Source organism: Phyllostomus hastatus, unplaced genomic scaffold, assembly GCF_019186645.2.
Source record: "Phyllostomus hastatus isolate PE091 unplaced genomic scaffold, TTU_PhHast_1.1 phas_scaffold_345, whole genome shotgun sequence".
Classification (NCBI taxonomy): Eukaryota; Metazoa; Chordata; class Mammalia; order Chiroptera; family Phyllostomidae; genus Phyllostomus; species Phyllostomus hastatus.
This window is the reverse complement of record NW_025334024.1, coordinates 12,042,484-12,495,363: the sequence shown is the minus strand read 5'-3', so window position 1 is coordinate 12,495,363 and position 452,880 is coordinate 12,042,484. Positions and strand designations below refer to the sequence as shown.

The 452,880-nt window shown below is 43.8% G+C and overlaps 6 protein-coding genes, 2 long non-coding RNA genes and 3 pseudogenes across 14 annotated transcripts; 2 read left to right on the top strand and 9 right to left on the bottom strand.

The window, feature by feature from the left end:
* The first annotated feature begins 1,485 nt into the window (after positions 1–1,485).
* PDPR (pyruvate dehydrogenase phosphatase regulatory subunit) lies at positions 1,486–38,588 on the top strand. Of its 2 annotated transcripts, XM_045818444.1 has the most exons (18): positions 1,486–1,687; positions 9,144–9,428; positions 10,538–10,671; positions 13,734–13,815; positions 13,913–14,076; positions 14,750–14,871; positions 15,667–15,784; positions 16,515–16,664; positions 17,617–17,809; positions 18,955–19,079; positions 20,964–21,119; positions 21,546–21,679; positions 22,074–22,222; positions 22,689–22,801; positions 24,338–24,432; positions 25,754–25,843; positions 32,556–32,738; positions 33,817–38,588. In XM_045818444.1, exons 2-18 carry the CDS (start codon positions 9,205–9,207, stop codon positions 34,219–34,221), a joined length of 2,637 nt encoding a protein of 878 aa, XP_045674400.1. In that variant the 5' UTR covers positions 1,486–1,687; positions 9,144–9,204; the 3' UTR covers positions 34,222–38,588. The 2 variants fall into 2 exon arrangements, with proteins under 2 accessions (XP_045674400.1, XP_045674401.1); XM_045818445.1 differs by lacking the exons at positions 1,486–1,687; positions 9,144–9,428; positions 10,538–10,671; ... (1 more) ...; positions 15,667–15,784; positions 16,515–16,664 and having other exon boundaries at positions 13,939–14,076.
* Positions 38,589–38,837: 249 nt separating this feature from the next.
* On the bottom strand, positions 38,838–49,749 carry LOC123806031. The gene is made up of 3 exons (XR_006783413.1): positions 49,585–49,749; positions 40,726–40,848; positions 38,838–39,584 (listed from the first exon to the last, which is right to left on the bottom strand). It is a non-coding gene; the product is annotated as an uncharacterized LOC123806031 (long non-coding RNA).
* LOC123806032 lies at positions 39,621–41,081 on the top strand. Its single transcript, XR_006783414.1, has 3 exons — positions 39,621–39,794; positions 40,489–40,683; positions 40,788–41,081. It is a non-coding gene; the product is annotated as an uncharacterized LOC123806032 (long non-coding RNA).
* A 17,214-nt stretch (positions 49,750–66,963) lies between the features above and the next one.
* Positions 66,964–175,183, bottom strand: GLG1 (golgi glycoprotein 1). The gene is made up of 26 exons (XM_045818410.1): positions 174,720–175,183; positions 121,638–121,670; positions 119,933–120,019; positions 115,623–115,838; positions 107,914–108,117; positions 106,816–106,887; positions 105,732–105,915; positions 101,855–102,069; positions 98,058–98,179; positions 96,510–96,611; positions 93,912–94,065; positions 91,814–91,951; positions 88,997–89,083; positions 87,308–87,370; positions 86,460–86,573; positions 85,331–85,419; positions 84,289–84,406; positions 83,029–83,121; positions 81,410–81,547; positions 79,758–79,881; positions 77,986–78,128; positions 77,667–77,768; positions 76,602–76,709; positions 75,139–75,259; positions 74,435–74,541; positions 66,964–71,924 (listed from the first exon to the last, which is right to left on the bottom strand). Exons 1-26 carry the CDS (start codon positions 175,173–175,175, stop codon positions 71,757–71,759), a joined length of 3,558 nt encoding a protein of 1,185 aa, XP_045674366.1. The 5' UTR covers positions 175,176–175,183; the 3' UTR covers positions 66,964–71,756.
* On the bottom strand, positions 129,626–131,844 carry LOC123806094 (annotated as a pseudogene).
* Positions 136,953–171,595, bottom strand: LOC123806093 (annotated as a pseudogene).
* Positions 175,184–183,329: 8,146 nt separating the features above from the next.
* RFWD3 (ring finger and WD repeat domain 3) lies at positions 183,330–216,701 on the bottom strand. Of its 2 annotated transcripts, none has more exons than XM_045819077.1 (13): positions 216,570–216,701; positions 210,140–210,665; positions 204,176–204,378; positions 202,554–202,624; positions 200,899–201,096; positions 200,711–200,802; positions 195,559–195,673; positions 194,601–194,817; positions 191,860–192,010; positions 190,771–190,947; positions 188,514–188,728; positions 187,103–187,314; positions 183,330–185,560 (listed from the first exon to the last, which is right to left on the bottom strand). In XM_045819077.1, exons 2-13 carry the CDS (start codon positions 210,661–210,663, stop codon positions 185,417–185,419), a joined length of 2,319 nt encoding a protein of 772 aa, XP_045675033.1. In that variant the 5' UTR covers positions 210,664–210,665; positions 216,570–216,701; the 3' UTR covers positions 183,330–185,416. The 2 variants fall into 2 exon arrangements, with proteins under 2 accessions (XP_045675033.1, XP_045675034.1); XM_045819078.1 differs by having other exon boundaries at positions 200,899–201,093.
* Positions 199,695–199,875, bottom strand: LOC123806242 (annotated as a pseudogene).
* A 5,273-nt stretch (positions 216,702–221,974) lies between the features above and the next one.
* MLKL (mixed lineage kinase domain like pseudokinase) lies at positions 221,975–241,874 on the bottom strand. 2 transcript variants are annotated; one of them, XM_045818774.1, is made up of 11 exons: positions 241,683–241,874; positions 237,190–237,652; positions 232,668–232,766; positions 231,614–231,797; positions 228,899–228,996; positions 227,493–227,628; positions 225,973–226,054; positions 223,693–223,844; positions 223,436–223,485; positions 223,037–223,177; positions 221,975–222,340 (listed from the first exon to the last, which is right to left on the bottom strand). In XM_045818774.1, exons 2-11 carry the CDS (start codon positions 237,638–237,640, stop codon positions 222,297–222,299), a joined length of 1,437 nt encoding a protein of 478 aa, XP_045674730.1. In that variant the 5' UTR covers positions 237,641–237,652; positions 241,683–241,874; the 3' UTR covers positions 221,975–222,296. The 2 variants fall into 2 exon arrangements, with proteins under 2 accessions (XP_045674730.1, XP_045674728.1); XM_045818772.1 differs by having other exon boundaries at positions 237,190–237,642; positions 241,683–241,811.
* A 9,461-nt stretch (positions 241,875–251,335) lies between these two features.
* On the bottom strand, positions 251,336–299,954 carry FA2H (fatty acid 2-hydroxylase). The gene is made up of 7 exons (XM_045818784.1): positions 299,605–299,954; positions 274,238–274,330; positions 263,932–264,074; positions 263,229–263,335; positions 255,583–255,755; positions 253,926–254,178; positions 251,336–252,737 (listed from the first exon to the last, which is right to left on the bottom strand). Exons 1-7 carry the CDS (start codon positions 299,872–299,874, stop codon positions 252,658–252,660), a joined length of 1,119 nt encoding a protein of 372 aa, XP_045674740.1. The 5' UTR covers positions 299,875–299,954; the 3' UTR covers positions 251,336–252,657.
* Positions 299,955–364,035: 64,081 nt separating this feature from the next.
* Positions 364,036–442,125, bottom strand: WDR59 (WD repeat domain 59). Of its 4 annotated transcripts, none has more exons than XM_045819108.1 (27): positions 441,888–442,125; positions 428,753–428,802; positions 423,120–423,255; positions 419,717–419,802; positions 418,335–418,415; positions 415,123–415,160; positions 411,600–411,688; positions 408,092–408,208; positions 404,630–404,707; positions 401,912–402,068; positions 398,582–398,661; positions 397,448–397,580; positions 397,191–397,315; positions 395,371–395,535; positions 392,773–392,868; positions 392,462–392,618; positions 391,688–391,757; positions 386,695–386,848; positions 377,696–377,707; positions 377,435–377,568; positions 376,196–376,277; positions 372,920–373,032; positions 371,407–371,557; positions 371,239–371,311; positions 368,629–368,752; positions 368,114–368,256; positions 364,036–364,866 (listed from the first exon to the last, which is right to left on the bottom strand). In XM_045819108.1, exons 1-27 carry the CDS (start codon positions 441,939–441,941, stop codon positions 364,631–364,633), a joined length of 2,934 nt encoding a protein of 977 aa, XP_045675064.1. In that variant the 5' UTR covers positions 441,942–442,125; the 3' UTR covers positions 364,036–364,630. The 4 variants fall into 4 exon arrangements, with proteins under 4 accessions (XP_045675064.1, XP_045675063.1, XP_045675065.1 ...); XM_045819107.1 differs by having other exon boundaries at positions 368,629–368,755; positions 441,888–442,124; XM_045819109.1 differs by lacking the exon at positions 377,696–377,707 and having other exon boundaries at positions 368,629–368,755; positions 441,888–442,124.
* Between the last annotated feature and the right edge of the window lie 10,755 nt (positions 442,126–452,880).

Here is a 452,880-nt window from a genome sequence, read left to right as displayed (position 1 = left end):
GAGCGTCACTAGCTCGATTCCCAATTGTAGGGCCAGGTCCTGAGTGGAGGGGCGTGTGAGAGGCAACCACACATTGGTGTTAAAAAAAACTTAACAGCATGTAAACAGTTGAAATCAACACATTAAATGTCACTTCATTTCATCCACCATTTCCTACAGACAGCTAGGTTTTTCCCAAATTCCTATGCACTGAAATGGCATGGGCCAGCTACCTGACTCACCAAGAAAACTTACGAAGTTTTTCTCCACAAAGAGTCACATTTGGGCATCAGGGAAGGCTTCCCTAAGAATATACCTCAGGTTCATTGGTCTATCCCTTCTTTTGGGGGACAAATAGGTGACCTCAAGCTTTAAGCCTTTAGCTAAAATATTAAAGTGTTTATCTAGGAGAGAAGCCCAGAATGCCCTGAAGTTTTCGTGACACAGTTAGCAAGAGGCAGAGTTGCTGCTCTCAGGAAGACAGACCTCATGTGGGCTGTCTTGAGTGAGTTAATTGGCTACTGTGTGGTGTATAAAGTATGCACATTATGGGCTGGCATGGTGACACAGGGTCCCTGGAACTTTACTGACACTTCATAAAAGCAGAAGCCCATTGTTTCTTGTGCACTGCTGAATCCCATCACCCAACAGAGTGCCTGGCCACAAGAGGCGGCGAATAAAACAAGACTGGTTTATGTGGTGAGATGTGCTTGAATCCAAAGAATGGGGACAGAAGAGTGTGGCCCAACACTCAGGGGTGGCTGTACCATTAGATTGCTGTCATTCAAAAGAAGTTTTACTGGACAACGTGCCATACTGTTCTAAGTGCTGTGAATACAGCCATGCAGTAGATCAAGGTTCTGTCGGGAGAGGGCAGGGTTTGTAACTAGTCGGAAAATCAGTCAGCAAACATATATTTTACATAGTGATGAGTCTTTTAAAGGAAAGAAAACAGGGCGGTGTGATAGTAAGGGAGGGGTGAATGGGGAGTACTTCTAAAAATGATGGCCTGAAGGGATTCCTCTTTCCCTGGCTAGAAAGGTGCAGAGTAAGATCCTGCCTCCAAGGTAGAGCAGGGCAACAGGCTGGATTTCCAATTTGCTCTGCTAGAGTGTCGCCCCGGAAGACTCGAACTACTTCAAGAAACAAACGACTGTCGGTCCAAATAGCCTTTTAACGCCCTGGACTAGAGTGATTTTGGGCTGAGAGCCCACGAGGGCGTGGGGCCAGGCCGGGAAAAGCGCCTCCACGGTAAAGAGAACCTCTGCACACCCCACACTCCAGCAGGGCTGCTACTCCCCTCGGACATCCTTGTTGCCTTTGCAGGAATTAACAGGTTACGAGGCTCAAGTTCTAAAGACGCCTTGGGAGGTAATGCCTCCAAATAGCTTTCACCTTGGCAGAGACAAAGGACAGACTTAACGAGACCCCAACAAGCCCCACGTGCAGGGGCGGGGCTGCAGCGGTGACTCCACAGCGCGCCTGCGCAAGTGAGATCACGCGCCGACGTACCCTTGCTCCCGGGGACCGTAAAGCGCGGAAGGTCGCGGCCCCCCGCTTCCCCGGAACTCTTTATTTCCTCCAACCCGTCCCTTCCCAGTCCCTGATCCCTCCCCTTTTCCGGACCCTGGACCCCTGGTGACTGTAGTTGCTGCTGCCGGTCTTTCGCCGGCCGTGGCGGAGCACGGAGCCCGTGGGCGCCGATGAGGTAAGGAGACCGCCGCGGGGCCGCTCTGACGCCCCCGTCCGCGCGGGCCGGCTGTAGCGCCCCGGGACCCCCAGTGTCCCGTCTTTCCCCTTGGGTCAGGCTCAGGGGTGGTCCCTGCCGTCCCTCGTTTCCTGTGGGTTCTTCCTGGTTGTCTCGAGAAGGCGCGTCCTGGCCCCGGGACTCCGCCGACCCGGGCCGAGAGTGGGTCCGCCTGACCTCCCTCGGCCTCGCGGCGGCCGTGCCCCGCCGGGCGGAGGTTGTCCCGAGCTCGGGGACCCGTGCCCGGCCGCCGCGCACCGGCTCTTCAGGCGTTCGGGGTGACCTGGCTTCTGGCTCCCCGCCTGGGGCTCGCTCACCCCCGCAGCGCGATGAGGCTTGTCCAGCCCCCGTCTCCCTCCTCTGCAGGTGGAATCGGTTTCCCGCGTTGAAACGTGCGGTGCACCTAGTGGGGCTGATGCGGAGTCCGGCGGTGAATTGCCTGGGAAAACCTAGGCTAGGGCGGTGTCTTAGTGTTTGTCCCCTTGGGTCCGATGTGAATGACACTCAGATTTGATTCAGGAATCTCGAAGTGCATTTTGCCCAAGCGTGTAAGCTTGACACACTGGAGGAGGACGCGGGGTGGGGCTGGGAGGTGGGGTGAGGCGGGCCCAGAGGCACCCTTTTCCGGTGCTAGGGACTTATTGACAAACAGAGATGCGGGCGGGGTGGGGAGGGCGCCACGGAAGACGGGCGTGGTGGTGGTGGCCGAGGTTGATGGAGGGGACACGCTGGGCCCAAGGGTACAGTTTTCCGGTGCTAGGGATGTATAATAATTTCTTAAACTTGTCTGGTCACCTGGTCCACTTGTTGACAAATACAGCACCATGGACCAGCAGGATCAGAATCTACAAAGAAGGGAGCCTGAGAGTGTTTTTTTCAAGAGGTGTCCCAGGTGATGCTTATGCTGAGGCAGGTGTGGGAAATGTTCCCTTAATCCGTCCGTAGTCTCCCAGTCTTCCCTGGGGCTGGCGGTGCAGGTGTACACAGCGTTGTGTTATTAGAGGAACAGCTCAGAGGGGGTTAGAGCTGTCTGTCCTCTTGCTCTTGTTGGTGTGAGCGGATCTGAGCACAATCAGCCCCAGTATTGAGGTTGTTTAGCAGAAATTCTTCACAGAGAATATTACACAGCCATTTTATTCATTTAAAATACAATTTATTTTGAACCAGGTTATGTGTTTTCTTTCTTTGTCTTTGACATCTTCAGTTTCTTCTCTTTTGGCTTTGCCACATTTGCTATCAAACTTTTCTTTGCTTTTGCTATTGGGCTGGCCAAAAAGTTTGTTTAGTGTTTTTTTTTCCCTACAATGGCTCGAGTAGTGCTAAGTTATCTTCAACTTCATTCACAACAATTTTGTTAGATTGTATTGTGACAGTTGTCATATCAGCGTGCATTTAAAAATTCTAAGTTGGTGAATTTTTGTGCAGTCATTTCAATATTGAAGATGGAAGAAAATATGTAACATTTTTGGTGTATTATGCTTTATTATTTCTTTTTCTATTTTTTAAAAGATTTTATTTTTAGAGAGGAGAAAGGAAGAGAGGGAGAGGAACATCAGTGTATGGTTGCCTCTCGCATGCCCCCTACTGGGAACCTGGCCCACAACCCAGGCACGTGTCCTGACTGGGAATCCAACCAACAGCCCTTTGGTTTGCAGGCCAGTGCTCAATCCATTGATCCACACCAGCCAGGGCAATGCTTTATTATTTCAAGAAAGGTAAAAACACAACTGAAATGCAAAAATAAATAAATTAATTAATTAATTAACTTATGCAGTGTGTGGAGAAGGTGCTGTGGCTGGTCTAATGTGTCAAAAGTTGTTTGTTAGGTTTCTTTGTACTGTTGACATTTTGGCCAAATAATTCTTTGCTGTGGAGCCATCTTATGCATTGGAAGATGTTTAGCAGCACGCCTGGACTCTACCCACCAGAAACCAGTAGCAGGAGATAGCTGACATACTCAAAATATCCAGATAAATAAAGTTACTGGTGAAAATGATAATGTGTCTTTTATATTGCAGAAAAAATCATATGGACTTTTTGGCTAACCCAATTCCAAGGCTACTAGAATAGACTGGTTTCTTCCTTTCCTTCATTTTTTGCCTGTTGTTTGAATCAATCACATTCTCCCACTCCACTCCACTCCACTCCACTCCCCCATCCTTTCTAGCTCCTCCCTTTCCCTCCCCTCCTCTCCCTCACACTTCACTGACTCTGTTGAAGGTCATGATGAACACAAGTCACAAAGCCTTTTATTGATTTGTAACACTTTGATCATTTAGCATTGTTTAGTTCATCTTGAAACTTACCTGTTACGTCTCTTCTGCCACTTTTGCAATTCTCTTTTCTCTGCTAGGGCATGTGCCTTGTGGTTCTGTGCCTTGTTTCTTAGATTCCACATATAAGTGAAATCACTGGTGTTTGTCTCTGACTGACTTCACGTAGCATAATGCGCTCTAGGTCCATCCATGTTGTCACAAATGGCGAGATGTCATTCTTCTTTTGTGGCTGAGTCACATCCTGTTGTGTGTGTGTGTTGCAGCTTTTTATCCACTCGTCTATCAGTGGGCACTTGGGTGGCTTCCATATGCTGGCTTCTGTAAATAATGCTGCAGTGAACATAGGGGCTCATGTTATCTTTTCGGACTAGTGTTTTGGATTTCTTTGTATAAATACTCTAAAGTGGAACTCCTGGGTCAATATGGCAGTTCTGTTTTTAATTTTTTGAGGAACCGCCATACTGTTTTCCATAGCAGCTGCACCAGTTTACAATCCCACCAGCAGTGCACAAGGGTTCCATTTTCTCCATTTCTTTGCCATCACTTGTTTATTCATTTATTGATGATGGCCATTCTGACAGGTGTGAAGTGATACCTCATTGTGGTTTTAATGTGCATTTTGCTGATGATTGGTGATGCGGAGCATCTTTTCATGTGTCTGTTGGCCATCTGTGTATCCTCTTTGGAGAAATGTGTATTGAGGTCCTCTGCCCATTTTTTAATCAGATTGTTTGTTTTTTCTTTTTGGTGTTAAGTTGTTTAAGTTCCTTAAATATTTTGGATATTAACCCCTTATCAGATACATCATTGGTGAGTATCTTTTCCCAGTCAGTAGGGTGTCTTTTAATTTCATCGATGGTTTCTTTCACTGTGCAAAAACATTTTAGTTTTAAGTAATCCCATTAGTTTATGTCCTGTTTTTCTTCTCGGAGTTCTATGGTTTTGGACCTTATGTTGAAGTGTTTACTCTGTTTGGAGTTGATTTTTATAGAAGCTGTAAGAAGGTGATCCAGTTTCATTCTTTTTCACGAATCTGTCCAGTTTTCTGAACATGATTTATTGAAGGGACTATTTATTCCATTGTATGTTTTTGACTCCTTCGTTGTAGATTAATTGATCATATAGGTGTGGAGTTATTTCTGTGTTCTCTATTCTGTTCCATCGATCTATATGTATGCCTATTTTATGCTATTACTAGATTATTTTATGGCTATAGCCTTATAGTATAGTTTGATATCATGTAGCGTGATACCTCCAACTTTGTTCTTCTTTTGCAACATTGCTTTGGCTATTCACTTTCTTCTGTAGTTCCATATACATTTTAGGATTTTGTACTCTGCAGAATGCTATTGTCATTTGGATAGGAACTGTATTGAATCTGTTGATTGCTTTGGGTAATATGGACATTTTAACTCTTCCTATCCACAAGCATGGTATGTCCTTCTATTTGTTTGTATCTTCTTCAGTTACTTTCTTCATTGTCTTATAGTTTTCTAAGTACAAGTCTTTTACCTCCTTGGTTAAAATATTCCTAGGTATTTTAGTCTTCTTGATGCAATTGTAAATGGGGTTGTTTTCTTAATGTCCTTTTCTTATAGTTCATTACTGGTGTATAAAAATGCAAATGATTTCTGAATATTAATTTTGTATCTTGCTGCTTTACTGAATTTACTAGTTCTAATAGTTTTTTGGTGGATTCTTTATGTTTCTCTATATAATATCATGCTATCTGCAAATAATGACAGTTTTCTTTCCAATTCAAATGCCTTCTGTTTCTTTTTCTTGTCTGATTGCTGTGGCTAGAACTTCCAATACCATGTTGAATAAAAATGGTCAAAGTGGCTCTGACTGGTGTGGCTTGGTTGGGCATTGTTCTGCAAAGTGAAAGGTCACCAGTTCAGTTCCTGGGCAGGGCACATGTCTGGGTTGTGGGCCAGTCCCCAGTCAGGGTGTGTACTAAAGGCAACTGATTGATGTTTCTCTCCCACATCAATGTTTCTCTCCCTACCTTCCCCTTTCTCTAAAACTAAACAAATAAATTAAATCTTTTTAAAAAATGGTCAAAGTGGACAACTTGGTTTTATTCCTGATCTTAAAGAAAAAGCTTTCAGCTTTTCACTCTTGAATATGGTGTTGGTTTGTCATATTTGGCCTTTATTATGTTGAAGTATGTTCCCTCTATTCCCACTTTGCTGAGAGGGCTTTTTTAAAAAAATCATAAATAGATGTTGGATTGTGTCAAATGCTTTTTCTGCATCTATTGACGTGATCGTATAGTTTTTATTCCTCATTTTGATCATGTGGTGTGTTACGTTAATTGATTTGCAGATATTGAACCTACGTTGCATTCTGGGAATGAATCCCACTCGATCTTGGTGGATGGTCTTTGTAACATGTTGCTGAATTCAGTTTGCCGATATTTTCCTGAGGAATTTTGTCTCAAGGTAGCTTTGGATTTCTTCTTTGATCTTGTCGCTGACCCATTCACTGTCTGGCAGCATGTCAGTTAGCCTCCTTGTGTTCATGTGTTTTTCAGTTTTCTTCTTGTTGTCAGTTTCTGGTTTCATGCCCTGGTGGTGGGAGAAGGTGCTTGACATGATTTCAGTCATCTTAAATTTAGCGAGACTTGTTTTGTGGGCTAACATGTGGTCTGTCCTGGAAAGTGTTTCACGTGCACTCAAAAAGAATGTTCATTCTGTTGCTTTTGGGTGAAATGTCCTAAAAATATCAATTATGTCCATTTGGTCTAAAATTTCATTTTAAGGCCACTGTTTTCTTGTTAATTTTCTTCCTGGATGATGTTGACGTATCCATTAATGTCAGTGGGGTGTTGAAATCCCCAATTATAACTGTATTATTGTTGCTCTTTCTGTTTGTCTGTCAGTATTTGCTTTATATATTTAGGTGCTCTTATAGTGAGTGTGTGGATGTTTATGAGTTATAATCTCTTATTAGAGTGATCGCTTTACCATTATGAAATGCCCTTTGTTGTTACATCCCTTGCTTGAAAGTCTATGTTGTCCAAAATAAGTATTGTCAACTCAGCTTTTTTTTTTTCCATTTTCCATTTGCATGAAATACCATTTTCCTTCCCTTTCAGTCTGTGTGTTTCGATCTGAAGTGAGTCTCTTCTAGGCAGCATATGTACAAGTCTTGCTTTTTTAAGATTATTTTTTGTCTTTAACCTTCGGCATTTTAATTATGATGTGTCTCGGTGTGGGCCTCTTTGGGTTCATCTTTTTTGGAACTCTTTGCACTTCCTGGACTTGTATGTCTTTCCTTCACCAAGCTAGGGATGTTTTCTATCATTATTTTTCAAACAGGCTTTCAGTTCCTTGCTCTCTTTCCTCCTTCCAGTATTCTTGTGATGTGTGGGGGTACGTCCCCCTCATGACCTCTGGAAACACGAGGCCATCCTTCACTTAGGCCTGTAACCCTGTGTCTCTGTCCTTCCCTGGGACACCCGTCTTTGTGGATCGCCTCCTCTTGCCCGTCTCTTTGCCTTTACTGGGTCATCCCATGGCAGTGAAATACTCTCATCAGCTCCCGTCTTGGGAAACAACCAGCTCACTTTGCTCTGCCCCGCACTCTTCCCTCGCTTCCGTCCCCCTTCTCTGCTCCCCATCAGCAGACTGTGATGGAGCTGTCCGCACCCCTGTGTCTCACTTATCTTCAGTTTGCTCTCGCCCATATCTCATCCCTCCCTCTCCCCGGAAAACGTTCTTGAGGACACCAGGACCTCTGTGCTGTCAAATCCTGGTGGACATGTGGGCACCCGGCTCTGCCCCTCAGCCCCCCCTGCAGGTAGCCGCCTCTTGGAACCCTCTCCTCTCTTGGCTTCTGTGATACCCCTGCCTGGTTTTCTTTCTGTTGTGCCGACTGCTCCTCCTCCTTCTCTTCGGCCACTTGTCTTTATCTGTACGCTCTGCCTGAGCTGCAGCATTCAGTCCTGTCTCCAGTCTTCCCTTTGCGCTCCCAATCTGTAATGCCAGGAGAGCCTCAGAGTTCTTGTTCCTCAGAATGCCAGGGCTTTAAATACTGGGCATGTGCCGATGACTCCCGCAGCTCCTTCCCAATCACAGGCGCGCACATCCAGCTGCTGCGCAGTGTTTCCACGTGCATGCTGAGTGGGTGTATTGTACTTAATACCTACAAGTTGGACATTCAGAGAACCTATAGCATGACCCATGGACATGAACAATGGTGGGGGGATTGCCTGAAAGAGTGGGGGTGCTGAGTGGAGGGGGGCAGAAGAGGGAAATCAGGACAACTGTAATAGCATGTTCAATAAAATATAAGTTGGACATTCAAATGCATACACACTCACACACACTGCACTTTAGCCTCCCAGCCTCATTCCCTATTCCTTCCTTCTCCTTCACACTACAGTGAGTGGCCCCAGTTGCTTAAGCCAGAAACAGAACCATCATCCTTATTTCTGCCTTGTATTTCCAAGACCATCCAGTCACACCTCTGCACCGTCCTTGTCTAAGCTACCCCAAACTACTGCTGTGGCTTCCTAACCTAGCTCTGCCTTCCCTCTCCTTCCACAACCCGGTCTGCACCTGGGGCAGACTGCTCTTGGAGAATAGATCAGATCGTTTCATTCCTCCTCAGTATTTTCCTTGGCACTTAGAACAAAGTCCCCACTTTCAAGGACAGTGTGTAACAGCTCTCTGCCTGTGCCTCCAGCTTTATCTTAGATTGTTTCCCCCACTCATGCCGGGGACACTCTGGCCTTGTTGCTGTGCTTGAGTTCACCAAGGTCTGTCTCACTGCCGGGCCTTTGACATGCTCATTCCTCTGTCGGAAGCACTCAGCCAGTTCCATTTTCTCTGTCAAATGTCATATTTCCTGACCAGGGTATTAATCATGCCCCTAGTTACTCCTTGTGACTCGTTTATATGTGTATTGCTGACCCCCCTGCCCGCACATACACAGCTCTCCTTTCTGTCAAAGCTACTAAAGGCAGGGGCCTCTTCATTATTGCTTGCAGTTGTAGCGAACCTAGCACAGTGTCTGAGACTCAGTTAATCCTCACGTGTTTGCTGAATGATGATTGCTTTTTGTTGCAACTTTTCCTCATGAATCCTGTGTGCTCAGTGCAGTGGAACAAAATACGTTTGCTTTTTTCTGTCTAGTTCGAATGCTTGGAATCTCCCGAGCTGAGCGAGAGCACGTCTCCTGGTGCTGACTGACGTGATGTTTTACCGGTGGCTCTCAGTGGTCCGCAGACACAGAGCCAGCCGAGGATGGCGGAACTGGTCCTCAGCCAGAAGCAGTGCGTCGGCGGCCACGGAACATTCTGTTGCCCTGCCTGCCCAGGCACAGGTGGTCATCTGTGGTGGGGGAATCATGGGCACGTCTGTGGCCTATCACCTGTCCAAGATGGGGTGGAAGGACATTGTCCTTTTGGAGCAGGGCAGGTAAGGATTCAGCCAGACATGGGTTCCCTCTTCCCTCCCCTTCCTGTGACCTTGTCCCACCAGAAGCTAATCAGCGTTGCTAAGTAGCGTGAGAAGAATCACAGGGGGGAACGCTATACTTTGTTTTATTTTGGCAATGTCTAAAAGCCGTGTTTTCTGGTTTCAGAGAGCTGGCAGATTCTGACGAAACAAGTCTCTGAAACACGTATTTATTTCAGGTTCACAAGACACCTTGTTCCCCTTTCTGTAGTCGGGCAGCAGCGTAAACCCTATGGGCAGAGGCCTTCCTCGAGGAGTCACATTGCCTACATTCTGCTCCATTTCTGTTTTTTTTTTTTTTTCATTTAAGTAATTTATTTTGAAACAGTTTGAGATTTACAGAACAATTCAGAAGGTAGGAGGGAGTTCCCATAAGACTCGCCCCCAGTTTCACTTGTTATTAACATCTTATATTAGCGTTGCTGTCTCACAACATTGTCACATTATTACCAACTACAGTTCATAGTTTATTTGAATTTCTTCATTTTTCCCTAATGTTCTTTATTTAAGACTTTTGTGTTCTATTGCCTACAGCTAACTGGACTTTTTTTTTTAATTTAAAATTTATTTCTTAAAAGGCAGTACATTCACATGAGCCAGCATAGAAAATTGTCGAAGAGTGTATAGGGAATGTCTCTCTCCTGCCCCTGACCTCTGGCCTCAAGTTCTCCTTGCTGGAGGCCAGGCAAGTTCCTGCTGTGTCAAACCCGATGCTCTCCATTTATAAGCACGTTTATATTCATCAGTATGTATTGGTGTATATGGGTGTTCATTTATTTTTCCTTGTTTTATACAAGTGGTAGCATTCCCTAAACACTGTTCCTCACTTTGCTTTTCTCAATAGGATTGTTACACATTGTTGCATAAAAGTGGTCTCATTCCTTTTTTATGGCTGTATACTATCCCATTGTGTGGGTGAATTCTAATTTTGAAATCAGTGTCGTGTTGACGAACATGTAGGTCATTTCCATCCTTCGATAGGATTAAACAATGCTGCAGTGTGGAAGTTGAATGTGCTGCATTCACAGACATGTGAGCCCAACTAATAGCTTTTTGGATCCATGCTGCAGGCTGGCTGCCGGCTCCACGAGGTTCTGTGCTGGCATCGTGAGCACCGCCAGGCACTTGAGCATCGAGCAGAAGATGGCAGACTATTCAAACAAACTGTACCATCAGTTAGAGCAAGAAACAGGGATCCAAACAGGTAAGCAGGTAGTCAGCCATGTACTGGCCTCTGCGCCCCGGACCCTCACTCGGTGCTGTGGCTGGTCCCCCGTGAACTGGCCTGGGGACCGGTGACTCAGACCTGACTCCTAGCCCTGGCGCTGCTGCTGGGCAGAGGATTACCTTGGGCAAGTCTCTTCACTTCTGTGCTGTCTTCGGTTCCTTGTTTTTAAAATGAGAACATTCAGTCAGTATTCCACATCCCTTTCAGGCAGTGCAATTCTTCTTATGGTAAGAAAGTTTTCTGAGCCATTTCTGGTGTAGTTCACTCACTGAAGTGTGGTAAGTGGCAGCACTGGCTCTGACAGCAGGAGGAGGGGGAACGTAAGTTGAGGTGCTGATGGGCACAGTTCGGCCCATTGGACTTCAGAAAATTGCTGGTGAGGATGTTCCTGACTGAGAGCGTTCATAGATGTCTCCTTCCCTGTGGGATGGGGCGGACGGGCCCAGGGGGTTATAAGCTAACCAGCACTGGGGCGAGCAGGAGTTGTCCCGAGGAGAGGAAGACTGATCCACGCTGGGGCCCCATGCGGTCGAAGGGGGACAGGTGGTCAGTTTGGTGTGCAGTGGCGGATCAGCCAGAAGCCCGGAGCTGAGCTTGCTCCCCTGGCCGACGGAGCCGTGTGGGGAGCGCACTAGTCGTCCTGAGTGGGTAGCCACACCTTGTGATGAGGTTCCAGATACTTGTGTATGTCAGGGTTTCTCTTCTGAAGACATTGTGTAAGTCACATCACGGGTAATTCAAGACTAATCCCGACAAAGGATTGTACCTTTGCTTTTTTTGCCAACTGAAGTGGCTCTGCCGTGTGATCAGAGTGTAAGCTCAGTGTGTGGTGTGCCTTGCCGGCCCGTTTAGAAATTATATGACATGTGACAGTGTTTTCATCAGGGAAAGAGAGATCTGAATTATTTGAAATTTTGGGTTTATAACATTTCTACTTGATATAGTTCATACTTTCATGAAGTGTACCCTTATTTGTAAACTGTAGAGCAAGCCCGTCTGCCCAGTAACTGGGGTTTCCTAGCCATGGAGTTGGAGAGAGGAGATGCTAGGAGAGGAACAGGAGGCCTGGAAGGAAGAGGTGGTATATTCTCAGGCACGTCACAGGGCCGGGACTGGGGTGAGGAGAGCACGCACCCGAGGGTGACCCTGCACGCCACAGCGCTGAGATCGAGTGCCTCCTTACCCGGCGTGCCCTGGGCGCCTCGGCTCCCCGTGCTGTCATTGGACCTGACCAGGCCTCCTGTGGAAAGGCAGGGCTTGCAAGTGGACACAGTAAAAGTATCTCCTGCTGCCTCGCTGTCTCTGGCATTTTATTAGGGAAGATGCCTGCTACAGGCAGGACAGGCAGGAAACAGTCCCTTTGGTTGGATTTAATGATGACAACAAGGAACTCAAATCGGGTATTACCCAGGGTTTAGTCAGAAGAGGGTCCACATACCGGGCCCAGAGGTGGATCCACTGGGTCAGATACTGGTGGTTGCTGAGCCTTACATCACTCACCTGGTTGGATTCCGGAGGGATGAGGGTCATGGGCTTCTTTTCTGTAAGGTAAGTTAGCTTAGCATTCTTTGTAGGTCACCGTCTGAAGCCCTCATTGGCCCTGACTGCTCCCTGATGCCTGTGGGGCAGTGAGGAAGTCTGGTGAGTGGGAGTAGGGGGATCACCCTCAGGCTCTCGCCCCCCTAGTGGTTCACCTGCGGCGGCACGGTGACAGGTGTCCAGAGGCCTCCCATCTTGCATTTGTGCGGGCGTGCCCTGCTATGGTCGCTTCCTTCAGCGGACTGCCATTGAGCCATCGATACAGGTGAAGTGACCATGTGCAACCCGCTTAGATGACCCTGATAGTCCACTTACTTGGGGTGTGCGTTAGCTACCTGTCAGTCAGAGCGCTGTGTGACTCTGAGGCCTCGTCTCAACCGTGAGTGTTGGTGTCTGCAGGGCTGCAGCATGAGTGTGGCCATGTGAAAGTTTATAATCTTTGAGAGTATTTCATGTATTACTGCACCTTATGATGAGGATCATTCTTTTGCAGCTGAAGAAACCTAGATTTAGGGAGATTGAGCCAATTTTTTAACTCAGTGATAATGCAATTTAAAAAATAGTGGGTTAAAAGGAACATATACAGTAGTACTTTCCTATATCTAATCTATAGTAGTGAGTATAAAGTAACTCTGAACCCTTTCTCTCAATGTGAAATCCAGAGTGTGATCAGCCGGCAAATCATTGGAGTAGTCTGGTAAATTGACTGTTTTTAAACACCCTTCTCTGAAATTTCATTCTTCTAAACTGAGACATTCTTGTCATGTCAGTGAAGGGTATATTTATATGAGGATTTCAACAAAAATTAAGAAAATACACTGTTCTCACTGTACTTCCTTTGAAAAGAAACTGATTGATTCAACTCTTTCTTCATGAAAAGTGAGTCGTTACAGTTTAGGAGGATTGCCGTTGACCCACGTATAATAGTGGTGGTGTCAGGAATGTTGATTACAAACCAGCTAGAGGCAGCGTAGAGGCCAGGGTCCCACAGGCAGCACCTCAGGTGGAACAGAGCCTTCTGGCCTGGGTGCTCTGCACTTGAAATTCAAGTGACCTCCCACCATTCACCTGCTTGGCAAGGCTGAGTATCCCAGGGATCTGATTGGCTGAGCTTAGGTCACATGCCTACTGGCTGTCCTGGGGAAGGAGGTGGGGTTCCTACACCCTGGGGGGCTGATATCAGGGGCTGTCTTCACCAAGGGCTACACTCCCACCAAAACTAGGGGGAGAAAATCTAAAAAGAGTGAAGAATATAATGGAACCTGGGTTCCCTTCCTCCCCAAGAGTTTTTGAGTAATGGAATCTTTTATTTTTATTTTAAGAATGACTTTATGTGCATTAAAGTCTCATTTGATCCTCACACAGCTCTGAGCTGAGAATGTCTGGAGGGTGGCCTCCCAGGACTCATCACAGGCCTTCTCCCTCACAGTCTCACGGGCTCGCCCGCACCACCCTGCGTCTGTCCTGGTCTGTCTGAGTCTGGGCTGGTTTTCCTACAGGTTACATAAGGACCGGCTCCATCTTTCTGGCCCAGACTCAGGACCGCCTGATCTCCCTGAAGCGCATCAACTCAAGGCTGAAGTACGTATGAGGCTAGAAGCCAGTCCTGGCTTTACTGTCACACTGACCTCTGCCAGGGGGCCAGTGAATGTCATTGTCCCCTTGTGTTCTGTGGCAGTGTCATAGGCATCCCTTCCGAGATCATCTCCCTCAAGAAAGTGGCTGAACTTCACCCTCTCCTCAATGTGCACGACCTGGTGGGGGCCATGCACGTCCCCGAGGATGCAGTGGTGTCCTCTGCCGATGTGGCTCTTGCCCTGGCGAGTGCTGCCTCCCAGAATGGTAAGCAGGTTTGGGATCAGGACACAGAGGTTGTGCCAGGGCGCGTCTCTCAGTAGGCAGCAATGCCCACGCAGCTACCAGTTTGTGCGCTGGCTCCTTTTGTTTTAATATACTATCCGTTAGTATTTTTCCTTGGGGCCACATTTTTCTTATTAAAGTTCTAAGGAACTGCTCTTACTACTGATTTAGTGCACTTCAGACTTAGGGAACTCCTTTCAGCCACTGAACTTGAGAAGCCCCAAGGTTAGAACACACCTTGGGGATTTAACCCACAGCTTGGACCGTGTCCCGGGTTTGGAGTGAATGAGGGGAAGACACGCCAGTGTCCGTGGTGTTGTGCGCTCTGAATGGACTGATTCATGATATGGGCGTTTTGGGGTTTCAGGTGCTCTGTTTGAACTCCCCTCCCACCCCCCCCGCCCCTCTTACCATTCCTGGAATGTAATTGTGCACTCAGGTCGGTTACTGAATTTGCCTGCTGTTTTTAACCTTGGGAAAGTCTCATTTACAGTCTCAGGATGTGGCTCCTGGAGTTGTTTGTTTTCTGAAATTAAAGCACTGACCCGGCCTTTGCAGTGTTCCCTGAGAGTTGAGAATCGGCTGCAGATGCCTTGATTCTGGAACATGAGAGGTTCGATTTCGATGCCCCCACTCTTTCTTTGCCTTGGAACAGGGGTTCAGATCTACGACCGGACGAGTGTTCTTCACGTGATGGTCAAAAAAGGTGAAGTTACTGGCGTGGAGACAGATAAAGGGCAGATCGAATGCCAGTATTTTGTCAACTGTGCTGGTCAGGTGGGTTAGCAACAAGAGGGGGTCTCTGGTTTTCTTTCTTACCTTTTATCTCCGGGACTTTTTTGGCGTAGAGACTTAAGACTGTCTGGTGACAAACCAGACAGATGTCGGGGCCCACACCGTTTCCTGTGTGGGCTGGAAGACTCGGGGTTCTCGTCCTCCCCGTCAGAAGCCCGTACCGTCCCTCCAGCAGAGAGTGTGACCTTCTGCTTCCTCCCTGGGGGCACGGCGCTCTCCTGCCAGGAGGGCCGGGAAGCACTTGGGTATCAACATAAATTTTTGGCGTTGGATTTTTCCATGGTGTTTTATTTCAGTCTTTAATATAACAAATAAAGTGTTAGGCTGTTTTATTGTGTCAGGAGCATGGGTTCAATTTCCAGAACACTAAGCTGCTTCTGCTTTTAAGACACATTAGTCCTTTCCGTTTACTCTACAGTTCAAGGTGATGTAGGAATACTTCCTGCCTTGGGAAGTTCCTCGTGATTGGTACTTGGGGATTGTAGTTGAGGCCAGGCATTTTGTTAAAAGGCCTCATTTGCTCTCCACGAGCTCCTGTTACTAGCTGGTAAGTCTGTCTACCTTTGATCTAAAAGTAAGTTTTATGGTTGGAAAAGTCTAGTATTGGTCCCCATCCAAATAATTAAACTACCTCAGGCTGAATCTTGGTTTCCTACACCAGACGTTGTAGCAAGAGCACACACAAGCCACTTGAAATTAAACTCTTTTCAAGAGGCTGAACTTGCTCATTTGTCTTGTTGTTCCTCTCCCACCCACAATCAATCTGTCCATTTGTAGTGGGCATACGAGCTGGGTCTGGCCAACGAGGAGCCGATTAGTATCCCGTTACATGCCTGCGAACACTTCTACCTCCTGACTCGCCCCTGGGAGACCCCTCTGCACAGCAGCATGCCAAGTGAGGACCCGCGCTTTGTTTTCAGTCTTGTTCCCTTGCCCTGCTCTGTCCTCTGGAGAGGAAGACTTTCTGCTGAGGACGGACCATGCCCGAAAGAGTCTTGGCTTTTCTAGAGCATGTCACGGGGTGGCCCAGTTCTGACTTTTCTTTAAGAACTCTTTATGAAAGGATGGCCGAAATGGGCATTCCACTTAAGCAATTTTTCTCCCCTTTAAGCTAATTGTAGTCCCAGACAGAAGTCTATTAAATTGATAATATTTGGAATTAACCTGGAGTGTTAGACTTGAATGCTGGACATTGTAGGAATGTCACGGGTGAGCTGTAAACTCAGGATATTCGGTGACCCTGCGTGTGGAGGAGAGGGTCTGATTCATTTCGAAGGTCTGAGCCCCTGGAGTGGGCTCGGCAGTCCCCGTCTCAGGCTTTATGTGGTGCAGGGGCTGTTACTAGTCTGGTGGTGGGGACTAGGCAAAGCTTCTAAACACCTGACCTGTGAGGGGTAATCAGAGAGGCAGTCTCCGCTGTCAGTCTGAGGGGGAGAACCTCCCAGATGACCTGGAAGGATGTTTTAAAGCTGCGGTGTCCACTGTGCTCATGGGATGCTGCTCGGCTGATACAGCCAATAGCGGGTGTTTCTGCTTTGCTGTTTTCTGTCCATTTAGAAAGATGGCTTACCTCTAACCCCGGTTTTTTCTCTTCTCCCCACTCCCTTGTCATTTCTCTTTCTCAGCTGTCATGGATGCTGATGGCAGGATTTATATTCGGAACTGGCAGGGTGGCATCTTGTCTGGAGGCTTTGAGAAAACCCCGAAACCAATTTTCACCGAGGGCAAGAACCAGCTGGAGATTCAGAATCTGCAGGAGGACTGGGATCACTTCGGTGTGTGAATTAAATAGTAAAAATGCCCTGTGCTCATCTAAGATGGTACATTTTTCAAAGCATTTTTAAGAATAGCACGCTCTTTGATCCTTATAACAGCCCAATGTGGAGGTTACCGAGGGCAGGCTGCAGAGTTTGCCTGGGCTCAGGGCGGTTACTGGGCAGTAGAGTCAGAAGACTAAGTCTTGGTTAGTGACTTGTGGCTTATTACTTATTCATCTAAAATTGCTGAAAATTTTAGGCTAGGAGGAAACATTTTCATAGGGTTTCTTATAAAATTAAAGATATTTTTAGAAAAATTATCAATGTGGTTGTTTACTCAGTTTTATTTTAATTTTATTTATTGAATAGTTAATATAGTCACATGGTTCCAAATTTAAAAGATACGAAAGGGTCTATAATGAAGAGTTTCCTTCCCACCCTTAATAGATTTTTTTCAAAATCTTTTTATTGTGGAAACTTCAAACTTTTACAAGTGGACAGCATAGCATAAGGAAACCCCACCCACCAGCCAGCTTCCGTCTGGTGTCACCTGTGTCACTGTCTCCCCGCCCCGCCCCCGGCTGCTCCCAGGTGACGGAGTGCGGGACGGGCTGAGCGTCTGACTTTGCAGCTGTTCCCGCTTCGGGAACCCGCCCTGCCATGGCATCTCTCTCGGTGCCACGTGGGAGCCTCAGCACTGAGCCCCTCGAGATCCTTATCTGTGCCCACGGGTGTCATCTGCTCTTCCACAGCACCTTACCTCTCCAGAGAGTATCTTCCTTCTCAGTCTTCAAGCCAAGCACCTCATAGGTGTGTTCCATGGTCCCAGTGAGGTTTCTGCTTTCTGGGAAATGGCCCAGCTGGCTCTTCTAGAAGCCCTCTTCCAAGAGATTCTGTGGCAGGAGAGGGAGTTGGAAGTTTTGAATCCCCTGAAGCTGAGGACTCCTTTGGCTTTGTTTTTATTGCTCAGAGCCCCTGCTGAGTTCTCTCCTGCGTAGGATGCCAGAGTTGGAGACCCTGGAGATCGTGAAGTTGGTGAACTGCCCCGAGACCTTCACACCGGACATGAGGTGCATCATGGGCGAGTCCCCTTTGGTGCAGGGCTACTTCGTCCTGGCGGGAATGAACTCCGCTGGCCTTTCGTTCGGCGGCGGAGCTGGCAAGTAAGTCTGTCTCACTCACACTGAGCTGAGTGGGCTTCTTCCTTTCTGGAATCACTTGTTAGAATGGCATGTAATGAATGCATTTCACCTGGTATGCTAGTAAGAAGATACATGTAATTTTAGTGCCTTTCAGGATAATTACCAGGGAAGGGCTGTCCTGATACTCCTGAAATGTCTTTGTTCAAAATGTCTTTGGGACTCCTCTTTTGGAGGTGGCCACGGAGACCTCAGGAGGGGTGTTTCTGTGCACCCTCTCGGCTGTAACAGATGTGGGTCCTTTGAGTGTGTATTTGAATTTGGAAATATCCAGGTGAGGTGAGACAGAGGATCATGCTGAGTATTAGAAGTTTTTATTTAAAAAGCAGGTACTAATAAAAATTAAATAAGTGGCTCATGAAAGGACACATGCTGTGTCACTTGCATGAGAGACTTACACTCGTCTAGTTCAGAGAGACGGACAGTAGACAGGTGGATGCTGGGAGCTGGGCAGGGAGGGAGTGGGGAGTGACTGCTTCATGGACGCAGAGGCTCAGTCTGGGAAGGTGAGAAGAAATTGGGAGATGGACGGTGGTGAAGGTCGGACAGTAATGTGAATATACTTAATGCCATTGAACTTTACACCTGAAAGTGGTTAAGGTAGTCATTTTTGTTATGTATATTTCCACAATTAAAAATTGTTTTTTTTTTTAAACTACTGTGATCTTTTTTCTAGAGTGAATTGTAGAATGGCTCTGAAAACAGTTACGGAAGTGGAGTTCCCAAAGCCTTTGGTGCAGAGGAGGTGTGGTCAGATAGCGTACACCTTCCTGAGCAGAGTGTTTCACAGAAAAAAACGCATTGGATGTGTGAAGGAGAATGCATTTGGTTTTATTTTAGTCTTATGTCTTCCTAGATGGGCCTGTGTCTTAAACATTTTCTAGGGAACCTTATCATTAGGGCTGAAACCCTTGTAGTGGTCTTGTGAGAGCGGTCATAGCGGGGTCCAGGTTTGTCTCTTCCGGAGCAGGTGGGCGAGTTACCCAGAATCTCTGAACCGGCTCCTGACAAGATAGGACGTTTGATCCTGTTGCTTCTTGATTCCTGGTCCAGTGTTGAGGAGAGTCACACGTGCGGCCCAACAACTGTCATCCCGCCCCCCCAAACAGGTACCTCGCCGAATGGATGGTGCATGGCTATCCCTCAGAAAGCGTCTGGGAGTTGGACCTGAAGCGTTTCGGAGCCCTGCAGAGCAGCCGCACCTTTCTGCGCCACCGGGTCATGGAAGTCATGCGTAAGTGAAGCTTTATCCCAGTCGCACCTGCCTGCAGGTGCATTATTTGGTTCTGTTCTCACTCAAAGAAACAGGTTTTTCCTCAGTTCTTAATAATTGCTTCAAGCTGAGCTTCCAGTGTTTGACTGTTTCGGGCCCGTGTTGGGACGTTGTGCTCCACGTGATATTTACAGACCATTTTCTCTTGCGTGCAGTGTAGCTGTTCACATCCGGGGGCAGGGCAGGGGAATAGGACTTACAGGTGGGGATTCCTGTCGGGTTCTGGCAGCAGCAGCTTTCACGTTCCCAGCCTTGCCTGCTCCCCACTGTGCCTGGGAAGATTCCCTTTGCCACTGTGAGTGCCCGCGGTCCCCACCGGGTCTTTGGGACCATGGTTTGCCCTCCAAGGCAGAGAACTTGCTAAGTTATTCTCAAAGCTTCAAGCTTCTCTGAGTGACTTTTGTCATGAATCCATGATATGCTGGTAAGATAGGAAACCGCTTCAGATGTATGTACAAAGCATACATTCCTGCCGTCTTTCTCCGTGTTCTTACTTCCCTCCATCTTGGAAGGATCGGTCTCTTTATTTCAAGGCTACTCTGCCTTGTTTCTCATTTACTTTCTACCTTTTGTATCAGGAGTTGAACCAAATCAGATTGTCATTTCATTTTTCTTATACTGAGGAACTATTTTCAGACTTCGCCAAAATATGTCTAAATATTTTGGGCATATTTATGCTCAGAACCAAGTCTCTGTATTGGCTGTGACCACTGTTCTTTATTAAGAACGAGCTGCTGGTTTAGTAGCTGGAGGTTCCCTTCACGATGGGCACTTGGCTGACCTTTAACACCGGCGTGGCCTGAGTCGGAACGCTGGGCTGTGGGGGACAGAGGCCTTGGCAGCAGTGCGTGTGACTGCTGAGCTTCTTTAATTATTAGCAAGTACTCTGGTTAAAACGTTGAACTGTCGTAAGTCTAGATGTCCCCACCCACAGCTACTATAGAACCTGTGCAAATCATAACTGAGCTTGAATTTCTCCTTGATAATATGTGTTTGGTGGCATTTTCTGATTCTCATAAAACAGAAATTGCAGGCATGACAGAAAGTGGGGAGGGGGGAAGCAGAACCTAAAAATACCAGAGATTGACAGATCGTCACAGTGTCAGAAAACCTGCGTGGTGTCCTGATTCTTATTCTCCCAGCCTCCCCCACAGCCCCGATGCTCTTCCTGTGTGGAATGGGTGAGGTCAGGTCTTCTCTTTGGAAGGGACTAGATATCATACTCTTTCTGGCTATTTTTACTCATTGCTGTTACAGATTGGACATTAGGAGAAATGAATTCTGACTCTAGCTTTGTTATGTGAATAATGTCACTGGGGCAATACTATGCAACCTGTCAGATTTCAGAGCCACCAATTCAAGGTATGCTCTGTGCCCGATCACTTCAGAAATGGGTTAAACATTGGAGAGGAGATGTCTGTATGGGTCTGAGATCCCGACAACAGAAGCACTGTAGAGAAGCAAGTGCCATTTTTCATACTTTGTAAACACCTGTGACCCCTCAGTATCACCTTCATCTCTTCTATGGAGCTTAGCAAAGTTTAAAACTGTGACCTTTCTCCCATTGTTTCTCCCTACTAATTTGGAACCGTAATTGTGCACAGAGATGTGGAGTCATCGTGTGACTTTATAGCTGTGTAACTGTAAGAGTCGGGTGACACCGACTCTTACAGCATTATCCTTGTCTTCTGGAGCACGCCTGTGATACTGGGTCCTGTTCGGCAAATTTTGCTGCATTAGCCTGGAAAGAATGCTCTGTTGAAAAGGAGCAACTTCCGAGTCTAGTGGATAGTGGGTGCTCAGCTCTGTGGTTGGGCTTCCATAGACTATTCTGATCTGTTCTAGCTCTGCTATATGATTTGAAGGTTCCCCGTTGGGACTTTCAGACGGGGAGGCAGTTACGCACATCTCCTCTCTATGACCGACTGGATGCACAAGGAGCCAGATGGATGGAAAAACATGGATTTGAGAGGCCAAAGTACTTTGTGCCACCAGACAAGGGTAAACATCACATTTTTATTTTTGCTCACTTTTTTTTTGCCTTGAGAATTAATAAAACTTATTTTTTAAGATAGATTTTATTTTTATTTTTAGACAGAGGGGAAGGGAGGGAGAAAGAGAGGGAGAGAAACATCAATGTGTGGTGGCCTCTTCTATGTCCTCTACTGAGGACCTGGCCTGCAACCCAGGCACGTGCCCTGACTGGGAATCAAACTGGCAACCCTTTGGCTTGCAGGCTGGCAATCAATCCACTGAGCCACACCAGCCAGGGCTAATAAAACTTATTTTTAAATATATATAGCTAGAATGTATTCCTGGAAGAAAAATAATAAAAACCTGTTATATTAAACTAGATAGGGAGATCCCCCTCACCCCCAGTATAAATTCCCTCCTTTTCTCTCTTCCTTTTGTTTTTCTGTTCTGTAGACCTCCTGGCATTGGAGCAGAGCAAGACTTTCTATAAGCCAGACTGGTTTGACATTGTGGAGTCTGAAGTCAAGTGCTGTAAGGAAGCCGTGTGTGTCATTGACATGTCCTCTTTCACAAAGTTTGAAATAACAGTAAGTATTTGGAGACCAATATAACAGACTAGGAAACAGTACATATTTATTGAATGCCTCCTTTTTTCATCTGTCTCCTCAAAACTGATTCTTTAAGAACTTGTATATTTTAATGTCTTATCTTTTTATTTTTTAAAAGATTTTATTTTTAGAGAGAGGGGAAAGGAGAGAGAGGGAGAGAAGCATTAGGGTGGTTGCCTCTCGTGTGCCCGCAACCCAGGCATGTGCCCTGACTGGGAATTGAAGTGGCAACCCTTTGCAGGTTGGCACTCAGTCCACGGAGGCACACCAGCCGGGGCTAACTGAATTTTCTTAGTAAGTCACATTGCCCATCAGACCGTGTTACCAGCCAAATGATCTTGTGCTCTCTCTGCTTTGTTTCTTAACCCTACAGTCCAGTGGAGATCAGGCATTGGAAACCCTACAGTACCTCTTCTCCAATGACCTTGATGTGCCCGTGGGCCACATCGTGCACACTGGCATGCTCAACGAGGGTGGCGGCTACGAGAATGACTGCAGCATAGCACGCCTGAACAAGCGCAGGTGAGGTCAGCTGCCGCTGCCAGCGCCCTCCAGCACTGGCTCCCTGAGGGTGCTGTGGCAGAGCAAAGTGCCCAGCTCACTTTTCCAGGAAACCAGAATTATACCAAAGACTAACATATTTCATTATCTCATCACCAGTTCATTAGCAGCCCAATACAAAAAGAAATCACTAGGGAAGAAAAAGAAAAAAACGCAACAGATATGTAAAACCCGATGTGAAAACTTAGTTGCCCTACTGGGAGATGTCATGTCTTACATCAGTAGGGCTGTATGGTAACAGAAACCAGCCTCCTATTTCTCCTTATGTGGGGTGTATCCTAGGATTCTGTGCTGCTGGCGCTCTCTGAAAGCTAAGAGCTCATTTGCCAGTGTTCTACTTACTGATTTGAAACTGCTGAGAACTTGATTGCTTCCTGATCCTTTTTTCTGCTGCCTGGTTTTGATGACTTGTGGGTCTCACTTTCAGCTTCTTCATGATTTCTCCAACTGACCAGCAGGTCCACTGTTGGGCCTGGCTTAAGAAACACATGCCGCAGGACAGCGATCTGCTTCTGGAGGACGTCACCTGGAAATATACTGGTATTTCCCTCTGGGGGTCCTCTGGGGTCACTGCGTGAGGACAGGCCAGGTGATCCAGCTTTGTCAGAACTAGAAGCATGGAGGAGGCTCTCTGGTGATGGAAGTTGAGCTCTCATACTGCCCCGTGTCTTTCCAGTGAAGCATGGGATGAGTTCTTGAATCACTGTTTTGTTCACCGTTGTGTCCCCTACAGATAGCGTGTAGGAGTGCAAATATTGGTTGAATGAATGTGTAAATAATTTTTACTTTTTCTTTTTTATTTCATTGTTTTGTTTTCTACAGTTTAAAGCATTTTTATATTATCTATTTTTTTTTTTTCAAAATTTCCCCTTAGCTTTCATTAAAAAATTCTCTCCCAAGGACATGCTTATTGACTTTATAGAGAGAGAGAGAGAGGGAGAAAAACATCGACGTGAGAAACATCAATCAGCTGCCCCATACGCACCTCAATCAGGGACCAAATTTATAACCTAAGCATGTACCCTGACTGGGAATCAAACCTGTGATCTTTAGGTTTACAGGACAGTGCACCAACCAACTGGGCCACATTAGCTAGGGCATCTTTGCTTTTGATTTTATTTATTTTAGAAGGGAAGGGAGGAAGAGAGGGAGAGAAACATCATTCTGTGGTTGCTTCCTGTGCACCCCCCTACCAGGGATCTGACCTGGCCTGCAACCCAGGCGTGTGCCCTGACCGGGAATTGATCCGGCGACCCTTTGATTCACAGGCCGGCGCTCAATCTACTGAGCCACACCAGCCAGAGCTTTTTAGTGAATAATTTTTAAGGATGACCTTAATTTCCTATTTCAGTGGTTCTGTTAGGGGAGCAGCCCTCCTCTAATGCCACCCCATTCCATGTCTAGCCCCTCCATCTACTCTCCTTAATCTATTCCTGCCGCTCACCCCACCAGGCCCTCATTCTCAACCCATCATATCAGCAAATATGATAAACTCTTGCTACCAGATTGGCAAACTATAGAATCATCTTGAACCAAAGCTGTGTTCAGGCCCATAGGAAGGTAGCTGGTGTGCAGGTGGCACAAGCTGCTGTCACAAACGTGAGAGTCCAGAGAGACTGGGCAGCTCCTCTCAGGGCTCTCCTCCTGGTCCCGATTTGGGATTGGGGCTTTTTCCATCATGTAGCCACACAGGGAAGATGAGGGGAAGGGAACCGTGCAGCGCGGTTATGGCTGGCCCTGTAAGTGGGGTCCTGTCTCATTGGTCAGGGCTTGGTCTCATGATCCCATCTGACTGCAAAGGAAGTTATGGAATGAATGTGGCCTTCCTGTGTCCCCAGGAAGAGGAAACTCTAGTCGGGCAGACCCTCTCCTGCTCGTAGTCAGCATTTAGCAGGCCTGTCGAGAGAGGCGTGTCTGCCAAAATCAGGTACCCCTTGGCTTGCCTAAGCAAAGAGACATATTTGTGGTCTTGCCACCTGGGCCTGGTCATAGGTGAGCAAGTGTACAACAGACCTTTCTCATTAGCTCGGCTGTTCACCTGGAACAGCCAGACATCTCTTGTTCTTTTCTGTTTAGCCCTCAATCTGATTGGCCCTCGAGCTGTGGATGTGCTGTCCGAGCTGTCCTATGCACCAATGACTCCAGACCACTTCCCAAGTCTCTTTTGCAAGGTAGGTGCTAGTGAAGTTCTGGCTTCTAAGTGGGTGGGGAGTGTCTTTTATAGATGGCAATCACATGTTCTTACTGTGTCGGTAACACCCCCAAAGTGTGTTGACGTTTATTAAGTAAATAAAATGACAGAATAAATTCCTTTATTTTTCACCCTTCCAGGTCTCCTTATTAGTAAGTGTTAGGATATATTTGAAGTGGATTTAACTTCTGAGAATATCAGTTCTATATATTTATTGCTTTCTATAGCAGTAGATTAAAATTCTAAGCTGCAGGATTACGCCAGAGACGTCCGGGTCAGGTCCTTCTCCCCATGCAGGGCCTCCTCCTTTTTGTACCCAGCGGTGGAGGAGCGTCTGTGTTTGTGGCATCTTCAGGTACTAATGGTATGGGTAAATCCCTGAACAATCTACATAATTTTCTTTCTTTTACTCAACAACTATAAGTGAACAAATTGTAACTGAATGAAAGAAATAACTGAATACTCTAGGCAGTGGCTGATTGGAAGTCCTAACAGACAGGTGTTTTTGTCAACCTGTCACAAGCAGCTTGGCACAGTTACTGAGAAGGGGCTCTTTGCAATTCAGACAGAAGCTGGGATCCACCTACTAATTGATTTTATAGTTTTCCTTTTTCTCCATGGCAGAGCGAAAGCAACAGAAAACTCCCCCGTAGCCATTAGTGACTCCTTCACAGCACACGCTTGGCGTCTGGGGGGAGCGATGCGCATGTGTGTTCTGCAGAGTGCCATTTGACACTGGGCGTCCCGTGGCAGCTGTTTGCTTTAGTGCCATGTGGGACTTGGCTCCCTCCTCTGTGGGAACAGTAACTGAGACAGGTAACCGAGCTGCTGTGAACAGGTTTTGAACATCATAAGCACGGTCTCAGACCCCAGGGCAGCAGGTGAACCACGTTCTGTGCGTATCAGGCATCACCTTTTGTGGGCAGGTGCCCAGGACGGACTGCTGAGATCCCCTGAGGCGACATTTGCCCCCTGACACACCTGACTAAAACAGATCTCGAACAGGACTTTGCAAAAAGTACTATTTCATGCTTGTCAAAGACTTGGCCTCCACTGCCCCGCAGCAGCTTGGCTAGCACTCCTGAAACGGAGGGTAGTCACGAGGAGAGACCTTGTAGAGGCCGTGCTCCTCTCCTAATAAATTGGTCCCCAGAAACAGACCACTCTTGAGGATGAAATTCTTTCACTCACACATCTCTCCTTTAGGGTTGAAGGGTGCAGAGCTGAGAGAAGGGTTTACCTCAGGCATCCATCCCACTTCCATCAGAATTTTGACACTGACTCTCCCTTTATTTCCACAGGAGATGAGCGTGGGCTATGCCAATGGGATCCGGGTGATGAGCATGACCCACACGGGAGAGCCGGGCTTCATGCTTTACATCCCCATAGAGGTGAGCAGCACCGAAGCAAGGGGCGCCGGCTGCCCCACACCTTGCTGAGCACTGGCTGGGCTACAGAGCCGTGTCTCATTGCACCTTGGTAATCGAACAGGCTGTGCTAGAAATTTTAACGTTGTAAAATTATTTACTTTTTGTTTTATATATTTATTTATTTTCAGACAGGGAAAAAGAGGAGGAGAAAAACACCAATGTGTGGCTGCCTCTTGTGCACCCCTACTGGGGACCTGGCCCACAACCCAGGCATGTGCTCTGACTGGGAATTGAACTGGCAACCCTTTGGTTTGCAGGCTGGCACTCAATCTACAGATACACACCAGCCAGGGCTAAGTTACTTACTTTTTTTTGAATAGGTAATACATTCACATGGTTTAAAAATAAAAATCCAAAATACTCCGTTGTACTTGACCAGTTCCCACCAACTACCACCAGCGATCTTAGTTTTTATGTCATGTTAGAGATTTCTGAGCATATAGAAGCAAGTTTAAGACATTTTAACCCCGTTTTTAGAATCACAAACAGAAACATACTGTTATTTCTTTTATTTCCTTAACAATTTATCTTAGAGATCTTTTCCTAGGAGTACCTAAAAAGAGCTTCCTCTTTTTTCTTTCCTTTATTTTTTAATAGTGGCATAGTATTCTATTACATAGTTGAATCAATTTATTTCACCAGTCTGGTACTATAGACATTTATGATGTTTCTAGTCCCTTGCTATTATAAAATTGTTCAGTGTACAAGAGTGTCTTTTTGCCCTGGCCAGTGTGGCTCACTTGGTTGGCGTGTTGTCCCGTGAACCAAAGGGTCGCAGGTTTGATTCCCAGTCGGGGCATATGCCTAGGTTATGGTTTCAGTCCCTGGTTGGGGTGAGTACGAGAGGCAACCAATTGATGCTTCTCTCTTACTTCAATGCTTCTTTCCCTCTCTTCCCCCTTTCCTTCCCTTCTCTCTAAAATCAATAAGCATGTCTTCAGGGGAGGAAAAAAACCATGTCTTGTTCCTCATTACATGTACTAACACGTGAAGATGCCAAACTTTAGACTGATAGGTACAAAATAGTTCATCAGTGCAGTTTTTTAAAAAAATGTTTACTTCTAGAGAGGGAGAGAGAAACATTGATGTGTGAGAGATCCATCAGTCGGTTGCCTCTCACACATCTCCAAATGGGGACCTTCCCTGCAACCAAGGCATGTGCCCTGACTGGGAACAGAACCAGCAAACTAGAACCAGCAGTCCACAGGCTAGGGCTTAATCCACTGAGCCACACCAGCCAGGGTGTCAGTGCAGTTTTTTTTTTATTATTTTTTTATTTTATGTATTTATTGGTAGAGGGGAAAGGAGGGAGAAAGAGGGAAAGAACATCAATGTTCAGTTGTCTCTCATGTGCCCCCAGTTGAGGACTTGGCCCAAACCCAGGCATGTGCCCTGACTGGGAATCGAACCCACGACCCTTTGGTTCGCAGGCTGGCATCATCTACAGAGCCTACACAAGTTCTGTCCACCATTCTCTGCTTGTTCTCTCCTGATCGTATCTGACCTGTCTTCTCTGCCTTTCACTTCCTGCTAGTCTTTGAACATGCTAGACTCCTTCCCTTTCCACTTGCTGTTCCCCTTCCCCTGGTGCATCCTTTTCTCCCTCAGACGGATACTCCCAAGCTCACAGCTGTACTGCTTCTGGAGGTATTCACGTTACCTTCTTGATGACGCTATTTAAACTTGCAACCCGACACCCAGTTCTCCCTATTCACCTTCCATGTTTTATTTTTCTCCATGGTGCTTACCATTGTCTAATAAGATATATTTTCTTTTGTTCTTCAGATTACACATTTAAATGTAAGTTCCCTGAGGGCAGAGATATTTATCTGTTTTAACTTTTATATCCCCAGGACATTAGAGAAGTAAGTACTGGGCATAGAGAAATGCTTAACACATGTATGAATGAATGTTCTGGCCCTATCCGTTGTCTGTTTCTGTATAGAATTATCGATCTTTTTATGAGTTTTTAGGCATTCTCTCAGTCCTTGCCATTGAGTTGTGCATTTTAAAAAAATGTTTTATTGATTATGCTATTACAGTTGTCCCATTTCTTTTCTCTCCTTTATTCCCCTCTGCCCTGCACCCCCTCCCACCAGCACTCCCCCACCCTTAGTTCATGTCTGTGGGGCGTACACAGAAGTTCTTCGGCTTCTCCGTTTCCCATACTATTCTTAACCTCCTCCTCTGACTTGTTTTGTACCTACCATTTATACTTCTTATTCCCTTTACCTTTTCCCCCATCCTCCCCTCTCCCTCTCCACACTGGTACCCTCCATGTGATCTCCATTTCTGTGACTCTGTTCCTGTTTAGTTGTTTGCTTAGTTTGTTTTTGTTAGGTTCAATTGTTGATAGTTGTGAGTTTTTAATTCCTATTTTTGATCATCTTTTCCTTAGATAAGTCCCTTTAACATTTCATATAATAAGGGCTTGGTGATGGTGAACTCCTTTAACTTGCCTTTATCTGGGAAGCACTTTCTCTGCTCTTCCATTCTAAATGATAGCTCTGCTGGATAGTGCAATCTTGGATGTGTAGGTCCTTGCCTTTTATGATTTCGGATACTTCTTTCCAGCCCCTTCTTGCCTGCAAGGTTTCTTTTGAGAAACAAGCTGATAGTCTTATGGGAACTCCTTTGTAGGTAACTTTTTTCTTCTCTTGCTGCTTTTAAGACTCCTTATCTTTATCGTTGGGTAATGTAATTGTGGTGTACCTTGGTGTGTGCTTCCTTGGGTCCAACTTCTTTGGGACTCTCTGAGCTTCCTGGACCGCCTGGAAGTCTATTTCCTTTGCCAGATTGGGGAAGTTCTTCATTATTTTTTCAAATAAGTTTTCCATTTCTTGCTCCTCTTTTTCTGCTTCTGGCACCCTTATGATTCGGATGGTGGAACATTTAAAGATGTCCTGGAGGTTCCTAAGCCTCTCGTTTTTTTTTGAATTCTTGTTTCTTCATTCTGTTCTGGTTGAATGTTTATTTTTTCCTTCTGGTCTAAACCATTGATTCAAGTCCCGGTTTCCTTCCCATCACTGTTGGTTCCCTGTACATTTTCCTTTATTTCACTTTTCAAAGCCTTCACTTCTTCCTCTATTTTGTGTTCATACTCAACTATTTCTGAGAGTATCCTGATTAACAGTGTTTTGACCTCTGTATCAGGTAGACTGGCTCTCTCTTCATCGCTTAGTTGTCTTTTTTGTGGAGCTTTGATCTGCTCTTTCATTTGGCCCATGTGTGTCTGTTAAGTAGTAAGGGGCGGGGCCTTAGGTATTTACCAGGGCTGGGTAACCCACATTGCTGTGTTGTGGTAAGGGGTCCAAGAGGGAACAGTGCTGTTTACATGGCTCTCGGCCCCCTTTCAATCACTCCCCCTGCTGCCCACAGGCAAATTTGGCCCTCCTGGTGCTGATTCCCTGGTGGGTGGGTCTCTCCAGTGAGTCTGGGAATTTCTCCTGCCACCCCAACCCCCACAGATTTTTACTGTCAGAGGTTCTGAGGCTTTATTTCCTGGCACTAGAACCCTGGGTTGTGCAGTCTGTCTCACTCCCCACTTGCTCCTCCCAGTTTACCCACATCCAAATGTGGGACCGTCCTGGTCTTCCAGCCTCCACCTTGCTGCACGTCCTCTCTCCATCTCTGCCCCTTCTACCAGTCTGGATGAATCTTCTTTTACTCCTTGGTTTTCGGACTTCTATACAGTTCGATTTTCTGGCATTTCTGTTTTTTTGTTTTTTGTTTTTAATTTATTGTCCTGTTTTGCGAGGAGGCAAAGTATATTTACCTATGCCTCCATCTTGGCCAGAAGTCTGAGTTGTAAATTTGTTTTGCCAATTTTCCATTTGTCTTTTGATTTGCTGTATTTGCCATTATATATATTTTAATATTTGTAAGTGCTTATCCTCCATCATAGCTTAGAACACTCTGGAAAAGAAAAACGATTCCTGTTTCCTTCTTTTCCTCTGTGAACTTTATAATCATTTAGTTAACACCCTGTGTTTTGGGTTGTGTTACATTTATAAATTACAGAGAATTGACATTTTTTTTTCTTTTTAAAGACTGTATTTTTAGAGAAAGGGGAAGGGAAGGAGAAAGAGAAACATCAATGTGTGGTTGCCTCTCGCATACCCCCTACTGGCGACCTGGTCTGCAAGCCAGGCATGTGTCCAGACTGGGAAAGGGTCGAACCCACGACCCTTTGCTTCACAGGCCCACTCAATCCACTGAGCTATACCAGCCAGGGTGAGAATTGACATTCTTATGTGTTGAATCTCACAATCAAAGTATGTTTTATTTTTTATTCACTTTTTTGGGGGGTAACCTTTGGAGGTATTTTGAAGTTTTCTTCATGTAGATGTTTTACGTTTCTTGTTTATTTGAATAATATTTGTTGTTGCTATTGCGAATGGGAAAGATGTCTTTGTTACATTACCTTCTAAGTAATTATGATATATGAAAGCTGTTTTTCCCCGTATATTGATTGTTTAACCTAAGTCTTCACTAAGTTGTTTATAGTTGTTTTTTAGTTGATTCTCTGGAATTTCCAGGGTTCAGTCTTACCATATAAAGATAGTTTTTCTTTAACAGCTTCTTTTCCTACACTTTCCCTCCCGGTCCCGTTGTGACAGGTAGCAGTGCTTGTGGGCGCCCTTGGCCTGTTCGTAACATCAGTCCTGTTACTCGCAGTGCTGGTTTTTTTTTAACAGTTCAGTTTTTACTGTATTTTCCCCCATTACCGTTATCCCCTCTGCAACCTCTTCCACCTCCTTCTACTCCCCGTTCCTGCTACCCTAGTGTTAGGTTTTAATCATTGAATGAAGCACAGACTTATCTGCCCATGAAATCGCATCTGCTTTTCTACACTCAGAAATATTATAAAAATATTAAGAGGGGATTATTCATGATTTAATTAGAGTTGATCCAGATGTAGCTGGTACGTTTTGCCTGTATGGACAGGGATTGATTCCGAAGGGCCATACTGCCTGGGTTCCCAAAGTCACTGATTGGCCAAACCCCATCTGGAGGAGTGGCTCTGTGGAAGGCCCCGGTTTCTGCCTTATGATTTTCCTGGACTGGTCCCACTCTTGTGGTTTTCCCAGCATTTAGTGAGGAAACGAGTCAACGATGGGGACCCACTTTTCCCTCTGCTCCACTTGTCTAGCAAGAACTAATCACCTGCTTAAATCTTTCTTCCTTTGCTGTCCTCTTAACTCAAGTATTCAGCTTGAGATGGTAAAGCACCAAGCCCAGCAGAGATAATGGCTCTTTATTCGCCTTTTCCTGCCAGTCTCCACTGGTCTCCTCCCCAGCTTTGCTAATTCAGATGGTGCCCCCTTTCCCACATTTAAAGTTGTCTTGACCACAGTGGTTTGTTCAGCTTGTTCAGCTGCAGTAGTGAAGTTTATAGAGCAGAGTACATTGCCAAGATAAAGTATAACAATACCAAAGCAGCTGATATTTTTGTCTTGCTCCCCTGTCCCGTTTCATTGAGATATAGTTGGCATACATCACTATAGAGGTTGACAAAGGTGTACAGTGTAACGGATTGACTTAGTAGATTGTGAAATGATTACTGCTGTTTAGTTAGAACCCATCATCTAATGTAGACACAATAAAGAAAAAGCAAAAAAGAAAACCCAATTATTTTTACTTGTGATGAGAACTCGTAGGACTTTTAACTCTCCTGTGTACCATACAGCAGTGGTGTTAACTACAGTCATGAGGGTGTACACTGCATTCCTACTACTTCTTCGCTTACAACCGGAAGCTTGCATCTTTTGACCACCGTCTTCCAATTCCCCCTCCCTCCACTCCCTGCCACTGGTAATCACAAGTCTGATCGCTTCTTCTATGGGTTTTTTTTTATTCCACATATAAGTGAGATCATATAGTGTTTGTCTTTCTCTGACTTAATTCTGTGTCTTGTTTTGTCTTCTATTTTACAGTTTTTAAAGTAAACAGCATAGTCTGTTATTGGGCTTTAGACGTAACAGAGTATATTTAGATAGGGATTGAAAATTTTGCTTTCAATTTGGAAAACTTACTTTCATTTAAGTTATGATACTTAATACGTTTCTGGAACCAAGAAAAGAGCAATGTGAGAGGCAGGATGTTGTGGGACGCGGGCGGGAGAGCTCTGCTCTCCTGGCTCCTTCCCCGGTGCCTCATCTGGGGTCTCTGTGAGCCGCTGTAATCTGTGAAAAACCAGATATCAGGTGCACACATCCAGAGTGATGCGTAACATGTTTCATAGCGTGACCAGTGCAAAAGGGGACTGGGGCAAGAAAACAAAGCCAGTGGCGGGTGAGCGGGCTATTTGTGAAGCAGTTGTGAGACTGATCATTTACTGGGCAGTGAGAATGCATCTATGAATGCATCTAAGCAATTATTACTTAATGATTTCTATATATAAATACATATATTTAATATCTGCTATGAGTTACTTCCCTAGACGTGAAGAGACATGGTTGCTGCTTTCATGGAGCTTAAGTCCGGGTCAAGGGTGACCCTGGCTCATACTTCTGGGTTGTAGCACTCTGGTTTGTGGATGAGACATCGTGAGAATTTTACAGAACCCGCCCCCTTGTCCAGGTTAACAGTGTCGGCCACCAGGCTCAGCAGACACGCGCCTTCCTGAAATCTGAAGGTCTGCTGCTCACTAACCTTTCTTCTCTCCCTGTAGTACGCCCTGCACGTCTACAATGAAGTGATGAGTGTTGGACAGAAGTATGGAATCCGGAATGCTGGGTATTATGCTCTCCGTAGTCTCCGAATCGAGAAGTTTTTTGCCTTCTGGGGTCAGGATTTGAATACCCTCACCACCCCTCTGGAATGTGGACGAGAGTCTCGGGTGAAATTAGACAAGGTACGGGGTCTGCGCTGTCCCTCACCTCCCCGGGCAGGACACCTGCGTTAGAGCAGGAAGAGGAGCTGATATGGAAGGAAAAGTGTTGAGGCATCGAGACCTCGGTGGCAGCGTCAGGTGAACGGGGACGACTAGGGTGTCCTTAGACTGAAAAGCGTATCTGTGGGGTGAACAGACACCACTCGTTTTCAGGACTTTGCTCTTTTAGACTGCCTGCCTTCTGGGGAAGTTTTTCTGAGTGGGTTATGGTGATACAGTAACATGCCATGATTATTTGTGTAAGTTAGTCCACCTTCCATTCCACTGCCTAATTTTTTATCGAAGTAATATATATGAACATGATTTTTAAAAAAATCATAATCCAAGAGGATGTGCAGTGAGTCTCTTTTCCACCTGAGCCCCACTCATCTCACTGCCCTCTTTCCCAGAAGCAGCAGTTTCTCATCCCTCCTTTCAGAGCTTCCGTGTGGCACCAACACAGGAGCACAGTTTCCCCTCCCCGCTCCGTGACCTGCGCCGTGGGTGCTGCGCGGTCGCTGTGTCTAGCACTGCATGCCCTGTCGGTGTTCTTTCCGAGAAATGATATGCCACTTTTTTTCTGTTATAAAAGTAATGAATGCTCATTTTGGAAAATGGGAAAATATAAAATTATATCATTCATAATATTCATATTTTATTGAGAGAATCACTACTGAGTTTATTTTATCCTGCTCTTGTTTTTGTACATATGCACATATAAACATACGCATGGAACTTTTTGTTTAGATTATACAGAAGTGCTGTGCAAATGTTTTTGAGTACTGATGTTTTTAAGTATTTTTGTTCTGTGTGGTCTTGTGATGGAAATCTGTGTGTATAAAATAGGAAAAAGAAACATGGGTACCTGTGATGTTACAAAAATGCTCTGAAGGCAATTTGTAAATGCAGTTTTTCATCTGGTGGGAAACACATTTCCCCAAAGCCCACCCAGGGGTGTGGGAAGAGTGTCGCACCCCACCGTAGCAACACGGGACGGCTCCCAGTGTGCTGTTGACGGGCAGAGTGTAGATGATGATTCCGGGTTGCCTTTCTTTCCTAGGGGATGGACTTCATTGGTCGAGACGCCCTGCTGCAGCAGAGGCAGAATGGGGTGTATAAACGCCTCACTATGTTCATCCTGGACGACCACGACACAGACCTGGACCTCTGGCCTTGGTGGGGGGAGCCCATTTACCGAAACGGGCAGTATGTTGGCAAGACCACCAGCAGTGCCTACAGCTACACACTGGAGCGCCACGTCTGCCTGGGCTTTGTGCACAACTTCTCTGAGGACACTGGGGAAGAGCAGGTGGTGACAGCAGATTTCATCAACCGGGGCGAGTATGAGATTGACATCGCGGGACACCGGTTCCAGGCCAAGGCCAAGCTCTACCCAGTCACCTCCCTCTTTACGCATAAGCGCCGCAAGGAGGATGTGGAGCTAAGTGACTTGCAGGGGAAGTAACATCAGGCAGTTTCACCACCTCCCCCTCTTCTCTTAGAACCTGTCCTGATCCTGTTCCTCTTCTTGATTTAACCTTTGCTGCCCATCTCTTACCTCCTTGATGTAATTTTAAATTTTTTGCTTTGCACCCTCTCTTGTCCTTTCATCTCCTCCTCCCCATCTCCTAACACTCACTCTGGGCTGTTTGTCCGTCCCCCCACCCCTCAGATTGCCATGGTGACAGGAAGCATGTCTGACAGGCAGCACAGGAGCAGACCCCATCTGTGGGAGGGAGTTGCGGTGACAGATTTCTAATGCTGGGAAGCTGCTGCGTGTGTGGCCTCGGAGCAAGAATCCAACACTGTGGGGCCAAGTGTTGAGGGAGTAAGTAGCCTGTTAGCTGGGGGTTTGGGGGTTTGTGACAGCCCAGATCCTCTGTGCTGTGGGTCGGCACCTTGATACCTCTAGCAAGATGACCATCTACCTCACTGATGAGAGGCATCGTGTGGGTGTTACTGGGCTGCAGCAGAGACAGCCTGGCACTGTCCCCAGCCCCCTACCCCCTAACCAAACTAGTTATCAGACTACAAGGCCAGGGCCACCTGCCTGCCAATTTTATCATCTCTATCATGAGGGGCTCTGTTTGTTTAGCTGAGTAAACAAGCCACAGTATTTGAAAGGGAAAAACAATGTTGCCTTTGCTTTTATTTAAGAAAGTCTTAACCTCAGAAAGCACCAACACCAAACCATGCTGTTTTCTGCTGTTAAAACAGTGCTGCTGCTCTCTTAGCTACTCCAGGTTCAGGCACCCCACCTTGACTGTCCTCATGGGTGTCCTGGACCATCCCTTCTGCAGTAGACCCACTAGCTCAGCAACTGTTTCTCTCCCCTAAAGGGAGGGCATGGTGGGGCATGTCATCCTGGTCAAGCACCGCATTTTTTGGACCATAAGACTCACCTAGCTTTTAGAGGAAAATAGGAAAAAAAATTTTGAAGCAAAAAATGTAAAATATTTAATAACACAAATAACATATTTACCAATGTAAATGTAAACACAACTCAGCAGCAGCATTAACAACCATTATTCCTCCCAAATTTGGGCAGGGGGTAGAGAAAGAGGAAATATCTTAGTTTGAACGGTAACAACCTTGCTGGCTCTTCTGCTTCCTCCAGCACAGAAGAGACAGGTCCAGAGAGTTCTGTGTGTGGAGGGTGCATGCCATGTGAGCCTAGCAGAATGCTTTCCATCTTTTCTTTCCCTGTCCAGCCATTTCTCTGTACCTTCCGACTAGAAAATGACCTGGAGCGACCCCCAGAGGGCCATGCACAGTTAAGTAGTGTGTCTTTTCCCAGTGGTGCGACTTTAGTGACATCGGACTGCGTTCTCTCTCCCAACACTTAATTTTCCCTTGCTCCTAAGCTGCCCTAATCTGATTTTTAGTATAAACTGCTGTTAGAGATGTAACTAATTAAACTGTAGCCTTTGTTTTCTTGGCATCCTAGAAGCATTAGCTCTGATAGGTCTCTAAGTTTTGTAGAGAAGCTTTCAGGTGCTGGCCAGCTCTGGGTTTTCTTTCACCCACCTGACCAGGCTGCCTTCTTCCAGACATTTCTTGCCATTTTCCCAGCCAGACAACATCTACTTGATTAGTGTCCAGCTTTTTAGGAGGTCTCAGATGATTCATTAAGGGAGCATGGGATAGAATCACTTGGATGGCCTTGCTATTTTGGTGCAAATGTGCACATAACTAGGTGAGAGATGCTGCTCCTACGCAAAGAAGAGGGAAGACGCTGCCCAGCTGGAGAGCAGGGACGGGGAGCTGAGCCAGAGCAGATGTGAGCAGCAGGCAGCAGCTGGCCCAAGACGGAAACAGGTGATACAGAGCTGAAGGTATCACATGCTCCGCGCCGTTCCAAAGTGATCTTTTCTAGAGTTATGCATGAACTTCATCTTGTCACAGACTGACAAGATGATGCTCTTCTAGGGCGTCACTTGTTTACTGAGTACCCCAAAGCACACATTTTTTGGCACTTTAAAATTCTTCCTTGAAGTCTTTGTTCAAACATAGGCATGTGAATCTGGTAGTTTTCTCTATTTGGTCCTAAATCTGAAGGGATGACTTTCCCACCTCTAGCACAATTGACAATCAAGACATCTAATTCACGTGTCATTTCCATCTCTGGGGCAGTGGTGCCATGTGTGTTTGTCTTGTGTGACAACTCACCTCTTTCTAGGGGTGTGAGCGGTTCCGGACTCTTCTGAGGGGCTGGGCTTTAGTTTTAGGTGGTTGGTACTTTTTTCTCAGAAATGATCCATTACCTCTTGTGCTCTCTTGGGGAGGGCTCTGCACACTTCTAGCTTGTCCGCACGCTCAATTGAAGAACATTTTTGAACCTAGAAACGCAAAGTGTGTTAGCCACAAACTGATGAAGCCCCAGGATTTCCAGTCTCCTGCGCACCTGTTTCCTCCCTTGACATAGCTTCTAAGCCCCTTGTCACGCCTGCCACACATACGTCCTGTTTCTTGGCACTGCCACGGTTCATTTGACATAAATTGAGGCTTGCATCAGGAAGATTTCCCATCTGTGATGTCACTGAAGTCAGAAAACCTCTGAGCAAAAAGGGACAGAAACTACCTGCTTGGGTGGCCCATCTGGTGTCCTTTAACTCGCGTAGTCAGGTACCTGCACTGCACGGGCAGGACACGCTCCAGGGGAGACCGGGGGCAACTTGTACTACAGTGCTAGTGCTTTTCTGGGGAGACCCTGCACCCCCAAATGTGAGCAATGCCATTCAGGCTAGGGACCCAAAGACCATTTAGCTCAGTGATTACCCCCTTCCAGCAGTAGAGCCCAATCACCAAGGGGTGACTCCCCGCACGGACTTCTGGCTCTGGACTTCTGGCTCTGGCATCGGACACCTGCTGGCGTCTGCCTGAGCCTTCACTGCCCTTTCAGAACCCAAGGCCAATAAAAGGGCGTCTTCTGTGACCTGTGGTCTCGGTTCTGAGCTAGAAGGCTGTTCCTGGTAGAACAGTTGCACTGGCTTGCTTTCAGGGGTAGCTACAAGGTTCATTTTCCTCTTTGTTTTTTCTTGGGTAATGGAGGTCCCAAGGATCCTCATTAGTATCTAAGGTAGAGGTTTGGTCGCAGTGCTTAATACTGAAGAATAACCTGTTTTCATTTTCTCCCCCGTACCACACCCCCCGTCCTTCCAGTCCCTCACAAACTTTGACCTAAGAGACATATCAACATGACACGGGAAATTTCTTGCGAGGGAAGGATTTTCGTTTCAAGCAGCATTTCTAGGCACATGGGTTCAGAAGCACAGTTGAGCTGAGAAATGGTAGGTGAAACAGTGAGACGTTGACGCATTGACGACGACGTCCAGTAGTAACTGGTGAGAAGCTGTGCGACTGCCGCTCAGCACCTCCCCACGCCTCCACTTTAAGGTGCTGAGTTGTAAGGCTCCTTCATTTTCAGTGTGGGGCTCCCATTTGCAGTCCCCCATCACTGACAAATGCACTATTTTTCAAGAGGACTGAGTATTTTTGTATGTTTGCCTTCTTTGTCCATTCAATACTGTTGTTCCTTGTATAATATGATTGACTTCTTTCAGCAGAGTGTCTGTTCCTTGGAAAACTGCACATTTCTCATGGCCATTATTCTCATGTTAGATGCAGTTACTTTTATCTTTTGCAAACATTCCACCTTCTTGTTTTCCTGTCTGTCAAGGACAGTAATTACAAGAGGTGGGAAGAATATTTTTAACATCTGTTTCAAAAATTCTAAGCCAGGAATTCCATTGCACACCAAGAACTGGGGCTTGGAGCACATCTTTTCTCCACGCCAGGTTCTCGTGCCTTACACTCGAGAATGTCAATGGTGGGCGGAGAGAGGAAGGCCCATAAAGGAACTCCATTTCAGTCTGAGGGTTCCCATCGTCCTGCTCAGCCTCTCCTTCCCCAGAACAGGTGGGTGTGGGGGTGTGAAAGCTGCCACAGCCCGTCTCAGTGAAGGGTGTTCTAAGCAGCACAGTTCACACTTTACTCTCTGGTCAACTCTTGGGATGTATCAGAGTGCCACTGTAGTTACTGTAAAGTGCTGTAATGCGTTCTTTGCATGTGTAAATGTGCACTTCTGTCCAGCCCTCTCTGTCCCTGTGCGGCGTTAGCTGGTGGTCCTGAAGACGTGCGAGGCACTTAGGTAAATGGGATCTTTTCTCAAGAGCCCTGGAGGCTGACGCATTAGGCACACGGGGTGACCGAGCACTCTTGCCTCCGTGAACACGGCATTGTGCGCTGTATTTGTCAGCAGATTTCAGCTAAGGTTTTCTTTTCATATCACTAGGTTTGTAAATGAATAAAGAGACATTTTACGTACTCTTACCTTGTCTGTGAAATACTCTTTTATCTGTTTGCCATTACAAAAGATAAACAATGCACATAAAACTGTTGATTGCTGTGTTACCAAGTAAACAGAATGTGGAAACCGAGGCGAAGCAGACACGGGCATCACACTACCCCCCGTGCAGTCAGTGGCGGCCTGGCTGGCGAGAGCGAGCCCCCATGCCTCCTCCTGAAGTCTCCGTCACCACCTTTAACATCCTGCCTTACGACTGACTTTATATCATGAACCTGGTTCTTGACTTGCTCCCGACGTACCTGTGAGCCAGTGTCTGTGGTGTGGGAAACAAGAGTGCGTGCGTTCTTGGCCACACCTATGGGGCGAGAGGCAGCCAGCGGTCGCCTATACTGAGCTACCACCCACAAACTAGCGCACCGGAGTTGTTACTCCATTGATCCAACCATTTTTTGAGGAACTACATCTGGGAATCCATGGGTGGATTAATATGTCTGTAAGAATTTCACCTTGTATTCTAAATCTACATCTTTAATTTCCAGTTTCACTACTGACCCACATCTGTTACAGTCGAGAGGGTGCACAGAAACACCCCTCCTGAGGTCTCCGTGGCCACCTCCAAAGGAGGAGTTCCAACCCTGACATTTTGAACAAGACATTTCAGGAGTATCAGGACAGCCCTTCCCTGGTAATTATCCTGAAAGGCGCTAAAATTACATGTATCTTCTTACTAGCATACCAGGTGAAATGCATTCATTACATGCCATTCTAACAAGTGATTCCAGAAAGGAAGAAGCCCACTCAGCTAGCGTGAGTGAGAAAGACTTACTTGCCAGCTCCGCCGCCGAACGAAAGGCCAGCGGAGTTCATTCCCGCCAGGACGAAGTAGCCCTGCACCAAAGGGGACTCGCCCATGATGCACCTCATGTCCGGTGTGAAGGTCTCGGGGCAGTTCACCAACTTCACGATCTCCAGGGTCTCCAACTCTGGCATCCTACGCAGGAGAGAACTCAGCAGGGGCTCTGAGCAATAAAAACAAAGCCAAAGGAGTCCTCAGCTTCAGGGGATTCAAAACTTCCAACTCCCTCTCCTGCCACAGAATCTCTTGGAAGAGGGCTTCTAGAAGAGCCAGCTGGGCCATTTCCCAGAAAGCAGAAACCTCACTGGGACCATGGAACACACCTACGAGGTGCTTGGCTTGAAGACTGAGAAGGAAGATACTCTCTGGAGAGGTAAGGTGCTGTGGAAGAGCAGATGACACCCGTGGGCACAGATAAGGATCTCGAGGGGCTCAGTGCTGAGGCTCCCACGTGGCACCGAGAGAGATGCCATGGCAGGGCGGGTTCCCGAAGCGGGAACAGCTGCAAAGTCAGACGCTCAGCCCGTCCGCACTCCGTCACCTGGGAGCAGCCGGGGGGGTGGGGGGGTGGGGACAGTGACACAGGTGACACCAGACCGAAGCTGGCTGGTGGGTGGGGTTTCCTTATGCTATGCTGTCCACTTGTAAAAGTTTGAAGTTTCCCATAGTAAAGTAGGTTTACAGTTGTCAGTGTGCAAAACAGAAGAGTTTATCCTTGCTGTGGCTGGTGTAGCTCAGTGGATTGAGTGCAGGCCTATAAACCAATGGGTTGCCAGTTTGATTCCCAGTCAGGGCACATGCCTAGGTTGCGGGCCAGGTCCCCAGTTGAGGGCACAGGAGAGGCAACCACACATTGATGTTTCCCTCCCTCTCTTTCTCCTTCCCTTCCCCTCTAAAAAGAATTTATCCTTGTATTATTTATTAATTATGGTATTTGTATTATAACTATAAACCTACTTTTGCCCACATATATATTCTTTACAATTCAAATGGGAGGCAAACTCATTTTAGACTCTTAAACTTTCTGAATTTGTGAATGCTCAAGTGCTTCCCGGCCCTCCTGGCAGGAGAGCGCCGTGCCCCCAGGGAGGAAGCAGAAGGTCACACTCTCTGCTGGAGGGACGGTACGGGCTTCTGACGGGGAGGACGAGAACCCCGAGTCTTCCAGCCCACACAGGAAACGGTGTGGGCCCCGACATCTGTCTGGTTTTGTCACCAGACAGTCTTAAGTCTCTACGCCAAAAAAGTCCCGGAGATAAAAGGTAAGAAAGAAAACCAGAGACCCCCTCTTGTTGCTAACCCACCTGACCAGCACAGTTGACAAAATACTGGCATTCGATCTGCCCTTTATCTGTCTCCACGCCAGTAACTTCACCTTTTTTTGACCATCACGTGAAGAACACTCGTCCGGTCGTAGATCTGAACCCCTGTTCCAAGGCAAAGAAAGAGTGGGGGCATCGAAATCGAACCTCTCATGTTCCAGAATCAAGGCATCTGCAGCCGATTCTCAACTCTCAGGGAACACTGCAAAGGCCGGGTCAGTGCTTTAATTTCAGAAAACAAACAACTCCAGGAGCCACATCCTGAGACTGTAAATGAGACTTTCCCAAGGTTAAAAACAGCAGGCAAATTCAGTAACCGACCTGAGTGCACAATTACATTCCAGGAATGGTATGAGGGGCGGGGGGGCGGGGGGGGTGTTCAAACAGGCATCTTAAACCCCAAAACACCCGCATTCTGAATCCATGGCACTGCTCTTCTCCTGACCTTTGACCCCATCTCCTTGCTTCCTTTTTTCTGAGCCGATAGCTGTCTCACTTCATTCCTCCACTCCCCACCTACAAAACCACCGGGCGTCTACAACCACCTCTTCCTTCTTTCCTAGGGTTGATACTGTCTTGAGCCCAGCACCGTCGCCTGTCCTCTTGCATGTACCTTCAGTGTTTCCTTCTCAGCATGTAATATGCTCAGGTCCTTCTCAACTGATTAAGAAATGAACAAAGCTCCACAACTGCCTTCAATTAGTGATTTTTAATTTTAAAAAATCTAAACTATAAAACTAGTCTTTGCAAAAACTCAAATACAGGAGAAAATTAAGTTTTCACGCCACACAAAAATGATGGTATTGGATACTAGTGTTAATGATATTTTCCCAGAGACATAAGAGTAGACACTAAATTTGTTTCAGGGCCCAGGCTGGAGAGGCAGAGGTCAGAAGTGCCAGCAGGTACCATTTGTTCCTTTTTTGTGCTCTCCTCCCACCCAGCCGGCTGGGCTCATGGCTCAGTGCAGGCAGGGGTCAAATCTGAGCTCTCCATTAACATTGCTAACACCACTCCCAGCCCTGGTGGGTCCCTGAGACTCACTCAACTTGAACACCCCGCATGGGCTGCTTCCAGCAGCTTTTCCACAAAAGTGGACAGCTTTGGCTCACACTGTGGACTTCTCTAAAAATCTCTCCAAGATCCACAAACCCCAAACGAGCAGCAGTTGGCAGCTGGCCTCAGTGTGCCATGTACTTCTTGCTGAGCAGCCCCAAGCCAGGCACAAGTGGGGACCGGTCACAACTTGCATCAGGTGGCCCCAAACATGGCATAAGCTGCGGCCAGTGCTGGCCTGGTCCTAGCTTCAACAAAGCAGCACAAACCTGGCACAAGTGATGGCTGGCCTCAGCTCACATTGCAGTGGCCACCAAAGGGTCTCATGCTCAGCACTCCTGGCGGCTGGCCTTGGTTCACATCATAGCCTCTCCCAGGCACCTCTAAGCCCAGCACAAGCAGTGACCAACCACAGATCACTTTGTAGCTCCCACCAGGTGGCCCCATGCTAGGCACAAACAGTGGGTGACCTTGACCTGCACCAGAGCTCCTCCCAAGGGGCTCAAGAACCAACATACCCAGTGGTCAACTTCACAGCAGAGCACCACCTAACCAGCTCCACAAATGAGACACTCCCACAGCAGACTCGGTTGGTACCAGAGACCTGCTGAAGTGATTCGCACAGTGCCCACACAACAGCTTGTCCACTGTAGTCACAACCATCCCTCACAGCCAGTCGGCCTGAGGCTCAATCTCCCCAGTGACGTGCCAACAGCAATCAGCACAACTACAACAGGAGTACACGGCCCACATGAGGGACACCACTAGAGCACCTGGCTAAGGTGACAGGGGAGACTGCAGTACTGGGCCTCACAGGACACTTACTATTCTTCCAAGACCTGGAGCCATAACAGACACCTACTATACAGAAATGAAGAGAGCCAGAATGAGGAGTCAAAGAAACACACACCCCAAATGAAAGAACAGGACAAAACTAGGAAAAAGAACTAAATGAAATGCACATAAGCAATCTACTAGGTACAGAGCTTAAAACACTGGTTACAAGGATGCTCAATGAATTTAGGGGAAAAAAAGATGAACTCAGAACTTGAACAGAGATAGAAAACAAAAATAACCAGTCAGCTCTGGCTGGTGTGGCTCAGTGGACAGAGTGCCAGCATGCAAACCAAAGGGTCACTGGTTCGATTCCCAGTCAGGGAACATGCCTGGGTTGCAGGCCAGGTCCCAGGTAGGGGCAGCCACACATTGATGTTTCTCTCCCTCTCTTTCCCTCTCCCCCTCCGTCTAAAAATAAAAAAAAAATAAAATCTCAAAAAAAAAAAGTGAGCAAAACCCAAAAACATTTTTAAAAATAACCAGTCAGATATGAGGAATATAATAAATGAAATCAAATATACATTTGAGGGAATCAATAGCAGATTAGATAACACAGAGGAACAAAGTTAGCTGTCTGGAAGACAGGCAGAAAGCACACAAAACAGCAAAAAGAAAACAATTTAAATGAGCATAGTTTAAATGAGACAACATTCAGTGGGACCAACATTCATATCACAGGGGTACCAGAAAAGAGAGAGCAAGGAATTGAAAACCTATTTCCAGAAATAACTGAATTAACCTAACCTGGTAAAGGAAACAGACACACAAGTCCAGGAAGCACAGACAGTCCCAAACAAAGAGGCCCACACCAAGACACATCATAATTAAAACACCAAAGATTAAAGACAAAGAGAGCACTTTAAAGGTAGCAAGAGAAAAACAGTTAGTTATATACCAGGGAGCTCTCATAAGACAGTCACCTGATTTCTCAACAGAAACTTTGCAGGCTGGGAAGGGCTGGCACAAAATATTCAAAGTGATGAAAAGCAAAGACCTAAACTTAGATTACTCGACCCAGCAAGGCTATATTAGAGTAGAAGGAGAAAAAGATTCTTAGACAAGATAAAGCTAAAGGAGCCCATCATTACTTTACCAGTAATACAAAAAATGTTAAAGGCACTTCTTTAAGTAGAAAAGATAAAAATGAGTAAGAAAATACAGGAATGAAAAAACTCCTCACTGACAAAGGCCGCCATGTAATAAAAGCAGTCCATCAACCATGAAAGTAATATCAAGGTTAAAAGGCAAAAAGCAGAAGGCTCATGTGTAATTACAACAATAAATCAAGTGACTTAGACAAGCACACAAGTAGTAAAAAGTAACGACAAAAACGATGAGTAAAAATTGTAGTGATTTTAGAATCTTTGGACTTAAGTAACCATCAACTTAAAATAGACTGCTATAAACACAGCTTGCCATATAGGAAGTACAAGGTAACCACAAAGCAAAAACCCCACAAGATGTATATAATAAAGAGAAACGAATACAAACACAACACTATAGAAAGTCATCTTGTAAGAATAAGAAATAGAAAATTACAAAACAATAAGAAAACAGTTAAAAATATGGCAATAACTACATCGTTACCCATAATTACTTTTGGCCCTGGCCCAGCAATTTAGTTGGTTAGAGCATTGTCCCAGCACACCTAGGCTGTGGGTTTGATCTTCAATCAGGGCACATGCAAGAAATAACCAACATGCCCTGACTGGTGTGGCTCAGTAGACTGGGCATCATCCTGCAAACAAAAAGGTCGCAGGTTCAATGACTGGTCAGGGCACATGTCTGGGCTGCGGGCCATGTCCCCAGTTGGGGGCATACAAGAGGCCACTGATCAATGTTTTGCACTCCTTCCCTTCTCCTCTAAGTAAATATTTTTTTTTAAAAAAGAAACCAACAAATGCATAAATAAGTGGAACAAATTGATGTTTCTATCTCTCCCCAAAAATCAATATTACAAATTACATATCAATGGAGAAGACTTCCAGTCAAAATGGAGCCATAGGTAAACATGGCTCACCTCCTCACACAACCACATTAAAATTGCAACTAAACTATAAAGCAGTCATCACTGAGACCCATCAGCAATCAAGCTCAATAGAAGTCTGACAAGTACAGAATTAAAGAAACCCACCCATCCAGACTGGCAGGAGAGGCAGAGACGTGGAATGGGATGGTCCCATATCCAGATGTGATGGATAAAAATTTGGGAGGGATACCTTATGAACAAGGAGTCCCAGCCCCACACCAGGCCCCCCAGCCCAGGGTTCCAGTACCAGGAAGATAAGTCTGCACAACTTATGGCTGCAAAAGAACAGTGGGGATTGAGTCAGCAGAAGAAACTTCTAGAGTCCCAAGCAGTTCCTCTTGAGGAACCCACACACGAACTTACTCAGACTCACTCAGACTCACTCAGACTCACTCCCTCTGAGCTCCAGCACTGGGGTAGCAGCTTGAAAAGCACCAGAGGCGTACAGGGAGGAGCTGAAGTGTCTGGCAAGAGCTGGGGGACAGCTTTCTCCCAGAGAGAAAGATGGGAGAGGCCACTGTCCCTTTTCTGAACCGTCCCCACACAGAGACACAGAGCTGGCAGGTTGGTACCATATGGGAGACTCCATCGACCTGGCTAACACTGTTTGCCCCACCCTGGAGACCCCTACAGGCTCTGCCCCACCCAACTTATAGGCCCATCCAAGCTGTTAACAGTGGCTTTTCCATATGAATGGCTGGTCTTGGCTCATGCTTCACAACTCCCTAAAGCCTATCAAATAAGTAACAGCCAGCCTCAGTGACCCACCAGCCCTAGTACCTCCTGCTAAGTGGCCTCAGGCCAGACACTAGCAGCAGCTAGCTTTGGATATCAGTTTGGCTTTGCCTGGGAATCTCCAAGCCCAGCACAAGTAGCAGCCATCTGCAGATTGCTTTCTAGTTCATGCAGGGTAGTCCTGGACAGAACACAGGTGGAGGCTGACCTTGGCCCGCACCACCTGGGAAACCCCAGTGGCTGTGAACCCAGTGGACAGCAACAACCATGCTGGAGCACCACCACCCTGCCCCTGCACAGATGATCCTCCACGGAGGGCAGAGGGTAGTGGTCAGTGGTCATAGCCAGTCCTTGCAGCTGACTGGCAATGGGGGTAAACTCCTCCCATTTGACATGCTAATAGCAATCAAGGCTCAACTATAAGAGGAGGTGTACTCAGCCCACATGAAGGGCATACCTCAAGTGCACAGCTTGGGTGATAGGGGAGGTTGTGCCACTGGACCCTACAGGACACCTACTACATTGGCTATACTACCAAGACAGGGAGTCATAGCAGCTCTACTTAATACATAGAAACAAACACAGGGAGGCTGCCAAAATAAGGAGACAAAGAAACATGACCCAAATGAAAGGACAGATCAAAATTCCAGAAAAAAAGCTAAATGAAATGGAGATAAGCAATCTATCAGAAGCAGAGTTCAAAACACTAGTTATAAGGATGCTCAAGGAACTTAGTGAGGACCTCAACAGCATAAAAAGATCCAGTCAGAAACAAAGAATACTCTAACTGAAATAAAGACAATTTTCAGGGAAACTACAGTAGAGTGATGAAGCCAGAATCAAATCAATGATCTGAAATATAAGGAAGCAAAAACCAAGCAATCAACAATAACAAAAAGGAATTTAAAAAAGAGTAAGAATAGAGTAAGCAGCCTTTGGGACAACAAGTGTTCCAACACTGGTATCATAGGGGTACCAGAAAGATAAGAGAAAAAACAAGAAATTGGAAATCTATTTGAAAAAATAACGAAAGAAAACCTCCCTAATTTGGTGAAGGAAATAGACATGCAAGTCAGGAAGCACAGAGAGTCCCAAACAAGATGGATGCAAACAGGCCCACTCCCAGGCACATCATAATTAAAATGCCAAAATTTAAAAATAAAGAATCTTAAAAGCAGCAAGTGAAAGAAAACCTGTTAGTTACCTGCAGGGTAGTTTCCGTAACACTGTCAGCTGATTTCTCCAAAGAAACTTTGCAGTCTAGAGGGATTTGCAAGAAATATTCAAAGTCATGAAAACCAGGGACCTATAGCTAAGATTGCTCAACCCAGGAAAGATATCATTTAGAATCGAAGGGCAGATAAAGAGCTTCCCAGACAAAGAGAAACTACAGGAGTTCATCATCACCAAACCATTATCATATGAAATGTTAAAAGGGACTTATTTAAGAAAAGGATCAAAACTCTGAACAATATAATTGCAATAAATACACATCTATCAACAATTGAATGTAAAAAACAAACTGAGCAAACAAGAACGGAGACAGAAGCATGGATACGGAGAGCATTTTGATGGTTGCCAGATGGGAGGGGGACATGGGGGGATGACTGATGAGGAGAGGGCATTAAGAAGTGCAAATAGGTAGTTACAGAACAGCCTTGGGGATGTACAGTACAGCATAGGAAATGGAGTAGCTAAAGAACTTACACACATGACCCATGGACATGAATAAGAGTGGGGGATTGCCTGAAGGAGTGGGGGGTGCTGGGTGGAGAGGGGCAAAGGCGAAAAAATCAGGACAATTCTAATAGCATAATCAATAAAATATCATTTTAAAAAATGACAACAGCCAATACACAGACAAAAAATGTCTTTGGACTACATGCTCCACTCAAAAGACACAGGGTGCCAGAACAGATTAAAAACCATAAACCAAAAACATGACCCATACATACTAGAGACCCACTTACATCTCCAATATTAAAATGGCTGCACAAAATTCACCAATTTTGATAAGTTTTTCTTTAAATGCATGCTGATATGACAGCTGTCACAATACAATCTAACAGAATTGTTTCCAATGAAGTTAAAGACAACTAAGCGCTACTAGAGCCATCTTACGGGGAAAAAACACACTTTTTGGCCAATCCAATACTGTATGATTCAGCAATTCCACTTCTGGGTATTTACACAAAGAAATCCAAAATACTTACATGAAAAGATACATGCACTCCCATATTCACTGCAGCAATCTTTATAAGAGCCAAGAGACAGACAAATTAAAAAGCTGTGGTACATGCATACAGCGGAACGAAATCCATAAAAAGGAACAAAATCTTTTCATTGTGACATGTACAGACCTAGAGGTGTTATGCTAGTAAGTAAAATAAGTCAGACAGAAAAACAAATACCATATGATTGTATTTATATGTGGAGTCTAAAAAAACACACACAAAATAAACTCGTAGGTACAGAGAAAAAAACTGATGGGAAAGGGACTAAGAAGCACAAATTGCCAGTGACAAGAACAGTCACGGCATGTCAAGTACAACACAGGGAACACAGTCGGTAACACTGTAATAATCATGTGTGATATCACAGAGGTACTAGACTTCTGGGGTGATCACTCCCTAAGTTATAGATCTGATCACTATGTTGTACACCTGAAATACACTGTATATAAAAAAATGCTTTAATTTTATTTTCAAAAAGTACCAGACAGAAAGCAAAGGAGGGTGATATTATATTTGCTGGTGGGGAAAAAAATGTCGGTAAGTGGTGAAGCTTTTTAAAAAAAAATTAAAGTGGATGCAAACTGTGAAAGGAAGGAAGGGGCTACAGTCTATTTTTGTAGGTTTGGCAGCAAAACCAAGGCAGAACTTGATAGCAGAAAAGGTAAAGCCTTTAGAGAAGAAACTTAAGGAAAAAAATATAATCTTGTTTAAAATAAATTATATATTTTTTTAATTTGTATTGTTAACACTATTACAGAAGTCCCCATTTTCCCCACTTAGCCCCCCTCCTCCCAGCACTCACTCCGTCTTCCCTGTGGCAAAATAAATTATATTTTTTAAAAATAAAGTGACCATAATATTCTTTCCTAAGAAGAATTTCTGCTAAACCTCAATACTGGGGCTGGCTGTGCTCAGATCGGCTCACACCAACAAGAGCAAGAGGACAGACAGCTCTAACCCCCTCTGAGCTGTTCCTCTAATAACACAACGCTGTGTACACCTGCGCCGCCAGCCCCAGGGAAGACTGGGAGACTACGGGCGGATTAAGGGAACATTTCCCACACCTGCCTCAGCATAAGCACCACCTGGGACACCTCTTGAAAAAACAACTCTCTCAGGCTCCCTTCTTTGTAGATTCTGATCCTGCTGGTCCATGGTGCTTATTTGTCAACAAGTGGGCCAGGTGACCAGACAAGTTTAAGAAATTATTATACATCCCTAGCACCTGGATGTCCCCTCCATCAACCTCGGCCACCATCACCCCGCCCACCCCGCCCGCATCTCTGTTTGTCAATAAGTCCCTAGCACCGGAAAAGGGTGCCTCTGGGCCCGCCTCACCCCACCTCCCAGCCCCACCCCGCGTCCTCCTCCAGTGTGTCAAGCTTACACGCTTGGGCAAAATGCACTTCGAGATTCCTGAATCAAATCTGAGTGTCATTCACATCGGACCCAAGGGGACAAACACTAAGACACCGCCCTAGCCTAGGTTTTCCCAGGCAATTCACCGCCGGACTCCGCATCAGCCCCACCAGGTGCACCGCACGTTTCAACGCGGGAAACCGATTCCACCTGCAGAGGAGGGAGACGGGGCTGGACAAGCCTCATCGCGCTGCGGGGGTGAGCGAGCCCCAGGCGGGGAGCCAGAAGCCAGGTCACCCCGAACGCCTGAAGAGCCGGTGCGCGGCGGCCGGGCACGGGTCCCCGAGCTCGGGACAACCCTCCCGCCCGGCGGGGGCACGGCCGCCGCGAGGCCGAGGGAGGTCAGGCGGACCCACTCTCGGCCCGGGCCGGCGGAGTCCCGGGGCCAGGACGCGCCTTCTCGAGACAACCAGGCAGAACCCACAGGAAACGAGGGACGGCTGGGACCACCCCTGAGCCTGACCCAAGGGGAAAGATGGGACACTGGGGGTCCCGGGGCGCTACGGCCGGCCCGCGCGGCGGTCTCCTTACCTCATGGGCGCCCACGGGCTCCGCGCTCCGCCACGGCCAGAGAAAGACTGGCAGCAGCAACTACAGTCACCAGGGGTCCGGAAAGGGGGAGGGGACAGGGACTGGGAAGGGACGGGTTGGAGGTAACAGAGTTCCGGAGAAGCGAGGGCGCGACCATCCGCGCTTAGTGGCTCCCGCAGGTCTGCGCGTAATCTCACTCGCGCATGCGTGCTTTGGCGTCACTGCTGCAGCCCCGCCCCTGCACGTGGGGCTTGTTGGGGTCTACTCAGCGAAAATGAAGGTTGTTTGGAGACATCAACCCTAGAGGCCTCTTTGGAACTTGAGCCTCGTAACCTGTTAATTTCTGAAAGTGCAACAAAGATGTTTGAGGTGCGCAGCAGCCCCGCTGGAGTGTGGGGTGCGCGGGCGTTCTCTTTATTGCCTTCTCTCGAGGGCTGGATCTGAGTTCCGGGCGGTATAAAGAACCAATCAGATGATCTTTTAAGAAGTCACCCGCTCACTATCAAATCATCCTGTTTCCTTCCTTTATAGAACTCATCACTATGTAAAGTATTTAAGTGTTTATTTTCTGCTTTTCCCAGTGGATGCAAACGCTGCCCTTCTCACGACAGAACCTTAATCTAATGCACGGCAGTATTCTCAACACTTGGAACAGTGTTTGCCGCATTGCCCCATAAATACTTATTTGAATGAATAGCATCACACATAGCTGCCCCTGAGAACACTCAAGTTCTCATTGTTTTGGATTCAAGTACATCTCACCACAAAAGCCAATCTTGTATCCACAGCCTCTTGTGGCCACTCTGTTGGGTGATGGCATTTAGCAGCGCACAAGAAACACGGCTTCTGCCTTTACGAAGTGGCAATGAAGTTCTTGCGACCCCTGTACACCATGCCAGCCCACAACATGCATACTTTACACACCACACAAAAGCCAATTAACTCCCACAAGACAGTCCACATGAGGTCTGGTTGCTTGAGAACAGAAACTCTGCCTCTTGACGTTCTGCTTCATGAAAAGTTTAAAGCGTTCTGGGCTTCTGTTTTAAATACTTTAATATTTTAGCTAAAGACTTAAAGTTTGGGGTCACCTACCTGCTCCCCCAAAAGAGGCAATAAACTTACAAATCTGAGGTATATTCTTGGGAAAGCCTTTCCCGATGCCCAAAAGTGTCTGTGGTGAAAAATTTCACAAGTTTTCTTGATGAGGCAGGTAGCTGGCCCACGCCATTTCAGCACATGGAAATTTGGAAGAAACCGAGTTGTCTGTAGGAAATGGTGGATGAAATGAAGTGACATTTAATGTGTTGATTTCATCTGTTTACCTGCAGTAAGTTTTGAACAAGCTGCATAGATTTCTGTCTGTTTCCTCACCATTTCTGGTCTCTGCTTTAAAACGCTAAGTCCTAGAGCTTCTTTCATGGTCAGTGATGACCTATACCTTGTAGGCTCTCGTAACCACCCATGCACTATTTTTCCAGAGGATTGAGTGTTTTTGACTTCTCTTTTCCTATAAAATGTTAGAGTTATACCTTGTGTGATTCTTGACTTCTTAGAGCAGAATTGCACATTTCTATGGGCCATTTTTCTCACGATATTTCAATGCAGCTGTTTCTATCCTTCACAAACCTTCTTTCTGCCTTCTCTTTTTTCTGTTTTTCAAGGACAGTAATTACAAGAGGTGGGAAGAATATTTTTAACATCTGTTTCAAAAGATCTAAGCCAAGAATTCCATTGCACACCAGGAACTGGGGCTTGAAGCACATCTTTTTTCTATGCCTTATACTCATGCCTTATACTTGAGATTGTCACATGGTGGGCGGAGAGAGGAAGTCCCAAAAAGGAACTCCATTTCAGTCTGAGGGTTCCCATCGTCCTGCTCAGCCTCTCCTTCCCCAGAACAGGTGGGTGTGGGGGTGTGAAAGCTGCCACAGCCCGTCTCAGTGAAGGGTGTTCTAAGCAGCACAGTTCACACTTTACTCTCTGGTCAACTCTTGGGATGTATCAGAGTGCCACTGTAGTTACTGTAAAGTGCTGTAATGCGTTCTTTGCATGTGTAAATGTGCACTTCTGTCCAGCCCTCTCTGTCCCTGTGCGGCGTTAGCTGGTGGTCCTGAAGACGTGCGAGGCACTTAGGTAAATGGGATCTTTTCTCAAGAGCCCTGGAGGCTGACATGTTAGGCACACGGGGTGACTGAGCACTCCTGCCCTCCATGAACACGGCATTGACATTGTGCACTGTATTTCTGTCAGGGCAGATTTCAGTTAAGGTTTTCTTTTCATGTCACTAGGTTTGTGAATGAATAAACAGACACTTTAATTACTGTTGCCATGTCTGCTTGTGAAATATTCTTTATCTGTAGTAACTCAGTGTAATAATTTGCCTGCACAAAAGATAAACATGATACATAAAATTGTACCTTTGCTACCAAGTGTAAAACAGAATTTGGAAACTGAGGTAAAGTAGACACAGGCATCATGCAGTGGTGGCTTGGCTGGAGAGAGAAAGCCACTGTCCCTCCTTCTTAATTTGCTGTTGCTGCCACTGGAGTTGACATCCTGCCATGCCAGGGGAACAGCCTCGCCATCTCACGTCTCAGACCCTGGGACTGTTAAAACAGGGTGAAATAACACATGGACTGGGCCTAAGGCAACCTTGTTTTCCAAAGAATTGTTTGCAAACATAAAGCAGTTATGATGACTACTGGACTGTAAATTTAAAACATTATTTAGAATTAACATCACTATGTTATCTGCACCAACAGCAGCACCTTCCTTCTACAGATTACCCTCCTAAAGGGTAATTGTTTCCCTTTGACTCCTAAATGGAAAACTGTTAAAAGTTTCTGCTTGATTCAGTGTATCCTGAGTTATACTTTTTGATGTTAAATGTTTGATGCATCTCATTTTGAAAGGCCCTTTTTAATTTTTAGGTTATTAAATGGATTGGAAAGGGTAGAAAGCAAAAGCTCTGTTTGCCTTTCTGTGAACTGGAGCTAACGCTCTAGTGGCCTCAAGTGATCAGGTTCATTTATGGACTTTGGCATTATTAACTGACCAGTAGGTGGCGCTGTGTCATGTGAATTGCGGTTTCCTGGACTACGGGGCCCCTCCTACACAGTGCACAATGGCGGGATTAGTTAGAAACCTCCATCAGACTAATAAAATCCTCTCCCTGGAGAGGTGATAACCCAGTGTGGCCCCTGTGACACCGGAAGGACTGAGAAGCAGCTCCTTCGGTGCAGCCTTGAAAACAGGGATGAGACCTTTCCCTCCCACTGCCTTTCCCATGAGAGGCTCTGGAGGTGGGGACCCTCAGACACTTGGATCTGGGGCGTCACTGGACGCAAGCCCCTCAGTCCAAGATGAAGGGGATTGTCGCAGCTGCTCAAGAGCGTGACTTTGCATCCGGCCTGGTCTGATCGGAATGGCAGCCTTGCCTCTTACTTGGCATATGACCCTGGCAGGTTGTCTTTCCTGACCTTTCTGCATTAGTTGCCAGGTGAGACTACTTACGAGTGAACCAATAGGATGTGTGTGTGTGTGTGCATGTGTGTGCGTGTGTGTGCACAGAGAGAGGTTATTTTAAAGAATTTTTGAACTTTCGGTCAAGATGGCGGAGTAGAAAATAATGGGAATACTGAAATTGTAAAAATAAAAGTTAAACCTCCTTTAAAAAATGAGTTAATACAGAAAAAAGTTTACTCACGGGATTGTGGGGGCTGGCACGTCTGAAATGTGCAGGGCGCTCGGGCAGGCTGGAAGCCCAGGGAAAGGGCTGGTGTTGTGGTCTCGCATGTCAAAGCAGCCTGCAGGCTGAGGTCCTTCTTCCTCTGGAGGAGTTCAGTCTTTTCTCTTAAGGCCTTCAACTAAATGTCTGAGGTCCCCTGACGTTAGGGGAGATAATCTGCTTTATTCAGTCTGCTGATTTAAATGTTAATCACATCTAGAAAATACCCTTACAGCAGTATCTAGACTGGCGCTTGACCAAACATCTGAGCATCGTAGCTTAGCCAAGTTGACACATAAAATTAGTAATCACAGCTCCTATTTACTTGCCTGTCAATGGGCAATGATACCTTTTTGTGTGCAAGATTTAAGTAGTGTGTATTAAATACTTGGCCCATTGCAAAATTTTTCAGTGCACAACAGGGGCTTTTTTTTCTCTCATGAGAACTGTGAGGCCTGGGACCGGAGGTTTCCAGACTGGGGGAGGTGGTGGGAGAGGAGCAAAATTGACTGATCAAGGAAGCTGAGGGACATGTGGCTTGAGGAGCAAAGGAGTTGTGCCCAGACCTGTCGGCCAGATGCCTGTGACAGGAGGTGGGCTGGAGTCCCTAAGTACCACTGGGGCTGTGGTCTTTTAACTGAGCTCATTATGACTTGTTTGCTAGCTGCCTGAGCTTGGTCTAAACTTACTCTGGGGAGTTCAGTGCAATTGCCTGAGCTCACTGAACTGTTTCCATGCGCGGGACGAGCACCTGAGTGGGTGATCTGTGAGCAGCGCTTACCCAGGCCTCTGGTGACCTTGGCTGACTTGGCCTCTGGGCTTTCCTGCTCTTCAGGGCTCTGCATGGAGCTGGACGTTTGCACTTCATGGCCTCTTCGGGCCCCCAACCTCTGCCCCCACAGGCTGTGAGTGGGCACGTAACAGCAGCCTCCCAGGGAGACTGGGTCCCATCTCCCCAGAGGAGAGAGTGCACGTGGGAGAGCCTGGCCAGCATGTCATCCAGTGACCTGCTCCCCTTCTCCTGGTGGCTTTTTCAAACAGAAGCATGGCAGAGTCATGGGAGGGAGAACGCCAGTGGCAACAAGCATAGAGGACTTGAGCGTGAAAAAGCGTTTCTTTCTCCTCTCCCACCTGCTCAGTGTGGGTCTCCAGGCCAGCCAACACGCTTGTTCTTGGCGCCACTTTTTCTTCTCAAAATGCTGTAGAAGTGTCTGGTGTCACACTTAGTAAGGGCTATGTGCACACCGTCTCCATATTAGCTGGTGCTACACTTCATCCTAGATGTAAAATTCTCTTTACTGCCCTGGCTGGTGTGGGCCAGGGGATTGAATGCTGGCCTGAGAATCAACAGGTCACAGGTTCAACTCCCAGTCAGGGCTCTTGCCTGGAGTGCAGGTCAGGTCCCCAGTTGGGTGTGCGTGAGAGGCAACCACACATTATGTTTCTCTCCCTTTCTCCCTCCCTTCCCTTCTCTCTAAAAATAAAAAAAAAATAAAATCTAAAAAAATGCCCATTTAAAAAATAAAAGCTCTTGCTTTTCTTCCCCTCCTCCCCCGTGGGGTTAGGGTTCAGGCTCTCTAATCGTTGCCTGCCATCAGGGTGTTGACATCACACCACACGGCTGCTTCTGCTGACAGACCCGCTGGAACAGCCCGGCTGGGCTCTGGTTTCCTGCGTCACACCCAGGTGTGGTCACTTCTCAGAATCTTCTTCTTCCTTCCAAGTGCAGCTGAATCCACTGTGCTGCTGCTCCTGCGAACACTCTGGGGCACTGGCAGTGACGCTGACGGTGTGCCATCGGCAAAGTCTGCTGTGTCTTCACTCTGAAGACGCCTGCCCCCCCCAGACACCAGGATGCCCCACATTGAGTGGTGGGGTTTTTTTTTGGTTTAAACAGCAGGAATGTGTTTTTTCACAGTTGTGGAAGCTAGGTGTCCAAGACAGGGTGTTGTCACACCGGTCTGTGGCGAGGCCTCTCGCTGCAGCTTGTACACGTCCACCTTCCTCAGTGTCTCACACGGCCTTTCCTTCGTGCTCACGGAGAGCCCCCTCGAGCTCCTCTGTCAGAGGCAGAGGGGCACTCTCTCTCTGTTCCCTGCATCCCTTACCTGCTCGGCTAAGTGGCTGCACCTCACCTTTCTGGGAAGACTCAGATGCCCTGCGGTGCTCTCCCTTCCTTCACCCCCGTGGCTGAGGCACAGCACATCCTCGGGTTGGCTCCTGATCTTCACTGGCCCCAGGGAAGGCCTGCCGGCTGTCCGCCAATTTCTGCTTAGTGACCTGTTCTCCAATCAGGGGACTTGATAGACCTTTTCTTTCCTGTAGGTTGCAACAGGAGCTGAGTGATGAATTGTAACTGAATGAAAGACAGGATAACTGAGTGCCCTCTAGAATGCAACTGCCCTTTCTTTGAGCAACTAGGAGACGGTTATGCATGGAGGCTCCCTGAAGTTCAACCCAACATTGGAATCCACCATAAACCGTTTTTACACTTTTCCTTTTTCTCCACAGCAGAGGGAGAGCAACAGAAAATTCTCCACTGTCAGCCGTCAGCGGCCCCGTCACAGCTCGCATGGCTGCGCTGAAGCAGCAGCGATCCACCCCTCCTCCTCCCTAGGAGTCGGGTACCTAGAGAGCACCCCGCTGTGCCAGGCTTCCTCTGGCCATGATTTGCTTTAGTCACAGCTGGAATATCCAGTAGAGGTTAATGAGGGGCATAGAGAAGTGATTTCGGGACTTGCCTTGAAGCTGTTTCATTCTTTCTAGGGAAGAGTTGATAGAGATTATGGGGGGGGGGGCGGTCCAGAGCCCTCCCAAGTGCCATCACTTGGGTTCTGGGAGTGGGACTGCTGCCCAGGTGAGACTGGGGGTTCGTGGGCCTGGGAGAGCAGGGTTGCAGGCAACTGCCTGCACCTCTGAAGGGGCCTGCTCAGTCTTAGACCCAGCTGCTGCCTGAGGGGAGGGGACCCCATGGGACAAATGTGGGAGGGCCAGGGGGCCTGGCCACCTCCCTAGACGACTTTCGGAGGAGACATCCAATCTTCAGAAGTCTGAGGAGGACTGGGCCTGGGCCAGCTCCTCACTGGAAGCCAATTTCAGGATGCTACTCCTATCCATCAAGCTGTTTGACCACCAAAGTGCCGCTTACCCAGAAACTGGACAGTGAACCCTGGGAAAGGCTACGGGAGCTGGAAACAGACAGACCCGGGTTCTAATTCTGGCTCCGGTTCTGGCTGGCTGCTTGATTCCCGGGCAAGTTATTCCACTCTTCGAGACTCAGTTTCTTCATCTACAAGATGGGGTAAAAATAGTTATCTGGCATACAGTGTAGTATACTGTATTTAACTTTTTTATGTACTAATAATTTGAATTTTTGATTTTATTAAAATTTGGATTTTAGTTTCAAAACAATTTACATCATATAAAAATATACATTAAAAATCATTCTGCCACTCCTGTTCTCCTTCCTGAGTGACCTGTTACTTTTTGCATCATGAGGTACAGGTATTAGTGTTAACAGCTAACATTTACCAGGGGCTCACTTTGTGTTCGGATGGTGCCTTATACAACATCACTGCATTCACTCCTGTTTGGTGCACAGTGTCACCCCTGTTCCGGGGGGCAGGAAGTAGGCTCACAGGGCTGGAACATTTTGCCTGGCAATACACAAGCAGTCAGGAGAGAAGCCAGGATTTAAAAGCCCAAGTGAGCCCTGACTGGTGTGGCCCAGTTGACTGGGTGTCTTTCCACGAAGTAAAAGTTTGCTGGTTCGATTCTAGGTCAGGGCACAAGCCTGAGTTTCGGGTTTGGTCCCGTCAGGGTGCACACCGGAGGCAGCCAATCAATGTTTCTCTCTTGCATTGGTATTTCTCTCCCCCTCTTCCCTTCTCTACAAATAAAAAAATAAAATCTTTAAAAAAAATCCAAGTGATTCCATGCTTGCAAATCTCCCAGAAGAATCAATATTAACTCCTCCCACCCATACACCTGATGCGCTCCTATCAGGAGCTGGGCAGCCGAGCTCCCACGAGAGAGGGCAGGAGGGTGTTTTTACCTCCGCACAGATACCAGACATACCAGACAGCACCACAGTAGAAACAACAGGAAGCAGGTGTCGGGCTAAGTCTGCTAAGTTCTCTATCTAGAGGGACCCTCTCATTTAAGCCCCACAGTCACCTTCTTAGGTGGGCACTACACTCCCATTTTATAGAAGATAAAATTGAGGCTCAGAGAGGTTCAAGATTTGGTTAACTTCTCACAGCTTAGAAAAGGAGTAGCAGAGACAAGATTCCAGCCCGGGCAGTACAACGGGAGAGCTCTTCAACGCTCTGTTCATTTCCCCGGGGAGGTGGGGAGGAGAGGGTGAAGGGCTGGAGGCGCAAGCTCGCGCTGGGCCTGGGGGCCTGAGGAGGTGGTGGGGCTGGACCTGAAAGGGTGAGATCTGACTCCAGTCAGGGGCTAGGTTCTGGGGCTGGGACTCTGGAAATGAAGGAGATGATGTCTGCCCTCTAGGAGCTGAGGGTCGACTGAGAGAACAGCTATAAACCGCACGTGGATGAACAGAACTAGGTCCGCAGTGATGACATCACCACCAGTGTGAGACTCCCTGCGCCAGTCATCTGCTGCTGCCCAGCGCCACCCGCGGACACAGTGGTTTAAAACACCAATCATCTACTTCGCCTCGGACTCTGCGGTTTGGGCAGGGCCTGGGGGTTGGGGGTCCGCTGGAATCTGCTCCACGTGGCATCGGCAGAGGGGGCTTGAAGGCTGGGGGTCGGAACGACCTGAGGGTCTGTTCACTTACAGGTCCAGCCGTGGAAGCTGGCGGTCGGTGGAACACCCACGCGCCATCCTCTCTGCGCCGCTGCTTGGCCTCATCCCAGCACGGTGACTGGGTGACATCGTCAGTCGTTAGTGAATGCAAATTAAAACCACAATGATACGCAGCTACAGACTTAGTGAGCAGAATGTCTAAAATAAGAAAGACTGGCTGTACCCAGCGTTGTCGAAGATGCTCACACAACCACTGTGGACAACGGCTCGGCGATTTCTCAGGCGGTTAAACGCACACCACAGGACCCAGCCAGGCAGCTCCTGCGTGTTGGCCCAGGAGGAATGAGAGCACACGCCCGTTACGGAGACGTACGCAGGGATGTTCGCAGCAGCTTTATTGAACCAGCCCAAAATGAGAGACAACTCAAATGTCCACCAACAGGTGGCTGGATAAGCCAATCGGGGCAAAGCTATACAATGAAATACAGTTCAGCGACAAGAACGAATTAGCTATTATACATGCAACAACATGGATGGCTCTGAAAATTGTTATGCTGAATGAAGTCGGACAGAAGTGAATGTGCAGTACTGTTCACTTTACACAAAAGTCTGGAAAACGCAAACGAACCCGCCGTGGCAGGAAGCCCAAGGGCTGCCTGGAGTGCTAAGGGTGGGGTGGGGGGCGGGACGCCAAAGGGGCATAGGGACACTGTTGGAGGTGATGGACATGCTCGATCTTTTGATAGTGGCGATGGTTCAACAGTGGTATGCACATCAAAATGTACCAAAGTAGACACTTCCAGTGTGTGCAGTTCACTGTGTGTCAAATACGTCTTTTCCAAGTAACAGACACGGGGATGGAAAAGAAAGGTGGTCACGTGGGATGGGAAGTGCCGTGGCGGCCACCTTGGAAAACACAACCTCCCTCGTTCCCCGCGTGTTCCCAACACGCCAGGCGCTGGGTGCGCCGAGTGCCTTACAGGACTCCCCCACCTGAGGGGCAGAGGAGCAGGTGGCCAGTTCTCTGTCATCATCCCGACTGTCATCGAAGAGCCATGAGGTCTCGGTCTGCGGGCAGGAAGGGAGTCACGGGCTCCCGTGACCGGGACCTCAGGGCTTTTCTACCTGAGTGGCCAAGGAAACTGCTGCCAACTGCTTGGGACCACAGTGAAACAGGGCCACCCTGTACGGGGTGGCACGGGGAGGCAGTGAGGAGGGGGCTGTGGGCAGAGGTCACCTCTCTTCAGCAGGGGCGAGCCCCCCTATTCTGCTCTATGAGTCCCTCTGGACGGCAGGTACCTGCCCAGCATCTTTCGGTAACTGAATCCACCTTCCCTCTGGGAACCGTCACGCTGAGACTTGAAATCCTCAAGGATGAGCCGACACTGCCTTCCCTCTAGCAGCCCCCACCCGCTTAGCTTCCAGAGGGGCACAAGGGACCCCGGCCTGGCCGGCCTCCTGCCCACAGTGGCTGGTTTGGGCAGTCACATTCTGCAGGCTCTGGTCAGCCAGCCTCGGCCCTGGACCAGTGCTCTAAGTAACAGGGAGACTCTCCCTTTCCCCTGGGGTGGCTAATCTGGCAGACTCGAGTCTTGCGTGCCTGGCGGACACCTCCCCATCACACGTGGACAGCCTGCCTGAGAACCAAACCGAAACAGGGGGGAAGAAGAGAGAGAAGGGAAGCGATGCGTTTCTGACAACACAGCTGACGCCCAAGGATCCAGCCATGCCTGAAGCTGGGACCTCCCCAGGACTTCTGTTTCATGGGCTAATGAACTGCCTCCTCTGCTTAAATCAACTGCAGTTGCGTTTTCTGTTCCTTGCAAATGAAGTGGTCCCCTGCCCTTCACCCCAGGACTGACATGTCCCACCCCCTCACCTCCACAGCCCAGACTAGGGGCTTTCTGAGACCTGGACATTGGGGTTGGCCCACAATTGCACTGCATCCGTGTTTGCCCCAACCCCCCACACCTAGGCAGGGAGCAGACACCAAGCCTTTGGTTCTGGGGCCATAAGGAGGCCCGTGGGAGAAGAGCTACACTCCCTGTGCCAGAGTCGATGAGATGTTAGCCCAACCAAGGCTTCAGAGAGGAACCAGATGTCCCCGCCTGGCTGGGCCCTGCCACTCTAGCTGCTGCTCCCTGCCCGGGGTGAGCCCCCCCTTTTCTCTCCCGCAGGTTCAGAGCCTCTCTTTCTCCTTTTTAAAAGGGGTGGGGGGCTGCCTGAGATGCATTCTGGTTTAGGAGTGCATGAAGGAGAGGCCTCTTAGGCTGGGGGAACACTGGAGGCCACGGGCCAGAGCAGCTGGTGCACAGTCCTGTGGACTCCTCACCTCCATCTGGTGACCACGGGCCCGAGGGATGGGAGAGCACTGAGACAGGCAGGGGTCGCTGGAGAAAGCACCATCTGCCAGGCGTTTGGGCTGCACCTGCAAGACAGGTGGGGCTTGGGAAGGGCAGCTGAGGGATACGGAGGAAGGGCACCAGGCATAACACCGTCCAACTAAGCTTAACAGAAATAGAAATAGGTGACACTGATTAAACGCTGTGTGCTGGACTTTTACCTCACTGAATCCTTACAACAATTCTGTGAGGCAGGTGCTACGGTCCCCGCTTTACCCGCGTTATGGGTGAAACTGGGCCTTAAATAACTTGTCCCCAGTCACACAGCCAGGGCCGGCAGGACTGGCCTGGGGTGGGGAGGGTGGATGGGAGGACTCCTGCGCCCCAGGAAAGTGCAGGACCAGGAGGTGGAGGCTGGTCTGCCGGCTGATGGAGAAGGGGTCGGCGGCCTGACCCCCACTCTAACTGTGGAAAGGAGACCAGAGACACTGAGGAGTCCCCAGCAAGTGGCTTCCCTAGGAGCGCTTGCACTGGGGACAGGAGCGAGGCGGTGAGGGAGGGAGATGCTAAAGACTAGGACAGCAGGCACTGGAGGGAGGAAGAGGAGAAGCCCAGGCGGGGAGGGCCAAGGAGGAGGAGGCGGCGGCTTCGGGACAGAGGTGGGCAGGACTAAGTCTGCAGAGGTCAGAAGAGACAGAGGGGAGGAGACGCCGTCAGGCACTGGGTCTTGGCGTGGTGGGGGAGAGGCGCTTGTTCTCAAAACGTAACACGTGTCATTTCTGTCTGACTTTGATAGTAAAACATGGAAAATACAACTAAACAGGAGTAAAAATATTAAAAGGTATAAGACCTCCCATAATCGTAAACCCACACACGCTACCATTAGTGGCTTCAAATATTACCTTCAGATTTTGAAATATGAGCCAAAAAAGAGAAAATCTATATGTATGAGGATTCCAATTGATGCAAATCTTTGACAAGTATGACCTGGTTGTTTTTTTTTGGTTTGTTTTCATTTTTTTCTTCTCATTTTAGCTATTCAGGTGTGCGTGCAGTTTCCCCGACGACGGAAGAGACTGAGCTGTTTCATATGCTCACTGATTTTTTTCATATATCCTGTTTAGTGATCCTGTTCAGGTCTTTTGCCCATTTTCTACTGGTTGGTTTGACCTTTTCTTACTGATTTGTAGGTCTTTATATAATCTAAATAGGGATGCTCTGTTGGTTATGTGTGTTGTGAAATATCCTGTTCTTATAGAGATTTTAAGCCAATATATATTTTAAAGACATTTTTCTTCCTTTGTACGGACATTATTTATTTATATTTAACGAATACCCTTTCTAGTACTCTTCATGTATTCCTTCGTATGTTTCAGTATTTTCAGCCAGTGTCATTTTTGCTTTGTCCAGATTTTCCTTTAGGGTTTCTTTTGTACAAGTCTGATGGTGACAAATTCTCTCAGTTTTAATTAACTGAGAACATCTTCAACAGCCATCTGCACTAGGTAAAAAAAATTCTATGGGGGCCGTTTTTCTTCACACCAGAACTTTAAATGTATCTTTTCATTGTCTTCTGGCTTCTATCATTTCTGATGAGAAATCAACCATCGGCCTTATTTTTTATAACTCAGTACAACAACATCAGCAAATGAACAATAAAATATTATTTAATCTATTAATCTTCAAAGTTCACCCACTCTCTCACCAGTATTTAGAGCAAAATTTAAAAAATTCCTGGCCTGGGATCCACACACTGCATTCGGTTTTCGTGTCTCTCCGGCGCCCTCTGACCCGGAGCAGCCCCACCGCCCGCGGCTTTCACGGAGCCGTGCCGCCAGCCGCGGCACAGAAAGTCCCTCCTTTGGGGTTCGTCTGGTGTCTCCTCCGGTTAGATTCAGGCTACGCACTTCTGACGGGATCACCACGGAAGGGTGCTGTGCCTTTCCCCATGCATTCTGGCAAGGGCACATGGGATCCATCAGGCCCGTTCCCCGTGGTTATTCCGTGTCTGCCGGGTTTCTCCATGGCAAATGACTATTTTTTTCCTCTCTGTAGTTAACAAGTAATTCGGGGGGAGGTACCTGTAGTTAACAAGTAATCTGAGCACTCTGTTCTCAACACACACACACACACACACACACAAACCAGAATAAGACCCCCAAACGTTCACCCATGAGTTTGTTTTATCACCTGCCGATGCTTCGAGCCCAGGGAAGTCATTACTGCGGTGGCTGTCAAACAGCTCCTCGGGCGTGGCCTTGCAGGGCTTTCAACGCAAAGCCTGGGGTCCTCACTAGGGTGTGTCCTTCCGAGAGAGCTTGAACTCTGATCTTTATCTTCTTGGCACTGTGATTCTGCCAAGTTCTGGCCTGCTTTACACATGCTTGGGCTTAGCTTTTTAGGTTCCCATGTTGTAAAATTTCCAGCTTCAGTAAATGGCATGAAACCTGAACCTATTTTTAAGGCCCCCAAAGTCTTCAATTTTGTCACTCTAGGCTGTGAGACTATAAAAAACCTGCTAATTTCTCTTGTCCTACTTGACGCCTTCTGCTTGGGGGGAAACCTGGATCCCCAGCCTCTTGCCAAAACCGGCCAATGTGGGCGGCTGCAGATGGCCCACCTGCCCCTTCGTGGTTCTCCTCTCTCCACAATCTTCACTTCCTGGTTACTGCTGCTGCTGCAGCTCCCTTACACCACAGAAATCACCTGCTTCACTAGCTTTTCTCAGTGTTCTTACTGGGAGCAGTATTCAGGGGCGAACTACTCCTTACTATCCAGAAGTAGAAGCCCTACACTTTCCTTTTGGGGGGCTGCATAGTATTGCATGATATGGTGGTTCACTTTAAAATGTAACCTCTGCTCTAATTGTAGTTGTTTAGTTTCTCATTACTATAAAGAGTATAATAATATCTTTGTGGGCAAACCAACATGCATGGGTTCAATTATTTTTATAGGATACATTTATGCAAACAGAATTGCTAGATCAGGAGGTATGATGAATTACAGTTCTCACTGGTATTGCCAAATGGCTCTCTAGAACAGACCCCACACTAGCCGAGCTGAGAGTAAATGCCTAAGGAATGGCCACGGAGCGATTTCCAGTCCTCTCTGCCTCCTCAGGGTGCAAGGCTGCTTCCAGCCTCAGCCTGCTGTGCCGAGCGGGCAAGGGAAGCCACAGATCTGGTGTGTGGTGCAGGCAGCCCTGCCAGGGCCCATGTCTTGCCTGGGGACCAGCAGCTGAACTGATGAGTCAGCTTCCTGTTGAGTCACTGAGAAGGGGCCACGGTTTGGGCATGAGTCCTGCTCCTTGGCAGACACAGGCCAGGCCCAGAACGCCACACCCTACTGTAGGCAATGCCAGCCCTGCTGACGAGGGCAGCTACCACTGTGTCATGTGGTTTCCAGGCCAGAATATCATTGGGGAAGGTACTCATCTGCTCTGTCAGGGTGAGTCTAAGGGTGTATAGGAGTGTACACCCTACACTACACTCTGGAGTGTAGGATTGCAATGGAGCGGGTGGCAGTGGCCTTGGGACGAAAGGTGTAGCTGGAGGAGCCCCCTTGGAGGAAGCTTGGGTCCATAGTGATGGGGGAAGAGAAGGCAGTCCCAGAGGAGTGGACTGCTGGCAGGGCAGGAGTTCACGCCTCTTGATGGAGGAACTGACCGGGAGCACCTGAGGATGGACCCAGATACCTTAACCCAGACATTCACACCCAGGAAAGGTCTAATAAAAACTATGAAATCGGCCCTAGCTGGTGTGGCTCAGTGGACTGAGCACCAGCCTATGAATCAAGAGGTCACCGGCTCGATCCCCAGTCAGGGCATGTGGCTGGGTTGTGGGATAGGCAGAGCCTCAGAGGTTGTGCTGTCCCTGCCCCAGGGCCAAGGCAAGCACAGAGGACCTGGGGGTTTTGCTCTTCCTCCTGGTGCAACCACCTGGAACCTAGACATCCAGATCACCCCCTGGCTACTTGGAAGGTCAAGACAGGCACTGCTGTGTGTGGCAAAGCGCCCCGGCTCCAGAGACTGCAATGACACTGGAGGACCCGTGAGGTCCTAACACTCACTCTGTCACTCCTGGCTTCTGCATTCTCTGGTGGCGAGTGCCTGTTGGAAGCTAGTTGAAGGGCATCTGCTCTGTCCAGGGTTCAGGAGAAGGGTGGAACCGGAGAGCTGGAATGAGACCCATGAGAACAGTTGCCTTGGAGGGAGCGCCAGACACTGACCTCGGATCCCCGAGGTGGTGAGACGTGATTTTCCCCTGTCAGAGTGACCCATTCAATAAATATTTATGGAGCACTGAGTATGTGCCAGGACAGAGATGCCTGGAACACAGTGTGAACACGAGCCAGACTAGAAGGCCAGGCCGGACACTGCACCAAGGATCAGAATGAAAGGAGAACTGTGCTGAGACCCATGGGGTAGCAACGCAGAATACATTCAGCTCAGAGGGGAGAGGCCCTTCCCCTGGAGGGTCTGGGGAGCTCCTGTGGATGCTGCGGAGTCTGGGGAAGTGTGCAGGGCACCTGGCTCCCAGCCTTGTGTCCCCTGGGTGAGTCCTTTAACTTCTCTTGGCCTCAGACCCACCCCCCACCCAGTCATCACGCCCCGTCTAAACCATCTCTGCCTGTACAGAACTCAAGTCTAACTGTTCCCTCTGTGAAAGGGGAATAACACAACCTCTAGGAGAACAAGGGGAGCCGGAGCAAGCTTTTTGGAAGGAGGCAGCGAGTGGCAGGGAGAAGAGCATGAAAATGCAGCGTCAGAGGAGTGGGTGGGTCACCCTCCCCACCCCCCATGCCTCTCTCCCCCCCCAGTGGGCTGGAACAGACCCTCGCTGCCATCATCTGCTGCTGCCTGGGGCTGCTGGGCACAGCTCAGCTCCGCAGCCCGGTCCTGGCTGCTCTCTGCAGGAGTCGCTGCTGTTGGGCCCACCCTTACCCAGGAGGGCCGAGGAGCAGCCCCGATTCCGGATGCAGGCAGGTGGAAGGCGCAGCCTGCCAGGGCCCTGGAGGGCCCCCGGCAGCTCCAACATCCTGCTGGGAACTGCCCAAGCCCTGGGTGCTCCCTCTTGGCTCCAGCCAGCTTTTTCCTAATTAGTGCCTGCTCCCCCTCAGATCCCTCTTCTTTCTTCCGGACTGTATGAGTGCCCCCCCCCCCCCGCCCCCACAGGGACTCTGGGAAGACACTGCTGTGCTATGGGTTATTTGGGGCAAGGTGAGGACCCAGGGCGGAGGCCCACGGCTCCCAGGGGAGGCCAGTCCAGGGCCTGCAGGCCGGAGCACGATGGGGCTGGGGTTTCAGTTCGGCCACACCGGTCCCAAAGCCGATCTGGGCGGTCAGGGGGAAAAGCACACGGCAGCAGCAGCCCTTCCCGTTTTGCCGCCAATTAGCTGCCTGTGAAAGCACGGTCCCTTCTCTTGTCTGCACCTCACTCCTCATCCAAGTTGAGAGTTAGATGGTCTAAGGTTCTCCCCTTTTGGCTAAAACCCTGTCATTCGTAGCCCTTTTTGAGAATTAGTGCTCAATATCTCTCAGGACTGCAGCTGGACAAGGATCTTTCACCAGAAAAGCCAGACACACGAAGTCTGGGGTGCGGCGACTCACTCTGCGGCAGCTGAGGCTTCGGCTGGGCAGCATGCCCCCCATCAGAGGGGCGAGTGCAGCTGGGCTACGCGTCCACCTCTCCCTTGTGGGGCACGGGGACAGACAGCTCGAACCCTGCACCTCCTCTCCCACACTTACAGCAACGCAGGCAGCTTCGCTGGGACACTCAGGAGCACCTGGTGCTGGATGCTCCACTCGGGACGCACGCACTCAGAGGGCCCTCAAACCCTCTCCTCCTTCCTCTTGCTCCTCACCTCCTCCTGGCCTCCACTCTACACCCCGGCCCACCCCCTCTTACGGGACAGCTGCCGAGACAGACGTGACGGGTTCCGAGAAGAAACCCTGGTCCCGGGGTTCCCGTTCCTTTCTCACGGAACATCCGTTACGCGAGTCCTAGTATGGATGTTGTGACTTCAAAAATCTTTGCTACTGTGATAACTCATTAAGCTATTACTTTTTAAACACCCAGACGCAAATTAGCTTTGCTAAGTGCCGGAGGCAGAAGGCTCATCAAGAGTGTTGCAGCAGCCACGGGCCCCAGAGCTGGGCAGGGCACAGAAAATAAATGCGGCCTAGCCCTGGGCCTCACTGGAAGGTGGCTGCGAGACCAGGCACCACCCACGTGTCGTACCTGTAAGGAGAGGCTCCAGGCAGGTGCTCCTCCCAGGAAGGAGCCTCAGGACACGCTTGAACACACAAGTAGAATGAACAATTCTGGACACATCAGCCCGAGGGCCAGAAAAACCCAGATCTGACTCCCATCTCTCCTCTGGAAGTCCTACGGCCCTCCTCTGCACGTCGTAACCGAGAACACTACAAACTCAACAGCAAGTTTTGTGAGCACCAGTGACAAGTTCACAGCTCTATGGACTTCCACCAGGAGAGCAGGTGGTTGTAGCGAGTCCTCCTAGTCACCATAGAGAAGATTTAACAAGTAAAAACCTGCAAACTCTTTATTAAATTCTCCCATTTCATCTGTACAGAAAAAAATGCACATTATGTTCAGAATCTCGGAAACATCTCAAAATTACACAGCATGAACATGTAAAAACAAGGAACTGCGGGGAGTTTATACATAGAAAGGAAAACCATTTACAAAAGAGGCTTGTTAATTTTACTTTTCTTTCTTCCTTAAAAAAAAAAAAAAAGTCAAAGGCCTAAGACCTCACACAGCATCGGCTGCACGTCTGCTTTCCTGTCCCGACTGACCTGGGGACACCGCGCCGGGAGAGGCCGCTCCACCCAGTGCGCCGCGATCTGACGGGGGGACCTGCTCAAACCACCCTAGCATGTCTGGCAGAGGTGCTGCTGGGCTCGGGGTCTGGGTGTCACCTCTATGTTTGGGGGAGGAGAGGCAAAAACAGAACACAGAGGCACTATGATGTTCTCCTTGCCCAGGGAGATTGCTCCACTGCACGCATCCCAGTATCCCCGCCTGTGCTTCACGGTGGATCGTGGGAAGGGGGAAGGAGAGGAAGCCACCGCCAGGATCCTGTCACCGCCAGCCCTAGCAGACCACCCCACCTTTGTGCCCCGGATGCAAACAGTCCCTGCCTTCACAGTGATCTCACTCGACGGGCTGGGGAGACCTGCATGCACCCTGAAGGTCGGTCTGAGTTTGCTAACAACTTCCACGCAGTCTGAGGTCGAGGCAGGGCCAAGAGCAGCGCAGTCAGAGCGGTAGCCAAGCAAGACAACTGAGAGTGAGAGGCAGACCGAACGCCCGCTCTGGGCCCAGGCCCTTGCGAATCAAAGACCACGGGGGAGGTGAGGAGCGTCCCTGAAGGCCCGGGAGAACCTCAGGGCACCTGAGCACAGCTCTGTAAAACTACTCTGATGCTGTCCAGATGATGAGAAATAAAAGGGATCTCTGAGGTTTTTCAAATTTGTAAGAATCTGAAATACAAGCAAACATATCAAAATGCACATAATTCAAAGGCCATACTCTTTTTGTTCTATGCCAAAATTTAGGTTGAATGTGTCAGGTTGGGCTGGCTAGCTTCCAAGGGTCCCTACTCTAGCTTCCTTCTCCATATATGCTTACTTAGCATGAGTTCTAGGAGAAGAATGATTATGCATTTATTTTTTGGTGAGGGAAGGGAAGAAACGGGAAGTGAAGGCCTTTTCTCAGAGAAACCTGAGGTCAGCTCAGAAAAGAGGTCCCACGTAGCAATCTACCCTTCCCTGATGGAACACTTTGGAAGGGATCTTTGAGCCAGTAGTACCACCGCCTGGGGGTGGGGAGGATGGGTGCCCTTTCCAGAAGTCACACTCACGTCTGAGAGTGACTCTTCTCTTGGGAAGGCAGAGGAAGTCAGCATACAACTTCTTTTCCGCTTTGTCTGTTAAAGTGTAAATGGACACCACAGACCTCTTAACCATTGGATTCGTCTATTATGTGACCTCAGGAAATGGGAAGAGATGAAATCTAATAGCAATTTTCTGTGACATCTTCTGGGAAAGCATAATTTCCCACTCTCCCCACCAGCAGAACTGTTCTCTGCTCCCCCAGAAGAGTAAGCACAGGATGTTGAGATTGCTGAAAGCCTGCAATGAATTCAAGTCAACACCTGCTCACTAAATACTAGAATTCCCCTAGCTTCTAAGGATGCACGGGCTCAGAACGAGCCGACTGGACCCACACGACTGGGACTGGGAGTGCTGGCAGAGGGCCTCCGGGAACGCAGAGAACCTGGGCCTTTGCTAGGGCTTCTGTCTCGGTGCTCCTTGTGAACAGGCTTCTCCAGGGACCTCAGCGATAGCAGAGGAGGGCCAGGGATGCACCAGGGTAAAGTCTCGCTCCCAGAGCCACCCTCTGTGGGCGACACTCCAGTACAGGGAGCAGCTGTACTGTCTTGTTCTTGCCGTTTGCCCAGACTTCTGACTTCCTGTGCACAGTGCCTCCAGCTCAGGAGCCTGACCTCCTGGTGCCTCTGGAATGTCATGGAGCACGTTAAGTGTGAGTCCCTGAGACACTGGAGTGAGCTAATAAGGCCAGGAGAGTTACCTGGCTATGTAATTTTCAGCAAACCCCGCCCCACTTGTTACTTCTGCTATTATTCATGGGCTAGGCAGCAGAAGATAAATGCCACGGGCTATCATTAGTTCCTCCAGCAGGGCCATGGTTTCTTCCTGACTCCTTGATTCACCCACAACTGAATCCCGAGGCTGACGATAACCAGAGTGCCCAGAACCTGTGTGTTATACCCAGTGCAGAGCAGAACAGAACAGACACAGTGCAGGTTCGGATGGTACTGGGCGCAGAAAACTGCTCAGGACACTGCCTGGAGTCTTAAGTACCAGTCATATAAAAACTATTCCAAGTAGGATGGGGAAATGCTTTCTCGCAACAAAAAACTGAAGGTACAGGCAGAGTTATCCCTTCTACTCTGACCGTTTCTAAAGAGGACAAATGTTTCAAGAATCAAACTCCTTCTCAAACTTCCAGATCTGCCGCAGACAGTGAACGAAGAAGGTCTCAGTTCGGAAAGAACGGTGTACCGAGAAACACTGACTTATGGAGATGCTCTGTGCGTACTGGGAGGGAGACTGTGGAGATGATGACGGCCCCGCCCCTCCAAGAGGTGAACATTAATCCTATCTGTAAACCTCGGCAGACACTCTGAGGGGGTTCAGCGTTTAGAGGGTAGCCCCGCTTCTCAACTCCCAGCCTCAGCAGCCCCCACCCCGAGGTGGGAACCCCTGGGAGTAAGCTGTTGGGACCAGCTCAGCTCTGGCCGGCAGTGGTGGTAGCCGGGAGTGCTGCTCAGACTTTGAGAGTTTCAAGTTTTGTGAGACTGAAGAACCCACGACAGCCACTGAGAATCAGGAAGACTCTGCGAGCGGGACTGCGGGGACCAAGCAGCACAGCAGCTCCCCTCAGTGACCTGCAGTGCCCTAGGCGGGGGGAACACGCGGCTGGCTTCGGGAACCCACTGCCTCCAGGAAGGGTAGCGAGGAGAAATGAGAGGAAAAGAAGAAAACCACAGTATCAGATACACATCAGTCAGGTCAGACAAGGAGTAAGTTGGATCGAGTGACCCACAGACTGTCCCACCGTGTACTGAACGCAATCCAGGGAAGACAGGTGCCGCGTGGGTCCGTGGCACATGTGGACGGTGGCGAAGGAGGGGCCGGAGAGGAAGGGCGCCATGGTCTATGCAGACAGTTTTAGGCACATGATTTATAATACTTTGTGGACGTCTAACAGATTAATAAAATATATATTATATAAATATATCTCCCACTGTACACGCCGCCCTCTTGCGCAGCTACTGTGACTCCATGCCCCAGACTCAGGCCCGGGTGTGCGGGAGAACCGCGAGGCCGGCGCTCCTCCCTCTGCGCCCTCCGAAGCTGTCACTCCCCGCTGCAGGGGAGGGAGGGGGCCAGGAATGCTGCTTCCATTAAGCTCAAACTCTGAAAAGACTGATGAATCACCAGAGTTACAACATTCAGCCAATGCCTACCACAGTGGGTATATGCAGCAAATGGACAGAAAGAAAAAAATGGAGAAAGCCTCCATCTTTTCATGTAAAAGCATTCCACGTCCTCACCATGCAGAGGCATAAGGGAGCTTGTCTAGGAAGGTGGCCTTGAGCCTGCAGAAAGGTCAGGTTGGACTGCCAGTCACCCTGAGACCACGCTGAGAATCTTTATAAGCCATTGTCTCTGACCTGCATTGTTGCCTACAAAATAAAGCAAAGTGAGTCAATTCCTGGCTGCCCTTTCCTGCCCCGAGTCCCTCCCCCGACACACACTGCTTCCTGGCGGGACTTCTGGGGCAACGGCTACCACAGCAGGGTCAATCCAATGTAACCGAGTCCTGCACTAGCCTGGGGAGGGAGATCACTGGGATTCTGCTACCTGGGGTCTCAGGGTCCAGCCTCTCAGGGCGGATCAGCATCACAGAGTTTTGATCCTCTCCCCAATCCATTCGCCCTTGGCCTATGGAGAATCATGCTTTGCTTCACTGAGGTGAGGAGATCACAGAAATACCCACGGCCTGGGGGCAGGGGCGGGGGGTCTTGACCAGCAGTGGCTGTATTAGGGTGGAAGCTGGAAGGCATAACTGTTTCAGCAGAAGAAAACAGGACCCTAAGCAGGCTGGTAAGTGGTCTCCCACGACTCGGTGAAGTCCACGGCCCTGACATGGCCCTAAGGTGCTTTTGAGAAATAAGCAAGACATCCCAGGCACAGCACATCGGGTGGCGTGTTTCCCTCTAACATCCTGTCTTCATCTGACACAGTCCCACAGAAGAAATAACCCCGCTGCCCAAATCAAGCCTGGAGGAGATGTGTTACTATATACATTTTTTTCTTTCTTTAAAAATGTTTCTTTCTTTTTTTTTTTTTTTTGGTGTTTTTTTTCTTAAAAAAAAGAAAAATCATTTGAGTTGCAGGTCAGGTGAGTTGGTTCTTGAAGTACCGGTAGTTCCATTGGTATGAGAGAGACTCGTCTACGAGCAGGTAAACCCAAGTTTGCCGACGAAGGTGGTAGCGAGCGGCCAGCTGCTGATGCTGCACGAACGGTGGAGAGGAGAGGGGCACCAGGAGACGGGCGGAGTCTGAGACGGGACAGCGCAGCGGATACCTGCTGCTGCTCTAACACGGGTGTTGGAGGCACCTCTGAGAAGAACGAGGCGAGCGGGTATGCTATACAGGAGGGCTGTACAAACTGGGCACCGGACAGGTAGTTCCTTCGGTGGTCAAGGTGGCTCTACCTGTCCTTGAGCTCCCGTGTCACTCGTTTGGTGATACGTCCACACATCAGGCCAATCAGGAACAGTATACAGATGCTCCCACTGATCACAGAGAGAATGTAGTTCTTTGACGGGGATGTCATCACTTGCATGGCGAGGTCAGAGAAGCCATCCGCTGGGGCCACCTGGAAGAACATGTAATAGCATCACCCTTTGAGAGAGAACCGGGCTGGGAGCTCTAACTTGCCCTACCTCCGTTCCTAGTTGAATTGACATCAGTTCTTTTGAGGACAGAGGGCAAGGGACAAGAGCTATGACTCCTTTTTCTGATCATAATATTGCATATATCTACTGTGCATGATTAGATGGACCTGGGGAGTATTATGCTAAGTGAAATGAGCTATTCAGAAAAAGATGACTAACCACACAATCTCACTTATAACTTTACAAACAAAATACAGAAGCACAGAAACAAAAAGAGACTGACAGCTGTCGGGGAGGAGGGCTGGGGAGCTAGGTAAAAAAAGGTGAAGGGACTAAGGAAAAAAACAATACATAAAACACACAGACACGGACAATGGTATGGTGGCAGCCAGAGGGAAAGGGAAGACGGAGAGGCAGAAGAGGGCAACGGGGAGGTCATCGAGGCTGGAAAGAGACTTGACTTTGGGTGATGGGCCCACGACACAGTGTGTTTTACTGAGCTGTACACTTGAAGATCGTATGATTTTGTTAACCAACCTCACCCCAATAAATTCAATTAGAAAAAGGGACTGCTGATTCCCAGCCAGGGTACAAGCTTGGGTTGCAGGCCATAACCCCCAGCAACCGCACATTGATGTTTGTTTCTCTCTCTCTCCTTCCCTCCCTCCCCTCTCTAAAAGTGAATAAAAATTAAAAAAAAAAAAAAAAGGGACTTCTAAGAAAATTACAAAGAAAAGAGATTAGAAAATGCAGACAAATCGAAAGAGGGGAGCCTCGTCACAGAAGTCACTACCGACGACAAAACAGCAGCCCGCACACCGAGGACGGGCGATGTGCCGGGCCCTGGCCCGGGCTCCCCGCGTTTTCAGTCCTTCAGTCCTCACACCAGTCCTCGCGAGCGGGTTTCGTGACTCCCATACGCCAGGTGAGGCCCCAGAGGCCCAGGGAATGGGAGATGGTTTCGAGACTAGCAGAAAGTCACAGGTTCTTACGTATTCTCATTTATTTTCTTCGCCATGTTTGTAAAAAATAATTTAAATTGTGTTGTATGCTAATTCTGTATCTTGACTTGTTTTCGCTCATTGCTGTATCATAAACAATAAAAAATAACGTGCAGACATGACATATGGGGACTGACTATACTTCACCACTCCCCCATCGCAGACACGTGTTAACAACACCAGTCTTCGTCCTCAGTCTTCCTCGCTGCTGTCTCAATGCACCTCTACGGGAGCCTGCTACTGCGGAGTCAGAGCCCAAAGGCTCCCCAGTTGCACACAAACCTGTTCTTTTGAGCCTCCCCTTAGCCCGGGTGAAAAGGGCTGGCCCAGAGATGTCCGGGCTGCTTCTGTGCTCATCCCACACACACAAAATAGAGCAGGAGGCTTCCGACGAATGTGATTGGAACACCGACGCTTGTCAACGCGAGACAAGCAGCGGCGTTACCCTGAAGCAATGCTTATTAGCAGCTCCAAAGTGGAAATCGATGAGGAAAGAAAAGACCAATTTCGTGCCTCTGCTGTTTCAACTAAGGACTTCAAAGCTGACTTTGTTCCCTTGGGACAAGGGGTGAAGGGTGCACTTGCAACATGGACAGCTCTGCTCCCTTATGTCTAAGTATGAAGACTTTCTGCAGTCTTCCCGCTTGCCTGTTACCCTTGACCTTTAAGCACATGGGTGACAGGAAGAACTTGTAGAGAAGGAGTCCTTATGTTCACTCTCTTGATCCAAGGAATGTGTCTCTCCCAGTGCAGGGAGATACAAAGAGCTTAAATCTGACATCTGACTTTTTTACCTTGGGCAAGTCATAATTTCTGAGGTCAGCCCCCCCATAATGTATGAAAATAACCATTCCACTTACCTGATAGGGTTTCAAGGTTTAAATGAGGTAACATACACATCGAAGTGATTTGTAAACTACAAAGCAATGTATACTTGAGAAGAACTGTTACCAGTCTTCTCAAAGAGGCTGAATTTTTGTAGGAAAAATCTCCCCCAACCCAAGCCCGCCTGGGTACCACACCCTTTCACTAGCGTCCTGATGTCTCTCTTGACCCTATTACTCTCCCTGTTCCAGGCTAGCGGGGGGCCGGTCTCACACACACATTCTTCTCCGCAGACTGCGGAATTAGAAAAACAAGCTACACAACAGGAGTGGCTGGATTTCTTTTTTCCCCATGGGTGCGACGTCTAGTTTTGCTTTGCAGAGTTGGCTCAAGTCATATCCTTCCTTTGGGTGACTCACTCTTTAGCAGCGAACTACGAGCAAATGAAGGCAGAGAGTAACGGCCCTGGCGAAGCCTGGCAGACCCCGCCTGATGCAGAGCAAGGTGTGGTTCCAGGCTCACGACAGCCAAGGAGGCTTAAAGGAACACTGGCAGATTCTCAACTACATTTCCCGCCAGCCGCAAGAGAACACCAGGGAAGTATCTTGAAGAGACTGGGAACTGACAGGAGAGACGGCCACTTCGGGAGGGGCTCCTGGCCTTACCTTCGCCGCATAGCTCCACATTTCAATCCGGTCATTGAGGCGCTTTTTGCACTCAGGTTGCAACCTCACCCGCTTATCCTCCAGGGCCTCCATGAGGCAGGACATTTCTGTGGAAGGAAAGGAGTAAGAAAAGTCCGAAACCACACAGAACAGAGAAATTTCGGTAAGGCTGGGGGAAGGGTACCTAACCACCAGAGACTTCAGAGCTGTTGGATGGACAAAGTTAAATCCATTCTATGAAACTCGACCCAAGACCTGAAATGGAGCACAATGAGACTTCGTTTTCAAGGTGGGCTGTCCAGAGTCTCTTTTACTTTTCACTGGGCATGCACGGCACAGAAACAACTTTACCCCTGCCCAGGTTCGACCTCCCGTGGAACCTGTGGACTGAGGCCACTGCTGCGGCCCCCGGGGAAGCTGAGGAAGCTATTCCAAACTGGATAAGATGAGAAAGAGGTTCACGATGATGGCTTAATTTCTGCTCCCCTGATAACTCAATTTTCACAGTCAGGTCAGTTCGAATTGCAGGATTATTTCACAGTTCATTTTGCCACAAAGAGCCATTGCGGCATCGACCAGGCTCCCAGATGTTACAGTCTGCAGCTGAGCTGCAGCTACAGAACAGTGGTCCCGCAGGGGAGGGGGTCGGTCTTTGCTCCTCCCAAGACAGTTCAGACAGGATCAGAGCAAACACAATGACTTACGACGTCCTCGGCCGGGGGTGATGGCTGCACAGTGGTGTTTAATGTCCAGGGCACAAGCTGTATGAAGAACTGGATCCACGAAGATATCTGCTTTGCTTTCCTTCAGCATGTTTAACACCTCCTATAAGGGAAGAGCATTGCAGAGAGAGCTCTTATAGAGAAAATGCATCAGATCTGTTGTCCACAAATACTTTAGGTACAAACAAAAAGTCAAGGAAGGAAAGTTGAGGGTTAACAACAGAGCCTACTTTGAGATAGGTGGCAACTGGTGATGATGCAAAGAACGTACATTTTTAGCATCCAATTTAATTAAATAAATAATACACTTGGGGACCTAGTGAATGCAGAGCTGTTTGCTAAGCAAAGCAGGAGACTGTAAGATCAGATTTGGGTTTTTGATGTTCTGGCATGCCTTATTATTAAACATTAAATGTTAGTATTCATATCAGTGCAATACAGTTACTGGGATACTTTAAGCAGTCAGAAAATGTGAATCTGAAAATCAGAGTAATAAGTTATACAAAAATTCCCAAAGGTAAATGTCTGCAAAATGTTTCACTTTACCTCCATTATCCTCAAAAGGAAAATAAAGAAACCGACAGAGCATAATGCTACTGAAAGAGTAATTCTTATTTGAGTCTGAAGAAGTTCTGAACAAGAGACATATAAACACAACAGAACTGAAATCAGTCTGCAGACTCTCCGATTCTCCTTGATGAAATTACAGGAGGTGAAGGCAGGCTGGAAAGTATTTCTTAAATAAAAACTAGCTTGCAGTCAACAGAAAGGCTGGAGTCCCCGTAAAACAACAATAACAAGCCCCCACCCCCAACGAAACTCTCTTATTGTTCAAAAGTCCTCCTAAAAGCTATATGGGACCATTTGATGACAGAAGAAAATATCTAGATTTAGCTTTTAGTGAACTCAGACCAGGAGAAATTGGAAACATTTCTAGCACATGAAAATATTTGCACACAATGTTCACATCAACTCAACAAGGACATCACTGAGACACTGTTCAAAAAAAGATAAAGCTTTTTCTAAAAAGGTCAAATACATTATCTCACTTTCAAATTTGCAAGATAATGTATGCGTCACAGTCACATTTTGATAGATTTGTTTTTATGTGATGTTTCTGAAATAAATTTTTAGATTTATTGATTTTCATGAATACAATACACTTACTGATGTATTGCAATTGACATTCTGCTCTGGGACCTCACTCAGGAGTGCCCTTTAGACAATGGTCTAGTCACGGGAATGAGACACGTTCACAAACAACCAGCGCACATGAAAGAGTAAGTTATAGGCCATTAATGGTTAAGACCAAATTAAAACTCGGTAAGAGGGAACAGCATAGCATCCTAGGAAGGAAGTTTTAGATTTTATTACTAAAAAGCACAGACTATAGCATTAAAAGGAAGAGAAAGGGAAGAGGAAAGAAAGTGGGGAAAAGTGGTTACCTTTTTGCACAATTCTGTTTTGATTTTGAGCAGGTTAACTTTGAGGCACTCTTCTACTTGGCCTGTCTGCTCCTGGGCTGCTGCTTCCTCGGCACACAGATTGGAGATCTGTTCAGGACACACAAAGACATGGCCGCCTTATTCTCACCGGAAACCTTGGTCTCTGAAATGGGTTGATTTGTGTTCCTCCCACATACACACACGCCCAGGGCTCTTCTCAGACTCCTGGGGGGTGTCACTCCCCTCCCTCCAGAATGTGCCACCATGCTCCGTCTTCCTTCACAAGGACTGGCACCGAGTCAGACACCAGCCAGTGCACTTTAGCCGTCAACCCTGAGATGTGATGCAGATTGCCCGGGACTGGTCAAGGACTCCCCGATTCCACTGAGGGAAGGTTATGGAGGCAAGTAAAATACTAAAAGCAAATGCTTGACATTTATAGAGGTTCAGGGTCAACCCAGGCTCACAACGTGAAAACACACACACACACACACATACACACACACTCTCTCATACACACACTCATACATGCGGAACCTGAAACACAACCTGCAGCACAGACTAAAAACTTAATTTTCTTTGGAAAGCTTTTAGTAAGCTTTTTTGAAGTACTTTTATATATTATCCTCTAAAATGCACGTATGTTGAACAAGGTTTTCCACATGGCCTTTTCTAGCTAGGAAGTCAAATAATTTCCAAGGACAGCAACTTCTTGGTGCTCCCATAGGAGCACTTGTATTTTTCTGACAAACCATGGGGCATTCTGGGCTGACCATCAGAGTAAGGAGACAGGGAAAGCAAACTATACGTCAACAGATATAACAACAGAATGCTCTTGTTTAATGGAGAAATACAGAGCCAACACTGTACACTGTACAGTGACAGGACAGGGCCACGTCTGCCTCGGCGTTACGGAGAACCAGGAACTCAGGCGAAGCGGAGCCTAGAAGACAGGCCTTCAACCAACCCCGGAGTCAGGGCTCAGGGAAAGAGTAAAGAACTTTTTGCCAATAGAAGCGTCTCTGATTAGCTCTGTGCACCACCGGTTCCACACCCAAGTCCTACCTCATCCGAGCAGTGCAGCTGGAGCTGAGGATCGAGGCGGTAATCCAGAGCGGACTCCTGGATAATAATTCGGATCTGGTCCTCACAGTCTGAAGAGAGGCGCTACATGTCACAAAGGTAGAGTGTGTCAGCCTATTAGACTACTTCAGCTTTTTATTTGTCCCCTGACTTGGGGAAGGTATGAAAAAGGTCTTGGGAAAGTAGGGCCAAACTAAGGCCTTCCAAAGAGAGCCACTGTCAGGAACAGAGGTGGTTCCACCAACACACCTCTGTAGAGCGCCCACCAACACACCTCTGTGGAGCGCCCTGGCCGATTTACCTGGTCTGCGTATCTCAGCTTGAGGCAAGAGATGACTTGACCTTCTAGCTCTGAATCCTCCTTGGCTTTCGTCAGGATACCGTGACAGAATTTAGGAATGTCAGCTTTACAGGCTTTCCTTAACACAGGGTTTAGGCGGTAATCTAGAGCAGAGAATGGGAGGAACATGATAAAATATTCCAACTGGATTCACAAACTTTTAGAGATCTACCTTCTAAAGCATATGACATCAATGACCACAAAGAAACCACTGATTTGTTTATTCAATAAATCTTTACTGAGCTCTCACTATATTGTTTTTCATCAGAAATATAAATCAGGAATCCTTCTACTCTGCAGCAGCTCTGCAGGGTCCTTATAAAAATCAGACAGACATCAACAACCTTCCCCATACCAGTTATTTTTGAAAATACTGAGAACAGAATTTCAAAGTCACCTTGGCCATTATGTTACAAGATCTTGCAACTCAGAGATCAAATTTCTCTGTTCTAAAACAATTGCCCATGCCCTGGCTGGTGTGGCTCAGTGGACTGAGTGCCAGCCTGAGAACCAAAGGGTCGCCTGTTCAATTCCCATTCAGGGCACATGTCTGGGTTGTGGACCAAGTCCCCAGTACCCCTACTGGGACTGCACTCAAGAGGCAATCACACATCGATGTCTCTCCCTTTCTGCCTCCCTTCCGCTCTCTAAGGAACAATAAATAAAATCTTAAAAAAACAAACAAATGAACAAAGAACAATTAATTACCCATATACAAGGTCTGTCTGGAAAATGTCCAACCATTGTTAATATAATGAGAATGATTTACATGAAATGGAACCTGGCAGCCAAGGAGAGTGGGCTGGATGGTGTATGAGGGAACAATGACAACTTCACTAGTCAGTGGACGTGGTAGACATTGTTTAGTGAGCACATGTACTGTGTGGCTATCGCATTCAAAATGAGTAAGCAGAACAATGAATCTGCATCAAATTGTGCATTAAGCTTGAACATTCCTCTGTAGAAGCTATTTGAATGATTCAGAAGGCCACAGCTACGGCAACTGGTGATTGGCAGCTTCATCATAACAATGTGCCCACTTATGCATTAAGTCTTGTGCAGTTTTTTGGCAAAACATCAAATCACCCAAGTGACTCAGCTCCTCGTAGCCCAGATTTGGTGCCCTGTGACTTCTGGCTTTTCCCAAAACTAAAATCACCTTTGAAAGGGAACAGATTTCAGACTATGGATGAGATTCAGGAAAATACGACAGATACGACAGGGCACCTAATGGAGATTCCAACAAAGGATTTTGCAGAGTGATTTGAACCGTGGAAGACACTCCAGGAGAACTGCGTGAGGTCCCAAGGTACCTACTTTGAAAGGGACTGAGGCGTCACTGTCCTATGTACAATGTTTCTTGAATCTTCTTTAATAAATGCCTCTATTTTTCATATGACATAGCTGGATACTTTCTGGACAGACCTTGTATTTGCCTGCCATATGCATGAAGTTTTATTAAATCTCTAGACTTCTTAAGAAATCTAGCCTTGCTTTCTTTTGTATGCCCATCAAAGGCAGTTTTCTGTTTTTTTTTTTTTTTTCAGCTTCCTCTGTCCCATGGTTTTCATTCTGTACTGCTGGATACTATTCAAGGATGTAAGTCATTGTGCTTACGCCCCACTCTCCCTTAACATTCACAAGCAACAAAGCACCTACAGTTTGATTAGGCATGGATACACCCTCTCAGTTCCATTTAGTGTGGGACCAGGAAAGCCCAACCAAGATGTTACCTGTGTTCTGGGTGATCTGGCGCTTGGTGATCATCTGTTTGCATTTGGGATCCATCAGTTCGCTGTTTTTATTTTGCTTCAAGCACTGCAACATGGTTTTGGAATCTGCTTCTGGACAGAATCTCTGCAAGGAATCAAAGTTTTATAAAAACTTTGGCTATCCAAACATGGCAATTAACACCATCTCTATCCCTTGCACATCTACTGAGAAGCTTATACCAGAAGCAGCCTGAAGGTATCGCCTGGTACAGCAGAGAGAGGTCTAAGCCTGAACAAGCACTCAGCCTCAAGTTCCCTGTTCTTCACCTACTTTCCACTGCAGTTCTCACATTTCTTTCTCTCACCTCAGTGCTTCCTACTTTGCATAGGATTGGTTCTCCACCTTCATGGATGTTACATTACATGGAATCTCACGAGCTTAAACATTATTGTGCATGAATATAACATTGCACCAGGTGCCCAAATGTCTATCTAATTCCAATGGGAAACGTAGGAATTACCCACTAACCAATGTGAACGGAGATGTGTGGAAAGGACTTGTCTGGTTTACCTCTTAACCGCAGGGCTACAGTCAGAGCTCCATTTTGGATCAGCAAAAAATTCCATCTCTACTTGCTAATTATAGTCCATTGACATCTGAATTTGGGTATATTGGCTGCTGACTAATTTTTATAAAGGTCATCAAAATCTCAGGAAGTTCTGCCCTGGCCAGGTGGCTCAGTCAGCTGGAGCATTGTCCTGCACTCCAAAAGGGTTGCGGGTTTGATACCCGGTCAGGATGTGTGTGGAAGGCAACCAATAGATGTCTGTCTCTGTCTGTCTGTCTGTCTGTCCCTCTCTCTCTCTGAAATCAGTAATAAAATATCCTCAGGTGAGGATTTATGAAAATTGAAATCTTATAAAATTCCCACAAATCAGAGCCTGATATTTCTACTTTTATGAAGGACTCAATTCTACCAGGCCCAGCTGAACTCTACCAGCTTTCACAATTCTCTTTGGAATTTATTTGATCGGGTGAAAAGTAACATTTTATTTTAAAGGGAAGCTGAGATAATGCGTTAGAACCGTAAGTTTAACCTCTGTGTACATAGGGATAGATCTAGGAACTGACGTCTGTGTTCTCAGGTCAGCCCTGCTGTAGGGAATGCTCACTGGAGAAGTAAACGAAGCAAAAAAACCCTGCGTACAGTGGAAAAGACTTTTGCTTGTGGTGGATGAATGATCAGGACATTGATGGTGGTTTTCTTACTCTACTACCATGAATTGCCCCCAAAACCAGTAATATATTCATTGGACCTCTATTTACTTGTGGCTCAGGTCAAAGTGATGTCACTTATCTTAGCTCAGGGGTTCTCAACCTTGAGCATGCATGAGAATCGCCTGGAGAGCTTGTCAAACCAGACCGCTCCACCCCAGAGTGTCCGATTCAGCAGATCTGGGGTGAGGCCCAGGGGTCTGTAGATGCCCAGGTGGCGCTGATGCTGCTGGTCTAGGGACCAGACTTTGAAACCACGTCTCAGCTACATAAACTGGTAGAAGACTGCTTAGCTACAGAAACAGGAAGATCATATGAATATGCTCTAACGTTTAAAGAGGTTTATGTTATTATTTCTACTCACCCTGTGCTTAGTGCTTGGTTTTGGACCCCTTACCTTTATCATCTGCTTGCAGACTCTCATGAGTGTATAGTCTAGTTCTGGGTCCATCATCTCTGTCTCCTGGAGCTTAAAAACTTTTTGGTGGCAACGGGTACTTAGCTGCTTCTTGTTTTCTTTTAGACATTCAATAATCTATGGCGTAAGAGTTATGGTCAAGTTAAGGAGTGTATCTGGGATTGATAATCCATTTAGTGTGAGCATTCTAATCTTAGGGCATCCCCCATTTTTCCATACAAGAACCTTCCATTTCTAATTCCTCAGTAATAGGAATCAGCAGAGTCACAACGTCAGAGCTAATAGTAAACCAGACTGGATAAAAATAATGGGTGAATAGCAGGCTGCACTGAACTCTAAAAAGAAAGAAACCCATTCAGGATTGCTGGTTTTTTTTGCCTTCTAGAGCTGTCCCTTGACAAGACTCCTGTTGGAGCACACATGAGGCCCTTGGACTTTCCCCGAACAGTAACCCTGACGAGACAGTCGGCATAAGCCAGGAAGTTCAGTTCAACTCACCACTTACCACATGAGAACAGAGCATTAGATGCCAGGTATTAACTAGACCCAATCTTTCCCCCTCACAGGGCAAATGTACACAAACAAACAACTGCAGTAAGAAAGATGAGTGGACTAACATAAAAGCATAAAGTATCACAGGATGTATTTTATGATAGTGAATTATTTGTACCCTGAAATCTCCCCTTCCCTCTATCACCTGGAAACGGTAAAGAAGGGAAGCAGATGGGAAGCTTGGGTGGCTAAAGCTTTACATTTTCATGACATCCTCAAGGTACACCCAAGAATCATCAAATAACTAAGGAAAAAGGTAACAGAGCAATTAAAACTTATATCCTCAGAACAATACAGCAAAATGGTAAATAAGAATCAAGAATAGGTTATGAAAAGAATCAATTACAGATCTTGGCAATAAAAACTGGAGAATGACATGAATTCTGAGACTGAAACAGACAACTAGAATACAGAAATATTTAAAAAATACCTAATATGTCATAGTGGAATTACAGATTATTAAAGATAAAGAGAACTCGTACAGACAGATTAACTACATAGAAATGAGAATGAGATTGACCTAAGACTTTGCATTAGCAATGCAGATACAAGAACACAATGAAGCCATTATCTCAAAGGAGGGCTCCATGGCAATGCCCTGAACTAGAAGAGGTAGCTGAGTCACTGGGAAAACATAAAAAAAAAAAAAAATCATTTGCTTGCACTTCATTCCTGACAATTCGGGGTAGGACTCTGTTCCATGTATTTTCAAAAAAAGCTTGCTAGGTGCTACTTGTGTGACCTTTAGTTGGTAACTGCAATGGAACAGAGGGAGGGAATGATTCACCATGGAGGTGCAGAGTGTTGGCAAAGCCATAGAGAGGAGGAGGCATTTGAAGGGTCGTAAAGATGTTATTAGGTGCACAAGGTAACCTGAAAGAGGAAAGAGAATAGACAGGAGACAAAGAGAAACTCTGGGAAAAGTCTAGTGCAGCCTGTGAGGGGATGACTGGGCTGGAGAGGACGTGATGAGGCCTACCCCACCAGAGAAGAATTAAAATGTCACCTTCACATTACTTTTGTTTTAGAAAATAACAAAGAGTTACCTGAGCATTGCCATATTGCACAGTGGAACAGTAGTTCTTGATGTCACTCCTGCAGGCCTCATACAGGTCTGGCTCCAGACGGATGTCCTCTGTCTGCACGAGAGGGAGCCAGCATGGTAAAGGGCGGCCATTCTGAGCTGGGGATGTCGAATGCTCTACATACGTATTTGCTGACTGGATCTTGTCTAGTAACCACAACTCTACACAGCAAAGTGGCAGCGGGGATGAGAATTTACTTTCTGTTCTGCCACTAACTAGCTACCTGGCCTTGGCCTTCTTCTGTGCAATAAAATGCTACCATCTACCCCAACCCCTCACAGAACTGCTGTGAGATGCGATGATATGATGTGGAAACCACTTTAGAAAGTTAAAACCATTATATACATGTAGGATCCTACTTTCACTATTATTATTATACTGAAAGAAGTAGGTTCAAAATGAGGGGCCCAAGGCCTCAATTAAATAGGACATTTGGCCAACTCCACTTACACACGGTTATCGCGGAATCACTGCCATTGCATGTGAAAATCTGACAGTGTGACTTTTGAGATATTAACAAAGTTTGGTGTTCATTACTAGCTTTGCTTAGACTGAGGTGAAGTAAGTATGATTCACAATATAAACACATTACATATTTTTAGCTGTTTCCTTAACATGGTTTGAGCTTAACTTCGAAACCAAAGCAAGAATTTCCCTCTTGTACTGCGCACTGTGGGTGACTTCTGCTGCACCTGGGCGGCCAGTCAGCTCCTCCATGCATGGCGCTCTGGGCACTGCAGCTGGTCAGGGGGTGGGCACAGGCCTCAAACTGACATAATCAAATTGACTCTCTTGTTCATGCTGGGGAAGGTTTCTCCTGTTTGTACTGTCCTGCAGGAGATGAACTTTGGAGCAGGTGGCCCAGGTGCTGCAGGTAGCCATGGTGAGGGAAAGCGGCCTCATGATGAGGCCGGTTCAAGGACAGCAGAGTGAAAAGGTAGAGACTCTGACCCTCAAGGACAGCATCAGTGCAATGATTGTATCGCGTGCTTACAGTGTGTCTTACTCTGGACTTCCGGTTTCACACAGTCAAAATATTTCATCATTAAAAAAAAAAGTAAGACAAGGAGCTGTCATATGGTACAATTTTAGCACATGGCTCCAAGTCTTAACCATCACAATTTTGGCTAAAATCTTTCAATCAGCCATGGTCCCTCGCCTAACTTTCTATCCTCTCCTCCTGTGGCTCCTGGGACTGGAGGGTGCAGAGCGAGGCATTACCATCTCCAGCTCCTCCACCCGCAGCTGCCGTCGGCACTTCAGGGACACCCTGTGTTCTTTGGCTTCCTGGAGAGTGTCGTTGCGCACGGTGGTGCTCAAGCAGATCACCACGTCCACCCTGCCAAAGAAAGGGAGGAGGTCTCAGACTGGCTGGAGCCGCGATGGCAGGCCACCGAGAGCTGGGCAACAATGCCTCCCTGAACTCATGATCCCTTTACCGTGTTTTTGAATGCATTTCCTATTAAGTCCACTGTGTTTTTAGGGCTCTAAAAGTAGAGTTTGACTATATATGTCATAAAACTCAGGCCACAGCCTAAATGCTGAGTATGCCCCTGACTGGCAAGCAGGCCAGAGAGGGAATGTGTGTGCGACGACAGTTCAACACCTGTTTTGTTCAAAATGTGACCAGAGAGGAATGCAGCTCTTCACTCTGGACTGTGACCCTGATGTACTGTGAACTCATTCTTGAACAGTACAGAAACCTGACCAAAATGGGGATTTGGTTTACATGAGGGGAAATATGTTCTAGAAACGTGCCTTTGCAAAGAATGACATGAAAAGATTTGGGTATAAGCTCATCACTCTCTTCAGGGTTAAGACGTAATTCTTAAGAGAATAAAACTGTTGTTTCTTCACTAGATCTCTAACTCAGTGAAAGCCTCTGCTCCTTCCCTGAAGGGGTGACAGAACAGAATTATGTCAGGAGGAAGCCAGCCAGCCTCTGGCAGCCACACCGCAACCTGCTCTTCTAAGTACACGATCTGTACCTGCTCCCTCAGTTACACAGCCTGAACTGGAAAAACTAAAAATGCTCCTTCAGCCTACAGGCTTTCTGTATCGGAACTACCACTAGCAGTTGTGATTCTCAACAGCTATGAAGACGATGTCCAGACAATGCAGTGTTTGGCCACACTTCCAAAGGAGTGTGCAGGAGGCTTCCTGGGCTGGCAGGCAGCAGGAGGCAGCCTGACATTTTGGATATTCATTCAGTAGCTAACAGGGATTTTAGAGAAAGAGAACAAGTCAATTAAGAGCCACATACTTCTTCTTTATGTTGGGGCAAAGTTTCAGCACGTCTTCTTTGCAGGCCATTTTAAACTTGTAAGAGAACCGAAAATCCTTCATCTGCACCTAAAAACAATGATGAAAAAGAAAATCAGAAGCTCTGCGGTAAGTTCTAGGCAGCAGCGCTGGGTGACACCGTGTTCATACAGTTTGCAGAAGGAGCTCTGCAGGCTCTGCACGACTTGCCCTCGTCTCCCACAGACTTCATGAGCTGCTCACCTCCCCGTCCCCCCTCCGCCACTCCATTCCAGCCACACACATGCTGTTCCCTCGGCCAACAGGACCCTTCTCTAAGATCTCCCCATGGTTTTCTCCATCACTTCTTTGGCATTTCTATTCAGGTGCCTCCTGTTTAAGTCCCTTGTCTCCTTCACCCTCCAGTCCTTACACTGCTTCATTTTTCTTCATAGGTGTACCTGAGACAATGTATTTACTTATAGACGTGTTTTGTTTCTCTTCTTACTAGAACATAGTTGACAAGAGCACGTTAGGTCGTTCCCCACTGACTCCTGGTGCCCGCACCCCAGAGGCCCTTAATCCATCTGTTAAAGCTACTTGGCCCCGAAGAGGGAAGTTTTGCACAAATACCCAGATTTCACCCTCCTGGGAAGAAATTGCTTGCTTTACCAGAAACACTTCCCTTAGACACGTGGTAACAAAGAGTATGATTTAACCTTTTTATTCAAATGCTAGACCTGGATAGTATGATTTTTAAAAAAGGCTCAGAGTCCAGTGTATTGATACATATTTGGGCTGCTGCAGTGAATGGAGACCCGAAACAGCAGATCTCACAGACAGTGTTAAAGGACAGGGTGATATACTTTATGAAAGCAAGTGATGTGACTGAAGCCAGAGGCTCCTGTTTACCTGCCTCAGTCCCCAATGGACTACACGTGTCCTAAGGGCACAAACTACATACTTACCACTGAATTTTCAGGGGCCTATCGAAGTTTCTGGCCATTGCAGATTAAAACCACATTTATTGAGGACAAATCAAAATGGGACATGTATTTGGGGGAAAAAAGGTTTTCACAGGAGGTGTTCTGATGTTCTAAAAGAGGAAGGGGTTCAGTGACCAACCAAGCAGCCAACTGGGTGTCACTGACCAGTTGGAAGTGGGTGACTCCAATGGCGCACTTCTCATTCATGTCCTTCTGGTGTTTGTTCTGTATCAGACACTCCATCAGGTCCCCAGAGTCTATCTGGTTATCTGCCACATCCTGGAAAAGGAAGGTCACATTTACATTCATGTATAACAATTAGTAAACACATCTTGTACCCCATCCCATGAAAAATGTAAATAAGACTGATCCTAGAGCCTGCGCAAAGAGGTTCGTATTCAATTATGTCAAAACATGCCTGAGAAATGAGGAGGGATGGACACCTGGGGAATGCAACGCACACAGCAGGCTGCCCTGCACGGAGCGCCAGCAGGAACGTGCTGTATGTGGTGCTTTCACTCCTCTCCTAAAGCGGCACCAGAAGCTGGCGCTGCTTCCTGGTTGTCAGATGCTCATGGTTCCTGGGGTGTTTTGCTCCCATAATTTAGGTGATTCAGTAAGTGGATGAAGTAAAAAGGTAAGAGAATTCACTCAATATCCAGGTGCAAGAAGGCAGTTGGAAGGGGAAGCCACTGTCACTACTGAAAAATCCTGTGCTGATATACTGGAAGCAACTCAGCCATGCACTGGGGCTTCCCCGCTCCCTCCTCTCTTACACAGGGCATCCCAACAGCTGCTGCTGAGCATGTATCTGGGCACCCACAAAGGACATCGAACAGAGTTTCCCAGGATGGTGGCATCCCCTCTTGATTTGTTTACATCTTCAACTTCTCAAAGTTGGCCACCCAGAAGCAATGCATACTGACGACAGAGATGACCCAACACATCTGGATCTAGTATGGTCCTAGTACTCGATTCTAGGTTCTAACCCTCATTTCCCAGACATCACTTACGTGGCAAAAGTTCTGAATTATGGGCTCACAGGCTCTCATCAGCAAGGCTTCTATTTGAATGTCCTGGAAAAGATTAAACGTAGTAATTGTGCCTTAGTAAGCACCAGGGATGGGAAGAGGAGCAGCTTCCTTCTCTGAACCAATAGCACCTGATGGGCACGAACCTAACACGCACACTTGGAGACGACTCTAGTCTTTGAGTCAGGCAGCCCCACCAGCATAGCTAGAACTGCACTTGCATTATACTCTGAAAGGCAGGTTTTCTTAAACTCAGATGCAGGATTAGGAAGAGTGAGGAGAAAAAAACATTTAATAATACTAGAGTATATAAAGCCTTTCAAGTTTTTCTAAAAAGCTGAACAATTCAAAATGAAGACAGGGGTAACCGACATCTATCTTTAGTTCATGAGCTCCTAAACCAGATCACTGTCCTCAAACGAAATAATAAGTCACTGCTCTGGGGAACACACACCAACTGCCTTTAGACAGAGAGTAAGCCCTGTATAGCGCTAGCTGCTGAAATAACATGTTCCTTTAAAGAGCTACACACTCCAGAATGTCCTTGTCAGCCCATAAGGACAATGTGAATCAGACAGGAGATGACAGAAGATGAAAGAAGGTAATAAACTTTTGAAAAAGATTAAAAAAAAAAAGACTGGTTGAGAAATGTAATTTTATGTACTGTCAATTTTGACAATTCAAATAATTCTAAAAGGCTTATGATAAACAAGGAGAAAAGCAATTCCCTATTTCCCTGATTTCTGCCCAGGCAATTTAAACATTTTTAGCTGCTCCCTCATAATAGTCTCTGTATTTTAAATAATATGCCTATGCTTATGAGGTTTTCAATTTCACCTTTTTATATTTTAGTGGGTTTTAGGATGGAATATGGATAAACACATGTCTTCAATCTTCCATGTTTAACTGTAAGTCCCAGGCTTTTATTTCATTAAACACACAGACATTACCAAATGACCTAACTGAAAGGGCTACAGATAATGGGAATGTTTAGACGCTTCATGAATGTGATTAAGAGATTTCAAGTACAGCTCCTATCTTTTCTTGAAGGGAAAAAATAAGCCCCGGCTGGTATGGCTCAGTAGACTGAGCGCTGGCCCGTGAACCAAAAGGTGACCGGTTCGATTCCCAGTCAGGGTACATGTCTGGATTGCTGACCAGGTCCCCACTGGGGGCATGTGAAAGGCAACCAACCACATATTGGTGTTTCCCTCTGTTTCTCCTTCCCTTCCCCTTCTCTAAAAAAAAATAAATAAATAAAATCGGAAAACCAGCAGACTGCCGAACAAATTCAACCCACAAACATATGTTGTTGGGCCTGAACAATGATTTCAAATGTTTTGAATGAGTTACCACTGAAAATGAGGATTTTTACTTAAAATAAATAAATGCAATCTTTAAAGGGGGAAAAAAAAGATTGGTCTAATCACTGTGATAAATCTAATTTATGAAGTAAACCAGAGGGTTAAACATATAGAGTTTTCTGGAGAAATGAGGAAAGGGGTTCAGAAAGCAACACAATATTCTCCTTCATAAAGCTAACAGAATCGGATGGGTTTTCTTTTGTCTTCCACTGAATCTGTACACTCACGAGGCTGGAAACAGTTGGACCAAGAAGAAAGGAAAGGCTGCTGACGAGGCACTCTCCTCTACGAGCTCCCCACAGCTTACCTCCGACTCCAGCTCGGTGAGGTTGCCGACTATGTCTCTGCACTCCACAGCCAGGTCGTCGAGATGGTCCTGCAGGCACTCAAGCTCCTGCAACACAAAGGCAATCCCTCGGGTCGGTCAATTACAGAAGTGATCAAGGGGAGCTGAGATTTCCGCCTCTACTTCCTTTTCAGTGGTCCTCTTTTCTTTTTTCTTTTTAAAACTACTTCACTGAACAGAACACTAAACTTTTATTTCCCAAATTGGGATGGTTCGAAAGACATTTACTTGATGTAACAGGGTGGTTCAGAGGGTTAAGGGGGTACAACAGCCATGGGAATCCTCCAGAAGGCCAAATTGAGAAGTCCAACAAGAATTAATGTTCAGGTGCTCCCAAAGTTTAAAAATCTTATCAGGCCTTTAGTGTTCCATTCCATCAACACCCAGCCGTCCATTTAAAAAAATGTATTGATAATAATCATTGGACAACAAATTTATGGTGAAAGACATGGAATATGTGTTTTTTAAGATTTTATTTATTTATTTTTAGAGAGTGGGGAAGGGAAGGAGAAAGAGAGGGAGAGAAACACCAATGTGTGGTTGCCTCTCACATGCCCCCTACTGGGGACCTGGCCCACAACCCAGGCATGTGCCCTGACTGGGAATTGAACCGGCAACCCTTTGGTTCACGGGCCAGCGCTCAATCTACTGAGCTACACCAGCCAGGGCAAAGACATGGAATATTTTAAGACTCTTTATGGGCAAAGTACGTAGGGATCCAGCCCCCCCCCCTTTTAAATTGTTGTTTAATTACAGTTGTCCCCATTATCCCCTGATTACTCTCCTCCACCATACCCACCCCCCTCCCACATTCAATCCTACCCCCCTCCCTGCTGGGATGTCTTAGTCCATGGGTCCTTCATACAAGTTCCCTGACAACCCTTCCTCTTTTCCCTGTTATCCCCAGGATCTTAAACACAGCACAGAGCTGAAAGTTCCTGGAAGTCTACTCTGGGATTCTAACCCTAGCCCGCACAAAAGGACCCTCTGAGGGAAACTGCAAAAGAAGTGAGCACACTAGGGTTTGGGTATCTAAGGGCTATCTTGTTTGGGCCTCGGAAACTGAGCTGCAGCTACCCTGAAGCATCAGTCAACTACTATTTCTCTTAGAAATTCAGGTCTTTAAGTACAACATCAGCTCATTTTCCCACAGCACACCCACATCTATTTCTCGGCAAAGGGTTCTGTGAAAAGACCAAGTTTAACTTACTATTTTGCAACAATCTCTCTGTTTTGAAATTAAAATAGGAAGGGAGAAAAAGAGCTGTACGAATTACCCAACCCTAAAGGAAAATGCATAATACTCTTTGGGAATAAAACAAATAATGAAGGTAAAAAATCCCACTCATGGAATCCTATTTAGCCTCACAGTGATGGCCTGCAGCATAGTGCGGCTTTCTCAACGTTACTTTCCAGCAGGTATGAAAGGAAACTGTTTCCTGGATTCTGTATGACCTTATTCCTCGTGTCATTGGACAGAGGCAACAGAATGTAAAGATAATACGCATTTTCTAGCAGTAAATTTGACAGAACTGTAGTAGGCCCAGAAAGCAGGCTGCTAAAAATGATATTCCCAAGCTCAACAGATCTGTATAAGAAGCCACTGTTTCTTTAAAATGTCCAATTACTGCCCTGGCCAAGTGGCTTGGTTGGTTGGAGCACTGTCCTGTAGGGCTGTGGGTTGGATCCCTAGTTGGGGCATGTGTGGGACACAACTCATCAATGTTTCTCTCTCCCTCTCTTTCCCCCTCCCTCCTTTCCTCTCTCTCTAAAATCAATAAACATATTTTCAGGTGAGGATTTAAAAAACTGTCCAATTACTATATGTGCGACTTTTTAATAGTTAATCCCAGAGGGTCTGGAGTGGTACGAATGGAACCTGGGAACCTGGGTTCACGCCTTGTTCTAGTATCAATGGGGCTTTAAACAAGTTCCTCACTACTTGGTTTCCCAGCTTTAAGATAGAAAAACAAGCTACCTTCCCACTTAATTTGACAGGACGCAGTCATGTACCATTGTTTTTAAACTAGACATAAAACCCTAAGGAACCATTCATAGCATGCACGTAATTCTCGGGGGCTGCTCCTTCTTTATGCTTGCCTGTATGGGAGGTGGCTGTAGCATAATGGAACAAATGCCTGGCTAGGATTAGACCTGAGCTTCAGGTAAGGGACTCAACATACTTTACTTCTCAGAGCCTCAATTTCATCAATGACTAGATGGAACAATTCCACTCTTACAAATCCGGCAGCACTGTTGTGGGACACGCACACTACTCACGCACACCAGTATTCACACACATACATATGCATGTATACCCTGTCTCCCCCCAAAACGTGGCTTATGAAAATGAGAAAAGAGGAAAAAAGGCAAGATAAAATGAATAAAAAAGAGGAAAGAAAAGGAAATTGTGTCAAAGAAAGTGGGATGGAGCAAGCAGTAAGTCAGCCTACCACAAAATCTTACATGCTTGCTAGAGGCAGGCCATACTTTTCTTGGGCTCTAGGCTTTTTAAGAAGCAGCACAAAGAGGGAAAACAATCAATTACAAAACACAGTAGCCATAATATAAAAACATACTGACTGCTTAGGAAAAGTACAATTATTCCTAATTAGAGAATCCTAAAGATTTTTATAGAGAGAACATCAAATAATATAACAAATCATGTCCATGAGGTAAGCAGAAATGGATTTTATGGGGGTTTGTACTCTACATAAAATGTTAATCAGGAACATTATTATGATGATTATAAAATAAATAGGTGGCACCATCACCTACCTGTCCAGTCTCTGTTTTTTCACTGCACCATTTCCCCAGATCAATCAGGCACTTATCCTGCAGCGCAGGATCCAGCTTGACATCCATGGCACGCTGGTGCAGAATCCTCTGGACCTCAGCTCGGCACTCCCGTGAGAGCTACGCAAGAACAAGCAAAGTACTCTAAAGGTCCAAAACCCAAATCAGAACCAAAGGACACTTGATAATGTCATGAAACTAACAAATAGCTTTATGTCTTCAATCTCTTCCAGAGTAAGAATTAAATGTTTTAGGAGGCTTCTAAAAACCCACCTCTCTTGGAATGAGATTATACATTCAGCCTATCCTAATATATTATGTAGAGTAGAATGCTGGGTTCAAATACACATGGGTTAGGAGAACTGAGTTCAAATTTACCTCAACTCAGAACAAGCAGGCAATGGTAGAAGCAACAGTTAGCACAGGTCAGGACCAGACTCTTCAAGATGAGTCAGAATTAGCGGAGGGTCAAACAGATGAAAACTATTATTTTTGGAAGGTTTGTGAGAAAGCTGTCATTTACAGGTACCGACAGTCTTTCTTCCTAAAAGGGCCCATGTACCTGGGGTGCGGGGAGAGAGATGGAGAATAATTGCTTAGTGGATACAGGGTTTCTTTCTGGAGACATGGAAATGTTTTGGAAATACAAACACCTAATAGGAAATAGACAGATGTGGCGGTTACACAACTTTGTCAATGTACTGAATACCACTAATTTTCCTCTTTAAAATGGTTAATTTTATATGAATTGCTCCTCAATTTTTAAAAGAAGTACATATATTTTTAAAAAGCCTTGGCTGGTGTGGCTCAGTGGATGGAGTGCAAGCCTGTGAACTGAAAGATCGCTGATTCGATTCCCAGTCAGGGCACATGCCTGGGTTGCGGGATAGGTCCCCAGCTGCAGGTGTGCCAGAGGCAACCGATCGCTGTATCTCTGGCATGTCATTGTTTCTGTCCCTCTCTTTCTCCCTTCTCCTCTCTCTAAAAATAAATAAATAAAATCTTAAAAAAAAAAAAAGACAGCATTCCAGATTCCAACCCTTCCTTCACTTATAAGACAAGGAACCTCCCACTATAGTGACTACCAAGGTACTGTAATTCCCTTGGTTCCTGTGATTAATGACAGGCTCACAACATGAAGAAAAAAGTAACAACAAATTCCCATATTTTCTTAAATAGCAGTATAAAAACTGGGTTACAACTGCAGTAACTGAAGCATAACATTTCTTTCTATCTTGGTCTCTTCATTCTGAATACTAAACTTAGGCTTTTGCATTAAGCTCAGAAGGGATATTTGTTAACATGCATGTGAAATAATACCGTCTCTATTTTCTGTAACAAATGCAGGCCTGAAATGCAATAGAGAACCTCAGAAGGCTTAAAAAGGCCATCCAGGAGAGCAAGCAGCATGCTGGTGTGGCACCAGAAGGCAGTAAATATTGCCTGAGAGTTAAACTTACAGAAATATCCCCAAAGAGGTGGCAACCAGGGCAGATAAATACTAAGAGGCTGGGGGGTATGGAGATTTCTGCTCCAACTAATGTGCTGTGAGAGAGGCCTATTAATATAGTGTTCTGATGCCAAGAGCAGAAGCCTAAAAACCATTTGTATCTTGGCTAAGAGCTTCTAATGGATCTTTATTTAAAGCTAAATAAAGTTAGGGCAGCAGAACTTAATTGTCTATTTGTGATTTGGATTTTGGCAACTCAAAGAAAAAGTTGGAAATGTCCTGACTCACTTTTTAAAGAATCTTTTGATTGTGGCTGAAGGAATTAATGAAGACAAAAGGGCGTGATTTTGTTAAGGCAGTAAACTCTGTTATTTCAGTTTAGATGGCTGAGTAGGCATGGGGAAATCCCCACCCAGCTTTCTGTAGTCTTTTCCAGAGCAAATGTGAGGAAACAAACACATACAATCAGAAAGAAGCTCGTAGAACTCACTGAATGACGAAGTTTTTAGTAGTGCACAAACCCCTCCTCACCAGACACCCTAACAAAGCTTTCCTAGGAGGACAGAAATCAGAACGGTATATAGCAAACAAGTGACGGTAAGAAGAAACGAAGTCAATGGTGATGCATACCCTTCTGCCCTGTTCCTCAGTGCGGTAGGCGTGTCTATACAAGCAAGAGAACACAGCTCCAGGAGGGATAAGTTCACTGGTTTCATTCCAACCGTGGGTGTGGCAAAGACGAGATGCATCTCCCTGGCATTTTCGGTATAAGACAGGGTCCAGCCTATAAGGTTAAGAGTTAAAAGATAACCACTCTTACTATACCTTTCCTTCCAACACATGCTAAAGGTTTTTACAATGCGCTCATGTACTCATTAGTGGCCACCTCCAGGGTAGTGGAGACAGCAGAGAAGCACAAGTATATTCCTAAATTGGTTCTTCATGAACACAGAGTGGTCAATCTGAAGAAATTTGTTCTGCACAGAAGATTGAAATTCTACCTCAAAGATGTTATCTTGGCTAAGTAAGACACACATTTCAATAACAGGCTCAGCAGTAACATGCCACGGCTGAAATGAGAAAATAAGCATTGTAGGATGGTGGGAACCACCCTGCCTGGTTTCAGAAACTGTAACCCCTCATGGCTAAGGCTGAGTAAAAAGACCTTGGGACCACATGACATTAAGGAGACGAAGTTTATCTCCTGGTAGGGGTGCCACCTCTGCCCCCTTTACTTCACCCTGCCTGACCCCCAGTGCATGACCGGTTAGCCAATGATGGGTAAGATTCCTTAAAGGAGGGATGACCTAAGACAGGCACGGCCACGGAGGGGCCCTCAGGGAAGGACTTGGGGGCATAGAAAAAGGAGGTGATGGACCCTTACCCCTCGGCTTTGACATAGCCTGAGTCCTCAATCTGTCTGCAAGAAGTCTCCTAATCTCTTAGCTGCCTTACTTCCCCTGCCTGATTTAAGCCTGAAACAATGTCAAGGGTGGGTACGGCCCAATGCTGGAAAGGGCAGGTTCCCTGGGGCAATTAGACCTAAGAAAAAAATGCATAAAATCCTGTGAAACCTACTTTGCTAATACCCTCAATTTAAATGATAAGAGTCCAAGCACGAAATGAGTTTGTTTCCCCAAAGTTTTATGGCCTTTTAGCTATCTGACCCTGACTCAGAATAAGCCCTCATAGTTCTCTGAATGTTACCTATTGTTTGACTATTACTGCCTGGCAATGACTGATGAGCTTTACATAAACACTCCGTATTCCTGTGCAAATAAACCCAATAAAAGCCCACTGAAGAAAAGGCTCCTGGTCCTTCTCCTTTGAGAGATCGGCTACCTTTCCTCCCCAAGCAGATCTGTCTTGGTGGACTTACTCTCATCTGTGGAGGCGAGGGGGGCCTGGCCTGCGGGCAGAGCCTCCCCACAGTAACTATCAGCAGGCAATTCACAACTTTTATTCAACACTTTTTTCTAAGTTTAAGTGAAGTTCAATCCTACCTGATATACTAGATTCAGTAAGATCAGGAAATGGCAAGATAAACAGAATCTCTCATTCAACTTCCTTTCCAGTGAAACTGTTCCTCTTCTTTTTCCCATGCAAGGTAAGGCCATTATACTTTTAGTTCGCCTGAATGTTTATCAGTTTCAAAAGCTTGACATTTAACTTTGACTCTGGAGACTGTGGATTAAGAAATAAGCCTGCTGCTTCTGCAAATTAAACCAATGGATGCTTAATTCTGTCCACATTATAAAGTCAATTTTGGGGGAGGGCTACCAAATGGGGGGAGAAAGGCTAATAATATTTAATGAGTAGCTTTTAAGACTCTGAAGCATCTTTTGGTTGTGGTCGAAGGAAATTACAGAAGAGGAAAAGACATAATTTTGTTAAGGTAGTAAACTGTTATTTCAGTTTAGATGGCTGAGTAAGCAGGGGGAAAGTCCCACCCAGCTTTCTGTAGTTTTTTCCAGAGCAAATTTGAGGAAACAGAAACACATCGAATCTTCAAGCAATCTTCCTAGTAAAGTATGTGGGTAAAATATACATTAGTCACCAGAAAAAGTTAATGACCAAAGGACAAGGGCTCAAACAACTGAATCGGGAAGGAGCTGAACCTGGGAAGCAGGAGGAGCAGCCGATCCTACTGGCTGCTCTGGAGGTGCGAAGAGAAAATAAGCCCTGGGAAGGGGAGCCAATAATACAGTGATTCTGACGGTAATAGATCTGTCTCCTATCTCATAGCCTCCCCCTGTTTTTTGCCTAACAGGATGAGAAGAGAATAAAGTTGTCATTGATAAGAGCCTCCTAAGATAGAATAAATTCAATAACTGTAAATAGTTAAAAAGAAATAAAAGCAAATTCCCATACCCAGTACAAATCAATAAAAATAAAAATGCACCATTATCTTCTTAGAGACATATCTGAAGTTGCTTCTGCTGACTGGAAGGTGCCCAAGTTCTTTCTAGACAGATGTTTGTGGTATTAGATCCATGTGGTCCTGACTTTCAAAGGAGCAGTGAATGGGGACACTTGGACAGATAGGCAGGGGCTGCCTATACTTTTAGACACTGTTCTGAGAGTAAGAAAGAAGTTTTCCAGGAGATTAAAGTTGTCAGCTATCCCATAAATTAACAAAAACAAATTCCTACTGATTTTTAGAAAATACAAGGGGTACTGACTACACAGAACAGGCTGAGACCGACACGCTGGCTTCCAAATACTCACTTCCAGTCTCGGGAGATGAAATACTGCAACTCTAGCAGACGGTGTTCACAGTCCTCTACCATTTTCTCTGTGTACAAATGTTCCATCAGGCACGAGAGGATCCTGGGCACAAAACAGGGATGAAGTTGTAATGAGATGGAAAGGTTATGACAGTATGTACAGAACTCTCACATCAGTATTTCCTCGGTCTCTGGAAAAAGCCACTTAGCTATTTTCCTAGGGCAGACAGGCACTTACCCTGGTAGTGATTAAGCCTTCTATCAACCTCAGAGCCACTTAGCGCTTAGGACTCAGCCTGCACAAGATCTGTGTGCAGCTGCTTTATTTCTAACTGTTTATTATGAATATTTCCCAACACACACAGAGGTGGGGAATCACGTAACATTCACCTTTCCTTCCCGTAGCTGTATCTACCTATGGCCCCAGTTGTTTTAACTCTGCCCCCCGCCCACTGATACTTTGAAGCAAATCCCAGATACCATATCCTTTTGTCATAAATACTTTAGCATGTGTCTCTATCATATGACAATTAAATGTCTACTAAAAGAAATTATTTTTTAAAAATCTATAATATCATGTCCTGTCAGTTTTTCAAAATTTTCCAATTATTTCATACCTTTTTATATGTTTGTTCAAATCAGGACTCAGAAAAGGTCCACAGGTTGCATTTAACAGATAGTATCTTAAATCTATCTTAATCTATAGTAGTTCCCTCCTTTCTCCCTCTCCCCTTCCCTCTTCGTAGTTGATATAGTTATTTTTATTTTGGTAAGTATGCTTAATTAGTCTTAAGTGTTTGTCTATCTCCCCCAGTCACTCGAAAGCTTTAAGGAAGAGCATCTTTTTAAAATCCCCTATCGCAGCATGGACTGTGTATGCAGAGCAGAATGATGATAAACATCTACTACATGCATTTTATTGTTGGGTACCGCCAGCTGCAGGCTATGAAGATTTCTGCAGAATGGGAAACCTGTTCTTACTTGCAACCTGGTTTTAAGAGCTGATTGCATATCATATGGAATAAAATTAACGCGTAGGATTCAAATACTTCATTATAGAATTTTACAGATTTCCTAGATCCTGGATTCCACTTCAGAGTTCATTTTGTCCATGATTCCCTCTTTCAACCACCATATTTTGTTTGACATTTCAATGATAATTAATTATTTTCTAATGACTACCAAGTAGCCAATATATGAGTTAATTATACAACCAGGATGAAAAGTATAGAGTCAAAGCATGTGTCACTCTATCCTGAGAGTTTCTCCCATTTTTATTTGACCATTACTTGAATTGTTCAGTGACCGAACAGATAGGCCCATCTGTGCTCGGTCACAGTCAACAAACATCGTCACTATGCCGGGTCTGGGTGTCTCCACGGCACCGATGAGGCAGAGCCGAAGTCTCAATTCCCACACTAACTGTAACAAAAGTCAGTGTGTGCTGATATTTAACAAAATTCCAGTTGTGATGTTGAGGGAATGTTCCCTGTGCTACATTGCTGAATAAAATACAACACGAATAAATACTACAGACAAGATAACCTACATTGGGTCTCCCGATCGTATGTGTTTGCAGGCGGTCTGTATTACAGATTCACAAGCTTCGTTCAAAGCTCTATCGATGCGATAATCTGCACCAGGGTCAGTCTCCTGAATCAGTGTTTGAAGCTGGATTAAAACAAAAACAAAAACAAACAAACAACAAAAAAGAAGAAGATGAAGGAAGAAAGTCACACATCAGGGAAGAGCAATGTCACCTCTTCACACAGTCACTAAATCTGGTAAATCACAATGACTCTTAACAAGGTACTACAAGTGTCATCAGCCAAGCTCAGGAGCTCTTGCCAAATACTTTCCAACTGGTTTCTCTACCATGATTAAGAGTTTTCTGTTTAAACCACTGTGGGGACTGCCTGCCTAACAATCTGCATCATCCCTGGACAGTTACAAAACAGAAGGTCTTTACAATATAAAGGATGCCTTTCCTCTCACATCTGCCTCAATATTAATCAGATTACTAAATCTGACACTCAGGGCCAAGCATGAATTGAGTGGAGAAGAATAAATAGAAAACACTCCTGGTTAGAGACCTAATTTGGTTATAAAAATCTAGAATTTAAATTTTGCTGCAAAGACAGTGGCATTAAAATAAGCACAGTCTGCTTTATCAGATGCAGATGTGAGATTTAATTTAGCTTGAAAGAAATACCAATTACAAAAAGTAGAACATAACACTTGTAATTTCCTATTATCCCTTGAGGTAAACCAGAGCTCACTCATTGTAAGTACACAGAGAACTATTTATCATCATGCAGCTGAAAGTGAGAATATCTTCTTTAACATTTACTTTTGGTTGGTCCATGCTTTATCATGAAATAAAGCGAAAGTGTGGGATGTGCCTTCAATTCTTCCTCTCTGTGAGGAGAAAGCAGTTGGAGCGCAGAGTAAATAGCCCTAAATTAAGGACCAGAAGGCCTGAGTTCTATTAATAGTTCTGATTCTGCCAGATACTAGCTTTGAGAACATGGGCAAATTGATTAACCTCTAAGTTCCAGTTTCTTCTACTGCAGAGGACTGTAAGAATATATAGAAAATTGTACAAACTGCAAGCATTTGACAGATGTAAAGGATCATCTGGGGCAGGAACCTTAAATAACAGAAAGCAGATGTGAGAACTACAACCCCGGTCTGAGCTGCTTGTTCTCCAAGTCGAAGGCCTGGAGCCCTTTTTGTGCCACAGACCCAGCCTCGCTCTGTGAGAGCCTTCTCTGATCCTCAGATGTGCGACCCATGACCCCACAGGGGCTCATGTCAAAGTGCTGACCGCATCACATATTGATCAGGACACAGGTCAAAAGGAAATGAAGGAAGAAAACCCCATTGTGTCTATTCTAAAATAAGTCAATAACCAAGATGGGAGAAATACGAAAGATTTCCAGTATTCTGGGATGAAAGTTATTTATACCAATTCCTGGTGGCAATTTGGAGAAGCAACAAAATGCTGTGGTTAGTTGGTAGGAAGATTATTGTCAAAGGATTGTTGATTTCACTAATGACATTTGTTGACACAGAGCAAAATATCTACATCTTTTTCTGAGGGAAATCATAAGCATGGGAGTCTGAAAGTCTCTGCAAAGAACTGTATCAGCTAAATGTCCATGACTGGTGGTGCACAGGCAAACTTGGAGAGTTCACAATGCATGCTCTAGACTGTGGCTACAGAAAGGAGGCAATGGGTACCCTACAGACTCTGGTAGGCTAACCTCTCAAGAGGTCATTGCCACCCTGGGATCCAGGGACAACTGTATGGGAAATGAACACTAAGGATGTAAATTACTATGTGATTCTATATCTACTCCAGCACCTGACTGCCTAGGAGAAACCTGGGGAAACATTTCTGGAAAATGAGTAGTCTAGAGAATAGACTGGGCAGTTATCTTTGGCCTGAGAGAGACTGGGCCCAGACTCAACTGGCCACAACAGAAGAGAATTTAGCAAGTTCATAATATGGTACATTTGGAAAAGTATGTACTCATTAGGATAACGTTTATTTTTATGCTTCACAGTTTACCATTTGTTAAGATATCACTAAATCAAAGCACAGCCAAGCAGAGAATAGGGAAAGTTAATGGCCAACCACACAGGCATGAAAGTTCACTGCATCAGGGAATAAAACTTTGAAAAAGAAAGAAACCCACTCAGAACAAATTACTTCAAAACATTCCTCCATCTGACTAAGGGTGGAAAATGTAGTAGAAGACTTAAGAAAAATTTTTTCCTTTCTTTCAATTCCTAAAAACTAGGGGTCCATAAAAAACAATATAAAGTGTTTGTTTCCCATGTGGCTACACCTAATGTGGGCAAAACCACATATTTCAATATTTGAAGCTTAAGCTCTAGGTTTGGAAAGCACTTTTATTGTGGGCACTAAGGATGAGGTAGGCAGTACCCACTTATCTTTCAAGTAAGTTGTTGAGTCACTAGCTCTTTTAACAAGCTCAATTTCAAAAACCCTGGAGGTTAGCTAGATGCTGTGAAATGAAGTCAAAGTAATTTATTTTATTTTTTCTGTATATCTTAGTACAAGTGTAGCCTGGGTGAAAAAAAAAAAAAAAAGGTTTATTCCTAACCACCCCCTCCCCTTTCCATGCTGCATTAGGGATGAAATGCAAATACAGAATGTCTTGATTAATTCCTGGTCTGGGGCCCAGACACACACATTGTCATAGAGGTTTCCTAGGACAACCATCAGCAATGACTGCTCCTGAGGAACCATATCCCCAAGTTTGCTGTCTAGCTAGGCTTTGTATTTTGGAAAAGAGGCTACATTTATCTCTTTTTCCCATCATGGGATATACAGATTCTGCATCAGGATAATAGAAGTTAAGGTGAAATTTTACTCCACATCAAAATTCTATGGACATTTCGGGTTTCAGACTGTAAAATCGGAATTAGCAGGGCAGTGATTAGCAGGAAAATGAAACTCAAGTAATATTCAATTTTTAATAAAATGTCAACAACAAAATATAAGACTAATGAACTGTGGTTTTCTAGTTTCCCTGAGGAGAGAGCCTCAACTTTCTAATTCGATGAAACAGAGGCGTTGTGGCTATAATATTTTTTTAACTTTATATTATGTACCTGAACTATTTATTCAGCTGTTCCTGGACCCTGGACAAGAATAACTTTATCTTCTCAAGCCAAGTATGCTAATTTTTCCTGACCATTTTAATAGAACTGATTGCAGAGTTTGGAGGTAGAAAAGAAAAACCTCCACATACAGCTGCCCTAGTCTAACAAGAAAAGATGGTGATTTTGAAAACGACCTGCTTTCTTGATCCTTCAGACCTGGAATTCATTCCTTTTTGCACATCAGCCATAAAAAGAAAGTCGGAAAATTTCAATTCATTTCAGGTCTCTTTTAGCCTCAAGTCAATCAAGCCTACTAAAGACAGGCAAGTTCTCTTTTGGTGAAGGAACCTGGCTGATGTAACTGGAATTTGGTTTGCCTGATACTGAGATTAGTAAAGCCAATCTAGTAAATTACCTTAAAACAAACAAATAAACAAACAAACAAAACTCTAGCGAGCAATGCATTTTATCTATTTTTTTATGTATATAGTTCTTTTTATTGATTATGAGCTCAAATTTCTGCTCTGCAGCAAGAGCCACATCTTACTATAACATGCCTGGAGAAACAATCTTCTGTGTCTGCTTCTTTGTACCTAATATTCACTGTGATAGCACAAATAATCCAAATAAAGTTGTAGGGACAGTGTAGGAGGGAGCTCTCCAGCTAATAAAATGTGATATTCAAAACCACAGTAGAAAAATTTTCCTTACCGCCTGCTGGCAGTTCATTCCCAGGTTGCCTTTCTCCCCTCGAACTACTTTCATCAGACAATGCAGGGTTCGCCCTTTTCGATGTAACCCAGAGCAGTGGTGTTCAATCTCCCCCCGACAGCTCAGGATGATCTCGGGGCTCAAAGAAAAGTCTTCCATCAACATGCGTCGGTAATCCAACATCTCCCCCTGGCACTCACTGCTCACCTGTCGCCCTGAGTGAGGATTTGAGCCATAACATTATGGTGAGTATTAGGGTTGAATGTCGACAACATATGAAGAGTATACATTTTCTCCTCAAATATAATATACCAGTCATGCTATTATTCAGACTGAAAAGCTTAGAATTTAGCAAAAGCTTTATCAGCATAAAATGAGTTTAAAGCACCAGAGACTACTGTTTATCTTGTCAGTGTTCTGCATTATATAGGATTTATGCTACTAAACTAATAATGCAAATGTTTTACCAATGAAAGCCTTTTTTGAACAAATATTTTATTTATTTATTTTAGAGAGAGGGGAAGGGAGGGAGAAAGAAAGAGAGAGAAACACCAGTCAGTTGCCTCTTGCACGTCCCCAACCAGGGACCTGGCCTGCAGCCCAGGCATATGTCCTGACCAGGAATCGAACCAGCGACCCTTTGGTTTGAGGGATGATGCTCAACCCACTGAGCCACACCAGTGAGGGTACCAATGAAAGTCTTATCAATAAGATAACTATTTGGGTAAAGTGAAAGCCAAGAACAATCTCTACTGGTCTACACAGTTAAAGCTTATAGAACAGACTACCCTTCAGATATTCACTATAGCTTACCATCTCCTTTCAGCTGTAAATGCCAACTGGGAAAACTTAAGAAATGTTTTTAAAACATAGCTTTATTGAGGTATAACTGACATATAATAAACTATACTTTTAAAGCCTACAATTGGGTAAGTTTGACATATACAGTCTCCAAAGGTATCCAGAAAGTATCCAACCATGTACTATGAAAAACAGAGGCATTTATTGAGGAAGACATAAGACACAAAAAAACAGCCCTGACCAGTGTGGCTCAGTTGGCTGGGTATTGTCTCACAGAGCAAAAAGGTCACCAGCTCAACCCAATCAGTGCACATGCCTGGATTGCGGGCTCAGTCCCCCGCTGGGGGCATGTGAGAGGCAACCTATCGATGTTTCTCTTGCACATCGATGTTTCTCCTCATCTCTTTCTTCCTTCCTTCCCCTCTAAAAATAAATAAATAAATCTTTTTTAAAAAGTTAAAAAAACACACACCTCAGTCTCTTTCAAAGTAAGCACCTTGGGATCTCACAAATTTTCCCAATTGCCATCAGCTACCTTGTTGTATTTTCCTGAATCTCATCGATGATCTGAAATCTCTTCCCTTACAAAACTGATTATTGTTTTGGGAACAGCCCAAAGTCTCAGGGCACCAGACTCTGGGCTGAGTCACCTGGGTAATTTGATATTTTGCCAAAAAGCTCTGCACAAGACGTGACGCATGAGTGGGCATGTTGTTGTGATGAAGCTGCCCACAGCTGCGGCCTTTGAATCACCCAGATACTTTCCGTGGAAGAATGTCAAGCTTAATGCAAAATTTTATGCAGATCTGTTGCTCTACTTGGTCAGTCATTTTGAATGCAATGGCCACACGGTACCCATGCTCACTCAAAGGTGTATACCGCCCCCACTCACTAGTACTGTGAAATCACTGGTTCATGCACGCACATTCTAGTCTACTCTCCTTGGCTGCCAGGTCACATCGATGTCACGCAAACCATTCTCACTAGGGTAACAACAGTTGGACTTTTACCAGAAAGACCTTGTGTATACACACACACATAGGTGAAACCATTACCACAGTCAAGATGCTGAATATTCTCATCAACTCCAAAAGTTTCCTTATGCTCCTTTAGAATCCCTCTTCTCTTTTCCTCTCCACTCCATCCACCTCATCACTAGTCAACCACTGATTTGCTTTCTCTGACTACAGATACATGGCTGGTCATATGGGACATGTAGGTTTAACTTTTTAAGACATTGGCAAACTATTTTCCAAAGCGATTGTACCACTTTAAGTTCCCATCAGCAATGTATGATAGTTCTAGTTTTATCACATCCTTGTCAACACTTAATATGATCAGTCTTTTTTTTTTTTTAAGCAATCTATATACAACATCTCTGAATTATCTGTTCATATCTTTTGGCCATTTATTTACTGAGTCTTCGTTGTGTTTCTTGTCAACTTGCAATTTAAGGACATTAACTCTCTATTTTTCTAATACCGAAATTAGATTACATTCTGCATACTGTTTTATAATATACTTTTACTAGTCAATAACGTCTACCTTTCCATTTTAGAAAAAATTTCACCTAATACACAGAACATATCAATATTCTCTAACTGTCTCTAAAATGTGCTTTGTTTAGTATTCAGTTTAAGACCATGCATTTTCTCTAGTTGCTATTCAGTGCTTTCAAACACCAAGATAAAAAAAAAATTCACCAAAAAGTTTTCTTAATAATTGAGTTTTCCCACATAACTCTTTAATCACTAACAAACTGTTGAAGCACAATTTATTTAATAAGAGGTAGACACTTCATTTTTGCAGCCTATAGCCATATTAAGAAAGACAATCCTGGCCTTCTATACACCCTCCTTGTTTCTTCTGGTAGGGGCTGACTTCTGAACTAACAGACAATGAGTCTGATTCTATGGGGGTAATCCTTTCATCTTTTACTGTTTAATTTCCTTTTATAAAAATTTTTTTTCCCTTTTTTAGTCCTTTCTCGAGGACATGTTTATTGATCTGAGGGGGAGGTGAGACACACAGAGAAAGAAACATCTATGTGAGAGAGAAACATTGACTGGTTGCCTCCCATATACTCCCTGACCAAGGATCAAACCCATAACCCAAGTACATACCCTGACAGGGATGAACCCGCAGCATTCTGGTGTGCGGGATGACACTCCAACAAACTGAGCCACCTGACCAGGGCTACTGTTTAATTTTTTTACATCATCATTGTTGTAATAATAGCATTACCTATCACTTACTGTATGCTAAGTGCTATGTCAAATAATGTCATTCAGTCCTCATATGAACACTTCAACATAGGTAATATTTTTTATGAATAAGAAAAATGAGGTTTAGAGAGATTAAAAATGTAAACAATGGACACCCAGTTAGTTTGATGATAGAGTGGTAACTTGAAGCCATGTCTCTCTGACCCAAAGCTCATATGCTAAATCATCCTACTACCCTGACTCTCCTAAAAATGCTATACAATACAGGGTGGGGCAAAAGTAGGTTTACAGTTATGACTATGTAAAATAGCTTATTCTTGTATTAGTACTTATTAATTATTCTATTACTTTCCATATGAACTGTAAACCTACTTTTGCCCCACTCTGTCTGTATTTTTTAAAATTAAAATATTTGGATTTGGAAATATACTTTACTTTGTGAAAAAAGCAAGCTGGGCCCTGACTGGTATGGCTCAGTTTGTTGGGTGTCCCCCTGCAAAGTGAAAGGTCATTGGTTTGGTTTCCAGTCAGGGCACATGCACAATGCTTCTCTTCCTCTCTTTCTCCTTCCCTTCCCCCCTCTCTAAAAATAATATATATATATATACTTAAAAAGCAAGCTGGGATATAAAGAAAGACAAAATTGAGGGTTGCTGAGGTAAGAGTAAGGGCCTTTAACAAAGTGTAGGGATTCCAACCCTTCGGTACCTAGCGTATGCTCACAAAGACAGACTGCTAAGTAACAAGGTAGAGCTGTACTCAAAAGTGCACATACAGGCAAAAAGTACAGTACATGAAGCTTTGGAATCTGATTCCAAGAAGGCATAGGAAAGATAAAAAGAAACTCTCACCTCTATGCACAGCTGACTCCAGACACATCAGAAGGTAGGACAGCCTGGCTTCTCGGGACCGGGGAAGGTTTTCTACATTGCACCGGTATTTTTTTAAGTCACTCTTACAGGATTTGGCCAAAGAGTAGCTGACCTTATAATCTTGGGCAATCAGCTTTTGGCGGGTAGTTAGTGCTTCTCGACACTGAGTAAAGAGTGCAGTTGAGAACGTTATAAGGCTGCTTAGGTGGTTCAGCTGCTTGCATGTACCTCTCATGGCCACGTACATGTCAACAACTGCAGTTGTTACCAAAATCCCTAAGTTTGGTAAACATTGAACACAAGCATGCTAAACTAGTATGGCAAGAGGCAGAAGTACATGGGTGGGGAGCCCTGGAATTCTACAGTGAATCCCGGATTGCAGCTGGAATAGCAGCTGTCCCTACCACATACATGTTTGGGAGATTCTAATACATGAACTTGACAAAGTATTCTTTTTCTCTTCAACAATATTCTTAAAGTATTTTATCAGAATCAAAGTGGCAACTAACATGATATACTAGAAGTTCGCTTCTATACTTTTTAAATATAATTACTCAACAGTAAAGGAACCGAAATGAAAAACATTTCCTTAGCTGCTTAGAAAGTAAATGACAAGATAAAAAAACAAAAATAATTACTTTAAAGAGTTATGAAAAAAGATTCTTGCATTCATACAGGTACAGAGGACTAACAGTAATGAATATGATTAATGAGACATCTGCTGAAAAATTAAATAGCTAACTACCCATGAAGCACATTGGTTTGGTTAGCCTAAACTTCCTGAGAATGTGGGACTGGCTTCAGTGTCATTCTGATATAAAATTCTCCAATTTTACTCTCCAAACTGAGTCCCAACTGGCTTCCCAATGTCCAAATATCACAATTAAAGCTTCATTTTCTTGGCTTAAGAAAAGTATGCTTTGGTTTCTTACTAATAGCCAAGTAAAAGGTTTATCAATCATTTATTTTGGCATCAGTTTAGAAGAAGAATATTAGAAGAGATGATTTAAGAAAACTTTTAGGAAATGAATGAAATACTGGTTTATTTTAAAGTAATACTTACCTTTTCACTCATGGATTCTTCAAATTTATGGTTGAAGAGGCATTTATATACTCTGCCTTCACCAGCTTGTGTCTGTAAAATGAAACATACCCATTATGCTGGACATTATCCATAATCCTGTATATATAACCTTCTGTTACAGTAATATAATGTGAGTACCTTTGAACAAATGGCTCAGCAGTTTATAAAACTTAGTAGCCTTTGAAAGAATACTGTACACCTCTAGTAAAGATGAAAGATTTTATTTATTTCTTTTTAGAAAGGGAAGGGAGGGAGAAAGAGAGAGAGAGAGAAACATCAATGTGTGGTTGCTGGGGGTTGGTCTGCAACTCAGGCATGTGCCCTGACTGGGAATCGAACCTGCGATGCTTTGGTTTGCAGCCTGTGCTCAAACCACTGAGCTACGCCAGCCAGGGAAAGATGAAAAATTTTATCATAATGTCTGACTATTGTTATTTATTCCCAGATACACTGTTAATCAGGGAATGAAGGGAAATGTCAGTCTCCCTTTTTACAAAATAAAACTCTTGTAATTAGTGGCTGTGATGGTTAAAGCTGTTAAAGCAAAACAGCAGGCAGAGTGGGAGTACACACGACTCACGCTCAGTTCTTTGTTGTAAAGATGGAAGGTTCTACTTAAAGTGTCAGAAGGTTGTTCCACAGGGTTTGTGGGTAGTAATCAGGGATTTGGTTTTAAATACTAGCCACCTGTTTTGTTTTGTTTAACTTTAGCCCAAAATATATAAATGTAAGTATGTAATATGGCAAAGTTTTAATCATGGGGTAGATGTGCACTAGATTCCCTGGTAAAACAGGATTCCTATTGATAAAATAGACTCCCAAGAACTGAAATTGAGACATTAGATAAAGTAGAAAAAAGTAATGTATGTAGATTGTCAGAGCCAAATGTCAACCAGATGTTCCATCAAATCTGAGCAGCCAACATCCTTTTCTGTTATCCTGAGACCAACTCCACCTTCCATTTTCAGTAGCTTTTCTACATGTGAGGTGTGTGTTGGCTTCTGTTTTTCTGTAACAGAGTATCTAAAAATATTTAAAAAGAAAAGGAAAAGAAGAACAGTTTCCGAACTGACTCACGTTTTCACAAAAACGCTCCCGATCATCTCGGCAAGCAAAATATAAATGCCGGTCTAAATGAAAGTCATCCGAGGACAGCTCGGCCACCCGCAGAATGGCTTTCTTGCAGAGTTCAGAGACCTGAATCTTGGGGTCTCGTTCTTCTGCTTCCTTCACCAGGCCTTTCTCCAAGCATGACACCACCTCGCCTTGTGAGTGTGCATCCTAGAGCAGTGAGAATAATGTTTTAAAGCTCTCACCACAATGCCTTTCAACTAAATGTCATCTGGTTAAAAAAACAATACATAGTTAGCTTACTGATGTACTATTAAGAAATCAGATGGGAACTAACCACATTATAGGTTACAGAAAAATGTCTTCAATAATCTTTAGTTAGAATGTAATACTTACATGGTACAAATGGAAATAGAGATACTGGGAAATTAAGTATAGTTTAGCTAATAATAGAAATAGGAGCCTGAGTTCCTAAAGTTTAAAATGTCAGAAACATTAAAAGAATTACATCAGCCTAATGTTCTAAGCATAGTTCACGTTCATACTGAAGTAACACTGCAGAAATTTCTATTCCTTAATCTTTGAAGGGCTATTTCCCAAGTAATAGTATTTTTAGTCAAGTAAAAAAAAAACCCCACAAAATCCACTGAGAAAGAGTACTACAGAGACACTGTTTCTCCTTTTTTCTATTCTATATTGCCCACAAAGACTCAAATGTGTACAATCTGTAGTATAATATTCACTTGGTGTTTTGGATTTATCTTATTGTGATTTTAATGAGATCACTACTATTTATACAACTGGGTTTATTTTATGTTTTAAAATTGATTATGCTATTACAGTTATCCCAATTTTTCCTTTACACCCAGACACACAGCAACCCCACTCCCTCGGGCAATCCCCACACCACTGTTCACCTCCATGGGTCACACATATAAGTTCTTTGGCTACTCCATTTCCTATACTGAACTTTACATCCCCATGGCTATTCTGTAACTACCTGGTTGAACTTCTCAATCCTCTCACCTCTTCATCCATCCCCACGTACATCCCTCCTATCTGGCAACCATCCAAAAGTTCTCCAAATCCAGAATTCTGTCTCTGTTCTTCTTGTTTGCTTAGATTGTTTTTTAGATTCAACTGTTGATAGATATGTATTTATTGCCATTTATTTGTTCAGAGATCATATCTACTTTATCTTAAATAAGGCCCTTTAATATTTCATATAATAATGATTTGGTGATAACGAACTCCTTTAGTTTTTTCTTGTCAGGGAAGCTCTTTATCTGTCCTTCAATTCTAAATGACAGCTTTGCTGGGTACAGTAAGTAACCTTGGCTGTAGGTCCCTGCTTTTCATCACTTTGAATATTTTTTGCTAATCTCTTCTAGCCTGCAAAGTTTCTTCTAAGAAATCTGCTGACAGTATAATGGGAACTCCCCTGTAGCAAACTGTTTTTGCTTGCTGCTTTTAAGATTCTCTTTATCTTTAAACTTTGGCATTTTAATGATGATGTGTCTTGGAGTGAGCCTCTCTGCATCCAAGTTGTGTGGGACTCTGTGCTTTCTGCACTTGCATGACTATTTCCTTCACCAAATTAGGGAAGTTTTCTTTGATTATTTTTTCAAACAGTTTTCCAATTTCTTGCTCTTTTTCTTCTCCTTCTGGCACCCCTGTGATGAGAAAATGTTGGAATGCTTGAAGTTGTCCCAGAGGCTGCTTACACTATTCTTGTTTTTTTTGGATGCTTTTTCCTTCTTGTTCTGATTGCTTGTTTTTTTGCTTCCTTATGTTCCAAATCATTAATTTGATTCTTGGCTTCATGAACTCTACTGTTATTTCCTTGTAAACTGTTCCTTATTTCAGGCAGTGTATCCTTCATTTCTGACTGGATCTTTTTTATGCTGTTGAGGTCCTAAGTTCCTTGAGCACCCTTAAAACCAGTGTTTTGAACTCTGCATCTGGTAGATTGCTCATCTCCATTTTGTTGTTTAGCCCTTGTTCTAGAGTTTTCACCTATTCTTTCATTGGGGCTATGTTTGTCTCCTCATTTTGGCAGCCTCCCTGTGTTTGTTTCAATGTATTAGGTAGAGGTGCTATGACTCCCTGTCTTGGTAGCATGGCCTTATGTAGTAGGTGCCTTGCAGGGTCCACTGGTACAGCCTCCCCTATGATCCAAGCTGGGTACTCAAGGTGTGCCCTCCATGTGGGGTGAGTACATGTATCTCTTGTAGTTGAGCCTTGATTGCTGTTGGCAGGTTAATGGGAGGGATTTACCCAGGTCAGTCAGCTACAAGAACTGGCTGTGACCACTCACTACCAACCTCCACCCTCTGTGGAGGATCAGCCATGCAGGGAAGGGCGGTGATGCTCAGACATGGTCTGTAGCTGTCCACTGGGTGTACAGGCTCTAGTGTTTCCCAGGTAGTATAGGCCAAGGTCAGCCCCCACATGTGTTCTGCCCAGAACCACCCTGCATGAACTATAAAACAATCTGAGATTGCTGCTACTTGTGTTGGGCTTGGAGATTCCCAGGTGAAGCCAAGCTGTGAATCTAGGCTGGCTGTAGCAAGTGTTATGCTTGGGATCACTTAGCAAGAGGTACAGAGGCTAGGGGCTTACTGAGGCTGGCTGCTGCTTGTTTAGTAGGACTTAGGAAGTTGTAAAGCATGAGCCTTGGCCATTTATATGGAAAAGTCATGGTTAACAGTTTGGGTGGACCCATAATTTGGGTTGGATGAAGTCTCAGGAAATGTCCAGGGCAAGGCAAACAGTGTTAGCCAGGTTGATGGGGACCCAGATATAATACCCATTGCCAGCTCTATGGGGGAAGGGCTCAGTAAAGAGACAATGGCCTCTGCCCACCTTTCTGTCTGGGATAAAGCTGTCCCCCAGCTCCCTCCTTGATGCCAGGCACTTCAATTCCTCTCTGTACGCCAATGGTGCCTTCTGAGCTGCTACCCCAGTGCTAGAGCTTAGAGGGAGTGAGTTTGAGTAAGTCCATGTATAGGTCCTTTAAGGGGAACTGCCTAGGAAGCAGAAGTTTCTTCCACCAACTCAATCCCCACTGGTTTTTGCAGCCAGAAGTTGTGTAGACTTATCTTCCTGGCACTGGAACCCTAGGCTGAGGGGCCTAGTGTGGGGCTGGGACTCCTCCCTACCAAGATATCCCTCCAGAATTTTTATCCTTCCGTATGTGGATTTGGGACCATCCCATTCTGTGACTCTGCCACTCCTACCAGTCTGGACAGATGCGGTTTCTTTAACTCCGTAATTGTCAGACTTCAGTTCAACTTGAATTCTGATGGTTCTGAGTGATGGCTGTTCTATAGTTCAGTTGTAATTTTGATGTGGTGTTAGAGGCAAGCCATGTTTACCTATGCCGCCATCTTGACCGGAAGTACTATTGCTTTTGAGAGCTTTCTAAAACCATGCAATTACCTTTAATTGTGCATTGCATCATCCTCATAGCAACCACAAGCATTTATTCATTCAAAATATGAGAAACTTCCCCTGAATATTTTCTACTCAAGAGTCCTAATCTTCATACTCAAAAGATATGCTTCAATAACTTCAGAGGTATAACCTTTAATAGAGCAAGACAAAGCAGCAGAAAATAGAGTGCTATCATTTATTTACAGATACACACACATAAAATCTTGTTATAGTATGATACCCTGTACATGGAATCATCTGTACATAATAAAAAGGCCCCTCAAACCAGAAAGGCAAACATCTACTTTAACCAAAATTTCGTTTCAATGAAAGTATAGTTTTTTCTATTTTGTTGTAACGGAGTTTGTCCTGCAGCACACCACTTTCCAAGTAGTACCATGAAAATGTTCATGTTCTCTTCTAATATATCTGCTAAGTGGGGATAAGAGTGGTGGCACTTACTGTGCAGATAAGCAAACAGAGGCTTAGAGGAGTTTATCAATTCATCTGAGTTACAGAATGTAATGTGACTTGTTAGGACCCTGGGGCTCTAGGAACCTCCTAAGATTTGTAGGTGGGTTTTGTATATTTTTTCCAAGGAAATTTCATAGTTTTCATTAAATTTCAAAAGGTTTGATGACCCCCAAAAGATCAGGAAGCACAGTATACCAGCAGATTCTCACTTCTTAACCTTTCTCACTAGCTGAATAGTTAGTTCTGTTTAATGCTTGGAAACCTAAGATGACCAAAAATTTTTTTGGAGAGTAATTCTAAACAGATAAAACTCTCAGGGACTAGTGACAAAAAGATGATGACACAGAGAAAAGTGGACACAATGCTCCAGAAATCCAGAGTAAGCTTTATTTTTTCCTTCCTAAGTTATGAGTAATATTCAAATCTGTCCATGACCCACTTAGGGAAGGCCTGCTTATTTCCACTTTCCACAGGAAAAACGAATGTATGATAACAGATTTGAACAGAAATATACCAGTCATGTATTATTCACAGTATATAAGAGATTATCATAAACAGGGTTTTAAATTATAAAAATATGTTCTATATGAAATCTTAGTAGCCCATAATAACTTACTTACATGGTTGCTAGCAATTAAGTCTTAATCATATAAAAGAGGTTGAAAATGATAGCATGATAATCAAACCTGATTTAGATTCAGTATTTGGTCCTGGCATCATAGGGTAAAGGAATGATTTCCATGTAATGAATTGAAATATTTCCCTATATACCATTAGTAAGTACCAACTAGGCCTATTATATCTTACATTTGCTTCTTATTGGATCTAAGAAGGTATCATCATGGTTTGCGACCACCCAAGGTTCTGAGATTTAATTTTAATTATACCAATTGTAGCATCACATATTGGCATTGGGCCATAACAGGGCCTCCATTAGATGTTTTCATTCATCATAACTTTAGATAGATGCTCTTTCAAATAAAGGTATTTCAGGAATTCTTCTCAGTTCCCCAGAGTCTCTGAGCTTTTTATTTCAGCCCATTTGAGTTATATAGTGCATGCAAATATCTGACAAAGAAAACTGCATGGCTAATTACTGAATATATATGAAAGCAAGGAAGTGAACTATACACCAGCGCATTATCTACAAGAAAATAAAATGACTTAGCTTAAAAAACATTAAGTTGTTAATACAGAGGCTTGACATATAAATAACAAATGATCCTGTAAGTGGACTTACCATGAATTTTTAAAATTCCACTACAGTGAGACAGATATCTGTCTTAAAATTATTCCTAGTGTCCTGATCAATTTTTAGCAGTTTGATAAGTAATGTACTTTTCTCTCCCATATACTATGTCCCTGCACCACCCCCCTTTTAAGAATAGAAAGGGATAACACTAAACCAATCTCAAAAAGGCAGGCAAGAACTCAGTTTTCATCTCTGCTATAAATTCTCTATTTCAATGTTTTTGGTATCTTCTGTGATCTGTATCACTACACAAAAAGAAAAAGAATATCTGAAGTATTCAAAGTAGTTGGTTAAAAGCAGGCAATGATAAAGTGATGTAATTACTGAGTGAAAAGTATAAAAGTAGTAATAATATGGCTCATGTCCATAGTAAGTTCCTATACTGGATGCCACATTCTATTTTCTCTTCTGATGATGTATATCATTTACACTATTACTTTTGGAGATCTTCACTTTCATTTTAGCAATATTTATTTAGAAAATTCTAAAGATCTTATTAATATATAGTCTTTGGTTCTATGTTTTATATATAGTAACATTTTGGAAAAAATCATCATGGTTTTGAAATCATGACATTTATATGCTCATACAGAGGAGAGTACAAACAGGTTTTAACCATGACCCTTTCTCCTCTGATCTTTGAACTGAGTCCATTCAAAGCCAAAGAGGAGTTTGCAAGCTTCAGTGGCAACAAATTTGAAATTGATGAACCTGTTCTCTTCTGTGGTCAGGAGCTAACTCATTATTTTCCAGGATAATTTTCATATCTAAATGACTAGCTACAGAGAAGTAAACTACAGTTAGAAAAGGCAAAGAAGGGCTGAGGACATGCTTCCTCATTTTTAAAACTGGCTGTAGCAACAGAGTGGATTATATAGGAAGGAACATGCTTTCAGAAGTGCAGGCATGAGTCAGTCATGTTACTGTGCCCAAAATACAAGAAAGCCTTTGATGCCAAAGTTGGAGTGCCTGGTATAAACAGAAATTCACCTAACTGCAGGTATAGTAAAAGATAAAAATGAGCAAAATATGCATGTTGATGATCCACGGAAACATCTTTTGTTATTTTAACAAAGGTGAAAACCCTCATTGTCATGTCTTTGGGCTCTGGCTCTACTATTTTCTGCAACCATTTCAGTCACTGCAGACTAAACTCTTACATGCTACTGAAAGCAGGTTTTACACTGACAATTCAGATTGCAGGTGAGAAGCTAACTAGAGATTATTTTGGCAGTCATTAGGCAAGAACTACTACACAGACAGGTGAATCTACAGCATGGACCACTTATTTACAACTATGAAAAAGTGTCATCACTGATTTTTGGAAAGTATGTCTGGAACACTCATGTGAAGATTTTAAAAAGAGTGAGGATTGGAATTGAATATAATCTCCAATACCCTAAATAAACTAGAGGAGCTTCCTGAATTATCAGGGTGACTTAAGTGTTTTTGTGCCATTTCTAGAATCTGCTGGGAAGGGGGAAAAAAACCTGCCTTCTTTATTAAAATGGGTCTTTATTTAGCTGCCTGAAAGCTGTATGCCAAGTTCATAATGCTCTCAAGATAGACTCAGAGGTGCCCTATGAAAGAGCCAGAGCCCTGTGCTGGTGCGAAGGAAAGGGTACTTGGTGACAGCCAGACAATAACCAGAACTAAAACCTTCAATGGAACCGGTGTGTCAAGTCTGCAGTTCTGGCACATAGTATCATGCTCTCTTTCCTCCGGGAGAGAAAACTGCAAAGCATGGTGCAAAGAATAAATAGGAACAAGGAGACAAGCGGATTTTATTCTTCTTCACATTTCCTAAACAGCAGACTGATGAACAGTGGCAACTAAGAGCTAATGCCATATGCATGCCCTAGACTATTTCTCCTACTGGCACCTATTACTTCTCAGGAGTTTCTTTCATTTTTTCTGAGCAAACAAATTCAGAATAAACCTGGTTAAACCTCCATTATGACCTTCTAGATAACAGACGTTAAGTAAAAAAATAAGATGAAATATAATAAAGGAAGAAGAAACTAGTAGGTAGGTAGTTATTTTCTTCCCTGTCTTTATTAAAACTAATTCTTCTGAGATGAAGGTAATAGATCACATTTCTTCTGACAAACTAGAAAGAAGTCCTTTCACATAACTTAAAATTTTCTAATATTTCAATATCTTCTTTTGTACTGGTGTGCTGAGTGATTTTTTTTTTTTTTATGGCAACAGTGAGGTACATGCAGACAAAGTTTTGAGAACTCAAGTCTCTCCTAACCCAACTACTATTCCCATAAGACAACACATTTTGCCAGAGAATGTTATAGGTAACCAGCAAGTGGTTTAGTATTTTGAAGATACTACTCATAGCAGGTATTAATTCCTCTACTTCTCCATACCTTTGGAATATTTTGTCACAAACAGATGAAATTCAACTAGCCTTAGATCTTGGGGCTGCCTGGGACTTCAACTTTAAGGCTACCTGCAGCCCTAAATTTTTTCCATGCCAGTTATACAATGCTTTTCATTTATCAAGTTCGTAAGACCCCTTTGGTAAAGCCAGTGTAGTACCTACCTTTTCTCCAAGCCGAATGCTGCCACATTTCAGAAGGTTGATATCATTTTTGCAGTCATCCATGAAGCCACAGATGAGACGGTAATCACTGAAAATGATGGCTGTCATCTTGGTGATGTACTGGTGACACTGGTACTCAGTGATGTTGCCTCGGTGATCCACCAAGCAGGAAACCAAATAACCTTTTCCTACTGGTTCATCAGCACATTCTTTAATCTGCTCAAAACAAAGTGACTGTCTTACAAAAGTATTCTATTCTCACATCAAACAACTTTTTAAAAAATTTTTATTTTTATTTATTTTTAGAGAGAGGGTAAGAGGGGAAGGAAGACACAGGAAGAAACATTGACGTGAGAGAGAAACATCCATTTATCAGTTGCCTCTGGTACATCCCCAACTGGGGACCAAACCTACAATCCAGGCATGTGCCCTGACTGGGAATTGAACCAGTGACCTTTCTCTTTGCAGGATGATGCTCAACTGAGCCACACCAGTCAAGGCTCACATCAAACAGTTTTTACAAAAGAACATCTGATATATTCATGTTCATAGTGTGTCTAGCCTACTCAGCTTGTTATGCTCTCTAGGAAATACCCGATTAATGTGTTTTGCAAGAAGATACATACAAACATACACACACGCACACACATGCACGCTAGATAGAACTCATGTCCAAATGAAGTAAAAAAAGGTGGTAAAACTTTCAGCTTTATTGAAATATAACTAAAGAGAGCTTTTAACATTCAAAATGGTTCTACTGAGAAATTCCTTTATGTATGCAAAGAATGCAATGGACAGCAAGGAGATTAATCTAGAGAACAGGTCTGGAAAACAGGTGCAGAACTGAAGTCAGGTTGCAAGCCCAGCTACACAACAAACTATTGTTAAGTAAACCTAAGGGCCAAGGGGAGGGAGGAGGGAGAAAAGGCATAATATTACTTCTTGACATGACATTAATGTGTTCTGAATTAACTATAAATATGGACATGTGTTTTTGAGTTTAGTAAAATCTCAGCTTCACCACTGTCGTCTGGAACAGAATTGTGTTTAAAGTAATGTTCAGTGTAGTCTGGCAAGAAGTTTGTGAAGGGGAAGGCCACTGCAAATCTAATTTGTGTGGTTTCAACATAAGATCTAGTGGATCAAGCACACAGTGATTTCACATGGTTATTGGTCCTGCGAAGTGTGTATCAAACTACAAGTGCTAATGAAGCAAATTAACCCAAAATGCTGAAATTCAAATCTACTTACAGGGTTACAAGCTTGGATTACACAAAGCAAAGAAGGTTGTTTGGAAAAAACCTATTATTGCATTTGGAGAAATTAAAAACAAAAATAGCAATTTTGAGAAGAGAAAGGAACCAAGTATAAATGTTCATTCTGAATATAAATGAAAAGGGAATTTTTTGGTTTTACTGTTTCTTCTTCTTTTTTTAAACCAATGGAGACCGTTCTCCACTATCACATCACTTAACATAAATGTGTACATAGGGCAAAACAAATACAACCTCTTTCCCAAGAGATGCTGCGTGAAGGACGCACCACACATTACACTCTAGGCCGCTGGGTCTCTTCATGTCTAACTCCAGACCAAGTCAAAGACTCCATTCAAGACAGAAAACTGTGTTTACTTTTAAAGAAGCAAACTTTGGAATTTAAGTAAATAGTCTCACACTGGCTTCAAGAGGCATGGATCTTCAACCGTCAAGATGAATGCAATTATTTCAGCCTAACCTCGATCTCTTTTTTTGTGATGGCTAAAAAGTCGGCCATAAATATTGTTCCCAAGAGAAGGATTTTTTTTTTTGAGCAAACCAGAATTCAGTTCAAAAAGTGAAAGGAGAAATAACTCCTTGAAAATTTCAGCACTCGGCAGACACCTGGGTTTGAAAATTTAATGAAGTAGAAATTTTCATATAGAGTCTAATACTAGAGAATTGGCAGTTTAAAAATCTGAAGAAAACACAAGACTACAAGTTAAACTGGAGCCTCAATAAGAAATGGAATGTATATTTACTTCTAATCACTTTGAGATTTTACTGAAACACAGAAATGTAGTATCTATTTGCATTTTAGTTCACCACCCATTATAATAGGCTGTGTAGTGTTTGAATTAGAAATTTATGCTTTTCTTCAACCATTCTATTGGACAGAAGTTTACTATAAAAAAAAATCCAAGATTAATAGCAAAAAACAGCATTAAATCATCAACATATTGATGAATAGGAGTAAACTCTGAAGTGGCAGGGGGCAGATCCACTCTATTTCTGACATGAGGACAGGAGAGAAGCTGGCAGTATTTGGTTCAATCATGGAGAGCACATAAAAAGTTTGGCTTGTAGTTTGCAAGTATTCGTGTGTTGCTATTTTTCTCCTTGGAAGTAGGATTCCAAAATCAGGAAAGAAGATAGGAAGGAGATGTAGAATAAAATATTTAGTTTACAACTATATTTTTCCTGATATTTAATTTTCCTGACTCCTGTATAATATCCTTCCAGGAAGGGAGAAGTGCCCTTATTACTTGAATCTTTTACAGAATCACAACACTCCAAAATGTTACGAGGCGGCCATCGTTACATATGCATTATAAGGAAGTCAGTGTGTGTTTATGTATGTCATTCCCAATGTATCTATCTTCATTCCTTTAAAACCTTTGATACCCTATACATGGTGTCTGAAATATAATTTAAATGTGTATATAAAATATATATAAATAAAATAAGCAAAGAGTGAAATCATTCAGATAAATCTGCATATATTCTGAGCTAAATTCCCACACGGCAATGAAACTGGTATGTGTAGCTAGTCATATGGCTAGCCAAGGGAGTTTGAGGAGAAAATACTGAAACTAGAAGCTAAAGAGCACTGTTTCAAAGATATGCTATTCTATTCTGAAGCCCAAGGGTAACAGGAAGAAGAGTCATTGTTATAAAAGAATAAAACAGCCCTGGCTGGGTGGCTCAGTTGGTTGGAGCATCATTCGTGCACCAAAAGGTTGTGGCTTCTATTCCGAGTCAGGGCACATACCTAGGTTGAGGGTTCAATCCTGGTCGGGGTGCGTACAAGAGGGAATGGGTCCATGTTTTTCTCTCTCCCTTCCTCCCTCTCCCTCTATAATAATCAATAAACATGTCCTCTGGTAAGGATTAAAAAAGAAAAGAATAAAACGTAACTGATCCAAGATCAGAAGGCTTGAGGAAGAAACAAGTTCTACAGGATCCCATAACAACTTCCAAGAGGATCACAAGCTGAGGGCTTATCTGGTTGGAGCAGGACCTTCCTTAAGGGCTCAGGAGAAAATGAGAAAATGATCCCAACTTAAGTCATCAAATAGGGTAGCTTGAGGACAGATCTACATGTTGCAGGATCTACGATTATTAACTTTGAGGTGGAAAAATAGCAACTGTGTGCTTTGTGATTCTTATACTTCAATATACAGAAATCTGTCTTTCTAGAATTTCTATCACTGATTGCAAAAAATAAAATAAAATACAATAAAAATTTCAATACCACAATTTTCACTAACATTAGTCACCATATTTTTCAGACCATAAGATGCACCTAGGTTTTAGAGAAAAATAGGGGAAAAAATTTTTGAAGCAAAAAATGTGGTAAAGTATTTAATAACATAAATAACATAATATTTTACCAATGCAAATGTAAACAGAACTCAACAGCAGCATTAGCAACCATTATTCCTCCCAAATGGGGGAGGGGGGTCTTACATTCTGAAAAATACAGTATTCTACACTAAGCCAAGAGAAATGATTGAAAAATTTCCCCAATTAGTATCCATACAATGCCACACATTTTCATTACTTATTTCTGTCTTTATATTCAACATCCACTTATAACAATCTATACAATCTTTTTATACTCCTTTTTAATACTAACTCCTATCTGAAGCATATTCCCCTGTGGTTCAACTGATCCAACTGTCCGGTCAAAATATTCAGAAACAGTTACAAGCCTCCTGGGGAAACCATTTCTGTATGCCTCAGACATAAGCAGACTGTGACATGTGCGAGGGGAGGCTGACGAAAGGAGCAGGTGTATTCTCTGGGTTCCCACAGAGCCTGGTTACCAGCTTGTCTGAGTCAACAGCATCCTACTGCAAGTGCAGGTGAACGTGAACAAAGAGAAGTCTAATTACACTGCGCTGGGCCTGTCTCTCAACCAACACAGATGTGAATTCCAAGAAAAGTAAAGTAAATGAATGAGTCATTCCTCCCTTAATAACTGGTCAGGTAAACAGACGTAATGTTCTCTTCAATTTCATTAAATACCCACAAAATTCTTTTACAACTTACCTCTGATAAGGTAGATTTGCAAACTTCTCTGGCCACAGATTCAAATTTCGGATCTTTAGTTAGGTTCAGCTTATAATTCCACAACAACTAGGTATAAGAAAGAAACAAACAAACAAACTTCAGTTCGAATTGTATGACACCATCAACTATGATAAATGTAAGTGATTTATAATAAATTATGACACCAATAAATGATGATAGTTCATCATATAGTCAGACAAAGCATACTCACATTTCAGTTAATGAACAGAAAAGGAAAACAAAATATCATTGAATTTATAGGCAAAAGGAAAAAAGGTACAGACAAAACAAACACTACCATTCAGATATCCTTTTTTCTTTTTTTTACGTAAGGGTAATTTTTTAATGCCAAGAAAAAAATCAAACACCAAATCCCTGATGAAGTTTTCAGAGAAAATATTAATAGGTAGTAGAAGCTAAATTCTGCTTAAACCAAAAAGCCTAACCCAAAAGTTCTAATTATGCATGTCAGAAATTCACCATAATTAAAGCTCAGAAAAGCAAGTACTGAATTTAATCAAATGCCTTTTAATGTGTCTATTGAGATAACACGATTTTTCTTCTTCAATGAGATTAATTTTTCAAATATTAAATTTAACCTCAATTCTGAAGTAAAACCAATGCTGTCTTGATGTATTTCCCTTCTTATATTTTACAGGATTCAATTTGATACTAATTTGCTTAGCATTTTTTCATCTATGGTTCATGAGTGACACTGGCCAGTGTTTCCTTTCTTGTTACATCCTTGCTAGGAGACAGTGAGGTTACATCAGCCCCGTAATGAACAGGAGAATGTTTCCCCATTTTTATTTTCTGAAAGACTGTTGTTATTCTTCTGTAAAATTTTGGATTTCAATAAATCCATCTGGCCTTGGAGGTTTCTTCTCTTTTCTATGACACCAACTGTCCCCTTTTCTGTATACTATTGTCCCTATTTTCCTTTCATATCCTTCCTATTCTCTAGTCCTTGGGGTTGTAAGGCACAGATAAGCTTCTTTTTGAGCTTCCCCTCTGCCAAATTGATTCAACTGATGAATTTTGAAGTTTTTCCCTAATTTTTTTTTGCTTTATAAATAATGCCATAGCAAATATCCTTTTATAGACACATTTTAATCCATTCTTTTAAGTAAAATTACACATAAATTCTAAGTAAGAAATGCTGGACCAAAGCACATATGCATTTTAAGATAGTGCTTTATAAATAAATTTTTCTTATTTATATTCCTGTTTTTAGCCAGAGCAGAATTCAGCAAACTTTTTCTGCAAAGGGCCAGAAAGTAAATATTTTAGGTTTTGAGGAATCTATTAGTCAGTCACTTCTGCAACTACTAAATGACTTTAAGATGACTAAATAAAACCACCTTACAATAGAGAAATCTAAATTGTAAACTTGATAAGCACAGAAACAATTATTTCATGTGGTAGCTAAAGGAAAATTTAATCTTAAGTACAGCAATATTATTATTATTATTGCAAATATTATTTGACAAAACCTGCTGGTTTCTACAGTGGAGGGATATTTGTAAATTTACCATGGCCCTTAAACAGGATTTATCATTCTCTTTTTAAGATTAAGAGAATTTCACAAAATATAACATTTCCCAGAACAACAGGAAAAGCATCCCAAAACTTGTCGTCATATATCGAAAGCACATATGGTGAATTATGAAAAAGTCATACTTACATGATTACAATCTGAAGAAATTTCATTTTCAGGCTAAAAGGAAAGAAAAAAAATGAGAGGGTGCTTAAAAAATCTTAAATCTCAAGTTTTCAAACACCACCAAAATAAACTCAAAACAAGAAATCTGAATATTCAACTAAATATGTTTCTTCAATACAAGGAGTAAAGTGGGGCTCATATATCTTTTAGATTGCTGGGGAGAAATACGACAGGAAAGCAGATGAGATGCAATCCTTTCCCAATCAACAGTACAATCTGGAGAAGGGGAAAATGCAGAAGCACTCGGTTATACTGGAGCTAATGCAAAAGTGACAAGAGGATCTTTACACGACACTTCATAATTCTGACAGATAAAGAGCATCAGGTAAAATAAGGGTGTCCTTTCTTTAAAGAAAGTTAGAAATCTAAAGAAAAAATGGGATTATTAAAAAGGGCAAAAAGGTCCATCAATAATTTAAAAATTAGTCTCCTGTCACCATTTTGGGAAGGTAGGTAATGTGTACACAGAACTTCTATGTACTATGTTTGTAACTTCTATGAGTCTATAATCTTGCAAGTCTATAATTAAAAATATAAAATTTAGAAAACCAGAAATATATATATATTCATATTTTCCCTTGAATACATTTGTTTAATAAAACAAGGTACCTGCACCAGAGATAAAATACACTTTGAATTCCAGTGACAAAAAAGGTAGACTAGGTTATGCCTAATATTGCATAGCTTTGCAATACACATTTCCTTTAGTTCCCTTGTTCATAAAATTAAAGGAGATACAATTGTAATAATACACATCACAATAAAGTACCATTTCCTTTGAGTTTCCATAGCATCCCAACCTGTTCAAAGGCAATTCTGTGTGCCTTCCATGAAATATTACCAGTGTAGGTTGTGAAAAGTATCATTTTCAAAATAAAAAGATTCTTTCTATTTAAGGATAAGTAAAAGACAATAAAGAAAATAGTGCCCCGGCTGGTGTAGCTCAGTGGATTGAGCATGGGCCTGCAAACTGAAGCACCACCAGTTCAATTCCCAGTCAGCGCACATGCCTGGGTTGCGGGCCAGGTCCTCCGTAGAGGGGTGTGAGAGACAACCACACTTTGATGTTTCATTCCCTCTTTTTCTCCTTCCCTTCCCCTCTCTCGAAAAATAAAGAAATAAAATCTCTAAAAGAGAGAAGGAAATAAAAGAAGGAGCTCCTACCCTTCGCGACAGCATGGATGTAACTAGAAAGCATTATGCTAAGCAAAATAAGCCAGGCAGTGAAAGACAAATACCATATGATCTCACCTTTAACAGGAATCTAAACAACAAAACAAACAAACAAGCAAAATATAACCAAAGACACTGAAATAGAGAATAGACTGACAGTGTGCAGAGGGGAGGGACTTTCAGGGGAAAAGGGGAAGGGTTTACAGGAACAATTATAAAGGACACAGGAACAAGTATAAAGGACACATGGACAAAAACTAGGGGGGGTGGAAATGGGAGGGAGGTGAGGAGGGCTGGGTGATTGGGCTGAGATGGGAATAAAAGACAGAAAACTGTACTTGAACAACAATTAAAATAAAATTTAGAAAAAAGAAAAGAAAATAGTAAGCCCTGGCCAGATAGCTCAGTTGGTTAAAGTGTTATCCTGATACACCAAGGTTGCGAGTTTGATCCCTGGTTGGGGCACATAACAAGAATCAACCAATGAATACATAACTAAGTGGAACAACAAAACTGATGTCACTCTCAAATAATTTTTTAAAAAAAATTTTTTAAAGAAATTGGTAAATATTAACAAACTGAGCAGCCACACCTAATATCACTTCAAGAAGAAAAAGTTTCCAGGAAACTTGATTTCACTGCAGGACTTAGTAGCCATCAATACTAATATAAAAACTCATTTTTAATACTTATTAATCAAATATTTTATTAAAACTGACTTTAACAGATTGCTAGGTAATTGTAAGATCATAACATAGCACTTCTGAACTTTCTCCCTACTTGTCTAAGTAACAAAAGATATTTTAATGCATTTTCTGAGGTGCCTTTCTGCATCTGAGAAATCAACCTCCTACTATGAGTTAATCTAGTAACTCTGTTCCCTACACTTCACTTCCAAATGCATAATTTATCTCTCTTAAAAGTCTAGTATCAAAAATGCTTTTTGTTCAGGCAGTTTTCTAACTTATACCCCTTTAATCCCTCCCTTAATTTTTTCAATCAATCAGCAATTCTAGTTCTTACTCAAACAAAGCGTGGAAGGTAATTAACATCATTATTATTTCTACTCATACTCATTTCTGCTAAACAATAACTTTAGATTAAAGGGCTACTCTTTAAAGAAATTCAGAGCACTGGAGAATTTTCAAAATAACATAGTTAATAAGATGTAAGTTACCCATGGGGAAAAAGTGTTGTCATGTTTAGAGTTGAAAGGGACCTATTATAGCAAATTTATGACTGTTTTAATGCTTGCTTCCCAAGAGTGGTAGATTGAATGATTTCCCTCAGTTTTCCACTCTTTAATAGAATTTGAGAGCCAGACCTTTTGCCCTGTAACTCTGCACGGCCCACTGCCTGGACCGAGGACACATCCATCCTGCTCCACTGATGTTCCCCTGATGTTAGGCAAGGCCATGGACTTGCACTAGCTAGTGGGACTTTAGCAGACATAACAAGAGCATAGACTTTAAATGTGCTTGGGTGGTTTGACTTGTATCCTCATACTCCTGAGAATGTGTCCAAGTATTATTGCATGTTTTAAAAAAATTTTTAAAGAATTTGGTATTGGAGCATTTAAGATTTTTTTAAAAAGATTTTATTTATTTTTAGAGAGAGAGAAAGGGAAGGAGAAAAACATGGAGAGAAACATCTGTCAGTTGCCTCTCCCATGACCCCAACCGAGAACCTAGTCTACAACCCAGGCATGTGCTCTGATCGGGAATGGAACCAGCACCTTTTGGTTTGCAGGGCAACACCCAACTCACTGAGCCACACTGGTCAGGGCTATTTTTAAAATTCTTGTGGCACACTGGTTTGCCGCAGCACAATGGCTAAAATCACTCGTTCTGAAAAACAGAACAGAGACCTGCAAAATACAAAACATGAAGTAGTATACCCTAACAGTAGGAACATCAATAATACCAGCGCAAATTAACTGTAGAGAAAATGTTACAGTTTACCATTCAGCCATTAAGACACTAAAAGACAGAAATCTTGAGAAACAAAACCAGATGTGGGTGCCGACACAGGTGTGGTTCTCAGACTACGCCAGTCCTATGATGTCCCAATCAAACCACTTCATTACACGCAGCATATCTATTTCCATAAAATTGTAAGTGGAGGCAGACTTGATTATCTTTACTCTTACAATAATATTAGGAATAAAACCCAATTGCTAAGGTAGAATAGGGTTAGGAATGTTTTTTTCCCTTTTGTTCACAATCAGTGAAATAATACTCGGAAATAATTCCAAGAAATGAACCAGCAAGTACATGCAGTATTGAAAAATTATAATGTAGACAAAAGTGCGCTCAGCATCGCTGTGGGACACAGAAGAAAGATAAGACAGATTTAACCTTGGGCAGTTTATAATCCAGTTCTAGAGATAAAATTGAGCAATCAAGCCATTAAGCAGGAGTATGTACTTGAGCCGGATCTAAAGAATTAGACAGAAGAATGATTTCCAAAGAGGATATAGGTTAGATGATCCCCCAGGGCTCAGAAAGAAAATTTCAAACAAAAACAAAAACTCACCTTTAAGTTATAGTTTAATTTTTATCATGTTTATGTTAGAATAGTTAATATATTATGAATAACTATATATCTACTAGGGATAGCTTAACAATTTTTTCAAATGATAAGAACATAATCAACATAGAGGATTAAGAGCTGAAACTTTTCTTCTAACCAGTTTAGAACTTCTACTTCCACCCCTTCAAACCAAAGGCAAAGTGAGGGCTCCTGGCCTGTGGAAGCATCAAATTAGCTCAGCTTTGTCACATTTTAACTGCTCTCTATCACTCTGGAGATGAAGTCTGACTTTGAAAAGAAGCATCCTTTACATCAAGTGTTTCCTCACTGGAAATAAAATGGTTGTCATTTTAACAATGAAAAATTTGGAGGATAAAAGTTTATAAAAAGCTTAATAAATAATTTTCTGTTAATTTAATGATCAAATTTTGTAGAAGAGACTGCTAAAGTTGCATATGTTAGTATCAATAAACTATGACAAATCAAGGAAAAAGAAAGAGAACATGACATATAACCCCCCAACCCAACACAGCAGTGACTGTATAGAGAAGAAACTTAGCTGATGCTGAAGAAATGACACAACAGTAACACTGCCAAGGAGATAAGCACCGAGCATCTGGAGGCACCTGCCTAACTCCAATAAAGAATGGAATGAGTGTAGCAGGAGACAGTGAAAGCAGTCTCTTAACTGAGCTAGGTGCTGTATTTTATTTCTTACAACATGATGAGCTGTAATGTGTTCAATTTTACAGATGGAGACATTGAAATACAGAGAAATTGAGTAATGTGATGAAAGGTACAGTCCTAAGAGACAACAAAATTAGATTTAAATAATGATAGTAAGTGGCATCACAGGTTTATTGTGATGCTGTCAGCTCACTACCTCTTCCAAAACGCTCGGTAGGTCAGGTTCAGCACAGTGATGATGGTGGGGGCCTTTGGGGGGCACAAGAAAAAGAAAGGTAGATGGAATAAACAAACAGAGCTCCTGATCTAGAGCAACCATTTCCAACTGGTGTGCCACAGGCATTTGTAAATGTGCAATACCTGACTGTTTAGTCAGGGGCACTGATGTCTTTTCTCTCTGACTGTCTGATAAAAAAATGACAACAGGCAATAAATACAATAGCAGCCTGGTGTGAATGAATAAAAATTACTCCTATTTTTTTTTCAGATCGACAAAACATATATTTTTTGGAGTGCCACAGAATTTTAGCAATTAGTTTATGTGTGCCATGAGATGGAAACGGTTGAAAATCACTCCTCTAGAATTATTTGTTTGACAGATATATGATGAATTTAGATGCAGGCAGCCCAGGTAAGAAACTGACGGAAAAATTAGATCAACTAGGGATCTTGGATTAGCCCTTGAATAATCACAGCAAGTTATAAAAAACTTTGCTTGATTTGGCTTTTCTAAATCAATGATTTAAATGTTTTGGGTATTACTGTACTTTAATCTCCTAGTTGGATAGCCAAAGCTGAAAGAGTTGATATTAAGGCTTAAAACTCCTAGTGCTTCCTTTAAGAATTGGCTTTAAGGAAAGAAACAGAATGGTGGAAGAACAGAAGTAGTTAGCCAGAGAAGCAGTGTGATTTTGGATGGGTCAGTTCTCCAGACCCCTGAGGATGAGTTTTAGACTAGAAAAGGGATTTCTTTCACCTAAGATCCATGAACATACTTAAGGAGTGAGAGTGTCTTAAATCTAAATATAAACTTTTGTATGTTGAGAACATTTTTCTGACAAGAGAATCCACAGCTGTCATAATTTCGGAAAGATCCATAAGACAAGAAAAGATTTGCCCTCGCTGGTGTGGCTCAGTGGATTGAGTCCTGGTCTGCGAACCAAAGGGTCGCTGGTTCGATTCCCAGTCAGGGCACACGCCTGATCTTTGGGCCAGGTCCCCAGTAGGGGGTATGTGAGAGGCAACCACACATTGATATTTCTCTCCCTCTCTTTCTCCCTCTTTCTAAAAATAAATAAAAATTTTTTAAAAAGAAAAAAGATCGCCCTGGCTGGCGTAGCTCAGTGGATTGAGTGCGGGCTAGGAACCAAAGTGTCCCAGGTTCGATTCCCAGCTAGGGTACATTCCTGGGTTGCAGGCCATAACCCCCAGCAACCGCACATTGATGTTTCTCTCCCTCTCCCTCCCTCCCTCTCTCTCTCTCTCCCTCTCCCTCTCTCTCTCTCTCCCCCCCCTCCCTCAAAAAAAAATAAATAAATAAAATCTTTAAAAAAAAGAAAAAAGATCAAGAACATTTATCTAAAATGGATGAGATTTTTTCTAGCTTTCTGAGTCTATAAAATAGAAAAATTTATTGAATTCCACATCTTTTTAATGCTGGTAATTTGCATATTATGATTTTGGTTCCTTTCTTCAACCTAATCATTCTCTGCTGGTCAAATCCACTGCAAACAGGTTTCAGAATAAAGAACTGAAAAGCTTGAGTCTGAATGTTCAACCATCACACTCATTTAAGAGGATGGTTTTTACAGAAAGTACAAGTCTGGAACTATGATTTCCCCAAGGTGTACAGGCTGAGTTAATGAGTTTGGAAGGAGATATTAAAGGATTCACAAAACTAACTTGGAAGTTGTGCCAGTTTCTGAAACAAAAATGCTTGAGAATTGGACTGTGTCTAAAATATGGAATATTCTACACAGTTACATCGACTAAAGTTGAACTATCCACCAGATCACACCTGGTACTAAATTAAGTGACAACAGACTCTGTTTATTAATCACCTGGGAGAAAACAAACAAAAAAAGTCAATAGTGTCAGTGCTTTAATGGACTTGCAGAAATCCGAAGGCTGGGCAACAACCGGATGCCTCCTTCTGATTAGAGGCATTCTGCTGCAGTAGTCAGTAAGTTCTGGGAGTTTATTCATTAAGAATCCAGTAAACTATATAAGCAATCCTTTTATTATTAACTTGGCCCAAACCACCCACCTCCTGCACACCTGAAAAACAAACTCAATGTAACATAGTAATGTTAGCTAAACTCAGTCTTTTAGTCTTGATAAACTTTCCCTGAGCAAGTATAAATTGAATCTTAACTCTTAAATTCATAATTAAGTTCCTTTTAGTGCCTTGTTCTGGGCTCAGAATTAATTTTTCTTATTTGTACCCAGGGGTAGCTGCTAAGTATTGCTTTCCCAAAAGGACAGTGATCAACATAGGCTTTGTGCCCTCCAACAATGTTCTGGTTCACTGTGGAGCTGTTCTTTTGTATGATTCTTCAACATCATCCATCTCTTCAAAAAGGATTTACTGTACAAGCCCAGCAGGAGATTTTAAAAAGGTATGTGATAGAGATTACAGATACTAGCTCTCAAGTAAATTAGTGCGCTAAGGAGATAAAACACAAGTCTGACCTAACCTTCAGACAAAGCTAGATGTGAAGTTTGTGGGGACAGGGGGAGGGCCTGATATTTTAAAGGATGAAAAAGTAACACCAACGCCACCAACAGAATGACAGAAAGGAAACCAGAAAGCCTAATGGAGGAGGGTATATTTGAGTTGAGCCTTAAAAGGGAGTTGTAATTTGACGCTGTCACGCTGTGTGTCTGCTGAGGAAGACAAGAGGGGGCCCTGAGTTGGAAAGGCACATTTGGGCAGAGGGCAGGGCTTGAGTGAGATGGTGAGACACCCTATGGTGACTATTCTTAGGTTTATGAGCACATATTTGGCATCTCCTAATATGTGGTGGAATAACTACAAAGTTTAAAAAAATCTTAAAACTGGTCCAATAATGGTTTCCCACCACCCAAATTAATGTTATAACTAAACACAGTGTGGAGAGTGGTAATTTAATTTACTGTTATTTACCTATGGGCTTCCCGGTGGGTGGAAGGGTAACAGCCGAGAAACACTGTATAGTTATGTCTTCTTTATACTAGTAACTTTGAAGGAGGAATAAGGACAGCTACTTCAGAAACCAGAGACACTGTAGTACTGATCTGCTCATAGAGTTTCTAAAGGGTGAAGAAGTTTACACTAAATGGACAAAAGATAATATAGAAGACCTAACAACAGAACAGTTTCTAAAAATCCATCTCTGGAAAGCAGGTCAGATGGACTCAAACACCTCACTGAATACAGAAGAGCCAACAGGAAGCAATGTGGTGAAGCCTTCTGCTGGGGCATAAAGAGAGAAGCCAGTCCATGTAGTCAAGAAAAAGTTCTTTTTCCTCTTAATCTAAATGTTTGCCTCTGGTCTGGGTTCAAAAAAAGGTCCTGATCATCTGAATGGGCTGTCAGTCAAGCTCCCCTTCATCTCCACTTTCTTGGTTTCCAGTTCAGCCAGCTCTTGCAGACTCATTTTGTTCAAGCCCTTGAGCTCCAGCTGTTATTCAATCACTCTGACATTCTGTTTTGACAAGTCAGCAATTCCTCAGTGTCCTCTTCTCTTCATCAATAGTAGACACGGTGACAGAGCGGAACTTGTCCATGTCTTTGGTCTTTTTAGTCATAATTACCTTCTTAGGAGGCTCGTGTTTCCTTTTTAAAAATTTTATTTATTGATTTCAGAGAGAAAGAGAGAGAGAGAAAGAAAGAGAGAAAGAAAAGAAACATCTATTTGATGTTCCGCTTATTTATGTATTCATTGGTTGATTCTTATATGTGCCCTGACCAGAGATCGAACCCACAACCTTGGTGTATCTAGGTGATGCTCTAACCAAGTGAGCTATCCAGCCAGGGCCAGGAGGCTCTTGTTTCTGAGTATATATTATATACTCATTTTCTCAAAACCCTGACCAAACTTGACTGCTGCTCCATTCACAATGAAGGGCACAAGAGCATTCTTCTGCTGGGACTGGTAGAAGAGAGGCACTCCACACTTTGCACACGTCTTCCTCTACTGCCGTTCAGTGCCTTCAGGGCTCCAAAGACAGTCTCCTCCTCCTCTGTGTTACAAAACTTGAGGGTGTGTTTGGCAGCATCAACTGCACAGAACCAATGCCGGAGCCTCAAAAGCAATTTCTCTGAGAGTCCAGCACCAGGATGACCTGGCTGCACAAATAGTAGTAGATGCAGAGGGGCTTCCTGTCATTGTCATATTCCTCCTGGGATACCACTTTAGGCAAAGCTCAGAGGAGCAGCCCAAAAACTTAATGCCAAGAATAATTAACTGTTACTTCTATAGGAATGTGCTATGTTTTAAAGGGGTAAGATGATAGGCAAGACCTCCACAAATTAGGACCCATTTATTCCTGGTTCTTAGATAGTCTCACATAAATGCAGGGCAGGGATGGAGCTATGGTGAGGTCAAGGCTTGCCTGTCTTGTACCATTAAGGCGAAAATAACCTCTGCCCTGGCCAGGTAGCTCAGTTGGTTAGAGCATCATCCCAAATATACCAAAGTTGCAGGTTTAATCCCCAATCAGGGTACACACAAGAATCAAGTAATGAGTGCATAAGTGGAATAATGAATCAATGTTTCTGTTTCTCTCTTCCTCTCTCTAAAACTAAATAAAATTTAAACATAAAATGAAAATACCCTCAATATACTTTAATTCTCAAAAACGAAAAGGATGTGTGTATGGGGGTGGGGCGTGCAAGAGTGGGAATTAGCAAATAGTTCTGCTCTTGTTTAGACAGCATTCTTACTCAAACGTATGAGTACTGCTAAGACTTTCAGCTCTGTCAAGTACTAATTCATTCTTCTTCAGGGAGGTTATATCCCTGTTCTGAAAATATGAGAACACATAGCAATTTGGCTAATTACTGGACTCAGTGACTGGGGGGAAAAAGAGAAAAAAAGGGAAGGGGAAAGAAAGAGAGAGAGAGAGAGAGAGAGAGAGAGAGAGAGAGAGAGAGAGAGAGAGAGAGAGAGAGAAAGAAAGAAAGAAAGAAAGAAAGAAAGAAAGAAAGAAAGAAAGAAAGAAAACAGACTGAGAAACTCCTGCTTCATGAAAGATGATCCATATCCATGAAGATGTTATACCCCAAAATTTACTCTGAGAAATCAAACTACATCTTATTTTTAAGGAAACTCTAAAACCTAGTTAAATTGTCCAAATGGAAATACTGAAAATTAATATAATTTATCATTTTCTGTGCTCAAAGGAGGAAATACCAAAAAAAAAACATAGTGCAGCAGTCCATCCTTATCCATGGGGGGTATGTTCCAAGACCCCAGTGGATACCTGAAACCATGAATAGTACAAAACCCTATACACACTGCTTTTTCCCTACACACACACACACACACACACACACACACACACACACACACTAAGGTTTTATAAATTGGGCACAGTTAAGAAATTAGCAGTAATACCTTAACATAAAACAATGATAACAATATACTATAATTAAAGTTATGTGAATGTGGTCTCTCTCTCTCAAAATGTCTTACTGTATTACACTTAATGTTTTACTTTAAGGAAGCACTTTGTGGCTCCTCTGTGGCATACCTGAAGTGCCAGCATCATTGCTCTTACACTTCAGGGCCATTATTAAGGGTTACTAACATACAACCACCACGGCAACACCACGACGGCTGATCCGACGGCCGAGAAGACTACAGGGAAGAAGCACACGCAGTGTGGCTATGCTGAACGAAGGGGTGATTTTACATCTGGGAGGACAATGTGGGATGGCACAAGACCTCCTCACACTACTCAGAGTGGCATGCGTCTTAAAGCTTGCAAGTTGTTTACTTCTGGAATTTTCTATTTAATATCTTCAGGCCACAGCTATTCACAGATAACTGAAACCGTGGAAAGCAAAGCCATGGATAATGAGGGACCACTGTAATCTAACTACCGAATAAAAACTTCACCATTACATATGGCTAACGGACACACATTGGATGATGGTTTTACAAATCTTACAAAAACATACAATTTTCTCTACTATAAGAAATACTGTGGGTTCTTTCCCCATTTTCCTCCCTATTTTACTATTATAAATTAGAAACAGAGGTGCCTATAAACTGTAGAAGGCAGGCCATCATCAAAAGAAATGTTTAGGGATTATTTCTTTTCACATACAGAGATCAGTTAACCTTTCCATCATTTTCCCATCTGGGACTGACCAACATTCAAGAAATGTAGAACTGTTTGGTAATGCCAAGTGTTCTGAAATCCACTTAAGGCTTTGCAAAGCCTCTGCCTCCTTTCCCCAATGTGAACAAGTGACCTTCTCTGGGATGACATTACCCTCATGAAAGCCTACTATCAGCAGGGAGCCAAAAGTTACCTCCTAGCATTCATTTTTTTCTCTCTAGAAGTCAGCATAAAAATCTATCCAGTTTGATGCTGGTGAGAAGAATTTTTACCTAATTTATGGGGGAAAGAAACAGGTGGAGCATTCTATCAAATGCTTGGCCAGATTCCCCTTTAGCCTCAAGGGAAACAATCCTGGCCAGGTCTACGAATTTGGCTCCCAGCCATGGCAGGCCCACAGCTGTACAGGGATAAAAGGCCTGTTTTCCATTACCCAGTCACCTGGGTAAAGTAGGTTCTCGTGTCAGTGCCGCGAGAGTGGCATTGTTACTCAGTCTTAAGTGGCTAACATTTATAAAATGTTTTGTAGGAAATTTCATCAAAAAGACCATACCACAGGTCCTTAAATAACATTGTTTCATTCAGTGTCATTTTGTTATAAGGTTGACAAGGTGCTATAGGAACTTAACTCTCGTTTATGTCAATTATGTTCCTTATATTCACCCCGGCATGCAAGAAGAAAAGTTTCAAGCCTTTATGAGAGATAATCTCTATAATATATACTACATAAAATCCACAAAATGCAACACTCGGAGACATTTAATCTACACATTTAGGTTGTAAAAGGTACTGTGCACATGTATATGTCTACCGTGAGTCATCGTCTGGTGAGAACTCTTACAGCACTATGAATATGGGTGGCAGCTATGCCATTAACATAAAGAAATTCAGAAGCACATACACAAGTCAATTTATGTGATTCATAACAGATTTTCAAAATAAAAATCTAGGATATAACTCACACTGAGATATTTTAAGATATTTTATCTAATTAACTTACTAAAAAACTTTAGCTAGAATTTTAATTCTTTAAAAATTATTTTATTGTTGTTCAAGTACAGTTGTCTGCATTTACCCCCCACCATGAGAATTTTAATTTTTAAACTTTATTGAAAAACTACCAAATACACATTTTAAAACATAAAATAATGTGGGGTAAATGTGCCAATCATTATTCCCATCCTTTGCCATTAGTATGCTTTGAATTTGAACTATGGTGAAAAGAGAAAAACACATTTTTTCAAACCTTTCTCAATTAGTAAAGTTTGAAAAGAAAGAGAAGGAAATGCATTAACACTTCTTTCTAAAAGGCTTGACATGGAACAAATGATTTCAATATCCATGTCTTAACGAAGTAATTTATTCAACCAGTCTCTAAAATTGTCCCTGCCCTCAAAACAAAGAATCAGTGTATAAGAAAGTTGACTTCCCTGGTTTAAAGTGTCTTTTATTAGTTCATTTTGGGGCCATTAAAAATGCCTAAGTTTTTATAGTACTTTTTGTTGTTGTTTCCCTGCACCCTTGGAGGAGGTAGCACCCCAATTAAAAACAAAACAATTCCTATAAATGTAAGTTACCTCCTCAACCTGTTCTCTGTTTCACCAGTAGTTTATTTAACATAATTATAATCCCTTCTAAAAGTACCAGAAAAACAAAACCAGAAAAAAACAAACGGCAGATTCTTTTTTCCAAAGATGACTAATCACCATCGCCTTAGAACTGAAGATTAAGTATATAGGGCTCACATAACTGCCACCAAAATAGATCAGAACCAACAAAAGTGTCTTGCATCTGTGCATTGCTTAAGGCTACTGTTTCCATTTACGACAAAATTCCAATTTTTTCACAGTTATCTATTTTTTTTGGCATAATGAGGAAAGCAACTTACTGGGTAAGACTATACAATTATTAGTTAATTCCAATTCATATTCTACCAATTAACGCATACAAAGACTGGGGAGAAGCCAATCATTATTCCCATCCTTTGCCATTAGTATGCTTTGAATTTGAACTATGGTGAAAAGAGAAAAACACATTTTTTCAAACCTTTCCCAAAAAAATTAGAACCAAACCTTTGTGAAGCCCTTTGACAATTCTAATAACATAATTACCAACTTACCACAGTTTACATCTGTGAAAAATGTACACTTCCAAATAGAGGGATCATTTACGTTGTCTCTGATACCAAAAGTTGTATTCTTGTGATATATATAATTTATTTAATCTGTGGATGACACCTTAAGCCTGGGTTTTCAGAACAGAAAAATAATTAACTCAGAATGAAAAACCCAGTCTAAAAGTCGGTATTCCATATCAGCTTCTGAATGAGAATCTGACTCACAGCAAGTCTTTTAGCAGCTCTACCGTTCTAAAAATATCTGCCAAGGGACACCTTATTCAATCTGAAAGTGAGGAAGAATTTCAAATCTATGTTCTTAATTAATTCTTATTTGGTGCAACCATGAAGTCACAGAGCTGGTAATGGCACAAATAATTCTGTTGAAATAAATTTGGCTCCAAGTTATATCTACCTTGAAATTCTTCCTGAAAATATTAGTGTCCTAACGAAATAAATTCTTGGTTGATGACAAGAACCCCAGTCTCTGGGCAAAATTTTTCTTCCTCTTAAGTTACATGTAAGAAAGTTCCCGGGGGGCAGCAATCACAGGTTGGGCTACCACAACACTGGGCACACGCACCGGCATTCTATGTACATTTGTTATTTGGCTGACGGAAATTCTACCTGATTTCTAGGTTCCCAAAGGCAGAGTGTCAGTCACTGGGGTCACAACGAAATAAATAGTTTCTCCTCAATTTCTCCTTTCTGGTCTATTTCTCAGATAATAAAAATTTAACGTTAATTACCTAACATAGTCCCAAACTAAGACTAAAACTATTCAATGACTTCAGCTGACAGGACAAGAAATTACCAAAAAAGGATGTCAAAAAAGCATTAGCCTCGGAAAATTAAGTCCACTATATTCTGGTTTCCAGATGAAAAAGAACTAGGACAGGGAAGAAAAGGATGATGAAGAATAACATATCTGGCCTTGACTAGTGTGGCTCAGTGGGTTGGACATTATCTGGCAAAACAAATCAAAAGGTCACCAGTTGATTCCTGGTCACAGCACATGCCTGGGTTGCAGGCCAGGTCCTGGCTGGGGAAATGCGAGAGGTGGCTGATCGTGTTTCTCTCCCACATCGATATTTCTCTCCCTCTTTTTCTCCCTGTCTTCCTCTCTTCTAAAAACAAATAAATAAAATCTTTAAAGGAAAAAAAAATCACACTCCTGGAGTTCCTCTGCACAATTCTAAAGAATTCATTACCATTATTTATTTAAATCCAATTTCCCCAGGAGAAATTGCTCATCACAAATAAACATCAACAAGTTAGATCTGAAGGAAAAATGAGAGAGAACTTCTGAATGAAGTTCAAGCCTAGTTATCTTACAAGGACAACTACTGTATTTTTTGGACCATAAGATGCACCTAGGTTTTATAGGAAAATAGGAAAAAAAATTTGAAGAAAAAATGTGGTAAAATATTTAATAACATAAATAACAATATTTCACCAATGTAAATGTAAACAGAACTCAACAGCAGCATTAACAACCATTACTCCTCCCAAATTGGGGGGTGGGGTGCGTTTTATAATCTGAAAAATATGGTACATCTCTTTTTCTTAACAAAGATTTTTTTTCTTCATTGAGAAATTTAAGACTTGGATACATCAATAAAACCTATTTCGGGGGGGGGAGGGGGAGTTCAAACCCACAATAGAAAAAGAAAGAGACACTGGGTCATAACAGAACCCAGAGAATATAGTCTGTTAATTGAAAAATTCCAGGTGCTTCATAATTGACCTTTTGATACAAAATGACCTATTAAATTTGCAATTTGTGGTTCTTAGTGTTGAGGTCCATATGTCAAGCTAGGAAGCCTTCAAACCTTGAGCTGAATTCCATGAGGGATTATTTGGCTTTTGCATCCATTTTTCATTGTTTAAGAAGTAGCAGAGCCCCACCTTCTGGGCAGCTTCTTTCTTGGCATGATGTGCCTGTAAAACCGCCATAGCTTTATCCACCTTGGAGCGAAGAGACTGGGGACTCTAGCATGTGCAACAGTGTTGTCAATCTCCAACAGCATTCCCGTAATCTTTCTGACCAAGTTCAAGTGCACAGTTTGGATGAGCAGGAACAAAAGTTCTCCCAGCATTTGCCCCTGCACATGGGTTGAAGGCTGGAGTGCCTGCAGAGGCTGTATGACAGGCAAGGAGAGCATTACCAGTTGGATCCAGATGGCAAAGAGTTGGACAAGGCTCAGGCTGGCATATAGCGCTTGGTATTCATTGGAAACTCTGAGGTCTCCAAGCTTACTGCCAGCTTGGATTAGGTCTCATCTGTGCTAACTTGTTAGGTATGTAATATGGAGGTCTTCCCTGAGCCCATGGAACTGCTGGCACAGAGCAGCCACCAGCTGCAGGTTAGAACTAATTTAAGATGGCACCAGCAGGGAGTGCTCTCATTCCAGCCACTCCTTGCATATACTGGTTGGTCAGGTATGCAGAACCTTTCCCTCTTCCTTCCAAGGGGCCAGGGTGATACACAGTGGCTTGGAGCCCACAGTGCATCCATTCATCTCAGTGACTGCTTTGGTTGCCTCTTTAGGAGAGGAGAAGCAAACAAAGCCAACTCTTTGTAATCTCCCATCCTCCAACATTACCTTAGCCCTGGTGATGGATCCAAAAGAGAAAACTCTTCCCTTAAATTCTCATTATGAATGGTGTCATCCAAGTTCTTAATGTAGAGATTTACTCCCTGAAATCAATGAACTCTCCTGTTTCAGCTGCTCAAATCTCCGTTTTAACTCAGCCTGCCGCCCTACTTTATTCTGTGCACTACCTACAAAAATGACTTTCCCACTGATTTCTTTTCCAGTCATCTTTTCCATAGCCTTGTTAGAATTCTCACATTTTTAGTAACTCACAAAGCCGAAGCCTTTGGATTTCCCACTGGGATCTGTCATGACCTTGGCACTCAGGGTCTTACCAGGCTGGATGAACAGTTCTTTCAGACTCTCATCATCCACCTCTTTCCCAAAGTTTTTGATACACACCCTGTGAACTCCTTGGCTTTGGCTCCAAGCTTGACTTCCTGTTCTTTTAAGACTTGAATATGAAAGATAAGGAGAAAATCTTAAAAGGAACAAGAGAAAAGGAGACAGTTACCTACAAAGGAGCTCCCATAAGACTATCAGCTGACTTCTCAAAAGAAACCTTACAGGCAAGAAGGGGCTGGAAAGAACTATTCAAAGTCAAGAAAGGCAAGGACCTACATCCAAGACTGCTCTATCCATCAAAGCTATCATTTAGAATGGAAGGGCAGATGAAGTGCTTCTCAGATAAGGTCAAATTAAAGGAGTTCATCATCACCAAGCCCATATTATAGGAAATGTTAAAGGCACTTATCTAAGAAAAAGAAGATCAAAACTATGAAGAGTAAAATGACAACAAACTCACAACTATCAACAACTGAACCTAAAAAAAAAAAAGAAAATTAAAACAAACTAAGCAAATAACTAGAACTGGACCAGAATCAGAAATGGAGATCACATGGAGGATTATTGGCAGGGAGAGGGAGTAGGGAGAATGGGCAAAAAGACATGGGGAATAAGCAGCATAAATGGTAGGTACAAAACAGACAGGGGGAGGTTAAGAATAGTATAGGAAATGGAGAAGCCAAAGAACTTATATGTATGACCCATGTACAAGGCTAAGGGGAGAAATGTGGGTGGGAGGGAGGTTGCAGAGCAGAGGAGAATAAAGGGGGGGAAATGGGACAAACTATAATAGCATAACCAATACAATATATTAAAAAATAAAATATAGGATGATGTTTAGGAAAAAAATAAGAATTTTTCTCCATGGTTACAAAAAAACAAAAACAAAAACTGCAAGACCATAGACAAAAGGCTCTCAAAAGCAATATGGCCCTCCCTGGGGTTTGCAATTTTCAGCTAGCCTGGTCCAAACCTCCAAATTAAAAAAAAAAAATTAAAATGGGGACGCCCTCCAAATTAAAAAAATTCTTCAAGAAGCAACCAAACGGTGTCCACATGGCCCCCAGAACACATATCTCTATGAACATAGGCTTTGGGCTCCTGGCAGGTTAAGATTACAGCAGCCAGGGGAAGAACAAGATAAAATATGTGTCAGTGCCAACTGGGTGAGCCCCAGAGACAGGTGTGTGAGGCAGGGGTGGGACTGCCACGTGGAGCGCTGCGCTGCCACAGCAGAGGTGCGTGGAGGTCACCGCGGCTCACCACTGGACTGATGCATGGAGACCGACAGACGCCCAAATGCTTTAGTTTGGCGGCAGGCGCAGGGAGGCCGCAAGCGTGCAAAAGTGACTTCCCCTGGGTCCTCTGAAGAGGATTCAATTTTTCTTTCTTTCTTCCTTTTTTCCGAGGTTTTAAAGCATTTTCAGTTAAAAAAAAACCCCAAAACACTTTTTCTTTAGGTTACTGGTCCGAAAAGCGGAAGATGCGATGCTGGGCAAAGAGAGGCGGCAAGGTGAGCCGCTGCTCCGTTTAAGCTTGTCTCATGTCTATTTGAGTATTAGACCAGGTGAAAGAATCCAAAATGGTAGAGGAAAAGTTTCATCCTCCCCCACAAAAGCTAATGTATCTCATAAACAAAACCCACCTGTGTGCCTTTATTTTCAGGAGAATTAGCTAATTTTATATTGGAAAGTCTTCACAGTAATTTTATAAGGTTGAGAAACATTTGGATGAAGGTCACAATGAACTAAACGAAAACAGGCAGAGTCGGTTATTCGGAGAACGAGTGTATTATTTGGAAAACATAATACATCTATTCTACAAAGGACAAAACACACAGAAGTGAGAGAAAAACAGCAGCGATTAGTTCCTTTTAGTTGTCACATTCTAAACTCTTTCCATCACAAATTTCAGCCTACCTTCCAATACTTATACTAACACTTAGGATCAATATTTGCAAACTATCGTCCTTCAGGATAGTTGGTTAAGGGAGTGGGGTGAGTAGGAGAGGACGAGATTATTACCAATCAGAGAGGGCAGTCCTGGCTGGGTAGCTCAGTTGGAGCATTGTACTGATACACGAGGTTGCACGTTCAATCCCTGGTCAGGGCGCATATAGGAATTAACCAATGAATGCATAAATAAGAGGGACAACAAAAACCGATGTTTCTCTCTCTCTAAAAAAATAAATGAAAAAAAAAAGGGCACAGTGGTAGAGGGGCGTCAGCAGTTAAGGGACACTAAAATACTTATTGATTGCATTATCAAAGGTACATACTTTGTTTTCTTGCAATAATCATTCAAAAGCTTCTTAATGAAGCTGGGTAAGAGCTTTCATGAAGCTCTGAGTATGTGTTTTCACAATGTGGCTAACTGTTAAAGCTGGTAGGAAAAAGCTGTAAGATTCAATTGATAGGATACCGCGATGTCCTAAAATCTTAATGTATCTTGGTCAATATTTTGACTTAAAAGGTTAAGCATATGGGAAGCAGTGGCTCTGTTTTGTGCCACGCAGTCTCCAAAGGGTGTGGGTTTCCTAGTATAACAACAGTCAGACCATATGGTGCTGCTTTCACTGGCAGAAGCAGGACAGAAGGTGCCAAAAATCAAATGTGCAATTTTGGGCCATGAAATGCGATCAATCCCAAATTTAAAACATACAAATTTTCTAAATTAAGAAAGGTCTTTATTTTTTAATTTTAAGGTTTCAGAAAGATTTTACTTTTATAATTCAAGGCTCGATTGTGTAACAGTTCTCAGTTTTTGAGATAAGACAAAGAAACAAAAGATCGGGAATAAGCCTGGCAGCAATTCTCTGAAAAACTTTTTAAAGGATTTAAATAAAACCTCTTTATAGTTATACTATAAAGGTACAATGTATAAAAACAGCTTTTGGAATACTATGTCTTGATAAAATCAAACAAGGGCAGTAGATGTGAGAATATGAATGACAGCTCATCACTGTGATCAACCCTGTATTTCTCTCTAGCCACGTCTCCAAGTTTCTGCATAGTAATGCACCTCCAACTACTCTAACCAGCTGATATAATGTCTGAAGTTACAGCAACATTGGAAACATTCACATGGAACCTAATAGACAAACTCTTTAGCCCTTACAACTCAGTCCTAGCTTTGAATAACTAGGACCAGAATTCTAAAATCAATCATTTCAAATGCTGTACTGAAGCTGTTTCAAAAAAGCAATTTTTGAGCTTCTATTCTTGTCTGAATGCTAGCCTTTCCTCCCAGTCTGCTCCTTTTTCCTGAATCAGGTTAATGACTATAGGTAATAAAAATAGCTTTTAGTCCTGATAAGTGTGGCTCAGTTGGTTGGGTACTGTTCCACAAAGCAAAAGGTTGCTGGTTCGATTTCCAGTCAGGGCACATGCCTGGGTTGTGGGTTCAACATACTGATGTTTCTCTCTCACGTCAATGTTTTTCTCCCTCTCATTCTCCCACCCTTCCTCTCTTACTAAAAATAAATAAGATCTTTAAAAAACAGCTTTTAGTTTGCCCCAAGTTGGCAAAATGCATTTTATGAACTGCTTCATTATAAAGCAAGAAAATTTTAAGGATTAGGCTGAATCTAAAATCACAAGTGAAAACTCCATTTACCTACCCACCCAGTACCTTGCATAACAATAAACACAAATTATCTAGTTAGGTGAATTGTAAACTCAAAAGGGCTCTGAGCTGGCCAACACAAATATGCAAAAACATTCACACAAGCTCCTGTGGTTCTCAAAGTGCATTAATATCAGCATCTGCAAATTCTTGGATCCCCACACTTCACGTACTGAAATCTGTGTTCTAACAAGGCTTCCTGGTGATTTGATGGATGCTCAAGTTTAAGAGCCATGGAGGTAAGGATACTTGGGCCTCTGATATAAGAAAAAAATATGCTAAATATAGGTCATTATTGTAAGACAAGAGAGATATGTTCCTGCCTTGGTGAAGTTACTACTTGTGGGCAGTGGTGCTAGCCATGTAAAGGTTCCTGCAGTAATGACCTTCAAAGCAGCTCACCTTGACTGCTGCTAACACTGATACTGTCACTTACTAGCTATGTGCCCCAGAAGGCAAGAAAACTAAGGCAGCAGCCAAAACAGCTTTTCGCTGGAAGGCCTGATTCTGCCAAGAACCAATCTGTGGGAAGGTACACCTCAATTAAATTTGAACCTTATTTCTTTCATCTCCCCTTTGCCTGCAACAATGTTATCATTAATCTACCATTTGGAGTATGTTATTTATTTATTGGCTTATTAAAAGACATTATCCTATATGCTACTGGCTTGTGAATTATCATAAATTATAATTCCCATAGTGAACTTGTGTTAAATTAATTATTGGCAAAGGCGATTTCAGTTTCTGAGCATAATTTACCTCTAACACAACACTCTTCGTGACAACAACCCTCAGATTCACTTACACTAACTCAGTGTTAAATGTTTAATTTGTGGATAAAAAAGGGAGTTTTAATAAATCATATGTTCCTAACTGAGCAGGTCATGTTGCACAGTCATGCCACAGACCTGTAACTTCTTTAGAGAAAGGTTTTAAGCACTCCCTGTCCATTGTTCTCCTGCATCTAGGTTAACACACCTTTGAAATGCCAAAAATAATACCACTTGAAGGGGCAACCACACTCAAGAGAGCACATAATCTTGTTAACACTTCAGCAACCCAATACACACCATGTTTTTTCCCACCTTCATGTAATCTTCATTAAACTCCCTCCTTAATTCCAATTGCATAGAAGAAATGGCAAACTACTATTCATGGAGCATTTGAGATCTTGCTTCCCAGCCATTGTTGTCCGTTTGGGCTCAATACATTCTTAGAGAAATTTTCTACAATTTTGGATGTTTCCTAAGTTGACATTTGCTTAGTACAGCATGGGAGGATTCTCAAGAAGCCCTCCCAGGACCACCCTGAGGACCGGGACCCGGGGCCAGGGACCAGCAAGAGCCCATCGTGCCCTGCTGACTCCCCACTTTGCACCAGGGGAACGTGGGTGAGTTTTCTCTGGGAGTCCAGGCCTCCTTGCTCTAAGTATCAGGTCCATGACTTTACCTGAATTGTTCCTAGAAAATCCTTGAGGTGGATAAGGGTTGAGATTACCCAGGGAAAGGGAAAAGAAATGGGCCGCTGCTTTTAATTGTACCTTTTTACTGGATTGCTTACTGAGAATATGAATAAACACTTCGCTGGTTAAATGAGAGGCTGAACTCTGTTTGGCCCTGAAAGAAAGGACACTTGCTTCCCCAACTTCAACAGCTGGAGAGCTGGTGGCAGCCTTGGGATTTTGTGAAAGGCAGCGCACCCTGGAATGGGTTCACCCTGCCTTGCTCTCCCCCACCTTCATGTAATCCTCCTTACATCCTCCTTAATCTCAAATGCACAAAAGAAACTGCAAAACTGTTACTGTCTGGAGCACCTGAGATCTTGCTCCCTGGCATATGTCGTCAGTTTGGCTCAAATAAACTCATAAAAATTCCCTACCAGTTTGGACGTTTCTTACATTGACATAGCTTAACATTACTAGTTATGTAAATGGCAATTTTCTGGAACATTCTTTAAAATAGATATAGACTTCACAGCATTTTCAACTCCAGTGCATTCTGCCATTAGCTGGTCTTCTTGTGGTTGCTAACGGCTGAGGTTCCACTATGGACTCAAAGTTCATAATTTGGTAAAAATTTAGCACTTTTTAAAGTAGCCATCTCTTATGTCTCACATATACAAAGATAAAAATTACTAATACAGGTTATCACATCTGCCCTACAAATTCCCAGCATTGACTAATTAAGGGATTGTTAAATATCCTCAACCAAAGCACATGCATCCAACATTCTCAACCACAGCAACACGGTTCACGACGCTGGTAAATCTGACGGAAGTCTCTAAGACCAGGCGCAGCACAAAGGAGTCACCTACAGGAGGCACTTGGGGAACACTGCTGCATACGTCAGTCCTGGGGGAAATAAAACAATCTGCACAATTTTTCAGTATTACTTACACCCTACTTTGTTCCGAAATGATTTAAGACAGAATTTCTTCAATAAATGAGTTGAGACTCCTACACTTTTCTCAACATATTAATTAAATCATGGGGAAAATGAATAGTCAAGAAACGAACAAAGTTATGGACAGGAACTTCGGTAAAGTGTATGAATGAAAGTATCTTTTAATGATGTATCTTATTAACATTCATTTCCTCAATTTGCAAATTCAGTGACGTCATTGTGACTTTAGCTCTCTGCTCAACAGTGGACTTATTGTTAGATATCTAAATAAAAATGAGATGCTAGTATAAAAAGTTGTAACCTCCTTCAGTTTATTTCATAAAATTTTTGTGGTGAAATGGAAAAAACCACCAATAAGAACTTTAAAAAGTCATTTACAGCTAGCTTAGAAGTACAACTAGATGGATTACTCTCAGAAACTGATCATAATGACCACTGTGGCGGTTTTAAAAATGTTCACAAATTACAGTTTTTCCTTCTTTAAAAATAGATCAGGTCACCAAACTCCCCAAATCATAATCTTGTTTTTGTTTAGTGGCTTTGTTCCAGACTGACAAAACATAAAATAGATCAATCATTTGTGATAGGAAAGGATCCACAACAGAGGAAAAAAACAAGAAAGTTTAAACTTAGTACACATATCCTTTAAATTGACAACTCTACCAGTACATTTAAAATGTGATTCCATTCTCTCTTTTAAATATTCTATTTATTTAAAATCGATGCACAAGAGACACATCAATCAGTTGCCCCTCACATGCCCCCAGCCAGGGACATGACCTGCAACCCAAGCATCTGCCCTGACTGGGAACCAGACCTGCAACCGAACCTTTCAGGTTGCAGGCCAGCGTGTAATCCACTGAACCACACCAGCCAAAGCTGTGATTCCATTCTTTAAAGAATGATTTGCAACTATTTTTGTGTTTCTGTGTCAAATAACAAGGCATAACACCAAGACAACTGTTAATAAATGTGTGTTAATCAGTTTCTGTAATATAGTGCAGCACTAGCAAAATTTTCAGACTGCAAAGGATGGCGAAAGAGGTCTCCTGCTAGCTCCTCCTTCAATGGCAGAAACCAGGATGACTCCCAGGATTTCTCTTACTTATTTCTGCTAACTAATGACCTTGGTTTGGAATATGTAAACCCATATCTGTATTTTGCTTTGGAATATCAGACTTTCCAAAACATGGATTGGTAACAGATTAATGTTATGTTTCCCTTAAGCTAATTATTAAAATGTGCTCCCATTTCTGAATACAGGTTGGCCAATGGCTCAGCAACAATTAGGCCAAGATTTCTGTGGGAAAAAATAGTCACCGATTCATACAGGGACAGTTATAAGCTGGTGATAATTCACCTACTTTATATTATACTACAGTAAGGGTTAATTCTGAATTTCTAAATCACACACACACAAAAATCCCTTTTGCTTTTACTACAAGAAAGCAGAAACAATCCAGTAGGAGAAAAGCAAGATGGTAGAAATAAGCAAAAATAAAAATCTATTGATTATTTCATCGTTTTATAAAACCTGACTTTGGATACTAGAAGTTCTTTACTAGAAAGTTTAAAATTTTTTACTAGGAGAATTTTGAACTTCCTATAGGAAAAAATCTTGACTTAAACTTCATATGCTCTAACATGGAAATCCAAGCCCAGCTCTTGATGTCTGGGCGGGAGATACTGTGGTGCAGCTATTTAACACAGGAAACAAAGAATGGTAGGGCAGTGGCAAAAGTGGGGGGTGGTGAACAGATCTTATTTTGTTGAGGAAATAAAATGCAAGTTTCCCAAGCGTCATTTACTTTTTTTTGCTTTTATAGAATGCTAATAACATTCCTGACTAGATAAAATTTAAAATTATTATTTTTAATGTAGGGAGATATGATTGCAGAGGTCAAAAGCTGTTTAAATTAGCAAAATGAAACTTAATTATTATAAATTTCTAAGGTTACTGATGAGGACCAACAGCTGGGATCTATAGTTCAGGTTCTGAAACACAGGCACTGACCTCTTGGATGAGAGAGACAGAGAAAAAGAGGGCCGTGAGAGGGAGAAAGAGAAAGGGACGGAGGGATGGAGAAGAGGAGGGAAGGAGGAAGTGGGGGACAGGAGATGGAGACAGAGGCAGAGACAGAGACAGATCTTTTTGTCTGTTTTTTTTTTTTGGTGGGAGGAACACAGTAAGTTCAATTACTTGTGTTGGGAACATCTCCCTTGGCTGTAGCCTGGTTCACAGTTGTTTCAGTGAAGTCTGCGAAGCCAGCTCTTTAGAATGTGAAATGAACAAATTGAGAGGTATGTCTGTATTCTAATAAAAGAAGTAAATTAAAAAAACCTTACAGTTTCTGCCCTGGCTGGTGTGGCCCAGTGGATTGAGTGTCGACTTACAAACCAAAGGGTCTCTGGTTCAATTCCCAGCCAGGGCACATGCCTGGGCTTCGGGCCAGGTCCCCAGTAGGGGGGTGCACAAGAGGCAACCACACATTTATGTTTCTCTACCTTTCTTTCTTGTTCCCTTCCCTCTCTCTAAAAACAAATTAAATCTTAAAAAAAAAGAAATAGTAAAGCATAATGTGCTGAAAATGTTGCTTATTTTCTTCCACCTTTAATATTAAAATGGCTGCACAAAAATTCACCAGTTTTGAAAAATCTTTTTTAATGCATGCTGATATGACAGTTGCCACAATACAATCTAATAAAATTTTTTCAAATGAAGGTAAAGACAACTAAGCGCTACGAGAGTCATCTTATGGAAAAATAAACAAACTTTTTGGCCAACTCAATACATACTCAGCTGCTTATCAACTATCAACTATAAACATGGAACACACATACCCTCCTTATAAATAGATTCCAGATTTCAAACACATCTCTAACAGATTCTAGTTATTACTTCTAGTTCTTCTTGCATTTGCATCATTAAAATGTAAGTTTTAAATGTTTTTGATGGTTCAATTTTGTTAAAAACAGAATTATCTCTTCTTTCTCCAAAATTGCAAAACATTTTCAAATATTAACAAAAGCCAAGGAATAAATCCAAAGAATATTTTCAATTCTATATCATTATTTCCTTCTATTCACCTCTGCATATACACTTGACTTCAGTATTTGTCCACTTGTTTAGGAAATTTTAGTACAAAACATAAAAGATGTACAAACACTGTCACATAGTCTCCTAGCAGAAGGAGACGTTCTAGGTGCTTGCCACAAAATACTGCGTAATGAAGGCCTTCTTACTGAATGACTAATTAGATGAGAATAATATATTTCATTTTCATCCTTAGAAAATATTTGTTCACCATAAGTAACTTGTTCAGAAAGCTGATCTACGATGCTGCCATCTGAAGACCCAGGCTAACATGCTGCTTCCGTACCGTCGGAGTACAGACCAGTGCTGCCCAACAGAAGGGCAGTATGAGCAACACATGTAATTTTTTACATTTTCCAGTAGCTACACTAAGAAAAGGTGGGGGGGGGGATGTGAAATTAATGTTAATATATTTTATTTAACCTAAAATATCCACAATGTTATTTCAACAATGTAGTCAACATCAAAAATTGAAATAATTTACATTTCTTTTCTCTCTCCAAGTCTTCGAAACCCATGCACGGTTTATAATTAAAGCACAATGCAAGTGTGCTTTGTAAGTGCTCAATAACCACACATGGCTGACAGCTACCGTACAGGAAAGCATAAGTCTAAGGTGCTGCTATTTGTCTTTTCCCATTTATTTTCTAATACATATAATAGTGAAATATTTTCTTCTGTCAATGTTCTTCACTTTGCCATTATGGGCAGGAAATGAAAAATTCTGAATTTGCTACTGTGTTCAATCAAAGCTTCAAGCAAACTACAAAGATGGTGTCTCAGAATTCCAAAAGGGTTCAATGCATCCGTACAGTCACTGCAAAGACAGAAAGTGAGTTTCTGTTTTTTGAAAAACTTCTAAAAACAAATAAAGGTCATCTTCACAAATATTTTTCAAGAAAAAAAAAACAAAGGCAGCAAAATCTCGGACATTACTCATAGGAATATTTTATCAGATATATCTCCCGAAGCAAGGGAAACAAAAGAAAAAAACAAATGGGCCTATATTAAACTGAAATTTTTTTGTACAACAAAGGAAATCATCAACAAAATAAAAACACAACCCACAGAATGGAAGAACATCTGATAAGGGGTTAACATCCAGAATTTATAAAGAACTTACAAAACAACACCAAAAAACCAAACACGTCATGTAAAAAGTGGGCAAAGGATCTGAATAGACACTTCTCCAAAGAGGACATACAGATGGCCAATAGACATTTGAAAAGATGCTTAACGTCACTAATCATCAGAGAAATGCAAATTAAAAGCACAATAAGACACCACCTCACACCTGCCAGAATGGCTGTCATCTCACACCTGTCAGAACAGCTATCAGTCAATAAATCAACAAACAACAACAAGTGCTGGTGAGAATGTGGAGAAAGGGGACCCCTTTTGCACTGTTGGTAGGGAGGGGTGCAGACTGGTAAAACCATTGTAGAAAGCAATATGGAGATACCTCAACATATTAAAAATGGATCTGCTTAGCTATCCCACTTTTGGGAATATATCTGAAGGAACCCAAAATACCAATTTGAAAGAACGTGAGCACCCTTATGTTCATATCAGCACTACTCACAATTGCCAAGATAGGGAAGCAGCCCAAGTGCCCATCACTAGATGAGTGGATAAAACTATGGGACATTTACACAATGGAATACTGCTCAGTCAAAAAAAAAAAAAAAAAGGATAAAATTTTACCCTTTGTGACAGTATGGATGGACCCAGAGAACATTATACTAAGTGAAATAAGCCAGTCAGAGAAAGACAAATACCATATGATTTCACTCGTATGCGGTATCTACCAAACAAACTGAACAAGGAAGCTGGGGAAAGACTCATAGATGTACAGCAGGATGACAGCTGGGTGGGTGGGGGGTTAGGGGTGGAGGGACTGAGCAAAAAGAGAAAAGGACTCATAGACATTGACCACAGTGTGGTTGATTGCTGGGGGAAGAGAGTATAATGGGATTACATGGTAATGGAAAAAAATACAATTGATTAAATTAAAGAAAAAAAAACCAAAAACAAAAAACTAAGACCAGATCCAGTGGATCTTTATAGTATAAAACTTAAAGAAATAAGACAAACCTGAAAAACATCTTCAGGAAATAGGAAAATATAAAAAGTGATCTAGCAGATTAGAACTAGAAGACTGTTAAAAAATAAAGTTGGAAGGCTCATACCTACTTCAAGACTTACTATAAAAGCAACAGTACTTAAAAGTGTGATATCGATAAAAGCATAGACATAGAGGTAAAAGGAATGAATCCATGCATGTGTTAAAATTCACAGATTGCACACCAAGCCCCCCCAAAAAGCACAAATTTTACTGAACATAAATTGTACCTTAGTTAAAAAAAATTGTGAATTATGTTTAATTTGGTTAAAAAAAGTACAAAAGTTAAACAGCTGGGCATAACTAAAGAAAAAATTAGTAAACTGGAAGGTAAATCAAAAGAAATTATCCAGAATGCAGTATTTAGAAGATGTTAAAAGATATGGAGGCTTTCAGTGCAGCAGCCATTGAGGAGCAGCAGCCATGGCTCTGCACTACCCCACGACCGTGGGTCTCAACAAGGGCCACAGGAACATGGACAAGCTTAGCCAACCACTGTGAATGCCCTCACTAAACTCACCAAGTTTATGTGGGGCATAATCTGAGAGGTATGCAGGTTTGCCTCATACAAGCACAGTACTTTGGAGCTGCTTAAGGTCTCCCAGGACAAGCTGGCCAAATTCATCAAGAAATGAATGAGGACACACATTCATGCCAAGAGGAAGCAAGAAGAGCTGTGTAATGTCCTGGCTGCCAAGAGAAAAGCAGTTGCCAAGAACTGAGCCCCCATCCTTCCCACTCTGTGCATAATAAAACCTTTACAGAATTAAAAAAAAACATAGACATGGAAAAAGAGCAAGAAATCTAACTTAACTGAAGTTCTAGAAGAAGAAGTAGAGAAAGAGTAGGGGCAGGGGCTGACAGTGGCTAAGAATTTTTCAGAAAAGATGAAAGATAACAAATCAAAAGAAATTCAATAAAGCCCAAGCCAGGTAAATAAAAGTAAGTTCATACCTAATCAAATCAAAGTGAATGAGAGAACACAAAGAAAGAAAATCAGAAAAGAAACAATAGGAATTAACTGACTACTCAAGAGCAACAGTGCAAACCAAAAAATAGTGGAAGGAAGAAAATGTGCTAAAGCAAAAAAAAGTATTACAACCTAAAATTCTATACTGTGATAAGATATTTTTGTATATACTGTGATAGATTTTTAAGGCCATAAATCCCTCTCACTTTATATGCATACCCCTTTGAATGTGACATTGTCACTTCTCCCATCAACAGATGGAGCTTAATTCCTCCACCCCTTTGGAATCTGGGGTTGGTTGGCCACCTTAAGTGCTTTGGTCAGTCAAACATTAGCAAATATAATAGCAGAGGCTTGAACTTGCTTGGCATTTCTACCTTGCTTTTTGAACCCAGCCACCGTGTGAAGAAGCTTAAGCTAGTCAGCTTAATGCTGACAGATATGCTGTCTAGTTTCATGTCTCACCCTCACAAACTACCAGTAATAGAAGTGAGGCCATGTGAGACTATCCAGATGCCACCTGACCTGACAAGTGGCTACAGATACATGAATGGGCCCAGCTGATACCATGTAGACCAGAGACAAGCCATTCCCCTGGGCCTTGCCCAAATTGCTGACCTGTCCAAACTTATGGACAAATACTTGTTTTTGTGACATTAAGTTTGAGATGATTTGTTATCCAGAAATAGATAACTGATACCTAGATCTATCAAAAAATATCTTTTGAGAATAGGATAGAATAAAGACATTTCCAAACAAACAAAACCTGACAGCTAGCCACCTGCAGATACCTGCTAAAAGAAATTCTAAAGACTGTATTATAGGCAGAAGGAAAGAGATTCCACATGGAAGATCAAAGATGCAAGGTATGAGAATAAAAAAAGAGCTAAATGTGTAGGTAAATCTATGAAAACACTGCTTTTATAATACAATAATAAAAGTACCTTAAAGGATTAAAAAATCACCCTGGCCAGGTAGCTCAGTTGGTTAGAGCATTATCCCAATACACCAAGGTTATGGGTTCCATCCCTAGTCAGGGCACAGACAAGAATCCATCAGTTGAATGCATAAATAAGTGGAACAACAAATCCATGTCTCTCCCTCTCTCAAATCAATCAATAATTTTTTTTAATTAAAAATAAAACCAATGCTAGCAACCACTTCCAGACATTCTGATTTAATTTACCTGGGACATCTGGGTATTGATATTTTTTAAAAAATCACCTTACCTTGGTTAGGTTTAAACCGCTAGGTTTAAAAATGAAAAAACAAACAAACTGATGCCTGTTAGATATATAGTTGGTACTAACACCCACCTTTCTCCTTTTACTTGGCTTGCCTTTTTTGAAGTTACTGACATATGGTTCTCCATTGAAATAAGCTTAAAAAAAAAAAACCTTATTGTCTCTATAATACAAAATGGCTCACTAAAGGCTAAAAAACAATTACTTGGGAGACAATATATATTTTTTTAAATTACATTTTATTGATTATGCTATTATAGTCCCAATTTTCCCCTTTTGCCCCCCTCTACCCAGTACTTACTCCCTACTCCCTCAGGCAATCCTGACACCTTTGTTTATCTCCATGGGGTCAGGTGAGTACATTATTTGGCTACTCCATTTCCTGTACTGGACTTTATATCCCCATGGTTATTCTGCAACTACCTATTTGTACTTCTTAATCCCCTCACCTCTTCATCCATTCCCCCACACCCCTCCCACCTGGCAACCATCAAAACTCTCTCTGTATCTGTGACTCTGTCTCTGTTCTGGTTGTTTGCTTAGTTTATTAGATTCAACTGTTGACTGGTATGTATTTATTGCCATTTTACTGTCAATAGTTTTGATTTCCTTTTTTTAAGCATTTAATTTTTCATATTGCTTTTAAAGATTTTATTTATTTATTTTTAGACAAGCATGGGGGTGGAGAAAGAGAGAGAAGCATCAGTGTGTGTTTGCCTCTCACATATCCCCTACTGGAGACCTGGCCCACAACCCAGGCACATGCCCTGACTGGGAATTGAACCTGTGACCCTTTGGTTTGCAGACTGGCACTCAATCCTCTGAGCCACACCAGCCAGGGCTTCTTCTTTTTCCTAAGTAAGTCCCTTTGACATTTCATATAATGGTTTGGTGATGATGAACTTTCATTTTTTTCTCGTCTGGGAAGCTCTTTATCTGCCCTTTGATTCTAAATGATAGCTCTGCTGAGTAGAGCAATCTTGGTTGTCCATCCCTACTTTTCATGACTTTGAATATTTCTTGCCAATCTTGTCTAGCCTGCAAAGTTTCTTTTAAGAAATCAGCTGACAGTCTAAAGGGAACTCTCTGCTTTTCAGATTCTTTATCTTTAACCTTTGGCACTTTAATTATGATGTGTTTTAGAGTGGGCTGTTTGTATACAACTTATAGTAACAATTTAGGATTTGCTCCTTGTTCTCTGTTAAAACTAAAAGAATAAATAAGATGCAATTTGGGGAGGTTTGGGGTGTTTGTTTATTTGCTTTAAAAAAACTAATCAGACCTAATAGCAATAAATCTGACCTCTTTTTAAATAAACTATTTACTGTATCAGTATGATGATGATCCTGATTGATGAATGAGACTGAGATAAGAAGGAAATGGACCAAAATCAATGTCATTAAAGTAGTTAAAAGCTTTCTGTAGAACTCAGTCAATTAATGCCATATTCTAAAGCTACTGACTTGTGTGAATACTGTTTGTGGTGCCGCGTAGTCTATTTTATCCTATTTAGCTTTGTAGGATTTCTCCTATGAATTTCAATTTCAGAGGTGAATACAGTTAAGTGTGTTTCATGAGGACTAAATTGTTTGTAAGAAATCAATACATGTCTAATTTTTTTTAAAAACAAGAGGATGGCGTATTTTATTTAAAAATTAGGTAAATACAAGAATAAAGAGTTAAATAAGTTGAAAGCTGAGAGATCTAAAAGAAGAGGTTCAAGTTTTCCATTATAAACCTTGCAGCACCCTAAATTTTAAAGCTATGTATTAATACTATATACACATTGCTTGAATAAAAATAGAAAGGGAAGACACTAAATGCATATGCCTGTCAGGACATATGGTGTCTACGTGAGCAGGTTCTGAAGATACATTCCTGTTCTACTCTGCTGTGACACACACACACACACACACACCTGATCTAAAAATACTGTTTCTTCTTGTTGTTGTTTTGGTTTGGTTTTCATTCCCCCAAAATACCACTTGCATAGAGTCATCCTGTTAAAATAAAGTTTAAGAAAAGACCTATGAAACAATGTTCTTTTCTAAGATGACATGGTCTTATAAGGCATTTCAGTAACCTTTAGTTGAAAGTAGGTAAATGGGTTCTGAAAGTTCTGCATTTATTAAGAGCCAGCTCTTAATAATTCACATAAATGGGTTGGAATCCTGAACCAGAGAGTTCAAGGCTGCCCCAGGAATGTTGAGTAGCAATCACACACCAGGATTTGAGAAACGAAATGTACAAACTTCTAAAAACTCAAGAGATCTTCATTTAACGATATTAGCATAACTCTTCCAGAATAGTTGAATCCCATGCTGCACCATTTTTGAAAACACAGGTCTAAATCCTACAGCCTATTTGCTATTAAAGAGCTAAACCAAAGAACTAAATTGAAAATGTGCTCCTAATGAGGATTTGAACAAATCCCAGAGAGGCTTTTTTGGGTCTCTCAGGAAAATGGGAGATAACTGAGTAGAAGAAGAGCAACAGTTCATCACAGAAAGTCCTTGAAAACCAAAGCCATACCAACAATTAATGCAATGAGGTTTTTGTTTCATAATCTGTTGCCAATTAAAAAATTTTAAGTACTGTTAAATGTCTAGATTTTTCCCCTTAAGAGAATCAGACTTGCATGTCACAGAATGAGCAGTCTACTGACTAAGGAAATGCCTTCTGTATTACTTCAGCATGTTCGCTTTTAGAGCAATTCCGTTAGGGGGGGATTTTTCTGCCAGGTTACATCGCTCAGCAGTGGTACCCGAGGAGCCATCTATCAACAGGTGTTTGAAAAACCAACTAATGTTGGTGAACAATGAATTCTCCAAAACTTCAAGAATTTTTTCTTTCCTTTTTAGCTTATGTGCTGCTGGTACAATAACAAAAGCCAACAAATGGGAAGAAATTCCACTTCTAATAATAGTACCTCCAACAATATGAAACTACCGAAGCACAAGATTATTCACTAGAGTATTGTTCATAACTGCAAAATATGGGAAATAGCTTAAATATTCATGCAGAGTGCTTGAATAAACTAAGGAAGATCTCTATGAATTGATATAAAGTGATTTCCAAGACATAATGTTTAATGAAAAAAAGCAAAGTGCAAAAGAGTATCAAGTATGCTACCTTTTGAATAAGAAAAAAAAGGAGAAAGCCCTGGTTGGGTGGCTCAGTTGGTTGAAGCATCATCCTATTCACCAAAAGATTGGGGGATCAATCCCCAGTCAGGACACATACCTAGACTACAGGTTTGGTCCCCAGTTGGGGAGCATATGGGAGGCAGCCAACTGATGTCTTCTCTCTCCCTCTCTCTCAAAACAGTAAAAATATTCTCAGATAAGGATCTAAAAAAGGGGGGGGGGACAAGAAAATATACATGTATCTGCTCACTTGTACACAAAGAAACAGAAAGTATAAACTAAGAGTTGAGGCTAACTACTCTAAAAAGGGGAAGAAAACCTGGATGGAAGGATGGGAATGGGGTAAAAGGTGTAGCAAGGAGGAAACTGTAGAACCTTGTTAGTTTTACTGACTTAAATAGTTTAAAATATCACAACAAGAAAAAATGCTAAAGAAACTCCGAAACAACTCTTCTTAGATCCACTGGAGAACGAAAGTCACAGGCAAACCTCTGCCCCCAAATTGGAGAGACTGGCAAGTTCAGAGAATCACAGCTCACTGGAAGCTGAGGCCCAGGAGCAAAAGCCCACTGCTGGAGCAGTGCCCACAGGACCACTTACCTGTAACTGACAACTGCTCCAGACTCAGTGTGGACAACCTGAGAGTTAAAACCCCAGGGGAATGAATAATCCAAAAAGGAAATTAAGTGAACAATTTCATTCATACTAGCATCAAAATGAAACAAATACCTAGGAATAAACTTAACTCTGGAGGAGAAAGATTTGTACATTGAGAACAAAATGCTATTAAAAGAAATTAAAGAAGATACAAATAAATAAAACAACATTCCATATTCAAGAACTGGAAGACTTAACACTGTCAATACAATCCCCTAAGAGATCTACAGACTGAATGCAATTTCTATCAAAATCCTAACGTCATTTTTTGCAGAAATAGAAAAACCCACCCTAAAATTTCAGAAAGGATCTCCAGGGACTCTGAATAGACAAAACAATCTTTAAGTCTGAGGTCTCACTCACATTTATTGATTTCAAAATTGATTACAAAGCTATAAAATCAAAACAGTGTGGCACTGATGTAAAGACAAACATACAGGCAAATGAAACACAATATAGAACCCAGAAACAAACTTTGGCATATACAGGATGGGGCAAAAGTAGGTTTACAGTTGTGAATCTGCAAAACACAGAAGTTATTATTCTTGTATTATTTATTAATTACTGTATTATTTTCCATATGAAAACCTGTAAACCTACTTTTGTCCCACCCTGTATATGGTCAAATGATTTTTTACAAGGGTGCCAAGATCATTAAATGAGGAAAGGATAGTCTTTTCAACAAATACTGGAAAAAATGAATATTCAAATGCAAAAAAATGAAGTTGTACACTTATCCTATAGTGTATACAAAATTAACTCAACATGAGTCAAAGACCTAAATATAAGGGCTAAAACTCTTAGAAAAAAAGCATACGGGAAAAAAACTTCAGGAAACTGAATTTGGCAATGATTTCTTGGATGTGACACCAAAAATACAAACAAAAGAAAAAATACATAAAATGGACAACACCAAAATTAAAAAGCAACCCATGGAATGGGAGAAAATATTTGCAACTCATTCATCTGATAAAAAGTTAATATTCAGGATATATTAACTCCTATAATTCAATAACAACAACAACAAAAAAATCTCACCTGATTTAAAATTGGCAAAGGACTTAAATAGACATTTCTCCGAAGAAGGTATACAAATCAGTAATAAACACATGAAAATTGATGCTCAACACCACTAATCATTGGGGAAATGTAAATCAAAATCACACAAGATGCCACTTTATATCCATTAAAATAGTTACTTTTTAAAAAAAGAAACAAAAAGCAGAAAACAACAGTGCTAGAGAGGATATGGAGAAACTGAGACTGTGTGCTGTTGGTGGGAATGTAAGACTGTGCAGCCACTGTGGAAAACAGCATAGTGGTTCCTCACAAAATTAAGGACAGAATTACTGTATGGTCCAGCAATTCCACTTCTGAATTTACCCAAAAGAATTAAAAGCAAGGTCTCAGATATTTGTAGATCTATGTTCATAGCACAACATTATTCACAATAGTCCAAAGGTAAAAACAACCCAAATTTCCACCAGCAAATGAATAAACAAGATGTGGGTATGTACTATATATAATGGTATGTGTATATATACACTGTTCAGCCTTTAAACGGAATGAAATTCTGATACATGCTACAGCATGGTGAACCCTGAAGACATTACGCTAAGTGAAATATGCCAGACACAAAAGGACAAATATTGTATGATTCCACTTATATGAGGTACTTGAGTAGTCAAATTCAGAGGCATAAATTAGAACCGTGGTTCCCAGGCACTGTGGAGAGGGAGAATGGGGAGTTACTGTCCAATGAGCATGGGATTTCAGTTTGGGATGATGGACAGTTCTGGAGATGGATGATGGTGGTGGTTTCAAAACAATGTGAATGTACTTAATTCATTCTGAAATACATACCTAAAATGATTCAAACAGCAAATTCCATGTTATATATATATTACCACAATAAAAATTGTTTAAAAAATGGATGGCATACGTTTTGTGTTGTTTTTGAACTTGTATGATACTGGTAAAATAATAAAACAAAACAAAGAGTGAGGTAGATGCCAAGTTTGAAAACAAGTTATACAAAACCAGATACTGTTTGTTTCCACTGGTGGCAGAGAAACTTAAAGTAATTAAGTTGTTAATTACTCACAGTCAGTAGAAAGTTACTTTCTTTTTTTCCAGCAAGGATTTTTGAACACACAAGAGGCACTGGGTTAGGAACTGGGGAGACAATGTGTTGCTCTAGGCCTGCTTACACTCAGAGCCCAAGAGACAAGGTGTTTCTAAACAAACTCACTATTAGACGACACACTGATCAAGTTTAGGCATATAAGATTTATTGGAAAACTTCTAGCTGGATCCAGAATGTTCACTCTTTGTAATCAACGTTCTGCATTCTTAAGGCTACAATTCTTCTTTATGATAACTACTTATGGTGCTTCTCTTAACTGTTTTGGATCTATTCCAGAATGACATTTAAACCATCTTTGGTCTACTTTCCTTGAGCCTTCCCAGGCTAACTAAACATTATTTTGAGGGCACAAAGTCCTAAGGGTTTGGCTCCAACCCAAAACTACCTTGTGATATTAATCAAATGGTGACAATTTAGAAAGTGGCTACACAATTATTGTGGACAATAGGGCTAAACATCTCTATTCACTTTTGCTGAAATGTAACTGCAGAGTGAAAAGGTTCTGAGGAAGGAAAAAAAAGAAAAGCAGAACATCTTTACTCTGTGAATCATAAGTGAAACCTGAAATAGCAACTCTCTTGGGAATTAATAGGTTTATGAAATCCAAAATGACTACACCCTTTAAGTACGTCAAAAACAATTTTAAATCATATTTTAGGGTACCAAACTTATTAAATTTCCTCCCCCTGTCTTTATGAGCATTTATAATTCACCCTCTTTCTTTCTAGCATCTCCAATCTTTCCCCCTCTATTGGCTGCTTTCTCTTTGCCTTTAAACTAAAACTGAACTTAAACTTAATCTTGACAAATCTTTATTTAAATTGGATATTCTCCCTTCCAAATAGTCTCACCTCTTGTTACTATCAAACTTCTGAAATAGATTAAAATAGTCTAAATCTGGGTTCTGTAGAAACTGTTCTATCACTAATTTACCAAAAACCAAACTCTGTACTCAGTCATTCACCTTAACTGTGTCATTCAATTTCCCCTAGTGATTACTACCATTTCCTTTCAAATTTCCCTTTCCTGGGCTCACACAACTAAAATTCCCCCTTTAGCTTCCACAACTAAACTCTAAATCTTCTTTTAACTCTCAGCCACTCTTGTTCCCTGTAATTTCCTCAACGAGCCTCCTTGCAACCCTTAATTTTGAGCATTCCCCAGGGTTCAATCCTTGGAATCGTACTCTTCTATTTACACATTCTTTAAGAGGGCTCAAACATTTTCATACCTCCAACTATAGCCTTTTAAGCTGGATCACTCTAAAATTTAGATTCAGTTCAAGTTTTACTTCCAAATTTAAATCTTCTTACTGGAAATTGCTTGAAGTGCCTGGCTGTCATTTCAAATTCCACACAAGCTGAGATATATATTTCTGGAGATAGCCAAACAGTTCAACTCTGACTTCTCCTCACCTGATTAAATTCTACCACTCCTTCAACTCAGTCATCACTTTCTTGGGAAAATACTTTCTGAGAATCTAATTAGCCTAATGCCCATGTACCTCTCTTTTATAGCACTGATCAGAGCTATAATTTTCCATTTATTTTGTGATTTTTTAATGGCTACCTCTTCTAGTAGATGGTAAGCTTCACGAGAGCAGGGACATGTCTTTTAGGAGTGGGAGGTGAAGGGTTTGATAATGACTGTATTCCCAGCATCTACCATTAAGTTTTAGGCATGTACTAAATAATATTTATCCAAAGTTTGTCAAATGAATGAATAAAAGCACTCTAAATTTTACCTAGGTAATGAGTCTCCCGTCAACCACATTTCTATCTCACTGTTACTAGTTCACTGTAGTTCAAGTCTTTACCATACAATTTAATTACAAAAGCAATTTATTTAATGAGCTCCTTCAGATTTCCCTTACTACAGTCCACGTTGCACAAGAATAATTTCCTTAATTATTTTATTTTTTAAATTTTTAAAAAAGATTTTATTTATTTTTAGAGAGAAGGAAAGAGAAAGAGAGGGAGAGAGACATCAATGGGTGGTTGCTCTACGTGCCCCCAACTGGGGACCTAACCCACAACCCAGGTATGTGCCGTGACTGGGAACTGAACCTGTGATCCTTTGGTTTGCATGCCCGGGCTCAATCCACTAAGCTATACCAGCCAGGGCCAATTTCCTTAATTATTTTACCATGCAATTCTCCTACCCAACAGCCTTCAGTGACTTTCTATTTCTGTCAAATACAAATCTAAGCTAACACAGACATTTCACTTAAAAGTTCAATTTGCCCAGAACATTAATGTCAGGTGCTTAGGGCAGCCTTTCCCACCAGCTATGGCTTTGAAAGACACTGACATGAGCCTTCTCTTTGACTCTCCTTTATTCTCCTTGAAGACCACCACTAGTGATATTACCTCGGCAATGTGACTATTGCATCACAAATGCCTAAGATTAACCAAGTTTTGTTGACAGCACATTTTATAACCATCTCTTAGGAAGTGTTTCCTATAAAGTATGATTATATTATTATTTATAACATTCTTCTCAATTACAGTATCAAATAGTCTCATTTTATAAATTTGTCCCTAAATTCTAATCACAAATTCAAAAATTTTAAGTAAAATTATGGCAAATTAAATTTAGCTTTTTAAAATTTAAAAATGAACACTAGTTCAACATTAGAAAAATCTATTAATGCAGCATACCCATTATGAAACTGCAAGTTTCTTTCTCAAGGGATTGTTTCTGTACAAAATAAAATTTATAAAACATACCTAAAAACTTCAATAATGTGTGACTATGCTATGATACTTAAATCTTTGTGAAATAGTATGTATTACAACTGAATGGTTTGGTTTCTCTTTAATATTTAAGTCCAATAATTTAAACTGGGTTTTCTGAGGGTAAGTATGCTTCTTTCCCAGATGGATGGATGATTCATGTTACTTATAGTAAGATGAATGGTGAGGCAAGGAGACTTGACTTTGGGTGGTAAACACACAACATGACGTACAGATGATGTATTATGGAGTTGTACGCTTGAAATTTGTAGTTTTATTAACTGACGTCACCCCAATAAATTTGATTTCAATAAAAGACAATTTGGCCATGGCCAGGTAGCTCAGTTGGTTAGAATGTTGTCCTGCTACACCAAGGTTGTGGGTTCGATCCCCAGCAAGGGCACATACAAGAATCAGCCAATGAATGCATCAGTAAGTAGAACAACAAATCAGTGTTTTGCTCTCCTTTCCTCACTAACTTTAAATGAACAAGTAAAAATTTTTAAAAAGAATGGATGTAATGATAATAATAAAAGACAGTTTGAAATAAACTCCAAAAAATGTTAAATAGGCAACATACACATATATGGCTCATATATTTTCTTTAAAAAATGAAAAATATAAAGAACACAGCAGAAAGCTTCCCACCTACTTTAACCCTCCATTACCTTAGTTCCTTCTGCACCCCTCCAGTGTATTCTAATGCAAATGCAAGCAAAGAACAGCAAATATTTTTATTCTTCCTCCTTGATTACAAAAAAGATAGTATACTCTCGAGTGGTAACTTGACTTTTTTCATTTAACAACAGATCTTGAAGACCTTTCCATATCTGACATAAAGAGCTTCTTTTCCACAGCAATATAACAGTTCATTGTATAGATGCACAATAATGTATTTAACTATACAATAGTGCATTGTACTGCAGCACAATAATTTATTTATTCCCTTACTGAGAAGTGTTGGGTTGCTTCCAATTGTTTTCTATTACCAAAAAATCCTCCAATAAAACCCCTCCCACTGTTCATTCATCAGAGTTACATACACATTTTCGGAAGTAGGACTGTTGAGTTGAAGAATATATACATATATTTGCAATTTTAATAATTCTCCATTTCTTTTTAAAATTATTTATTTATTTTTAGAGAGAGGGGAAGGGATGGAGAAAGAGAGGGAGAGAAACATCAATGTGTGGTTGCCTGTCATGCACCCCCAACCAGGGACCTGGTCCCCAACCCAGGCATGTAGCCTAACTGGGAATCAAACCAGCAACCCTTTGGTTCACAGGCCAGCACTCAGTCCACTGAGCCACACCAGCCAGGGCTAATTTCCTTTTCTAACAATCTCTCTCCATTAATTTCCATTTGATATGACAGAAGTTAAAATTCAAGGGATGATGACTTTTACTTCCACTCAATGAAGGATTATTTACTACAGGAATTGCCCTATAGTAATTAACTAGACAGAATACAAGAAATAATTTTTAGTCACTGGACAACAGGCAGCCTAGAACTGTAAATCCTGAAAGAAAGAAAATAAACACGGTGAACCTGATGATTACCCAAGCTTACTGCCTGGAGATGGTTTCTAGGCTGCAGTACAGGGAGGGAGAACCCAACAGAAACCAGCCTTCTTACAGAACAAAGGAGAGAAATCCAAGTTCAGGGAATCCATGGTGGCTAAAATTTGCAAGACAGAATCCTGGAAAAGGCAGTTGCACAAAAACCCCAGGAGAGCTGCAGAAGGATTCCTCTGAGTCAAGTCCTGTCCTATGTATGTGTGGTGGGAAATAAAATACAAGAGCAAACAGACCAAATTAATTCCTGAAGATCACACAAGGAAGGGAGTAGTTCATTTCCACCAGCTAAAAAGGAAGGACCTCATGTAACTCGGGACATTGGGTTGAGTCCCAGAAGAGCCACATCTTAGCAGAACAATTCAATTAGGCACAGACTTGAAGGCTTGCCCTTGAAAAGCCTCAAAACAAGTCTCTGAAGGACCAAACTAACCTCAATACCAGGCAAAATACAACACTCTTGAAAAGAATTCAACAAAATTCTGCACTCGAAGATGTAAAAGTCACAATGGCTAATATCCAATAAGAAATTAGCACACATGCAAAGGAGCAGGAATGTGATCACCAGGAGAAAAATCAATCATTAGGAAAAGACCAAGAAATGACTGATGATGGAATTAGCTAATGAAGACCTTAAAACAGCTATTGTAAGTATACTGAAGGATATAAAGGAAAACATGAGCATAGTTAAGAGAGAAATGGAATATATACATACACACACATATGTATATAAAAATATGACCCAAATCAGACTTCTACAGATGAAAAATAGAGTATCTTAAATAAAAAAATTCACTAGATGGCATTAATAGCAGACTAAAAACTATAGAAGAAAAGATTGGTGGACACAGAGATACAGCAGTGGTGATTACATAAATCGAAATTGGGAGTGGGGCTACTGTTGGGAGGAGGGGAGGGTGAGGAACAGAGCCTTTCAATTTGTGAGTCAGTAGCAAGCACTTAATCTTTGTAAGATTAGAGCTCAGGAGAGAAGGAACAAAAAAACTATTTGAAGAAATAATGGGCACGTGGTATGTGTTCAAATATTGACAGATTTAAATAAAAGTAGGAAAAGGATATAAAATATGAAAAACAATAATATGAAAATACATTACATATATGTGTGTGAAAGTTATCAGAAAAGCAATGCGGTAACATAGAATTGAAGCTTTGAATTTAAAAGGACTTGAGTTGGCATCTAAACTGTTTCTTAATACTTATGCAAATCACAGCCCATCTGATTCATTTTTTTAAGTCTGTAAACAAGGCTGACATTTATCCTATCTACTACATACCATTATCCAGAACTGTAAATGAGATACAAAGGGTTCCATAAATTGAATGTTGGATAGCAACTTGACTCAGAATGATGAAACATTTAGGGACAAAGTGGTTAGGTCCACAATCCGTTTTTAAAAAGCAAGAATATTAGGGAGTTCCTCTCTAGTAGTTATACCTGGCTCTACACTTTCCCTATTGTAAAGGAGTTAAGAAAAGTTTCAAAACACATATAAATGAAACAACTCTCAAGTCACCTTTTTGATGCCAAATAATAATCTTGCTTATTAATTAACCCATAAAGTAAATGCTCAGTAAATATTTATAAATGAATGAGTAAAAAGTATACAGTAGAAATATAAAAGTAACTGCTTTTCTTCTTTTGGTTACAAAGATAGATAAACCAAATGAGAAACTGGAAAAAAAATTTGAGGAAGACCTCTAAAATGACTAATTTCTCCTATCTCCTAGTGTGTAACTGTACATTTCAAGATGATACAAAAGGCAGCCATGAGCCCTGACTGATGTGGCTCCAGGGGTTGGATGTCGTCCTGCAAACTGCGGTCACTGGTTTGATTCCTAGTCAGGGCACACTCCTGGGTTGCAGGCCAGGTCCCCAGTTGGGGGTGGTGCAACAGGCAAACCTATTGATGTTTCACTTTCTTCTCTAAAAATAAATAAAATCTTTTTTTTTTTAAAAAAGCAGCAATAAAATTGCTGGAAAGGAGATACTATATATTCAAAATCAAAACAATTAGGTTGAACCACATAAAACTGCTGCTTTTATAAGTCAAACATCATCGAATATTGGTAATTTCCTATGGTTCAATCTAATGCAAGCAATGAAGTCTGAAAACAATGCTTAAAGGACAGTGGGGAGAAGTGCAGTGGGCTGTGCAAAAGGGAAAGCTACAGAGCAATATTGTGGTGCAGAAAACCCTCAAACCACTCAATTTAAAACCTTTACCAACAACTAATATTTACATGTACCCTGTAAACTCAAATGCTGTACCCTGCTACTCTCTGGAAGCCCACAGCACCCCACCGTGTATTTGTGGGTGTTGAGAAAGCAGGATGTTGTGTAAAGAGCCAGAGGGAAGGACTGCAGAGTGGGAGAGGCAGACTGAGACCATGAGGCTCAAGACAGTGAATTTGTTTCCATAAGATGACGGCAACCACACCAGTGTCTTCTGACTTCTGCTTTCACTACCCTGATTTCCTTTACTCTGGTACACTATAGAGTTGAAAAATCAATATATAATAGTATAAATCCTCGAAACTTCTTGTGATGATAAAGAACAACAACCAGATACACTAAAGGTTTTTATCTATACATATAACAAATAGCCAGGTCCTAATAAATCTATCAAATTTGAGTTTTAATATGAGATTATAGAATTTGAACTTTCAAAACTATTCAAAACTAACTCTGCTATCTAATTACTTCAGAAACAAGGTTACATACTGAAAATATTTTTCATTGTCCTTAATGAATGATTCATTTACAATATGTACTTAAACTCCAATATTCTATTTAACAGCAATATAAAAGTCCTTACACATTACTTTCCCTCCAAAAAGCTGCCAACTTTGGGGGAAATTTCAGTGATTTTGTGGATGAAAAAGGGCCACATACTAAACCTGACAAGTTCAGGGGGGGTCTTACAAACTCAGAGACTGAAAGTAACCACACAGGACAGTATGAACATAACTGAAAGTAGGTCAGGGTGGGTAGTCACATCCTAGGCCTGTAGCTTCCTTGACAAAAGTCTATCTTTACCTTAAGAAAAGCTGTCTATTGTCTTTCTGCATCTAAGGTAACATACCCTTGGAATGCCAGAGTAACCCCCCTTTTCTGGACCCTGCAAGGTACAACCTCCCACCAGAGCACAAGACCACAGAAGCCCTTAAATGGTAACCATCCTGTACCCACCCATGCAAAAGCATGTGTCTCTCCATCCAACTTTTTTTCCAGTCTCAGAGATTTCCCCTTTTCGCTTTCTCCTGCCTCCCAAATCTACCACCAATGAATTTCATGTAACTCTCCTTATGTCCCCTCCTTTGATTTTAATGCATAAACTGCCAAACTGTCATTCTCTGGAGCATTTTCTTAATCCGTTGCAATCTTGCTTCCCAGCAAGTGTTGTCAGTTTGGCTCAAATAAACCTAAAAAAAAATCTCTACAGGTCCGGATATTTCTTACATTGACGATTTTTATATTTATCTCATTTTACAAAGGGCAAGAGATACGATCAATGCCTGCGGTTTCTCAGCTGATAAAATAGCTATGTCTTTAGTCACTGCACTCGATGGAGGATGTTTTAAGTAGACAGTCTCCAGAATAGAAGAACTATATTCTTCCCTCTTACATGAGAAAACAGAGTTTTCCTTTGTGTGATAGACAGTATATTCTAAGTTTAGTCATTATTTAAGCTGAAAGAACCAAAAAACACTTGGTAGAACCAAATTCTTTTGCCCAGAGAATGCACCCCTTTGCACTCCATAATCTCACAGCATACACATTTTAAATACCTGGTAGGACTATATCAATGTTTTTGAACTTTTCTCTTAAGACATTTAAAATATAATATAAAGCCTTATCTTCAATGATTTCATCTGCAACAACAAAGGGGAAGGAACCACCATTTATGAACAAATTTAGTTTGATGGATGGTCTATATATTTAAAATTTTTTTTATCCTCACCATAACCCTGTTGGGGGTAGGTTTCATACCTCAATTTTATAAATAAGAAAATTGCAGGTTCAAGAGATTAATCTGTCCAAGGTCACAGTAAGTGGTAAGTGATCTAGGTTTTTATCTCCGCACATAGATTTTTATCTATACATTTTGTAGTTCAAAGCCCATTCTGTTTTTCCACTCACAATACTGCTTCTCCTCCCAAGGACTCCACATGACTACAGGACCTCTCTCTTCTGGTGTTTATCTCACAGTAATAGGTGTGCTCAGCTGATGGCACTAATCAACAGGTGGCAGACTCTGTTCATGACTGAAGCTCTCCACTTCACGCCCCCTGGTGCAATTTTGTCCACTGCGCGTCGTCTCTCACCCGGCAGACCTCCTGCGGCCAATGCAGGAACTCTGGGAGTTCAGTTAAGAGACCTGCAGGCTGTCTCTCTAATTTAAACTTAAATTACAAATGAAACCTTCCTAGATAACAGAACACTTCTTTAAACATGATTTCCTTTTCTTTGGTTCTTTTTTCTTTTTTGTAATTTTGGATTTGAATTGATTTTTTACTTATATTCACATTCTCCTGGCTAATTTCATTTCACCTCACTGTTTATCTTGCTTATTATTTTAATTAACATCACATTTGGTATTTTTAAAAGAAACCCAAAACCATTTTAAGAGTGTGTTCTGTTTTACAAGTGTACAAATACAAGAATTTAAGTCAGCACCCATTTTTCACTATGACTTCTCCCATAAAGAGTTACAGATGTTATTCAAGCCTTCAATAGGTATTATAAATACCATGCATTCAACCTAACAAAATTTTCTAATTTCAGTAAAGTTATTAAGGGTGAAGGAAAATGGACGCTTGGTTCTCTTAGTCCATTGTTTTTAGATTCCAGTCCACACTGCTTGTTCCTCCACACTCTATTTTAATGCAGATACAAGGGTTAGTACTAGCACAGTTGTGGGGGCCATCCTTGAGATTCTTTCTTAAGCCTCAAATTTATTTAGCTCAACCAAAAACAGATGAGTCACTTATGACTTACAGTTTCATAAGAATATTGTTCTTCTCAAGTTGGAGGAGCTACAGCACCCATTACAACCAATAAATTAGGCATGCTGAAGAAGAGATCCATTCATTAACCAGGTTGGGAGGCATTTTAAGATAGCTACATTAAGGAATACCATATGAACTAACAATTTAAGAAGAACAAAAACACTAAAAAGATTTTTTTTCTGATCCCCCACCCATTTCTTCTACTGTATGCCCATAGCATCTAATTCATCTTTCTCTTATGGTCCTTACTACTTTATAAAGTATTATGGTTTTTAGAATGAAGATATCTTTTTCTTCTAGGTCTGTGCTGTCCAATAGAAATAGAATGGGAGCCACATATATTATCTTTTCTAATAGTCACATTAACAAATAAAGAGTAAAATTGATTTCAAAACCCAACATACCCAAATATCATTTAAAAATGTAATCAATATAAAAATTAATGAGATACTTTACATTTGCGGGGGGGGGGATACTAACTCTTCAAAATCAAGTGTGTTACAGCATATCTCAATTCAGATAACTTATTTTTTAACTGCTGAATAGCTACATTTAGCTGGTGACTACCACACTGGACTGCTACTGGAATAGGAAGAAAAGGAATGTCCAGTTATTTTACACTGGACAGACTTACTTTCAAATCTTAATTCTACAATTTACTGGCCCTAAAGAAGATTCCTCATTAAAATAAATAAACCTTAAGCCTGGCCAGTGTGGCGCAGTTGGTTGAACATCGGCCTGTGAACCAAAAGGTCACCAGTTCTATCTCCAGGTCAGGGCACAGGCCTGGGTTCCAGATTCAGTCCCCCATAGGTGCACTAGCGAGAGGCAACCAATCAATGTTTCTCTCTCACATACATGTATCTCTCTTTCTCTTTCTCCCTCCCGTAACCTCTCTCTCTAAAAAAATAAATATTTAAAAACATTTTTAAATAATAATACACTTCTCACAGGATTAAATGCAATATAATGCCTAGAAAATATCTTGTCCCTTACAAGGCACACAGAAAGTCATTATCAAATATTTGTATCCTCTACACTAAACACAGTGTTCTATAAATACTAAATATTCAGTAAATGTTTGCTGAAGGAAGAAAAATTAATGTGCATGACATCCTATAAGCCATTCAATTGCTTCTTTTAAAACTACTATATAAGTATCTCAAAAATATTTTTGGATTGTTACAGATTAAATTTGTTTTGAACACGTTAGGAGAAATGTACAAAAGAAAATGTACCATTTTATCTTTTGGACTGATCAAGCATTTTGTTTTCTTCCAAAGAACAATGAATTATTAAGCAACTATGCGCTGTAAAGCACTTTTATCAAGCAGCCGCTTAAAAGTGTTTGCCATAAATGACAGTGCTATTTTATAGGTAACTCTCAATTATCTACAGAAATATTTTTATCTCGGGTTGGGATAAAAACACATTCCATTTCTGGGCTTTACTTGGAGAACCAGCCAGTGGTGCATATAAGATCCTTTACAAACAGGCTCTGAAAAAATTCTCAAACTCTTCTTCAGTCACGATAGCCCCCTGAAATGATCAAAGAATCTCTCCTCTTCTCCTGTGCTTATAACTCCATTGCAATCTTTCGTATTTCTACAGATCACAAAATCACAAAGTACCGGCCAGAAACATCTTAAGAAATAATCCAGTCTTAGTATTTTCCAAAGCATGTACCATAGGTGGTAAGCAACATGATTTTAGGTGGTATGCATTAGAATTGTGTACTTCGATCACTATATATTTTGTTTAGTATACATTAGAGAAATATAATTAGTACATCAAGCTCAAGAATTCATGGATATCTTCAGTTACAATAGGACTAAAGTAGACAGTTCCTACTTAAGGAGGGGAAAGCGATACAATTTTTAGGCTAAGAGTGGCAGAGCTGAGTTCCATCCACGTCTAAATCTTAATTTTGCGCACTTTTCATTGCTCTAAAAAACGTATTCTATGACACCAAGTGATCAACACTCGTACATAACAGTTTCTCGATCAGTCTCATTTATCAAACCAACTGTAAGAGATGGTGGTGTTGTAAAGTGCTAGTGTTCTTCCACAATGAGAGGTCCAGAACAGGAGATCAATAATGCCTTGATTATGTGGTTAGATTGCTTCCAACCACTGAGAGTTACCATAGGAGGAAATTCCTATGGCTCAAACAAAACAATCACAATACATCCTAAAGCCAAACAATGTTTGGATTAATTGCTGTTTGTGTTATTCAGACCACTACTTCTCTCATGAATGAATAAGGAATCAGAAGATGATACACATATAAATCTTAGAAACTGCAGGTATATCTCATTTTACCATACTTCACAAATGTTGCATTTTTAACAAATTGAGGGCAAGATCCTCCGCTAGCAGAAAGATTACAAGTTCAGCAGTCTGCAACTGAATCTGCAATACCTGAGGTATAACTGTATAGAATACATAATACAGGGAATATATATACACAAGGGGGAACCCCCCCAAACTGGAATTTATTTATAAAAAATTGTGTATTCTTATACAAAATATTATATTCGTACATGTTTAAACTTCAGTCACCTTCAAAGTACTCTCCATTTGATGCAATACACCTATTAAGACATTTTTTTCCACTGCTCAAAACAGTTTTTGAACTCATTGATTTTGATGCCTTTGAGTGTGTCTGCAGTTTTTTATTTCACCTCTTCCACATTGGCAAAACGTTTCCCTTTGAGGACTTTTTTCATCCAGGGAAACAAAAAAAAGTTGCTCAGGGTAAAATCAGGTGAATCAGAAGCATTGGACACAGGGGTCACGCTGTTTTTGGTCAAAAACTGCCGAACACTCAGCACAGTGTGGACAATTGTGCTTGTAAATCACCCACCATGAAATGAGCAAGTGGGCTGAAAGAGGCTTCAAAAAAAATTCACTAAAGCCAAGCGCAGCCTCTCATAACAACACCAGCTAGTACATGGATACAGGTGGGTTCCTAGAACATTCACCTAGTAGGGGAAACCTGTACTACAAGGGGTCCACCCTCCATAATATAATCCTGGTGCTTTCTTTTTGGTCCCGCCTCATACAAGGAACAACTCACAGGTTAAATAACAGGGATCTTAAAATTGTACTATTACTCAAGCCTCTAGTTTAACACATGGGAAACTGAGACTCGGAGTGGTAAAATGACTTGCCCACAGTCATTCAATTAGTTAATGACAGTGCCAGCTGCAGTTCTCATTCACAATCTGTGCCACTCCATGGACTCTATACAAAGAGTAGAGGGATATATCTAATTTTTTTACGTTATAGTAGCACAAATCTTGCTTAAGAGGAATTTAAAAATTCTTTTCATTAAGCTGTGACTGGTGTGATTCAGTGGGCTGAGCATCATCCTGCAAACTGAAAGGTTACTGGTTCGATTCCCAGTCAGAGCACGTGCCTGGGCTGCAGGCCAGGTCCTCATTTAGGGTGTGTAAGAGGCAACCAATTGGTGTTTCTCTTGCACATCAATGTTTCTCTCCCTTTCTTTCACCCTTCCTTCTGCTCTCTCTAAAAAGACAAATAAGTAAAATCTAAAAAAAAATTCTTTTCATTAAGAAGGAAATCTGCTAATCATGAACTCAGACTAGTAATTAAATTAGCTTTGTCTAATAATGCTGGCCTATCTGCCTGAGAAATCCATTAATACTTCAATGCATACTAGCTGTTGCTACCCAACTGTTTTTGTTGGTGAAGTGAAGAAGGTTCTATATGAATGCCAGGCATTCCAACAGTCACACAGTAATGTCCCCAGCTGCAGCCATCCGTGGTAGACTGGAAAAATGATGGTCTTTGAAGTCCAAGAGAATTTCCTGAATACCAGCTCAACCACTTAGGCTATAATGCTGGACAAATTACTTCATCTTTCTGAGCCTGTTTCTCAACTAAGATAATAAGATAACACTATCTACCTCACATAGCTAACAAAAGTATTAAATGACATACTACAGATAATGTGGTATTATATCTTAGAACACAGTTAAGTGAAGGTTAAGAATATAGTAAGAAAAATGTTCACCTATAAGTTTGAAAGTGGGTTTATAGCTTGTAATGTTGAAATGTTAACTCCTGTTCAATACAAAAAAAGGTCATCTTAAATAAATATTTGCAAAGCATTCACTCTGTGCATGGCTTAGAGATAATAGTTTACAAATTTATAGTCTGAAATTAATATACCAAGAAGACACCAAGAAATTCAGAAGAAATATTTCATGATGATTTTTAATATTAAAAATTATACTTAGGTTCTAGTTTTATTTTTTAAGTCCTTATCAGAGACATACATGAAAGTATGAAAGAAAAAATGAGGTAGCAACTGGGACTTGCTAAAACATGCCTCTTTCCCAAACCCTGTGCCCCCCACCCCAAAAAAGCTAGTTAAAGTCGGGTGCTGCATACATGGGGAGTCATACTATTCTGTGTATGTTTGAAATTTCCAAATTAGAAAGGTTTTTTTAATCTAACAAACAAAAAACTAAGAAAAACTATGTACAGCACTAATAAACTCCTCAGAAACAAACGTCTCCATCTAAAACTTCTAAACACAAGATACTACTAGTCATTTCAGCCAAAAATACAGAAAGTATTTTAAAATTACTCTTAACCAAAGTATGTCTTATCTCTTTATCAAATACTAACTAAAGAGCCGTATCTTCTCTTGTATTAGTATTAACTACTCTTCCACCTTTTACTTCACGGTGTATTTATTCTCTCTCTCTCTCTCTTTCTCTCTTTCTTAAGTGTCAATCTTTATTGGTCCTTAGCCTTGTCACCCTCCTGATGTCCCAGGAACAAGGCTGGCTGAGACTCTGGGCCCAAGACCTGGGCCTCCAATGCCCTTCCTGGCACATGTTGGAGCTCAGCCAAGGTCCTACATAAGCCCTTGACCTCCTGTATGTGGAATAGATAGACTGCACCCGCCCCCAGCATCAATCCTACACTGGGGGTCCGGAGCAGTATGGCAACTTCCCTGACCCCTCCTCCAGCCACCAGGACACAGAGTGATGCCAAGAGAAGCAGCCTTATACCAATCACGCAGCCAGCGAAGGTGGCCTACCAACAAGCTAGAGCCATAGCCAGATCCAGCTCATCCAGGCCTCCCTTAGCACACTGATCAATGGTGACCTCTCTGCTGGTCCATTGGTAGAGCTGGGGTTGTGGTAGAGTAGGCTGTGTCTCACACACAGAGTAGCCATCAGGGCCTCATGGGCCGGGGCGGGCAGGCACTGTGAGGGTCATGAGAATTTTGAGAACCTTACAGGAGAGGTAGAACTCAGAAACAGCCTTATAAAGTATATAGTCGATGTGGATGTCACAGGAAAATGGCTCCAGGTCCTGCTGGTTGACATAGCAGTTCTGAGGTTCATTTTTCATTTTCCCTATACTTTCTAGTTATTTTTTTCATTAACTAGAACTACTAATCAGTAGACACACACGCTAGAACTCTACTATCCTATCATCACTACTATTACACCTACTTTTTAACAGTGGGCCCACTGGATACTTAACCTTTTAAAAAACATGACTCATCACACAGTATTTAAAAAAGGAAGAATCCCTGGATTAATACACACCTTCAATATAATGGCCAAACTGACTGAGAAAAAGCTGTAAACAGATCTAGAGTCTGTATGCAATTTTAGTATAGTTTCTACATATATTTTTAATTTGTTGGCACACTCAAATGATGCATTAGTCAAACTATGACTAATATCAGTTGAAATTATTTAAAGGTAACCATAATGCCTTTAAGTATATTTTGTAAGTGAACTACTATATAACTTTGAACACTACGCTATGGAGAACGTTAACATATTTGAATTTAAGGCTTAAACTGGCCCTGGTGGGTAGCTCAGTTGGTTAGGGCGTCGTGCTGATATGCCAAGGTTGCGGGTTCCATCCCTGGTCAGGGTACACACAGGAAGCAACCAATGAATGCATAAATGGGTAGAGCAACAAATCAATGTCCCTCTCTCTATCTCTCTCATCAAAAAATAAAAAGCATGTTTTCTAAAGACTTAACCTGATAATCTGTGTGAATGTCCATGTGCTGTGCTGCACACCAGAAACTAATACAAAGAAGTACTGAATATAAACTGTAACAGAAAACTAAAATTAAAAAAGGGATTTAACCTAACACTACATAGCCCATGTTGTTTCAAAATTAAAATGTGGTTTACTATGCAGCCATTTAAATACCCATATGTTTTGCCTTTTCAGAATTCTAACAGCAAGTACACAAAGAAAAATCCTTGAATTTGTATCCCAAAGGATAAAGAGGTACATATGTCTCCTTTCCCATCAATAGTCCCATTTACTGAACAGAAAATATAAAACATATTCCATAATTTCACTTCAAATGTACCTAGCTAGTTTACTTTAAGTTGTGCTGTTTCAAACACATAAATCAGATTTAACTAATTCTCAAACTAAGAGAATAAAACTTCCTCTGCCACCTATAAAGAAAAAAAGTTTAAAAATAGCTCCACTTTCTGAACAATATACACAGTTGTTCACGGCACTCTACTTTTACGTATATAAAATTGGAGGAAAATTAATTAAATTGGAAATTCAGAATTCCCTTATTCCCCTGATTACCCCCAACTTGGAATTATTGAGACCTTTTCTTCTTCTGGAGCATAAAACTGACTCCATTAGTTTGCTCATCCTCAACCAGCCAACAATATTAACTGACTCAGCGCTGAACTAGGTGCTCTGTAAAGTTACAAAGGAAATATGGACCCAGTGACTACCCTGGAAGAGTTTATATATCATCCCATCAAAGAAGAAAATGTACTTACTGAAACAATATATTTGCTGAGAATCTTACACGCAAAGGTGGAGCAAGGACTACATTTCCAGGCCAAGTTCTTTACAGTAAATAATGCCAGATAGATAGTACCTACTAAATGAAAAACTCCCCAAAAGTGGTCAGATCTATTTATGGATTACATATGCTGCTACCTACTTCTACATGCCTGACAAAGGAAAACTGCTCCTGTAAGTGGTGTCCCAGATGCACACAAAGAGACGCGCACTCCTTGAATAGGCCACTTTTTGCCATTTGTCCTGATAATGTCCTGTTTTGCCACAAACCACTAACAACGTGTTCAGTCACCAATACCAGGATCCTAGTTTGAGGTAGCAACTTCTATTATATATGTGCAACTGCCAACAGAAAAATTCCAAAAAGCTTGACAGAGTTAAGATTCTTAGTTGTATCTACTACAGGACTAGCTGAAGCACAGAGAATACAAGAGATTATCATCTTCCCAGTGTTCAAGTTGTAGCTGATAAGTCACTGAAGGCCCCACATTTCTGGCTGCTCTAGAAACTTCCTTTCTCCCTGTCTCCTGATTATGCATGTCTTTTCCTCTCGAGAATTACTTTGTATAGAATATAGACCAAATATCACCATGGGATTGGGGGTGGGGATGGACTGCCAAGAGTAGCACTACTCTACAAACCAGTGGTCTTCCCATGACCATGAACGCTTCAGGCAACTCTGATGATACAATCTGTCAAACACAACTGTATCAAACAGCAACTTCATTCTACTTGTCAACCTTTGGGCCTAATTCTATATACCTATTTTTTTTTAAGTATCCCTACCAGATTTGCTCCTCAAACTTTGACTGGAAATTCTCCTATTTGCACGTATGTCTGCAGCATTAAATCTAGAGAAGAAATGCCCTATCACTTAACTGAATCACATCAAATAACATCGAATCTAGATTTCATTAAGAGGCATTGTTAAAATCACATTCAGACATCAGAAAGACAAGACTTCACAACCCAATCACAAATACTGTATATGCATTACAGCTTCAAATGTTGCCCCAACTTTTCAAGCTCTGGGACTGTAAGTCACTTGCAGTAATTGCTTAAACTTAAAATGAAAAAAGAAAAAAGAAGTGAATAGGGTGGAAAGCATACATCAGTTTCAGTACCCAGTAAATAACAGGCGAATTACAAAAGAATGAGGTCAAGACAGTGAATTCGGCTGTTGACTACAATACACATCAGACAGAACCCGAGATCTCTAAACAAACATTATCTTTGGCAATAAACAGCAGTTCATTCTTTAACAGCGTTTAAGTACGCCAACCATTTTCACGTTAAAAGAGGGTTGCTGCAAATTGTTAAGTCGAAACGGATGGCAAAATCCTGAACAGGTCTTCGGCGAGGAGCCACTGTGCTTAGAGCATCACACAATAGATCAGAACAAACACAAACACACTCCGGGCCTTGGCGGGTTGCGGCCAGGAGTCCGGGTCTGCGTCCCATACCCCAGCACCAGGGAGGGATAGTGGCGGGGAGCCGGGGCGGGGGAGTTCTTCTCGGAATGCGCCGAGGAGAAAGGGACAGAGAAGGAAGAAGCAAGTACAGCACAGAGGAAGCGAGGTAAGCGGCAGATCGGCGTCAGCGGCTTCCAAGGCTGGCGACACCCACCGGCCCGCAACAGGACTAGCCCTCCTGGCCCGTTCCGCCTCCTCACCTCTCTAACGTCCTGCAGGCACTCGAGCACCGCCAGGTTGTTACTCCAGGTGTGCTTGGGACACACACGGGTGACGTCCTCCCTGCAGTACTCTTCCTCAGCCAGCTTCCAGCCCCCACCAGCCCCGCCGGGCCCCGCTCCGCCCCGCCGGGCTGGAGGCCCACCAGCCTGGAAAAGCGGCTGTGGCGGCTGAGGCGGTTGTTGCTGCTGCTGCTGCTGCTGCTGCTGCTGTTGCTGCTGGAGCTGAGATGACGGAGGCAGCTGGATTAGCGGCTGACCCGCCGGCCCGCCGCCTCCAGCTTGCCTTTCGAAAGACACTAAGTTGGCCCCGACGCCCAGGCCCTGGCTGTGGCCGCCCTGGCCCGGTAGTTTCTGCGCCCCAGCAGCCGCCAGCAGCAGCAGCTGCAACGCCGCCGACAAGCGGAACATCCTCCGTACACGTCCACACGCCGCCATCTTGGGTCCGCGGCAAGCTCGACGCAGCCGCGGGCGCCGCGTATTTAAATGAGGGGGCGGGGCAGGCAGGGCCCTCCCGAGCCCCTCCCCGGCCGCGCGGACCGGCGAGTTGGGAACGGGACGCTGCAGATCCGGCTCGGAAGGTCCACGCCAGAGACTTCCGCCGCCTAGAAAGCCGCGCTCTTTGCCGGGAGAGTTGCTGGTGTTTCTTAAAAAAATTTAAGTTGAACGGCTTTGCCTTATTCTCTTGGTTGTCGTCACAGGAAAATCTAAAGGAATTGGGGTTGCCACAACCAAGATGGCCGATAGAGTACGTTGCCCATTCAATACAGAGGTGAATTTTACACGGTCAGGTGTACTCCACAATCTAAGGGTCTCTTTCATCTCTCCCTGCCTCCTTCACCCCGCCTCAAAAGTCTCTCTTACCCAGAGAAGGCAGTATTGAATCAGGGTTGGGAGCACAGATTCTGGGATAAGAAAAGACCCCTTATAATTCTTGCTCTTCCGCAGACTAGGCAAGTTCTTTAACTTCTCCGAACCTCATTCTTTGCGTCTCGAAAGAAAGAGGAGCTCTGATGTAAAATATAATTGTGAAGATTAGAGATAATAAAAAGGAAAGTGCCTGGCCCACAACATGGAATTTAAAGTTATAGCCAGCATTGTAAATAAACTGTGAAGCCCTTTGCACGTGAATCTGTACGCCAGAACTTAAACTCATGTTTAAAAAAGATGAAGATGGGGGGGCGGGGCAGGAGTGGAAGGGGGAAAAAGGAGACAACTGTACTTGAAAAACAATAAAAAATAAATAAATTTTAAAGAACAAGGAAAAGAAAAAACATCTTTGAGGCCTATTAAGTCTGTGCCTGGGTAACTGTTCTTGCTGACTTGAATGCAGCACTTTAGGCAGGGATAGGTTGTTTCAACTCAACCAGTGTCCCCTCCCTTCCCTCAGGAGAGGTATCTTCCCAAAGCTTTTTGACTTTCACTGTGTCATTTAAGTCATGCATCAGGACAGGGTTGGGTTCTAATTGTCACGATCGTTTGACATTTACAATATCCACTGCTGAAATTTGGTTCAGCATTTACAGGAAAACAGGAATATTTATGTTTTGTGTTAATTCAAAACACATGAGCATATTTCAATATTATTTGTATTAGGTAAAAAAATCAAACATCCAACAACAGAGGACGTGTTTAAATAAATAAATGACTTGAAAACAATAGAATAATATGCAACCATCAAACATCGTATCTACAACAGGGTTTGTCCACAATGACACTTTACTGGCATTGGGAATAGGTACTTGCTCATTGTGGGGAAGGGCCCTGTGCATTTCAGGACGTTTAGGAGCAAACCCCCCTCTGACTAAGACAACTAAAATGTCTTCACACATTTTCAAATGTCCCCCGAGGACAAAATTGCCACTTCCCCACAATGAGAGGTATTGGTCCACAGTAAATTTTCCACAACCTTAGAAACTACATAGGCTATAACAGTCCAGAAAACCAGGAAAGTGAAAATCAGACTGTGTGATTTTATCTATACAGAGGAATCATAGGAGGAAAAGAAGGAAAGGGGAAAAAAAGCAAGAGAAAAGGATGAAAGGAAATGAAGAAAATAAAAAGGACTGAAAAGAAATACTGTATTTTTTCATGTATAAGTCCCCGTGTATAATGCGCACCCATGTTTTTGTGCACATTATACATGGGATTATTTTACCCATGGTATGTAGTCATTATACCCATATATAATGTGCATCCTTATTTTTCCCTCAAAAATTTGGGCAAAAAAGTAAGCATTATACATGACAAAATATGGTAAACTGAGGAATGGCACAGAGATGGTAACAGTTCTGCAGAGCAGGATTAAATGATCTGCCCAGGATGAACTCTGCCAGCCTAGGACCAGAGTCCCTGGGGCTTCCCACTGTCCTGGTGCACCCTTATCCTACTCTACCAATCCAGCATGTTGGGGAATGACGGCAGCTTGAATCACGTGATACCAGCTGGTCAGACATGTTAAAAAATGTGGCTTTGGCTGTTTTGGCCGTGCTGACCCACAAATGGGCAGTCAAAAACAAATCAGACATAACTAGAGCCTGGGATGTGGGGTGGGGCTCTATAAAGAGCCCCTGAGACTGAATATCCTGGGAGGTACAAACTGCCCACTGTGGCTGACTCCAGGTCTCTAGCTCTAAGAATAAGGGCATGTTTGCCTCTCCACCAACATTCACATCTGCTACTGCCATAAAATGGCTCTCAGACTTTTGCTAACCTTGAGCATTGACTAAGGCAGCCCAGGGTAGACCAGATAAGTGTACATATTCATTAACAGGTACATGGCATAGGTAAGTCTCAATCAGGCACACAAGAGACATCACCAGTAGTTCTTACTAAGGACTATTAATTTTCAATGACAGATATGCATGTGCTCAGACAAGTGGGAGATTATTTCAAGCCAGTTTAAGGCTAGAAATTAACAGTCTGCTTAGAGGAGCCGGCAATTGCCTATGTCTCATCCTGCAATGAGGAAACCCTATGCCCAGCCACAGATTGCCTCTGGAGATAGGGAAGAGTATATGAGCCTATCTTGAAATCACAGTGACCAAGAAGCAAGATACCATGAGAAATCTGGGAGCCTGGCCAGCTCAGGCGGTGGCAGCAAGCCTAGAACTTCCAAAAGTCACAAACCCCCACGTCACTGGAAAGAGGGCTGACCTAATGTGGGGTCTCCTGGCTTCATTGACTTTTCAAGATAAAATATACTACCTCTGTCATAAACTAGGAATTCATTTTACCCATTATTGTACCCTGTTTTTTTATTCTCACTTTCCTAATTCGTTCAACAGATATCTGTTGCGCAGTTGCACTGGCTTATATGATAAACAATAAGACAGTAAAGAGAGAGCAAGATAATTTCAGACAGTGTTAAGTGCTATAAAGAAAATAAAAAAATACTTTATTTTCTTCTATTGGCTGGGTGGGTAGGAACTTCTACATGAAGGCAGCTAGGAAAAAACTGAGTAATAAATGAGCCAATTGGCATAAAGATGACAACTATGTAAAGAAATGGACCTAGGTTGTTTTAGTCTGTTCAGGCTGCTATAACAAAAATAACATACTGGTTGGCTTATAAACAATGCTTATTTATTTCTCACAGTTCTGGAGGCCAAAAGTCTGAGATCAGGGTGTAGCTCTGCGGGGTTGTGGCAAAGGCCCTCTTCCAGATTGCAGAATGCCAACTTCTCAGTGTCCTGATATAGTGGAGGGGGCCGGGGAGCTCTGTGAGGTCTCAGATAAGAATATTAACCCCACTCATGAGAGTTCCACTCTCATGACCTAAGCACCTCCAAAAGGCCCCATTTCCTACTAATACTATCACATTGGGCATTAGGATTTCAACATATGAATTTAGGGGGACAAAAAATTTAGATCACAGCAAAAGTGCTCCACAAGCAGAGGTTAACCTCAGAGGTTAACAAATTTAAGCCCGTGATGTGGGAATAAGCATTTAACATGAAGGTCTGTGTGGCTGAATTAAAATGAGAAAAGTGGGGGACTAAAAGGAGTCAAGAACTGGTCAAGGGTCAGATCATACAGGGCCCTGTAGGCCCTACATATACATGTTATTAGGGAGGATTCTGATTCCAACCATGACTAAGTTTCCACTTTCACTAAAATAAAACCATAAAATCTAGATAAGATACATAAAATATCTCTGGAAGAAATTAGAAAAAAACTAATGCAGTCAGGAAATAAGGGGCCACATACAATCTTTAAGAAAAGGAAAGTATATGGGGAACCTCCACTGCCCTTTTTTTTTCCCCAAGTGTACTATCCAAATTGTGGCTCAAAAGAATTGAACCTGTGCAGTAAGCAGCAGTCTTACTGGGCTAAAAACACACAGGTAGGAGGAGTTCAGAGCCCCCCAAATGGCAGGGACTTAAGGGTCAAAACACTGGAGAAGGAAACCACAGAGAAAGAGCCAAAAATCTATGAACAAATTTCTCTTGTCACTGGCTGATTCCTAAGCTGTGCAGGCACAGGATGAGACATCAACAGATCCAGAAGAAAATAATAGCTAACGGAACAATAAATTGGAAGAGATTTCACTGGCCATGTAAGTACTGAGAAAATAGAAGTTAGAGTTAAACACTGCTGAGGTACAGAGGCCTTAGCAAGTACCTGGGCTTTTAACTGAGACCTCAGAAGGTTTATACCCTAGGAATAAAGCCTAAGATTCTACAGCCTAAAGCCTAAGATGCTACAATCAAGGAAAATGTATTTCAAAACTGAAGGTCACTCTGGCCTGTGTGGCTTGGTTGGTTGGAGCGTTGTCCCGTGCCCCGTGCACTGATGGGGGGGTGAGTTTGATTCCTAGTCAGGGTACACACTGCAGCTGCGGGTTTAGTTGTAGGTTTGATCCCTGGTCAGGGCATATGAGGTAAGCAACCAATTGATGTTTCTCTCACATAGATGTTCCCCTCTCTCAAATCAATAAACATATTCCTGGGTGGTGATTTAAAAAAAGGAAAAAAACTTAGTACATACACAAAAAGCTGTACATGGATGTTTATAGTAGCTTTGTTCATTATTGCTAAAACTCAGAAGCAAGTAAGATATCCTTCAATAGGTGAATGGATAAACAAACTGGTACATACAGATAACAAAATATTATTCAGCAATGAAGAGAGAAACATCACTAGGCTGCCTCCTACCCACACCCCAATGGGGGAATCAAACCCACAGCTAAGGTATGTGTCCTGACCGGGAACTGAAGGCCCAACCCTTTTGTGTATGTACGGGACAATGCTCCAACCAACTGAGCCACGCTGACCAGGTACCCTTCTTTCAATTTCACTATGAATCTAAAACTGCTTAAAAAATAAGACTTAATTCTTAAAAATATTTTATTTTTAGAGCAAGGGGAAGGGAAGGAGAAAGGGAGAGAAACACCAATGTGTGGCTGCCTGTCACACGCCCTCCACTAGAGCTGGCCCACAACCCAGGCATGTGCCCTGACTGGAAATCGAGGCAGCGACCCTTTGGTTCGCAGGTAAGTGCTCCATCACTGAGCCACACTAGCCAGGGCTAAAGTCCTACTTAAAAAAAAAAAAAAAAGAAAGAAAGTCATTTTCAGACAAACTAAAGCTGAGATAGGTAATTCATTGCTAGCAGAACTGTATTACCTTAGACTGAAGGAAAGTGATAAGTGACCCCCCAGCACAGGACTGAGGAGGAAATAGAGAGCACCAAAAGGGTAAATATGTGGACAATAATGAGGGATTATAACATAGGCAATAGAGAGATGGCTCCCACAGCACAAATCAAGGATGCAGATTGTAATCTCCAGACCCTAGAGTCTAGGGTAAACACAAAAGGAATACTACAAGAATGTGTATGTGAAAAGCTAATAGAAGAAAAAAAATACTGTAATGAAAGCACTTGATTAGTCCCCCCAAAAAGAACACATGGGATAAATAGAAAACAATTGCATTAGGTTTAAGTATACTTAAAAGTACGTGCAATGGGAAACCACTGAAGGCTTATTCAGCAGGTGTGTGATTTAATCACCAAGCAAAAGCTAGTAAAGGTAGCCATTAACTACCTCACAACTACCTTCACAGCACTCAGTAGGGTATTGGCCATCAGTGAAGACACTACTGCTTGCACTGCTGAGCGGCGGAAATGTTCCTACTTCCCCCAAACACACTAGTTGCTCTCTGTCACCCACTATTTAGGCAAGGTGAAAAGAGACGTTTGGGCAGAGCACTCCCCGCCCCCTCACTTCTCAGCCATTTTTCCCATTTGAGGACTACTGCAGCTTCTGAAGTACAAGCATTCTTTCCCAAACTTTACTGTGCAGCTCAAACACTTGGAGCCATTTTCAAAAATTTCTGACTGTGGTTGTCAAGAATATGTTCTTCCCCAAAACCAAGCCAGTACTGGGCCATCAGTCTTTACAGCAACTATTGCTGTAGTACAGGACTGCCTTGGTGGTCTCCCTTTCCTCAGGCAATATCCCGATCTTTGCCATGTCCAAGATTTTAAGATCAAACAGAACATGGACCCATGAGGTTCTAACCCTTTCATCCTAAAATTATTTATCTTTGAATGCTTATCTCAAGTCTCAACATCTTAAAGCCTCCCTGGGAAAATTTACCCCTTGTCAACATGTCATGTTTATATTCATTTATTCAGTAATTATATTCTGAGCACCTATGTTATTTTCTGCCTTGGGGATAGCACTGCAGTTAGAACTAGCCTAGACTGGGTTTCATTATGTACTTCACTACTTGCCGGCTGGTGGATTACTTTGGGTTCTATAAGCCTTCTCCAGATAGGATTAGCTATGGACAACTTATTAGGATGTAAGCCTCCCAGCAATGGGCCTGTTTTAACATCTCTGCCATTCTCAGTCATTGACTGGGAGCAATCCTTGGAGTGTGGCCTCAGAGGGAACATGATGAAATTCCAGGGGACAGCAGCTGGGACGTTGGTCAATTACAGTTCCCACAGTTGGAGATCTGAGACACATTTTCATGACCACTATATGCCACACCTTGCCCCCAGCCCTGATTTATTTCTCCACAAAAATTGGGTAAGCAAGCTCTTTCACAGTGTCCATGTATTTCTGAGAACAAGCCCGAGCAGCTCCATCACCTTCTTTCTTCCCCTCCTCACTTGACCTCTGGGACGAGCACAGAACAGGTGGCTCTAGTCCCCATGTCATGGACTCATCCACTGAACAGTGTTCCCAGCCTCAGCACCGAGAAACCCAATAAGGAGGGCGTTTGGATGAATGTAAAGAATTGCAATAATGTGCATGACTATGATGTTTTCATTTTAAATGTAGAAGTGGGCAATTGGCCCAGGTATTCTGGAAACAGAGATATCAGAGTGAAAGTGAGCTTTTGCCCAGGTTTCCCAACTCCTACATAGCTGTCAGTAATGAAAAGTATAAAATGCAAAGACTAGGTAGGATATGTAAAACTAATTAAATACCACCTAAATGTCATTTTCCTTTGATACGATTTTAAACCTGTTTCTTCCTCTGTAAACTAGAAAAACAATACTTATTCTACAACACTGCTTAAAAAGTAACGTATTGGGAGGGGCTTTGTGAACTATAAAGGGATAAACAGCAGAGATCATTACCAACAAACAAAAGTTACAAAGGACAGGACACACCAACATCTCTTTTTAGAATTTCAAAGGACAGGACACAAAAACACCTATTTTCACAACTCCACTTACAGTTAATCACTGAGATGGGGGGAAAAAGCACAGTGGAAGAGAATATTGGGTTTCTTGATAACTTGGGATTTACTTCCACCCCAGAACTGTCGTTTTCTGTTGGAACACCAGGCTCCATGACAACAGTAAACTTCATCTATGGACTCCATCCTCCCTGGAATCTAGTATCCTCCATTTGCTATTCAGCTGAAAGACATTCTCAGCCTTTCCAGTCTAATCCCTGAACACCACCATTTCTGACAACAGAAATTCCTGAACTAAACAGAGCAAAGAAACTGAGGCAAGTAGCCAGAACTGTGAGAACTGTGAGCAGGAACCCAGGAGTCCACACTTGCCCAGTGCTGTTGATACCATTAGAAGAGCTGACAAAGATGAAAAGAAACAAAAGGTAGTCTTTTCCTCTTCTTGCATCCTCCAACTTGTCTCCTGGGTTGAAAGAAGCTAATGGGGTTTCTCAAAAGGAGTTTGAGAAATGTAGTTTTCAGAATTTAGACCCTTAGGTCTCTGAATAAACAAATGACCAGGCCCTGACTGGTGTGGCTCAGTGGATTGAGCACTGGCCTGCAAAGCAAAGGGTCGCAGGTTCTATTCCCAGTCAGGGCACATGCCTGGGTTGTGGGCCAGGTCCCCAGTAAGGGGCACACAAGAGGCAACCACACATTGATGTTTCTATGTTTCTCTCCCTCTCTTCCTGTCTTAAAAAAAACACACATTGCTAGCTAAAGCCTCAATCACCTCATCAATTTAAGTAAGATGTCAGATCCAGGGTAACTGTATAACTCAAAATAGTACGGCATGAAATGAAGAATCTATCAGGCTGGGATTATAGCCCTCTCCCAAGAAGCAAACATGTCCCCACCTCTGCTGGCAGTCAAAGAGACAAAAGACACCAGGAGCTGTTTAACATGGTAGGTTCTTTATTTTCACATTAAGATTAAAATATAAAACACACAAACATTAAAACACACTAACAGAGATCCTACTGCCCTGTTTTCAAAGCAGGTAAAAGGATATATACAACAAGATATTTTCAACCTTAGAGCAATGAAGAAACATGCTAGGGAGAGCTGGGTGCTGTACAGGACTAGGTCTAGCAGGACTGTAGAGTCTGGGTCTACAATCTCCTGACAGCTGTGGTGTTGGGGGGTGGCTAAAGGTGAGGGGTTTTTTTCCTTTGGAGAAATCAGTCCCATGAATTTGTTTCTAAAACATACAAATTTACTGGAGGAATACAAGGACTGGCAAGAGGTGAGATTCACCCAACTTCTCTGGTAATAAGTCCCTTGGCTGCTATGCTTAGGCAACTCAATCAGCATCCCTTGAGTGTACTCCAAGGCTAGTCAAATCCTACTGATGCCCAAGACAAAAGGCAGCCAGGGTTTGAACATCTGCATCCCTCTCTGTAACAATCTACTGAAGCCAGATGTGTTCTGCTTTTGAATTCAAATCCCATTCTGCCACTGAAGCTCTAGGCCTGGGCAATTGACCATTAACTTATCAAAAAGAATATCTCCTCTGAGAAAAGGGGGCTCTTTCCCAGGCCCTGAAAACTGGCTTTTCAAAAAATCCCCAAAACAGAAGGCCGCTCTTTAAAAGGCACAACTAGAAATTGGAACTCTGGGGAAATTTACTGCAATAACCCCTTGCTGGTGAGAAATGCTAGAAATGGCTCAAAAGTTTACAGGTTGTAACTATTTAAAAATAAAAACAGTAACATTTCTACAACAATTATTTAAGAAAATCACACTCCTGAGCCCTCCATTGAAGAAAAGTACAGTGCCCAAATTTGGACAATCCAGAGTTTAAAAAAAAGTTAATGGGCATCTCCTGCAACCCACAGGTCTCCAACTACTATTACCTTCCTGAGAATAACCACTTTACTAACACTTTTAGAAAAGATCGGGATGGGAGGCAAATCAAAAGAACTTGGAATTGAACATTATTTTCACAAAGGGAAGGCTTTACATGCTCAAGAACAGCCCCTTACTCAGAAGGGGTGGCTTTATTCATGTGGGAACTCTTTCGGAAAGAAAGAGACAAGGCCTTCTCCTATTTGCAGCACAGCAGCAGTCTGAGCAACTTCTCTTTTTAAGTCTCTTTTAGTTAGTCCATCACTCCTGATACGATCCTAGGAGATTCAAGAGCTTTAACATATCACTCACTCATCTTTTCCTAATGAAAGGGAAAAGGAATAGTCCACTCCTGAGATCCTAGGCTGGCAGGGGTGGGTGAAGCTTCCCCACTGCTCAAATAACTGGTCTCTTTACTTGGCTTTCACAATCCAATGAATTTAATGCACTCGGCATTAGGAAAGTTGTCTGTAGCTCATCAGTTGCCTCCATCATGGAGCATGCCAATATCCTAGCACTGCACAACTGGAACATAACTGTGGCTGCCAAAGTAAACCAGATGTGCTCTATTACACACTTCTGTGGGGATAAAACCAAGTTACTAAAAGGTTGTCAGCCCAGAGGGTCAGAAAGAGATCAAATCCTACACAAGGTATAGCACCCTCTTGTGTTCAAGTGAAGACTTCTGCATCCAAGTAGCATCAAATGTTTAGTCCCTTCAGGGACATAGGCATTCCCAAACCAAATAGCCCATGTGACAAGACCACTCAAGCAGGGGCTATGAAATGGCCGGTGCACAATCATATCCTAAAAGACTGCTGGGAGGATACACTCTGTGATCCAGCAGACAGTCTGAAAGTACAGATTCTCAACAAAGGTTCATGAAGGCTTTTAACCAAAGAAAAGGAATAATGTAGGCACAGTACCAGTCACTTACTCTTTTGATGAACACAGCAAATAGACAATCTGTAGTGTTTCAGTGATCTGGAGTCTTAGAATACTAAAGAAACATTGTTTCCAAAAGTTCTAGGCCACAGACTTAAATAAGTAGGGATCTTGCTCAAGACTGTTAGGTGCTAGCAAACAACATTTAACATTAACCAGGAGCATGCCTTGTAAGTTTTAAGACCAGGATCATTCCCACTTATAGATCTGGACCATCTTCTCTGTTAAGGTAGCCAAGTAGCTGCTATGGTTTGCCTCAAAAGGGCAGATGTCCAAGACAGGCTGATCAGTCGGCAGATTCTGCAGCAAGGAGCCACTGCCAGCATCCCAAAGCTACAAAAGACAAAGATAAAAGGTAAAGTCATTCAATTCAGTTGGGAAACTTGCTTTCTTTCCCATCAACTTTGAAAGAGATGCAGAGAAAGCACTGTCTGGGGAACAAAGCCCTAACCCTCCAAGGTTGTATAAAATCAACACACCTGACATGATCCAGGTATGGCCTCACCTACTGTAATCAGCGATTAGTTCACCTCTCAGTGAATCTTAATACCAAGCCTACCTAGCAGTCATCCCTTCAATATGTGCTAGCTAAGTCTTTTACAGACAGAAGGGCCAATAGGACAAAGTCCTTGTCCTTGGCCTCATGGAACCTATTTTCTTTTAAAAATTAATTAGTTAAAAAAAATATTTTATTATTATTGTTTTTTTAAAGATTTTATTTACTTATTTTTAGAGAGGGAAGGGGGGGAGAGAGAGAGAGAGAGAGAGCAAGAGAGACAGACAGACAGACATCAATGTGCAGTTGCTGAGGGCCATGGCCTGCAACCTAGGCATATGCCCTAACTGGGAATCGAACCTGCGATGCCTGGTTCGCACGCCGCACTCAATCCACTGAGCTACACCAGCCAGGGCAAAAAAAATATTTTATTATTTATGCTATTTAGAACTTCTAACTAGTGCTTACTTTTTATTTTAAAAACTTTTTATTATGAAAAAATTTTAAAGTATTAAAAAGTAGAACAGTATACTGAGCAACTCATTACCCAGAGGATTAAGCTTTTACTACACCTACTTTATCAATTCTATTTTTTCTTTGCCAATTTCATGTAATTTTACTCTTATATACTTATTTTTTTTAAAGATTTTATTTATTTTTTAGAGAGAAGGGAGGAAGAAAAGGGAGAGAAAATCAATGTGTGGTAGCCTCTTGCACACCCCCTGCTGGGGACCTGGCCTGCAACCCAGGCATGTGCCCTAGACTGGGAATCCAAACAGCAACCCTTTGGTTTGCAGGCTTACACTCAATCCACTGAGCCACACCAGCTAGGGCTACCCTTACATACTTAAGTAAGGACTAGATTAAGGTTCAACGACATCTCATAAAAAGTGCCCTGTACTTCATATTGCCTTGCATCAAGAGGCAAATTATTCCTGAAAAGCCCAGTTAGCCCACTTACAGTGATGCTAAGGTTGATCTACATGTTTAGGTGTTAATAGGCTGACCCCTGCATCTTGAAATTTCCCACCAACCCTTCATCTACTGGTCTCACCCAGGACTGAGAGAGCAGATGCCCAAGAAATTATTTTATAGAGCGTTTCAGTGGTCTTTTTTTTTTTTAAGGTTGAAAATATGGCCCATGGAACACTTTAGATTATATAAAAAGAATGAGGTGAATCCACAGATATTGAAATGGAAAAGTAACCAAGACAGGAAGTTAAACAGGAAAAGAGCAAGCCACATAGCAATATGTAAAGTGTGAGCTGTGTAAAAACTAAACTAAGCAAACATGCACACACACAAATTTGCAGAAGTGTAATCATGGAGAACTTTAGCTTTTTGCTTTATACATTTTATATAAAAAATAATAGGCTCACCAGGGCAGAATTTGATGCTTCATCACCAGTACACACCAGGATGCTGCCACTCTTCCCTGGGTGTTGGAAAACAGCACTTTTGGTCAATAGTTTGCAAGTGGGTCCCCCCAGGAATGTCTGCACAGGATGGCAGGAGCAGACTGGCTCTCCAGCTTCATCCAGCTTATAGGACATCTCCATCAGCACACTTCGTAAGGTGTTATGATTTTTATCTGTGAGACAAGAGAAAAGTGTTGCTCCATGGAAATGGTCCAAATAACAAATACCTCAGACACTTATAACCTAGCTAAGTGCAAAAGTCACAATTAAACCATCAAGATAGCTACAAACATAATAATAATAACAACAAACTAATACAGCACAAATGACATCCAGAGCCCTAGCCTAGGATTAAGTTATCTACAATAGGTTCTGCCCATGGGAGACTATCGTTTTTAGGAAAATCACTGTATCCTGCCAGACTTCTGCTTGGGTTTTACGTCTGACTACCATTATTTTTCCTTTCCCCAGTGGGGACCCCATTAGCCCTGCAACTGTACACTTTTACAAAGTGAAACTGTATTGTAAAAGGGGAAACACACATCTGTGGTTCTGCTGGAAGGTAAACAAAAGCTCAAAACCAAAATGGAACGCTCAAGTTTTCTATACATCACACACAGTGCATCAGTCTTGGAGACCAAGGACCTATAAGAACTGAAAGGGTCAGAAGACTCTGCTGAGGCAACTTCTCAAAAAATTTTTTAAATGATTACACCTACCCACAACTAGTAGAAGTAGGGCATTTTGATGATTATCTCTGATGAAACATCTACCTAACCATCAGTATAGCTCATCAACATAGATTCATACCTTTCAGGCTAAAAAGAATCTATGAATTTAAGCACAGACGATTGTCATACACCCTAGTTCTGGAGGCAGTGAGAGGTTCAGCTAGCTAAGCCCACACAACCATGGTTGTCCATCTACTCTCCACTAAACTATGCTGGCCCCAAATAAGAAGGAACATCTAATGCCCTAGTCTGGGCCCTATAGGGCTGCCTTCATCTGGGCCTTTCTCTTAGGTGAGGAGCAGGGAGAAGACATGAAAGTGATCTGACAGTGGCTCAGTGGCCTCAAAAGCAGGCCTCCTTATTCCATTACTGTTCTAAGTCTCAGGAGCTCCTAAAGTGGCTGATTTACTTCCAGGGCCTAAGTACCTGGCAGAATCTGTCCTAGTTCACACAAGTGAGCAGGAAGGCAGGCTGTACGCAGAAACATGGGGTCATCATCCTCACTGTAGTAGTTAAGAGCTATTAGTCTGAGGGGCTTACCAGTACTACTGAAGGATAGGGAAAGCTCTCCTTTCCTCTCTTCCACAAATATGATCCCAAACAAATCACAGGTGGTCCCATGAGGGCATCCCAACACTCACCAGGCCTGTAGGTCACTAGACAGTGTCGGGTGCTGCTCTCTGTCTGAAAGTCTATGCAGCCCCCTGGCTCTATGGGCAGTACGTGAGGCCGAAGAGAAGAGCCCGTTTTTAGCTCCCAGAAGGAAGCATTCTCCAAGGTTCCAGCCAACAATCCACCATATGGAAACACAGCCGAGGCAGCTCTGGGTATGTATGACAGGGACACCAGCGGGCACCTGAAGGGAAAGAAAGGAACCCATGCCTCACATTCTAATACTTGGACTATTCCAGACCCCACTACCAGGAACTGCCTTGAGCACATTTCTACCTCCATAAAAGAGGTTAAAAACCTATGAGTCATTATTCTCTGACATCTGACAAAAACTACCAATCCACTCTGTAGAAATAAAAAGACATACATATAATATTCTACATCCAATTTTGGAAGAGACACAATATGGTCTAAAAGTAATGAAAAAAAAATGGACTAAGATATTTAGTACAAGGTACCAATTACCAGAAAATTTGACTAGTATGTGGCTTCTGGAAATGGAGTTAGCCACATACATAGAGAAGTAAAAAAAGGAACACAGCTTATACATCTAAATAAATCTTCCAAGCTGCAATTGACAGACCCCTCATTTAAAATATATCCCCAAGCAACTACATTTTAATTTATAAACAGGATTGTGTTAGATATTTTCTATGTCTCTTTCTGTAAGCATATTATTAAGACTATGCCTAGAATTGCCTCAGAAATATTAGCTTACAGACTACATTCCTATGAACTTTTTTCTGCTAAAGTTGCCAAAGCTCTCTGCCTTCTTTCTTTATAAATGATTTTTATTTATTTGAGAGGAGAAAGGAAGGAGAAAGAGAGGAAGAGAAACATTTATGTGCCAGAGAAACACTGATTGGCTGCCTCTTGCATGCCCCCAACTGGGGACCTGGCCTGTAACCCAGGCATGTGTACTGACCAGGGGATCTAAACAGCCAGCTTTTGGTTTGTGGGACAATGTCCAAACCACTGAGCAACACCAGCCAGGGCTTTAAAACAATTTTTTATTTATTAATATTTTAGAGAGAGGAAGGGAGAGAAATGTCAATTCTGTTGTTCCACTTATTTATGCAGTCATTGGTTGATTATTCTCTGTGCCCTGACAGGGATCAAACCTGCAACCCTGGTGGTATTGGGACAATGCTTTAATCAACTGAGCTACCTGGCCAGCACTGCCATCTTATTTCATTTCCCAGTTAGCTAACCAAAAGCAAACTAAAATAAAGACAATACACACAAATATTATTTCCTTGCTATTTGCGTTTATTGTCTACTCTGTGTGGGTCCCTCTACATTAATGACAGTTACTTTGCCTGGATTTCACATCTGTGTAAGTTTACATCAATCACCTTTGGGCCCACAGACCACAAACACTGCTGAAACATGATTTCACCCCATCCAAATGAAAAGAAAACCACAAATTGTTGAGGCTAGGTTTCAGTCAGTAATTATTACTGTAGTGATTGATATCTTTGTATTTAGATCCTGCTGCTCCTCTTTTAATATATATTCGTATTACAAAGGGAAATTCTCTCTTAAGACACTTCTCACTTTGGTCCAGGCCACAAACCCCACTCTCCTTTTGAGACCTTTATGCTTCCAGGACAGCATTATGCCCAAGAGGTATTCAACACATTCTGAACAGCCACAGTCGTGGCTGGTGGCCATCCACCCTCAGAACTTGAACTGACTTCACAAACTCCCAACTCTGTCACTGGATTATAAAATAGGTCATAGTAATATGGAATCCTTAGACCAAATTGGTTTAGCTGTGGATTAGGCAAGTTTTAAGTCACTTTTTACTGGGCTGCCCTTTACTGTTTTCTTCCTGTGTGTTAGACATGTGGCTATAAAAGCAACTGTGTGCTGACCGTATTTTATAGATGAAGATCACAACAGGACAAAATTCCATAGCTCATACCAAGTGGAGCTGGGTACTGAATGCAGACCTGACTTAATTTTGCCACGTTGGGTGATGAGTTATTCTATGAAGGTGGTTATACCTGGTATCAGATCTTTCTACCATGTAAAATAACATGAACATAAACTCTAAGGATCTTTCTGATTCTTAAGTAAGAATAGATTAGTGGATTCAGAGAGAACTGGCTTCTGTGAGGAATTCTGACCAACCATGAAACACTCTGGGAAAGAGAGGATTAATACAGTAACTGTCTAAGAGAAAGAGGCTACCTACAGGAAATAAGTAAGTTGATTCCCTACCTGGCTTTCTGAGGTATTAATTCCTGGACATAATTACTCGTGTTTCGAAGGTCATATACCAGAACTGAACCATTGACAAGTCCAGCATAGATGTAAGTGTTCTCATCAAGACACCAGCAGCAGCTCCAGACAGCCCGTCCAGCATTGTAAGTCTGGACCACTGTATTTGTGTCCAGGCTGTGGAATTACAAGAGACTTTTACAACTATGCGTTAAGAAAATCAAATTTATAAATATTATTATTTTCATGCTGATCACTTAAGAATACACCCCCACACCCAAACTATTCCTCTAAGGACTGCCCAAATAACTCCTTATAATTCCATAATATTTTGGGGGTGGGGAGCACATAGGTTCTCTCCTTGAGCTGTAAGGAAGTAAGAATAAATTAAAGTAACATAGACACAGTACATCCCCACTGTATTTCCATTACATTCTCCAGTTATTTACTACATTGGTTATGCTATTCCATTTTGAAAATATAAGAAAAATAAAAATAAATTACAATCCAACCAACTAGAGATAGTAATTAATAATCTTTGGTACTCTCCCCCCTTTTTAACTAGATAAAAAATTAACAGTGCGCGCGCACACACACACACACTAACAGTATATTAAACTGAAGCATTCTTGCAAAGTCAAATTGCTCATGAGTGTGCTATCATATCCCTTGGATTTAACTGCAGAAATTAAACAGGAAGCCAACTATCAGACATCTAATCAGAACTACTTCCAATGAGAGAAGTCATCAGGGCACCCAAGGACAGTGAGCTCCCAGTAAGCATTTCTGTTAGGCAGAATGATCCAAGTAATAGACCAGGAATAAGCAGTCCTAAACTGGTATGGTGACTCCATATTGTCACTTTATCATTTCAAGGATGTTACTCTTATCTGCATGACTTAAGATGTATTTTGTGAACTTTTTAAAGTAAATGAGGGGAAAACAAACACCCCCCCAACCAAACAAATAAAACAAAAATAAACACAAATCAAAAAACCCTAAGCTAAGGCCATCATAACACAAATATTAATTTCCATGCTATTTAACATTAAACAGCCCAAGTTTCACCTTCCTCCCCAAAGTACTCACCTGGTCAGTTTAATAGTGTTGTCTAGGGAAGCAGAGAGAAGTAAGCCATTGGACTGACCGCTGAAAGCCAGTCCACGGATCTGTTTGCTATGCATGGGAATGTACTGACTGCTTTTCATGTCGGCAGTACTGAACATCTTAACACCAAAACCTGCCAAAGATAAGGGCGAGATACGTCACTGGTGGCCAACTTAGGGCAAGCTATCTTTCCAAGTAGCTCCTTTGTACACCTTTCTTAACAAGTACAGTAAGATCCTAGGAAAAAGTAAAAAAAAAATAAAAATAAAATTTCCTAGGGTTATAACTTATTATAAAAAGTATATTCCACTTCAAGTATCAACAGGTATATGATAAACCACTGTATATATATACAATGGAATATTACCCAGTAATTAACAAGGAATAAACTAAAATAATACAAATGAATCTCAAAAAACTTAACACTGAATGGTGCCAGACCACCCCTCCACCAAAATAATACTATTTATATGAAATTCTAGAACATGTAATCTAATCTATAGTGACAGAAAGTCCATCAATTGTTGCCTGGGGATGAGAAAAGAAAGGGACAGGTCGGAAGATGATTTTCAGGGGTGTATATACCGTATATTAAGACTCATCAAACGACACACTTAAGTATGTACAGCTTGTTTTATATCAATTATACTTTAATGAAGCTGCTGAGAGGGAGAAAGGGCAAGACAGTGAGTGTGCTGGAGACCCTATTCTACTTGAAACACAAACATTCAAGATGCATTAAACAATAAAGAATGAATGTAAAAAAAATGGATGTAAGTGCTTGAGCAAGGGAAAACAAAAATATACACAATTGGACTACATCAACCTAAAAGTTTTGCACAGCAAAGGAAGCCATCAACAAAAGAAAAGACAACCTGCTGCATGGGAGAACATATTCGCCAATGATGCATTTCATAAGGGGTTAGGATCCCAAATTTGTGAAGAACCCATACAACACCACCAAAAAACCAAACAATTCAATTAAAAAATGGGCACAGGAGCCCTGGCTAGTGTGGTTTGGTTGGAACGTCAGCCCACACACTGGAAGGATGCCGGTTTGATTCCTGGTTGGGGCACATACAGGAGGCAACCAATTGATGTTTCTCTTTCTCCCCCTCCCCGCTTCCTCTCTCTCTAAAAGAAGTGTCTTCAGGTGAGGATTAAAAAAAAGGGCAGAAAACCTGAACAGATACTTCTCCAAAGAGAATATACAGATGACTAACAGACATATGAAAAGATGCTCAATGTCACTAATCGTGAGAGAAATGCAAATTAAAATCACAAGATATTACTTCACACCTGTCAGAATGGCAATCGATAAGCCAACAAACAGTGCTGGCAAGTATGTGGAGAAAAGGGAACCCTACTGCACTGGTGAGAATACAGACTGGTGTAGCCACTGTGGAAAGCAGGATGAAGTTACCTCAAAAAATTAAAAATGAAACAGCCTTATGACCCAGCCTTATATTCTTTGGGTATATATCCAAAGAAACCCAAAACACTATTTTGAAAGAATATATGCACCCCCATATTCAGTGCAGCATTGTTTACAATAGCTGAGATATGGAAGCAACCCAACTGCCCAAAAGACAAGTGGATAAAAAAGTTGTGGTACATAGTTTTGAAGCATTTGATGGAACTTCTGGCGGGGAGACAGATGATAACAGGCTAAGACAAAGGGACCCGAGAGTTGGCAAAAATCACATGCTGAAGACAGCAGAAAGAAACATCAACATTGGGGAATGATTTGTGCACATGAGGAGATTTGGTTTTCAACATTAGGACGATGTAAAATTAACCTTAAAAGCATAAAATCTAAGAATATTAGTGTACTGTTGTTAAAATAATGCATATATTCCCAAATTCTTTTCATTTGGAATCTGTCAATTTGAACATGCCTGAATATAAGTATTAAATCTTCTTTTTTAAATCCTCATGTAAAAAAATGTTTATTGATTTTACAGAGCGGGGAGGGAGGATGAGAGGCATGAAGGGGGCAGGGGAGAGGGAGAGGGGAAGAGGTGTGGAGAAAGAGTGGAACATTAACTGTTTGCCTCCCATCTGCACCCCAACCAGGGATCAAACCTGCAACCTTTTGGTGCACAGGACAATGCTTCAACTAAGCCACCCGGCCAGGGCTTAAATCTTGTTTTAATTTGAATCAACCCTCCAGGTAATGTTTTTTCAAATATTTCCAGTCTAAAACAAATCTGTAACTTCAGTGGGACATATAGGAACACATAGTCCTTCTTGGACTATACCATTAACACACACTTCCAAGTACCTCATATTCTTACTTTGTCATGGATTTTCAGTATTTCTGACCTTGTGATGAATAAATTTACAGACTAAAGTCAACAGACAGTAAAGACACCTCTGCAGTATCCTGAAATATTTGCATGAACAGGAAACCACGAAAAAAGCTAATCTGGCCCTGACTAGTGTGGCTCAGTTGGTTGGGTGTTGTCTCACAAAGTGGAAGTTGGCTATTTCAATTCCTAGTGGGGGTTCGTATGAGAGGCAACCAACCGATGTTTCTCTCTTCCTCCCTCCCACTCTCTTTAAAAATAAATAAATAAAATCTTAAAAAAAAAAAAAAAGGTGGTTTGGTGGCTGTGGACAGTGTTCACCCACTAGTGAGTCCTGAGTTCTCCAAAACAGGGCGAAGAGAAATAAATGGAGCCCAATAATAAACATGAAAGCTGAGGCTCTAGACAGCTCACCTGGAAGGAAGGTGGCCTGAGGAGAAGGCTGTGAAACCACCAGGCAGCTCAGAGATTCACAGAATGACATAATTCGGCAGTTTCCACTCTGAGACACTGTGAAGGTCTTCTGGAAACAGTACTTGCGCGGGCGCGAGCTGCTTTGGGATGGTGCTTGGGAGCCCCTGGGATGCCGTAATAGCTGATCCCGATGTTGCAGAATAAGTTTTTGCAAGTCCTAAAACGAAAAGATTTTGTAAATGTAAGCTTTTTCATTTGTTATTCCCCTCCTGCAAAATTTCTTGATCGAATACAAGGAGGTTTCTTATCCATTATATGAAAATGTTAACATGCATCCTAGAGAATTGTTGTGGTTTTTGCAGTATTGGCAACAAGCAAATGAAATAAAGAGAGCACAGAATCATACATAGTAGAGTTGAAAGTCATTTTTGGTTAAAACCATCATCTTACTGGTAAATTCAGAAAGGTGAAATGACTTGTTTTTGGATTATCTGGTTTAATTTTTTAAAAAATCAGATTGCAGTAGAATTCATCAAAAAGCATATATGCTTTGAACAAATGCCCTAATCAGAAATAAAGAGCTGGTCATATTTACTTGCTGAAAAACTTGATAAATCCTATTTGTATTTGAGATGAGCCTGAGTAATATTCAGTTTCCTTCTCAATTCCTATCCCAAAAGTTCTTTGGATTAGAAAAGGCAAACTTAGCCCTGGCTGGCGTAGCTCAGTGGATTGAGCGCGGGCTGGGAACCAAAGTGTCCCAGGTTCGATTCCCAGCCAGGGTACATTCCTGGGTTGCAGGCCATAACCCCCAGCAACCGCACATTGATGTTTCTCTCTCTCTCTCTCTCCCTCTCCCTCCCTTTCTCTAAAAATAAATAAATAAAATCTTAAAAATAAATAGATAAATAAAAATAGCAAATTTCTTTATAAAAAAAAAAAGAAAAGACAAACTTACCTGGACACGATTATGAAGCTTAGTGCATTCCTCAGTGAGGACTTGAAGTTGGAGTCGGCACTGTGCTGTTTCTAACTCGGCCTGCTTCCTTAGCATCTGCTCCTGTAGTAAGACACTGGAGGGGGAGAACCAGCAATAGGTAGACATTAGGAAAACTACAGAACACTTCCCATCAGGGGGACATAGTAAGTTCATGCTATGATATACACACTTTGCTGTAAATAAATTATGACAGTAAATAAAATAGAACAAGAGAAAAATCTCTCAAGTCCAGAAACAATACAGAAATATAGCATGCAGGGCTGAACTTATGAGCCTACTAGGCTCTAGTGTTAAAGTAGACACTGAGTTTGATTCCTTAAGCAATAAGGATTAAAAATGCAAAACAAGAGATCAGAGCCAAGCTCACTGTCAGAGGTAAGGCCAAATTATAAAAGAGTACAATGACATGTTAAAAGAGTAAAGTTATCTCTTGGATTAAAAGAAAATAAGCTACCAGGCATTCATCAGACACTCAAATAATGCTACAAAAGAGGATGAAGTTAAAAAAAGAAGAAGCCTGTACCAGGAAAATGCTAACAAAAGAAGGACTAATTAGAATTAAAAAGCATGAACAAGCATAAAGAGAACAATGCATAATGAAAGGGCACATTCACCAGGAATAAAAATCACAAATGTGCATGTACCTAAAGACAATCTGAATATATGAAATGCAAAAAGAAAAAAAAAGATTTCCATTTCAACGAGACAGGACAGAAAAAGAGATGAAATCTGGAAAGAAAGGAATAAAGTCGCCCTATTTATCCCATGAAAAATTCAGGAGAACCTACCAACTATTAAGAGTTCGGCAGGTGCTAGAATCAAGATTAAGAAAATTAGATCACATTCCCCAGGTACCATATAACTGATTAGCAAATCAAAGCACTTTTGTAAAAGACATAAGAAAACCGTAATTGGAAAGATATTATATAATGTTCATGTTTGGAAAGACTCAAAATCATGAAGATGTCATTTCTCAAGTTATTCTAAAAACTTAATGCAATTTCAATCCAAATCTCAAAGGGTTTTCATGGAACTTATCAAACTAATTTGCAAATTAGTATGGAGGAGCAATGTGCTAAAAACTGCAAAGTCAATTTTAAGGAACAAGGTAAGAGAACGTATTTAAAGCTACAATAAATTATAACTTGTAATGGAGTAAAAATAAACAACCAGACCATGGAACAAAAGAATAGTCCATTCATACATAGAAACTTAATTTAGATGGAGGTAGCAAGGAAAATTTATACAGAAAGAGCATACTATTTAATAATCATGCTGTCACAAGTGGTTATCCAAAACCCAGATTTTAGATAGACTAAAAACCTCTATTAAAAAGTAAAATTTGTAAAGACCTTGAGAAGAAGATAGTATGTTTTTATGACCTTGAAGCAGTGGAGACCAAAAAGCACACAAAAAAAGAAACTGATAAAGACTTATGTTAAAATAAAAAAAACCCTCATGTTCAATAAAAGATTCCATAAACAAGTTAGAGACAAGTCACACATTAGGGGAGGATTATTTGCAATGTACACAACTAACAAAAAATTAGTATAAAGAAAACATGAAAAACTATAAATCATGTTTTGCTCAACAGAGATGAGCAAACTATATGAACACAACTCACAAAAGAGTATGTCCAACCTCATTAGCAACTGAGGAACTGCAGATTAGATAAACACTACCTCATCCCATGACAATGGCAAACCTAAGTCTGATAAATTAATGTAGGCAAGGGTACAAAAAATGAAAAAATATTGCTGGTGGACATACAGACTGGAAACAGCCTCTCAAAAAAGCAATATGACACTGTCTAGGAAAGTTAAAATTACGTGTAACCTACAATAAAGCAATTCCACTTCTAGATCTAAAGAAACTCACCAATCTCTCTGAAGCATTGCTTTTATTAACAAAGACTGCAAACCACCTTAACCACCACCACCACAAAATACGTAAGTAAATTCTAATCAGAGAACTAAAATACTATACAAAAACTGAAATAAATAGTTAGATGTATCAACGAGGATACGTATCCCAACATAATACTAAGCCCCCAGCACCCTCCAAAAAATCAAGCTACAGAAGGAAAATTATAATCCAGTAACATCTACATAAAATATAAAACCTCTTAAATCATACTACATATAGATCCTCTGGGTAAAGAGATGGAATTAAGGAGAACTTAGTTCATAAGTAAGCTTCTATTGTATCTATAATACAACTGCCATTTTAAAATGCTACAATAAGTGTTTGTTGGAGCAAGTAAGAAAAAACAAAGAAAATAAAAACTGTCTGTAATTCCACTCCTCAGTGACTAGCATTATTTTCCTAATCCACAAAAATACAATCACACTAATGTGCTTTGACATGACAACATATTATGTGCACTTCAAAAGCAGTTTTAATGAAATGTACAGTATTCCATCACAGTTCACTCAACCAATTAATTCTCTTGACTTAGATTAACAATGCTAAATAAAAAGATCAAGCAAATCTTTCCACATATCCTTAACTGTTTCTTTAGAATAAATGCCCAAAGTAGAATTACTTTAAAAATCTTTTCATTCATTTTTCTTAAATGCCTGTATAGCTCGCATTTCTCTATTTTCACTATTACAGATGTGTCCAATTCCCCCCCTTAACTCCCTCCTCCCAGCCCCCACTCCCCCTTCCCTCTGACCATTCACCATGAGTTGTCTGTGTCCATAGGTTACGCATATATATTCTTTGGCTAATCCCTTTACCTTCTTTCATCCAGTCTCCTGGGTTCTATGCATCTATGCCTATGTTTCTATATTGTTTCTGTTTAGTTTGTTCATTAGATTCCACATATAATCATACGGTACTTGTCTTTCTCTGGCTTACTTCACTCAGCATAATAACCTCCAGGTCCACCAATGCTGACGCAAAAGGTAAGACTTCCCTTTTTTTTTTTAAAGTCATGTAGTATTCCATTGTGTAAATGCACCACAGGTCTGCCCCAGCAGGTGGCTCAGGTGGTTGGAGCAGTCATCCCACAGACCATAAGGCTATGGGTTCGATTCCTGGTCAGGATGCATACAAGAAGGCAACTGATCAATGTTTCTCTCCCCTTCCTCTCTAAAAAGCAATGAAAAAATGTCCCCGGGTGAGAATAAAAATAAATAGATAGATAGATAGATAGATAAATAAATAAATAAATGTGCTACAGCTTTGAAGAATTATGTTTTTAAAGATTTTATTTATTTTTAGAGAGGAAAAGGGAGAGAAACATCGATCAGTTGCTTCTCGAACAAACCCAACAGGGGACAGGCCCACAACCCAGGCCTGTCCCCACTGGAAATCAAACCAGTGACCTTTCACTCTGCAGGATGACACTCAACCAATAGAGCCAGGATGGTCAGGGAATTACTTTGAAAGGCTGCTGAAGCATATTGCCAAGAGCTTCTCAAAAGGTTGTGCTTGCATACTTTCATTTATGAGTCTTCTGTATGGAGTGCTGTTATAGGAGGGTTTAGGAACACCATAAGCAAAAATGGCAACATTTAAGTAATACACTAGATCCTCTTAAAAATATACATTATTAAGCCTGTTCTAGCAAAGAGGAGACTAAGACTTGGAGAATGCTTCAGATGGCCATGAATTGGCTACAAAGATCATACACCAGGAATTTCTAATTCAGTGTTCATAGTATTTAGCAGAAGAGACAGGCAGTAAATGTAATCCCTAAGTTAGAATCTGGGCAGGTTACAAAAAACCCAGGATATCTTTCTGTTGCAATGCCAGGTATAAGATATTACAGCAGGGCTATAGGTTTCTCTATGGCTTTTGATTTCAGGAGGCCTTAAGACACCATGGTCTTGATCTCCCTAGGTCATACTTACCAAAGGCCTAAGTCCTTTAAAAAAATTTTATTTTAGGGAGAGAAAGAGAGAAACATTAATTTGTTGTTCCAACTATTTATGCATTCATTGGTCGATTCTGGCCAGGGAATGAACCCGCAATCTTGGCTTATCAGGACAAAGCTATCCAGCCAGGGCCCTGCTGAGTGTTTTGAGAGGGCACCTGTGACAAACGGTAAGAAACTGCTACCCTTCATAGGACTGATTTTGATCCCAAGGGGATGCACCATTCCCAGAAGTACTGCAATACCTGGTCAATACAGAGTGGACAGAGCAAGCTCCTATTCCATCCTCATTCTCCAAAAATGCATTTAATATCCTCAGATAGAAGACATATCAGATATTAAACTAATAAAAAGATACAACACTTGATCTTAGCAAAAGGTCAAGAGGCAATAAAAGCTTGAGTCTTATTATTTTTAATCCTCACCCAAGGATATGTTTATTGATTTGAGAGAGAGAAGAAGGGAAGAGAGAGGGAGAAAAGGAGAGAGGGGGAGGGAAGAGAAGGGGGGGGAGAGGGAGGGAGACAGGAAGAGAGAGGGTGGGGGAACACTGATGTAAGAAAGAAACATCGACTGGTTGCCCCCCTGGACGCACCCCCCTGGACGCACCAGGGATCAACCCCACAATCTTTTGGTGTGTGGGACAACACTACAACAACTGAACCACCCAGCCAGGGCAAAGGCTTAAGTCTTAAGGTTGATTCCAACTTCATGGGAATGTCTAAGTGCTCCTGCAGAAGAAACAGCTGCTCCATTCCATCAGAACCTACTTGTTCCAATCAGCACATGACACTCAGGCTCTGAAAGCAGAAGCTTACAAGAGGTGCTAGGCACATAGAAGTAACAAGAGTCTTCCTCTTGCTGCCCTACTTTCATGTCTCTCTGCAACACTGGTTAGTACTCTGTATATTATAATAGAAACTTTAAAATGGCAAACTTAAATTGAAAACCAAGGTACTGACTTGTGTAATTGAGAAACTCATGGAGTTTAACTTCAGGCATAGCTGAAATCACAATTACTTGCTACCTCAGATCCTCATTGTTAATGCTGTATGGAGAGCAAACAATGCAGATCTCTCTCAGAAGATGAACACCTATGTATTACAAATCACAACATGAGACAAGACTGCCAATGATCCCCAGCTACAGCCCAAGTAAACCTTCAGAACCCTAAGAGTGATTCAAGGAACCAAAAAGGAACAACCCAGCTAGGCAGACTCTACCTACCTTTTTACACGCTCATGTTCACTAGTGTCCAAGGCTCTCAGGGTTCGGGCATAAAGGACAACAATGTCACTGTGCTTGGCTTTCTTGTTGCACTAAAGGGCCCAACAGGATACAATTAGTAGGGTTCCAGGAATCCTCCTGACTTAAGATGACTGTGCACATGCACAGATCCTGCCCGTAGTCCTTACCTGGGGACATTTTCGTGTCTGTCCTTTGAGCCACTTAGAAATGCACCTAAATCCAAAGAGATGCCCACAGCGTAACGCGGAAAGCCGGTGATCCCCAGCATTGGTCCATTGTTCTAAACATATCGTGCAAGTGTCCCCTTCTTCTTCCTCATCTGTACAAGCTGAAGGCAGAAGAGAGCTGGACTTCTGGGGAGACTGCTGGATGGAAACCAGGACACATTCAAATGACAGAAAATGCAAAATCAGTCTTGAAGAGGACACACAACTATCAAATTAACAAAACCACGCTAAAATAATATAAACCCAAGAGAGAGCACTGTAGGAAAACTGCAACACCTATGAATCACCTGTTGTTCTTTCTAGAATGCAATCTAGTCAAATTAATACAAGCCACAAAAATATTACTACCCCTTGATCTTACGAATTTGATTTTTTTCATTCAAATAAAGAAAAAGGCACCTTTATAAAAAATACACACACACACACACACACACACTAGCAGTTATCCAGAAAACCAACAACAGGGAACAGTAGGTTTGTTATTCATCCAAAATTAAGTTCAAAATCAACTAAAGAAGCTATAAAATACTTGGCTCATATGAATCAAAGAAAAATACCAGAAAAACAAGGAATATAACTAGCTTACAAGAAAATACAAATGGTCAATAATTGTTCACTTACAATTAAAGGATTATAGGATAAAGACACCATTTTTTCATCTATTAGAGGGTATAAATCGATGTCTGATGACAGCAAGCACTGTTGAGGGTGAGGGAGAAGTGGGCATGCTTACATACTGTGCTGTAAGTAGAGAGTGGCACGAATTTTCCAGAGGGCAATATGGCATTATCTATCAAAATTAAAATACACATCTTTCCTTTGACACAACAATCTCTCTGCTAGGATTGCTTCCTTCTATATATCATAAACAGAGGCACAAAATTTGCCAATACATTTGTACAAGGATGCTCAATGCAGCATGGTTTGTATTAGGAAAAAATAAAAGGGAACAACCATAGTGTACACAAGGGAAAAGTTAACTAAAATTTTATTATATGATGATACACTATTATTAAGCAATTAATAAAAACGAGATTCAATTTTATATACTGATAATAGCAAGCTCTCTAAAATGTAGTAAGTTGGGAGGAAAAGGAACAAAAACAAGGTATATTATCTCATTTGTGGAAATTTTAAAATAGAACATTTGCACATACATAAAATTTTTCTAGAGGGAAGAAATAAAAACAGGAGACCATAGAAAAACATGCAAAAAGTAGATCAATGATATTTTGGGATTGGCACAGTCCACAGTTAATGTAAATAACTCTCACATGAAGGCTAATAATGTATGTTTTTTAAAAATAAATATTGTTTATCACATAGTAATCACATTCTGCCAGACAATTCACAAACTACATTCATATCTCCTATTTTAATTGCTACTTAGGTGGGACAAGTTACCCTCACATTTCCACCATGTACTTCCCAATCTTTTTTAACCTAAGAGAAAGAAGTCATGCAAATGACTAACTTGGATAGGATCCACTCCTAGACCTCCTGTTTTCAAAGCCTGTAGTTTTCTCATTGTAGCTTATAGCCTCCTTTTTAAAATGAAAATTCAAACCTTTTATTCAAAAGGATGTTGATATTACCTCATTGGGGAGGGTCTCTCTTCCACCAATACATACAACTTCTTGCTCTGCTGAAATATCACCTGCTGGTTCTGCCAAGTTGTTTCCAGAAATGACAGGAAAGGTAATAATAAGAGAAGACATAAGTCATAAGGTATCAAAGGCTAGCAGGAGAGCCCGACTCACTCACCATTTCTAATCGTAATGTTACTGTAAAAGAGATGACAGTTTCCCAAGTAGCATCAGCGAATTTATCTTTTCCACTGATTTTAGGTATTTTCAAACATATATAAAAGTACAACAGCATAACTTACCCATAGGCACCCATCATCCCGTTTCAAAAATAGTATCTTGCCAGTCTTATCACATTCTAAGCCCCATTCCCATTATTGTTCTTTTTTTTCTAAAGACTTTATTTATTTTTGGAGAGAGGGGAAGGGAGGGAGAAAGAAAGGGAGAAAGACATTATTGTGTGGTTGCCTCTTGCGTACCCCTCACCTGGTCCACAACCCAGGCATGTGCCCTGACTGGGAATCGAACCAGCCACCCTTCGGTTCACAGGCCAGCACTCAATCCACTCAGCCACACCAGCCAGGGCTAAATGCTTAATTCTTTATTTACAAGCTTTCAGAGTAATGACTCAGAGCTCTAATAATTTATGATTGATGAACGAGGTTTTAAAAGTATTAAAATACTTATGAAAAGTATTTTCATAAATTTGATGTATTTTAATTCATAATTCAAGTGCACATTACTCTTTTTGTTGCTGAAATTGTCCCATCTGAAGTCACTAAGAGATTTTTCTATGTTGCTCCTGTGTGACATAATTCTGAAGACTCATATGGTTTCCTTGCTTTTTAGCCTAATAAAATGCTCTAAGCCCATCATTTAGCTTTCTTATCCAAGACCTAGAAAGCCATTTCTCAAAAAAGCCCTGGTTCCATTTAGTAGGAAAAGTCCACAATCTGGAGTATGAGAGGGTTTAGCAAGACATGTGCTTTAGGGGGTCTCTGCCCACCTACTGCTAAATAAAAGTTCCACTTGCACAGTATGTAACATTATACTAGGACCTAAAAAATAGAAGACTAGATGGGGTGATGAATTCAGAACTTTTTGTAAAACAAAAAACCCCACAACCAGCCCTGGCTGGTGTAGCTCAGTGGATTGAGCGCGGGCTGGGAACCAAAGTGTCCCAGGTTCGATTCCCAGCCAGGGTACATTCCTGGGTTGCAGGCCATAACCCCCAGCAACCACACATTGATGTTTCTCTCCGCCCCCCTCCTAAAAATAAATAAATATCTTAAAAAACAAAAACAAAACAAAACAAAAAAAACAAAAACAAAAACCCACAACCGACTTTTTTCTCAGATGTCCAAAGATAGTGAAGGGGAATGTAAAATGTCATTACAAAAAAATGATTCACTGGGACACAGATCACATTAACTTGAAAGTCAGATCAGGTTCTCTCTATATAATCATGGCCAGTGAAAGCTGCACTGTAAAGCAGAAATCTGTAACATCTGTGTGTGTGTGTGTGTGTGTGTGTGTGGGGATTGAAACACGTATTTAGAGTTTCCAGCCTTTTAGAGTCTAAGTTTTCTAGATGTTAGCCTTGTGAACCTGAAGCTGGATAAAACACTCACCTTCTAAAATGACAGCACCAGGTTCCTCTGCAGGGACAACAGCCTCTTCATACTCTATGGAACTGTCACTGTCGGAATCAGCACTACTGGATATCTGCAAGTCTTCAGAGACAGGATTGCTAGCCCCTGAATCACTAGAGGTGGTTGGCAAAGGAGGCTGGCTCCTGCTCACTTGAAAGTAAGCATCCAGTGGTGCTCTGGACCTATTTATGGAGAAAGACAGCAGAATTATAGTACAATGGACCACCATCACAAAAATAACCCACAGTACTTTGAAGGTAGATCCTAGTCATTTCAACCCATCTCTAGGCCATTAAATGCTACCTTTGAACACTGAAGCAGAAATAGCAGATTTAGTGAGATGCTGGATGGTCTACACACTCTCCTTTCTACTCAATTACATTAACCCACACTAGAATCTGACCCTTATGCTAGAAGCTATTTCTACTTTAGGGGCCTTTGGCTATGTGCCAATTTCTTTGAAAGGACACAACTCAGCAATTTGTCTGTTAGTATTAGAGGATGGGAAAGTGGGAGTGGGCAAGAAGAAAAAGGGAGCCCTGGCTGGCATAGCTCAGTGGATTGAGCACAGGCTGCGAACCAAAGCATCGCAGGTTCAATTCCCAGCCAGGGTACATACCTGGGTTGCGGGCCACGGCCCCCAGCAACTGCACACTGATGTTTCTCTCTCTCTTTTGCCCACCCTTCCCTCTCTAAAAATAAATAAAATCTTAAAAAGAAGAAGAAGAGAAAGGGCCCTGTAGGTCAAATATGGTCTCATAGGATTCTGCCACTGCAGCTAGACAGATCAAGGTCTTTTGGAATGCAGTATAAAGCCTGGCTTCAATCATCACTGTTTCACCTCTTATTTCACTTAAAAAAAAAAAAAAAAAAAATCCTTACCCAAGGATATGTTTATTGATTTGAGAGAGAGAGGAAGGGAAGAGAAAGAGAAACACTGATACAAGAGAAAAACATTGATTAACTGCCTCCCGCATATGCCCAACCTGCAACCCTTTGGTGTATGGGACAACACTCCAACTAACTGAGCCACCTGGCCAGAGCCACCTCTTCATTTAACACTTTAATTCCTTCTGGCTGGCTGAGTTTTAATCATGACCACCACAATACCTCAGTTTCTCTCACATGCAAGGTAACAAACCATATTCCACATATAGCCTGGAATTAATGACATTCTATATTAAAAACCAAAATGGTATTCTGAACTTTAGAACATACTATGAGCTAATAATCACAAAGTATTACTACTGAAAGGTGACATACTTTAAGTTTTAGTAACTTTTTAAATTAAGATATATCATTACCCAGAAACACTGTTGGTGATTGTTCACATAAAAAACTTTTTGATTTCTGTGGGTGGGTTGAGATGGGAGTAAAAGACAGAAAACTGTACTTGAACAACGATTAAAATAAAATTTTTAAAAAGTTTTTTTTTATTTCTCCTACCAAAAATTTATGGCAAACTAGGGCTTTCTATTAAAAATGAATGATTAAATGGAATAAAATAAACATTATTTGGTATCCAATTTAATAGAAGATTTGGCCTTGTTAAAAAAAAAAAAAATGTGCCCCTGGCTGGTGTGGATTGGTTGGTTGGAGTGTTGTCCCGTGAACTGAAAGGTTATGGGTTCAATCCCCTCTCAGCATACATGCCTGGGGTGAAGGTCTGAACCCCAGTCAGGGTGTGCAAGAGGCAACTGATCATGTTTCTCTCACATCAATGTTTCTCTTTTGCCCCCACCCCTTTCTCTCTCTAAAAGCAACAGGAAAAAAAAAGTCCCTGAGTGAGGGGGGAAAAAAAGTACATAAAAATTATTATAGCAATTTGAGTCCTTTCTGATTCACAATTTAAACGTACAATTCAGTGATTTTTAGCATAACCACAAAGTTAGGCAACCATCACCACTATCTTACTCCAAAACATTTTTTATTATTATTTTTTATCCTCACCAGAGGACATTGCTCACTGATTTTTTCAAGAGAGGGAAAACCATGATGAGAAACTTCAATGCAAGAGAAACATAGATCAGTTACCTTTCATATGTACCCGACCAGGACAGAATCTGCAAACTTGCAGTTTACAAGATGACACTCCAACCAACTGAGCCATATGGGCCAACACCCAAAACATTTTCACCACACTTAAAATGAACTCTGTACCCATAAGCAGCCACTCCCTCTTTCTCCGCTTCCCTTCAGCCTCTGGTACCACTAATTTACTTCATCTCTGTGAATTTGCCTGTTCTGGACATTCCATGAATGGGATCATATAATATGTAGCCTCTTGGCTCTGGCTTTTGTCACAACTTGATGATAAATACAAGGATTATGTTATGTACAAATAGCTCCAGTTTTATTTCTTCCTTTCTAATCCAAATGCCTCTCTCTTTGCCTAATTGGCCTGGCTGGAATCTTCAGTACAATGGGGAATAGAAGTGAAAAAGCAGACACCCTTGTCTTGTTTTGAAATTAAGGGTAACGATTTCAGTCTTTATCCATTTAGTAGATTTGCTGTGAGATTTTCATTGTTGCCCTTTATCAGGGTGAGCAAGTTCTCTTCCGTTCCTAGTTTGTTGAGGGTTTTGTTTTTTATGACAGGGTTTTGTCAAGTGGCTTTTCTGTCATTTCCCCCCTTCACTGTGTTAATATGGTGCATCTTACTGATTTTCTTTTAAAGAGAAGATTTTATTTATTTTTAGAGAGAGGGGAAGTAGAAAGACAGGGAGAGAAACATCAATGTGCCACATAAACATGGATCGGCTGCCTCTCGTAAGCCCCCACCTGGGGACCTGGTAGGCATGTGCCCTGACCAGGAATCAAACCAGGAATCAAACCCAGACCTCTCAGTGTACAGGACAACACTCAACCCACTAAGCCACACCAGTGAGGGCATGCTGATTGCTTTTTACTTCTCAAATCAATTTTACTTTCCTGGAACAAATTGTATTTGGTTATGGTATATAATCCTTTTTATATGTTGCTGGATTGGATTTGCTGGCATTTTGTTGAGTGTTCTTGTATTTGTATTCACAAAGGGTAGGGGTCTATAGTTTTCTTGTGATGTCTTTGTATGGTTTTGGTATCAGAGTAATACTGGCTTCAGATAGCCAGATGGCAAGTGTTCTTGCTTCTTGCACTTTTTAGAACAGTTTATGAAGTATTGCTGCTATTTTTCCCTTTAAATGTTTGGTATAGTTAACCAGAGAAGTTCTGGGCTCTTCTTTGTGGAATTTTCTTATTTTAATTACTAGTTCATTTGTTATTGGTTTACTCAATTTTCCTTTTCTTGAGAGTACTGATAGCTCATGTCTTTTTAGAAACCTGTCAATTTCACCTAGGTTATCTAATTTCTTGGTATAAAAATGTTCACAATAGTTCCTTATAATATTGTTTTCTTCTGTGAGGCTGATAGCTATATTCCCTCTTTCACTACTGATTTTAATATTTTTGAGTTTTCTATTTCTTGGTCTAGCTAGAAATAAAAAATTAAGTGACTTTTTAAAAAGTTACCCAATATTGCTTTTACATAGCAAAATAGGCATTTCCAAGGGCAGGTCAGGACACAGGAAAGGGCAGCTACGAAGAGCAATAGGAGGCAGTGCTAGAGGTTTCTCTTTGGGCATGCAAACTGAAACCCAAGAAATCCACCTCATTCCGTGCATTATATTTTGATAATAATGTCCCTTATTATTTCTGAATTAAATAATACCATGTTAAGCTCTTGCCCCTGCTTAACCTCTGTAGTCCTAAATTCCACAAGCTCCACGAGAACAGGTACCCTGATCTGTCCTGTTCACCAATGTATCTACAAGATAAAGTGCAGTCCCTCATATGGTGGGATGTTATAAAAATACAGAGGTAAGAGGTGTTCATCTTGACCTAGGCTCTCAACATCTGGCTCAGAGAGTCTGTCAGGAGAATAAACGCCTAATACCATGAGAAATTCATGTCAAGAAATTCAGAAGGTATAAGCAATCAGTCCTGTAATAGAGCATATTTTTAATGTAAATTTACTGTGGAATTTACTTACAGTATTTAGGAAAAAAAAGTTTTAGGACACATTTATATGGCTCCAGAATCCATGTTCTGTACACAATCCCTGTCCGTTTAGGTTTATTGCACTTTGTGGAAACAAACATATGAGTCAGTCAAACTGTTTGACTAACATTTTTCAACATCTAAATTCTGTCCAGAGCACAGATTCTACATACATGAAGCAATTTTCTGATTACTGTTTATCTTTTGTGGGAAAATGTCTCCTGGGAGAATCATGCCACCCATGCCAAAAATATAATTTGGTTTCTGTAGCATTTCTGTTTCTCTGTGTAAACTGACATCAGGTTTGTAAGTGTCACTCTCCTGTGAGTTAGTTAACACTATTAAGTGTCCTCCACTAAAAGCAATCAAATCCCCAAGTGTATGAACAACCAAGGCTGAGGAATACAGTGAGAGGCCTCTTGGTGCCACAGCTAGTTCCTAGGGACACCAAATCCTCAGTCCACTTAATCACTTCAACAAAGCCCCTAAATTGCACTACAAGATAGTCACCTATCACACAAATGTGTAAAATCTTATTTTGCTTTCATAATCTGAGGGAATGACACCTTAAAATAACAGAGTAACACATACTTGCAACTCCTGTCAACACAGAACTAGACACCCATTATCCCTGATGGGTCACATCCAGAATTGTAGAGTACACTAGAGTAGAGCTGTGGTAATAGCAAGCCCCATTACTGTAATCATCAGGATTCATAGAGAAGGGCCCTGGCTGGTGTGGCTCAGTGGACTGAGTGCCTTCAAACCCATAGGTCACTGGTTCAAATCCCAGTCAGGGCACACACCTGGGTTGCAGGCCAGGGCCCTGCTCCCTACCCCCCACCAGTTGGAGGCATGTGAGAGGCAACCAATCAATGTATCTCTCACACATTGATGTTTCTCTCCCTCTTTCCCCTCTCTCTAAAAATAAAGTCTTAAAAAAAAAGGGATACTGAATTCTGCAACTGAAGGCACAATCCCAATTCCAGAGTTACCCCCATCAAATCACAAATTATCCAAAAGGCTTCCTCATTTGTAAAACAGGTAAATAGATGGCCTAGCTACTTGTCTTTTTAGTATCATCGCACTGTTCTCACAGTGTTAAGAAAACAAATGGATCTGCTCAAATCTCCTTCTATCTGTCCATGTAGAAAATCAGTGAATCCAGGTCCCAATGCCAGCTCTATTTCCTTGATGTGGTAGCTATGAGACTCTGAACAAAACACTTGGGGTCCGTTAAAATTCAACCTCTTTAAATACGAAAACATTTAAAAGGCCAAATGTGAAATACAGTATTTCAAATAATGCAAAGGAAATTAAAAACATAAGACAGACAACTGTTATTCTTTATAAAAACCCCTGTCAAGACTTGATAGCTAAGCCCTTTAAGACATAAGTTCAAATCAAAAATTTTGAAAAAAAAATTTTCAACTCTGCAACACTTTTTCAGGTGAGAACTAGAATACTTCCCCACTTACAAGCTCCAAATTAAATCACATCCTACTTTTTGCAAGGGTTCTCTAAATCTAGTCTGCACTCTATGTGGAGTGCCATGAACAACTGGGTGAGTGGAGTGAACTTGCAAGTTTAGAAATACTTTTTTTGATATACAAGATGCAAATTATCTAAAAAACCAGCCTTTACAAGAGCCACTGCCAACAAACTACCACCCAGTTTTCAAAATATCTAAGTATATCTATCTCCTCCATTACTTTGTTATGTAAATAAGGCAAGCATTTTTATTTTCGTCTGACCTGTGGGAAAATGGGGGTTCAGAAAAGTTATCTGACTCATCAGAAGTCACATGTCTATCTTATCAGCAGCAGCACTGGGGGGTATGACCAGAGCCTAAGGTTCATAATTTCCAATCTGGTACTAATCCCACGATCCAGACATGATATTTACCTGGCACTGTCTGTCCTCTGAGACCCCCCGGCTCTCACTCTGCGTGAAGCTGTCCCTCTCCTCCTCCTGGTTCTCACTGGCCCCACATTGTGGTCCGAAGGTGGTCTCAGGAATTCCAGCATGCCATGAAGTCGCTGTAGCCCATTAAGGAAGCTGCTCATTGACTCCAATGAAGCTACTCGAATAGTGTGGTTAGCGCCAGACTCCTGCCTATGCTCCTCTGAAGCTCCTGGATTGATGTTCTGCACATTCTCTTCTCCCAAGAGCTCCACTTCCTCTGTCAGGTCAATGGACACTTGTGGAGTAGGCTGCAACAGGTAAGGGTCCCCTTGGGTGTTGACCACTTCAGCAGGAGCAGGCTGGAGCAGGGGTGGTCCCCCTTGGCTGCTGACAACTTCAGCCAAGTCAGGCTGAAGCAGGGGTGGTCCCTCTTGGCTGCTGACCCCTTCAGCTGGAACAGGCTGTTCGGCAGCATTATGATCTAACTGCACCTGAAGATCATATTCCATCGCTTCGTGAGCCATCACTGAGGAGGCAATATTTGTAAAAAGTATTTAGTAAAAAATAAAACATAGCCAATGTAATCATATCTAGCTTTTTAGAATTTCTGTTTAAAATCATTCTTGGCAAAACCCCGAGATTTTAATTACTCAATTTAAAGCAGAGCTATTTTGGTAATCACCCACTTTTTTATTCCTAACAACCGCTTATGACCAGTTGTCCAGTTCGCCCTTTCAAAACATGAAGTCGTCTGACCATAGTACTATCTTCTAAAGTATAAATAAGGGGATTGAATTACTGGGATCTGAAAGTAATCTCCCAGACCTCTTTTGGTTCTTTGTCATGACCTGAATTTACCAAAACAAGTGTACATAATGCTACATTCAATTTTAGTAAACAATACAGCACCAAGTTACAAAGGATAAACAAAAGAATACTTGCAAAATTATCTCAATTAGTAAAGTTGAAATTTACCAAATTTCTCCAAAAAGGCCGAACAACCTTTATTTACCCCATCCTTTGCATTATTTGTTTCCTTCTCTAATTCCATTTAACAAATATTTTTTGTTATGTGGTCAGACACCCCACAGATGAGACGGGATAAGCTCCTGCATAAGAGTTTACACTCTAGTGAGTGGGAAACAAATGAGAAAATTAGACATTATGGTATTTGGTTTTGAAAGTGGAAGGCAAGAAACACCACTTTACACAAAATAGTGAGAGAATGCCTCTCAGAAAGAATAAAACTGAGCCGAGATTAGAAGAAGCTGGTCATATAAGAGCCAATAGAGTTTCAGGAGTAAATCAGTACACAGATCCCTGGTGAGCATGGATCGGGTGCAGCTGAGAAACCTGGCATACCAGTGTATGGTAACTATGGTAAGGAAGAGTGCACAGTATAGAATGAGGTTGACAAGGCAGGACACTATCAATGAAGGCTCCTGTAAAGAGTTTCTTCTGTGTTAGGAATGGACGATAGGGGTGCAAGAGTGCAATCAAGGTGCCCAGTTTAGAGGCTACCGTGGAAGCGTGCATTAGTGGACAATGGTGGTAGTAGTGGAGATGGAAAGCAGTGGACAGCTTTGAGAATCCTCATCATAGCTAAGCTTCTTAAAATCACAGGAGAGATTAAATAAGGAATAAACACAGAAAACAAGCAGGCCAAGGACTAAAACTGGAGACACTAACATTAAAAGGGTAAGAGGTACAGAAAGAGAACTCAGAAACAAGACTATAAAGTAGGAGGAAACCTGGGAGAATGGGGTGTCTTGAAAGAATGTTTCTAAGAGAGAATGGTAATGTGTGTCATTTGCCAATGAGGGAAAGAATGGCTTTGAGATTTAGATTCGTGGAAACAACAGATAACCTAGAAAAGAGCAGTTTCCCCAAAATGATGGTGTTAGAGACCAGACTGGACAGAGGAAATGGAGGGAAATGGAGGGAACAGGGTGAATGAAGCATATGTATTTTCTCTAAGTCATTCCTAAAATCCCATGAACATGACCTCCCTCCCCTCAAAAAAAAGAAAAAAGGAAAAAAAAAGTCATTAAAAAATCATAAAGACAAAGCAAGAGAAAACAGGATGTAAGATATGTAAATCAGTGTTTTGGACTGATAACTGGTAATTACATGATAGACCTGAAAAGATGAAACTCAAGTGCCTGGAAAGAGGGGAAATTGAGTGGTCCTGAGAAGCAAGCTGATTACCACTGAGGGGATTATAGAAACCAAGTACCACAGAAGGCAGTGTTCAAAGATGGAGTTGAAAACGATTGGTTAAAAGCCGGTAACAGTTAACCTGTCTCCTAGTCAAACAAAAAAGCCAGCCACCAAGGAACAAAAACCTCCTCACCCTATTCTGTAGGAAAACTGGAGGCTTAAACCAGACAGGCTTAAGAGCAGCATGAGGGGCAGATTAGTGTAACCACTATAGAAAACAGTATGAAGGGTCCTCAAAAAATTAAAAATGGGAACTGTCTTATGACCCAGGGATCCCACTATGTGTATATATATCTGAAGAAACCCAAAACACTGATTCAAAAGAACATGTGCATCTCTATGTTCATTGCAGCATTATTTACAATAGCTAAGATATAAAAGCAACCCAACTACCCATCAATAGACAAGCAGACAGAAAAACTGTGGTACATATATACAACAAAATATTACTCAGTCATGAAAAGAATAAAATCTTGCCACTTGTAGCAGCATGGATGGACCCAGAGGGTATCGTGCTAAGTGAAACAGGTCAGTCAGAGAAAGACAAATACCATATGCTTTCACTTATATGTGGAATATAAAGAACAAAATAAATGAACAAACAAAACTGAAACAGAATCAACACATGCAAAGAACAAACTGATGGTTGCCAGAGGAGAGGGGGTTTGGGGGAGTAAAAAAGCTGAAGTGATTAAGAAGTACAAACTGGGCCCTGGCTGATGTAGCTAGTGGACTGAATGGAGGCCTGCGAACCAAAGGGTCGCCAGTCTGATACCCAGTCAGGGCATGTGCCTGGATCGCGGGCCAGGTCCCCCAGTAGGGGTACGCCAGAGGCAGCCACACACTGATGTTTCCCTCTCTCTCCCTTCCCTTCTAAAAATAAATAAATTCTTAAAAAAAAAACCAAAAAAAAACAAAAACAAAAAACAAAGTATAAATTGGTTGTTATATAATAGTCACGGAGATGTAGAGGGAATATAGTCAATAATACTGTAGTAACTATGCATGGCGCCAGGTGTTTACTGGAAATATCAGGGGGAACACATATGTAAGGGACAAAACTGTCTAACCACTATGCTGTACAACCCAAACTAATTCAAAAGTAATACTGAATGTAAACTGTAATTGAAAAACGTTAAAAAATCAGCATGAGAGGTAGCACAGCAGTGAAAACAAGGAGTTAAGTAAAGTCTACAAACTGAAGAGTGTGACAAACTTCCAACTGTAATTGAAAAACGACGTTAAAAAATCAGCATGAGGGGTAGCACAGCAGTGAAAACAAGGAGTTAACTCAACTCTACAAACTGAAAAGTGTGACCAACTTCCAATCTTTCTACTCAGCTTCTCCACCTGCACAAATCCTGGACACAATACTCTGGTTCACATACATTCTCTATGCCCCAAGGCAGGAGATTAGAGCATTATTCTCTGGAGAAAAACAACTCAAAAAAAAGATCTATTACTACTCATAGTTGTGAATCCCCCAAGAAAATGGATAGGTCTCTGTCCATACATCTAACCATAAAAGCCCAGTGGATGGTAAGGTTCAGCCACTCCTACACAGCTTCCAATCAGGTTTCTGGAGGTCTCCCTTTAAAAAAGGTAAGTAAATAAACAAATAGCCAAGGACCAAATGATGTCTGATGAAAGCCTCCAAGATGAGGGAGACCAAAGCAGATGAGCAGAAGAAATTTGGAGGGAAGAAAGTAAGATAATGCAAGAAGGATAAAAATATTTTCAAACTTACAAGAATGCTAGGAGAAAAAAGACAAATCAAAAGAGTCCTTTGAAATGAAAAATGGTAAGCAAAATTAAAAAAAGTAATAGGAGTAGAAGATAAAGTGGAGTAACTCTTCCAGAAAACAGAACGAAAGGACAGCCAATTAAGACAATAATAAAATTAAAAGATCAAGCCAGGATATCTGAATGACTGAAGTACCAGAAAGAATGCAGAAAAGTGAAGAACAAAGTAAAGCAAAACCTCAGGTCAAGATATAATCATAAGCTCTCTTCCAAATAAGAACCTCAACACATTGAAATTTCCTCAAAAATTACAACCCTTAGAAAAAAAAAGGCAGGTTGCAAACAAATCCACTACAATTCCATTTTTAGGTGAAAAACAGGTGAAATCATGTTATCTAGACTTGGAATACCCAATTCAGGAGGGGGAGGGTGCCAGGGCACATGAAGCTTCAGCTGTGTGTGCGTAATTTTTATTTCTTAAAAAAACAAAACCAAAAACGAAGCGCCTTGGACAGTGTGGCTCAGTTGGTTCAAGCATCATAAACTTAAAAGTAGCAGGTTCAATTCCTGGTCAGGCACATACCTGGGTTGTGGGTTCCATCACTGACTGGGACCTGCACTGATCCGCAACCAATCCTTGATGTTTCCCTCCCTCCCTCCCTCCCCCTCTCTAAAATCAATGAGCATGTCCAGGGGTGAGGATTAAAAAAAGAAGTAATTATATCAAAAGGTAAAGTCCAAGATTTGTTAGATCTGGATGGTGAATGCACAGGTCTTTTAAAAATTATTCTCTGTATTTTTCAGGATAGCTAAATATTAAAAAATTATTCTCTCCTATCATATGCCAGTTCTGATTAGAAGCAACCCATTCTGATCAGAACAGGAAAACCCAAAGCTGAATCCATCAGCTTCATCATTTTTATCTTCCACAACTCAAGTACATAGCAGATGCTAAATGCCTATTGAATTATTCACCATACACCTTAAAAAAAAATTCCCCCCTCAAAAAACCAAAATCCAACAACTGAGAACATAGCCCTAATATACAGAGCTACAGACATAGCAGAGATCTAGAACCTTTTCATCTTGGCATAAAGTTCTATGTAACCAGTGCAGTTCTGGAACAAATCTTCAACAATTCCCCAACAATGTGAGGACTACTGGTCCCTCCAGCCCTTGGAGTAACCATGGGGTGCCTAGAGCAGCAATTTTCAACCTTTTAAATCTCATGGTGCACATAAAATAATTACTGAAATTCTGCAGCACACCAAAAAAAATATGTATTTGCCAACCTGACCAAAAAGCAGGCATAATTTTGATTTATTCATACTGGACAGATCTTGTGTTGGCTGTTGTCATTTTTTATTTATCAATCTAAGCAAAAAGAGGTCAGTGCCGCAGACTAATCAGGTATTGCATTATTCTGTTTGTTTTTAATCCTCACCCGGGCCATTTTTTCACTCCTTGTTTTAGAAAGAGAGGAAGGGGAGAAACATCAATGGGTTGCCTTCCACAGGAGAGGGATCAGGAATGGAACCAGCAACCTGGATATGTGGCCTGACCAGGAATCGAACCTTGCAACCTTGCGTTCCTGGATAACGCTCCAAGCAGCTGAGCCACACCTGCCAGAACACAGGAATTCCATGTTTAAAAATTCCTGCCGCACGCCGATTGAAAAACCGCTGGCCGAGAATAAAAGACCGTGAGCAAGTCACCCCAAGCCTTGAGCAATCCTGTCCTTGATTTTTCTGTGCTATGAGCTGGCGCTTCAAAGGTTAACCGCCCGCTAGTCATCTTACCAAGTTTGTCACTCAGATTTCAACGTCCACAACCAGCAAGGACGCGATGGCACCCAATTAACAAAATAAGAAACGGTACCAAGGAGCCTGGCCACCTCGGCTCGGATGCTTGCTCCGTCAATCCTACCTACCTATGGAACCTTAGGTGGGTTTCCTACAACGTTCAACATAGTTCACCTTAAAATGGGGGTAAAAGTTTGTCCGTCACAGTGCTGCTGTGAGGTAAAGCTGGATTAGAACTAAAAGTTAACTCCTAAGTGATGCAACTAACGGGTGGTCAAAAAGATAGCAGTTACTTGCAAAGGAAAAGTTTGAGGCTCGGCTCCCGGGAAAGTGGCTGGGTAACCTCATGACTCCAGCCAGACAAGAAATCGCCTCCCGCCTGCGGCGAAATGGCCTCCCAACGGGCAACTTCCGGGATCACTCGAACTTCCTGTCTCCCCCGCCCCGCCAACCCGACCTCCAGCCTCAGAAACCCCGAAAAAGCCCGAGTTCGGGCGCCACAGCCAGGGAGGTTAAGGCCGCCCAGAATGGCCGGACCTCCTCAGGGCGCGGGGTACCACTGGGGTGTCCCTATGACCCCGTTCAGGGACCAAGCCCGGGAAGTTATCCCACAGCCAGAAGCGCAAAACCTGGGGGGAGGTAAGCGCCCTCTTCACCCTCTTCACCTGCGGCCGGAGAAACGCGGTCGGGCTCGCGAGCCAGCCGCACGAAGCACCCGTTTCTTCAGCAGACTCAGGTTCCAGGACCGGTTCCAACCGCTCGTCCCCAGCAGCTCAAGCGGCCCGCCTTAGCCGCGGCCATGGCTTGCTCCTATTGGGCAGCAGTCCCAGCCGTCGACCAATACTGTCTCTTCTTATTTCTTTGGTTGCCGTTGGCTGAAAGAGCGGTGCTCTCATTGGTTGGTCCTTCGCAAACAGACTAGGCGGGATCGCGCGCGAGTAGAGACCGTACCATTGGTAAAAAGATGCGGTCCGTCATCTAGCGTTAAGCTCCCAAACAGAAGGGCGGAGACAGGGTTTTACCGCTCTTTATTTGAACTTTCTGGCGGAGGAAACTTAAAAAAAGGTATCTCGGTACATTTTGAAAATAAGATGCAATTATTAAAACTGGCTCCTGCCCTGGCTGGTGTGGCTCAATGAATTGAACGCTAGCCTGGGAACCAAAAAGTTCCGATGATTCCCAGGCCCGCCACGCAGGCGGTTCCCTGTTGGGAGCATGGGAGAGTCAATCCATCCATGTTTCTGCCCTCTTTCTCCCTTCCACTCCTATAAATAAATAAAATCTTTAAAAAGAATAAAACTGTGGCTCCCGTTTAGTAAAGGAACTATCTTTATCCAAAGGCTGGTAGCTAATCCAATAATTTCAAAATATTGCCCCCTGAAATCAGCCTATAAAGAGACGTGGGGCAATTCCGTTTGTAGAATCCCGTAAAAGGATGTAGACTATATCCTCCCTTGAGGTTGAAGAGCGCATGCAAAAGAATTTACTTACACGATCTAAGTCCCAAACCACTGCAATAAATTGCCTGGAACTAAACTATCGTCACATTACTAAACGGCAAGTATTTTTCAATTATCTCCCTGAAAGATGAAATCTCGCTAAAATCGAACCGTCGGCACAGACCACAATGCCAAAATTTTATTTACTCAGCTGCAAATTTTCAATGGAATTGGTAGGTAGCAGCGGAGAGCATAAAAAATATTGAAAATCGTGACTAATCCAAACAATGACTTCAGTATTTTCCTACTCTCAAACTGTCACCAAAACCACATTAACGTTTGTACTTTTTTCTTTTTCTTGCTATAGGTACTGGGCTTTAGCATGGGTATAATAAGAAGAAAGGAATTTTCTTTTGTAAACAAATATGTTATGAAGTAGAGAGGGTAAAACATTTTGAGTGATTCTCACTGTTACATAAGTACTACATGTTCAATGCAAAACAATTTGAAAAATTTTTAATTAGAAAATTATAGAGGCACAAAAAAAGTCTCTTCAGTTAAGTCATTATTTTTTAAAAGATTTTATTTATTTATTTTTAGACAGAGGGGAAGGGAAAGAGAAAGAGAGGGAAAGAAACATCAGTGTGTGGCTGCCTCTCATGTGACCCTCACTGGGCATCTGGCCCACAACTCAGGCATGTTCCCCCACTGGGAATCGAACCGGCAACCCTCTGGTTCGTAGCCCATGCTCAATTCACTGAGCCACACCAGCCAGGTCAGAGAAGTCATTATTAACTGTTCAAAATCTTCATCTATCTAAATTTAGATATAGATGGGATCTTGTTTTAGTCTTAAAATATATCTGAGTGACTTTCCATGTTAATGGATATATAGGTACATTGTCAAATACTAAATATTCCTTGAAAATTTTTAAATGAAAAATTAATAGGTAAGGGGAATTTGGACAACACAAAGGGCTGCTTAGTGAAATGTATACAGAATGTTTAATAGATGGTTCCAGAAGTATATTAATTCATAATCCACTTAATGGCCATGTTTAGAGAAAGGGAATAAACAAAGCCAAAAATATATAGTCTTGTCTTCAACTTCCAAAAGTTATATATAGTTATAAGGAAAAGTGTTGGCTGTGTTCCTTTTAAGTGTGAAATTCACATCTTTATGGGTGATTACTTAAATGCCAACCTTCCTATTGAATTGTGGAACCTAAGGCGATTTCATTTGATGTGAATCCTGAGAAGGAATTTACCTGCTGAGATGGATTCCCATGGTCAACCAAGGGCCCAAGTTTTATAAATAATAAGAGCTGACTTACTGTGTGCTGACAAGAGCTTCCCACATATTCTGTATACCAAGAAGAGCTTCCTGCACTAAGCTCTGTTTTGCTTATGTCCAGGTATAAGGGAGTTCCCAAGACCTGCCTTGTCCAATCATAACTGTTCCATAATGACCAATCAGGAGTGGAAGGAAGTGATTACAAAGGAGCATGAGAAAACTTTAGGAGTTGATGGATATGTTCATTGTCTTGATTATGGTGCTGCATACATCAAAACATCGAATTGCACACTTTACATATGTGTAGTTTATTATGTGGCAATTATACGTCAAAAAGTTTTTAAAAATCAGAATTGTGGGACAGGAGTGAGAAGAAGGACTGATTGCATGGGCATAATAGAACTTCCCAGCATCAAGATAATGTTTGTTACCTTGTTGAAGTTTGGGTTATTCATGTGTAGGCATTTGTCAAAACTCTTGTGCATTTTACAACATGAAAATTTACCTGTTTATCCCCCAAACACCCCTATTAACAAATACTAAACTTAAGTTTAATGTAAATGCTGAATGAACTATTTTGGACCTATTTTAGAATGAAGTGAATGATGCTTGAAATTTTCAAATCCATAAAATAGTTAGAATGGATTAATGGATTAATGGGTAGATAGAGTCACAGATAGATTGATAAGTCTGTGATGAACTAAACAAATGGTTGTAGATTTAGGTAGTGGGTGTCCAGAGTATACTTCTACTGACTTTTTTGTGTATTTGAAAGTTTTTATAAACAACTGGCAGGGAAAAATTAAGTACGGGGCCTTGGAAGACATCCCGTGTAAAGTGAGTGACCCTGGTTATTAGGCTTTATTACGTTCACAGTAAATCCACCTCTGCCTCTAGGTCTGCCAGAGTGTGAATAATTAATCTTCAAGGGATGATTTTCATTATAAGTCCAAGAGTAACAACAACAAGATTTTTAAAAAAAGATTTTATTTATTTATTTTTTTAGAGAGGGAAGGGTGGGAGAAAGACAGACAGAGAGAAACATCAATGTGTGGTTGCTGGAGGCCGTAGCCTGCAACCCAGGCATGTGCCCTGACTGGGAGTTGAACCTGCGACACTTTGGTTCACAGCCTGTGCTCAGTCCACTGAGCTATGCTAACCAGGGCTTGACAACAGGATCTTAAAGAGGATAGTAGTAGAACCTAATGCAAAGCTCTAGAAAAGAATCATCTTAATATTTTTTTAATACTCATCCAAGGACTTCTTTTTTTTTCATTGCTTTTAGAGAAAAAGGGAGAGAGAAACATCTTGTAAACACCAGGGGGGATAGGACCTGTAAACTTATGTATGTGCCCTGACTGAGAATCGAACCCCCAACACTTTGGTTGCAGGATAACTCCAACCAACTGAGCCAGACTAGCCAGGGCTAGAAAAAAATCATTTTAGCTCCTACCAGTGTGGCTCAGTTGGCTGGGTGTCATCCTGCAAAGCAAAGGGTCACTGGTTCAATTCCTGATTCCTGGTCAGGGCATATCCCTGGGTTGCAGGTTTGGTCCCCGGTTAGGGTGCAATAGAGAGGCAGCTGATGGATGTGTCTCTCAGCCTCTTTCTCCTTCCTTTTCCCTTTCTCTAAATAATAAATAAATAAATTTAAGAAATCATTTTAAATGCTCAACCTGTCCATGTTTGTTCTATATTTTTTATTTATAAAATCATGTTCTAGGTTAAAAAAAAAAGCACAAGAGAATATAAATCAGCTATAATTTTATTCTCCAGAGATGATTACTAGAATATAAGTTCCAAATGTATTTTGTTTATTATGTCTCCTTAGTGCTTAGAACAACACCAGTCTCGCTTGCTGTTGAATGAATGGAGCTGAGTTCTGGGGGGCTGATATTTAGAGGTAGGGTTAGTGTATGCTATGTAAGGTATACAGCATGAGCAAAGGTAAAAAAAATTCAGAACAAAAGGACCACACGCAGGAGATATGGGTTTGAATCTAGCAGAGATTGAAATCTGGGAGTTCCTAGACTAATATATTTTATTTGTCCTATATGGCATTAAAATAATTTTTGATTAGGTGCTAGCCTTTAAAAACATGAATAATTTACAGGGAAATATAAATTTCCAGCTTCTTTTGACAAAATGGAAAGCTCTGGAAACATTGGGATCCCATTTCTACATGATAAAAGGCTGGAGCTGAGCAGAGGCTGTCCTTAACTAAGCTCATCTGTTCACTAAAGTCCCCTCCAGGCTCACCTCACTCATGAAGGTTTCCCTGGAGACACTGTAGGCATTAGAGACTGCACTATCTGGTAGGAGAACTCTGGGACTTGATATTGGAAGTAAGGTTGGGGCAGAGATACAAGGCCATAGGTATCCAAATAGGGAGTTTATACTTCATTCAATGGGCAAGAGGAAGAATTAAACAGTGTTTGCTCAGTTACCACTATTGTATAACAAGTCATCCTAAAACTTAGTAGCTTATGGCAATGATAATTTATTTAGATCATAATTTTGTTAATGAGCAATTTCTCTGGCTCAGTTTTGTGGTTCTTCTGGTCTTGACTCACTCAGAGTGTGACTGGGTCAGTTGTTAGCCCAGCTGCTGGGCCAGGTGGTCTAGTGTGACCTCAGCTGGGACTGGTTATCTCCGGTCCATGTGGTCTGTCATCCTCCAGCATACCAACCCGGTTCATGTCTGGGTAGGGATCCAAGACAGGGAGGGGAAATTTGTAAGATCTCTTGAAGCCTCGTCTTGGAATAGGCACACTATCACTTCTACATTTTTATTGGACAAAGCCAGTCACAATGCCAGCCGAGATTCAAATGGTGAGGAAGTAAACTCCACTTTGTTTTCATTTAAAAAAATCACTTGTGGAAAGTTTTAAGCATACTCAGAAAAGAAGAGCATATAAACCATTATGAACCCATCATCCAGATTCAACAGTTAGCAACTCGTAGCTAATCTCATTTTACCATTTTCTTTACAATTATTCTCCCTCCCCTGGATTATTTTGAATCCAATCCCAGTTTTATAATTCAATCATTTATAAATATTTGTTTGTAGGAAAGGGTGTTTCTTTCTCTTCAATAGAAGTATAATTAATGTACAATAATACCTTAGTTTCACGAATAGACAGACTCCACCTTGTGATGGGAGGAGCTGCAAAGTCACAGTGCCGAGAGGTGTAGATACAGAGGGAAATTCTTTTTAAGAAGAACTTTATTCATTTTGAAAGAGAAGGGAAGGGAGGGAGAGAGAGAGGGAGAGAAACATGAATGTGAGAGAGAAGCACCAATCGGTTGTCTGGTACATGCCCCAGCTGGGGACAGAACCCAGGCGTGTGCCCTGACTGGGAACTGAACCAGCAACCTTTTGCTTTGCTGGACAATGCCCATCTAACTGAACCACACCAGTCAGGGCAGGAGAGATACATTTTTGTAAAACATTTATCTCAGTCACTATCAGAGGTGTATTTTTAACAATATCGTTCGAAGGGGGATATGCTCTGCATGGCTGGAACTGTTTTCTATTTGTGACAGAGAAGTGCTACCTCCCTGCACCCATAGATAACTCATGCCAATGGGTAGGGGGGAGAAGGATGCCCAGCTTGCACCTCTTCCAGCTTCTTGTTCAGGGACTCTTTAGTTTCCGTTTCAATCCTCAGTTTTATAAAAGTTAGACAGTTTCTGTAAGCTTTCTGTAAATGAATGAACAGAGAGTTAGGAAAGAGAGGGGAGCTGAAGGCCAAGCTAGAAACACAAAGATGTTTCTACACTGCACAGTAGGGTAGAAACTACATTCCCTTTGGTCCAGCTGGAGCCTAAACCACCATCTGCATTCATGTCTTTGTGATATGAAGTTCTCTCTTTCTTGGTCAACTTCTCAAATACAAGTAGCTACTTAAATAAAAAGGAGGGCTAAATTCACATCTTAGTGTGAACTAGTCTCAGGTATTGGATTCTCTAATACCAGGCAGCTCCTGGGTTGTAAGGAACCTAGAACAGTAAGGATCGAAGGGAGGGAGGGAGGTCTGGAGACCAAACGGGGTGGGGGGGGCAGCAATCTACCTTCCCAACCCACTTTAGACTAAACAATGTCCCTTAGCACAGGGCTTCTGAAGTCCGGTACTATTGACACTTGGGCTATAGAATTCTTTGTTGTAGGGGGTCGTCTTGTGTATTGTAGGATGTTGAATAGCATCTACCTACTAGATGCTAGTAGTATGCCCTACCCCCACCCCATCTCCCCTGAGTTGTGACAACCAAAAATATCTCTAGACATTGCCAAATGTTCCCAGAGGGGCAAAATCACCCCTGCTGTGGACCACAAGGAAAATCTTTCACAAATCTGAAACACGTGTGGCTCATGTTCTTTAGAGCAGAGAGGAGCCTACCACTAACGCTGGGGCGCCTGGAGGGCTCATATGCCCGACAATCATCAATGATCTTCTGCAACTCCGAAGGGCACTCTTCACCCAGTGGCTCCTGGTTCTGGCCCACAGCCACCAGCTGGTAGATCTTCTTAGAGTCACAGCCTGGCATGGAAACAACAGGATGGGAGGCTTACACATTGCTCCGGCACTCACACGTCCCTCTGGATGATGATGGCTGGCATCAGACCTAGGGACTCTGAGTACTAAGGAAACAAGAGCTTCCAATGACTTCATTGACCGGCCCAGGCGGTGCCCACATTGGAGAACAAAGCACCCAGGACAGCACTGATGGGGATTTTCTAGTCTGTTGGAGAGGGACCCTAGCCCAGCACCATCTGAGCTAGCCTTCACACTAGTTACCTTCAAACGGGATCTTCCCAGTGACAATTTCCCAGAGGACAATTCCAAAGCTGAAAGAAAACCAAAAAACTGAGCAATCATAGTGTTTCCATTTTTCCACACCCCTTAGCCGTTTCGAGAAACTCCAGTGAACTTTCTGATTGCCACCCAATTCCACTCAATAGACTAGATTATGATGGTCCTTGGATGTGGAGTTTGACTTGGACTTTCCTGTCCTGTTCATCTGAGCGAGAGTCTATGCCAGAACAAAAACTTACCTGTATATTTCAGCTTTTATGTCATATTTACTAAACACATTTTCCAGCATTTCAGGCGAGACATATGCTGAGGAATTGATTCTTTCTGCTTCTTTTCTCTTAGTTGCTCTGCTGATGGAAGTCTTAGTTTTGCTCAACTCAAATCCTGAAAGCTAAGTAGAGAGGTGAATAGAAGGAGACAGAAGGAAACAACACAGTCTCAGGTTGGGGGTAGTGGGCGGGAGGTTGGTCCTGCACGTGACTGCCATCGGATGTTCTTTTAACCTCAAGAAGTATTTCCAGTGGAGTCTTCTGTCTGCGTGGCTACCCTACTGGCTGGCATTATGGGTTCAGTGTACTGTATTTTTCCATGTATAATGCATATCTATTTTTTTGGCCCAAACTTTCAGGAAAAAATATTTCATTTTAATTTTTTAAATTCAACTATTTATTTACTTATTTATGTATTTATTTATAGAAACAAAACCGTACTCCAGGGTGTCACTTTGCATATGGGTATCATTATTGCTTTCAAGAGTTACACTATTAATATATAAGCATAAATAAAAGAATTAAAAATATTTATATAGATACAGAACTAGTATTACCCCATGTATAATGCGCATCCTTCCTTTTCCCTCAAAAATTTGGGCAAAAATGTGCGTATTACATGTGGCAAAGTATGGTATTAGGGTACACTGACCAAAAGAAACACAAAGAGTTTTCTTCTCTGTAAAATGGGGTGATGCAGGTTACTTTGGATCATCGTTGTAGAGCCCCTGTGAGACTTGGGAAGTTGTAGTTGTTCTGGGATTACTGCGTTAGACACAGGGCTTTCTCACGTGAGGACTCAACTCCACTAAGTGAGGGCAGACAGAGGTGCATAGAGCCGCATGGCTTGCTTTCTCTCAGAAGCAGATGAAAAAATGCCATAGGGGCATCCCTTCTGTTCTGTCTGACCCTACAAAAGAGCCAGCCTGCTCCTTTGGGTTTTACACCACAACTGCAAGTAACCCCCATTGACCCTGCATGGCCAAGGCCATGCTCTTAAAGAAGCAACAGCACAATTAATGGGAGCAGACGTCCTTGCTCCATGCACACCTGTCATTAGTACCACCAGTGTGCAGAGGGCTGCCAGCCCTGAATCAGTCAGATATGCAAATCTAGGGCCAAGGTCAGGAAAAGGATGAGACATTCAGAGAGTTCATCCCCTTTCCATGACATGTCTACTGAGCACTGACATCCTCTGACATTCGGCACCATGATACCAGAGACGAAAGGCTGAACAGCACACATTATAGTCAGGCGGGACGAGGACCGTGAGTGATGTAGATGTAGTGCTTATGGGGCACTTATATCACACTGCGAGGGGGAAAGGCACGAGAGGCAGAAAAGACCTGTCTTCTGTTTTTTGAGGGCTGTCCCCGACATTCATAAGACTGGAAGAAAGCCATCAATGGATGCCAAAGAAAATATTCTTTTAGCATTTGGGAAATGTGGACATTGAATGAAGCCCTTCCTCTTCTGCATGAGAATCTGACTTTTTAGTTCCATTCCCCTGGGAATCTGATAAAGGCAGACTGTCCCCTTGCTCCTAAGTAATATTGTTGATGACAAAAAATGGTCACTGACGGGCAAATGCTTATGGACAGTGGGTATGGCGACTATAAAGGGCTGACAGGGATGCTGGGCCTTGTGGGGCCTCTATAACTGGAATGCCTCTCGCGGGGACACTTGAAGATACGCCTGAAGGGTTATTATAAGATAATATTGACTTCTGTGGGTCATGAGGCTTCTAGGGCTAGAGGGACCCACAGCCACCCCAGGAGAGCATCTTTCTCTAGCACCTGGGGCAGGCAAAGAGAATATCTCCTGGATAACTGTGGGGACTCCCTCAGCTGCCCTGCTGGCAAGCTCTGCTTCCTGCACAGTAAGCTTCTAAGTGATTCCAAATGCAAAGTGTGGCCTTGTGTTAGTCCTGTAAGTCCAAATGCCTAGTTGGACCTGAGAAGACTCCCTGGTGCGTATTGGAGGAACGTTAAAGTGGTTTCCAGGCATCAAAAGGGAAAGGGCTCTTAGCCCATCCCTGCTAAGTGGGTGGTGAGGGAAGACAGGCATTATAACAGCAGGCAGGATTGAGTCTGTCCTGTGGGAGGCACATGGAAAGCTGTCCAGGCAGGGAAACATTTGAGTTCAGTTCTAAGGTTAAGGCAAAGAAACAAGGAGGCACTACCTTTCTGTCCTGGCACCAAATAGTCCCAGAAGTCAAACTCAAAGAGCCCCCTGGAAGGCCATGCTCACCTTCACTTGGTAGCTGCTGGTTACCAGGAAGTTCATGCTGTTGATGCTTCTGTGGAGTTGTGGGGTTTTTGAATGGTGCAGCCTGACACAACCAAAGGCGGGGAGTGTTAGTGACCTTCCAAAAGACCTTCCTGGGGGCCTTGACAGTCATTGCCACGATGATGAGGCTGATCAGTACCATGACTTGGGTAGCTCTCTGTCCACAGATGGGACAAGGGGGAGAGGGACAGGGACAGGGACAGAGACAGGTGGGTACAAAACTCCTAGACACTTTTAGTTATCTAAAAGGGCAAAGGGGCTCCAGTGCCCATGGAAATTCCACTGTAGATGGCAGCTGGGAGCTGTAAACAGCAAAGTAAGCCAGAGAGGGGGTGAGTGCCAAAGCTGCTTGAAAGGATCTGAGGCCATCTAGATGGTGCACTAACAGCACCCCCTACAGCCCAAAACTACTTCTCAGAAAACCCACCAGTGCAGGGAATTGAGTTAACATTAATTGTTAATTAACATTAGTTGTTAATCATATAAAAAATAGCTAGGGCTATATTTGCAAAAGTATGGATTATGTGGTATGCAGGATGATATAGTAAGAAAATTGTTCTCCTTTTAAGTTCAGATTGCATTAAGGAGGGAGTCTCAGTTTGGTGTCAGGTGTCTTTAATACCTCTCTAAACCTCCTTTGTACAAAGGAAGTGCAGGTCTGAATTATAGACCGACGGGCAGCAGTATCCAGACACAATTTAGTAACACTATTTCAGTTTTAGTTATGATCACCTATTTGTGGCAGGTGATTCTGGTTTTGGATTTATTATAGTAATAGAAAGTGTCCTTTTCTTTTACTTTATTTGTTTTTTTTTAAGTGAGCTAATTTAAGGACATTATTAAGGAAATAATACTGGCAGAATTGTGGATACGGTAAAAATCGTGAAAATGGCTTGTGAATGCCTGACCTGTGGGGACCTGTGGGCTGAAGAAACCATAGAATCTGCATGTAAGAGTAGGGTGAGTTGCCAGAAAAAATAAAGGACACCCAGTTGATTTTGAAGTTTTGATAATCAGTGAATTTTTTTAGCATAACTGTGTCCCAAAATTGCATGGGACATACTTCTACTAAAAATTATTTTACGTTATCTGAAATTTTAGTAAAAGTATGTCTTATGTAATATTTGGGATATACACTTATATTTTAAAAAATCACTATTACTTATCTGAAATTCAAATTTAATTGAGCATTTTGTATTTCTCTTCGCTAAATCTGGCAATAGTGAGTAAGGCCTTACTTAAGAGTAAGACCTGTCCAGCTCCACAAGAGCAGCCCTCAGCATCTGCACTGGCGCTTCACTGGGTTAAGCGTCCCTTCCCCCTCCTGCCTAGGGTATTATAATCGGACTAAGTAACAACACAATTTAAGGAAGCAGAGATTACCTGGGGCTTCTGGCCTATTCTCTCACCATCTCTGGGACTATCAGTGGGGGAGGCAGACTCACTCTGTTCATCCTGGCAGCTTTCAACCCACGTGGTACCTGTATAAGCCTCTGGCTGCTCCCACAATCAGGACGATGCGCTTAGCAAAACTGAGATCCTTTTCCTGGTCCAGCAGCTCCCTCAGGGTCCCAAGCTCACAGTACTCCATGACAATGGAAAATTGAGGTGGGGTCACTGAAGGAAAGAAGATCAGCCCCACTGAGAGGCCCTTACTCTGCATCCACCTCCCCGTCTCTGCAGAGACAGGCTCAGCTCGGCACTATTTCTCTCCCACCTTCTACCCACTTCTCACACAGTTCACATCTTCACCTCATTGAATGGGTCCAATACCCACAGAGTTCCCACACCTCTTCTTCATCATTTGGCACGTCGTGATTCTACATTTCTCTTAGTTATCTGTAATGCCTCCCCCACTCAGGTGTAAGCCCCCAGAAAGCAGGATCTGTTTTGTTCACACAGTGCTCACAGAGAGCCTTGTAAATGTGTGTGGAAGGAATGAATGATGCACATACCACAGGGGTCAGTGAGGGGAGGTCAGACCGGAGCACAGGTCCCAGGTCATGGGCCTGAGATATAAGAACCCACACACAAAGAATGGGTCAGTCACCTCAGCTACCACTCAGGACGACAAACACCACTGGAAGTTCCTTTAGTCCCCTGAGGCTGTGGAGAAACTTCTAGAAGGGGTAAGACAGGAGTTGCTGTGTCCCCTCTATAGGCAAGAGCAACAAAACATAACCTACAAGAGAGGCCATGCTATGAGACAGAATGCAGTCACATTAAAAAATAAAGGTTAAAAAGAACCTGATGCATGAGGTTCTTGGTAAAGGGGAAGATCAATTGAGTTTTTAGGTTTGATCTACACTAATGATGATCAAGGGTAGACTCCTTATTCTGGTCAGTCAGCTTTATACTGTTTTATTGCAACAAAATGCACCTATCACTGAGGCCAGCATCTGAATAAGACCCCCTGGGTTGCCAGTGGACTGGTAGGAAAAGATGTGGCCCCATGAGTGCAAACCAGCCCTTCGGCTGAAGCCAAATTCAAGCCCTTCTTTCCTGGAAGGAAATAAGAACCTACATCATGGGATATTTAAAAATTAACACTGATAATAACAACACCATGTAAAGTCCATTCTTTCAGCTGTTCTTTTTTTTTTTTTTTAAGATTTTTATTTATTTATTTTTTTAGAGAGGGAAGGGAGGGAGAGAGAGAGAGAGAGAGCGAGAGACATCAATGTGCGGTTGCTGGGGGTTATGGCCTGCAACCCAGGCATGTACCCTGGCTGGGAATCGAACCTGGGACACTTTGGTTCCCAGCCCACGCTCAATCCACTGAGCTACGCCAGCCAGGGCTCAGCTGTTCTTTAAAAATGCAATGTGCTCTAACATGGAAGATATATGAGACCACAAAAGAAGGACCAAACCCAGAAGCACTCCTTACCTGTTTCATCAATGCAAATCCCAAATATACGCAGGATGTTAGGAGAATCAAACTTCTGCATGGTTCTGATCTCATTATTGAAAGTGTCCCTCACTGCTCTGTGGGGATAAAAAGGACAATTAGGATTCCAGGACCGGAAGGTCCCTCAGAGAACATTTACTGTAGGTACCACCTGTGTGTGTGTGGGACCTGAGGGGTAGGCAGCATCTCCTGGGGTAAGAACTGGTACTGCAGCCCTGGCTGGCGTAGCTCAGTGGATTGAGTGCGGGCTGGGAACCAAAGTGTCCCAGGTTCGATTCCCAGCCAGGGTACATTCCTGGGTTGCAGGCCAGAACCCCCAGCAACCACACATTGATGTCTCTGTCTCTCTCTCTCTCTGTCTCTCTCTCTCTGTCTCTCTCTCCCTCTCTCTCTCTCTATCTCCCTCCCCCCTTCCCTCTCTAAAAATAAATAAAATCTTAAAAAAAAAAGAAATGCTTATTAAAAAAAAACTGGTACTGCAATGAGCTTGGCCATTGACGGCAGGGTGTGGAACACCTCAGATGTTTGGTGGCAGAATTAGCACGTATGGTACGTGCTACAACATAGATTTACCTTGAAAATATAATGCTAGGTGAAAGGAGCTAGGTGAAAGGAGCTAGACACAAAAGGTCACATACCATATTATTCCATTTATATGCAATATCAAGAACAAGCAAATCCAGTCCTGGCTGGTGTGGCTCAGGGGACTGAGTGTCGGCCTGCAAACTGAGAGGTCGCTGGCTGCACTTCCAGTCAGGGTGCATGCCTGGGTTGCAGGCAACTGATCGATGTTTCTCTTACACATCGATGTTTCCCTCCCTCTCTTTCTCCTTCCCTTACCCCCTCTCTAAAAATAAATAATAATAAATAAAATCTAAAAAAAATTGAAAAAAGAACAAGCAAATCCATAGAGATGGAAAAGTAAGTTAGTAGTTGTCTAGGGCCAGAGATGAAGGGGGTGAGAATGTATGGGGAGTGACTGGTAATGGGGATAGGATTTCTTTCTGGGATGACAAAAATGTTCTAAAATCACTTTATGGCAATATAGTAAAATCCATTAAATTGTACACTTTAAATGGGTGAATCTTATGGTATCTAAGTGATATTTCAATAAAGTTGTTTAAAAATACTATCCTAATCAAAATTTCAATGTGTGCAAAATTTCAATTTCAATGTGTACATCAAGGAATGTGTTATTTATTTGGCTTAGTCAACCTAAGAAAGAAGAGTCGAGAGGAGTACTAGATAATCAGAATTACTACAAAGTCATAATACAACAAAACAGAACAAAACACAGGGTTATCAGTGCAAAGACAAAGTGACCAGTGGAGTAAAATAGAGAGGTCAGAGCCAGATCTGTGTCTAAACAGAAACTTAACAAACAGTAAATGTGGCACCAAAAATCAGTGCAGAAGAACATTTCCTAGATGGTGTAGAGAAAATGGACTCACTGTGCAGACTAAAACAAAACTAGGCCCTATGTAATAGGACATACAAAGGCGATTCCAGGAGGATGAAAGTCTAAATGGGAAAGATAAAACTGCAAAGTTCACAGAAGAAATCTTGAACACCTGGGGGTGGGGAAGGGCACCTCAAGAACACAAATAAAAAAAAACTTCGGTTGAACTGATAACATCAAAATTTAAGATGTCTGTTGATGTCAGACACCACTGACAAAATTAAAGTATAGAAAATATGATGGCCTTTGCAATATCTAAAGCTGATAAATGATTAGTTTCCACAATTTATGAGGATCTTCTACAATTGGACAAGATAAAAATGGCAACTGTGACAGAAAGAAGGGCAGAGGATATGGACAGGCAGTACGGAGAAGTGGAAGCCCAAATAGCAAAGGCATACGAATAAATGTTCACATTCATTAGTAAACAGAAATGCAAATTAAAATAACTATAAGATGTTATTTTATAACCATAATGATGGCAAAAATTAGAAAGCTGGCTAATACCAAGGGTACGCAGAGACATGTAACCATGGAGCTCTCATATGCTGCTGGAGGGAGTATGGGCCTGTACTGCCCATCCTGAAGACTGACCTGGAAGCAGTCAGTTTCATATACACATGCCCTGTGATCCATTGGTTCCTCTCCTGGCAACACAGCCCGAAGAAATTCTTATACAGGTCCATAAAAGGGTACTTACAGCAGTATTATTTTTAGTAGGAGAAAGTTAGAAATCAGTTAGTTTCCATCACTAGAAAAATAGGTAAAATGTGTATCTACACCAATTGGCCGTCAGTAGGAAAGGGCTACAAATATAATACATGTTCCGTGATGCTGAGTGAAAAAGATAAGAATAGTAGGCAACAGACTTATAACACTACCATTGGTGAAAGTTAAAAATTCATGTATATATAATAACATACATTTTACAAAAACACATGTAAAGAAAACATACTTTATCGTCTGTGGAGGGGATGGGGAACTGAGGAACAGAAATGGAAGGGAATAATTTTTTAAAATAACTAAATTCATGAATAAAAGAGAGAAGTTTATGGAACTGAAGGAAGACATGCATTTAAGTCTGGGCTCTGCTCCTTAAGAGTAGAGGGCAAGTCATGTAACCCCTTGGGGCACAGGTTCTCCCACCTGAAAATGGAGACAGTGCGCCTCTCTCCTTGGGGAGTTATAGGGAGGAAGTGGAATGATACACGAGAGAACTATGCAAAACGACTTACCCAATGTCTCTGGCCTGGACGTTTTTGAATACTTTTATGGCCACTGAAGATTGGTAGTATTTTCCTTTAAAAACTTTGCTGAATTCATTTTCCCTTAGCGGGATCTCATTGAGTTCTGAAATCTCTTCCTTCTTAATCTCCTTGGTTTGATATTCCGGGATCTTCTCTACACATTTCTGTAAGTCTGACCATATGAATGAAGGAAATAAAAAACCAATGAGCTGAGGAAGGCGTCCAACGGGAAGAGGTGTCTTAGTAAACGTGTGAGTGGGGAGCTCTGTGCCATGAAGCAAAGCTGGCCTGGAGCAACCTTGGAGCTTCTGATTGACTCGTCCTGGGGGAGAGGTTCCAGTGCCTCTGAGCGATCAGTAGAGGCACTGGATGGTTATCGAAACTAGGTCATGCACTTCCTTTACCTCCTCTTCAAATCCTGTCTCTCCAGCCTAAACCTCCATCTCAATCCATCTCTCTCACTTTGGAGTTCTTACTCCTACTGCCATTGAACTTGGCACTTGAACATTTAGCATTGTGTCTAGTAATTTCAATTCTAACTGAATACACACTTCAAGCTCAGTAATTCCACTGCTCGTATGTGTTCACATGTCTGTCTTTCCTCTCCTTTCCTCTGCCCTGTGGCTGTGAGCTTCTGAAAGGGAGGGTCTTTCTCTGCATCTTGCTTTTCTCTAGGCACAAGGCTCTGGCATAAAGCAGATACACATCTGTCAGATACAGAGTGATGAAGGAGTATTTTTAAATCTGATTTGAATTTGTTCTTGGAAATTCAGCAAATGAAACTTTGAGGTCATTAGAGGAAGTTGTCAGCACACAGGGAGGAGCTAGAAGATACCTTGCTGGTCAAGAAGTTCCCCTCAAATGCTACTCCATAGACAGAAGCCTGGGCTAGTCATGAGCACACCTCAAAGCCACAGGCTGTCTCCAGCCATCCAGCCTAGAAAATGGGCACAGATGGGGGTGGGGGCAGGCTGGATTCCTAGTAAACAAATGACTTCTGGTCTGGGGACAGTCAGAAGTGGCAGGGCACAAGGTAACTCACGATGCCTAATGCTCTCCATCAATTTTTTCTTTTTATACTCAAAAATTTTATCCACGTTGATTTCCAATTCTTTCATTGACGCTTCAATACTTTTACTTCCTGCAGGAAAAAAGAGTAGCAAATACTCAGAAATGTCATTAAAAGCATATTGAGATTCCCTGCCCCTGCTTTTTTTTTACCTATCACATTCATTGTAGTAGGAATTACCACTACAGCTCATGAATATTCAGCTTTCTACTTCTAAGCACACAGTAAGTGCCTTGAAGCATGGCCTTGTGACCCACCTTGGCCCAGAAGTGAAGTGAAAGAAATGTCTCGGAAGCTTGTGTCAACATAAAAGTGCTGTGATATCGCGAATTCCTGGAAAGGACAGCTACGTGGAGAGTCTCCTGGACTTTGCCTGACTAGGAAATAAACTGTTCTTTCTTTAAGACACTGAGTTTTAAAAACCACAGTATAATCTAATCTATCCTTATTTTAAAATTATTTATTTATTTATTTATTTTAGAGCGAGGGGGAGGGAGGGAGAAAAAGAGGGAAACGACACATCGATCGGTTGCCACTCGCACACCCTCAACTGGGGGCCTGGCCCACAACTCAGGCATGTGCCCTGAATGGGAATCGAACCAGCGACCTTTCAGCTTACAGGCCAGTGCTTAACCCACCGAGACATACCAGCCAGGGCTATTCTTATTTATATATTCAGAAATACATTTAAAAATTGATAAAAACACTATATAGGGTGGCCAACTATCCCCGTTTTCCTGTACTGAGGAGTTCTGAGGACATGGGACCTTCAGTGCTAAAACCAGGAAAGTCTCTGATGGAGAGAAGTGTGGAGAAATATCCAATCTCATACACTGTAGTAGGGAAGACAACCTCTTTCTTAACCTCTGTGGAGAACAACTGGCAATCTCTCTCAAAATTTAAAATGCCTATACTTTTTGACACAGCAATTAGATCTGCTTCTAGGAAATGTTCCTAAAGAAATTCTGAAATGTATTCAAAGATGCTTAAGGCAGGACTATTTACAATTGGGAAAAATTGGACACAACTTAAATGTCCATCAATAGAGAGCTGCTTAAATATACCTGCTCCATGTGTACCAAGGAATACTCGACAACCCTATGGGAATTTATATGGAAGAGTACTCAAGATTTAAAGAGAAAAGCAAGAAGCAGAACTGTGCTTAGGATGCCGCTGACTGTGTAACAGTGACAACAAAATCTGCATACTTCAGTATCTGGAAGGCTAGTCACGAAACTGGTGCGGGAGATTGTGTCTGGGAAGGAAACTTGAGGTCAAGGGTGAGAGGGTCAAGGGTGACAGGGACATTTACTTCTCATGCTGGGCCCTGTTTGTACCTCTTGTACTATGTTAATGTATTCCTCGATTAAAATGTTTCTTAACTGAAAAGCAACAGAAAGTAAATCCTGTTCTCCAAGTTGACGACACCAACATGCCTCCTGCCTCTATATAGAAGTGGACCAATAAGTGCTGAAGGTCAGGAAGGCTGGGGGCCACTCCTGCCTTTCAGCTGGGTCAGCCTCTGCACACACACCCCACCTGCAATCCCTGATTTTCTTTCTCCCTGTTGGATGTTTGAAGCAAAATGGGGTGTTCTCCCATTTTGCCTGCAGGTCTCCTCCAGACCCAGTTTGTCCTATTGGAGTGTCTCCTGCTGACCTGACTGGGGATGGACGACTCTCCACATCAAGGTGGCAGAACCATTATTCCGCTGGGCTCCAGTGCCCAGAGGGTTCATTCAAATGTCCTTCACCCTCTCCTCACCTCCTCGCTCTCTACCCACAATCCTTGCAAAAGGGAAGAGTTTAGAATTCATAACACAAGCATCTGCAAAGGGGTAAAGACCACATTTCTTCCATCTTTCCACTCTGTTCCCTCCTCTGATGGCCCTGGCTCCACTGTCACCCCCTACTCCAACCTAGCCCATGTTTCATCCCCTTAGAGTCTTGTCTTCCACTAAGCGACCTAGTTCAAGGGCCATTCTAGTTCAAGCCACTGCCGTCAAACTGGTCTCCTAATTGGGCTTACTCTTCTACTCTTGCCCCCTGGGTTATGTTGAATTATTGGTCCCAATTCCTCACTCCTATGTGGTAGTATCATACATCCATACCCCAGCCACAGATTCATAGTGGGCCCGCTGTACTTCCCTGCCCCTTCACGGTGGGCTTGGCTATATTGCTTGCTTTGAATACGAGAGCATACAAGTAGAAACTTGAAAGGTGCTGGCACCGCTGGGCTTGCCTTCTTGCATTTCTGCTACAAGAAGAACATTCTCCAGGTACTCACTGCTCCTATAGCCTTGGCTTCAGAATGAGACACAATTAAACAGACTCAAATTAGACCTACTGCCTGGAGTCAAGCCCACCTGATATCAGGAGAACCCCAACGGGCCCAGATCTATGAGCAGGAGCATTAATGACTATTGTTTTAAGCCTCTGAGTTTTGGGATGCTTTGCTATGCAGTATTAGTGTGGGAACTAATACATACCACTGCAGTCGATTGCCACATGACAGCCCACGTGATGCTCCTTCAATACAAATCAAATCATGACAGGCCCACATTTAAGGACCTCCCTTCACTGGCTTCCTATGACTCTTAGAACAAGATCTAAATTTCTCAGCATGCCTTCGTGGCCCTGCATGATCTTGCTCCTGTATCTCCTGGCCTCATTCATCTCGTACTGCTCCCTCTTCCATGCCTACCGCAGCAAAGCCATCCTGGCCTTCCAGCTGTTCCTGGCACTTGCCACATGGATTCCCATCTTGGGGCCTTTGCATCCCATTTTCTCTGCTGAGAAGGTTCCCTTCCCTCATCTTCATATGGCTTGCTTCTTCTATCATTCATGGTGTTCATTCCAATGTCACCCAGTCAGAGAGGCTTTCCCTGAACACTCAACCTGCACCCACGATCATCTTCTATTTCATTGCCCTGCTTATGACTTACGTTGCTATTAGATAAAATGACTTACTGAACCTGCTAGATGCAGACTGTACGTCCCATGAAGTCCAAGATCTTGTCCACTTTGCTCTAAGCTGTATCTCAGACACTTAGAACAGTACCTGGCATACGGCAGATATAGTCACGTACCTCATAACAACGTTTCGGTCAGTGATGGACTGCATATAACCATGGTGGTCTATAAGATTATAATGGAGCTGAAAAATTACTGTGGCCTAGTGATGCTGCAGCACAGCACACTGCTTATGTGTTTGTGGTGATGCTGGTTTAAGCAAACCTACTGCGTTGCCAGTTGTATGAAAGTACAGCACATATAATCATGTACAGAATATAATACTTGATAATAAATGACTAGGTTACTGGTTTATGTATTTAGTGTACCACACTTTTTAAAAAAATTTATTTAGTTTTAGACAGAGGGAAAGGGAGAGAGAAAGAGAGGGACAGAAACATCAATGTGTGGTTGCCTCTTATGCACCCCCTACTGGGGACCTGGCCTGCAACCCAGGCATGTGCCCTGACTGGGAATTGAACTGGCAACCCCTTGGTTCATAGGCTGGCACCCAATCCACTGAGCCACACCAGCCAGGACTATACTATACTTTTTATCATTATTTTAGACTATACTCTTTCTACTTATAAAAATAAGTTTATTGTAAAACAGCATGCCATGTTATGCCAGCAGTAACTTCCTGTATCTTGTGTTTACTGTGTCTCTTGATTGCATCCTATTCCCCTGTGCTTGACTTCATCTTGTGTTGCCTTGTGCGGTGGTGTGCTGTACAGCTTGCGTCCTCGGAGCAATAGGCTGTCCCATGTAGCCCAGCTGTGCAGCAGGCTAGACCATCTGGGATGGTGTAAGTGCACTCCGATGTTCACACATCAACGAAATCGCCTAATGGCACATTTCTTAGAATGTATCCCCACCATTAAGTAGCACATGACTGTACTCAATTCATGTTTGCTTAGTTAATTAGTTCATTCTCCCCCCTGGGTAATTTACATATTAACAGAAGGTCCTGGAGAAACTAAGGCTGGAAGGAATTAGCTCCTCAAATTCCAGGTGTCACATCACAGACAGAATAGAGAGGCAAAGAAGACTTATTGGTGTCAACACCCTTCCCTCCACCCCCCTCCTCCTCCCCCACTCCAGCCCCCACCATATCTGGGCCCAGGGATGTTGGTTCTGAGTCACATGAATAAACACTTGCTCAAACTTCTTCAGCCTTCTTGCTCCATCGGTAAATCAGAACAAGACTAGCTCTGGCTGGTGTGGCTCAGTGGATTGAGTGCCGACCTGTGAACTGAAAGGTCACCAGTTTGATCCCCCATCAGGGCACATGCCTGGGTTGCAGGCCAGGCCCCCAGTTTGGGGGGTGCGAAAAGCAACTAATCGATAATGTTTCTCTTGCTCAGCAATGTTTCTCTCCCTCTCGTTCTCCCTCCTTTCCTCTCTCTCTGAAAATAAGTAAATGAAATTTTTTTTTAAAAAAGAAGGGAAAAAATGAGACTAAAATGTCCAAAAATAAACCTTACCACTTAGGCTTTGGAGGACTCGCCAGTCTTTGTCTGCATCCTGCTTATCTTCCTCCTCCCAGCTCGCTCCTTGGCTGGTGCTTGGAGTAGGCACCAACTGAAGCATCTGAAGCCCCAGTGAGAGCTCCTTGTGGACATCATTCAACTCTTTGTTTATGTCTTTAAAGAGTACTTTGTCCTTCCCTGCAGTTACAAACTTAAGGACATTGGGTTTACTGCTAAAATGATCTATCTGCTTCTTAGCTTTCTCTAGGACAGCCAGGAATTTGTTCAGGGCAGTGGTGATCACGTTGGGCAGGTTCCTGTCTCGGTCCTGGAGCTCTTGCAGAGGCTGCAGCAGGCCTTGGATCCGGTTCTTTAGACGCTGGCACTGTCCCTTGCAGTGCTGCATCATTTCACATTGGTTGTACACATACTGGCCTAAGGAGATGACAGCTCCCAACTTATCCATACCTGGAAGAAACTGATGGAATTTGTTAAAGCCTCAGAATCTCCTGCATATTTACTACTGGACTCAAGAGTGTCTGTGACTGGAATGGCTGAAGAGGTCTCACCACGATTTCATGTAAGGCAGAGATGGTTTGCTGTCCACCAAAATCCGTTCTGCCCTTCCATAACAACAGTGTGGCTGAAAAGTGTTAGCCCACCTAGGACTGTATCTCCCAGCCTTCCTTGAGGCATGATGTGGCCATGTGACTAGTTCTCACCAATGGGGTGTGGTGAATATGTTGTGTACTACTTTGAGGTGAGGCAGGTTAATCTCCCCTTACACTATCAAAGCCCCAAGAAGGAAGGTGGAACCTCAAGAAGGCAGAATCCTGGATCCCTGAATCATCACTTGGAGGAAGGCTGCTCACAGACCTGGACCACCTACCATGGACTGTTAAGTGAACGAAAAATAAACTTCTATTGCACTTGAGCCATTATATCTTGGGGTCTATTTGTTATATCAGTTTAGCCTATTCTAATAAATTATCCTGCCTAGGTATAGGGGTGACCACAGCATGGTGGGTTGGAAAGCTCAGGGCCTGTCTGAAGAAGGCCAGAATTACTCGGCAAAGATAAAGGGCCCAGTGGTGGGAGATCTTCCAGTTTTAAAAGAGCAGTCAGAAATCTGGATTTTTATGTCAAAGCTCTTGATTTAAAATCTTGCAGCCAAGTCAAAAAATGCTTTTGAAAACTGCATAGTCCAACACCGTGTGGGTCAAATAAAACATGACTACCTCCTGGATACTGCCCGTGAAGCCCCCGTTTGCAACCTTGGCCACAGTTGGCCAAGGACATTCAGGACTGTGCTAGAAGTTGGCTTCTGTCGATCTCCACTTGTCCTTTCTATCTCTTTCCCAATGCTTGAGCATCCTTGTCTCCCTGGTCCTGGCCTCCCACTCTCTCTGCTGTGTTTTTAGCAAGCTGTAAATTTGTCATAGCCTCTCCATTGGCCTCAGCATCGGTAAGACTTCATGTTTTGAATGCTGCTCCCCTCAGAGGCATCTGCACTGACTCGGGGAATGTCCAGGCCCAGAGGAATCATGGTGGACATCTGTGTTGCCTTCACAGCACCCACTTCTTCTCTGCTTCCTATTACTCCTAGATCTTAAGTAACTGTCTGCTTCTCCCCCATTCAGCAATGCGTTTGAAGGGAGCTGGCCCCATCCCTGGTTCTAGGGGTTAAAGTTGATGTATCTAAGCCAGCGGTTCTCCAGTGAGGGTGATTTTTCCCTCCAGGGGATTTCTGCCACATGTGGAGACATTTTTGATCACCACAACTGGGAGATGGGTGCTCTTTGCATATCCTGGGTAGGTGTCGGGGCGCTGCGATGCATTGGACAGGCTCTCCACAACAGAGAATTATCCAGCCCAAAATGTCAACAGTGCAGGGGTTGAGGAAACTTGATCTAACCATCAGACAAGTCCTAATAGCCTGTCTCAGTGATCGATTCAACACTGGGCACCTGGGCTCACTTGAGTGGAGGGGAATGTTTGCTGGGGAGATTCCTGGATCCCCTAAGGCGGCCCAGGAAGCCAGCTCCTCTAACTCTCTCTATTGTCTGAGTGTAACTGAGAAAGCATGGGGCCCCAATCCTAAAGCCTTGGGAAGAGGTCACCTCAAATGACAGAACACAAAGAAAAGGGTGGAACTGGAGTCCTTGACAACACTCAGCCACTGGTTTGAACCGACCCTGAAGTCTACCCCATTTCTCAATTACATGTTTCATGAACCAGAAACCTTCCTTATTATTAAGTTAGTTTGAATTATATTTGCTATAATAATACCTGTTGTACCTTTAGTACTAAAGTGGTACCTGTAACTAAAGGCAACTGGGTTCAGTAATGAATGATGATAATGACAGTGACCACACATCTCTCTACTCACTATATGCTAAGTGCTTTGGAACCATGAGCTCACTGTCTATGGATGGAAATACTGAGGCTCAGGAAGTTGCATGTAAATAAGAACAAGACCATGGAAATAGTTTCCAAAGTACTTTTACCCAGAGTTCATCTCAACAGCTCCATGAAGCAGGTGGGACACCTATCATCACCATTTTACAGATCAGACAACAGTCTGGATGATGAAATTAGCCTGAAACCCAAATCTGGCGTTACAGCATGCATAAGAAACTAGCAGAAGTGAAACCAACTAAGCGACCGGTTGATGTACTTTTGTTTTTCTTGCCTTAAAGTTATATGGATCTGGCAAGGGGAGTAACAGGTACTAAGGCATAACTAAAAAGACTCAGTGGATCTCAGGCTACCCAGTTATTCCCAGTTGCTAAGCAGATGCCTTCAAGGCCATTTCTTGGGACCCATGAGGGCAATGGATGGGCTTTTACACTTTTCTCTGGTCCACTGGAGACAAAAGCAGATGTGAGAGCGTGGTTCAAGGAATTTTGTGGATTTCAGCTTCACAGCTTCAGGCTCCAATTACCTTACTACCTTACTGCCAGCTTCATCAAAAATCTACATCTCAGCAATAACTAATCAGAAGAGATAACAGGGAAAACACTTCATTCATAAAAGTGACAATTTAAAACAATAAATTTACAGGAAAAGCGATGATGCAGTATGAAGAAAACCACACAAAACAAAGCTTGAAGAAATGAAGAGAACTGTTATATTTCTGGCTGGGAAGATTAAAAATGACAACCCTGACAATCCTCCTCAAATCTAAACCCAATTTAATGCAATTCCAATAGAACTCCCAATGATGTATTTTGGTATTGAAACTAGATGACCCTAAAATTACTTTCAAAGAGGAAATTAGTAGGATAACCAGGACTTAAAAATAAATAAATAAGAGGGCTTACCTATAAGATTAAAATACATTAAAAATTGTAGTAACAGAAATTGCTTAGGGCTTATTAAGTACTGATAAAGATACCAACAGGATAAAAGGGACTATAAATACACACACATTTTGACTCAGCAGTGTGAATTTCTAGGAACTTATGCTGTAGAAAAGCTTGAACGTGCATAGCTAGATGGATACTAAGATGTTCATTGCCGTGTTATATATAGTATGTAAGGCTGCCAACAAGGAGGATAAAAAAGTTACTAGTTTTAAAAGTGAAAAATCTTTATAGGTACTACAACTATATATCCACAAATAATCTGCCACCCTTCCTCCCAGAAACATGGCTGCTCCTTCCCCTTCCCACCTCCTTCCCCCACAGGTGGGCAGCTCCTAAACCCTAAGGGTCCCCAGGAGGCTTGCAGCCAGGGAGCACTGGGCAGCAGCGGCTCCTCGGGGCTACCCCCCTGCCCCTGCCCCCAAGACCCCCTTTTCTCTGACTGCTGAGCCAAAGCAGCCAGCCTAGGCTCACTGCCCCACCTAGTTCCTCTCCTGTCGCTTCTTCTATGCCAAGCCTGTCCTTGTTTCACTGTCCCCAGCTTTAATAAACGTCCTCTAAAAAATCCCTAGAAAACAATAATCTAATGTTATTTCCTCTTCTCCTCAAAAAGAAAAAGAAAAAAAGAACAAGAAAAAGAAAAAGAAAAAAGTATCAGGCACCCCTTTTTTGATGAGGCAGTACTCTTTCTCCTTGTGCCTAAAATGGATCCCAGAATAGGAAGAGGGAATTACTAAGTTCTGGAATCATCTACCTCGGCAATTTGCCCCACAGGCAACCTGAAGTTCGTCTGTCTCGGGTTTCCTGGACAGTTCTGAGCGGGTTCCGAGGACCCTCCAACCCGCACCCCATCCCCACCCCATCCCCACCCCATCCCCACCCCATTCCACGTCGTCTTTGGCAGAAGGCAGCCAGAGACCCGAGCCGCTCCACCACCATTGCGGAGGAAATGAAACCAACTCGGTCCTCATCTCAAGGAAATGGAACAGTGGGTCACCAGTCCACCACCCGCAACAGGCTCCCCCGCCACACACACACACCATGACCCACACCACATCCCCCCCTCCCAGTCCGGGCATCCAACCGTAGCCCACTGCCCTCGCGCCTTCGGGGACCGCGCCCCAGGACGACCCCCAGACTCACCCTTGTCCCGCCTGAAGGCGTCCAATCTGTCCCGTGCACAGTTCCAGGAAGACCACTCCGGCTAATTAGTGCCTTGTGCCCAGGGGAGAAGTCTGAGTCCCTGAGCCTCCCTCCCGCCGGTGCCCCGCGCTGCCCGGGGCTCCCCGCCGCGCTCCCTGGCGCTCCGCGGGACCGCGCTGCAGCAGCAGGAGTGGGGCTGTCCTTATCGCCAGACGGAAACCCCGTTGGGTGCTGTGCCTGAACGCGTTCTCCCAATCAGCTTGTTGGACGGCTGTTAGGTCCTGCGCCCTTCAGAGGCCACCGCCCCTGATCTGGGGCAGGGACCGGAAAGTCTGACGGGCCTGGGAGCTTTTCCTACGGTTCTTGTTGCCAACCGCTCAGTGTTCTGGCTCCCAAGAACCCTTTTTGTAAGCAGGTCAGAGCGAGGTCTTCTTCCTCCCTCCTGGTATTCTCCTCCTACCCTTCCACACTCGCCCACCTTCCCACATTCACTCAGCAGCTGTTGCTAGAATACACTAAGTCCTCCCTTAACATCTCCCCACAGGTTCCTGGAAAGTGTGATTCAAGGGAAGCCACGAATAACGAAGCCAATTTTACCACAGGCTAAATGATATAAATAAGAGTTTAGTTACTACAGCATATTTCTGGTCACAAAAACATCACCAAACTTCCAAACACACACCTCAAAACACTTCTAATATTAAACATTGGGGGGAAATGTGAACTCTACATACACATAAGAAAAATTAATAAAAACAAATAGGATCATTCTTTTCCAACCCGCTTATTCCAGTGCAGGGTCAGATGGCTGGCACCTGTCCCCCAACCTCAGGGCACAGGGTGGGACCCCACCCCCGACAGGGCGCCCTCATACCCACGCGGCACTCACTCTGACTGGGACAACATGGACAGGCCAATTCCGCTCACGGGCACATCTTTGGTATGCGGAAGGAAACTGGGGGCCCCAGAGAAAACCCACACAGACAGTGGCTGTGGTTCCTTTTATTTCCCCATCAGTGTTGTAATAAAACCACATTGAACAAATCTATGTTATTTGAGAATCTGCTGTATTCACTGGTGCCAGGCCCTCTGCTTGGGGCCAGGGATTCAGAAAAGACTATAAGGTCCCAGAGAAGTATTATAACCAGGACACAGAATGGGAAAGATTTGATGAGCAAAGCAGCATGTGCCTGCTTCTCTGTGCCTGAGAATATTGGGTGGGGGTGGGGGAGTGGGGAGAATAGACAAACCTCAGTGGAAAAAATTACTACCTCCTCAAAGGTCATTGCAATGTATTCTGTTATAGTGTGGGACATGTTTTATCTGAGTTAGCTGTGTCCCCACTAGAAAATCTCAGTGATGCCATTCATTCATTCACCGGACCATTTTCCTATGAAAGGACAGAATTGGGCTTCTTGGACTGGGAAGGCAGGGGTGGAGAAGACCTAGGGCTTTTGTTCACTCATTGATTTGTCCCTGCTTTTGTTCTCCATCTACTGCATCATTAGTTTTCTTCTTACCTTAGGTCAGGTTCCCTAGACACAGTCTGAGAAAGAAATTCAGGTACAGGAGCTTTATTGAAGGAAGGTGCTCAGGACAGAGAACAGGATACAACAGGGAAGTATAAAAGTTAAGCAAGGATGTGGTCCCTGTGGGGACCAGCTTTAGCCAGATTCCATGGTGAGATGTGGAGCATAAAGTTCTTGGAATGAGAAGCAGCTTCCATTCTGGCCAGCATAGATCAGAAGTGAGGTCACAAAGTCTTAACAAATTTAAGAAGATTAAAATCATACCAGCCCTGGCTGGTGTGACTCAGTGGATTGAGTGCCGGCCTGTGAACCAAAAGTCGCTGGCTCGATTCCCAGTCAGGGCACATGCCTGGGTTGTGGGCCACGTTCCTGGTGGGGGTGCGTGAGAGACAACCAGACATTGATGTTTCTCTCCCTCTCTTTCTCCCTTTTGCTCTCTCTAAAAATAAGTAAATAAAATCGGTTAAAAAAGTCACACTAAATATTTTTTTACCACAATGGAATAAAACTAGAACTTGGAAGCAGAAGGAAAACTGGAAAGTACACAAATATGTGGAAATTAAACAACTCTTTTTTTATTGTTGTTCAAGTACAGTTGTGCCTGGAAATTAAACAACTCTTGAACAACCATTGTGTTAAAGAAAAAAATCAAAAGAATATTAGAAAATGCCCTGAGACAAATGAAAACGAAACACAACACACCCCTGCAAGAAAAGAAAATTACAGGCCAATATTTCTCATGTACATTGATGCAAAAAATCCTTAACAAAACACCAGAACACCAAACCCAATAGAACATTAAAGAATCCTATACCATGACCAAATAGCATTTACTCCTGGGGTGCAAGAATGGTTCAACATATGAAAATCCATTAATGTGATAGACCATTGTAACAAAATAAAGGATGAAACACAAGATCATCTCAATAGTTGCATAAAAACAACTTCGCCAAATTTAACACTATTGCATGACAAAACTCTCAACAAACTCGGAGCAGGAAAAAACCATCCCAAGACAATCAAGACCACAAAAGACAAGCTCCCAGCTAACATCATACTCAATGGTGAAAAAGTGAAAACGTTTCCTCCAAGATCAAGAATAAGGCAAGGACACCCACTCTCCCCACTTTTTTCCCACATAGTAATGGAAGTCCTAGCCAGAGCAATTAGCCTAAATAAATAAATAAATAAATAAATACAAATGGGAAAGGGAGAAGTAAAGTTGTGTCTGTCAATGACAGGATTTTATATGCAGAAAACCCTAAAGTAAAAAAAAAAAAAACAAAAACCAGAATAAACAAATTCAGTTAAGTTGCAGAATACAAAATTAACCTACAAAAATCAGTTGTATTTCTATTCTTTAACAACAAACCATTTGAAAAGGAAACCAGGAAAACAATCCAATTTACAACAGTGCCCAAAAGAATAAAATACTTAGGAATGAGTTAACTAAGGGGGTGAAAGAATTGTACATTGAAAACTACAACGCATTGATGAAGCAAATTAAATAAGGCACAAACCAATGAAAAGACATCCCATGTTCATGGACTGGAAGACCTAATATTGTTAAAATGTCCATACTACCAAAAGTGATCTATAGATTCAATGCAATCCCTATCAAATCCCAAAGTCAGTTTTTTTTTACAGAAATAGAAAGGCAATTCTAAAATTAAATATGGAACCACAAAATACCAGAAATAGACAAATCACTCTGGAAAAAGAAGAGCAAAAGTAAAGGCATCACACTTTCTGACTTCAAAATATACCACCACATCATGGTACTGGCCTTAAAGGCCAACACACAGACCAATGGGATACAGTAGAGAGCCCACAAAGAAATCCATATTCATATGATCAGCTGCTCTTTGCCAGGGGGTCAAGAATACGCAATGGGGCAAGGACAGCCTCTTCAAGAGACAGCATTGGGAAAACTGGAAAACCACATGCAAAAAAATTAAATTGGACCCTCATCTGACATCACACACAAAAATCAACTCAAAGTGGATTAAAGACTTAAACATGAGACCTGAAACTATAAAACTTCTAGAAGAAGACATAGGAGAAAGGCTTTGCAATACTGGCAGTAATTTTGTGGATATGACATCAAGAGCACAGTTACCAAAAACAAACAAGTAGGATTGTATAAAACTGGAAAGCTTTGGCACAGTGAAAGCAACAACAGAGTGAAAAGACAACCTATAGAATGGGAGAAAATATTTTCAAATGATATATTTGATAAGGGGTTAGATCGGATGTCTCTCACATGCCCCCCACTAGGGACCTGGCCCACAACCCAGGCATGTGCCCTGACTGGGAATCGAATTGACAGTCTTTCGGTTCACAGGCCAGTGCTCAATCCTGGAGCCATACCATCCAGGGCCTAATAACCAGATTATTAAAAATGGTTTAAGGGACTTGAATAGATGTTTTCCCCCTAAATCAGACATACAAATGACCAACAGGTATATGAATAAGTGCTTACCATTACTGATCATTAGGGAAACACAAATCAAAACCACAGTGAAGTATCTCACACCTGTCAGGATGACTGTTATTTAAAAAAAAAAGACAACAAGTATTGGTGAAGATGTGGGAAAATTGGAACACTTGCATCTTACTGGTGGAAATGCAAAATGGCACAGTCATGACAGGAAACAGTATGGGGGTTTCTCAAAAAACTAAAAGTAGAACTATATTATGATGTAGTAACCCCATTTCTGGCATTTATCCAAAAGAATTGAAATCAGGATCTCAAAGAGATAGACAGTGTTCCCATATTCATTGCAGAACTATTCAAGAGAGCTAAGATGTGAAGACAATCTAAATCTCCACAGACAGATGAATAGATAAAGAAACTGTGGTATATACATACAATGGAATACTATTCAGCCTTGAAAAAGAAGGAAATTCTATAATATACAACACCATGGATGAACCTTAAGGATGTTATGCTAAGTAAAGTAAACCAATCAAGAAAATACTGCATGGCTCCACTCACATGAAGTACATACAACAGTTAAATTCATAGAACCAAAGAGTGGAAGAGGGGTTGTCAGGAGCTGGCGAGAGGGGAAAACAAGGAGTCACCAATCAACGGGCACGAAGTCAAGCACAAGGAACAAGCTCTTGAGGTCCGCTGTATAGCACTGGACTACAGTCAACGGTAGGGCACCATACACTTAAAAACTTGTCAAGAGGGTAGATTTTATGTTCAGTATTCTTTTTACAATAAAAAAAGAAACAAAAAGGCTATCAGAGAGTACTGTGAACAATTTTATACCAACCTAAAATGAGAGACAGTTTCCTAGACACGAATGACCTGGCTGGAGAAGAACTAGAAAATCAGAACAGACCTGTAACAAGCAAAGAGATTGAATTAGTAATCAAAACCCTCTCAACAAAGAGAAGTCCAGGCCAGATGGCTTCACTGGCAAATTTTACCAAACGCTTAAAAATGAATGAACACGAATCCTTCTCAAATCTTTCAAAAAAAGAAGAGGAGAGAACACTTCCTAACCCACTTTATCAGGCCAGCATTTCCCTGATACCAACATCAGGCAAAGACACCACAAGAAAGAAACTACAAACCAGTATCAGTGATGAAGACAGACGCAAAATTCTCAACAGAGTACTAGAAAACTGAATCCTAAAACATATGAAAGGATTAGACACCATGGCCAAGTGGCATTTATTCCTGGAGTGCAAAGGCGGCTCAGTATGTGAAACCAGTGTAGGACACCACAGTAATAGAACAAAGACCCCCCCCCACACACACACGATCATCTCAGTTGTGTTAAAAAGAAAACAAAATGTTTGACAAAATTCAACACCTTTTTATGATGAAAACATGCAGCAAACCAAGAACAGAAGGGCACTCCTTTAAATGATGAAAGACGTTTACGAAAAACCCACAGCTAACATCATACCTGATGGTGAAAGACTCAAACCTTCCCCCTAAGATCAGGAACAAGACAAGGATGCTTGCTCATGGCCATGGTTGCCATTCAACATTCTACTGGAAGTTCTAGCCAGAGCAATTAACTAGTCAAGAAAAAAATAAAGGCATCTGAATTGGATAAGAAGTTAAACTATCTCTGTTCATGATGACATACTCTTGTATGCAGAAAATGCAGAGAACCAGAAAGGTTTTTATTATATTTCATAAATGAATTCAGTAGTTTCAAGATATGAAATTAATATGCAAAAGTCAGTAGTGTTTCTATACACTAGCAATTAAAACTACAAAAAGGAAATGAAGACAACAGTCCTGGCTGGTGTGGCCCAGCTGGTTGGAGCGCCGTCCCACAGACCAAAAGGTTGCAGGATTGATTCCCACTCAGGGCACATGCATGTGTTGCGGGTTCGATCCCCGGTCAGGGCGCATACATGAAGGCAGCCAATCAATGTTTCTCTCTCACATCGCTCTTTCTCTTCCCCTCTCTCTAAAAGCAGTAAAAAAATGTCCTCAGGTGAGAATAAAAAAAATAAGAAAACAATTCCATTTACAATAGCAGCTAAAAGAATAAAATGCTCAGGAATAAGTTAAGTGGGTGGAGAGACCTGCACACCGAAAACAACGAAACGTTGCTGAAAGCATCAAACAGCTGTGGGAATAGACAGCTGGACCTCGAGCTCCTGCACCCCGCCACTCTGCCGCCAGTGCCTGTATTTGCAGCACTGGCAGCCAATGAGCAAAAAGCCACACTGGTAGCGTTCACACAGATCAGCCCCACAGAGCCCTGGGGGCAGGGGAAAGATGGGGAGTGACTCCGGAGAGCACATGGAAGATGTCTTTGTGGGTGCTTTTCTGCTGTGTGCTGTTTCCATCAGCTTTTCCTGATGGTGGCGCCTTCTTTCCTTATGGTCTGTTTTATTTTTATTGTAAGCTTATAGTCCTTGGAAACTTACAGTTCCTGGGAATTTTTTGAGGGCTGGATTGGAGTTGCATTTCTCCACAGAAATCTGTAAATGTTTCTTCTGAGAGCCTTGTGACTTTACCAGCCAGGGACATTTTACACATTTTTGACTTGAGGTGTTTCAGACTAACCAGTTTGTGTGAATTCAGGCCATGAGGGCTACGGTTGTTCTACATTCTCAAAAGAGCCTTTCTCTGCTCCACGCAGGCAATTCTACTTGCAGTGCCCTGGAAGGTGGGTTTGCTTCTGGTTCAGTCTCTCACTGAGGATACGGAACTGCGGGATCTGTCGCAGACGCATTTGGTGATCCTTGTCCTAGGCCTCTGGTCCATCTCTGGTCTTACCCTCGGTTGTGGTGGAAGGTTCAGCATGAACACTGTCTCAGCTTTGATTTCAGCCATAGTTCTGGTGGAAAGTTCCTAACACGCTCACACACAACTTATACTGGCTGCGTCCCACTTCAAGGGCACACATCCACCCTTCTGTTCTTGCTCTAGGATCTTTGTCAAGGCCAAGGGCTCTGGTTGGCTTGCATTCCAGGGCAGCCCCCAGGTGAGGAGGCAACTGACACCCCTGAAGACGATCCTCAACCAGTAGGTGAGGAAGCTGGTGGATAAATGTTCCAGCCTCTTGTCCTTTAGGTGGACAATTCTGACAGGTCTCCATCTGTTTATCAAGATCCCCCTGCAGTATCTGTATGAGAACCTCACATCCCCGTTCTTCTATGGCTCTCCCACCTTCCCTTTCTAATCCTTCCCATCTCTCATTCCTTACTTCTGCAATCACCTCCCCCCAAAACTTCCTGCATCCATGTTCCTGCTTTAGGTTTTCCTTTTTAGGGAACCTAAATGAAGACATGATTCCCACCCCTACCCCCTGCCCACCGTGTGCTTCTGCCAAAACAAGATTTTTTTTTCTTATTGTTCCTTCTTCTTTTCTGCTACAAGCTTATAAGGTATCTGAGATGAAGTGAAGATGACAGTCCTGGCATTATCCAAATTCCACATCTACCCTGTAGCATCTTTAATAGATACCTTTTATTCATTGTGCAGTTAATACCTAACTGTAAAGAAGGTCCGGTCCATTTTTTGCGGCCATCATACATTTATAGAAAGTCAGAACTGGAAAGTCCATATACGCAGTCCCAGCTTCCTCTCAAAGACGGTAGATGAGATGAAAAAGTCAAGAGAACAGGTAATGTGGAAAAGTACTGGAATTTTACAATCACAGCCACCTGATTCCCAAACAGTCGCTATGAGGGCAGTCATCAGGGGGCAGAGCGTCAGGCTGTCACCAGAGGGCAGCAGAAGCCAGGGAACAGGTGGAGAAGGAAAGACCAAACAGCATAAACTGCCAGAGATCTGATCAAGGCAAGACTAACATTTACCGGGGAGATTACAAGTTGGACATTGTGCCCGCACAATCAGAAATTGTATGCAGTTCAAAGGCAGAGACTGGAAGTCAGAGGCAGTGGAGAAGTGGAACAAAATCCAGTCGAGAGGGCAGCTCTTCAGGTCAGCCAGGAAGTGCCCAAAGACAGCAAGCGTGTCCAGAAGTACGATGCCAGACATAAATATGCATAATGGCTGTGGGCCTGTCCTCTGCCAGGGCAGCTGGGTTGTTGCTGGAGCATCACGGACAGTAAGGTAAATCGCCAGGACCACTGAGAGTCGGTCAACCTGCGTATTGCTTTACACTGGTCAGAATTTAAATGGCCTTTGCTGAGCGAACATGAAACATCTTTGATGATTTTTGTGTCTTCTCTCACTACAGAAATAGACATAATTACATGTCATAAGTGTCAGGCTCTCCCATCCTGCTGGATGTGTTGGCATCTTAATAATGTCCCATGCTTGCTTTAGTGTCTAATCTTTGATTCTCGTGTCTCTTGCGTTCAATGATAAAATTCTCCAACTCTACCAGATGGTCACTGAGTACGGACTGCACCACGATTGCCAACTGGCTTGAGATTAAGGGCTTTGTGGCATCTCCTACATTCCTCTCATCTGTAAGGCAGAGCTCACCCTCTCTTCCAAAGGCCTTGTGGAAATTCCTAACCCCCCAGAAAGTCACAGTGGGCACAACAGGAAGCTCCTGGAGAATCCACTTGATGTGCACTGAGCAGATCTTTTTATTAACAGGTTGGCTTAGTTTTGTGAGGGTTTTTTTTCCTACTATTCCCCCTACTCCCACCCCCTACAAACTTTATTGACAAACTCACTTAGATTTTGGTGTTACTTTCTGATTCTTTTTCAATCTTTTTAAACAAATATTTTTCAATGAATTTTTTGCTCAAACTCACTCAACTTAGACTTTTCTCTGGTGGACCTGTATATTTACAACTTGTCTATTTCTTCCTTTGCTCCCCCTCGGGGGATGATGCTCCATGGTCGGATTTCCAGTACCATCTAGGAAATGGGGGTTGTGACTTGTGACAGATTCCAGGCACTCGAGGGAGTCATGGCTCAGGCAGGTGGCACTTATCTTCAGGTCAGGAGCTGCAGGGACAGAGCCACCAGGGGCTGCCAGAGCAGGGAGATGCAGCAAGGGCTGGGGCTCCCTCCACGTGGCCAGAACCTCGCCAACATTAATTCACATCCACTTCAGCTTCTGAGTCTGCCTCTGCTTCCGCTTCCGCTTCCGCATCCTTGGGTAGGGAAACCCAGAGCCCACCTCTGCCGGGCCTGCCGAACTGCACTCAGTGTTGCACACCTGGATCTATACGTGGACAGATTCCTCAGGTGGTTCAGGTGTGGAAACTGCGAAGACATCCCGAGAAACCGTTTCACCAAGACTGAGCTGGCCTGATGTTCTAGTTCCCACTATGGGTATTTGTTGCCAGAGTCTTCCTCCTTTGTTTTAGGAAAGTCAGCTGGAATCTCAGTTGGGATCTGATAAAATCCAGAGGGCACATCTCCCCAGTGGTGTGCCAAGACGGCTGACGGGAGTGCATCCCCCCACGGTCCCCACACCCTCGCCCCATGTGTAGGCAGTAAGGGGAAATGCTGCCTGCAGAGAATTTTAAAACAGTAATAAAACCAAGTCAGAAAATAGGAGTCGGTTGGCCTTTTGTTATCACCACGCCCCAGCAAGTCCACACGACCCGGTCGGCGGTAAACACTCCCCCTGCTGGACAGACCACCCTCATCCCGCACCCTTCATGACGAAGTCTGGTGACTCAACATCAATAAGTTGCAACTAGTCTCTGTTGGTTTCCTTTAAAATGTTTTTATTTTTCAAAATATACAATTTATGTACACCTTTATTTCACAACTGCAGTTTGTATATTTATTCCAAAATCTTTAAATAACTCCACAGTAAACAGTACAAATCACAGGATCGGTCAACTGCTTCTCTTTAGCCTTTGTGTTCGAGTTTTTTGTTTTGTTTTTTTAAGTTTCAAGTAGTAACAGTTGGTGGGTCAGAAGGGAATAAAAATAGGACAAAGTTTACATAAGCTCAACACAGGATTAGAAAGGGTGGTCTGAGCAGCTACTGGAGCATTTATATGGTTTATAAATAAGCCCCTCCTGCAAGCAGCAAGGGTTTTGGTTATGGGGAAGAGGGGGCTGGAACCTCATCTGCCGGAGGGAGGGTAGGGAAGCAAATGGGGAGGGAGATAAGGCACCAAATAAAGGCTCCTTGGCCTAAGGAGGCACTGGCTGGAAGGGTCCTGAGTGAGGGGGCGGGGCCCACCTGTACTGGGAGGCGGTCAAGAATGCCTGGGAATGGGGTTGGGCTCCCACCCTCGTGGCTCTCTCTCTGGCCTCCTTGGAGAAAAGCTTTGTGACCCTGGAGGCAGGGGAGAGATGGCTACAGCAGCTGGTGCTTCCTAAAGAAAGGGGCTTGGGCTCCCGCCAGCCTCGAGACCAAGGCCAGCTGGCCTCGCCCATCTGCACGGGCAGGTGAGGGCCAGGCGCGGCCTCAGCCGGAGGTGTCTGATGGTGCCGCCGGAACCTGTGACTGGCAGTGGACAAAAGCACTGCCCTGGGATCTGGGGCGGCCTGTGGGAGGCATCACGCTCTCTCTTCTGGGGAGAGCCCTTCATCCACCTCAGTGTTCTCCACTCACCAGGAGAAAGCCAAGCCAGCAAACTGCCCCCAGGAAGGGAAGGTGCGGAAGACCAGGCCGAGACCCTGCAGACCCCATTCTTTGCTGTGGGGGGTGGCTCCCAGGGGGTGACATAGGTGGATCACAGGCCTATCAGGAAGTCACAGGGGTCCATTTCCTTCATTCCCCTTGGGGCTGATCATGTTGGAGGGGTCCTAATGCAGTCCTGCAGGCTAAGACTCTGGGCAGAGATGCTTCCCGAGAGGCTGGGATGCTGCAGGTGAGAGCTAATCCCTTAGGGCCACCAAGTGGGTCAGGAGGGCAGTCTCAGGGTCATTCTCAGTCTTCAGGGCCTCCCCAGCACCCTTCACCAAGCCCGAGAGCTGGACAAAGCCCATCCTGCCCGGCCAAGCAAACCTCCTTGGCAGGGTCTGGATGGCGGCAGGGGTGGGGCAGGGGCCGCTCCGGGGCTGGGAGTTGTCACTGCCTCTTCGGGTGGGGTTCTTCCGGCATAAGGGTGTGGAAAAAGTAATCCCAGAGTTTAGTGCTGATGCCAAATCCTAGAGAGGGAGACGAACAGGGAGAAGGGAGAAGGTGAGGTGCTGTCCCAGGACAGGGATGAATCTGCTCGGGAAGGGAGCCGGTCTGCCCCTGCTGGCCTCCCCGGCTCTCAGGACCATCCTGGCAGAAGTCCAAGGCAGGGCGCCCATGTTTCTGGTCCCCCGGGGGGCCCTGCAATAAACCCTCATTCTCTATCTGGTCTGACTTCCTAGGAGAGCCTGGCCCCTGCCTGCCTCTTCCTCCTCCTCTTTGAAGATTCAAGTTCATTTCTTCTTCAAGGCTTTGCACCCGCTGCTCCCAAGCTGCTCTTTCCCCAGACGTAGGGTGCTGACTCCTCAGGTTAGGGCTCGGCTCCGACAGCCCCTCTGCAGTGACATCTTCCCGGGCCACTTTATCTACTGCTCTGCCTTCCGATGTGACGGCCACTAGCCTACAGGACCGCTAAGCACTGGACACGTGGCTAAGGACAAAATTTCTAATCTCATTTAATTTTAATTAACTGAAAATCCAATTTAAAAACTTACACTCAATTCAATTACTGGAAACCTTTTAAGCACATTCAGAGCAATGTGAATCTGCTCTTTTTTTTCTCTGTAAATGTCATAAACTCTAAATACAGATTAAGTCTTTCCAATGAAAATTTAGTACCTGAATGAAGATGTGCTGTAATTGCAAAACACACGCTGCACACAGAAGATTTAATGTAAGAAAAAGAATGTAAAATATCTCATGAACAATATTTTACATTGGTTATATATTGAAATGATACTATTTTGGCTATCGCTGGCTTACTAAAATATACTGTTAAAAGGATTCATCTCACCCATTTATTTTTACTGGCAAATGTGGCCACTTGAAAATTTAAAAATCACATCTGTGACTTGCACATTTTATCAGACAGGGCTGGACCCTTCCCCTGCTTTACTCGGCTCCTCTAGCGTCATCTTGCTTTATTCTCTTGGTGGCACTTACTGCCTGGAGTCATCTTTTACTACTGACCGAACTCCTTGTTTGTCTCCGCACAGCCCCCAGGCCAGAGGGCAGGATGGGAGCCCCAGGCTGGCCTTGCTGGCTGTGTGTCCCCAGCACCCAGAACAGCGCCTGGCCCTTGGCAGGGGCTTAGTGGTGGCTGTCGAATAAACAAATGACCAAATGAGTGAGTCTGGGAGGCGCTGGCCGGTCCTTACCTAACTTGTGATGTGTAAAGTGATGCTTGACGTGGTGGGCCTTCATGCTGTACAGGTAGGAGCCCTTGTGCGGTGAGCCGAAGTGCAAGTAGTAGTGGGTCATGTCGTAGAGGATGTAGCCCAGAAGGCCCCCGGCAAACACAGTGCCCCCCACCGCCTCAGGCAGGAGGAGCTGTAGGACTGTGTACAACAAGGCGATCACCAGAGAAGCCGGCGCAGGGGGGAAGACCAGGCGGGACTCGTCGAAGGGCGCCTGTGGGTGGAGATGTGCAGGGGTCAGAGTGCAGCCAGGGGTTGTCTACAGTCAGGGCAGAGACCCCTTTCAGAGGATGGGGCAGAGCAGCCCAGTCATCCCAGGGATAGGGCAATGCCTTGTTCTGGGCAGGCGTGGCACCGTCAGCGGCTTTGGGGAGGGCGAGCCACCACGCCTGAAAGCCCCAGAGACACTGTCCTGTTCCCAATTTCCCAGCCCGGAGGAGACCTGGAACACGGAGCGAGAACACAGGGTGGGTGCGATGAGGGGCAGGAGGGTCACGGTTTAGTGTCCTGCTTTATGCTCAAGGGGCCGCTGTGGCTGTGGAATTTGTAAGGTGCTGAGGAGGAGCCTCCACTCCGATCGTCAGATGGGGCACTTGGACCAGGGCCTGACTGTCCGGGAGGGCGACACGCTGAGACTGAGGCGAATGCCGACTCACGTGGTGGGGAGACGCTGGGAGTGTTCACAGACTTTCTCCCCACCCGCTGTCCTAACAGGGGCCACTCTTTGCTCCAAGGGGGTGTTGTCATATTAAACAAAAGAAATGGGCCTTAAGCTCTGGAGCTTTAAAAGCCAAAGGCCTGGCATAGAGGTCAGATTTTAGTGGCTGCTTAGTGAGGATTCTGAGAAGAGACAGGCCCCTCTCTGGGCTGGCAGAAGAAAGAGAAAGCCGGCAATAGTCCTGCAGTGACATGCCGATGAGGGCCTCTCACCCTCACACAGGAGCAACGGGACGGAGGTGTGCTGGAGAGCCAGGCTCAGGAGGGAGCGCGGGAGGGGCGTCAGGGACAGTCTGAGAGCAGCGTGCTGTGGGGGCAGCGGGATGCAGCCTCCTCTGGGCAGACCTGGCTTCCAGCCCCTGCCACAGGGACCACGGTATGGCCCTTGAAGAGCCCCAGGGTGGTGGGTGGTTGAGAGCACAGACTCTGGAATCCACAGAGTGGGGCACAAGATTCTGGCTGTGACAGGTGTGACCTGGGGCGTGTTCCTTAGTTTCTTAATTCCCCCAAGCCTCAGTTTTCTGCTCTGTGGAATGGGAAGAACTGCAGCACCATCTTCAGCCGGCAGCTCCACGAGGGCAGTGATCTTGGACTCTTTTGGTCAGTGGTGTCTAGAATCGTGCCTGACACGGAGTGAGCGTTCAGGGAACACTTGCTGAATGAATGACCGGGTTGTTGTGAGGGTTAAAGGTGGTACATGAAAGGTACCTGAGGGTGCCTGGTGTCAGTAATGGGGGCATACAGACACATGCTCACTCTGCCCATGCCCGGTCCAGATGAGGACCCAGTCCTTCTTCTGAGCGGCTGCATGTGCCCTGATTTCCTCTTGTGCCCAGCAGGACCCACGGGAGGACTGGCAGCTCCTGATGCCAGGCCCTGGGAGGGAGCCCGCCCCGCTCACCTTGTGGTGCTGGCCATGCAAGATGAAGTGCAGCGTGATGAGGTAATAGCTGTTGCTGGGGGGCTTCATGTGGAACAGGAAGCGGTGGAGGAGGTACTCCAGCAAACTCCAGAACAACATCCCCAGCACAAAGAGGCCCGGGAACGTGGACTTGGGCATGGCTACTGAGTACTCTGCAGGGTGAGGAGAGAGGCAAGGTCAGGGCACATGGCCTGAGCGGGTGACAGGGCCTGGTGGCTCCAGACGTCCCATCTCACCACCCTGTCACCTTGGGATCTGCTGCCCTCTGTCCAGCAGCTATAGGGCTGCGGTCACAGCTGGGGCTCTTGGGTCAAAATGAGAAAGGGGCTGTGAGGACCTTTGCTGGTCGTGGAGGGGTCATCTCAGGGAAGAATGGGGCCACTAGCCAGAGAGCTGAGCTCTTCCTCATGGGGATGAAGAGGAGCAGCTGTGCCAGGTGCTGGACCTTTGCCTGGTGCTATGGTCTGAATGTGTCCCTTCAAAATTCCTATGTTAAAAGCTAACCCCCATGGTGATGGTATTAAGAGGTGGTGCCTTCGGGAGGCGATTAGCTCAAGAGGGTGGAGCCCTCATGAACAGGATCAGTGCCCTCATAAAGGAGGGCCGTGGAGCTCCCTTCTGCTTTTGTCCATTCCAGGGCACAAGAAGTCTGTGACCAGGAAGAGGACCCTCACCTGACCAGGCTGGCACCCCGATTGGAACTTCCAGCTTCTAGAATTAAATGTCTGCTATTTATAAGTCACCCAGTCCGGATGTTTTCCTATGGCAGTCCAAATGGCCAAGGCACCTGAGAAGGGTGGCCTTGCTGCCCTGGCATGGGGGGGGTGGGCGGGAGGGGCCATCCCAACCAAGCCAGAGGAGCCGGGCAGTCATTGATGAGCAATGTTAACAACCTGGGGCTGGAGAGCAGGGGGGACAAGAAAACACACATGGAGAAATCTCAATGGGCAAGACTTAAAATCAGCATAGGAGGAAGATTAGGAAACAAACACAGATGATCAGCCTGGAGAGCAGAAGACTGGAGAGGTCACTGTCATCGTGAGGCTCCCAGCACCCACCCCCCAGTGACAGCCTGCAGCCCCGGGGGCTCTGGTTTCTCTTCTCCACCTCGTTCCTTCCTTGACTTCAGCTCTTGTCACTGTTCCTTCCTGGCCTAACCTCGCCCGCTTAGCTTTACTTTTCTCCACGAGCCAATGCTTTGGCCGTACTTTCTTTGTCTTTTTTGAAAGCAACAGCTTTATTAAATATAATTCATGTATCACACAACCTACTCACTTGAAGTGTATGGTTCGATGGTTTTTACTACATTTGGAATTGTGCAACCATCACCGCGGACAACTTTACCACCCGAGAAAAAACCCTGCCCCCACTAGCAGTCACTCCCCACTTCCTGCAGCCCCTGGAAACCACACATTTCCTTTCTGTGTATAGATTTGCCAGTCTGGACGTTTAATATAAATGGAATCACATCATCTATAAACTTTTATGATTGGCTTCCCTGGCTTAGAATACTTTCAAGGTTCGTCCATGTCATGGCACATGTCACGATGTCATTCCTTTGTAAGACTGAACGTGCTCCATTGGATGGACGCACCACACCTGTCAATCCATTCATCAGTTGATGGACATCTGCATTGTTTCTACTCTTTGGCTATTTTGAGTAATGCTCCTATGAACCTTCTCATACAAACTTTTTTGTGGACCCATGTTTTCAGTTGTCTTGGGTATATGCCCAGGAGTGGAATTGCTAGGGCATAGCATAACCATGCTAAACTTCTGAGGAACCACGAACTGTTTCCCAAAGATAGCCATTCTGTTTTGACCTTGACTCCACTTCCATCACATGCCTCCATGAACCCCCCATCCTGGATCGGTAGAAGAGCCCGTCGCTCCACCGCACACCCAAGCTGCTGAGCACGGAGGGCGAGTTGTGCGGCCATGGCTCTGGTGCCTTCAGTCTCACAGCTAGACCCCAGACCCTGCCTGGTGACCCTTTTACGTCCCCACGTCCATCTCTCTCCCCTCTGCCCTCAAACATTCCCCTCTCCTTCCACCAGCCTCCTGTCTGCCCGAGAGACAAGGCCTCGGGAAGGAGGAGGAAGTGGAGAATGGCTCCCTCTACACGCTCGCTCCCACCTCAACCACACGTGGTTCCGCCTGCACCCCTGGAACCTCCTTCGTGCTTCTCGGGGGAGAAGTGTGCCCCAAGCACCTGGGCACTGGATGGTAATAACAATAATAATAACAACAACAATAATAGACATGTATTGATCAGTATGTGCCAGGCACTGGTCAAGGGCTTTACATGGATTACTTCACACTTCATCTCAATCCACCCTCACAAGCACTGGCATTGCCCACATGAGTGAGGATGGGGAGCCACAGACAACTTATGTTACTTGCCCTCAGCCTGCGTCCTCCGAAACCCGTCCACCCTAACACCCACTCTGGGCATCTTCCACTCCTCCATTCGTCCTTGAGCTCATCTCTAAGACTGTCCTGCCATGGCCTTCGCCCCTTCACAGCCGAGCCTACTGAAAAGGCAGGGTAGACGCATGACTCCAAGTCACTGCCCCCTGTTTGCTCAATGAGAGCCTACAGCTGCCTACTGTGAAGAACGGTGAAGGCCATTCATGATGCGTTTCTTGCCAGATGTAAGTAATATTTCATTCATCTCTTACATGGCTGTGGCCAAGTAAGTGACCACCCTCTTCTTGAATCTGCAACCCCACAGGTTCTTCACCGGAGGCTTATGAACACCCAGAGTCCTTGGTTGGGTTCCAGAGCATCTGTTGAAATGATATCCCAAATGATGCATCTATGTGCATTTGCTCTGTGGAATGAGTCTGCACTTTTCAGATTCTCAAAGGTCTGGGACCAAAAAGGTGGGAATACACCGCTCCCCTCTCTGCCTGTTGGGACACTCGGCCTTTCTCCTCTTCTCCAGCTGCCCTTTGTCAGGCTCCATCATGGACACTCGACCTCTGTCCCTGGGGTCAAAACCTTGACCCCCCACTCTCCCCTGCTCTCTGCTGGATCCCAGACGCCAGCCACACCCACATGCTGACCAGCCCAGATCTATACCTTCCACCCAGCCCTGGACAGCCACCTGCTCCTGGGCATGTCCCTGCGGCTGTCCACAGGCCCCCCAAGTCAACAGCTCCCAAATGAAGACAATCATCTTCTTCTTCCTTCCTGCCCGCCCCAATACGCAGGCTGCTCCTCTTGGGTTCCTTCCTCAGGGAGGGGTGTCCACGTCCACACGTTACCAAAGGCTTAACTTATCCCTCTCTCCTGCACCCAGCCAGTCACCAAGCTCTGTTGGCTCCCCCTCCTTAATGTCTGTTGGCAAAGTAAAAGAAGCTGATACAAAAGACCACATGTCATACAATTCTATTTGTGGAAACATCTAGAAGAGGCAAATATACAGACACAGCAAACTGGTGGCCCCAGCAGTCAGGGGAGGTGGAAATGGGGAACAACTGCTCAGTGGGTGTGGGTCTCCTCGTGGGGTGATGGGAATGTTTTGGAACAAGATGGAGGTGGTGGTTGCACAACATTGTGAGTATACTAAGTGCCACTGTATTTTTCACTTTAAAACAGTTAATTTTATGTTATGTGAATTTCACCTCAATTGGAAAAAAAAAAAGCTCTGGCTGGTGTAGCTCAGTGGATTGAGTGTGGGCCTGCAAGCCAAAGGGTCGCCAGTTCAATTCCCAGTTGCACAGAAGAAAGAGATATCCCAGAAGACACTGAAGAAGCAAAAACTTATGGCCTGGGAGTAAATTAAGCATAAAATGCTAATAAAAGTGAAAAGTAAAAGTCTCTCTTGGGTTAGTTCACGGTTTGTAATCCCCCACTCCCTTATCACCAACTGCTCCAGTGACTGCCTCAGCCTCACTCCCTGCCTCCACGCAGTTAAAACCCTTTTCTGGGGCCTTATAGCCTTCAGGAAAAGTTCAAACCCCCAACATGGCACGGAAGGTTCCTCAAGAACTGGCTGCGTGGGCCCCATTCCTGCCTCATCTCCCCATCACCCTACACTGGGACCAAACCAAACTACCTGCAGCTCCTTAGATGCACCACGTCGCCCCCCCCACCCCCACCCCACCCCCATATCCCTAGTTTGCTCTTTTCTCCTCCCCTGGAATTAATTCCCCCCTGCCTTCCCTGTCCTGGCAGATCCAGCTCATGTGCCTCCTCCTGTGAGGAGCCTCTGCAGATGTCCCTCAACACCGTCACGCCCTCTGCATCACCCTTGTCACAGAACCACCCTTTGTCACACTGTACTGTGGCTGCTGTTTGACTCGTTCGTCCCTGCTAGGATAGGAGCATTTTGTGGGCAGAGAGGCCAGTTCGTTGTCTCCGGTGCTCAAACCAGCAGGTGGGCAAGCATATGCCTCTGCGGAGGGCTAAACGTGATGAGGTTTGGTCTGAGCTGTTCCAAGGGAAGAATCAGGCCCCAAGGGAGGCAGCTTCCAGTTCTGAGCAAGGAAGCACTTCTGAACGGGTGTGCCCAGTGTGGATGACCCCAGGTGGCTGTCTTGGAAGGAGAAAAGCCCAGGAAGGTGGGACAGGGAGGTGACTTTCCGGATCTCTGGGCCAGATCCCAGGCCCAGCCCTGTTCCCACAAACGGTTTCAAATGACCCTGTGCCATGGGAGGGTTTTTCATGCCTCACCGGGACACTAACATGGGATGCAGCTCAGACCGAATCCCCAAAGGGTCCACCTCCCTCTGGGTGGATTAAGCTAGTCTGACATCTCTCCTCAGTGGGGCCTGCTGTGTCCATGTCTGGAACAAGGCACCTGCTTGACAGGGCTGCCTGCAAGTGGGTGTTCAGCCCTGGCCGGGCTGCTCTGGTTGGCCAGAAGCCCTGCTTCCAGGGAAGCTGTGACCCTTTCGGGGCCTTTCCAAACACTCTGGCGAAGTGCAGAGAGCACAGGTTTTGGATTTGCACACCTGGCTTCAATCCTGTACCACCTACGTGTTTTCTCAACAGTAAAACATCCTACCCTTCATAAAGGGCGGTTGTCAGGACAGAAGGAATGTAATACCTGATTGTATGATAAGTATATATTATATTATATTATATTACAAATAACATTATTATATATTAATACTTTTAATACTCATATATAACAAGTAGCTACTACAATTTTTAAGTATAATGAGTCAAAATACATCTAAGATCTAACCTGTGGTTCTACTTTTACCCACCTTCTCTGATTCTCCTTAAAGAGCTCTGGAGGGTCCCTGGTTGGGGAAGAGAGTTTCCCGGCCCCCTGCTCTCCCCACCCCGGAGTGCAGGAGCCCTTCCTTGCTGCTTAGCTTTCTTGTCAGCAGGGAAAGGACCGGACCTGCTGGAGCATTTCTGGCCGCAGACTTGTCTTGACCTCATCTGGGGCTCCCACGGCGTTGTAGGAGGCCTGCACCCCTACCTAGGATGCCGCTTGCTTCCGGTCCAGCACACACTCTGACCCACTCCCAGGCACTGCTCTTGTGGCTATTCTGAATGTGCAGAGCCCCTCTGCTTGTCAGAACATCTTCATGCACGCGTCTAGTAATTTCAGCCTTGATCTGGTGTCTCTGTTCAGCTTCCACTGCTTCGTGGCTCCCAGACTCCTCCCGCATGGATTCTAGTGTGCCCTTTGTCCAGCAGCTGTGTGAGGACCCTGCTCAGCATCCCCTTGCCTTTGAGGATGAGCTGGGAGGTGAGGGATGCATGTGGACCTATCCCTCAAGCTGCCATTGCTGGCATCGCGGTCACAGGCTTTACACTGGGCCTTTATTAAACAGCACATCTCAGCTCTCTGCAGAGGCCTGCGGTTCTGACCAGGCCCTCAAGCCACCCTCCCTGTCACGCAGATGAGTCCCTTCGTATAGGCCTGCTCCCTCACGCCAGCATCACCCCTATGGGCCCATCCGCCGGAGCTGGTACAGAGTGGCATCTCTAGAGGAATCCTGCTGAGGGACCTGGGCCAAAGCTCTGGCAGCCCCTTCCCCCTCCAGCCGCCAGCACTGGCGGCACTGCCACTGTTGGCGATTGTTAGGGGAACGCCGGGCGGACAGTGGGCGATTCAGTGAGCAGGCCTTCCGAGCAACAAGCCCTGGGCTGTGCCTGAGCTATTCAGCGTGGGCAGAAAAGGGTAACCTTGGCTCACGGGGCGTGCTGTTAACCCTTGGTGACCGGGAGCAGTTCTGGGCTCTGGGGGACATTCCGCAGCTTGTTCACCCCCCCCCCCCACCACATTCTGGGCCAGGCAGGAAAACAGGCTTGCATCACGGTGGCCATGGCCTCTCTCATCTGAACCATTCAGGTCCTCCCAGGAAAGGTGGGCAGAAGGGAAGTCTCAGAGTGTGGGGAGAAGGAGCCCGCATTCATCAAGAGGGGACACTCCAAAGGCTCCCAGTCAGGAACATTACATGTGATCCCAAAAGGAAAGCCCACCTGAGCTACCCCAGCACCTTACTCCTGCCTGTCCCCCACCATGGCCTCCATCCAAGCCACCTGCCACAGGCCAGCACCTCCCTGAGGCAGGCTGTGCCAGGCCAAACAGGCCACCTGGGCAGGCTGCCTGTAGCCTACCTGAGGCCCGAGGTAGGTGGTAAGCTTGGGAGGCAGGAGTGGCCACACCCAAACCTGTGGCTGCCCTGAGAGTCTCAGTCCCACAGGCTCTTTGGAAGCCGCCCCATGTCAGCCCTCTCTCTGTCCCCTGATACCTGAAACTGGGGGGCACCTGGCATCCACATCCTAGCCACATGACCCTGAATCGCTTGCTGGACTTCTCTGAGGCTCCATTTCCTCACCTCTAAAGGGCACGATGATAGTACCTTCCTCCTGGGGCTGTTGGGAGGGTTCGCCGGGATGGTCCCTGGAAGGAACCAGGCTTGCCACTCACTCAGTGCTTAGTGGAGATTAGTGGGGCTGTTACTCCGAGTCAGGGGTTCTGCTGCCTGGATCTTTGCCTGGGAGACACTGCAGGACACCCTCAGGTCTTTCTCTCCCAGGCTCTAATCTGTGCTGTGTTCACGGACCGCTCTGAGTCTAGCTCTCAGCTGTGCCACCTGGAGAATGATTTTACTTAGCTCCTTGACAACCCCAGATCACACCTTTTCTAGTATTAGACTCAGTGACAAGCCTCTTTCTTCACTGCTATGTCTCTGGACAAAATGATTTTATTTAGTTTCTACTGATGTGTTGCTGTTCTTATTTTTTTAATTTAATTTAATTTTATTTTTACACAGAGGAGAAGGGAGGGAGAAAGAGAGGGAAACATCAGTGTATTGTTGCCTCTTGCACGCCCTCTACTGAGGACCTAGTCTGCAACCCAGGCATGTGCCCTGACTGGGAATCAAACCAGAGACTCTTGGTTTGCAGGCCAATGCTCAGCCCACTGAGCCACACCAGCCAGGGCTGTTCTTCTTTTTTAAAAATCCATTTGGGGTTGGGGGAGTCTTACAACTTTTTTCTTTGGAAGACTATTTCTACAGATAGATCTAATTTTTAAATGTTTGTGATAAGTTTTGGGGTTCTGTTTTCCCAGAAACTCAGTGCCACAAAGAACACCAAGGTCTCCCACCTCCAGGAGCCATGGGAGCAAGCCAGGAAGGAACCAACATTACCTGTGGTGAAGGAAGCGAAGAGTCGGACATTGCCCTGGGCGAGGGTTCGGTAGTAGGACCAACTGAGGTACAGCATCAGGGGCATCCAGATAATGGGGACAATGTACCTGCAGGAGGGCCACCAGGGTGAGAGACACACATGCCCAGGGGCTCGACAGGGTCCAGCTTCCCTAGATACACCTCTCGACTAGAGGGGGCAGGGGAATGCCATGATACCAAAGCATGTGCAGAAAGGGACTCTGCTGGGGGGCGGGGAGGAGAAAACAAAAGAAAGGTCGTGAGTCTATCTGCCCAGGTCTCTGAGATGAGTTATTGGCAGAAAAGAACTGTGCCCGTGGCTACAGATTCTGTGTAGCTGGATACATGCTGACTCCTTGTGGCAATGTAACTAATTGCAGGCAAAATTGTTCCCAAGGGTATTAGAGGCTGAAAACCCTTCATGAGAAGAATGTGGGATAGAATAGGGGTGGCTTTCAGAGTGGTTTCTGGTAGTATGTCGGGGTGTCACTCACTCAGTAAGCAAACAATGCATAGGAATGGACTATACCTACAGCATGTTCCACTGTCTCTGAGAGCTTACAGTACAGCTCTGGGCTCAAGGGGGGAGGGGGTACCCAGATGCCCCTTCCCCTAGTGTATCAGTATCTGACTGACACCATCAGGAGAGAGGCACAGCCCACCATGGGCTCAGCACAGGGCTCACCAGACAGTCTTGGTGAGGGCCTCGAACAAGTCTGACTGGAAGAGGCGGATGGGCCTGGTCACTGGCTGATGCACCCACTCGTCATACTTCTCTCCCAGGTGGCCCACCTGCCACAGCAGGGGCTTCTGCCAGTCCACCAAGTCCTGCAAGAGACAAAGTCAGTGGATACTTGGGATTCATACCTGCACACATTCGTTCTCCCATCTCCTAGTTATAGTATCCCAGTCACCATCCTCTACTTCACATGGTTTGTAAGGGGCTACCCACCCTCTCACTTCAGTGATTCAGGGACGACCCAGCCATCATCTCAGCTCCTGGCCACAGAAAGGTACCAGGGCAGGCTCTTGACCTAGGCTGGTGCAATAAGCCATCAGGCACCCTCTGCTCCTGCTGGAGTTGCTACGTTGGTGAGGCATGGGCCTGGGGTTGCTAGCAGAGCCTGCCTGAGGACTCAGTCAATACAGAGGGAGGCCAACCCAGATCTAAAGACACCGAATCCAGGCGATGACACCTGAGCAGCCAGATTCAGCCATGCCTGAAGCTTGAAGTTGTGCCCAGGACTCTTGGGTACAGGAGCCAATACTTTCTGTACTAGGAATGAAACAGACCCTTTCTCCTCTACCACGGGCTTGCTTTCTTCTTGGTGTTGGCCTGGGCAAGGCATTTATTCATCTAGTCAAACATTCATTCACAGATTTACTTGATATTTCCTATATATACTTCTAAAGTAGACAGTGGGAAGAATAACAGGAATTCGAGAGATCACCTTTGCTTTGTATAGCTTAGTGCTTAATCAGAGTTCAGACTCTGGAGTCAGGCCTGCTACAAATCCTGACTTCATCACTTATGTGTGACCTTAGGCAAATTACTTGACTTCTCTGAGGCTCAGTTTCTCCACCTATGAAATGGAAGTAATAATAATGGTACCTGCATAAAGCACTCAGCAAGATAAGGCACGCCAGGCAAGATAGTTTAGTGCAGACACAGGCAAGCCAAAACTAGGAGGCAGAATGACTGGTACACAGGCCTGGGTCCAGGGTAGAAGGAAAGCGCTTTGCAGAGAACTACCATATCTGACTGATACCATCGGGAGAGAGGGACGGAGCTCACACAACACGGAGGACTTGGTAAGGGGGAGAGGGAAAAGTCCGGGGCTGGGGCGGGTTGTAGGCTGAGATGTGCACTTGACTTCCTGCAGGGCAGGAAGAAACCTGCTGAGGGTTTTAGATGACAGAACACCCCATTCCAGGCCTGGAAGTTGCTGCTTCATCCTCCAGGCCCATTGTCTCCACGGTGGGGATGTTCGCATACCCCAGGGGTACTCACAGGCTCATCCCCAGAGGCACGGAGAGAATATTAGAGACTCTGTTTATATTTATCTCATCTTTAAACTGTATTTGAATGTTTTTTTCATGCACTTAATACAACAGTGCATTAGCTCATGCAAGTAACTTATAGATAATTAAAATGGAAATACAATGGAAAGGGTGCTCTAATGTTCTACTTATAGGGATGGGAGATCCAAAAGTTTGGAACCTGCAGCTCTAGGTAATGGGAAGCCCTGAAAGGTTTCTGATGAATCAGTGTTTTGAAGAAGATTAATCTGGACCAAAATCAGCAAACCAAAACCAGTAAAGAACAAGGCAGTTGTGGCGAGGGACCACCTTTAAGGCCTGGCTCTGCCATTTATCAGCCGTGGGATCCTGGGCAAGTGCCTTTACCCCTCAGAGCCCTGCGGCTCTCTTGTCTATAAAGCCGATGTGCTCGCCACCAGTGATAACAGAGAGGGCAAGACGTGTCCAGTGTTTGGCGCTTCTGGACTCCAATACAAAGCAGTGAGGTGGCTACTGCAGTAAGAAGGGAGGTAGTGCTATGAAAGAGAAGGAGAGGAGAAGAGATAAACAGTACGTGGAGGAGGAGCACTCAAGCCTGGGACAAAGAGTCAGCAGTGATTCTGAAACCTGCCTTCCTGCATCCGTGGCTGGAACCTCATTCTCATCCCACCAAAGCTGGCTCGGCCCCAGGAGGTCTCCCAGCCCTGCTGGAGGTGGAGCAGCCCTGTTGTCACAGCCTTGGAGCAGGGGCGCGGGGATCTCGGGCAAACTGGGAAGGTCCCTGGGCGTTCTCCCTGTGTCTGCGACCAGGGAAAAGGCACAAAGGTGGTTGCGGTTTCCTGTTATGTGAACTTGGCAGTGCCCAGGTGCTGGCTGCCTTCCTGTTTTCCAGGCTGGAAGATGACTCAGGTCAGCCTGGAGCCATTCGGTTCAGCACAGGTTAAACAAGGCAGTCACCCAAACCCCACCTAGTCGCCTGACTTTCTCCAGTCCCCATGTCTCCTTGACCTTCTCCCTTGGGTCTAGTAGGAAATGGATTCATCGGGTTCAACCTGTCTCATTCCTTCCACTTCTCTGCGTCAGGCCTCCACACACAAATACACACGCACGTGCCCCCTCACACATACGAGCCTTCGCGTACCCACACACCACCACCACCACCACCAGGAAAAACTGGAGGAACCAGCTAGTGGCCTGTGTTTGCACCTTATCTAGCGCAGCCTACAGAGCCCTACCTCATGAGAAGCTAAGCCAGGGTCACGGTGAGAGCTTGAGGCTTTGTCCCAGTTGCAACACCGTTCAGAGTGAACGCTCTCAGAGCATTCGTTCTATGCAGGCACAGCTCTAAACACTTAATCATTGGATCTCCGCCATACCCCTAAGTAGGCAAGTGCTATTATTACTGTCATCTTGCAGATGCGAATATTGAAGCCCGGTAACTTGTCCAAGGTTGCCCTTTTATATCTTTTTGATAAATTGGCCCTTTAATCATTGGGAAATAGCCATCTTGGTCCCTGGTAATACTTCTTGCCCCGAGTCTTAACAGAGCCACACCAGGCTTCCTTAAGCTTGGCATTGCACGGTCTGTCTGTTCCCATTCTTTCTTTCAAACTGTGAACATCTTTACATTTAAAGTGCATTTCTTGCAGACAGCATATAGTTGGGTCTTGCTTTCTTTTTTAATCTAGTCAGACGATCTCTGCCTTTCAGTTAGCGTGTTCAGTCTGTTTCTATTTAATGCTGCAGTAGTCCCACCATCTTGCCATTTGCTCTCTGTGTGCCCTTCTATTCTCCCTTTTCTGCCTTGTTCGTATTAACCAAGCATTTAAAAAATATTCTGTATTATCTCCTTTACTGACTCTTTAGCTGTGCCCTTTTGTTTTTCTTCCCCCGGTTATTACTCTAAGGATGATAATATTCGTCCTTAACTTATCACCATCTTTCTCAAATAAAAACACTGGTTTTCATATGTTCTACTCTCATATGTTACACATGACACTCTGTGTCTGGTTTTCACCTGTATACTTAATTAGAATTATTCCTTACACAATGAACGTTTCCAGCTATAGCACAGAGGTGCAACCAGGCAGGCTTTGCTCTGAGTCTTGCAGAAGATTGGGCAAATTCTCACCTGTTGATCTATTTTGTCCTTATTTTATAAAGAGGGTAGAAACAGCACAGGATTCATAAGCTTAAGTCGAATGAGACCCAGGAAAAAATGTCTAGGTAAGCAGCAAGCAGGGATTCCAGCCTGAAACTCACCCTATTGCAAAGGGAACAGAACAAAAGGACAGAGCAGGTGTGGAGTGCTGAAGCCACAGTGCTGAAGAGTTGTTTGTACACAGGTGTGGTGGGAACAGAGTCAGTGACCCCCAGCACCCACCCCCTTGAACACTGGGGTCTCTCGTCTGAGGTAGGGTGGCCCATCTGGTCTTTGTACACCACCTTGGTTTCTCCCTGGATAGACCAGCAGGCACTGGCTCCCATACAGACTGGTGGGCTTGCTGTCCACAGTTGGCCCCAAGGCTGCCTCTGGCCAGCCCACTGGCCTTGGAGGGCCTCAGACCCAGGCTCTGTGTCTAGCCCCCAGCATATTTCCGTGAGGTAGCGCGCTTGGTGTTGGCGTGACCACTTTGCGCCGGGGGCTCAAGTACCGCCCTGGAGGAATCCCAGGAAGGCTCGCTCTTACTCTGCAAGCATGTCCCTCAGTCCACAAAGATCAACACCTACACTTCCACCACTGGAGCCTCAGCCCGCTATTCCAGGGGAAGTAAAATGAGCCTTCCGGGGAAATGCAGAACTCCAGGGCTGGTGATCTTCGCCCCGTTTTACAGATGGGGACACTGAGACCCAGGGGGCTTAAGTGATTCTTGAGATGGGGTTGGTTGGTCCTGGAGTGGGAGCCTCCCTACCCCTTGCCCGCCAGTTGCAGCACCTTCCACACACTGTGCCAGGAGCTGGGACATGCCCTGCGTGCTCCCGCTGATTTCAATGGCACATGTACTGGCAGGGTGTCTTTCCTCAATTGTCTTCCAGTTCTGACTATTGAAGGAGAGGGTCAGCTGGGTGCTAATATGTTCCACACCTCTCACTTGCTGGTCACGTCCAACATGGTGGCTAGCTGGAAACTCATCTTCAGAAGGAAGGATGGCGAGAAACGACAGCTTGGATCCAATGAGTGGGAAGGGGCTCAAGGTGAATTTCACTTCCTCTGCTACGTGGCAGAAGGCCCCTTGGCTAACTCACAAATGGTTCTCTTCCTCCCAAGCTGGTGTCTGGTCTTGTTCCCTTTTCGCGCCTACTTCCTAAGGCTTGAGGGACACAGAGGAGGCACCGAAGGCCTCTGCAAAGGTCTGCCAGCCTCTGTAGGAGGTTGGGTGGGGGGAGGAAGTGGGGAACAGGCCACACCTCCAGTTCTCAGCCATCTGGGGGCTTCCATAGGAACCCTCACAAGAGCAAACCTTCCTCTTACAGCTGTGGAACCTGACACTCTCAGAGAGGGCAAGTGATTCCCTCAGGGGTGCCCAACTCAAGTAGGACTACCTGGATTTCGGTGAGGGGTCCTTTGGTGAACTGAAAGACCCCAAGCAACAGGCTGGGACCCAAAAAGTACATGCAAGTCCAGGGAGAGTTTGGTGAAAGCACCTAGTGAGGACTGTGTGTGTCCGGTTCCCCTGCCCCACGTGGCTCTGCCCCCACCCCAACTGGAGGGGGAGGGCCCAGCCTCTGGCTATGCCAGGAATGCAGCTGCAGCTGGGCCAGCGGGGGAAAGGGCAGCCTGCAGCCAATTGCCCAGAGAGGGTGGGTGGAAGGGCATGTGTGCTGCCGGGCTGGGGAGGGGGCCTCCTCTGCCCTCCCGGCTTTCCCACTTCCCAGGTCCTCCTCCTGGGGGCAACACAGGAACCAGGTGGCACAGAACTCTTTCCAGGAGCAGAAAGATGGGAATCTGCTCATCTTCAGAAGGGGCAAATGTGGGCAGAGGGGGCAGCTGCTCTGTGCCAGCAGCTCCTCCCACGACCGCAGCCACCAGCCAAGGCAACTGTTTAAAGAACTGCCCACCCAGACCCCGGAACTCGCAGCTCCAGGGCAGCGTTCTGAGGCGGGAAGGCGGGGATGGGCTTCCAACCAGCGGGGTCTGGCGGGGATGGGAGTGAGGACCAGAAGCTCAACAAGCATCCCAGCACTCATTGTTTCTGTGCCCTTGTCACAGGCCCCTGGGGTCCGACCCCATGTCCATTACCCTTTGTAAGCTGTGATTTTGAGAACTGGGTCCTGCCTTCACCTCCCATTACAGATGAGGAGGCTGAGGTCAGATGCTCAGCTGTGTGAGCTGGAGGTGAGACCTGTACCTCAGTCCACCTTAACCCAGGGCCAGGTGGCCTCCTGTCAGCTGGTTCAGGACCCCCGTGGCTGTGAACATGCCAGCACAGAGGCTGTGAGGGACCCCACAGGGGTGTCGGGTGCAGGGGTCCATGGGGGGCAGTTCCTGGTGGCCTCGCAGGGGTGGCTCCTCTAGTTGAGAGCTCCTACGTTCAAGTCCAGAGGCAGTGCTGGACCACCAGGCTCCTCCCCACCCCCAGGTGATGAGGTGGCTGGGGAGGTCGCCTCAGGCTCCCCCTGTGAGGGTTCGGGGAGATGAGAGTGGACGGGAACAGGGGGCAAAGCCTAGGAAGTGAGGAAGGACAGATGTGCTGGTGCAGAATGCCAGTGTGACCTCAGTCCTGGGGACAGAGGACAGCGAAGGGGGTCTGCCTCCACGGCCCCATCGGAAAGCGAGCGAAGGAGACGGGTCTTCCACTAGCCACTACCTCACTTTCTGACACCCCTTTGCACGCTCTGCCGGATCCTCCCGACACCCCACCCATCCTGGCGGGAATCATTGCCTCCATCCTGCTGAGGGAGAAACAGAACACGGCTGTCTATGGTCACCCCTCTCCTGACTGGGGCCTGGCTCATCCCCCGCTCTAGGGACACAGAGGGCAGCACCCAGCCCACCGACCTGGTTTCTCTCTGGGGGAGGTGGGGTGGGTATTTTTTTTTTTTTGAGTACTTGTGAACTCTTTGGAAGAGGGGTCAGGAGCTTAGGGCAAGAGGGCAAGCGGGGAGAAAATTCGAGGCCCTGGCCCAGCAAGGACGGTCTTGGGGAGGTGCCTGTGTGTCACTGCAGGCAGCCAGCCTCTCCAGACGCCTGCTCTGGGGAGGCCTCAGAGCAGGGGAGAAAGGAGGCCCAAGGGGACCCAAGGGGACATGGGCGGGGTTGCAGAATGCTGGGAGGTGAGCCAGGGCTGCACCCACAGGGTTGTGGTCGGCCTTGCCCAGGGCTGGCTGGCCAAGGGGACCCTTGTTCAGATCCAAGGGCTATTTTCCTGAGTTCTCAGTGACTTCACTGAGGGTCCCAAGAGATCAAACCCACGTGGCCAACATCACCTCTGCCAGGCCCTCCCTGGGGACCCTCAGAGCAGCCCCTGATGCTAAGGAGTGTGTGTGTCTGTGCGTGAGGCTGGCAAGGGGGCTTTGAGAGCCTGCCGCTGCACTTGGCCTTGTGACACACCTGGCTGGATGAGTCTGCCTGCCTCTTAAGGGAAGAGAGCGGCCTCCACCTGGTGTAACTACAGCTGGTTCTGCTGGAGCCTGGCTTAGCCTGAGGGGCAGGATGTGGAAGAGGACGGGCAAAGCTTTGGAGACACTTCGCTCCTGGGACCTGCACAGCCTCCTGCCTCCCCCTTCAGCCACCCCCTCTCCCAGCCACAGGCCTCAAGGGTAGACAGGTTCCAGACACGGAGGGGTGCTTGGCTGGGGCGAGGGGCTCAGCCTTAAGCAAGGGCTGTGCTAAGAGAACCAGCAGAGTGACTTTGGGCAGGAGATTTAAACTCTTCCTTATTGTTAAACTGTTAATCTTACCTCTTTGTGTGGATTACATCAGATAATGGATCATTTACTTAAAGTGCTTGGCTTGCAGTGTCTGGCACGTGGTAAGAGCTCAATAAAAGAAATGTTAATTTGGCCCTAAGGGCTGCCTGGAGGGATCTGGGCAGGAACTTCTGTGTGCCCTTCAAGTCACACTGGTTTCGTCTGGTTCCAGAAGGCTGGCCCCCCAAAAGCGGGTAGGGAGGAGGAGGCTGCCCAGGAGGGTTCTGAAACGGACACAGCGTAGCAGAGTAAAGAGGTGGAGGGACAAATGGGGCAGGTGTGCCCAGAAGCCGAGAGCCGAGGGCAGCGCCCGCCACCAAGCTGCAGGCTGGCTGAGTCCCAGAAAGCAGGGAGGTGTGTAGGGGGTAACGCAGGGTGAGGGGCTGCGACGGGGATTCTTACTCCACAAGGAAGCAAGATCCTGCAGGACTGGGTGATCGCAGGGATGACAAAGAAATGGTTCTGATAAACTCCCAGGCAGAGCCCGGAAATTGGACCATTCCACACCTCTAAGCAGGGTGGAGACTGTTTTTCTGGCCCTTCTGCTGTTTTTTCAAGACCTTCTCCCTGTGCCCCATGCACCCCAGGTCCTCTCCTTCTTTCCAGCACGGCCCACTCTGTCCCCAGGTCCTAGGGTGGGAGGCTTGGCTGTGGGAACCCAGGACTCCCTCCCTCGGCAGCACCCAGAAGAGCTCCCCTGGAATGCAAAACAGGAAGGGTTACCTTTGGCAAGTCCCTTAGCCCCAGGGGCAGGTGTATAAACCGCCCCCCAGGCCCAGGACCTATGGCAGAGAAAAAGCTATTGCCCTCTTGGCCTCTCTCCACAGCTCTTCAAGGTTCAGACCCAAGAAAACCACCCAAGCCCTTGGCCTGAGTAAGAAACAGATGCAGAGCTTAAGTTAGATAAGGGGGTTGGGGGCACTCCCAGCCTCTTCACTCCCCGCAGAGGGGCTGGGACTGACCCCAAGGAAGATGAATAAAAAGGAAAGCAAGCACTGTTCCCCTTTCTGGGAAGCCCAGCTCCCCAGGCTGGGTCTTCTCAGGGAGCTGGGGAAGGCAGGAAGCCCACCCCCCCATCACTCCCTGGGAGCCTGGGGGCTCTCTGTCAGGGTGGGCCTCCACATCCTCTCTTGGGCCAGCCCTTGCCCTCTCCCTCAGCCCAAATGGGAGGAGGAAAATAGAGGGTGTGCATGAAAGAACGGCAGAGAGGTGGGGAAGGTGAGTCAGGTGTGACCTGTCTGAACGTGCTGGCAAGGAGCCAGGAGCAGGCCCGGGGGAAGAAGGAAGAGGAGGGGCCCCCTTTCCTCTTGGGAGGGGGCACAGGTGATGGGGGAACAGGCCTGGGTGAACTTAATCCCCACCCACCTGACCCCCCATGCAGTGACAGCGTTGGGGTCAGTCTTGAACCTGAAGCCCAGGTACACTGTGGGAGGGTCCTTCCCTACAGCAGGACACTTATCCAACCCTGGTCAGCTCTCTCTTTAAAATACTTCCTCTCCAATATCTAAGGCAAACCCACAGATGCTGGTGCAAGGGCACCCTCCTCAGGGCCCCTTTCAGGCCAGTCCCCTGGCCCTGAGCCCTCAGCAGGACCCACTGCAGCGTCATCTCTGGTCCTGTCCTCACCCCTATACCCTTCTTGTCTCCCGCTGCAGCTCCTCCCTTCCCAGGGTGAGGTCCTGACTCCACAGCTTTGGGGTCTTGGGGTCTTGGTCCTACTCAGGCTGGCTGTCTCCCCCTCCGTCCTGCCCATGTACAGAAAATGCCCGAGTCACCAAAACTTCCAGAGAAGTCGGCCGTATGTAAACCTTCTACCCTCAGCCCCTGGCCCAGGCAGGGGACAATCATGGCCAAGCCCGGGGCTCCGAGTCAGAACACCAGGCTCTGGCGAGCCCTCTGGGTGTGTGCTGTGTGGTCTGGACTAGCCTTCCTCTTCCCTGGTCTTCTATCCCCCTTTTGGTTACATGCCTCTCAGAGGGATGGGTACAGAGCACCCCACCCCAGCCTTTCTGACGGAGCACTCAGGCACATCTTTGTTATGGGCTGACAGGCTCCCCTAAGGTGGTGGCAATTCCCACTAGACAGATGCCATCCCCGAGCTCCTGGAGTCCCCCAAGTTCCTGGAGGTGCCCCAGGAATCCTGGCCAAAGGGGCCCAGTAAACAATAAGCTTTCTGGAGTCCCCTGCAACTGCAACTCCTCTAGTCACCTGTGTTCCTTGGGTAGGCTTCTGGCACCCGCTCCCCACCCCCCTCCCCCATGCTGTGCTGTCGCTGGGCGGGGGAGGGTCTGTCTTCCCCATCAGATTGTGAGCTCCCTGGGTGTGGGGGCTTGACAAGAGAGAGCCAGCACAGGCAAGGGACACCTCTGGACATACCCACTTGTGTCTTTTCCAGGAGGAAATGGCAAAATGACATTGGGACAGGACAGTCCTATGACCCAGGCTGGAGGGAAATGGCTCTCACATCTGGTTCCCTCTGGGGCCCCCAGGCCATGCTGCACCCCCCTCCACATACACTGAGCAGCCCACTTCCACCTGGGACCACCCAGGCCTCCCCTAACCAGCAAAGGAGGTCTGCCTCGTCCCCCCAGACGCTGGCCTCTGAACACCGAGAGGAGTCTGTTGCCAGGTTCTGCAGACAATGCTGCAAACGGTTGCCTGTCCCGCTGGCCTCAGCAGGCTCCCATGCTGGTGACACTTGCAAGTGACTGCCGGTGCCCAGGCAGCTCTGCCTTGTGCCCAGGTCAAGCAGGGCGTGTCTGAGCCGGCCAACCCCGCAGTGTGCCCCTCTCGGTGTCAGGGGTTCTTGTGGGAGCCCACCCCTGGGATGCGTGGGGCCTGGCTGTACACAGACCCCCCGCCATGTGCAGCTTTCCTGCACCCATTGCAGCCTTGGTCATGCCCGTGCTGCCGAGGTCACGCTTGCATGCCGGGGCCCCTGCTTCCTGACCTCGTCTTTCCTGGGCAAACATCACAAACAACCACAGCCTTTGGCTCCACACACACTCTCCTCAGCCCTGAGGGCCCCCAATCACCACGCCACCCCACTGTGTGCCAGTTACCTTGTCCCAGTCTATCACTTTGAGCTTTGGCTCCATCACTGGGTCTGGCTTCTGAGTGTTCACAAAGGCTGCGGCCCTGTTCTCCATGGAACCCTGGAGAGAGAAGGTACGAGGTGATCACTTCCAGTGGGTGAGGGCAGAGCGCCCAGAGCCGCCCTCACTGGGGCAGCCAGGAGTGGTGACAGCCTCCTGGTGGGGCAGGGTGGTCAGAGACCAAGGACCCCGAGTATTTTGAACACAGGTGGACCCTGATGTGGATGGTATTATTCTCTGCATTTTTCTTCTCCCTTAAAAAATAATTTCTGCAAAAACAAGAGACAGAAAGATCTGGGAGGGAAAAGAAGCAGGTGGAGAGACTGTAGGAAAATGAGCTGTTAGTGGGAGTGCTCTGGGGCAAGGAGGTCCCAGCCAGCCTCCCTCCAGGTCCCTGGTAGGTGTCAGGCAGAGGGAGTCACAGGAAGTCACCTGGCGGGCTCACTGGGCCACACCCAGTGACTCCCTCCCTAGTAATAATTCCACAGAGCCACGGGTCACAGGCTTGGCCATCAGGGTCCACGTGCCCACAAGAAAGAAAGGCAGCAGAGGCTGAGGGACATGGTCTTTCCAGGAACTCCCCTGTGTGGGTCAGCAGCCACACGTAGGGTGAGACTGGCAGGCAGAGGAGTGCCCAAATGGAGTCAAGGTTAAATCACAGCAGCAAAGAGGCAAAGTCAGAAGGAAACAGAATGTGCTAGGAAAGTCACATGGCCCCAGCCGGCCCCTATGTCACATGGGGTGAGGCTGGAGAGGGCAGGCTGGCACGTAGCTAAAACCCATGCTTCTCTGCAGGAAGGGTGGGGAGACCACTGCCAATGGGGGCCTGCCCTCTGAGTCCCTGTGACTAGAGGACACCGTGGTGCTGGTGGCCGCAGAGGAGGCCTTGGAAGCGAGGTATCAGCAGGGGCCCAAGAAGACTGAGCAGACAGCTGGGGTTTCTATTGTCACGATTCTTACATTTTTGCTTCTAAATCAACCAAGAGAACCTGACAGTGACGGTGAGGCTGGCATTTTCTGGGAAAACCCATATGCAACCCAAATAAAACTGGCTTTTGTGGTCTTATCTTGGTCTGGGTATCTCAGTATTTTTAGTCTGTGTCACCATTCTTCATTTTTATTTATTTATTATAATATTGCTGTGGCTTCTCTTTTTTAAATCCCCACCCAAGGATATGTTTATTGATTTTAGAGAGAGAGAAAGGGAGAAAGAGAGAAAGGGAAACATTGATGTGAGAGAGAAACATTGGCCAGTTGCCTCCTGTATGCATCCCGACTGGGGATCGAACCCGTAACCTAGTTATGTGCCCTGACAGGGGATCGAACCCACAGCATTTTGGGGCTCCAAAATGCTTTGGTTTGATGCTCCAACCAACTGAGCCACCCAGCCAGGGAAAATACCTGCATTTTTTAAAAAAGCATCTCTGATGATCTTCTAAGGACAAAGAGGAGTGGATTTTATAGTATATCATACAACAAAACTTCCTAAGTAGCCAATGTGAATGCCATATAATAATCTTGCCTCTTTTAAATCTGTTCTACCCTCGAAAACACCACAGAGTGCCCCTAATCACTCAGTTCTTGATTCTCCCTCCCTCCTGAGTATTTTCTGCTGGTCACCCCAAGTCGTTTCTTCAGTAGGATGATCTGATCCTTCTCTGTGCCCCCAGCCCCACCTACTGCAATTCCATCGTCTCTCTCAACAAAATGAAAGGCTCACTTGGGGGCCTGCCCACCCCACATAGGGAAAGGGTTCTCACACGTATTACCTTTTAGTGGTTCTGCCTGTGCTACACTTTCAGACATACCCAAGTGGCAGACACAGACCCGCGCTGAGCACATCCACCTGAACCATCTCTGGAGGCGGGAGAAGGGTGGTGGCCTGCGGCCCTGGGCGCGGCACCCAGCCTGCAGCCTCCCATCACTCCAGCAGGGCTGTTCCGTGAGAGCCCCAGGCCTCGGCTCAGCTGCCTGCCTCGCGTCTCCAGGGGTCACTCCTGGTTTGTCCCCTCTAGAACTATACAAGCTCTTCTCTTTTTTTCATCTCGCTGGACTATACTTATTTTTGGACAGCCTGTATCTCCACCCCCTGCCATCTGCTTTTCCCCAAGACCCTCTTAGCACACAACAGGGTCTCTAAGCATAGGTGTTGGTCCACATTCCTCTGCCAAAGGGGGTTAGACAGGACCATGCAGAGTGCCCTTGCCTCCCTCGTGTGGAATGCTATCTTCCAGGTCATGGTAACGGAGCTCCCGTTGGCCCTGTCGGCTGTCACATGACAAGGCTCACTCACTTAGCATACGGCTGCTGAAGCTTATTTCATGGAGCCTGCTGCTGGAGTGGTGTGGAGAGCTCGTGTGGTCCGGGAAGTGACAGGGACTGAGACCTGTTCACCGGAGGGCTGCAAAGATGCGTGAGGAAGACTGGGGCGCAGAGTCGTGACGACTGGGAAGCAGTGGGCAGTGGAAAGCAGAGAAAGCCTGAGAAATGGGACCAGCAAGGGGAGTCTGCGGGAACGGGAAGCCCGAGCTCCACACCAGCCTCCTCTTCGGGGGCTGGAGGTCTTGGTGAACTATCACTACGGTCCCGTTCATCTTCCCTCTCAATTCTTCCCTCCTGTGAGGACCCCATCCTGCGAGGACCCCATCCATAGCCACTGCCTTCACCCGCTCATCCGCACACATGCATTTGAGCATCTTCAACGCGCCAGACCAGCAGCTCAGAAGACTCGTCTCTCTCTGACCCCGACCCGGCTTCCTGGCCCTGGAGAATGACTCCAACTGTCCACGTCACAGTCTGTCCCAAAGTCATGCAGTCTCACCTCCAGCACCACATTCCTAGAGGTGAACACCCCTGCACGTCGGCTCGGCTCAGTGGCTCCCTGGCTCGTCGCCGACTTCGTTCCCCCCGCATCTCCAGACTCCTCTCCGGTGAAGCCCTTGGATTAATCCTAATGCTTCCCTCTAGCCAGTGGGGATGACTTTCCATTTTCTAAACATGCTCCTTCCCAACTGTCACCCTGTTCAGGATGATGACCGGCATTAATGTTCACGGATGCTCACTACATGCATCCGTGAACATTTAGTCTTCACAACGCCCGTGGGAAGTGAGATTATTATCCTCACTTGACACCTGAGGGGGCCTAGGTGCAGGGCAGGCCCGCGGCTAGTGAGAGGTGGAGTCAGCAGTTGGACTCCAGAATATTTATTCTCTCGACCACCATGCACTTCTTCCCTAACCATTCTAGCCAACTTTCAGAAAATTCATCCTTTGCATGTGTCTCACTACGTCAGCTGGTATTTACAATTTCCTGCTTCTTGTTGTCTTTATAAGTTTGGGTAATTTATCTTGTTCGGCCAATGGTGTTACAGATTCCAACAGGGCAGGAGACCGCTGTTTCCTTTTCTCAGGGTGGGGCTCTTGATCCTATGAGATGCTCCATCCATCTTTCCTCAGGGGACCACGTTCCAATGCCCGATCTTTGCAAAAGAGCCACCGTCCCCAGCGCCTCCTGCAGGGCTGTGGGCTGGGCCACTGGGGACGTGCTCCTTGGGACTCTAAAACAAATGGGGTGGGCACGTTTGCTTAGATGAGATAGGTGGCCCGGGACACTGAACACAGCTTCTTAGGACCTCCCTCTGGGCTGGACAGGACAGTGTCCAGAAACAAGGGTCAAAGTTGCAATTTGGACCATGTGCTTATTCTCCGTGCCCTTTGGCGGCAGGGGACACCGGACAGGCACGAGCAGAAGCAGAAGCACAGCAGACTGACGGGAGCTGGCCAGCATCTCACTTTGCCAAGAAAAAAATGCTCCCTGAACTGCCATCAGCAGCACTTCATGAATGAAAGGATATTTCAATACCAAATAGGTAGGAAAAGCATAATTTCAGAGTCAAAGTCAGTTCTTCCTAAGGAAGGGCAGTTGACAACTTTACACTGACATTTTTTTAAAAAAGACTCTACTTAAAAATATTTATTAATGTACAAAAATTTACAATCTGAAATTTTCTTTTGTGAGCATGAGCTGTACCTAATTTTTGGGGGGGTTCAAGGTGGTTGGTGTGGGGCTAACTTATCGATAATGGGAAGTAGATCCATTGTTCACTTTGTTTTAGTTCTAAAGTTTTACTTTAAAAATTACTGAAAATCCAGTTTTGCAGAGAAATGTTGGCTAAAAATGTAAGTGCTTTTGAGGGGTTTTCACCTGGAAGTGTTCCAGGTGCAGTGAGGGGCGAGGAGGAGCCCCGTGGCTGTCTGCCTCCGTGTCCTGAGAGCCCCGAGGCGGGGGTGCGGCTCCCAGGCTGGCCCCCCCAGCAAGGAGCAGCAGGGATGCCCTCAGACCGCTGGTCACTTCACATGCAGCCTGTCAGTGTGTTCTTCCACTCGGTGTACACAGCCGCACACAGAATCTGCACTCGTGTTTCTAATAGGGTACAGCATTGCACTGTGTGAACGCCCCCACGGGTTATTTAACCGGTTCCCTAGAGATGAACATTTAGGTTGTTTCATTTTTTCCCTCCATATTGAACAATATGGAGGGAAAAAATGTTTGCTTGTGGAAAGTAAACGTTCTCATACAAACATTTTTGAGCACTGTGGAAGCACACCCAGGGCCCAGCACCACTGGGGGCACACTGCCCACGGGGGAGGAGGAAGAGAGGGGAGGAAAGAGGCAAGTAGGGGTCATTTTCTCCTGTCATTCCCCTCCCTCCTGTGGCTGCCCCAGCTTAATCACAATTTAAAAGTCCTGGAGCCACCAGGCAGTAATGTCATGGGTGACGGGCTTTTGGCAAATAAATCTCCAGGCTCACCATATAAACAAGGTGCTTTCTGGGTGGCCCCGCTGGGACCACACCCCTCCCTGGCAGAAGCCCAGGTTATTAGTCACAAGACTGCACACACCTCCAGTAAGTGAGGAGATTTCAAGGAGAGCCAGAGCAGGCAGCCGCTGGCACCACCAGGAGCAGAAATGCCCTCGGGTACCAGGAAGTGTCCTCTGGCGCATCCTCCACGGACTATTTTTCTCGAGTCTAGTTGTGAGGTTGCAAAAGGTCTAATAACCTTCTCCACACGCAGGCGGGACAAAGACCCTCCTGAAGGAGGTCTCCCATCCCCACTCAGGGGCTGCTCACATCTGCACCTGGAGGGTGGGCTGGGGGCTTCCGGAACCGAGTGCCGCTGGGAGCGGCTGCACCACACACTGATCTGCACCATGTTTTCCAGACTCCCATGGCCCCGTGTTTATTTTTGCGTTGAGCCAGGCTCACCCTTGAATTCCACAAGCAAACACCATGCATGAATCAGACGTGTGTAAAGGTCACTCCTGGGAGCCAGGGTACTGCTCAAACTTTAAAAGACTTAAAAAAAAACCAAAAACCTTTCCTGGAAACTTCCACAATACATTATTTAAAAGATTCTCCTGATCCTGGAATTGAACCAAAGGGAGCTTTAAGAACCAAAAAAGATCAGCAAGTGAAGAAGACGTGTGCTCTTTTCCAGTATTTGAAAATCGTTCTGGGCGGTGCCTTTGGATTAATTAAGTATTTTGGTAAGGGAAGTGAATGATTCTGTAGTCAGACACGCCGGCTTTCACAAGAATGGTCAGCCCAAGTTAACGGGTGTGGCTGGAGGTACGGTGTCCAACACACCTGTGTCAGGTGGCAGTTCTCTTAGAGGGTCTGCCTGAGGGACACAGGACTGACCCGGGCAACAAGGATGGAGGTGAAGACCCACCCCTCACCCTGGCCCCTCCTGACCTCTCTGCCCTGGGAAGGAAGGCTGGGACATGGCTAGAAGCATGTTTGTGGTCAGGCCAAGGCTGGCTGGGAGGAGCCTGGCGGGTCCAGTAGGGCAGCGCTCAGGCTGAGAGCACCTCACTCTCCTCACGCACTTGTCTGTGCCAAACTGTCTCTCAAGCTGGAACCTCAGCCCCATGAGGGTAGAGACCCTGCTGCCTTCCTGCTCACTGCTAGGTCCCCAGTAGCTGGCACAAGATCAGCACTCAAATACTTGCTGAATGCTACATTAATGAGTACACGGCAGTCTGTTTAACCTCTGGAGGCCCAGGCCTGGAGAGGCTACCCAAGTGTGGGCAGAGCAGGCAGGAAGGCAGCTGCCCGACGCCTTCCAAAGCCTGCCTGTACTTGGGGAGAGAAGGGGGCTGCGGAAGCAGGCACTGCCCATTCTGAGCTGAGAACCACTAGACGTGCTGGGCCATGTGGTGGGGGCAGCGAGGAAGGCATGTTGATCTCCTTAGATCCCCCGCCTCCCCCAGCCCCGGCCCAAGGCCACAGGGAGAAAACCCAGCGAGACAGGAACGCCAGTCCTCACTTCTCCCAGCACGAGGCCCATTCCGGGCTGGCCATCAAGCATTATCTCCTCTCAGGTCAGCGCAAGCCATGGTGCTCCTCTGGTGGAGATGGCCCTGGTGGCACCACTGCCCCTTCTCCTGGGCTCCGTCCTCTGCCCGCCTCTCGCATTGAGTTCAGCACGCTCAGACCCACACTCACAGAGCACCCAGGAGCTGACCCCTGCCAGCTCCCCGAGGTGCCAGCCAGTCCACGTATCACTGCTGTCCGTCAGGGAGGCAGTCCTGCCTGGCGCAGGGGGTGGAACCCAGGGTCAGTGCCTAGTGCTAGACGCTGCAATTCCAGACACGGTCTGGACCAGGCTCCATTATCAACTTGCCATGTGCCTTGAGGGTCTGCCTCCTGGGATGAGAAGTCGTTTCTCTCTGGTAGGGGTACCCCAAGTTCCTGCTCGGGCCTCAGAGGTTGGGGAGGTAACACCAGTGAGTGAGGCAGGCAGGGTGTGGTACTAATGCAGACCAACTTTGTTTGCATGATAAACATGTAGGGCCCTGACAGGTGTGGCTAAGTTGGTTGGAACATCGGTCCATTACCAAAAGGCTGCAGGTTCAATTCCCAGTCAGGGCACATACCCACATTGTGGGTTTCATCCCCAGTCTGGGCACATGCAAGAAGGCAACCAATCGATGGCTTTTTCTTTCACATCAATGTTTCTCTCTCTCCCTTCCTCTCTCTCTGAAAACAATAAAAAAAAAAAGGTCCTCAGGTGAAGATTAAAAACATAAAATAAAAATAAACGAACATGTAGAAGTATGCTTCATCTCTACAAGGAAAGACGCTTACTTTCATTTTCCTTAAAACGTGAGGCACAAGGAACAAAACCATGAGGTACCCTTTTGCTAGAGATGTTGGTACAGAGAAAAAAAGACAGGAGCCCACAGGGGCCAGCCAGAACCACAGGGCCAGCTGTCCCGAAACCCTTGGGGGCCAAGGGGTGACAGGCTGGCCCCAGGGGGACCAGAGCCCCAGCAAGTTGCAGTGAAAGGAGACCCCAGGCCTCCCCTCCCCCTTGCCTAGCTGAGAGGATTGCCTTTAAGAGAAGCAGGGGGTCAGGGAGCAGAAGTGGGTGGTGGCTGCTGGTTTTACGGGTCCTCTTCCCCCTGTGGTATCTGGAAGGAGACAAAATCCATGAAGGTGAAGGAATTACAGTGGAGATGCAGGCCATGCACCGAGGAAGTTACCTCCTGGGTCTCACTTCCCACTCAGAGGCCTGTTGTGGGTGGAATTGTGTGCACCTCCACCCCAAATCCATGTGTTGAAGTCCTAACCCCCAGGAGCTCAGAATGTGACCTTCTTTGGAAACAGGATCCTTGCAGATGTACTTGGTTAAGGTGAGGTCGTTAGGACGGGCCCTAACCCAGTATCACTGGTGTCCTTATAAAAAGGGGGCGTTTGGACACAGAGACACACAGGGAGGAGGCCATGTGGAGATGAAGGCAGACATTGGGTTGACGCATCTGCAAGCCAAGAAACGCCAAAGATTTCCAGTGAACTGCCAGCTGCTGGGGGACAGGCCTGAAAGGGACCCTCCCTCACAGCCTGGAGGAGCCGACGCTGCAGACACCACGACTTCAGGCATCACGCCTCCAGACGGGGACATGCGCACTTCTGCTGCCGAGCTGCCCAGGGCGAGGTGCCTTGTCAGGCAGCCCCAGCGCACTGACATAGAGCCAGAACCAGTTTCCCCCGGGACCCAGGCAGGGCCTTGGAAGAAGGTATTCAACCAGGACAGAGAAGAACCAAAGGAGCCATCAGGGGACTGAGGAGACCCGAGTCTGCCTCTCCTCTGATGCCGAGGGGGTGCCAGAAACCAGGCTCTGGTCACCAGCACAGCCCCCACCCTCCGACCAGGGGGCAGTCCACACGATACCTTCCGAAGTGGGGAGACCATCCAAGTACCCTCTCCCCTGCCCACCGTTTCCTGTTTAGGAGCCGGGGTGGCCTTGTTCTCCTTTTTCACAGCCTGAGAAGTCACCCTCCAGTTTTCACCAGGGGAAGTTCTGTGTGTGGGAGGCAGGCTGAATTGGGGGGTTCAAGCCAACTGGAGCCTTCTTTAGCCTCTTGGCCTACTTTGCACCGCCCCCCCCCAGCCATGTGGCACTTGGGACAGCCATGTCACCTCCCTGTTGAGTGTCATTACCATCCTGGTATGTCACTGATACACAATTCTTCCTGAGGGACTGGCAGGAGATGGGGGGAACTGAGGCACAGGAGGACCAAGTCATTGATTCAGGGACTCTCGAAGGATGGCTGGGACAGCCGGATCAGATGCCCTTCCAAGGCTGTCCCCGCTGAGACTCTTCCTGCGCCTTCCTCCGGACCCTCTAGAGGACCCACTGGGTGCTCCCAGCGCCTGGCGTGGACTCTGCCTTAGACCCCTGCCCTTCTCCAGGGCCCCAGACCCTGTGTCCCCAGGGAGGGTTTGCTTGGAGGATGCGTGAGGGGGAGAGAAAAGAGAAGAACAACAGAAAGCCTGCGCTCTGCAAGGCAAACAAACAAGCTGACCACAGAGGCGGTGAAAGGAGGCAGTGTCCTAGGGGGCGGGGGCTGCCGGAGGCGGGGGAGCGGGCATAAAGGAATGTTGTTCAGGAAAGCCAGGGCTGGGCACCGAGGGACGCACAGATGGCCTTTTATCCCGAAGCCTGGGTTTGGCCTGAAAACCCCTTTTCTGAGATGAGATGGCGCCCCAAGCCCTGTGTCCAGCTGCCCCCTGGCCCACCGAGGCTCGGAGGCAGGTGGGGGCTCTGGGTGTCCCGGCGCACCTGGGCAGCACACGCGCTGGGCAGGTAGGAAGGGGCAGGCTTGGGAGGAAGAGGGTGGGGATGGAGCCCTAGCTGCACCTAGAACCTTCCTTGGGGAGAAGCCTCTGTGTTAAGCCCCCCTCTGAGGCCCCCTCCAGAGCTGGCTGTCTTCAGCAGCCAGAAATCTGGGGCTACATGAAGACATCAGGAGATCCTCGCTTTCGTTTCTGATAAGCCTGATGAGGACCAAATCAGACGCCAGGCCCAGCCAGGTCCTGCGGCTTATCCTATCCTTAAAACATTTTAAATGAACCCTGTATGCAAAAGCAAAACAAAAAGAGCAAAAAGACAAAACTCATACCTGGCAAGTGGCAAACCACAGACCCCAAAGCACACCTGCTCCTCGGCTGCCGCGGGGCCAGGAGGCCATCGGCACTGCCAACCACTGTCCCAGTGTTCATAGCAGGGAGGGGAGAGGAAAAGGGGAGGAGTAGGAGACTGGTGCCCAAGGTGTGACCGACTCCTCCCGCTCAGGAGATGCGGGGATTGGGATAGATCCGGACAGTCAGTCCCGGCCTCCAGGGTCCCTGAAACGGGTTCGCCATGGAACTGGCCTTGCTTCTAATCAGGAAATGATTCCCCGCAGATGACATGGCCAGCAACCTTGTCGCCAGAAGCAGAGGCCAGCAGAGGTGGACAATCCGGGACATCAGAACAGGGAGTCAGTGGACTGAAAATACTACATGACCACTCAAAACTTTCCAGAGTGCGCCCCGCTGTTAACCTGGCTCCCCGCAGACCCTGTCATGGACGGGCCGCACCCACGCAGACCCTCTCCTCTGCAGCCTCTGCCCGCACACCAGGGCACCCTTTCCAGCAAGGCACCACGAGTTAAGGGGACACATGCTTTGTTTTGTTTTCAATGAAAGCCTGACTCTGGGGTTTGGGACAGCCTGAGAGGACAATCCCAGCTGGGAGCCCGGGGTCGGGGGTGTGACCCGTGCTGGGTCTGGTGGCACGGGGCCCATCTGAGGCTCACCTCCCTGGTCCTGCCCTCTGGAGCTCCATCTGGCACCCCAGCGGCAGGAGGGCTGGGGCCGGGGCTTCCGCACTGATGAGCAGCAGCACCCACAGCCCCCTGTAGGTTGGACGGGATGTGCCAGATGGTCGTCTCTCAGCACTTAGACCCCAGGGCCCGGCAGGCGGGCTGATGGAGCACGCTCCCCACAGGAAAGCGCACCCGAGCCACCGGACACACGTTCTCTCCTCACGGACCCGGCTTCCATCATCAAACAAGTTTCAGATCTATCCAATTTGTAAGGATCACCCTCCAAATACGGTATGTTACGGGCTTTTAGAAATAGTTTATTTTTATTGCATTTTTTTCATTACCATTTATCCCTCTTATACCCTGTTCTGCCTCCCCCCCAGCCCCCGCAATCACCACTCTGTTGTCCGTGTCCATGAGTTACTTCTCTTTATTGCTCGATCCCTCCACCCCTACTCCCACCCCCCAGGGGCTATCAGCCTGCTCTCCATCAATGAGTCTGTCTCTATTTTGCTTGTTAGTTCAGTTTGTTCATTAGATTCCACATGGGGTGAAATCATACAGTATCCGTCTTTCTCTGACTGGCTTATTTCACTTAGCATAATGTTCTCCAGGTCCATCCATGCTGTTGCAAAGGGTAAAAAAGCATTTTTAAGGGAAAACAAGAGCACTGATTTACAAATGACCTCATATATTACTATTCCAGAAACAATATTTCTAAATTTTCCTTTTATACGCTAATAATTTTAAAAAGAAAAATAATTGTTTTCATCACTGTTTACAAAGTGGCAAATGACTCTATAGTCAAAAACAACAGGAGTCACTAAACTGCTCTGGAAACACAACAATAACAACAACAGAACAGCCTGTCAGACACCTACTCATTCTTCGTGCTGATTCAGAAATACGTGCTCACTCCGTTCCCTCTCCCCCTGCCAAGACGTGGCATCTTCTCCCATTGATAGTGAGGATGTTGCTGTTCCCAGAGCTGACTGGCTGGTCTCAGCAGCATGGTTCGTTCTAGAAGACAAGACTGCTGGACTCCAAGCCTGTGCCTTCATTCCCACGCTCATTTAACCTGACGACTTCCAGCCCCATTGCACATTTATGAAACTAGCCAGTTTTGCATAGTGAGCCCTCGAACTGGCGTCTCCTCATGAGCTACGCCTGTACCCCATGTTCCCTCCTCATCGCACACCATGTCTATACTCGTCACTATAATGGTGCTTCAAGGAGATGACGTCCTTGACCAGCCCCAGGGCAAGCGTCCCTCTGGGCGGTCAGTGGCCCTCTGACATGGCCACAGGCCCCAGACATCACTGAATGCACAATCTGGTGTGGTCGAGCAGAGAGGAAAAGAAAGAACCATTGTGAATGACGTGAGTGACACAGGGACACCAGCTTCCTGGACCAGAGCCACCCGATTAGGATGCCACTATCCGAGAGAGAAACGCTTTGTGACCCTGGGCCACAGCTCGCCATCACCACTGGCCAACAGAAACCTCTGCGAGGACGGACACGCTCGTATCCGTGCTGCCCAATCAGTAGCCACCAGCCGCACGTGTCTGCTGAGCACTTGGAACGTGGCTGGTGTGTCTCGGGAACGAAATTTTTATTTCATTTAATAATTTTAATTCAATTTGAATAGCTGCATGTGGCTAGTAGCTACCATATTGGAAAGCATAGCTCTAGATTCATATACTCAACTACAATTTGAAATCTCTATCTGGGTTTTTCCTTGGCATCTCAGACCTAAAGTGGCCCCGGTGAACTCCGTCCTGTTCCAAACCTGGGCTCCCATCCAGCATTCATCACTTCCATAAACCAAACAGCCCTGTCGCTCAGGTCAAAGACTTGACATCACATTCAACATCCCTTTCCCTTATTCCCGCCATCTAACCCATCGGCAAGTTCTCGTGGTTCCACCTCCAAGACATTCCCAATCTCAATCCACTTCTTTCTTCCCGATGGGTAGCCAGGCCACCCATCCAGGCTACTGCCACCTGGACAACAGTAATGGCCTCTTCGCTCTCTTCCTGCTCCCACTCTCCATCCCCTTCAATGTGCCCTCCACACGGCAGCCAGAATGAACTCATAAAACATAGATTAACTTTGCCAGTCTTCCACTCAAAACCCTCCAACCCGTTCTCAGAATAAAATCTAAAGCCCCCTACAAAGGCCCAGGAGCCCTGCTAGAGCTTACCTGCACACCTCATCCCACACCATGCTCCTGCAAACCCATGATGCTCCAACAGGACAGAGCCTCCTTTTGGAGTCCCGATGTCACACCCCAGGGCCTTTGCACTTGTCGTTCCCTCTGCCTGGAATGGTTTTATTTTTTTAACCCAGTTCTTCTTATGTCAGCTCCTTCTCATCCATTAGAAGAAGCCTTCTCTGATCCCCCCTCATTAGAAGCTGCAGCCGCCACCCTGTCACAGCCCCCTGCTCTGAAATCTATGACCTATTCTGTTATATGTAACATGTATACACAGACGATATATAATATATTCTGTTGTAACTCTCGCCACCACCTGTAGCTGTCCCATCTCTCTCCCTCCCTTCACTGGCAGGAATGACCCATGAGGGCAGGGACCAGTTGTCTTTCTGCCCCCAGCACCAAGAGCAGTCTGGGCATGAAGAGATGTCTACTATGTTTGTGGTTGAATAGCGGAAGGACCAGTGGGGCAAAGGGGGCGGCCCTGCATGCCCCTGGCACCACGTGGGGACTCTGATGGCCTCATCTTTGGAGACTGTCTGTCGCTGACCAGGGTAAGTGTCCTCAGGGCTGCACCTGTCCAGGTGAAGACGGAATGAGGGCAGCAGGTCAACGCAGACCTCACCTACCCAGACTGGTGGAAGGGGCAACTCTGAGAGACTGGAAAGTCCCCACTGCCCAGTCCACCGCTTGCCCAAGAGGGTCTGAGCACGTAGCAACCAGGTTCTGAAAACATCCCTCCTCACTACCTAACAGGAATCGACCTTTTCTTGGCAGAAGCTGGGGCTGAAGGGGCTTGTAATCACCCTGCTTCAGTCTAATCCACACGTTCTGTTTTGCAGATCTCACATGATCTCATTGCAGCCACACAAAACCCTTCAGGGAAGCAGGAAACCAAGACTGGAAGAGGTTAATGACTCATGCAAGGTCACACAGCCAATGAGCTGCAGAGCTGGACCCAGGGCGCTGCCTCGGGGTGCAGGTCCCAGCTCCTCCTCTCTCAGGGGTGTTGGGGTGGGGGAACAGGGTGGGCTACCCATTCGTTGTCCACAGCACACCTGCTCTGCACCATCTGGGGACGCTGATCTTTAGTGATCCCAAGAGATCCGCCCACAGAGTCACCTTCAGTGCCTCCAGTTTCCCCATCTCCATTTGCCCTCTGCCTCGTCTCCTGGAATAGTGGGTCGTATCTGGATGATGCTGACGGGTCCCTCAGAGTGCTGGTTAAAAATACCGGTGTCTGGGGTTTTGCTTCCAGAGATTCTGCTTTTATAGATTTGGGGAGGTTCCCAAAAATCTATTTATACATATATAATTATAATATATAAGTCCTTATTCTAATTAATTCTTTAATTTAGTGACGTGGTTTTTTCCACTCAAATGAAACATCAAACTTTTCACAAGTCTTCAGGACTGGAATCTCCATCACCACTGAATTCATGTTTCTGAAATACAACACAGTTCTCTGGGGCACCTTTGTGGAGATGGAGGCAGACGCTGAAGTGCTGTATCTACAAGCCAAGGACTGCTGGCCCCACCAGAAGCAAGGAACAGACTCTCCCTCAGAGCCGCCAGGAGGAACCAACCCTGCAGACAGCTTGGTCTCAGACCTCTAGATTCCTGACCTGGAGGGAATAGATTTCTGTTGTTTCAAGCCCGCCAGTTCCTGGTGCTTTGTTTACAGCTGCTCTAGGAAACTAATATAGCATCACCAGAAATGTGATGCCTTGTTGCACAAAACATTCACGTGCGGTCACTTTGCTTTATTTTATTTTTCCACTCATCCTTTGAGAACATATCTGTGAGTGATGTCCACAGTGTAACGAGATGGTATTTTTCCCATCATTTTATTATGAAAACATTTAAACATATAGTCAAGCTGAAAGAATCTCACCTGGAATGCCTGTATCCCCAATACATAGACTCTAGCATTCATATTCTACTATTTTTTAAAAGAAATCCTTAAAGGTTTGTGTATATCAACATCTAACTCCTGCAATCTTGAGGGTATATCCTTAAGAGTGATTACTAGTATGTATTAAATTTGTTTGCTTCCATTAAAAATGGGTATAATTTTCATATCATAAAAATTACCCGTCTTAAGTGTATAGTTTGCTACACTTTGACAATTATATGTCTCCTTGTAGCCAATGCCCAAATCAAGATGTAGAACATTTTCACTATCCCAGGAAGCCCCAGGAATCTGTTTTACTAAGCTGCTCATTCGATTATGACAAAAGGAAGTTGAGAGGCAAGTATGCAGTTGCCTTGGCCAGAGAGACAAGAAGTTGGAGATTTACAGGACTTCAGGAGAGAGGTGCCAGATTCCCTATTAGCAAACACGGTGGCTTCCCTGTTCTCTTAGCCGCTGGCTATTCACACACCCAGAGAACTTGACCTGTAGCCCCTCCCCCAGCCACAGGCTGAGGACACAGTGCAGGAAAAGTACACAGGACCCACTGGCATGCTGGGTTCCAGCAGCAAGGCTGCTTTCAGACGCTCCCTCCTCAGCCCTCCCCATCCCTGCATTCCCCACTGAAATCCCTACCATTCCACAACCGCCTGGACACCCACTTCAGACCCTCCCATGAGCTTGCTGGCTGGGGCCTGTCGCCTGCGTGGGCTTCCCTGAGCTGCTTCCTCCCTGTTCCAGCCACACAAGCTCAGGGTCAGGGCATGCCAGCAGCCTCAGCCCCTGCCAGTCAGACTCACTGTGTTTCCCCAAGGCTGGCAACATGGCCCAGAAATGACTCAGCTCCTGCCCTGCCCTTTACTTTCTCTGATGGAGCAGGTGGAGCAGCGTCCTGGCTTGGATGGAACAGGGGGAGGAAAAAACCTAATGACCAAAACCTAATTTAAAAAATGAGTAATTTTATTGGTAAAAAATAGAGTCCACAAATAGACTAAAATATATCTGTGAATAATTGATGTCTGAAAATGTTTTTTAAATCAGTGGGAAAAGACAGATTATTCCATAAATCTACTGGGATAAACAGCTGGTCATTTGGAAAAATATAAACCTAAAATAATGTCTATTTTGTTCCTTATACCAAAAAAAATTATAGGTTAGGTAAAACATTTAAGCAAAAACAAACAACAAAACATTGAGCATAAAATTAGCAGGATACTAAGATTTTTTTATTTATAAAATCTTAAAGTAGAGGTGGTCTTTCTAAGAATGATGAAATGATATCTTTTTCTACATGGAAAATTTAAGGGTTTAAATAGAGAAAAAATATTAAGCAAATCAAAAGACAAGTGAAAACTAGAGGACAAATGGTAATACATATGATGGAAAAAAATATGAAAATATCCTTTATATATAAAGAGTGATTATAAGTCAATAAGAAAAAGATCCCCATGGTATAATCTCATGCCTAAGACTCAACCCTAGTGGGTGTGCAGTGGAAATACCGGACACCCGGAGACCTGCCCTCCGGGGTCTCTGAGCGCTACTGTTTTCTCACCTATGAAATGGGAGAAGTAACATCTACCCATCTACTTTACGGGCTCAAAATAAAAATCTGTGGGGAAATACTTTAGAAATGTAAACTGTTATACAGACTTAGGTGTGTAACTACTAGTTGCACAGGGATCATTGCTATCCAAGTGTCCTTGGATCCATGCCTCTGAGGACAGAAGCTGCACAGGACAGCAAAAATTATGTTATCACGCACTGACTGTTCACTCCTACTCAACACTGAGCCCCGTGGCTCCTCAGTTCACTGAGGCAAAGTAATGGTAGGGGCCACTATCAATGCAGCAAAATGCACACTGACTGTGAAGTAAAATTGAAAACCCAAACAAAAATACAATGTTATGAACTCAGTGAAAGTGATACCGATCTGTTTTACTCACAACTCCATTGCCAAATAAGGATCTGGCAAAGGTAACATGAATATACAGGCAATGAACAAAGGATGAGACCCTTTGAAAAACAATGACCTGTTTGTTAAAGGATCGAAAAAAGATCCTTAGCCCTTAAATACTCTTGCTAAAACGGCCCTCCTTATGATCATGCTATGAACAGCCAATGAGATGTTGAGAATGTTGTGCTTCCGTACAGTTATATGAAAAACCACACAGGTGCACAAAAAAGGTAATTGATTCATGATTTGCTCAGGTTATGAATGAGCATGTAATTGCCATCTAAACTTTGCTGCCAAGTTAAAATAAACTAAAAAGATATGTCTTAGTTTTGTTTTTGAAGATAATCAATTTCCTTCTCCCAATTCCTGCCCCATTTTCTGTAACATTTCAGTCTTCATATAAAGTAGATTCATTTTAAGTGATTTTTTATCCTACGAGTCAAGGACTTTTCTCCTTAGGCTCAAGGAATAACTACAACAACCAACTCGCACAAGTCACAACATGTGGGGCTCCAGAGAACCTTGCCTGGGATGAGAGAATGCAACCACTAAACCAGGTCAGTCTGGCCTTTTCCCTGGCTTACAAGGAATAGACACAGGACTGTGGGAGCGAACAGCCCAGTACAGGTGCTCCTCCTTCTCCATGGCAGCCAGTCTCCCAGTGTGGGCCTCGAACTGACTTAAAAATTTGAGCTATTTGGGGGTAAATGATGCCCATTTTATAGACTTCCATTATTACATAAGACTAGGGACTATGTATTAGCAACTAAGTGTTATCATGGGCTATTAACATTTGGAACTTATAAAACTAAAACTGGCCATTCCTGGGGATCCCATAATACTCTGATTCCATTTTCCAATGGAAGTCTGAACATCATGCAATAATAAGCAATGTTTAAAAGATTCTACAGTGCGCAGAAGGATGTAAAGAACTGCAATTGGACTCCTTTTAAAATCTTCCTTTTAAATGGGCAATTACAACTAATTCACTTTGGTAATTGCCAACGGAGTTTGTACAGATTGTGTGATTCACTCCAAGTGTGCAGTCACATGGATTTGCATCGACAGAACTTCTGGCTATTAGTTTTCCTCCAACAGGACTTTAGAGCATTCTAAATGCATTGTAGTTCAAATATACTAAAACAAATCCACCCAAATTTGCTTATCTGGCACCACTACTTAAATATGTTGCAATATACTACCAAGGTAAGAAAACAAAGAATTTGAATAATTATGTTTTGGGGCAAAGCTTCGCAACAAAAACTCCCGAGCATGAGGTTCCTGTTTCTCGATGACACACTGAATGAGTGTTGCTAGCGGCAGGTCTGCTGTTCTCCAATTTTATCTTCCCGACCAGGCTCTCTTTCCACTGGGAAGCCAGGGCAGGTGGGGAGATGGACCGAGAAGTCTCCTGCCCATCTCAGGCGAGTGGCAGTTAGATAATAAAGGTCTGTTCTGAGACTGCACGATCTAGAGACATTCTCATGAAAAAACACAGGGAAGAGTGAACAGAGCTGGAAATCCAGGCAGCCTGGGTCCTGCTTGTGTATGGCATCCTCACCCGGACGGCCACACGGGGACTGCTCGCAGCTCTGAGAGCAATGAGGGCTCTTGCTCGGCATTTTCTCTGGCGGCGGTCCCCAACTTTTTGGCACCAGGGACTGGTTTTGTGGAAAATGATTTTTCCACGGACCGGGGGTCGGGGGGGTGGTTTCAGGATGATTCCAGCGAATTACATTCAAGCTCACCTCCTGCTGTGCAGTCCAGTTCCTAACAGGCCTGGAGGTTGGGGACCCCTGTTCTATCCCTGTTAACTTCACTTCTGCCCTTGCAGGGGGCTCATGGCCCACAGTGAACTGCAGCAGGCTGGCGTGGCATGTTTTGCCAACTCCCTCTGGCTACAAATAACTGCAGGCAAAGGCAGAAAGTCAGCTGACAGCCTCCCAGCCTCCCCATCAACTCCCAACCCTTTCAGCTAACAAAAAAGAAACTAGAAGATTTTAAAATTCTAATTCTAGAAGTGTTGTGTGTGTGCTAATGTTACCACTTTCTTCCTCAATTATGCACATACCTGTTTTCTAAGCACTCATAATTCATTTATTCAAACACTTATTAGCTCCTCTTGGCATGCACCAGTGTGTTAGTGTGTCCTAGAGAAATCCAGATGAATCAGACAATTCTAGTCTGTAGAGAGTTTAGATTTTAGTAGAGAAGGTAAGACAAATAGTAAAAATACAGTAAATGAGAAAGAACATTTATGAATGCTGTAATGTCGGTACAGGCAAAGTGCTATGAGAGTTTGGGAGAAGGAGAAAACCCAGTTCCAGATGGGGAGGTAAGGAGAGGATCTGTGGAAAAAGTAGCATTTGAACTGGACTGAAAGGATGTGGCAATGGGGAGCCACTGAAGACTTGGGAATACTGCTGGAACATAAGCGAGTTCTCTTTAGAAAAGTTCACAGGCAATGAGGTGCAGGAAGCACTGGCAGGGTGGGACCTGCCCAGGAGGCCACTGCAATACTGAGCATAATGGGGCTCTGGCCAAAACAGGGTAGGAGTGGAGAGATGTCCTACAGGGAAAACTAAGAAGGCTCATGGGGATTAGCATGTGATCTGTCTAATCCATGGGCTCTGCTTTTTTCTAGTTATTAGATATTTCCCCCCTTCTATAACCCGTGGATTGTCTAGGACAGAGCAGGCAATTGAGACAGGTGCTGTTAAGAGGAAGGAAAACACAGAATCTCCCAGACATAGCACCGAGGGAAAGAAGCTATACAGTAGAGTACACACTGTGTGATTCCGTTTCAGCTTTGTGCACTTTTTTGGGAAATGAAGAGCAAGAGAAACATGCAATGTAGACTGAGAAGTAATGACCAGGGGTACAGCTGGCGCGGGAGGTGAAATAATGCACTCCCTCCAAAGTCTATGTCTCAATCCCTGGAATCTGGGAATATGTCAGCTTACACAGCAGAAGAGATTTTGCAAATGTAAGTTAAGGGCCTTGAGATAGGGAGATTATCCTGCATTATCCGAGTAGGCTCAGGTGTACCCACAGGGGTCCTTAAAAGTCAAAGTTGGAGGCAGGACAGTCAGAGTCGGAGAAGAAGTGACGTGAGAGTGGAGGTTCGAGCCATGCGGTTGCCGGCCGGGGCCGCAAGCCAAGGAAAATGAGCAGCCTCTCCAAGCTGGGAAGGGCCAGGACACAGAGTCTCCCCGGAGCCTCCAAGAAGAGGGCTGCTCTGCCAACTCAGTTTTTACTTCTGACCTCCCAAACCATAAGAGGAGACATTTGGGTTCTTTAAGTCACTGAGTTTGTGGTAATTTGTTAGAACAGCAATAGAGCACTAGGGCAGGTGGAAAACCAAAAGGGTGTGGTATCCAGGAGCCAAGTAAGGAAAGTGTATCAAGGAGGGGGCAGTGGCCATCATGTCAAGTGTGACTGCCAGGCCGGGTGAGATGAGGCGAGAACTGCCCGCGGGGCTTAGTGAGGTGAAGGTCCCGAGGACTCCGGCAAGGGCGGTCCCCACACCCGGATCAGTTCTGGGAGAGCAGCGTGTTTGTCACCTGTCTGTCTCCATGAGCAAAGACAGCACGCAGACCAGTGATGAGTGTGTGTCATAAGAAAAATAAATACGGAAAGGGCTGATGAGGGAAGCTGCGCACGTGTCAGTGTGGGTTCTTTCCTGGGAATGGTCCCCAAGATGATGACTCTCAGGTGTTTCTGGGATTCCTGTTCGTGTCTTTTTATTTCTCTCCGAGTCCCCACTGCTGATCAACCCCCCAGTTTGGGTCTTGAAGCCCCTTTACTCACTGAATTCTGGAGTGACACCAGAGAGAACTCCTGAAACCTGTGCTTACCCTGATGTCACACGGAGCCACAGTGCGCTGGGTCCCTGGACACTCTACCAGCTGGCCCTAGGTTTACCCTCCAGGTAAGTCTAGCCTGGCACCACAGCAGGCCAGAGCATGAAGTCCTTGGTAGGTACCAAAGGATGATGGTTGCTGATTGGCCAGGAAGGCTCAATGGGGAAGCCCTCTCGTAGGTGAAATGGATCTTAACCCCCTTCAGTTAGCAGACTTCTGACGTCCACAGAGCTCTGCAGGTGGGGCATTTTGCCAAAGTTCCCCAAGGATCGTTTTTAAAATCTGAATTCCCAGCTCAGACAAGCTTTCCAAGTTGGGCTGTGTTCAAGGTGTTCTGGAGCCCAAGCTGGGGCAGGAACCCCGAGTCTTACTGTGCTTAGATTTCCTCCCGATCATCCACCCCCACTGAATTACTCAAACTCTGACGCTCGGGATGGCCAGACCCCATGTGGCAGAATCTGTGTACTTCTCATCCACTCGGATGTAGATGCACCCTGTGGGATTAGGGCATGGCAGCCAGAGACATTTAGACCTCAGGGTGACACCCACAGCAGTGGCTGAGGAGCCGAGGCCTGCCTTCCCCTAGGGTCCTCCCAAACAGAGGGCTCCATTCGGGGCACGGTCAGGTGTTGGCGCACAGGAGACCTCTCGAGGTCTGTGTGAGAGATGGGGACGGGTGAGCGTCCTTTCACGGGAACTATCCTCTCGGTGGCATGTTTATGGAGAGGGAAGGATTCTGGATGTGATGAAAGCTGTGGCTCTCTCCCTGGAAAAAGGCACAATTTTGCCTTTTGATACCCAATTTCATTTCTTCCATCAGTGCCAGAAAGTGATCCACGCACACCAGGGTTAAGAAGCTCTGCTCCATGTGTCCTCCAGAGTGCGATACATACCCCACTGATGGTGCCCACTGGATGACTTCAGGGGTATGAGGATGAGCATTTCTTATTTTAATAGCTCAATATTTATTTTAAAGTGCATGTAAAATCTGTGGATTCCCTGGTATTATTGCCTAGAGTGACTGAATGGTAAAATAAAAGGCGAATCTAGTTAAAGATGAATAGTAAACAGAATAGTAAACAGAATAGATGAATAGTTCAAGTGGTATGCCAATTCAGAAAAAACAGGGACTGATTCATGGATGACCCAAGTCTGGAAAACAATACCTATGGCCTTGGGAGGTTTGGACCCAAAGTTCTTCCCTTTCCTATTTCTCTCTTTGTTTAAAATGCTGGTTTCAGCTCAATAAATGAACTTCATGCCCCACCAACAATGTGAGATGCCATTGAAACATTGCTCTTACCTAAGCTTGGCGTGAGGAGCTGGACCCTACTGGCCGTCAAGGGCCAGGGTGGGAAGGGGGCCTCACTTCCTTGCTCAGCTGTTGCTCTCTCACTTACTTAAGGGGGCAGCTCAGCTTCCTCAAGTCCCAAGGCCATGGCGACAGCAGACCTTGTCTCATCCCTACAGTATGCTGGCTCGAACGGGTTTGACTTGTTTTGTGTGTGTTCCTGCGTGTGAGTGTGAATGTGTGTGTAAGTGTGTGCACAAAAGGGTGTGGCAAAGTAGGGAACAGGGGAAACCAATGGAGCCAGTCCTTCTCCCTGGAAATTTCAGAGCTCCAGGAGGCTCCCCTCTAAAGATCCCCTGGGGGGCTGATCACCATTCAGGAAAGAGCCCTAAACGACAGAGTGGGTTCAGGACACACCCCTTCCCCATCCAGATCCCCTCTGGTTCTTCCATCCTGGGAGCTGGTCTCTAATCTCTTGTTCCAGCAGGAGGAGAGAAGGGAGGTGGAGAAGGAGCAAGGGGGTTGCTAGAGAGAACAGAAATGTCTTGTCGCCACTCAGGCCTTAAGAAGAGGGCTTCTCTCTTGAAAGGATGCCCCACTCCACATTTTTCCTCTGATGGCCTCTCTCCCTCAATTTAAAGACAACCCTATGGGATGAGTGGCCAGAGGGGCAATAAAGGCGGGGCCTCCCCATTGCAATCTAACAAAGTACTTAATACAGGAGGCTAAAAGCAAAAGCTCACATGTTGACCCAGTAATCCTGAGCCTAGTTTGATAAGGCTGCCAGGCATTCCAAACAGCAGGTGAAACTATGATAGTTCAGGAGATGGGAAGCCTTGAAAGTCTGTGTGTATCATCTCCACTAGCAGGGAAAAGGAAAACCCTGAGACTGTATACTCATCCCAAGGCCTGGAAGGGGGAAAAAGGCGGGGTCTACAGCGCTCAAAGAAAGGGCCCATGAACAGCTTTGAGTAACTGCCTGCCTCCCATTACGTATGCAAATGAACAAATAGAGTCTGGAGCAGGATAAGGATTTGGGCTAACAGGCCCTCCCTCATACCTACATTTGGGTAGTCATGTCTCCCCAGGAAAGCTTGCACCACCTTTACCTATCAATTAATATGTAGCTTCTTCACTCCCACTGTGCCAACTGTATAAGTCCTCAGGACAAAGGACTCTCTCTCTTCTCTTGGCACCTTGTCTTTTTTGCCACATGGGGTGGGGGTCCTGGCCACCCAGCTTCTGGCCAAAAGGCGGTCTTTGGCCTCTCTTTTGGTCACCCAGCCTCTGGCCACCCCACTTTTGCCATCCCTGCTCTAGACACCCTTGCTTTGCTTTCCTATGAGAACTTAGCATTAATAAATTTTGCTTGCACGCTAGTAGGCTCACTGTCCTGTAATTCTTTACCACGTCACTGAGAAGAACCAAGTTTCTGGGAGTTTCTCCTGTAACACCTATACTAGGTTCTAGAATAGACACCAACAGATAACTGGATAGACACTGACAGATAACTGGAGTACTGGGTGAATGTGGCCATTGGTCAAGTTCGAACCACAGGTTTGTGTGTTGATAGTTTCCGGGTTTTTCCCCATCTCCTCAGATTGGGGGTCAGTATAAGGATGCCTGCAACATGGCCACAGCAGGACTCTTGGGGCAAGTGCAGGGGTAGGAAGCAAATTTGGTCTTAGTATTCTCTGAGTGCAACCCTTGACAGCCACAAAGCAAAGCAAAATCGAACCGGAATAATGTCTGGTCAGCAGAGCTGGGAGGTAGAGCCATCCAAGGCAGCTGGCCAGGAGTGATGCTCACGACGGTAGAGGGATGAGAAGCCACACGCTAAGGCTCCTGTTTATAGGACACAATTACAACGTAGGATGGTTTCCACACGCCATCACAAGTCTGAAAGTCTCTGGTATTCTGGTCCCAACCTCTCATTTCCTGCACTCAGCTTTTGCTGTGTCTGTGACTAAACCTGCCCCTTCAGCATGACCTGACACCAAACATCAAATTCCAATAATAAGTTGGGCTCCCACTGCAGAATTCTGGGTCTTGTTACTGTACCTATAGAAAGTCTCCCAAATTCAACCCTTCTCTCCCCTCACTCAGAGCCACCACAGTGGCGGCCACCATCACCTCTTGCATCAGGCTGTGCAGCAGCCTCCTATCTTGTCTCCTCACACTTACTTGGGCTCCCTCTATTCCCTCTCAGCACTGCCACTCAAATCTCTTCCAAAGATGCAAATCTGACCATGCCACACCCATGCTTAAACCCCTTCCCTGGCTTCACACTGTTCTTAAAATCAAGTTCCAAATATTGACCACAACCTAGAAGAACTGGTCCTAGCTGATCTCTGGCCTCCACCCACTTCTGTCTTCTTGCCTACCACCTCTGGTCACAGTGGTTTTATTTCTGTCCCTTGATTGTGCCAAGCCCTTACCCTTCAGAGACTTTACACATGCTGTTCCCTTGGCTGGAACGCTTTCCCTACCATACTTCACCTGGCTAAGCCCTATCCATTGATTACCTCTCAGAGTAAATGTCCCTTTCTTCCTTGAACCTCCCCTCCAGATCCATTCTCTGATGGCACTAGATAATTAAATAATTACTGTATAATTAGTACATTCCCCCTCCTCCTCATTAGCGTGTTAGCTCCACAAAGACTGGCATTGGTTTGTCCATTGGTGCCTCCCCAGTACCTAGCTCAGTGCTGCCAGCCATTAAGGGATCAAGTGAGTGAGTGATTAAAGAATTAGGCATCATGGCCTAATGAGGAGCCACCTGCAAGAGTGAGAGGCAAGTGCTTTCAACCAAAGATGTAAAAGCACTTGCTAGGGACATCTTGAAAGCAAGAACTAGAAAGAGGGAACACCCATTGGTTTATACCCAAGCATGATGGCCCCACTGACACCAGTCCTAAAGCCTGGCCTGGGGAGGGTCCGAGGGATCAGTCTGACCCCCGGTCTGACCTGCCTGGAGTTCTATGGATAGGAGCTACCTCCCATGCCCAAAGATCCTTGGGACGGAGGCAGCATCGGTTTTGAAATCAGATACACTTGGCTTTCCCACTACTTAGCTCTTTGACCTTGTGCAAATTACAGAGCCACCCAAAGCCTCAGTTTCCACATCCAAAAACAGGGATAATAAAACCTACCCCACGCTCAGTTAGAGACTTAATTACCATCATGAACCTGTACTGCACAGCAGCATGCGGCACAAAGTGCTAATCCCTTCTCCCCAGCAAAATGACTTAGCCCTGTCATTTCACCCTTTTGGACACCCGAGCCAGCAGGCAAGATGGGAATGAAGGAAGGTTTGAGGGGTAGGATGACACAGTCCACTCAAGCCACTGCCTTGACCTTTCCACCCACCCAGAGGAACCCTAGAGCAAGACTAGGGTAACACCAGGAAATCCAGACTAGCTGAGTAGGGTGACTGATCTGTGCCCTTTAGGAGCCGGCGTAGGCTGAGATGGGGAAGGGAGGACAAGTGAGCTTGGAAGCTATTATTCAAACAGAAATAAACAGCAGTTGCAAACAGGGAAAGGCCAATAAGGGAACGGGAAGGAAAGACTGGGCAGGTGAGGGGCTGAGAAAAGGTGATCCAAGCTGTCAGATGGCAGAGGCTGCAGAAAGAACAAACAGGAAGGAGGGAGTAACTTGGGTGGTGGGAGAAGTACCCGATAGAGAGGGTCATGGTTAATGCTGGAGAGGAACGGCAAACTCCAGGTGAGGAGGTGGGAGGTGGGAGGTGGGAGGTGGGGGGTGGGGGGTGGGGGTGGGCATGGACTTGCTTGCTGGAGTGAGGAGAAGCGGACGTGAGGACGGAGGCTGTCACCTTGAGTCTTCCTAGAGGGCAGGTAAACGGGGCTTGAGGAGAGTGGAGAGTTGGAGGAGGAGGAATTAATGGGGAGGGGTCCGTGACCCCGGGCTCCGCTGTACCTGAGGATCTCCTTGAAGCTCGCCCACATAGTACTGCTCCAGCCAGCGGCGCGCATTGGCCGAGTGTCGGTGCGGCGGCCCGTCTAGGTCGGCACTAACGTCCTGGCCAGCCCGCGCCCGCAGCAGCTGCTCGCCCCCCGGGTGCTGCCACAAGAAACCCGTGAGGTCGTAGAGGCGGGCCCCGCAGCGGACCCAGCAAGCCCCGGCCGCCAGTCGTTGCTGGACCTCGGCGGGTGAGAAGGAGGCGGCGGGGGGCGGAGCGGGGACCATGGCCGAAGACCGGAGCTCGCCGCTCGTAGTCCGGGCGTCTGCTCGGCAGCCGCCCAGCGCGCCTCTAACATCCCTGGAGCAGCGGCCGCCCAAACCGGCCGGCCGCCACCGCACCTGCTCATTTGCATGCCGCGCTCCCATTGGCTATTCCGCGGGACTCTGCGCGAGCCTAGAGGGGCTGTCATCCCCATTGGCCCGCAGGAAGCCTGACACACTGGAGCGGGGCGGGCCTGGAGCTGCCCGCCGCCCGCCGCCCGCCGCCCGCCAGGTGGCCCTGGACAGGTAGAGGGCACGCCCGCCAGGTGTGTGTGGTCTCAGGAGGAAAGCCAAGGGGGCGGGCGGATGCGGACGAAACAAGTCTTCCTGTCTCTCGAGGCTCTCTGGACTGACACCCTCTGTGGCCTGATCGCCCCTGGAATAACTCTTCTGCTGTTGCTTTATGAGAGAAACTTTCAGTTTTACCACCTCAGGTTCCAGGAGAGGGCAGGGAGGACGGAGGCATGGGGAGGGCTAGATTAAGGCGGGTGAGGCTCCAGACTCAGTAATTACAATGTATAACATTTTAATGTAATATTTTAAAAATCACGTTGCACAATATGAATGTACTTAACGCCATTTAACTATAAATTTAAAAATGGTTAAAATGGTAACTTTTATATTATGTATATTTCACCACAATTATATATATATACACATATATAATATAAAGAATTTCTTTTTAAAAAATCATATTGGCAAACAACAGCCTGCAGGCTGGCCACTTATTTCTTTCTGTAAATAAAGTTTTATTGGAACTGGGACTAGTGAGGTGAGGCAGGATGATGAAAGTGAAGGGTGGGATCTTGTTTTAATGCATAAAGTTTAGGGATTTTGTTCATCATGGATTTTTTGCATTTTAATATTTAAAATGTTGCATTAAAATATTCTTTATATTGAGTACTGAGGTTTGTTTTTTGGTTTTTTTTTTTGATGTGCCCTAAGGTTTTGCACCCAGAGAGACTGCCTCACTTGCCTCACTCTGGTCTCCCCCCGCAAGGAGAGCACTGAGGAGAGAACAGAGAATAGGGGACTAAAAGAGAAAATCCCACTGGTCATGCTACATGGAAAGAGAAACAGTGTGCTCTTCAGTTTTATTGATGAGAGAGAAGAACTGCGCATAACATTACTTGCCCAGCAATTGGGGAATCTCCCTGGAACTCATGATTTATAATCAAAGGATCGTGGTACTGAGGCCACCCCATCCGGCTGGCCTCAGTCTCTCTCAGGAGAAGATATGTTTGGGGCCACCCTTGTTTACACTCTCCTGGGGCCGAGCATCTATACCAGGCCAGGACTGTGGAGGAAGTCTGGCCCAGATACCTGGGGCAATGCCAACAATAGACGTGCCCAAAGTCAGGAGAGTTGTCTCTTCCTTCTCTCCCAGGCCTCTCCTGGCTCACCCTCAGGGATTAGGCAAGAGTTGGGCTGAGTCTATGAATCTGCTATGGAAGGCCTGGAGGCCTTAAGTCACTAATGTTGCTTTTCTCAAGTGCAAATGCATAGTCACCCTTACACCACTTCCACCCACCCTGTTCCAAATACCCTGCATGTGCAAAAGCAGTCAAACCCACAGTCGTAGGTGTCCTTAGGTTCTTTCTGCTGGCAACATCTGTGTGGCAAAATCCATTTGGATTTCTTACCATTGCCTTAAACTCCTATTATCTCAAGTTGAACAAGCAATGTAGCCATCTCTTCAGAAATGTGACACATTTCTTGCCCAAGTTAATTCTACTTCTAGAAATTTCATCCTAAAGATACACTATATAAAGATATATGTACAATAATATTAAGTGCAACATCATTTATAGACTAGGAACAACCCAAATATTCATTAGAAAGGACTGATCAAATTAATGGTACATTCAGTTAAATACTATGTTGTCATTAGAAAGAATGAGATTCATGTGTACAGAGAGGGATTAATCTCCAGGGCATTGTAAATGGAAACAACAAGAATGGTGTGTATAGTGTACTAACAATTATTTTGCTATTTTAGTCTTTAACCTTTAAAAATATTTTATTTATTGATTTGAGAGAGTGGAGGCAGAGAGAGAGAGAGGAGAGACATTGATTTGTCATTCCACTTATTCATGCATTCATTGGTTGAATTAGTTGATTCTTATACATGCCCTGACTGGAGATTGAACCTGCACCCTTGCGTATTGAGATGATGCTTTAACCATCTGAGCTATCTGGCCAGGGAAAAATATTGTCAATACAAAGAAAAGTGCATATGTAAGTTATAAAACAAAAAATAGTATCCTTAGCTCAATGAATTTGCCTCCCAACCCAAGAACTAGGACACCTGCTTGTATACTCCAAAACTTCTGACGCTCCGCCTCCTCCCAAGAGGTAATCACTGTCCTGACCTTTGGGCTTATCCTTCCCTTGATTTTATTTTTAATATATTTATCACATCTATGTGTATGACTATGCAATATGTTTTAATTAGCTTGTCTGAGTTAAATCAAAATACGTGATGCTGTATTTTGCTTTACATGGCATTGCATGTTTTTCAGTAGTGTTTTAAGGTTCATCCATGTTGTTGAGGGTCACAGTAGTTGATCAACTTTCACTGCAATGTCATATTCTACCATATGAATTTCTTTACCCAGTTTCCTTTACTTACAGGTTGGAATTTGAGTTGTTTTATTTTTGTTTCTGTTATAAACATTCTTATCTATATGGGTAAGAGTTCCTATAGCCTATATACCTAGGAATGCAGTTGCTGGGTCATAGGGTATGCAAGTGTTCCCATTCACAAGAAAATGTAAGTTAACTTCTAAGTGGCTGCACTATTTTACATCTCCATGAAAAATGTATGATAATCCACTGGTGCGGCTCAGTTGGTTGGAGTGTCATCCCATAAACTGTAAAGTTGTGGGTTTGGTTCCAGGTCAGGACACAGGCCTGGGTTTGCAGGCCAGATCCCCAGTCAGGGCGTGTACCAGAGGTCATTGATTGATGTTTCTCTCTCACATTGATGTTTCTCTTTCTCTCTCTCTCTCTTCTCCTCCCTCCCTTCCCTCTCTCTAAAATCAATAAGCATGTCACCCAGTGAGGATAAAATATTTCTTTAAAAAGATATATGAATATCCTTAGTCCTAAACCTGGGAAAGAGGCAAGGATGTCCATTCTCATCACCAATACTCAACATTGTATCAGAGGTCCTACCCAGTGATATAAGGCAAACAAAAAAACAATGAAAGGCATAAAGAGCAGAAATGAAGGCTTTAAATATTCTCTATTTACAGATAACATGGTTGTTTACATAGAAAACCTCAATTAGCCCTGGCTAGTGTAGCTCAGTGGATTGAGCTCAGGCTGCGAACCAAAGGGTCACTCGTTCAATTTCCAGTCAGGGCACACGCCTGAGTTTCAAGCCAGATCCCCAGTGGGGGCCATGTGAGAGGCAACCACACACTGATGTTTCTCCCCCTCTCCTTCTCCCTCGCTCCCCTCTCTCTAAAATAAATAAATAAAATCTTTAAAAAAAAACTCAATGAATTTGCAAAACAACTAGAACTTTTAAGTGAACGTTGAAAGTTCACAAGATCCAAAATCAAAATACAAAAATCAGTTGTATTTTAATTACTAGCAGCAAACAAAGTAGAAAACAGAAATTTAAAATCCCACTTATAGTAATGTCAGAAATATAAAATATGTAAAAATAAATTTGATAAGAAATATCCCAGATGTCCAGCTGCAAACTATGACACACTGCTGAGAGAAATTAAAGAATATCTAAATAAATGGCATTCATGGATATAACAAGTTCCAATGCAGTGGATTGGATAACTCAATACGAAGACCTCAAATCCTCCAATTAATCAACAAATTCAACATAATCCCTGTCATAATCCCACTGGGTTTGTTGAGATTTACTTTTTTTTAGAAATTGACATACTATTATGTAATCAAAATTTACTAAGTGAGTGGAACTCAAATGTTCTCACAAAAAAATTAAAAAAAAATTATGAATGACTTCTAAAATTTATGTGCAAAGGTAAAGGACCTAGAATATCCAATGCAATACCGAGAAACAGCAAAGTTGCAGGACTTAATACTTCCTGACTTCACAACTTAATGCAGTAAAACCGAATATTCAAGACAGCGTGGTATCTGCGTAAGAGCCAACATGGGACCACACAGAATCCAGAAAGACCTGAACACATAAGGTCATTTTGTTCTTTTATGGAGATACAATTTACAGACAGTAAAATTTGGCCTTTTTAACATACAGTTAATTATATGAGTTTGAGGGCATCTTCCATACTCCCAGGAATCGGGCTTGTCTCTGCCTTTGCCAGTTAGTACTACATTGTTTTTATTATTATTGCTTTATAATAAGCTAACAGAGCTTCTGACATGTAATAGGTGCTTAACAAATACTTGTTGAAATTGAACTCCCCCCTAGTTCAGATGGTGCTCTCATACCGAGACTAGTGCAGTGGCCTCACAACCTCTCTTCCTCTAAGCTCTGCTTCCTCCGCTCCGTCTTCAACACGACTGAAGAACTGCAGTTCAATTCAGCACATGTCACAGCCTATTTAGAACCCGTCGGAGGCTCTCTCTTGCAAAAGTGATGAGATCAGAACTGAACCTGGGGCACAGGCCCTAACTGCCTCTTCAGAGGCACCCCGCTATCCTTCAGAGGGAAACATCAGGCCTCTCTACTCTGTGACCTGTGCTGGCCCCAGTGCAGTGGTCAATGCGAGCGTGCCCACTGGTGTCTTAGTGCCGGCTGCTCTCGTTCAGTTCTCACTCCTGGCCGTTGAACACAACCTCCTCCTTGTGGATTCTGGCTCCTTCCCTGGCATTCACTCTCCTAATTCTTCTCCATCCTCTTTGATGGCACCTTCTTTTCCCCCCCCTCACTGGAATATTTTCCTTTTCCCACTGCCTCTGAGCGGGAGCTATTTCACAAGGTGTCTCCATCTCATTCTCTCCCATCCTCTTTCCCTTGGTGACTGTGTCTACTTCCTTCACGTCAACAACCACTTCTAGTTGTTGAATTCTGAATCCACAGCTCCATCTCCGACCCTCTCTCCAGACTAGAGAGCTATTTCTGACCACATGTGAGCCACATACCTGCCCACATGCCAAACCCAAAGCCAAACCCATTATCTTGCCCTTAAAACCAGCTGCTCCTGTATCTGCAGCGACATCACGAAACTTTAAGTACGTGGCAAGGCACCTCAGAACCCCCTTTTATTTCTCCTCTCCCACACTCCCTAAAGCAACGAGCCGCTGAATTATGTCCATTCTACCTCTGAGATGCCTCTCACTTCACCCCGCGCTCACCACATGGGTTCAGATCCTTATATCACTCACCTGGACCATGGAACCTCACATTATTTCATTCAGTAAAGGGTGCAGGGTAACTAGTTAGTGGCCAGGGCAAAGTAAAGTATGTGCATCGACTTGGAAAGTAGGAAGCAACCATTAGAGGACATAGCAGAGCTGCCTGGTTCAGCTGAATGTCTATTTGAGACAGTTGGAAGAATATGCACCAAGATGTTATTGGAGTTACCTTACATTTCCGTATTTATATTTCATGCTTACTTTTCTGAAACAAGCATGTGTAGACACTGGGATGAGGAAAAATAACCTTATTTAGAAGAACACTTATTTACACAGGTGACACACAAATGTGCTAGTACTACAAAACATCCTGCATGGAACGAAAACCAGATCAAGGACTGTGGGTGAGGGAGACAGCCCAGTACACAGGGGCATGAGGGACCTTTTCTTGGGCAATGGAAATATTCTCTATCTTGATTTTTGGTGGTGGCAGCATAACAATGTATTTGTCAAAATTCATAGAACTATATATCTGATCAGGGTGAATTTTACTATATGGAAGTTATACCTCTATAAACTGAACCGAAACCTAAGAAGAGAGTTATATAATATAGTTTTTAAAGTGAGTCAGGCAAGTTTTTTTTGGCCATCATGTCCTCAGACCAGTCCTTCCAATTCTACCTTCCTGACAAGAAGTAGCCACTTTTCACATTTTGGCACATTTCCTTCTAGTTTCCCCCTGACCCCATCCCCACTTTTTTAATTTTTATTTTTTAAAGATTTTATTTATTTGTTTATTTGTTTATTTATTTATTTAGTTAGTTTTACAGAGAGGGGAAGGCAGGGAGAGAAACATCAATGTGTGGTTGCCTCTCACACACCCCTTTTTGGGGACCTGGCCTGCAACCCAGGCATGTGCCCTGACTGGGAATTGAACCAGCGACCCTTTGGATCACAGGTTGGCACTCAATTCACTGACCCACACCATCCAGGGCCACTTTTTTTTTTTAGATGTAATTGACATATGACATTATATTAGTTTCAGGTGTACAACATAGTGATTTGATGTCTGTATATGTGGTGAAATGATCACCACAATAAGTTCAGTTAACATCTGCCACTATACATAATTATAATTTTATTGTATCAGAACTTTTAAGATCTACTATTGTAACAACTTTCAAAAAGACAATACGGTATCGTTAGCTACAGTCATCATGCTGTGCATTACATCCCAGGACTTACTTATCTTATAACTAGAACTGTGTACCTCTCGACCACCTTCACCCGTGTCCCCCAGCCTCTCACACCTTGCCTCTGGCAACCGTCAAACTGTTCTATATATCTATGAGTTTGGGGTTTTTTTTGAGATTCTACATACAAGTGAGATCGTATTGTACAGTATTCGTCTTTCTCCACCTATCTCACTTAGCTTTCACACTCCATCCATGTTGTCGCAAATGGCATACTATTTTCATATAATGATGAGTGTCTCCAGGGTAGATTCCTGAAAATGAAATTGCTGGGTTAAGGGGTAAATGCATTTCTGGTTTTGTTAGGTCGGACTAAATCCCATTCCACAGAGGCAGTGCCCTTCTGCACTCTCACCAGTAATATCTGAGAGCCAACGGAGTGTGTAGTTGAACTTTCGAATGCTTGCCCATCTGATAGGAAAGAAATTATGCAGTCTTCATTTGCATTTGTCTTGTTATGAATCAGCGTAATTGTTTAAAAGCCTTCCTGCTGTGAGTCTATTTCCATTTAAATACTTTCTGCGTACTAACTGTTGCCACGTTCAACATCTTTCCTAAAGCTTGCTCACTATAACCCACACTCCTCCCCATCCAATATCCTCTGCCATTGATCTCAACGCATCTTGCAACTGTCTCTCCAACTCCTGTCCCATCTCAGAAGAGGAGGCAGACTGGATTCATTACCCTTAACAACACCCCAACTTTTCTTGCCTCTGAGGCTTTAACTCATTTGTGGTAATACCCTCTCTGGGGATGGCAGCTATTCTCTTTCCATGAGTCGATGTTTTGTCTATATTTTAGTGTCCAGCTCGAACACCCGCCCTGATTTTCCCCATTCATATTTGCTGTGTTTGTTTTTAAGATATTCTCCCAACAAGATGGTAGATACCAGTGACTTTCTCTAGGGAAAGAGAGACAGACATATCAAGTCACTGGAGGAGGATTTTTCTTTTAACAAACATACTCATATGTTCAGCACATCACTCAACACAAGGTATATGAAAATTTCTGGAGAAATTTGGCATGTTCTAGGGGATGTGGATACGGTGATGAAGAAAACAGGCAAGTTCTCTCTCTTTAGGAGCTTACATTCCGGGAGGAGGGGCAGGCAGTTGAATAAATCAGTACCCAAACAGGAAGTCAGAGAGTGAAAAGCACCAATCAGAGAATTAAAACAGGGTGATATGGAGACTTTGTCTTCCATTCAAGATAGAGTAAATCAATGAAATCAAAGCTAGTTCTTTGGAAAAATTAAAATTAATGAATCTCCAGCCAGGCTAATAAAAAAGAAACAGAACATAAGTAATGTCAGGAATGAGAGAGATGAGATCAATATCAATTCTACAGCTATTAAAAAGTTAATACTTTAACGTTAATACGTTTCGCCCTGGCCAAGCAGCTCAGATGGTTAGAGTGTTCTCCCTATACACGGAGATCGCAGGTTCCATCCCTGGTCAGGGCACATATAAGAATCAACCAATAAATGAATGAAGTGGAACAACAAGTTGATGTTTCTCTGTGTGTGTGTCTCTTCCTCTCTCTCTCTCTCTCTCAAATCAATAGATAAATTAACAAATCTCAATTTTAAAAAAGTTAGTTTTTATCTTGAAAAAATTTTCTCTAATAAATTGAATAATTTCAATAAAATGGATTCATTCCTTAAAAGACAAAAACTCAAGCCCTGGCTGGCATAGCTCAGTGGATTGAGCTCGGGCTGCAAACCAAAGTGTCGCAGGTTCGATTCCCAGCTAGGGTACATGCCTGGGTTGCAGGCCATAACCCCCAGCAACCGCACATTGATGTTTCTCTCTCTCTCTATCTCCCTCCCTTCCCTCTTTAAAAATAAATAAATAAAATCTTTAAAAAAAAACTTTAAAAAATTAAAAAGACAAAAACTCATTTAAGAATAGATCACCCAAGTAGCCCTATACCTATTAACATAAGTTAATTTATAAACTTTAAAACTGTCTCTTAACAAAAATTTTAGACCCAGATGGCTTCACTGGTTAATTCTACCAAACATTAGCTTCACTGATTAATTTACTAAACATTAAAGAAAGAAATAATACCAATACAGCACAAACACTTCAAAAAACGGAACCAGAGGCAATACTTTAACTCATACTCTGAGGCCAACATTACTCTGATACCCAAAGTAGGTTTAAAAATCCCAAGAAAATAAAACTACAGGCTGGCATCACTCATCATTATCACTGCAAAAATTCTTTTAAAAACTTAAGCAAAATGAACACAGATAATATGTCATGACCAAGTGGGGTCTATCAGAAACTCAAGCTTGGTTTAACAATAAAAACTCATTCAACAATATTACCATATTAACAAGCTAAAAATGAAAAACCATATGATCATCACAATAAATGCAGAAAAAGCACTTGACAAAATCCAATATCTATTTCTCTTTTTTTCCCCAATTTTTAAATTGTGGTATAGTACACATAACATAAAATTTACCATCTTATTTTAAAGGGTACACTTCAGTGGTATTAAATACATTTATATTGCTGTGTAGCCATCACTGTCCTCTGTCTTTGTCAGTCATTTTGTCTTGCAGAACTGAAACTATATGCCTATTAAACAGTAACTCCCCATTCTCTCCTGCCCCTGGAAACCACCATTATACTTTCTGTCTATATGGTTTTTAAAAAAGATTTTAGTTATTTATTTTAGACAGGGGAAGGGAGGGAAAAAGAGAGGGAGAGAAACATCAGTGTGTGGTTGCCTCTCATGTGCCCCCTACTGGGGACCTGACTCACAACTCAGGCATGTGCCTCGACTGGGAATTGAACCAGCGACCTTTTGCTTCGCAGGCCAGCGCTCAAACCACTGAGCCACACCAGGCAGGGCTGTCCATATGATTTTGACTATCCTGAGTACATCAAAGAAGTGGAATAATAAAGTATTTGTCTTTATGACTGGCTTATTTCACTTAGCTTAATGTCCTCAAGTTTCATTCATGCCATATCATGTCAGAATTTTTCCTTTTCAAGGCTGAATAATATTCCATTGTAGAGGTATACTACATTTTGTGTATCCATTCATCTGTAGAAATATCCATTTCTACCATCTACTCATATCCTCTCATCAAAGTCGACATGGAAGGAATTTATCCACTCATTAGTTGATAGACCTTTAAGTTGTTTTGACTTTTTGGCTATTATGAATAATACTGCTATGAACACTCATGTATAAGTTTTTGTGTGAACATGTTTTCAACTCTATGCCTAGGATTAGAATTATGGTAATTCTGTATTTAACATTTGGAGGAACTGTCAGGCACTGTTCCAAAGTGGGTGCCCTACTTTACATTCCCAGAAGAAGTGTATGAGATTTCTAGTTTCTCTACATCCCACCAACACGTTATTAGCTGCTTTTTGTTTGTTTTGTAATTATAGCCATCCTAATGGTTTGAAGTGGTATCTCATTGTGATTTTGCTCAATATTTCCCTGATGGCTAATTAAGAAAGTATTAGCACAAGGATAGAAAAATTGACCAATGGAACAGAACAAAAACCCAGGTACAAATCCATGCCTGGTCCTGGCTGGCGTAGCTCAGTGGATTGAGTGCGGGCTGCGAACCAAAGTGTCGCAGGTACGATTCCCAGTCAGGGTACATGTCTGGGTTGCAGGCCATGACCCCCAGCAACCACACATTGATATTTCTCTCTCTCTCTCTCTCTCTCCCTCCCTTCCCTCTCTAAAAAATAAATAAATAAATAAATAAAATCTTTAAAAAAAATCCATGCCTGGAAGGAAACTTGATATATGATACAGGTGGTTTTGCAAACCAGTAAAAAGACCTTACTTGCTATTCCTCACTTGTTGCAGAGAGAGGTTCTTACTCATATGGGAAAAGAAAAATATATCCTTATTATATGCTGTTGGCCATTTGTATATTTTCTTTGGAGAAATACAAATGGCCAACAGTGTCTATTATTCAGATCCTTTGCTCATTTTTAGATTGGGCTATTTGTCTTTTTATTGTTGAGTCCTTTATATATTCTGGATACAAGCCCTTTATCAGATATACTATTTGAAAAATTTTATCTGATTCAGCAAGTTGTTTTTTTCATTCCCTTAGTGGTGTCCCATAAGGCATAAGAGCTTTTCATTTTCAAAATGTCCAGTTTATCTATTTTTCTGTTGATGCTTGAGCATTTGATGTCATAAATAAGGAACAATCACCTAATCCAAGGTCATGAAGATATACTCCTTTGTTTTCTTCTAAGAATTTTATAATTTTTGCTTTCACATTTAGGTATTCAATGCATTTTTAGTTAATTTTTGTATATGGTGTGAAGTAGAGATAGAACTTCCTTTTTTTTGCATGATTTCCAGAACCATTTGCAGAAAAGGCTGTTCTTTCCCCCATTTAGTGCTCTTGACATCCTTGTAAAAAATCAAATATCACAAACGTGAGGGTTTGTTTCTGGATGCTCATTGTGTCCCATTGCTCTACAGGTCTGTCCGTATCCTAGTACCACACCGTCTTGACTCGGGTAGCTCTGCAGTCAGTTTTGAAATCAGTAAGTGCTAGTCTTCTAACTTTAATCTTTTTTCAAGATCATTTTCATTATTCTGGATTCTCCGACTTTCCAGACGAATTTTAGGATCAGCTTCTCAACTTCTTCCAAGAAGTCAGCTGGGATTTTGATAGAGACTGCAGTGAATCTGTAGATCAACTTGAGGAGTGTAGTAGTCTGCTCAATCTGCCAAAACAAAGTATCATAGATTGTGTGGCTTAAAACCCAGAAATTTATTTCTCACAGTTCTCGAGGCTAGGATGCCCAAGACTGAGGTGCTGTCAAGGTAGGTTTCATTCTGAAACCTCTTCTCTTGGTTTGTAGGGAGCTGCCATCTCCATGTGCTCACAAGACTTCTTCACATATATGTTCAGAGAGAGAGAGAGAAAACAAGCTCTTCTTATGAACAGTGAGGAGAGACCAGTGTCTCTCCTTATGAAGGCACTGATCACATCAGACCAGGGCCCCACAGTCATAACCTCATCTAATCTTAATGGACTCCTAAAAGGCTGTCTCCAACTGCCATCCATCACACTGAGGGTTAGGGCCTCAACATATGTGCTGAAAGAGTGGGGTGGACACAAACATTCAGTCTATAACGGAATACTGCTGTCTAAACAATATTAGGTCGTCTGATAATTTTCAGAATATCTTGGGATATTTTTCCATTTTTTAGGTCTTTAATTTCTCTTGACAATATTTTGTAGTTTTTAAAATATAAGCTCGGCACATGTTTTATTACATTTATTCTGGAGTATTTTTTTCTTTGGTACTATTTTAAATGGAATTGTTTTCTTTTAAAAAATATATATTTTATTGATTACATTTTTACAGTAGTTCCAATTTTTCCCCTTTCCCCCCCTCTGCCCAGTACCTGCCCCCTTCCCTACAGCAATCCCCTCCCTTAGTTCATGTCCATGGGTCATGCATATAAGCTCTTTGGCTTCTCCATTTCCTATACTATCCCTAACATCCCCCTGTCTATTTTGGACCTACCATTTATGCTTCCTTTTTTTTTTAAGATTTTATTTATTTATTTTTAGAGAGGGAAGGGAGGGAGAGAGAGAGAGAGAGAGAGAGAGAGAGAGAGAGAAACATCAATGTGCGGTTGCTGGGGGTTATGGCCTGCAACCCAGGCATGTACCCTGGCTGGGAATTGAACCTGAGACACTTTAGTTCCCAGCCCGTGCTTAATCCACTGAGCTACGCCAGCCAGGGCTCCATTTATGCTTCTTAATCCCTGCACCCCTCCTCCCATTCTCCCCCTTCCTCCTCCCAGCTGATAACCCTCCAAATGATCTCAATATCTATGTTTCTGTTCTTGTTCTTGTTGTTTGCTTAGTTTGTTTCTTAGATTCAGTTGTTGATAGTTGTGAATCTGTTACCCTTTTAATATTCATAGTGTTGATCTTGTTTTTCTTAAATAACTCCCTTTAACATTTAATGTAATAAGGCCTAGTGATAATAAACTCCTTTAGCTTTACCTTGTCTGGGAAGCACTTTATCTGCCCTTCAATTCTAAATGACAGCTTTGCTGGATAGGTTGTAGGTCCTTGCTTTTCATCACTTTGAATACTTCTTGCCAGTCCCTTATTGCCTGCAAGGTTTCATTTGAGAAATCAGCTGACAGTCTTATGGGAACTCCTTTAAAGGTAACTATCTGCTTTTCTCTAGCTATTTTTAAGATTCTCTCTTTATCTTTAACCTTTGGCATTTCAATTATGATGTGTGTCTTGGTGTGGTCCTCTTTAGGTCCAATTTGTTTGGGACTCTCTGTGCTTCCTGGACTTGTATGTCTATTTCCTTCACCTAAAGTTTTCTTTCATTATTTTTTCAAATAAGTTTTCAATTTCTTGCTCTTCCTCTTCTTCTGACACTCGTATAATTCAGATGTTCATATGTTTAAATTTGTTCCAGGGGTTCCTAAGCCTATTCTCATTTTTTTTAATTCTTTTTTCTTGTTAGTGTTCTGATTGAATGCTTTTTCCCTCCTTGTGTTTCACTGATGTGTTTCTCAGCTTCATCCTCTCCCCTGTTGGCTCCCTGTAGATTTTTCTTTACCTCAATTAGTGTAATCTTCATTTCTTCTTTTATGTTTTTGCTGTACTCAGTGAGTTCCTTGAGCATCCTGACCACCAGTGTTCTGAACTCTGCATCTGACAGGATGGCTATCTCCATTTCATTTAGTTCTTTTTCTGGGGTTTTGTTCTTTTCTTTCATTTGGGCCATATTTCTTTGTCTTCTCAATTAAGCAGCCTCCCTGTGTTTGTTTCTGTGTGTGAGGTAGAGCTGCTCTGGCTCCCTGTCTTAGAAAAGGGTCCTGTAAATTATGTGGGGCAGAGCCTTAGGTAATCGCCAGGGCAGGGCAACCTGCTTCACCACTTTGTGGCTCTGTGTAGAAAGAGGACTTGGAGAGGGGACAATGCCACTGCCTGACTACCAGAGGTTTGCTGGCACTCCCCCATTTCCAGTTACTTCACCCGCTTCCCAGATGCCACTGGCACCCATGCAGCTGTTGCCCTGCTGGTGAATCCCAGAGTGGGTGGGTTTGTGTACATTCTAAATCTGTGTGGGCCCTTTAAATGGACTCTCCTGAAAATTCAGCAGTTTCTTCTGCCACCTCAATCCCCACTGGTTTTTACAGTCAGAAGTTTTGGGGATTTATCTTCCTAGTGCTGGAATCTCTGGGCTGGCCTGGGGCTGGGATTTCTCACTCCCAAGTATCCCTCCCAATTTTTATCCACCACACGTGAATACGGGACTGCCCATTCAGCTGCTTCCCCATGCCACATTGTGTCTCCTCACTTTCCACCCGTCTCTGCAACTCTACCTCTCCTACCTGTCTGGACGAATGTGGCTTCTTTAAATACTTGGTTGTTGGACTTCCATATAGCTCAATTTTCTGACAGTTCTGGTGTCTACCTACACCTTCATCTTGACCGGAAGTCCTAGAATTATTTTCTTAATTTTATTTTCAGCTCTTCATTGCTAGTGTATAGAAATACAATTGGCTTTTGTACATTAATCTTATATTGCACAAACTTTTGGAACTTATTAGTTCTATTTTTTTTTCCTTTTTTAGAAAGAGGGGAAGGGAGCGATAAAGAGAGGGAGAGAAACATCAATGTGTGGTTGCTTCTCAAGCACCCCTTACTGGGAACCTGGCCTGCAACCATGTGCCCTGACTGGGAATTGAACCAGGGACCCTTTAGTTCACAAGCTGGAAGTCAATCCACTGAGCCACAGTAGCCAAGGCTAGTTCTAATAGTTTTAAAAGTGGATTCTTTAGGATTTTCTACATACAAACTCATCATCTGCAAATAGAAATAGAAATAGTTTTCTTCCTTTTTGATCTGGATGCCTTTTATTTCCATTTCTTGCCTAATTTCCCTGATGAGAATCTACAACACACGTTGAATGAAAGTGGTGAGAGCATACATGCCTGTCTTGTCCCTAATCTTTGGGATAAAGCTCTCAGCCTTCCTAGCCATGGGTTTTTCATGGATGTCCTTTGTTAGGTTGAGGACATTCCCTTCTAATCCTACTTTTTTTAGTAGGATTTTTTTTATCATGAATGGTATTGAATTTTGTCAAATTTTCATTCTGCATTTATTGAAAATTCATGTGGTTCCCCCATTTATTCTATTGATTATATGTAGTATAGTATGTATAATACAATGTAATGTAGTGTATTCCATCGTTTTCAAATATCAAGTGAATCTTGCATTCCTAGAGTTAATCCTACTTGATTATGTTGTATAATCCTTTTTATATGCTGCTGAATTTGATGTGCTAGTATTTTGTTAAGGATTTTGTTTATATATTCATAAGATATTAGTCTGTAGTTTACTTTTGAGGTGTTTGGTTTGGGTAGCAGAGTAATACTGGCCTTTATAATGAGTTGGGAAGTATTCTTTCCCCTTCTATTATTTTTGGATAAGTTGCAAAGAATTAGTATGAATTCTCTCTAAATGTTTGGTAGAGTTTACCAGTAAATCTGGGCCTGGGATTTCTTCATGGGCAGTTTTTCAAATTAGTATTCAGTATCTTTACCTTTTAAGTCTATTCAGATTTTCTATTCCTTCTTGAGTCAGTTTCAGTAGTTCATGTCTTTCTAGGAGTGTGTCCATTTCATCTAATTTGTCGGCACACAGCTGTTTCCTGTCAGGTCCCAGTAGTGTTCCCTTTTTCGTTACTGGTTTTTGAAGTGTCTTGCTCTCTCTCTGGAGTAAGGATGACTCACCCACGGCAGAGAGAGTCTGGTACAGATGTAAGCGGATGTTTCAACAGCACAGATATAGAGTCATTGTCTGACTCTTCTACTTTCTCAATATAGTATGAGGCAAGGTCCCAAGTGGTGATGGGGCTTGGGACCAAAAGGGAGGAGCAGGTTGGTTCTGGTGCTGTAGACAATAGGCTGACTGGGTGGGCAATCATCTCTATAACTGCCTGTTAGGAATGATGTTTGTTGGGTGAAGTCTATTAGGAGATATCACACTGACTTAAACAATCAAACATAATACTGTGTTTACATACATGTACAATAGTGACTTTGGCTAGAGGTAAGCCTTCAACTGTGCATAAAATCTATGCATATGTTAAACCTTTCCAGTGCCTAACACACAGTAGGAGCTCTAGGGATGTTATTAAATTGATTTGGATACAGAATACACATTTCTTTGCCTACAAAGAAAATCGTCTGATGGACTATCAGAAAACATAGACTTTGAGATATATTTCTAGGGTTCAGGATAGCTTTCTGGAGATCTGTCCACACATTCTACCCAGAATCCACAGCACACAGTAGGGTCACAGACGTAAATAGCTGTCTACACAGGTATGCACACAATGAAAATAAATAAAGCTAGACGTTAGTTAAAGCAGTAAAAACAGGTTTTACTCAGAAACTACTGATAGTAGAGAAAAGGACTGAGCTCCTTTCTGATTTGTGCAGATGTGACTTGGCATTTGAAAGGGAGGGGAAGAGTGGGGACTCAAGTAAACAATGACAAAGGATCGGTCAGTGTAAATGCTGATTATGCCGGCTGTGTCCATTAGCCGGCAGTTGGGCAAGTTAGAATTCTATCCCACCTCTGAGACTGGGAGATAGAGGCCATATCCTTCCTCATGGGAATGGCTTTCTGGTCCTTGGGAAAGACTCCTGAGTTGTAGGAGATACATATGTATCTCCAAGGGACAGAGGAAGGATTCACAATCATGAGCCCTTTTTAGTAAATGCTCTAAGAAAGAGGGGTCACAGAGGGCTTAGAGCAAACAGTACATTTCCCTGGCAGCCTCGAGCTTTCTCAGGCAGACATTGTAGGGTGGGGGACTAGGGGAGCTGGAGGCACACTGGAGTCATCCTAGGGACAGGCCTTCTCCTGCTAGGAGTTTGGACAGTCCTTATGTGCCGGGAGTTCTTCAGTTCAGCACACATGTGTGTGCACACGTGTGCACACTCACATTCTCACTCAGTAACTTAGTCCACCCCAGCTCTACAGGATCCATATTAAAATCCCCCCTCTCCTTTGGAAACCCCGTGGGTAAGTCTTGAATGGAGCAACGTGTAATGCTGAGGGCCCAATCCTGGTGAAAATGCAGGGCAAGGGCCTGCCGAGGAAGGATGCTGGCCACACAGTGAACTTGTGCAAGGCCCATCCCGTCTGCTTCCACACCCATCTTTGGAGCTTCCCTGAGCCCAGCCACACACCCAAGGAACACAGCAGGCGGCTTTCCAGCTCTGGCCCAGGATGCGCACTTGCAGGCCCTCACGGCGGGGAGAGGGAGAAGCTCTCCGAAACACCATCCATCGCACAGCCTGTGAATGACTTGTCCCTCCAGCACTGAGAGCACCTAGCCCAGGACCTGGTCCCCACAGCCGGTCTCTCTGGGCACTGCTGCTGAAACGCCACCATCCTCTCTGCCTTCCTCCTTCAGTGTTCCCCAAACGGTTGGACGATCTTACTGTGATGACACTGAACGCCACAGTAAGGAAATCACTTCTTTGTCAATTCCTGCCCCTCCCCCATCCCCCACCATCCTTCTGATTATGTCAAAGAGAAAGCCTCTGTCTGATGCTGCTAAGTCTTTAACACCTTGCTGGAGATTAGAACCTCAGATGGTGAACCAAAACCTAACTAGAATTTATTGACAATGATGTAACTGTTCTGTTTCTGTTATTTATAGTCACCTTACATGTATTTTTTTTGCAAGTGATACTGGGTTTTCCTTTGGTGATATTGATGTCAAGTTTTCTTTTTATATGCATTTATTTTGGTAAAAAAAAATAGTAGATCCATGAAAGAAAGTTACTACATATTTATATAATGGTGAGATGGCAAAATTCATGAGGGTAGTTCTGACTGTGCTTAGAGATCAAAAAGCAAGTCCCCTGTATGTGTCCCAGGTGGGTGTCACCACCCATGTGAAAGCCTCCTGGGACGGGAAGGCTTTCCACATACGCGCCAGGTCAGAATAAATGGTGACTCTCCCTCTGTCCAGTGTCCTTGGGCTGTTATCCCAGCATCATCTGAAAAAGAGCCACGTTATCAGGGGTCATGCCCGCTGGCACTTGGAGAGGGACGCAGGGGAGGAAATTTAAATGGGAATAGGGAGATCATCAGCCTTTGGGGTCCTGGGAGCGGCGGTCGTGTTGGGGCGCTGGATGGTCGCAAGGCAGATGCAGAGCGGAGCGCAGGGCCCGCGCTTACCGCCCTTCACCACTGAGTGGCGGACTCGCGCTCCCAGCGGGAGAAGCATGGGCTGGGGCGCAGTGGCCGCCTTGCACCCTGGATCTGGCTGCCCTCGTGCCCCTGTTACAACCTTGCCTAAGGGCCCTTCAGATGGCGAGGCTCCAGGCACGAGGAATTCAGTCACTTCCCCTTCAAAACCAAATTCTAGAAAACCAGGAAATGAACATGACCCTTAGCAGGATTCTTGACCATTTTTGTAAACAGACACCTTTAGAAGCCTGGTGAAGCTCTGGTGCTCTGATCCCAGTAAAGTTTTCAAATGCATAAGTATTTAGGAATAAATAACAAAGTCTAGTAATTCTGAAAAAAAATGATGGATGCAAGTGACTTCTCTAGCTCTCTGCAATGCCTGTTATATGACATGAAAATGTCTTCAGTTTCTATTGGTGCTGTTAATGCCACCATTATTTATTTGTTCCCTATATCCATTATTGAAAAAAATCTGATATCTAGGATATTTAGTAAGAATAAAGACTTAATTATTTTCCGCTACAGGTTCAGTGACCTCATGAATTCTGTGAACGCCAGATTAAGAAACCCTTAGCAACAACAGAAGTAAAGATGGGAAAACTGAGCACCTTAAATCCCACATACGGTAGCTTCAGCCCCTCCAGGCCAGGGCTTGTGGAGAATTCCCTGAGCTGTCCCAGCCTCAGCACTCATTGACCTTGTCTCTACAAAGCCGGCTATGAGCACCACTGGACAGAAGCAGAGCCCAGGCCACCAGGGATGCAGGGCCATTCCTAAAATAAAAGGAGATTGGCGGGAGCCTAAAATATCATCTAGAACATGCACCTATTTGGTTTCCAGACACTGAGACCCAGGAGGAAGTAAGTTCCCAGTGTCCTAGCACTCAGTAGGGGCAGAGCCAAGGGTCCATCTTCCATATCCATACCCCCCTTTGGAGCTAGAGGACAAGTGGGGAGGGACGTGCTAAGGAAGACCTCCTCGAAGCAGACCAGGGGACTCTCCAGAGCCATGCTAAGTCACCAGAGAGCCATGACGGGGAGTCTGGTTTCTGTCGGAAATTCTGAGGTGCTCACATAGGCCTCTCCCAGAAAACGACATTTGAGCCAACACTGGAAAAAGGGAGGAACCGAGCCGGGAGGACAGCAGAGGGAAGAGGGTGTTAGAAAGTGCGGAAATGGCAATACGCCTGGAGTGATGCCAGAAGGAAGCCATGCAGCTGAAGCAGACAGAGCACAGGATGAGCAGGGGAGGGAACAACAGGACATGAGGTCCCAGAGGTAACCAGAGACCACGTCTAGAAAAGCATCCCACCCCTTGGTGGGACTTTGGCTTTTATGCTGAGTGAAATGTGGACCCAGCAGAGGGTTTTGAGCGGAGAAGGAACACAGCCTGACTTCTGTTGTAACCAAGATGATCACAGGTTCCGGTTTGCTGGGGCTAGTACTGACTTACTCCTGTTGTCCAGTGGAATTATTATTAGCATTTCATTTTGCTCTCAAAGCAAAGTAACTTACAGTCATTTTAGCAAGGTCACCTAGAGGGCACTGTATTCATGGTTGCGACATTCCTAACTGGCCCTTCATCCTGTGACTTCTCTTCTCATGTCCCTAGACTCCCACGAGAACCGTTCCCTTTCAGTGGGTTCTTTCCGTGCCCAACCCCAGGGCTCCTGCGGGTGTTTTATCAGAGAAGATCGCTTGACCCAAAATTTGCATTTTCATTTGGCACTGGGCCCCAGTGCAAAATGCAGGGCCCACATTAAAAAAAAATGTTAGAAATTTCAAGGTAGGGGCATGAGAGCATTAAACCAAGTCCAGGGCCCTGTGCAATGACACAGGCCACACACCCAGGGGGTTGGCCCCTCTATAACTGAAAGGTGTGCCAGAGCATTCTGGAACAGAGGAGTAAAGGTCATGTGTGAGAAAGGAGAAGAGGACGGAAGCCAAGGTTAGCAGAACCCTCAATTTCAATTTCTACCTCCACCAGGATGCAGCTGCAGTTTTCTTTTTTTTTTTTAAGATTTTATTTATTTATTTTTAGACAGAGGGGAAGGGAAGGAGAAAGGGAGGGAGAGAGACATCAGTGTGTGGTTGTACTAGCGTGCCCCCTACCGGGGACCTGGCCTGCAACCCAGGCATGTGCCCTGACTGGGAATCGAATCGGTAACTCCATGGTTCACAGGCCAGTGCTCAATCCACTGAGCCACACCAACCAGGGCTGTTCATTTTCTTTTTTAATTATATTGTATTGATTGTGATATTACAGTTATCCTGATTTCCCCCCCTCCCTTTGCCTCTCTCTACCCAGCACTCCCCAGTCCCTCAGGTGATCCCCCACCATTGTTCACGTCCACGGGTCACGTGTGTAAGTTCTGTGGCTGCTCCATTTCCTATGCTGCACTTTACATCCCCACGGCTACTTGTGCTGGACTTGGAGACTCCCAGGTGAAGCCAAGCTGTGAATCTAGCTGGCTGCTGCTAGTGAAGGGCCAGTTAGTAACACCGCAGCAGTGAACAAAGTGGCAGAAGCCTCCTGCCCTGTACTAACCCAATCTGGTAGGGTAACCGCAAGTCCAGTGAAGCCTAAGGAAGGTGACGCACAGTGACACAGGCATGCAGAAATGAGGACAAGACAGGTCCTACCAGGGTCAAGGGTTGTAGGGATACTGCTTAGGAAGGGGCTGGGAAGACAAGATGAGTTTGGGCATCTCCATGATGGTAACCAGGCAAAGACAGTAATTCTTCCAGATGTTCCCCACAATCCAGGCGCAGATTCTCTTTCTCATCAGTGAAGCCTGGCCTGAGTCATTCTTCTTTGTGTGTGTTTGCTTATGACCTTTGCTCTAATCTATCTCATTTGATCTGAGCTCCCAGAAGCATTGCACTCTTTAGTAAGAGTAGCAGCCAGGGTCCATTCAGGAAATCAGCACCCACAGAGAAGCACTCATTTAAACCAACCGTAACAGAGAATTCATCAGGTACGGGGGAACAAAAAGCAAAAAGGGAATTCTGACACAACACCAACAGCGTAACCTCAGGAAGCAGCTCCCATTCAGAGGGCTGGGAGAGCAAAGGGAAGAGGAGTGGCTTACTGGAACCTCAGAGCTTACGGGAGGGCTCTGAGGAGAAGGCGCTGCCAGGCTGATGCGGCTACCTTGGCCAATTCCCTTGGCTGGGACTGGGCAGGAAATCCCCCATTTCTACTCCCCAATTTCTACCAGGAATAAATATGTTGAAACCTAACAGCGGCTCCCTAAGAGTCTGCAAAAGCCTCTACATGACAACAGCTCAAGCATATAAAGTCTAAAGGAGGAAGGTCCAAACATCATCCCTGCCCTGAAATGGCTCAGGCCCCAGGACCCCCCGGAGGTCTTGGGCCTGAGCCCCCAACATGAGCTGGAGGCGCAATGGGTCCCCATGAGTTTGTTCCAGGGAAGGAGAGGAAAGGGGGACAATGACCATGGTCTGGCGCTGTCTTGAGGACAGCCAGACAAGGGCTAAATATTACAACCCAGGAGCTCTGCCTCGATCCGGACGTCGCCCTGGGTGGCTGTGCCTCCTCAGGCTTCTCTGACAGCCGGAGTCACACCAGCAGCATCCCCCTCCCCGCCCCGAGTCACACACGCCAGAACTGCAAACAGGACTGCCTCCTCTGCTCCCAGAAGCGGAGCCAGCCCAGCAGATCAGGTGAGAACTCCCATCTCCACCCAACCCAGCGCTGTTCTAACAGGGACTGGGCGCAGGGACATTTTTCTACCCTCCCCACCTGTTCCTTCTAAACCAGGAAAGCCCAGCTTTTGGCTAAAAACCCATTTCCCTAAGAAATCTCCCCCACTCCATATAGGCATTCACACAGATGAGAGCCTTTCATCCTGACTTCACAGTCTTACATCTTCAAGATGATATTTCCCCTTCATTTTGATCATTTATCTCTGTCCTGGAGATAATGGAGACCTGGAGTGGGACCCGCCAGCTGATCTGGAAAACTAGTCTGACTCCCGTGCAACCTTGGGGAGAGGCGCTGGACAGGACTGGGGCGCGGCACGGTTTGTGCCTATGGGACTGCAGCAGGTCTCCCAACTGGGGCGCTGCACCTGTCCTGCAGCTGCTGGGTGTTGCTTGCTAATTGCTCACACCTACAGCTTCCCCTGCCCTTGGCCAACCGTGGCTGCCTTGCCTGGAGATGCCTGGGAAGTGATGTCCTGTCCTCTGGAGGCAGCCTATACCCAGTGACTGATGGTGTGGGGGCGTGACAACCTTGCCTCTGGCACATGCAGGGGACAACCTTTGTGATACACTTCACATGCCAGAGTTCCCCTGGCGTCAGACTGAGACTAGCCTTAATCTGGACCCACATCTTGGCTTGGCTCATCCCCTTCCCTCACTTCTTTAAAACTAGAATAACCACTTTAGGTGCTGCTTCTGGAAGAAAACATTCCTACAGTAGTGTCTTGCCTGATCCCAGTCCTGTAAGATGACCAGTAAGAAAGGTCCCATGACCCAACAGTCTGAGCAACTGCAAATTTTGTTTCCCTCCCAGAGAGTCAAAATGTGTATTTAAAGTTCTGAGAAATACGGCGATAAGCTTGTTTAAGTGAGCTGAATCCTGGTAGCACCTATTAGTATCATGTACTTTAGGAAAACTCACCTAGCACGTGCCCCAAGGAACCAATGAAATTCAGGAGGAGTCGGGTGGGGGCAGGAAAAGAATATCGGAAGAATCACTGATCTAGAATATTCGGAGACTAAGTTTATTATGAGGCTGGATTAGGGGGTTGGATTCAGTTTGGTTGGGGAGTAGAGAGAGGATTTGTGCTGTGACTCACCTGTAACCCCGGGGAAGCTTCCAGACCAGTAGTGACCCAAGTCCAGCCCTGAACACAAGCGGCGAGACTGAACCAGCCCGACGGGGTGGAGGCATCGTTCCTGTCACCCTGCTGGCTCCACTGCCGACCTTCAGCCTCGACTGCTGCACCTTGCTGTCCCCAGGGACCACACGGGAGGGCCACCTCTCCTCCTTTCACTGACAAATAAGAAGAGTATCATTTCACTCTAGGAAACTTGTGGCTTTTTCAGAATTGAAGAATTTCCAAAGCCAAATTCAATCTAGGAAAAGAATTCATCATAATCCCTCTTCTCTCTGCTCTAAGAAGGCAGAGACTATTCTCAACTGACAAAGCGGGTTGGCAATGGGACGGCCTTGGTGACAGGGAATCGGATCAACACGAACAGGGCAGTGCTGGAAGACCAGAGGGTCATAAAGGGGGCAGGGCAAGCGAGACAGAACGGACCTCTCCTAGTTACCGTCCCCTGGCCCCCTGATTCAGGGCGATACTGCCGTGCTGGAGCCAGGGCCCGCTTCCCCGACCGTCTACCGTAACCCTCCTTCTCGGGCCTGGCTGCCCAGGCCACTCCATCTGACCAGAGGACTTGCACTCCCTGTCTGCTGCTCATGGAGGAGCTTGGGCCTAACTGGATGAGGGGTGACCCCCAGTGCCTAGGGTCCTGCTCTGGGGAGCTCAAGGCTTGAACGAGCATCTGAGTGAGGGAGCTGGCTTCCACGTCCAACCTCCGAGGCTACCCCGAAAACTCTGAGCCCCCAAACCTGCCAACTGCAAATAAAAAGCCAAAACACACTGAAGAGAAGAATTTGAAGTGTCTGAACACCTGATTTTACAATTCCACTTAAGAACATAATGTCACATACAAAACCTACTTGAACGAGCCAGCTTATACTTAACCAGTAATCGAATTGTCCCCAGATGTGAAAAGGCCATGAAAACCAGTGGCTTGGAGGTAGGTCTGGGAAAAAAATAAAATAAAAATAAACTTGATCAGAATACCAGCCCATGTTGACTGGAAGTGATACAGGTCTAATAAAAAAAAACGTAATAACAAGTGCTGATGAGAATGTGGCAAACTGGAACCCTCAAACACTGCTGGTGGGAACGTAAAATAGTCTAGCGACTTTGGAAGACAGTCCAGCAGTTCCTCAAAAGGTTAAACATGGAGTTACCACATGACCCAGAAATTCGACTCGTAGGTATATATTCCAGAGAAACGGAAACATATGTCCACAGAAAAACTCATACACAAATGTTCACAGCAGCATTATTCATAATAGCCAAAAGGTAGACACACGCGTCCATCAGCTGATGAATGGATAAACAAATGTGGCGTGTCCAAACAGTGGGATGCTGTTCAGCCACAAAAAGAAAGGAGACCCGGCACATTCTACAACATGGAAACTCTTGGAAACATCATGTTAAGTCAAAAAAGCCAGTCACAAAAGACTACATATTGTATGATCCGTTTATAATGAATGCCCAAACGAGTCTAATCTATAAAGGCAGAAAGTAGAGGCTGTTACATCTCTCCACACCATGCCCTTCTCCCTTCGTGGAGAGTGAATAAAAACTTTATTCTCTCAAAAAAAACACACACACACACAACGAAACAGACAGAAAGTAGATTGGTGGTTACCAGAGGCTGGGAGAAGATCGGGAGGTCAGATTACATTTATTTCCTAGGGCAGCCAGAACAAATTACCACAAGCTTGGTAGCATAAGACAACAGACATGTACTCTCTCCCAGCCCAGGAGGCCAGAAGTCAAAAATCAAGCTGTGGCAGGGCCGGTTCCCCCTGGAGCTCTGAGGGAGACCAGTGTCTCTCTCCTGGCTGGTTGCTGGCAACCCTTTGGTGCCCCTGGGCTTGGGGCTTAGTCTGACTCTGCCTCCACCTCACATTGCCCTCTCCCTGGGTCTCGGCACGTACACCTTGTCTGTCTCTTATAAAAACACTCATCACTGGATTTAATGACCCTAATCCAGAATGAACTCATTTCAAGGTCTTTAATGACATCTGCAGATTCTTACTCCAAATAAGGCCATGTTTTGAAATACCAGGTGGACACATTTTTGAGGCCTCAATCCAACCCACTCCAGGGAACGATGGCTATAGGATACAGGGTTTCTTTTGGGGTGATAGAGAGATTCTAAAATTGATTGTGGAAATGGTTGTACACCTTGATGAGTAATACTGTGAGCCACTGAATCGTGTACTTTAAATGGGTAAATTGTATGGTATGTGTATTCTGCCTTATTTCTTTAAAAAGAGTCACAGCATCTTACTGTGTCACCTGTTCCTACGAGTGACAGACCTGTTCCTTCACGGAGCTGTGGAGGACGAAAAACAACAGACAGAGCATTGCCTCTCTCCCTGAATCTCCAGCATAGTAAGACTCCCTGAAAATCCAGCTAATGACTGTGTCACTCATGAAGTGGTTTTTGACAGAAAGACAGAAAATTGGCTGGTTCACCATCTTTTCAAAGTCCATTAGAACTTCAAGATTCTCAGTAGCAGTTGAGGACTGAATTCCCAAATCAAACTGAATAAACAACAATGACAAAAAGAAAACCCTCAGTATTCTTTCCTGCATTTTTATAAATTGTTATTGAGATGTCCTTAAAAGGCAAACAACTTTTCCATCAATGTTTATCTACTCCTCACTACATGACAGAAATACTAAACACATGAGGCCAAATACTAAGATTAAAGCTCCGATACCAGCGTGTCCCTTACCTTGATTTGATGCCTTACGAGAAAGTCAGGACTTGCCTGGCTGTCACATTTGCACAGGGGAGAGATGCATGGTGACGTATTCCATGCTTTTGAAATGTGGACAAAGGGAGTAAAGCCCACCACAGCACGTGGGCACCCTTGAGTCTCCTGCTGATGTCTGCAGAGAGTGTGCACCAGCTTAGACACCACCTCCTCCAGGAAGGCCTCCTGATGCTTTGGACACAGCTCTCCTCCATGTGTACTCCTGTTCTAGTTGGCACATTCCTCTCCACATGGCCTGGTTTAGAACAGATATCCAATAAACTGGTTAAATGTAAACCAAATCGAAGCCCCTAATGCAAGCCACCTATGAAAACTTAAATTTTCCAGAAGCCCCATTTAAGAAGATAAAAAGAAAGAGGTGAAATTAATTTTAATTAATACATTTTATTTAACTCAATATACCTAAAATATCATCAAGACAATATTCCATCACTATATAAACTTTAATGAGACATCTTATTCCTTTCTTGGTGCGTTAAGTCTCTGAAATACAGTATGTGTTCTACACTCTCAGGACATCTTAATCTGGACCAGCCACGTTTCCAGTGCTCAGCAGCCACATGTGGCCAGCAGCTACTATATCGTGCAGTGCAGATGTAGGGCATCTGCTACACAGTAGCCACTCCACTGAGTACTTTATATCCACGTCACCACAATAAAAACAACTATAATCAGCCTTCACTGCAAGCTTCATACTTAAGCCACGGCAGGCATTATACTAGGAGCTTCACGTGGATTACTGCAGTAATCTTCACAGCAGAACTGTGATTACAAGCCATTGTTGTGTTCACTTTCCACATGAGGGAACTGAGGATTAGAAATGTTAACAAACTAGCCCTGAGCTGCGCAGCTACTGAGCAAAGGAGCCAGTCCAAGATGCCCCAGGCAGAAGCTGAATTCACGAAAACCTTCCACACAGTTACTTAAAATCCCCACACCCACCTTGCAAAGCAGGTTTGTATTATGAGTCTTTTTGAAAAATATGTCTACCTGTGTACCCTTCAGGCTGAGTTAGTAAAAACTGAACTTTAAACATGCATTTATTTTGCCCTGCCAAGTGTGGCTCAGTGGATTGAGCACCGGCCTGTAAACCAGAGGGTCGTAGGGTCAATTCCCAGTCAGGCCACTTGCCTGGGTTTTGGCCCAGGTCCCCGGGAGGGGGTGCACAAGAGGTAACCACACATTGATGTTTATCTCCCTCTCTTTCTTCCTCCCTTCCCCTTGCTCTAAAAATAAATAAATAAAATACTTTAAAATAAATAAATAAATAAATATGCATTTGTTTTGGCCAGCTTTATCCTCACCACCATAACATCACTGGCTACTAATACACATAGTCCGGCAGAAGTAACGCCTGCCCAAGTGTGGTTGGTAGGGTGCGTTAATGTCTCACACAAGACGGACAGGAACTTGAACCTTCCACCTAACATGTCATATGGTGTGCTTGAGCATGATATTGTTATGTTACCTAATTACATGCTTATGATTTTGTAATAAAAGATTTGGTGTAGATTACCAACACATAAAAAGGGAGCGTTATTTGTGCTGAACCCAGTATTATTAAAAAATAGGGTGTGAGCTCAATTGTATCCATCTATTCGCCTTTTATTCAGAAGTAAAAAACCATTAATTTATGTCCCTTTTAATTTGATTTATGACTTCCATTTATGCAGGTTATTAATTTTCAAGCAAGAGATCAGAACAGGAAAGAGCTGTTTTACTTCTACCATGTTTTGCAACGTGTTTTAAATGGTTCTCACAAAGGCCAACATCCCTTAAACCACATCACCTTCAGTCTTTTCCAGGAGCACACAGGGCACTGCAAAAACAACAATGTGATGACCAGCAAGGGCATTAAGCTGTGTGGCAACTTCTACCATTTGGACATGGGGTCCCTAAGATTAGGGAGGTTTTCTATTCTCTTTAGGAGAGGAAAAAGCAAGAAAATAGTGATATGATCCTTAGTTGCAGATTCTGAAGCTCTTGAAACTTCTGGTGTTGTGTTAATTCCACTGTTTTGCCTTTTCAGCATGGCTGATTTTAAATGCAGTGGCCCAGTCACGATTTTGAAGTATTGGTTTCTCAAATTTTAGGATTTGGCAAGAATCACTTGGAGATGTTTATCAAATGCACACGTTTGCCCCAACCCTCTGAGATGTTAATTCAATGTCTCTAGGGTAGACTTGTGAATCTACAGAACCTCCAAAAATTCTCTCCTCCATAACACAATTAGAAAACGGGCAAAATTGTTCTGAGTTCTATAAATTAGCCAAAATCTTGCAGCAATCCAGGGAGCACTCATTCAAGAAAAGTGGCCAAATCCTTGGCAAGCCTTGTGGTGTTTTTTAACTTGCCCTAGTCCTAACCCTCTCTTTCCACTTCCACAGTAACACTGAAAAAAACAGCCTGAAATAATGGGGAGATACAGTAATCTGATGGCGGTTCCCTGGAAGACCACTTGCAAAATGGTCTTATTTCACCTGACTCAGAGCTCACTCCTTGACAAAAAGCCTTTTCCTCCAGGGCTTTTGTCAAAAAAACGTTTAGAGACATTTAATTTCATAGTTGCTTGAGGTGGTGAATAATGGCTGGGGCAAACAATATGCTTTCTTTAAAAAAGGTACTTAAAAGGAAAGGCTGGGTTATGAGATTTTCATAGAGTTGTGATGAGCTCCAATACATTCTTGGGCCTTTAGAAAGCCATGCGTTGTGTCAGGTTGTGCGCATGCTCAAGGATGAGATGGGAAAGCCCTAAATTCTCCCCACTCACTGACCTTAATGCGCTGCACAAGCAGGAGGTGAAGGCTAAGATGGAGCTATCAGCTGCCTGGCCGAGTGTTGAAAGCAAGCCCCTACAGGCACACACAGCCCTTTGGCAAAGCCTTATTAGTTCCAGGCATTAAAGAAAATCTCTGTCCAATAATTAGTTGACACCAAGCAAACCGAGCAGAGACCTCAGTGGCCAAGCATGACCAAATAAATAAATAAATAAATAAATACAGACTTTACAGAAATACCTCAGAAAGGTCACTAAACAACAAAACCAACATTAGCAGCAGCAACAAACCCTGGTGGGAGAGTGAAGAGGGATCTGATTTCCAGATCTGCTAAATTAAATTACTTAAAATGTCCAGTTTTCAATTAAAATTATGAGACATACAAAGAAACAAGGAAGTACAGCCCATGCACAAGAAGAAAGAATCGACAGAAACTCTTCCTGACAATGCCCAGACGTGGGACTTTCTGACAATGATTTAAAATCAGCTCTTTTCAAATAACTAAAAAAACAACAACAACTACAACAACAAAAAAACACCAAAAACATTTATAAAGAACTAAAAAGAGAACTAAGGAAAAGTTTGAGAATGCTATCTCACCAAATAGAAAATGACAAAAGATAGAATTTATTAAGAAAAAGAAGCAAATACAAATTCTAGAGTTTAAAAGCATGACAACTGCCATGAAAATTTCACTAGAAAGGCCCAACAGCATATTAGAACAGGCAGGAGAAAAAGTCACATAACTGGAAGATAGGTCCCTGAGATTATCCAGTCTGAGGAAGAGAAAGAAAAATGGACAAAAATGTACAGAGCCTCAGATACCTCTGGGTCACCAGTAAGCATGCCAATATATGCAGGAAAAAAGGGAAGGAGCAAAAAGAATATTTGAAGAATAATGTCTGAAAATGCCCTAAATTTGATTTAAAAAACTAATCTGCACATCCAAGAAGCTCAACCAACTCCAAGTAGAATAAACAGAAAAGGGCTCATGCCAGGACACATCGCAATGAAACTTTTGAAAGAAAAAGACAAAGGGGATCTCAAAAGCATTGAGAGAGACACAACGCATCATGTTCAAGGAAGCCTCAGCAGCTTTAACGGCTAGTATCTCATCTGAAGCCACAGATGCCAGAAGACTACGGGATGACACATTCAGACGGCTGAAAGAACAAACTGTTAATTCAGAATTCTCTATTTGGAAAACTGCCCTGCAAAATGAAGGACAGATTAATAGACCCTCAGAAAAATAAAAACTGAGAGAATTCATTCCAAACAAAACTGCCCTGCAAGACATACCAAACAGAGTCATTCAGGATGCAGAGAAAAGATGCTGTACAGTAACTTAAATCCACATGAAGAAATAAAGGAAGTAAAGGCAGTTATGTAAGTAGACAGAAAAGACATTATTAAGGTATTTAGGGTTGAATTTTTCTCTTATCTGATTGAAAAGACAACTGCATAAAGCAATGATTATAAAGCTGTGTTGATGTGCATGTAATTTATAAAGATGTATTCTATATGACAATAATAGCACAAACGAAGGGGAGGCGACAAGGCTACCTAGGAGCAAAGACTGTGTACTATTGAGATTAAGTTGTGCTAATCAGAGGTAGATTCTTTAGGGTAAGATGCTAACTGCAGTTCCCAGGGCAAACACACACAAACACCACCTCAAAAACCCAACCCAAGTAATGACAAAGGAATTAAAACAGCACACTGGAAAATGTCTATTTAACACAAATAAAGGCAGTAATAGGGGTGCATCTGAGGAAGAGTTAGAGCACCAGGAAACTTGGGGAAGACTTTTTTTAATCACATTGGGGGCATGTTCACTCATTATTCTTCAAATATTCTTTTTGCCCTTTTCTCTGGAACTCCCATTATGCAGTTTAAGAAGGTAAAATTGGAGAGGTGGGTGGGACCTCACTGGCCACGCAAAGCCCTGTGAGCTCTGGCACACAGTGTGGGTCTGATCAGAGGACAGAGGCACAGTGGGTTCTGGTCTTGGGTGTGTGCATTGTCTGTCTGTCTGTCTGTCTTTCTCTCATAGATAAAATAAATAGAGGCAGACACTCTTCAGTGTCCTTCCCAGCTCCTGGAGACCCCTGACTGGTACAAGTACAACAGCGTGTAGACCCAAACTAAGAAAGCCCAGCTAGAGTTATACCATCAAATAATTATTCAAGGAAAGAACAGCATCTTTTAGGCAGAAGGATAATGTACAATTAACTTTTGTAACTGTTTTGCTGTGTTGCCATAGAGATAAACATTTTTCTATACAATTTTTTTTTTAAGATTTAAAAAGTATTTTTTTTAGTGAAAGGGGGAGGGAAGGAGAAAGACAAGGACAGAAACACTGATGTGTGAGAGAAACATTGATTGGCTGCCTCCCGCATGCCCCCAACTCGAGACCTGGCCCACAACCCAGGCATGTGCCCTGATCAGGAATCGAACCAGCGACGTTTTGGTTCGCAGGTCGGCATTCAATCCACTGAGTCACACCAGCCAGAGCTCTATATGAATTTTCAATAATTTTCCTGCATTCTTGCTCACACTGCTCACTTCTTCGTTTGTATTTGGTATGAGGTCAAACGTCCACTTGGATGCCTCTGGAGTATCATCATGCTCATTAATGAGACTTAATTTTATAAAATACTTCTTGTGCAATATAAAATACTTCCCGGTGACTGCCTGAACCAGATCCTTTCCTTATGTCTTGGTGTGACTCACAAGGGTTAAGCCACACTAACTCTTGCTTTTCATCAAAGTTGCAGGAAACAGGAACAGGGCAAGTGCCTGCCAGGACCCTATGAGCTGAGTCACCCAGGACCTGTAGGGGGCAAGGTCACTGCGTCTGAAAAGCAGTTGTTAAGGGGACTCATAGTGGAACTCGTAGGAAGCTTCAGAGAAGGTTGAAGGTTTGCACCTAAGACTTAAGTAAGGGATTTTTCTCTCCTAACTGCACTTTTAAGAACGACTCTTCGTGCCCCATGCCTTGCCCTTGTCAGAGCTTCTACATTACAAGTATAACACCTGGAAAGTTAAAAGGAGAAGAATTCAGATGGGAAATATTCCTCCCCACCTCACTTTCCACGATTCCTCTGTTCATTCTTATCCTGCTTCTCCCTCTTATTCCATCCTTCTTAAGGCATGTTGACCACTTATGAGATTTCATTCACTCATTCAACAAATATTTATTCACACCCTGCCTCATTCTTTTAGGTGTCCAGGGATGACTGTGTTAGTCATGATTCTTGGTTGCCATCAGCAGAAACAACTCCACACAAAGAGAGGAGTAGATGGAAGGCAGGAGAACTGGCCTTGGGAAATGGACAGGAAACAGGGCAGCTGTGGACAACTAGTGAGCAGGAAGTCAACATCACCTCTTAGCAGAAACCACTTGGTCAAGGATGCTGCCTGCACTGCTGCCACAGGCCACTGCTGGACAGCACCATCCCCATGGACAGGGTCTAACCATCTCATCGTCTTTGTGTTGCCAGCTTGATATCCTGTGCCTTTCCCAGGTGGGAAAAGGAATTGGCCAAGCCAGGTCCTATGTCCATGCCCAAGTGGCTTAAGACAGGGAAAGAGTGTGTCTTGCACTTTTACGCTTCCATGTCAGGAGGTAAACTGAGACAATGGCAGAGGGAGGAGAGAGCTCAAAAACAGGAAGGGTCTTGGCAGCCAAAAACAGCTACACATTTCAGTAGGTGAGGCCCTGAACTCGTCCTTTGGAAATTCCTAGTCTTGGAGGAGACACACAAGAAATAAGTCAAATCCAACACAGGATAATAAACACGATAACAGAGACGTGATCAAGTAAAAGCACAGCACCAAGGTTCCGAATCCAGGCTCTGGATTCAGATGAACTGGAGCTAAATCTTGGCTCTGCTAGGTCTAACCTCTGGTTGCTTCCTCACTGGTAACAGAAGTTAGTAACTGTAATCTCTTTGGAGGGCTGTTATTAAATAAAGTATTCAAAGCAATTAGCATAGTGTCTGATACGCAGTGACACCCCAATAAATGTTAGCAACAACTATTGTTAAAGAGGGCCATGGGAGTGCTCCCAGAACTGGCCAAAAAGTTCTTGATCACTCACACAAAACTCAGACCTGAGGGTTCAATCTACTCGTTTTAACTTTGTCTTTGGAAGCGGACAAGTGACTCTGCCTAAAGCAGGGCCATAAACTACAATCACATTTTCCAATCTTTCCCCCAGTACTTCATTTCACTCATAGAAAAACGAACTGGGTCGGGTGGAGACAGGTCATAATTCTTGCACCAGGTTCTCAGAAGGTTTAGCAACTTTATCAACAAAATTGGGAGCCCCCACGCTAGCAGTAAGCTGTGCAGGAAGCTTTGGAGAGCCACGGTGTTGGGGAGGCACTGGAACTGCAAGCACACACCAAGATCTGCGTATCCAAAGCGGCCGGCTGAAATTCTAAAAACATGGCCCCCTTCCCTGGCCCTCTGTCATCTGGCCACTGCGCAATATTCTGGGGTTCGGAGAAGAGTGTTTCTCTTTATGCTTCTACAGGCTTGTCCTGTGCTCTCTGTAAAGTCAGATAATGATTTCATACCTTGGTTTTACCCTCCGAAGCAACACTGTCTGCCAGAACTTTCTGCAATAGTGGAAATGGTCTGTATCTGCCCTGTTCAACATGGTAGCCACTAGCTGTTGAGCACTTAAAATATGGCTAGTGTGATTTAAAACTGAACTTTAAATTTTAATTAATTGAAATTTAAAACAGCCACATGTGGCTACTGGTTACCATGTGGGATGGTTAATTTTACATGTCAACTTGTATGGGCTACGGAATGCCCAGATAGCTTGGAAGACATTATTTATGGGTATGTCTATGAGGGTGTTTCTGGAAGCAATTAGTGTTGGAATCAGCAGACTGAGTAAAGAAGATCACCCTCACCACTTTGGGTGGGCACCATCCAATCTGTTGAGGCTCCAAATACAACAAAAAGGCGGAGGAAGAGGGAATCACAACGCCTTTAGGATTTCGGAGCAAAACCCTGCCATCATGCACAGAGAACGACTCTTCTTTTAGAGTAGAAACAGCTCTTGGCTTGCTCCTGGGCCTCAGTAGAGACTGAACGTGACCATGAGCCACCAAGTTCCGGCTAATGGAACACACCCGAGCTGCCCATCATCATAAACCGGGTAATGGCTATCTGACTCACTGAGCCATTAGGTTGGGTGTGCACAGCAGCACTTCACCATCAGATGCAAGCGGCATGTATGCACGTGCTCAGGCCGCACAGGCCCCGAAGGCACAAGCTGCAGGACAAAGTGGCCCAGATGCCCAAGGTCCGCACTCCTACTACACTGCCCTCTCTCTCCCAGGCCTCATCTGTGACTCCATGGGCAGTTCCCTCTGATCAGCTGACAGAGGAAGAAAAGGCTCAGGCCTTGTTTACGGATGGTTCTGTATGTTTTGTGGGCACCATACGAGAGGGGACAGCTGCAGCTCTTCCACCCCTTCCTGGGACATCCCTGAAGGATAACAGTGAAAGGAAATCCTTCCAGTGGTCAGAACCTCAGGCAGTGCAGCTGGTTGTTTATTTTGCTGGGAAGGAGAAGTGGCCGTCATGAAGCTGCATGCTAATTCATAGTCTGCAGCCATGGTTTGGGCAGATACTCAGGGACTTGGAGGGAATGTGATTGCAAAATTGGTAACAAAGAAATCTGGGAAAAGAGGTATGTAGATGGACCTCTCTGAGTGAGCAAAAAATATGAAGATATTTGTGTCTCATGTGAATGCTCACCAAGAGTGACCTGAACAGACTATCTGATAGTCCAGTGGATAGGATGGCCTATTCTGTGGGTACCAGTCAGCCTCTTTCCCCACCCATTCCTGTCATCGCCCAGTGGGCTCAGGAAGAAAGTGGCCATGGTGGCAGGGATGGAGGTTATGCATGAGCTCAGCAACATGAACTTCTATTTGACGAGGCTGACCTGGCTACAGCCACCGCTGAGTGCCCAATCTACCAGCAACAGAGACCAACCCTGAGCCCTTGACATGAGGAGACCAAACTCTGAGCCCTTGACATGAAACTGTCCTCTGGCTGGCTGCTCAGGCAGCCACCTGGTGGCAGGTGGATTACATTGGACCACTTCCATCATGGAAGGGGCAGCGTTCTGTCTTTACTGCAAGAGACGGTTGCTCTGGATACAGATTTGCCTTCCCTGCATGCTATGCTTCTGCCCAAACTACCATCCATGGACTTTCACAATGTCTTTCCACCATCGTGGAACTCTACACAGCATTGCTTCTGATTAAGAAACTCACTTCACAGCAAAAGAAGTGCAGTAATGGGACCAAACTCATGAAATTCACTGGTCATACCATGCTCCCCACTGTCCTCAAGCTGCTGGCTTGATAGAATGATGGGCCAGACTTTTCAAGATTCAGTTACAGTGCCAGCTAGGTGGCAATACCTTGTAGGGCTGGGGCAAGGCTCTCCAGAAGGCTATGTGTGCTCTGAGTCAGTGCCTAATATATGGTGTTGTCTCTCCAATAGCCAGGATTTGCTGGTCCAGGAATCAAGGGGTGGAAATGGGTGGGAGTGGCAGCACTCATTACTACCCCCAGTGACCTACTAGCAATGTCGTTGCTTCCTGTCCCCACAACTTTATACTCTGCTAGCCTGGTAGTCTTAGTTCCAGAGGGAGAAATGCTTCCAGCAGGAGACACAACAATGATTCCTTTAACCTGGAAGTTAAGCCTGCTGCCTGGCCACTTTGGCCTCCTCATCCCTCTGAATTGACAGGCAAAGAAGGAGTTGCAATGTTGGGTGCTTGATCCCAACCACTGAGGGAAAATAGGACAGCCATTCCACAGTGAACGTAAGGAAGAGAATGTCTGCGATCCAGGAGATCCCGTAGGGTGTCTCTACACAGCACCATGTCGGGGAGCAAGGTCAAGGGAACACAACAACAGCTGAGTCCAGGCTGGACTACTGCTGGCCCAGACCCTTCAGGAAGGAGGGTTTGAGTCACCCTGACAGGGAGAGAACCGTGACCAGCTGGGGCTCCTGCTGAAGGCAAAGGGAATACAGAATGGGCAGTAGAAGGTAGTTACAAATACCAGCAACAACCATGTGACCAGCTACAGAAATGAGGACTGCAATTGCCATGATTATTTCCTCCTTATATTCTTATGAATATGTCTGATTATATATTTTTTCTCTCTCTCTGGAGAACCCTAATACAAGTACCAAGAAGGAACCCTTAGAAGGGACAGTGGTGCATGACTTGGGTAGTGGCAGAATAGCTTCCAGTAAGTTCAGGGGGAAACACATTCTACTGATAATAACAATAATATTTTACTGATAATAACATGATGCTCTCACTTTGTGTAGACACTATTCTAAGCATTTTATGTGACTCATTTTATACTGCTTTATTAAGATATAATTATATATATATACCACATAACTTATCCATTTTGAAGTATACCAGTCAGTGATTTTTAGTATATTCAGAGTTGAGCAACTATCACCACAATCAGATTTAGAACATCTGGACCACCGCAAAGGGAAACCCTGTACCCATTAGTAATCGCTTCTCATTTCCTCCCAAGCACCCAGCCCCTGGAATCCTTTAATACTATCTATCTCTCTGCCTGCCTATTCTGGACATTAATTAAGTCATTTTAATCTTCACAACCACCTTATGAAGCAGGTACTGTTACTGCCCCCATAAGGAAAAAGAGGCACAGAGAGGTTAAGTAACATGTCACAGGTAACACAGGTAGAAAGTGGTATAATTGAGATTTGAACCAGTCTGTCTCCAGAGCCCACACGACATCCCTCCAATTCTCATCAATATGAGCAGCCCTTTGTTACTGAGCTGTTTGAGCAAGTCATTCCCTGCATCCCAAGGAACTTGCAGACAATGCGCAATACAAACCCCATATACCACAAAAGGAATAACATCTAACATACTTGAATAGAATACCGCCAACTAGGCACTCATAGTACAAAAGAACCCCAGGAAGGAGACAGCCTCAGTTCACCAACATAGTTGCCCCTGTCTTCCTTCCTACTGATGCAGCTGTGTTGAAAGTTAAGAGTAGCCTACAGAACAATCTGAATGTATGCCCAACTTTACTGTCAAATTTATGACGCTAGTTGGGGAAGGAGGGATGTCCCAGCTTGGGCCTAAATTCTGTCCACCACTGAGAATCAGCTATGTCTAGGCACATGTTGGCAACCTTAGGAGAAGAAAAGAGCTGGCAGCCAGAATACCAGATAGCTGTTTGCATGAAGGGCTGAGAAGCTTATGGGAAGCTTTGGTGGAAGGGGAAGCAGAACTGAAAACAAAGCCTTAGCCACAGCACTGAGTCGTCTCCAGCACTCCCAGCCACCTCGCCCTCAATGCTCCCCTGGCCCAATCCAAGACCCATGTCTGCACCCCAGAGCAGGAAATGATTCATCTGATTGTTTGAAGCAGGGTTATTTGCGGCACAACACTAGCAGCTCGGGCCCTCTCTGTCAGAGAGCAGGAAGACACACACACTCCTACTTTGCCTTAGGCCATGAGGTAGCCTTGGTCTCTCTAGGGTTCTAGAGCATCACTGGAACCCTGGTGGGAGCTGGTGGGAACAGCAGCAGGATGTGACCAGCAGCTGGCTTTCCCAAGCACAGCTCTAACACGGGGAACTAGGGGACTGATGAACAGAAGGGAGGAGGCCTGTGCTTGTCTCGAGTCCACCAAGTGGATACCTTCGGGGGACCAACTGGATTAAGCACACGCCCGTGCACATGTACACACACACACACACACACGTACACACACACACACAAATGAGATTCCTCCACCACCATCACCACCACCACCCTGGCCCCGGAAGCTCTTAGAAATGTTTAGGGGCAAGAATCTGTAGATTTTGGCTTATAACTGCTAATGTGACTCCTTGAAAGTTCCCATATCCAGCCTCTGGTTTGATGTTAAAAAGCAGAAAACTGATTCTAAACAGCTTTCCTACTTTAATTTTCTTTTCTCTGGATAATCCTTTTTATTATCCTCACCTGAGGACATTTTCATTTGCTTTTTTAGAAAGAGAGAAGAACGGAGAGAGAAACATCAATGTGAGAGAAGCATTGACTGGCCGCCTTTGTATGCACCCAGACTGGGGACCCACACCGGGACTGGGTATCTTATCTGTCCAGAGTGGGGGTCGTGCATGTCTGCACCCCTACCAAGGATGAGCCTGCAACCTAGGTATGTGCCCTGACCAAAATCGAACCTGCAACTTTTTGGTTATTAGATGATGTTCCATCCACTGAGTCACATCAGCCAGGACCCCTCTGGAGAATTCTTTACACTTTGCTCTATGTTTGTTGTTCTTGTTGTTCAACTAATGTTTATTTAAGTACTTACCACCTGGGATTAAGTACCTGGGATTATGCCCAGTCTGAGGACGTGGAGGGGATAAAAGTGGGCCTTTTCCTGGGAAGCTTACGGTGCAGGGAGAGAGGAGATGCAACACAGATGAGACCAAACTGGGAGGGGAGGAAAGCCTGGGGAGGGAGAGCGGGTGAGAGGTGCCCAGCCTGCGGTGGGGGAATAGCACACATCCACCACCGGCCTCTGGCCTCCTCTTCTCTGAAAGCCAGTTTTCCTCCTCGATGGTCCTGTTCCATTGCTTTCTTCTTATGATCACCACACATAAGCTCACACATTCTATCGTAATAAAAATGGAAAGACTATATATTATCTTCATGAGGTTACTCTTGAAAAATACACCATTGAAGGTGGTAAAAGATAGAAACTTTGTGTGAGCAGTCAGTCCTGGGAATGTAAAGTACAGCAGGGCAACTCTACAGGGTGGGGCAAAAGTAGGTTTATTGTTGGAAATACGTGAAACAGTGTTCATTTTTGTGTTATCATTTATTAATTATTATATTATTTTCTATAGGAATAAGTATAAGCCTACTTGTGCTCCACCCTGTAGTTAACAATACTGCATTGTGTATTTAAATTGCTAGGAGAGTAAATCTTAAAAGTTCTCATCACAAGGAAAAAATTACATCTATGTGTGGTAATGAATGTTAATGGAACTAATCATTTCACAATATACAGCGTCTGTTTGGAAAAAGTCCAGCCATTGTTAATATAATGAGAATGGTTTGCACAACATTGATGTAACCCGGCAGCCAAGGAGAGTGGACTGCAATGCACATGCATGAACAGTGACAACTCCACTGTACTAGTCAGTGGGGGTGGTAGACGCCATTGAGTGAGCATGTGTACTGTGTGGCCATCACATTTAAAATGACTGAGTGAGCAGAGCAACAAATCTGCATCAAATTTTGTGTTAAGCTTGAACATTCCTCCTCAGAAACTATCGGGATGTTTCAGAAGGCTGCAGCTATGGGTAACTGGTGATTGGCAGCTTCATCATGACAATGCACCCGCTCATGCGTCATGTCTCACGAAGAGTTTTTTGGCAAAACATCAAATCACCCAGGTGACTCAGCGCCCCTGTGGCCCAGATTTGGGGCCCTGTGACTTCTGACTTTTCCCAAAACTAAAATCACCTTTGAAAGGGAAGAGATTCCAGACCATTGATGAAATTCAGGAAAATATGACAGGGCAGTTGATGGCGATTTGGAGAACTGTGTGAGGTCGCAAGGTGCCTACTTTGAAGTGGACTGAGGCATCATTGTCCTGTGTACAGTGTTTCTCATGTATGTCCTTTAATAAATGTCTCTTTTTGACATTATATGACCAGATACCTTCTGGAATGACCTCGTATACATATATACAATCATTGTGTTGTATACCTAAAACCTATACAATGTTATATGTCAGTTATATCTCAATTTTAAAAATTGAAAAAATACATCATTAATATTTACTCTCATTAAACAAGATTGAGCATCACTTACAAAATTTGGTAGTAGAGTCATTCATTGAGTAATAAGCAACCAAATATTTACTCCTTAGAATAAATCAGAGAAAAGGAGAGACATAATTAAGGACCGATTTTCTACTAATAACAATGTTTACCTTATTGATAATACCTTGTTAATTACTTAATGATAGTAATTACACTATTAATAATGTTAACAATGTTGTTAATCATCAGCACTAAACACTCAATAAATGTACCCATTTAGACTCATTTGCTACTCAAAAATGATCAACCAAGCCTCTTTTAATAAGATCTTTAGAACCTGTATAGTTTAAAAGAAGAGAATGTTTTCAAACAAAGCAAAGAGTCTTCCTAATTACACTTTTTGAAGAGTGTTTCTAGCTACAACTAGCAGAGTCTAACAAACTAGTTGATCCATATCACCCACTAACAGTGTTTTGCTTCTGTGTGCAGAATTAACAATCCAGGATTTTTCCTTAAGTACATGCAGTTATCATCATTTCATTTATTTTATGGTTTCTCTAATAGATATTTTTAAACGTGAAGTACTAACTTTATTTATTGATTGATTTTAGAGCGAGAGACACTGATCTGTTGTCCCACTCACTTCTGCACTCACCAGTCGATTCCTGTGTGAGCCCTGACCTGGGGTCGAGTTCGCAGCCTTGGTGAATCAGAATCCGGACAATGCTCTTGCCAGCAGAGCTGCCAAGCCGGGGCCTAAAGTATTAATGTTAAAAGTGCTGCAGAGTTATAAAGATTTGTAAAGAGCTTGAGAGGAAGAGTTAATGAAGGCTTATTGTACCCACAAGAAAGCGGACCTTGAGTTACATTGGCATCATTTCCCTAAGGCAGCAACTGTCACACCTGCCTCATCAGTATCAACTGCTTATCTGCAGGACTCGTGATCCGACTCTGGCTACGGTTCCAGCTTCGGAAAGTTTCTCCTTGTTTCATTTGTCCTTGGTCATTAATTTCTCCTCCTAAAAGATGGACAGGCTACAGTCAAACAGGACATTCACCTTCTGCAGCATTCAGGACTCTTGCTCTCTTGTCCCTGCCTCGATCTATATATTCTGGGCCAGAAGAAGAACCTATAACAATTCTATCTATCTATCTATCTATCTATCTATCTATCATGTTTGCTTAAGACTATTCAAATTTCTTATTTTACACTTCTGGAGGTCAGAAGTCCAAAATGGGCCTTTTAGGCCAAAGTCAATGTTTTGGCAGAACTATGTTTCCTTGTCTCTTCCAGCTTCTAGAGGCTGCCCATACTTCTTAGCTTGTGGCCCCTCCCCCCATCTTCACAGCACATCACGCTGACCCTTGGTTCCGTCCTCCCGTCTCTCCTCTGCTTCTGACTCTCCTGCCTCCCTCTGGTAAGGACGCCCATGAAGACATTGGGCCCGCCCTGGTTAATCCAGGGTGATTTCCCTGTCTCAAGATCCTTAATGACATCTGCAAAATCACTCTTGTTATGTCCTATAGACTGAATGTTTGTGCCCCACGCCATTCATATGTTGAAACCTAATCCCTGATGTGATGGGGTTTGGAATGGGGCCTTTGGGAGGTGACAGGGGATGACAGGGGAGCCCGCATGGATTTAGAGCGCCTATAAAAGAGCTCCCTTGCTCCCTCCCCCATGTGAAGACACAGGAAGAAACCAGCTGTCTAAGAGCCGGGAAGAACTTCTCTGAATCTGCCAGCCTCCAGAACTGTGAAAAGTAAGTTTCTGTTGTGTAGAGGCCTCCCAGTCTACGGCATTTTGTACGGCAGCCCAAAGAGACCACACCACCATGTAGGTAGGACAATGCATTCACAGGGCCCTGGAATTAGGATGCACACTTCTCTGCAGGACCACTCTTCAGCCTACCAGAGAGATTTTATACGGTAAGCCGCCTACAATAATGCTTTTACAAATAAATGGAAAATGGAATTTTACTTCTGGCCTTGATTTTATTAGCTCACTTTATTAGTTGTCCAACTTGACCAGAGCTAAGCAGCCATGAGAACCCCTGAGAGTTTGCAAAAACCCTCCGGGATTGAGATGCATAAATATCACTTGAAAAGCTTTGAACGGATGCCACGGCCTCTCCGCTCTGTGAGCTGAGCAAGGCACGGCTGGCTTACTGCCTTGGGATATTTCCATCTACACTCCCAAGATCACACACAATGTTCCTAACAGCAAAGTCTTGAAAGATCATCAGTGTCTAGGAGGGAAAAAAGAAGCTACCATAATAAAAGTGATAGTCATCTTTTTATAGTCACTCCTATGAAAATAATAATGTCTCAAGCTAAAATGCCATAATTTAGAGTCTAGCCTGCATTCTGTTTTTAAAGAAGTAGCATTAAATAGAATTTGTAAAGCTACCATTTATATAGAATTTAGCAAGTATATAACTTTTTTGTACTTAATAGTTTACAGAGCAGATTATTTCAAATGTAATAGAAACTGAAAATGTTTCTGTAAGACAAAGATAACTCAACAGTAGAAATGGGCTACCTGAGCTGGGAGGCTTTAGTAATCTCCATCTTTCGGTGTGTTGCTTAATAGTAAAGGAAATAATACAGGTTACTTTACACAATACCTTCACCTAAAAGCCCCAAGGCCCATTCCAACAAGGAGAGGAAGTTAACATTCTGCACAACTGAGCAAACAATGGCTGTAAAGATACTTCTGTGTTCGAGGTATGCAGGTGTCACAATCAATTTGTTGCACCACAGTATTTATGTAAATGAGCTCTTTTCAGTAGATCTTTCACCTACAGACATGAAGAAATGGAAGTGTAGAAGGTAGCAAGTTCAGGTAGACAGGAATCCACCTGAGAAAACTGAGGTGTGTACTAAACACCAGCCTCAGGTCACAGATTGCCTCCTTCGGACTTAGCAATATGGTGGAAAGGCAGTCCTGAGTGACAGCCTGGCTTTTCAACGGAGAACTTATCATGAGAGACACTTGCTTAATTTCTCAGCGGCTACTTCTTTGCCTAAAAGAACATCAATAAGAATAGGAAACTTTGAGGCTGGGTGAAAAAGGTGAAGAAATTAAGAAGTACACATTGGCAGTTACAAAACAGTCACGGGGACGTAAAGTACAGCCCAGGGAATACAGTCCACAGTGTTGTAGTAACTGTGTGTGGTGCCAGGTGGGTACTAGACTTACCTACCAGGGGGGATTACTTTGTGAATTACATAAATATCTAACCACTATGTTGTACACCAAAAACTAACATAAAATAATAATGAATGCCAAATGACAGACCTAGGCAGGCCTAAGAGGAATGGAAAATCACCAGGCGGGAAACTACCATGGGAAGCTGCCTGCCAACCCTACCCAGGACAAACAAACAGATGCCCAGCTAAGATTGGGGCCTGGGTTGGCCTATCTGGCATAACAGGATGCAGCTTTAATCCGAGGCTGACGAGATGTATCGCGAATAGTGGTTAGCAGAAATGGCACCCAGCAACCAGCTCTAGCCAATCAGACTGACACCCCAACCAGTTACCCTTCATGCATTTTTGTGCTTAAAAACCCTGCCCTAAGAACAACCAAGACAGTCTTAACCTCCTGTGGTTGGCTCCACTTTCTCCACCTTCCCCTGCAAATCCCAACCTCCCTTGGTTGGCTCTATTTCCCTTTGTACTCCCTGCTAATAAACCCTGCTCTATGGCTCGCTGTGTCTATCTGGTTTCTTCAGCGACTCTGACCTAACACCAACTGTAATAGAGAAAAAAAAAAAGGAGTGAGAAACTTGACCAGGGAACATATTTTATTTGGAGTTTTAAGTTTGATTTGTTAACAAATGACTCTGAAATGGGGGCTGATGAGGTGGACACAGAAACAAAACATAAGGAGAGTACAGAGTTCAACGAACTCTTACAGGCTCTTACTCTTACTCTTTCTTACTCTTACTCTTACTCTTACTCTTACAGGCAAGACTGGCTGCAACTCAAGTTGGGGGTAAGAGAAGAGATACCAAATTCCATCTCCTTAAATTAGAAAGTAAAGATAGGTAAGGATGAAATCTGAAAGATGACCAAAATGTGTGATGCCCTGGGTCAGGAAATAAATAGTGAACCCCAGTTCAAAGATGTAGAAATGAGAGCCAGGCACAGAAAAGCCCTGAGCTTGTCCATCGATGGTCTGTGGACCCAAGTCCTCGTGTTCCAGCTGCCTTCTTGGCCAGTTGCCTTGAATCTCTCTCGGGTATGATGACAAGCTTAAGGTGCTTACTCAGCTCCCCTTAAACAGATAAATGAGGCCCTGGTTGCGTGGCTCAGTTGGTTGGAGCATTGTCCAGTACACCAAAAAGTTATGGGTTCGATCCCTGGTGAAGGCATATGCCTGAGTTGTGGGGTCAACCCCCGGTTGAGGCCCATGTGGCATTGATGTTTCTCTCTCTCTCTCTCTTTCTCCTTGACCCCCACCCCCTTCTTTCTCTCCAGGATCAGGAAACATATCCTTGGGTGAGGATTTTTTTTAAAGTGGATTAGTTAGTTTGCAATCCTAGAAAGTTGTAAATAATAAACACAGATATCATGAGGAAACAAAGTTTTCATATAAACTGTGTCAACCCTGATGTGAAAAGGTGTATAATCATTGTACTTCTTTTTATAGGTTTTATTCATTTTTCAGTGGTTTGAATGAAACATGTCAGACAATCTGATATACTAGAGAATTTAACATATAATTTTCATTGTAATCCTTAGAAAAGTTTAACTAATTAAGTGTATGGTCAACATTTAAATGCAGAAAAATCTGATTTTCTAAATGTAGATGTTTGATTTTTTTTAAAGATTTTATTTATTTTTAGAGAGGGAAGGGAGGGAGATAGAGAGAGAGAGAGAAACATCAATGTGCAGTTGCTGGGGGTTATGACCTACAACCCAGGCATGTACCCTGGCTGGGAATCGAACCTGCGACACTTTGGTTCGCAGCCCACGCTCAATCCACTGAGCTACGCCAGCCAGGGTTTAGATGTTTGATTTTTAACATACAGAAATGCTTTCAGATTTTTATCTTACTAAATGTATATTTTGATTTATTGGACTTATAAGAGTTATCTAAATCCCTAGCAAGATCTTTTTTTCCTAGCAAGATTTTTAAAAAAGATTTTATTTATTTACTTTTAGAGAGAGGGGAAGGGAGGGAGAAAGAAGGAGAGAAACATCAATGTGTGTGAGATACATCAATCAGCTGCCTCTCACATGCCACCAACTGGGGACCCAGCCCACAACCCAGGCAAGTACTCTGACTGGGAACTGAACTGGCAACCTTTCAGCTTGCAGGCTGGTGCTCAGTCTCCTGAGCCACACCAGCCAGGGCTCCTTAGCAAGATTTTATTGTTAGAGTTGTAAGGATCTCTCATAGGTGCTTGCAATATTCAGATTTAAGGAAAGAGCTTAACTTTCCTCCATAAGCTGTACAGGAGAGTAGTTCTTTATAGAAGAATTCTGGCTAATGAATACAGAAAGAATGAAAGAAAGGAATAGCATCACTCTGCACGCCCTAACAAAGTAATGATTCTGGGCAATGACCCTCACCTGCCAACACCATCAGGTGGAAAGCTGGGGCATTATAGTAACAATGGATGCATCCGGCTGACGAAACCAGAACCCATTGGTGATTCTTCACATGACAAAAAGGGAAACTACCACATATTATGAGTCTCCTGATGGAAATACACAACACCATATTGAATGTATCCTTGTCAAAACCAAAGCCAAATGTGATCAAGTCTCTAAACTACAGTTGCCAAATTTAGTAAATAACAATACAAGATGACCAAACATTGCATGAAGCATACTTACTCTAAAAAAAATGCTCATTGTTTACTTGAAATTCAAATGTAACTAGGAGTCCTGTGTTTTACCCGGAAACCCTACTCTAGCCCTAACTGGCATCTCACAGAAAATACCTAGGAATGTAATCAGCAAAATCTGGAATGGAAAAACTCGACAGGACAAATGTCCTTCAATAAATAAATTGAAAACAATAATTTGCTAATTGAAAAAAATGATTTGTTCTTTGACAGATAAATTGCAAGAATGAAAGGAGGAAACCCATGGATCCTTCAGATTAAAAGAGACTCTTGAGGCGGAGCGACAAATTCGGTGTGTGGACTCTGGATCTGCATTGTTTTCGTTACCTGCGGGGAATTGCTTCTGGGATACCAAAATCTACAGATGCTCAAGTTCCTTTTATAAAATAACATAGTATTTGCATATAATCTATGTACGTCCCCTCGTATGCCTTAAGTTATCTCTAGATTACTTATAATACCTAATGCAATGCAAATGCTACTTAAGTCGTTGTCATGCTGCATTGTTCAAGAGGAGGACAAGAAAGTCTGCACATGTTCGGTGCAGATGCAGTGTCTAACCACATAGCATACATACATCAGCAACAATGCGACACTTTTTTCTGAATACTTTTGACCTATAGTTGGGTGGATTCTGTGGATGGAGGCCTGAATGCACTAAATGAATATTTTAAAATTATTGTTAAAAGTAGTATCATGGTTGTGCTTCACAAAAAATTTTTATCATTTAAAGATACATACTGAAGTGCTATGGATGAAATGGTACGATGTCTGAGATTTGCTTCAAAACAATGCCCTGGCAAAGCGGGACGGGAAAGGCGACAGGAACAGACACAAAATGAGATTAGCAGGTGCTGACAGTTGACAGTCATTGAGGTTGGGTGAGAAGTATGTGAGGGTCATTATACTACCCTATCTTTGTATATAGTTGAAAGTTTTAAAAAGTTTTTAAAAGGTGGGTGTTTACAACAAACAAAGGTTTACATGTAGAATTTAAATAAAATGTTAAGATTCAATGAACTATAAATTTGCATGCCTCATAATAATGGAAAGCAATGACAAATTTAAATTATAGTTTAATGAAAATAAATATACTATATTTTCCCCATCTGTTTACAGACCCATTTATTCTACCCGGAAACAGCTCTGGAACCCCGAGGGTCACAGATTAGGAGCTCCAAACTTGAGCAAAACAAAAGAAAAGGTCTTGGAAGTTCCCAGGAAGGGAACTGAAATGCACATGGGTACAGCCACCTTAACGGTGGTGGGCTAAGTGGAAGAGACATTATGGAAACAGAAAAAGTGACGCCTCGCATTCTTTAATCTCACAATGGCTAGAAAATGCACCTGATGCTAGAAGCCTACCAGCACTCAGGGAGAAAACTTGAAAATAATAAGAGTATGCTATTGGTGCACCATCATGCCAGGTTAAAGGACGAATTGGCAAATATTTACAAATCATCTCCCACAATATTTCATTTCTGACACCATAACTCCAGGGTATCAAACTCATTTTCACTGGGGACCATATCAGCCTTGTGGTTGGTTGCCTTCAAAGGACCAAATGTAATGTTAGGACTGTATAAATGTAACTACTCCTTAACCGAGTAGAAACAAGGTGCCAGGCCGGATAAAACAAGGTGGAGGGCCGGATTCAGCCTGTGGGTCTTGTGTTTGCCACCTGTGCCGTAACTTATGTATGATACCATAATGATGGATACATGTTACAATACACTTGTCCAAACCTATAGAAGGTATACCAAGGGTGAGCTGTAAGGTAAACTCTGGCCTTTGGGTGATTACGGTGTGTCAGTGTAGGTTCAGAGATTGCAACAAAAGTACTGCTCTGGTTGGTGGGATTGTTGATAATGGGGAAGTTGTGTATGTGTGGGGGGAGGGGTGTATGGGAATTCCATACTATCCACTCACTTTGCTATAAACCTAAAACTAAAAAGAAAGCTTTTTTTAAGTGAGGTTCCCTTTGATCACCACTGCCAGTTTTGTCTCCCTGTTGCTCTAAAGTGAGCATAGTTGTTGGTTTAATGTGTGTCCTTCCAGAATGTCCTCTATGTGTAGACATATACATGTACCAATAGAAAATGCATAGCATCATATTGTGAACTTCTGTCCACTTGTCTTGCATCTTTTTCTTGTGGCCATTTGTTAAATAACCCTGATTAAATGCTAAATGATTCTCAGGCTGGTGCTCAATCCACTGAACCACAACAACCACACCTAAAACAAAAGCAAACTAAGCAAACAAATAGAACACAAACAGAACCACAGAAATGGAGATCACATGGAGAGTTAGCAACAGGGGAGTAGGAGGAGGAGAGAGGGCGAAAAGATACAGAGAATAAGTAGCATAGGTGGGTAGGTAGAAAATAGACAGGGGGAGGGTAAGAATAGTATGGGAAATGTAGAAGCTGAAGAACTTATGACACATGGACATGAACTAAAGGTGGGAAATGTGGGTGGGGGGGGTGGGCAGGGTGGAGGGGAGTAAAGGGGGAAAATGGGACAACTGTAATAGCATAATCAATAAAATAAAAAAGTCAAAAAATATTAAGTGATTATTAAGCTACTGACTGATAACATTTTGATATGTGATCTTTTTATATATCATTTGCTAAAAACAAAAAAAAATGACTTTGAAGATAAGAAAGGCTACCAATATGCTAAGGATTTGGTTACATAGATAAAAACTTGCTCCATTACTGTGAAAGTGGCATCAGTCCGACAAAAGGTGTCATGCTGGTGGGTGAGACAGAGGAAAGCAGGGCTGGCGCCCACAGGCTGGCCTGGCACCCTCGGCCAGGTCTTGCTGCTCTCCTGGTGAACACAGACGATTTCACAGAACGTCAACGTCAGCGGGGCCAATTGGAAATCATGTCTGAACACAGATAACAGCTGACCAACAGCTGACCACCACCTGAGCCACAAAACACCAACCACGCCCCTCTCCCGGCTAATAGGAGTACGCGCTGCCTCTTCACCCAGTACAGCGGTAGCCCCACTCTGGCCTCCCCTTCCTGGAATTCAGTTTTGTTAATATATCCAATCATAGAATCATCCTTGCTTCCGACAGGAACATAGTATCCAACCCAGGCCAAACCTCCAGTTCCGTGAACCCCCATCGAAATCACCTGACGCCAGTGCGGACCCTGTCACGAGGCCCTCATAGCGCCCGTTCACTGGGACGCCCGGGTTCCCCCGTGAGCGGTCTCCCTCTCCGCAAGGAGCCACGAGCCCGACTGTTCACCCCTGATGTGCTCCTGGTGATCTTCATCTAGGTGGGGATCCTGTCCCCAGATACTCACAGGTCAACCCTCCTTAATGACTGCCTCCCACAGTGGATGTGGCGATCTCCTTCCCAGCATCCATCTCCCACCTCTCTGCGTAACCACCACCAATTTCGTTCCTGCAGGTAATGGCCCCCCCCTCAGCCTACCTGTTCAACTCCTTGGCTTCCAGGGGTCCCCCAGACTCAGACCCTCCACACGGGGCCAGGGCAGACATCCTCCCACGGGTGCCCAGGGCCTCCTGCCCGGCCCTCTGAACCTGTGCCACACGCATTCCCCGCGGCCGCGCGGGCACTGCGCTGCACTGCGCTGCACTGCGCCCAGCAGCCCAAATCCCTCCGCAGCTGCTTGGAACAGGAGGGGCGGGTGCCCCGCAGTTGGGAACAGGACTATTATTGTCCCATGATTACGAATGTATATATGCACAGTTTTTTGTTTTATAAAATTGATATACTAACATAAATATAAGTTCTTTACCGTGCCCTTTTTGCTTAATGTATTATCGTTATTTGCTCCAAATTGTTCCAAACTTCTAGAAACTCAAATTCCTTGAAATGCTCTTCAGCTAGCCTTTGAGGTAAAATCTCTTCTTTTACTTTCTGTAATTGTCTTTTGAGACGATTGTGGAAGAGGAGTCAAATTTTCTTGGTGTCATCATTATTCCAAGGGACTATGTAATATACACACTATGACAAAACTCTTTAGGGCAGGACCTGCAAAATATGAATTTAATTGTCAGCACCTATTAACTAAGCTACGAACCTTAAGCTAATGACAAGCTGATGGCTTGCAGACAACAAGAAGTCACATCTGAAATGTAAAAGCACACCCATCAATTTACCTGGTAATAAATCTGCTCAATAAAACTCTAAAAATGTCAGTGCATATCTTTGGGTATGTGCTTTCTTAACTCATATAAGCATTCTTCCCCAGGCACAGCACCCTGTTCAAAACCAAATTGAGGAAACACAGTGGTTTGCACTCAGCTGCCTCCCATACACAAAAGTCTTCTCAGACAAGCACTGAGCAGTCAGCAAAACTTTGCTTTATATATATTTATTTTAAGATTTTATTTATTTATTTTTAGAGAGGGAAGGGAGGGAGAAAGAGAGAGAGGGAGAAACATCAATGTGTGGTTGCTGGGGGCGGTGGCCTGCAACCCAAGCATGTGCCCTGACTGGGAATCAAACCTGCGATGCTTTGGTTCGCAGCCCGCACTCACTCCACTGAGCTGCGCCAGCCATGGCTGCTTTATATTTTTTTAAAATTGTTTTTTGGCATGGAAACCTTACAATATTTAACTATTTTTTACATTGAAAAGTCAAAGCAACATATCAAAAACTCAAACTATAAAAAATTAAAATTAAAAAGTAAAACCACTTTCCACCCCAAACCCCTCTAGGTCCGTGCTCCAGAGAACATTTCTATTCATAGTGTGTCCTTCCAGAAATTTTCCACGCATTTATAAATGTATACATCTTAAGAAACAGAAAGAGGGCTGCCCTTCGCACACAGTCTGTCAGTGTGTTCTTTCACTCAGTGTACATGGCAGCGCACAGAATCTGCACCTATGTTGCTAATGGGGCGCGGTATTCTGTGCGAGCACCCCCATGGGTTATTTAACAGTCCCCTAGTGATGAACGCTTAGGTGGTTTCATTTTTTTCTATGATAAATGATATTAAAGTCAACAGTCTCACACAAACATCTTTGTGCACTGGTGGAAGTGCATCTATGGAATAAATCAAGTCAGAGGGGTGGGCACTGAACAGGTTGAGAACTATCGCCAAACTCTCACCTAAGCAGTCCACACTAGCAATGTGTCTTTCCAGCTTCTTCATCTTTGCCGGTCCCAGTGGAAAAGGGCATTTCCTCTGCATGTGAGCGTGCACATGCCCTTAGCCAGCACCCCAGGAGTGAGAGGTTGGTTCCTGTCCTTTCTGAACACGGTGACCCAATTAAACGAGATCAGGGGAGTAACAGGGATGGATACTATTTCAAAAGTGCATCTTTATTTCTAAGATGATTAATTGGCTTTTCAGCCTAATTAGGAAATATTATATACTGAGCAGTGCTTTGGTGTCACTTTCTGATTACTCCTTGATCTGAAAATGTCAAGCTAAGAATTAAGGCAAGGAAAGCTTATAATATTTATATGTTATCTGCCAGATAACATAGGAATAATTACAGTTTTGATTCAATTATTTAGAAATGTCAGTACATGTCATTTGAAACCGTGATAATGAGGACAATTCATCTTATATCTTTACGAGAAAAAGGCAGTATCAAGAACAGGTTAAATGGAGAAGTGAGTATAGTAAATCTTCAACCATTTTTCACCTCTTGTGAACAGCTTTGGAAGTTACTGACTTCTGACACTAAGAGAAATTGTAAATCCCTTACCGAAATGCATTTAATTAACTTGTTTGCTTTAGAAGAGTTTTAGACTTACAGAAAAATTACAAAGAGAGTACAGACGGCTCCCATATACTCCACACCAGTTTCCTTTTATATTAACATCTTACATTGTATTTGCCACAATTAATGAACCAAGTGTTGATACATTACTGTTAACTGAAGTCCACATTTTATTCAGATCTCCTTAACTGTTCCCTACTGTGCTGCTTCTGTTCCAGGACCCCGTTCAGGTTGCCGCATTACAGTTACTTGTCACTTTGGCTCCTCTTGGCTGTGACAGGTTTGCAGACTTCCCTTGCCTTTGATGACCTGAACAGCTGCGAAGTACTGACCGGGTATTCTGTAGAACATCTGGGGCTATGGCTCGGAGGTGCGGGGAGGATGACCCTAGGGGTAAAGTGCCCCAGTTTTCACACCATATCTACTATCATATCGCACTGTCCCTATGACTAATTACTGTTGCTGTTGACCTTAACCACCTGGCTGAGTGAAACACATTTAGAAACTCCCTGTGTTGAAAGAAGCGAAAATATAGGACATGATGAATTGGATCCCCAGGGTTTCCAAAGCAAACCCTTTGACGGTGATGTGATTAGGGGCAGGAGACCCCTAATTCCCCAGCAGACCCTGCTCAGGGAGCAGAAGGAACCCTATGCCAGAGCGTAACAAACTCCGAAGCGATGTTGGAAATTCTGAACCACGTTGTTCAGAGGAGTAAAGGGCCGCACAGGGAAGACAGCCAGCAGATGTAATGACTGTGTGCGGTGCCGGGCAGATCGCTCCGTAAACCATGTAACTGTCCAACCACCACGCCGTATGCCTTAAACCAATGCAAAATACTACTGAACGTCAACTATAACTGAACAAATAAAAATAATTTTTTTTAAAAAAAGAAACACACTGTTCAAAACAACCCCATTGGGGTAAGTACTGTCACTCACACTTTTGGGAGGGGGACACCAAGGCCCACAGTTCAGGGGACACGGGCAGGCCGAGGCGCAGTCGCGAGGCTGGGCCACAGGGTCCGGGCTCTCACCACTGTGCACACTGCTGTCTCCTGATCTGCACTTCCTAGGCTACTAGTGAGATTGGGTACCCAGGAACAGACTCAGGGTGAGCCCCAGAATCAGAGCTGGGAGAACCTGGGGTGGGGGGAGGGCATGCCATGCGTGGAGTGGGGGCCAAGCGGCATCACCTGCCCGTGCCAGCAGCAGGGATCCCCCCGGGGTGTAATTTAGGTATGACCCTCGGCTGGGCTGCTGAGTTTAGTAAACAAAAATACAAGATCCCCACTTAAATCTGAACTTCAGATGAGCAACAAAGAAGTGTGTTACTACTGAAATTCAAATTGCCTGGGCATCCTGTATTTTATCTGGCAACCCTGACCCTGGCTGCATGAGCCCTCAGGCCTGATTTTCCTGCCCCCTCCCCCTCCCCAGAGCTTCTGAGTTACTTCACTTTCATAAAGCTCTTTCATGCTTAAAAATGGTCTTGGTGGAGTCCATTGTGTGCCACTGAAACCCCTCACACCGTGACTCTGTCAGCGTGGGGCAGTGAACAAAAGACTTTGAAGGTTGTGTTCCAAGAAAAAAATGGGAGTGAATACAATTTGTGGTATAAGAGAACAGTGCCATGTTCCTCCTAATGCAAAGTCTTTCTTAAGAATTCCCCTTAAGATGTCATAACATCTCTTTGCTTCAGGGCCTTATGTTACACATCCAAACTTTATTGGCTTTGGAGTTTGCGACATCCAGCAGAGTTGTGCACCTGTACTTTACAGATGAGCAACTAGAGCTATGCAGAGGGACTGTGCCTTCCCTAGGGTCACGTGGCAAAAGGTGGGTGAGAACAAAGGTCCCCAGGTTCACAGATGCTATTCCCACTACTCCAAATTCCTACCCCAGAAAGCCCTCGTTATACTAAGCTTAGTGTATACTAAAAGGTAGGCTCATAAAATGGCAGGAATTATGTCTAATTAACAAATGTGCTCCTACAAAGGGTAGGCACAATGCCTAAAATGAAACAGATCCCTGTTAAATGGATGGATAGAAAAGTAGAACCAGATGTACAAAAGGTAATCTGTTATTGAAGTGTTACTGTATTAAGGCACATTGAATTCTTGCCAACCCAAAGTGGATCTTCAAATGCAAGCACATGATGAGGCAGGTGGAGGGAAAGGCAGTGAGTTTCATTCATCGGGATTTCTACAGTTCATCTGGTGCAGACTCCTAACCGATGCAAAAATTCTCTCTACAACACCTTTAACAGATGCTACCAAGAGAACTCTTCTAGTGATGGGGAGCTCACTACCTAATGTTGGACCATTTTAAGTCTCCTCCAGTGTGATCCAGACATTCCCAACCCCTCCACCCTGCTGAAGTCCCCTTTATCTTTAACATCTACGGAAGGCAGTTCTGGGCTGCCCCAGCCCCACATTCTCACGGAGTTCTCTACACCAGTATGAATCTAGGCCATCCAGGCTGGCATGTTTGCTCACACCTCAGCGCCCCCCTTCACTGTCTTCTCTTACTGGGCACTTCACACCACGCTGAATCTAAGTCCTCTCTTTTCATTCCCTCAAAACCCTCAGGATGCAAAGTCACTGTGTGTGGCAGACCTACTACTGTAGGATTAGTAGCAGCTGAGGGCAATGATAGCACGAAATAGGAAATAACGTCAAATTGAGCGTAAAGGATCACTGCCCCGAGAAATTGTTCAGCCATTCCCCACCTCAGCCAATTTCTCACGCAGGCGTCCCACCAGGGGCTACATTTCCTGCCAGGTTGCTCTCCCCCGGCCCGCCTCATCTTTCTCCCTTCTCCCCATAGCTCTACAGGGAACATAAACATTCCTCTCATCTTATTAGAGAGGAATATTGAGCTCTTTTTATATCTTTGTATCTCTTTATATTTTTTTGTATTTTCTCCTCTCTGACCACAGCAGAGGCAGCTCACCTTTCACACTCAATGAAGCTCATCAGGGTTATTTTCCTACAAAGAAATACTCTAAAATGAGACACATAAATTACTAATGTCATGGCAATCAGCTATTTTTTTTTTTTGCTACCACTGATACTGAGCTGAAATCTATTTCCTTGTCATCTGTTTCCATTAATCCTACTTTTGACTTCTGGAACTACAGAACAAATCTAATTGACTTTCGGCCATTCTAAGTCAGTGTTTCATGTCTTCTCTAAAGCTTCTCTTGGGCAGGTCAAAACTTTCCAATTTTTGTAATAATTTCTTCATTTTGTAGTTTCCACACTCTTCACCAACTTTCTTATTGTTTGAGCACTGTTCCCATAAAATGCCCAGAACTGAACGGAACCGACTACATGTGGGCTGATGAGGTGACAAATACAACTATTACCGCTCCCCGTCCAAACAAGGATGTCTAAGAGTTCAGTGACTTTCGGCTACAAATGCACATTGTCAGCCCATATTGAGCACACAGCTAAAATTTCCAGGTCTTTTTCACGTGAATTCCCTCATCCTGAACTTCTGCGGTTCGTTGTTCCTAAGTTCAGACTTCGCACTCGTCCTTCACAAACCTTATCTTTTTAGTCCCAACCCATGGCCATCATTTGTTGAATTTCTTAAAATCTTGATTTAATGCAATTATGCGACATGAATTACCCATCTCGGCTCTGTTTTATCGGCCGGCCTGAAAGGCACAGGTTTTCCAGTGAGCCGTCTGTCACGTCCCTCCCTCCTGGTATAACAGCGCCGTGCAGTGAGCATCAGGCCAAACTACAGGGAAGCCAGTTCCGATCCAGCTTTGCCATTCTTTGTCACCTTGAGCACAAAGTCTCTGAGCCTCAGTCTCACCAACTGCAAAATGGGCTGTTTCCCTGTGTGAAGGTCAATGTTGGAAATAGTAAAAGTACATAAAAAAGACATCTACCTGACTTCAGCTTGACATTTTTATTTTCTTTGCTCCTTCATTCTGCTTCTGCCTTTCTCTTTGGCTTCTAGCATCCGTGCTGGTGGAATTCTCTGCACCACCTTACTGACCAGGTTCCTGGACTGATGTCACCTCACCCACATCCACATCCTTATTAATAACCGTGTTTTAGCTAGGGTTCTCGTTTTTAAATGTAATTTAAAATTAGTGTTAAAAGCTCAGATTTTAGCAATAATGTGTGAGAAATGTTCATACTTAAGAAGATGAGACGCAAGGTTTCAAAGGGCTTTCTTTGCTTTTCTGATGGTATGTGGTTGTCCAATCATCAGATCGATGGCTCTAAGGCGAATTACAAGTAAGTAGATCCTTTATTTCACAACTAGAGAAACAGGTATAGACTAGTCTGGACCAAACTTCACCCTCAACCTTATTTCAAAGCTATTCGATTCACCAAATCTAGATCTCTGCTGCCACCTAGTGTAAATAACTTCTCAGTTATTTACAGATGTAAACGTTGAGGAATTCTGTGTTCTAAAAATTCCACTTTGAGCTCCTTAGGCCACCTCTAGTTCAGGACTTCCAACTCTGTCAAAGCCTTTGTGAGGAAAACAACAAGGCATAGTGTATCTTTAAGTTTTACTGGATCAAATGTGTCCAAAATGTTTACAGAAGAAAAATGTTTGATTCCTTTAGGATACAGACTGGTTTGAGCCTTCTAAAGCCATTAAGCATATTAGTTCCTGGACATTCTGCTGATAGAATGTCCACCTATTTGACATAGAAAAGAAAAGAAAATCCACCTATCTGAGACACTGGCGTTGATTTTCTTCACCCTTTCTTCCACTCCTAATCTCCATTAGGAAAAGAAGAAACAGTCTTGAGGATGCTCTCTATCAAAGATTCTCTCCACACTAAGGACGTGACAGAAGAAAGCAGTGTCTGGTCTGGCCCCAGCCTGGAAACCTGAGTTATTCCCCATCTGGTCACAAAGGCGCCCGAGCACCCAGCAGCATGGGCCAGTTCATGCCGGCAGAACTTCCAACCTTCCGCAAGCACGGAGAGTGTGAGAGTGCTTTCTTGAACGGCAGTCCAGAACAGTGACAGCAAAAAGCTGAGCAGTGAGAAAAGATGTCATTGCTAACTGTTTTCTCAACTTTCATATTGTATCTCCACTTAATGTAGCAAAGTAAAGGTAGTGACTGGAGACCGTTTGAGATTTATACTACTGTAAAAGAAGTATTTTTATGAAACCCATGTCTGTGCTTTTCTTTCCTTATTTTCTGTTCTCCAGTCTGAGTTTACCTGTGGGCCTTGCCACATACAAACAGGCACTTCTTCTGGTGGCAGCAGCGGGGACTCCAGGCATCTGGTTTGGGAGGTGATAACCAGCTCCTAGGATCAGTTGTGTGTTTTCAAAGTGATGGCAGACAACCACATGCATCATCTACTTCTGAAAGTTCTAACTGCTTTCTAACCACCAATAGTGTTACTGGCAAATCGTTCCAGCCACCATAGGGGATCAGAATAAAAGATTAAAATTGGAACGAGAAACTAGCCATTGTAAGTCAGTGTTTCATGTCTTCTCTACATCTTCTTTTTGCCAGGTCAGAACTTTCCAATTTTTGTAATTCTTCCTTTTTTTAATTAAAAATTTTATTTATTTCTTTGGAGAGGAAAAGGGAGGAAGAGAGGGAGAGAAACATCAATGTGTGGCTGCCTCTCACACTCCCCCTACTGGGGACCTGGCCAGCAACCCAGGCATGTGTCCTGCCTAAGAATTGAACTGGCAACTCCCTTTGGTTTGCAGGCCAGCCCTCAATCCACTGAGCCACACCAGTCCGAACCAATTCTTCATTTTATAGTTTCCAAACTCTTCACCACCTTTCTAAGAAAGGTGGTGAACCTTTGAACACTGTTCTCCAGCTTTATAATTTTGTCATTTCAAGAGTGGTATATAGCGAGAATCATACAGAATGTGACCTTTATGGACTGACTTTTTCCCCTCGGCATAATTCCCACGGAAGTCATCCAGGTTGTTATGTGTACCCCTAGCGCTGCAGTTTATTTAACCACTCACTAATTGACAGGCATCTGGGCCAATTCCAGCGGGCTATTACAAATCTGCCATTTGGGTATTTGTTTTCTGTGTGTTTCCTGTTTCGCTTGTCTTGCTGTGGGTTACTTGAAGATTTTTAGAATATCATCTTGACTTATTTAGGTTTTTTTTCTTTCCAATTTCTTATTGTGGTAGAATACACATAACATAAAGTTTACTATCATAACCATTTTTAAGTGTGCAGTTCAGTGGCATTAAGTACCTTCATAGTTTTGCAGCCATCACCACCATCCATTTTCATAATTCTTCACCTTGCAAAACTGACACCAAATCCATTAAATAGTACCTTTCCACTCTCTCCCCCTCCCAGCCTCAGGCAACAGCCACTCTACTCTCTCTCCCTATGGTTTTGAGTATACGAAGTACCTCATGTAAGTGGAATCATACAGTATTTGTCTTTTCATGACTGGTTCATTTTATTTAGCATCATGTCCTCCAGGTTCACCTATGTTGTAGAATACTGCACAATTCTCTTCCTCTTTTAAGGCCGAATAATATTTCATTGTATAAATATACCACATTTGGCTTATCCATTCATCCACCGATGGACATTTGGTTTGCTTCCCCATTTTAGCTACTATGAATAATGGTGCTGTGAAAAGGGATATAAAAGTATCTCTTTGGGACTCTGCTTTCAATTGTTTGGTATATATCCAGAAGTGGACTTGCTGATAACTCTATATAGAATTATATGACAATTCTAATTTAGATTTTTTTGACAAATGCCACCCATCCTGTTTTCTACACTGGCTGTGCCATTTTATGTTTCCTGAGTTTCTGCATGTATCATTCTGTGTAGTGTCCCTAGGGGTGGCTCTGGGTATTACAGTATACACACGACTTACCAGTCTACTGGTATTAACGTGTTACCCCTTCAGGTGAGGTGTGGAAAACTTCCCCTCATCCAGGTCCCTTTACCTTCCCCACTTTTAAATATCATTTTTTGAGTACCAAATGTGTTATAATTTGTTTCACTCATCAAATATGATTTCTATAACTCATAGTTATTATTACATGTACCCATATTTCTGCTCTTTCCATTGTGCATCCTTCCTGCTGCCCCAGCATTCCTTCTTTTATCATTCGTGTCTGTCTGAATAACCAACCTCCTCTAGCTATTCTTTCAGGGTAAGTCTGCTAGTGACAAAATTCCCTTCATCCTTGAAGGGTAATTTTGACAGATACGTAATTCTAGGTTGACAGTTTTCTTCCAACTTTTGAAAAACTGTTATCCATTCTTATGTATTTTATTTAGAGAGAGGGGAAGGAAGGGGAGAAAGGGAGAGAATCTTCGATCCCTGCTGCCTCTCATATGCACCCCGACCAGGGACTGAACCCTCAAGCTAGGCCTGTGCCCTGACCAGGAATTGAACCGTTGACCTTTCACTTTGTGGAACGACCCCCGACCAACTGAGCCACACTGGTCAGTGCTGTTGTCTACTTCTCTCAAGCCTCCATAGTTTATGCTGAGAATTCATTGTCATTTGTGTTGCTACGTTCAAGATTTTTTTGTCTTTAGTTTTCAGAGGTTAATTATGATGTCTCTTGACATGAATTTCTTTGAATTTATCCTGTTTGGATTAATTAATAAATTTAAAACAACAAATAAATCTCAACTGTTTGAATTGGTAGGTTTGTGCTTTTCACTAAATTTGGGAAGTCTCTGGACATTATTTCTTTAAATGCCATTTCCAGCCCCTCTCTCTTCTGGGGTCCCCTTCTGGGGCTCTGATGATACAGCTGTTGTATCTTTTGTTATTGTCCCTAAGGCTCTGATCACTTCCCCCCACCACCCCAGCAACTTTTTCTCTGTTCTAATTGGTTAAATTCTATCCCAAATTTTGTTGATTCTATTCTGTCATTCCCACTGTGCACTTGACTTTGGCAAGTTTTTAAAATTTGTTATTTTCAGTTCTATAATTTCATTCAGTTATTTTTATAACTTCTATTTCTTTGCTGAGATTTTTCTGTCTTTTAAATTTGTTTCAAATGAGTCTATAATAGATTGTGGAAGCTTTTTTATGATGGCTGCTTCAAAATCCTTGTCAAGTAATTCTAACACCCACTCATCGCAGTGTAGGCACCAGCTGATTGTCTTTTCTCATTCAAGTTCTGGTTGTTTTGTTTCTTAGTACAATATGTGGTTTCCAATTGTTTCCTGAACATTTTGGTTATTAGGTTAGGAGATTCTGGGTCCTATTTAAATCTTGTGTTCAATATTTTAGCAGGTAATCACCCTATTTAGGCTTACCTTTGATAAGTGGGCTTGGCCTACTGTGGGTGGGGGGTGCTGTGGTTCCAAAGACAATTTAATTTTCAGAGCCTTTGTGGCGTCACTCTGGTCTGGTTAACTTATCTAGTGCCACTGGGGGTGCCACTGGTTCCTGCTGGTGCTGCCTGAGGGGCCAAAGTTTTGCAGGCCAGCTGCTTGGCACCTCCAGGGACATGGGAACAAAGAGGCTTTCTGGGCCAGGCACTGGGTCTGGTGAGAGATCCTTTGCCATTGCCCCCAGCCACCTGGTTTCTCGGGGTGGGACGAGGAGTGTTCAGGTCCAAAAGGCAAGGAGAGTGTCAGGTCACCACCTGTCTTTCAGCGGGGGAGAGTCTCCCATCAGAGGTAAGGCAGAGTGCCTCCCCAGCTGCTGAACCTAAACAGGGGACTGCCCAGCTACTGGATGTCAGCCAATCCCTCTCGCTGGGGCTGCCCAGTTCAGCTGGCATTAGCGGGGCTCTCCTTCCACCTGGGCTGCCTTCTACTGCTAGGTCAGGGGCCATGAAATGCTGGGTACAGGTCACTTTCTTCTTTTGGGTGGAGGGTTATAAAACAGCTTCCCTCTCTGTCATTGCTCCAGCGCTGGTGTCCCTAACCAGCTCACCGTTCAGAGTGCTCTGGTTGTCTCTTGTGTTATTTCCAGGACTAGCAGTTAGACTCTGCACAGAGGGGCAGGGAAGTCCTGGCACACTGCCATATCCAGTTTTGATATTTCAAATATCAAATGGAAAGTTATCCTTTTACATTACACCCATTACTGGAGGAATGTCATAATGCATTTTCAAGTGAGAAGCTAACTGTAGTGAAAAGCACAAAACCACATTTTTCTACCTACAAAAAATTCCTTCTAGTATTTGTATATATGTATGAGAGAAAAGTATACAAGAATAAGCTGGCTGCTGGGGAGACAGCAGGAAGATCATTAATTTTATTTATTCCCTTATATTGTTTCACTGATGGCAGTAAAAAATCTTTGTTTTTAAAGAAACTAAGAAAATGATTTTCAAAAGTCAATTCTGAAAACTGGAAGCAACCCAAATGTCCTTCTGATGGGGAAACTCAAGAGTTAAAAAGCTTTAGCCCCAACCTGCATGGCTCAGTTGGCCAGGCGTCATGCCACAAAGCAAAATGGAAATCGGTTTGATTCCCATTCAGGGCACATGACTGGGTTGCAGGCCAGGTTCCTCTCTTTCTCCCTCCCTTCCCCTCTCTAAAAATAAATACATAAAATCTTTAAAAACAATAATAAAAAATTTTTAATAAAAAATATTTTAGTTTTAGTTGTAGTTAATGGGCTTACTGATTAACACATGTAGAGAGCTATTGCTCCAGGAGCTGAAATGCATGACCAGACCTACCCTGACTGCAGGCGGCCTGCCAGCAATTCAACCTCTGTGCCCCAGGAGGCCTGCAAGCCATCAAGATGGCACCTCAGCCACTGTGGACCAGGATGCAGCTAAAGAATCCGCTGGTCAGCAGATGAAGGGATGCTAGGAAAATCACCAGACTGCAACTTTTATTTGATTAACCTTTTCCCCCTAATTCCAAACCCCTTGCCTGCCCTTTTCTTCTCCTTACAAAAAAGGCTGGCTTGGGATAAGATGTTAAGACAGTTTTTAGGGTATATAACCCAACATCTCAGATTGCCAGCATCTCAATAAAGCTCCCATAAAGATTCAATCCTTGTCTCTACTTATCGGTTCTGGTAGTGATAGGCAGCATGAATGCCGACTTTTCCCACTTCACTGCAACAACTCAACAAGTTAACAGTTCAACCTATTGATGAATATTTAAGTCTTCCCAAAATCTGATGATTTTCTTTGCTTGTTAGAGAAAGGAACAGATGACATTACACTGTGCACATCTTTAAAGGCACAGCCAAATGCTGCAACGAAAAAAAGGGGAATGAGAATCCAATTATTGCTCTTTCAGCTTCTGAGAAATGTGATCACTTTTTGCCCACTGGACAAAATGCTGAATGAAGTGTTCAGGGGAAAATCTCTCCATAATTTATTATTCACGTTTAAATAAAAAATATCAAGACTTTTATCACATCAAAATATCAAGACTCTCAAGAGACTCTAGACAGAACCATCAATTAGGGTTTAATAAGCGCCAAACACTTGTTTGCGTCCTCAATGACCTGTCATAACGTGTTTGGGATTTTCCTTTCCTGGTAAAAATTAAAATAAACCAGACACAGAACCTCACCCATCCTTTATTTACACATCATCAAGCCAAAGATATCTTCTTTGATGATGACTGGTGTGACTGATTTAAACACTTCTGTTAGTGACTTTTTGAAAATTAAAATCGGTGCTCTGTATTTCTGTGGAACACCCCTTATGCAGTTGGTAGATGATGAAAGGCGGAGAAGACCCCGCTTACAGGTAGAGCTCAGACCCCATGGCGCACTGTTGGGACCCGCTGCAGCTGCTGACTCCTGCCCTGCTCCAGAGCCTCAATTCTCCGCGCCAGCCCGAGCCTCACCTGGAAGAAACCACGTACAGAGCCTCCAAGTGCCAGGCTCGCTTGTCCACCCTTGCCTTAGCCCCTCCCATCCCTGCCTTTCCTCTCCTCCTCACCGGAAGAACACTCACCCTTAAACTCGGCCGAGCCTCTTTCTCTGTACAATCTTCGCCCTCAGTGGAGTGATTCCTTCCTCCCCACGGAGGCCAACAGCACAGGGCGGTGTAAGCGTTTATGTGAACACTTGAATTCCTGCTGCAGTCTACACTCAGGCAGGGTGGAGACCACATGCTTCACATCCGCCTCTGTCCCAGTGCTCATCTCACAGTAAATACTTGGTGAATTAAATCAGACCTTCTTAGACTTAGGGAAAAGTACCAAGTCAGAGACATTGGAGTAAATGTGCCAGTGTTATGGAATGCCGACAAGATGGATGTGGTCCTCGTTCTGATGAGGACAGTGAGCTTGAAGGAGAACAAGGAAGCTAAGGTGTGTGTGTGTGTTCTCCCCCGGGACCTGTCCTTTCAATGTGTGTGACCCTGTTGCCAGCTCCAACTCTGAGGAAGACATGAAATGGTAAGCCGTAAAGTAGAGGGTGTTCTTTAAAATAACCCTGTTTTCTGAACTGTTTTTCCACTGACAGTAAAATCAATCTTCTAAGAAATTGTTCCGTTGCAGAGAGACCACCCTGGAGCTCCCGGACCCTTCAGTGTTTCAGCATCAGTCTTGTGACAAAATGATTGGCTGCTGTCTTTCCCTCAAGGTCCTGCTGCATTAAGCCACTATAAAGGAACCGGCTCCCCGCTACATTCTGCCAGCCACCCAGGGAATCACTGAACACTGAAAAAAGGAGCTCCCAGTGTGTGAACTCGGCACCTCAGACTGACTGTATTTTTATATCAGGTGAAAATTTACCAAAAAAAGTTAAAGCAACCTTGATTCTGTCTACATGGCATTACCAAGGAAAACGCTACGTGCTTGTGTGTTTACACAGGGGAACACAGTGCAGCTGGCGGTTGCTCAGAGGGCTCAGCCTTTCCCCGCGTCTTTCGGCAGGCCCCCTGAGCAACTTCTTGTTTCTGGCGCACAAATAAGGCTGCCAGCTCTGTTTTCTCTGCCAAGTTCAAGGGTACTTTGGAACATAGCTTGTATTACTATTTTTAAACAAACAAAAAAGGACTTAGGTGCTTGTAATGATCTATTCTGAGGCATAGAGAATACCGACTGTGGCCAACACCCAGACCAACATGTTTCCAACAGTGAATATTTTTAAATTATTAGACTTTTGGCAACTCAGAAATTCAAAAGGAATATATATGTTTTTAAAAGGCAGAGATGGTATGACTTTAGGTGGTGGACACACAGTGCACATATACAGATCTAGTATCACAGAAATCTATACTAGAAACCTATATGATCTTATTAACCAATGGCACCCAATAAATTTAAGAAAGAAGACATTATATAATGTTTTAAACTTCCAAGTTCTTCATAGTCACTATTAAGGTTTTTCCAGTTTAGAAAACAAGACTCCTATAGACATATAAACTAAGACAATAAACACATCTAATTCTTGATGGGGACGGATAGGGACATATTTTTACATTAGCTTGGACAGTGGGGCACAGGGAAGACTGTTCTCTGCAGACGGTGTGATTTCACAGAGGGCCACAACAGATCCTTCATGTGAGTGAAACCCGTCAATCTGCTCTGCGATCGCTGTGACAGCAGCGCCGCCAAGTGAAAGGCCGAGGGAACAAACTCGCGTTTCCTCGGCTGCCCCCTCTGTCAGCCCCCACGTCCTGCTGTGCCTCCTTGTTCGGTCCACTCTGCGCGGACCCTGGCATCCGACCTCGGAGCACAGCACGGGGTCAAGCCCCTGCTCTCCCTGAGGGGCCCTAGGCCTTCCTTACGTCACGTTGTTTTGTGCCAAGTAACACAAGGGACAAAGTATAAACCTCACCCAAAACAGTGTTTTGTGATGTTTCGACCACGAGCCTCGGTAAGAAATGAACTGACACTGTGACCCACTCTACACGTGGGCAGGTTTTCGCATATAGGCTCATGAACACGTTACACAGAACGATACTTAACCCTAACCACGAGCGGTCATTCTGATCATTTTCCTTATACTTGATTTCATTTTCTCAATGCTGGTTTTGCCCACTAAATTTCACAATCCATTGATGAGTCCTGGCCCATAGTTTAAAACACAGTGATGCGCGACACACAGTGACACGTGCGCCTATATTTCTTAAGATAATCAATTTGAAATGGTAAAAGTCTAAGAAACAAACATAAATTTCAGTAGCAATATCAAGGTTTCTTTGTCCGGGCACCCACCAAACGTGAAGCGTTGGAAGTGACTCTGCAGAGCGGGTGGACGTGAGTCGTGAGCGGCGGAGCGCAGGAGCCCGCGCGCAGCGCGAAGGCGCTCACCGGAGCCCGGCAGCCTGCACGGTGGCCGCGGACACTGTCACCTCAGCACCACCACAGTGCCCCTCGTTCTCCTTCTGCTGAAAGAAATCATTAGAAGACTCTTGGGGTTGAGAAGAACCTTAAATGTCAAACTCTGTTTTTTTCTGCCAGATGACAAAAGTAGATCAGCATTTCTTTTGAAAATCTGAGCCCTCGTATGTTCCTGTCCAAGAGTTAACTTCAAGTAGAAGGAGGGTAAAAAAAAAGACTCACTAAATCATTATTCCATTTCCTCTTTTTTAAAAACAATTACTAGAATTTTATTAGCCAAGGGAGGGCAATTGCAAGAGAAACAACAAACAAAAAATACATCTTAGGACCCCTTAAGTACACCATATATTTACAATTTAAGTATTCTACTTTAAAAGATCCACTATCCATCAGTTCGTGAAATGTACCAACGTATATCACAGGCCCACTTGTCAACTAAAATAATGTCCACTGTCCTTTGGCTCAGGAGACTGTCCTTCGAATCTGATCTTGGTCTCTGTAATGACATCATAAAGGATGCTGTTGGTGGTTTAAGGCTAACACCTTTAAAGTTAACATGGCTCAGGAGGCAGGCGCTTTTCTTCAAGAAAACTTCTACTTGGGCTACACAGCTCTGCACACCTGCCCTCATCCACCTCCAGCGACAGCGACATCCATGCCACCAACAACCACGCTGAAGGGAGGGCCACGGCTCACGCAGCTGGTGAGGGAAACATACCCCAGTCTACTTAAGAATGGGTTCTGTGGCCTCTCTCCTGGCCGAGAGCTTGTCACGTGACACTTGTGGGGTCCTCTTGGATTTCCGGCAATTCCCACGCTCTGTAAGTTCAGAAAGTACTTTCGAGCAGGCAGTGACACCCACACCCGGTGGGACACACCTCCTGGGTCCGAAACCACTCCATCATGTGGCTGGTATGCCCCCCGTGCCCGCAGGTCAGGCAGAAATTGGACGACCCTCGAACTGCCACGTGGCAGATGGCGCACTGGAACGTGAAGCCTTTGCAGATGGTGCACTGTGTGCCACGAACCTCGCTCCGGCAGTGGCTACAGTACACGCCGAACTCTGGAAGTGGTTGGAGATGGCCAAAACAAGAGACACGTGAGTTTAGTTCTGCAAAAGCAAACTGGGCATTGTCAGCTAAGACAGATGAACACACCTTAGGAGTCTGTAGTATCCCATTAGGCCAATGATTTTCAATGTTCTTTTTAATGAGCAGAACACCTTCTCTTCCTGTCTCATTAAGTGCTATAAAGAGGAGCTGCTGTCCCTGCGCGGCAGGGTGCCAGCGGCGGGCGCGGTGGGTGCCTGGCTAGCACAGATCCTGGTCAAAGCCCTAGAGCCTGCAGCGTCTCATTCCTCTTCCCCCCTCAACTGCTGCAGGGGCCTGACACACAGAAGGTGATGAACAAGTGTGTGTTGAAAGAGCTGAAAGACGTGGTAACACTCAGATGAGAGCTAGTTGGTCTTCCTATTGCTTTCCTACCTGTCTGCCGATGACCAAGCAGCAGGTCAGGACCCACCATGCCCTACACCATTGGGGAAGGTGCCAGGACCGGTCTGCTGTGACTGGTCCCCAGCCTCCTGGAAGAGACCCTGAGGGCTATCCCAGCCCCACCCATCCCAGCCCTGCCTCCAGTGCAAACCTTCACCTGTGCTCTCCACACTCTGCTCAGGAGAAGCGGGGGCAGGGCGGGTGGGCACTGTGTCCCATCACTGCCTCCATACTGTCCCTTTTCTTCTTGAGGCTAATGCCACTTGGCTTCACCAGCCTTTCCTCTTTTTCTCAGCTGTCACCTACTGATGACACTTCCAAACACTGAAAACTTCTCTTGGTTATCAATCTCCTCACAGCCTTAGTTTTTGGCATGATCCTGTAGAGCTCTCCCTTCACCGTCACCCTGACTCCCTGGTTTCCTGGGTTGGATCCATTCCCCCTTTTGAATAGGCCGCGCATTCACATTCACACTCGATTGGTCATTTGGGCACAGAATCCTAGGTTCGAGATCATTTTCTTGGGAATTCTGAAGGTACCGCTGCTTTGTCATCTAGTTTCCAGTGTCTAGTTCACTGCTTCTGAGAAGGGTCCCTTGTGTGTAACCTGTATTCTATCTCTGGAAGCTGCTGGGGTCTTCTCTTTAACCTAGGTCTTTCTTCACTCATCATGCTAGGTGCTGGGTAGGCCCTTTCAATCCGGAAATGCGTTTCCCTTCTCTGGCGAATGAACCTCCAGTTTTCTGCCGGGGTAGAGGAAGGGTGGGGACCTGCTCTGCAAACCAATAGCAGGGACCTGGGACCCTACAAAGGCCACCAAACAATACTCCAGTTTTCAGTCTCACCTTCGTGCCACTTCCAGAGGTAGCAGGTACCCCTAACTCCTGAGCTACCTGGAGGTACTGCCATGTGTCTTACTGTTTTTCTGCCTGCCAGTTTGGGGCTCAGCTCTCTCAGGTCCTACAAAATCAGCTACTTACGTATCTACCTCCCAGGAGCTGAGTTTTATTGCCAACATTACACCTCCTTGCACGGTTATGCCTTATCAGAAAAGCTCTACACAGACACTTAGAGGAGATGGAAATCAATGTGTTCAGCCCACCCTCTTTAGCAGTCTTTCATCTCACCCTTTAAAAACCATCTCTTTTCTTAGCTTCTTTCATACCACAGTTTTGATCATTGGTGACTCATTCTTTTTTTTTTTAAGATTTTTTATTTACTTATTTTAGAGAGAGGGGGAGGGAGGGAGAAAAAATGAGAGAAAAACATTAATCTAAGAGAGAAACATCAATCGGTTGCCTCTCGAATGCACCCTGACTGGGATCCAAACTCACAACCCAGATACATGCCCTGAGAATCGAACTGGTGACCTTTTGCTTTGTGGGATGATGCCCAGCCAACCGAGCCACACAGGACAGAGCAGTGACTCCTTCTAAGTCCCTGTTTCTGGTTCTTCTTCCAAGCCTCAAGCTCTGTGTACCAGTTTCCTCTCAAGGCCCAGGATGGGTGGCTGTCTTATTTGCTCTCCCACCCTCTTCCTCCCCACCACCAGTGCCCAGGTAAATGCACCCATTCTCACAGCTTAGATACTATTTATGTGCAGAAGATTCCCAAATTCCTAATTCTAGCCCCAGTCTCTCCCTTAAACTCCAAATTCACATCTGACTGCCTACACGACTTCTACAGTCTGTGACATCTCACACATCATGCCTGTCTGTCCCACACTGAGCTCTCAGTTTTCTTCCAGTCTTTTCTATCTTAGAACACGGCACCACCATCTACCCAGTTGCTTAAGCTGAACACCTAGGAGTCATCTCAGCTTTGTCTCTTTTCCTCAGTCCCACACTGAACTTGTCTGTAAGACATAATGAGTCTACCTCTAACATCTATTTTAATCCATCCAACGCTCCCCACTGCCATTGGTATCACCCCTACACTGGGCCATCGGTCTCTCTTTGACAGCTCGAACAGCCTTCAAATGGTCTTCCTACCTCTGCCTCTGCTCCTCCAATCTTTTCTTTATGTAACAAAGTGATCCTCTTAAAATGGAAACCGGAGCAAGTAACTTCTTAATGCCCTTTGAAGCTTACCACTGGACTTAGGATACAATCCAAATTCGTTTCTTAGACGTTCCTAATTATCCTACTAATCTTTTTATTTACTAATACAATACAGATTATAGTTATAATTATCTAATTTTAATTTTATACCACTCTTCTCAATCGCTGCATTCTTGCCACACTAGGCTTCCTTCGCTTGTTCGAAAGGACAAGTCACTCCTCCCACAGGCCTGCTCCCTCGGCCTGGAGGCCCCTCCTGCTGCCTCTGCACAGACAGCTCCTCACCCTTCAGACCTCAGCAACATCCGGACGGGCCTTCACAATACACCTCAACGCGGCTCCTGAACTTCGCCCTCCCTGCTCTCCCTGCCTCCACATCCTTTTTGTTTGCTGTTAAATACTGATCACAAGTTTTAACTATTTAATTTCTCTCCCCCACCAGTCTGTGAGCCCCATGAAGAGAAAAAAATGTGTTAGCACTGTGCCTAAGAGGAATCTGATAGATATAAGCTGAATAAATGAATAAACATCATGACTTCCAATCAATATCTAAGTATTGTAGAGAAAACTACTGTTAACAATTAAAATTTACTCTTGTCATGAAATGTAAGGATTTTCAGAAGCTTAAAACAAACTCAAAATGCTTCAGAAATTTCTGCATATAAACAAGAAACTAAAACTTCACTCCAAGTCTTATGGACAAGGTAAACTACAGAAGCTTTCAGATGATGGTGGGAAAAGGAAAACTGCATGCTCACCGATGCCTTTGTGGGGGTCAGGGGGACAGGAAACAAACTTCAGCACTTCGGCTCGCTTCTCCCTCAGACCCCAGCGATAGAGGATTTCTCCATAGCACTTCTTAAAGTCATCAAATTGCTGGGTATTGGCGGGGTCCAGGAGCCTAGATAAAATTCAAAAGATTTCCTGTCAGCTCCTTCAAGAAAACATAAGTTTAGTCCTGGTTGGTGTGGCTCAGTGGATTGAGTGCCAGGCGCCTGAGAACCAACGGTCACTGGCTCGATCCCCAGTCAGGGCACAGGCCTGGGCTGTGGGCCAGGTCCCAAGCAGGGGTGGTGTGAGAGGCAATCACACACTGATGTTTCTTGCCCTCTCTTTCTCCCTCCTTTCCCCTCTCTCTAAAAACAAATAAATAATCTTAAAAAAAGAAGCTTAATACCAAATGGCACTTTATACACCTTTTTAAATGCAAGAGTTCAATTTGGGAGAATCTAAGCACTAGGAAATGGCAGCTGTCACCTGGGAAGGTGGTTACCTTTTATTTTTATCATGCTGGTCCCGTTCTCGCTCACGAGGATCACTGTAGGTCAGACTCCCAAAGCGCATTTCTTCTGGTGAGGACTCTCCCCAAGGTGAAGATATGTGTTCTATCTCTCTCCCTGCTAAAGAAAATCAAATGGGAAGGGAAAATGAAAATCAGAGGTGTGAAAAATATCTAAAAACTCTCATAAAGCAGTGCATGCCCAATTTATTCCCCAGGAGAAAAATAAGTTAAGTTGAAGATCCTGAGAAATATAACTAAACAGAACCTTTTCCTAGCGTATTTGTCTAGGTACTTATTATTAAGGTAATCTGATAATTAAGTACACACATAATTAAACAAACTATGGGATAGTGATACAGTAGTATATTAGGCAGTCATTGTTTATAAAGACTTTTTTAATTTTTCTTGTATTGTTTTCTATTACCTTTCAGTCCCCTTATCCCCGCCCCTGCCCCCAGCAGTCACCACACCATTGTCCATGTCCGTGAGGCCTTTTCCCTTTTTGCTCCATCCCTCCACCCTCTCACCTTCCCCCAGACCACTAGCTGTGAGCCTGCTCCCCATCTATGAGTCCGTCCCCACTTTCCTCGTTAGTTCAGTTCGTTCATTAGATTCTATGTATGAGTGAAGTCATGGCATTTGTCTCTCTCTGACTGGCTTATTTCCCTGAGCATAATGTTCTCGAGGTCAATCTATACTGTTGCAAGGACTAAAATTTTCTTTTTCTCCAGCCAAGTGGTATTCTATTGTGTACATGTCCCATAGCTGTTTTATCCACTCATTTACCGATGGGCACTTGGGTTGCTTTCAGATCTTGGAGATTGTAAATAACACTGCTATGAACATAGGGGTGCTTATGCTCCTTTGAATTAGTGTTTTGGGTTCATTCAGATATATTCCCAGAAGCTGGATCACTGGGTCAAAAGGTAGGTTCATTTTAAATTTTTTGAGGTATCTCCACACTACTTTCCACAGTGGTTGCACCAGTCTGCATTCCCACCAACAGTGCAAAAGGGTCCCCCCCTTTCTCCACATCCTCGTCAGTACTTGTTGTTTCTTGATTTATTGATGATAGCCATTCTGGCAGGTGTGAGATGGTATCTCATTGTGCATTTCTCTGATGATTAGTGACATTGAGCATCTTTCACAGGTCTTTTGGGCCATCTGTATGTCCTCTTTGGATAAGTCCTTTGCTTATTTTTAAATTGGGTGGGAGTTTTTTTGGTGTTGAGTTTTGTAAGTTCTTTATAAATTGTGGGTATTAACCCCTTATCAGATATATCAGCAAATATGTTCTCCCATTCCCTGGGTTATCTTTTTATTTTGTTGATGATTTTCTGTGCTGTATAAAAACTTTTTAGTTTGGATGTAGTCCATTTATTTATTTTTTCTTTTGTTTTCCTTGCCTGGAGAAATATATACAATAAAATATTGCTATAAGCAATGTCCGAGATTTTGCTGCCTAAGTTTTTTTCTACAATTTTAATGGTTGCAGGTCTAACATTGAAATCTATGATCCATTTTAAATTTATTTTTGTCTGTGATATAAGGTGTTATAGTTTCATTTTTCTGCACATATCTGTCCAATTTTCCCAACACCATTTATTGAATAAACTATCTTTAGCTCATTGTATGTGCTTACTTCCTCTGTTAAATATTACTTGACTATCTATAAAGGTGTAAGTTTATTTCTGGGCTCTCTATTCTGTTTCATTAATCTATGTGTCTGTTTTTATGTTAGTACCATGCTGCTTTGATTACTATGACCTTACAGAATAGTTTAACATTAGCTAGTGTGATTCCTCCAACTTTGTTCTTCTTTCTCAGGATTAAGAGAATTATGGTATAGTTATATAGTAGCATATTAGGCAGTCATTATTTATAATGACTTTTTAAGTGACATGAGAAAATGCTCATGGTAAAATTAAAAGCAGAACAGGAAATCACATATACAGAATGAGTCCTCCTCTACCCTACATACGCCAAGACTGGAAGAAAATGTTCTGGAATGTTAACAGATATTATTTCTAGGTGGAGCAATAAATGATTACCATTGTCTTCTCTAACACATTCTGCTGTGTTTTTTTCTTCACTGTGCATGTATTACTTTTACAATCAGGAAAATGGAGATCATCTTTAAAAAGAAATTTTAAAAGTCCAGAAAACACAAACACTCATTAAATAGATCTTTCTGGTCAGCTGGCATCCGATTCTGCTTTACTCCTTGATGCTGAAAGAGGACATAAAATGAAGTGGCAGATGTCCTTGGCAGAGGCACGTGTGATGGAAGAAGGATAGAGCTAGGATTCTGGGGTGAACGCTGGGAAGTCTCACTGTCAGTGTCTCAAGGTCATGGGATATAAAGGCAGAAAGGCAAGCAGAAAGGCAGAAAGACAGACCTTCCAGAAACTGGCCTGTTCCAACATGAAAGTCCAGGTCTTGCTGACTACAGCACTGCCATCCTACTAAATTTAAAGAAAAATGACAAAGAAAAAAAAATGGAGACTATTCACCAACTAAAGATTATGTATTATTAGCCATTCACATGCAGCTATTCAAAAACTAAACATCCAGCGTGGGCTAAGTCAGTTCCATACCAACCTATGTTCCATCCACCGGTGTTGAGCCCTGGGTCTGACATGCTGGAGCAGGAACCAGAGGAGGTAAAGCTGGGCTGCGGAACAAACAGGAGCAGCATCAGAATACCATTCTCCATGGAAGGTTACCGTTAGGAAAAGTTAGACCCAAGCCAGAAAACCACAAGCTTACGTATCGACTATGGGACACCACCAGATTAGACGAACGACTGGGAAAAGGTCCCAAAGGGTTTGGTATTCCCTGAAGCCGAGACTGGGCTTCAAACACACTGCAGAGCATAGCCAGCGTCTGCACATCCCGGAGCTGGCAGTAATGAGCCAACCTGCGAAATAAGGCGAGAGGAGAGAAAACAAGTCAAGAGAAGAGATGGAGGGAGGATACTATCACAATCATGGCAGGCTGTCGCCTTAGGACCAGAGAAGAAAAGGTGCTTACTTCATCCTCGAAAACCCCTCTCAGGTACAAGGGCTCTCTATAGATCCAGAGGCTTGATCTACTTTGATTTTGGCTAAATTTGCTTTGGAACAGAATACATCAAAGTCATACAAATGACCTAGAAAACGAATCTGAAAGCTTCTGGCATAGACTCAGACTTAAACAAAGCTTCTCCAAGAACTAAGGAGACTGAACTAACATCTGAGTGAGGCCATGCACGCTCTCTCCCAAGCCCCAAGCTCCAAGGCAGAATCACAACGCTTTCTAGAGGCTCCTCCACACTCCATTCGTACAACCTAAAGCTACGTCATGGTGCTCAGAGAACACTGCATTGACATGGTATAGCGAGCAAGCAATAGACTCAGGAGGTGGATGAGGAATATGAGCTATTAAATAAGAACAACGAGGAACAGTTTCACCTTTTAGGTACTTACATCCCCTTTGCTCCTTTTAGGACCACAACGCTAGAATGCAAGGTAGGGACCAGAGGGACTTGGCCTTTGTGATGGAATAATATTGATACTTTTCCTGTCAAGCACTGTCTAATATTTCTTAAGGTGTTTCACACTCCCTATCTTACGTGAGCCTCACGTGAAGTGTGTAGAACAAGCATTATCACCCCTCTGAGGAAACTGAAGAGTGAGCACACAATGTCCCAGGTCTGGCTTCGACCTGCAAGGAAAGCAAAGCTTCCCCTGAAAAAGGCAGAGCTTTTCTGCTTCTCTGTCAGGACCTGGGCCTCGCTGCTAGGGAGATTCAAGCAGCTGACCTGACTGTAAATCTTTTTGCACATTATATTTCCAGTGTGCCTATTTCAGTGCAATAAGTCAAATACAAATTCCATGTTTTCATACACTAACAGGTGAAAGCATCACAGCCTTTGGAGAACATAAAAGCCAACATGCGATTCTCTAATGTGCTCTCAGGGACGAAACTCTAGAGTACCCGAGAAATGTACCATCTCAAGTGTTCACACTCCTGAGTTCGGACTGATACAACTTATGGCCAGGCATAAACAAGGGCACATGAGTCTGAAATCCTTGTTACAGATGACAAATAGTGTACAGTTCCTGCTGCTATAAAAAGTTAGTTGGCATAGAAATTATCGTAGCTCAAAAAGGAAAGCTCTCTCTTCCACCTCTCATGTGTCAGGACACTGCACTTTCCTCTCAGACAACAACCTTGTAAGTGCTGACAGACCTAAAATTCCCATCGCTCATTTTCCTCGCTTTCAGCTCTCCAAACCTACAGTGACTCCAGCAGCTGTCGCCCGAATGGATGCCGAGCCCACGGTGTCTCCAAATCTGGATCAGACTTCGGACCAAGGCAAAGATCTGTAGCTACTGCAGCCAGCGACCAAACCTGGACAAATCAAAGAGAAACACCCACACTGAGACTGGTGAGGACAGGAACAGGAAGCGAGAAAGAACCCCACCACATGCACGCCCCCCTGCTGCTCTGAGAGCTGCAAACCGAGAGCTTTCCTGAGTGCAGGAGTGCAGGCCCCACTGCAGGCCCACTGAATCAGGGATGCACGTTAACAAGGCTCTCAGGAGCCTGTAACACTGGGGAAACACTGGCCAAATAAACTCGGATTGAGCAAGCTTCAGAGAAATGACAATGCAACAACTTCGACAGGTTGTCTATTTAACCACTAACTCCCATGACTTTTTCTGCTGCTTCATCAGTGAAACGGCAGGGAGGAAAAAGCATTCTGTGTCACATTAAAGACCTGTCCTTCTTTAGCAAATAATGAAAAGCTGCTGCTTTCCTTACAAAAGTTTCAGTGTACTCTCTGAAACTACAGAAAAACAGGCCAAGACAAAATAGACTCGGCTTTCTTCATGTTGACACCAAATCTAAGGAATATCTCCCTCCAAACCTGAAATCTCGTGGGGCCTGGTGTCATCAAGCAGAAACTAACGTGCTTTAAGTGTCTATTAAACCTAAGATGTAGCACATGCTAAATGTATTGTGTCATCAACAGAGCCCACTCCCCTCCACAGCTTTATTTTATTTTTTATTTTATTTATTTATTTTTGGAGAGAGGTGAAGGGAGGGAGAAAGAGAAGAAGAGAAACGTTGATCGGTTGCCTGTTGCACACCCCCAGCCAGGGACCTGGCCCACAACCCAGACATGTGCCCTGACTGGGAAACGAACCAGTGACCTTTTGGTTCGCAGGCCAGCACTCAATCCACTGAGCCGCACCAGCCAGGGCCCCTCCACGCCTTTAAAAATGGAATACACTTTCGGGAAATCTTAGTAGTAACACATCATTGTGTGCCTACTACCTGGAAAACACCACATTAGACTCTGTGAGAGACTTGAAAAGGGAAATACAGACTTTAAACAAGGAATTTAAAATCTAAGAAAAAAGAATGAGCAAATAAAAATACTGAGAAACAGCTGGAGAAACATATCAGGTGTGTAAAAAATTAGTTATGTGGCATCAGTGTTGTTAAAGCACACAAGTATTGGTGCAAATGAGAAGCCAGAGGTCATGCTCACGTTCACCTCTAGTAAGTGACTCACATGCACAGCTGCTGAAAGGGACAGGACAGGGTGTCTACTGCCCTGGCTGACAACTTAGATGTGCTATTTCCTCTCTTACAACACGCACTTCCTAAGAGCTTCAGTAGAGATGGCTGACACTTCGCCTTATTTCTGCAACTCATTGCAAAATAGTAGGCACATCATTGCCAACATGTGGGTGAAGAATGTAAAATTTTTTTTTCAGCCATTTGCATCAATGTCACACCTGCCCCATATGAAACAGTGCCATACTGCAAATCATGAAGATAATTGCGAGAACAGCAGTCGTAGCTGCACCATGTATTGGGCAGTTACCATCCATCAGGACCTTCGAAGCGTTGTTCCTACTTTATAGTCGAGGAGGATGAGGGGCTGCCTAGAATCACATAACAAAAAAGTCACAGAGCCCGGGTTCAAACTCAGGTCTGTCTAAATCCAAGGGAAGGGTCTTCTCACCATATCTCACACTAGCCTGACTCTTCAATTCAATTTAATAAAAACTTAAACAACAAAGCAAAGCACTTTAGGACATAATTTTTCCTCAGAGAATGTTTTTCAGAACATGAACATTGGGTCTGCCTCAGCACTGCATTTACCAGTCTCCTCACCAGCCTTATGAGGTCATCCTTCTTGCGGTTCCCACTTCACAAATAGTACACAGAGGCTGCGGGAGCCTGAAGTAATCTGCCCCGGATCACAGCACCGGGGTGCTGAGCTGGACCTACGCATCCTGTTGCACATTCCCCAATATTACTACAACTTTATTTTGCTTCTTAGTGTCTGCAGAACTTTGGGTGGCTGGGTCTTTACAGAAATAGATCATATTCATGACTTCAAATTTCACCTAATTAGGGTTTGAGCAAAAACTTGACAGTACTTATTAGGAGACAAATGGAAACCCTGGGAATTTTTTACAAACAGAAATCAAGGGAAGGCCTCGGCTCAAGTCGTCTGGAGGGGAAAAAACTGAGTGAACAGGGAAACAGCTAGCAGTTGCCACTGCTCCATCTAACCCTCACTCTAAAGACTCAAGGGCAGGAGACACGGAGAGCGGATTAGTGGTCGGTCTCCTGGGGCTGGGGCCCCGAAGGAGGGACTGAGAACTAAGGGGTGCGGGCTGTCTTTTCAAAGCAATGAAAATGTTCTAAAAGTATTTGTGGCAATGGTTGCAAAACTCTGTGAATACACTAAAAGCCACTGGATGGTGCATTTTAAATGGGTGAATTTGTATGGTATATGGACTATATCTCAATAAAGCTGTTAAAAAAAACAATGTAGAAGCAGTTTGCTTTAATACACCGATGTATTCCTGCAAAAATGAAGATTTAAATTTCTATGAGATCACATATTTTAAAATCGAACATGTCTATTCTAAAGGAATGTTTTTGTAAACTTGTTAGGAAATGAAGCATTTTTTTAAAGGAAAATAAAAAGAACTGAGAGGGCCTGGCTGGCATAGCTCAGTGGATTGAGCGCGGGCCGCGAACCAAAGTGTCGCAGGTTCGATTCCCAGTCAGGGTACATGCCTGGGTTGCAGGCCATGACCCCCAGCAACCGCACATTGATGTCTGTCTGTCTGTCTGTCTGTCTCTCTCCCTCCCTCCCTTCCCTCTCTAAAAATAAATAAATAAAATCTTTTAAAAATTTAATTAATTAATTAAATCTTAAAAAAAGAAAAGAACTGAGAGTACAAAGGGTAAAGATACTGACACCCAAATTTAGGTATATAACAATCACCATGGTACTGAAAAGAAGCGAGATGCCATAAAAAACACTTAGTAAATACTTTAGGGCCCTCTCGAATAAGCACTGATAGGAAAAGCATCCAAGGGGCTCAGAGAGCTGCTCTACCCTGCAGTTTGGACAAGAAAATGGGCTAGAAACTGCAAAACAAGAGACACATCCTGAAATGTTCCTAAACCGTAACTATACAGGGAAAAACACCCACCGAAAAGGAAAACCCGGACCTCCAGCAAAAGGAACGGACAGTACCTGGACAAGATCCTTCCTTCCAACAAGCAAGGCAGAAGTAGCATTCTTCTGACATGTTTCTTGAATATCATTTACATTTAATCTGAAATTTAGAAAGAATTAAAAGGTTTCTTTTAAAATCAAAATAATAATTATTTCTAGTCGAACTTCCTAAATCAATTATCCCTGCTTTGGCCAACAGATGAAAAACTGCCTCTTTGGTTGTCACGCAAAATGTTTTATTTATATTGGCCTGAAGATACCACTATACGTAACGTGAAGAAAATGCCTAACTACCAGCTGATGCTGTGTGTGGGTTCAGGCCGGGGAGGGTGAACTTGCTCACTCTTTGAAGCCAGGAGAGGCGGCCAGACTCAAAAACCAATATGCCAACCCGCTTTTCTGTGGAGTTCCCCAGGCTTGAGGGTTGAGTAAAAATGGACTGACATACATACAATAGCATAGTTTCTAACTCAAGAATAGTTTGCTGTGTGTATACCACACAGTAAGTCTGGCACTTTTTGTTATGTGTTCCAGCTCAAGAAAAAGGGGAACCGCAGGCCAGCCTCTCTGCGCTCGTCACTCACTTCCCAACTCCCTTCAACCACAGTGGCTCTGCTTTATCCTTTTACTGACTCTGGGCCTGGGAAGCAGGATTCTGAGGCTGTTCCCGAGATTTCTGCCCCCTGCCACAGTACCTTTTATAAATCCCTCCCTCTAAACGTGGGCGAGGCCAGTGACTACTGATGGAATGTCACTCCCATGATCAGGTTACAATTAATCAGTCTTCGAACCTGTCAACAGGGTGATTACCCTGAGTGAGCCTGACCTAACCAGGTGACACCGTAGAAGGAAGGTGGAGTGACACTCCTGCTGGTCCCGAAGAAGATGAAATTCTCCTAGTTCAATGGCTGCAAGAAACCGAGTTCTGTAACAACCCGAACAAGCTGGAAGAGGACCCTAAGCATTAGATAAGCGTACTGCCTGCTCAACTCCATGGTTTCGGCCTGGGGAGACCTGAGCAAGGACCCAGCGAGGCCACGCCTAAACTCCTGACCCACGGAAACTGTGAGATAAGGTGCGCTGTTTTTACCCACTAGGTCCGTGGTCATTTGTCATGCAGCAATGGAAAGCTAACTCACTGGGCTTCTCCTAAAACTACTTTTGAAGAAAGGGTTCCAATACTTAAACAAAACACAACAAAACTTTGACAATCCTGACTAAATGATAGGCATAGCACACCTGAAAGTTTGAACTTACATGTATAGTTCCCCCAATGCCTTGTGAACAGGAAGAAGGCACGCGATATCCTGGATGATGACTTTCCCAGCAGCCTTGATTGGTCGATTGCCTGAGTCTGATCCTTCACGCTTGCTTTTCCATCTCCTCGATTTCTGGGGGAGATGACAAGATATAACTAATGGGGACTTTGCTGAGTGGAAACCTACAGCTGCAGAGCACATCATAGTTGGGTCACTGGCAATTTGCAGAGACTTTGCATTACATCATGCCCACAATTACATGAATCAGCATCTGTAGGAAACAAAAGGATAACAGAGGGCATTGAGCTCTTGGTCCCAAAGCCTAACAGGAAAGCAAGCACCTGCGGCAGAACCGTGTACATTCTGCGGGTACTCAACAACAGACATCCTGAAGCCAGGATTGTAAAAATAAAGACGAAAAAGAACAGCAGGTAGATAAGTTAGTAAAGACCACAAAAATGTGGGAGAACAACTTTCAAGGTTAAGTTCAAAGTTCTTGCTTGAAACTAATCTAAGGGTTTTTTTCCTTCTAAAAACAGTTTAATAGATGTAGTGTGGGCTCTGTAAACTTTCATTTATGGTGGGCAGACAGAAGAACTTAGTAGCTCAAAGAGAATTATCCTGTTTTTCCTAGCAGACTTGAATTATTTCTAAAAGTAATTATTTTAGAATGTCAAAAATACTTGAGCAGAGGGAGGTGGGCAATGGACATGGAAGATCATGAGCAATTATCGTATTCCCCCAGAGCCCCACCTACAAATGGCTACACAGCAGCCCGTATGTGGGAAACGAGAGCTATCTTAGAGAATGGAAATTATTAGAGTAGCACCATCTGGTATCTTTAAAATGACAACCAGCCAAGGGAGTGGTATTCTCTTTTATTTTATTGCCAGGAATTAATAAGGGGGCCACCAGAGTGACTCAGCTGAGGGGGGAGACAGGCTTGTGCACACAGGATGAAAAGGAGCCAGTGGAAGGGCCTGCCATTGGGGTCCAAAACCCAAGTTACAGGTCTTCGCCACCTGCGCTGGTTCAAGGTAACCCTAGACAAATCACTCGTTTGCTGTGAATTTAGTCTCAGGTCACTCTCTCTTCGTTCACTGAAAACACATGGCTCAGAGGAGCTGCTGCTCCCATCTCCCGAGGTTAACAAGGGGCAGTGGAAAGGAAAGTGCACACGGTAACCTGAAAAAGTGCCGTTTTAAAATCTGTAACTTTTATGAATGTGTATGAACCTTCAGAGATTTAGATTTAATGATTACTTAGATGACTCACAAATCATCTTCCACAGTGATTTTTATATAATCACTCTTCCACACACTAGAGACGGTCCATACTCAGACGTCTCTGACCCCCGATGTCCCATCTAGCCCCGAAGTAACCCAAGGCATGTCACTCCTCACAGGGTCAGTCAGTGTTATGGAACCCACCAAATCCAGGACACCTGGGCTTAGTTCAAGGAAGGTAAGTGAAGAAGTTAACTGAAATATTTGAACTGCTTATCGTAATTGGTAAATATATATGCTTCATTATCAATTTAGACCTTAACTCATTTGCTCTTAAGAAGCAGTTGTTACCAATGACTATTTACTATTTATCTATATATAAGACATTATTCTGCAATATAAGATGAAACTTAATCTATTATTGTGGGGTAGCCCTTCAATTCTCTGCTAGCCCTGGTTATTTTTTAAACTTGAATTATGTGCATGCTCACAAAAAGCACTATCCTTTTAGCCATAAATGTCCTGACGTGGATGCAAGTAAGGGGAGAGTGTGCTAAAGCGCAAACAACCTGTCAGAATGGACTGGAGCCAGGCAGTGCTAACCAACACAGATGACACCGTCGTGTGCGCACTGGTATTACGGTATGACTGGTTTTAGTAGGGAGGGTAATTTGGCAGAGATGGGAACAGCAGTGTGGTTAACTAGAACAGGGAGGGTATAAGTACACACACTCATTTCACTCTGATTTTCATCCAGGTTTCCAAGAGTTTAAAAATTCCAGGAAATGACAAACCCAGAGGTCCCACATCAGTAGTCATCTCACATGAGATTTAGGGTACTGGAGGAAGGGAGAAAGCGGGGGGGGGGCAGGAAGGGGGGGAAAGAAAAAAGGAAAGAAAAAGAAGAGAACAGAACAGAAGAGAGAAGAGAGAAAAGAAAAAAAAACAGAAAAAAGAAAGAAAAGAGAAAAGAAAAGAAAAGAAAAGAAAAGAAAAGAAAAGAAAAGAAAAGAAAAAAGAAAAGAAAAGAAAAGAAAAGAAAAGAAAAGAAAAGAAAAAGATCTACACTATAAAGACTCGACCAGGAAGGGCATATGATCCATCTAAGCAGTCTTCTGGGCTTCTAAAACACTGTTCCAGGTAGTCATTCTGGTTCTTTAGTACAAAGAGAAAATGAAAAGCACTTGAACAATTGAGCAATAAACTAGCTCTGTTTAACTAAAGAGGGGTAATAAACAGAGGCTCACAAGGGAGGGGATTTATAGCTTTCAGACCACAGTGAAAACTACCACAATACCCTGACTTTTTAAGCAAACCCAATAAAAATATAATATTAAGACCCATGTGCTGAAAGTGGTTCATTTGCAAATAGCCTAGCTCATTTAAAAATGTTTTTCCTGGTAGACTTGAGTGACTTCTAAAGGTGATCATTTTTGAATGTCAAATATACTTGCACAGAGTGGGTAATGGACATGGAAGATCATGAGCAATTATCGTATTTCCCCAGAGCCTTACCTACAAATGGCTACAGGCTCCCATATGCAAAAAATGGGAGATGTCTGGACACAAGTCCAAGTGTACAGGCACCTGACTTAGAATTTAAAGGCTTGCCTGCCATCAGTAACTTTAGCTCCTGCCACGCACTGCTTACTGTGCAAGCATTAGCCTTTGCCACAGCTCCCTTGCAAAAGGGCTATGGCCTCCATTACTCAAGGCCACACTCATAAGAGCTGAGATTCAAACACAGGCCTGTCAGGCTACTAAGCCCATATTTGTTAACCTGTTTTTAAGAGTATGATTTTAGATTAAAAGGAGAAAAAATTAAGTCCTGACTAAGCTACCTGTAAATATGGAAATAGCTTGGTCCATTTTTAAATGGATCCACTTCTGCATAGAAGGAGAACAGCATCTGATTCTAACGAGGCCTATCCTCTACAATTACTCACTTCTACAGTCACTTCTCTGCCAAGCACTGTAACTATCACGCTAAGCCAGAGCAGCGTGCTGCAGATCGGCAGGGGCTCACAGCTCCTGCCGCTAGGTGGCTTCACGCAGGGCATGCCACACTCAGACCCAGGTGCTGCATTTCAGGCCAGGGTCAAGAGCCTGCACCTCACTCTGTTTAATCACCTTATGGATTGGTTGGGATTAGGTACATTCATAGAGAAGACTCGGAGTCCAATGAGATGTGTTAGGACTCTGCCCCCACCTGCAGTACTGGTTTACAGAGATCAGTAGAAACCAACCAATATGAGTCATTAATAAGTACTTGATGAAACTGTAAAGATAGTGGTCTTGGACAACTATCTACAATTATCCTTCATTGGATTATGGGAAGCACAGTCTGCATTTCCTGGGACTTCCTTGTCAACTTCTTGAGAGACACCAGGCTTCTAGGTGCTTCTCTGTTTGACCTGTTTGATGCATAGGTGATGTTTTATGAAACCTGTTTATGAAAGGCTGCCTTCCAGCCTATAATAGGAGAAGTTTCCCCAACATAGGCTCACCTAATTATAGCCGTCACCAAGAACCAAACTATAAAAGCAATTATGGGACAGCAATGTTCATTCATTTAATCCAGCAAGAAGTACTTTATCAAACATCTTTAAGCAGTCACAAAACAGTTTCTTTTTAAATCTGTTGGTTGGTGGTTTTAAAATATGAAATATCTCCCCTTCAAGTCTACAGGGATCACTCAGTAATCCTGTCTAGTGGCCAATTACTTTAGGGATTCAAATAAAAGAGGCTGCCTAAATGAAGACATGCTAAATCTCAAATCACTGATGCTCCCTAATGAGCATGGACAACTTTTCAGGGTGTTTTTCTAGAGCTTTAGTGATAAAAAGGGTTCGTATTCCATCCTTCCCCAAGGCTTCCTTTCCCCTTAACATCTTGTGCGATTTTAGGAGTCCCTCTTGTCTGTGTAACTGTCAGGTGTCAACAGGGAGAGAACAATGACACACCAGTCTGAGTGTGGCTATCTTTCCAGGTGAGGGGAGGGCACTCCGACCCAAACGCCCCCTAACCCTACTGCACTGCTCCAGTCTCACTCTGACGGGCTAAAACACAGATACTTTTCTGCGCAGTAAAATTAGTTATGTCTGAGAAGCAAAGGACTCTGCATTTCTCTTAGGTCTTCTCAATGCCCCATCGAGAAAAAATGCCCTTCCCCACAGATTATAAGCAGGGATCGAGAAAAGAGAGACAAAGCAACACAGACAATTATCACATAATGAGCACGGGGATGCTCCTCTGAACACACCAAGACGGGGTTCATGGAATTACAGGAAAGAGGACAGGGAAGAAACGAGTCAGGTGGGAGGGAGAGGGAGGGAAGCATTGGTGCAAATAGCACTGAATGACAACCAACAGCCAGCTTGCGACTGTACCACCAGTGTTACTGCTACAATCGGAGGCAACATCGATGCCGATAAATGGTTTAAATGCAAAAACAGCCCAAGAATAAGTAACCAACTGCTTTGCAGCAATCCCATCAATAATGCATAATCAGCAGAGTGGGCAGTGAATCTAGATGAGCTCCTGTTGAAATACCAGCAGGAGCAGGACTGCAGGAAAACTCCGTGGAAGTTTAGCAGTCACGTTGGCTGGGACAGGAATTTGGAGGAAGGACGGCTACACTGGCAGCTCCACCTGCACGTTGTTGGCAGCAGTGGTACTAGCTAATCAGGGCTCCTGATTTCAACTGGTTTTTATACAAAAAGGCTGTAACTGTTCCCCTGAGTATTTTTTTACACCAAACGAAATTTACGCTAAGGCCCCACGGCTGCCTTGCACAGCCTGCGGTCCCCGTGGCACTGCCGGCATGCAAAGGGGGCGGGAGAGGAAGACAGAAGAGGGGAGATGGCCAACAGGATAAGAAAGAAAGAAAAGGAAGAGAGGATGTCCATAGCACAGTTTTGTCCACTGTCAGTGCAAAATACTGATGGCAAGGAAAAAAAATCATTACAGGTAGTTGCCAAAGGAGAAGCACTAGCTTCCGTGTCGCACCAATGAAGCAGGTGGGCACTTCCCTCTTTGAATCAGACCAAGATGATAAAAACACAGAATGGTGGAAGCCTCTTATATCTTCCTCTGCTTCCCCAATGCCAAAGGTAGGCTTTTGAAAGCTCTATGAAATTATACAAATTCTCCAAATGAAATCAGGTGAGCTCAAGGTTTACAACTGGATTCTTCCCAAGAAACCCAGTACTGAGCTTCATTTTCAGAAGTCCATTCACGATCCTTAATGGTACCGGCATTCACCCGTCTGAAACTGCCAGGGAAACTGCCAGGGAGGCAGCCCTTGGCACTGACTCCCGAGAATGGAAATTTACTGTTGCTGGTGCTGAAGCCCAGCCAGCTCGTCATTTCAGGTTCCTCAAAGCCAGGCAGGTGGCATTTTATTCTTGGGCCTTTGGGCAGAGACAGAATTAGTCAAGGAGAGCATTTGCACAGCGCACAGTACCGGGAAGTCGTTAATTGCTTGTATGGACCAACGTCGCCGGGCAGAGCGAGGAGACATCTGTGCGTGAAAACGTTACACCCAGGAGGAGGGAAGAAAAACACCAAGAAAATTAAAAGGGAAAAATATAGAATGAAATGAAAGCTTCCCATACATCTGATGGATTAAAGGGCACCATAATATACTACAAAACTGGGATTGAAATGACTACAAAAACTGAATGTAACACAGCGATAGGTGGGTTCCCTCACCTCCCTCCCAACCCGTCACACTCCAAACCCAGCTCCAACATCCTTGTTCTTCTGCCCAAAACACTTTCAGGGTATAAGGAGGCTGATGCCCACACTGCTCTGACACAGGAACAGTGATCAAGGTCGGTGGTTCTCTAACGAGAATCAGGGTCACGGGGCAAGTGGAGTAACAGTGGACTGGGTATGCGCGAGAAGGGTCTCATTCCTAAAAGGGAAGAAGTTCTTCCATACACTCAGTGCCACATTGTTTTAGTGTGTGGCTAAAGGGCATTGGAGAAATTGGAAATCTTGACCTTGGGACTGCAGGACTATTTTTAGAGTGAAGCCATGGGGAAGCAAGAGCCCCAGAGAAATGCAGGGGAGAGGGAGCTACGGCAAAGGACTTAAGGTCACTCTTGCTAACAGCGTGAGAATCAGTGTGAAACTGGGAACGCAGGCACTGTTTATGGAAATCAGAAGTCATTCTAGCAACTTCGAGATCTCCCCAGTTATTCACATTACAGCTATTTTAATCACATAAACTGAAGCAAATGTGGGAGGTTGCAAAATTTTGTAAATGTTGAACAGTGCGGTGATTGCAGAGATGGGTGGGTGTAGGGGGAAGGGGCTGTGGGGGGATAGATAGTAATGGAAAAAATACAATTAAAAATTTTTTAATAAAAAATGTTAAAATACAACAACAAATCCCTCAATAAAAAACTTCAAAAAGAAAAAAATTTTAAATGTTTTTAGAGTAATGCCTAATGTTTCTCAGAAGTTCTGAGCCTTCCAATTCACCCTTAGAGTAAGCCATATTTCATGAACTCTTAATAGTTGGTCCAGTTACCAAGTGAATGCTAGCATCTCTGTGTTTTCTAACTTCCTATAAAAGGTGTCTCATGTTTTTAAAAAACTTTGGAAGCAGCCGTGGAATTACATCTGGAGAACACTTAGCTTGATATAACAACACAACCTAAGCAGGGCAGGTTCAAAACACAAAAACGAGAGCAACGGACAAGAGTCCCCACTAGCTCCACATGATTCTGTGATTGCCAACAGAGGCTACAACTCTGTCATTGCTACACTTTAAGGCAGCTGAATTAGTTTCCTTTATGTTAGTCAAAGATCTCGGGGATAGAGATCTAAAAGAGAACAGAAATACGTAGGACAAAAATCTAGGCTGAAAATAAAAACAGGGAACTTTAGTAAGCTGGAATCAGTTCCAGAACAAAAGTAATGAAAGTGGTATCATTTGACCCGTGAGACTAGACTCCCGAAGGCACAGAACCGTCCTGCCGTCCAGGAGGAGGAGGAGCAGGCCTCGGCGCAGTGGCCCGGCTGCGTTCCACTCCTCTACTCCTCCCTCACCCCATGTAAATGGGACGGGCACGAACAACTTCAAGCAGAGATGAGTTTATTTCAGATCCATCACAAAATAACTGAATTGCTCATTTTAATGTTTTATTAGGTTGAACCAACTGAAACTTTTCTTTAAGACTGAGAATAGTCAGTATCACCAATTTCATTTGATTTAACCTAAAAAATTATTATGTCATCCATTGAAATGTGCCTTCCTTCCCCCAGGACTTCTAGGGTTCTTGCAATGTTTTATTTCCTGGCCAGTATGAGTGTTAATTCACTGAATTACATGCTTATGATTTGTGATCTTTTCTGTATATATGTTTTATAGCCATATAGGTTTCATACAAAATTACAATAAGTGTCTCCCCCATTTTACTTGCTCATTATCTGAAATAAAACTTAAAGATCACTCACTATTGTCATCCTCGGGGATGACCACAGCCCATTTTCTGCAGAGAAGCAGCACAGTGGGAACCACACCAAACTGAAATACCACACTCCTTCCTGGGTCTCTCTTTATGATTATGCTGTTTGTAGTAAAAGAGGCCAGACCATCGAAACCATGGGTGCAGGAATTACAAATGCTTCTGCATCAGGAGAGGTCCCAAGTTGGAACCAGAGTTGTTCTGACTGAACATGACCTGTACACACTGTCACAGAGTCGGAAGTGCTAGTCCATGCATTGTGCCCAATCTGAACCCAAGCATGAGTGGCATGTGACATGACTCGAGGGAATCCAGAACTGCCTCTCTGACTAAAAGATTTCCTCAACCAGTTGCGACACTGAAGAAAACCCCCACAGCTACCCAACCATGAGTCTGTGCGGCTAGCATGCATGTTGATTAAAAAATGTCTTAGTTCCCACCAGTTTATCAAATCATCTAACCAGTTACTGGCTAGCTTGCATTAAAAAAAATTTTTTTTTAATTCAAAGAAGGTCTATACATCCAGAGGAGTGGAATTCATTTCAACAGAGATGTGTGGAAGGGACTATAAAAAGTTGGCCAGAAAGGCAACAAAAAAATCATTGTCCATGTTTGACCGAAAGATTTTGCCCAACTCTGGTCCTGTCTTAAGCATTAGCTACTGCCACTCATTTCAGACGACAAAGTCAGAGAGGGCCAACGACCAGTGTGAACCAAGAAGATCAGACAATATGCTGCAAACAAAGTGAAGACACCTCCAACCCTTACTAGAAATTGGTTTATTTAAAAGAATTCAATTAAAAATTTGTCATGGAAGTCAATCCATCATTTCCTAATTAGTGGAGGAAAACAACAAAGAATCCCTAAGTAATCAGTTTGTGAGTAGCTCAAACATCATGTTAGTTAAAAGCCCGTTTAAGCCAAGCTCTCAATCTGACGAGAACGAGATCTCAGAGTCCTTCCTACGCTCTGCCAGCATCCACGCTGTTGTCACTAAAGGCTTCTGGCAGCTTAATATGCTTGAGGGATGATGAGTTCTCTGAGAACCCAGGAATAAAAGGACAAGTTCAGATGATTTTTATATAAAATCGTCCATTTAAATGGGTATTTCAGTGTAGACTTAGGAAAACTACAAAACCTCTTAGAGATCAACTTAAAAATTTCTCACAAATATGAAGTTCCAAATATACCAAGATCCCAAGCCTTCAGAAATACCCCTTAAGTTGTTGACAAAGATCAGAATTCCAAGGAAGACCTGAAGCTAAATTATTCTATCTGAAAGCATGAGAATCAACTTAATGAATGGGGATTACAAGAACAGAGTTAAATGGAGAGAAGACTATGGATTACAAGAACTAACACCCCCCCCATACAATTTACAGCAGTTAAAACCAATGGAAAGGCACCAAACAATGGTCTTTCTTTAACAAACTGTTTATGAAAGTGAAAGACTAGAGGGGATTACTAACTTAGCTGCTGAGCGTGGCAGGCAGGAAGACAAAGAAGAATCCAGGGCAGGGATAAGAATCAGGGGTTGTGGCTCTGCTGCTTACCCGCTCCTTGTAGTAGAAGGAGCTGATGGAGACCTGCTCTTTCTCACTGCGAGTGGGGCTCCCACTGTATAAACGAAGGTTCCCGGGGGCCTCTGTGCGGATCTTCATTGGCGCAATCAAGCCAGTATGATAAGCAGACAAGGCCGAGAGAGATCTGTGGTTGAAAATGCAACGTTATCCATACTGGCTTCAATACTTCCACATTTCTAAGTAGTGCTGTTCTTAGCGCTTGATGGAACCAAGAAGAAAAGATGGATAAAATGGGGGAAAATGCAAACTTCAAAAAAGAACCAAAGAGAACTTTCGGAACGGAAAAACATTTTATCTGCAGAAGCAGAGAATGTTTCTATGATTATCTACACAGACATAAAAAAATTCAAAGGAATCTACAAACTACTAAAACTAGTATGCAAATTTATATACAAGGTCGATCTACAAAAATCTACCGTATTTCTATATATTAGAAGCAAACATTTGGAAAATAAACATTTTAAAAACTTAATTTGCAAAAGCATCAAAACACATCAAATACCTAGAAACAAATTTAATTTTTAAAATGTGCATTTAAAATACAAAATATTGCTGAGAGAAATTAAAGAAGACTTAAGACAACAGAAAAGTACTCCATGTTAGTGGATTGGAAAATTCCATATTGTTAAGATATCGATTTTCTCCAAATTGATCTACAGAGTCAAAACAATTCCAATCAAAATTTGAACTTTTTCATAGAAACCAAAGAGCTGATTGCGTCTTTTATAGAAATGTAAAGGACCTAGAATAGCCAACACAAATCCTAAATAAAAATAATAAATTTGGAGGACTTAGACAGATTGGAAGACTTCCTATATAAAGCTACAGTAATAATATTGGTATCAGAAGAGACAAATTGATTAAACAAAAAAGATCCAGAAATAAATCCACAAACACGATCAATTGATTTTCAACAAATGTACCAATGCAGAATGAGAAAAATCTTTTCTGTAAATGGTGCTGTATCAGTGATATACCCTCTACTGAAGAAAAAGTAAACTTTGACTTCTAGTTCATATCAAACACAAAAGTTAATCTGAGATTAATTATAGATTTTAATAGGAAATTTAAAACTATAACCTTTTGAAAGGAAACAAAGAATAGTTACATGACCTTCAGGAAGGCAAATATTCTTTTAGACAGAACACAAAAGCATTAACCATAAAATTTAAAAACTTATGAATTGAACTTTATAAAAATTAAAAATGCTATTCATCTAAAATCACTAAGGAGGGAGAAAGACAAGCCACAGATTAAAAGAAAATCAATACATACATCTAGCAAAGGACTTGACCAAAATGAAAAACTACCATAAATAAATAATAAACCCTGACCAGTGTGGCTCAGTGGACTGAGCATCAGCTTATAAACCAAAAGGTCACAGTTTGATTCCCAGTCAGGGCACAGGCCTGGGTTGCAGATCAGTTCCCTGGTTGGGGGAGTGAGAGGCAACTGGCTGATGTTTCTCTTGCACATGAACGTTCCTCTTTCTCTTTCTCCCTCCCTTCCCCCTCTCTAAAAATAAATAAATAAAATCTTTAAACAATAAAAAATTAATGAATAATAAGAAACAATCAAGAAAATGAGCAAAACAGTTGAACAGGCACATTTCAAAAGATACCCAGATGCTCAATCAGCACAGGAACCTGACTCAACATCACCAGTCATCACCAGGGGCAATGCAAATTAAAGCCACAGGGGGATAATCCTACACACCCACCACAACAGCTAAAGGTAAAAGTGAAAACACCAAGTTTTGGAGAGGCTGCAGAGCCACCAAAACTCTAGAACACTGCTGGTAGAATGTAAAATGGTACAAGACAAACGCTGGGCACAGACTTTTGGGGGCAATTCTAATAAAATTAAACACACAACTATCCTCTGACCCAGGGACATGACTCCTTAGGTACAGACATTCATACACACATCCGTAAAAGGACTTATATTTGTAGGTCCACAGAAAATAGGTGTGTGAATAAACAAACTGTATTACTTTCGTTCAATGAACCTATGAGTACATGCAACAATGAGGATCAATTTCACAAACATTAAGTTGAGCAAAATAAGCCAGACATAAAATAGCACATGTTGGGTGGAGGGGGAGTGTACAAAATAAAAGATGGTGGAGGGATTAACCAAAGAACATTTACGCACAACAGGTGGACGCGAACAACAATAGGGGGACTGGCTTGGGGAGGGAAGATGGTGGGGCTGGGTAGAGGTAAGGAAAGGGAGAAAAAGTGGGAACTGTAACAGCATAAAAAATAAAAATAAAATTAAAATAGCACAAGCCACATGAGCCTATTTAGATGAAATTCAAGCATAGGCAAAACTAAATGACAGTGATAGAAGTCAGAGTAGCAGTTTCCTCTAGGCAAAGTGACCGGGGAAGTTTTGGGGTGAGGGCAATGCTCTGTGTCTTGATCTGGGTGCTTGGTCATCAAGATATACACGTCACAATTTTGTGCTATAAATTATAACTCAATAAAATACTGTTGGGCCCTGGTTGGTGTAGCTCAGTGGATTGAGTGCGGGCTGCAAACCAAAGGGTCAACAATTCGATTGCCAGTCAGGGCACATGCCTGGGTTGTGGGCCTGGTCCCCAGTGGGGGCCACATGAGAGGCAACCACACACTGATGTTTCTCTCCCTTTCTCCCTCCCTCCACCTCTCTAAAAATAAATAAATAAAATCTTTTTTAAAATACCGTTAGCATAAAAAAACCTTCTAACAGGAACATTTTTTCCTCTGATCTGAAGTTCAGACATAGATATACTTTTGTTTTCCTTTGAGAGTGACTGTTTTCTAGTCCAATCTTTCAAATAAGGAGCCCAGTGTAATGTAAGGGGTCTCTAGCACTTAACTCCTAGTTCTTTCAGGGCCAAGGTCTCATCTGCCTGGGTTATTGCAGAGACTGGCAAACTCCCAGGACAGCAGCGCTCATGCACTTGACTCAGTCTCCTTTCTTGTTAGTTCAGCTATTCATTCATAAGTGTCCTAAAATATCACACCAGTACATCCAGGTGTTTGTAGCAGGAGGGTTTAGAAGTTATCACGGTCACCATAGTGTAGAACTGGAAGTCTATGGTATATAACTTATCACACTTAAATTTTAAAAACCAGTACTATGGGGGATGTTGTGTGGCGGGGGGGGTGAGGGGAACAGAGATATATGGGAACTTCCTACACTTCCCAGTCAGTGTTATTATGAATGTAAAAGTGCTGTAAAAGATAAAGTGTATTAATTAAAAAAAGAAAAAAAACTTTACCATATGATCCAGCAATTCCACTCCTAGGTAATCCCCAAGAAAAATGAAAATGTATGTCTACACAAAAGCTTGTATACAAATGTTCATAGCAGCATTATTCATAATACCCCAAAAGTAGAAATAACCCAAATGCCCACTGACTAACAAATGAATAAAATGTGATATATATATATATATATGAATATTTGGCAAAAAAATAAAGTGCCGATACATGCTATAATATGTATGATCCTTAAAATATTATACCAGATGAAAGAAGCCAGTCACAAAGAACCACATCCTGTGTGATTTCATTTATATGAAATGTCTGGAATGCACACATTTATAGATCAAAAGTAGAACAGCGTGTGCCCAGGGCTAAAAGAATAGGGGACTTGGGGAGAGGAGTAACAGCTAAGAGACATTCAGTTCCTTTCTGGAATAATAAAAATGTTCTAGAAGTTGCCTGTAGTGATGGCTGCACATATCTGTGAACATACTAAAAAACCACTCAATTAGCCCTGGCTGGCATAGCTCAGTGGATTGAGTGCGGGCTATGAACCAAAGTGTCGCACATTTGATTCCCAGCCAGGGTACATGCCTGGGTTGCAGGCTATAACCCCCAGCAACCGCACATTGATGTTTCTCTCTATCTCCCTCCCTTCCCACTCTGAAAATAAATAAATAAAATCTTAAAAAAAAAAACAAAAAAAAACCCACTCAATTACACACTTCAAATGGGTCAACCGTATCCTCTGTGAATTACATCTCAATAAAACTACTAATAAAAAACTTTTTTCCAAAAGTAGTAATAATAAAAAATGCAGTTAGAACAGCATTCTAAATGCATTACACGAATTAACTCATTTAATCTTCCAAGTAAAGGAGGTAGGTGCCATTATCATCCCCAATTATTGTTGAGGAAAATCAAGCACAGTCCTCAGGTCATAAAACTACAGAGCTGCCCTGGCCAAGGCGGGTTAGCTGGCTGGAGTGTCGTCTCGTACACCAGAAGGTCATGAGTTTCATTCCCGGTCAGGGCACATACCTAGGTTGTGGGTTCGGTCCCCGGTCAGGGTACATACAGGAGGCAACCAATCGATGTTTCTCTCTCACACTGTATTTCCCTCTCCCTCTCTCTCTAAAGTCCATATTCCCACTGTCTACACTAGATTGCCTCTTAAAAAAAGGAGAAAAGTAATGAAGGCTAAACAGAAAACACACACATTAATCTAACAGTGGCTTTCCCTGGGATGAGTTTAAAAAAAAAAAGAAAGAAGAGCTTTCATAATTTAACTGAAAGCTCCCTTATTGCCTGAGTTTTGCCCACATACTACTCACACGGTTAAAGAGAATGTGAACACGCTGCAGTCACACCAGCAGTGGCATGTTACTGGTGGGGGCTCCAGACGATCACTCACTATTTTTCTCATTGTATTTAATGCTCAGATTGTACTTTAGCAACAGGGGGAAGCACATTAAAAAGAAACTTGCCTTTTTTGACAACAGCTTTTATCAAGCTATTCCTTCTAGTGGTTTGGTCATAACTTCACAGTAGAAAGCTTAGTTGCGATTTAATGAATCTTATCTTTCCCAAATAAATCTAACAGGTATTTACTAAAGATAAAATAAGTTATCCAAAGGCAAACTCAGTGGTCATCCCCACGTGTCCACCCACTTCAGGAATGTAGCTTACATCGGTATCCCCAGACTCACCTCGGAGTAGGTTCTGTCGGAGACACTGCTCGATGCATCGTCACAGGCCTTGTGAAATATACCAGGTACCCTGACAAAGAAGACATCACATGTGCACATGAAGGTCAGTGAGCTAGACGTGGGGTATCCTAAGGTAGCACTGGTCAATCTTTTGTCTATTGCAATATGCCTGAAGGACAGAACACATTTCTGTGAGGTGCAGAGGCTCATGACTAGAGGATACTTAACAAGGACAAAGGTCAGAATCTCCAGGATCCAGGAGAGATGGGATGTACGGGGTCTGAAAAGTCTTCACAAGTATTTTATACCACCCGGCTAGGGGACCTGTTCCCTACTGAGAATCAGGACTCTGAGTAAGACTCAAATCCTCACTTATCAAGACAGTAATTCTGGTGAACATTCACAGGATATGTCCACAGACACCAGCTGGTGTTGGACCATGTAATGCTACTGCAGAAGTCTTTTGAGTTCTTAGGAAATAAAAAATGAAAAATTGTTCTCTCTCAAAACCTAGAATCAGAGCCCTGGCTGGTGTGGCTCAGTGGATTGAGCGCTGGCCTGTGAACCAAAAGGTTGACGGTTCAATCCCAGTCAGGGCACATGCCTGGGTTGTGGGCCAGGTCCCCACTTAAGGGCATGCAAGAGGCAAATAGTATCTTTCACACAGTGAAGTTTCTCTTCCTTTCCTTCTCCCTCCCTTCCCCACTCTCTAAAAATAAATAAATAAAATCTTTTTAAAAAAGCCTAGAATCAGAGAACCAAAAAGAGACCAACCTGCTCCACAGAACCTGGCCCCGGAAGTCCTAGGAAAGGGAATATTGGCGTCCTGGTATGACCCGTATGCAGTGGTTACCCGGGCAAACGTGGGTAAGGGTGGTGTGACGGAGTTTGGGAGTGCAAAGGGGTTGCTGGAAGCACTGTCTTCTTGATTCTGAAATTTAAAAAGCAACAGACTAAAAACCACAACCTGTCTCATAGTTGAATTACAAAATTAGGGTCCGTTACTACAAACCAGAGTACCCAGGAGCTAAGGGAGGAAGAGACAAAACAAAACACCAAAGCTCAGGTTGGTACAAGAACCTCACCACGAAAGACTCAAGACAGGAGACGAGCTGGCGCAGGCAGGGCTCCAGACAACTCTGGTTGCGTTTCACTTTCTGCAGGGAGGTGTCTTTCAGGATCTGGAAAAGGCATGAAACAAGGTCAAGAATAGATAGCAACATACTTCCTCCTGGTTCACTCCTACTCTTCCAAGCGGTCGGAAGCACCGGAGACGCAGGCAGACTGGAACACAGCCGTGCCTGAGGCTTCCCACACAACGTCCTGCTTTCCGCCTTCTCCTGAGTCTCAGGGAGAAGGCTCGTTTCTGAGCCCGCTTCGAGAAGCCCCTTCCTCAGCCAGGGCAGGCACACACGGTGGGTCTGCGAGGGCACATTTCCAGCAACGGAATGAATACTCTATTTGTAGTGGCTTCTGCTCCTTCCCTCCTCCCCTGCCCTCCCCTGCTCCGTGAGAAACCTCAGTACCGTAGAAGTAACTCCCTCTGGGCCGACCTGAAAACTGCTCTGGGTGATACATACTCGTATACGTCAGGGGAACAGATTTCACGTCAGTGAAAGTTGTAACGTGTCCTTTTTTTGGTTGTTTACAAATACAAACCCCATCCTTTTAAGGCACATACTGAACCTTACATACATGAAGAAGACGGCATGTAGACTGCACCCGCGCTGCCCAACACGGGCACACCGAGCCTGTGAAGTGTGGCTGCTGGGACCGAGGTGTGCTGTGAAGTGTGAAATTCACACCAATTCACACACAAAAATGTAAATTACCTCAATAATGTTAATTTTCATGTTGATTACATGTTGATATATTAATACTTTGGATATATTAGATTAAGTAAAAATATTATTGAAATTAACCTCCTACTTTAAATTTTTTTGTGTGTGGCTACTAGAAATTTTAAAATTACACGTGGCATGCATTGTATTTCTACTAGGCATCACTGAGTTCAACTTTTAAACATTTTTTCAAAATGTATTTATTTTTATCCTCACCTGAGAACATGCTTATTGATTTTAGAGAGGGGAAGGGAGGGAGGGAGGGAGAGAGAGAGGGAGAGAAACATCGATCGGTTGCCTCTCGTACACCCAGCTGGGGACTGAACCTGCAGCCTGGGCATGTGCCCTGACTGGGCCGAGACCTCTGGGTTGCGGGACAATGCTTCAACCAACTGAGCCACACCAGCCAAATCCAACCTTTAAAGACACTTCTCATCCTATAATTTTTATAACCAAAAGTAAAATCTGGTTTTTTTTATGTCTAAACAAGACAATGAAATATTCAAATTCCAAGTACAAAATGTCAAATACCACAAAACCTAAGTAATTTCAGAGATCCTTACAATATCTGAAAAGTTTCTTGGCTACATAACTAGGTACAGTGCCAGACAGATACTTGAAATATTAGGGGGGAACACTTTGTAAAGTGTGTGACTGTATAACCACTGGGCTGTATACCTGAAACTAAAAACAATATCAAATATAAAATTTAACTGAAAAATAAAATAAAAATTTTATTACAGCTCACATTCCAAGAAGATAAAGCGCATGAGACAAACCAGGCAAAAGGTGAACAGCTTTCAGGCAAACTTGGTTTTGTCAGGGCATCGTAGTCACTGCACGTGTGATGCTGCTCGCACTGAGGAGGGTGTGTCAGCCCCAGCCCATGGGGCTTGCTCATGGGAACTCTGCCTGATGCGCTCTGCGTGAACTGACAAGGCAAGTTTCTGAACCTGCAGGGCACAGACCAGGTGCTGGGCTGTGCCTTCTCCACTCAGCACTGCCATCCTTTCAGACACTCAGGGTTCTTCGAGGGTGGCACTGTCTCTCTTTATGGAATGAATTTTTTTAAATGACCGTATGCTTTTTTCCCCTGATTATAAAATATCTTTTCTCGTCCTAGACAGTGTGGCTCAGTGGATGGAGCACTGTCCAGTAACCAAGAGGTTATGGGTTTGATTCCTGGTCGGGGCACACACCTGGGTTGCAGGTTTATCCCTGGTCCAGGCGGAGGCATGTGAGACCCCCAGTCCCAGCCTGGATCCCTGGCGTGAAGGCAACCAATCGATGGTTGCCTCACACTGATGTTTTTCTCTCTCCCTTCCTCTCCATCTCCCTGTCTCTCTCTAAAAAAGCAAATGAAAATGTCCTCAGGTAAGGATAAAAAAATAATAACAAAATATCTTTTATCTTCAGAATACATTTTGCCTGTTGTTTCCAGATAAATGAAATTGTATTGAAAGGCTCTTAACCTGGGATTAATATTTACTTTTAATGTGATCTCTGAACAGACTGAATATAATTACAGAGCTGCGTATTATTCATATCTAATATTTCCAAAATTATATGCAACACTGTGCAGTGTTTCTGGGAAGGGTCAATAGTTTTCATTAGACTTTCAAAGAGTGTCCACGACCTCAAAAAGGTCAAGAGCCAGTGCTCTACTGTGTTCCACACAAAATGAACAGCAAGTATTAACACCGCAGTGTGTCAGGACAGACGACTTCCAAATCTCATCTATCGGCGTTTTCGTTCAACTTTGCTCCTCAACCCAGGTACTCATGCTCGTGAGCAGAGCTCTCTTACAAACAGCAAGGCGAACAGGTGGACGCGGATCCCCACCTTTAGCAGCTTGGCTTTCATCGTGGACGTGATGGTGGTAGGATGGATGAACTGGAAGGAAGGGGCGGCATTGTTCGGGTACTGCGCGGGGAACTTCACCAGCACCTTGACACGATGGTTGCCGCAGTGCACGGACACCGTGCAGCTCCTGTCCGCTGCGTCCATCTGCAACGGACAAATCAACAACCGCTCTGGAGACGCGGCAGAAAGGCTCTTTAGATGCAAATGGATTTAAATCCGCTAATTGAAGGCTCTTAGTTCCTGAAATCTCCAAAGATGAAGGTAGAATCTCTAAAAACAAATTAATTTGGAAGATTTGGACAACTCATTAATTTTAGCACCGATTTATTTTCTTTTCCTTTTTTTTAAATTCATTTACTTTTTTATTATATTTTTTCAATTCCCATTTCTCACCCCATATCCTCTGCCACCTCCATCCCACCCCCTAGAATCGAATTAGCAAGTTCAAAGAATTCAGACTTAAAGCTTCATCCTAAAGTTGTGAGGTAGACTGAAACATTATTTTGAGAAAGGAAAATAAGACAGGAAGAAGTTAAACACCTGACTCAATTTAAAAAGAACTCCCTGGGAAATCCACAGAAATGGCCGCATTAGTGGCTGCCGGGGCTGGGGAGAGTGGAGAGTGGGGACAGCTGCTAATGGACACAGGTGTCCTCTGGGACGGTGGAGATGCTCTGGGATTAGACAGTGGTGATAACCGCACAGCCTCGTGAATGCACTGAGAGCCACCAAATTATACACTTCAAAAGGGTAGATTGTGGTACGTGAATTATACCACATTAATTTTTAAAAAGCACTCCTGGGAAAGGAATCAAGATTTCCTTCTTAGACTAGATCACCAGGTATCCACACTGGTTTCAACTAGGACAAGGGTGTATAAACCGAGTTGATATAGATAACCAATTAATCTAAGAATCTTTTATCTCTTCCGATTTTTTGTGCTGCCAACTAGAGCAGACACCTGGAGCACAGTGAAAAGAGCCCCGTGCGTGGGAAATCTGGAGACCTGGGTCCAAACGTTATCTCCTCCACCAAACGGCTGCTGACCTTGGGCAAGTCATTTCTCCTTGTAGTGTCTCCACTTCCTCATCGGTAAAGTGGGGATAAAAAGCACTTGTCAAAGAGTTGTTTTAAAGGCTGAATGAGATAATTTGTAAGTGTGCATATCCACGCCTACTGTTAACTGAATCTGGGCAAAAGAAAAACTAATTAAGTTTTCAAAATCCTTTATAGAGAAAGAGACAATTCTCAGAAGCAAAGAATTTCAATATCTACCCAAAAGGAAAAGAGTAAACCTCTCCATGTGTGAAGTGAACAAAGAGGTTTGGTCACTTACTACAGATTCTTACTATGAATCTAAAGCATCAAAGATATACCTGGCTTTAAGGGAAGACTGGACAACAAAGCACAAAAAGCCCTGATGAGTCAGGAGGCTTGGCTTCCAAACTCAGCCCTGCCATTAACGTCACCAGGCACCTGCCAGATCACTGAGCCTTCCCGGATCTAAGTATCTTCACAGACAGTAAAAGGGGGTGTTGGAGCATCTAAGATTTTAAGACACGTGCGGATCAGTTAATCCCTTCGATCATCTTATGAGAAGGTAACATGGTTAGAAAAAAATATCTGCATTTGTAAAACATTGGTTTCTTTAGAAAATCTAGGAAATAAAAAAATAAAGAGAGAGACTTCTCTGTTAGAGCAGCAAAGCTATTTGCTAGCCAGAATCATAGCTGAAATAGTCCCTTCTCCCAACAACTGCCATCTGCGTGAGAGATGGCCATTCATTAAGCTCAGAGTACCTCCACGTTGACATTTCGGATCTGCACATTGATCAGGGAGAACTCCTGTTGCAGAGTCTGAGGCAGTCCTGGTTGATCTGATTTCCTCTCTTCCAGCAGATTGCTCAGGGGGTCTTCCCTTAAGACTAGCAAGAGAGAGAGGTTCAATTGTTGGCAAGCATCTTCAATACTGCGTCAGAGCGCAGCTCTCAGGTACCTTCTGCAGCTCTGAACTGCGTAGAGGGCACCTCCCCTAAAACATCAGTGTAGCCAATTACCTTCTTCCTCTCCGTGGCTTGAGCTGTGCTGGTGATCTGTGTCCTGAGCGTGAAGGATCTTCTCTGGTTCCGGCAGAAGAGAAATGCCCTCGATGAACTCATCAACACCATCTAATATGTCATTCGCACAAAGCTGCAACAAAGGGTAGAAGGTCTAGGTCTAGAGAAGCCGGTGGAAATGGTTGTCGAATGTGGTTAGAGTTCTGACTTAAAAATGGGAACCACAAAGGATAGATTAGTCAGACAAAAACCTGATACAATCAATACAGGTCTTATCCATTGCCAACTCTCCCTGGTTAAATATACAGGAGAATAGACTCTATTATTCTACCCTGGAATTTTTCATCCTGTTCATAGTTTACGCAAGCCTCAGAAAACATTATTTTAAATTCTAAGCCTTGATGGAGTTATTCAGTGAACCCAAAAAATAGCATAACCTTCAGAGCATTTAGAGCAAATGGTACTTTTTGGAGCAAATAGATTTAAAAGGCAATAAGGTGATGATAATAGACCAAAATGCTCAAGAATGGCTTCGTGCTAAACAGTGCTGCAAATTTTACCCAGCATTTTCCATCCGTTCTGTACAGACTGCTGTGGGGAAGGCAATACCAGTGACACACGGGTCCTGCCTTCAGAAATGCAGCCACCAGATGAGAAGACAGAACCCTGAGATGAGGCAGAGCAAAGCAGTTCATACCAGGTACCATGTGGTTCATATGAAAAACAGATACCACTGACGGGGCACAAATTAGAAAAGGCTTCATAGAACAGGTGTCACTGACAGACGTAGAAGGCTCTCAACACTGGGTGAACTTCCCAGCCCATTTAGAAGACAAAGAAATGAAGCCCACAGGCCATTTGCTCAGTTTGCTACCCATTTGCTACTCATGGTCTTATACCAGAACATGAGGAGAAAAGACATTCAGGTTTTCAGCCTTTAAGTGCTGAATACTGAAGTTGGCTTGAAGACCTCAAAGCCTCAGTGTGGCACCCACAAGCCACTGGGCCAACCAGCAAGTATGTATTAAATGCCTATCCAGTATCCTCTAACTTCCACAAACACCACATTTTGTATTTTTTTTAAGCTTGCACTGTATTCGGTTACATTCCTCCACAACAGCAATGAATACATACCCTCTGCATCTGGGAATCCACCCGCCACATTCTCAAAGTCTGATCTCGGGACCATGTAACCAGCTGGTAGTCCTTGGACCCTAGAAATCACCAAATAAAAATCCCGGAAATTTTTCTGGATTCAATGACAATTTTGCTGCAGGTTGCAATGGAGTGAGAGTCACTCATTCATCCATCCATTCAACAAATATTTATTGAACATCTATACGCCAGGCACTGTTCTAGCCACTAGGAACTGTAGCATGGATACAATCATCTCTGTCTTTATAGATCTCACATTCCAATGGTAGAAATAGACAAGCAAATAAATATATAATAACATTTCTGGCAGTGATAGTGTTATTAAAAAAAACCACAGCATAAGACTGATGGGGGAGCTATTTTTAGACAGGACTCCCTGAGGAAGTCACATCTGAGCAGAAACCTAAATGAAGTGAAATAATAACTGGCAAATTAGCAGGTGAAGAGTGATGCTGGGGTTTAATGTCACATTAAACTTTCACCTCCACAAATGTTCTTCTTTTATATGCTCCAGAGGAGCCGGGGATAAATATAATTTTTGTAAAATGAATTGTTTTAAATGCATCATGACATCTTCCTGTTTAAAATAATTTTTGGTAAAAAGATACACACATCTCTTTACAAAATAAATCTTTAACGTTCTGAATTGACCAAATTATATTTTCACATATCAGGCCCGGTCAAAGGGACGTTATTCTGAAAGGCTCAGAGTGCTTTATGAAGGAGCAGGACACGTCAGGTAATTATCTAGAATCTCCTTCACGGCATCTTCAGGGGGCAAAGAATTCAGAGCCAATTTCACTCAATTCCATCTTTGCTCCCCCTAATTCCCTCATTTTACAGGTGGGGAAACTTAAGAAACAGAGACCACGGTCTGTCCAAGGTAACAGGGGGAGTGAGGGACAAAAGTCCCTTTCCTTCTCTGTCATGGTAACACTCAGTCCATGTTTTACCACGTCCCTGTGCAAACCAAGCAAGACAGAAATGACTCTGAGCTACTGCCTGTTATGAGTCCCACCATCTAGACTCAAGTTCACAGCGACAATTTTCTGATTCCCCATCCAGCCGGCCTCTTTTCATGTCCCTGACTTTGAAGAAAAGTTATATTTAAGTCCTTTCTAAACCCAACTCCTCCACTTGTGCCTTCGGCCCTATTCCTTCTCATTTTCAAGGGCCCTTGCTGTCCCACACACTCTTTCCGGTGTCTTCTCCTTGCCTTCAAACAGAGAGGCCAACAGCCTCCGCCAGTCAACCTAGTCTACTCCTTGCCTTTGGAGGCTCCTTCATTCACCAAACCAGCCCCGCTGCCTCTGTTTAGCTACTTACAAGCTGGCTTCTTTCCTCAATGGCTCTGGAACTCCTCTCTTAATGGTTATGTGGCTTCCTCTGTGCACAATTAAGTGCTGTTCCCTACTCTGCATGTTAACCCTTCAGCAATACCTGAAGCCAAGGGCTGCCACCTCCCTCATGAGGCCCCCTCTTCCCTTGGCCACAACGTTCTGATTCTCTTCCACCTCTCTGCGCGCTCCTGCACCGCAGTGAGAGCCAAAATCAAAGCTTTAGGTGGTCCAATAAAAACAAAGAAGATATGGCCATAAAAATAAAAAGTCAAACACAAGAACACATGAAGGATGATTACATTCACAAAAGGTCAAAAAAAAAACAAGCAAATCTGAACAATTTTGAGGAATGCAAAAATGGGTGGTAAAAGTAAAAAGATAAAAACTAATCACTGTAGAAGAAGCATTAGGATAGTGTTTACTTCTGGAGAAAGAGAGGGGATTGTAATCAGAAAGCTTTTGGAGTTCCAACATGTTCTCCCTCTTGACCTTGGCTGTGGTTACATGGATTTTCACATTATAATTATTTTTTTAAACTGTATGTGTTTTATGCAGTTTTCTAGATGAATGATGTATTTCACAATAAAAAGGAATTTAATAAAACACCTATAACTTGTACTCAAAACTTTACTACTGGCCAGACAGTCCCAATTTCCACAACTCATCCCACTGGCATATAGACATAGATAACTGAAAATTGGTTACTAAACACTTTTCATTTCTATCCAAAGCTGCAGTCCAACCTCTCCCTACCAGACAGTGGGGCAATGACATCATCTGTTCATTAGGGCAAAATGCACGAGAATAAGTTGAAAGTCAAAGTCATGCATGCAAATTAATGGGGTAAAGACCAAGCAGCCTCATGTTTCTAGAAGCAAGAGAGATTACGGAAATAAAGATAAAAAACTAAGAGGATGATCAAAACAGTCCTTTCAAAAACAACCCTGGGTGTCAACAATTAAAAAAAAATGACTTAATGGCTATTGTTAAAAAAAAAAATCCTGGAAGAGGTTTGTGAGCGTCACAAACAAGCTAGGGTCAGAAGACAGCTGCTCTCACCCCAGGTCTCCCAGATACCTCTCCTGGGCTCCGGACAAGTCACACCACTCCACTGCCTGGCTTTCCTTCTACGATATGAAAAGACCAAGAAATACACTTCTGTAAAATGTTTAGAGAGCATGGCAGGAAGATCTCAAGAAAAGAGAGGCTGCAACTAAATCCACAAGGTGAGTTGGTGGAGAAACGGAGGCAGAAGGCTTTCTAACTCCCATGGGACTTCTGACCCCGCATTAATGAGGGCCGGCTGATAAAGCTGCAATAACAAACAACCCCACATCTCGGCAGCTTTACAGTGAGGACTTCATGCTCACTCTGTATCTCTACCGTCTACCTCACCCTCACTCCTGACCAGAGCATTTCCACCTGAGTTTCACCAGCTGCCTCGGCAGAGGCAATGAGAGCATGTAATTGCACACTGGTGGTTAATACTTCAACCCAGAAGAGACCACATGATGTTTCATGTTTCACGTTCAAAGCACGTCATTTGACCAAATTTATCTTCAAGGGGATGGGAGGTAAAACACTACGGTGTGTCTGTGATGAGACCAGTACCACGTGGTGGGCAGTGATGACCTCAGGTCTCCCTCGCCAACAGAGTGGGAACAGTGACCCCAGAGTGTTCAGCCCTAGAAATGATCCAACGGTAAGTCTATCAATTCTGTGTAGACCTGTTCCACAGGGGAGACACTACACTGAACCTAAGAGAAGGGGAGAAAACTCAGGAGAAGAATCACAGCCCACCCACCGCATTACTCACCTGTGAGTAAAGGCGGCAGACCCCTGATTCTCTCACTCCTAAAACCCAGCCCTGTTCCGACGCCCTCCTCACTGGATCACACAGCCGCCCTCACTGAGCACTGTGGAACACGGCTCAGAAGGACATCAGGCGGCGGTCCTAGCGCACACTCACCTTCCTTCTGCTTCCTCCACTGGAACTCCAGAACCACATCATCGTGCCCCACAAACGTATGGACTGGGGTGTTCAAGTCAAAGACATTCCACAAGAGAAGACTGTTCTCCCTCCGCAGCTGGGGAACCATCACGGTCACTAACCCATTGCTGAAAGGCTGTGGCAAGAAAGGAAAAAGCGGGTCATTATTCCAGGGAATATTGTGTCAGTAACTAAGTTGGAATTCTTTCCTAAAACAAATTGGATGGAAGGAAGGTCCCAATCCAACTGGGAAAAATTTTTCCAATTACCCTAAGTTGATCATCACATCGACTTTTTCTTTTTATTTGCTTCTGGGAGGGACCACAGAAAGTAAAAAAAAAAAAAAATTAAGCTAAGCCAAATACTTGAAGAACTTTAAAAATCTTTAAAATAAGCAAATGACTCTCTTGCATACACTGTTTCACATCCCAGCACACAGCTCCCTCTATGAATTATGGAGAGCTTTCGTGCGTGCGCATGCAAGACACCCTCAGGGAAAGCCCAGAGCAGCAAGCGATATTCCTGTCTGGTGCAGATGCATCAGGGGCATACCATCCACCTGAGGCATAACCTCCCCACAGCCCCAATACCGCAGCTATTCAACAAAACCTTTCCAGTTAGTTTGAGGTCGGACGAGTTTTCTTACCAACACCCAATCTGCTGGGTAGCTAAGGAGCCCGTCTGATTGATAATTAGACACTGTTCTTTAAGGAATAAACCATCACCACCTAGGAGCATGTTTATCAACACCTCCCCTCCTGGCAGCACTCCTGGACTTCTCTGTTTATTTTTTTAAAGCAAACATGTTAATCTAGAGGAGTGTTTCAATTCATAAGAACAACCAGAGCATTATGCTAAGTGAAATAAGCCAGTCATAGAAAGACAAGCACCATATGATTTCACTCATATGTGGAATCTAATGAAAAAAAGAACTAACAAGAAAAACAGAGACAGATCCATAGATAGAGAGCAGGCTGACAGCTGTTGGGGGGTGGGGGGAGAGGGGGTGGGACCTGGGAGGGGAATGAAGGGACTGAGCAAAAAAAGACAAAAAAAAAGAACATCTGTTGCTGGTAAGCATTCCCAGATGCAAAAGCTACTTAATACCCAAACTATCCTCTGTGCTCTGCAAGGCCCCAGGGGGCATGTTCCTTAATGTGCAAAGGCAGCTCTCCTCAGCCCTGGGCTCCCTTTCAAACTGACACTAGGAGAAACGTATTACCTCTGATCAGCAGCTATCAAACTGTCAACAGAACAATTGTTTGGAGGTTGACTATACCCCTGTATTTGTAGCATTTTGTGGTTTATAATATATGATTTTTTCAAAAGGAAGGCATACTGTGCATGTACTAAGTGCCACTGAATCACTCACTTTAAAATGGTGGCTTTTATCACAATTAAAAAAAGAAGGCACCATGAAAATTATTATTCCTATCTTACAAAGGAGAAAACCACTGCTCGAAAACATCAAGTTGTTTGCCCAAGACCACACAAATATTAAATGTCTCACTGCAGCATTATTCACAATAGCCAAGATATAGAAACAACCTAAGTGTCCATCAATGGATGAATGAATAACAGTGTGGGGGTGGTGTGTGCGTGTGTGTGTGTGTATATATACACGCATATATACACACACACACAGTGGAGTATTGTTCAGCCATGAGAAAGAAGGAAATACTGCCACGTACCACAATGGAGATGAAGCTTGAGGGCAGTATGCTAAGTGAAATAAGTCAGAGAAAGGCAAATACTGTGCGCTATCACTTACACGTGGAACCTGAAAAAGCTGAACTCAGCTCTGGCTGGGCAGAGCTCAGCTGCCCAGAGCACTGTCCCGATCTGCCACGGCTGCAGCAAAGTTCAATTCCCTCCAGGGCACATAAAAAATCAACCAAGTGATGCATAAATGTGTGGAGCAACAAACTGATGATGTTTCTCTCCTTCTCCCTCCCTCCTCTCTTTTTCTAAAATCAATCAATAAAAATTTTTTTAAAAAGTTGAACTCATAGAAACAGTAAGTGGAATAGCAGTTACCAGGGCTGAGGGGTGAGAAAGAAGAGGAGATGGTGGCAAGAGGGTACAAACTTCCAGTTACATGATCAAGTTCGGGGGCTCTAACGTACAGTCTAGTGACTAAACACAACAACACCGTATTATATACCTGACAGCTGATGAGGAACAGTAATGATGTGATGGAAGTGTCAGTTACTGCTAAGGCAGTAATTGTTTTGCCACATGTATCCGATCAACACGTTGTACATTTGGAACTTACACAACGCCACATGTCAATCATAGCTCAGGAAAGCTGGGGGAAAAAAATTAAGTGGCATTGCTGGGCCCCAAACCCAGGTCTTCTGAATCTAAAGCCAAAGCTCTTCCCACCACAATCCATTGACCACAAGCCCTCAGGCCTCTGCTTCCATCTGGCCCTCCTCCCCTGTTAGGGACCACCTTCACACTGCCTAGCTTCCCAGTCTAGCTATGGTGAGCAATGCTAGTACAGATTCCTACGCAACATTCCAAGGGCAAATTTTTAACTGCAATTAGATAACACCTTTTATGCCAACATGACCACCTTTTGTCCCACCCCTAAATCAAGAAAGAAAAACAGCCTCATAAAGTAAGAAAGAAATGGCCCTTGGGCCCTTGAGCCTAGACCAAAGTCCCCCAGCATGAGACGGGGGTCACACTCACAGTGTATCTGGCCTTCCAGACAGGCACCTGGCAAGGGAGAATATTGAGGTATTTCCGAGGCTGGCGGTAATCCCAGAACTGGAAGAAAGAAAGCAGGATAACTGTGAAATAAATGCCACTAAAAAGCTCAATCACTGCCCTGACTGGTGTGGCTCACTCAGTTTGATGGGCATCATCCCACACAGCAAAAGGTCACCAGTTTGACTCCCAGTCAGGGCACATGCCTGGATTCAGGTTTGGTTTCCAGTTCGGGTATATACAAGACGTAGCTGATCAATGTTTCTCTCTCACACCGATGCTTCTCTCCCTCTTTTCCTCCCCCTCTAAAAATCAATAAATAAAATCTCTTAAAAATAAACTCAATTATTAAAATAAGAACTCAATGTGTTTTGTCCTCTGAGGCAAAGGCCCCAACCCCCTGGCAGCAGACTGGTGACAGTCCGTGGCCTGTTAGGAACCGGGCCGCACAGCAGGAGGTGAGTGGCAGGTGAGCGAGCTAATGAACAGGTCCCTGGTACCAAAAAGGTTAGGGACCGCTGCCCTAAAGGTGCATTTCAGCAGTGCACTTCAGTTAGCCCCCACAGCCGCACTACTATGACAAAGACAAAGAAAACCTCCATCTCCGGTTTACAAACTTTACAGGAGAACTTCCGGACTTCAAGAGGACCACCCTTGGGGCAGATCCCTGCCAGCCTGCCTGTTAAACAAGATTCTAGCCGAAAGGTGAGAGTGACATGTTTTCAACCTGTATCACTTTTACACCAAGTGGGGTAATTTAACCAATAACAACAGCTGAAATTGTACTGACTACTTACTGCACTTCAGACAAAATTTAAAGTTTGTTATCCCATTAAATCATTACAACAACACTATAATGGGTGTTGTGAATCTTTTTTGCATATGGAGAAGCTAAACTACTAAACCATGTAACTTTCCCAAGGTCACACAGGAAAAAGGTGGCTATGTGACAGTCTGCATGCCCACCAACCCACTCACACACACACACTCATTCATCCACTCCTACAGGAAAGTTGTAGAACTTGAAGTTGCACTTGCACAAAGGTGAGCCAGATACAACTCTACCTTAGAGGTGCCTATGCTCTCAACGGAGAGACAAATACACTTAGAGTCCGAGTACTTGTCACAAAAGCCAAAGGTGGCAGTCCACCAAAGGCAGGAGGGCCAAGGCCGAAACTCTGAACTATTAAGGTATTAAGAAATTATTTTCACCCTGGCTGGTGAGCTCAGTTGATTCGAGTATCTTCCCTGAGTGCCAAAGCTATGGGTTTTGGGCACATATAATCCATAGTCAGGGTACATACAAGAATGAACAATGAATGCATCAATAAGTGGAACAAATTAATTTCTCTCTCTCTCTCTCAAGTTATTAAAAATTATTTTCAAAAACATGCCCTGGCTGGTGTGGCTCAGTGGACTGAGCATGGGCCTGCAGACCAAAAGGTTGTCAGTTCAATTCCCAGTCAGGGCACATGACTGGGTTGTGGGCCAGGTCCCTAGCTGGGGGCACACGAGAGGCAACTGATCGATGTATCTCTCTCACACATCGATGTTTCTCTCCCTCCCTTCCCCCACCTCTAAATCTGGAAAAGTTTGGTAGTTTCTTTAAAAGTTAAACACACACCTACTCCAAGACCCAGCAATCCCACTCCTACACATTTGTCTTAGAAAACTGAAAATTCCTACTCACAAAAAAGTCTATACATGCCTGGTTACAGCAGCTCTATTTACAACCACCAAAAACTGGAAACAGCCCAAATGTCATCCAGTGGGTCAACAGATAATGAAGTGTAGTATAAGAGGTATAAGAATCATTGATTCTTAAAACAACTCGGACAAATCTTAAAGATGTTATGCTGAATGAAAGAAATCAACCTCAAAAAGTTACATACTGCACGATTCCATTTTAATGACATTCTCAAAAGAACAAAAACTACAGAGATGGAGAACAGACCATGGTTGGCAGAAGTCGGGTTGGAGGAGGGTGCGACTGTAAAGGGGTGGCATGCAGTAATTCTGGTTCTTCTGACAACTCTTTTTTGCCAAATTCAGGCCCCATGTTCAAAGTTAAAAAATTGTTCAAAGATGTCTTTTCCCTCTATACTACTTTTGAGTTTCCCAGATGGCTACAGGGTAAACTATAACTTGCTCCCTCAACTTACAAAAGAAGGGAAACTAAAAATAATTAGGTATGCTTGGAATTCTACAGATTTTTAATTAGTCCATTACAATGCTTTCCTACTATCAAGTCCATATGTGAAAAACTAGCAAATAAAAGAGAATTTCAACCTCCCCTAGTTAATTATCTACAAGTACAACAGTGTTACTATGAATGCATTTCAGTTGTTGGCTTTTCAGGTTAGAAAGAAGTACATCTGTGTTCATTTACAAAGACTGGCATGACAATTAGCAAAATTAATCCTTAGTTTTTAAAGGTTAGGGATATGGGGACAAAAATCCAAATCTAAAACAAACAAACAAAAAAAAACACTTCTGGCACATAAATGTAAATTACAATCCTAGGAGATTTACAAACCTCAAGACAGAAGCTAACTTCTAAGCCGTAGTACAGGATTCTAGTTTTGCTAACCACACCAAAAAGTATATGCCTATTTGAATAAAACAAAGCATTAAATTAATGATGCTGAATCACAAAATTGCTAAGCCAATTTCTGTGGTCCAATCTCTTGTCCTTCCGGGCAGAGACCTGACCACAAGGAGGAATGTGGAGCAAGGCTGACTCTGTGTGCTGCATCCTTTTGGATAAGGAGGCACATCACATCCCCCAGTCAAAAGAAAAACAAACAGCGAGAAACACTACACTCTGAAATAAACCAAAAATAATAGGGTCGCCAAAACACACAAAACCTCCAGCATTTCCTATAAGTTAGAGACTCTAATGAAACAACTCTGTTCCTGACTTCTGCAATGCTGATGTCTGAAGATGTCATAATTTTGCTGATAAAAGAATCATGTGGAGAAAACTGCTGGTTTTCCACCCCCGAGAGACTAATCGTAAACTTGGTAACCTTAACAAGTCTGTGGGCTTTTCTCCTTTACATATATACTTGTTGTGGGGTTTGGGGGATTTTTTTTTGTTTGTTTTTATTTTGTTTTTTTGCTGAGCCAGTCCTTCTGAAATCTGACTTCCTGGCAACTGCTTTGCCAGTAAACGTCTTTTCCTTGAAAAGCTTTTGTTTCTGACTTCCTTTCGCAATGGGAAAGGAACAAAGTCCAAGAGCCACATCAGATATATGCTATCAGATACATGCTACTACCTCACTCTTGCTGGTCTACTTAGCCAGGTTTACTTGCTCAGCTCCCCAAGATGCACATGAACCCCTGAAACACACACATAATGCTAACATCCTGTAGCTTTCCTTCAGAGGACAGTGCTGTCTCCCCAACACAGCTCCCCAACTTCCCCAATGGGGTACCACTCACCTTGACAGAATTGTCTTGACTGGAGGTAGCAAGAATGTGCTCGCTGTCTGGGTGCCAGTCCAGGCCATGGATTTTGGAGAGGTGGGCTGCTAGATATTCCACTGCCGTACTGGGTTTCTGCAAAGGATCAGCACTGAGCATTGGCAATTTAGGAAAAACTCACTGAATGTCTACCATGTAACAGTCTGCTGGGTGCTAAGTGGGAGTACAAAACTACTACAGATACTGTCTCTATTTTTAAAAAGCCACTGTTTTTGTTTACAACAAACAACAATACTTACCCAGCTCTCCTCCACGCATGCTCTGTATACAGAGGCCTGGGAACCTGACTTCTCCCTGTTCCAGCCCCTGCGTGGCTTCAATGAAGGACAGGAGATAATGGGTGTTTTTGCCCTTTACTATCTCAGTCTGTAATTCTTGCTTCCCTTCCTCACAATCACCTAAGAAGAGGGACTGTGACATCCAAACAGATGCAACCTCAATCCTATGGCTAAAAGTGCCAATATTAATGAGACCAAGCCCCTTAAAGAGAATGAAAACCCATCTCAAAAGAAAACAATATACGATTAATAAGCATATATAAAATGAACAAACTCAAAAGGAAACCTCAGAAAAAGGCATTAAAACATTAAAAGAGCCCTGGTTGGCATGGCTCAGTGGACTGAGTACCAGCCTGCAAACAAAAGGGTCGCCAGTTCGATACCCAGTCAGGCCTGGGTTGTGGGCCAGGTCCCCAGTAGGGGGCACACAAGAGGCAACCACACATCGATGTTTCTCTCCCTTTCTTCCTCCCTTCCCCTCTCTAAAAGTAAATAAATAAAATCTTGAAAAAAATTAAAAGATATTTTAATTTATCAAATTAGAAGATATCTGTAAATAATAATGCAGTGAGTCTGCATTTATCACTGAGAGTGTACATATAAAATACCACAACCTTTTTGGGAATAAAATTTGACAATTCTTATCAAGAGACTTAAAATTTTCCTTTCTTAAGGGAATAGTCCAAACTCACAAAAAGCTTTAGACACAAAAGATGCTCATCTTGGTGTTATGCTCATCTGGTGTTTCTGGAACACCAGAAAACCAGAAAAAAATACAAATAGTAAGTGGGGAATAATTAAAATTTTTAAATCAATTATAATACAGGTATCGAATACAATATATGTAGTCATTAAAAGTTATACTTGGAAAAATGAAAAAAACAGTTATATTTAGAGATTATAGCATGAGGAAATGCATCTTGTAATATATTAAATGAAAAAGTATACATAACTATGTATGTGATAGGATAAACCATGGTAAAAAAGAAAAAAAAGGCAGAATAAAATAAAATATCAAATGTTAGCATCTAGCCCTGGCTGGTGCGGCTCAGTGGACTGAGTGCCAGCCTGGGAACTGAAAGGTCGCCAGTCGGATTCCCGTTCAGGGCACGTGCCTGGGCTGCGGGCCAAGAGCCTGGCTGGGGACGGGCGAGAGGCCACCGATGGCTGTTTCTCACACATCAGTGTTCCTCTCCCTCTCTGCCTCCTTTCCCTCCCCTCTTTTGAAAAATAAATAAATAAAATCTAAAAAAGAAATGTTACCATTTATCTCTGGGTAATAGGACTATGAATGATTTTTATTTTCTCTTTTATATTTGCTACAAAGAGCATGTATTACTTCTATAATTAACATTAGTCTCTGAGGGGAAAAAATTAATCTCTGAGGTTAAAGAGTACAGTCTCCAGAACCAACTTCCCTGAGTTAAATCCTAGCAACAAACTGTGCCTCAGTTTACTCATGTGTATAATATGGATAAAAATAGTACCTACTTTAAAGACTAGTTGTAAAGAGAAGCAAGCCAGTACACACAAAGTTCTTAAAACAACGCCTGTGCCTAATAAGTGCTTAGTAAGCGTCAGTGCGATCAGTCTCACAGGAGTCTGGATAAAATCCAGCAGCGCCACTGATACTGCGCTTTTCAGGGTCTCGGAGGCTTGCTGCCGCCGGTGCTGCTGTGACTCCAGAAAGGGCCAGAGAAGTAAAACCGCAAGGCTTACAATCCGTCTGGGCAGACGTCCTATGTATTAACAACCAAAAATGAAGTCAAAACCTTTTAAACAAAGTAGATAAAAGGCTTGCTGAGGGTGATCAGTGGACCAATGAGAAGAGTGGGAGGGGAGAGTCTGGCAGTGTGTACTACAAGATAAGGAACACCGGTAGCATTCTGAAAAACAGGTGCTGACAGAGTGCCTTTGCCTATGACTCTGAACACAGTCTGTAGCAAACAGGGATGCACGACAACTGACCACACGTTTTATTTAAGCCATTCACTATATTTAAATGCTATGCTAGTATTTAAAAGGAAAAGAAATAAAACCAGTTGCCAAATTAAGAAATAAAGAGGATAGAAGAATGGCTATTACAGCCCTGGCTGGAGTGGCTCAGTGGATTGAGTGCCGGCTACAAACCGAAGGGTTGCCATTTTGATTATAAAATTACCTTCTCACTAAGAGCTACCCGAGGCTTAGTGAAAGCTTCAGCCAGCATGCCACCTCCCCAGCAGGTGCTGGCACCCAGTGCAGCAGGCCCCCAGTCTCTGCTTCACTTCCCCGTCTGCTCTACAACTGAAAGACTTTATTCCCTGCTAGCAGGGAAAGGGAGCAGGGCAGCCAGAAACCAAACTGAGACTTTCCAGTCAACACCCGAGTTGGGACAGTCCCTGAACACATTTCAGGAAAACCCAAAAGTAGAGTCTCCCCACAATGGCTTAGGATCTCCAGTTGAGGATCTCCAGCGCTAGGGTTTCACAAAGCAGGAAGGGTATTTAGACCCCAGATCTCACAGAAGCCGACTGCTCTACACACTATCTACTGTCACTGATGTCAACATACTCTCCATTACAATGGCCGTCTAGGGCCCCGCACCTGTTTCATGCTTGTCAGTCACATGAGCTGCTGCAGGGAGAATACAGGGTCTGCAGGCTCTTTGGGGGCCAGTAGGACAGCGAGGCTTCTAAGGGAGGGTTTATTTATGCAGCTGAGTACTCCGTGCCTCAGTGACTTATACCAGAGACATTCAGGGTGGCATATGTCCTAGAACAACTAGTTTTCGCTTTGCAGTCCGGGGCAGTCGACCATCCTAGCATATTGTCAGGCCCCCCAGGCTTGCCCTCCTCAATGATACGCTCACTATCACCACCTTTAAAAATAAGGAAATGGAGGTTTGGAGAAGTTTAGTGACTCACCTGATATATCACACTTAGGAGGCAGCAAAATGGGGCTAACTTCAGTCAGGCCAAGCTCACTTTCTCACCCACTGATCGGAACGCCTCACTCCCCTATCTTCCTTCAACACCAGTTGGACCAGGAAGCAAATGTCATCTGGGACTGTGATCTTAACATGGCAATCTGCCGCGCTGCACAGGGCACCCAGGACTCTCAAGACAGGTCCTGCTGCTCACGACACCCTCTTCGTACCCTCTGGGAGTGATTAAAGGCCAACTGGGGGGAAAAGAGAGACTACTCACCCGCTTGTCCCATATCCGTACATCCCCATCATGACTGGTGGCAAGGCAATTAGCATTTTTTTTATTCCATTTGACCTGTGAGGCACCGGCTGCAAAGAGAAACCAGGGGAAGAAAGCTGCTGCTCTCAACACCTTCGGAACCAGAGGGCAGCACATCCGGCGCGCTGGATAATGAGCTCTGGTTGAAACACGCACAGAATCCTTCACGTTTCTGTAACTGCACCAACTCTACCACGAAGTGGAAAAAAAAGCCAACAAAATCAATGAATTAAATAACACCTGGGAACAGGATCAGAGTCGGCTAATTGAGGACATAACTTCCCTTGAGAAAAAATCTACAGGTTACCTCCAAGCAGCATGAGCAGAAAATGCAGCTTCTCAGAGAGAAGCTGAACGTGGCTGATTTACCATCACACAACTGACTCATCACACAACCTGGCCTTTATCATCTCCAGTGACCACACTTGAACTTCCACCCACAGGAGCCTCAGCTCAATGCCTTCTCCTTACCTTTTTTTGTTTTGTTTTGTTCTGTTTTGTTTTTTGAGAAACAGTCTTGAAAAGCAAAGCCCACAGCTGAAGCTCTGATGAAAAAATAAGCCTCAGTGCTGCCCAATTCTGCCCTCAGAGGGTTATATGTACCCCTCGCCCCCTCCCCATCCGTGGACAGACACAGCCGCTGGCCCTGCATTGAATCAGGGATAGGAAACACCCAGGCCCTGTGTGGACACAGGCCTTTCCTACTCTGCAAACACAAAGAACAACAGTGACAAAAGAGTTACTACTCAAGAGAGGAGGCACAATGTAAGATGACAGAAGAGGTTGAGAAATGTGGCAATGCTGAGAAATGTAACAGCAACTATAGCTGACTCTTAAAAACAATCAAGTTAAGTTAAACCAGAACCAACCAATGGTCCTCCTTCCCACCTGTTGTTATTCTGGCTCAGATAATACATGATATTTCTGCTTTGACAGCTCTGCCTTTGGGGGGATGTTTATTATTGGGGACAGCACAGCAGATCTGGGCTTTGCAGAGCAACCTGATCCAAGAAGTCTGGGGAGCATGACAGATAAAACAAAGACTCAGAATCTAACAGGAAACAGAGTCAAGGCCCAAGACTTAACTTTGTTTCGTTTTGGTGAAGGTATTTGTCTTTTTGTTGTGTTTTTTTCCTTGAGACACAGGGCATAAGTCATCTAAAAATAAGTGGTGGAGACCCCTTATAATGAAGAAAGGGAGTGTATTACTTAGTAGACCAAGGGTGTTTTGTTTTGTTTTTTTTTTGTAAGAAAGTAGCATCAGCTAGAGAATGAGTAACAAGAACCTGCTTCATCTCCGCATGACATTAACTTGAAAAGTTCCAAGAAAAGCTCTGGCCAGATGGCTCAGTTGGTTGGGCCATCATCCCATAAACCAAAAGGCTGTGGGTGATCCCAGGTTAGGGCACATACCTAGGTTGCAGGTTTGATCCCCAGTCGGGGTGCATATGGGAGGAAACTGATCAATGCCTCTATCTCTCTCACTCTCCTTTCCTTTCTCTCCAAAATCAGCAAACATATCCTTGGGTGAGGAATAAAAAAAAAGTTCCAAGAAAATACTTTTCCCAGTGGGGGATCTATCAGGCCAGGGAGCCTCCCAGAGATTCTGGAAGCCCCCTCATTCACCCTGCTATACTAGGATCGCAACACCAGGGTCACACAGAGGTCCCAGACTACGAGTTCTCACACACAGACAGCACTCGGGAGCACACATGGACCTATCCTTACTGACTCCCCACTCTGAAGAGAGCTCCCAGAGAGTTGGGGGGTCACAGATTTGGGGAGCAGCAGTATCCGACCCTACACCTCTCAGGGCATATTGGATGGGGCAGCTAGCGAAGGTCTACAAGGCTCTCGGGTGCCTCTTCTCTCCCAGAGCAGCTCTTCCACCACTGAGGAACCTCACTTGGGTACAAAAGTGAAAGAAGTCTCCCACTTCTATTTGTCAGAAGGACTTATAACAGAAAAGGAAACAATTCAAACAAGTGGGCTGAAAAAAAAGAACCACCTTTGTTTTTATGGTTCCTCTACGACCAATCTAACTTAGAAATTTATTAGGTGGAAATTACAAAGTCAGAGGAATGTAATCAAGGCATTTACAGACCGTATGTATTTTTATTCAGTTGGATGTCTTCTGCAACCACATCTGTGGACTATTCTATGTCTGAGCTCATAAGTGCCTAAGGTGGGGTGGGAGGTGGGAGGGGCACCAGATCTATAGAATTGTTAAGCCCTTAGCATAGAGATGCAGGGGCTTGATTCCACCTAAACATTTACAGAGCATCCCCTTGGGTCATGCTGCCCTTGGTCTATAGCACTGAAGCAGAGAGACATGGTCCCTAATCTCACAGAACAGATAATCTAGCCCTTAGATGAGGAGCTGTGGGGGTAGAGGGGAAAAGAGAAGAATCATGTAATCATTTTGGAGCAAATGGAAACTCAAATGTAACAAGAAGGTACAAAGGAGCAAGCAGGATTTAAAAGACAGATAATACACGTTTTTATCAAGGATGCCACAATGTAACACTGATGACTGGGCTCCATCACTCCGAGGAAGGTGCACCAGTTCTACACGCGGCTTCGACTCTCGGGAACCAGTGGGAACACTCCGCAACAGCCCCGGCGCAGAATCCCAACAGCAGCCCATTCCAGCTGAGCAGTGAAAACAGGAAGACCAGAAAGTAATTTCAAAGACTCAGTGTGTCCATATAAAACGACACTGTGGAGACACAATCAGCATCATCTAGATTGTGGGGAAACCACAAGACAAACCACCTGGTTTCTTCAATAAAACTGCAGAAAAAGAAAAACAAACCAAAAAAGGAGAGGGAGAAGAACACTACTGATTAAAAAAGATGGGAAATATATCAACCACTTACAAGTGCAGACTTTACTTGGATTCTGATTCAAATAACTGTTTAAAAAAAAACAGAGAGACTATTGGGGAAATCTGAATACTGCTTAAATGTACGATGATAAGAAAGAGCTATTGTTAATATTTTTAGATATGTTAATAGTTTTTAAAAGAGTTCTTCTCTTGCAAAAGAATACTAAAATATTTGTTGATGAAATAATAGGATACCTGGGATTTGCTTCAAAATAATCCCAAAGAGAATAGGATGAGAGGTGGGCCAGGGGATGGAGATAAAGATGAAATAAGATTGACAGTATGTTGACAACTGTTGATGCTGGATGATGAACACAAGGCACTTTATTTTATTCTATTTTTATATACATTTGAAATTTTCCCAATAAAGAGTTTAAAAACAAATCAATTTGGTTTTTGTCTTTGTACTGTGAAGTAAGTTCCTGACCACAACTCAACAGCACTCTAACTTCTCAGAGCAGCCTGAGGCAAGCCCCTTGTAATATGGGGTTCACAATTTCACCGAGCCCTGATGAACCGTGGGGCGCAGGACAGTCCATGTGAGAGCAAGAATGGAAGGGAAAGAACAAAGACAAGCTGGGGGGAGAATACACTCACCTACAGCAGACAGTGCAATGGCAGGTTTCCTTGTGTCTCTGAAATATAAAAGTCCGAAGTCAAATGCCCAATGCACATGCCACCACCCACTTGGTGCTTTTCACCCTCTGCACTTTCCTTTCAGTAGGTACTTGGATTTCAGTGGCAATGTGAGGGCCTTAAAAAGAGCATAAAAGGAAGCTTCTCTCCTGCACTGTCCCATAGACTGAAAGGTTGTGGGTTCGATTCCTGGTCAGGGCACATACCCAAGGTTGCAGATTCAACCCCTGGTGGACATGCATACAAAAAGGCAACCAATCGAAGTTTCTCTCTCATGTCAATGTTTCTCTCTCTCCCTTTCTCTCTCCCTTTCTTTTCCTCTAAAAGCAATGGAAAAATGTCCTCAGGTGAGGAATACATACATACAGGGAAAGGGAAAGGAAAAGGAAAAGGGAAAGGGAAAGGGAAAGGGAAAGGGGAAGGGGAGGGGAGGGGAGAAAGGAAGAAAGGAAGAAAGAAAAGGGAGGGAGGGAGAAAGAAAAGAAGCGTGTCTCCCTCCATAGATAGAAGGAAAGAAGGAAGGGAGGGAGGGAGGAAGGAAGGGAAGGAGGGAAGAAGCTTGTCTCCCTCCAGGCAGATGAACTTTGTCAGTCACTTCTATCAAGGATGAGTTTGAATTTCAAATCATACAGCTGTATCCACAGAAAATGAATTACATGATTCAGCACGGCTTGGGTGACCCCAATGTAGGAGCAGAAAAGCCAAAGGAATACCTTCCTGACATCATTTCTCCTAATGGAACAAGGGGATAGTCTTGGAGGCATAACTCTGCAAGAACCTTCCCAAGAGCATTTCAAAGGTAGAATAAAAAACTACTTTGGCCCTGGCTGCTGTGGCTCAGTGGATTGAGTGAGGGCCTCTGAACCAAAGGGTCGCTGGTTCGATTCCCGGTCAGGGCACATGCCTGGGTTGTAGACCAGGTCCCCAGTTGGGGGAGCACAAGAGGCCACCACACATTGATGTTTCTCTCCCTCTCTTTCTCCTTCCCTTGCCCTCTCTCTAAAAATAGATAAATAAAATCTTAAAAAAAAAAATAAAACTCATCTGATGTTCACAATGGTCAAGAGGGAGAAGCAACCCAACTGTCCATTGACTGCTAACTGGATAAACAATGTGTCACCACACAACGGAATAATATTAGGCCTTAAAAATCAAGGAAATCCTATCACTTGATGCAACATGGATGAAGCTTGAGGACATTACGCTAGGTCAAAAAATGTCAGTCACAGAAGGACAAATATTGTCCGATTCCATAGAATGGGGGTTGCCAGGAGCTGGGGAAGTAAGAAATGGGAAACTGTTATTTAATGAGTACAAAGTTTTAGCTTTGCACAATGAGAAAGTTCTGGAAACCTATTGCACAACAATATGAATATACTTAACACTATTTATTATACACTTAAAAATGGTGAAGGTGGTAAATTTTGTTTTGTTTTATAACCACGATTAAAAAAAAAAAAAAACCTACTCCTGGCCCTGACTGGTGTGGCTCAGTGGTTTGGGCATCATCCTGCAAACTGAAGACTGCTTGTTTGATACCTGGTCAGGGCATGTGCTTGGGCTGCAGGCCAGGTCTCCTGCTGGGGGCGTACGAGAAGCTGATCAATGTTTCTCTCCCTCTCTTTCTACCTCCCTTCCTCTCTCTCTAAAAATAAATAAATAAAAATTTTAAACCCTACTCCTGGATACAACAGAAGACTCGTGGAGAGGCTCTCCCTACAAATGGTAAAATGGCAAAATTGGGCAGCACCCCAGGGCTGGGAGGGCCAGACAAGGCAAATTTGCAGCTTATACTTACTATTTAGAAAACCTGAAAAGGAATCTCACTTCAGTGTCTTTTAATCTTTAAGCTATGAAAACAATTGTTTCGAGGTTAGACAGAGGAATACTAGGAAGTAATCCTGGGGGTTCTGCTTCTTTAAGAGCTTCTCGCTTCCATTTCCTTGGATTTTGTGTTCCCTTCCTCCCTCTGGTGCTGCACTAATCCTCATGGAATGCAGGCGAAATCAGCTATACACACCCTTACTTTCACTGGTCTGTCAGGTTTGTCATACCTAAACACCTGGCTTGTCTTCTACCTGCAGTCCACCTTTCAGTGTCAAATACCACAGAACCACTGCCATCTGGGAGCAGAGCAGCCTCGTGAGGGGAAAAAGTGTCCCATCTGGGGGACTCCATGATACCCTCCAGTCAGTCACCCCTAACTTTTATGGTAAAGGGAATTTGCTCTACAGAGGGAGAGGGGAATAGACATTTATTAAGAATTTACAAGAGACTCATAGATAGAGAGCAGGCTGACAGCTCTGGGCAGAGGGTAGGGGGTTGGAGGGATCAAGCAAAAAAAAAAAAAAGAGAGAAAGAATTCATGGATGTGGACAACAGGGTGGTGATTGTGGGGGAGGGGTGGAGGTAGAAGTAGGTATGGGGGGAATAAATGGTAATGGAAAAAAGATAATAACGAATGTTTTAAATTTAAAGTTAAATTTTAAAAAAAGGAGTTTACAAGGTGCCGGACCCTGGGCTGGTGCGCTTCACCCCATGAAGAAAACGCTACCAGGTGGCTCCCAGGCCCTCTGACAGATGGGAAACTGAAGCCTCACAAAGAGCTGAGCAGATGTGTCTCACAGCACTGCCTGCTGTGGCGCGTGTGTGTCTGTGCCCATCAAGACTCCCCCGCCGTCACATGCCACTTCAGCAAACTGCAGCCTGACTTTCGAATGCCAGCACCTACGTTCTTTGCTGAAGGAGTCCCCCTGGCTGCTGAAGCCCATGCTGAAGCCCGTTTTGCAAACCATCATGACAGGTCTGAAGTGCCAGAGCATTAAGGCCCCTGGGGACAACCAATGTCTGATAGGGAACAGCACCCCCACTCTGTTAGCTCTCAGGGTGGGACGCCTCTGGGGAGGAAGTTTTACATGAGCACCTAGCAGTCCCCAGTAAGACTCGCCTGTTCACAGCAGTATACACGGCAGTACACACGGACAATGCGCCCTCTGTGTGTGGCCTCCCCCGCCGCATCTCTTCTCCACCCCTATGGCGTTTCTCTCACCCCCTAAATGATGTTTCTGCAAAGTGTCCTTGTCTCAGGGTCTGCATCTGAGACACCTGTTCTCTGAACCAAAGGTACCAAACCATCCCACAGCCACGTGGTTATGCCTCTTAACTGTTCTTACTTGATATCCCAGATGTAGATGTAGGTGTCCACAGAGCTGGTAACGAGGAGATCGGGTTCAAACACTGCCCAGTCCAGGTCACTGGGAACACAGAAATGAACAGAATAATGCAGAGAGGAAAATTTAGAGTCTGGCTCCAAAGCACTACTAGCAGGTTTAATCTCTGAGCAGGGGTGTCCAACCTTTAGGCATCTCTAGGCCACACTGGAAGAAGAGCTGTCTTGGGCTACACATTAAATACACTGTGATGTGTAATCACAAAAAAAACCTCATAATGTTTTAAGTAAATTTATGATTTTGTGTTGGGCTGCATTCACAGCCATCCTGGGCTGCATGCGGCCCGCAGGCTGGGCACCTCTGTGTGGCTTCAGAAAGTCACTGTTAATGGGTCTCTTAACACGTTCACACTGGGAATCTCCGAAGTTCTTTGGGAATGAACAAGACTCAACTGAGCTCCGAAAGAAACTTTCCAGTCCTCCCCCTTGTCATCTCCAGCTACATTACGTGTGGTCCCAAAAAAGAAATGGAGCATTTCAACTTAAAATACACACACGTGCATGCGAACACACATGTAGGCATAAACTGTACAGGTAAAACAAAGGAAAATTTTTGACTTTTCACTTTCTAAATCAGACTCAACCACAGGTAGGCTGAGTAAACCCAGTACCTCTTAAAGCAGTGGTGGCAAACTGCCATGCTGCCACACAGCTTTCACGGAGGGCAAGGAGGCTCTGGTCCCCCTGCTCACGCCCTCGTTCCTAGAAAGGCAGTCACTGCATGGAGAGTTAGCACAGGCAGGGGGTCTACCCTTCCCCGTCACTTCTTAGGGCCCCTTTACCACCCTGCACTCGCTGCTGCTACTTCCCAGAGCAAGCTTTCCCCACCCAGAGACGGGACTCAGGGAACAGGTAGATCAAGGAACACTCCAGAGCCAACTGGAGGGCCACGCATGAAAGGCAACCGTGTAGCTGGATGACGGGCTGTGACTCAGGAGCTCTGTGTGGAGGCTCAGCTGCAGAGGAAGGGCAAAGGGCTGCCCCCTGATGTCTGCTCCTGGGCACTGCCCACTGTGACCTGAGGGGTTCTGCTGGCATGATTTCATCTCCCTCCTGTGGCAAAAATGGGCCCTAATCCTTACTCTGTACCTGTCCAAGTATTTTCTGGGATCAGGGTTAACACTGCATGGTTGCTGGTTCCTAAATGCCAGCTGCTCTTCACTGTGAAAGCCATCACCTCCATACAAGCTAATGACCTAAGAGCCACCCAGGGCTAACACAACAGGGAGAGCCAAGCTGAAGGAGCAGGTGGTGTTTCCATTTCACGCCCCAAAGGACTACGGCAAAGCGAGACCACCCGGGGAGCTGTGGAGGGCTGGTGCCTACCTGATTACGCGCGTGTGGCCTTGTAAGGTTGTGCCAACTTCCCCACTGCCGTCTTTCCACTTATAGAGGTCGACCCGCTGGTTACTCTGAGAATAAACAAGGGAAAGAAGGCAGCAGGCTGCACATCAGAAGATATGCTCTCCCTGCACTCTGCTGAAGGCCAAGAGACCAAGAAGCCATGTGGAGACCAACCTGCAGGGCGAAGATCCTACGGACTAAGCATGTGAGTTACGGGTAATGGAGATGTCCCCAGACCTCGAGAGGAACCTGCTCTGCCTTCTGAGGATCACACGTCACACCTCTCTCTCCAGCTGCTGTCACACCAGATTTTTTTAGCTTACTCTTCCCATTATCAAGTGCCTAAAATGGATCTACCACGCTTTAAAAACACAGATGCACAAGAAAGGAAACAGAAACACAACCAAAAGGGTACCCTAGAAAGCAAAATTATACAAGACTCCTTAAAATAGGCCTGTATCAAATTTCATAAAGACTTAAGCAGAAGGTCACAGAGAAAATGAGCCAGAAGAAAGAAAAACTACAGTAGGAAAAAGGAAGGGGAAAAAAGCTTTGATCAAATTATATTTCACTTAAAAATAAAAATCAGCAAAGACTTCTTTACTATCACAAGTTTATGAAATGCACCGATAGTGAATAAAGATTACTGAAAGACAAGTCTGTTTAATAATTTCCATACAGATAGGTATATGACTGATAGGTAAATTTTCAAGTTTGCTCAGAGTCAGATGGACGTACAACCTTTTGAGATTTTTATCCTGAAATGCCTGACCACAATTCTAAATCAGTAGGATTCCTGTGAAAGGATTACGATTCAAAATAGCTTCCAGCCCTGGCTGGTGTAGCTCAGTGGATTGAGCACCGGCCTGAGAACTGAAAGGTCACTGGTTCGATCCCTAGTGGGCACATGCCTGGGCTACTGGCCAGGTCTCCAGTTAGGAGCATGTGAGAGGCAACTCATAGATGTTTCTCTGGCACTTTGATGTTTCTTCTCCCTTCCCCTCTCTCCATAAATAAATAATTAAAATCTGAAGTTCAAAATAGAAATTCCCCTCATTTATAACATTCCCAAAGGGTCTGCTAGTGGCGGTCTCTGAACCAGGCACCATAAGAAACTCCTCTGCACCTTCCCACCACACAATACACTGGATGTCATCATCCACATCTCATATAAATGAGGCAGTAAGTTGAACTGCATTAAAATTAAATATCAAACTATATTTAGGGATTAACAAGAAAGTGAAAAGACAACCTGCAGAACTAGAGAAAATATTTACAAATCATATATTTAATGAGTGTCTAATATCAAAAGCATATAAAAAACTATTACAACTCAAAAGCAAAAAAAAACAAACAACCTAATGCAAAAATGGGCAGAAGACTAGTATAGATATTTCTAAAAATATATCTAGATACATAGATAGATAGCTACAGAGTGATCGATAGATATTAAGGAGGGGAGAAAATAAAAGATATGCAAATGGCCAACTAGTGAATAAAAAGATGCTCAGGCATTAGGGAAATGCACATCAAAACCACAGTGAGGTACCACTTGACACCCACGAGGATGGCTATAATTTAATTTAAAAAATAAAACAGCAAATAGTAAATTTTGGTGACAGTGTGGGGAAACTGGGACCCTTGGCACAGCTGGCAGGACTGCAAACAGTTCAGTCATGGTAACAACCAGTTTCATGGGTCTTCAAAAAATTAAACGTACTTACCACATGACCCTGCAACTCTGCTTCTAGGCACACACCAAGAAAAACTGGAAACAAGTACTCAAAAAAAGTATGGGGGCACACATGTTCATATCAGACTACTCACAAAAGCCAGCCCAAAAGTCCGTCAGTGGATGAATATATAAACAAAATGTGGTTTATCCATAAAATGGATTGCTCTTCAGCCATAAAAGAGTGGAGTGCTGATACAACATGGACAAAGAAGCCAGACACAAAAGGTCATACACCATGTGATTCCATTCACATGAAATATCCAGAACAATAAGTCCATAAAGACAGAACACAGACTGCTGGTTGCCAAGGGTTGTGAGGACGAATGGGGAGAAACTGCTTAATGGTGAGGGATTTGACTATGGAGTGATGGATATTTGTAAGCACGATAGAGGTGCTGTTGTATAACATTGTGAATAAAATAAAAGACACTGAATTTTCCCTTAAAAATGACTCTTTAAAGAACAAAGGAGGGACTTGTCTTGCTCACCATCCCTCATCACTCCTAAGCAGGTGCAGTTAAACCACCTGGAGGGGTCAGCTTCCACCAGTATTGTTTCGTCAGGGGCAACTTGGCTTCCCGGGAGACGTTTAACAATGTCTAGAGATATTTTGGGCTGTCACAACGAGGGGGGTGCTGCTAAATCTCCAACAGTTCACAGGACAGCCCCTGCCACGAAGAACGACCTGGCGTCATGGGTCAATTGTGCCAAGGCTGAGAAACCTGGGCCACACGGTCAGGCACTGAGGGTGGGAGGCGGCTGAAGGGCCTCCAGGGTAAGCCAACAGAAGAGCACCCTCCCTAGCACACCTCCCTGGTTCCAGTCAGGTAGTCAGGCCTTTTTTTTAGAAATGGTGGGGAAGAGCAGCTTTTGGTTTCCTCTGAAGCTAACCACACCACTCTCCTTTCTCTTCTCAGATGCTTCTTCTCACAGACTGTCGTTTCTGATAAGAAAAGCCCCAGACAGCACTGTGAGTGGTCGCATCCCCAAGACAATAAGCTTTCCTTTAAATACTACCCTTCCGCCCAGTGTAAAAGGAGCCAAAGGTTGAGATCCCTAAGTGTCCTAGGAGAAAGGAATACTGATAGAGGGAAGATAGCAGAATCTTTTTGCAGTCGTGCATTCCTTGGAAAAACCTAATACAATGTATGTATCTTTTCCCTGGAAAAATTTACATGTAAACAGGCACATAAAATTTCAGGGGGCTAACCAATCTAATGTGTCCCAATCAGGAAAGAACCCCTTCCTTTTGTGAAGGGTGTATGGAATCGCCTGGTCCCTCTGAGAGCAATGAGGGTCAACCACAGACGAGCTCACCAGTCCTCCCTCGGGCCGTGTTTCAGGGTCACTGGCTGGTTACACCGCTGCTGATGAACACAGGTTCCCATCACACACAGAAATGGAGGCATCTGCCTGCTTCCCTGGCAAAATCTGCAATCGGTCTCTAGAAACACAAGGTCTGGCACCCACGGTACTGGTAAAACCTTTTCATATACTTTTTTTGTCTGTGTATCTTCCTTTGAGAACCAGCCACACCTCTTCCCACCTGACAGATGAGGGTAACATTCTCTTCTCCACATAGGACATGTACTTTTTGGCCCCAGACCACACATGTAAAAGCCTCTTTCTGTACTCCTTAAATAAACTCACCGAAGCTGCAAAGTAGTGCGCAAAGCTGTCGTGAGGGTTCCACTGCACCGCTCCGATGTCCCACTTGCTCTGGCGAGAGATCTTCCGGTGACCTTCGAAAGGGGCATCTAGACTAACGATGTATAGGAACCGGCGGCTAGGAGAACAACATCAACATGATGACAATATAGCATTCACATTAAGACAGAAAAACACACTTAGAATTACCTATGATTTGCACGCAGTGCTTAGAAAACCCCCACATACATTTGTCTACTCTGAAAGGCATGCAAGTCATGAGATTAACTCAAGGTGGCTGTTGGACAAGCAGAAGCCACACCCCCGTGAGAGTCTGCCTCTAGAGCTGTCTTCCCCACCACATCCATGGAAGTCTGACCCGCCCCGCCCCCACCCCACCCCTTGCCCCTGCACTCGGCTCCATCGCTGCCCTTCTCTCAGCCTTTCCCAATGGCCCAACTGGGACAGCAACTGCTTCTCCAGTACTCCCAACACGTGCTTTGTACTTTGCAGCATTTATCTCTGCAGCAGAACTGCTAATGTGAAGGCTCTTGTCCTGACCCAACTGACTGTTTGGAGCAGGGACCAAATCTTGAATACCTTTGTATGTTCAGAATCACTAGGCACAGCGCTTTGTACTCAACAAATGCATGTTGAATTAAACACATCACTTATCATTTAACCAAATATTCTGTAGAAAATCTCAAATTCCTTTGCAAGTCGTCTACCTGAAAAGGTCAATCTATCAATAATTAAATCCAAAAAACAAACTAAACAAACAAGAACAGACAGAATCATGGATACAGAAAGTGTGATGGGGGAGGGGTTGTGGGGAAATGATGAGGTGAGAGGATTAAGAAGTACAAATGGGTAGTTACAGAATAGCCACGGAGGTATAAAGTATAGTATAGGAAATGGAGTAGCCCAAGAACTTATATGCATGACCCATGGATATGAACAGGGTAAGGGAGCATTGCCTGAGGGAGCAGGGGGTGCTGGGTGCAGGAGGGGCAAAGGGAGAAAAATCAGGACAACTGTAATAGCATAATCAATAAAATACAATTTAAGAAAAAATCCTTGGTATATGAATTAACATCTCAACTGCCATCAGCTATTGATTCATTGTTCGAGAGCACTCCTGCCCCTGGATATCAATGACGGCAGGTAAGCTCAAAAATGAAGACAAAGATGAATAGCTACTGCTCAGAAAAGACAGGAAATGAAAAGTCAAAATGCATGGAAAACTCTAGCAGCAATCTGAGAAAGGATGATTAAGGGAGAAGAAGGAATGCACAGGTAAGACACAAATTCACTGAACTTCAACCTCTGGCTGGCTCAAGTCTTGACATTAGAACAAAAAGTAGGAAAAGGCTAGGAGCTAAGCATAGGGGTGCATGTCATCAGGGGAGTTCAGAGGCTGCAGAACAAATACAAAAAAGAAAGTGGGCACTTTAGAAAAAAACATGCCTTACTGAACGTGCTTGTTTATCTTCATTGCCCTCTAAAGAATCACTAAATTATAAGAGTAAGAACATAAAAGGCAGAAACCCACAAAGACAATGAAAATGAGAGAGGAAATGAACAGCGACAGGCAGGTGGTGACTGAGCTCGAGCAAAGAAAGCTGACGCCCAAGTGCCTGCAGAGAAGAGCGCTAGAAACCCACTGGCTCACACTGCCAGGGCTGCTCAGGAGCTGGAGGCTCCGGGCTCTGGGAAAGGAGAGAGGGACTGGAGAACCAACAGCAGAACCAAACCCAACAAGAACTGTCTGAAAGAACTAAGGGGAGTAGTTCAAGAGCACCCCACAGAGCTGGCATCTGCACCTCTCCTCCTCCTGTGTGGAGGGTGGGTGTTTAGAGAGACTGCTTCTGAGAAGCCCAGGCCTGGGACAAGAGGCACAGCAGAAAGTAAGTGAGAGGGGCTGTGCTCTGAACAGGATGTGAAGGACCTTCCCCCTGCTCAGCACTCACAATGCCTGACTTTTAGTCTTCAGGGACTCGTGACAGGATTCTTCTCTCGGAAATGACCAGCCCAAGAAGGAGCAAACAAACCAATAACAACAACAAAACCATGGAGATAATGACGTTTAGGGCACCCTCCAACGAAAGGGCCTGGGTCCCACCTGATCTCCCTACAGGGAACCCCACCACCACCCATGTGAACGGAGATTCCAACGCTCTCTAATATTAATGGAGAGCCCAGGCCAGCAGCCCCCAGAGGAAACTTCAAAGACAGATATCAACACAATCAAAAGAAAGAAAAAGGAAAGGAGGGTAGCACAGAGAAGAGAAAAAAACCTGAATTTAACATTTTCAGAGAGGTAAAGGAAGACAATGTAAAGAACAAAGACCAAGAAAGAACTCTTGGAAATTAAAATAATAACTAAAATGGAGAAATCTGATAGCAAGGTTGGAAGTTAAAGAAAACTCCCAGAATGCAAAACAGAAAGACCAAAAGAGAATCCATGTAGGATATTCAACTAATAGTAGCTCCACAAAGCATGAGAAGAGGAAATAAAGGGGGGGAAATATTGAAGACATAATGCAGAAAAATTTATTCAAACTAAAATACAGATTTTCATACCCATGACCACCATCACTACCACCACCACCACCCCTACCACACCAAGAAAAAAATAAAATAAGATAAAATACACAGATTTTCAGATTGAAAAGGCATTCCAAGGTGCTAAAAATTATTTTGTAACTTAATTGGAATGTTGATCACATGGGTGTATATATTTGTAAACTTATTTGAGCTTTGCATGTTATCCACTTTCCTACACATATTTTAAAGTTCCATATAAGAAAATGAGGCCCTGGCTGGGTAGCTCAGTTGGTTAGAGCATCGTCCTGATGCACCATGGTTGCGGGTTCGATCCCCAGTCAGGGCACATACAAGAAACAACCAATGAATGCATAAACAAGTAGAACAATAAATCCATGTTTCTGTCTATCTCTGTTGCTCTCTCAAATCAATTTTTAAAAAAACAAAGAAAATGAAAAGGCGAACTTCAAGCTCATGTTGAAAATAATATGGCTGTACACACCATAACAGGAACACTTGCATAATCCATTTACATAATATCCATTTACATAACCCCATTCTCTGAATGTTACATGCTACGCCACATTAGTGAATGTTGAGAATTCTAACATTTGAGAGACAGACAGTCCAGGGCATCTGAGAGTATTTTATGAAATGCTGATACAGCTACATGATGTATGCTATGATTTTTTAAAGATTTTATTTATTTATTAGAGAGGAGAAGGGAGGGAAGAGAGGGAGAGAAACATCAATGTGCACGAGAAACATTGATTAGTTGCCTCTCACACATCCCCAAGTGGGGATTTGGCCCACAACCCAGGCGTGTGCCTTGACTGGAAATTGAATTGGCGGATTTTGGTTCACAGGCCGGTGCTCAATCCATTGAGCCACACCAGCCAGGGCATATGTTATGATTCTATTGTTTAAATAAAACAAGTAATAAAGTAAAGAAAAGAGGGGGTCTGTAAGTGCCCACACATGAATAAAAACAGCCACACACAGAAGTAACCACAGTGAAAATTTCACACCCACTGGAGATAAAGAATACCAGAGACAAAGAAAGGATTTGAAAGCTTCCAAGACAAAAACCAGATCACACACAGAGTCCAGACTGAGAATGGCATAAAACCTCTCAACAATAACTTAGAAAAGGAACCCCAAATACAATTCAACCCAACAATGGCTGCATGACTACATTAGAAGAGGGGGAAGGGCAAGTATATATAAAAGGGCCTCAGAGCAAAGTAAAAGTGCTAAATCTTCATCTTATGTTGTAATAAGTCGATTTGTAATGTCTACAACAGACAAATCAAGATAGAGCAGTATATGTACACTACTGGGAAAACTGGAGGCAATCTAACAGAAAAAGCTAAAAATGGCTCAAGTAGTTGCTACTGGTGAGCAGCATCAGGAGTTGTGAAACGGTGAGGTTGGATTCTGTTGTCTGACGATATAAGCCTTGTAATGCTAGTTGACTTTTTAAACTCGATTTTTAAAAAAGCTTAAAAACTGGATAGGAAATTAATATAACATGCCACCAAACTGTACACTTTAAGTGGGTGAATTGTACGGTATGCAAATTATAGCTCAATAAAGCTGTTTTTAAAAAGTGAGGAAGGCCCTGGTCAGTGTGGCTCAGTTGGCTGGAGCGTTGTCTCGTAAACTGAAAGGTCATGGGTTCATTTCCCAGTCCGAGCAGCACATGCTCAGGCAGTGGGTTTGGTCCCTGCAGGGACATGTATGATAGGCAAATAACTGATGTCTCTCTCTCCCAACAATGTTTCTCTCTCACATCAACATTGCTCTCCCTGTCTCTCTCCCTCCCTTCCCCTCTCTCTAAAATCAATAATGTCCTCAGGTGAGGATTAAAAAAAAATTTACTCAAGTAAGTAGGGAGGGGGCAAAAAAGAGACATACCAATTTTTCCTTTCCTATATGCACCCAATGTGACACAGGAAAATGGTGCTGATAATTGTCGCTGGGAAGGGAAGTCAGAGGGAAACTTTTTTCCATTGCATATCCTTTTGAATTATTTAAATGTTTGCTATGTGCTTTTTTAAGGTAAATTAAAGCATGATTTCAAAATAAAATAATGAGGTTAACAGAAAATACTTCATCAATTTATAAATGGGCTCATAACCACGTTAATGAAAATGCAGCTGCATGTGAGAGGTAGGGCATGAATCTAGAGCACTACAGAAGGGAAGGGGGACTGCGCCCATGAGGTGCTCCCACACTGGCACAATGTTAGGGTAGTTAGCAAATTCAGGGAATCTGACATTTTTTTTTTAATGAACCTGAGTTTATTTTTTAAATGCTTCTTGGTGTAATCTTTTGATCTGGGGGATTTTGTAGAATGTACAGTTGTGAGTAATTCTGATTTCGCACATTGACTTCCTGAGCTCACGTTCATGTTTATTTCTTTTTTTTTAAAGATTTTATTTATTCATTTTTAGAGAGGGAAGGGAGGGAGAAAGAGAGAGAGAGACATCAATGTGCGGTTGCTGGGGGCTGTGGCCTGCAACCCAGGCATGTGCCCTGACTGGGAATCGAACCTGTGACACTTTGGTTCACAGCCCGCACTCAATCCACTGAGCTACGCCAGCCAGGGCTGAATCTGACATTTTTTTGAGCCAGAATACACTATAGAAATTAGGCAGTCCTATTTATTCACGATGAAATTGAATTCCTTCATGAGAAAGCCAAGTCCAAGGAGGCCAGCGTCCAAGGGATCATGATCGATGGCTCTGCCAAACAAGAGCCAGGATCCCTTCCACCTTAGCAATACCCATCAACCTGGACAGCCGGCATCCTTCTAAAGAGTCTGTGTGGTAAAGAGAAAACTGCAATTTCAAGACCAAACTGCCAGTCACTAAAATTTCAAAGGAATTTTATTGTTCGCCTCTCAGGGCAAAGACAAAAATAACTGCAAATAATCCCTAGAAGTATCCCTGAGATCACTAGGGTAGCAGAACTCAACCCTATGACCATAACCCTTAAATATAAGAATATTTTCCAATTTCCCAGAAACCTCTTAATTTGCTATTTGTTCCCAGAAGTCATGACAGACAAATAGCAATCTCACTTACCCGGAAAGCACTGCATACTGCCCCAGACAGTCCACAGACATTGCAGTTGCCTGTGAGAGAGAAAACAGATTCAGTTCTGCTGGCAAGGCAGGCTCAGGCTGGAGATGACAGGCAGGTAGTCAGCCATGGTGGGGTCTTCCTCTTCCCATGGCCATGGTAGTCCTAGCTTCCAGGTATCGTTAGTTCCCAACAGTGGATACTTCTACCCTCTTCTAGGTCTCATCCAAATGTCACATTTAAGCCCTGGCCAGGAAGCCAGGAAGCTCAGTTGGTGAGAGCGCTGTCTCAATACACCAAGGCTACAGGTTCAATCCCCAGTCTGGGCACATGTAAGAAGCAACCCATGAATGCATAAATAAGTAGAACAACAAATTGATGTTTCAATATCTTTCAATCTCTCCCTCTCTCTTTCACTTTCTCTCTCCCTTCCTCTCTCTCTAGAAAAGTCAATAAATTTTTTAAATAATTTTTTTAATTTTAAAAGGCATAAGATATAAATGAATTTCATAGAAAAATCAAATTGCCAGTTAAACATGAAAAGATACTTCATCAGTATCAGGGAAATACAAATTAAACTCAAAAATGGTAGACCGTTTTATATGCACTAGACAGGTAGAAATCTGCCAGATGTACGGAGAAGAGCTTGATGTGGACAGAAATCTCTGTCTGTTTTGTGTATGGTTTATCGAAATCCTTTCAGGCTGCTATAACAAGATATCATAGACTTGGTGGTTTATAAACTACAGAAATTAATTTCTCACATTTGTGGAGGTTGGGAAGTCCAAGATCAGGGTGTTGGCAGATTTGGTGTCTGGTGAGGACTCTCTTCCTAGGCTGCCTACCTGTAACCTCACAGGGTGGAAGGGAAGGGAGCTCTCTCCAGGCAAAGAGCACTGATCACATTCCTGAGTGCTCCTCCCTCATGATTTAATCCCCTCCCACAGGCCCCACCTCCCAACCCAAAACCTTGGGTTTTAGGTTTCAACTTCTGATTTGTGGGGGCATACAGATATCCAGAGCACTGCACTGCTATGTCCACAGTACATCCCAGGTATCTATTATACAATAGACTCTCAATAAAGAACTGCTGGAAGGGTGAGAAATTTAAGTATGTGGTAACCCCAAGTGTTGATAAGGATATGGCCCAACAGGAAATTTTTAAGCACTGCTACAGGGAGTACCAAATCTCAACCGCTTTGGAAAACAACTCAGTATTTGCTAATAAGGCTGAAGAATATGCACATCGCACAGCCCAGCAATTCTACCCTATATAAATACCATGGTTACATACCACCATCTACAAAAAACAAGAGATTGGAAACAACCACATGTTCCATGGGCAGAGGGATGAATTGACCGTGGCGCATTCATACAAAGGAACCGGACCTCATAGCCAAATTAGTGAGCCACGGCCATGACAATCGCCATGGATGAGCTCCAAAAATAACATAGGGAAAAAAGGAAGTCAGAGAATTCATACCATATGACTCCATTTAAATAATGGTCAAAACTATCAAAATAAAACAAAGTATCATTTATATTTACATACATGTGGTAAAAAAGCAAAGAAATAATCCAAAATTTAGGGCAGTCACCTCCTCTAAACAGCATTAGAAGAGGGACATGTTTTGGAGAAAATGTATTCAGGCTTTAAAAAATAACTAAAATGGCCTATTCCTTAACGTGTGTGGAGAGTACATTTTATTATTTTTCTTTACATAATACAATATCACTGATATAGTCCATAATAGATCATTTTTATGTGAAAACATTTTTAAATATTTAAAAATGCCTTATAAAGACTAGACCACAATATGGAGAAATGAGAAAGCTTGCTTAAAAATGGTGAAAACCTTAGTAGAATCGGTAAGCCTAAATTTAGGGAAAAGAAACTGTATATAAGCACAGTACTCTAGCTGGTAAACCAGTTTCCTTCAAGGGCACAAGATAGCAATTCTGAAACCCCTATACATATATACTGGAACAAACAAGTAAGTAAGTGGATGGAAGACGGTAGGAGCCAGACTTCTGTTCAAGTGGGCAGTTAATGATAAGCAAAGGGTGGAGGCCACTATGATCCACGTGAAAATGGATTAGGGTTAAAAATTTAAGTATAAACTCATATATACAAATAAGGTATATATACAGATAAAGTATGCAGATAAAAGATATATATGCAGATATATATACAGATAAAATATAAGTATAAATACAGGTAAAGATGACTACATACAGAAATATTTAGATATATGTATATACATGGGTTAGTGTACCTCTGTATATTTCTTATTTTGTCAGTTGAGGGGACCTAGAGGCAATGACACCCCCAAAGCAATGAACAGCACATCTAGCACCACATCTTGGTTTCTAATATAATTCTCCAACTGAAAAAACCAGAGCTCCTTGGAGAAAAGGCTAATTTAAGGAACGGGGCAAGAAACATACATAACGAGAGTTGGGCATCTTGTAGTGCCAGAAAGTATTTAAAAAAAATTTTTTTAAAGGGGGTATGCCAAAGAACCACCTGAAAGAGATCCCAGTGACGAAAGCTAAAACAATCTGGACCACAAAATAATGGGATTATAATGCAAAGTATAAAATAAATATCTAGGAGTTCAAACTGATATAAACAAATAATTCAATAAATAAATAAACTGGGGAGAATAACCCCCATCTCCTTAAGTATGGGCTGTATATAGAGAGCTTTCACCCAAGAGTACAGCTGTCTCCCACTTATCCATGGGGGGTGCATGTCCAATATCCCCAGTGGATGACTGAAACCATGGGTAGTACAAACCCTCTACATACTATGCTTTTCCTTATACATGCATACCTATGACAAAATACTTCATTTCTAAGTTAGGAACACTAAGAGATTACAACACTAATAATAAAAAAACAATTATAACAACATACTCTAATCAAAGTTACATGAATGTGGTCTCTCACGAAGTTATCTTATAGTACTACACTCACCTTCTTGTGATGGTATGGGATGACATAATGCCTACATGAGGAGATGGAATGAAGTAAATGACCTAGCATTAAGCTACTATTTAAGGGTTACTTGAAAACAGGCACTGTGATACTCCACACTCTGATAACAATTGCTACTAAGTGACTAACAGGCAGGTAGCATACCCAGCCTGAATATATTGAACAAGGAATGATTCACGCCCCACGAAGGATGGAGAGGGACAGTGCAAAATTTAAACATGCTACTCTGAAAGGCACAAGCTGTAAAACTTATATATTGTTTACATCTGGAATCTTCTAGCTAATATTTGTGGACCACACTTGACCACAGATAACTGAAACCATATAAAGTGAAACTGCTGATGAGGTAGTGGGGGCTACTCCATAGTACAGACAAAGGGCAACAAGAGCATGTTTACAGTGGGGAAACCTGGCAAGCACTACTCCGGTCGGTGATCAAGCCAACATCAGCAGTGGTGTGACAGGTTCACAGCACGGCCCCTGATATGATGTGATGAGAATGGCACCTTGTAAACCCTGGGGTATCCCTCCAAAAGAAGTATAATCCCAGTCTAGTCATGAGAAAGACATACGACAAATCCCAACTGAGGGACATTCTGCAGATGGTCAAGGTCATGAAAGACAAAGAAAGTCTGAAAAATTATCACAGCCAAGCGGAGTTGGAGGAAACATGACAACCAAATACAGTGTGGTGTTCTACACAGAGTCCCCAAACAGGGAAAAGGACACTAGGCAAGAACTAAGAACCACTCAGTAAAGTATGGATTTTGGTTAATAATGATATATCAATATTGATTAGTTACAGAAAATACACCATACGGGGTAAGATGTTACTAATAGGGGAAACTGAGTACAGGTGTATGGAAACTCTCTATACTGTGTTCCCAATTTTTCTATAAATCTAAAACTATTCTAAAATAAAAATTAAATTAGAAAAACATGAAAATCTAAACACTTTTTCCTAATTACTCTTATTAATCAATACAATTGATTTTTAAATTTTTTAAAAAGGTTTTATTGCCCTGGCTGGTATGGCTTAGTGGATTGAGTGCCAGCCTGTGAACTGAAAATTTGCTTGTTCCATTCCCAGTCAGGGCACATGCCTGGGTTGTGGGCCAGGTCCCCAGTTGGGGACATGTGAGAGGCAACCACACATTGATGTTTCTCTCCCTCTCTGTCTTCCTCCCCACCCCACTCTCTAGAAATAAATAAATAAAATCTTTTTTTAAAAGATCTTTTAATCTTTTTAAAAATCTTTTTAAAAAAAATTTTATTTACTTCTCCTGGCTAGAGTAGCTCAGTGGATTGAGCACAGGCTGGGAACCAAAGTGCCCCAGGTTCGATTCCCAGCCAGGGTACATTCCTGGGTTGCGGGCCATAACCCCCAGCAACCACACATTGATGTGTTTCTCTCTCTCTCTCTTTCTCTCTCTCCCTCCCTCCCTTCCCTCTCTAAAAATAAATAAATAAAATCTAAAAAAAAATTTTTATTTACTTCTTTTTATAGAGAAGAGAAGGAGAAAGAGAGGGAGAGAAACATCAATCTGCGACAGACACAGTACATTGAACGGCTGCCTTCCGCAAGCCCCTAACTGATAAGACCTGGCCGCACAACCCAGGCATATACCCTGACTGAGAATCAAACTGGTGGCCTTTGGTTCACAGAACACACTCAATCCACTGAGCCACAGCAGCCAGGGCCAGGGCCAATTTTTAAAAATTTTGTATTTATCAATTTTTAAAATATACCTCATTGATTATGCTATTATACTTGTCCCATTTCCCCCCCTTCACTCCCCTCTGCCCTGCACCCCCCTCCCACCCACATTTCTCCCCTGTTTAATTCATGTCCATGGGTCATACATAAAAGTTCTTTGGTTTCTCCATTTCCCATACTATTCTTACTCTCCCCATATTCTCCACCTACCACCTATGCTACTCATTCTCTGTACATTTTCCCCCTCTCCCCTGCCTCACTCCCCTGTTGATAACCCTCCACGTGATCTCCATTTCTGTGGTTCTGTTCCTGTTCCAGTTGTTTGCTTAGTTTGTTTTTGTTTTTGTTTAAGGTGTGATTGTTAATAATTGTGAGTTTGCTGTCACTTTACTGTTCATATTTTTTATCTTCTTTTTCTTAGATAAATCCCTTTAACATTTCATATAATAAGGGCTTGGTGGTGATGAACTCCTTTAACTTGACCTGATCTGGGAAGCACTTTATCTACCCTTACATTCTAAAAGAAACTTTGCTGGATGGAGTAATCTTGGATGTAGGTCCTTGCCTTTCATGACTTGGACTACTTCTTTCCAGCCCCTTCTTGCCTGTAAGGTCTCTTTTGAGAAATCAGCTGACAGTCTGATGGGAACTCCTTTATAAGTAACTGTCTCCTTTCCTCTTGCTGTTTCTAGGATTCTCTCCTTAATGTTAATCTTGGCTAATGTAATTATGATGTGCCTTGGTGTGTTCCTCCTTGGGTCCAACTTCTTTGGGACTCTCTGAGCTTCCTGGACTTCCTGGAAGTCTATTTCCTTTGCCAGATTAGGGAAGCTCTCCTTTATTATTTGTTCAAATAACTTTTCCACTTGTTGTTCTTCCTCTTCTTCTCGTACCCCTATAATTCAGATGTTGGAACGTTTAAAGATGTCCTGGAGGTTCCTAAGCCTCTCCTTATTTTTTTTGAATTCTTATCTCTTCATTCTTTTCTGGTTGTATGTTTCTTTCTTCCTTCTGGTCCACACTGTTTATTTGAGTGCTGGTTTCCTTCCCATCACTGTTGGTTCTCTGTACATTTTCCCTTATTTCATTTAGCATAGCCTTTATTTTTCCATCTAATTTGCAACCAAATTCAACCAATTCTGTGAGCATCTTGATTACCAGTGTTTTGAACTGTGCATCTGATAGTTAGCTATCTTTTCATCGCTTAGTTGTATTTTTTTTCTGGAGCTTTGATTGATCTGTTCTTTCATTTGGGCCATTTTTTTTTGTCTTGACACGCGTTCTGTAGTGAGGGGCAGAACCTTAGGTGTTCACCAGAGCGGGGCAACCCACACTGCTGTGTTGTGATGCTACATGAGGGGGAGGGGTCTGAGGGGGAACAATGGCGCTTGCTCCACTCTCTGCCAGATTTCAGTCACTTCCCCCGCTTCCCACCAGCAAATTGGGCCCTTCTGATGCTGATTCCCATGTGGGTGGGTTTGTGTATGTTCCAGGAGCTTGTGGGTCTCTCCAACGAACTCTCCTGTGAGGCTGGGAGTCTCTCCCACTGCCACCTCAACCCCCACAGGTGTTTTCAATCAGAGGTTTGAGGCTTTATTTCCCCCGTGCTGGAACCCTGGGTTGTGCAGTCCGTCCCGCTCCCCAGTTGTTCTCCCAGTTTATCTGCATGTAAATGTGGAACAGCCCGCTCCGCCAGCGGCTGCCTTGCCAGCCAGCTGCAGCCTTGCGTGCCCCGCTCCACAATCTTCCACCTTGCTGGGTCCTCCAGCCACCGCCTTGCCAGGAGTCCTCTCTGCCCAGCTGCCAATCTCCACCCCTCCTACCTGTCTGGATGAGTATGTCTTCTTTAACTCCTCGGTTGTCGGACTTCCTTACAGTTTGATTTTCTGTCGGTTCTGGTTGTTTTTAGTTTTTAAATTGTTGTTGTCCTTCTTTTGGTTGTGCGAGGAAGCACAGTGTATCTACCTATGTCACCATCTTGGCTGGAGGTCCCTAAATTTTGTATTTATCAATTTTAAAGAGAGAAAGGAAGGGGGGCAAGAGAGAGAGATCAATTTGTTGTTCCACTTATTTATGCATTCATTAGTTGCTTTTTTTTATTTTAGAGAGAGTGGAAAAGGGAGCAGGTTGCGGGGAGAGAGAAACATCAATTTATTGTTCCACTTATTTATACATTCATTGGTTACTTCCTGTATGTGCCCTAATCAGGGATCGAACCCATAACCTTGATGTACAGGGATGACACCCTGGCCAACTGAGCTACCCAGCCAGGGCTTTTAATTTAACTGATTTTCTAAATTTATTCACCTGGCTGGTGTGGTTAAGTGGATTGAGCGCCAGCCTGTGAACCAAAGGGTCACCAGTTCGATTCCCAGGCAGGGCACATATCTGTGTTGCAGGCCAGGTCCCCAGTGAGGAGTGAGTGAGATATAGCCACACACTTGATGTTTCTCTTCCTCCCTTCCCCTATGTCTAAAAATGAATAAATAAAATCTTTTTACAAAATTAAAAATTTATTCATTCAACAAACATTTGTTGAGTGTTGTTGTATACCAAGTACTATTCTAGGCACTAAGGTTACGGTGGTCAACAAAACAGTCTCTACCCTCAGGGAACTTACACTACAGTAAGGGAGAAAGATGAAAATAAACAAATACTGGGTGAGGGGAAAGTGGTACAAGGTGTGATCTGAGGAGGCAGAGACCAGCACACAAAACAATCCAAACTAAGGAACTCATATTCTATTCCAGGTACAACAGGAAGCTACTGAAGGGTTTTCATCAAAGAAGAGATACAAAGAAATTTGTTGAAAAAAAACACCTTGAAGAAAAAATAAGAAAAAACAAACAGAAGAACAGAAAAAAATCACCTTGATATTTATCACAGCTTTAATCTAATTGCCCAGAACTGAAAACTACCTAAATGTCCATAAACAGGTAAATGGAATCACAAATTGCGATCTATCTATACACCAGCATACTACTGGGCAGTGAAAAGGAACAGACTAACAGATATGTTCAACTACATGAATGAATCTCAAAAGCACAGGTTCAGTGAAAGAAGCCAGACTCAAAAGGTGACACGCTGTTACAGAAATGATGTGCTCCATGTGTTACAGAAATCACAGCGGCCTCTGCCAGAGGGCGGGAGTGAGGGAAGAAGGCTGGCTGCACAGGGGCATACAGGAGTGCTTTAGAGTAATGAAAATGTTCTGCATTTTAACTGTGGTCGTAGCTCCAGGACTACATACATTTGTCAAAACTCAACCAATTATACAGGTAAAAGGGTAAATTTTATTGTACATTAATTATACCTCAATAAACCTGGAGTTTTAAAAAAATCATTCTGGCTATGTGGAGGGTGTACTAGAAGGGGGCAAAAAGCTGGGGTGCAGGGCAATAAGGCCCAGAGTATGTCCGGCTACTTTGTTGTTTGTTTTAAGTATTTTTTATTGATTATGCTATTACAGTTTTCCCAATTTTCCCCCCTTTATCCCCCCTCCACCCTGCCTCCCCAACCCTCCAGCATTCCCCCCTTAGTTCATGTCCATGGGTTGTACATATAAGTCCTCTGTTTCCTATACAATTTTTTATCTTTCCCCGTCTATTTTATGCCTACTAATTACGCTTCTTCTTCTCTGCACCTTTCCCCACCTATTCCTCTCTTCCCTCTCCCCAGTAAACTCCCTCTGTGTGATGTCCATTTCTGATTCTGTTCCTGTTCTGGCTGTTTGCTTAGTTTTTGTTTTCATTGTTTTTCTTTTCTTTTAGGTTCATTTGTTGATAGTTATGAGTTTGTCATTTCATTGTTCATATTTTTGATCTTCTTTTTTTCTTAGGTAAATCCCTTTAACGTTTCATATAGTAAGTACTTGGTGATGATGAACTCCTTTAACTTGACCTAATCTGGGAAGCACTTTATCTGCCCTTCCATTTTTTTTTTTAAGATTTTATTTATTTATTTTTTTAGAGAGGGAAGGAAGAGAGATAGAGAGAGAGAGAGAAACATCAATGTGTGGTTGCTGGGGGTTATGGCCTGCAACCCAGGCATGTACCCTGACTGGGAATCAAACCTGCGACACTTTGGTTCGCAGCCCGAGCTCAATCCACTGAGCTACGCCAGCCAGGGCTTGCCCTTCCATTCTTAATGAAAGCTTTGCTGGATAGAGTAATCTTGGATATATGTCCTTGCTTTTCATGACTTCAAATACTCCTTTCCAGCCCCTTCTTGCCTTCAAGATCTCTTTTGAGAAATCAGCTGATAGCCTTATGGGAACTCCTTTGTAGGTAACTGTCTTCTTTTCTCTTGCTGCTCTTAGGATTTTCTCTTTGTCTTTTATCTTGGGTAACTTAATTATGATGTGCCTTGGTATGTTCCTCTTCATGTCCAACTTCTTTGGGACTCTATGGCCTTCCTGGACTTCCTGGAAGTCTATTTCCTTCGTCAGATTGGGGAAGTTTTCCTTCATTATTTGTTCAAATAAGTTTTCAGTTTCTTGCTGTTGCTCTTCTCCTTCTGGCACCCCTATAATTCAGAAATTGGAACATTTCAGGTTGTCCCAGAGAGTCCTCGGCCTCTCTTCATTTTTTTGGATTCTTGTTTCTTCATTCTGATCCAGTTGGATGTTTATTTCTTCCTTTTGTTCCAAATCACTGCTTTGAATCCTGGTTTCCTTCTTGTCACTGCTGGTTCCCTGAATATTTTGCTTTATTTCATTTTGGGTATCTTTCATTTTTCAACCAAGTTCAATCAGTTCTTTTAGCATTTTGATTACCAGGGCTTTAAATTCTCCATCAGTTAGGTTGGCAATCTCCTCATCACTTAGTTCTGAGGTTTTGCTGTGTTCTTTCACTTGGGCCATATTTCTTTGTCTTGGCGCACCTGATAAGTTGTAAGGGGTGGAGCCTTAGGTATTCACCCCAGTAGGGCAAACCTCCTTGCTGTGCTGCCTGTGGGGGAGGGGCCAGAAAGAGAGCAAAGCAGCTTGCCTGCTGGTCTCTAGAGCACTTTCCAACAGACTCTTGAGTTAGACTGGAAGTATCTCCCACCGCGGCAACAACCATAGCCCACAGACAGCTCTGAGTCTCAGTTTTCCCCTTAAGTCAGCCCCTCCTGTGCAACTCTACCAACTGGGCAGTTAGCCCCGCCCCTCAGCTGCCTCACCACAGTTTTTCTGAGTCAGCCTGCACAGTGGGGTCTGCCTTACCAGTATGGTTGTCCTGGTTGATTTTTTCTTTAATTCCTTGGTTGTCGGAGCTCCATGCAGTTTGATCTTCTGGTGCTTCTGGTTGTTTATTGATTTTAGATTGGTTGTTATCCTCCTTTTTGTTGTGAGAGGAAGCGAAGGGTTTCTACCTATGCCTCCATCTTGGCCGAAACCTCTCTTCTTCCAGCTACCTTGGATATATAGAGTTTGAGCCATCTCACAGATGCTGAAGTAGAGACATTCAGCAGAGAGCTGCTATGAATCCAAAGTTCCTACTGTCATCACAATAGTCATATTCTGTAGTATTTTTGCACTTATTGTTGAGTTAGAGACCTGTTAACTGCACATTCTGCCACCTTACCACTCTTTGAGAGTTCAAACTACTCAATTTCTACTACACTTTCAAATACTACAGACGATAGCCACAAGTGGTTCCTTAAATTGCAATTAATTAAAATTTATTTTTTAAGATTTTATTTATTTATTGTTAGAGACAGAGGAAGGGAGGGAGAAAGAGCTGGAGGGAAACATTAATGCATGGTTGCCTCTCACATGCTCCCTACTGGGGACCTGGCCCAGAACCCAGGCATGTGCCCTGACTGGGAATCGAACTGGCGTTCATTTGGTTCGCAGGCCGGCACTCAATCCACTGAGCCACACCACCAGGGCTAAAATTTATTTTAAAATACAATATCTTAGTTGCACTAGTGCCATTTCAAGTGTTCAGTGGCCACATGTTCATCAGTACAGAAAATTCTACTGAATGATGTTGCCTGAGGAGATTATCTCTACATTTTACAGTGTTAACACTCATTGATTCCAGGGACCATTTCAGAGTAGTTGCCAAGAAGCATAGGTTCTTCACTAATACAAGGCACTGTCTTATAAAGTGAATGATCTTTCTATAAACTGTTAAGAAAAAGTTTCACTTTTCAGGCTGGGGTTTTTCACTGAAAAACTTAAAAGTGTAAATTTTCTTAAATGACTTTTAAAAGAGGAGGGGCATTTGAAAAGTTTATTGTTTGGCCTTTCTTTTCAGAAAGACAATTTTAAGAGTTTCAACTTTTTGTTTCTACATTAATGAAACAGCTAATAAAATGGGTTCCCACCCCTCCTAATGAGCACCAAATTCAACCACAAAACCATGCTAATTTATGCTAAGATGTACCCTTTCAAATGAAAAATCAAAAAGAACAGAAACTCCCACTAGGCAGTTAAATTACCCAATTTACTTTGTCCTCTTAACTCTGACAACTGCTGTTTTGGTTTAATTATTTGACACTACTTCATAGCATCCTACAACATGTGTCAGCACCTTCTCTGCAGGTCTCTTCAATTACATTTCCATCGAGAAGTATGGGTGAGACTGCTTGGGTTTCTATGAGAATTAAAGGCTTTACAGATTAGTGGCTTCCAAATTAGCAGGCTCAGAGGTACCAGATATGATTCTGTTCTTAGTCCCCACTGAAAGTAATTAACAAGGATAACAGGAATGTGGTTCTTTTTCCCTAAGAGTCTGCCACCTCCCTTAGGAGAGCTGGCCTCCCAGAGACACCATACAGACAGTGCAAAGTGCTTCAGGATCCTTTAATCAGAATGCTGCTACTCAAATTCTCGTGGGAACTATGTCAGAGAGCACCGCAGGGCAAACTGGTCAGTGGCTCCACCACACACTGTCTTTAAGTCTTTACGGCAAAAAACGGGATGGGGTTTTAGAAAGGAGAAAGCACACCACCTTGTTGTAGTTCAGACATCTCTTCAGAATAAATCACCTGAGAATCAACACAGTGCCAGGCACAGCGTGTGCCTTGCAAAAGAGCTCAATAAATCTTGTTGAATAAATGAGTAGAAAGCCTGGCACACAAAAGGCATTCCAGAAATATTTGTCGAAAAGAGATCACCCAGCATGCTCTCCTCTCAGGAGTATGCCTGGGCCTTTCCCTTCCTACTCTTCTTCCCTGAGGCATATTACCTTTTCCTTGACCTCTCTTAAGCTCCAAGGGCCCTTCTCTGTCTTCTGTAACTTGTTTCCTGGGCCTATGCAGCCCAGCTGGCTCACTTCTAGTACCTCTGTAACTTTCTAAATAAACTTTATGTTGTAATTTAAAAAATAAAGAAAAGAAAATCACCCAGACAGTGTCCTAAGTGCTGGGGAAGGGGTGAGTGAGTATAATATGTATTGAGGAACAACTGTAAGATAGGCTCATACAGTAGGAAGCATGGCAGTGTAATGAGGCCAGCAGAAGTCCTGGGGCCAGATGCCTGAGTTCATATCCCCATGCTGCCACACAATGGGAGGCCTTGGTCAAGTCAAAGGATCAGCCAAACTAGGATCAGCTTTGCTGTTTGAAAAAGGGGATAGCATCCACTTATCTTGTGTGATTCTTTCATGAATTAGAAAAAGAAAATGTAGATAAATGGCAGTATAGCATATGAAACGCAGGAAATAGAAAAATGGCAAAAATCCCTAATAAGTGCTAACGTTCATTGAAGCTTACTGTGTGCCTGTCACTGTGTCACACATTCTGAATATATGACCTCAAAATTCTCACGCCAACTCTATCAGGTAAGTACGACTCACACTTTCTCACAGGTGAGAAAAACTAATGCACAGTGGGTGATGACAGGCTGGAGACTAAGCCGGATTGAAACCCGGTAAATAGTTGCAGCATACACTTCTATTCACTCACTATACGGTATTTTCCACTATTCTAGTATCAGCAACCACTGAAAGCTTAGCTGCTGAACCAGGCACTTTGCATTCAGTTTTCTACCAACTTCACCCCGAAATTTTGTGAGGCAGGGTTAAGTCCCATTGTCGAGGTTCAGAGAAGCTCTGTGACTTGACCAAAGTCACTAAGTGCACCCTGGACTCGAAGAGCAAACACTCCCTCGCTCCCCACCCAGGCCTTGGGAAGCGCACCCCTGCGCTTCGGTGTCCCAAGGCAGACCCCACTCCCCGTACCCCCGCGCGTAAGCCTGAAACCCTGCTCGTGTCTCGCGTGTCTGGCGTGTCTGGCCCAACTGCCAAAAATTCTCAAGATTCCCCTCACACTCTCAGGTCTGACCGCTCAGGGACACCCTCTTTTCCATTACCCCAACACCGCCGAGGCTGTCGGGGTAGTCCCCGCCGCCCCGACACAGACCCGGCAGCATGGGGGAGGGGAATCTGGGAGGGCGCATGCCCAGAAGGCTCCATTTGGTCTCCAGCTCACCTGCGAGTCTCGGAACTCCACCACCACGTTCTCGCTGCTCCATCGTGCTGCCATCTCCCGCCGGGGTCAGCCCGGCCCCCACGACTGCGCGTTCCTACCACCCAAACCCACGTTCCTGGCCTCGGCGGGCCCCAAGCAGCCCGCTGGAGAACCTTGCCAGACCACGCCCCACCTCCGTCTGACTATAAACCATTGGCTCACACAAATACTGGCTCTGCCCCTCTTCCCAGTTCCTCCAATTGTGGCACCGTGCCTACCCAAACGGGCACGCCCCCCCCACTTCCGTCACCCGGCTGAAGTCACCCAAACTCCTTGTGACTGCGGTCACACGCCCCCTACAGCAAGATCTGCTGGGAATTGTAGTCCAAGGTCGAGTTGGGCCTGGGTAACCTGGGTAGAATAAGGTTTGGCGAAGTGAGGGGTATGGTGTCCTCCCTGTCCCCTCGCTCATGTCCCGGGCAAGGCCTAGGATGTTTACAAACTAAAACCCAACATTCTTACAAACTCGAAGTTACCTCTTCCTCTGACGTCTGCCATAAAGGCATTGAAAGTGCAGCTTACTGTATCATACAACACAGCAGCACCCGCCAAAGTGTTCAGGGACCCAGGGGATCTCCATGACCCTTTCAAGGTGTTTCCGAAGGCAAAACAGTTTTGATAATCATACTAAGACTATTTGCCAAGCCCTGGCTGGCAAAGCTCAGTGGATTGAGCGCCGGCTGCGAACCAAAGTGTCGCAGATTTGATTCCCAATCAGGGTACATGCCTGGGTTGCAGGCCATGACCCCCAGCAACCGCATATTGATGTTTCTCTCTCTATCTCCCTCCCTTCCCTCTCTAAAAATAAACAAACAAACAAACAAACAAACAAATAAATAACTTTTTTAAAAAGACTAGCCTGACTATATTTAAAAAAAAAAAAAAGACTTTGTTTGCCTTTTCACTTTCTCTCACCAGTGTAGAGCGGAGTTTTCTAGAGGCTACACAATTGTAGTAGATTGAATGGTAGAAGCAGATGTGAGAATCCAGAAGGGTGTTTTTTGGGTTTGTTTTTTTAACTTTTATAGGAGTTTATTTGAGTCAAACTGATGACGAACACCAGGGAAAAAGATCTCAAATGTTTCTCCAGTGTTTTTGTTTTTTAGTTAAGCCAGATTTTAAAGAGATTTGCCACTTTTCCCACTGAAATGTTTCTTTTTTAATTGCCTGATGACAGAGAAAGAGAGCAACATCAATTTGTTGTTCCAATTATTTATGCATTTGATGCTTGTTTGTGCCCTGACCAGGGATCAAACCCTCAACCTTGGTATATGGGCATGACGCTCTAACCAACTGAGCTGTCCCACCAGGGCCCCACTGAAATGTTTTTGTTTTGGAAAATATGGTTCTTTTTCATTTACAAAATGTATTATTAATTTTAGAGTGCATTAATGTAACAGGGTGCAGCCCAGAGAGGGGCCCCAAATAGGGATTTGGAATGGGGTCCAGAACTCAAGGTGTCCAGGAAATATTAGAAAGATATATAGGATGTCCTCACCCCTTCCCTGGATGGGTTTGAGTTGGAGAAAGGGACACATGGAGCAGGAACATGCAGAGCTGTTTTGTACAGCAACAGCTTTGCAGCTAACCTCTGGCATGGTCATTTAACATATCTATAACCTTTAACTGGTTTCATAGATAGTTGTGGCCATGCCTTGATCCAGGGGGATGGAAGTGACTTCCACCCAAGATGTAATTAGGGGGGCAGCTCCTCCTAGTTATAGCTCTTGAGTGAGAGCTTGGACAAGATTGGCTCCATGACATGAGGCCACACCTGCTCAGACTCACAATGGCAGCCCAGTAAACTTGGAATAATGCAGGAATGCTGGCAGGTATAACTGATTGTAGGAGGAGCCGGATGTGAGAGTACAGAGGAAGGTTGGCACGGGGTTTTAAACCCAGACTCGGCAGCCATGCAAGGGGGGAGAAAACCGTGCAGTTTTGCTAGAGTGGGGACCCTCGCAGCTTTGGTGGGTAGAGAACCATGCAACTTTGGCCAGAGTGAGGACCACATGGCTTTGGGGTGCTCCCTTTGGCCACGTGGCTGCTAGGAAGCAGAAGAGACTTTGCCTGGAAGAAAAGGGGTGAAAGGACTCTTACTGGTAGGCCATGAGAAGGTGCCACATGGCTTTGGATTAACTAGAGATCGTGGCCGCAACACAGCTGGTTGTGGCAGGAGTCTGAATCACGGACTTCTACTTCTTTTCCTGAGATATGGTACACCAGATTAAGGCAGAGGGAGAAGGAAGGACTGTGTGTGTGTCTATGGGTATTCTAACAGACTTTAATATTTTAATGAAGACATTAAATCACTACTCTAAGTCTGTATAGCTTTAAATAAATGTTTCCTTTCCTTTTCACAAATCTCGGGCATTGAGAGATGTCTTTCCTCTGGCAGTGGGCATAGTGAACCTGGGGGGTCCTTTTGGTAATAGTATATCATACTGCTCTTGTCCCTGTTCTGTAACACTAATGTTTAAGTAAAATAATAAATAAATATTTAAAATTCTGTTTTAATTTCTAATAATTACTATCTAAATAGCCTGCCTAAAAATTTGGCTGGAATGGGGAGGAAATCTTTAATAATTCTTAAGAGTGTAAATGATCCTGAGATCAAAAAGTTTGAGAATTGCTGTGATAGCATGATGACTGGTGATTAGTTTTCCCCTCTTTTACCCCACCGTCTCAAATTCTGGCTTAACTGCTTAGCTTCAAATTTTTTATGGAAGGAGGAAATGACCAACTTCATTCATTCAGTTGTTGTACCAAGGTAAGCACATGGCCTGGAGTATAAATAATACTGAAGTGTGAACTATTGTTGTTGTCAATATTATCACTATTTCTATGTGAAAGTCACAGAAAGAATAGAGATAAAAAGGCTTTCCTTCCCAGCCCTGGCTGGTATGGCTCAGTGGATTGAACAACGGCCTACAAACTCTAAGGTCGCCAGTTTGATTCCCAGTCAGGGCACATGCTTGGGTTGCGGGCCAAGTCCCCAGTTGGGGGCAAGCGAGAGGCAACCAACTGATGTTTCTCTGGCATGCCGATATTTCTCTCCCTTTTTTTCTCCCTCCCTTCTCCTCTCTCTAAAAAAATAAAATATTTTTTAAAAAGGGGCTTCCCTCCCCTTCTAGAGTATTGGATGTACTGGAGTGTTGGATATAATAGGAAAGACAGCCTTAGCAACAGTTAGGGTGACCAACCCATTCCAGGAAACCCTTCAGTCTAGACAAACTGCAAAATGCATTTGGTTTTATAAAAGACTTGCAAGCAGTAAGTCAAGAGAGGACAAAGTAAATGGAGGACCTGAGAGGACCTGACATAGCAAAGGTGACATTTAAGTTTTTCAGCATATTAGGATTTGATAGAGTGCACTATCAAAAAAGTACTTCAGCATTAAAAGTGTGAACAAAGACCCTGAAGTGCGAAGAACAGGATGCATTTATGGGGAACATAAAGCAGTTTCTCAATTAATAAATTAATACTCACAGCATGGTGCTTCTTTCTTTCCTTCAAAATTCATCACAATTTGTAATTCAATATTTATTGGTTGATTTCATATTGTTAAGCTTCAGGACAGGGACCACGTCTGTCTTGTTCAGCCCTGCATAGCGACTGCATATACAAGGCACCCCATTAATATTTCTCCAATGAATGGATGTGGAAAATGTAGTCATGTATAAAGTCACATCCCCAGAGTGCTGTATTCGTCAAAAGGATAAGGATGCCTTCTGTGGAACCAAAAAGTAATTTTTAAAACTGTCCACTGTCTTTACTTGTAATTCTTTACACCCAGAAGGGAATACAGAATCACCAATCATTCCCATTAAATTCCTTTGCTTTCTTTCCCATCCATCTGTCAGTTAATCTCACAAACTGCAGCCCTTAAAAAAAACTCGTCCGGCCCTGGCCTCCATCCTCCTGCATTGGCCTTCCTTTCAGTCTCCCCGTTTCCTCCGAATTCTCCAACACAAAAGGTCACAGGTTACTCTGGAGAGAAAGGCCTCAGCTGAGAGAACCAGGAAGGGGAAAAACTGCAAACCAGGTTCAAGGGCAGGAAGAAGGAGAGATAAAGAATACTTTCTATGCATGCTCATGCCACCACATAGGGCTAGATTGTGGACATAAGAAACATCCAAACCTGTAAAGAATTTCTGTGAGATTTTATTTGAGCCAAACAGATGACAATCGTCAGGGAGCAAGATCTCAAATGCTCAGGGGAATGACAGTTTGGCAGGTTGTTTTTATTTTATTTATTTATTTTGTCTGCGTGTGCATTTGAGATAAAGGAGGGAAGGTAAGAAAGATTGCATAAAGGTGAGAGAAAAACAAGGCAGGGAATAGATTACAGAATAGTTAACAAGATCATTTCTTGAGGGTGGTTACCCTTATTTCAAAGGTGTGTTAACCTAGATGCCCAAAACCAATAGACAGAGCTTGCTTAAGGCAGAAACAAACCTTTTACTAAAAAGGTGACAGGCCTGCGTTGTGACTCCCCATCATAACCTGCCCAGGTAGAAATTTATGATCAGGTCACCTTGTGACGCTACTTTATTGCCCTCAATACGAATTAATTGATTCACCTAACACACCATATTCTTATTTGTTTATTTGCCTATTGTCTAGGATGTCCTGGGTGCTCAGTAAATATCAACTGAATGAGTGATTAGCCAACAGTGGCAGGTATACCCAGAAGTACAGCTAGAAACAGAGGAAAAGGCTACTTAAGAAGGACCTTGCTTAGTCACTTGAGGGGTTTTTTTACAGATAGAGATGTAGCTAAAAATATATTCCAAAGTTCTTTGTCTTTGGAATACATATATATGCATTGTCTTTGGAATACATATACATTTTAGTAATCTGATTTCCACTAAAACCAGTATGATTGCCTTTGTCTGAGAATTTCTGCAGCCCACCCCCACTCCCACCTCTCTAGTGCATGTTTGTCTAGTTCGCAAAATCTGCTTGTCATAGTTCATAGGCACAGAGAGTATGTTGGGTTCCAAATACTTGGTGCTCTGTGTTTTCTCAATGTTTTCTTTCTTAAATGTGAAAAGAGCCTGGGAGAATTTTTGAGAAAAGGAGCATGAACACCCTTCAAACTGCTTCTTAGCACCCTTCCTTTCCATCTCCCACCCACACTGCCTTCATGGAAGAGTGTGGACTCTGGAACTACATCCAGAGGTCTCTGGCTGCGGCTTCATTGCTGTGTGCCTCTGAGATCCACATGTGACTATCCTATCTGAGTCAGAGATGGGGAACCCTTGGGGGTCCCTTGTCAAGTAGACTTCAACTTGCTGACCAGGTGACAAGGCCCTTATCACCAAACAATGTCTTTTCAGAGGGCCACTTGCTAGGAAGGCAGGATTTGTGGCCAACTACAAATCCAGGGCTTTGACAGTCTCTTATCAGCAACTGGCCTTGCACATTTGAACAGGGTCCTTTATCTTTCTAGTCCTCTGTTTCCTCTTCTGCAGAATGTGGAATTAGCTGGCCCTTCCATCTGTTTGCATCTGGGAGGGAATATTGGAATCTTGCCTTGAGCCCCAGTTGTAATTTCCCTCTCTTCATTGGTCGACAAAGATTTGTGGACTTGCCGCAAGCTCAGGCTCCTTTCTAGGTGCATTCATTTGTCCAGCACCCTGGCTTCTCTTTTTAAGTTTTCTCTTTTCAAACAAAACAATGACAATGTAAAGAGCTCTGAGAGGTCTGGGAGGAAGTTTCTTGCTGGGAATATTTGCCTACCCCCAGAGAAGGTGCTGGATGCTCCCTCTGAAGCTGAAGGAAGCCCTCCCCGCCCTCTGGCTAATGGAGACAGAGAGGGGACAAGGTTGGGGGGGGAGTACCCCTTCCCAGGGGTAGCCCTAACAAGTAATTTCCCTAATTTTCTCAACCCTTTATGTCCTAGACTTAGATTCTTCCAGAGGTGCTTAAAACTGGGCTTTTCGGCATTGTTATGCACTCTTCTTTACAGATTTTGGCAACACCAGGTCTTTCTCTTGACTCTTCTGGTAGGTGGAGTCAGTGCTTTATTAACCCTATTTCACAGCCAAAGAAGAGCCAAGCAGCAGCTCACCCAGGATCAGCAAGAGGATGAAGATATGAAGGTAAAAAAATAGAGAGAGAGAGAGAGTCCCAAATCTTGCTGGGGCCACTTCTGTATCTGATATCCTTGCACTGAGAGCATCCAAAAATGAATTGACACCTCCCCAGACCCGTTAACCTTAAACCAAGAACCCACAGGAGAAATTTGGAGCAAAACACATATTGGACTTTTGAAGTAACAAATGATAAATTGAAACTGATCTGCAGGTCTCGGTGGATGCTTGCTGCTACACATTGAGTCACTCTAAGAGGTGAAGGGTAGAATCAAGCTACTGAATGGAGAACTCTGTATCTCAATATTTTCATTTCAGAGGGAAATTGTCATTTGCAAAAGTGCACAAGGAGATAACAAGGGCATTGCCTGAGGAAGGCTGCCGTTCACAGTCCCACAGGGCACCTAAGTTTAGTGTCATCAGCTCGCAGAGAGTAGGGGCTTCACCTTGGCAATCCAGGCTCCCAGCTGTTTGGTGGTGCCAGGTGTGAGAAAGACTGGCTCATGACAGCCTTAGACCGGGATATAAACTTGAAGGGCAAAACATTAATTTACAAAAAGAAGTATAACTGTTATGCAGATCTGTTCTTTTTCACCCCGTTGGAAACCCTACAGAGAAAATGAAATTGTCACCCCGAAATTCCTCGATGAACATGTTCACTGTAAAGCTTAAAAGTCTAGCTCTGCTCTTCCCAGCCATGTGACTTTTTAGTGTTCATGTGATATATACTCCATATATACCTCTATCTCTCTGCCTTTCTCTAAATTTTCATGGCTCAAACACAAATACAAAAAGGTATATAATGAAAGGATGTTATTTTCATCCGTTCTGTCACCCAATCCTCCAGTACCTGCTGCTCGCTCCCAAGGGGCTACATTATGTTGTTTCGTGTTCCCATCCAGTATCTTTATGAATATATGCGCTAATAAAATATAGACCTTTATTTGGAAAGGAGGCATTGTCAGTGCTTGTTAATCATTGGTCATGGCTTTTTAAAAAATATTTTATTGATTGATTTTTTTAGAGAGACGGGAAGGGAGGGAGAAAGAGAGGGAGAGAAACATCAACGTGTGAGAGATACACTGATGGGTTGCCTCTCACACGCCCCCAGTGGTGAGGGGGAGGGGGCCTCTGCCTGCAACCCAGGCATGTACTTTGACTGGGAATTAAAATGGCAACCTCTCGGCTTACAGGCTGGCGTTCAATCCCCTGAGCCATACCAGCCAGGGTTGGTCATTCTTATTTTTAATGATAGTGATGCTGATAAATCTTTCCACAGCTTTCCATCCCCTCAGGATATGACCCATGGCGTACAGGACACTGTTGTCTGCCCTGAGGACCATCTTCATCTTTGGCTCCCACCTCCTCTCTTCACAGCTCTTCAGCATCATTCAGTTCCTTGGAGATGCCATGTTCTTTAAGCCTTCGGACTTGCTGTTTCTTTTGCTTGGACCAGTCTTCCTGAAATACTGTTCTCCCCTCCCCTCATTCTCTAGCTAATCACCAACTCACTTTTCAGGTTGTTAAACAGAAAACCGCAGGCCCAAAATGGCATCACTCCTGCTCAAAACCCATGATACCAAGTCTAGATTTAATACCTGATTCCAACTGCAGTTTCAACCTCTCCAGAAGCATAATTTTAATCTATTGGTCTGGAGTTTCCTGATCCATACTATGAGGTCATCTACCTCAGAAGGTGTCCTTACCTGAAATAATCCACCCTTTGAATTTCTTAGTCCTACTCTCATCCATTTAACTTCTTTTTTAAAATTAAATTTTTTATTGTAGTTCAAGTATGTTTTAACTTCTTAGTCCCACTCTTTTTCTGCCTATAAAAAACTTCCACTTGTTACAAGTCATGGGAGAGCCTTTTTAGTTGATAGATGAGATGTTGCCTGATTCATAAATCACTTAGTAAAGCCTATTAGATGTTTAAATTTACTTAGTTAAATTATGTTTAAATTTTTTTTTAGTTTATTGATTTCAGAGACAGTAAGGGAGAGAGAGAGAGAGAAACATCGATTATCATTCTACTTATTATATGTATTCTTCGTTTGGTTCTTATATATGCCCTGACCAGGGTTTGAACCCGAAACCTTGGCCTATTTATGACCAAGCTCTAACCAAGTGAGCTACCCAGCCAGAGCTGAATTATGTGCTTTTCTTTTCTTTAATCCTCACCCGAGGACATTCTTCACTGTTTTCAGAGAGAAGAAGAGAAAGAGAGAAACATCAATCCGTTGCCTTCCATACACTCTCAGATAGGAGATCAAACCTGCAACCTAGGTTTGTGCCCTGACAGGAAATCAAACCTGTAATTTTTCACTTATGGGATGATGCACCAACCAACTGAGCCATCCTGGCCAGGCCAGGGCTGAATTATGTTTTTTAACGAGGTTTTGGCTTAGAATCACTGTGTCCGTGCCTGTCTGCTTCCAGCAGCACCATGCTCTTTCACTCTCATTGCACTTACTCATTCATTCGTTTGACAAACACTTATTGAGTGCCATCTACATGCTAAGCACTGCTGTATGCTTATCTATCACACTGTATTATCACTGCCTGCTTCAATAAACTTTGTGTGTGTGTATTGCACTATAATTCACATACCACAAAATTCGCCCTTTTAAGTATATATAGTTCAGTGGTTTTTAGTATACTCACAAAGTTTGGCAACCATCACCATTGCTTAATTCCAGAACTTTTTCACCACTCCAGAAAAAAAATCATTAGTATTCTCCCCTCCCCCCAGGATCTGGCAACCATTAACCTTTCTATCTCAACAAATTTGCCTATTCTGGATATTTCAAATAACTGGAATCACACAATATGTGGTCTTTTGTCTTTTACATAGTATAATGTTTTCAAGGTTCATCCATGTCATAGCATGCATGTATCAGCACTTTATTTACTTTTATGGCTGAATAATAGTCCATTATATGGATTATATGGATATATTTGTATGATTTAGTCATCAGCTGATGGTCATTTGGGTTGTTTCTACTTTTTAGCTATTTTGAATAATTCTGCTGTGAACAATCACAGCAAGTTTTTCTGTGGGTATATGTTTTCATTTCTTTTGAAAATATACCTAGGAGTGGTATTGTTGGGTCACATGATAACTTCATGTTTAATCTTTTTTTTTTGCCTTGACTGGTGTGGCTCAGTAGGTTGGGGGTTGTTCTGCCAAACAAAAGGTCCCCAGATAGATTCCTGGTCAGGACACTTGCCTGGATTGCAGGCCAGGTGCCTGGTTGGGGGTTGTGTGAGAGACAACCAATCGATGTTTCTTTCTCTTTCTCCCTCTCTTACCCTCTCTCTCAAAATAAATAAATAAAATCTTTAAAAAAATTGTTTTTTATTCACCGATTGTATTGAGTGATTTGAGAATGAGAAAGAGAGAATGAGAAAGAGAAACTGATATCAATTTGTTGTTCCACTTATTTATGCATTCATTGGTTGCGTCTTATACATGCCCTGACCAGGGATCCAATGTGCAACTTTGGTGTATGGGGACGATGCACTGACCAGCTGAGCTCCTGGCCAAGGCCTATGTTTAATCTTTTTTGAGAAACTGCCGTCCTATTTTTCTTGGCAGATATACCATTTTATATTCTATCAGCAATGTATCAGGATTCCAATTTCTTTACATCTTACCAACACATGTTATTGTCCTCTTTGATTGAGCCATCCTCGTGGGTGTGAAGTGGTTCCTCTGAAGCTCTGTGAGAACAAGGACTCCTTCGTCTGTCTGGGTCACCACCGTATCCTAGCACTGAGTGCAGTACCTGGCACTTATTAGATATTCACATTTTGTTCCATATACTGAAAAGTGTTGAATGAATAGGTAAATTGAAAGCTAGTTAGATGGCTACAATACTTATTGATTGTAGGAATGTAGGAAAAAACAAAATGTTCCAATACACAAGAAATGATCTTTAAGTGCCTAAATGAGAAATTTATGCACACCTAAGTCCTAACGAGTGATCTGCAGAAAAATAAGAAAGCTTTTATCTCCCCAATAGAGATCTCTATTTATCACCCCCATAGAGTTCTGTCAGGGGATCTGGTGTTCTTTTTTTCCTGCACAGTACAAAACCACCCTTTTCTGTTACAATAGACTTTTTCTTTTCTTTTCTCTCTTCTCTTCTTTCTTTCTCTTTCCTTTCCTTTCCTTTCTTTCTTTCTTATTCTCTCTCCCCCCCCTTTCTTTCTATTGTATTTTTTCCTATTACCATTAATCTTCCTGGTTCCCCCTCCCCCTGCTGTTACCACAGACTTTCTTCAGGGACAAATATGGTTTAAATTTAAGCTTTCTTTTTTTTCTTCTTCACATCAGTCTTTCGGATCTTCTCATTTAGGCACTTAAAGATAATTTCTCGGGTATTGGAACATCTTGTTTTCCCCTGTGTTCATATCTCCTACAGAACTCTTGACTTCCTTCAGCAGGCCTTTTTGCTGACCCCCAAGCACTCCATGACTGCAAATAGCCTTCTTCCTGTTTCCTTCCAAGCTGGTCACACTGGGACAATCAGTAGCTGTGACAGACCAGCCATGTTTGTTTGTTTTCTTTCAATATTTCTCTACACCCTTGTTGACATAAGCAACATCCAAACCTGTAGGGAATTTTTATAAGGGTTTATTTGAGCCAAACTGATGACAGTTACCGGGAAGCAAGATCTCAAATACTCCAAAGAATAAGTTTTGCAGTTTCTTTTTATACATTTGGAATTAAGGGAGGAACATAAAGAAGACTACATGAAGGTGGGAGAAAATAATGTACAGGAGAGTAAACATTATGTGCTCCCTTGAGGATGGTTACACCTTCCTTCAAGTGGTCTGAAAAAGGCATTTCA

Excerpts from the sequence above, each read along its gene's own strand:
- FA2H (XM_045818784.1), bottom strand. The coding sequence starts at position 299,874 with ATGGTCCCCGCTCCGCCCCCCGCCGCCTCCTTCTCACCCGCCGAGGTC. Across the intron at positions 274,331-299,604 it reads AGCTTCAAGGAGATCCTCAG|GGTTCCATGGAGAACAGGGC; the intron begins GTACAGCGGAGC and ends TTCTCTCTCCAG. Across the intron at positions 255,756-263,228 it reads CTTCGCTTCCTTCACCACAG|AGTACTCAGTAGCCATGCCC; the intron begins GTAATGTTGGTT and ends CTCACCCTGCAG.
- PDPR (XM_045818444.1), top strand. The coding sequence starts at position 9,205 with ATGTTTTACCGGTGGCTCTCAGTGGTCCGCAGACACAGAGCCAGCCGA. Across the intron at positions 10,672-13,733 it reads AGAAACAGGGATCCAAACAG|GTTACATAAGGACCGGCTCC; the intron begins GTAAGCAGGTAG and ends GTTTTCCTACAG. Across the intron at positions 25,844-32,555 it reads TGCTTTACATCCCCATAGAG|TACGCCCTGCACGTCTACAA; the intron begins GTGAGCAGCACC and ends CTCTCCCTGTAG.
- WDR59 (XM_045819107.1), bottom strand. The coding sequence starts at position 441,941 with ATGGCAGCACGATGGAGCAGCGAGAACGTGGTGGTGGAGTTCCGAGAC. Across the intron at positions 391,758-392,461 it reads GGCCAGGTTCTGTGGAGCAG|GGTACCTGGTATATTTCACA; the intron begins GTTGGTCTCTTT and ends CTTCTTTGTCAG. Across the intron at positions 373,033-376,195 it reads GAAGGAAGGATCTTGTCCAG|GTTTGGTCGCTGGCTGCAGT; the intron begins GTACTGTCCGTT and ends TGATTTGTCCAG.
- RFWD3 (XM_045819077.1), bottom strand. The coding sequence starts at position 210,663 with ATGGCTCACGAAGCGATGGAATATGATCTTCAGGTGCAGTTAGATCAT. Across the intron at positions 195,674-200,710 it reads GAACATGAGCGTGTAAAAAG|TGTCTTACTACAGGAGCAGA; the intron begins GTAGGTAGAGTC and ends CTCCCCCTCCAG. Across the intron at positions 190,948-191,859 it reads AACACTATTAAACTGACCAG|CCTGGACACAAATACAGTGG; the intron begins GTGAGTACTTTG and ends GTAATTCCACAG.
- MLKL (XM_045818774.1), bottom strand. The coding sequence starts at position 237,640 with ATGGATAAGTTGGGAGCTGTCATCTCCTTAGGCCAGTATGTGTACAAC. Across the intron at positions 227,629-228,898 it reads GATTTGCATTGATGAAACAG|TGACCCCACCTCAATTTTCC; the intron begins GTAAGGAGTGCT and ends TCTTTCCTTCAG. Across the intron at positions 223,845-225,972 it reads CCAGCAGCTACCAAGTGAAG|CTTTCAGGATTTGAGTTGAG; the intron begins GTGAGCATGGCC and ends CTCTCTACTTAG.
- GLG1 (XM_045818410.1), bottom strand. The coding sequence starts at position 175,175 with ATGGCGGCGTGTGGACGTGTACGGAGGATGTTCCGCTTGTCGGCGGCG. Across the intron at positions 106,888-107,913 it reads GGGAGCGTTTTTGTGAAAAC|ACACAAGCTGGTGAAGGCAG; the intron begins GTGAGTCAGTTC and ends TTCATTTTACAG. Across the intron at positions 81,548-83,028 it reads TGCAATATGGCAATGCTCAG|ATTATTGAATGTCTAAAAGA; the intron begins GTAACTCTTTGT and ends CTTACGCCATAG.